The sequence below is a fragment of the Ptychodera flava genome, chromosome 18 (assembly GCF_041260155.1).
Source record: "Ptychodera flava strain L36383 chromosome 18, AS_Pfla_20210202, whole genome shotgun sequence".
NCBI lineage: Eukaryota > Metazoa > Hemichordata > Enteropneusta > Ptychoderidae > Ptychodera > Ptychodera flava.
Window position 1 is genome coordinate 29,694,463 of NC_091945.1, and position 576,716 is coordinate 30,271,178.

General features: G+C 37.2%; 8 protein-coding genes and 7 long non-coding RNA genes across 21 annotated transcripts in view; 4 read left to right on the forward strand and 11 right to left on the reverse strand.

The window, feature by feature from the left end:
- Nucleotides 1-1,056: 1,056 nt before the first annotated feature.
- On the reverse strand, nucleotides 1,057-13,472 carry LOC139117705 (uncharacterized). The gene is made up of 5 exons (XM_070680948.1): nucleotides 12,982-13,472; nucleotides 6,580-7,185; nucleotides 5,955-6,065; nucleotides 2,264-2,489; nucleotides 1,057-1,885 (listed from the first exon to the last, which is right to left on the reverse strand). The coding sequence occupies exons 1-5, from the start codon at nucleotides 13,352-13,354 to the stop codon at nucleotides 1,057-1,059; spliced, it is 2,145 nt and encodes a 714-aa protein (XP_070537049.1). The 5' UTR covers nucleotides 13,355-13,472.
- Nucleotides 13,473-13,539: 67 nt separating this feature from the next.
- Nucleotides 13,540-26,638, reverse strand: LOC139117350 (uncharacterized). Its single transcript, XR_011548509.1, has 3 exons — nucleotides 26,517-26,638; nucleotides 20,099-20,229; nucleotides 13,540-13,782 (listed from the first exon to the last, which is right to left on the reverse strand). It is a non-coding gene; the product is annotated as an uncharacterized lncRNA (long non-coding RNA).
- Nucleotides 26,639-60,173: 33,535 nt separating this feature from the next.
- Nucleotides 60,174-72,596, reverse strand: LOC139117345 (uncharacterized). The gene is made up of 4 exons (XM_070680367.1): nucleotides 71,991-72,596; nucleotides 70,983-71,093; nucleotides 64,026-64,250; nucleotides 60,174-63,668 (listed from the first exon to the last, which is right to left on the reverse strand). Exons 1-4 carry the CDS (start codon nucleotides 72,439-72,441, stop codon nucleotides 63,328-63,330), a joined length of 1,128 nt encoding a protein of 375 aa, XP_070536468.1. The 5' UTR covers nucleotides 72,442-72,596; the 3' UTR covers nucleotides 60,174-63,327.
- A 53,433-nt stretch (nucleotides 72,597-126,029) lies between these two features.
- Nucleotides 126,030-433,568, forward strand: LOC139117343 (alkylglycerol monooxygenase-like). Of its 2 annotated transcripts, none has more exons than XM_070680364.1 (10): nucleotides 126,030-126,194; nucleotides 127,229-127,332; nucleotides 128,502-128,597; nucleotides 129,104-129,170; nucleotides 427,268-427,333; nucleotides 428,519-428,598; nucleotides 429,022-429,156; nucleotides 429,641-429,757; nucleotides 432,726-432,808; nucleotides 433,129-433,568. In XM_070680364.1, exons 1-10 carry the CDS (start codon nucleotides 126,044-126,046, stop codon nucleotides 433,334-433,336), a joined length of 1,107 nt encoding a protein of 368 aa, XP_070536465.1. In that variant the 5' UTR covers nucleotides 126,030-126,043; the 3' UTR covers nucleotides 433,337-433,568. The 2 variants fall into 2 exon arrangements, with proteins under 2 accessions (XP_070536465.1, XP_070536466.1); XM_070680365.1 differs by lacking the exons at nucleotides 128,502-128,597; nucleotides 129,104-129,170 and adding exons at nucleotides 423,937-424,032; nucleotides 424,554-424,620.
- LOC139117342 (uncharacterized) lies at nucleotides 152,543-289,201 on the reverse strand. 6 transcript variants are annotated; one of them, XM_070680362.1, is made up of 11 exons: nucleotides 289,089-289,201; nucleotides 263,537-263,761; nucleotides 220,359-220,675; nucleotides 206,588-206,634; nucleotides 178,432-178,716; nucleotides 175,186-175,374; nucleotides 171,290-171,582; nucleotides 159,608-160,061; nucleotides 158,929-158,959; nucleotides 157,910-157,933; nucleotides 152,543-153,621 (listed from the first exon to the last, which is right to left on the reverse strand). In XM_070680362.1, exons 5-11 carry the CDS (start codon nucleotides 178,576-178,578, stop codon nucleotides 153,341-153,343), a joined length of 1,419 nt encoding a protein of 472 aa, XP_070536463.1. In that variant the 5' UTR covers nucleotides 178,579-178,716; nucleotides 206,588-206,634; nucleotides 220,359-220,675; nucleotides 263,537-263,761; nucleotides 289,089-289,201; the 3' UTR covers nucleotides 152,543-153,340. The 6 variants fall into 6 exon arrangements, 1 of the variants encoding a protein (XP_070536463.1); XR_011548502.1 differs by lacking the exons at nucleotides 152,543-153,621; nucleotides 157,910-157,933; nucleotides 158,929-158,959; ... (4 more) ...; nucleotides 263,537-263,761; nucleotides 289,089-289,201 and adding exons at nucleotides 192,317-198,209; nucleotides 198,777-198,921; nucleotides 201,807-202,046; nucleotides 203,049-203,165 and having other exon boundaries at nucleotides 205,606-206,634; nucleotides 220,359-220,373; XR_011548506.1 differs by lacking the exons at nucleotides 152,543-153,621; nucleotides 157,910-157,933; nucleotides 158,929-158,959; ... (6 more) ...; nucleotides 263,537-263,761; nucleotides 289,089-289,201 and adding exons at nucleotides 192,317-198,209; nucleotides 198,777-198,921; nucleotides 201,807-202,046; ... (1 more) ...; nucleotides 204,396-204,495; nucleotides 205,304-205,425.
- Nucleotides 278,127-287,604, reverse strand: LOC139117859 (uncharacterized). The gene is made up of 3 exons (XM_070681093.1): nucleotides 287,556-287,604; nucleotides 280,052-280,110; nucleotides 278,127-279,077 (listed from the first exon to the last, which is right to left on the reverse strand). Exons 2-3 carry the CDS (start codon nucleotides 280,094-280,096, stop codon nucleotides 278,127-278,129), a joined length of 996 nt encoding a protein of 331 aa, XP_070537194.1. The 5' UTR covers nucleotides 280,097-280,110; nucleotides 287,556-287,604.
- Nucleotides 291,234-364,286, reverse strand: LOC139117349 (uncharacterized). Its single transcript, XR_011548508.1, has 3 exons — nucleotides 364,115-364,286; nucleotides 295,896-296,024; nucleotides 291,234-291,448 (listed from the first exon to the last, which is right to left on the reverse strand). It is a non-coding gene; the product is annotated as an uncharacterized lncRNA (long non-coding RNA).
- LOC139117351 (uncharacterized) lies at nucleotides 330,330-333,450 on the reverse strand. Its single transcript, XR_011548510.1, has 2 exons — nucleotides 333,402-333,450; nucleotides 330,330-330,555 (listed from the first exon to the last, which is right to left on the reverse strand). It is a non-coding gene; the product is annotated as an uncharacterized lncRNA (long non-coding RNA).
- LOC139117860 (OTU domain-containing protein 1-like) lies at nucleotides 333,437-339,667 on the reverse strand. Its single transcript, XM_070681094.1, has 4 exons — nucleotides 339,646-339,667; nucleotides 337,436-337,540; nucleotides 336,423-337,064; nucleotides 333,437-333,510 (listed from the first exon to the last, which is right to left on the reverse strand). The coding sequence occupies exons 1-4, from the start codon at nucleotides 339,665-339,667 to the stop codon at nucleotides 333,437-333,439; spliced, it is 843 nt and encodes a 280-aa protein (XP_070537195.1).
- On the forward strand, nucleotides 396,272-409,694 carry LOC139117849 (uncharacterized). Its single transcript, XR_011548602.1, has 3 exons — nucleotides 396,272-397,057; nucleotides 401,253-401,323; nucleotides 409,625-409,694. It is a non-coding gene; the product is annotated as an uncharacterized lncRNA (long non-coding RNA).
- On the forward strand, nucleotides 415,992-423,382 carry LOC139117348 (uncharacterized). The gene is made up of 4 exons (XR_011548507.1): nucleotides 415,992-416,124; nucleotides 420,901-421,041; nucleotides 422,140-422,251; nucleotides 423,329-423,382. It is a non-coding gene; the product is annotated as an uncharacterized lncRNA (long non-coding RNA).
- Nucleotides 433,569-436,929: 3,361 nt separating the features above from the next.
- LOC139117338 (uncharacterized) lies at nucleotides 436,930-453,298 on the reverse strand. Its single transcript, XM_070680355.1, has 5 exons — nucleotides 452,864-453,298; nucleotides 452,063-452,665; nucleotides 451,422-451,538; nucleotides 442,203-442,427; nucleotides 436,930-441,844 (listed from the first exon to the last, which is right to left on the reverse strand). The coding sequence occupies exons 1-5, from the start codon at nucleotides 452,946-452,948 to the stop codon at nucleotides 439,368-439,370; spliced, it is 3,507 nt and encodes a 1,168-aa protein (XP_070536456.1). The 5' UTR covers nucleotides 452,949-453,298; the 3' UTR covers nucleotides 436,930-439,367.
- A 108-nt stretch (nucleotides 453,299-453,406) lies between these two features.
- On the reverse strand, nucleotides 453,407-473,568 carry LOC139117339 (uncharacterized). The gene is made up of 3 exons (XR_011548501.1): nucleotides 473,477-473,568; nucleotides 470,683-470,822; nucleotides 453,407-453,898 (listed from the first exon to the last, which is right to left on the reverse strand). It is a non-coding gene; the product is annotated as an uncharacterized lncRNA (long non-coding RNA).
- A 59,847-nt stretch (nucleotides 473,569-533,415) lies between these two features.
- Nucleotides 533,416-538,045, reverse strand: LOC139117850 (uncharacterized). Its single transcript, XR_011548603.1, has 3 exons — nucleotides 537,931-538,045; nucleotides 534,184-534,584; nucleotides 533,416-533,525 (listed from the first exon to the last, which is right to left on the reverse strand). It is a non-coding gene; the product is annotated as an uncharacterized lncRNA (long non-coding RNA).
- Nucleotides 538,046-571,430: 33,385 nt separating this feature from the next.
- Nucleotides 571,431-576,716, forward strand: part of LOC139117344 (alkylglycerol monooxygenase-like) — an 8,582-nt gene continuing 3,296 nt past the window's right edge. The window contains exons 1-7 of the mRNA XM_070680366.1: nucleotides 571,431-571,545; nucleotides 572,618-572,721; nucleotides 573,260-573,355; nucleotides 573,874-573,940; nucleotides 575,257-575,322; nucleotides 576,167-576,246; nucleotides 576,666-576,716. The exon at nucleotides 576,666-576,716 is cut by the window's right edge and continues 84 nt beyond it. Of these exons, the coding sequence (XP_070536467.1) occupies nucleotides 571,434-571,545; nucleotides 572,618-572,721; nucleotides 573,260-573,355; nucleotides 573,874-573,940; nucleotides 575,257-575,322; nucleotides 576,167-576,246; nucleotides 576,666-576,716 (576 nt within the window). The 5' untranslated portion in view covers nucleotides 571,431-571,433. The remainder of the gene's footprint in view (nucleotides 571,546-572,617; nucleotides 572,722-573,259; nucleotides 573,356-573,873; nucleotides 573,941-575,256; nucleotides 575,323-576,166; nucleotides 576,247-576,665) is intronic.

Here is a 576,716-nt window from a genome sequence, read left to right on the forward strand (position 1 = left end):
AGTTACAATTTCAGCTAAAAATAACATCAAAGTATTCAATTGCCATTTATTCCTCAATGCCCGTGCTAAAACTTGCATACACTCAATGCTGGCATTTTTAATTTCAAGTGTTGTTAAACTGAGACAGACTATGGTTATCCAGGAAATTAACTGTAACATTCTATCATCTGATCCATGTATGATATGTAGATGTTTGATATTAGTCACTGAACCCTTAGTTTGGCATAACATAATACCCAGCTGCTTCAAAATAAAATCTGTATCACAATTCAGTAAGCCAACGGTAATATTTTTATCATTATGTCGTAAAATGGAAGATATGTAGTGTTCATTATCATGTTCTCCCAGAATCAATTGATCAGGCATCTCTGGTGCTAAGTAGTCAATATCAATACTGGCTTCATTTAAACAATTACAAATGAATCTAAATTCTGCAGTAATGTCACAGTCCAATGTATTGTATTTGCACTGCATCTTTTTGACCAGTTGTTTAAGGAAGGGGTCCGCTTTCTCTTTAAGTATACCAGCTGCAAAAAGACAAACCTGTTTCTGATTCAAAACTTCTCCCTCAATTGAATGGACAAAATCATGAGCATTATTACAGATATGTAAAGCAGTGAAATATTCCAGCCATGTTTTGTGGTAGAAAAAGCAATGGCGCTGCACTTTAACTCTGGAAATTCCAGAATCTTTCACCAGCAAACCTAGATTTAGCATTGTTTCACTCAAATCATCTTCATCAACCATCATATTACCTTTTAAACAAACATCATATGCACAATGAGCCAACCTATTCACTTCATCAATTACATCCTGGGGTAGTTTCCAATTAACAAGTGTCTTGTCATTCTTACAGCAATATCTCTTCAACACACAATCCAAAATATCTGTATAGATGTCTGTCATATTGCTTGTGGGAATAATTTTTCTTCTTCCCGAAGCAAACAGACAAATGTTAAATGTAATGGATTACAGAGCAAATCATATCTGATGTGGCTACCTGTTGTATCATCATCACACCGTAAGGACTTATCATAATCATCACCTGGATGACCCTCATGCTTGTAAGGACTTAGTAAAGTCATAATCATCATGGTTAAAGTAATAATAATCATCATTTACCTTATACGGATAAGGAGGTGGTGGTTTTACATTCTCTAACTTTAACTCTGAGATAAGTTTCTCAGCTTCTTGTTGATTTCCCACAAGAGCAAAATACTTATCTATAAAGTTAATCGCATCTTCTGTTGTAAAACCTTCAATTCTGAAGTGTGCATGACATTTTGTGAGAGACTTATGCAACCTATAAGGCCGAGTTGTTGTGACAACTGTACACCAGGTCAGGAGTTTCTCTGAAATAATAGCTGGAATATCTGACTTTTCTATGGAAATAGATGTCATTTCATCTAATCCATCAAACAAACACAACACTGAACTTTGGTTTTGTTCAATATAATTGTAGAGTACTTCTTTGGCTATTTTTGAATCCTCAGGAAGTAACTGGTGGAAAATAATATCAGATAATTTCTTGTTATCAGAAACATGTCTCATTTCCAAGAAAAATAAAAGTTCAAATTGTGGTAACTTTCCACATGCCCACTCATAAGCTAACTTCCTACAGAATGTTGATTTACCCATAGCTGGAGCTCCTTCAATTGCTATTCGTCTGCAAGGTAATTCTGCATCTGTGTTCTGGAAAATTTCAAGCTCATTTTCAATGGTGTCTCCTTGTTTGAACCTCCACCCTCTGTTGATCTCTATAACTTTCAATCGTGTGTAGATTTCTGTGAGACTCAGGGACACATCTATATTCCACGGAATGGGTTTGAAATCTTTGTAATGTCTCTGATATTTTTCTTGAAGGTATTTCTGCAACCATTTGATACTTTCTGGGAATGAAAAAGATTATTGTGTTGATTAAGTTGCTGGAACCAGTCAAGACATTTCATATAATAATCTCAAGTGATATTACCAGAGGAAAGACACTGGTTTAGTGATTTTAATTCATGAAATGTACCGTAAGGTAGACGCAGATATTTCTGCTCAAATATTCTGAAAAGAAAATATTGTTTTCAGTTGCAAAGACTTTAAACATCTAACCTCAGACACCTGCTGGAAAAGGTTAAACTTTAGGTATTAATACGCCGGTATTTACACAACAAAGAATAGGCCAATACTCTACAGCTAGGTAGATGGATGTAAAAAAATAGAGGCTTCTATTTTTTTACATCCATTGTTTACATCAATGCTTAAAAGAGAGTACCTGTTTACGTTGTGTGGCTCAACTGGACTGATATTTTGTGCAAGATCCACTCTGTTTATTTGTCGCAATAAGTCTGCAAGTAGTCTACAGTCATCTGCACTTATAAGTTTTCTGTCAAGTAATTTCTGAAATAAGTCCCAGGCATGATGTATATATCCAATTTCTCCCTTCAGGATTTCCATTGACTTTAAATTCCTGCACAGGAATTTCAGTAAGTCAAGTTCATCTGCAAAATAACACAATTAGAAAAGTGCATGGAAATGATCATTCTCATGGTTTCTAGCAAAATAAAGCAAGAGGTTTTCAAATTTGTCTAACTGTAAGATTATTTCTAATTTCATATCAGCCTTGGCTATTTCATCTAAACACAGTGATTTACAAAATCTGAAACTTACATGTACATTATTACTTTCAGTTAATCTGACTAAATTTCATTGCCCAGGATATTATTTTCTTTCAATTTCTGCAAAACAAATTTCAATGTCATAGGACTTTCAAAGCCTTCACATGAGGAAATAAATGAATCACGCCTAAGTTCTTGCATTGTGAAAGTTATAAATAACTACAAGAATTTTTGCTCCAATTTGGAACGTAATATTTCCAGACGCTGTCTTGACTATTTTGTTAACACTATGAAGATTTTCAAATAAAGGTCGTTCTGTAAGCCAGCTATAAATTTTTCTTTTGCACATTTGAAGGTTGCCCACTAGTAAACTATTGAGTTTTTTATTGTCGGCAAAATATTTTTCCAAAATCTGTCAGTCAAGAACAAGTTAAATCAAAGTAAGACTTCAGTGGACACCATGTGCAAAGAGGAATGCATCAGAAACATGGTGTGTGTTGAATTAAAACATCATCAAAATACAGTTGCTTTACACAAGCTTGATGCTTCTTACAGCGCTATAAATATGCAGAATGCAATGCCTATCAGACGTACATCATAGGTACACCTACACAATAGGTATGGTCAATGAATGCCAGGCGTTTGGTCAAATTCAATGACTTCAGTATTGATATATGGTCTAATTACAGAAATTCATTTAATATGCAAATGAGCTTTTAATCAGATTGTTGCGTGCATCAAAATTACAGTATAGGAACCTAAATATTATCAAAAAATAGCAGAGGTTTGGTCAAAATCAATGTCTCTGGCCTAATTACAGAAAGTCATTAAATATGAAAATAAGCTTATAATGTGTAAGCCAAGCTTAACATAATTTTAGCAGAGTTAAGACAGTAGAACAGTATAAGTGCCTGGAGAGTTATACATCAAATTTGGTTTGGTAATTCTTGAAATACAGCCCATTGCGCGCACATTCACTTATTTAGCAATAAGGGTTAATTATGGAGATGAAACCCACCCAAATCTAATCAAACCTAGATCTTCCCATGACTATGCTGTACCACAATTCATGACATTCTGACCAATGGTTTTCAAGTTACGATTGGAACAAAATCCGTCTACAGACGGACAGATGGACATACACACACAAATAAAACATAGGGCTAATGTCCCTGAAGCTACTGTAGACGTGGATAGAGGATGTACACACCATAATACCAGATATACTGAGTGCAGAGGTCCTTTGGCAATATTCTTATGGCAGAGGAATTGTTTCAGTATGGCTCATACTTACAAACCCCTTATATGCATATCAGAACTGGCAAAACTTGCCCCAAAAATACAAAATTAAGTATTTCCTAAGTATATGAAATTATCTCACTAAGGTCAACCTTCGGGACCTGTATACGGTTGTACACCAAATATCAAAGCTGTCTGACCAGCGGTTTTGAAGAAACAAGCAACCTAACAGCCAATAGAGTGCCACTGCGCTATGCAGAAAAAATCCATTTGTGATGAAGAAGGTGGCTATCTTTCCTAATTAAATAATCCATGATGGCCTGACCAAAATGGCAAAAAAAGCTGGAAAAAATACATAATTGAAGATTCTATCCATCATTATTTCATTATATATTGCATTAAGATAGACTCTACAAACTTGCATACCAAATAGCAATCAGACAAATAGTTTTTGAGAAACACATTGCGAAACTTTCTCCAAAAATACAAAATTGCAGATTCAATCATATACTCGATATATCATATTTGGTTCATCTGTAGAAACCTGTATACCAAATATCAAAGCTGTCGGACGAGCGGTTTTGATGAAATAAAGTTTTGACCAAAAATGATAAAAAAATTCCTTAAAAATACAGATTTGCATATTTCATCACAATTTGAACAAATCTAAGTTGGGTTATCACTAGGGACCTGTATACCAAATAACAAAGCTGTCTGACCAGCGGTTATGAAGAAGAAGATTTTTTACAAAAACGCATTTTTTAGTTGCTAATTTGCATATTTTCAAAATATCAAAAAATTAAAAGAAGTAATTTCTCATAATCATATTTTTCATCTACACAACAAATATCAAATCAGTAAGTACTGCAGTTCTCAAGATATTTGAGTGGACGGACGCCTCACAAATGGACATACATACATACCGGTACATACATACATACAGACTGACGACGGACGCTCGGACGGATACCCATCCCAATAGCCTCATAAACTATAGTCTATAGTAGCTAAAAATCATAGATCTGTTGTTGTGGAAAAGACGATGTTAAAGTGATTCAGTTGCGTAATTTTGATGACGTCTCACCTCCAAATATGATATGCTATTAAAGCAATATAATAGAGGTACAGTGTATGCTACATACCATATGCACAAGCAAAGCAATTAACACAAATTTTCGGATGCCTAATGACATACTGCACTTTGTATTGCAGCATCTCATTACAACATTTTGCAAAGCCCTTAGTGACCTTTAACCTATTCTCATGTATCTGAAGTATACATGAGAAAGACCTGGTAGATTTTGTCCTTTTTGGAGATGTAAAGAAAGCAACATTAACATAACATAAAAATGTGTACTTGTTGTATAGTAGAGATATTCTCAGGGGCAAGACAGCTGGTTGGAGAAAGCCCTAATCAAGTTGTTGTGGGAGTGAAGTATTTGTATAATGGATACTAATTTATTATACTGGATTTTGCATATCAAGCCAGACAAAGTATTCTATCCCCTCTTGCCATAAAGAGGTATAGCTCTGGCCTGTTATAATTGTATAGAAAGACACAGTGGCTTCTCTTTCAGTCTTTGGAAGCCTTCTCTTCAACAATAAATTCACTTCATCAATCTAATTGTAGTCTAATCAATAGGACGAGCTTTGATTTTTGTTAGATATGAAGCATTATAGGACCAATTTGACCTAAAATATTAGGATGATAAGTCTTAACGTAATTTGCATATCTAAACAAGCACCTATCCTACATGTATATATGTCAGAGATATGGCCTGCAGTGCATGTCCCCCTTGACTAACAAAGCTGACTTCATAAAAATTTAAACCAGTCTTTGTACCACTAATCTATGCTAGTGTATTGCTTGTAAAAACTAAAAACTACAAATTATCAACATGTTTCTAAAGTATTTTGCAAAGTTTGAAGTCTTCATTTGAATGAAATGTTTATATTTCTTGTTGTTACTTTACCAGTGTAATGTAGTTTTCGAAGCCAAAAAGTAGGTTTAACTACTGAACTTTCACTGCCAAGAAACTGATCCAGTTTCCCTACCTTTTCCCAAGTCTTGTGCTGTCCTGAAAAAACTGATCCATCTAACTTCCCTACCTTTTCCTAAGTCTTGTGCTGTCCTGAAAAGCAACTTGATAAATTCATCATGCCTTTGTTGTTTGCTTCGGTCTTCCCATGTATCTTTGATATCAGATGTAGATTGTTCACCTGAGGAGTGAAATTTTCCAGATTATTTATAACCATGTATGGTCCAGGATCAAATTGCCCTGAAAAATTCTATATTCGAAATTAGGTGTACCAGGAACACCCTAACGTGCCAAATTACACCATAGAAAGCTCCACCCCTACTGTCTATAACTGCGTCTCTATTCATCTGTTGTCGGTGAATTTATAAGACAAAACAGTCACAATATTTTGTAAGTAGCAATGTTCATCAATCGAAAATACCATGAAATGGGTATCATTGCATTGAGTTGAAGGTTTGACATATAAGCACACTATACTACATCATTAAACTTTAAAAATAAATCATCAATTGTGACAGAGTCTGTTAATTAATACAATTGACAAACCATTGACATTTACATTTGGTCAGTACTTTGGACACCTTATTGACCATCTTTTAAACCAATGTCCACACCATATCAACTGGAGATGTTTTGGCATTGAATGTTCACCTTAATTCTACCATTTATCAAAGATGTGAATGTATTTTACTCACTTTTTAAAGACATATGATATGACTGGACATGAGTACTTGCTTCTTTGACTTCTCCAAGCTGTAACAAGATAGAGATTTGCTGTTCCAACCATTTTATGTATACCTCATTAGGATTTGCGTTTGACACCACTGCATCATAATGTCCATTGCTTAGCCAGCTTATATAGATGGGTCTCCCAGTGTCTGTATTTCCTGGACTATGTGTGTGGAATTCTGTCATACTGTCCCATCCTCCCATCAGTACATGTATAGGAGCACCAAGTAAGTGGCTTAAAATGTTTTCTTTAGTAGACCTATCCAAGGCAGCATAAAGTTCTGGATCTCCTTCACTTGCATGCTGGGACTGAAATAAGTTATCTCTCGCGTACTTGACTGCTCTTTGTCTGAGATCATTATGTCTAGACTGATCACCATAAATGGATTCTGCAATGGCTCTATAGAGAGAGTTTTCATCAGGAATTATATGATGTCTGTAAAGACCTTGACTTTTTAGGAATTTATCCTGAGCCTCCTGTTCTATCACAGTCTGGTTATTTGATAGTTTCTGATATAGAGGACTCATGGACACACCATGTCTTGTGACATCTATCCTAGAAACTTCAGAACCTGTAAAGTAGACAAAGTGGAGATTGATACATGCAACTTCATCACAGTACCAGGTACAAAGAAATAAGAACATGAACCCTCTACAAGTAATTTGGTAACTGAGAACTGAAATAATCTTCTATCCTGTACCAGCAAAATAAAAATAGTGTCAATGACACTTTGCTCACATTTGCTTACATTTGGCAAGCTAGAGTAAGTGTGCAGGACCTGCACTTGAGGATGCAACTCCTTCATGATGAGATGAATGTTCAGATTGGAGCATTCTACTAAATGTCTCTCTGAAATTCCTGGTGGATGTCTGGCCACTTTCAGATACCGTATTCCTCCGATTCTAAAACCCTTTTCAGAACCAAAGGTGACGGAAAAGATGTGGGGGTCGTATAAACGGATGTCACCGCGAAATCGAACGTCGTAGTTAATTTATGCTAATTAATGCAATGTTATGCAAATTTTATGCCAATGTTTTTTGATTCACGCGAGCGCTGCAGACAACTCATACTTTGTGATAGCTGCAATAATTGTAGCCCTTGGTTGGTTCGGCTTGGGCTTCTGTTGTGCGGCTCGCGCCTTGCCCCCGGTTGCAGCTAACTTTGTGATATCCAATCATGGCCATACCGCGTCGATGTTGATACTGGCAGTCGAATCTGTACAGTATAAATTAATGGAGATCGACAAGTTTTGAAATTTAGCGTATTTGCCATACTTTCTTTTGCTAAACAATACAATAGCAATAAATCTTCGTATTTCGTGTATAGATAATCACCACGATACTTCGTTGCAACAAGTACGCTCCCCAGCAGCAGCTAGCTCCCCATAGCATGGCCGCAAAGGTCAGACAATGAGTAAAGGGAAAGTCCCTAAAGTTCCGCTGGCTGTGATTGGTCAATTCACGCAATAGGTCAAAGGTGTCATCATTTTGCTACCATCAAAATAAGCTGATTTTTGAACATCTTGATCAAGTACGATCGAATATTTCGATGTAATTTGGCTACCATAACATGAACATTACGATAGTCGAGTTTTTGAACGTGTCGATCAAGTACGATTTGCTCATTTCACGTGGTGAAAAAATCGTTCCTTTCCACGGGTATCGCGAATGCGCTCGACGGAACTGAAGACATCATGATTTCCGAGGAGATTCCGGTACTCGATGACAACTTATCAAATGAAGCCATAGGACTCGTGTTTGATGACAAGGGGGAAGATGACGATATAGACTTTGACGGGTTTGACTTCGATGAAGAGGGCAATTGTATCGACAAATGCGGTGGGTATTTTTCCCTCGCAAGACTTTGAAAGCATGCATAATCTTGAAAATCTGTTACACTATCGCCTACTCATTGCCGGGACTAGTTCAGGAAACGGACACACACAAGCAAGAAATGCCGTTCAAACAATAAATACCTTATTACATGAGAAAAACTATGTACAAAATTGATAAAACATTAATGAAAGAAATTCTTATTTTGATGGTAGCAAAATGATAGTGACGAAAAGACGACATTGTACTAGATCGAGACGCCAAAAAATCCGACTCTTTTAATGTTCATTTAGGTAGAGAAATCCAAGTGGAATTTTATCACCAGGAATGATAGAACCGTTCCCTACTGACACCTTCCAAATGCCAACAATAGTGTGCTTGTTTTGAGGTTTGATACTTCACTTTGGCATATATATGACAAGGATATCCTTGTCTCATTACATGACAATTGCTATATTGTTCCAGTCAGAATTTGGGTGTACCCCCCTGGGGGTGTTATAAACGAACTAATGGCCAATTACGAATCGATAAAATAATCCTGGGGGTGTTATAAACGGGCGGGGTTTTAGAATCAGAGGAATACAGTAGACCAGGTTGAGAGACAATCTTCTCATGGCTATGTTGGTTTTCCCTTTTTTTGTTCCTCTTTGAAGAGGAGACAGTAATTGAGGCTAGTTGTTGAATATACTGGGAATGGAATCTGTTATTTCTGATGTTGTTCAGGTTGCTGTTCAGGAGATTTAAATGTCTTTCTCTGTTTCACTGAACCTGTTACCTTGTGAGCTATTGACTGGCGCAGTATCTGCTGCTGAGATTGTTGAATGTTCTGTGCCATCACACCTGCAGTGTTTCATCCAGGTAGTGGTCAGGAAGGGGGATTTTCCCCCCTTGCCACAATATATGGGGGGGGGGGTTTCAGTCTGACAAGGGGGACAGCAACAAACTTTTTTTACTGAAATTTACTTTTCTCTAGTTATTCTCACGCACATTTTTGAACAACATTTTACTTGTGTAACAGTGTTGCAAATGCAACTAAATTTTAATGATACAAAGAGCATAAGTCTGCTTGCCCAAAACAGATAAATCTATCTAACCAAGTTTTCAATTTCTATGAATGTTTTACTTTGAACTTTAAAGACAAGAAAAATGACAACTGGATTATCGTTCAGTGTTCTTAGCTTTTGTAGCATTATTTTGTTAGTTATCTGTGAGTATTATAACCAAATGGATCTAAAATGATTTTCATGCTATTCAACAGTAAATAAATTTCAAACATTCAAGAATATCTTTTCTGTTTCATTTCATTCTTTTACAGTTTGAATATTAAAGACTGGGAAGATTACTGTATTGTCACTTTGTGTTCTTTGTTAAAATGGACATGCATTTTCATTTATTTGTCAATTATGATAAATTGGATATGTTCTAAAATCCAATGCACAATATGAATGTTTACATATCAAAAGTCAAAACAGTTTTATTTGCTGATGTACTTGCATGACAGAAAAGTCAAATGTAACATCAGTGAGATTTGTGTTTGAACACTTGAAAATTAAATTTAGGTATAACCGTATCGCATTGCAAATGATGATTTTAATTAAACTACCAGTTCTACAGATGCACGCAATGATTGACAGCTTAATAAAAACAAAACCGCTAGCAAAAATTTGTCACATGTTGATGATGTTCAGGGGAAAATGCGTCCTCTGAGTGCATCACGATACATCTTCACAGGTCAACAAAAACAAAACCGCATGACAGATTTGTCACATGTTCAGGTTATACGCGTAGTTTGAGATGGAGTATAACCGTAACCCGATACGAGTTCAAGGCCCTGGAACTGTCATTCTTGCAAGAAAATCCAGCGAGAAAGTGATTGATTTCCCTGAGTTTTGCACTGACACCATTGCTTCTGCAAACCATCACAGACGCCCCTTCACTTCCCAGACCCATCATTTTATTTTTGTCGAGTTGATTAAGTTGGACTGCCTCCAGTAATTTCGAGGTAGTTGTGGCCGCATCTTTTTCATTTCAACGATGTGAAAGTTGCCAAGAAAGTGAGACTGCACGTCAAAGGTACTTGTTACTATCCTGATGTGCACAACAAGTCGCCCAGTCACAGAAATAGCTGTACTTTTGTCAGTTAGGATGCTATTCATATCAGCATTCTGAATTTGTTTCGATAGCTTTTTTATGATGACATCGCAAACTGTATTCTGTAAATCTTCGGCTGTTGCCGACGACTGTTACAGTTGCATTGGCACCAACCCGGAGGTGGCCGATGTGTTCGCAACCGGAGACTTCAAGCAACTTCAACAAAGATGCATATTTATCAGTAGCAATAGTTTCTTTAGCCAACCAATACACGGCTTTCATGGCCGTTACTATGGCATCTTGCTTTTGTGTGAGAACGGTTGAGACGGCTTTTTGCATATCCACATGCATAAACGTGTCTAGGACGGCCTCCAAATGAGTTTGCATGCCGTGCCAAGGCCGATGTTCGATAATTACAACATCCATCCGGGCTTGTGAATGGGTTGGTCTTACCGGTTTCCCTGCATATTTTGCACTTCATTCCAGCACCATCACTGGGTGCTTCAAGCCAATTTTTCCATTCAGGTCGACAAGTTGTCAAGATCAGTGATGATGTCTGATTTGTCTCCCACGGGATCTACTCCTTCACCAGAGAGATCAGAAGTTGCCGTTATAACAGATTCCGCGTTGACATTATCGCCAGTATTGGCACTGGACTTGAAAAAAATGTGTTATGAGTCTCCCTTTCATATCGGTATGATGTTCATACAACAAATGTTTATGTCGAAATGAGAAAAATTTTAATTTGCTGAATGAAGATGATCTTTAATGATTTGTTCCCCCCTCCAAAATATTATCAAACAAATACTGAAAACAACATTTTATCACAACGCGATAACAGGGAACGCCCAATTCTTGGAAGAGCTTTTTGTATAATCAAAGTGAGACTTGAGTGGACACCGTGGGTCATCAGTATGTATTAGGGAGATGTGTAGATATTTCATGGATAGTGTTTGATAGATATACGCATAATTCATGAGGTACAGTATGAAGCATCATAAGGTCTCCCATCATACCATATATGAAGGGTGTAGCACTTGTGGTTACTGAGTTATGGACAAATATGTATATTTGAGGTCAAAGGTCACCGAGGTCACGTGACATTTTGAAAAAAAAATAGTATTGCTAAGTTATCCCTATATACCAAAAATCAGACCTCTAGCTCTATTGGCTTGCTCAAAATTAGATATGCACATAATTAATGAGGTACAATATGTGGCGTCATAAGCTGTCCCATCATACCATATGTGAAGGGTGTAGCACTTGTGGTTACTGAGTTATGGACAAATATATATATTTGAGGTCAAAGGTCACCAAGGTCACGTGACATTTTGTCAAACTATCTGAGATATCTGCGTGAACGGATGGACTCACGGACGGACATGACCCAATGTATAAGCCCCCTGGACTTCATCCGTGGGGACTAACAACTGTGTCACTGCATCCTTTTTGCGATATGAATACGATGAGAAACTAAATTTTTATTTTTCTTGGCCTTATACATGGGAGTCTATGGACTGCCTTATACATGGGAGTCTATGGACTGCCTTATACATGGGAGTCTATGGAGACTGCCTTATACATGGGAGTCTATGGAGGTGAAAACTAAAAAGTCCTCTAACACGGCCAAATTTGATCGCATTGGAAAACAAATCGACGTGCATCTGTATGGGGTAGGGTACTATACTTATGCAAAGTTTGAAAGAAATTGACCTGGGCATGTCTGAGATATCTGCGTGAACGGACGGACGCACGCACGGACAGACGGACGCACGCACGGACGCACGCACGGACATGACCAAACCTATAAGTCCCCCTGGACGGTGTCCATGGGGACTAATTAAGTATGTGTACAGTCACATCAAATTTGGTTCAATATTTCTTGAGATATAGCCCTATGGCAAAAAAGTCATAAAATATGCAAATGAGCAATTAATTAATAAGCCACACCCACCAAAATCTAATCAGATCTAAGTCTCATCATGATAATACCAAATACCAAATTGCATGACATTGGACCTAAGGGTTCTTAAGTTATGAGTGGAACAAAATCTGTCTACGGACGGACAGACGGACACACACACAGACATTGTGGCGACAAAGGACACCTTTGGTGCTTCGCACCACGGTGTCCAATAAAATGTAGCAAAAAATAGTCATGTTGACTCCCCTAGGCCTGCAGTTTTATCGCAGGTGTATCGTACATTGTGGCACTATTTTTTTACCAAACACATTGTCGCAATATTTTTACAAAACAAAGACAGAGGCCGCATGTGGCACTCAGTTTGAGTATTCTGGACGTACTGACATCATTTCAGGTGGCGCCGGTCGAACTTTGACCAATTGCTAGGGGATGCCACAATGTCAACAGAGGGTTAATCGCCCCGTTGCCCCCTCTATTGCACCTGATCCTTGATGTAGAAATTGATATGATGTACCGGTACCTTTATTTCCATAATGTAGTCTTCCTGTTTCTTGTTGAGCTAATGGCTGACCTTGCTGTAGCTGATGTTGTGATGGTAAATACGATTGTTGAATGCTCTGTCCAGCAATCATGTAAGATCCTCCTTGAGAGAATGGTTGGGTTGATTGATCCTGTGCATGGCTTGTCATGTCCACTCCCTGTAGAAGTGATGGCTGGACCTCTGGTGTTGGCATTTGTGGTGGATGATATTGGTGTGGTTCAGTCCTAAATCTATCCCGAGCCAATGCCCTGAATTGCTGAGATGGATAAGTCAGTTGAATATTCTGGGATGGAATTTCAGAAACTGGTCTTGCCCTTGTGCTGGCATGTATGTATTGTTCATGCTGAAACATGGGTGCAGGATCATGGCCTGCTGGAGATCTGGATTGGACTTGATGTGTCTGAGGTTGTGACTGATGTAATGTTTCATAATTTGGTGTTCGCAATTCAGCTGATGAATGGTACTGCTGTACAGATGCAGATGGATGTATCCCAGGATTCACTGCCTGTACTGATGAAGGCTGGACCTGAAGTTGGTGATGTGGAGACGGGTTAAAGTTTGGATATTTTGTGAAGAAAAGACTGGTGTTGTCTGCTGTGGCAGCTGTTGTGCACGTGGTATCCCAGGATTCACTGCCTGCTCTGATGTGGGATGGCCCTGATATAGGTGATGTGGAGATGGGTTTAATGTTTGGATATTTTGTGTAGAATAGGTTGGTATGAACTCCTGAGGCAGCTGTTCACTGTCTTCTCTTTGAGGAATTCCATCACTTCTACGTCTCTGAAAAATAATAAAATATTGTGAGCTGGACATTACGACAACTACAGATCTAGCTAAGTCAATGCTGAATTTGGATCATCAATAGATTAGGATCAAAGCACAATTTATTTGTATCTTCCAACACTTAGGATAGTAATTCACAGTGTATTAAAGTCATCATGGAGCATGAAAACTCATGCTTGATTTTCTTCATTTGTAATGATTTTGGTAAATAATAATTGTGTAGTGATGCAAGTCATTGCAAATTGAGAAATGCCATGCAGGGAGGGTGCACACACAAACATTATGAATTGAATTTCATGATTGAGAAAATGCACATTATTCATTCACCAATTTGTAAATTGCTGAATGTGTTTCAATCATAGGAATGATGAAAGTACATGGGCTTTGCAAGGGGCTGAGTGTTTCAGGGCCAAGATACAAAAATAAAATGTGTCATTGAAAACATGTTCTCTAATGCATTTGAAGCATATGCTTTTCAGTTAAATTTGTGAGACTGTATTACAAAATACATGATCTGATAAGTGTAAAAGGACCACAAGACAAAATAAAATATGCCATTGAAAATACAAAATGTTTTCATGCTCTTTGAAAAGAATTTGCATATGCTGCTGATAATGAAAGTTACACAGCTGAGTTTTCATTGCAAATTTCCACGGAACCAAGATACAAGTAAAGTACATTGGTGTTCTCACACGCACTTTGAAGAAAATTTCCGTCCTATGCTGTTCATAATTTTAAGTTAAATATTTGAGATTTATTATGAAATTCCACATGATATACCAATATCGAAAAATACAAGTCATCGTTGATGACACAGTCCCCGCTTGTCCATTTTGTTATAATCTTTGGTGTCTAGGTAGCTGTGGTCTACGTATCTGTGGAATGATATTGATGCGGGATGCATCAGGCCTCTGACTTGCATAATAAAGTAATCTGAGGAGCGTTCAATAAATGACTCATCTGTGCCGGTAATGACCATTGAAGGAACTTTTGATTACATCACACATAACGATGCCCTTACTGCCTCCAATGTCATGATGGCACATACTATACACATGGTTTGGTGGAATTTTCGAAATGGTATGGGATCGGGTATGTTGTTGTAATCAGCCATTTCGGATCATATAATGAAACAAATTAATGTGCACAAGAATGCAGCCATAGTATTTTATCTTCGTATCACGTTTGAACAAAATCAGTCCATCGAGGGACAGTGACCTATGTTTATGTTTCAAAGACATAAAAAAATCACACCGAAATTTAAATCAAATGGCTGTCTATTGAACATATGGATCACAGCACAAAATTAGCAGACATGCATATGTATGCCATAGTACTTTATCTTTGTACCAAGTCTCAACAACATTGGTTAAAGAATATTTGCATATGATTAAGCCTCAAAGACATGAAAAAATCCAAAAATGACCATCTGACAGCGATACTGGAAAAAAATGACAATCTGGCAGCCATATTGGAACATATCACGAAGTAAATTGACATGTATATGTATGCCATAGTGCTTGATCTTTGTGCCAAGTTTGGACAAAATGGGTGTAATGACCTTTGAATTACGATTCAAAGACATGCAAAATTCCAACAAAATGGCAGTTCTGCAGCCATATTGGATCCTATCGCAAGCTTAATTGATACATGCATATGTATGCCATAGTGCTTTGCCTTTGTGCCAAGTTTGAACCAAATCGGTTCAAGGATGTTTGAGTATGGTTCAATATATTTGTTTTTTTTCGGTATGAACATGAAAAAATCGCAAAAAAAAAATGGCCGCCTGTCAGCCATATTGGATCATATCACAAAATAAATTGGTGTTCATATGAAGGGCATAATGTTTTGCTTTTGTGCCAAATTTGAACAGAATCGGTTCAAGGATGTCTGAGTTATGGTTCAAAGACATGAAAAATCGCAACAAAATGGCCGCCTCACGCCCATATTGGATCGTATCGCAATATAATTCGACATTCATATGTAGGACATAGTGTTATGCCTTTGTGTCAAGTTTGAACAGAATCGGTTCAAGGATCTTTGAGTTATGGTTCAAAGACACGAAAAATCGCAAACAAAATGGCCACCTCGTGGCCATATTGGATTGCATCACAAAATAATTTGACATGCATATGTAGGCCATAGTGTTATACCTTTGTGGCAAGTTTGAACAGAATCTGTTCAAGGATGTCTGAGTTATTGTCCAAAGACATGAAAAATCGCAACAAAATGGCCGCCACGCGCCCATATTGAAACATATCGCGAAATAATCTGACATGGATATGAAAGCCATAGTGTTATGCCTTTGTGCCAAGTTTGAGCAGAATATGCTCAAGGATGTCTGAGTTATGATCCAAAGACATGAAAAATCGCAACAAAATGGCCGCCACGCGCCCATATTGAAACATATTGCAAAATAATTTGACATGGATATGAAAGCCATAATGTTATGCCTTTGTGCCAAGTTTGAGCAGAATGTGCTCAAGGATGTCTGAGCTATGGTCCAAAGACATGAAAAATCGCAATAAAACGGCCGCCTCGCGCCCATATTGGATCGTATCACAAAATAAATCGACGTGCATCTGTAGGTCATAGTGCTATGCCTTTGTGCCAAGTTTGAACAAAATCAGTTTAGCAGTGTTGAGAAACTGTTGATGACGGAGACGGACGGACGGACGGACGGACGGACGGACGGACGGACGCACAGACGGGACCCAATCTATAAGTCCCCGCCGGACTTCGTCCGCGGGACTAAAAATGTACTGCTGAAAACTCTGTTCTCTCGGGCATTTTGGAATACAATTGCAACATATGCTGCCACTGATTTTATTACATATTTGAGCAAAAATACTCAAACCCACACAGAACACTGTCTTGCTCTTCAAAACACTAACAACGAGAATACAAGTAGATGAGTAACTTTGTTCTTCATCTAATTCATTTTTGCATCATTCTCACCATGAAGTATCTACCTCTCATGACATATCTAGTTTTTCCAAATCTCATTAAGTCACAAACTCTAGTTTGCATCATTCAGTTTGTTTAATGGGCCAGTAATACTAACTTTTGATAAGTTTTTCACCACTTTTGTTTTGAACATGAACCATAATTCCTTGTTCTACTCCCCAAAGCATGTTTGTTGATAAACACATTGTTCAGCTTGTCAACTCAGCTCATGTGTGTGAAAATTGCATTGTTATTGTTGAAAAGTGATTTCTGTTTGAGACTAGAATTCAAATGTAAACAATTACAATGCATTTTACACATAGATGATAAGTTGACAAGCTAAATAGTGGGTGTTTCAACATTCTTTGGGGAGTAGAATAAGAAGGTGCAATTGATATACAACAATAAAAATGATGAAAAAATCACCAATAGTTAACATTTAAAAACACTCTTTCAGTTGTTGACTGCACTTTTGGCAACAGGAACATACCTTACCGAAAATCATAGATAACAAAAATAAAAGTCAACGAAACCATGAATACAGAACATTTGGATGCTGCCATTTAATTTCAAATGCGCATCAAAATATACCCACTTTAAAGAGTGCCATACGTTCAGAGAAAGATAGGCACAATACGTTTTCTGCAACAGTGCCAAGAAAACAAGTTGCTGAGTCACAGTGGATTTATCACAGTTACACAGTTATTAGTGTGTTCAGTCATGTGACAAATGTGTTTGGAACACACTGGATGATCAAATCAAATAATAAAGAAATAAATAGCCCATGGCTTTCTATAGTAAATATACAATAACCTGTGAAAAGTTTAGTCCAATACATCTAGCCAAGATTGAGTAAGGCCGCGTTCAAAAAAAATGGTGAGGGGGGCTGGAGGAATTCAGGGGGGAATTCGAAAATTTTTTGCGCAGTCAAGGGGGGGGGGGAATTGAACGTTTTGCTCTGCCTATAGGAGGGACCTGAAAATATTGTGACTCCCAACATTTTGATGTCGTCCAATGGTTCTAATGTTAGTAATAATTCAACAAAATTTAGAACCGTTTTGTCGCATTTTATGTCTTTAATCTCGAAAAAATCTAAAAATGTATGAATGCCATTAAATTTTCTTAGAACAACAAGTTGGCCTTGTAATGGGGCAGGAGCTGCAACTGTTGATAATTTGTTCAATGTTTCTATGCAATGTATCAAACACAGTTTCTTGGTGTCTCTCTACAGCGTGCTGAAAAACAAAATATTCAGTTTGTCAACAAAGCCCATTTGTCTAAATATTGGTGATAATTGAATGATACAAATGCACGGTACACGTAGGCTGTGTTGGCAAGCTGAATACTGGACAGCTCAACATGCTATAGGGAGTAGAACAAGAATGCAGTTGTATAAACTGAACAAAAATATTAATAAAAAGTTAATACAACTACTGCCCTGCTACTACATACTGGCAGTGACAGTGATACATGTAGCTCTGACTCTGATGTAGTTTAAGAAGAGTTTCAGTCATAGGACACTCAATTGACAGTGAAACATACATCTATAGCACTTGTACACAAGATCCAGCCAGAGAGCAACACATAGAAGACTAGGGGACTAACAGTTACCATGGATTTGTGAATTCTGGCATATGAGAACAATCAAATATTAGAGGAAAAAGATGGGGTCACCATACTTGATCTTATACAAATGTACCATGAAAAGTCAGGTTTTCTAAAATCAATTAGAATCAGTATATAAAACCATTCATTTCAAGTTCATGCAGTGAATGAAATTTTCACATCTCATCGTACAATAACACAAAAGTAAAACTTTTAACAGTAAAGACTATAATTTAAATGGAAAAATGTGTGACTAAATGGAATCATTTATTTTTTATCAAATTTGCCATTATTACACCCAAAATTTCTGAGATTAAAACATTAATTTCATGGAATATTTTAACCTTCCAGTATTGTCAATTTTGTAAAACATTTATAAGTGGCATCTAAGTTGTATATGTCTTATCCTTTTGAAAAACAATTTCTTGTAGGTCACTGCTCATTTTTTCACAATTTGGATAAACGTAGCTAGGAATACACAATTTTCATACTCTCTCATGATTGTCATTTTGTGTGCTTTTCAGCTGGTGCCATTGACCTGGCCAGAGTTGGTTAAACTCAAGTCGGCTTAGACTGAGAAATCCAAAAAGTTCACTGATGCACGGGCATTTACAAATGAATCAATTTAAGAACTTGCCCTAGGTATATGGCTCTACAACCTGCTGATAAGAGGTAGTGTTGAACATCTGCATGCAGAACGACACATTACATGTTTATTTTTACTCTGAATGCATTCCTAATAAATATGCAGCTATATGGTAATTTGAAAGGAGGGACTTGAAAATTTTTGAGGGTGTTGAGGGGAGGGGGGATCTGAGAAAAAATAAGATTTCAATCGCGATTCCTCCAGGCCCCCCCCCCCTCACCATTTATGAACGCAGCCTAATGACTTCACAAAGTTTGAAAACAGGCCTAAAATCCACACACTTTCCCACTGATGAGCATGGCCGCCATTTTGTTAATTAGCCGGGCCAAACATGAAGCTGCCAGCGTGTCTCCTGAGGCTGGTGTGGAATGTTAAATAATGAAAATCACACAGTTAGAGGGGACAGTATCTAAGCTTTAAAATGAGGGGTCACAATTGACACTGTGCCAAAAATTGTGGAAACGGCATCAAAAATAAGACTTTCAACACAAAATTTTACCCAAATTAACCTTTTGATCCAGTATAGTGGCCTGTAAATATAATGACCAACTGTCATTTGTTCATTTAAATCTAATTTTTTGATGTTTGGAGTAAATGCAAAAATTTGGAGCCGCCCTGTTTTAAAATAATTTTTAATAAAATATCATGGTTCCATGGTAACGTGTTGGCAGATGCAAAAATTTTACATAACTTTGTACAATTGGTCTCACTTAGTACTACATTTGCTGAAGGTTTGTTGCAAATTGATCATAAAATGGCAAAGTTACAAGCATTTAACCAATTTTCTTTGTCTGAATCGGTGCTATTGTCTTTCCTATGACAAAGATCCTTCCAAATTAATGCTGAAAATTTCATTCTTCAAATAAACAGATCTTCAAAATGGATAATTCGATTTTCATCAAATAAAGTGCATTCTTCTTCTTTTTAAGAGTTCTATCCTGATACAACATTTCTGATGCTGTAAAAAACATGGTTAATTTTCACTTGAATTGTTGTTTATGCTAAAAAATACCAATCTTAAAATCCATCATACTACCAGTAAAATGTTTAACTTTAGTGGTCCTTTTCTGAATGTACTACAATCAGGTTAGTGAGCCAGCTGTTGTGTCAATTTACCTGGAAGTTGTGGTGCTCCATTTTACTTATCTTCCAATTGTTTTTCTCTTTTTTTCTTCTTTCTTATTGTCTCATTTGTCTGTCTCTTCTAAAAATCTGTCTGTTTGTTGTTGAATACCCCTTAAATAGAGCTGTAAATAAAAATCATGTATAGTCAGTATGAATCCTAAATGATACCAGTTGATAGAAGATTATTTGTTCAATGGCAATGTTAGAATGAGATTTGTAGAAATATAATGTCTTGTATCTAAAAATCGTACCAATGTCATAGACTAAGTTGCATGGAGGACATAGCTGATGAAGTGTTTTAGTATTATACTCATTCTTGCAAACCCCACCACCCAATACAAAGATATGCACCCAGATAAGACATGCTTATCTATGCCTATCCATACACACAGATAAGCATGTCTTATCTGTGGACATGGATATGCATATAGGTTGATAACTACAAGTGCCTGTCATTTATTCAAAATAGATGAATTTGCATAATTTAAGGATCAGTAAACATCCATCCAGAGTTATTTCAAGGAAACAACTAGTGTCTATATTGACAAAAAATTGTTTTGACTAACACATAGTGATCTGGGATGTGTGATTATAACCATTGTTTGATCAGTGGTTATGAAGAAGATTTTTGACCTAATATTGGATTTTCAGCTAATTTGCATATTTTTGATAATATCATTAAAACAATAAAACTTCTTGTTGTATACCCATTGTAAAATACTTGTGTTTTAGATATTTGAGTGGCTCAACATCTTAACACACACACACGCACACACACACCACACACACACACACACACACAAACACTCTCTCTCTCTCTCTCTCTCTCTCTCTCTCTTCTCTCTCTCTCTCTCTCTCTCTATATTATATATATCTATATATATATATATATATATATATATATATATATATCAGGGCTCGAAATTAGCGGTAGTCCCTCGTCCACAGACTACCAACTTTTCCCTGGGGCTACCAAAACGAACGAAATGGTAGCCCACACGGACTACCAAAGCCTGGGGCATGAAATTACTTAGTGGGCGACATGATGTTGATCACTGTGAGATGACCAACGCTCATACAGTTAACCCAGAGGACACAGAAAGGACATGTCGACTTTGTTGCGACAAACTTTCAATAAAATATCATTATCTGGCCAATGAAAATTCATTTTCGTAGTTATTTAATCACAATTTATCAATCGCAATTAAACTGAACAAAATTATTCAAACTGCAAAGAAAAAGCATTCTCGCGAGCCAGAGCAATAATTTCCGCTCCGCTGACCTATGCAAAAATCAAAAATCTCTAAACGGGTAGCGCTGAGCTGTTGCCGTAAAGAGGCGCGTGGTTTACGACGATGAGAAAAAGCTGTCAGGCCATCAACAGATTTCACTTTCCAAAGTGTACGAGATCATCCCATGATATGGTTTGGAAACATAGTCAAAATTGCCACGAAAGTATTTGGAACATGACTGTACCAGGTTGTCATCCTGAAATTCATAGCCAATCTATTTTTTGCCATGTTATGTTTATACATGCTGAGTGAAAAGTCGTTGTCATCGCGAACATCAAAATTTGCGTATAAGCTCTGCGTATGTGTGAATAGGTCGTCAAACTTTGAGGCGTCACCATTGCCCGCTGCACATGCTATACCATTCTCCTAGGGCTATAATCTGCAGGTATTGATGTCAAATGAGTAGAAAATTCACTTATTGGATAGAATCATGCAAAATAAACTGTTCATTGTCTAGATATAAATAAAAATATCCTTTACAAAAAACCCTCATTCATGCATGGGCTATCAGACCTTGTCGCTGGGCTACCAACTTCAGAAAATGGTAGCCAAATCGGACTACCAGGGAAAAAAGTTAATTTCGAGCCTGTATATATTATATAGATATATATAGGTATATATAGATATATAAAAATTTTATCCCGGATATCAGTCCTGGGTTTCAATCAGAGATGTTTACTACTACCGGTATGTAATGGTGAACATGTCTCACTCATTTATATAGCATAGGCTAAGTCAGTTGAGAATAGCAGACGCTCCTACAAACCCAAAGGAAAAGATTCACGGTTATGTTCCCTTCATTTTCATTGTCATTGACCCTGATGAATGTATGTTACAATAGCCACATGTCTTGAAGGAAACTGTTGAAGGAAACTGATTTAATGAAGTGACAAAAGATTACTGTTGTCCAATAATTTGACGACACGAGCTTTGATCAAAATGTGTACATGACACCTGTACGGTTGGTCATTCAAATCAGCATTGAGCCTTTACTTGGTATTTGGATAAGGTAAAGCCTGATTGTGTTTGAACTCTAATCATTCAAGCAATGTGAATTTTTTAAAATAAACAAAATAAATGCAGTGTTTTTGAGGTGTGATACATGTGCTTCCTTTCACAATGAAAGCAACACCAGATGAAAATCTTTCAGATTTACAATCGAATGAAGATGACAATTAATAATGGTATAAATGCTTTAAACTGTAAACAAAATAGAAGGGGTTAATTGTCTTCAAATTCCTGTGGAAGCATGGAACTGTCCCTTCCTACCTCCAATTGTCAACGGTCTGGTGTACACCACTGATACAACAACATCTGGTACAAACACAGGCCTGATGTGCACTGGGTAGTTTTAGTGTAGAGTTAGGCTAGGTTTCGACTTTGATGAGAACGTTGGAATGTAGCATAAGCCATAAACTCAACACTATTAAAACTACCCAGTTCACATCATGCCTGTGTGTGTACTCCCCTGAAATGATCACAAGAATAGGACTACCTGACCATGAGCGTGTAGGTGAGCAAGCAATCAGGTGCAGTTGAATATGCGCTATCACCACAAACTGATGATGTCATACATGCCATACACAAAGCACGGTTGTCCATTATGCTGTCACTAGAAACAGGTGCTGCTAACTAAGGCGTTCATGCAAAAGGTGTTTCGTGTGCATTTTTTCAGCGAGGCGGGCAATTTCAAAAATAATCAGTGGGAGAGGAGAGAAAAAATCAATATTTACTGTGAGCAGGGAAGAAATTTCATTATTTTCAGTGGGCGGAGAGAAAACTGATAGTGGGTACCTGAAGGGAGGGAGGGGAAAGCCGTGGTTGATGATAGAACTTGAGGCGAACAACTTAGAGGGGAGCAATAGATGTTCCAATAGATGTTCCAAAGTATACTGCTAGCTGCTCACACGGTTTTGTGTTGATCTTGGTTGCCTAGTGGGCATCCAGGAATTTCAGTATAAAGTGGGAGAGGGCAGTTGGGAGCTGAAATTGTTGTTGGGAGTAGGGAGCAGGCAGACCATAGATACTGTAGGGCAGTGGGCATCAAAATTCAGTGGGAGGGCATATTTCGCGTGTATGCCAGTGGGATGGCAGTTACGAACAGCTCTGCTTTCCCTTCCAATGATTGAGAAGGACTAATGTGCTTTGACCCTACGTCGAATTTTACCACTTTGATGCTTGCTAGGTGCATTTTTGGCGATGGTAAAAAAGTGTGTGGCAATGAAGTGACATCCCTTGGGTAAATTTAGGCTGTATTGAATTTTGCAGCGTATACTTTGTTATTTTCTGCAAATACTATCACCAACAACAACAATAATAACAACAACAACAAAAAATTTGCAGTCCAAATATATTTTTATTTTTCTCCATTTTTAAATATTTAATTCATCATCATCATGCATCATCAATATCATCGGAGACTGAGGACCCTATTAGTCTGGTTCCCTGCCCCCTTTGTACGAAAAGGGTCAGGTATGCGCCATTCTATTCACGGCACTGATTGGACGACACTATGGAACATGTTGATTTGCTAAGGGGAGCACCTGCGTCCGCTGCAGTTATATGTTATTTCAAATTTCAAAAACAAACAAAAAAATAATTCGATTCTGTCATTCGGATAACGTACATGTACGCTCTTTCACAAATATATCACCTTGTACAACGTTTTGCATAATGAAACAGATTGATTTTTGAAGACTTGTGAAATGTTCATGTAACTGCCCCTCCTACTTTGTTGCTGAGTTACTGTCAAGGGTGCAGTCATTTCGAACATTCCAGCCTGACATCACGCGCCACGCGCATCCGCCATTTTGCCCAAAATCTGGGCAAAATGGCTGCCGCATACCTGACCCTTTTCATGAGTGTAGCGCAGCCAGCGGTAGAAAGGGGGCAGGGAACCAGACTAAGGACCCTATTAGTGTTGTAATCACTCAACAAAGATTGTGAAATCAAACAGGAAATGAGAGAGTTCACAGGTTTCACCTTTTTGAAGGTGACATTTTGATTTAGCACATTTATTAACGAAAAATGCCTCATTCCATTTTCAAAATTACGGATTACATTACAAGTTTATCCAAGGCTAGCTGCAATAATTGTAGCCCTTGGTTGGTGGGGATTGGGCTTCTGTCGTGCGGCTCGCGCCTTGCCCCAACCAGGGCTACAATTTCTCCCAATACCTGCTCGTGTAAAAGCTGCAGTGCGGGTCTACACTGCATGGTCAAGGCACACACGGGGCCGCATTATCAGAGAATCTCGCCTTACCGTGTGCAAATTTCACCATAATCCTGCTCCCGGATAATGTTAGAATCCTTGTAGGGCCTAACTCCTATCGATGGTCAACTGTACTCCTTGCAGCTGAAAAATGACAGTTTAATGACTTGGGCGCGAAGTCAATTCGATCCATGATTTGAGCTGGACCACCGTTGTTGAACTCTGTACCAAGCCGACTATACCATTACATTTTAGGGGTGGCTGACAGGTGTGAGGGACTAATGAAAACGGTGGCACTAGCAGTAGCGCGCTAGTGGCAGTAGTTGTTGTTATTTTAACGTTATCTTTTCGGAGGATTGAAAAAAGGTCATAGGACCGTTTGCTCCTTTTCAATTACTGCAAGAATACCACAATCGCTGAAAGCAAAGAGAGACCAGTGACCATTGAAGAACTTGCCATCTTTATTTCTGAAGAAGTGAAAGAGATATTCACGCCATGCAAAGTCTGTCGTCTCGTCTTTGCCATTTATACAGATGCTCTGACAACAAGAGGACACCGCAATATAATTATAAGATATCCAATCGATATTTACGGCTACTATACTATACGATATAGATCTCTAAGGCTATAAAATCTTCGATATATATCGGATATTTACCCGCCTAATTAACAAACTCTAGTATCATCTAGTAGCGAAGTTAGAGCCAGACTAGCGCTTGGCCAGAGCTGTAAAAGTGGTGAAATATCTGACATATATTCGCGACTCTTTTTAATCTTGAAACTTATAGTGGTACATTCTCCGACTGTTTCAAATGTGCTGAAATAGTTCCGATCATAAGGGAGGCTCTAAGAGTGATGTCAACAACTATAGGCCTATCTCCCTTCTACCAGTTCTATCTAAAATACTAGATTTATTGAACTAATTAAAATGCGTAGTTGAACTTCGGTAAAAGTATCTCTCTTTATTCACCAAGAGTTATATATTGTCGTGAAAATTACCCACCCCTTTCAATCCCACAAGCTAGTCCTACGAGTATGGCAAGAGTGTCCGGCTTGGCTCCGGAGGCAGTGTAGGGCTCGTAGGGCTACCCGTAAGCATGCTCATTCAGCTCCCTCACACCTGTCGGCCACCCCTAAAATGTAATGGTACAAGTCGGCTGGGTACAGAGTTCAACGACGGCGGTCAGGTTCGAATTGACTTCGCGCCTGAGTCATTAAACTGTCATTTTTCAGCTGCAAGGAGTAAAGTTGACCATCGATAGGACTTACAAGGGCTCTAACATTATCCGGAGCAGGATTATGGTGAAATTTGCACACGGTAAGGCGAGATTCTCTGATAATGCGGCCCCGTGTGTGCCTTGACCATGCAGTGTAGACCCGCACTGCAGCTTTTACACGAGCAGGTATTGGGAGAAATTGTAGCCCTGGTTGGGGCAAGGCGCGAGCCGCACGACAGAAGCCCAATCCCCACCAACCAAGGGCTACAATTATTGCAGCTAAGCCAAGGCATGCAAGTTGTTCACCTCTCAATTCCGAGACCTACCCACATCATGCATCGCCGTGCAATGTTAATGGCTGCTGATAGATGTCTATCAGCAGTGTACAACTCCATTGGACGATGCCCAGCCTATGAGTGAGACGTGTTCACCATTATATAGTGGTAACCATCTCTGATTGAAACCTAGGACTGATATCTACGATAAGTTTTACAAGTTTACGTATTCCCAAACCATATCATAGATAAGACCACAGGCCCGGCTCCTGACTCAACGTAGGCGAACCGCCAAAACCGCCAAACAGTCAATGATTGCATCAGTGACGGTTTGGCGGTTTCGCCTGCATTGTGTCAAGAGCCAGTGGATAAGACCATCTGTTAAGGAGATAAATGACGATAACATTTTAATTACCTGTGTGCCAGAATGCTTACGAATATGATGTATTGCTCAAGTGTTCGGTACCAGCTTCCGCTTCGTTCATTGTCCTTCTTCTTGATGTCCTAAGGGGTCACATAAGGTCACAGTTCTGGAGTTCATCGCCCATGCGCTCAAGAAAATGCCCGAGCTGCCGGGCGTGGCGCTGTGGCCTCCGCAGCTAAAGGGCAGAAATGCCCCGAAATCTCAAATCTCGTCAATTCATAGAACTCAGTTATACGTCTCACTTTGATTAGTCTTTGCTATTACTTTTATGTCTTTATGTTTCAGAGTGCGTTTTTCTTGTTTTTTTTTCTGTATAACTTTTGCAAATGATTTGCCATTTAAAATGTGTACCTGTTTTAAAGTTTTATTTTTATTTTTGGCACTTTTAATGTACTCTCTCATCTCCAAGGGGTCGTAGAAGTAATAAAGTTGTCGTCGTTGTTTTTGTTTTTCTTGTTGTTGTTGTTGTTGTTAAACGTTGTTATTGTTGTTGTTGTTGCTGTTGTTGTTGTTGTTGCTGCTGCTGCTGCTGTTACTACTATGTCAGTATTGTATTGTTTATAGGGGGTCTCTGCCGAAAACCCTTGACCTTGACAAGTGAAGATGAAAAAGTAGGATTAACTGTACACCAGGTTCTTGAGGGTCCGTGATTTAACGTATTACTTTAAGGTAGAATTTGGCTCTGGGATAGATACTCGGACTCTGAAATTTTAAATAATTTCTGTTATCCACAACTTGTGTTGGCTTATTTATGAGCTCTAGGACTATGTAAACTTTTCGCCGTCTATTTTTGTGGAAACTAGAAAATTGTCTTGTCTGGATGGTTTATTTAAGAGAGTGATGGCAGCAGTTTGAATTTGAATTATCGATGAATGTTAAGTAATTTGTTTTTCTTGTTCATAAGCCGTGTCTGTCAAATTTAAATCTCAAAGGACTCGGAATGGTGGTGGACTATGTCGGGGGCATATTTTGCTGCAGATCCGTAGCGCTGCCACTCCCTGACTTTGTATTGGGGAGTGGTCAGGGAGTCGCAGGGCTACGGATCCGCAGCAAGGGCATATTATGTCGTGATTTATTCGCCTTGTTGACGAAAATATTTTGCCACCGTGATGCCGATATATGTAGACATGAAATAAAGATGTACCACAGAGCTTACTGTTGTCTTCTTTGTTGACATTCTGATATTGTTATCGATATACTATGTTGACGTCAGGATCCGTAAAGTTATATCAGAGCATAGAATGAAAGTTTGTCATTATGTTGTCTGTTCTTCACCGGCAATACTGACCAATTGTAATGTCAAATTGTTGTGAAGGTCTGTATATGTCAGAAACGCGGAAATATGTTTTTCGAGTTTTAGCGTATCTCTATTCTACCTATGACGTACATTACACGTGGATCCCATGACGTTTGAGCTGCATTAGCTGTAATTTTGATGCATTTTGCATTGTTTCTGCTCTGTTCGTGAAATACAGATTCTTGCTCTACTCCCCAAACCATCCTGTTGATATGCTCACTTTTCGAATGGACGATATATTTAGTTCGGACAAGGATTATGTTTTCAACAATAACATCGCATAATTCATACAATTAATTCATCGTCTTCGGAAGTCAAATACTTGAAATTTCATCATATACTTGAACCTTGAGAGAAAGAACAAGTACGTGTTTATGAGAATTTGAAATATATAAAAACAGACAAATTAAAAAGTATTTAAAAAATATGCCGCGAATTCAAATTTACTTTTGTTTGTTAATTTGGCTTTGTTTCGATACCGAACCCGAGAGTTTGCATGAACACATTATCGTAAGTCACATAATATTTGAGGACTTTCAGATATTTTAATCCGGGGGAGGGTCATGACGTTTTTTGTCATTGATCGCCATGCACATCAAATTAAAGAAGTAATCTCTCTACTAAATTTAAGCACTATCTTTGAATTATTTGATCACCCCTCGAAATATTCGGACATTAAGGCCAAGAATAAAATATATGTTTCTGGTCTTTCGCATTTTACAAAAGTGATGCCGTGATGTGATGCCCATCCAGGTTGATGTATTCGATGATCTGTTTCTTTTCTTCCATTTTGTTCTTCACTTTAGATACTGCATCTTGATCTTCAAATACAGTCACGTACATTCAATGTCGACGTCCTCACTTTTCGTTGTTTGGTCAGATAAGAGCCGACGTGTCGTTTTAAATAGGTCAGGTGATTGTAAGAGATCTCCGAAGTTTTAAGTTTATTACTGGAAATCTAGAAATTATATTTTGTATATCCACATTATTTAGAATTTGTATAAGTAAAATAGTATTTTCTTGACATTGGATTCACTAAACGGTTTTCGAAAATGTAAATGATGTAATCTTTCGATACTATTTTAGGTTATGTCTGATGCAAAGTGATCAAGTTTTCAGCACCATATCTGTCGTTCCCTTAAAAGGTATTAGGTTATGTGTATCTGTATGTTACCCCTAAAACCTATCTGCTAATGCTGAACATCTGATAAATATCATAACCAGATCACCTATAAATCGCCACCAAAGGAACTAATTAAGTTGACATTAGAAAACAGAAGTTGTATTAATTGCAGACCAAACAAGAGCAGCAGCTATAATCATATTTGTTTGCTACACTCCCAGCTCTTTTATGTCCTTCAAATCATGACGTAGTAGTGAAAGGCACTTCTCGACTCTTTGTAAAATATTACATTTAGGGCATTCAAGGTGCTCCATTGAATCTTTCATTCGGTAAGGGTCCTTTTTCAGATTAAAATAACGTTTCACGGAGAAAAAACGATACATCTGTACATACACACAGAAAGCCAGAACTGGTGCGTTGATCTCTTTTCATCAGAAGTATACTTGGATGGCTAATCGACTGTCTCTGGTGTCATTTCCGGTGTGTCCATGGCGTTTAATGGTTTCCTGTCGCATTGTTAACTTGTAGAATCTGCTATTTTTTCAACGTCTACAGACACTTCTCAGACAAACCTGAATATATTTCATTTAAATTTAGTACAAGGACAGTGTATTGCAAGGCGCACATGTACATCAATTTATTTTGTGGTATCTAATAAGACCGCATGACGGTAATTTCGTTTTGATTTTCAAGACCAGATCCATGCAGACATGCTTGATACGATTTCAATGAAATTTGGATATAAAAAGGACCATGTATATGAAATACGTATGCATATTATTCTTGTGATGCAATACTTTACAAAGTAAACAGGCCCTGGCCCACTTCAATGTTGCTTGGCTTTCTGTAGGCATGCGCTGAATGTGTTCACCTTATGATATACGACAGTCTGCCAAATTATATTGCTCAAATATCGCGATTTTTTTTACCATTTACGCGACAGTCTGCTAAACATTATTCCTTCAGTTTACTGTTTTTATTTTCTAAAGGATCAAACACTTTGGGCAAGTCTAGTTACCAAAAAAGGCAACAGGAACATTCCAATATGTTAAGAAACTTTGCCGCCAAAGAAGCCCGTTTATAGTCTCCAGTAACCCAGTAAGGGTGAATAGTTAAGACATATACACGCACGTAAAACAACAGTCAAGATTTCACAACTAAAGTACACATGGTTTGTGCAAAGGCTATAAGAACGTAAACATTAAACAAGCCCCAAAAAACTAAAAACCAGAAGAAATACAAATTGTCAGAGGTGTAGACATATAAGGCAAGAAACGTAACTAGAAACAATAACAGTAACAAAAACGAAAATGGATCATTTGAATGCTTCAGGTACAGTCATTACATCAAAATAAGCGACATCGAAAAGCTCTGATATTAAACGTGGCTCTTCTATTTTGCCGGTGGTGGGTTTAAGCATCACATCTCAGAGATAACCAATCTGTTTAAAATCAGATGTAGAGCACAGCGACGTCCATACTTACGCGGCATTCTCGCCGAGAATGAATGCCGCGTAAGTATAGACGTCGCCGTACAACATCTGATTTTAATCAGATTGAGAGATAACATAACTCACTTGATAGAGAGCTGAGATGACCCTGAAGTGTTCTGTACAATATCACAGCGGAGTCGATATTTAACAGTTTTGCTCACTCCTATAGTTCTCACAAACGCGAACAAAAGTTGCCAGGTGGTGCCAGTCTTCCGTAGGGACAATCGGTGCAAAATGACGATGGTGAAAAATGGGAATAACCTGCACAAATATCGCTTAACTTTTTATGAAGCCTCTTTTTCTCTCAATTTTGTTGACATAATTTACCAGAGCATATGCATATGCAAAAAATCAGAAACATGACAATATTCCGTGACAGGTATTGAGCCAGATCTTTACTGAAACCTTCAAAATATGTGAAAAGAAGGCTCATTTGTTGTTGAAAAATACATGGGACAGGGGTACTTTAGGACCCTCTAACTCAAAAAATAAGCAGGAGTCCCCCTTTTTTCTGTTGATATTTGTTTGCACAACTGATCAGGAAAAAGTATGCAAAAATCAGAAAAATGACAATATTCCCTGACATGTTTTGAGCATGTCCTTTGCTGAAATTATCAAAATGAGAAAAAATTCCCATTTTGCAGTTGAAAAACATGGGGTAGGGGTAATTTAAGATCCTCTAACTCAAAAAGTAGCACCGGACCCCGTTTTTTTTTCGGAATATTTTTGATATCATTGATCAGAGCACAACATTATTGCTCAATTTAAAAAAATGAAAATACTTGGCGCTAAAAGTATACCTCGAGAGTATGGACGGAGTGTGGACGAAGGCCAGAAGCAGAGAATGGGATCTTGGCTGCGCAACTCTCGTTAAATTGTTAAATGCATTTGCTTTGAGCTGCGCTCAAAGGACGTAGTATGGGGGCCCGTTCTGGTCAAAATTATGTTTTATTAATTTTAGTATGTTAGAATTAATTTTATGTAGACTGGAATTAATGTACTAGCACCCTGAATTAATTGTATGTTTCTTTTAATTAATTTTTATATGCTTTAATTAATTTTGTGTAGTCATGCCGAATTAATTTTATGTGTTCCAATTAATTATTTCTGCTTATCTTTGCTGTAATTAATTTTATGTAGTCTAGAATTAATTTTGCTAACATTTCAAATTATTTATATGTTTTTTATGTGCCGGAATTAATTTTATGTAGTCTAGATTTAATATATTAATTCCTTCAATTGATTTTGGGTTCAAAATGTTTTCACGTGCTGCAATTAATTTAATGTGTGCTAGAATTAATTTCTACTAGTGTCTTGAATTAATTTTGTGTTCGGTCGAAGTAATTATGTGTGTTCGCTCGAATTAATTATGTGTTTGAGCGAATTAATTATATGTGTTCGCTCGAATTAATTATATGTGTTTGCTCGAATTAATTATATGTGTTTGCTCGAATTATTTTCGGCCGATCCCACAGTCCTTTGCGCACGCTTTCTTAAATCAATATGGCGACTCCCGACCGGAGTGGTATAGTTATTCAGGCGCTCGAACCGTGATCTGTGAAAATGGAAATCAATAAACTGATCACAAAACTTTTGTAGTGTCCGAGGGATCGTGTATGTGATCGCCCATACAGCGAAGACCGACCAATTTTGTGTTTACGTCAGACGCGAACGTTCACCCTTTCTATATAGGGCTTGCCAATCATCGTGTAGGCCTACTGTAGTGTAGTGCAGTGTACCGTAAGCGTACGCAGCATTCGAAAAGAAATCTGCCGAACAGATATCTACGAATATGAAAACCAACAATGACCACCAGGAAATGTCTCCATGCTTGATTACTGTCAAATGTCCCTAATTACAAATATAGCATTCGGCAGTTTCACCTCTATCTGTATATACATACAGATAGGCAGTAACACAGGCGTTTAAACTGTCGCGACGCGAAGCTGGCCTGTTTTCTCCTCCGGTAAGCTTACACAGGCCAGCTTCGCGTAGCGACAGTTTCAGCGCCTGTGTCTATCTGTAAAAATATACAGATAGAGGTGAAACTGCCGAATGCTATATTTGTAATTAGGGACATTTGACAGTAATCAAGCTTGGAGACATTTCCTGGTGGTCATTGTTAAGTTCTTTATTGGTTTTCATATTCGTAGATATCTGTTCGGTAGATTTCATTTTGAATGTTGCGTACGCCTTAGGGGTGGACCATTTGATATCCTGGGGGGGGGGCTTGGAAGATTTGGGGGGGAAAAAAGATGCCAGGTGGAGTTGCTCGAAAAAAAAATCTGGCTTTAAGTTGCTGATGGAAAAACAATTATGGACCATTGCGACTCGGAAAAAAAAATCTTGGCAATTTTTCGATGCACACTGCAGCATCAATAAAAATCAAGCAGTAGCTCTGGAGTTTTATAAAGCATAAACCATTTCAAGCTTGAGGAACAACGAGGAACTGAACTAAATACACAAACAAAAACACTGAAAAATTGTCAAAAGTTACAGCTACTATCACTGTAGCTTTCAGCAACTGAAAACAAGAACTGAAATTGCTCACCAGTGTTTTCCAGAAATGTGGAAATCTGAATGTATGGATTTTGTCAAAATACCACAAGAAGAGAGACAGCCTACCATGAACTGTGTCAAGTGGATTCAGTCAGTCAAGTGGACTGTTCAACTTGCTAATATCACTCAAACCAGGACACTTGTCAGACAATGACATATTTTTTTCAAGCACAAGTAAACGCCATAAATGTACATGATTTTACAAATATATGTAGGATACCATCATCTCTTCTGATGACACCAGTGATGTTCTCAGAAAAGTTTTCACTGTAAGTTTGTTAATGCTTATGGAGCCGTCATTATTTATGGCCTGGGGGGGTCACTCAAAAAATTGAAAGCTACAAGGGGGGTTGCTCAAAAAGTAGAGAGCAAGAAGGGGGGGGCTACTCAATTTTGTTGATATGAACTGAAGCATTTAGTGAAGTTATGAATTAATAGAACAATAATAGTAAAGAACAGCAATATATGTGCTTAAAATATGTATGTTCATACCCGGTATTGTACACACACACAAACACAATATATATATATATATATATATATATATATATATATATATATATATATATATATATATATATATATATGTGTGTGTGTGTGTGTGTGTGTGTGTGTGTGTGTGTGTGTGTGTGTGTGTGTATCATAATACATGTGGTTTCAAGTAGAAACTAAAATCTCATTACACTATGTGTTTCACCTTATTGTGATCTTTAGACGAGAATGATCAGCTAATATATTCGAAGTGGCAAGCCTTATGTTAGAGGCTAGTACTGAGCACATTTTTCAGTATTTCCTGATTATTGATATACTTGCCTGATCATTCATGAGAAACGTCTGCTTTCTATATTCTACATTGTATAGGTTACCGATAGGGGAAAATGTGTAAAGCAAGCTAATTCTGATTCTATAAAGTTTAAAACCAGTGGAATGCCTTGATAACAAACCCATCTTTTATTGCAGGAAAATAATATGAATAATAAATGTGAATAAATGTATGTCTGTTGCAATTTTTTGATTTTCAAAAAATGTAATCTTCATTGAAATCAGTGAACTGGAATATAAGTTATGGAATACTGTCTCAAATTTCTGTTCCTTTGAGTTTTTTATACAAAAAAAAATCTGAAAAAAATACTCCCCAAGTGCCACCAAATAACACCATTTTAATCTCAATTTTTCAAAAGCTCCAACAGCAGGAGGGGGGACACCCCCCCCTCCTGACCTCCCCCCTTGCGCAGTCCCTTGCTTTTGCACCACATTTTCCCCCCTCTTGTAAGAAATCCTACAGAAAACACTGCATGTCACCAGAACACTGGATACAGACCTATACATCAGCCCCTGTCACGGCAATGGAACCTCTTCCGACACTGCAGACCTGTACCACAGGGTTTAATCAAGGTCTGTAAGGGTCTATCACAGCAGCAATCCATTTTACTGTATTTATATTTAACTTTCCCAATTTTTTGGGGGGGTCCCTCAAAATTTCTGTAGCAGAGAGGGGGGTTACTCAAACGCGTCATGGTTGGCAGAGGGGGGGGGGTTACTCGAAATTTTGGAGTTTCTAAAGCAATTCCTCCGACCCCCCCTAGGCCGTAAATAATGACGGCTCCCTTAATGTAGAACTCAGTAATCAGGTTGTTTGATTTGTATTTTCAGTGTGTTACCCATGGTATAAATAAGATCTATAAACTGATATTTTTGTAAAGTGAATCAAAAATGTACATGTATTTACATATCTTTATTTAGTTTCTTGAATATAGTCTGTGTGCGATAGAACAGCATCTTGTTACTGGGTGTGAAAAACCAAGCAAACAAACATTGCACCGAAATTTGGTAAAAAAAAAATATATCTCGAAGAAGGAAAGTGAAAAAAAAAGTTGCCAGCATATGCCCTGTAGAAAAAAAATAATTCATGGTGAAGCAGGTGGGAAAAAAAAATAATGGCTCTCCACCAATCTTCCAAGCCCCCCCCCCAGGATATCAAATGGTCCACCCCTTACGATACACTGCACTACACTACATGTACAGTACACCATGATTGGCAAAGCCGATAGAATTAGAAAGGGTGAACGTTCGCGTCTGACGTAAAACACAAAATTGGTCGGTCTTCGCTGTATGGGCAATCACATACACCCCTCAGACAGGAGACACTACAAAAGTTTTTGTGATCAGTTTATTGATTTCCATTTTCACAGATCACGGTTCGAGCGCCTGAATAATACCACTCCGGTCGGGAGTCGCCATATTGATTTAAGAAAGCGTGCGCAAAGGACTGTGGGATCGGCCGAAAATAATTCGAGCAAACACATATAATTAATTCGAGCAAACACATATAATTAATTCGAGCGAACACATATAATTAATTCGCTCAAACACATAATTAATTCGAGCGAACACACATAATTACTTCGACCGAACACAAAATTAATTCAAGACACTAGTAGAAATTAATTCTAGCACACATTAAATTAATTGCAGCATGTGAAAACATTTTGAACCCAAAATCAATTGAAGGAATTAATATATTAAATCTAGACTACATAAAGTTTATTCCGGCACATAAAAAACATATAAATTATTTGAAATGTTAGCAAAATTAATTCTAGACTACATAAAATTAATTACAGCAAAGATAAGCAGAAATAATTAATTGGAAACACATAAAATTAATTCGGCATGACTACACAAAATTAATTAAAGCATATAAAAATTAATTAAAAGAAACATACAATTAATTCGAGGTGCTAGTAAATTAATTCCAGTCTACATAAAAATTAATTCTAACATACTAAAATTAATAAAACATAATTTTGACCAGAACGGGCCCCCATAGACGTAGCAACGAGTACGATTCAAAGCCAATGCCTTTCACTCCGAACAGTGCTAGGTGCTAATTTTGGTCCTGATTATGTGCCATAAACGACGACAAACAATTTTTTCGGTGAAGATAGACACATGTACACTACCTTTGTTGCAGACTCCCTAGCCGTGTTTTTAAGCACTGCTTATCTCTCTACGGGACGTGGGAGATATTGCGACACAAAGAGTTTACGTCTAATGATATTCGTTACACGAAGCTCCATATCCATGCAGAAGTTATTTGGTTTTGGATACATATGGCCAAAAATTGCCAAAGTAACTATTTAGAGAGTCTCTGAACATGTCATTGGGTCGTGGAATATGAAGTCACAAAGTTTGACGCCAAATCCTACAACATGTATACGTATTGAAACAGATATAAGTGTGACATACTGTCAGTTGCATTCTTTAATTATTATTTTTATCACGTTTAGTGACACTTTGTTTCGACGAATATAAGCGTCCGTCTCAACCTGGGACTAATAAACTAGCCCCAGTCTCAACAATTTTGCTAAAAGGCTGGGTTAAAAATCGTAAAAGTCAAAACCAGCCCGTAAAAGGCAAGAATCGCGTCTGAAAACACCACAGCTATGGACCCACAGCTAGTGCTCTCATATCTTAAAGGGGTCGTAGAGCTGATAAAAATGTTGTTGTTGTTGTTGTTGTTGTTGTTGTTGTTGTTGTTGTGACGTGAGAATATCGTCCGGTCGGTACGGCATGGTTAGGTCCGTGTCGGCGTAGCACTGTTTCTAGGCCGAGGGAGGGTCTCTGTTCGAGGAAAAACTGTTCGAGGAAAAACCCTTGGCTATGTTGGTAACTATGTTGGTAAAATAGGATTGACTGTGGACCAGAGTTCTCGAGGGTCTGTGATTTAACGTGTTAGAGTGGGTCTCTGGGACAGATACTGGGACTCTCCTAATTTTAAATTACTTCTGTAATCCACAACATATGAGGGTTTATTTATGAGCTCTAGGAGTATGTAAACTTTTCGCTCTCTTATTTTTGTTGAAATCGATGATTTAGTTGATACAAATGTTAGTTATTGGTGAATGTTAAGCAATTGATTTCTCTTGTTCAAAACCCGTGTGTCTGTCAAATTTAAATCTCAAAGAAATGGTGGTAAGCTTATGTGTCAGGGGCATTGTGTTGTGATTTATTTGCCTCGTTCACTAAAATATTTTGCCAAGCTGAAAAATGTAGACATGAAATTAGGAATATGTACCACTACTGTTGTCTTCTTAGTTGAAATTTTGATATTGTTAACGATATATGATGTTGACGCTACATTCCGGAAAGCCTTATCAGAACATAGAATGAATGTATGCTGTTATTGTCTTTTCTTTACCGTCAATACTAAACAAAGTTGTAATGTTGAATTGTTGGGAAATACTGTATCACGACAGAATATGCTTGTCGACAATCATCAGAAACGTGGGAATATTTTCGAGCTTTAGCGTATCTTTGTTCTACGTATGACCTATATTGTACTTTCGCTCTCATATGCACGTCTGCATTAGCTGAAATTCGATATATTTTGCATTGTTTCTACTCTGTTCGTAAAATACAGATTTTCGCTCTACTCCCTACACCATCATGTTCAAATGCCAACTGTTTGACAAGACGACAACCATAAATGAGTTCGATATCCACGAATTTTAGATTGGACAAAAATTATGTTTTCATCTAGACTCCGCATTATATAATTCATTGTGTTTAGATGTCTAATACTTGAACTTTCAACAATCTTATAACAAAAGAAAATAAACGTGTTTACGATAAAGCTTGAAATATATAAAAATAGAACAATTCAACGAAAAGTGTATAAATAAAAATATCTCGCGAATATAAATTCCCTCGAGTCTTTTGTTGTTAGGGCTTTACCAAACCTGAGAGTTTGCAACTATGCATGAACACATTGTAAGTCACACTTTTTAGGGCTTTCAGATATTTTGGTCCGGGAAAGGACCAAGACGATGTTGTCATTGATTGATCAAATTAAAGAAGTCACCTCTCTATCAAAAGAAGTTTAGTACTCACTTTTAGTCTTTGATCACTCCTCGTGATATTCGGACATTAAAGCCAAGAATAAAATATTTACTTCTGGTCCTCATTTTGCAAAAGTGATGCAGTAGCGAGATCAGTGTGCGAAATTAACGTCGGTCCGACGGTCCGAGACCGACAGATTTGTCGTCGAGCGAAAGTTTTTAACAACATGTCGGTCCTTATGACCGACTGAAATTTGGAATAAATGATGAAAATTTCTCCGTCAAGACCTGTAACAGATGCAGATGATGACTGACTCTGAACCATGTGATTCAGACTTGAATGTCATGCACCTATCAATGTTTTCCACCGTGGGAGTGCGGGGCAACAGGGGATATTGATCGCACTTCGAGTCCAGGTAGTGGGGAATTTGATCCCTATGGTACAACAGACGGGGGGGGGGGGTTGACAATGTCGCAACATAGTAATTTTTTGTCTTTACGAAGAGTCTAATCCCTCCGATCGACGCGCATAGCACGGTGCAGCTGATTACATTCAGATCAGTATGAATTAGGTCCGTGCATGCAGATTCTAGCAATGGAATGGATTGATTTTGGTGCAACAATGCGATACAATATTATAATAATACTCGTCTAGTGAGTGTAACCCTGGTAACGTTAGCATATCTGTGTCATATGACAACAACACCCAGTATCACTTCACTAGTTCCATACTTTAAGTGTTCGGAATTTACATGTACACAAATGTACATAATACAGCCCTTCATTTTATCAAACTGACTCCGTTTTCTTTGCTTTGATTTTCCATTGAAGCGTTCAAAACATAAACGGTTCATAAGACAAAAACCTAATACGAGAACAGTGCTGTTGACTAATCATATTTGGTTTTGAACATGGAGGTATTTTTTTACCTCTATGGTTTTGAACTACGCCCGATACAAGGACTAGATGTTACACGACAGCCCAATTGTGCTACCTGCAGTCAACAGTCAAGTTCACGTTTCGCTGCGTTTGTTTGTGGACCGCTAGAACATCTTGCTTGCTCGTTGGTCTTTAACCAAAGTTCACAAGGCCGACTGTTACCACGATATATCGACGTGATAATAAGTGTACATTTTATAAAACAGAGCGGCCTTATCATAACAGTTTTGTCGAGTTGCACAATCCGTCGTGTATACTCTCTGAGGCTGAGAGTAGGGCTTCATTTGTTTCGATGTATACCGTTTTACGACAGGCATGCAAAACTCACCGTCATCCTGGGCTGTAGGCCTAAATGTCGCAAAAATACGTCTTTTAAGATTTTACGGTATCATTAACTGATCGTGTCGATGGTTTTCAGCAGTATCGAGTGTCTGTCAAACTTTTCAGAGTCATTTTAATAACTTTAAGCTTTCAAAGGGCGATGAGACCCAGCAATCGCTCAGGCAAAACTTTTCGATCAGAAAATATGCATTCATTTCCGCGAGTGGCGACGTTTGCCATTCATGTTGTCTGCAATTTCTATAATCGAGAAAAAGTTACGATACTTGTCCTTTTTAATTAAAAGTATAACTTCATCTGTTTCTTCATGATTGCAACAGAGGCCACATTAAGCATATTTATTTTTTGAAAAAAATTGAAAGTAATCCATACGTCATATCAAAATACATACAGGTATTTCTCCCTTCTGTTTTACATTACAATAAAAAAGACATAGTGATCAATGTTTGCATAAAAAAAGTATTCATACTTTTATGACTGTTTTCAAGTACCAAGTTATTCACTCACTCTTCCACCACTCGCGTTGGCTAATTTCAGAAGTGATATTCAGCTCGCCAACCATTTTCAAATCACAATATCACATGCCCTGGTGTAGTGTACAGTAAACGTTGTACACAGCAATGTAGAGAACACCATTCCCCACAGAATTCATGAGAGACAAATTTCTCGCTTTCATCAGCCACATGTAGCCAGTGCATGAGCCTGTATTCCCCGGCCCTGGATGTTTGACATCATTTTATAGTCCGAGAGAGGGATTTGACATGGCTTGAAAAACATGTCAAATTCTCCTGCTAGTCCCATAGTTCCCCCCTCCCCCGTGGTGGAAAACATTGATAAATGTGTGCGCATGACAATGAGGAAGATGAGGGCTGTGATCTTTTCAGATTCCAGATCATGTAGATGAATGATTCATGATCATTTACTTACACTATTCTGCAATCTATGTGAACAATAGTCCCTTTTGAGTGAATACTTACTGACTCTATTGATAAAAGGACATGAAAATTAAATTTTACAACATTCAAAAGCATAGTATTGGTGGAGAAGTTAACTTTAATGGTCGTTAACAACTGCATTTATTGAAGACCGGCAGTTTTCTGTAAGGACCTGAAACTTTGGTTTGGTGCAGGCCCTTATGACCTGAAGCTATTTTTCTTAATTTCGCACACTGAGCGAGATTCTCTAGTATTTGCTTGCGGACGACTGACTGACTGCATAAAGGGGCAACAGACCCACACATACATGTTTTTCTGTGTAGTCTATCAGTGAATTTTACCGAAACAATGTTACATTGTTACGAACCACATAGTTATTATGCGTAGGTCATGAAACAAATCTATCTCTTTTCTCTCTTTTTGTTCTCCACTTTATATAATCTATCTTCATATAGTCACGTAAATTCAATGTCCTCACTTTTCGTTGTTTGGTCAGATAAGAGCCAATGTGTCGTCTTCACATAGGCCCAGTGATTGTAAGAGACCTTAGATGTTCCTAAATTTATGACTGGAAATCTGGAAAATTTATGTATATGCATATTAATTGAAATGCGTACAAGTAAAATAGTATTTTCTTGACACTGCTATCACTAAATGGTTTCTGACAAATCTAAACAAGAGCAGTAACTGTTATTATATTTGATTTGCCATTCCCAGCTCTTTTACTCAAAGTGTACTCGCTTCAAATCATGACGAAATAGAGAAATCATTTCGGTAAGGATCTTAATGCAGATTTAAATATTGTTTCACGGAAAAAATACGATAAATCTGTACACACTGCACACAAAAGCCATAAATGGTGTGTTGATCTCCTTCAGAACAACATTAGGTTGGCTGTCGACTGTATCTGGTGTCGACATCTCCTTTTTTTCGATGTGTTCATGCATTGAATGGTATTCCGTCACACTGTCACGTGAACTTGTTCAATCTGCCATAGTTATTTCGAAGATCTTCACGGACACGTCTGGGTGGATTTTACTTAAATTTGGTATAGGACAGGGGTGCATTGTAAGGCGCATATGTACATAAATTTATTTTGAGGCAAGATCTAATATGACCCCATGACGGTCATTTTGTTCTGATTTTCACATTCAGATCTATAGCACAGACATGCTAAAACCGATCTTAGTGAAATTTGATACAAATAGGACTATGTATATGAAATACATATGCATGTTAATCGTGTTTTGCAATATGTTACAACATAGACTTGCACTCTGGCCCACTTGTTGCTGTGATTTTTTTCTTAGCATGCGCTGCAGGTACTGGCTGTGTTTTTTGAAGCTTCAACTTCGCCATTCCCCCACCATTGTACAATCTCCCGAACTTTATTCCTTCAGTTTACTGTTTTGATTTTTATATACCCATAAACTTTGGGCAAGTGTTAGATAAACTTGCATCTTCTATTTTGCCGGCGATGGATTTATCTATCTTAAGTTGGTGTCTCTCTCCATAATAAGCATAACATCACAGAGATAACAATGACTCACTTGATAGCTGATACAGAGCTTACGTGTTCTGCAAGGAAGATAAAATTCAATATTGTTTATATCCCAACGGAGTCTATAACTCTCTCTCTCTCTCTCTCTCTCTCTCTCTCTCTCTCTCTCTCTCTCACACACACACACACACACACACACACACACAAGCCAACAAAAGTTGTCAGGTGGTGACCGGTCTTCCCTGGGGACTAATATAAAACAATACCGTTTCAGCCAAAAAATGACGATGGTCAAAAATGGGGAAACCTGCACAAATATTGCTGTGCTAATTTTAAATAAAACAAGTGAAGGTTGGCCGATACAAAGTGTGTATATTTAGATTGAACCATCCCAATACTCCGAAAGAAAGTGTCAGCTGGCCGATACAAAGTGTGTATATTTAGATTGAACCATCCCAATACATAACGTTGAACTCCGAAAGAAAGTGTCAGCATTCTGACAACTCTTCCAAAGAACTTAGGGACGGACCATTAGATACTGGGAGGTAGGGGTGGTAACAATCAGATTGTGAATATATTGTTTGCACGATTGTAAATTGTTGAAATCTCTTTTTCAAAGTGAGTCATGATGTGCTAATGTTTTTCTAAGTAAACTGTCAGATATACAATTTTGTTGAGTTCTGATTTTATGTTTTCTATTTTGCAAATTAGTCTGAAGATTTTTTCCAAACATTTTGCCTGGAATTTTTTTTCTGTTTTGACCACCCCCTCCTAAGATCTAATTAGAGCCTCCGTTAACGCAAAGTCCTGCGTATTACACGCATAATTACCCTGAAGTACGTAAAGTAAAGCGTGATCCAATACGCATTAAAAAAGCAAGTCTCCGTGACATGAGCACACGTGGTTTTCCTCCAGTGCGTAGTTTATCCAGGACTAAAATAAAATGTTTTCTGAGAAAAATTATGTTCATGATTTTGCAACATTTTGTTCTGCATCCTATCAATCACGTCAAGTCAATTGTTTCCTTCAAGGCTGCCGGCTGTACCAATAAAATGTAATATGTTCGTAGGTGACGCAGACTAGCACTAGGTGAGCATAGACATTAGTAGAAGGGTCTCTTCTGTATATGGCGTGAGTAGTAAAAATGAACTTTGAATTTAGGTATTCCTATTCTCCATATCAAATCATCGATATGACAATCTACCTGCTGACGGGATAAATGATGATAAACATATTTACCTGTTTAGGATGCTTACGAATATGCTGCATTTCTTCTTTGGCCGGAAAAGAAGCCCACAGCAAGCTAGCTTCAGGCAGCGTATCACACTTTTAAGTGTCTGCGAAGAGGTCACAGTTCAGTGTTGCTTACACAGTCGGTATGAGGCCGAAGGCCGAACCTCAGTAGTAGCTAAAAGCATGGCTATTATTTTTGCTATTATCGTTCTAAACTTAATAAATTAGCAGCTATTCAGATCGGAATGTCTGGTAGGCCAGCAAAAAGTGTTTGGACGATATATTGGATATTTAGCCGATCTATTTATCATGCAGAAACTTTATAAATTAGCTGCGGCTATGTACACCGGGCTGTTCGGCCGACCCACCAAAAAGTTTTGGGACGATCGATATATCCGATATTTAGCCGATCTAATTATCGCTCAAGCTTTGTAAATTAGCCGCTATTTAGATCGGGCTGTCTGGTAGGCCATAAAAAGACGATGTGTCCGATATTAAACCCATCTTATTATCGTTCTAAACGGTAAAAATGGCCGCTATATAGAGATGGGGATGTCCGTCGTGAAATTGTTGCCAATGGTTAATCAGAAATATGGAGTAATTTAAATTCACCAGGGAGAGAATTTTGTGGAACCAACAATGAAATATAGTATCCTTGAAATGCGATACGATGTTCTGTGATGCCATATGGATGTTTCGTAGAACTACAAGTACGAATGTTCAATAGATATGTTGTGGAACCAAGAAAATTACATCAAATAAGGAAGGCAGTCAAGCCGTGGTTGTCTTTTATGATACAGAAGCTAAATGATCTGCACCATTCCAGAATTCCCTTTTTTATAAAAGCACCATTCCAGAATTCCCTTTTTCATAAACTACAAATGTCAATAATAACTAGTTAGATACAACGAGACAATTGTTTAAACTACTTCAGACGAATAAAAGTGTCTATAAACAAGCAATCTATTCGATGTTCAGCAACAAGAACAAACAAGGAAAAAATAAAGTATGAAAGGTCAAATTAGTACCGATATAGTATGAAGAGCAAGACTAGCCTGAACTAAATATCATCATTCATCGTTAAAATGACGCAGATGCTATGTTTGCTTGTAAACTAACGCGACGATATCTTGAGGACAATTGATGGTTTTTTTTTTCTTTTCTTCTTTCGCCGCTCGGCACACTCCTTCGCCTTTGCCAGGCGCTGAAGCGGTACCACACCCCTGAATGAAGTTGAACATTTTTAAGTATAAAACAATATTAAGATCAGCAAAATATCTGTTAAATCCCCTGACATTGTTTGGCTGTGAAGGTCCGATCTCAACTCCAGCTAAATGTTGGCTAATTTAGTAAGTTAAGAACGATATAAAGTTCGCCAAAATATATCGTATATATTTCGTAATCTCAAAACGTTTGTTTGGGAAGATCCGATGTAATTTAGAAAAAATAAAAAACGATATTTAGAACTCCAAAGTATCGCATATATTTCCTGTCAAATAAATGTTTGTTTTGGAAGAGATGATAATCCCCAACTACATCTGAGCTAATTTAGAAAGTTTAGAACAATATTTCAGACCGGCTAAATATCGGACATGTCCCCTGAAAATATTTGGCTTGGAAGGTCCCATGTAAACTCCAGCAACAGGTGGGCACATTCAGAAAGTTTAGAACGAGATCAGCTAAATATTTGATATATATTCCCTGGAAATGTTTGGTCGGAAAGTTCTGATATAAACACCAGCTACATATCGGCTTCAAAGTTTAGAACGATATTTAAATTGGCTTTATTAGCTTTTTAAACCTTCGGCTAAATTTGCTACACTTAAACTTAGACAAATCTAACTTAGCTTTCTAACTTCAAGCTAAACTTTCTGCACTTGATAAAACACAATTCTGCACAACTCCTTAATGGCGTAGAGCACCTGTGCACATCCATGGGCGCTTGGAAGTTCTTTCACCTTACTGTACACTGAATAAAACAATATTCTAGCCTGCACCCGCACTCACGGGACCACATTGCACTGAGACTGCCTGCCACAGTTTTGCTCTGTCAGGCATGGCGCTCTGTGATTATACAGGTAGAATGCGCTTCGGGAACGCCATTCGGACTCTCACAGTTAAACATTACTTCTGTAATCCATCACATGTGTCGGCTTATCTTTAAATCTCAGATAAAGTAAATTTTCGACGTCGTAATTTTGTGAAAATTTAAAATCTAATATTCATTTTTGATAATTTATCCATAGATGATGCTGAAGTAATTATTAGAAACATAAAATAATGCATGTCGTTGTGTGTCACTACCGAACTATTGATTTTCTAACTTGTTATGGAGTTACGGCAATTTGTTATATCGACAATGATAAGGATGTTTTCCGCTTTTTAGTAAATCTGTCGTATGCGCAACTTACATCATACGAACCCACCGACCCCCGGCAAAAAAGGAAAGCATCACGTGGCCTTAAACCTGCATTAGCTGTGATTTTGATACGTTTTACATTATTTCTATTCAGTTTGTCATGAATACAGATTCTTGCTGTATTTCCCAAATCATGTCGAAATGCCAACTGTTCGACTGGCCAGCAATGCCAATGTTACTCTTGACAGCCGACATTTAGTTTTGACTGCGATTCATTTGTCTAAAATAATCATGCATATTGTACGTAATTCATTGTGTTTAAACAACAGAAACTTGAGCCTGGAGAAAAAATGGACTTGTTCCCATTAACAATATAATACATATATTAGCAAAAGATGGAACTTCTGTAAAACGAGAACATCAATTCATTCGAGTGTTTTGTTTGTTGCGGCATAGACCCTCCTCGAAGGTCTATGATTGCAGCTTTGTTTTGAAACAAAATCATGTTTGCATGTGCACCCTGTACGTCACAATATTGTTTTAGGCTTTAGGATATTTTAGTCTTGGGGCGGCCGACGAATTTCCGTTTTTGATTGCCACATCAAGGAAATCACCTCTCTTTCGAAGGACTGACTGCTCACTTTATAGTCGTGATTACCCCTCATTATAATTGGACATTGAAGCAAAGAAAAAAGTTGTATTTCTGGCCCTTCATATTACACAAAAATGAAGCAGTATGCAATAAGAATTTCTTTATTTTCCCTTTTGCCCCTTGGAAATTATTTTTCTATGACTGACTGAATGACTGAATGACTGCATGAAAGGACGGCAGATCGTCGCATACAGTTTACAAGCTGACAGTCTATTAATGAATTCTTAAACAATATTACGAACCATTTAGCTTGTAATAAGCAGCCGGTTTGTAAAATGCTGTATTCGATGATCTGTTTCTTTTCTCCCGTTTTTTTATTCTTCCCTCTAGATTGTGTATCTTCATATACAGCCACATTCAACATCTGCCCTTTTCATTGTTTGGTCAGAGCCAACGTATGGTGTTAATAGGACCAGTGGTTGTAACTGATATTAGAAGTTTGTAGTAAATTTACATAATGAATGGGAATCTAGCAATTCACACCATATTAATTGCATTGTGTATAATTAAAGTAGTATTTTATATTAATTGATTTTTCGAAAAATCAAAAAACTAAATGATATAATCTTTTGACACTATTTTCGATTGTGTTTGTTTCAAGCGACCATGTTTTCACAATACCATATCTGCTGTTCACTAACAAGAGGTTGGGAAACATTACTTGTACCTGTGTGGATATGTTACACTTAAAACTGATCTGCTGATGCTGAACATCTAAACTTTTAATAATTACCCAAGTAATTTTAATAGACACTAGAGAAGAGAAAGTTACTGTATTACAGTGAGAGTATCAGCTGTGATCATGTTTGTTTGTTTCCTAAATTCCCAGCTCTTTTACTTACTTCAAATCATGGCGTAGCGAAATGCATTTCTACTCTTTGACCTGCATGTTAAATTCAAGATGTTCTTGTAAATCTTTGCATTGGTAAGGGTCCTTATGCAGATCTAAATGTCGTTTTACTGGTAGAAAAAAATGAGACATCTGTACACATACAAAAAAGTGAGAACTGACGCGTTGATCTCCTTTAGAACTATATTAGGCTGTCCACAGTCCCTCATGTCCTTTCTGGTGTGTTCATGCCGTTGAATGGTCTCCCCATCACACTGCAAACTTGTGCACTCGGCTACTGCTACGTCTATAGACATTTCTGAGACATATCTGGCTAATGTTAATCGGGAAAATGGCGAAAGGGTGAAATGATGAAATAGTGAAATGAAGAATTAATGATAGAAAGAAACTGAAAAGAGAGAGAAATAAATCTGACAAACAGGAAATTGTATTGCCACTGTTAACAGACGGTCGATTTGATGTAAATTACTCACGCCACTCGCTCTCCCCATTCAAGCATATTTTAAGTGGCAATTAATTTCTCCATTTCTCATTTTCTATATTTCTTCTATTCGCTAGTATTTTGTCATTTCGGTATTTGTCGATTTTGCCATTGTTTTTACAGGGGAAGCGAAACGATGTCGACGTCCGGGTTCCCTAAACCGTTTCAACGGAGCGAGTCCATTAAACTTCACCAAATTGCTGAAATTGAAAATACAGCCAGGGTTAGTATTATTTGAATGTAGCTTTTATTCTCTCATATTTTAGTTAATCATTAACATGTTACAAGTATCATGTATCGTAATGTACTCCCGCCAGCCTAAATATTGCGAGAAAGACGAGTTGGTCATATGAACGTCAGAGCAATTTTGCAGGTACGAGTATTCAAATGGTGTCTGTCACTCCGGGCTGCACAGGGGGACAAGGCGTTATTAGTCATCATCATAACAAGAGTGTAAGTGAATTAATAAATTTAAGATTATGAATACTTGGTAGACACTAGAGAATACTAAACAGTAAATAATAGAAGGGACCGAGGCAGTACTGTGACCGCGCATGAAGTGATCGTGCAATCCTACAGCTGTAACTATACTGACCATATTTATGAGGGTCCGACGCTACAACTGTGTGAATTTGGCATAAATACTGATCATCATTCAGGATTCTAGTGCAGTTGGGTACTTTTGCAATTATACAATAATGGCAGAAATAATGATTTTTATCAAGAATATTCGTAATCATGAATTCATTAATAACAGTCTCTACTACTGCGTGAATTTTGCATAAATACTAATCATCATTCAGGATTGGAGTGCAGTAGGGTTCTTTTAAATTTTTAAGTGTAAAAATAATGATAGAAATATTAAATTTTTATCAACGGTATTCTAATGATAATTTAGCAAATGTTTACATATTTGCCATGACTAATACAGCCTTGTCCTCCTGTTGGCTGTGGTTCAAATACAAATTACTGAACAGGATTTTTCTGCCAGTGATATATAATACATAGTACTGACAAAGGCGCAAAATTATTCGATATGCTGTGAGATCACAGTGGCTTGTGGTTGGATACAAGGTGAAGTTCGCTTTCTAATGCATACAGCGGCCTCTGCCGTGTATCGAACCCACAAGCCACTGTGGATGAGATAGACTGGACAGGCCCAAGTCACTTGCCTTTTCTCGGGCGTACGCAGCATTTAGTGGCGAGCCAGTGTGAGCCACCGCTTTAATCCCTCAATTTACGCGACAATCTGCCAGTCATTTGCTTCGATTTACTGTTTTGTTATTTATATGCACACAGACTTTGGGCAACTTCTAATGGTGAGAGTATCGAAACCCAAGTAACGTTTACAATATCCCTATCCGGACTAGAGAATTGATATTGTTGTTTTTTTCCTTCTACATTGAGCAGATTTTCTTTGGCATATCTTTCATTCTCTCTTTACAATCTACAGAAACAGTATTCAAATGCCTGTGTCTAACATCATCAATTTCAATGTTTTTTGTTGACAATATGTTCATGAGTTTTATCATTTTATCTTTCAATGCAAAAGTAGCCTTGTCTCCGAGATGATCATATATATTTTGAACTCTCTTGTTCGATGTTGTACCTCTCTTGTCGATTGCTTTGGGTACTTTTGAGAATTTAAAGATAAATTCCTGCGAAGTAGTCGTCACTCTTTCCATGTTTGCCACAAATCGGCCAGCTCAACTGTTCTGAAATATGAGGGTCTTGTTGTCAGTTGTTTGATTTTTATTTATAATACCTTCTTGTGGTTCATCAAATGCCTGGTTTTCAAATGGTCTTCCCTTCACACTGACAGGTCCCTGTAATTGTACTTGAAGCCAGACAAGTCTGTGACCCTTGCACTTTTTTCGACAAATAATCGACAATGCAAGCCTATAATAAGAATTCGTTTTCGATGCAACACGATAAGTATGGCGCGTAATATCAAAGCTAAAATTCGAACTTCCATTTTGGAGTCGTAGCTGATGCTGTCTAAACTGGTGAATTTATTGCACATTATAAAAAATGTCTGATTTTTTTTAACAATGGTACATTAGATTTTGCATCACCCAGAAGGTTTATTGTTATAAAATAAGTCATCACTGTTGTTTGCTTATTTAATGTACTCTGACACTACATTCGTGATAAAGTGTTAAAATACAACAAATTTTCGATCGGGTTTGAATTCACAACATACAGCACCAAGTCACCTAGCAAAGACGGCATTGTCAAAACAGCTCGGCCAAATCTCCACCCTTAAAAAGAGTGGTTAAAAGTGTCGGCGTTTCTTTATTTATTAGAAATTTCAATACTTTTCCTAATAAGAAACGTAAAATTCTGTGATTCTGACCTTGGAACCACATTTGAAGAATTTCAAAAAATCGTTTGAGCAATTGTTCAAGTAGAGTAACCTTGGTTCGATACACCTTTGTAAAAATCACGTTCAGCTGTGTTGATTAAGTCAGTGACTTTATTTCTCCATTACTTGTATTATGCAAAATTTTGTCTGTACTTATCCCTAATCTTGATCGATGGGTCAATATCCTCATTCCACCATTCTGGAATTGTTGAATATTTTACACGCTATCGGCCAATGTTTATTCCCAACACCGAGAAATAACCTATTCCCTGTGTCAAACATATCAATGATATTATCTGAACTGTTGACAATTGACCATGGAACTTCTGCAAGATCTCTACAAACTGTTTCGGAGTCAAATGTCTTTGTACATCTGTATTTAACTGTTTGTTTGTCATAACCGATGATTTTGCTTTAAGTTTACCTAATAATAAATGCAGGGTAGTGATCACTGAGGTCAATGCACGATACCCCATTATGAATTATCTTCTCGGGCTCTATTGTCCAAATGTGATCAATACAAGTACTTGTATTACACGTCACACTGGTGAGTGAGTTTATCATTACCCGCTAAAATGAACTACAAATCGATGCCATTCTCTAGGAAATATTGTTTTTACTCCATGGCTTCTACAGATGATAATTTTGAGGTTTCTGCCAATGATAGTAAAATTCTCCTGAACAAATTTGACATGCAAGGCACTGTATTCCATTCTCATACGAAAGCGTACAGAACCCCCTATGTACCAGCTTTTGAAATGGTTTCACAATTTAAATGCAATTCCTAGAGAATCAGAAATCAACCTTATTTGGAAAAATGTGTATGATATCAAAAATGAACTTAAACTAAGAGAGTTCCAATGGAAGCTTTTGCCCTGTCTACTTCCACGTAACAAATACTTGTACTTTTAGAAGATAAAAGATACAATGCTGTGTTCAGTTTGCCAAGAAATAGTTCCTTGGAACAGAGATTTTAAATTGTTCAATTGCTGTAAGATGTTGGAATAAAGCAAAAAATGTTATTAAAAGATTTGTAGGGAAAGAAATTGAAATATCACCATCAAATATTATTTTCACAAGTGTAATGTAAGTACCATTACTGACACACATAGAAAATCTGTACAATTTTAAATTTTAGTTGGAAAATGATATATCCATAAATTTTGAAGAGCAAATGTAAATGTACATAACGAGACGGGTTTCAAAAACGAATTAAATGTAAGATACAAATTAAATAGTAAGAATTAAATAGTAAGATACAACCCTCTCAAAGAGATGCACTTAAAATTGACATACTGCATGCTTTTGAGAGAATTAATAAATTAATGTAAAGAGCAGATTTGTTGTACATAGGGTTTTCCCCGTCAGTCGTGATGATATTTTGAATAAAAGATTTAAAAAATTGATGCCATTCTCAACAGTTTATACTTTCAGTTAAAACGTTTTCGTTAAAGTAACCCCTGATTATTATTTGAAAGTTTTTGCTGATCACTCAGTCTAGCGTAGGTTCAAAAGTAGTATTAAAAGCTGTGAGGCACGGTGGAGGCCGTTATATACACAGGACCAAGCAGGATTTTTTTTAGTTGAGTCTGTAGATCTTAGATGTCACTGGTTTGAAGGTCAGGCTTCTCTATATATTTCAGAGTGGAAGATCCCAACACGACCACCTGATCTAGAGTGCCGATCTTTTCTGATAAGAGTATGAATATCACAGGTTACTATTATTGTGGCTATATCATTAAGCCAAGTTTCGGCGATGCCACATACTTGTAAAATCGATTCAGTTAGTATGCATTTGAGTTCATCGAAATGTTTGTAAATACCCCTAATATTCCATATGCATACCTGTAAGCCTTTCGGAGAGTTATGAGGAATAATTTTAGGACAAGTCGAGATGTTTGAACCATACACAGATGGTTCGATGTGTGTCGACAAGGCATGCATCACAATGCCATTTTCAACATTATCGCCGAGCAAAGTGGGTGACTGTGCACAACTTTCAACGGGGAACAAAGGACTAAAATCGTATAAACAGTCCACGTCAAAAACCACTGATGTGAGAGCCAGAGATTAAAAACGGCCTCGTAAAGTTAGTCATACTGTCTGCACAGGTTGTGTATCAGTCTTATTCAAAACAGACTTGTTAGCTTGATGAAACTTTCATTTGAAAACAAAGAACTACCACCATATAAAGTAGTTAATGTCAATAATGATAGATGAAAGAACCAAAATTTAGAAATAGATTTATTTATATATAAGAATCTACATATTATTTGATATTTTTATGGAAAAAAATTCTGTGAACGCCGTAAGTTGAAAATGCTAAGTAGAAAGGACTTATTTCCTTTATTTTAAATACTTTGCAGTGACAAAGATTTGTTAATTCTGGTAGGTTTACTCTGGTAGGTTTTCAGTTAAAGTGTTGAACATCAATTGAAGCTAGACAAAAATGTTAGTAATATACTACAAATTTTACCGAGAAATTACAAGGAGTACAAAGATTATTGATCATACAGGTCGCAACCCTTACAGCAGTGACAATAATTACGCAGGAACTCTGATTGTCTAGATTGTCTTATTTCAAGTAATAGAATGTTTGATGTCTGTGCCTTCCTATCTTATGAACAATTGTTTACTTTGGAACGTTCTAAATGCCAAACTTTGTTGTGTCTCAGAAAAAAGAGGTTACTGGTCACTCATGAAGATAAAAGTATGTGTTTCTATTTTCATGAGGGTTGAGAAATCCACGAGTAGGGGTGAGAAATCCACGAGTCCAATAAGCTTAGTCTCGAACATTTTAATTTTTGTTTTGGAAAACATCTGTGTAATGAACGAAATTGTACTAGATTTTAGCAGGAGTCCCTTCACCATTAGGGACCGTTCAGTTTTTACGGCCGGGGGGGAGGGCGGCAAAATCCAGGGGGGGGGTCATCATAATTTTGGAATCCGCGAAGGGGGGGTCATCGCTTTTTCACTGGTAGGAAAGGGGGGTCACCACATTTTCAAAAACATAATACCTCCAATAAAGTTCACTTTATGCCATGGCCATGATCGACCCTCTTTACCGGCGGGCCGCCTTCGGCAGCCCACTACAATAAATATACTTTATGTATTACCCATGACCCTCTTAACGGGCAGACGCCTTTGATGGCCCACTCCAATTAGGTTTACTTCATGCAATGGCCATGATCGACCCTCTTTACCTTTGGCGGCCCACTACAATAAATTGACTTTATTGTAATACCCCATGACCATCTTAACGGCCGGACGCCTTCAGCGGCCCTGTCAGTAAAGTTTACTTTGTGCAATGGCCATGATCGACCCTCTTTACCAGCGGGCCACCTTTGGTGGCCCACTAGAATAAAGTTGACTTTACCCTATATGGCCCATGACCCTCTTAACCGGAGGGCGGCCTTTGGCGAACCACTCCAATAAAGTTTACTTTATACAATGTCCATGGACATAAGTTGTCTATGGAAATGAAGTTAAAAATTGCCTTACAGTCGTCCTAATTAACAGACGTTTGCATGGATGTGGCTGAGAAGTTTGTGCACTGGCATCTCTGCTACACGAATAAAGTGCACCGCGTACCGGAGTTGAAATCCAAACCATGCGGGTAAATTTGACATATTGGTTTTGGTTATTTTCAGGGGGGGGGGGGTCAGCAATTTTTTCGCCTGACAAAGGGGGGTCATCTTTTTTTCACGAAAAATGCAGGGGGGTCTATATTTTTTTTAACACCGGCGACAAGATTTTGCCCCCCCCCCCCCAGGCCGTAAAAACTGAACGGTCCCTATAGCTTAAAAGAATTTTGTTCATCCTATATCTTTTACAGTAGTAAGAATACACTTAATTTGAGAATGATCACGATCACAAACAAGAAACCATGACTGTTTTTCACATTGTCAGCATTTATGAATGATCCTGTAAAGAATAGCTTCTGTTATTGTGTGCCTGAGTTAGAATTTTGATATGAACTTCTCAGGGAAAGATCATATTATACCAAAACTTCATTCAAAGGCATCGTGGGGCAGTATCAACAGTTCGGGTACCAGACTCACTACCGAAGGATGGTGAGTTTGAGATCCAGGAAGTCAAGTGTAAAGGACTCACTGTCGGAGGATTGTGAATTTGAGACTGCAGCAAGATGTTGTGCCCTTGAACAAGTTACTTTTACTCATAACTGCTTCATTGGATTGTGGGTTACAGGTACCTCATGCTTTGAATGGGCATCACCTGTTGGATGATGGACTGAATAAAACTTCTTTAAAATTTGATGCAAGTTTGCAGACCATACATTGGCAGAACACTACAAATGCCAGAAACATGGTGATATCTGCAGCTGTATTGCACAGATCATCTGCAAAGTTTGTGTATTTATCATTGTGATTTTAAATAACTTTTCACAGTCGTACACTGATGTTTAATTTCAGGTACTTTCGCCCCTGAAGATGAACGCATTGTGTATGGTGTGGCACCTCCCCCCAATTCATGGAATCCAGGTGAAAGATTTTAGTACTCATAGATACATGTATTCCATTCTAAACACCGTTTTATTGTCACAATTCTAATTATTTTTGGGTCTCCATAAATATCTACTCCCAATTGTTTCTGCTAACTTGAACTAACAAAAAATACCAGGGATTTTCGATTCTCATATTTCAAAACGAAATTGAGTCTTTTGTTAATCTCATAAAAAGTAGACTTACAATTTCTAACATGTAATGATTGAAATTTATATCAAACAACGCAATTTCTATTTGAGATGACAATTCCAATTTCAAAGATAAAGACCGGGAGGGTACAGGATATTTTTAAATACAAGCACTGCTCTGATTGTGTTTCTCTGATTTATGTTCTGTTTCTTTGAGTTTAGTTCTGTCATATTATACACATATGAAACACATTTTGAAGTATGTCAGGGATTGGACATAAATTATCTGTCACATTCAAAGGCCCAGGATGGGAACCTGGCAAATCTAGACTTGGATGTATTGAAGATATTCCCAGGGTATGGTAGATGTGTTTGCAAATCTCCTGCCAGCTAGGATTAAGCCATCCAACTGGATGCGAAAAGTATATGAACCAAACTATGTTGATGAGGAAGCTATGGTCGTCAAAATGTGAATCTGAAAAGTCAGTGACTGCTTGATCGGATTATTGATGTGACGTTTTCTGACAAAGATCATGACAATCCATATCTGAGAGGCATTAGTGTACTAATGTTCAATTGACAGTGTTTTGAATACTCAAATGTTTGCAATACTTGTCTGGTCTGCTGGCTGTGTGGATTCATTTTAAAGCTGGTTGATCAAATGGAATTTAACTGTCTTGTTTTTGTATAAGTTAATTTTCCTCCATAGAATTAACAGTAGATGTACAGGACATTTTAAACTCAAAATATTTGGAAAAAATTAGGTCCTAATCCAACAAATTTGCACATTAATCTCTGATTGTGATTTTTCATTGTGACAATGAATGATTTCAAGTTGTGTTCAGGAACATTTAGGCATAGGTATTAAAACTTTCTGTTTTGAGGCATATATTACTTACACTGATTAAATCATACTTTGTGTCCAAACATTGTCAGTGAAATACAGCTGTACATTTATAGCACTGATTGTGCTTTATTTCAGGTGAAGTATCTCTGTCCTAAATACAACAGTAGGTATGGTGTATTTGGTGATGTGTATATTCTGATACATTTTCTCACAATCTACCTGGCATTTGAAGACATTGCAAGACAAGTCAGTGTAAGTGATTACTCTGTGTTACAAAGATTGATGGAATAGTCATAGACACGACTTTGAGAACATTATAAAACTGATGAATGTTTCTGATTCCAGCCAGTTTTGTTGTCCCAGCTTTTCTATTTGGAGTGCACATCTATGTATATCGCATTAATTTCTATTCACTTCATATTTCATCAGAGAGAGAATCGGAAATAACTTCTCATACAATGTAGAAAATTAATGAAAATTGACCTGTATGGTGAATGACGGTGAAGTTTGTGATATTAGCATCCCCATAATTTCAATTTGACCAGCTTTTTGATCACTATGATATCAACTGCATCTTCTTTTCAACCCCATTAAGTGATGGATTTTTAAATCTCAGTAGGGTGGTCAAGACGCTGACTTATAAACTTTCTTATGTTTCAAAAATTTGCAAAGTTTTTAATCTACGTGCAGCATCCTTACTATTTTTATCAAAATATACAAACAATTCTATCAGCCAACCTTCATGTTATTCAATGTATTCTTCTTTTTCAAAAATGACCTGGCTGTAAAAATTTTCTTTTTGATGATTTTTGCTTAGCAGGTTATTTTTCCATTTTAACTAGCCCCTCCTAAGATTTAATGATCCATCCCTTAAGGATGTTGAAGTACCCAATATTCAGCTTGCAAACACAGACTCTGTATCTTTAATTTACAATTGTATTGTCAACAGAGAACTCTATATCCAAACAGAGCGTCATCTCCAAAACTCCTAAATTTACGATTACCATTTCTTCTATGTCTTAGTGAAATAATGCACGATACTTCCAAGAGCAGTCAACACCTTTGAGTGACTGGTAAACTTCAAGATATGTTAAACTCCCTCATTTTTTCATACCAAGTTTAAGCATTGATATAAGTTTGTGAATTCACTGTTTTCTACACTTCAAAGTTAAGATTTTTATCAAAAGATTTATCATATTTTTGAATTATTACATTAGTAATGAATTCATTTAGAGAGTTCAGAATTATGTTTTTGCTGGCTGCAGTGGAAATTTACAAAATAACACAGTTGATAATTATTATTTCCATTTACAATTTCAGGGGACTGTCTCAGATAGTTGTCTTACCTCTGACTGGTGACAGAAAGTAAGTAATTAAGATTAACTCTTCCAATTTCTTTCCCAAAAACATTAAGTTACCATTTATCAGCTTATATTTTTAAAGGGCAGTTCACATTTCTTGTAAACACAGCTAAAACATCAGGAATGTAGAAAATTAAAGAATTGCTTACGTACCTTTCCTTCATTATTTAATTTTCTCATGACAAAATATGTTCTCATATTTAGTTGACATTTTCTCTGAACTTCTTTGACTATGTTTTAGGAACTAATCACAAAGCTTGGTGCATGTGAAAGAATATCTTCATGAATCAACTCCACTAAATTATTCGTCATTTCCTTAACAGATCATATGCACCCTTGCTGGAATTTGTACGTTGTGCCCTGTACCTGATACTTAATGCAACATGGACCAATACGTGTGCACCAATCCTAGGAATTTTTCAGGTCTCCATCAAGGCAAAAGTAGTCAGGGGTTATTCACCCTTTCAGCTACCATCTGGCTTGTGAATGGAATCAGAAATGTTAATGGAAAGAAAACAAAAAGTGCCTAAAAGTAGGACTCTAAAACACTACAATTTGGAAAGTTATGGACTCATCAACAGTGGTTTAATATTTCATTTTTCCTTCAAATTTGCCTTCATAACTACCCAACTTCTCTCCTAGTTCTCTGTGAACTTAAGTAACCCTTTTCCTGCCAGACAGTATCACTTCCCCATCAGCCAATCAGTAAAAAGCAGTAGTGAGCCAAAACATGATGTATTTTCCCCGACTTGGCTTGGTCTGTTATAGCATCTTTAGTCCAAAAAAATCAAGTTTACAGTATTTATGTTTTCAACAGCTTTCAAATGTACAAAATTATGTTAAAATACATCATATGGAATATGTTGTGTTTCATTAAATTTAACCATCTTGACCTGGTGGTGAAATATGGACTTGGCAGGAAAAGGGTTAACCTACCAATTTTGGGTGCACTTGACCCACATTGTATGATGAATTTTGATGATTTTTCTTGAAGTGAACTTCCAAAAGAAGAAATTGTCTTTTATCATTGCCAAAAGAAGTGTGTAGTTCCAGGGGGGATATACCATGCACCATGTGTAAAAATTAAACTTTCTACCTATGCCACATTATAAACTAGCCTTCATGGTTCTCTATGGTTTGTTCACATTGTGAGAGCGCCCTCTACGGTCAGTTTACAGTTTCATGTAAAGCCCTACGTAGACTGTGTTTTTGGAGGATTGCACAACCATATCATCAGTTCAGTTTTTCACATTTTCCCCAGAGTGCAACCTGCATTGCATGCTCTGCTTTTCATTATCAATGGTTATAATCTCAGGCAGTCTAAATGACAATGTCTGGGAAGAGTGTTCCCTGTACTCAGTTTCTGTACATTTTATGTCAACAATTTCAAGGTGCAGTCACCCACAAATGGCACTTTGATATCGTTGATTTATTAAATCCAACAAACTATGATTTACTACGGTAGATGGGAAAATAAATAAACTTTAATAAATCTGTATTAGCCAGAAGATTTAGATCGTAAAACTCACATGACAGTCATTTTATTTGAACTTTTTCATACATCTTTCAAATTTACAAACACTGATGTGATGTGTTAATATAGATATATGTGTATATTACATGGAATGACAAATATTTACACTTTTGCAATAAAGAGTGCTTATACATACAAAGTTTTAGTACTTGTACTTATATTTGACAATATGACCAACTTTGCCTGCATCATTTGCTTTCAATCATGATTCGACATCCTAAGTTTACATGAAGTGATGTCTTTGTGCCTGCAGGTGCTAGATGACCCAATCATTTTTAGGAGTTGACCAATGGTTTTAGGAAAAAGGAAAAGTTGCTAAAAACAGACTTTTGACACCATACGACTTTTAATATAAAGAAATGTTCACATGCAATCATTTAGGTAGGCTGTAAAATGAAAGCCTAAAAACCCAACTTTGGAACAAGAAAAAAATATGTATCTTTCCTGAGATCTAATGGTCCGTCCTTTCAGTGTAATCTTTGACTATTATGCATTTGATCTTGGCTTTGGTTAGAACAAATACGTGATTTTCCTTTAGAATTTGCAAGTCGGTTGAGCTCCCTGTAGCTATAGAAAGACATTCTATGAAAGCCTATCAGCTAATTTTCATGTCTTCCAAACCCAACCGATACCACAAAATATGTTCAACATGGTCATGCTCTGACACTGCCCTCTCAGCAACCATGCCACAGAATACATTCAATACAGTTTGCCATCTCAGATCAGATCAATTTGCAGGCAGGGTGGATGTGCCAAACAAATGGCTTGATTGGCAAAAATACTGTGACAGTGGTTTCATCCTCCCATAAATTGAAACATAATCAATAGGGATTGATAAAATGACTACCATACTGTCGTTCATGTAAAAAATGAATTTTTTCCAAATTTTGACTGTCAACGGATCAAAGAAGAATGGAGAAAGGTTAAACATTCAAACCCAGGAAAAGAATACAGTTTTTACTAAGCCATTACAGTTCAGCCTCTTTGGTTTGCAGAGTTGATAACTGAGGTGTCTGCAGATTGGATCTCAGTGCAAGAAATTGGAAAGTACGACCATTATTCATACATATGGAAAATGTGAGCATAGCTGATAAATATGTCCCACTTTTAAGGTAGAATGCACCTCGAAAGTTAAAGCCTTAAACTTTTGCTCTAACTTTCCTCAAGGAATCTTTCAATCATTCTCTTTCAAAATCAAGAATAGAAATAGGGGGTCACCGTGCAAATTTTAGTACTAGAGAAACAAATTACCCAAGATTTACCGATATGAAATTCAAAATGGCCACCATCCCTGTGTTAATTCTACGGAGAAAAAAAAAATTGAATTTTGAAAAACTAAGCCGGTGGAAAGTTTTCTTTCACCAAGAGCTTTAAAATGAATCCCCATGTTCGAAGAGCATTGTAAAAGTTTGAGAGTCTGTCTGTCCCCGAGGTGCGTTCTACCTTAATTGAATGAGAATTATATGTTCAAATGACAGCAATCAATCACTACTCTTACAGCCAAAATTTCAAGTTAAGCACACAGTTTGTATGCTATTTATTACACTGTCTGTCAATATCTATCAAACGTATACACAACATGTTATAACCATTTGGGAATTTTTTACTTTAAAACAGAATGCTTATACTAAAATTTTCATTTAAAGACACTTGTCCCAGTTTGTCTTGTAAGTGAAAAATATGATGAGTGCAAGATGTGAATCTTAGAAAGCATAAACTCCTTTATAAGCTCAAGTATAGATACTTATCTAGTTAACAGTGTCATGCTAATAATATGATAAAAAATATTTATTATTAAACTTTACAGAGATAAACTGTGGAACAAAAGCAACAGTAGGTAGCTACAGTAAATTCACTTATAGGAATATAATATCAGCAAATACTAAACAAAATTGTTCTTGCTAGAACACTTGAAAAATCTGGAAAAAATTAATCTATGGAATGTAGCAAGTTCAATCATTCGCTTTTGTAACTACATGACTCGTCGGTCAAAACCTGTTTGTTCACTGTACTTTGTAACGGTAACATGTAAGGAATGTAATAAGTGGACATTATCTTCAAAACATTACAGAGATACACAAACTGTTGAATGAAAACAATCAGATATCTGGTATAAATTGGTTTCTCAGAACACAAATACAATGTCAGAAAATAGCAAAGGAAGTTCTTGCATTAATGACATCACAGAGAAAACTCTTGGAAAATTGAGAAAAAAGTAAACTATGGAATAAGGCAAATTTAAATATATCTTTTTCACTTTGTATTTGCCTAAAGATGTACGTATGTTCAATGGGTATTTTTTGAGACTTTATAATAAATTTACTGAGAGAATGATTGAAAACTGAAGTAGACATACAGAAAGCAGCAAACCAATGCTGATGGTAGAATAAAGTAAACAATAATCAGACAATTCAGTTGATATGGAAAGGTTACATATTGCTTTTGTCTGTTGATGCAAATCAAAAGCAGCCTACATTTGGATCAGAACAACTGCTACAAGCACAAATTATCTCTTCATGACCTAAAGATGATTATCAATAGATGTCAAAATACATATACATGCCAGCCATGTACCGCCAACTGATGGTACATACATGTATCCTTCAGAAATAATCTTGAAGTATGAGAACAGCGCCAGAGAATGTGCCTTCAAATGAACTGAAATTACTGAAGCAGACTGTATTTGAAGAGATATTGCAATAGCTGGTGTACATCACAAGATTTGGCATTTGTTGAAGATTCATTTTTTCCCAGTTTGTGGTGCAAAAGAAAATTGCATGATGGGACATGTCACAGGAGTACTGGTATTATATTACTAAGGTAAGTATATCAATATTTACCTGAAACACATGGCGTATTTTGAGAACATATCAGATATGACCCATTAATAATGATTCCTTTGAAATTTCAACAAACTGTGAATTTTATTTGTCATTTGAACTCAAAAAGTCAATGGTAATGGTCACGCCATGGACTATGGCTTTCAATATACAATCAGAAACATAGTGCATTGTTTGCGTTGTTGGAGTAACAAACTGTTCCATGACTATGCTCTTTGATTCAACATGAGATGATATCATAGACATAACTTTGTCAACAATTTCCTTTTCCTCTGCAAGAATGGTTACAGTCAGTGAATGCAGACTGGTACTCTTACCCTTGCTGAGAAGATCACTGAGAGGTGATATCACGTCATCAAAGATTATGTTATAATTGTCATAGCAGTCTTCATACATTTTGTACTCAAAGTAATTATCAGTGAACAAAACTGTCAGTGTCAAATGTTTCAACACTCCTTTCAATTCAATGTTTGTGATCAAGCTCTTAAAGTCATCAGGGTAATAGATGTGTAATGTTAAGGACTTGACATGCTTGACTTCTCTTATGAAGTGAACAGCATTTGACACTGATGAATTATCATCAGTAACTATGGCTTCAAAGTCACTAATGTTGCCATTTGTATTCAAAGCCTCTACAAGATTGTGAGTTGTATCAGGTGTTGTGAAGAGTTCCCGCCATAAAATGCCACATGATGCTAAAACTGAGCTTGCTGATTTTAAAGTTTGTTGAAACTTTGTGAATATTTTGTCATGGATGTCAAATGCATCGTGGTAAAAATTGACTGTTAACTTCTTAGTTTTCTTGCATTTTTTAGTAAACTCACATAGTGAATCACTAAATGACTGAATTTCAACAGCATTAATTGTATTCTGTGAATTTTTAAATACCAAATTGACATAGTTTGGACCATCTTCTACAAGCTCATTGAGTGGACAGATCATCACACTCTGTATATTCCCTTCACCAAAAACTTCTATTTGAGATGGATCCCATGAAAAAGTTTCTAAATACTTGTTACAATTGACACTTTTGAATAAATCATTGACAGCCTGGTTGGCCTTTTCCTTCACCTTAGTGTCAACAGCTGGTGATAATGTCAAAGTATTCAACTGCCATCCTTTCCTCAATGCCTCTGCTAACAACTGCAAACACTCAATACTGACCTGTTGAATTCCAAGTGTTGTTAAACTGAGACTGATGGTAGTTAAACACCTAATTAACTGTAACATTCTATCAGCTGATCCATTTCTGATGTATAGATGTTTGATATTTGTTGCTGAACCCTTAGTTTTGCATAACATATTACTCAGCTGCTCAAAAACAAACACTGTATCACAATTCAGAAGGCCAAAGGTAATGTTTTTATAATTAATTTGTAAAGTGGAATACATGTACCGTTCATCATCATGTTTTCCCAGAATCAAATGATTAGGCATCTCTGGTGCTAAGTAGTCAATATCAATACCGGCTTCATTTAAACAATTACAAATGAATCTAAATTCTGCTGTAATGTCATGTTTCAATGTATTGTATTTGCGCTGCATCTTTTTTACCAGTTGCTTAAGGAAAGGGTCAGCTTTCTCTTTAAGTATACCAGCTGTAAAAAGACAAACCTGTTTCTGATTCAAAACTTCTGCCTCACTTGAATGGACAAAATCATGAGCAATATTACAGATATGTAAAGCAGTGAAATATTCCAGCCATGTTTTGTGGTAGAAAAAGCAATGGCGCTGCACTTTAACTCTGGAAATTCCAGAATCTTTCACAAGCAAACCTAGATTTAGCACTGTTTCACTCAAATCATCTTCATCAACCATCATATTACCTTTTAAACAAACATCATATGCATAATGGGCCAACCTATTCACTTCATCAATTACATCCTGGGGTACTTTCCCATTAACAAGTGTCTTGTCATTCTTACAGCAATATCTCTTCAACACACAATCCAAAATATCAGTATAGATGTCTGTCATGTTGCTTGTAGGAATAATTTTCCTCTCTTCCCAAAGCAAACAGACAAATGTTAGATGTAATGGATTACACAGCAAATCATATCTGATGTGGCTATTTGTTGTATCATTAACACTCTGTAAGGACTTATAATTATCATCACCCCTATGACTCCTATTGAAGTAATTAGCAAGCCTGCTTAAGTGATCATTTACCTTATATGGATAAGATGGTAGTGGTGGTGGTTTTACATTCTCTAAGTTTAACTCTGAGATAAGTTTTTCAGCTTCTTGTTGATTTCCCATGAGAGCAAAATACTTATCTATAAAGTTTATCGCATCTTCTGTTGTAAAACCTTCAATTCTGAAGTGTGGATGACAGTTTGTAAGAGAATAATGCAACTCATACGGCCGAGTTGTTGTGACAACTGTACACCAGGTCAGGAGTTTCTCTGAAACAATAGCGGGAATATCTGACTTTTCTATGGAAATAGATGTCATTTCATCTAATCCATCAAACAAACACAACACAGAATTTTGGTTTTGTTCAATATAATTGTAGAGTACTTCTTTTGTTATTTTTGAATCCTCAGGAAGTAACTGGTGGAAAATAATATCAGATAATTTCTTGTTATCAGAAACATGTCTCATTTCCAAAAAAATAAAAGTTGAAATTGTGGTAACTTTCCACATGCCCAGTCATAAGCTAGCTTCCTACAGAATGTTGATTTACCCATAGCTGGAGCTCCCTCAATTGCTATTCGTCTGCAAGGCAATTCTGCATCTTTGTTCTGGAAAATTTCAAGCTCATTTTCAATGGTGTCTCCTTGTTTGAACCTCCATCCTTTGTTGATCTTTATAACTTTCAATCGTGTGTAGATTTCTGTCAGACTCAGGGACACATCTGTATTCCACGGAATGGGTTTGAAATCTTTGTAATGTCTCTTATATTTTTCTTGCAGGTATTTCTGCAACCATTTGATACTTTCTGGGAATGAAAAAGATTATTGTGTTGATTAAGTTGCTGGGACCACACAGCACTGCATCCAAAACATTTCATATAATGATCTCAAGTGATATTACCAGAGAAAAGACACTGATTTAGTGACTTTATTCATGAAATGTAACATAAGGTAGATGCAGATATTTCTGCTCAAATATTCTGAAAACAAAATATTGTTTTCAGTTGCAAAGACTTTAAACATCTAACCTCAGACACCTGCTGGAAAAGGTTACACAACAAAGAATAGGCCAATACTGTACAGCTAGATAGATTGATTTCACAAAAATGACGCTTCTATTTTTTTACATTTATTTTTTACAACAATTCTTAAAGGAAGAGTACCTGTGACATTGTATGGCTTAACTGGACTGATATTTTCTGCAAGATCCACTCTGTTTATTTGTCGCAATAAGTCTGCTAGTAGTCTACAGTCATCTGCACTTATAAGTTTTCTGTCAAGTAATTTCTGAAATAAGTCCCTGGCATGATGTACATCTTCAATTTCTCCCTTCAGGATTTCCATTGACTTTAAATTCCTGCACAGGAATTTCAGTAAGTCAAGCTCATCTGCAAAACATACAATGATAGAAAAGTGCATGGAAATGATCATTCTTATGGTTTCTAGCAAAATACAGCAAGAGTGTTTTCAAATTTGTCTAACAGTAAGATTATTTCTAATTTCATATTAGCCTTGGCTATTTCATCTGAACAGTGATTTACAAAATCTGAAACTTACAATATTACTTTCAGTTAATATGACTAAATTTCATAGCCCAGGATATTATTTTCTTTAAATTTCTGCACATATATTTCATTGTTAAAGGACTTTAAAAGCCTTCACATGAGGAAATAAATGAATCATACCTGAGTTCTTGCATTGTGAAAGTTACTCTTAGATGGCTACAAATAACTGTGAGAATTTTTGCTCCAATTTTGAATGTAATATTTGCAGACACTGTCCTTGACTATTTTGTTAACACTATGAAGATTTCAAATAAAGGTTGTTCTGTAAGCCAGCTACAATTTTTTCTTTTGCTTATTTGAATGTTACCCACTAGTAAACTATTGACTTCTTTATTGCTGGCAAAATATTTTTCCAAAATCTGTCAGTCAAGAACAAGTTAAATCAAAGTAAGACTTCAATGGACACCATGTGCAAAGAGGAACGAATCAGAAACATGGTGTGCGTTGAATTAAAAAATAATCAAAATACAGTTGCTTTACACAAGCTTGATGCTTCTTAGAGCGCTATAAATATGCAGAATGCAATGCCTATCAGACGTACATCATAGGTACACCCACACAATAGGTATGGTCAATGAATGCCAGGCGTTTGGTCAAATTCAATGACTTCAGTACTGATATATGGTCTAATTACAGCAATGCATTAAATATAGAAATAAGCTTTTAATCAGACTGTTGTGTGCATCAAAATTACCGTAAAGGAACCTAAGTATTATCAACAAGTCATTGACAATGACATAGTCCCCACTTGAAATAGGGGAGTATTAGTCTTGATGGGGCAGGTAAATGTGGTCTTTAAGAAGTATCACTGGAGTGTATATGTTAAGATCTATGGGCACATAGGTCTATGTTGTTTTTCCCAATTTGAAACACATGAGGCATGTCTAAGTTATGGTTCTAAATCGGGAAAAAAGATCAGACCTCTAGCTGTATTGGCCAGCCAAGAAATACATATGTGGATAATAAATGATGTTCAAGATGTGACATCTTAAGGTCTAATATCCTATCAAAATTGGAGGGTATAGAACTTGTGGTTACTGAGTTATGCATATATATGTATAATCAAGGTAAAAAGTCATCGAGGTCACGTGACATTTTGAAAAAAAAAATATATTGCTAATTAATCCCTATATGCCAAAAATCAGACATCTAGCTCGATTCGCTTGCCCAGAATTAGATATGTGCATAATCAATGAGGTAAAGCGTGTGTTGTCATAAGGTCGCCCATCCTACTAAATATAAAGGACATAGCACTTGTGGTTACTTATTTATTGACAAAAACGTATATTTTAGGTAAAAGGTCATAGAGGTCACATGACATTTGATCAAAAAATTTCTATCCTATAGTTATCCCTATATACCAAAAATCAGACATCCAGCTCTATTGGCTTGCTCAAATTAGATATGTGCATAATTAATGAGGTACAGTATGTGGCATCATAAGGTCTTCCATCATACCAAATATGAAGGGTGTACCACTTGTGGTTACTGAGTTATGGACTAATATGTATATTTCAGGTCAAAGGTCATTGAGGTCACGTGACATCTTGTCAAAAATTGTATTGCTAAGTTATCCCTATATACCAAAAATCAGACCTCTAGCTCTATTGGCTTGCTCAAAATTAGATATGCATATAATTAATGAGGTACAATATGTAGCGTCATAAGGTGTCCCATCATACCATACATGAAAGGTGTAGCACTTGTGGTTACTGAGTTATGGACAAATATGTATATTTGAGGTCAAAGGTCACTGAGGTCACATGACAATTTGTCAAAAAAAATTGTATTGCTAAGTTATCCCTATATACCAAAAATCAGACCTCTAGCTCTATTGGCTTGCTCAAAATTAGATATGCACATAATTAATGAGGTACAATATGTGGCGTCATAAGGTGTCCCATCATACCATATATGGAGGGTGTAGCACTTGTGGTTACTCAGTTATGGACAAATATGTATATTTGAGGTCAAAGGTCACCGAGGTCACGTGACATCTTGTCAAAATATCTGAGATATCATCGTGAATGGAGGGACATGACCCAATCTATAAGCCCCCTGGACTTCATCCGTGGGGCTAAAAACTGTGCCACCGCATCCTTTTTGCTATATGAATATGATGAGAAACTAAATTTTTATTTTACTTGGCCTTATACATGGGATTCTATGCAGAGCTGACTTATACATGGGAGTCTATGGACTGCCTTATACATGGGAGTCTATGGACTGACTTATACATTGGAGTCTATGGACTGCCTTATACATGGGAGTCTATGGACTGCCTTATACATGGGAGTCTATGGACTGCCTTATACATGGGAGTCTATGGACAGCTGCCTTATACATGAGAGTCTATGGAGGTGGAAACTAAAAAGTCCTCTAACATGGCCAAAGTTGATCACATTGTGAAACAAATCGACGTGCATCTGTATGGGGTAGGTACTATCCTTGTGCAAAGTTTGAAAGAAATTGACCAGGGCATGTCTAAGATATCTGCGTGAACGGACGGACGGACTGACTGACTGACGGACGGACGGACGGACGGACATGACCCAATCTATAAGTCCCCCCGGACTTCGTCCTTGGGGACTAATAAATAGCACAGGTTTGGTCAAAATCAATGTTTCTGGTCTAATTACAGAAAGTCAGTAAATGTGCAAATGAGATGTAAGCTATGCTCGCCAAACTTTCAGCAGTCTTAAGACAGTAGAACAGTTTAAGTACCTATACAGTTACATCAAATTTGGTTTGGTTGCACAAACATTCACTAATTCTGCAAATAAGGGTTAATTATGGAGATGAACCCCACCCAAATCTAATCAGACCTAGATCTTCCCATGACTATGCTGTACCACATTGCATGACATTCTGACCAATGGTTTTCATGTTATGATCGGAACAAAATCTGTCTACAGACGGACAGATGGACATACACACACATACACACACACACACACACACACAGGCAAACATAGATGGACAAATAAAACATAAGGGCCAATGTTCCTGAAGCTACTGTAGACGTGGATGGTATAGAGGATGTACATACCATAATACCAGATATACTGAGTGCTGAGGTCCCTTGGCAATATTCTTATGGCAGAAGAATTGTTTCAGTATGGCTCATACTTACAGACCCTTTTTTGCTCACATGTTCACACACGTGAGCATATGTCGCAGCGATGTCTGTCTGTCTGTGTGTCTGTCTGTCTGTCTGTCTGTGTCTGTGTGTCTGTCCATCTGTCTGTCTGTCTGTGTGCTCGATATCTCAAAAACGGCTCATCAGATCAGAATCAAATCTGGTACATAGATTCAGTTTGCAAATGGCAAGAACTGATTAGTTTTTGGGGGGTGTGGCTTGCTTACTTTTTGCTCATTTGCATAATTAATGATTTTAGAAAAAAACATATATATATTGACAACGACTGCACACAATTTGATGAGATTTGCTACAAATGTTGATCACATCAAGATATATCAGCTGTGAAAGATATTAAGGGATGACATAAAAGATAATAGATAATTTGCATATTTAATGAACTTTCCTAATTAGGGATATATATCTGATTTGACTTGATCAAAATTGACAAGACTTGGTATGTATATTGAAGATACTATGATTTAACATTATTGAAAGTCATTAAGCATTTTTACTTCATCAAACTCTTAATTTGCATATTTAATGAACTTTTGAAATTAGGGATATTTATTTGAATTGACTAGACCAAAATTGATGAAACTTGCTATGTACATTAAAGATACTATGATATAACATTGTTGAAAGTCATTAAACAGCTTTACTTCAGCCAAATACTTATTTGCATATTTAATAAACATTCTTAATTAGATACATAAATCTGAATGGACTTTACCAAAGATGATGAAACTTGCTATGTACATTGAAGATACTATGATATAACATTATTGAAAATCATTAAGCAATTTCACTTCAGCCAATACCTTATTTACATATTTAATGAAATTCACTAATTAGGGATATATATCTGAATTGACTCGACTGAAGTTGATGAATCTTGCAACATATATTGAAGATACTATAAAACAACATTATTGAAAGTCATTAAACTTTTTTACTTCAGCCAATTCCTAATTTGCATATTTAATGAACTTTCCTAATTAGGGATATTTATCTGTATTGACTAGACCAAATTTGACGAAATGTGCTATGTACATTAAAGATACTATGATAGAGCATTGAAAGTCATTAAGCATTTTTACTTTAGCCAATTCCGTATTTGCAAATTTATTGAATTTTCCTAATTAAGGATATTTATCTATCTTGAATAGATAAAAGTTGACGAATTGCTTTTTACATTGAAGGTACTATGATACGGCATTATTGAAAGTCATTTAACATTTTTACTTTAGCCAATTTCTAATTTGCATATTCAATGAGAACATTTCAGTCAATTCCTAATTTGCATATTTTAATGAACTTTCCTGATTGCGATATATACTTGGCTTTAGAATCAATCTGTGGTGAATATTATTCATTATGTTGATCATAACACTTTCAATGAAGTTACAAACATGTGGCAAAGGTTCAAATTTACACATAACTACAATATATAATTAAACACGTGAGCATTTCCAATTCATATCTGGTTATAAATATCAGAACTAGCAAAAGTTGCCCCCAAAACAAAAAATTAAGTATTTCCTAAGTATCTGAATCATCTCACTACGGTCAACCTAAGGGACCTGTATACCACATATCAAAGCTATCTGACCAGTGGTTTTGAAGATAACAAGTCATTGACAATGACATAGTCCCCACTTCTAATAGGAGTATTAGTCTTGATGGGGCAGGGAAATGTGGTCATTAAGAAGTATCACTGGAGTGTATATGTTCAGATCTATGGGCACATAGGTCAATATCATTGTTCCCAATTTGAAACACGGGCATGTCTAGTTATGGTTCTAAATTGGGAAAAAAGATCACACCTCTAGCTGTATTGGCCAGCCAAGAAATACATATGCGCATAATAAATGAGGTACAAGATGTGACATCTTAAGGTCTATTATCCTATCAAAATTGAAGCGTAAAGAACTTGTGGTTACTGAGTTATGCATATATAAGTATAATCAAGGTCAAAGGTCATCAAGGTCACGTGACATTTTGAAAAAAAATTGTATTGCTAATTAATCCCTATATGCCAAAATTCAGACCTCTAGCTCTATTGGCTTGCCCAGAATTATATATGTGCATAATTAATGAGGTAAAGCATGTGTTGTCATAAGGTCTCCCATCCTACTAAATATAAAGGACATAGCACTTGTGGTTACTTATTTATTGACATAAACGTGTATTTTAGGTAAAAGGTTATCGAGGTCACATGACATTTTGTCAAAAAATTTCTATCCTATAGTTATCCCTATATACCAAAAATCAGAAATCTAGCTCTATTGGCTCGCTCAAAATTAGATATGTGCATAATTAATGAGGTAAAATATGTGGCGTCATAAGCAGTGTTTGATCTAGGACTCCAAAAATAGGGGCCATTGTGGGCCCACTCCCTTGAAAAAAAGGGGCCATTGGCAAAAAAGGGGGCCATACTGGGCCCCTTGCAATTTTTAAAGAGGGCCCTTGTTGATCCCAAAGAGCGAATAAAAAGTGGTCCCCCGGAATTATTAATCAAATTAAAATTGCAATCAATTGTTTTTAAAAGGCTTATAATGGACAGATTGGGTTGCCAGGCAACATTTGCAAAGACAGATTCCACTGTGTGCTGAAGGAATTGACAAAAAGGTGCAGTAGCTGTAACTGTTGATATTTTTCTTTCTGTGTGTCATTCAACAACGGCAGTTTTCTATTGAGCTTCAAGTATAACCAATGTGAGCTAAAAATGTGTATTTGTTGTATAGGAGATATTCTCAGGGGCAAGACAGCTGGTTGGAGAAAGCCCTAATCAAGTTGTTGTGGGAGTGAAGTATTTGTATAATGGATACTAATTTATTGTTCTGGATTTTGCATATCAAGCCAGACAAAGTATTCTATCCCTCTTGCCATAAAGAGGTATAGCTCTGGCCTGTTATAATTGTATAGAAAGACACAGTGGCTTCTCTTTGGAAGCCTTCTCTTCAACAACAAATTCACTTCATCAATTGTGTGTACATCTAATTGTAGTCTAATCAATAGGGCGAGAGCTTTTATTTTGTTAGATATGGAGCATTATAGGACCATAGGACAAATTTGACCTAAAATTTTGGGATGGTAAGCCTTAACCTAATTTTGCATATCTATAAAGCACCTAATGTCATAGATATGGCTTGGGGTACATGTCCCCCTGGATAAACAAAACTGACTTCATAAAACCATTTTTTGTACAACTAATCTATGCCAGTTTATTGCTTGAAAAATTACAAATTATCAATGTTTCTATAGTATTTTGCAAATTTTGCAGTCTTCCTTTGGATTTAGTGTTTATATTTCTTGTTGTTACTATACCAGGGTAATGTAGTTTAATTGGTGGCCTACAAAGTAGGTTTATCTACTGAACTTTAACTGCCAAGAAACTGATCCAGTTTCCCTACCTTTTCCCAAGTCTTGAGCTGTCCTGAAAAGCAACTTGATAAATTCATCATGCCTTTGTTGTTTGCTTCGGTCTTCCCATGTATCTTTGATATCAGATGTACATTGTTCACCTGAGGAGTGAAATTTTCCAGATTATTATAACCATGTATGGTCCAGGATCAAACTGCCCTGAAAGTTCAAATTTACACATAACTGCAATATATAATTAAACATGTGAGCATTTCCAGTTCATATCTGGTTATAAATATCAGAACTAGCAAAAGTTGCCCCCAAAACAAAAAATTAAGTATTTCCTAAGTATCTGAAATCATCTCACTACGGTCAACCTAAGGGACCTGTATACCACATATCAAAGCTATTTGACCAGTGGTTTTGAAGAAACAAGTCATTGACAATGACATAGTCCCCACTTCTAATAGGAGTATTAGTCTTGATGGGGCAGGGAAATGTGGTCATTAAGAAGTATCACTGGAGTGTATATGTTCAGATCTATGGGCACATAGGTCAATATCATTGTTCCCAATTTGAAACACGAGGCATGTCTAAGTTATGGTTCTAAATTGGGAAAAAAGATCACCTAACACCCTAACATGCCTCAAATTACACCATAGACAGCTCCATCCTACTGTCTATAACTACGTCTCTATTCATCTGTTGTCGGTGAAATATAAGGCAAAACAGTCAAATATTTTGTAAGTAGCAATTTTAATCAATCACAAATACCATGAAATAGGTATGATTGCATTGAGATGAAGGTTTGACATATTAGCACACTATATTACATCATTAAACTTTAAAAATAAATCATCATTTGTGACGGAGTCTGTTAATTAATACAATTGAAAAATCATTGACATTTACACCTGTTCAGTACTTTGGACACCTTATTGACCAACTTTTAAAACAATTTCAACACCATATCAGCTTGAGATGTGCTCATATGTTTTGGCATTGAATGTTCACCTTAATTCAACCATTTATCAAAGATGTGAATGTATTTTACTCACCTTTTAAAGACATATGATATGACTTGACATGAGTACTTGCTTCTTTGACTTTTCCATGCTGTAACAAGATACAGATTTGCTGTTCCAGCCATTTCATGTATACTTCATTATGTTTAGTGTTTGACACTACTGCATCATAATGTCCAACGCTGAGCCAGCTTACATAGATGGGTCTCTCAATGTCTGTATTTCCTGGACTATGTGTGTGGAACTCTGTCATACTGTCCCATCCTCCAATCAGTACATGTATAGGAACACCAAGTAAGTGGCTTAAAATGTTTTCTTTAGTAGACCTATCCAAGCCAGCATAAAGTTCTGGATCTCCTCCACTTGCACACTGTGATTGAAAGTGTTTTCTCTTCATATTTGACTGCCTTTTCTCTGAGATCATTATGTCTGTACTGATCACCATAAAAGGATTCTGCAATGGCTCTATAGAGAGACTTTTCATCGGGAATTATGTGATGTCTAAAAAGACCTAGACTTTTTAGGAATTTATCCTGAGCTTCCTGTTTATCACAGTCTGGTTATTTGTTAGTTTCTGATATAGAGGACTCATGGACACACCATGTCTTGTGACATCTATCCCAGAAACTTCAGAACCTGTAAAGTAGACAAAGTAGAGGTTGATACATGCAACTTCATCGCAATACAAAGAAATGAGAACATGAACCCTCTACAAAAAATTTCGTAACTCAGAACTGAAATAATCTTCTATCCTGCACCAGCAAAATAAAAATAGTGTCAATGACACTTTACTCACATTAGGTAATGTTTGGCAAGCCAGAGTATGTGTACAGTACCTGCACTTGATGATGCAACTCCTTCATGATGTGATGAATGTTCAGATTGGGGCATTCTACTAAATGTCTCTCTGAAATTCCTGGTGGATGTCTGGCCACTTTCAGATAGATAAGGTTGAGAGACAATCTTCTCATGGCAATGTTGGTGTTTCCCTTTTTTTGTTCCTCTTTGAAGAGGAGACGGTAATTGTTGATATGAGACTGGTTGTTGAATATACTGGAATGGAATCTGTGATTTTTGATGTTGTTCAAGTTGCTGTTCAGGAGATTTAAATGTCTTTCTCTGTTTCACTGAACCTGTTGCCTGGTGAGCTATTGGCTGGCGCAGTATCTGCTGCTGAGATTGTTGAATGTTCTGTGCCATCACACCTGATCCTTGATACAGATATTGAGATGATGTACCTTTATTTCCATAATGTAGTCTTCCTGTTTCTTGTTGAGCCGATGGCTGACATGGAAGCAGCTGATGTTGTGATGGTAACTGCCATTGTTGAAACCTATGTCGAGCAATCATGTAGGATTGCTGTCCAGAGAATGGTTGGATTGATTGATCATGTCCTTGACTTGTCATGTCCATTTCCTGCTGAAGTGATTGCTGGACTTCTCGTGTTGGCATTTGTTGCGGTATATATTGATGTGACTCATTAATCAATCCCAGGGATGGATGAGATTGTTGGATATTCTGGGATGGCATTTCAGAAACTGGTCTTACCCCTGTGCTAGCAAGTAAGTGTTGTTCATGCTGAAATATGAGTCGAGGATCATGGTCTGCTTGAGATTGGACATGATGTATTTGATGTTGTGACTGATACAATATTCCATAATTTGGTGTTTGCAATGGAGCTGATGAATGGTACTGCTGTAGATCGTGTAGCTGGATGTATCCAAGGATTCACTGCCTAATCTGATGAAGGCTGGCCCTGAATTTGGTGATGTGGAGATGGGATTAATGGTTGGATATTTTGTATAGTAGAGATTGGCATGAACTGCTGTTGCTGCTGTGGTGATTCACTGTCTTCTCTCTGTCTTCTTCCATAAAGTCTCTGAAAAGTTATAAAATATTGTGAGCTGGAAATTGTGACAATAAAGATCTAGTAGATGTTGAATTTGGAAAATCAATAAGTTAGGATTGAAGTACAATTTACTTGTGTCTTTCAACACTTTAGAATGATATATTCACAGTGCGTTAACATTCACCACGGAACAAAAAAAGCAACTTGAGCCTTGTTTTCTCTAAATTATATTGGTGATAATTTTTTTGATAATGTAAGTCATCGCAAATTGACCATATGCATGAAGGATTCAAACACTGACATGATTTTGAGAAAATGCACATTAATGTTTTAAATTGGTGAGTGTGTTTCCATCATGGTGTTAATGAAAATAGGTATACCAAGACTGCTGACTGGGCTTTGTGAGGATGGGAGCAAAGTGTGTCACAGGCAAGATACAGCACAAGGTCACAATACAAATTAAAATGAATTGAACTCCCTAATGCACTTTGCAGCATAGTTTTCAGTTAAATATCTGAGATCGTATCATAAAATATATGATCTGATCACAGGGGATAAGGTGCTTTTAATCATTGCTAGAGTGTAAAATCTTCAATAAATTTATGATTATGAAACATTTGATAAAAATTTAATTTCTATTATTTATTGTTTACTTACAAAAGCACCCTCCTGCACTAAAATCCTGAATGACAATCAGTATTAATGCCAAATTCATGTAGTTGTATCACAGGCTCTGTTATTAAAAGATTATGAAGATGAGTATTGTTGATAAAAATTTAATATTTCTGTCATGGTTGAATACCTTTTAAAAGTACCTAACTGCACTGAAATCCTAAATGATGATCAGTATTGATGCCAAATTCACACCACTGTACTATATATACAGACCCTCAGAAATATGGTCAATATATAGTAAGAGCTGTAGCATTGCATAGTAACTTGATGTACAGTCATAGTAAAGCCTTGGCAGTTTCTCTGAACAGTATGTAATAGGAAGGCGCCGACTCTCTGCATCATAGCAGTGCACAGGCTTTCAAATTACACACATTTCTTCACTGCTTGCTTCTTGATTTCTAAAATTTCTATCACATTAGGGCAGGTCAATAGGTCAAGTATTGAACCTAATTTGTATTAACTAATTAACCCTTGGTCATGCAAAATGTTAAGCCTGGGCCATCAAGAAACGATGCGTGATTGAGAATTGAGGCCATTTTTGGCCTAAGCCCATTTAAACAGCAGTACATCTGATTTATTTCGGTTATGCAATTTAAAATTAGGTCATGAAACTTGCATGACATGAGGGGTTGACCGATCATTAACAGTGTTTTCCCTGCGTGCTTATTGAAAGGGGCACTTTCTGCCCCATTCATCAAAATTAGGTCGCAAATTTCACATTTTTCGGGGTAGACACTGTTGATATTGATTTGCCTTCCTAGGAAGCACTTCCCTGATATCATTACGATTGTCGCCCAGTTCAGTGGCGTCATCAATGTCGCATGCAGCACCCGTGCTAACATCGACATCATGATGTTTGTCAGTTGTAATATGCTCGGCTGCTCTCCATCTTCTGTCGATTTGTCACACACAGGTTTTCCAATTCAGACTTGACGTATTTGTTCCCTTGGAAACAATTTGGTCCTAATTTTGGGGTTAAATCCATGAAAATATTCTCCGGCCGAAGGGTCACTTTTTCACAAAAAAATTGTTAAACATAGGTCGATTTTTATCCCAAAAAACCCTAAGCATGGGTCAATAACAAAGCAAATGTCCCATGCTGCAGGAAAACTGTCACGTGCAACCGAATAAAGGTGAAATTCCCAAACTTTGTAAAGCACATCCCTGACAGTTGGCCATATTTTCAGAATATACATGGGATGAAAATATCAGTAGGCGGCCTACCCCTTCTGGGCACCAATCAAACGATTGTGTTTTATTGTGATTGAGATTGATCGCCTAAACCTAGAATTTTTCATAATATCATCATGGATGATTTATCTGATGATTGTTTTCTGCTTTCAAACTTTAAAACATGAACATCAAAATGCACTAGTATCCGTGGAGACTGAACAGCAAATACATCGTTGGCTGTTCGTTTCGATGCGCACACTCCACGTCATGACAGGCGATATTTTGTCCTTTCCAAGGGAGTATTATGCTTAGAAACAACAGCAAATTCACAGGTCGCTATACTATACGCTTGGGACACCCTCAAATATTTGGCGATCTTTGCTTACTGTGGTTTGTGCGCGATTTACGCGAAGTCACCAACTTTTTCAGGGCAGACAATGGCTCTAAATGTGCAATTTGCGCAAATGCACAGTGATGAGAAAACCCTGCATTAACATTCATTTGGTGCACATCAATGAAAGCCAATTGGCTACAAATTCAGCAAGAATTGAGTGTAGTAGGGTACTTTGGTAAGTATACAATAATGATAGAAATAGTATTAACGTTTTATCAACTGTATACTGTTTTTACATAACATAAATTTATTGATTTTTTACCCTCTTTCTATGACTATGAATAACACTGCCTTATCCCCCTTTGGATCTGGTAAGTATAAAGGACAAAATAAAAATGCCTTTAAAAATACTTTTATCTCCTGTACTTTGAAGATAATTTGCATATACTACTGATAATTTTAATTACACATCTGACTTTTTATTGTAAAATTCCACAGGAAGAAGATACAATTGAAGTATGTCCTGGACATTAAAAACAGTGTTCTCCCATGCACTTTAAAGAACATTTCAGGTTATAAGCTGTCAATAATTTTAGTATTTGAGGTTTTATTGTAAAATTCCACATGATATAACAAGATTGAAAAATAAAATCTTCTGCTGAAAACTGTGATCTCTTGGGCATTTTTGAATTGAATTGCAACATACGCTGCTGCTGATTTTATTACATATCTGAACATAAATACTCAAACCCACATAGTACACTGTATTCTTTATCTAAAGAGTAAAAATTATTTTCTTTTTGAAAAAACCTTTCACTTCATGACACTAACAACAAGAATAAAATTGGTCAAGTAACTTTGTTTGTAATATTATTCATTTTGTTTATTTTGACCATTAATTATTAGCCCTTGTGAAATATGTAGTTTCTAATCTTGGAAAGTCACAACTCTAAAGTTACCATCAGTTAATGTGTTTTAAGACTCACTTCTTCAGTTGTAGATAGCACTTCTTGGCAAGAAGAACACTGCTGACTAAAAATTATGGCTAAAAAACAGAATCGTAAAAGTACATGACATTTGGATGCTCCCATTTTAGCTCAATGGACATCAAATACAGTGGTTTCAATCGGGTTCAAACTCACAATGTAAGGTACCCAGTCACCTAGCGGAGAAGCCACAGACAAAACCGCTCAGCCAAATCCCCAATCTGCCCACCAAAAAGAGTGCTTAGTAATACCCTCAGAAAGACAGGCACATTTTGGATTTCAACAACAGTGCTCAAAAACACAATTTCTCAGTCACAGTCAATAGTTCTTTTACTGGTTCCATGATGCAGTGCACGCCAGGGTATATAAAGCTTACATTACGCATAGAAATTTTAGCTGTAGGGTACACGCAGGGTATGTTACTCACAGAACTCTATGGCAGATTACACCCTGACCTATATTTCATCGCTGGTGGTTAGAACATACACAGAGCATTATTGGGCATTGCAAATTTGTGTCATTCTTCTATAGTAATCCGTTGTACAACATAAATTAGTATGTTTTTGTAGTTTTGAGTGTATATACAGTTTTTGATATAGCCAATGCAATGCATGGCATTGTGGGATAACTGGGAAAAGGTTGATTAATCACATCTATGAATTTTTCTTGGTCAAAAATTACCCTTCTTAAAATTACAAACCTTCTTCGAACTTACTAAACCTGGTATAGTGAGCCAGTTGTTATATCAAACACTGTACTTACCTGAAAGTTTTGTTGCTCCATTTCAGTTGTCGGCAATTTTTTAAATGGATATTTTTCTTTTTCTTCTTTCCTGTTTTCTCATCTGTCTTCCACTTCTAAAAATCTGTCATAGATTGTCGTTTAATTCTACCAAAAAACAGCAGTGAATGAAATGTATAGTGTAAGCCAATATAAAGAGTTTGGAAAACCATAGAAAATGAGAAAAACAGAAAACTGATAGTGATATCACAGGGTACCCAGACATCTGGTTGTTGTTGTTGTTTGTATTGTTGTTTATGCTTATTAGTCATGTCTCTGTTGACCAATAAAATTCAACGAACATAACTGTTGTGTTGTTATTGGTTCAACGTAATGTGGATGTCATAAGGAACGCTACAAAGACACTTATTTGAACCAGTGCAACTCTCTGCCAACGTTGTTGTTGTTTGTATTGTTGTTTATGTTTATTAGTCGTGTTGTTTTTGTTTTTGACTAATAAAATTCAACGAACATAACTATTGTGTTGCTATTGGTGCAAACGTAATGTGGATAGCATAAGAAACGCTACGAGCACACTACTAGTATCATTATTTGACCTCCTGCCAACGTACACTCTCTTCATATGAAGAGAGTTTATGTTGTCAGGGAGAAAAATTGATTGCAGGATCAATCCATATCATGCATTGCCATGATGCAGTTGGGCACGATCTCTCTCACAATGGTTGGGGAATGTGGCTGCAGTTTTAAGTTTACGATATAGAAAGATTACATCAACGATAAGACCACCTATTACTGTAAGTCTATAAATGACGATAGCATTTTACTTACCTGTGTGCTCTAATGCCGCTGTTCTCTGGTGTTCCGCAACAGTCGAGCAGTTTCCGCCTTCCTCTTGGACACTACCGATACCGCCGAAGGGCCCACATAAGGTCACAGTTCGAGATTGCTCTGCGCATGCGTTCTCGGTAATGTAATGTCGACAGCCCAAGCTGCCGAGGGTGGCGCTCTCTCTGGCCACTGCAGGAATCTCCCCAGAAATCTCAAATCTCGCCAAATTCTTCCCACTTTGATTCGTATTTACTATGTTTTTTAGGTCTTTATGTTTCTGAGTGCGATTATTTACATTTTCTGTCTTTTTTTTCGCAATAACTTGGCAAATGTTTAAATGTTTAAAAATGTTCTGAGTTCTTATAACCCTTTTCATCTCTACCATGGAATGATGTGTGTTAATAAAGTATGATCTGAACAAAATAAACGCTGTCACTGTCGTTTTTTTCAGACACAACACCCAAACTAAATGTCATCAAAGGCAAACAGCCAATTCAATCAATCCCACAAATCAAACAAAAGATTCAATTTGTATTCTTATTGCAACAAAAAGTTCCAAATGATGAGTTGAGGACCAAGACATTTTGGTCATTGATTGCCACATCAAATTTAAGAAGTCACCTCACTATCGAAATAATTTGTGTGTCCACTTTGAATCTCTTGATCACCCCGGTAATTAAGGCCAAGAATAAAATATTTATTTCTGGTCCTTCACATTTTGCAAAAGTGATGCTGTGATGAGATTTTCTTGCTCCTGACCGAAAAAATGCGAACCATTCAGGTTGATGTATTTGATGATCACAAACAAATCTATTTCTTTTCTTCCGTTTTGTTTTTCACTTTAGCTAGTGTATCTTCATATACAGTCACGTACATTCAATGTCGACGTCCTCACAAGTTCATTGTTTGGTCAGAGAAGAGCCAACTTGTCGTCTTGATAGGCCCAGTGATTGTAAGAGATCTTCGAGTTTTTAAGTTCATTGCTGGAAATCTAGTAATTTTTTCTACATCTACATTATTTGAAATGTGTATAAATAAAATAGTATTTTCTTGACATTGCAATCACTAAATGATATTCGGAAATTTAAACATAAATGATGATGTAATCTTTCTATACTATTTTAGGTTATGTTTGATGCAAAGTGATCAAGTTTTCACAGCACGATATCTGTCGTTCCCTTACAAGATATTGGGTCATGTGTATCTGTGTAGATATGTTACCCCTAAAACCGATCTGTTAATGCTACCATATCACCTATAAATTACCACCAAAGCTAGATTAAGTTGACACTAGAAAACAGAAAGTTGTATTAATTGCAGACCAAACAAGAGCAGCAGCTATAATCATATATGTTTTCTACAATCCCAGCTCTTTTACGTCCTTCAAATGATGACGTAGTAACGAAAGGCACTTCTACTCCTTGCAAAATATTACATTCACATTAAAGGTGCTCTATTGAAGCTTTTTATCTGTAAGGGTCCTTTGCAGATTAAAATGCCGTTTTACGGAGAAAAAAATACGATACATCTGTACATATATACAAAAAAGCTAGAACTGATGGGTTGATCTCTTTCAGAAATATAGACTAGTCGACTGTCTCTGGTGTCCTTTCTGATGTGTTCATGCCGTTGAATGGTTTCCCGTCGCATTGTAAACTTGTTCAATCTGCTATTGTTACGTCTACAGGCATTTCTCAAACACACCTGGACAGATTTCGTTTAAATTTGGTACAGGGACAATGTATTGTAAGGCGCACATTTCCATCGATTTATTTTGTGGTACGATCTAATATGACCACATGATTGTCATTTTGTTATGATTTTCATGCTTGAACCGATTTCAATTGAATTTGATATAAAGAGGACTATGTATATGAAATACATATGTATGTTATTCTTGTGTTGAATACTTTACAAAGTAAACAGGCCCTGGCCCACTTCAATTTTGCTTTGCTTTCCTCAGGCATGCGCTGAATGTGTTCACCTTATAATATACGACGGTCTGCCAATTATATTGTTTCAAATGCGCGATATTTTTAAATTTACCATTGACGGGACAGTCTGCTGAATATTATTCCTTCAATTTACTCTATTTTCATTTATATGACCACAAACTTTGGGCAAGTCTAGTTGCCAAAAAAGGCAACAGGAACATTCAATATGTTAAGAAACTTTGCCACAAAAGAAGCACGTTTATAGTCTCCAGTAACCCAGTAAGGGTGAATAGTTAAGACATATACACGCACGTAAAACAACAGTCAAGATTTCACAACTAAAGTACACATGGTTTGAGCAAAGGCTATAAGAACGTACACATCAGAAGAAATTTCAGTTGTCAGAGGTGTAGACATATAAAGCAAGAAACTTAAGTAGAAACAATAACAGCAACAAAAACGAAAACAGATCATTTGAATGCTCCATGTACAGTCATTACATCAAAATAAGCGACATCGAACGCAAAGCTCTGATATTAAACGTGGATCTTCTATTTGCCGGTTGTGGGTTTAAGGGCTTATCTATCTGGCGTCTTACCTCCTTTAATTTTAAGCATCACATAACTGTACCAAAGAAAATCGGCCGATTTAAGGTAGTTCGAGGGTACAAAGCGCCTCTATAAGAGTGGTCCTCACGTATCGAAATTCATGTTTCTTAAAAATTATACGAATTTCGCATGATTCTGAGAAAAATATGCAGCAAAATAATCGGGAACGCACAGCTAAACCTCTCTATTCAGACGTGAGCACGGATACGCGTACGTCATTGCGCGCCGCCAGACGTACACGTAATTACGTGTAACTAAACCTCTCTTAAATTTTCTCTCCGAGAATGCCGTGTAAGTATAGACGTCGCCGTACAACATCTGATTTTAATCAGATTGAGAGATAACATAACTCACTTGATAGAGAGCTGAGATGACCCTGAAGTATTCTGTACAATATCACAGCGGAGACGATATATAACACTGATAACAGTTTTGCTCGCTCCTAGTTCTCACAAACGCGAACAAAAGTTGCCCGGTGGTACCGGTCTTCCGTAGGGACCAATCACGAAAATAGCTTTTTCGGTGCAAAATGACGATGGTCAAAAATGGGGAAAACCTGCACAATATATCACATAACTTTTTATGAAGCCCCTTTTTCTCCCAATTTTGTTGACATAATTGATCAGAGCTGAACACATGCAAAAAATCAGAAACATGACAATATTACGTGACAGGTATTGAGCCAAATCTTTACTGAAACCTTCAAAATATGTGAAAAGAAGGCCCATTTGTTGTTGAAAAATACATTGGTCAGGGGTACTTTAGGACCCTCATACTCAAAAAGTAGCAGGGAGTCCCTTTTTTCTGTTGATATTTGTTTGCACAACTGATCAGAAAAAGTATGCAAAAATCAGAAAAATGACAATATTCCCTGACATGCTTTGAGCATGTCCTTTGCTGAAATTATCAAAATGAGAAAAAAGTCCCATTTTGCAGTTGAAAAACATAGGGTAGGGGTACTTTAGGATCCTAACTAAAAAAAGTAGCACCGGAACCCCCCTTTTCTGATTATTCTTGATATCGTTGATCAGAGCACAACATATGCAAAATTTAAAAATGAAAATACTTGGCGCTAAAAGTATACCTCAAGGCTAGACGGAGTGCGGACGAACAATTTTGTTCGGTTAAGATCGACACATGCACATTGCCTTTGTTGCAGACTCCCTAGCCGTGTTTTTAAGCACTGCTCATCTCTTCATGGTATGTGTGAAGAGATATTGCGACAAAGAGTTTACATCTAATGATATTTGTTACACGAAGTTCCATATCCGTTGGTTTGGATACATATGGCCAAAAATTGTTAAAGTAACTATTTAGAGAGTCTCTAAAGATGTCATTAGGTCATGGAATAGGAAGTCACGAAGTTCGACGCCAAATCCTACAACATGTATGCGTATTGAAACAGATAAGTGTGATATACTGTCAGTTGCATTCTTTAATTATTATTTTTATCGCGTTTAGTGACACCGTGTTTCGAAGAATATAAGCGTCCATCTCAACCTAGCCAGGGACTAATAAACTAGCCCCAGTCCAGCCCAGTCTCAACGTAGTTTATAGTTGGGCTTCCGATCACGTTTTATGGCGCATGCGCCTGATCAAATTAGGTTAATTTGGCCGTGAGGGAAGACCAACTTGCGTCTATTTGCTGAAAGTTTGATTTCCCACGATGCCATTCGGGCTTTTACCAGAGCGAGGATGCGATGCACAAGGACCTCGACGTCCGTCCCAAACTGTTCCAACCGACATAACCGAGTAGAGCGAATCCGTAATTGCTGAAATTGTGAGTACAGATAGCTTGTTATGCATTTATGTAGCGTCTATGCAGCTATCATGTTGTAGTTGATGATTAACACGTAACGAACACAATGTACTCCGACCTGTCGAAATGTTGTTGGAAAGAATAGTTTACAATCATGAGCGTGACGTCACTCGTCAGAGCATGCATTCTCGGAGATGCATTCTCGTAGGTTGCTGCGAAAACGAGCCCTGCCACTCCTTGACATGTTCTTTTGGGAGTGGGGCCACTCCAATGACCAAGCTACCCGAGTGGCAAAGGCTACGGATTCGCAGCAATCTCGTAGGTACACAAGCCTTCAACAAGCGGTTTCTATCAATCCGTGCTGTGGCTCAAATTATAAGCGGGATTTTTCTGTCATGTTTACTGAGTACTTTATGCAGATGCTTTCGACTCAATGCAGGTAAACCGCCAAACCACTATTGCATCAATGACGGTTTGCCTGCATTGAGTAAATCGAACGGCCCAAGTCGAAAGCCTGTGACTTTATATGCACTATTATGGTGAGAGTTAGTGTGAACTCACTTAATGTTTATATACTCTGATTTAATCCTATTCCGACTGGAAAATTCTTATCTTAAAGTACAATGCCATCTTGTCCGTGAAGCATGCAATATGGGCCTCCACAGCTGTGGCACACGTATGGGTTAAGTGGACTTACAGGTTGGCATTTGTGCTGACTTCAAGTTCAAGACAAAAGCTCAGCTGTCATGAGAGTTTACTCTAGACTTTCATGTTAAATATACCTCGTTGTGCTTAAAACCCCAAACACCCAAATATACTTTAGTTCGTTGAGACTGCAGCATATGTCGTCCCTCCTCGTGATGGGTGAATTTCTGTTATCCATAATAATTTTGGGGTCAAGATGAAAGATCAGGGGACATGGAAAGTGTGTCACATTAATCATAAGTAACCTAGGGGGTCATTAGGGTTAGAGATGAGTAAAGAAAACAACTTACAAGCTGAAGGCTGCCAACTCTGTTAGAAACATATAATCATGTACAAATGCTTGTGTCCAGCCGACTCATTTTAAAGGCTTGTTTTGGAGAGGTGTATGAAAAGTGACATTTTAATGCCAAACGACACTCAACCTACTCTTTTTGAGTTTATGTACCGGTAAGTGTTAGTAAGGATGTGACAGGAGGAAGGATCAGACCTGTTGAAGTTTATCGTTTCAGCTGTGCCATTCAGCTCTATCGTTTTCCACTTCTCCAAAAGTGTGTTGTGAGTCTAAAATAGGATCGTAAATTAGCTCTGACTCAGCAGATGTAGACTTAGCCATCAGGTCTATGGAGACAATGTGCCGGGAGTGTTAAGTAAGGCATATTTGTAGGGAACAAGGTTCTGCCAGTACTGGTGTGAAAATGGCCTGACTAGAGTTCAACTCAAACTTTATGATTTTAAAAAATATTTATTTCAACTTGAAATGATTATGTATTGGATGCACAAAGTAATTTGACAAGACTTAGATGCAGACACCTTGGTTGAAAGTTTATTGTTTACAACTTTGACTTACAGTTGGAATCAACCAAGGAAACTTTCAAAACAAATTGTAATCAACAATGCTCATACTTGGTTTCCATTGCATAAATGTTGACTATGGTCACTGCATATTTGAGTATGAAAGTAGCTGACATAGAGCTTAGCCTTTACCCCTGAAGACACTTACTTTCAATTGTCACCGTCACGCTCAAGTTTGTTTGTCCTGGCCAGATAAGGATGAAACCAGAAATTTCACTAGGACGCCCTCTATAGGTCGGTACTGAAGTTAAACTTTGTACTGGTCCTTGGACATTTTATATAGCATTATGAAAATGCACGTTAGAAGTTAAAACCTCTTCTCATTTTGTATATTCTTTGGTCCTTTTTTTCTGAAGTGACATATGGTCAATGATATTTTAGGTACCAAAGTACGTTCAGTATTAGTGATGGTTTATCAAACAGACACTACCCCAAGCATGTTTAACATGACAGTGTACAAAATGTGACATACCTAATCTCTGGATATTTTATAATTTATAAAAGTTTTGTAGAAAGCTACTGTGACCCTAAGGAAACTGCACCAGAAATCTGTCACTGCATGGTCACATTACAACCTGTGTGCAAAGTCTTTGTCTACGGTATACCGGTATTACAAAGCTATGATTATGTCTAAAATTGTGGAACTAGAAGTGGATTGATACATTCTAACTCAATATTTAAGTTCAGAACTCATTCCATCATATATAGCACACGTGATCACTTACGAAAACTTATTGTTGGACCCCCTCTGAGATCTACTTCCCGTAGAGTCAGATACAGATACTATATGGGTATACATCACAATGGACCAGCAACACTGCTGTATAAGATCAGTCTTTATATCCAGTATTTTAAACTTTACTTGTAAAACAGAGGATAGTTCAGACTACATCCCGATCAACATCAGGCTTTGGAACAATTCTGATCTTTTGTATGTAGATGATGGATCAATTTAAGTCAACCCTGAGTTTGCCTTCTTTATCATAAAAGAAAATGAGCTAATGCCGTATATTTTAAAACTAAGTTGAAATCTTTTGATACATAGAGATGCACTCTACATCAAATAGTTGCCTGTGCAACTTCATCTACTGTATGTGCTTTAAGGATGCTAAAGATCTGCATTATCATTGTCTGAATCGGGAAAATTTGGTGTACTTTGAAAAGACTTATCCAGTGTGTATACCATAAAGTCAGTGAGTATAAACCAATAATTTTACAACCACTTTTATGACAACAGTCAAAAAAGTTTGAGAGCATTATCATTGTGGTTTCAGACAGATGGGGCATCAGATAACGTGTACCGGTACCTATCAGATTGAAACAACTGAACACAACTTGAAACTTTTGAACCTCTGCTTATTCTGATCATTGGTATCAATTATCCTGAAATGACAAGATAGATTAACAGATAAAATATCTAATACTGCTTTAGTTTTGTGCTTGGGTTTTCATCCACCCAGATCAGACTGTTGTCAGCATGTGCCTTTACATTTATAAATAACGTTTCAAAGACTTATATACTACCAAAGCTAAAAATATTATTCTCAGACTAAATTTAGTGCCAAATTTTATCCAGTATCTTCAACAAGGTCAAAGTTCAGATGTGTTAGGTACCATAGAGGTGAAATTTAGGCCCATTTTGTAATTGGAATCAGGCCTCCAGCCAATCATGAATGTTTTAGGTTTCCAATTTGTTGTTAATTGCATTTCCTTTAACTTAGGATATTCTGTAATTGCCCAGTATCAAATTCAGTGTTTGGTCAAAGGAAGGATCGTGCACTGTTTGATCTCAGTGGGCTGCTAGACTTACATAAAAAAAAGATAAAGATGGATGAAAATTATCATGAGAGCCACATGGAAGGGCAGTACATTTGTATGTATCATGGGACAAGTTTATAAGTGTGTGGAACATCTCAGTACAGGCATGTTGAGTGTTACATCTTATATAGCACTTTCATTCAATCAAAATGTGTGATGATAGGTATTATTTGAGACTATATATGAAGTTGCCGTGGGAACAGATTTTTGAACTCTCGAACTTTTACAAGTCGGTTTTGATCTACCATATGTGGGACTGATTTTTGTGAAATTTCAAAATATATTTCTCTCCCCATAAGATTGACACAGGGATGGTACAATGGCCATTTGAATATCAAGAGTCAGTAAATATTGTGTTGTTTGAAATTGTTTCTCTAATTACCAAATTTTGCATCATGATCCCAAATTTTTATTCTTGATTTCCAAAGGGACTGGTTCAATTATTTCTGTATGGAAAGTTTGAGCAAAAGTTTCAGACTAAAGCTTTTAATCATTTCACCAACATGATTTGAACCAATCCCTGTTGTTTTCTATGATAAAGTTGGACCTGTAGAGAGTGAAATGGGGGTGAAAGGGTTAGGGCCATAAACAAAGAAACTTTCAACATGGTTAGAGTAGAACAACAAACTGTATTATACAAAAGAAACAAAAGCACAACCACAAAGTACTGCAGCTTTATACAAAGTGATATCAGCATAATAAAATTAATAGAAACTCTATAATAGCCAGTCGTCATTACTGCTCATTTAACAACTGATTTAAATATGGCGGCTAGTAACAGTATGTATTGCTAAAAATGAACAACTTTGTCATTCGTTATAATTCAGCTGTTACCCAATGTCAGGTATACGTTCAACTCTGCCCAGCTTTATGATGTCAGTATGTCAGTATTTTCTGTTTATAGAGATGACTATGTACCACACACACTGCAATTGCTCACCAGGTGATACCCTACCAGGTTATACATACATTACAATAGCACCATTCAAATAACCAGAAAATGAAAACAAATTTACCGGTATTTGATTGATGGATTTTCATTCCAGCTCTGTCATACTTTTCTATACCTGCAAATTTAATGCCCTTTCTACAAATGTTGTATCATGGTTGTAATAACTTTCTTGCTGTACAAAAGGCTAAATATATCTGGCTAGTTTTTCTGTCAATCCAGGTAGGAACCAATATGAAATGAGGCATTACAAATTATTTTAAAACTGTATGTCATTCCGTGGCTTATGTTTGTTTTTAACTGTTGTGTGGATTTAGATTTGTTTTAACAAATTCTAAAATGAAATGTAGCAATATTATTTAGAAAGTTAGCCCAAATAGAGGCCAGAGTTGATCTGGTTAAGAAATAGATCTGGCTTGTAAATTATTTTGGGTTCTGAATACCACCTGTTGAGGGCTATTGGGTGAGTTCACTGAACTTCTATCATTTATCACTTCATTTACTGCCATTGTTGGTTGTGATTTGAATTCTCATCATCATTGCCAATGGTGAAGCAAGTCCAAGTTCAGTGAACAGGTATTGCAGAGGTAAATTGCAATTTTGGTGACGTTTACACAACCAAGAAATATGTACCGGTAAGTGGGTTTTGATTTTCAGAGGACTGTGAACTTAAAAGATTGAAACTCATGGAAAAAAATAAAAATAATACTGAAGGTTTGATTCAACAACAAATCCTGATATTATCGTTAACCCTTTTCCTGCCAAGTCGGTGAAAATCCACTTGAAATTCGGTGTAGCCAGAATCTAAGCACTGGTGACCGTTATTCTACCAACTCGGTGGAAATCGGGCCCTTTTTGGGTACCCCCTTTCCTGCCAAGTCGACGGCACTACGTTTTGCTATCCCCTGTGCGTTTAGGGGTCATCCAAGGACAGGTTTTCTGACAAGGAACGCCTTTTCCCCTCGAAATGGGTTCGCAGGGAGTCGATAGACAGGGAAAGGTGCAGAAACCTGTCCGCAAGTCCCCCACATCCGAGGGGGCTGGTTTTTTTTTACCGCTTTTTAGCGGACTTGGCAGGATAGCATGGTGACGTTTTCTGGCGGAGTTGGACGTACTTGGCTGCCTGGCACTATAGAGAATGCTGCCGAACTTGACCAACTCGGCAATGCTAATCTAGAAGGCTACCTCTTGCAAACGACTTGGCAGATGGTGCCGATGGTGCGAGACGAAAGTCACTTATTCAGTTGTGCATACTGAAAATGAGAACGTATTTTTGACGGGACAGCTTGACTTGTTCCTCCGATGGAACGGATATGAACGACTCGGAAATACCATTACATGACGTACTAAGCTGGCTTCAGCTCTGCAAGTTCAAGCCAGGCAACGTCCTTCACCGCCTTGGCCGTGCCATTCAATGGACGTAGCTTTGGATTTTTTATTTATTCCATCGTCCTAAGTATTGGCTCTGGTTTGCAGGCAAACGTATCCTCTTGCCGACGCATTGGTAACTACGTACGCTGTTTGCGTACAGAGAATTCAAAAGGGGACATGAGGTCAATGCTACGGGGATACCGCCTGCACTTAGCAGGGACTGCTTTTGTTATGCAAACCAGCTAGCAGTACAATATGGCCGCCAGGCATGTGGACACGTCGATGGCTAGAACAATGGAAGCATATTGCGTTGTACCCGTGCATCGCAAAAGTGAACTGAAGACTTGGGTGTAGTGACTGGTTATCACTGGTTAGCTGCAGCCCAAGCCATGTCGGTACAAACCCGTACCTGACTGAGGACCACTCGATTAAGTCAGTAATGAACGGTAACACTCGTAAGCCAACTCCCAAATGAGCTTGGCTAAACTACGTGGAGCTGTGCTTCAATGGCTCAGCCATGTCGTTAATACAACGGCAAAAACGTAGTTTTTGTGCTACACTGCCAAGTCGTTGAAGGTACGTATTCAATTGACCCTACCCTGGGGAAACAGGACAGGTTTGCCGGTGCTGCTGCACCCCTAGCACGACCCCCAGGGTCTCTGACTAACAGACGAGTGAGGTGATGTTTGTGCCGAGCGGACGTGCGTAATACTGCAAGGAGTTTATTTCCGAAAAAATAAACATGAAACGGCAATAAAACGACGCACTCCCAGGGGCAAACAAAGCCGGTGACCTCAAATTTTTTCTGCAGTAACCCTTGAGCTCCTTCCCCTGTCTACGGGCATGTAGAAATTATCGAAGTCTAACACGTATAAGTATGGCTAAAACTACCCTGAAAATGGGCGATTTCTGCCAAAATGCCTGCGTGCAGGAGAGCCAATCTTTTGCAGGCACATATTATGAGGCCGTTTTCTACTGACTCGCAGGATAACGGACAAGGACGCTCGCAGGAAAAGGGTTTAAAGTTGTTATGTTCCTATATTGATGTACCATTGTAACGCAATTAGAGAAAGCGCCCTCACAGCTGTATAATATTTTTTCCATATCAAATGCAGCACATTGTACCCATATTTTGATAAATGAGTCCAATCCTACATCTGCTTTTGTTTTTCCCCCACAATGTTTATCCACAAACTGTTGGCATCATTGAAAGCTGTCTATACTGAAAATTATTTGAAAATTCTTTCTTTAGGCACCTTTGATAAAATTCTTTGTTTGTGGTCCATGGGTAGGTAGGTTTTTTATGCAAAACAATGATTAGTATTAAAACTGAACACTGTGTTTAAAGTATAACAAATCAAAAATAGCTATTTTTACACCCTATCCAAGAAGTATATTGGAAATTTAGTGTATGCATTTACAGCGTTTTAATTCTATTTGTTTTTTACACCAAGCAGGAGGGTAGGTTTGAGGGAAATTCATGGTGAGGACAGCAAAAGAGAATCTATTAGAGCGTTCAATATAGAAAGCATGTGCAATTGTAGCTGCAGTACAGTAGATCGAGGTTTTGCCTGAGTATTTGGGTTGGACGGCAAAACCAGTTTTGCCGTCCGACCCAAATACCTAGGCAAAACCTTGAGCTACTGTACTGCAGCTAGTGCGATTGGTTGTTTCTCAACTTTCCCTGCACTGAGTGTCATTCTGATGGAACATAAATTTGAACAGATGATTACATTTTGAAAAGGAAGACATATCCAATGAAAGCTTGTATGGAAAGATTTGTCTCTCCGGCATACTGGTTACCCTCATGTGACCTTTATCAAGGGTCAGTGCTCATTGGTCAGTGTGGTCACATGATCACTGGTAACAGAGATTTGCTTGTTTATCTAACAAGCTAATATTTTAATGGGAAATCCCCTTCCATCCTAGTCTTTGAAGCTTTACTAAGGGGTGGACCATTTGATATCCTAGGGGGGTGTTCAGGAAGATTTTCAAAAAAATTCCCAACAAATGTCAATGATAAAAAAAATCAGCCAGAGAAGGCTTGACAAAAAATGTGGGAGAGTGGAAAAAAAATTTACAATGTATCAGGTAAAAAAAGCTACCTCATCAATCTTCCAGACACCCCTGGATATCAAATTGTCCACCCCAATTTCATTCAGTTTCAATAAGATTATCAATGCCTATCATTGTGTCACTGCTGCCAGTGTACAGAAAAGCTGCTGTTTTTGTCTTTTTGTGAAATTTCAGAAGCAAAGAGATGAATGTCTACCGATATAAAGTGTAAGACTTAAGCCTAAAGCAAGTAACTTTTATTGCAGTTCAATTGCTGTATTTTGATATGTGTATGTTTGTTGCAGAGAAAGCTGACGGATTAGAAAAAGTCATTTTCATCAATACACTCTCCACGAGTAATTTTTCTCCATACTAAGATTACAGTGAGGAGTTGCAGGCTACATTTGTTTATAATTTGATAATCACCATATAAATTCCTGCAATGCTCTGTTGTGTGGAGAGTCATTGATAATCAATGAATCTAATTCAATTACGTTTCAATCGGGTTGCTAAAATTGAAACGTTTTCCACACGCAATGTAATATTTTTATATACCTGAACAAAATAGGGAGTTTGGTTTAACTTATTGAACTTGAGTTCACTTTGTCCCACATAGTGTTGAATTTGTAAAGTGCAATGTACTGATGAAGTGCAGGAGTACTGAAGTGGTCATCAAGTGTTTCAAATCAAAGTCTTTCATTTGTGTCTTACAAATAGCAGAAGTATTTTCAAGTTTATGCAATGTGAAAACAGATTATAATCAACACAGTGTTAGTAATTCCAAGTGTGTGCACTCGTCTTTAATAGTCACCATTAAATAAAAGTTGTCAAGTTTTTACAATAGTTTTATTCAAATCATTAATAATTGAACATGAAATGTGAGTCTTGAAAAAGTGCACTTCACCTGCCTCTAACTTCTTTCAAGGTCATCAACCTATTCTTTATTCCGATGAATTTAAATGGTTATAACTAAGTTAAAAGTGCAGTGACACTTGTGCTTCTGAAAAGTATTCAATTCCATCCAGAGCCTGAATTACCAGATTCTGAACCATTCTATTATCTGGCTGAATGTCAATGTTTTATTTAAAGCAATCTGTGATTGTTTCGTTCCACTCCTGCATTGAAGAAAACCTAGGTATACAAAATGTGGAGTGAAGGCAATGCTACAAGGATACCTATACTGTAACACTGCCCTGAAAATGATCACTTAGTGAATGCACACTCTGTTAACAGCCTTCTCATGCTTAATTGGATTTAATTTTTTTATACCAGGCTTTGAAAATTGATTGATTGATTAATTGATTGATTGATTGATTGATTGGGAATTTTAAGCCTACGGGATCCAGTCCCATCTACAGGCTTTGAAACTTCCCAGCAAGTAACCTGCAATAGAGCACTGGCTGATAATGGGCAAATGTGTGATGTACTAAGCCAATGATACAAATGACTTCATGAGTACAGTCAATGCAACTAGCAATATATGTAACAAAAGTCATGAGAGAGTGTTGATGTTTACAGTGAAATAACTTTTTCCTTTTATTGTGATATGCAACAAAATTTCCATTCTAAACAGTTAAGACCGTTACCAATCACTGATATCCAAAAGCATTAGGAATGAGATAAACAGCTCCTTTCAAATGAAAGAAAACTGTGAAAAATTTTCATGCTGAGATCTGGGCTAGGTTGTCCTGATGTGCTAGGAATTCTGGGTAATAGCCAGGCTGCTATTGTAACTTGCATTGTCACTGTCAATATAACTATATGTTGTTGTGCCATTCTGAATTTCTATCACTTGGTTGTCAGGCTAAATTTTACGGTTGATGATACAGTTGACTATAGATACATCAGCTTGTCATAGGAATGTGAAATAATTGGTCTTTACAACATAATCAAGTGAACAATGTGTGAATGCAGTAATTTGTAAGTGTTCTGCCTGTACTTATCCTTGAAAACCAAGATTCCTTGATCACACTAATGAGTTTTATCCACCTTTCAGCCATCATTAAATTTGCTTTTCTCGGATATATTTCTGATCAAAATATATCTTTTATCTCCTAAATTAGACATACCACATGAATCAAATGTATATGTGTATTATGTAGATAGCTTATTGTGTAGATGCAATTATTTACAGTTTTTTAAATTGAGTTTGTACAAATATTGGAAAAATGTACCTTTAAAGTGTACTTTTTTGATTGACAAGGTCATCAATTGATGAGTTGCTCATCAGTGAACGTCACATTTGATGAATTTGTCAGTAATTGTTCAGTCTCTTCATTTCTAGGTGGAAAAAATCCAATTTACTCCATGGCATTCTAATTTACTGCTGTTCTTATTACTTTGTGAATCATTGCTTTGCTACTTGAGATTGTCAATCAATAATTCTCTTGTTCCCTGGAGCCAATTTGTTCTCAGAAGAGTAGGGTTCACTGTGTTTGCCTTTCGTGATGTTGTACTTTTTTGGGGGAAATGACTGAAAAAAAAGTTTGTTATAATCTGTTCTGTAATAGAGCAAATTATAGATTACTGACAAATGACTGAGCTCAAAGTTCATTTGATGTGTTTATTAGCGACGAAGTTACGTAACTGAGGAAGCTTATAGAGTTGGGAGAGGCAAAATTGACGTCATTTCCGTCAACAACTTCCGTAAAACTTTTTTGTCACACCACGTGATCAATGTTATCTCATGACCATAGCATACCATTCACGCTGCACACTCACTATCAGCGAAAATAGTATCGTGTTGAATTAACATTATAATTGAACTTAGAGCGTACGTGTGAGTGTATTGGCTTACATAAAAATACCATAGACAATGATGCATGTACGTTAGAACGTCCATGCTCGATCAGGTTGTTTTTGTTCTGTCAGTGTAAATTACGAGATTGATGGATGTGGATGGACATCTTGCGTGCGTCTGGTCTTTTTCTGACATGAATGTCGTTTCGATCTCCTTTTTACTGTGCAGGGGAGAATAAATTACGTTCCTCATGGGTTTCAAATATGTAAAAATAACACGAAGTTTTGAGTGGATTTACGATTTCGTTTGCAAAATTACGAGCGAAAATTTCAGCTTCCCGTTTCATTGGCGCGACCGTGCAAGAAACCTCAGTCTCCTACTACCTCCATGATCACATGTTGTAACACACGAACATGAAAGGCCTCTGAAACACTCTGTGTGTAAGCGTGTGGAAATTTTCGTAGTGTTTTTTCTCATTTAATTTGGCAAATTATCAGCAAAAACCGCAATAATTCAAGGTAACCCTTTCTTCACCATCGCTTCCTGGAGTTTCAAAGTCATACCAACGAAAATGAGTGAAAAATTTCGGTGCAAAAATCGTGCATCGGCGAGAGTATAGACTGAGAGTATTCAATAGAAAATAGCCCATGATTCGAGCTTGGTTTTCGTGTTTTTCGTTCAAATCCTGAGTACGCCGGGAGGCGGAGCTAGGCATAAGTAAACTGAGGAGGATCACCAAATGAAGAACACACACTGGCGCACAAGTATCTTGGATCAGTAGGGGTAGTTTAATTCATCTACTCATAAAACTAATACAAAACTAAGGTTACACGTTTTGCCAATATATGTAAATGCAAATACAACAAGACGGAATTTCATGTAAGTACATAAGCTGCTGGCACTGGCTAAAACAATGTAACGTAAACTACAACTACTAAACTACATGACTAAAGTCCCCTACAAAGGTAAAATGAACAGCAAATTTAAGGCAAATAACAAGCAAACTAAATTAGAAAGTCACACATCTCAAATTCACGACTGGCATACAAAGAAAAGGGTGGGTGGGCGGGAAAACGCTTGGCCAATGTAAAGAGCTGCTATGGCGGTAGTTGCTGCTGCTGCTTGCTCTGCCGGCTGCTGATTGTAGTTTGAATTGCCCGCTTAAATACACTGGAAACATTATTTTAGGGAAATGTGCCCTTTATGCCTAAGAAATGATTGGCTGCTTTGCTTGATGCAAAGTTGACCTTTAAAAATAGTAAACATGATTGGTTGCTGGAAAAGGTGCTAAACTGTTCTTTAAGATGCTAATGTGACCTTCTCCACTTGGTGATCCTAATAAGCATAAGAAGCTTCCCCAGAATTTGAAACAAGTTAAACATTAACTAAGCCTCAAATCCTGAGTACGCCGGGAGGCGGAGCTAGGCATAAGTAAACTGAGGAGGATCACCAAATGAAGAACACACACTGGCGCACAAGTATCTTGGATCAGTAGGGGTAGTTTAATTCATCTACTCATAAAACTAATACAAAACTAAGGTTACACGTTTTGCCAATATATGTAAATGCAAATACAACAAGACAGAATTTCATGTAAGTACATAAGCTGCTGGCACTGGCTAAAACAATGTAACGTATAAACTACAACTACTAAACTACATGACTAAAGTCCCCAATTTCGAAGATACTTGTGTATGTGTAGTGGGATAGTAGGAGATAGGCAACTTTGATGCTAACAAACTGATGGTTTGGAGACGAAGGGGAAGGGATGGGTGAAGGTACTTTCGGAAGGTGTCACTTTTCCAATCCCCTAGCAATTTGATGAGTTCTGAAGGGACTCCACACTGCAAGGCCCATGATGCCCCCCCTTGCCGAAAGCTATGTGACGAATATTGGCGAACATCTCTAACAAGGGGTGCCAACAAGGAAACTAGGCGCTTGGAAAACATGGAAGGCAGAACGGGGCGGGAAGGGGGGAGGACAAAGGCTGGACCATTCTGTGAAGAGGGGGTGTGCAGGAAGGCTGCAAAGACCGCTGAAACTGGACACAATGGGTGTCCAGGGAGGACAGGCAGAGGCATGATAAGCTCTCGATCTCGAGATTGGATAGTTTTCGACCATCTGACAACAAAGCCAAGACCCCAAGAAAAAACCAAGAAGTCACCTCGGGTAAGGTGTTTGGAAGGATCAAACTGCGCAAGAGAGGGGGGAGAGCATTAGATTTCCTTAGCAAACCAAAAAACAAAACAAGACAGATAGCCCAAAAAACCACATCATTAGTGTCAGACAAATTGAGCTGAGCTCGAATGCCAAGGAGCAAGTCAGGTGTGACAGGTAGCTTACGGTCAACTGAAGAGCCTTTAACTTTCTCTATCCCTTTTAACAGCATTGAGAGTGCAAAATTTTTATCTAGGGGATTAGGGAGCCCCCTTCCACATGGAGCAAACGCACAATATTTAAATACTGACGAATTGAAGAAAACTTCAAGCGTTTAGCCAAGTGAGCAACATACCTACACAGGACATTAGGATCAACAGGGACAGGGCTGTAGCCAAAAGTAAGGCAAAACTCTAGGTATGCCCGGCGATGTGTAGCATATGCGGCTTTAGTGGAGGAAGCGAAGGCATTTCCCTTGAAAAAGGCAACGTCATTGTCCAGTTCTCGTTCAAGCTCCTGGAGTTGGCAATCTGAGGGAGGAGAATTGATGCTGCCGTAAGAGACATGTGGTTTGGGAAAGAGGAAATGAAAGTAGGAAAGTCGTCGGAGCAGTAGCGGTAATTGGACAGAAGAGTATACAGACGTAGAGTTTGACCTGGTTGATGTAACTGTGAGATAGCACTAGGGATGTTGTTGTCCTTACCTGGGACATGAAAGGCTTTGACATGAAAGTTGTATCGCACTGAAAGCCAGAACGATTCCCTTAATGCGGACATAACAATAGGGTTGTGAGAAGTCCCCTTATTTATATTTGCCATAGCAACTGTACTGTCAGTGAGAAAATGTATTGTACAATTCGTCCAACAATGCGCCCAACGTTTGGCTGCTAAAATAATGGAAAGAAGTTCCCTATGATTGATATGAAGATGAGCAACAGCTGGCCAATCACAGGACCACCTAGTATACTGCCAGTCACCTCGATGGAAAATACCCGAGGCCAAATTGGAGGAATCAATGTGAACATCTGTGATTGGACGGGGATCAATGAACTTAGTAGCATCATTGAAGAGAAGGAGACAGCGTATCCACCACTGTATATCCATAGCAAAGTTGCGCGATAAGAGAAGTTTATGAGAAGGGCGGCGTAATTTATTTACAAAATGTAGCTGGTCGAGTATGCGACAGAGGAAAGGTCCTACCTCCCTTGATCAATCGGCAAGCCCAGGCAAGTTTCCTTGCTAGAGTTTCCAGCTGGCGGCGGCTAGCCCGCTTCTTAGCGGCGAAAGTATGCAATAAAGCTTGTAGTTCATTGAGCTTCTGCTGCGGCAATTTCAAAGAAAGATTGACTGTATTAATCTCAATACCCAGAAAGATTAGACATTGGGAGGGACCTTCAACTTTTTCCCAAGCAATCCTGAAGCCCAGGTGTATGAGCAGCTTGATGAGAGTGTTGAGAGCTTCAAGACAAGAACGATAGTCAGGGCAATGATAAGGAAGTCATCTATAAAAATAAACAACCATAGCATGATAACCCCTGCGAGCCATCATACGTTGAACACTTTGTGTAAGCCGATGAAAATACTGGGGGATAATTTAGCTCCGAAGGGCAGACGAGTATCGTACAGGTAAATGGGATGAGTATCGCCTTGAAATTGCCACTCAAGACCAGTGCCTTGGTAATCAGAAGGATGGATTTTTACAGACCTGTAAGCTGACTTCAGGTCAACCTTAGCAATATAACTATCCAGAGATATCAATTTATAAGGGCATCATCGAGAGTTTGATACTGAACATGGGAGTCTGAGGCATAATCATCGAGGGCTTTCCCTGGGGGCTGACTGCAATCATGAATAAGCCTTATGTCTGGAGAATTTGGTTTGGGGATGGCGCCAAGGGCACTTACGATGGTAGGTTTTTTGTCTGACTTGATGTAATGGCCTTCAGCCATTTCAGCCAGCAGCTGATCTTCAACTTGTTACCGGGCAGTACCAGTGGCAGAAGGATAATTTTGTCTGTGGGCTGGTTGGAATTGTGCACCTTCGTCAGTAATGTGAAAACCATGTTTTATGCCGTCAAGGAGGAAGGGGCATCTGGGTCATTTTTGAGCTTGTGTTGCCAAACAGAATAATTCAGAGCAAAGTCATGTTTAGGAGGACTGGGTATTGAGAAGTGCGACTTGCTTAATCGGTTTTTGAGTTTGTAGCATCATGGTTGATTTTGGGATGGGGTTTCCGACATGAAGCTTCTAAACAAACATGTGCATAGTTACACGCTGTGCCAAATTTACAATTACCCTTATTGAAGCCAATACAGATTGGACGACCTGATTGAGTATCGATAGGGACCTCTGGACGGTACCCGGTTTTGTTTTCTGAATTGATGGATTTAGTGTAAGGCTGGGAGGACTTATTAGTATTACTTGTAGAAAATGGAATTTTCTTTTCTAAAGAGACTGTCATCAGATGGGAATATCGCTACCCCATTGGAATTTGTATTGGGCTTGAAATTGCCGGTACTGACGATTGTATAATAAGCATAATGACCAAGAGTATTTATTGGCCAACTGAGAGATTTTTCTTGTATATGCCAGATAATTGAGGATCCCGACCCGTTGTAAGACCCCTGTGTCAATTAATTCATACATTATTCCATCATTTGCTCCTATCCAATTACTCATTGTGACTGACTCTAGGCGAGGTTTTCTAATTTCTGTCTCTAAAACAAGACGCGTACCATGTTATCCCGTACTGAGCAAATGGGAATCTGTCATAGTATCGGGGCAGTGTTGACAAAAAATCAACAATATCGAGGTATTTCTCACCTTTGTTACGGGTTTTTATGTGCACCCAAGGTTCTAAATCTGCTCTTAAATTGTTCGGAGTGCTCTGGTTGTTCTGAGTGTTCGAGTTCATCAAGTTTAAAAGTGCTTGGAGTGGTGTTGTGGCTGTTGTCTGGGCTTTCTGTTTGTTGATAGCTGCTGCTAACAGTTGTTGCAGGTAATCGCCTGTAACTGGGGTGTTCTTGGCGTTGCCGATGTCACCGATTGGGGCGCTTGTTGGTATAGCTTGGCTTGAAGTCGCTGGCCCGGTTGCCTGCCCCGTTGTCGTTTTCGTGTCGACTCCTGTCTTGTCCGGCGCTGTCGTACGATCGGCTCGTTGTTCTCCCGCTGAAGGTTGACCATGGTCTGTCGACTGCAGGTTGAGATCACGAATTGCTCGTAGCAGTATTCGGCGTTGGGACACTGGTTCAATGCCCATTGCGTCGACGTCTTCTTTTTCGATCAGTTGAATATCGGCATTGTGTCGAAGCCGGCAGATGCTAACTTTGCAAGTGTAAATGAGTTGATTTTCTTGTCTGATGCCCACTGTTGAACTTCGGTGGGAATATCAGGACTGAGTTCTGCAAGCAGATTTCCTCTGGTGGATGAGGCGAAGCCTGAAAACATGTCAGGGAACGTACCTGGAGCTGGGCTCACTGCCATTGTCAATTGCTTGGTGGGTAGGCCCTGTGAATCGGTTTGATGACTTCTTCAGTTGCTGATCGTAGTCGTGTCGTCTTGGACTGGCTTGGCTGTACAGAGAACGGGTGATGACCGTTTCTTGGCGCCGTTGTTGATGAAGGCTGGTCAGCGGTGAAGAAGTCTTGATGGTTGTACAAACTGGCATAGACTAGCTGTAGAAAACGCTTGGCCAATGTAGAGCTGCTATGGCGGTAGTTGCTGCTGCTGCTTGCTCTGCCGGCTGCTGATTGTAGTTTGAATTGCCCGCTTTAATAGACTGGAAACATTATTTTAGGGAAATGTGCCTTTATGCCTAAGAAATGATTGACTGCTTAGCTTGATGCAAAGTTAACCTTTAAAAATAGTAAACATGATTGGTTGCTGGAAAAGGTGCTAAACTGTTCTTTAAGATGCTAATATGACCTTCTCCACTTGGTGATCCTAATAAGCATAAGAAGCTTCCCCAGAATTTGAAACAAGTTAAACATTAACTAAGCCTTGAATTTTTTGGCCAAATAGTCGCTTTTAGCGGGTTTGAAATTTTAAAAGCATCTAAAAACATTAAAATGACTTTTTATTAACAACGAAATAAAAAAATAGAAATTCAATTATTTTCTTCTCATGAAATCATGTCACGATGCCTCAACAGAAAACTACAGCTTACAATAAAATGTTGTAAGGTGTTGAAACAATTTACCCTCCTTCCTACAAAGTTACAATGTATTGAAACACTTTACTCTCCTTTCTACAAAGTTACAAATTCCCTGGTACGTGAAGCAAACATTGTTGCTGTTCGATACGCAGCAATCACGGTCCCTCATGGACGGACCGTGCTACAATGCATCATGGACGACCATGAATAGACTGAGGCCTGGCTTAAATTTGCCTCTGTGAGTCCCGCGTACCGGTCGTCCTTCTATAGTCCAAGTTTCACCTACTTTGCTTGAATCAAAATTTGGCCTGCAATTACTCAGTTTGATAGTAAAAACCAGTATATCAAAGGAAACTTTCACAAACAGAGTTAGAATACAAGGGAAAAGGAGAAAATCTTGAGGTTTTTCTGAAAGGTCAAATCTGGGTCATCTTATGTGATGTCATAAATGAAGACCTTTAAGTACACAATTATGGTTCAAAAGAAACCACCTAGGGAGGTCTAATAGGTACAATCTTATGATACAAGGTAATTTCTTGGTGCTTTCCAATTTAATGGCATTAAGCTTGACTGTCAGTTTTAAATTAAATTTTATTACCAGTTATGGCAAAGGGAAATTGTCAACAGTAGTTGCTGTAAGCATATCCATTTCAAATCATCACATTAATATTTCTGCGGATTCCTCCAGTTTAATGATGTAATAGTGAACATCACCAGACATTTCTTGATGATATCAAAATATCAAATGAAAATGTTCCTGGGCTACAATGTTATCATTATCATTAAAACTATTAATACTCTTTAAAACATTGGGAAATGAATTGAACAATATAATTGTGTTTTGTTTCAAAGAATTTTGACCTGACCCTTTTTGTCTCAAAAAAAATACTTATGCTGAAGATGCTATTGAGCCTGCTTGATCAAAACTATGACAAAACACCACAATACTTGTATCTACACTGTCACCATGCTACCAAATGCTTTCTTCTGCATGGAAAATTTGTATTTGTGTGGCTAACAAAACCACTTAAGGAGCTTGTAGTGTAAGTTGTCATACTGTGAACACTGACTCAATGCTGCAGAAGTATTCTGTATCTGTGGTAATATACACTTCACATTGCTACCTGATTTTTAGAATTGCCACCTAATTATTTCTTGTGGCAAAAGTTTACCACTAGAAATGAAGAAGTACGTATTTCAATCCCTTCAATGTCATCAAAACACAGATAATTAATGTCATAAAAACTAAACAAATATTTCTTTAATGTTTAAACTATCATGAACAACATACAAAACATCTTGATTTGTAAAATTAGGAACTCCTGAATGCCAAGAAAGCTGTTGCTACACTTGAGATCATAAACTGTTTAAAAGTTGCTCAAAGTGGCTACAAGATTTTTGATTTGGCTAATGAGTTGGCTAATCATTTTGGTGATTTTAATGGGGAACCCTGCAGTTTATGCACATCATCCATGTGGTAGCAGTAAACTAAATGATACTGAAAGTTTCACATGGGCACAATTTGACACAACACTGGTGGCCTATTATATACTTACCCTTAGTGCACCTACCTGACTTGCCTATTTAACACAAGGTACCAGGTCATGATGACACACAATGACAATGTACCGGTGTTGTTTTATTGAAATACACTACATGTCCCCCCAAAATTTAATTTGTCCCCATTAAGACCTACTATGGGTCACTGTGTCCCCATGCTAGCGAAAGCTGGCTGAAACACTGTGCCTGTATACATTACGTAAGATACTATTTTTGATACACAGAATAAGGACACAAATTTATCAGTAAGTTACAGCTACATTTTCTTTACAATGACATGAATAAAACCATACGCATTTACTCCTTAAATCATCTGAAATTCAGGGCAAGTGAATTTTTCTTCCGGACAAGTGAAATTGAAAATTCACTTGCGCTATGGCAAGTGAATTTTTTAAAAAATTTTCGAGCCCTGTTATATAAGTATGTCCGGTTCTGAGATGAGCTGTATTGGCATCGAAAGGAATTTGTTAATAACTGACAATTTAATTAATACAATCAATTTTGAAATTTACTCAAAAGTTTTGAGACTGAATTTGTAAATTTACTAAGAATTTTCGGAAGCTAGAGGGGAAACAGACATAACAGTGTGATGGGCGGACCAGAAAGTCCATGGAAATCAAGCAGGTTGTTCTTACATGAACATTGCTGTTTGGTGTGTTGATTTGTAACACGTACACTATGCTCATGTTTCAACACCCAAGGAAACATTTGCAACTTTATAGTCAATGCGACATATTAATAAAATTATTTTAATTTTGTATCGGAATATCACAAAACAATGTTGTCATCATCGCAGTCCAGCTGTTATGAGTAAGCATGTGTACTTGGCTGGACCGATCAAGTTTCTGCAAAAAATCATTTCACTGTCAATGACAAGCTAAAGTGACGTCTTTAATAAATGTGTCCATTCAATATCCAAAGAAAATCAAGGCTATCAATGACACGAAGAAAGTTTGTCAGTCCCAACGGACGAAGTCTGGGGGGACTTATAGATTGGGTCATGTCTGTCTGTCCGTGCGTGAATGCGTAGTTCTCCATAGACTCCCATGTATAAGGCAGTCCTCCATAGACTCCCATGTAAAGGCAGTTCTCCATAGACTCCCATGTATAAGTCAGTGCTCCATAGACGCCCGTGTATAAGGCCAAAAAAATAAAAATTTAGTTTCTCATCGTATTCTAGTGCAAAAAGGATGCAGTGACACAGTTTTTAGTCCCCACGGATGAAGTCCAGGGGGCTTATAGATTGGGTCATGGTGTCCGGGTCATTGTGTCCGTTCGTCCATCCGTTCGTCCATCCTTTCACACAGATATCTCAGACATTTTGACAAAATGTCACGTGACCTTGGTGACCGTTGACCTCAAATATACGTATTTGTCCATAACTCAGTAACCACAAGTGCTACACCCTTCATATATGGTATGATGGGATGACGCCACATATTCTACCTCATTAATTATGCACATATCTAATTTTGAGCGAGCCAATAGAGCTAGAGGTCTGATTTTGGTATATAGGGATAACTTTGCAATACAATTTTTTTATACAAAATGTCACGTGACCTCAATGACCTTTGACCTCAAATATACATATTTGTCCATAACTCAGTAACCACAAGTGCCACACCCTTCATATCTGGTATGATTGGAGACCTTATGACGCCACATACTGTACCTCATTAATTATGTGCATATCTTATTCTGAGCAAGCCAATACAGCTGGATGTCTGATTTTTCGTATATAGGGATAACTATAGGATAGCAATTTTTTGACAAAATGCCATGTAAACTTGATTTTTTACCTAAAATATACGTTTATGTCAATAAATAAGTACCACAAGTGCTATGTCCTTTATATTTAGTAGGATGGGAGACCTTATGACAACACACACTTTACCTCATTTATTATGCACATATCTAATTCTGGGCAAGCGAATAGAGGTAGAGGTCTGATTTTTGGCATATAGGGATTTATTAGCAATACATTTTTTTTTTCAAAATGTCACGTGACCTCAATGACCTTTGACCTTGATTATACATATATATGCATATCTCAGTAACCACAAGTTCTATACCCTTCAATTTTGATAGGATATTAGACCTTAAGATGTCACATCATGCACCTCATTTATTATGCGCATATGTATTTCTTGGCTGGCCAATACAGCTACAGGTCTGATCTTTTTCCCAATTTAGAACCATAACTTAGACATGCCTCATGTGTTTCAAATTGGAAACAACGACATAGACCTATGTGCCCATAGATCTCAACATATCAATCCAGTGATACTTCTTAATGACCACATTTCCCTGCCCCATCAAGACTAATACTCCTATTACTATGTCATTGTCAATGACTTGTTTAGAATTATATTTTTGTTTTAAACTACAGTTCTTTGATGCAGTGTGGTCGTTTGGCAATCCATCATCACGGCAGATGTAGTGCATGCAATACACAGTCCACACCGTCCAATCATGCGTGCATGTTTTCCTGTTATAATTCAATTTGGGTCAGAATTTTGTAGCAAGGAACATACAAAATCTTGCAGATAAATCAATTTGGATGATCTATGTACATCTATGCAAATTCCAAGTTTGGTGGACATGTGAAAATTATGTTTTTTTGCCTTCATGTACAAGATGGCATGTTTACCAAGCTGGACGCTCACTGCTAAAAAAACAATAGGTTTTATTACAGTTTCACATTTCAACCCTTTCTTTGCATCTTTCTCAGCAACATTCCCCAAACCTCTCTCCTTGCATCCCTACCACTAAATGCACTGAGGAGCACAGTGTCATCATTGACGCTATTTTTCCAAATAAACACTGGTTCTGCAACATTACTGAACTTATATAATAGGTCTCTGACTAGCCATAAGTAGCCAATCGGCTTTATTTCCTCTAAATGAATGGATTATACCGGTATCAATAGGTTAAGTCAAATTGTTTATGTATAATTAAAGTGGCCAATTACATATTAGGTCCTCCACTCTGTTAAATTTCAAATAGCAATTCCTGTTCCTAGAAAGGAGTTGTCTGACAAGTATTTTTATGCATATTTCTGGAAAATGACCATCATATATCATCAAATCTGACATGATGATTTCAAGTGGCCAATCATGTTCCAGCAACATGACCAAATGATACTCTGACATGGGGATCACGCATAGTGAATCGTAATCTTGCTGTTGACCAATTATATATCATTAAATCCAGTGTTTCCCCTGGGTTTCAAAATCATGGAGCAAATTTGGCTAGAATTTTTAGCCCTAAAAAATTATTTGCCATGCTTTTGACCAATCACATATCATTAAATCTGACATGATTATTTCAAGTAGCCAATCATGTTCCAGCAACATGACCAATTACCATATGTAGATTAATCTGTGACTTGAGGACCACACATATTGAATCATATGGAGAAGGGAGGTTTTTAGTGATGTGTGACACATTGCTTAGTTTGTTAATGAAGCAAAACTTTAGTTCAACCACTATAAATGACAATAGAGGTACAAATTCTCAATTTAGTCAATAATATAGATTTTCAATTTATTTGAATTTACTGATGAGGTTTGATATCTACCCTCCCCAGAGATCTCTTTGAATGTGATTTGACACACTTAAATCTGTACACCTTTTTTGTGGTGGTCCATCTGGCTGCTGCTGTATCACCTCAATATCAATGCATCCATATTTGTTCCATCATAAAACTTCATCATATCACCAAATTGTAAAATATGGAGTGTAATCTTGCAAACCACACAACTTTAATTCCATATTTAACATGTTACTTAAACAAAAGAATTAATATCATGTGGTTGCAGTGGAAGCAAAGCCTTCGTTCATTTTTAAGAAAGCAAACTCTGGTTCTAAATGCTGCTGAAGTTTGGCTGACTGACACACCCCCTTTTACCATATATGGATATATGTAAATTTGCAGTGACCCAGTGATTTTGATGTCTATATGTGACAGAAGGATGAGATAATTTAAGTAAGGTAAATGCACTTCCAAAAAAAATCAGGGATAAATACCCTTGGGTAAATATTACCCCTGCTTCATTTACCAAAGCTTGTCTGTGACACAAACTGAGTTACAATATTCCTTCCCAAAACCAGTTATCTTCCAGTCCATTTTCCTGGCTACTAATCTCAAATTTGCTGTTGTAGGTGTGTTTATTCCTGTTGATGAGTAGAGCAGATGACATAAACAATATACCGGTACTTCACAACTCACACACACACACATGACACCCACCCTATTTTGTACAAACCTTTGTATGGCTTCGTCTGAACTTCCAGTTTGTTTTTTACCAAACCCAGGCTGATGGAAATTGTAATTCTGGCATTTAATATGTGAATCTGCAGATGACCTCAATTTGGTGTAACCCCCATTGTATGGTTATATGGTTTGTTTGGTTGGACTGGCTCACTTGGAAATAGGGATGAGAGGCTAGAGTATCAGTAAAGTAAGTATATTATATACTGAAAAATTTTCTGTCTGGTTTAAATTGTAAATAATTATAACACAGTGTTTATATGCTTTAAATGTTTTGTATATTTACTACCTGACCATATTATAATAACATAAAGTTTTGAATTCTTTATTAATGTTTCACTTGAGTAGGAACTTCTCATGGAGTTTTTATACCTTTTCATAAGTCACTGAAAATTAGGGAGGTCCTGAAGGGTAACAGGGGCTTATACTCTGTTAAATATGGTGATGGAGTTCAAGTTGTATTGCTACCGTTTCATATTTTGTAAGGATCGAAATATCAGCCCATATCAGGCTAAATAATTTGTAAGAAAACCAACTTATAAACATTTAGTAGTAAAATCATGTTTCCATATCAGGTTGGTTTTCCTTTCCTTATGAGAATCAGCCAAGGAGGTGAAAAGATATGTGAAACTTTTTCCTAGTTTTCTACGGCCGATAGCATTGTACTACTATTTTCTAGCTGATCCTTGTACCTCCACTTTTACAATAGATGTGATGTGGATGCAGTACTATACTGCCTCAATTAGCTTGCTACAGTGAAAAATTTTGGCAGTCCCAAGTAATTTATTTTATAAATACATAAGTAGAGATCCCAGTATAATGTTTATAATTTATTATAATTATTAATAAGTGTACCTTATAATTTATGTATGTGCAATTTTCCTATGTTATCGTACTTAAAATTGAGCAATAAAAATTGATGTATGAGATACTTAGTAAAACTAATAGAACAAAGGTTAATGAGCTCACTCCTTCCGTTAGCATCATGAATTTCAAGATTTCAAATTGTCTTTTACATGCATTATGAAGGAAAGTTAAAGATGTTTGATTACTCCTATCCAAATATTTTGATTATCCCTATCAAAATATTTCACAATATATAATTGTGTAACATTGCTTTTTTTTAACATAAATTTTATGATGCTTCCAAAATTAACATGAAAATGTAACATTTTATTAGTTCCAGAGACAGATCTGGAACTGTTAGTATTTGCTCACTTTCCTTCTTTCTTTCTTTCTTTCTTCTTCTTTCTTTCTTTCTTTCTTTCTTTCTTTCTCTATTTCCGGTTTTACTACCATAGAACCTGCTATACACAAATTTTACCTTAATTACCCAGAATGCATTGCGACACGCTTATGACGTCATCGCTCAGCTCGGACGGGTTTTACGGGCATTTCTTGTTTGTTTATTTATTTATTTTTTATTTGGCATTGCTCAACTATCATATTGCGTTCAGTTATTAATAATTCTAGCTTTATTTCGCTTTGTTTTTTGTTGCTTTTTGATTTTATTTTTCTCTAAATACTCGCCGTACGTGGCGCTAGACTGTTTCGCCCGAATGCTCATGAGACAACATGGCGACGTATCGATCGCCTCGCTCGCACAGAGAGAGAAAAGTAGCCTTTCCCTAAGTTTACAAGCGCGGCTGGGCACATCGTGTACCTAGGCGAGGTGGGTGTGCTCGAAAACGATGATCAATGCAAAATTTGGACTCAAAATCGGCTGTTTTGGCGGAGAAACTGCCCGCCGTATTTCCAGCGGTTTTTCCTATATCAGTCTGCGGGGCTGTGGTGGGAGGCCGTTTAACGCCGGTAACACACAGCCCTGCCATGCAGAGCTAGGCATTCATAGTGAACGTACTGTCTGTCATACACCGGCATGCGTTGGCTGCACGTAAAAGCAACTCAACTTTCCAAGATCAAATGGTCAGTATCTTGTGAAAACAGCGACATAGCAATGAAAATTGTTTTAGTCTGTGCTTTTAATCAAATGAAAATGCATGTGGCTCAATTTCAACGGCCTAGGTCCGATGTTTCCTCTCGTCTGATCATCGTCGTAAATGACACGCCTCTCTAAGGCAACAACTCAGCGCTACCCGTCAAGCGATTGATTTTTGCGTAGGTCAGCGGAGCGAAAATTATTGCTCTGGCTCGCGACAATGTCGTCTGATAAACATTTCCGTGCGTTGTCGTCCCCGTATGTATCTGTTGCGTTTTTACCGCACATGTAAGCATTTGTAATCTGTGTACTGTAATTCCCCGGACTGCCTTGCTTTTAGTTGTATTACTGCTATCAGCCCTGAATATTAAAATCCCGCAAAGCACTCTTTCATTCTGCACCTATCTTTGTCACACATTCTCTTGTTTCTTCCGCTGCTCTGGTCTCTGGAACTTCGCTTTTGCTTGCAAATGCTTTCTAGTTAATGATGAAACTGCTCAGGCATATAATTGTTACATTCGTAATATGTTTCTTTTGAATTGCTTCAAGTTTCTTTTGAATATGTTCTATTTTACTCTGAGAGAAGTTTTGCTATTGTGTTCAATCTAAGAATAATTAAAACAAAATTTCAATGAAATGAGATTATTTTCTGAATAGGTGATAGTTCATGTGGATTGTATTCATAGGATAAATCTGCTTAATTTTATTAAGTTAATCTAGACCTTTCTGATTCAATGTTTGGGTACATGGCTGCATGACAGGTCTTCTTGTCATCATTATGGTCAAATTCCAAGTTTGAAGGGAATGACTGGAGTTTGACTCTCCTTATGTAATAGCAAAAACCACAAAGATTGGGCTGTGTCAATTTTTGATCGTATTCAAGATAATCAGGCAGCATTCATGTAAATTGTATAAGTTATAAATAAAAATGTTAATCCTGTGAACATGACAAATGTCTTGCAATTACTGAAAACTTGATTTCATTGGTTTGCTAGTTCCATTCAAATTCTTCACCACAAATTTTTAGAAAACTGCATTTAGTAAATCACTCCCACAGAGCAATCAATGCTATGATTTTCTGTGTCACTGACTGAATTTTCAAAGCAAATTGACTACAAGTGTACCATAGTTTGTTACATGTATTCTATAGAATGTAAATAGTAGAGTTCCGTGCATCTTTTGCCCTTGTACATCAAAGTTTGACAAACCATGTACAATCATGTCAGTGTGATTTTATTGAGTTAATTTTTACTAAGAATCTGTCCTCTTGTTTGGAACAGTTCACTGGCCAGTCAAGTCACAATTCACTCACTATGAGTGGTAATGTTCTTATTCATCATAAAATCAGCCGTGATAACTCCATCAATCTGTGTGACTTTTTGTAGAGGTATCTGAGGTAATGTGGACCCCATGATGTCTTCATGAATGGGAGTCATATTTTCATTCTCTAATGAGGATTGACCCCCATATAGCGTTGCGTGTGAATACTGACATATAATTTTAATTCTGTGATGGCAGCCATACTACCTGTGTGGTTTTCATGTTTGGTAATACTTCCATTTTTACTTTCTTCAGCCCTTTGGTAGACCAAAAAGAGACTAATGTAGGCATAACAAGAAAATTCTGGATCAACCCATGAAGGACAGACAATGATTGTAATGAAGAAAATGGTTTCCACTGGCAGTCCCTCAAATTCCACCGTTTTGAATGATTCTTTGAAGTTTGTACACAAAAGTCGATGAACATTTTTCTCGCTGTGCTATCAATATAAGAGTGAATTTTTATGGATGTTATATGGAAGGAAAAAAATTGTAGATATTTTCATTGGTCAAATTTGAAATGAGAAGTGTTAAAAGCAAAATCAACATTTTCTATTCAAATTTTGCAAAAAATAAAAACAAAATTTACAAGGAAATAATTGAGTCACTGGTAAATATAAACTATATGGTGATTGATAGTTTTCATAAAACATCTGCCATGGAGCAAGAACTTGAAAATGTTTGAAATACAAACCAAAAAATTCAAAAGAAACTTGACAAATCAACAGTGTACTGACAAATAAGTATTTTGATCCAAAGTAGATGCTTTCAGAAGATGCTGTAAAAAAATTATGAGAAAGAGAAAAACAAGAAAGATCATAGACATATGATTAACAGTTGAATATAAAAATCTCCCATCTATTTATTATTGATGAGTCGAATATTTCTTGTGCAACACATTCAGCTTGTGCCTTAACCCTTTGAGCGCTGTAATTTTTCCCACCAAAATCATAGTGTGCAACATTTTACCAATTTTGTGAATTTTTCTGTAATTTTTATGACAATTTTGGACCAAATGAACATCACATTTTATTGTCTTCAGATTTTTATCAAAATTTTATCAAAATTTAGAAAAAATTGACTAGTATATATTTTGATAAAGGTGACGAAAACTGACTTTGGCGCTCAAAGGGTTAAAGTAACTTAGTCTTGGATGAGTAATAAAACAGAATAGGAAATAATATCAAAGGAAGAAACAAATACAAACGCCTATGAGAGGATAGGACATTTAAACTGTAATTTGTTTGTACTGGGGCATTACATATAGACAGAAACTAGCAATGCATGCCCTCAGTGGCTGACTTTGAATAAAGGTAAAGCATAGTGATGTTTCATACTGCAAGATAATTTCACTTATACAGGGTTAGATTTACTTCTCAGTGGTTCATTCTCAAAAATTCAATCCTGAATGTATGTATTGTACATGCATATATATCTCAGACATGCACATATACTTTATTTGATGTCAAGTTTAGCAAAATTATTTCTTTGTCTAAAATTGTCATTGGAACTTTTTAAATTTTAGAACAGAGCTGCTTGCAGTTGTAGATTTGATTAAAGGAATATGTATACTGTCACCTGTTCCAACTTTGCAACAGTTACCATGGAAAGAGAAAATCTAAACATATTTTAAGCGGGTTGCTGTTTTTAAAAAAAGCGCCCTCACATGGGCATTTGAATACCAGAAATGCCCCTTTGACCATATATGGCATATTTAGATTACGGGTGACTGTATACCTCTAATATAGCTGCACGCTCATGGTAGTTTTGTTACAAATTCTGCCCTATCGAAAACAGTATGGGTCAAAGCACTTCATAAAACCAAGGAGTACCACAATGTGTTATCTTGCCCTTAGTATTTATACAATTGTAGCAAAGGAATTTTGACATCGGAAAGTACAGTAAAATCAAAACAGCAGATTAAAATTGATCTGAAATACCAGCTGTCCATCAGTAATTGATAAAATATTGTATGTCACTGCAAAACTTCTAAAATCTCACACTGAAAGAGTTGATCAACAGGGAACATCACCTACCTGGCCAGCTGTTTCATTGAAAGATTGTACTTTCGTCATAATATTGTAAATTTGTTGTTGTTTATTCTGACTGTAAAGGAAGATATATGCTAACATAATGCTGAAGTTTTATAAGAACCACAGCTTGTCATCAGTTGTGATTGACAGCTCAAAAAGAAAATACTTTGGATGAATGTTTATATTCTAAAAATCTCTGATGTTTTTTTGTAAGTTGCCCGTTTTGTCAGTGTGCCTTTGATGTCCATTTTCCATAGCAACCATTCATTACTTTTTTTCTCATGAAAAGTACATATACCTTTTTTGATTTGAAGATTATCATAGATAGATGAATAGATGAATGTTTTGTGGGAATACTAGTCAGTGTTCAAATGATAGCATGTTGTCTATGAACATTTCAAGGAATCAGCTGTCTGTTCAGGGATTACTGGCAGTTGCAGGTCAAGATGTTTGATTTTTGTAAACTCACTGGTTTTTATTGGTGACTTACGGTATGTGACTATACCCATGAGTGGTGCAATATCAGTCAATAATGTAGATTTCTTGCTGAAATGCAAGAAAAAATTGTAACATTGTAATTTTCTTGAATTTTTTTCAACAGGGTCTGAATGAGAAGATATGAAAAATATATTCAAACAGTGATACCACCATGCAAGATTTCCAGATAAAATGGTAAGATTATTCTTTATTGACAGAAGAATCTCTGAAAAGTGCTGACTCAGCTGTTTTTCTTATGGTGTTGATAAATATATAACACACTTTTCCTTCATATAATTAAAAAGTAATTTGTAAGGAAATGTTTTAAAACTCTACCCAAGAGAAAAATAGCAGTTCAGTCTTAATCAGCTCCCTACATGTTTGAGAGCTGTAGTTTACTATCAAGCAATTGTAGTAAAGGTGGCAAATTGAGCAAGAATAGTGACTTAGCATTTTTTCACCAATGACTCAATAAAGTGTCTGTCACTGAAAATTGAGCACAGCAATGATAATGTCTAATGAAACTGTTGAATCGTATTTCTTTTAACGCAGTTTTTGCAAAATTTAAATAAAAATGGAAAAAGTTGGAGAAGCAGCTTTTCATCAATTCTCTCCGTATTCTAATGGGAAGAATAGAACTCTCTAGAACTTAGAGCAAAGTTAATTTTGAGATGGAGTAGACGGAGTCAAATTGGATAATAATGATGAATACCAGGAACATTGTGTAGCTGGGTCCATTTCTCTGCATGGTTTGTAATCTAATGATCTTTAATAGGGTAGCTTTTATTATGCTGAAATAGCGACACCCTTTAGGATAATGTTGGGTAAAACAGAGTGTAGCATGAGTGTAGCATTTTCAATGGACACCAATATACCAGCATCTTGAATGGTCAAGCTCTGAAATAGCCATCACTGACTGTTCACTGCTATTCGCCTGCCATGCCAGAACCACTTCAGGTTGGGGCAATTAAATATCACAAAAACCATGTGGTTTGGATTGCAACAGTGTTGGGACTTAAGATGGAAGAGGAAATGAACACAGACAAAAGTGTGACCGGATTAGATGTAATTGAAATGTGATGTAACGTTGCTCAACAGTTTTAACCGGACGTGCCTCGGAATCTAATATCAGGCTCAGTGGATTCAAGCAATATGTACATTTGAATACAGAACATGTTTATTTCACAGATGTTGGATCCTGAAAACTACAGATCTAGATTTTCTAGTCTCAAAGCATTTATTCTATTGTTGCATATATTGTACCTATAACTATTATATGCACCCTTCACAGTGCACCACAGATGTTTCTATTAAACATGCAGTGGAGATTGACTGTCTGAGAAAACTTCCTATCCAGATTACATTCCTTGGACAATCCATATGCTAACATTTTTTAAATTCAGTGTACATGTATATACAACACGTGAACTGAAACATCCACACATTTTGGGGTGATTAATTTGCCTAAGTTTCAGCTCATCATGGGACCTGTACAGAAATTGAAACAGAAGCTTGCTCTTGAAGATTCAGTTTCACACTATTTATGGTTCATCAAAAAATGTCAGTGCAATTTTTAGTCTACAGTCTGGATGGTTTTATTTTTGTTTGTGTTGAGTTTGAAATGCTATGTATAGAGTTGCTGGTATGATTTCATGGTCACTGTGGTAATTCAGTTCAGTTCCAGGGTTTGCAGTTGAATGAGTAAAATAAAAGTATTTAACCAATAACCCCCGCCGCAGAAGGGTATACACGAGATTTTGGTACAATTCGCGACATATAGCACGAGCCGATAGGCGAGTGCTATATGGAGCGAATTGTACCAAAATCGAGTGTATACCCGACTGCGAAGGGGGTTATTGCTATTATATTATATCAACTTGCGTGTATTTGTAGTCTTACTTGGGTATTTTCATCACTCTAAGCGCCAAATGCAGAGAACGGACATCTGAGAGATCGAACGTCGGAAATTGTGCGCCCGAGACCGAGCATTTTTATAAGATGCGATTCCGTACAGGCACACAGTATCGTACGAGTTTGAACGATAAATACGCATTACGTCCATATCGACATTGCATTTTATTCGCATGCAACACGAACGATACTTGTCAAAAATACCTGCTGCACTCACACAGAAAATGGGTCAAGAGTTCAAATCAAAAGAAAAAAGTAACAATTTTGTTCGTAAATTTACATAAGAACAATAGTCCTGGCTTTTTTGGCATACTAAAAATAGATTTGTCTCATTCTGTACCGCATACCGTCGTGACATTCAGTGGTGGCACAGTGAAGTTACAGGATCTATTTTTGATGGATAATTTGGACGTTAATTGTAACAGAAAACAAGCAGTTTTAAAATAATCCAGACTTGCGGTGACTGCAAATGTGATGAACAGTTGTGCAGATTCTGAGTGTGTTGCCCGATGCAGGGAGAGCTGGACGCTGACACTGCCGTTGCATTTGATGTCAAATATCGTCGCAGTCGCCAGGAGTCATCCCATTGTTATTTTGAACTTCTTGGTCTACATCGTTAGGACATCCCGATCTGTATAGCCCAAACTTTGGTAAATAATATCTGACATACCGTTACTGTGAGGAAGTGTCAATGTATTTGTGTTTGAACGAATACTATCTTCATTTTAAAGAGCGGTACTCTGATATAATAATCGCGTCTCGATTCCCATATTTGTGTGCATCACACCCCAAACGTGCTGCTTCAGAGATGTCTTTCATCATCGATGCCAAATTATTTACACCAAGAGGTGAGTTACAGACCCACACTTTATCTTTGTATCAAAATTCGGTCTTCGGTCTTTGAAACAAAGTGGACTGTTTCGGTCTTTCTTGAGGGTCTATGGTTTAGATGGGTACGTTCAAATGCACCGACCGGGCAATTTTCGAAAATGCTGGTTTAGGGGCCCGTTTTAGCACTGCTAACAGTGCTAAAACAGTATTTTAGCATCGGTGGAATGAGCTCTCGTCCAATCAGAATGGCGCATGGTAGCATGATATAATATAATATGCAGTTTGGTGGTGATCAATGCACACAAAAATATACTTGGGTCATTTGTTATCATGAATGAAGCGTTCAGTCCTCAGGTGATATTTTGTCTATTGTGTAATCTTATTAAGATCAACTCAAATAATGTATGTCAATCATTTACAGTATGATTGTCAAAATAAGACCTTGGTACCCATCATGAAATTGATGATTTGTTGAAGCAGCCGTCAGGTAATCTTGAAGAAAGCACAAATTATTATCATCATTGCTTATCTGATCTGCTGTATGCAGTACACAGACAGGTGTGTGTTGTTGACCTGCCTTTCAACATTTTCAGTGGTGTGAAATATGTTACAGTTCTGACCAATATAATACCAGATATTCTTAACAATGTTTAAACAACATTCCATTTGATTCTATGTGCAAAAAATATTTTTGGAACAATTTAACTAGACTTTTTGATAATGAATGCAGGAAATATTAATTTAGTTCTTTTTGACCACTTATTGAAACTGTAAAAATAAATTGTCAAAAATCTAACCATTATCTGGATGGTGCATCAGAAAAAAACCTGCCCAAATATGAAAAAAAGGCTGAATCTTTGTCAGCAGTACAAAATGTGTTAGGTGTATTTGTAAACAAACCTACATGTACAACTATGACCATTGCCATTTTCTTATCAAGGAATATAAAAGTGACAGAAGTTAAAACATTGACTTTGTCAGTTTCATCAAGAACACACCAAAGCAATTTATGTGTCACAGGGTTGAAAAGTCACAGTATTTCCTATTAAAGTTACATAATGATTTGAATACGATCCTACCTTGTAAGAAAATCTATCATTTACAAAGTATCTGTATCAGACTACACTTTCGGGCCCTCATCTTTCTTCAGTGTCAATAAACTTCACATTTTAGCAAGATGAACCCCACAAAAATGTTAAAAAGACCTTGCAATGGTCTGTGTTGAAATTCCTAAATTTCAGTTGTCCGTACCACTTCACAAAATAATATTTTTTTTATGCATAACTTTCTAAAAACCAGACTTCCAATGTAAAACATGTAATTTGAACACTTTTAATCCAAACTTTAACAGTCCAGTTGAAATAGTTCCGGTTCACTTTCAGTCATAACTGACTATGCAGGAACAAGTTACCATTGAATCCAGTGGAGTGCATGACATTCAATATAGTAACATGTATTAATAATTATCAGGCTTTCTGTAGTGTAGGTTATCATTGTTGTTCCTAATGTTCAGAACATGCATTGTACTCGTCACATTGTCATCCCTAATTTTTACATGTAGATCAATTAAGGGAAGTCACACCGTTGAGAACAGCAGGGCTGAACTAATGCGTAATTGTTATAGGTAAGGATGGAGAGGGTTTTCTGCATTTACTTTTGTTAAAAAAGGGACGGACCATATGAGGGAAATAAAAAGTGCAAAGCAAAATTTACCAGGGAATTTTTTACACGTTGCTAATTTGCAAAATAGTTTTCACGTAACTGTGTTTCAAGAAAATGTGGAATTCTGGGAAAAAGGTGCATGCCATGCAGCAAAAACCCCAAATCTTGCATTCTGAACACTCACCCCCCTCAAGACATAATTGGCAAATCCCCAATTATTTGAATGTAATACTTAACCTGTGTTATATTCCATTGATTTACAGCATGGTTTTGCCACTTGTCAAGAAATCTAACTGTTGATGCAATATGAATTGAACATTTGTAAATGTTTCATTTTTAATCAGTATTTGTATTACTTTATTTCTAGCTATCTTACTGTATCAATATTGAAATTGTGTCTCAGCTTTGCATGTATTTTAATCATAACCAGAGATATATATTAAAACAATAAAGTGTCAATGAAAAACAAATTGTCATCTTTATAGCCACCTGTGTATAGGCTTCACTGCTTCAATGCAAATTTAAAAATAACATTATTGTCCAGGTAACCATATGTTTTTGTTTCTTATTGTGAAGCCATGAAAACACAGATGGTGTTTGTCTGCCAGTTTGTAAATACTGAAATAACAATAGCTGGCTTCGTTTTTGAAATGTGTGAAATCATGTATTTATATCATATTGATTTGATCTTGGTTGAAAATGGCAAAAATATTGCAGAAGTAAAATAATGCCAAACAAATATTTGAAGGCATGCTGCTATTAGAAAAATAAAATATTCACCTGACGATGGTTTGAAAATAGAGTATGTATTCCATGATAAAATTGACAAAAATTGTGAATGTGAATAAAATTGACAACCTTGCCCCCTCCCTTCCTAAGATCCAATGGTCCATCCCTTAAACAACTTGTGTGCTCTTGTAAGGAATATTCTCATTCTAGGTTAGTTAATGATGATACATTGGTTACTTCAATTTGATTATACAGAATAATAATTTATTTTGATAAATTTATATTGATAAATTTATAATAATAAAACTCAAATGGTAGAATTTAACAGTGTGAGTGAATTATCTGCTGTCATGATATGGCATATCTATACTATATTGGCATCTGTCATGATAAAATTGGGCTATCAAATTAAAATAAATGACAATGGCAGGTCTGTTTGCACGGAGGAAATTAACATCCAATTTGAGTTGACAGGTAATGAGAATAACACTTTGTTCTCGCTGTTTGCAAATGCAGCATGCTAATTGTGTGTCTGATAATTACCAGAGGCAAATATGTCCAAGCCTGCGCTGCTTAATTTACTTGCTTTGTGTCAACATGCTAATGTGGAATGACTTGATAGCCATGGGTTTTTCTCTTTTGGAAAAATTCAATTTATTCCTCCTGGAATTTTCTCAACTAAAATTCTTGTCACGTGTTGCTAGTGATACAAACCCAAATACAAATATGGTATTACATAATTGCATCCTTTCATAGGTAACATGCTGATAGTAAAATTCCATGCTGAATACACAATCTCATTGCTATCTTTAACATATTTTTTGTGACATCCACTTGAGTGGTATTTTAGAAAAATTTGACTGTACTGATGTAAGACAATTCAAAATAACAAAATCAAACATTTACGGAACTATTATTTTAGTCGATAACAAAACCGTAGTACCCCTAATAATGTTCACCTTGAAAAAGTGACCATTTTAATTTTGTGTCAGTGCAGTCGAATGTAAATCTTGTTTCCCAGATGATAATTAAGGACATTTAATGAAGTCTGTAATTATTATCTTGTGTGATGACAAAGATTGTATGATTCAGATGAATTAAAAGTTAATTAATGGACTTGCTTTTACAGAAACCTTTTATTCATACCTACATAATTATCACTCAGTGAAATTATATATCAAGAAAAAAATTTAAAAAAAAATTGACGTAAATTTTCGTTTAGTATGTTGAAAATTTTAAAATGTTTGCCGAGACAAAAATGCGAGAAGCAGGAAGTCAGGGTAGAAAGAATATCTGGTCAGAGGTTGTGATGTGATGCAGATGCAGAGTACCTGATGGCTTGCAGAAAAGACGAACCATGTCTGTAGTTACTGTGGCGATAAATAAGAATTTCAACGGGCGACCTTATTGATCACGGTGTAGCTTTGTAGTTCTGAGTTGAACACTCACCGGGTACTTAAGGATGGGACACGTGTTTGAACCGGGGCATTTTGCTGTTTGATGTTCCATTCCAAGAGGAAGAAAAGCTACAGCCCTGTTAAAAATCTGAGACACGTTTCTGCATGCCGTGTGTGCTTGAGCAACTCTGCTCGAATGTCAATTAGTCTGTGAAGTGTGCCACAGCATCTTGTTCTTTTTTGTCCACTTTTAGTTTTGAACTGACATCTCTTTTGACTAGACTGAGAAGTTTCCTTCTTTTCAAACTTCGAACAGCTAATCGATGTGTAAAGGTGCTGGAGTAGACAGACTGTTACATGTATTATCTGAATGTTGCTGTATTGGTTCTGAACAGCTTTTGTAGTCAATTAGCATATCTTTGAACAAAGTTTGCAGTGTTGGTATCTCTACAGAGTTAAGGCGCTGCCTCGGGGACAGACACTCCTACTCAAAACTTTTGCAATACTTTTTAGTCTGCCACTTATTTGGGGCTCATTTTGAAGCTCAGTGAGTAAATAAAATTTTCACTGGCATGTTTTTGTGAAAATTAAAAAGTTTAGTTTCTCCATAGAGATAAGACAGAGGATGCCAGCCATTTTCAATTTTAAACATCGGTAAATATTTAGTAATACCAAAATTTGCAAAGTGACCCCAGATTTTATTCTGGATTAAGTAAGGGTGTGGTTTTAAGTTTACAGAATGTCTGAACAAAAGTTTAAGCCTTTCAAATTCAAGGAGAGTACCACTGTACTGTAATAATGATAGTTTTTCATAATTTTATATTTTTCACTTTTAATTTGAACAATGAGGCTTAGATTAACCCTTTAAGTGCTGCAATTTTCCAACCAAAATTTTACTGCCTCATTTTACCAATTTTTATGAATTTTTCTGAAATTTTTTCATAATTTTGGACCTTATGGACATCGTATTTCATTGGCTACAGTTTTTTGTCAAAATTTTGGCAGAACCCGAGAAAAATTGACTAGAGTATATTTTATAAAGGCAACAAAAATTGACGTTGGCGCTCAAAGGGTTTATGAAAGTTTGCAGGCCATATGCATTCATGTTGAACCTGGACAGTGCTGTTTATTGTTTTGTGAATAGCAGAATTTCACTTAACCATGCTGTACAAGAATTTGGCATAAGCCACTTCCCTATTATATTGTAGCCAATCTGTATTTATAATGGACCATCTCTAAGGTCTGAATATCCTCTGCTGATAATTACTCATTGTTGATATGAATTCTCAAACAATGCTTCTTAATAAATACACTTTGCATAAATTAATATCTTTATTCAGGATCAAGCATAACATGAAACTGTATGTACTTTATGTGAAGAAATAAAGCTTGGCAATTGGCCAATATTTTACGATATAATCGTTTTTTAAAATTGATTATAGCAAATTTTCATGATTTAATTCCATTGTTAAATGCCAAATAGGACTATGTATGTGCAAGACACAGTAGTTTTAGGAGTGATAGTAACCCCGAATGTAAAATTGTGATGTAAACATGAAAATTGAAAAAGAAAAAAAAAATGAAGAATAGGTTTAGGTCATTTGTAGTATTTGGAATGGCTGTTATCACTAAATTTTCATGATTTTTTATGATGGATACAACATATGTATAAAATAGGTCAATATGTATTTTGCAGTGCTTGTGACCTGAAATGACCTTGGAAGTTGTCAGCATTTGTAAATTCAAGTAAACAAATTCCAGTGTATGCTGTAAGGTTGCATAACAATTTGCCTTTTTCTAATCTGTCTATTGTCTCCATCCGGAAAAAGTAGAGATTTGTGCATTTTGACTTGTGGCACAAACATTACAGAATACAGCCAATTTACTCCTACACTGCATTGTTTTATATATGTCCATAGTGTATAGCTGTAAATGATCTATTGGGAGATAAATTATGACTTAGGCAATTTGTGCCCAGCTGCATTCATCAGACTGTTAGCTCATTAAATACTCTTTGCAGATAACTGTCGGCCATGTATGTGCCTGAATGGTTTTGGTGTCCTCATTTTATTTACAAAATAATTTTTAAAATGTTTTCTTCAATATAAGATTGGATAAGCTGTAAAAAAATTCTGTACTGAGTCGAGCTATTAGTACTTTGACAAGCATGGATTATGTGTGTCTTCAAAGGTAGAGATGGTGTTTTAACAAGATCTGACCATTGACAACGTCAGACAGGTGTTATGGTCATTCATCACAGCATACTGTGACATGGTTTAATCATATTGTATGACACTCCTTATATACATCAACTAAATTGATTACCATGGATGTCTTTGAAAAGCCCCGGTTATTAACGTAATTTTACAATATGTACATGTCCACCGCTCCCTTAAAAACAAAGTGAAATGTGAGAATAGAAGCGCCAATTTAAGGAAACTTGACCCCTAAAAATTCTTCTAGGCCAATACTTGAGCCACAATAAAGTTTTGTATGGTAGTTTATACTGTCATGGAAAGTCTCCCCTGCTGGAGTTATTGCAAAGACCAGGACAGACAAGACAATTGCCTATCACACCATGCTAGCTTGATATTTTTTATTTGTAAGGTCTAATTATTTCCCTTGTCATTTTATTGAATGCTACACTCTTTTAAACATAGAAGCACTAAAAATAGACTACATATCAAAATGCTGGAGACAGAGAGAGAGAGAGAGAGAGAGAGAGAGAGAGAGAGATGACAGGGAAAACTGATGTGTACATTGAAGATGTATGGCAGTTCAATACAGCTTGTGTTGAGAACGTTTTAAGTTTTCTGCAGAGATGCATAAACTTTGACATTTTAAGTGAACTTTGACATAATTGTGTCCCCTTATAGCTTAAATTGAGATGTACTCAATTTACAGATAAAATAGATTATGAATGTAATCAGAAATAGTCATTGTTTACATTATATGGATGTGAATTTATTGATATATGTATGAGTAAATACCCATGCATTATATATCAATGCAGTTGAAATATTTAAATCGTAAATTTCAACTAAGGTGTTATATTTACTGTCAAACAACTACAGTGGTGTTGATAGTCATGTCAATATTGATTTTAAATCCACTTCATTGGTTCAGAATTAGCAGTCAAATTTAATGAGTTCTTGATGTTTGTTGAAGGTTACTGAAGTGCCAGAAGAGAGCTCTGTGCCGCAATGGATAGTTGCCGCAAGTGTAACTCATTTTAATTTAGCTCAAGTGAGTTCCCGTGGCTACCACCCGTGAACATTCTGCCAAACACCAATTGGGTGAGTACACTAACAGTAACAGCCTGGAACTTGGGCTTTTCTTTCTATATGTCATTTACCCCCTGTTGCATTATATTAGCATCCACTTTAGCCCGACTTAAAAGCTTCCATTCTTTGACGTATTAATTACACTTACAATTAAATTCTTGAAATTTTGCTGTGAAACAGTTAAGTACAGCAATGGAGGGCAGTGATTGAATTGGCATGTCTTTCATCAGCAGATCACTAGACTTTCCTTATTCACCACGCTCAGCACTGTTCCTATTTATATACCATTGAATATTTATACAGTGGTGGCATTCAAACCCAGCATTGAACCATTCAGTGCAACGTCTGTATCTCTAGTTCCGGATACGCTGTGTAGTGAGGACTTGGCCCCTGTGCCTGGCGGTGTTCCCTCACAGTAAAATAAGCCGTAATTCTCATGTCATCATCCTGGGGTTTCAGCCGGTGAACCAAGGCCTTGTTTTGATGCCAGTGTGAATTTTTTTTATTTTACTGCAGTCAAAGGCATTCCCGTGTTGGCCGTCAGTGCAGTTACATGTGCATGCATGGTATATCAACGTCTACACTGTACTGATTCTGAGCTGTCAGATTTTTTTACGGGTACAGTAGAGTGTTGAGCCAACGGGCTGACGCTGTAAGGAAGAGGCCGTGAGTGACAACATAGCGTACAGTCCACAGACACCAAACAGCTTTCTGTGTAAATTTACAATAGGAGACAAGCAGCGATGGCAAGCCACCACGTCTGGGACAAATTCAGCCCATCTGAGTTCCAACAACTACAGGACTATGCCTCATGTAAGTCACAAATATCTTTTTAAATGTTTTGTTTTTGTTTTTTAGCCCTGCCAACATATAAACTAACACTCATACACATCTACATACTACAATTACGATATGAGAGTGAAAGGATCAAACTGCTGTGTTATATCAATGCAGCCAAACATTGTTGAGGATTGGCACTCGATACCTTCATACTCAGCCACTGTCAAGTTTCTCTGTCAATCTGCAGAGTGCAGTGCAATTTCACTGAAGTGTGTCTCGCACAGAACAAGTTGTATTTGCTCCTGTTATGTTTTATCCCCGCTTGTTGTGTGCACACACAAATGTATACTCAACACATAGGCAGTTCAAGTGGGTCATCCCAGGCTATTGTCCCACTTCACAATTCTATTGTCCTTGAACATTGTTGACAAATACATAATATGCAAATCAAGCAACCAGACTGTGGTCCAGCTCAAACCCTACTTACCTTGGGAAGGTTAACTTGACCTTTGTTAGCTTTGGAGGGAGGTGGCGGCAAATGTGAAATTTTTCCCCTTGTAGCACAACTCTCTGCAAGTACTATGTATAGTCCATACTGTCCACTCATTTGCGGTGTTTTTCTCACGAGGGCTTTAATAGGTATTTGGTGATAGGTGTTATTTTAAGCCAAGATGGCTGTGTGTATGGGAAAAGAAATTTATAAAATATAGAAAAATAGTCAGTTTCATGTAAAGTTTTGGTTTATCACATGACAAAAAAAAACCATATAGGTTGCAAGGAGGTCCCTAGTTTCAAATTAAAACTGTTGATGTAGTTATCTCTATGGTCATTCGAAATGAGCTTTCACAGATTTATTTAGAGGAGATAATATGGATAATTTTAAGTGGAGAAACTTTGTGTGGTGTCTCAAAAATTGGATTTAATATCTCTTTTCCACACAGGTCTATTCAAATGACATGTCTGCCAAAGCAAACGTGACATTTAAAATGTACTATGTGTTGAATTATCACGTATTGTATTTTCAAAATTTAGCTGTTAAAAATTGATCATGTACAGTGTGTATTCAAAAGATATCTTTTGTTCAAATCAGGTTGATATTTAAAATAGGCCGTGGTTTTAATTTCCAACTCTTTTTCTTTGTTGTAACTTGTGAAATTTGCATCTCGAAATTTGTCACTTGTCTGTCACTAAGTCTGTCGGATGATGACGCGATGAGTTCCTGAAAAATTAAGAATTAGTTATTTATATGCTAAAATAATCCAGCATTGTTGAAACAAATGTGACAAAATGTCAAGGGATAACTAAAGTATTTATGAGGCCGTGTAGTCGGTGAAACTTAACAGTGCAGTTAGTCATTGAATCATAATGATTTTTTTGAGTTGTAAAGTACCCTTATGTGACAGTCCGACAGACATATCACTTGTGATTGTACTGGGACATATCAGCACAACCTTTTGTCACTCAAACTGTCACTGTGTGTATGTGGGTGTGTGCCAGTCATCTACATCACTTGTGATTGTACTGGGACATATCAGCGCAACCTTTTATTCACACTGTCAGGCTGTGTGTATGTGGGCGTGTGCCAGCCATCTGTGTGAGAGACTGGTTATGTTTTTGTGACTTGTTTCTATGTATGAATTTTTGCTGTGTTCTTAGGGATAAATTTAGAATCATGAAAAAAAAAGTAAAAGTTCAAAGAATAAAGGAAAAGTTATCTAATTCCAGTCTAGACCTGCAGTATAACAGAGAACACTTCAATTTTAAGCAATCTCTGACTTATGCAGAATGGATGTATGGGATATAACCAGTCAGGAATATCAAATACGTTACGGTTACTCTGTGCATAACCTGGTTCATATAGGGTAGTAGAAACAGCATGGAGGGTGGGCACTCTCTTCACCGTCAAGTGTTATTGTAGTGTTTCTCAAACACTTGTTTGTTCAAACGTATGATTTATGATAATTCCTTATTATGGTTCCCAGCTTACAGCTAGGAAAAAAATTTACTGAGACTTGCTATTGCAGTTCAAAAACTAAAGAATTGAGGATTAATTCAATCAACAGGAATGTGTGATAATTAATTACATTATTGCTTAACGAGGGTGATTGTCAGCGAAGGTTATTGCCCGAGGTTTAGAGCACTGTGTCACTGTGGGGTCATTGTCAGGTCGTGCCTTTATGAGTTAAGCTTGAACCAGCTGTGTGTAATGCCAACTTGCAACATGACGGACGCTTTCAGAGCTTGGGTATGGGAAATTGAGTTATACATTTCACAAGGTCCTAGCCCTTTTTCTGAAAAGATGATAAAAAGATGATATCCATGAAATGAACAGGGGGTGTACTGTAAACTTTTTTGGTGAAAAAACCTGTGACCTTTATTTGCAGATATGAATCATCTGCAGTATTTAGTTTCCATTGCTGTAAAAACAAAAAAAAGGTTATTATAAATTTTAATTTTTTTATGTCATATTAAATTTTACTGAAAACTCGTACAGATTGATCTAGGGACAAATTAATCTAATCATTCTAAAGTAAACATAAAATCAAATTTTGACATTTACAAAAGGGAGTAATTTTTGACATGGTTTTTTTTTTGTGAATTGATGCAGTGAAAATTTATTTGAAACCACTACGATTGTCAGAATATTTTAGGCTGTTTTTACATGATCGTTATTTAAGGCATATCAAAAAATACATTTTGAAGGTTTAATGAACATCATCACAAAAATGAAATGTTTTGTAAACGTTTCCAAATTGATCCCAGTCAGCTCAAGACTTGAGAAGAATTGTAAATAGTTTTAGATTTTAAAAACTTAGCTCAGAGTTATTTGCATTCTACTTGAGACACAAAGGATTAGGGTTAAGATTTGGCTTAGACTCGCTGGGAATTCAAGAATCTCTTATCATAATTTTCCAAGTTTTTATAGTTTACAATGTATAATATGTATCAAATTCATTCCTTCTTTCAGTCGGCACCATTCTTCTTGGTGGCAATTGTTATTGAGATGATGATCGGCCATTTGCAAGAAAACCACAAAATGTACAGAATGAATGACAGTCTGAGTTCCATCGGAGCTGGTTTGTTCATGATAATATCAGCAGGCAATCAAGGTAAGGATGATAAGAACCATAACTGATTCCATGTACAAACAATGAAAAAACAAACAGTCAGGGTTCTCCACAATGGGGATTTTGAGAGGTGGGCCACCTCACTGGTTTTCAAGCAATATAATAATTATTCAATATAATATATTTTCACAGCAAAAGGATATGCAAATTATGCATTGTTATGTAAATTGGTCATTCCTCTGATTTTCAAAGCAGTGGAGAGCATGAACAGTGTGTTCCTAATTGTAAGTTTTGACCACCATCAGGGAATATGGAGCAGGTACAGCCAATGGCTTGAATTGGACCTGCATATCGGGTACATTCATGATTTTGCCCTAACCCATAGTTATCAATGGTGAGTTTGGGCCACTTTATCAAGAAATGTATAGGTTAACCCAATTTGCACCCTGACCCCCTGGTACTCTATGACATCATCGGAAATTTATGTCCGAGCCGGTTTCAAAGGGTTAAAGAGTTCAAAATAGTTCAGTACAAATTGCCACAATTTAGATCTAGAGGTACAAAGAGCAAAGGAAATGTCACGTTATCTTGTTGTTTCTGAACTGTGTCTCATATAATTTTTTTCTCGTTATCTAGTTTTTGATCTGAACTTGATTTGAAATATAGTTTGCAATTATTGCTACAGCTTTCTTCTGTCCATAACCACAGATGTACACATTTTATGATCTATCCAGTCTAAATATTAGGGGCCACAACTCGACTAGTTCAGAAGAACTACCGGTATATTGTGGTCCCTGCTAGGAATAATTTATACAACATCATAATTTCACAATCGTACTGATCTCTTCTATTTTCATTTTTCTGTGTGTTTTTTGGGGTGTAACTTTATATTTATAGCGAAATTAACTGCTGATGATGATGCGTGCAATATCTAGTCCCAAACTGACATCAATCCTGCTTCATAGTCAAACTTTATATATGATCCTCCACAGGATTAATGAATTTGAATTTGCATTAACATACATGTGCTGCACTAGAAAAATATTATCTTTTAATTATTTCATAGAAAATCTGCGAATTGTAACAAGCATAACTTCTGTTTTAAAATCAGAACACTGGTATTAAATTCCATTTCAGGATGCGTATCCACTCAGCAGAGTTCAGTGCATACATATGGGTCTGTGAAAATCTCCGCCTCCTTGACTTAGCATGGAATTCGCCATGGACTTGGATTTTCTGTTTCCTTGCTGTTGATGTTGGTTACTACTGGTTTCACAGATTTGCCCATGGTGAGTTTAATTTTACATTTTTACCATGAAGAATGTGTATGTGCTGTTTGTTTTCTCTGAATAGTCAGTATAGCCATCCCTCTTGACTTCCCCTATGAAGTTAACCAAACAGGAGCCTACATTCAAGAGGCTTTTTCTTGTAGGACTGTCTTATTGATTCTCCAGGACTAGAGGATGCCAGTAGGGCAATACTGAAAGGTTAATTCTAGGCATGCATTTTTGTAGGACTGAATTTGGAAGATTGTAGGCTTTTTTTAGCAGTAAATATCATCTTTGAAAAAGGACCAAAGATCAAAAAAAATAAAATCGAAGCTAAATTATATTAAATTACTGAGTAGTAAACTCAAAACATTGTCCGTGATTGTTCAACTCACGAAACAAACACAAGGGAGATATGAGCCATATACATTGAAGTCAGCGGTGTACAGTGTACACATGAAAATATCAAACAAAGATACAGGAAAATCTACCAGTGTACGCGTATAAACTTACACTTATCACATTAGCTGGCCCAGACAGCCCCCTGCATAACATTGAACAGCTTGAATAAAAATTCCATGTTACCTCCATTCTGCAAGCAACCATAACTTTTACTCTAGTCTGAAATGGGCACTCTGTCACAATCTCTATTATCAAATTATACAATCTTATGTTCTTGCAGTAGTGGTGCATCTCTGCTGCTGATAATTACAAGAAGACATGAAATAATAAATTTACAATGCCTCAAAATTAAAATTACCAATTTTTCACTTGCGCCATTTAATTACCATTTCTACCAGTCCAACTGACCAGTGAATACTGTAACACTCTATCATGATTCGTTAATTAGGTGATGTACATGGTAAACATAATTTTGGCACTGATACATGCTAATTAATGGTTTCAAACACTTTGAAACAACAACTGGTGAATGGGGGGTGTTTAAAAGCACCAACTATGCAAGTGCACACTATAGTAAGGCACAGAATGATACCAGTGATAAAAGAGAAACTGAATTATTTTGTAACATTTCTATGATTATGTTATTTCTACAGAAGTGAATTTCATGTGGGCGTTTCATCAGGTACATCACAGCTCAGAAGAATACAACCTAAGCACAGCTTTGAGACAGTCAATTTTTCAGAGATATACATCTTGGGTGAGTATGCTGCATTATGCAAACATGAGCTTTATAATATGGCCGTGACGGAACTATGAGACAGTATACACATATTGACTGGCCATGAGGGCAACAGCATACGTCTGTACCCCAAGGGACTGTGAGTCACTCCCAAAAACGGACTGTTTCTCAAGGCTGAAGGCCAAGGGAAACAGTCTGTTTTGGGGGTGACTCACAGGCCTAAGGGGTTAAAGACGTATGCTGTTGCCCTCATGGCCATTCAATATGTGTTTTGTAACACACCTCATCTGCAGTCATGCATAAGAAGGTACCATACACAAAACTTGTCGCATATACTTATATGTTGGAGTGGTTCGGCAAGAAAAAGTTTCTCAGACGGGATCGCAATATTTCTGCATAACGTTCAATATACCTTTGATTATCGTTTTCATCCATTTCAAGTCCTTGTTGGAAATCAGAGCATTCAGTTCTTCTTCAGAAAGTATGATAAACCTAGAAATTTCTCGACTATCGTTTTGATCGACCGCAGACGACATCTTTGGTTCACACATGCACCAATGTCGTTTTTGATGTCAGCGGCCATCATTTTTCAAAACTGATGCCTGGCAGGTGACAGTTCCAACAACTGATGCCTGATGACGTTGTTTACGTGGATCAGCACAAAAACAACGCATCCCATGTGACCGTCGATTGGCGAATTAGAACACAGACTGCAGATGAGGTGTGTTATAATGAGAAATGTAGCATGTAGATGTATGGTATTAAAAGTCAAAATAACCAAACTGCATCTTCGTAAATCATGGGACAGCTAGGCCATTTGAACTTTTGATGACTTTGGTCCAAAAATATTGCAGAAAAATTGACAACTTTTTCTAAAATCGTTACACATGAACAAATCTTTACCATTGCAAGTTTGAGCTGTAAGTATTGAACATAATATATATAACAGGGAAGACTTAGCACATTTGGTTTACTCATTTTCTTGTTACTAGAGTAAAGGAAAATATAAATCTCACTCAAAAAAGCAAATTACTGATTGGAAAGCGTGTTAAAGGATAGCTGTCAAATATTCAACTACTAAATAAACAGTCATCCAAGATAACAAAATAAAATAATTATAATACCGATTGCTGTTTGTATATTGTTGTCACCACTAACTCAACATTTACTTCTTTTTTCACCCCAAGGCGTTTTATGTACCTATAGCATTCTTTGTACCACCTTCAATAGCACTGGTACACATACAGTTCAATACACTTTATCAGTTCTGGATTCACACAGAGGTAGGTACCAGGGATAACACTGAGATAAGCTACTACCCCGGTATGGCTGTTGATCAAGGTGGGGATTTAGCTGGGCAACTGTGACTGATGTCTGCACTAGGTGACTTGGTGCCATATTTCATGATTTCTAATCCCATTGAGAATTTATGAATTTAGTGGGCTGAAAATGTAAAGTATGTTCATGAGCACGTTGACTGCTGTTTTGAATAGTGATGGGACTAATATGTTTTAATGATTTTTGTATCATTCCAGTGTATATTACATTCAATTTGATCTTCATGCACAGTTGCTATTATCTGATTTTCTCAACCAATGTCTGATTATGTCAGGAATCATCGTACCATGCATACTATAGTAATGTTTTTACATCACATGCAGGAAAATTGTAGCCTTTGAATGATGTTAGTATGGTTTTGTTATCATTGAAATATATTGAAATTTAATTTGAAATAATCATCACTGTTATTCTCATGCTGCAAATCTAATAATTCTATGCATATTTTCAGTTGATAAAGACTCTAGGACCATTAGAGAACATATTGAATACACCAAGCCATCACAGAGTTCACCATGGTAAGTCTGTGTTCAGTTGCTACATGTATTCAATACTTCCACTATCGGTGCTGTTGTCTTCTGGTTCTTTGCCTTGTTTTGTCGGATCATGTGTTTGTTTTTGTGATGGATTGCATCTTGTGACTTTCAAAGGCATGTTTTTCAATCTGAGGGATCATGTTTATCTGTAGCTGTTCCTGCAGTCTTCATTTTCAATTAAAATGGAAGTTTGATGTGGAACTTTGCTGACAAGATCATGCCTGTTGGCCATCCTTATAGGGGCAGGCTTTTTATCAGCGTTGTCTCTGAGCAATTCACTAACTGAGCACAACTTTCAAAGAGAACAAAGGACTACAATCACATAAACAGTCAATGTCAACAACCACTTATTTGAAACCAGGGATTGAAAACTGAAAGGCACAGGTTCTGTATCAGTCTATCTCAAAACTGATTGATTAGCTTGACGAAACTATCCTTGCAAAACATAAGGACTAGCACCATACGTACAGTACTGAAGTTAATGTCAATAACAATAGCTGAGAGAACCAAAGATTTTGAACTGGGGTTTTTCATATATAAGAATCTACATATTCATATTTCTGAAAAAAATTATGTGAACACTATGAGTTTAAAAATAGTAAGAAGAAGAGCTTTTTTCCTTCATTTTATCAGTGACACAGATTTGTGAATGCTGGTTGGTTTTAGTAAGTTTTCAATTAAACAGTTTAACATCAATTAAAGCTCAACAAAATTGTTAGTTATAAATAATACAAAATTTACTAGCCAATTAAAGGGATGACAAAAGTTATTTGTTACATGCAGGTCGCAACTTACTGCATTGACAAGAATTACGCAGGAACTCTGATTGCCTGGGATAGAATGTTTGGTAAGTTATTTCAAGTAATAGAATATTTGACTTCTATACTGTTCTCTCTTATGGACATCCTTTTACACTTGGACACTTTGAATGTCAAAGTTTATTCTGTCCTACAAAAAGATGCTATCTGGTCACCCATGAAGATAAAAGTATGTGTTTGTAGTTTCATATTGGACAGTTGATTGAATAAGTTAACATAAGATAGATTACATGTAGCAGCACAAGAGAAATGCCTGACGCCTTGTGGAATCTGCAGTTGTACAGTATTGCTTGGCTCATCTACAAAGTCCATCATTGTGATTCCAAAATAACTTCTCATAGGTGCATGCCAGGGCTCGAAATTAGCGGTAGTCTGGCGGCAATTGACTACCAACTTTTCCGTTCTGACTACCAATTTGAAAAGTGGTAGTCAGGTTGACTACCAGTGAAAATTCGGGCAGATTACACGCGATACATAAGCCACCCAGTTCATTGACCAAAGCTAAATAGACGTGTAGACATGCTAAACTTTACCAAAATGTCTCATTTTTTCTTTTGTCAGTGTTATAAAAATTTCGTTAGCTTGGCTGTTTTTTGCGACATTTATGCAAAACAAGTTACGTTTTCACAAGGCATGAGCATCACAAGTCACATGCAGTCTCGTCAAATAACATTACTTTTAGAGGCTGTAAAATGAGCATTTTAAACCATTTCCGTAGAATTCCAAAGTCCGTTCTTCACAAATCTGAAGAGAGTGGCGCAGTCAGTGGTGAAAATGCCGCTGGAATAGCTACGTCACGGTCACTAGAAAAGACTGAAGACGCAGCTGAAAAAATGCTGAAAATATCAACGATGATATTGATAATGACCACAATGATGTTGACGGAGCAATTGGAAACACTCCGAAAAAGCCCAAGGTGACACGAAAATTTCAGAGGTCATGACTGCTGGGCAGAGAGTAGTGGTTGAAATATGATGATTGGAAACACTCGATGTTTTGCAAAATCTGTCCACAAAATCACTTTTCAAAAGCGCAAGGTCATACGCTTATCTCGAATGTCGCGATCGTTTGACGTTAATATCAGTACGAACGAGTATTGTTTCACGATGACGTTTACACCTTCATGCGATTGATAGATGATATTTCACCATGTGTTCTAAAACTTACACTTTTAACTTTTTAAACTTTTAATCACACATTTGTTTTATTGAACATAACATATAGAGTTTCAAGTTAACAAACATATTAATACCGATAACATGCATGTATTTGTATGTACCTCACTATGTATGTACGGAACAAGTTACAGTCAGTCAGTCAATTTTTAAAGATATACTCACCTGTTGAAAATAAAATATGTTGAACAGACAATTTCATTAGGGCTAAATTACAAGGTTTTTCAACTTTTTTTCTGCGTAAAATATTCTGACTACCAAGACTCTTCTGTTGACTACCAACTTTTGAAAATGGTAGTCAGCCTGACTACCATCACTAAAAGTTAATTTCGGGCCCTGTATGTCTGATGTTTAATTTCAGGTACTTTTTCACCAGAAGATGAACGCATTGTGTATGGTGTGACACATCCATTGAATTCATGGAATCCTATTTACATCCAGGTGAAAGATTTTAGTACTCATAGGTACATGTATTCCATTCTAAACACCATTTCACTGTCACAAACTCTAATTATTTTTGGGGGTCTCCATAAATCTCTACTCCCAATTGTTTCCGCTAACTTAAATTGGCAAAATATGCTAGGGATTTTTGATTTCATATTTCAAAACGAAATTGAGTCTTTGGATTATCCTCATAAAAAGTGGGCTTACAATTTACAATGTGTAATGAATAAAACAACAAACAAAGCAATTTCTATTTGAGATGAAAATTTCAATTTCAAAGATAAAGACTGGGAGAGTACAGGATATTTTATGGGGAAACACAAGCAATGCTCTGATTGTGAATAGTTCAATTATTTGTCAAACTTGAATCTCTTAGGTTCTCTGATTCATGTTCTGTTTCTTTGATTTTAGTTCTGTCATATTATACACATGTGGAACACATTCTGGAGTATGTCAGGGATTGGACACAAATTGTCGGTCATATTCAAAGGTCCAGGATGGGAACCTGGCAAACCCAGGCTTGGATGTATTGAAGATATTCCCAAGGTATGGTAGATGTGCTTGTGAAACTCCTGCCATCTTTGTTACTATGATTTAAATCATAGTAAACAATCAAATGGATGCACAAAAGGATATAAACCAAATCTGTAGATAAAGCAGCTATAGTTGTCAAAATATGACTTTGAAAAGTCAAAATCTACTTTAACCCTTTCACCACCATGGTTTGACCCAAATCCATGGTTATCAATGGTGAGTGTGGACCTGTTTACAGGGAATTTGGGTGAACAGGTTACGGTCATTGATGTAAAAGGGATGGTTGTTTTGAACACTCAGAATTTTACAATACAATTCTGGTCTGTTGCATGTGTGGACTTATTTTGAGGCCTGCAGATAAAATATTTCACCATCTTGTTTTTGTGAATCTTGAAAATTAAATTTTTCCCATACAGATAACATGGGCTGAAATTCTCAACATTGGGAAATTTTACGTTATTTGATTTTCTATACCAAAAATTTGCACATTGATCCCTCCTCTTTATTTTTTATGATGAAAATGGTTTCAAATATCCTTGAGCAGAGTTTGGGCAAAAGTTTGAACTTTTCTTTTTTCAGGTCAAGTATCCCTGTCCTAAATACAACAGTAGGTATGGTGTATTTGGTGATGTGTATATTCTGATACATTTTCTCACAATCTACCTGGCATTTGAAGACATTGCAAGACAAGTCAGTGTAAGTGATTACTCAGTTGTACAATGATTGTTGATGATTGTCATAGACATGACTTTGAGAATATTGTAAAACTGATGAATGTTTTTATTTCATCCAGTTTTGTTGTCCCAGTCTCTATTTGGACCACACATCTGTATTGGTATATCTAATTGCTACTCGCCCCATATTTCATTGAACAGATAATCAGAAATAACTTCTCATACAATGTAGAAATGAAACTTGACCTGTATGGTTAATGATGGTGAAGTTTATTACATTAAAGTGGCACTCCCACTCAGTAACATTTTTAAAGCACATTTTTTTAATGCCAACAGTCGATATTTGACGTGGCGACTGCGCGCGGATCATGAGATATCGATAAAAACATGTCCTCAAAAAAGAAAAAGTTTGAATTCCATTGGCCCACTAAGCTATGGAGTACGAGTCTACGCTAACGCTGCTGTAGGCCACAGTACCATTCGCGTCGTTGATCGGTCATGCTCCCCGGGGGAAAGCTGAGTCTTACTGACTTTGAGAAAAAACGGAAAACAAAGTTTGATTCCACCAGAATTCGCATAGGTGACTAGCAGTTACATGCGGTTGATACATAGCGGCCGCCGCGTGGTATGCATAGACACATACCACGTGCGTGGCGTACTGTGTGGCAGACGACAAAATGTAGTCATCAGAGGCGGCTAATATTTGACACGTAAAAACTGATATTTATGTGGTATTGGTTAAAAATATAGTACAACTGATTTAGAACGATGAAAACGACAAAAACTAAGGAGAAGTTTTACAAAACTTACCTGAGGTAATGGCATAATGCTGTATATAAAGTCTTTGCAGTGGGAAGTAAATTAATTGCGTCGTTCGAACTTGTTGTAGACTCCCTAGAATATCGTCAATCAGCACAACAACAAACCTTCGGGGGATTTCGGGTCAAAATCAGAAACGATCGTAAAATTTCGGGATGTGAAAAATACGCTCGGGAAATGACATGTTTTTATTGATATCTCGCGATCCACGCGCAGTCGCCAAGTAAAATATCGACCGTTGGCATTAAAAAAATGTGTTTTAAAAATGTTACCAAGTGGGAGTGCCTCTTTAACATCCCCATAATTGTAAATTTGACAAGCTTTTTGATCACTTTGATATCAGCTAAATCTTTTCTTCTACTCCATCAAGAGATGGATTTTTAAAGCTTTGTAGGGATGGTCAAGGCGCTGATTTGTAAACTTTCTTATGTTTCAAAAATTTGCAAAGTTTTGAGTTTGTGCAGCATCCTTACTGTTTTTGTCAAAATATACAAACTATTGTATAAGCCAACCTTCATGTTAGTACAATGTGTTCTTTTCAAAAAAAGACTGGGAAGTAAAAAATTTGTTTTGACTATTTTTGCTCAGCAGGTTATTTTGCCATTTTGACTAGCCCCTCCTAAGATTTAATGATCCATCCCTGAGGATGTTGAAGTACCCAGTATTCAGCTAGCAAATACGGACTGCGTATCTTTGAATTACAATTGTATTATTGATAGAGGACGCTATGTCCAAACGCAGAGTCATCTCCAAAAATCCTAAATTTACAAATACCATTTGTTCTATGTTTTGGTGAAATAATGCACGATACTTTGAGTGACTTGTAAACTTCAAAATATTGATAAACTCCCTCATTTTTTAATACCAAGTTTAAGCGTTGATATAATGTTTGTGAATTCTACACTTCTAAGTTTAGATTTTTATCAAAATGTTTATCATATTTTTTGTATTATTACATTAGTAATGAATTCATTTTAATAGAGAGTTCAGAATTATGTTATTGCTGGCTGCAGTGGAAATTTACAAAATAACACAGTTAATAACAATTATTTCCATTGACAATTTCAGGGACTGTCTCAGATAGTTGTATTGTGTGGTATGGGATATATTGTCTTAACTCTCACTAGTATTGGAGCCATTTGTGACAGAAAGTAAGTAATTAAGATTAACTCTTCCAATTTCTTTCCCAAAAACATTAAGTTACCATTTATCAGCTTATATTTTTAAAGGATAGTTCACATTTCTTGTAAACACAGCTAAAACATCTTCAGGAGTGTAGAAAATTAAAAAAAATTGCTTACTTACCTTTCCTTTCATTATTTATTTTCTCATGACAAAATCTGTTCTCATATTTATTTGACGTTTTCTCTAAACTTCTTGACAATGTTTTAGGAACTAATCACAAAGCTTGGTACATATGTAAGAATATCTTTATGAATCAACTGTACTAAACTGTCCATCATTTCCTTTGCAGATCATATGCACCCTTGCTGGAGTTTGTACGTTGTGCCCTGTACCTGATACTTGATGCAACATGGACCAATACATGTGCACCAATCCTAGGAATTTGTCAGGTCTCCACCAAGGCAAAAATTGTCAGGGGGTTATTCACACTCTCAGCTACCATCTGGCTTGTGAATGGAATCAGAAATGTTAATGGAAAGAAAACAAAAAGTGCTTAAATAGGAACTCTAAAACACTACAATGTGGAAAGTTAATCAGCAGTGGTTTAATATTTCATTTTTCCATAAAATTTGCCTTTATAACTGTCCAAGTTCTGTCCTAGTTCTCTGTGAACTTAATTGACCTACTCATTTTGGGTGAACTTTACCCATATTGTATGATGATTTTTTTAAGTGAACTTCCTAATGAAGAAATTGTCTTTTATTATTGCCAAAAGAAGTGCCTAGTTCCAAGGGGAATATACAATCCACCATGTGTAAAAATTACACTTTCTTCCTATGCCACATTATAAACTAGCCTTCATGGTTCTTTATGGTTTGTTCACATTGTAATAATTAATATAAGTATTATATAGAAATAATAACGTGAATAATAATAGGTTCAATTTCCGTGAAAATTTCACAAGTAGGGTATTTTGGGTCGAAAAGACCGAATATGATATCGATTTCACTGCCCCATGTTTCCATGGTAACCATTTTAGGGGTTGAAAATATCATTTTTTCTAATATCCCATGAAAAGTTACTTTGATTGATATAGAAATTATCTAGTGGGGGAATTCGGGTCAGAGAACACAAAAACCAGACTTATTTTAATGTTTCAAGTTGCCATGGTAACTATTTTGGCATTGAAAATGTTCCTTTTTCCCGTATTTCTATCAAAAATGTACTCGGACATAAATCCCGGTATTTTGGGAATGACCTCATAATTATACACCTTTTTTAATCCAATTTTACCTCGAAGAATCAAAATTTAAGCTTATTGGGGGATGACCGTCCTGCACTGCACTGAGCGATCGCGTCTGGACTCTGCGTCCTCTGATACCGAAATTTACTGTGCGAAGAAAACTCCAAAGATTGCAGACGCAGGTGTATAATAATAAAGATAATGTATATTGGGGCCATTCTGGTCAAAATTATGTTTTCCGTTAATTTTAGTGTGTTAGAATTAATTTTATATAGACCAGAAATAATTTTTCAAGCATTTTTAATTTTGTTTCATGCAGTCATCTCAAATAAGTGTTATGTAGTATATTACTAACTTCGCATTCATCGAATTAAGTTTATGCCTTCAAATTAATTTTATGTGATAAAATTAATTCTACTAGCATCTCAAATTAATTTTGTGAACCCAATTCCCCTTAGCACCCAAGATTCACTGGTACTTATTTATTTTATGGATTGACAATTAATGATTTCTTTGTCTCATTCCAGGAAGAATAATGAAGACAAATTATTTCTGATTGTTTAACTATAGTAAAATTATGACCATGTAGTGGTGCATTATTTTAGTGTGACCTGGCGTGACCCCATAAACTCTGGTATCATGGTAGCAACGGCTTAATTTGAACATGGTGCCTGTATACCTTTAAACACTTTTTAAACACTTTTTAAAACCCAGCAGGCCAAGACAAGGGGGAAATATTACAAGATATCACGTTTAATACTGCCCTACTTGACATAGTATAGGGCTCTCACTTGCAACAATTTACCCTAAATATAAAGAATCGACTGTCAATTAAACTGCGGTTGCTAACCAACCGGAGGTAAACAGTGAGACTAAACGTGCCCAGAAATACGAGCGCAATAGACTAATCGTTTTGGCGCGTGCCAACTCAAAATTATAGAAAACCGCAAAGACTAGTCGTTTTGGCGTGTGCCGGCTAATCGGCTAACAAAAAATAGGAAACCGCAAAACCGCAAAAAGTGATAAAGAAATGTAAATAGCTATGGAATACTTTCTATAAAAATCTCTACATATGTATATCAACCTGAGGAATACGATTTTGACCTGTAGTAGCACGATGCTCAATGGAATAGCCATTATTATTGTGAAAGGCGTTAGTCATATCAAACTACTGACGTGCTACAAAATAATTAATCTTTTCACCTTTCAGCTTGGTGAAAAACGCATTTATTGATTCGCCAAAGGCCTGTGGATTCGCTTAATATTTTTGCACAAGTTCTACATGAACATAGGAAAAGGTTCGACTCACCCTCTGGATTGTTGAGCATACAACTGACTGTTTCAGTGAATCCGACATGATGAGAATTCTCGAATCAAAAACTGTACTGTAGCCGTGCTCGAATACAAATGTCTTCCCATTAAATTACGTCATTGTTATACAAGAGTTAGCATTTCAAAGTCTGCCACCCTGTTTATTTCAAAGTTTGGAGTAGAGGGCGGCATTTCCATCTTAATAATTGCACGACGTGAAACGCAAATATTTCCATCGCATATGTTCCGGCAATATGTACAGTACTGTCACTGTCAGTAGAAATACTGTTTACGCTGCAGTTACGTAAGCTTATAAGCTTATACTCCACAAAATGGCCACAGGCGGCGTGAAGTTTCTGAAAGGATTTCCCAAACGTCCTACTTGGTACCTTAGACACTCACATGTGATATCCTGAAAAATATTCTCTGCAGTAATTCCAGTTTCTGTTGACATTCCATCATTTTTAAAGCTAACGACACGATAGCACGAGATAGAGACGTTCTACTGTCACGCGCACGCACTCTCAATTGCGCATGCTCTGGGAATCGCGTCGCGCCTCTGAAGGGCGCGCGCGTGTTCCAATGCAGAGAAGAACGCGAATCGCAGGGTCTCTGCCAGACTACACTGGTTAGATTTATATAATGAACTTTTAATGTTACTCCTAATGTATGGAAAATATTCGTTCGGTGGTCGCAGCATAGCAATTTCACTGCGAGAGAGAGAGAGAGAGAGACAGAGACAGAGACAGAGACAGACAGACTGACAGACAGACAGTTATTTATATTGGAAATCTTTTTCATAGGAGAGAGAGAGAGAGAGAGAGAGTTAATTTATATTGGAAATCTTTTTCATAGTCGTGACTTTGATGGAAGAAAACTGCGCTGCACGTACATCAATGAGAAGTCACCCCTGTTGACAAAATTAAAATATACAACACCTCTTTATCAGAATTCCCACACAGCCTCAATGAACTATTATTAGATTTCTATATAATACTTATAGCCCCTAAACTTGTAATAATAATAATAATAATAATAATAATAATAATAATGGGTTCTTATATAGCGCATGTATCCACAGTACTCAAGGCGCTTTACAATTATTATTACCCCTGGTCACTGGACCTAATATGATACCACTCAACTCCCTGGGGAGCAAACAACAGCTCACATGTGCAGCCAATAAGCGCAGCAGAGCTAAACACACACATTACAACCACTGTCCTACCAGGTACCCATCACTCCTGGGTGAGGAGAAGCAATGAGGAATAAAGTGCCTTGCTCAAGGACACAACACCATGGCCATGCCGGGGCTCGAACTCACCATCCTGTGATCGTGCGTCCACTGCTCTAGCCACTGGCCCATGATGCCTCCGTAGGTTTACAGTTTTGTGTAAAGCCACCCTATGTAGACTTGTGTTTTTGGAGGATTGCACAACCATATCATCAGTTCAGTTTTTCACATTTTCCCCAGAGTGCAACCTGCATTGCATGCTCTGCTTTTCATTATCAATGGTTATAATCTCAGGCAGTCTAAATGACAATGTCTAGGAAGAGTGTTCCCTGTACTCAGTTTCTGTACATTTTATGTCAACAATTTCAAGGTGCAGCCACCCACAAATGGCACTTTGATATTTTTAATTTATCAAATCCAACAAACTATGATTCACCATGGCAGATGGGAAAATAAATAAACTTAAATCAATCTGTACCAGCCACAAGATATAGATTTAAAACTGACATGACAAGTTTTATTTGAACTTTTTCAAACATCTTTCAAATTTACAAACACTGTTGTAATGTGTTGATATAGATATGTGTGTACATTACATGGAATGACATATATTTACACTTTTGCAATAAAGAATGCTTATACATACAAAGTGTTATGCTCTTGCATTTATTTGTCATTTTCCATAGTGGGTCCAATATGGCTTACTTTACCTGCATCATGATTCGACATCCTAAGTTTACATGAAGTGATGTCCTTGTGCCTGCAGGTGACTCAGATAATTTTTAGGAGTTGACCATTGGTTTTAGGGTGAAATTGTAACAAATGGATGAAATTGAAAAGGAAAAGTTGCCCAAACAGACTTTTGACACCATACGTCTTTTAATATAAAGAAATGTTCACGTGCAATCATTTAGGTTGGCTGTAAAAAGTAAGTCTAAAAAACCCAACTTTCGAAAGAGAAAATTTTTTATAAATATCAAACCTTTCCAGTGTAATCTTTGACTGTTATGCATTTGATCTTGGCGTGCAGTTACAACAAATATGTGATTTCCTATAGAATTTGCAAGTGGGTTGAGCTCCGTGTAGCTATAGAAAGACATTCTAAAAAAGCCTATCAGCTAATTTTTATGTCTTCCAAACCCAACCGATGCCACAAAATATGTTCAATATGGTCATGCTCTTACACTGCCCTCTCAGCACAAATGCCACAGAATACATTCAATACGGTTTGCCATCTCATATCAGATGAATTGTTAGCCTTCTGCTGGCAAGGTGGATGTGCTTAACACATTGCTTGAAAACCCCTGTGGTTTCATCCTCCCATAAATTGAAATATATTAATAAGGATTGATAAAATTACCGTACCATTCTGATGTTCATCTCAAAAATGCATTTTTTTCAAAATTTTGACTGTCAACGGATCAAAGAAGAATGGAGAAAGGTTAAAGGCGGAGCCTCCCTTTAAAAGGGCGCCAACCTATGGCGGCGTTTATTGTGTAGGTGGACACCAAACAGGTAACATGAGGCACACGCTCCAGAAAATACCACTTTTAGTTTTTTTCCGACCGCAAAAACGTTGACAGACTGCCAAGCGGTTAGCACAAAGCTGCTGCCGATCATACCCTGTGGTTATATTCAAATTGTAACTTGACTGGACGACGTTTTTTAAGGAAATTCGAGTGTTGTGCTGAGGAATAAATGACCGTTGACAATTTGAACCGACCGTCAATCAAATGGTTATATAAGCTCTGTTTGCAGGATTAGCAAAAGGTGACAAAAGATTGAAACAGTTTGTGTAATTAATGTTATAGAAATCAAACATCGTACTGGCCAAGTGTTTTACTGGGAGGAGAACTCCACTAATGCGAGAACCTGGGATTGAAAAGTGCGGCTTTAAACATATTCAAACCCAGGAAAACTATAAACATTTCTTTTTGTTTTTCTAAGCTATTACAATTCAGCCTCTATGGTTTGCAGAGTTGATAACTGAGGTGTCCACAGGTTGGATCTAGCTTCTATTATGAGTTGAAAACTATGACAAGTATTCATACATACGGAAAATGTGAGCATAGCTGATAAATATATGTCTCACATTTAATTGAATGAGAATAATGTTCAAATGACAGCAATCAATCATTACTCTAACAGCCAAAATGTCAAGTTCATCACACAGTCTGTATGCTATTTATTACACTGTCTGCTCAATATCTATCAAACCTATACACAACATGTTATATAACCGTTGGGATTTTTTTCTTTAAAACAGAATGCTTATACTACAACTTTTATTCGAAAACAAAGGTACAATTGCTTGTGCCAGTTTGTCTTGAAAGTGAAAAATATTATATATGCAAGATGTGAAATCTTATAAAGCACAAACTCCTTTCTAAACTCAAGTACAGATATTAAACTATTTAATGGTGGCATGCTAGTAATATGATACAAAATATTTAATATTAAACTTTGCGAAAATAAACTGTGGAACAAAAGCAACAGTAGGTAGCTACAGTAAATTCACTCACAGGAATATAATATCATCAAATACTAAACAAAATTGTTCTTCCTTGAACACTTGAAAAATCTGGAAAAATTAATCTATAGAAAGTAGCAAGTTCCATCATTGGTTTTGGCCACTATATGTCGGTCAAAACCTTTTTCTTCACTGTACTTTGTGACGGTAAAATGTAAGGAATATAAAAAATTTATCTTCAAAGCATTACAGAGAAACAAAAACTATTGAATACAAACAATCAGACATCTGGTATAAGTTGGTTTCTCAGAATACCAATACAATGTCAGAAAATAGCAAAAGAAGCTCTTGCATAAATGACATCACAAAACTGTATACATCAATGCTATGAGTTGAAAATATGACAGGTATTCATACATTTGGAAAATGTGAGCATAGCTAACAAATATGTCTCTCTTTTAATTGAATGAGAATAATGTTCAAATGACAGTGATCAATCATTACTCTAACAGCCAAAATGTCAAGTTAAGCACACAGTCTGTATGCTATTTATTACACTGTCTGTCAATATCTATCAAACGTATACACAACATGTCATATAACCATTTGGGATTTTTTACTTTAAAACAGAATGCTTATACTAAAACTTTTCATTTAAAGACACTTGTCCCAGTTTGTCTTGTAAGTGAAAAATATGACGTGTGCAAGATGTGAATCTTAGAAAGCATAAACTCCTTTATAAGCTCAAGTATAGATACTTATCTAGTTAACAGTGTCATGCTAGTAATATGATACAAAATATTTATTATTAAACTTTACAGAGATAAACTGTGGAACAAAAGCAACAGTAGGTAGCTACAGTAAATTCACTCATAGGAATATAATATCAGCAAATACTAAACAAAATTGTTCTTGCTAGAACACTTGAAAAATCTGGAAAAATTAATCTATGGAACAGAACGAACGAATTGAATATAGAAGTATCGAGCATCGATATCTTGTATGGCTTCTGCAAGTTCCGCGATGACAAACAGGAATATTGACCCCCACAGTGACCTGACTATACCATTATTCAATAGGCGGGGCCGTATTCTCAACAATACACACCAATAATAGTGTGGTTCCGATAATGTGCTTTTTCAAAACTTGAAGTTGAATGCGAGGTCAGAAAAATGTTAGTCTTTAAATAATTATTGTTGAGTAGAGGTCATTTTCAAATAGACTGTACAACATGAGGTACACACGGGGTGCCACAAAAAACACCCGCCAACTCATAAAATCCTTCATATTATTCATTGTACACTGTGATTAACATAATGTGGTGATCAGATTATTGCGAGGTCATAAGCTGACTCGCAAGCACGCAGGTTTTATGTCTGTGAAATCATTGCACTTTCGAATTCGAGAAAGTAAAAAGATTTACAACGGCGGTAGGTTCAAGTGAATTACAACCAATCGAGGTCTCTTCCTTGATGTTCGGACATTGCAACCTCTTCTTTGGTTCTTCTTTAACAGCTTAATGTTACAATCGACGTCTGCAAAAAAGTCTACCATCGTGGCGTATAATAAGTCAGAGAGTGTCGCGTCGTCTCCAGTCTTGACCCGTACGTACAGACTCGTCCGAAAGTCAAAGCCTAAAAGTATTCCTCCGCACTGCACTGAACCCGCTCTCACGACCAAAAAAATAATCATACGAAGTTCACACCCGCTCCTACTTCCGAGTTTCGAATATACACAGAAAATGTGTCTAAGCGTTCGTTTGTCGTAAAATCCTTTCACATAAACAAAAATCTTTCATCCATGGAATACAACATAGTCCTAGGCGTATTCAAAAAAAATTAGGTCAAAAGGCATACGTCACTCGTAATATGAAAGTACGAGCCAGTACTTCTGCTCGTACAATGTCAGTTTCGAGACAATTACATACCTCTAGGAAAGTATTATGTGAAAAAAATATTTCATTAAGATGCATATTTCATTAATATGCAATCAACACTGACAATAATCTAATCAGTTTTCGCCATCAACTATGGTACCTGTGTACCAAATTTGAATCCTTTCCAGCATTTCTGAGATGATATGTTAACAGATAGACACTAACACACACACACACACACACACACACACACACGACACATATACATAAATGCTACGACATTAGCTCGTGTGTGAACACGTGACAGTGAGCTAATAAAAATGCACCGCAATTTTCTTGCAACAAAAAAAAGATTGACCTTAAAATATGCATATCAAGTTTAAAAGCAATCAGGGAAGTGTTTCAGAGAAGATGACGTTTTGACTAAAATTGGAATGCCCCCAAAATGCAAATATCAAAATATAACTTCATCACAATTTAAATAAATTAACAGAGGTTGACTCTAGCGCTGTGTATAGCAGGTTTTAGAAACGATTGGACAAAATATTTCAGAAAAGTATTTTTAACCACAAATGGGAAAAAATTTTGCCCACAATAGAAATATGAAAATTTACTACAATTTAAACAAATCTAGAATAATTGAATTAAAGTTATCTTAAGAATACTGCATACCAAGTTTCAACAAGTCATTGTTAATGACATAGTCCCCGCTCGCATTTCATGTTGTATGCAATGGGAGAGTTTATGATGGATTGGTGGCATGGTGGTGGGGTTGTTGGATGTGGGTTATATGATTTTTTGGGGAGCTTGTTTGAGCTTGGACATTTGTTTCACATTTGTTTGTAATGAATTGAAAATCAGATTCTCTATTGATGTCAGCATGTATAAATGATGTGGAAGTTTTGAATTCTCTACACAAATTATGATAGTCAGGCTATGAAGAGAAACAGATGTAATTTCGAAAGGTACAGTTTCAAGTGGTTCGTCTGTTATTGTGCAAACCAAATGTTGTAAATGATTACCAAGCCCAGTCAAAGAGTCAACAATAACTAGCATCACATGTCCATTGTAGTGTAGATTAGCCTTCATCATTTCTGCTATGAGAATAAATACATAGAAAAAAACATCCTGCTTAGATAATGACATGCCATATTCTTTGATGATAAGGATTGCCTGTGTGGGTGTCTGAAAAGCAGTGGGAGAGCAGAGTACAATGTATAAATGATATTATCGATTGTACAGAAGTTATCCCCAAAATAACCCAACATGGATGAGGTTGGATCACAAGCAAAATACCACTGTCCAAATGAAAAGCTTGTTTTCAAATCTGTTGCCTGTAAATATGCACATGAATCTCTACAATGCCTGTGTGGATACAATTGTCATACAATGACTTTCCTACATAAAGAATTGAATCAATACCTGAGTTCTGTTCCAAAAACACGTCAAATTTTTTAAATATGCTAAGGCTATTAGGCTATTTGGCATGCATGTGCTGGTATCAGCAGCACAGAGTGGAAATGTAGGTGACTCCGATGCAAGTTGCCTTAAGTTTAATAACCTTTATCATCACTGCCTTAGTACATACTGGTGCAGTGTCAGGGCTTGGATTTGTTTCAATATCACCTCCCAAAACAAGTAGTGCTTTCATATATTGATTACACAAAAAAATTTGGATGATCTATGTTATAGAAAAATACTGTTGTTGTGCCATTTTTAAGATAACTTTACAGTGAACACAATGAAAACAGCCAATTGATATTCTGTACTGCTGCAACAAGAGACTTACGATTGTGATATGTTTAAATCGTATTAAAGATATTGTGAAGGAAAATATCAGATTCTTTCTTTTCATAGCTCACACTGTTGTATATTTTACTTTTGAAGAGTTTTTATACATGATTTATTATATGTCTTTGTTTCTATGACTTTGTTGGTGTCATCAGTCAGTAATTTGTGTTTGGCAAGGGACAAGTTATATCAGTGACATGTGTTTCGCAACTCCTTGTTTCAACTCCCTATATACCTAGCTATTGACTCCACCTCATATGCCTTAGTTTTTATCTCCTGTTATGCCTTGTTTTTGACTTCTTGTTTTTGGCCTTATCTGGCAAAACTCAGCAACGATTTCCAAGCTTAATTGACACAGTATTTTATATTGCTGTTTCAAATCAAACTGATGAAACAATTCCCTTCATACAGAAGTGACATTTTGGTATTTGACGCAAAATTATTCTAAAATATGCATTCCTGAGGTCCCACTGGATTTTGACCGCAGTCTGCTTATTTGTCTAGCCTTGGAATACACTTAGTCTGTAGTAAAAGAGTTTTTTCTGTGAACATGAAGTCTTTATACTGCTAAGGAACGTACATCACGGCATGGAACCTGCACATGGCCGCTACATTGTACGCTACAGCAGATCAACGTCTGAGAGACGTTGATGCTGAAGACCCCCAGCTTATTGTTTTTAGGTAACAAAGCATGCACATCTAAGGAAAATTGAACCCTGAATTCTATGGAAAAAACTATCAGCAAGTTCAACTCACGTCATTTGTACGGACTCCGCGGTAACTTTATGCAAACGTACGCATTTTTGACACATTTTACTCAAATAAAAACCCACTTGAGTACAAAGTTTATGGCAAAAGACTCCCAAAGAAGTTTTAAAATTTACCGCAATGCAACAGAACATCAGGGGACCATGGTCATAAAACATAGAAGCGAGACTGTCTATGGTAGAACATAGTGAACCAACGTTACAAATTTCGAGTCGCCAGTCTGGCGAATGCTTTGACAGTCTGAGTCGCCAATGAGTCATTTGCCGTCTGGAAAGCGGTAGCGCGAACACTGCAATTATTATATATGCATTATAATCGCTTTAGAAATGAGATGAGAAATGGCTGGTACAGATGACGGATGGACATAACTTCAGATTCAGATTCAGAAAATACAAGCCTGAATACCAGATGTCAAGGGTAATTTTGGATTCAGATTCAAAGGATGTAGCTCTGAATAGCCAAATAAAGTGAATATTTGATGGTCAAATTTCATTTTTTTGTGAAAAAAGTAGCGTGCATTGAGTGGTCATAGGGTACTACCGGTATACTAAGGCCAAGTTCTAAAATCGCTTTAAAAATGACCGAGATATCATTGGAGACGGATGCACGGACGGACAGGACCTAATCTACTAGTCCCCTGCGCTGTGTGCACGGGGACTAACAAATGCTGGCTTATGGTTACAGAACTTTCGGGTCAGTCACAATCAGGGTGCTCTAGACAGATTTCGACATGTTACGCTCTAATATAAAAAATGTTGAGCAAAATTTAATGAAACATTGTTCTTAATATGAAACAACCAGTAGAACCAAACAGGCCCCATCGAAAAAATGGAGTTTTTGTGATGATTTTGAGCTGAGTAGTGAAAAAAGTACCCTAAAAATGGGTCAAAATGGGCGTTACGCTGTTTCATCTGAAAAAGCACATTTTTTAACTCACGTTTTGAAACTGTTAGATTAATTTTTTCGATTATTCAGAATATTTAAAGTATCACATAGCGTTTCTTCTTTCTTTTGCAAGTTATTTCATCTTAATACATGGATTTGAATGGAAATGGCGTGATAACGAGTGAAATTGGTGTGTCGTTACGCTTTTTATATTTTGACAACAGCATTGATTTATCTCTCTATTATCACTTGGAAAACATTACCCTAGAATGTTTCCTAAAACATTTATTTGATTGGAAGACCAACTGTGATTAGTTGGTACTAAATGTTTATAGGGTCAACGTATTGATTGTGAATGACAAATCACGAAAATTGCCCACATTTTTTGTCCCCGTGACACCTTATAACTTTCAGCCATATTCAGATAGTAGAGATCTGATGTCATTAGCCAAAGTGGCCCTGTTTGCCTTCCTTATGTGTTATAAAAATATAATCCATTTACCACTTGTATTGTTTCAGTATATCAAAAAGGGGCCAAATGTAGTGTCCGTGACAGCCGTAGTGTCCGTGACACAAAATCCATACATTACTTGTTACAGTGATTTAAGCTGGTAATTCTATTGTTTACCAGCTGAAGTTACATTTTTATATGATAGTAACTTAGTTTTTGAGTAAGACATCAAATGAAATATATTAAACCAGTGAAAGATGTCTTAAAAACAAAAGAAAATGTGTTTTTGAATTTTATAAGGGGGGAAAGTGGTTGCAAATCTGACTATTTATGATGATGCTGCAGTAGTGTTAGCCCCAGTACAGATCTCTGTAAATAGTGATGCATATAAGGGGAGGGTTTATGTCTCTTAGAATTATTTTTCTGTTTTAAGCCTTTGTTTGCATTATAAGGCTGTATTATAAGTGTCTGATGACATTTCAATGTGTGTTGGTTGTTAAGGGAAAGCTATGGTGAGATATAGTCAGATCTATCATGTGGTGTCTATTGAATGCTGTGATCCTGAAATCTGTTTGGAAACCCAAGTGTGTGGTTTCTCCTCAGTAACAAAGTTTTGTCTTTCCTAAGTTGTTGTGTCAGATATTTTGTTGTTTTTGTTATACTTGTTGATGTTAATGTTTTCACATGTTATTGGCTTCAAATAACATCAATATTTCTATATTTTTATCTTGTGTTGAGATTATTGTTAACGTTTTGTCCCTTTTTGTGAACTTTGTTTTGACAAGTGTGTCTTTTATGTTCTTGTTTCTTTTTGTGGGTTATTATTGGGTGGTTTGGGAAAAGGATTTTTAATGTTTCGTCCTTTTCAAGTTCCTGCCAGTATTTTGCAAGACTTTCTTTCAAGTCTTTGGGCTATTCAACAATGAATTCTACCGCCAAATATGTGGCTGTTTAATGGGCTGAAATGCATTGCTGGAGATTGCCATGATAGCATTTCATAAACTGGAAATGGAAATCATCTCTTAATACCAGAATGTGATTCACTTTTGGAAAAGATTCAGAAATGACATTTTCATAATTTTTACTGGAATACAAAACCAACTGGCAGAGTTCAGCCATAGAATAAACAAAACGCACCCAACATTTAAATTTACAGTTAAGAAATCACTAGAAAAAAAAAACATTTCTCGACGTAGGGCCCAAGGCACAACCAAAAAAAATATTTGGATATTAAAACCCACACAAAACTAATTGGAACATTCCAATACCTGCACAGAGAATCATGTTACCCAAATCAAATGTTAAAGGTCTAGTTGAAGGTGGAATTCTCAGATACTTCTGTACATCCAATGACCCAAACGATTTCAAGGAGATAGTTGATTTCTTTACAAGCAAATTAATTTACAGAGAATATACGGAAAAAGAAATAACTAGAATTACAACAGAAATCAAACACAGGAATTGAACTCCACAAAAAGTACAAGAAAAATAAAGAAGGAAACAACAAATAATGTAACCTTCACAACAACATATAGGCCATACATTAAAACAAAAGACTTGAAAGAAAGTCTTGCAAAATATTGGGAGGAACTTGAAAAGGACGAAACATTAAAAGCCCTTTTCCCTGAACTCCCAATAACAGCCTACAAAAGAAACAAAAACATAAAAGACACACTTGTCAAAAACAAAATTCACAAAAAATCTCAACACAAGATAAAAATAGGGAAATATTGGCTTTATTTTTTAAAGCCAATAACACATGAAAACGACTACAAGAACAAGCACATAAAATCAAAATATCTGACACAACAACTTAGGAAAGACACGGGTCAGTCACAATCAGGGTGCGCTAGAGTGTGTCACTTAGGTCAAAATTTCAAGTTCATGATAACTGTCCAGTTAAATAATATGTTGAAAGGTTATGGTATGGGGCATATCTTCCTAAAATTTGGTGAAGCAAACGTCATTAGTATTACCACAGTGCACATTGTTTTACATGGTCGACGCAGTGTCACGGACGCTACAGAAATGTTGTACATGAAACACAAATGTCATAATAAAATTTTAAACAATGATTTGTTAATGCTTTCTTATGTTATTACAATATAAAAGATGCATATTGGCATTAAAATAAGCTATACTTGGTATGATTTACTTAATTTTTCCATGAATAAACACAACCTCAAGTTTAGTGAGAAATACAACAATATTGATCATATTTTTAATAGGACTTTCAACTTCTCTATGTCCTTCCGCTGGTATGCTGTACTTAAAAGTTTTATTGTCATGAATTAACCATGCTATAGCAACAATATTAATACCATTCAGTGTAATCAAAATGAACTTCTTTCTAAAATATTTCTGTGTAGTATGACATGTCATTTTGTCACGGACACTACCAAAATCAAACTTGAAAGTTAGGTCAATTTGAATTATAAAAAGCAATTAACAATCTGGTTTTTTCTTTCTCTTTTCTCCAAAACCTTTCTGTATCAAACATTTAAATTGTGAAAATTGTGTCAAAACAGTGACAATTTCTTTATTAATTGAACAAGAAAGCTATAGCAACTACTGCAAAAATCAGTTGGAGTAAAAAATCACTGCAGCTGAACTTACTTCTGAGATCAACCCTCGAGTCGTTTGCTGACGACACTCCTCATGGTCTATAAAACAAGCATCTAAAACAAATCCTTCTTACAAAATCATAGCTCGTTATGTACCGGTAACTTTGACCAAGATGTGAAGGAGTAGGCAGTCCGTCAATATCCGGCACGACAACCGAAAAGTCCGGTGAGTTAATTCAAACACACTTTGCCCATATCGCTCAAACAGTTAAAAGGTTTCACGATAGCGGTTTTAACAACGGGGAAACTGAATTTTTTTTGAATTTGTCTCCATTTTATGCCACAACTTATCGTATAAAACCAAGATGCAATCTGTCATCGAATTGGTACTACAATCAACCAAACTGAAAAAATTGCTGAGCAGTACAGAAAACATCATCTGGCAAAGAAAATCAAAAACTGAGAGAGCTTCCATATAAGTAATCAAAGTTGGAGGCATGAATTAAATAAACCAATACTCTCCTCAGACCAAACCGATTTCAAAGGCCATTTACAGCAAATATTGTTACGAAACCATGAAACCTGGGAATGGCTAAACACAGAGAAATAAGATTTATTTCTCGAAACAGCCTTTCACAACATGCTTTTCAAACACCGGAAAGCAGGCACCAATATCGACCCGAAATCTATTACAAAGTCCATGAAAAATTGACACAAAACCAAAAGTTCGGTTAATCGATTTAAATGCCTAAAACAAGTAATCGTTGTCAGATTAGTACAACATTTACTGTTAACATAACGAGCACTAGCAACGCTCAAAATATGCCCTAAAACAAAAATCCTTATAAGCGTCCAGAAACTCCGGTCGATGCTGGGTCGTGTTATTTATAATATGACACCACACACCGGATCGCTCACTATAGAGTCAGTCAATAGTGGCTAACTCTCTCAATAATGAATCTGGCTTCTCCTCTTCGAGGACGAAGATGACTTCATCACACAACCAAGCGGAGGGGATACAAAACAAGAGAGCGACTGATGAAGGAACCCCATTTTTGGTTCCGAAACGCCGTTAAGACAAATCACTCAATCAACAAACCGGTTTACCGGGGACCCAGATCACATGACTAGGGTCAAAGCACTATCGATTCACCGGTGTCTCGCAATGTATTCCACACAAAATAAAAGCAATGATCCTTTTATTCACCATAGCGTAATACTAAACAATCTTGGTAGAGCCGATGTGTGGAGTTGCCCTCATTTTCCTTTATATAAAATGTGGTGGTTATTTCACATTTAGATTGGCTTATTATCTGAAAAACAATGTTTGCATTTTATTGTAGCATCCGTGACATAATGAATTGAAATGGAATACACAATAATAAATGCATATACAGCACAGAATTCATTGTTCTTTTCACTAGAATTCTAATAACATATTCAATACAATTACTGCATTCTTAAAAAAACACCAATCTAAGTGTTACAGTTGAGGCTGAACATAACTTTTTGAGTGTTTTATTACTTTTTAAAAAATCAATTTTGTGCAAATTTACAATTTTATGCCTTGAAGACATTTTGTAACCCAACTCCATGTATGTACACACAAAACACACTAGTATTTATGTTTCAGTGGATTAACTGCTTTAAAATGTTTTAAATAGTTATTAATTATGATTATGTAGTAAACACCGTCACGGACGCTACACCGTCACGGATGCTACATTTCCATATTTTAGGTATATTAATAGTGAACGCAAGGGACAGTAATTATATAATTTGTTTATTTAAGGTAGGCACCTATTGACACTTAGGCCTGTGACATCAGATCTTTTATAACTCCTGTTGTCCTTAAGATATGAGTGTGTCACGGATGCTACAAGAAATTCTGACCACAACGATCTCCATTTTCATTTATTCACAAAACAATACAATATGCAATTTTATTTAAATTTTGGTGTATAAAATGCTTGCCATGGATGTGAGGTTGGAATTAAATTCAATATTACAATATTTTATCCATTTTTCTACATATAAACTAACGGTAGATGTACTTATGGTCATAAAACACAAAAAACATAACGATGTTACAGTTTGGTAAAAATACCACAGTTTCTGTTCCGATGCACATAGTCACACGAAATAACTTGTGAAAGAAAGGTTAGGTATTCTGCAATAACATATGTAAGCTAAAAATTCCACAATTTTAACACTGTGTTCCAAAAAACATTTTGAAATTAAGTACATTTTGAAGTGAAACAGTATAACGCTACTTTTTACAGTTTTTCAAGGCATTTTTGTGGATGTACAACCAAACCTGCACAATATATGCAATATTTCTTTATGTGACCAAGTTAGTTACAACTATTAGTATTTATTAGAACACAAATAAGCAATATAATATCAGTCTGAATAGCAGATATATGTCCATAACAAATGAAAATCATCTAGCGCACCCTGATTGTGACTGACCCGACAGGACTTTGCGACTGAGGAGAAACCACACACTTGGGTTTTAAAACATTGATTTCAGGATCACAGCGTTCAAAAGACACCACATGACAGATCCGACTATGTCACGCCATAGCTTTCCCTAAACAAACAACACACGACTGAAATTTTATCAAACACAAATAATACAACCTTATAATGCAAACAAGGGGATAAAACAGAAAAATAACATCACGGGACATAAATCGTCCCCTTATATACATCACTATTGACAAAGATCCATAATGGAGCCCACACTACTGCAGTACCACCGTAAATAGTCAGATTTGCAACCTCTTCCCCCTTACACACAATAGATGCTGACGAAATACTTGAATACTCCAGTCACCTACAAATATCACTATGAGTGGCAAGAGAGTATTATATTATACTCTTCATGACTTTAATTAGCTTTTGATATAGAGACTTTGTGTTTAATATTGTCTGTTAAAACTGATAAAGAAGTTGTCCTTTAAGTATTCAAATGTGTAGCGTCCGTGACGCTACTGAAATCACAATAATATGTTGGAAATCAAATATTCAGTAAATCATTTATTGTTCACTTTATAGTGTTACTAGGACAGTTTTGCATTGCATAGCATTTTCTACATACCAGTTATCTCAAGAATTTTCGCATTCAGTGTTGTATTTCTGATAAAATTTCTGGTTATTGAAAAAACAGCACTACAAATATTCTTTATGTCAAACTTCCTTAATAATATGTTTTTGATTTGTTTGTAATCAATTCTTGTCATAATTTTAATGTTTTTACAGGTTTACTGGTTATAATAAAACATAGTTTGTTTCACACACATATTCCTGAATGTGTAGTGTCCGTGACGCTTTTACCATACTACGAAAATGACTAGAAAACTAACAAAAAATGAGCAAAATTTTGCTGCAAATACTATTAATATTTTCTAAAGACTTCAACAATTGCAGTAAAAAATAATTTAAATGTACTAGAGGGCAAATCTGTAAACTAGAGGAATCATAAGCTCACGGAGAGAAAAAAATGAAAAATTCTTTTTTTTTCGTAACAAATCATTTGGCAGGAAATCATGCAAAGCTGGGTAAAATCCTGATACATTCGGCTTATTTTCTGCAACAGATGTATATATTTTCTGGTTAAACTTTTAAAAAGAATATTTATACAAATGTTGTGTAGTCTACTATGTTATTTCTCCATCAACTCATAATATTTTGTAGTGTCCGTGACGGTGTGTCAACACAATAAAGAACTGGTTGCCATGGAAATACTGAGAAAGTTTGGTTCACAACTTTTCAAGCAAATATGTACCAAACCTTAAGCTTTGTGAATTTAGTAAATTTAGATATGTGTCTACAAGATGAAATTTTGACAAAAGTGAAACACTCTAGAGCACCCTGATTGTGACTGAGCCGTTTGGCAATTTGCAGGATTTCTAATTCTATACGATATTTTGCTCGCTTGTCAGCACCTCAATTTTTGTATCTTTAATTACACGCACTGTGTTTGTTGTTGATAATCTTCAACCATTGTGACTAGTGTGTTGTTTTTAAGTTCAGTGAATACTTCTTTCAGAAGTTTTAAAGTATCTTCAGTGCCTTTTTTCTCCTTTAAATTCTCAAATATTTCTGCTGCATTTTCGAGGTTTTGCAATTCACCCCTAGGTATCTCTTCGTCTCTGAGCAGGAATCTCAAGTCACGCTCTTGATTTCTGTCCAGCTTCTTCCCCATGTCGAGAAATAGACATCTCAAATTTGAAATGCTTGAGTAATCTATTAAACGAACAAGAAGAAAAGTTTCAAGAGCATAACATGAATGATCAGTTTGAAATATTACCATATTCTTTTCGAACAATAAAAACATGTTACTAAAAAAACAATACTATGGGTTATAACAAAGATTCAGAGTCTATAAACCCTAATAACTGAGACGGATATATATGTTTAGATATATACAGATTTCAACAAGACTGCGATATGTTTTAACTAAATTTTGCTCACTTGTTACTTTAACAAAAAAACAAGGCTAGGTAGGTCAAAACAACTTTGCGTGATATCTCTAGATGTTTGCCTCAACCAAATGTTCTGTAAATATACGAAAGAAATTTAATTTGAACTCTATAATACATAAATGGTTTCTTGATCAGCATTTTCAAGCATGTAAAGACAATGAACATATTTTCCTGTCCATAGGGTCTGGACACTGTTTATTTTCACACAATCCTTTAAAAACATACATATGGACAACAGTGTCTAAACATACAACAAGTCATCGTTGATGACACAGTCCCCGCTTGTCCATTTTGTTATAATCTTTGTTGTCTAGGTAGCTGTGGTCTAGGTAGCTGTGGAATGACATTGATGCAACGGGTGCATCTGACCTGTGACTTGCATAATAAAGTAATCTAAGGAACGTTCAATAAATGACTCATCTCTGCCGGTAATGACCACTCAAGGAACTTTTGATTACATCACACATAACGATGCCCTTACTGCCTCCAGTGTCATGATGGCACATACTATACACATGGTTTGGTGGAATTTTCGAAATGGTATGGGATCGGGTATGTTGTTGTAATCAGCCATTTCGGATCATATAATGAAACAAATTAATGTGCACAAGAATGCAGCCATAGTATTTTATCTTCGTATCACGTTTGAACAAAATCAGTCCATCGAGGAACAGTGACCTATGTTTATATTTCAAAGACATAAAAAAGCCACACCAAAATTTAAATCAAATGGCAGTCTATTGACCATATGGATCATAGCACAAAATTAGTAGACATTCATATCTATGCCATAGTACTTTATCTTTGTACCAAGTCTCAACAACATTGGTTAAAAGAATATTTGCATATGATTAAGCCTCAAAGACATGAAAAAATCCAAAAATGACCATCTGACAGCGATATTGGAAAAAAATGACAATCTGGCAGCCATATTGGAACATGTCACAAAGTAAATTGACATGTATATGTATGCCATAGTGCTTGATCTTTGTGCCAAGTTTGGACAAAATGGGTGTAATGACCTTTGAATTACGATTCAAAGTCATGCAAAATTCCAACAAAATGGCAGTTCTGCAGCCATATTGGATCCTATCGCAAGCTTAATTGATACATGCATATGTATGCCATAGTGCTTTGCCTTTGTGCCAAGTTTGAACCAAATCGGTTCAAGGATGTTTGAGTTATGGTTCGAAGACATGAAAAAATCGCAAAAAAAATGGCCGCCTGTCAGACATATTGGATCATATCACGAAATAAATTGGTGTTCATATGAAGGGCATAATGTTTTGCTTTTGTGCCAAATTTGAACAGAATCGGTTCAAGGACCTTTGAGTTATGGTTCAAAGACACGAAAAATCGCAAACAAAATGGCCGCCTCGTGGTCATATTGGATTGTATCACAAAATAATTTGACATGCATATGTATGCCATAGTGTTATACCTTTGTGGCAAATTTGAACAGAATTTGTTCAAGGATGTCTGAGTTATGGTCCAAAGACATGAAAAATCGCAACAAAATGGCCGCCACGCGCCCATATTAAAACACATCGCGAAATAATTTGACATGGATATGTAAGCCATAGTGTTATGCCTTTGTGCTAAGTTTGAGCAGAATGTGCTCAAGGATGTCTGAGTTATGGTCCAAAGACATGAAAAATCGCAACAAAATGGCCGCCACGCGCCCATATTGAAACATATCGCGAAATAATTTGACATGGATATGTAAGCCATAGTGTTATGCCTTTGTGCCAAGTTTGAGCAGAATGTGCTCAAGGATGTCTGAGTTATGGTCCAAAGACATGAAAAATCGCAACAAAATGGCCGCCACGCGCCCATATTGAAACATATCGCGAAATAATTTGACATGGATATGTAAGCCATAGTGTTATGCCTTTGTGCCAAGTTTGAGCAGAATGTGCTCAAGGATGTCTGAGTTATGGTCCAAAGACATGAAAAATCGCAATAAAATGGCCGCCTCGCGCCCATATTGGATCGTATCACAAAATAAATCGATGTGCATCTGTAGGTCATAGTCCTATGCCTTTGTGCCAAGTTTGAACAAAATCAGTTTAGCAGTGTCTGAGAAACTGTTGATGACGGACGGACGGACGGACGGACACACGGACGGGACCCAATCTATAAGTCCCCGCCGGACTTCGTCCGCGGGGACTAAAAACTTGATATCAGTCCCATCCCCAGATGAGCCATGAAAGGACAAGAAGAATATTTTCCGTCATGATGCCTTATAACTTTGCAGGATTTGTCACATTAAATATCATCTGGAATAATAGTAGGTCAGTATGTCATGTTACTTGAACTTTAACCTTACACAATCACTTGCCAAAAAATTGCAACACCGGGTAAAATGGAATAAAAATAATTTCAACTTCAATGCCCAAATATCAAGGAGATGGAACATATAATTATATCGTATGGTTAATAATGTCAAGAATAGTAGAATATTGAAATGAGCCCTGTAAAAAAATAAAAAAAAGCGTTTATGTGTCATAAGCACGTTGGATATCTTAAACATATTGTCTTTCAGCAATGTATTCATAAAACGGGCATTCCTTTGAAATATGATTAAATATGATGGAAATTTAGAGGTCAAATAACAATGATTTTCTGAACTCTGCTATACAAAATCATATATCTTTTTCAATTTAAGTAAGTGAAAGAGAGATATGGCACAGAATGACATATGATGAAGAAATGACATAGACTGAATTTGAAATTAATTCGAACATTAATTTTGTCATTTATTAAATACAAAACAGGTTTGTCACAATGTTATGCATGTTGAAACCTTTTATTAGTTCCAGAGACCAGCTCTGGAACTGTTAGTTTTTGCTCACTTTCCTTTTCTTTCTTTCTTTCTCTATTTCCGTATTACTATCATAGAACATGCTATACACAAATTTTACCTTAATTACCCAGAATGCATTGCGACACGCTTATGACGTCATCGCTCAGCTCGGACGGGTTTTACGGGCATTTCTTGTGTGTTTATTTATTTATTTTTTATTCTGCATTGCTCGACTATCATATTGCGTTCAGCTATTAATAATTCTAGCTTTCTTTCGCTTTGTTTTTTGTTGCTTTTTGATTTTATTTTTCTCTAAATACTCGCCGTACGTGGCTATACTGTTTCGCCCGAATGCTCATGAGACAACAATGGCGGCGGATCGATCGCTTCGCTCGCATAGAGACAGAAAAGGAGGCTTTCCGTAAGTTTACAAGCGCGGCTGGGCACATCGTGTACCTAGGCGAGGTGGGTGTGCTCGAAAACGAAGATCAATGCAAAATTTGGATTCAAAATCGGCTGTTTTGGCGGAGAAACTGCCCGCCGTATTTCTGAGGAGCCACCAGCGGTTTTTCCTATATCAGTCTGCGAGGCCGTTTAACGCCGGTAACACACAGCCCTGCCATGCAGAGCTGGGCAGCATACTTGAACAGATCCGGTCAGCGGAGCAAAAATTATTGCTCTGGCTCGCGAGAATGTCGTCTGATATACATTTCCGTGCGTTGTCGCCCCCGTATGTATCTGTTGCGTTTTTACCGTACATGTAGGCATTTGTAATCTGTGGACTGCCTTGCTGCGGATCCGTAGCCCTACCACTCCCTTTGCTGGTTGTGTTCCCCAACACAACCAGCAAAGGGAGTGGCAGGGCTACGGATCCGCAGCAATGGAAGTGCCTTGCTTTTAGTTGTATTATGGTGTTTACTGCTAGCAGCTCTAACTATAGGTACGTGCTTGAATATTAAAATCCAAAGCACTCTTTCATTCTGCACCTATCTTTGTCACACATTCTCTTGTTTCTTCCTCTGCTCTGGTCTCTGGAACTTTACTTTTGCTTGCAAATGCTTTCTCGTTACATCTGAATTAGTCTTTATACATTGCTAGTGAGATATTGTAGAAATTTTCTACGTCAGCTGAATTGTTGAGTGTAATTCAAACACTGTATTCACAGCAGAATGGCACTTAAAAGTCTCAATGGTAATTGGGACAATAATGCCACTACAATGCCAAAGATGAAAGTTTTACTTACCATATCTCACTCTGTTTTGTGTAGCTGTAGATAAAGAATAATAAGGTTGAGAACTGGTTCGGGAACATTACATTTTAGAAATATTTCGCAGAAAGGCTGTAGTTTCTGCTGTTTTTACGAGTATGTTGAAAAGGAGAAACACTTCGAAATATAAACCTGCTTTTCATCAGAAAATTTCATTTCAAAATCAGGGCACTAATGCCAATATAAACTAGCATAGAGGGAAGCAGATTACAGTCTGACTGCGAAGAGCGTGTGAGCTTACTAGCAAAGCTTTTCACAGCTTGTTTTGGTTCTAAAGGACAGCATTAAAGAAAGACAGAACCCGAAGATCGTGCAAGGAATAAATAATTTACGTCCAATTTGCACCTGTATGGGTACCTCTTCTTGCATTATAATTATGTTATAATAATAATAATATTTTTATTGCTTGCTTGTAAATATAGGATTTACATCACATTTGTGGCAATAAAAGTGTGATACAAAAATAAGTTCAAATTTTCTTCAATAAAGATAAAGTATTACAGTATAATAATAGAAGCTAATAATAAATATAACTAGGTATTTCTTTGTTTATATAAAGTAAAAATATAATCTGCAAGTTGTTCATTAAAAGATAACTCTTGTTTTGTTAGTAGAGAAATAAGCTGATTTTCAGTATTGTCGTTTGGGAAATTGATTTTGCTGAAAAAGTTCTTTCTTTGGACTTTGTATTTCTGACAGACTAATAAAAAGTGTGTTTCATCTTCAATACTGTTGGTGTTACACTGATTGCAGTATCTTTCAGTAATTGGGTTTTTGGAACAGTGTGTCTCCCTTCTTGAATTGCTAGATCATGATTGCTAATGCGAAGTTTGGTGAGTAATTTTCTTTTCTCACCTTGTAACTGTGTTAAGTAGTGTAACTGTGTTATATGAAAATTGTAGCAATGGGTGCTTTGTTTAAACTTTACATATGTGTAGTTTTACACTATACTGATAATTACATGAAACAATGAATTGTACTTTTTTATAACTTACTAGATGCAATATCCTCTGGTGTTTTTCTCTCCTTATAAGGAAAACAGAAAGAGTGTTATTATGTTGTGTCCTTGTTGTGGTATTGACATTTTGAAAGAATAAAGTGAGTTTGGCATGAAGAAGACAGTAGGACTCGCATACTGATACAACATTGATCATGTTGATTGCCGATCAATTCATTTATAACATGATAGTCCATCTCCATGATAGTAAAATGCAAACAAAATGATGCAGACTAATTACAATATTTTCCTGCCAAAAGTAGCCAGTGTACATTTTATATTAGCTGAACAAATACCAGTAGTTGAACCGGTATATTTATCACATGGTCAAGTAAATATCAAGTCATGAAACTCTTTTACTGTCAACATACTTTAAAAAGACACTATAAAAAACTGGAAAGAATTAGAACAGTTAAGTTCAAGAAAACGCCAAATGCTAATAATGGGTACATTTACTGAAACAGAGATAGCATGCACCTAACATGACGACTCAAAAATCTTCAGATGGTCAGTTATGTTATCCAGAGACAATATATGCTTGAATCAAAGGCAAATTCCAAACATTACAAAGTTTTAACAATTGAGATTGGCCCTTATTGGGTAGTTGCCTGGATGGGCAGCATTAAGGTTGTTTGAGTACCTCATAAAAAGTTGATAGATTTAACCTTAATACTTACAGATTGTGTACTGAATATAAACTCAGCAAGGTCCTTGTTATCCTTATGAAATGTCATCAGCCCCTTCATCGTAGTATGCTGACACCCATCCTTTGGCTCAACAAGAGCTTCCCAATGATTTTCACAGTATGGGTAGTATACACACTCATTGATATTAGTGACTAGATTAAAGTCACCAGTTACATAATTTCTTATGACATCAGCAGAAGCCAGTAGAATATTTGACTTGTATCTATGATTTTTGAACGCTGCAAATCTGGCAGATTTTACGAGGTCTTCGATTGAACGTCCTATATCTTCTATCACATGACACTCCATACGTGTATTTAAGTTTTTGTCTTGCAAGAGCAGTATCTGCACCCTTTGCAGCTGAGATTTCTTGAATTTTGTGATTTTGGTGAGCATGTTGTGCATGCTAGGCATAATGCCTTTAATGTATCTTCCAACAGCATATCTGCAAACAAATAGACACCACAATTTTCAAAAATTGTAGACAAGTATGTTAATGATTTTTACAACATGTGCAAGGATGAGTTTTAAAAATTTAAAATCTATAAAATCTATAAAACGCAACAATATCAACATCATAACATTAACAAAATGCGGTAATACTGGCATTATAACAGTCACAATGGGGGGATGGTCAATGGGGGAGGGTTAGGTTCTTTGTGCAACTGTTTATTTTGTTTTATTAAAATTTGTTATTCTTGACTGTGCTACTTCAAGTAAATATTTCAACTTCAACTTTCTTAATAACCTGCAATTCCTTATAACTATATTTCAAGTAAAAATTTCGATTCCATACAATCTACCTTATTTCTATAGTGAACAATAATATTTGTTTTATTGTAGTTTAAATGGACCGGGTTCGAGGCTGTGAGTGGGATGGTCCCGGGACGAGGCCACCAAATAGTTAATCATAATTGGCTTTGACCTTAGAGCACTCACACATGGATAGCCTTCATCCGCAAAGCTATTGTTCCTACCAACGAATAGCAACAATGGCAGTTAAAGCACAAAGTTTCCGCGAATGGTGCGAGACTGCAGGCCTAACGGAGGATAACCACAACATGCTAACTACACCAGGCATCCCATCAATCAATGTCCTGAAGTATCTCAATAATCAAGACATCATCGGACTTAACCTGCCTATCAGCCAATGCGGACTGCTCCCCTGGGCAGGAACAACTAAGACACAAAACCGGCAAAACAACAGGCACCTCAAGACCAACCTGCACACGGGATAGAAACATCAGGGGTGACTACAAAGTCCCTTGCCAAAGATTAAGAGCTGACTCCTCGAAGCATTTAGCGACGATACGCTAAAAGACATTGTATCAGACCAGCGCACCACGTCCCAAAATCCAGCGAAGGATGAGCGTAAACCATTACTGATTCTGGACTATATAACAACAAAGACTGCGTCGCTGGACTCTACCGACGAGACAGAGCTAGTAGCTCAGCCAGAAGGGGACATGAAGCCAATAACGCGGACCAACAAGCGTCGACCGAAACTTGACCAAGTTTCCCTTCCTAAGTGGATATTAGCAAACACCCGAATCTTAAAAACACTGATTAGCCGTGGCCTGTCCAGAAAGGGCACATTACTGTAGGGTAAGCCTAATTCACATGCCGCGTGCCACGCGCCGCTTGCCGTGAGCCAGAATTCGAAGTAGGTGCATTTTCACTCCAATTTAATTCATTGATTCATTTTCATGAATAAATCAACATTCGGGCTCCAACGCCGCCTTCTAAATGCATGAACTGGGACCAGCGAATGACCAGCGAATTCTGTGAGTATGCAGAAAGGGACTCGAGAGAAATTTATAGGGAGGAGGGCCAGTATTTTTCAAAATCACACTGCACGTAAATTTGTAACATTAAACATAGGGCCAAAGTCCCTGAAGCTACTATAGACATGGATACAAAATTAAGTATTTCCTGTCTGTATGAAATTATCTCACTAAGGTCATCCTAGGGACATGTAAACCAATATTAAGCTGCCTGACCAGCGGTTTTGAAAAAAAAACAAGCGACTCAACAGTTGACAGAGCTCTGCTGTGTTATGTAGAGAATAACCTTTGTGACACATGTATTGATGAAGAAGGTGGATATCTTTGATTGCTCATTTCAGGATGGCCTGACCAAAAATGGAAAAAATTCTGTAAAAATACAGATTTGCTAATTTCATCAGACTATATTAGTCAATAATAGCAAATAAACGAGAGTTAATTACATTCTAATTAAAGTAAACAAGACTTGCTTAAATCAAGATTTACGTCATAAAAAAGCAGCACATCTGTCAGGTTATAAAGAATCTTGAGCGGTTATCTTTTAATATCAGTATTTTTATCCTATTAACCAAGCACATTTTAACTTTCAAATTAACATTGTAAGTAAGTTCTGTTGAATAAGTTGAGACTGTGCGTACTCAGAGAAAGCACACTGAAGAGACAAATGTTTGAAACTTAAGAAGTACAAGGTCATCAAAAGCATTATAAGGAATCATGTTACACTTTCATTGCACTGTTTACACAGATTGCATAATTGCTATAAATAGCACATGAGGAATCTTACGGCCCAGCTTTACCATAAAAACCCTATCACTTTGACCACTCTTTTAATTGACCACTCTATTTTTTTCCTCAAAAAGTAATCTTATTTTATCCTTACCAAGTCAACCATAAATGGAAATTAGAACTTTCTCTATCTCTATTTATTTGACCACCCTATCATGACAAACTATAATGAGCAATTTCTTTTAGATAACATAAATGGTGGTTCAGAATATATCAAAGTTGGGATTCAGGAAAGTTGCCTTTACATGTTTTAATCCTCCAAGATGGTAAGCATTTCACTATGAACTGTCAAAAAAAGTTGAACTTTCTGATAATTCCATACTAAAATTATTTTGGCTTTGATGATTTCCTAATTAATTCAATTATTTAAAATCATATTAATTATTTTTTTCTTGGTGAATTGATAGGGTTTATACAGTACAACAATTACATACAATGTAAGTCAAATTTTGACCAAAAATGACAAAAAAATTCCTTAAAAATACACATTTGCATATTTCATCACAGTTTGAACAAATCTAAGTTGGGTTATCCCTAGGGACCTGTATACCAAATAACAAAGCTGTCTGACCAGCGGTTATGAAGAAGAGATTTTTTACCAAAAACACCTTTTTTGGCATTAATTTGCCTATTTTCAACAATATCAAAAAATTAAAAAAAATAGTTTCTCAAAATCATATTTTTCATCTACACAACAAATATCAAATCAGTAAGTACTGCGGTTCTCAAGATATTTGAGTGGACGGACGCCTCACAAACGGACATACATACATACATACATACATACATACATACATACATACATACATACATACATACATACAGACTGACGACGGACGCCGGACGGATACCCATCCCAATAGCTTCTATAGACTATAGTCTATAGTAGCTAAAAATTGATCAATAAAAAATCTGTACATTGATTTTGTAGACCATATGTTAAGGTTGCTATATTGCAAATATCTAGGTCCTATGGTGTCTATCGAACTGTGACTGGTATGGGCGTAAGCCTATTGACAGGTATCAATCAAAACGTTGCAAACAGGTTTATTTTGTGGGCAAGTCCACCATCCTGCCAACTTGTCAATCAAAATGTTAACAAAACGCTGTATTTCGCATACTCGTGTCAGGCCAGGTCAACATTGATTTTCGAAACACGATACAGTCTTGGCCAGTCTTGGTGTCCTAATCATGGCAAAAGACGACTCTCTTTATACCTCCATGCGTAAACAAATGCATTTCTAGTTAGCCACTGTGACGCTAACCAGAGATTTCCTTTCTTGTTCAACGAATTTCAGGCTGGAACAACGGTCCCTCCACAAACGTACATGTGACTGAAGGGCCCACCATCGCATAACGGTGATAAAAGCCTGTCGATTCGATGCATTGTGCAGGATCAGGACTCTGCCTCAGCCGATTTTCAGTGCAGTGGCGTTCCAACGCATAGGGCGAAATCAGCACGTGTTGCAATAATAAGCCACTAAAATTAGAAATGTCATATGGACATTCCCATAGAAGAAAGTGAATTTTCCCCCACTCCAGTCATGCCGCATATCAGATCTCGGGAAATACTGTTGTTGCAATTCAAACTGGATTAAGTTAACAAAGATAAAGTGCGTATCGTTGACGTCAGTTATCACGGTAATTACAGGGGAATGTTGATAACAACCCCAAGCGGTCTTCTTTATTATTTTTTTTATTTTATTTTATTAATAATGACTTCCAAAGCCGAGGCCATTTATGGAAGACTGTTAGTAAAAATACAGATACAGAGTTAAAGCATGAAGACAAGACGAACAAACTTTAACAAATACTGAGAAAACAATGTTTTAAAACATTTTTAAACCATTTAAATTTACAGAAAAAGGATCAATGTCATTGTATTCGTTTAAAAGCAAATTAAATTGTCTCGGAATTCTACTAAAAAGAGAGTCACGAACACAATTAACTCTACCAAATGGCACATGAAACAAAGTAGTACGCCGAGTTGAAAACCTTGGTACATGAAGACTAAAAAATGAAGCTAAAGCATTAACATTAAACTTTGCATTTATGCATTTGTATAAAAATATATAATCAAAAATAGTCCTCCTTGATTTTAATGACTGTAAATTGTAAATATTGCACAACGAATCAATGTCATCACTGTAAAAACAGTAATTCTTTTATGAAGAAATGTTAAAAATTTATGCTGTACTCTTTCAATTCTATCAGACTGGTGTTTACTAATACTGTTCCAAATAACAGAAGCATATTCAAGCTTAGACCTTACCAAGGTAAGTACAATAATTTTAATGAATGCTGCTCTCTTCCCTTTCAGTCCATTGCACGCTATGAAATATGGCACGTTATGGAATACGATTTTCAGTATCTCTGGTTTGTGAGGCCGGAAATATTTCTACTCTATTTTTGTCTCGAGTAGACTATTTTGTGTTCTAAATTTTAGCATGGCTGGTAAGATTAGTGCTTGTGACAGAAAATCCATGGCTTTAAAACATATTACGATGCATGAAGATTAAATAAATGTAGGAAAAGTGGGTGCATATCTGATGTTCCTCATGACGCCGCATAGGCTGTGCTTGCGGCTTTTATTTCTCCATTCCAAAACAATTTTTTTGAGGGAGAGGCAACTCATATTTACAAAATTAAATTTTTCTTATTTTAGCACATGATATTGTACTGGAATTTCAAATTTTAAGTGAAACTTTAAACATCAAATTTTGTTAAGGATAAAATGGCGAGATCCTTGACTTTTAGCAACAACCGTAATCCGAGACCTTCAAACTCTAGGGTCTATGATCCAAGGCACCAAATATTGCATGTGATTGAGAAGAAACCAGCATGCAGTCCGGTTACATTCAGTCTCTAAAGACTTTATTCCATCTAATTAATTTCAATCCCCGACTTTTGTAAGTTTGGCGTAACAAAGGTAGTGTTGAGATGGGTATTGTGGTGTTGCCTGAATATACTCTGGGCATGTATAAACTAACGCAATTCCTAGATTCCGTATACTCTTTTTAATTAGGCCCTCCCTCCCTCCCTCCCTATAATTTCTCACGAGTCCCTGGCACGCGGTGCGTGGCACGCGGCACGTGGCACGTGAATTAGGCTTACCCGTTACTGTACCTCGATCACACAATTAATATAGTGTTCTCTCTTAATTTAGAGATGTCTTTTGGAGCACTGCGCATGCGCAGATTCACATTTGCATAAGCGACCCGTTCAACACGAAAATGGATTTTTCTCAGGGTGTGTAAAGGCGATGGAGAGACATATTCGGGTCAAGCTTGAAAGCAGAAATAGTTGGACTTTCAGTTAAGGGACTGGTCAGTTCTTTGGCCCGGGGGGGGGGGGGGGGGGGGGCTGGTGGATTATTTTTGCCGACGCAAAAAGTGGCTGACCCCCCATTCCAATTTTCAAAAACAGGCTGACCCCCGCTATTCCAGCTTTCGAAACAGGATGACCCCCCCCTGCACGCGACAATGGTAAAAACAAAAGGTGGATAATTCAGTGTATGTGTATATATATATATATATATATATATATATATATATATATATATTATATATATATAATATATATATATATATATATATATATATATATAATTATATTTAAATATATTTTCTGTAATGTACAGACCACTGAGACAAGGTGTGTAGTGGTCTTTAAACAATAAATTATTATTATTAAACATTCAGTCATTCTGTGTTTTAATGAAATTGTTGTCATGTCAGTTGTACAATAGGAACTTAAAAGTGTCAATTCTAAAGTTTGAATACAGTATTTTGAATGAGCTGTGAATGTACTGCACTCTTTTTATACTAAAGCAGATGTCCAGAACTGTTATAAGAAAATTGTGATTGTGAAATAAGTGCATGTTGCTTGCTAATACTGAATTCTTATAGAGGAAACGAAAAATATCAGGAACTTGTCATGCTTTTCATATAAACTGCAGATTTCATAACGATCAGTACACTTTGCAAAACAGACTTTCAATTTACAGACATCAAGATATATCTGACATAATATATCTGATATATTAATTTACTGCGCCCGAAGGGCGCGCCGAAAAATATTAAACATCAAGATATCTCTAATATATATACATATCTGATATATGAAAGGCTGAAGGGCATGCTGAAAAATATTGTTTGATATTTTAAAGAAATGCGCCCAGAGGGCGTGCAGAAAAATTTTAAACATACAAGTATGTCAGATATATATTTAAAAACTACCTACTGTTGATTGACCAATCAGAGTGCTCAATTCAGGGTGTTTTATTTACTCATAAAGCCTTGGTCACCAAATTCCAGAAACGAATGACAGCGCCGTAGTAAAGTACTGTCCAATCAAAAGTGAACATGTCATATTCTGTAGACATCTGGTACATTTTAATATTCAAATTTGGTAACACAGCGGAAACCAGCTGCATCACAAAATCTGCTGTGCCCTAGGGCATTTATATAATATGCCCTAGGGCATTTATAGGATGTTCCATTACATTGGAAGGCTATTTCACAAATAAAAGTTTTAATTCATATCCAAAACATGTTACATTGACAAAGGGGACGGTTGACGTAAACACATTGAAAACGAAAATATATCAGTTAGGGGCGATAGTTTTTAAGTCGGATAAAACCCTCGTACTCGGGCTCTTCTGGTATATAAAGTCCAACCCTACGATAAAATGTCTCGGCCTGCGGCCTCGACATTTTATCGTTGGGTTGGACTTATATACCAGAAGAGCCCTCGTACTCGGGCTTTATCCTATACATATGTCTGATATATTAAAGTTTTGCACTAGGGCGGGGCTCCGAAAAATGTCTTATTATTGTTAAAGTTATGCGCCCGAAGGGCACGCCGAAAAAAGCAACTGAATGATGAAATTTGTGGCTGGCACAATGCATTTTTCGCAAGTATGAGCCATGTCGAAATTAAAAAAAACACTGATCCCCCCTATTGGGCATTTCAAAAACATGGTGAACCCCTACCACCAAAGTCCAAAAAACAGGGTGACACCCCCCCATGAATCCACCCCCCCCGCCAAAGAAACTGACCAGTCCCTAACGTCATGGCTACCAGCGAGGGTGGAAAGTTCGGATTTCCGGTAGATTTTATGCAATACTTTCAGTGGTCCTCTCAGGGTTCCGCCATGTTCACTGTCAGAATATCCATGATTTCATTCAGCTATATTCAAATCCATCGTACAGTGGCGAAGTCTAAGTCTGGGCAGCGGGCTCTGCATCGCAGGGTACTGGCGTTATGTGGCCTCAACGCCGGTAACACACACAGCCCTGCCACGCAGGCTTTGCATCGTGCTCCCAGGAAAGTTAAAAATGAAGCGCTGGTCCACAAATTTATCATGGGATCACTGTAAAGAGTTATATTTACCGTTGATTGCTGATCTATTGTAACTGTGGACCTGATTCGGCAAGTTTACCGTATACAGCAGAAGCTTATCCGAAGGAGTTAACACACGGTGTAGACAGTCAGGCAGAAAACTTAGCGCCATCCGCGTGATCGGAGCTAGCTCTGACCTCTGACATTTAGGTATGATCAACTTCCTGCTCTACGCACGAGCAACAAGTCATTGACAATGACATAGTCCCCACTTGTAATAGGAGTATTAGTCTTGATGGGGCAGGGAAATGTGGTCATTAAAAAGTATCACTGGAGTGTATATGTTGAGATCTATGGGCACATAGATCTATGTCGTTGTTCCCAATTTTAAACACATGAGGCATGTCTAAGTTATGGTTCTCAATCAGGAAAAAAAATTAGACCTCTAGCTGTATTCCCCAGCCATGAGAGACATATGCGCATGATAAATGAGGTACAAGATGTGACATCTTAAGGCCTAATATCCTATCAAAATTGGAGGGTATAGAACTTGTGGTTACTGAGTTATGCATATATATGTATAATCAAGGTCAAAGGTCATCGAGGTCACGTGACATTTTGAAAAAAAAATTGTATTGCTAATTAATCCCTATATGCCAAAAATCAGACCTCTAGCTCTATTCGCTTGCCCAGAATTAGATATGTGCATAATTAATGAGGTAAAGCGTGTGTTGTCATAAGGTCTCCCATCCTACTAAATATAAAGGACATAGCACTTGTGGTTACTTATTTATTGACATAAACGTATATTTTAGGTAAAAGGTCATCGAGGTCACATGACATTTTGTCAAAAAATTTCTATCCTATAGTTATCCCTATATACCAAAAATCAGACATCCAGCTCTATTGGCTCGCTCAAAATTAGATATGTGCATAATTAATGAGGTACAATATGTGGCGTCATAAGGTGTCCCATCATACCATACATGAAGGGTGTAGCAATTGTGGTTACTGAGTTATGGACAAATATGTATATTTGAGGTCAAAGGTCACCAAGGTAACGTGACATTTTGTCAAAAAAATTGTATTGCTAAGTTATCCCTATATACCAAAAATCAGACCTCTAGCTCTATTGGCTCGCTCAAAATTAGATATGCGCATAATTAATGAGGTACAATATGTGGCGTCATAAGGTGTCCCATCATACCAAATATGAAGGGTGTACCACTTGTGGTTACTGAGTAATGGCCAAATATGTATATTTCAGGTCAAAGGTCACCAAGGTCACGTGACATTTTGTCAAAAAAATTGTATTGCTAAGTTATCCCTATATACCAAAAATCAGTCCTCTAGCTCTATTGGCTCGCTCAAAATCAGATATGTGCATAATTAATGAGGTACAATATGTGGCTTTATAAGGTGCCCATCATACCATACATGAAGGGTGTAGCACTTGTGGTTACCGAGTTATGGACAAATATGTATATGAGGTCAAAGGTCATCAAGGTCACGTGACATGTCAAAATATCTGAGATATCTGCGTGAACTGATGGACGAACGGATGGACAGAAGGACGGACATGACCCAATCAACCCCTGGACTTCACCCCTTGGGACTAAAAACTGTGTCACTGCATCCTTTTTGCAATAAGAATACGATGAGAAACTAAATTTTTATTTTTCTTGGCCTTATACATGGGAGTCTATGGAGGTGTAAACTAAAAGGTCCTCTAACACGGCCAATTTGATCGCATTGTGAAACAAATAGACGTGCATCTGTATGGGGTAGGGTACTATCCTTGTGCAAAGTTTGAAAGAAATTGACCAGGGCGTGTCTGAGATATCTGGGTGAACAGACGGACGCAAGCACGCACAGACGCACGGACGGACGCACGGAGGCACTCACGGACATGACCAAACCTATAAGTCCCCCCGGCAGTGTCCGTGGGGACTAACAAAGGGTCAACGGGTCAAAACATTAGTGCGAGTGCGCATAATATATCTCTAAATTAAGAGAGAACGCAAACTGCTAATGATAACAACACGGACTCCTTATCGCGCCTGCACGAAATTAAACACTACTTCAGAGCTTTAGACACCCTGCAAACTCGCAAGACACACCCCTTACAGGAATGGCAATACCATATTCTGTTTCCAAGCACTCCTTTAATTGCTCCAGGACGTTTGCAGTAAGACCTTAACAAACCAATTAACAAGCATGGACTCACTTAGCGACAATGATGCTACTTCTAGGGCGCCGGAGGGCTAGCGTCTACCACTAGTGTTGGGGGCTTTTGGCGGAAATCGGCTCATTGCCATCATTGGAATAAAGTTGTTGACCTTGACCCCTAACACTTTTGTCTGTCTGACATGTTGTCAGTATAGCATAATTTAATTACCTACAAGTCCTATATTTTACTCTCCAATCTGTGTACAGACTTTCCAACTTGCTAATCTGCAGATTAATTTATTAAGTCAACACCACAGCTGTCCCACACGAAGTTAAATAAGACAAGGCGTGAAGATCACAGACATAGTGTTACAAAAAAACGCAAATCTAAACAGATATAGAACTCAATCGAAATTTAACGACTACCAAAGCATTAATACACTGATGAACTACTATTGCACAAAGAAGCAAACGCTCCCTCACCCAAACGACTGATATTTTCCCCTGTTAAGATAAAAGGGAAAAACACTTGTCTACTTAATATTTCCTATCAAAGTGACAACTTCAACAGTATTCAATAATGGAATGACAGTCACCCTTCCATTTTTATTAAATGCCAAATGATATTAGTTGGACAATTTTTAAAGTAAAAGTCATAGCAAAAGTCTTCATCATGCATGACATATTGCCTTATGGATGTGTTTGAGAGCTGTTGAGCCCTTTTATTTCATAATTTAGGCATATATTATCAATTGCAGTTGCCCTTTTGCAGTAATTTACGCACGACTGGTTATAATTATAGACTGACAGTTGTAAGCAGTAATGTTTAGGTTAGTTTGTTGATATTGAGATTATTAACATTGATTTTGGGATTGGGAAGCGGATATTTGACCGTTCAATGGAAAATTACATATATATTACCTATTTACAGAAAACGTGCATATTTAGCAGTAATAATTAATTAGCATTTCAAAAAAATATTACGCTAAATATGCTAATTATCCCCAGAGAGTTCTCATATTCATTGTAAAATGCCTAAGTGCACCTTTTGTAACATCATTATAACAAACACCTTGCTTCAAGTGAATAATACATCTCTCCTTCAAAATATCAGGGGTAAGGATGTTATGTCATGCAAGTTTCGTGATCTCATCAATGATTTGTATCTTGTAATCATTCATTGCTTATGCATGGATCACATGGGGACTGTAAATTTGCAAAATCTCATGACAACAGGCTAATGCTGGACTGCCCAATGTACAAAAGGCTGGAGTTTCAATTTGAAATTGGGAAGGAAAATTTACAAAAAAAAGAACTTGAAAATTTTCACTCGGATTATTTAACTTTCGTAGTTTCTAATTGCAGACTGTTTTATACTAGAGATTAATCACCAATCTCAACTTTTTATCCTTAACATACCCACTATGAAGTATATTTCCTGTTCTAGGGGGCCAAATATGACACAATATAAAGATATTAATTATCTTGTGTTCATTAAAATACTAAAGGAAGCAACAATAGGAAAATACCATTGCATTTTCTGCACATAATAAATATTTCATATTGCAGAACACAAAACATATACACTTACCCACTCACAGAGAGTATTTCGAGTTTCAGGACGTCATCTTTGATATCATACGAACCAGGATTGGTTATATTCTGCCATTCATCATTGTCAGCTTCATCTTTAAGTATGCACACTGCAGTATCGGCGTTAGGAATATTTTGTGGTAGTGGGATAGTTAGCACTACTTTTTTCTTGAACTTCAGGTTTCCTGGCTTCTCTCTATTCAAATAAACGACGTATCTGAAAGATACATCAAAGACTTCTCCACCAGTTGGGATGGCAGTATAGACTGTGTTGTAACTGCATTCATGAACCTAAAACGCATTGATAGAATTATGTTTGAATGATTATTATTGTAATCATCAACCGTAATTAATAAGACATAAAACATGAAAACACGTCTAGTAATCAAATAAAGTCCATGCAAAACGTCACAATTCTGTTAGATTTCTTTTAAAATTTCAATACCTCGTCAGATATAAAGATATTTCTTCAACATATTTTTGTAAGCGATATCACTAGAGATGGGGCACCCTGATTTCCGACTTTAGCGATATTGACTTAAACTTGCAGAATAACGTCTTTGTAGGGAATTCCAACAAAATTAATTCAAATTACAATAAAATTAAAAATACCGTCAATGACGCTGTACCTTCTCTAATGTGTGGCCAGGTCAGGTAATTGGTTGTTGGAATGGAGTTGTTGGCAAATGGTTGATGATGTAGGGGCATGAGGTGGGATATGGACCCAAAGAACCCAAAAGATGATTAAATACATCAATCAAAAAAAATTCAAAGCTACAGTATAAACTGCCTAAAGATAGTTCAATGTGGAAAAAGTTAAATAATTCAGAAATAAGAATTAAGGCCAAAACAAAATTGATTTGTTTCTGGTCAGCGCGCGCATCACTTCAAAGTGTGCGCGTCAACTCTTTTTTTCCCTGTTTTTCATTTGCCCCTATGGGAAAAATGTATCAAATTCGACCAAAATATAAAAAAACATTGAAAAAAATTCGCGTCGCCGCATCATTTTTGCCACATGTCAATGACCAGAAACAAACCTATTATTTTTTTTGGCCAACAGTCCAAAATAGTAATGATGCACTTCCCTGCTGACCTGAGTGCATGTGAAATACACAACCTGGCATCTGTAAATAAAATGTATACCTCGCAAGTGAACATTTTAAGTAACTTTTAACTGTTTTTAATGGAATTTCCAAAGAGTCCTATGGAAATGATGAAAAACGCTTATCTGGTCTTGTGTTTGTAAAACCTCATGGCTGATAATTGTCATACTATTGAATTAGAATTAAAAGTGAAGAAATTACTGTTTTAATAGGCATATTTTCCTTGAAATACATGACCCTGTAAAGAATATATGCTAAAAGTGTTTAAAAGTAAATTTCTTTTTTAAAAAATAATTCAATATGTGACCAAAGGATTTTTATTCTTTGAGTTTACAAATTCAAACATTGCAATTTGTTCAATCATCTTGTGCAATGCAAAATTTATAAAATGACTGAAAAATAATAAAAAATTGGCAGAATTACAGTCTTTGTGAAGTAAAATTATGGGTTGACATCACGATAACTGTTAATCTGTTTGAAGTACTAATATACTATAATTTGAAAAAGAAAAGTTCATGCAGAAACGGTAACATATATTGTCAGCAATGTAGTGTTAATTTTGCATTAACATCAAAATATGCCTTTCCAGATACCAAATATATAGGGCGAAATATTAAAATCCGCCATGTTCAGCAAAATCCACACAACAGCATTGATCCTTTTCTAATTTGATTTGATTTGATTTGCTTATGTTATCCTTGTATGACAGTCAGTACAATATGGAACTTGAACACGACACAGTGAATAAGTATGCTGTCAATGGAATGGTGTGGCTGCATCCACATGCAGCAATAGGAGTGCCTTTGTCTCTCACCCCTCATTTCCAACCTGTCCCATCCCTGAAAAAATAGTTTGGTCTTATATTTATAATGTTAATAATTTCTGTATTGTTAAATGTGCACATCTCAAAAACTTTTGGTCATAAACATTTTCATTGTTTTTTATGGCTGACCAGTCAGTTAACCTGTTTATTTTGAATATTTGCGCATTTTTCCTCAGTATTTGACATTTTCAGAATACCTTCTTATTCAATTTGTCATTTTGTAAAAGTTAAAATGCTCCTCTGTGTGGTCAAGCTTTCCACATACAAGCATCAAATGTGGTACTTCACGTAGGAAGGTCTGCCTCTAGAGGGCGGGCATCATGAATGGTGTTTGTTAGTTGTTTCCTCCACATATTAAAACTTCTGATTGTACTGTAAACATTGAACATGTTGGACGTCTGATTTTCCTGTCTAAAACTTTCACTCATTTTCGTTCATATGACTCTGAAACTCCAAACGATCGGGAAGAAAGAGTTATCTTGAAATATTGAGGTACTCACCGATATTTTGCAAAATTAAATGAGAAAAAATGCTACGAAAATGCCGACAGGCTTACACAATGACCGTTTTCAGACTCAGAGGCATGCATATCATAAATCTGCAGGTTATGCAACAGGCCCAGATCACGTGAGGCCATGAGGGGATATCCACGCAACTCAGTACCAAACACTAGCGCACATAGAGTGAGCAAACACAAAGTGAGTACCCCTAACGTCAGCTCAGTAGTCTGTAATAGATTGTAGTCAACTAAGATACCTTGGAGAAAGGCTTAACACTGTGGCTATGCCGCTAAGTCCCTTGATTTTTGTCACAGCTCAAAATCGTTTTCCTACATCTCAACCTGAACCCCCGGGCCTGAACCATGAACACCCCCACCAGTTTATGATATGACCCATCACAATGACCTGACATCAACGGATCTTGACAGACGGAAGTAGAAGTTGACAACAGCATACTGGTTTTCAAATACCTTCTCCGTCTATAAATAGACAAGAGAAGGTATAGCACACAGAGTGAGCAAACATAAAGTGAGTACCCTTAGCTAACATCAGCTCAGTAGTCTGTAATAGATCGTAGTCAACTAAGAAACCTTGGAGAAAGGCTTAACACTGTGGCTATGATGCTAAAAGTCGATCCCTTGATTTTTGTCACAGCTCAAAATCGTTCTCCTACACCTCAACCTGAACCATGAACACCCCCACCAGTTTATGATATGACCCATCACAATGGCATGACGTCAACGGATCTTGACAGACGTAAGTAGAAGTTGACAGACGGAAGTAGAAGTTGACACCAGCATACTGGTTTTCAAATCTAATACCTTCTCTGTCTTTAAATAGACACGAGAAGGTAATAAAAACAAAATGTGGATGTACATTTTACACAGCCTATATTACAATGAACAAGTTACAAAGCTAAACTGACTAGCACAACTAATACTATATTCACCTTGCATTGCTTTCGTAGAGCTAGAGATGCCGTATACAAACTGTGCACGCGCTAATAAGCGAGGTTGATTTTGACCCAATAATCTGTTGGGCCTCGTAAATTACGTGAAGGGCCGAGTTTATTTTGCACAAGAAAAATTATTCACATTACCTTAGTAATTTAGCTGATATTTACATATAACGTTGTATTTATAAAACATCCTTCAAATTGTAAAAATAGGCTATTGACTGCGTTAAGGCATAAGAGAATGTACACAAAGCAACGGCATGAATATTGACAGTGATCAACGTTCTCCAACCGACGTCATGCTAAAGATTTGTATCTTTGTTGCCAAGGGCGTTGCTAGGATCTTCATCAGAACTAGGGGTGTATTTTTGAAAACTTTCAATATAATTTTTTTTGACTATTTTATTTGTCAAATCAAACAAGCGAAAAGAATTTCAGTCTCACTCTTAACAAGACCTTAAACTACATGACCCGTGACTTCGCACACAGAACAATTACTGTCCTTCTACATACCTCTAATGTAACTTTCTGCTGACAATGCACTGCATCTTCAGGGACTTCAAGTGTAACTCGTTCATCTTTTGTAGATTTAAGTTTTGCGCCCTTCGTGCCAACGACAAATGTATCCTTATAAGGCTCAGAAATTGTTGTGACCCAGCAAAAGTGCGATACTTCCACTCTAATGTTCTTTGCATCCTGATTCTGAAATACAGAGGAATGTTAACTTGACCACAATAAACTTGAGACACGCAAATATACACACACCTATGACTATTTATTGGATGGCTGAACACGTCATTATACTTCATATAACTTAAAATGCAGACATTTTTTCCTATTCAAGTGGACAATTGAAAAAGACAATGCTACTTCTTTTCACATATAAATGCTTATAAATTTTTCAACAAGCATATATAATATTCCTTTGCTAAATTTAAATAAAACATTTAGATATTATTCCCTAATATTTTTCTTCGTTCAGTGAAGGAAAATACGAGTGACGTAATGACCGTGTCACCACGAGTCGAAGACGAGTGGTGACACGGTCATTTACGTCACGAGTATTTTCCGAGCTGACCGAAGAAAAATATTAGGGAATAATATACTTATCACATGCACAAGCCAAGAATTTGTTATTTTTTGCAAAATAAAATAAGTTTTCCATGACGATTCCGCGTTTAAACTTTTGAACTACTTTAGAATAATATCAGTACGCCGTGCAGAAGTTGTCAATCATTTCCAGTCGTCCGTGACGTGCGTCCGCGTTCACGTTCGTTCGTGAATCACAGCAGTTCTATATGGGAAGTTAGGTCTGAGGAAAGAATTAACAAACATACATAATACGACAGCGCCCTCTTGCGGTAGAAGTAAGAAGCAGCCCAGCTCAATGCACTGTCCTATGTGTTTGATTTCACTGATTATTTCCTTTGAAACAAATTTTTTGGTTTTCAAAAGCACTTAGTTACAATTCTGTTTCTATTGAATAAAATAAAGGAAGGGTTTGAAATATTACCAACTGTGCAACAGATGACATTCACATCACACCATAGGGGCCCTCAAGCTCAAATGATAATGATGATGGTGATGATGATTATGATTAAATATTTAAAAAATAGGGATTAAAAATATATTTAGACTCAGTAAATTTGTCATTGTTTTTATAATTATTATTATTATTATTGTTGTTGATATTATTTGCAGAAAAGAATAAAGTGTTCCCTGGAAAATTCAATACAGCCTAACTATACACTGCGCTGTAAAATTCAATACAGATAGGCTGTATTTAATTTTACAACGCATACCGGTACTTTGTTCTTTTCTGCAAATACTATCAACAACAACAACAACAACAACAACAATAACAATAACAGCGACAAATTTACTGAGTCCAAATATATTTTGAATTTTCTTTCTTTTTTCAATATTTAATCATCATCATCATCATCACTTCATCATCATCACCGTCATCATCATCATCATCGGAGCCTTAGGCCCCTTTGATCATACATGCTTTTATATAACACCATTGCAGGATTTACTCTTTTACATAATATTTTTTATTGCTATACATTATATTTACACAATCTTACATGTACAGATGTAGCTTTCTCTTTTTAAATCCGCCTTTGTTTTTTATTTACACCAATTCTAGTAAGATGGGTGTTTATATGGTTGTCATTCATCACACACTGATACAGTCTCACTTCATCTGGAATTGAACAATAATTTGTATATGCGATGTTGATTTTATGGTGAATGGCTTCCAAACCACTTTCGCCCAAAACACCCAAACCCACTTTTGTTGACTTAATTTGATCAAGTGCATGACACTCAAAATGTCTCTTCCACTCAATGTTCGCTCTCCACATTTTACATGTCCATTTGCCCGCAACTGTAGGTGTCTGTTCAGTGTCCGTTTACAGTTTTCACACAATTTCACTGGGTGAACAGTGTTCTCATCGGCAGAAATATCGATACTAGAAACATCGTTTGATATCATTTGGAAATAACTTACAGTTGTATGACGTACCAAGCAGTTTTGCAGCACATACTCGACAATGTTTCCCAACAACAGCGATATGGTAGCTCAAGCTACTCGCCATGATTTACCGGCGAACATTCAATTTTGGCGCCACTACTGTAGACAAACCTTGCAAACATAGCAGTTGTAATGGCATGGAAGGTTAAAGTTCGAACACTTGCGACACAAATCTACAGGGTGCGACGGCAAATGAGCATCAAATCCCAGAACACAAGACATTAATGTACCCTCGGAATTATTTTCACAACAATTTAATTTGCCTTTCCTCAAAAAAATACAACATTCAAAACAGTAAATACGCTAAATAAACTTACAAATCATGTCGACATGTTGTGTAACACGCTCCGGTACGCTTCGACATCGAGATCGCCACTCGTGCGTAGACGCCACTGCATGTACCCCGCCATGACTTTACAGCCTCTTCCGAAGATTTACGAAGCTTTCCGATTGAAACTAAATTAATTCCGGTGCCTTATATGGTATTTTCCGTCAGAAAAAGAGTCGATGATGTCATTCTACAATAACGACGTGTCTGGCATGTTCGTTATTTATTTACTCGTAAAGCGCCCTCAATGACCAGAAAACAGTCGTGTGTACGCTATTTATTTACTCAGACCAAACTTCCCATATACGCTGATATGAACAACTGTGGCCCCTCATAGACATGTGGAGCAAATGACAGCTCTCGGTCTACACGTACGGTAGGCTACCTTCCGCAAAGTTTACTCTATTTCAAAGATAGCATAGTCCTAGAAATTTTATCACAGAAGAAGATACGCTATTTTTCGGGAACAAATATCGACTGAATCTCGACGGCGTGAACACTGTAAACATCGCGCCTGACCCTGTTTGCAATGCATACGGAACCAAAGGAATACGCGACCAGCTTCGAGTTCGTTGTTTCCACAAATTATTCACGTAATTCTTTCGGAATATACAGGCGGTACACTCTTGTGTTTACATTGTTCGAATTAGTATTGCCGTAGTCTGTGAAAATATCGATTTCATTACATGACTTTTGATCGTGGGAGAAACATCGGCCGCCATGTTGTTTGTTTACATATTTACAAGCACACCGAAGATCGACAAAAAAAGGTCCAACCCACATAAAATTGATGACATAGACGCGGGTTGTCATGACGTAGAACGACCAGAGAATAAATCCCGTATTTTGGGAGACGACAAATTTGGCTTGTGCATATGATAAATAGACTTACCTCGACTTTCTTAAACTCTTCCCAATCCGTACCATTTTTGCTCATGAGAATAACTTGTACCCTTGTTAGTGAATCGATGTTGAGATGCTTCCTCAAGAGATATACAGGTGGTTTTAAATGTGGCATTTGTCTTGACGTAAAGTACATCTGACTGATAACATTGATAATCCTGAAGTTGAGGCCTATTTCTATTGTCACATCTCACAACCAGTTCAGAGTCTTCTTGTACAGCATAGGGCGGTACCTCCAGCGTAAATCAGAGGCCAATTGGTAAGAACGTGTTTCCTTCAGACGAAAATAAGTACACCATATATTGTACTAGACCATTGGTTGTCCATTAACAGTCTCGAGGACAAGGATTATATTAAGACAAGTTTACTTTTCAGTTGTTTAATCAGATGGTCCAGTTTCATTTTCAGTGTCAAGTTTGCACATAACATACCCCGTTTATAGTTTACCTTGAAAAAACTTACACGACAGAGTTGAAAATACCATTTGAGATATTGCAGCATTGTTTCTCATATTTTTATCAAAGTTTGACAGAATAAAAGGAGAAATTAAAGACTAAATTCAGAAAATTCTCTATGATATTTGAGCTCACAATGTAGGGCACTAAGTGACCAAGAGAAGACATGCACAGTCAACAACTCTCATAGCAGTCTCACTCTTTTGTCTGCTCCTTAAAGCGGCACTTTTCAATCCCAGGTTCTCACATTAGTGAAGTTCTCCTCCCAATCAAACACTTGGCCAGTGCGATGTTTGACTTCTATAACATTAATTACACAAACTGATCTCAACCTTTTGTGACCTTTTGCTAATCCTGCAAACAGAGTTTATACAAGCATTTAATTGACGGTCGGTTCATATCGCAAACGATCATTGTTCCCCACCACCAACACTTGAATTTCCTAAAAAAATCGTCTTCCAGTTGTGTTAGGATTTGAATATAACCACAGAGTTCGATCAGCAGCAGTTTGCGCTGATCGCTTGGCAGTCTGTCTGCGTTTTTGCGGCCGGGAAAAAACTAAAAAGTGGCATTTTCTGGAGCGATGTGCCCACGTGTTGCCTGTTTGGTGTCCACTTTCACAATGAACACGGCCATATATACACTGCAAGATCGAGGTGCAAACTTTTTATAGACTACCCCTTCGCTACGTATTTAGGTGTTGCGAGTGTAGCGAAGGCTAGGAAAAGAAGTCTAATTACAGTGAAATATATCAATGCGCAGCCTTTTTTAGATGGGACTATTTTCACATAGAGAGTCTGGTATGGAACAGCTCGGTCTTGCCATCGATTTACATATCGTGAATAATTATGCCTTTAAGAAGAGAAAGAAAGTTGAGAGTAGTAAAAGAGAGAGGGTCATCGGAACTTCGTTTAAGGGACCTGGGACCCCTACAAATAATATAAAAACTATACTAGGGTACGTTGGTGATTGATGAAAGCTAAAACATGATAATTTTCAAGATATGTTGACGTGATGCATGTAGATATTAAGTATGGAATAGAACAGTAAAGTTGTAAAAGAGCAGTCGCGTCGTTTACTCGCCAGAGAGACACCGATCTTGTAGCGTAGTTAAGAACGTGTAGCGAGGTGTAACCAAGTCTAGGAGTAAAATTTTTATGAAAATTGGAGAAGGGGGGTGTAGCGAACGTAACGAAGTGTAGCGAGGTGTTAGGGGCTGTAAGATGGTCACTTTTACTCGCCAGAGAGACACCCATCTTGTAGCGTAGTTAAGAACGTGTAGCGAGGTGTAACCAAGTGTAGGAGTAAAATTTTGTGAAAATTGGAGAAGGGGGTGTAGCGGACGTAACGAAGTGTAGCGAGGTGTAATAGGCTGTAAGATGGTCACTTTTTACTCGCCAGAGAGACACCCATCTTGTAGCGTAGTTAAGAACGTGTAGCGAGGTGTAACCAAGTGTAGGAGTAAAATTTTGTGAAAATTGGAGAAGGGGGTGTAGCGGACGTAACGAAGTGTAGCGAGGTGTAATAGGCTGTAAGATGGTCACTTTTTACTCGCCAGAGAGACACCCATCTTGTAGCGTAGTTAAGAACGTGTAGCGAGGTGTAACCAAGTGTAGGAGTAAAATTTTGTGAAAATTGGAGAAGGGGGTGTAGCGGACGTAACGAAGTGTAGCGAGGTGTAATAGGCTGTAAGATGGTCACTTTTTACTCGCCAGAGAGACACCCATCTTGTAGCGTAGTTAAGAACGTGTAGCGAGGTGTAACCAAGTGTAGGAGTAAAATTTTGTGAAAATTGGAGAAGGGGGTGTAGCGGACGTAACGAAGTGTAGGAGGTGTAATAGGCTGTAAGATGGTCACTTTTTACTCGCCAGAGAGACACCCATCTTGTAGCGTAGTAGAACAGTGTAGCGAGGTGTAACCAAGTGTAGGAGTAAAATTTTGTGAAAATTGGAGAAGGGGGTGTGAGCGGACGTAACGAAGTGTAGCGAGGTGTAATAGGCTGTAAGATGGTCACTTTTTACTCGCCAGAGAGACACCCATCTTGTAGCGTAGTTAAGAACGTGTAGCGAGGTGTAACCAAGTGTAGGAGTAAAATTTTGTGAAAATTGGAGAAGGGGGTGTAGCGGACGTAACGAAGTGTAGCGAGGTGTAATAGCTGTAAGATGGTCACTTTTTACTCGCCAGAGAGACACCCATCTTGTAGCGTAGTTAAGAACGTGTAGCGAGGTGTAACCAAGTGTAGGAGTAAAATTTTGTGAAATTGGAGAAGGGGGTGTAGCGGACGTAACGAAGTGTAGCGAGGTGTAATAGGCTGTAAGATGGTCACTTTTTACTCGCCAGAGAGACAGCTAGAGTGTAGCGTGTTACGACGTGTAACCGAGACTAGAAGTGTTTTTCTTTTTGAAAATTGGAGAAGGGTTAAGTGTTTTGTAACCTATTCTAGAGATTTATTTTTCCGAAAATTGGAGAAGGGGTGAGCGTGTGTGGATGTTTTCTTCATGATAATTCAAGTAACCAAACAAAAGGTTGCAGAGTGTTTTCAAAAATTCTTAAGAAATTACTCGAGCATTTTCCGCCTGAAATTGTCATAGTCTTTCCAAATTGGCGCAAAGGAATTAATTATTTACCCTCGCGATACGTTATCGTTTTTCGACACGATAAAACCTGCGCAATTCTTCTCGAATTGGAACTTATAATACTGGCGTCACTAAATACCAGCAGTGTTTCGACAACATTGTCTTACTGGTTTACACATTTACAAATTCAGCCGGTAACCTATCTCTCTCGTGTAAGTATTCTGCGTAATATTTTCCGTTGTATTTCAACCACTTCTATGTAATATTCAGCTGTTATTAACATTGTATTGTTATATCAACTTATCGTTATGGTGTTTGTTACCGACATGCCCAAGATACTGTCTAAATGGACATACACACACTATAACCAGGACTAACTCAGGCAAGGGAGACAGGACTCAATCACGCAGCTAGACACTCACAGGCAGACTCATTGACTGGTGTATCAGTAGCTGGGCCGTGAGGCCTAGGAATGGTTCCGTATTCAATAACAAGATCATGGACGTACTACAGACTAAGATCAATAAAAAGTTTCACATACTATTTTCTCATGTTTCTAGTAACGAGATCGACAGTGGCAGGATCTTTCTTTGTCATGACAACATCCGAAAACAAGTAAGTCTTTTGACCGCAAATGAAAAATGTTGTGACTGATTCTGAGGCAGTTCACTGCTAGATTTCAAAACGAACAAATACGTGTTGGAAAACACTCGAAGCTCCGTGTACACACAATAGATAATTCTTGCATAGTAAAAATACGTCAGTTTCGAATTCATTCATATTCTTCAACAAAAACAATCTTCGTCAAAGTAGGTTGTCAGTTATAAAATTCCCGCACAAACGTGTCAGGGGTTGCTGGGCAAGCCTGAATGTCACGAATTTGAAGAAATTTTCGTATTATGTTGGGCCGGGCTAATTCATGTTTTAGTGTACGTAACCTCGATTTGTACACTTGACTTTCCACCTCGATGATACATGTATCGCGTATTTTCTGCAAGGAAGTTGAATATGTGACAGTTTGCAACTGACAAAATGCCACATTGAATAGACAAGTACACTAAAACCTAATGGATCATCTGATACGTCTAAACGTCAAACGGTGCAGTACGGCACCTGTGAGATCGTGTTTAAAATTTGCAACATTAGGGGCGACGTCAAAAGTTCAATGAAGGATAAAAAACTTAATTCTTTTAGTTTGGGGTGGGGGGGGGGGTTTGACCTAAAAAAGTTTCTATCCTACAAATCGATTTAAGGTAAAAATTGCCAGGGGAATGAATATTTTGAAAAAAATAGAGCAGAAATGCACACTGTTCGTGTTGAAGCCAGCGGAGGGAGTCGTTTTAACACGGTGCAGAGCTGCACCTGGCCTAGTTAGTGTAAACAATGCAGGCTGTTGGCCTCTGTTGCACCATAGACGGTAGTTTCTCTACTGTCTATATGGTTGCACTCGGAATTTATAATTGTATTGTGCTACATTTCTGGTGCACGTGTAGTCCGCCTGAATGGAGTAGTGTGAACTGAGTTGTTACAACCACCAGGACAGTTGAGATAGTTTTTATACCTCTGGAAGGAGAAACCTGGACTTTATTGTTGTTGTTCTTGTTCATTCATTGATAAACTTCAAGTTTGTTGTTAGTATGTTGTATTTACATTTGATGAAACACAAAGTGTGTTCCCAATCTTAAGCCCCACTAGCTTTATCTTTTAGCATTATTTTTATGATTTTACTTTCAAACTAAAATAAGTTGGTGACAATGTAGTCATTTAGGTCTGTGTACACACTTATAACTACCTGCCGGGGCTATATATGCAATTTTGAACAAGATAAAGATTACACTGCGATTAAATGTTCGCCCAAACATTAAATCACAGCCCCATGCAGAAAAGCTAAAATCCTTGATACTATGCATATCTGCACTGAAATCTTCATATAAACTGCACATAGTCTAAACTGTAATGCACAAGGGTGAATGTTTTCAACTATGACATTGTATGTTCTGATTCCTTTTTAATATTACCAATTTTTGAAAATGCCAGGAAATCAAAATGACCGTTAAAATTTTAATTTACATGTGAAATGTTTCTGAAAGGAATGGTTTCCTAATGCAGTAAAAGTTACATGTAATATCTCTTCAGAGTGTAGATTTCAGAAAGGAGAGAATAGGTAGATAATTTGAGGTCAACAAATTTCAAGAGTTACAGCTAGTGGGGCTTTAACGATGCATTACTTTATTTCACCCCTAAATTGACTGATCCTTAGCTTTGCTTTACATAGAAAGAGCCTGGCAACAGGTTCAATATAAGTCAATTAAGTTTCTAGGGGAGGGGGTTTGGGGAGAAACTAAGGGAATTAAGTTTTTTATCCTACATTGAACTTTTGACGTCGCCCCCTTATAATGTTGCACATCGGCGCCGTCGTGTTTCAAATAATGAGATGACGTAATTCTTTGCTTCAGACTCGATCACAATGGTGCACGAAAACAACTTTTTCAACGACGGCATTTCGGCATTCCTATCAACAGTCGAGATCGATAAAGCAGCCATACTCAAAATACAACTCTGTTGATCTGGCATTATTCGGCAATGGTCGGTTACCATAGGCCAGGGGTTTCATCAAGAGCCGGCAGCCGGCGAAATTGACCGGTTACTCTTACGATTTCGCCGGCTACCTTTTTGGAAATTTGAACTCTTTCATTATAGCTAAAATATGTTTTACCTTCTGAAATGATACGGACAAGTTTCATAAGATGTGTAATCAAACTTTTCAACGGCTTTTATGTGAAACAAAATTTAGAAGACGAGCGACTACTACGATCGCTTTGTACTACGATGCAGCACGGTCTTGCGTATACTGCCTCAATAAAAATCGGAATTGCAATTGACGATTCTATTGGCTACCTGAATTGCTGATTCCTATTTGGTGACCTTTATATACGCTAATGAAAACGTGCATACTACACCTGTCGGCCGTCGTTAGCTCAACTCAAAATGGTCGATGAACAAATGAAAACAGAAGCGATCGCAAGGTCAAGCTTCGCTGTACGATCCTCGATTTTGAAGTGGACCAAGAAAAGAAGAGAAGGATAATTACGTGGATTTAAACTGTTTTCGTAGGCAATGACCTGATTTTTTTTCACGAAAATCTTTTTAGTAAGCCGATGTGCGTTGCACTGCGGTTGGCGTAATTGTGAAGGAGTATAGCCAGCAGGACGTATGATATGTACTGACTGCTCTTCGGTCTATCGACGCCAATAAGAACGTCGCGCAGAGTGGTTACAATGCGATCAGACCTCTAAATTCACTTCAAAAGATTTCGTCAAGTTCAATCCAAATGTGCGCTTCTGCATGAACGTACAAATTTTCATATCCTATATTAAGGTTCTTACTTTGCATACCCATATAGTCAAATAACCTGAGGATCTTGGATTCTATTTGCGAAATATGGTAATGATTGTCATTTTTTTATCATTATTCGTTATATAAATTATCCTTTTTACCTCCACTTTTTCATCTACAGATTTCCATACCAAACATCAGGGTTCTTAATTTTAAGCATAACATTATGCATTAATAAGTTTCTAATTTACTGTGCTTAAAATATGAGTTTTTCATCCAGGATGGCATCAACAAGGGGAATGTTTCCCCTTTACCAGAAAATTTCGGGGGCATTTCACCAGTTCATGTGTTCTACTTGTACCTCTAAGGTGTGACTGACACCATTTCATGGCAAGAGGGGGGGAGTGGTCCCCTTGTCAAATTAATTGGGGGGTGCCAACATTTCAACAGAGGGGGAATTCCCTATCCCCTATCTAGATGTAACACTGTATAATATCATCTACATATCAAATTTATATCATTAATAATGGTGAATTATTATAGTTTACCTCCTAAAAGCATAGAGGCTCTAAAGACTTCAGTTTTCTTTGTTCAAATTATCGTCAACATTACCACATTTTATCATTTTTAATTATGAATTATCATATTTAGGCCTAATCTCCCAGGAAAATGGCTTTTATGATATGAACACAAATTGCCCTGGAGCACTGCTGACAATTCCCCCGAAAATACTATATAGAAATTCAAGTGACTGTAAGCTGTAAAAAGTAAATTTTAGCTCATATTTCAGGGTTTCCAGCCTTCGGCCGGGAGGGGGAACACCCCCTCCCGGACCCTCCCCCGATGACGACTGCTTTGTGGTCATGGCAGCTGCAAGCCGCCTACTTTTCCATTCTAGCCCCCAACTTCAAAACTTCATGAAACCCCTGAGGTAGGCTGTAGGTATTATTCATGCTCGGAAAAGCACGTTTCATACATCGGGTAAATATCGGACATGATGTCGCTTGAAGGATGTGTGGTTTCCATGGCCATGCTTGTTAATCATATGTCTGTTAATGCTAGCAATGTTCACCAAAGGTGAAATAGTCTGTAAAACCTACGACCAAATCTGATAAGTAGAAGTGCGGTCAATTTTAATTATACTGGCCGTCAGCGACAAATAAGGGACAGAAACTACGGGGCGTGGATGTGGGCCGGTGTTTTTCGAAACACCGCTACATCAAAAATAGTGGCCCTTCAAAATTTCTTGCACACAAAATTAGTGAACATCCCCTTATCCGTGCATGAAAATCAGTGACCCTCCCCTGTTACTCGAAGCATTAGGGGTGGACCATTTGTTATCCTTGGGGGTCTGAAAGATTGGGGACATTATTGTTTTTTTTCTACATGTTCCACTGGATTTTTTTCCTTGTGAATTCTGGCATTTTTTTTTTTTTGGGGGGGGGGGCATTCTTCCTTCACAGAAATGTTGTAATGCAGCGATGTTGCAAAATCAATCTGTTTGTCTTACATCAACGGACTTGTACAGAAAAAGGGACCGGTCCCCCTATTCCAACTTTCGAAAACAGGATGACCCCCATTCAAACTTTCGAAAACAGGGTGACCCCCCTGCGCGCGACAAAGGTAAAACAAAAATTGGAATTAAATTGAATAATCCAGTGTATGTATATATATATATATATATATATATATATATATATATATATATATATATATATATATATATATATATATATATATATATATATATATATATATATATATATATATATATATATACAAAATGTATACAATGTGCCCTCCCGGTTATCACCATAATGGCTTTATATCTATATATATATATATATATATATATATATATATATATATATATATATATATATATATATATATATATATATATATATATATATTATATATATATATATATATATATATATATATATATATATATATATATATATATATATATATATATATATATATACTTCTTTAGTTCAAGATCAGCTGGAGTGCTCAATACTAGAGTAGAGCTAAATACATAACTCAGTTGATCAGGGTAATCTAAAAAATTACATTTCCACTACAAATTTGTTTCGTATAGGCTTCAGAGCTGCCTACACTCATCGGGTGGTTGTGATCGACTTAAACGTTTGGGCTGCTGATTGCATATGTTGTTAGGCGACAAAAAATGCAATCTGTGCCTCCACGAGAAATTCATACTCCTCAGATATCCAAAAATGTGCTCCCTCAACAATAGAAACGAATTAGTATCGACCTGCAGACACAGGAGAAAATTTCTCCTGTGCAGTCACTAATTATGCACCCTTTTGCAACAAACAGTGCCAACAAAAACAAAAGATATTGTTCCCCACCTAACAACATATGCAATCAGCAGCCCAAACGTTTCAGTCGATCACAACCACCCGATGAGTGTAGGCGGCTCTGAAACCTATACGAAACAAATTGTAGTGCCTGTAATTTTTTAGATTATCCTGATCAACTCAGTTGTGTATATATATATATATTATATATATATATATATATATATATATATATATATATATATATATATATATATATATATATATATTATGAATGTTTAAAATATACCAAAAAAATATATATATATATATATATATATATTATATATATATATATATATATATATATATATTAATATTTTTGGTATATTTTAAACACTCAGTCATACTGTATTTTAATGGAATTGTAGTCATGTCAGTTGTAAGATACGAACTTAAAAGTGTCCATTCTAAAGTTTGAATACAGTATATTGAATGAGCTGTGAATGTACTCCACTCTTTTTATGCATAACCAGATGTCCAGAACTGTTGTAAGAAAAATGTGATTGTGAAATATTAGTGCATGTTGCCTTCTAATACTGAATTCTCACAGAGAACAGAAAAGTATCAGGAACTTGTCATGCTTTCATATGACCAGCAGATTTCATAATGATCAGTACACTGCGCAAAACAGACTTTCACTTTACAGACATCAAGATATTTCTGACATATATCTCTGATATGTTAATTTACTGCGACCGAAAGGGGCGCCGAAAAATATTAAACATCCAGATATCTCTGATATACATAATATCTGATATATGAAAGTCACGCAGCTGAAGGGGATGCTGAAAAGTATTATTTTATATTTAAAGAAATGCGCCCGAAGGGCGCGCCGAAAAATTTTAAACATACAGATATCTCAGATGTATGTATGTCTGATATATTACGTTTTGCACTAGGACGGGGATCTGAAAAATATGTCTTATTATCATTAAAGTTACGCGACCGAAGGGCGCGCCGAACGATGCAACTGAATAATGAAATTTGTGGCTGACACAATGCATTTTATGTAATTATGAGCCTTGTCGAAATTAAAAACACACTGACACCCTACCCCCCCCCCCATTGGGCATTTCAAAACATGGTGACCCCCTATCACCAAAGTCAAAAACAGGGTATGAAATTGAATGATGAAATTCATGGCTAGCACGATGCATTTGATGCATTTTAGGCAAGTATGAGCCCGCGTCATATTTAAAAAACACTGACCCCCAATAATATTGGGCATTTTAAAATACATGTAGGTGACCCCTTCACCAAAGTAAAAAAACAGGGAGACCCCATGAATCCACCGGTCACCTAGGCCAAAGAAACTGACCAGTCCCTCATTCCCGCTAATTTTAAAAGTATCCCCGAAAGTATCTTGTGCGAATTATCATATCCAAGCCCTCCCCCAGTATATTTGGTCACAGTGCAAATTCGAAAGAGTTATTTCTGCCATAGTAATGAAAAGATACTGGGCCACGCCCCAAATGAAATGGGAAAATTGGACATTTGGTATATTGGAAATTGAAAAAACGGAAATGTGCATTGTGGGAAATTGAGTTTGTCAGAGAGAATTTGAATGGGCGCAAAGTTCCATCCTCTGTATACACACCCACGGCTCGAAATAAACGTTTTCGCCTGGTAGTCCACCATGGGCTACCATTTCAGGGCTCGAAATTAGCGGTAGTCCCGCGTCCACAGACTACCAACTTTTCCCTGGGGCTACCAAAATCCATGAAATGGTAGCCCACACGGACTACCAAAGACCGGGACATAAAATTCAGTCAGTACTTGGCGTACAATGTCCAATATCTGAACTGACGTACTTGAGTGACAGGCACCGGAAGTGACATGGTCAATGAAAACGCATTTCATTGCATTTTGATCCTAATGTGTCAATCACGGGCAATATGCCTCCTCCCTACAAAAAGCCCATGGTCTATTTTAGCACTGCTACAGTATATCTAGTCTCGACGTGCTGAGAAAGTCGTGGTCGTTGTCATGATGACTATCAAAATTTTCATACAACTCTGAGAATGAAACAAGTTGTCAATAGATTACCAAGCTTTGAGTATCACTGTTGTCCATTAGGCCAAAATAATAAAGATCGTTTCTGTCAGCTGGTCACCGCGTGCGTCATTTCAGAACCTGCGCGTCATGGCTTTTTGTTGGGGGGGGGGGGGGTTGTTACATAGTGATCAGTACAGCTATCCTTGATATCCCTGTTTGCATGTCCAAAAATGCTAAACAGAAAACGGAAGTATTATGCAGCCAATGATAAATTACTAGAAATTCACTTCATGGGCAGAATCTTGCAAAATCGCTTTTTCTTGTCTGGTTAGTGAAAAACAATATCCCTGAACTAAAATATGCATGGGCTACCAGCCATTGTCACTTGGTTACCAACTTCAGAAAATGGTAACCCAAGTGGAATACCAGGGGAAAACGTTTAATTTTGAGCCGTGCATTTCATGGATTTTGGTAGCCCCAGGGAAAAGTTGGTAGTCTGTGGACGCGAAACTGCCGCTAATTTCGAGCCCTGACACCTATACATATGTAGTATACATACCGTTTCCTATATTCAATCTCAGCCCAAAGATTTTAAATTTAGAAATAGGCCTAAGAGTTTATAATCAAGATGATAAAACCATTAGAAAATTGAAAATATAGTTACATTTGATTTTCTTTTTGAACATGCAAATTGGTTTATTGGTTGGAGGAAACGTGCCATGGATTATAATACTTGACGATGACAGTTTTGTTTTAACATCTTCTGAAATTCTGTCATTTGTCTTGTCAGTGTGATCTGTCCATGTCGCATGCAATCATACCAGCGTATTATTTATTGGTCAACATACAAGAGATGATATGCATGTATCGACAGAGTGTCTTCACTTATCTAAAATCAGTGAACAATTCAAAAAGCAAAATGTAACTGAAAATTAATTTTAAGAGGCTTTTGGAAAGACAAGAAGGGTGCATGGAAATGAAAAAGTTACATCCCAAAAGGTTCTTGCTGATACTGATAGATTTTTTTTCTTCCACATTAGCTTGCCAGTTTTTTTTTTACAGAACTCATCTAAGGCAGAATTTTTTTCCCCTTGTATCTGCTGGGATTTTTTTTCTCGAAAATCTTCCAGACCCCCAGGATATCAAATGGTCAACCCCTTAGTAAAAATGTCGGGCCGACAGACACATCTCTGCGACATTAGCCCACAGGTGTGAACATGTTAGCTGAAATTGTTAAAAACTATCAAAGGTGCCAAGTCATGCTCTGCACAGTTCGAGCAAGATTGTTTTTAAGGTGTTTCGGACACTAGTAACGATACACGACGACACTGCACAATGTGGATCATATATAGACACGCTCATGAGTAAGGCTAAAATAGCCGGTATCAACAAGCTAAATGTTAGTGATTTCGGGACTCTAATATCGATAAGACAGTACTACACTCTTAAAATATCTCGACAGCCCGGGTCTGCGAAATCCGCGATGTTTACTCGATAAATTTCGGCAATTGCGGGATTCTAATATCGATACCGGACGGTACTAGATTAATTTGCATTCAATTTATGTCTCCTCACGCCGGGTCTGCGACTATTTTGATTCTAGGCCTATATGCCTTTATTGTGTATCTCGTTTACTCGCCTTGACATGCTGAGAAGTACTGGGAATCTTCAAAGTAATGACTACACGAGACGTTCAGAGTTCGCTGGTACTATAGACTTTATTTTTCGGTAGATAAGCTTGGCAGTTGCAATCGCCCAAGATGCGCTTCTGCCATAATCAAAATGTCTTGGGTCCGCTGTGTTCCTCTTTCCAATGTTCGTTGAATTGTCTTATAATATGCCTTTAAACATTTTTAAGGCGTGGCTTTGACCTTATAGGTATGAATTATGGATAAAATGGTACATCCAATCATGAATACAAATCTAACAGTTAATGTTCAAACGTCACTTTTACATGTTGCAAAACCCATCATGTGAAATTCCCGTGTTCCTATTTTCATCACTAAACATATAACACGATTGGAACTAATTTAGGATAATTGGATGGTGAAGTAAGGTCGTTTTAACCTGAAATGTAAGCTCAATTGTTTTTCTTTTTACGTTACACACTTGTTTATGAGTAATTACAACATTCAGCTATATGGCATCTAATACTTTTGAGAAATTTGAAAAATAAGTTAAACAAATTATCCCAAATTAGTTCCAATCGTTTACAAAGGTGACAATTGCAATGTCATTTGAACTACTGGAGGAATCAATTACATCTTACATCTGTAAGGAAGCTTCAAGTATACATCAGTGTACAGCTGATACAATGTCAATACTACCAACTGGGGATGAGATCTGATTATGATCCCATGAAGCTTCAAGTATACACATAGATGTATACTTACAATTTTCTTGAAAAAAAAATGCTTTCTATGATAATATATGAATAATATCTCTGACACATTGAAATTGGTGGATTCAAGTTGATGACCTTGCCATTTGGCACGGAGTATTAATGTGATATTCACGATGGCTTACATCTATTTGAATATATTCCAATACATTGTACAAAACACAAGAGACACACACAGATCATCCCACAATATGACAGAGACAGAAATACATGTAATGTTGTATAAAAGCATGTTAGGAACTTTTATTTACCATTAAAATATCTATTACATTGTAAAAGAGTGATACACAATCAACCAAGTGTTCTTACATATGCAGGCCTTGGAAAACAATAACATATATTTTACTTAATTACAAAGGTGACAATTGCAATGTCATTTGAACTACTGGAGGAATCAATTACATCTTACATCTGTAAGGAAGCTTCAAGTATACATCAGTGTACAGCTGATACAATGTCAATACTACCAACTGGGGATGAGATCTGATTATGATCCCATGTAAATCAGCATGCAGTATTGTGATAAAAGTCTTTACTGTGTAACAAGAGAATTTCACAATACACAGCTTTAATACTTGGCTGCATATTTTTACAGGCATACCAATGAGCACATAAAGCCTAAGACTGATCATTGTACATAATCTGAAATATTCTGAGGAAAATGATGCATCATACCTATAGCTGCATAAAACAGGTTCACAAAGTTTTCAACACTCAAACATGTTGTTTTTAACCAACTGTACTGGGGTCCACTTGACCTATTCAAAGTATAGGTTGAAATGTTTAGGGGAAGAAGAGTTATGCCAAAAAGTGACCTAGCGGCTGACAGAGTCCTGCTGTGGTGTGCAGAGAATAACTATGTGTGAGACAAATGTGTTGATGAATAATGTACTTGTCGGTTTCAGTGAGTGTTTTTCCAAGAATTTTGGAAAGGTGGGACACCCTAATCCATGATGGTTAAATAGGGGGTCACCGAGTGAGTGAAGCAAAGCAAAGTCACTGAAGGGAAAAGTACTAGGGGGCGTTTTCCAATTGATAATCAATGTCATGAATACATTCATTTCAAAACAACATGGAAACTATCTTTTAATGGTTTGTGACATATTGGTATCATTAAAAGTTTTTATTTGTAAGCAAGCGTAATGGCAGCTGATAAAGCTCAGCTGTGTTATGTAGAGACTACCTATTTCTGACACTTATGATGAAGAGGGTGGAAATCTTTGATAGCTCATTTAAGGACAGCTGTAAAAATACACAATGTCACAATAAGATCATCCGTAAGAACATGTCTGCCAAATATTAAAGCTATCAGATGAGCAGTTTTTGAGAAACAAAGTTTTTCACAAAAAATGGCAAAAACGGCCCCAAATAATACATGTTTGAGTCATGGCTAAGGACATGAAAAAATTGTAACAAAATGGTCGCCATGCGGCAATATTGGATCATATTGTAACACAAATTGATGTGCATATGTGTGATATAGGTCAATGTCCTTGTACAACTTTGAATAAAATTGATGTTGAAAGTGCCCGATTTTGGCTCCGTACATGAAATAATTATAATCAAAGTGAGACTTGAGTGGACACCGTGGGTCATCAGTATGTATTAGGGAGATGGTGCAGTGGCAAAGAATGTGAAATTTTCAGAAGAGTTACTTTCAGAATGTGCTTAGGAATACAATTCAGAATAACATTCAGACACTCACTATGTGAGATAATATTCTGTATATTCCAGAAGAGTCCTTTCAGAATGTGCTTTAGAATACAATTCAGAATAATATTCAGACACTCACTATGTGAGATAATATTCTGTATATTCTAGAAGTAACAAGTCATTGACAATGACATAGTCCCCACTTGTAATAGGAGTATTAGTCTTGATGGGCAGGGAAATGAGGTCATTAAGAAGTATCACTGGAGTGTATATGTTCAGATCTATGGACACATAGGTCTATGTCATTGTTCCCATTTTGAAACAAGAGGCATGTCTAAGTTATGGTTCTAAATCGGGAAAAAAGATCAGACCTCCAGCTGTATTGGCCTGCCAAGAAATACATATGTGCATAATAAATGAGGTACAAGATGTGACATCTTAAGGTCTACTATCCTATCAAAATTGAAGCGTAAAGAACTTGTGGTTACTGAGTTATGCATATATATGCATATTCAAGGTCAAAGGTCATCAAGGTCACGTGACATTTTGCGAAAAAAACCATTGTATTGCTAATTAATCCATATATGCCAAAATTCAGACCTCTAGCTCTATTGGCTTGCCCACAATTATATATGGGCATAATTAATGAGGTAAAGCATGTGTTGTCATAAGGTCTCCCATCCTACTAAATATAAAGGACATAGCACTTGTGGTTACTTATTTATTGACATAATCGTGTATTTTAGGTAAAAGGTTATCGAGGACACATGACATTTTGTCAAAAAATTTCTATCCTATAGTCTGTCCCTATATACTAAAAATCATACATTTACCTCTATTGGCTTGCTCAAAATTAGATATGCACATAATTAATGAGGTACAATATGTGGCGTCATAAGGTGTCCCATCATACCAAATATGAAGGGTGTAGCACTTGTGGTTCCTGAGTTATGGACAAATATGTATATTTGAGGTCAAAGGTCATTGAGGTCACGTGACATTTTTTCAAAAAAATTGTATTGCTAAGTTATCCCTACATACCAAAAATCAGACCTCTAGCTCTATTGGCTCGCTCAAAATTAGATATGTGCATAATTAATGAGGAACAATATGTGGCGTCATAAGGTGTCCCATCATACCATATATGAAAGGTTTAGCACTTGTGGTTACCGAGTTATGGACAAATATGTATATTTGAGGTCAAAGGTCACGTGACATTTTGTCAAAGCGTATGAGATATCTGCATGAACGGATGGACTCACATGGATGGACTAACGGACTGACATGACCCAATCTATGAGCCCCTGGACTTTATCTGTGGGGACTAAAAACTGTGTCACTGCATCCTTTTTGCAATATGAATACGATGAGAAACTAAATTTTTATTTTTCTTGGCCTTATACATGGGAGTCTATGGACTGCCTTATACATGGGAGTCTATGGACTGCCTTATACATGGGAGTCTATGGACTGCCTTATACATGGGAGTCTATGGACTTCCTTATACATGGGAGTCTATGGACTGCCTTATACATGGGAGTCTATGGACTGCCTTAAACATGGGAGTCTATGGACTGCCTTATACATGGGAGTCTATGGAGGTGAAAACTAAAAGTCCTCTAACACGGCCAAATTTGATCGCATTGTGAAACAAATCAACGTGCATCTGTATGAGGTAGAGTACTATCCTTTTACCAAGTTTGAACGAAATCGCTCCAGGCGTCTCTGAGATATCTGCGTGAACGAAAAAAGTCATAAAATATGCAAATGAGCAATTAATTAATAAGCCACACCCACCAAAATCTAATCAGATCTAAGTCTCATCATGATAATACCAAATACCAAATTGCATGACATTGGACCTAAGGGTTCTTAAGTTATGAGTGGAACAAAATCTGTCTACGGACGGACGGACGGACGGACGGACAGACGGACGGACAGACGGACACACACACAGACATTGTGGCGACATAGGACACCTTTGGTGCTTCGCACCACGGTGTCCAATAACAAAATGGCTGTCATGCCGGCATATTGGATCATTTCGTGAAACAAATTGACGTGCATATGTATGATATAGGTCAATGTCCTTGTACCAACTTTGAATAAAACGGTTGAGATGTGCCTGAGTTATGGCTCTGCACATAAAAAAATCGTAACAAAATGGCCGCATGGCAGCCATATTGGATCATATCACAAAACAAATCAATTTGCATATGTATGATTTATGAAGTAATCCTTGTACCAAGTGTGAGTGAAATCGCTCCAGGCATCTCTGAGATATCTGCGTGAATGGACGCACGCATGCATGGACGGACGGATGCACGGACATGGCCAAACCTATAAGTCCCCCAGACGGTGTCCATGGGGACTAAAAAAATGACAAGAATTGCCTCAAAATACAAATTTGCATATTTCACTAAAATTTGAACAATTAACCTAACTGAGGTCACCCAAAGTGAAATGCATATAAAATTCAAAGCAATCAGATAAGCAACTTCAGAGAAATAGATTTTGTGACCAAAAACAGCAAAAAAATACCTAAAATATAGAAATATGCAAATTCTGCACGAGTATCAAATTTCAAAGCAACCAGACAATTTATGTGATTCAGAGAAGAGCGCAATTGTGATGGATGACGGACGGACGGATGATGGACGGAGGGAGAGATGGGCAATGACGTAAAATCAGCCCATTTGATAAGCTCCGCATTGCTGACAGCAGAGCTAAAAGGCTGACAAACAACAATACATATCCACTCATTAGATTAGCTCTGCTTTGCTGATAGTGAAGCTTAAAAGCAAATTCACCCCCAAAATGCTAAAAGTTGACGGATGACCAACAACAACACACACCTACCAGGGTACACAAGATAGGCTCATTCACACTAACTGCAGAGCTAAAATAGAAAACAGTTTGATTCCCTGTCTGTTCTTTTAAAGTTATATCCATTAGAATACAAATAAACAAGTGATGATTACATATATAAATCTCTATTTTTCATAAGCTTGTCTGACTGCTAAAGGTGAATTTTGTTGAAATATTTTCACTTATTGCAACATACACCTTCGAGAAAATGGGACAGGCAACTGCTGTGGTTTCTTTGTGTAATCTTAGTAATATTGAAATATATTAAGTTTATTTGCCAAGCGGTCCCCAACAACAATACTTGGTACTTAACATTGAATCTCATGAACGATCAAACTGATGTTCTGAATATGTACACTTTGCTCTGGCATAGCGCGTTGCGAGTAATGAGGGTCGATGATTGCAAGCAATAGTTTTATCTCCAAAGCCAACTTCAGATGTAGTTTTGAGCTTTTTTTCTTGATAATGGAATGTGACTTGGTGTGCTGTATTCATAAGTTAGTCCCATTTGCAATAATCTGCAACATTCTCTGTATCCTTTTGTCCACAAGTTGACATTGCCTGAAATCCATATCGCACAAGCTTGAAGATATATCTCCTAGGGAGCCATCATTAGTTACAGCCTGGGGGTCAGATGAATGTGAAGGGGTCACCCAAAATATTGAAAGCTATAAGGGGGGTTATTCAAAATGTTGAGAGAAAGAAGGGGGGGTTATTCAATTTTTGGTGCAAATGTATTGAAACACCTCTCAGATTGCCTACTTCACACATCAATTTCTACAAATTTTTACTCAGTAAAATTACACATTGAAAATACCTCTTAGATTACACCAAACTGCACCAATGCACACTACAATTTCTCAAACTTTTCCATGCAAGGGAGGGGAGCAAGCCAAGCGGACACTTTCCCCATCAGCCCTGCATGTTCTTCAATCTGTACTTTCAAAGTCTACCCTGTCGGATATCCTAGTGAGGACCCTGTTATGATACCCATACATACAACAAAACTGTATGTGGTTGTATACTGGTTATAGTGTAACCTTTGACATCTATGTTTTGTTGTGACTTTGAATTTCATTTTGTTGGTTTCACCTTGTTCAACCGTCATGAGATAACCAATGATTATCTCGCAGGGTACACAAGGATTTGAATGGTCTTTCCTCTTGCTGTATTTATGTAAATTGTAGAAATACATGTATTGAAATTTAACTTTTCAAAATTGAGTGTGGGGGTCAGTCAAAATTTCCATGTAAGGGAGGGGGGTTACTCAAATTCATCATGGTTTGGGGGGTACTCAAAATTTAGAGTTTCCGACGAAATTCCTCCAACATCTCCTCTCCGACCTGTACTCCGTAAATAATGACAGCTCCCCATGAAATTTGGGCTCCAGTTGCTGTAATTTTTTGATGAATTTTTCACAATTTCTTTTGATATCAACTCCAGTTTTTTGTTCTTCTTCTGGAAGCTCATTGGGAAACAAAGTGTATCATACATGTGCACATTGCAATGTTATTGACAAGTATATGTAAATCTGGGTCCTGATTGACATGTACACCCTCTGGAGCAGAAAAAGAAGTTATAATGGAATGTTTATAAACAATCATCACAAGTGACAACTAGCTACAGGTCCGTTACTATACTACAGAGATCACCATGATACTGAGGGGAGGCATGAAATAATAATTGTCTTTTCTCAGTGCTCTGAAAGTTTTAATTTTCCTCTCTATGAGCTGGATATATAATTATATAATTATATATCCAGGTATATAATTATATACCTTCAACAGTTCTGTACTAGCTGTATCTGATGATGCTTAGTATTGAGGGTTTTGTCTGTTAAGTTGGCCACTCTTTATCTGTGGTAGGTGCTATGGTTTAGGAGCCTCTGATCCTAACATACACAAATCTGTGTGCTGAGCAGTGTAAGGGTGCACGTCTCTCCACCATACTGACTAATAGGAAATCCTCTACCAAATGGAGGTGCAATCCCACTGTCTTCATCTTGAGACAACTGTCCCTGGTGGTTGGTTCCTTTCTTTGAATGGTAAAATGCTGCCTTATAGTCGGTTTTGGATTTATCCTGCTTCCTCTTCTGCATGGATATACACACCTGTTCCCTAACATAGTAATAATAATAAACTCATGGAAGATAATCATGGACAAATCATGGAAGATAATAATTTCTCTTCACAAAAAGTTAGTTTATTTGTGTGTCACATATCCAAGAATTCTTGTGTAAAGGACCAATAAATTTATTTTTCTCTCCGCTATATGCATGTTTCTCTAACCTAGACATCTAAACCATACTTTTTCCTTCTTGCTCATGTCATATGTAATACAATGTAGATTGGCAACAACCAATGTCCTGCACCAGTTTAAGAATGAGGATGCTGTCACATGCATGTTGTGTATAATTCAGGATGAATTAGTGTAAAACTGATGTACCTACATAGTTGCAGCTGGCAATGTCAATTAAAATACAGAAATGTATCACTAATATTTTTGTGAACCTGTGATTCTAAATAGTATTCTTGTAATTGTAAACATGCTAGACATGTGTATAGCTATAAAGACAACTAACATAAAACACTTTGTGCAAGTTACAAGATACCAGTTCCAGCACATCTTTGCAACAGCCACTTGTGTATATATACTGTGGTGCAAGGACTAAAATGGAAATTTACCTGTTTTTTGATCATTTCCATTCATCTTTCGTAATAATGTCATGATCCAAGTCCAATCCCAAGCCCTCCACTTTGTCTTTAATGCTCTTTGTCAAGGTCAATGGTATTTCTCATCCTTGATATTGCGCAGCATGCACTGCTGATCCTGAATTGTAAACACATAGACTCGTGATTACTTATAACTCTTTAAATAACAATGATAACCGGAATGATTAAAATACATTTGGTGATGGGATGTACTACAATGAATTGCAAACACTCTGTATGTCCTTAACCCTAATGATGATAAGCATTAGACACATGTAAACATTCTAAATCACGTGTGCATACCAGATGTATTCTCTCATTGGAATATACTTCATCATAACAGTTTTATGGATCCTACGAATGAAGCTACATGTATTGAATGTCTAGTCATGTGCATTTATCATATCATCTGCATTTCACTAGGCAATTCATAGAGTGCCAAGTGGCAAGAAAATTTTTTAGCAAATTCAGCTAAATAAGAGAAAATAACTTTACCAAAAATGTGTAAGCAATGATTATCACAACAAAGTTACTGATTAAATAGTATGGTAGAGGTGTAATACATTTGATCTACTCAAGAGGGTATTTTAAAAAAAGGACTACAAATGTGTATGACAACAGCAGTGTTTCCGCTGCCATTCGCAAGAGCGTGAAATGGCAAATGAAATGTCTGCAGATTGGGAAATATTTTTCAACTATCCTTCGCCAAACTGGTCTGTGCTATTTTTCAGGGGGCTGATCGAGAGTGCAGTTAAAGCCGCACTTTTCAATCCCAGGTTCTCGCATTAGTGGAGTTCTTCTCCCAGTCAAACACTTGGCCAGTACGATGTTTGATTTCTATAACATTAATTACACAAACTGATCTCAACCTTTTATCACCTTTTGCAAACAGAGTTTATACAAGCGTTTGATTGACGGTCAGTTTAAATCGCCAACAGTCACAACAAACACTCGAATTTCCTAAAAAATTGTCTTCTAGTCGCGTTAGACTTTTAATATAACCACAGAGTCCGATCGGCAGCAACTTCACGCTGACCGCTTGGCAGTCTGTCTGCCTTCTTGTGGCCGGGGAAAAACTAAAAAGTGGCATTTTCTGGAGCGTGTAACCTTGTGTTGCCTGTTTGGTGTCCACTAACACAATGAACGCTGCTATAGCTTTGCGTCCTTTTAAAGGGAGGCTCCACCTTTAAAAGGCAGAGAGATTTTTCAACATCCCTGGCTGGTCATTCTTTCCTTGCTTTAGTGTGCAGTCTCAGAAAACTATTATAATCAGTAACTTATGAAGTTATATGCCATGCTTTCAGATGGCTGCATGCAATGACCTTGTTATTTTATGACAAGTGCTTTGTAAACAATGCTTTAACATAGTCAGGAAATACTGATTGCAGTATATTTTCAAAAACTAAGCAGACAACAGCAGCCAATGACAGCAAGGGTGGTGAATAAAATGAAACCAGTGTTTCAAAAACGTCACCGTAGGACACTACTGCAGCAAACTCAGAGGCAGCTATTAATGAGCACAGTGTGGTAAACTGTCAATTGGATGACGTCCTGAGCCAAACTTCATGCAAATGTTATAACCTATGCAAATACAATGACCAGGCCTATCCACAAAACAATTACTCAGCATCGCAGGTGACTCTGGACTATCCAGAATACACATACAGGTACCTGCTATGGAAGATGACCCAGGCCTATCCTGAATACAATACAGGTACACATTTTTGAAAATGACCTGGGCCTATCCTGAATACGATACAGGTACAGACTGTTTGTATTAATGATAGGCCTTAGTCATCTCCCATTTTGTATTCTATATAGGCCAGCTGATTCATCATACATGTACATACTGTGTGCATGTATGTGTATTGGCTTAGGCCATCCTCCATTGCATATATTATGTGTATTGTGGATATATGTCTGTGCCATCTTCCATACCATGTGAATGCATTTGGATTGAGGATAGGCCCGGGTTATCTTCATACTGTGTACATGTATTTGTGGATATAGGCTGGGGTCACCTCCTGCCATGATGTGTACACGTACTGAGTAACACTGTATTGTGGATAGGCATTGGTCATAATATTTGCATGAAGATATGCCCAGGATGTTGTCCTGTTGAATGTTTACTACGCTGAACAACAAGCAGCACACTGCGACATGCTAAGTCGTGTTCGAGTACAATTAAGCAAAAAAGATAATTGCACAGGTTGTCCGCAGAGTTGCAGGGTAGTAGTAGTTACAAAAAAGAAAGTGTACCAGGAATAGTTTGTTGAATTTCCATGACTAGTGTTTTAATAAGAGAAGAGTCAGCTTTTTTTTTCTGTAAGACATATAAAGTGGCCAGACAGGATATTTTAAAATACATGTATACACCCAGTTTGATTTTGAAACTATTAAGCATTTACTGCTTGGAGTACACCTTCTTTAAGTGAACAGTTGGTTTAATAATCAGACTCTGTGATTGGAGAACTGAAAGCACTTGATGATTGAGGCAGAAGCTATGGATCTTTCAAAGGAAACATCTTGAAGTTACCCTGTCAATGATGCAATACTTGTAATACATCTTGATACATTTACAAAAGTGCAAAATTAAGTCACATAAGTGTGTGGCACACAGGAAATAAAATTTGTTGTGAATGTTATTAAGAAAGCAGTTTGTTCCATAAAAAATAGTTGTTTATTTTCATTGCCACTAATTATCAGTCGGTCAGGATGAGTCCTACTTAAATTTTTAAATCACAAATGTCCAATGGACCTGGTAATGTATTACCTTGAATAGAAATGATTATTGGACCAGTTTAATGTCATCTTGCCACTGTAGCAACTGATAGGACCCACCTGAGTATATATATACAACTGTCAGTTGGATAAAAATCATAAATGCAATTACATGTAATTTTGATGGCTATAGTTCTGGCTAATCAATTTTGGTCTCAATTAGCCAGAATGGTTTAAGGGAAAATTTACCCAGTGGAAACACTGAACAGTGTAAGTACAAACCTGTGCCACAGCAAGGACCCATTGTCTTAGGAAAATAAATATATTGATGAAAGATTCCCTCAATTCCACAGGTTTTTGCTCTGCATTGATGACAACACCATCATCTCTGTTCAGTGTTGGCTCTCTGCATAGCCACACACTGTGTATATGCTTTGCAATGGAGGATGGTATTGTCACTATGTTGCTTTTCACCTGGTTGTCATTGCCCAGTATGCACTGCCTCAGCAAGGGATCTTGAATCTGATTGGGTGAAAAGAAACATTAACTTGAATCATGCAATGTAAATATTATCTCCTGCAAATTGCTGACATTAGTTTACATCAGTTCATTCTAAAACATGGCTTTTTATATGCAAGATAAGACAACTTGATTGTTTATGACTTCTGTAATTTTAATTAAACCTTCCATCACTGGTATAACTTTGCCCTAAACCCATTGTAATCACTGGTGATTGTGGACCTTTTTAAGGAAACAGGTACATAATGTAGGTCAAGACGTGTATTCAAGCAAGTAGCAATATCTTTATATATTTATTTCAAAGAAAGACCAACAGGAACAAGTCACATTAACAGGCTCCATAAAATAAACATAATAATATGAATGCATGAAGTACAATAAACAATAACAACAAACAACAAACTATATGAAACCATTAAAAATGTACAAATTTAAGCATGGCATTCTGACCAAGCATCTGAAACTTTGACAAGATAAAGTGTTGTCAATGGCAGGGTTGGAAATGCACGATTCATTTAAAGTAGCCATACATCTTTGAAGAGCCAAGTACCTAAAAACATCGAGTTTTATACTGCGAGTTCTTGTACATGTAGTTTACTGAGAAACATCAAAATTAATATGAAACATGATTGGGACAATCATACATATTATTCACATATTTGTATAAAAATATAAATAATCTCCAATGATAAAGAGGCTAAAGGTTAAAACGCTTGCAGAATTATCCATTATTATTTCAGCTGTAAGGATGCTATGTTTGAAACAGAAGAACTTCATGAATTTCATTTGCACTTGCTCTATTTTGTCCTGTTGAATTTTTTGCCAAGGAGATCACACTACAGACGCATATTCTGAAATACTTACATGTATTAAAGTTACGTAGAGAGCATTGAGGGAGTTGATGTTGAAGAAAGTATTACAATTCCGCCAAATAAAACCGAGCATGTGAAAAGCTTAACTGATAACGAACGAGACATGTGCAGGAAATTGAAAATCAAATCTTACCTGATGAAGGATTTTGTCAAAGAGCAGTTATCAATCTTTTGATTCTTGTTCCTTCTAAGTTTCACATACATGTACCTCTGAGGCTTTACGACCAGGTTACGCGAGGTATACTAACAGCTGTAGGCAAATGTCAACGAATACAATGAATTAGAATCTTGCAGATAGTCCTATTTCTCACCGTCTGTACAATGGATACTCAACTTTCTAATCATAGAAGCTATGATATATGGGTCAAAAGATCAGTAAAATCATACACTCATTCATTATGTATTACCATGCTATAGACATCTCATTTAATTGGTGGAGCAGAACCATGTGACTGACCACAAATACACAGTATGTAATGGTTTGTTTTGATGTCCATGAATATAAATAATGCTGCTAACATTGTGACTTTTCATCAAAAATGTAAATTGTCAATTGTACAAAGATCATAATCAATCACAAAAACAAAATGAAGCACTTGTGGCCCAAGTTATACATTTTTTTAAAAATCTCCAGATTTGACAAATTTTTAGGGTGGCCATGACTGTGCATTGCTTATTACATGCCTTGATGTGAGTGCAAATCAATGAATTGATTTGAAAAGGAACATCCGGGGAGTTAGGGGGTCGGTGAACGATGTACTGACTGGTTTCCATGGTTACCAAGGCCAGTGAAGCCCTACAATGTTTTCGACATCTAAGTAGACCCTGAATGATAGATGTAAAATATACATGTGCACACTTCTATTTTGACCTTCGTTAAAATCCGTTTGATGCTGGTCAATAATGGTAAAACTGTTTGAAAATGTCCAGCATATAACTAAATGTCATACAGCATTTATAACCAGAGGCATGTAATAAAAATATTGTTGCCTGAATACATGGGTTTATGTGCCCTCGCAGCAGGAAACGATTTGCCATCCTGGTGTCTGGCAAATTGTCACCTGTTCTCTGGCACATAAACCCATGTATTCAGGCAATATTGCACAAGTTCTGGGGCTCCGTTGTCTTTCACATGGGAAATTTTTGTAAATCTTATGATTTTCTAGGGTTTGTTGGTAATATCATGGAAATAACAGGCTCTGCCCCGACCATTAACGTTTATCTATAGGCTTTGGCAAGACTGAAAGCCAAAATAAGCTTGCTCGCTAAGCCTTGTAAATTCTTGACTTTCCTCTCGCCCTTGGCCATAAATGAATAATAATGGTCAGAGCATCACCCATTATTTCTATAACATTAATTACATTAATCATTAATTAATATTGTTAAAATATCTGTGATAAGGGCATTATGTACAAGAAATTAAATTTTGGAATTTCACCAAATGCACTACATGGATTATATGTGGCCTCTGTTCATTTACCTGCCAGCCTTTCCCCTGAACCGGAAGTTTACAAGGTCCCGTTCGATTGATTTCCCTGAACGCTACATGTAAACAATAATTGTAGAGCGGACTTTCAGACCTTCAGAATGAAAATGATTATCAAATCTGTGACTCCATGAAAGTTAAATATGCAATAATTTGCAAAGTTAAATATTAACTATGCACACACCGGAGTTTTTATACACCAGTTTAGCATGGAGCCAGAAATGGTATTTGTTCCTAGCTCCATGAGTGTAGGTAAGGAAACTGTGAACACACACTCATGCTTACGATCCATGATACTGTACAGCATGTAAACCATTTTACTTGACAAAAATTTCGTCAGTGCATGCACTGTCCGAACATAAAGCATACGGGCTCGGCACAGCTGCTTCCGATCCCGTGAGAACAAGCTTGATCTCACCATGGAGGTAATCTCTCCTTCTACCTCCATGATCTCACAGTGTGACCTCTATCCGTATGATACCTCCTGGCCGCTGATGCCATATCGTTTTAATCAAACATCTCTGTACAGTACACTGAATCGCCAGCGTATGTAATGCAATTCAGCTCCCGTACGTATGTACGTGTACGTGTTCCACATATGAAAAAAATCTAAGACACGAACACGAAAAAAGAACGTGTGTGACTAAGCAAGTACACTACGTAGCCCTGCGTACAGGTCTGTATTCCCGGCGTTACGGCCTCCGCCACGCCTGAGACCTGTACGCACGGCGATACTTATACAGTGAATCATCAGGTTACCTCAGCTGACGAAAGGGGTAAAACCCCCAGCTCTGCGTGGCAGCAGGGCAATGTTTTACCGGCGTTATAAGGCGGGAGGCCGTATAACCCCGGTAAAACACAGTCCTGCCACGCACAGCTAATATACCCATGCCGTGAATAACCTGCGGTTTCGTGCAACGTTCACTCTTTCGATCCTCGGCGGTTCTAGCGTATGACCATATGTTGACACAACTGTCACACCACATATGATCGACTATACACCGAAATCAGTGCAATGAATATATCAAATTCAGTCAATTCGAGTATAATATGATCGAGCGTACCTCTGCGTGGCAGGGCTGTGAGTCAGTGTGTTCACCGTCCCTCCACCACGAGGGACGGTGGTGTTTTGAACACACAGTCGACTCGTGGCACGCACGCACAGCTACTAACATATTTTAATTGGCAGTACAGAAGTACTTACGTGGGAGGATGGACTTCACAACTCGAGCAAATAAGTTATCATCAGAGCTGTTACCCTACAACGGTGAGACTTGGCTTGAGTACGATGTAGCCTATACGGCGCCGCGTTGAGTTAACTTTCGCCGAGGCCAAGGGTTTCATTCTGCATCCACAGTACCGGTCACCGCGCCGACCGTGTGCGGTCAGTGAAACATAGGTCCGCTTTACACATGTATATCCTTCCATGACAAGCAATCAAGTACGCCATTCTCAGCTTTATTTCGACAATACGTCAACGAAACTGAATGTTCAAATTTTACAGAATGCTTTATACAATACAAACCAACACTTCTAACACATTAAGCTTTCAATTGTAGTGTTAATTTAGCTTCGCTACACTTCGCGACACTTGTTCTCATTTGCATACAACTTTGTATATCGTTTCTTGCACTAGATGCGGCCATAGCTTCGCGCCTTTTTAAAGGGAGGCTCCATCTAGAAGTAGTTCAATAACCAAACTACAATTGTTACAATCATTTTTGTGCAACCCCTCCACAAAATGTACAGTTCACATATGCTTGAGAACGAGACCTGTTAAATTTTAAAGAAAATAGTTTTAATTGAGTCAGATAGCCAAACGATTTAAACGATCAATATTCCAAAAATCAATGTTTCATTATTTTTCAAGTTACAAACCAGACACATTACAAATGTGACACACGGTAGCATTTGTATTCAGAACATGGACTAGGTGGAAGATGAGAGTAATCTTTTCTCCCAACAAACAGTTTATTTGGCAAGGATTACCAAAATGATACATGTGTTTTCAATCGGGTTCGAACTTACAAAGTCACCCAGTCACCAAGTGGAAAAGTCACAGAAAAAACTGCTTGGCCAAATTCTACATGACGAATTACTTTTACATCTGGATAACGTAATTTCAATACCGGTAGTCTGTGATATCTCTTTGAATTAGAATTAGCAAGGATATTTTATAAACTTACCTCATCGGCAGCAAAAAGCATTAGATTTCTTTTATCTTTGATATTATCTGATAAACAAAATTAGGAAACAAAATAGATTTGTGACATTAATGACAATTACAGCAAACAGCTATTGCTTTGCCTTTACAATGCATAACATCTGGTGAATCCCTGGCTTCAAACAAAAACATGGTTCAACACTGATGATTATTTATTACCATCTTATATTACAATAAACAAAGTCTAGTTTGTGAACACACCACCGCTAAGTTGAGGAAAGACAGAAGGGTTTATTGCAAAAAGGAAAACGTAAATGCCAACAAAGTATAGAATAAAGCACCAAATGAAACGGCAAATATAAAGCAGTAAAGCCTAAAGGGCATAGAACTAGTGCCCTCGCAGATCTCAAACTAAGTACTATCAAAACTTACAATACAAAACAGTCAAAATAGAAGTAGCAAACTAACCTACAATAAAATATGAGCAAAATATATGGGAGAGGGCCCCTTCAGTCAAGCAACCGAGCAACGGTCATTGGTGACCTTGGGGTCAAGGTCTGAATGACCTTGATGATGAATCCATCCTGAGAGGCCGCAATGTGGGAAAGGAGTGGAATTCCCGACAAATGGGGGTCAGGATGGAATCCAAAGCCCAAACGAAGGAAGTATGACTGAAGTGACCCCCAAAAGGAGGGAAGAAATTGAGAATGATGTTAGTAAAGGGGTTCTCGCACCCAGGGGAACACCGCGGTGGTGATACGGCCTGGGGGGGAGGGGGTCCTGGGGGACAGGTAAACTGTACGAGCCCAGGTGGAAACATGATGAAACGGAGACGAGGTTCTCGCACCCAAGGGATCACCGTGGTGATGATACGGCTTGGGGGGAGGGGGTCCTGGGGGACAGGGTAGACTGTACGAGCCCAGGTGGAAACGTGGATGGAACAAGACAAGGTTCTCGCACCCAAGGGATCACCGTGGTGGTGATACGGCTTGGGGGGAGGGGGTCCTGGGGACAGGTAAACTGTGCGAGCCCAGGTGGAAACAACGTACATGTAGGAACGTTAGGTGACAGAACACAGACGTGAAACACGACGAGACATGTAACGTGTGAGTCATAATGCAATGGAATGAGGCTGACTTGCAATGACGAATAGGCAGCCGTTAAAAAGTGTTTGAGTGTGCACCCAGTGAGTCCAGAATTAAACAGGGTGGCGCCATGAGAATTAGGAGGCTAGCCGTTGAAAAGCATGACGCAAGGAAGTTTCTGATGTTCTTATGTAAAGTCGATAGCAGTTGCTGGACCATCTGCCCAATGTCTGGATCAGGTGGTCTGGAATTTGTGATGCTGCGGCTGAAGTGGCTGCTCCAATGTGGAAGGAAAAGTCCTATTGGACTCCAATAGGAATCAGTCTGATAGGATTGTCCAATAGTATTTTGAGACAATATCCTATTAGACAGTCCCATAGTAGTCCAATAGGAATGCGACACCTGTCCTATCAGACAGTCCCATAGTAGTCCAATGGAATGCAACACCTGTCCTATGAGACAGTCCCATAGTAGTCCAATAGGAATGTGACACCTGTCCAACAAGACTGTCCCATAGTAGTCCAATAGGAACATTAGACATGTCCTATTAGACAGTCCTATGGTAGTCTAATAATAATATGTCCTATTAGACAGTCCTATGGTAATCCAATTGGAACATTAGAACGTTCCATTGAACTCAGCCTGTACATGTGTAGACATTGTTATTGTTGAGGAATGAATTCTGGTCTGGACTAGAATTAAAATGTAAACAATAACATTTGCATTTAACACATACAGACGCTAAGAAGACAAGCTATATAGTGGGTGTTTCAATGTTCATTAGGGAGCAAAGAAGAACTTGCAATGGATATACTTTTGAACAAAGAAACTTTATTTCTATAATCAGAAAATATTATACAAAGCTGTGTGTAACAATTATCTAATTAAACTATTATGGCTGAGACTACAGAAGCATATTCACATAGAAATTAAGGTCTGCCTTCATGAAATTTTTGAGTTGCAGCTTTATATGGCTGGCTCTTGTTCTAGGTGATAAGTTAATTTGATGCTGCTACGTAATGTATCCAAAAGTTACACAAAACATTTAATTTTCAGTATCATAATTTTAATAATTCAAAAGCCTAATGAGCTCTATCAGCATAGAAAGAATTCAGGTTCATGATGGCAATACATGAGTAGAAATCATTGAGATATCAACTTCCTGTTTGTTATGTAACAGGGGGTCCAACCCCATTGTTCCATTGCTCCTTTGTCTCACATAAATATCAATGCATTTTGGACCATATGTATCCAATCACTAACTACATTACTACCTTGGCTTTAAACTTCACTCCTGTTTATATTCTTTGTGTGGACTGAAATGCCTAGTCAACAAGCTAGAAATCACACAATGGGTATACACTGATTATGAGCAGGCAAGTAGACAAAGGATTATTGTAAACCTGGCTATTTCTGTAACTATTCAGTCTTCAAAAGGAAAACACTGACATATAATAATCTGTCCTACCTAACTTTGCTGTACTACAGTGATATAAAAGCTGTAAAACACCCGGTTATGCTGCCACACAGTCATTTTTCAGAGCTACAACTGCCTTTTGTCTGTTCTGTAGCGGCCATCTTGTTTTGATGATGCTAGCCCATAATGCACTGCAGCCGCCCAAATGCATTCTGGGCTTAGGTTTTCCAATAGGACAGTCTAATAGGACTTTAAAAAGGTGTACAAAATATGTGTTGATCAGACATAGCTAAGATAATGAGGTGATATTGATTCTCATTTATGAATTTGAAGTGCTGGTAGTTGTAATAGTCTTCAGTCTGTTGAAACTCAGTGATATTGTACCTGTGCGTTACTTATATGTATGCATGAGCCAGCATGTAAACTTGATTGCTGGGCCTATTTATTGATTTATTTTATTGATTTAAGTGTTTGTTTATTTATTTATGTATTTTGCTTGCTTGTATATTTTTTTTCATTTAATTCTAGAAATAGCAAAATGCAATATTTTTACAAACCATGTTTCCTTCAGTACCAGTCCAAAGATTAATTGCAAATTAATTTGCAAAATATTTTGCTCTCTGAGAATGGTAAGAATAATTTTGTCAGAGCAACAGCAAAAGCTAATGATTCTGACAGAATTGAATAAATCCTATTTGAATGTCATTTACAAAAGGATTGTCCTGTAGGACGTTCAGGGACTGTTCCCATAGGACAAGAATGGTCCCACATAGTTCCTATTGGAATTTCATTTACAATGGGATTGTCCAATAGGACTTAAAATCATCATTCCTATAGGACCAGCCTGGTCCTACACCGTTCCTGTGGTACTCCTATTGGACCACGGTCAATCCCACTTGGGTCCTATAGGACTTTTTCGTAAGGGATGGCCGGCGAAGAACTCCGGTCGAAGACCGATACGTGATAAAACAGTCCGCAGAAATGTTGTGAATGTGTTGCGGTCTAAAGGTGTTCTTTCTGGCAGGAGGAAAAAGGGTTCGGATGCACTTGGACACATAGCTTGACGGACAGACATGAAACGGAGTAGTGCGGAAACAGGACAGATCGCGGTACCCGTGGGGAAGAGGCGCAGGTTGAAGCCGCGGCGAAATTGGTCAGTTTTTGATGACTTCAGTCGTACTGACAGACAGGAGACTCGTCCGTTGGATGCAGTGGTGGTAACGTCCCCGAAGCAGAGGTTACGCTGAGGGTCAAACTTATGGGTGGTGGATGTGAACTCGCTACAGCGTAGAAACCCGAAGAAGGCAAGGAGGAATGCCGATTGCAACAGAAGGTCTACGTATGGGCCGAATACTCCTTCGTTGAGGACGTTGCACATGCGCCGGAGAATGTCCGCTGTAATAGGGAGGCGTGGTCTTGTGCTTGAGCCTTGTATGCGATGGATCCCCTTGAGAACATTCTTGAGGCGTGGGTAAGGATGGCCGTATTCTGACACAAGGGGATTGCGATGGCCATTCATAATGTAATAGGAGCGTATTCCCGCTAGATACAGTTTGATAGTGGACAATTTCAGGTGAAGGAAGGTGGCACAGTGGGAAACAAAATAGACTAAAAGCTCTTCAGACACATCAGGCAGAGACGTTGAACTCACTGGAACGTCTGACAACGAGCAGAAAGTTTTCCATGCGCGAACCCCGACGAATAGGAACCAATTGTCCTCTTGCTTAGTGATGCTTGTTGAAGATTGCCACAGCTTCGTTCAGTGGAACATTACTTCTGAGGGCACTTGGCAGGGGGCTGGATCCGCGTGTGGTGCCTCGTCCCGAAAGCGCTGCATCTGAAAACGAGACAGAGAGTCAGCAATAGTGTTCAACTTCCCAGGGATGTGTTCGGCATGAAACATGAAGTGATGTGTGGCTGCCAGAAGAACGAGGCGCCTCATTAATTTCATGATGATGGGAGACTTGGAGCGTCCTTTGTTGATGATGTGGACGGTACCTGAACAGTGGAACAGTATGCGTTTGCGCGCCCAGAGATGGCCCCAGAGGAGAGCGGCAATGACAATAGGATACAGTTCTTGGAAAGCTGTAGAAAGTGCAGGGTCGGAGTCTAAGCGCAAGTTGCTGTCCCAGCGTTCTTGGAACCAGTGGCCGATGAAGTAGCCGCCGTGGCCAATGCCGCTGGCATCTGTATAAAGCTCCATGTCTGATGTTGCTGTTGTACTTGTGTCAAGGAACATATAAATGCCGTTCCAGCTCACGAGAAAATGGTGCCACATTGCGAGATCGAGCCTGCTTTCTGATGAAATGGTGATGTGATGGTCAAGTTTTTGTGTGGCCTTAGACAATTCAATGAGTCTAGAAATGAAAGTTCTTCCTGGAACCACGACGCGACACGCAAACGTGAGGTGACCGAGTAGACTGAGTAGTTGCCTTTTCGTGCAGGATTTGTAATTTAGAGAAAGAAGCGACGAGACTGAGTATTCTGTCGAGTTCTCTTGTGGCAGGCGGGCTTGCATCTTTATGGTGTCTAATTCAATGCCGAGGTATTCAAGGCAGTTGGTGGGCCCGACGGTTTTGTGCGGTGCAATCGGGATAGCGAGACGACGGAATATCAAGGTCAGGAGGGCCATTGTTCGGTTGGCATCAAAGGATGGAGGGTCGACGGTGAGGAAATCGTCAAGGAGGTGGAAAATGGTGTCAATATCGTATACCTTCTCTGCTATCCAAGAAATGGCGGTTGAAAGTTGGTCAAAAATCTTTGGGCTAGAATGAGAGCCGAAGGGGAGACGTACGAAGAAGTAAAAACGGCCTTGCCACTGGATACCGTATAGATGCCATAGCGATGGATGGATAGGGATCAACTTGAAGGCATCAACAATGTCCGTTTTGCAGAGCCAAGAACCCTTTCCAAGTCTGAGAATAGAGGCAATGGCGTCATCGAGTTTTACGTAAGATAGACTGAATTCTTCCTTGTCAATGAGTTCGTTTATGCTTGAAGTGACTGGGTCGTTACGCGGCGAGGATAGATCAACGATGAGACGTTTTTTCGCAGAATACTTCTTTTCGGCGAGACCGATAGGACTACAGCGGAAGTTAGCAAAGGGTGGCTGCTCGAACGGGCCGAGTAAATACCCTTTGCTTACTTCAGAATCTATTAGTTCTGAGACAGTTTGTGGCTGAGAGCGGGCTGAAAGTAAGTTACGGCCGATGTAAGTTGACGAGGGTGCATTGCGGACACCTGTGTGGAAGCCATCTTGCAAGCCTGAAATTAGAGCGTTGACAAAGTTCCGATCCGGATGAGGGGCTAAATGTTCAATCAGACTTGCGATATTAATTGGAGTAGAGGCCTTCGATGGTAGTCAGTTCGCTGTGGGGTTTTTGCTAGGGCATTTTCCTTGGGCTTTACTGTGTTTATCTGAGAAACATTGAGAGCAGTAGTGCGCATATGTACAGTTCGCCTTGGTGCAGCCGCTGGACGCATTGAAATTATTGCACAGTTCTCTACCTTGGTGGAATACACAAAGTCGTCCTTTTCTGTCTCGTGACGATGATCGAGTGGTCGCTGCTGAAGAAACCGGTTTCTTACTGCCTGGGGCCAGTTGAGGGCAGATTTCTGTAGCATGGGAAACGCTGCCACAGAGATTACACAATACCGACCGTAGACCAGAAAAAATAGAGCAGAAGAGGTTGTTATCACGATGGGCCCAATCGACTTTGATATTGTGATTGAGAAGTAAAGCTGCCGCCCTTGCTGAAAAACGCCGGTGGTACTCGTAAAATGCTAGGCCACTGAAACGGCTGGACATGCCCACGATTTCACGTTGATACGCATCTAACTCTCCGCGTCGGTTCGGGAAAGCCTCGCACATAACGTTTTTATAGATGGAGAAGGCTAGGATGAATTCCTGGATAGTAAGCGAGCGGGCTACTCGCGAATCGTATAGCGGTTTCAGTGATAGGGCTTTGTCGCCGATGACGATGTGACGTTGACCGTCGCTTGAACCATAGCCGGGGATGAGTAAGCAGGCAAGATTAACATCCTTACCTGCCAGGATATCGCGGCGGATCGCTGGAGACACCACTTCGATATGTGGTAGGCTTTCTGAAGGCGTTCCGCGGGTCCGTAGCAGGTTGTTGGACGACGATGTGGAGGGGATGTCATTGGAGCTATGTAAGCGGTCTGAAATCACCAAAGTGTGCCTGCAAACTGCGCCGGCGCATTTCAAACTGCGCCCCCATTTTGCGCCGGTATATTGCGCCGCCCAAACTGCGCCTTACTCTGCGCCATTGCGAAGTTTCAACTGTCCAGCACGGTATTAATAGTCTATTTTGGTTTAGTCAGGCGATTTCAAAGAAATATTCAAGTTTTTCGTGGGGAATATGGTGAAATGGTCACTAAAATGCAGAGGATGGAAGTAATTTTTTCCGACACATATGTGAAGTATGTAGGCCTAATAGCATCACCCAAGAGGGAAGGTAACTCCGAGCCAGTCGAGTGTCATTGGCATCGTAAATCGACCTTTGAATCTGTTTGTAGTTTCTACCCGAGCCTTGTCGGTAAATACTTTCAAAGTTAAAAAAGACGCTAAATTTTACTCTCAAACTATTTCGATGGCCAAATATCTCTGCCATTATAAGTTTCGTGGGGTAACTCTATACTCAGTATATGGCGAGAGTGTCCTAGCTGTCTCAGTGTCTGAATAGGCAGTGCAGCCGTAAACCGGACACTCCATACTCATTCCCTTGTTTGATCGAAACCTCGTGGACCGTAATTCTTGCTCTAATTCTGCGACCTTTGAATCGTCCATAATTGCTACATCCAATTCATGATGACCCCAAATGATAAGGAATGCGACTGATTCTGAGACTCTCAGTTCATAGAAGAGTCAAAGTGCGATCACGTTTGCGACTGAACTTGAGACTCCCATTTCGCTCTGTGATGTACATTTGCGAGTGAATTTGAGACCGGGTCTGAGACTCTCATTTAACGTGCAAACAGCAAATGCGACCGTCCTTACGACTGACTTCCTGACGTAAGGTATGTAAGGGTACCGGAAATCGACAAGTGCGAGGCTAAAGTTAGGAGAGCGAATGTGAGGGCTTGAAGTGTACGTGCTCACTTTGAAAGTGCGAGCGATAGTGAGAATGTGAAGTGAACTCGGACTGTACATAGTTAGTGCTTGTCAGCATTTATTTCATCACTTTGGTCGAATGAAAACTTACGATCAAAGTCATTGCTAAAACAGCGATACGATCTCCATGGAAGTACAGTGCTGTGTATCATGAGGGAACCGCTGAGTGAATTCAGTTCATCATTGAAGTCCCCGATGGAAATTATTGCAACACTCTTATTTCAAAACACCAAGAAGTGATATATTCGTCTAAATAAAAATATGAATGAGACATTCATCTTTACATAATGGAAATAGAATATTATATCTGACTACGAAGAACTTTATTTACCAGGTTTTAAAAATCAGCAAGAGACTGATCGGGCTGGGACGTACGATTCACAGACTGATTCAAAGTGCTGGTCAAAGTGAAAGGAGACGCCATGAACACTCAGTCCCGATGGGTATTTATATAGTTATGTCAAAAACGGGAGTCACGACCATGATTAGGTTATTCAGAGTCAATTAACCTTGAAACTGACCAAACGATAGCACACAATTACATACAATCTAGGTCTAGCGTCCTGTGACACTATGGCGGGTTTCGAGTCCCTGTCGCGGTTTGGAAAACGACCTGCTGACAGCTGATGACAAAACGCGTTCATACTTTTGATCATAGACCCCGGAGCGATGTTTTGATGGATTTCTAGCTTCCTTACCCTATCAAAAAACTTGAAACTAAAATGAAAGACGAAAAAAAGAATCCGTGAACGGACGAGAGGTTTCCTGTAGAAACTTCAGATACTTACTGAGGCGGATCATCTATTTTTTACATCCATGGGCGGATCATGACAGTGAAATTTACCTCAATGGATGGATCAGTCGGAGCACCGAGAATATGGCATTTCCCGTTTGATTTCCAAAACATCATCGTGGAGTTTCTAACAGAAAGGAAACATAGGGCCAAAGTCCCTGAAGCTACTATAGACATGGATACAAAATTAAGTATTTCCTGACTGTATGAAATTATCTCACTAAGGTCATCCTAGGGACCTGTAAACCAAATATTAAAGCTGTCTGACTAGCGGTTTTGAAAAACAAGCGACCCAACAGTTGACAGAGCTCTGCTGTGTTATGTAGAGAATAACCTTTTGTGACACATGTATTGATGAAGAAGGTGGATATTTGAGCTGGTTATCTTTTAATATCAGTATTTCATCCTATTAACCAAGCGCATTTTAACTTTCAAATTAACATTGTAAGTAAGTTCTGTACGTAGTCAGAGAAAGCACACTGAAGAGACAAATGTTTGAAACTTAAGAAGTTCAAGGTCATCAAAAGCATTATAAGGAATCATGTAACACTTTCATTGCACTGTTTACACAGATTGCATAATTGCTATAAATAGCACATGAGGAATCTCACAGCCCAGCTTTACCATAAAAACCCTATCACTTTGACCACTCTTTTAATTGACCACTCTATTTTTTTCCTCAAAAGTAATTTTATTTTATCCTTACCCAGTCAACCATAAATGGAAATTAGAACTTTCTCTATCTCTATTTATTTGACCACCCTATCATGACAAACTATTAAGAGCAATTTCTTTTAGATAACATACAGGGCACAATAAATGACGGTTCAGAATATATTAAAGTTGGGATTCAGGAAAGTTGCCTTTACATGTTTTAATCCTCCAAGATGGTAAGCATTTCACTATGAACTGTCAAAAAAAGTTGACCTTTCTGATAATTCCACACTAAAATTATTTTGGCTTTGATGATTTCCTAATTAATTCAATTATTTAAAATCATATTAATTATTTTAATCATATTAATTATTTTTTTCTGGGTGAATTGATAGGGTTTATACAGTACAAGAATTACTTACAATGTAAGTCAAATTTGACCAAAAAATGACAAAAAAATTCCTTAAAAATACAGATTTGCATATTTCATCACAATTTGAACAAATCTAAGTTGGGTTATCCCTAGGGACCTGTATACCAAATAATAAAGCTGTCTGACCAGCGGTTATGAAGAAGAAGATTTTTACCAAAAACACCTTTTTGGCATTAATTTGCCTATTTTCAACAATATCAAAAAATTAAAAAAACAGTTTCTAAAAATCATATTTTTCATCAACACAACAAATATCAAATCAGTAAGTACTGCGGTTCTCAAGATATTTGAGTGGACGGACGCCTCACAAACGGACATACATACATACATACATACATACATACATACATACATACATACATACATACATACATACAGACTGACGACGGACGCCGGACGGATACCCATCCCAATAGCTTCTATAGACCATAGTCTATAGTAGCTAAAAAAATTGAAACGACAACTGATATCGTGTCATTTAAATACGGGCTTTTAATTGTTCATTCATTTTAGTTACTGTCGTCGTGCCGTTTTTGAAGATTTTTGAGGACCTAAACGACATCATGTGTTGGTCCATTGCCATGGAATCCTATGTCAACGAAAGGTGTGACTTTTTTTAAAGTTGAATAAAATTTCCTTTTTGGTTGTGTTAGTCAATTAATCGAAATATTTTTGTTCCCAATTGATCATAAACCCTCGATTCTCCCGTCTATGATTCGATATTCACTGACTCATTCTTTCTCTTCTTTGTCGATCGATGAAAGTAATTTAATCTTCAATACTCTGTCCTAATTTGACAGATGTAACATCTTCACCTATATTGTCATTAGTTTCTAACCAACGTACAAAAACTTGGCCCGTTCGCCAAAGCACATGGGTCTATGATTGCATGAACGGCCGTACTCTGTGCATTGGGAAGATATTCATGTTGCAGTCTGCCCGAAAACAAAACAAAACCCGAGGATGTTTAGGCGATAACAAAGGCGATGACTCAGTTGAATAAAACAAAACTAAACTTTTCGGACATCATATTTTTATCTTGGCGTCGGTTCGATGTGCGACCATAGGCTGATCGCCCATATTCTCCATAACAGATAAAGCTAGTCATAACAATTCTGCGACAAATCCGTGGTGTTTCTCCCCGTGAACGTCCTTGAACCCGTAGCCGCGATCATTGTTTTTTGATGTGTTCCGTGCTTGATGATTGGTAGAATTAATGTATCAAAATTTGAAGACACATGTGACTGAATCCTGTGATTGTTAGACAATTGACGGTGTGTAGGGGCGAGACGGAAGGCAACAATCCAAGGACCAAGCTAGGGAGCATCATGCATTGCATGCTTTCTAACAATGAGCCGCGTGTTTCCATATCTATATACGAAATCCGGCTTTGACCGATGTTCCTGTCCTGTTTCGGAGGATAACTTTCGAGCTGCGTAACCGATGTTGAGGTTCAGATATACGAATATCTTTCGTGTTCGAAAGGCTTATTGATTTACAGTGAATACAACTTTTGTATAATTAGTTTACGTGTACATAACCCAGCACACGGGGCAAAGCCAAATACTTAGGTTGGAAAATTTCAGCGAGTCGCTCTCATCAGAGGTCGAGGAAAAAAAATATGTCGGTATCGTTGCTCCGCCATGTTTATTGTTGTTTGTGCGACTAGTTTGAAAGTCATAGACTTTCTTAACGGTGAAATTCATATTGCCATTCAATATTTTACACACGAAGTCACCTGTCACCTCCATTCGGAAGCAAAAACGTTATAGACTGTTTTTATAGTGAAAACTAGCTCCAGGCCGTGACATGTCTCTAGTTACGAAGAAACTTCGTAAATCAAAATCGACATCAACATTGAGCTATGATCGTGAACCGTTAAATAAATGTCGGCAAAATAAAACATCGAATGGCTAAACTTTTGGGGAGAGAGAGAGAGAGAGAGAGAGAGAGAGAGGGAGTTTATGCAGTCGCGAACTGGTCATGGTCTTTAGGATGGATAAATGCAGGGTCGGTTTACACATTTGCGCTGCACAGATATCGAAATGTACAGATACTTTCCCGAAATTGACTTATTTTATAACATGAGTAGAACAAAACCAAAAATATTGACGTTACTCTTCGGATGTTTGACTCGAGAAAATGGACGCCGTAGTCTTCTGTTCAAAAAATTATGTTCTTCAACACCACGTTTCTTATGATCGGTGATGTCACATTTTATTATTTTTATAAATATAAATGAATGCACCGATTTCAAACCGTAATTATTTTTTCTTGTCGAATTGAGAGAGTTTTTAGTAGTTCTGTAGACAAAACGATCGGAAACAGCAGAGTATCTTGGCAATGGCACGACATCTACGCTATCGTTTAGCTGCAATAATTGTACAGTTGCAGCCAGAGCCCCGGGTAACCGAATTCGGAACGTAATAACGCCAGTTGCAGCGGCGTCGTGGATTGACTGTACCTTGTCATTTCTGTTGAAGTACACCTTTTATTGCTACAAGCATTGTGGGCTTCATGAAACCACAGTCCCTCGTGGATAGAGGGACTGTGATGAAATGTTTGTTTCTTTGTACATGTATACTGGTCTTGCCGTCATATTCAGTGTCGTATAATCTGTTGTTTGCATGTCAACACATTGGCCTGTGTACAACCTCCCGTGCACACTAATCACGATATCTACCGCCAAGTGAGTGTAATCCGTCCCATACAAACATAACATGGTCTCGTACCTCCGAGACTCCGTGAAAACATGTCATATCATTTTTCGAGCTGCATTTTTTAGGGCACGGATATTAATATCTACAGTCTACACTGCTAAAGCGTCCTGCTACGCAAGTGCGACTACTCGATGTTGTAACACTCGGAAGTGTTTTGCCGCAGAGTAAGGGCGCAGTTTGGGCGGCGCAATATACCGGCGCAAAATGGGGGCGCAGTTTGAAATGCGCCGGCGCAGATTGCCGCACTTTGGTGATTTCAGACCGCTTACATACCTGGTCATTGACGTTGTTAGAACGTTGGGCGCCGCCATCTTGATTGTGTTGTTTACGTTCTGGAGTGGAACTTCGGGAAGTGACGTCAGAGGGTTCATAGGTGACTCAGTGGCCGCTGGTCGAAGTTGCTGTTGCAGGATATTGGATATCGCGTTGACCGAGTCTTGCAGCTGCATAAACATGGCAGTTGTGACATAACAATCTTCTTGGTGGTACTGTTGGCTTGGGACGCTGCCCGCCGAAATGCTGGCCGAAGGAACCATTGCAGACAAAGGAACTCTTGAAGGAGACCTGGGTCCGAACTCGGCTTGAATGCCAGGACCGTCATTTGCCTGAGGCCGATTAGAAGGATTGTGAGTAATACGTGTAGTACCACGGACGTGTTTCCGTATTCGCAGTTATAGTATCCAACGTAGCACTTGCAGTGGAACGAGACAGGGAGCGAGTGGCCGGCCTTGTGTAAGGCTGCGCGCGGGGTCTTGAAGCTGGTTGAGCATTCGGACGCTGAGATTTTTTGGCTGTCTTCGGACATCCTTTGGCTGGCATAGTTGTTCGACGGAAGGGATCGTAAGCGTATCCGGACGTAGAGTAATAGGCTGAGCTGGTATAGCATGAACCCAGCGGCTGAATGAATGAATGAATGAATGAATGGGAGCGATGAGACAAAGGCTTGATGATGTAGTGTCGTGTGCAAACGTGGCTGATTGGCTAGGAAGGAGGATTGATGACAGTCATGGTAGAAGAGCCGATTGGCTAAGGGGACGACAGTGAAGATGTAAGGAATGCAGATAGCTAGGTGTAATCACAAAACACATCCGTGATAAAACACAGATTCCACTTTGACATAGCATTATTTCTGTTTGGGTATTTCAAAATGCTGATTCATATATCAGTAAATTTAGAAACATATTTACATAGAAAACTTGATTCCCCATCTGTCAATATAACTTAGTAAATTTTTAAAGTACAATTAAACATACTTTTGACATAAATTTACATGTGGATATGTGTAGCTAAATGTAGAGAACCGGGATGCATAGTGTATTGATTCATTGAACAATATGACATATGAGACAATCTTTCTTTGGTTTACTCCCTTTTCTTGATATATTCTGTAGAAATGCAAATGCTATTCTTAAATTTGGGCAGTTAGTAATTTCCTCTTTTACATTACAGCAGCCATATTTTGTATATGACCATATTGGGTACTGGCAGGAAGTTCAATCTAATAATTGGCAAACCCTAATATCCCAGCTAATAAAATTGGAGTATTTCTATTTTTACCTTTTCCATACGGTGTTGTTGCTATATAATTTGTTTCCATTGCCTCAAGAAGCTTGCTGATCATTACTTTCGTTTCTGGTGCACACTCGTATCTTCTACATTTTTGTGTTTACTCAATGTGCTTTCTGTGTCCTGTTTATGTTTAAGTTGAATTTTAGCTTGGATCCATTGACAGCAAGTTTTCTCAAGTTGCTCAAGTTGCTCTATAAGTTCCTTACACCGCTCTTCCAAAATGGCTTTCTCCTTCTTCTCCTCCCTCAGTTGAGATTCAAGAATCAACATGTCTGCTTTAAGTATGAGAAATTGCTCTTTCAGGTCTAAAGGAAAGAGAAATAGATTTTTATATTTATATGAAGGCAGCCTAGGCCTAATGCGCTCCTATTCGCTTCATTTAAATTCTGCTTCATCATGATCATGATGATGATCATCATGATCATTTTCTTTAATAGTTTTCTGCTCTGAATCTCTGAAACTAACATTTCAAAACTTTACACCTTATGTAAATGCTTGAGACAAAAGTTTTTGAGGCATAAGAAGTATATCGGTCAAGGCAAGAGTCATTTTTAATGAAGTTTTGATGAGAATACCACGCGGATTATGAATTATTTGCATATTGTGTGAGGCGCTATAGCTGCAGTGGTTGTGTATCAAGTGTGCTGAATTCTACTTTATAGGTAGATTTAGCACGTACATTTTTTACAGTGAGGTTAATTTATTAAACAATGTATAATCTCTTTATACAAGTTCTTGCCGAGCAAGGTTATTAACTGAATTTAAATTACTGTAATGTGCTTCAATGTAAAGGGAATAACCTTCTGCTATCTTGGAAATAGAATTTGAGACATAGTCTAAGATATACCATAGTTGCTGTTCATAAACACAGTGTGCAGGAACTAATAAATGAATACTCAAAGAAACAAGTCATCGTTGATGACACAGTCCCCACTTGTCCATTTGTTATAATCTTTGGTGTCTAGGTAGCTGTGGTCTAGGTAGCTGTGGAATGACATGATGCAACGGGTGCATCAGGCCTATGACTTGCATAATAAAGTAATCTGAGGAACGTTCAATAAAATTGACCCATCTCTGCCGGTAATGACCATTGAAGGAACTTTTCATTACATCACACATAACGATGCCCTCACTGCCTCTAGTGTCATGATGGCACATACTATACACATGGTTTGGTGGAATTTTAGAAATGGTATGGGATCGGGTATGTTGTTGTAATCAGCCATTTCGGATCATATAATGAAACAAATTAATGTGCACAAGAATGCAGCCATATCACGTTTAAACAAAATCAGTCCATGAAGGACAGTGACCTATGCTTATGTTTCAAAGACATAAAAAAACCACACAAAATTGAAATAAAATGGCTGTCTATTGACCATATGGATGATAGCACAAAATTAGTAGACATGCATATGTATGCCATATTACTTTATCTTTGTACCAAGTCTCAACAACATTGGATAAGCAATATTTGCATATAATTAAGCCTCAAAGACATGAAGAAATCCAAAAATGACATCTGGCAGCGATATTGGGGAAAAATTGACAATCTGGCAACCATACTGGAACATGTCACGAAGTACATTGACATGTATAATGTATGCCATAGTGCATGATCTTTGTGCCAAGTTTGGACAAAATCGGTGTAATAACCTTTGAATTAAGCTTCAAAGACATGCAAAATTCCAACAAAATGGCAGTTCTGCAGCCATATTGGCTCCTATTGCAAGGTTAGGGACTGGTCAGTTTCTTCGGCCTGGGGGGGGGGGCAGTGGATTATTTTTTGCCGACGTCAAAAAGTGGCTGACCCCCCCTATTCCAAATTTTGAAAACAGGTGAAACCCCCCCCCCCCCCCGGGGCGCGACATAGGTAAAACAAAAGGTGGACATAAATTATATTATATTTTACATATATTTATATTTTAAATAGTCATTCTATATTTTAATGAAATTGTTGACATGTCAGTTGTAAGATAGGAATTTCAAAGTGTCAATGTTAAAGTTTGAATACAGTACATTTTGAATGAGCTGTATTTTATTTTAAATGAGCTGTGAATGTATTTCACACTCTCTATGCTTAACCAGATGTCCTGAACTGTTGTACAGAAATGGATGTCAATCATTAATATCAAAGAGGAAAAAGCAGTAAATCAAAAACTTTGATGGGTGTTAAGACTTGCCAACCATCAAATTAAATCTCCTGAGGAGCCATAGAGAGCTTTTTAGCCAAATCTGATGTGTACAGTGTCTGAGAGGACCTTTTCTTGTAACATTGAAACCATAAAAGCACAGCTAATAATGACAAAAACTGCCTTTTTAACTGTTATTTTGTTCATAAAAAGCATCTTTCTACAGAAAACCTGTGAAACAAAGGAAAATAATTGCATCAATGAGAAGGAAAGATATCTTGTCATTTTTCTATCTCTAAAATAAGTCACTGTATCAAATATATATTGTGAAATATTTGTGCATGTTGCTTTCTCATACTGAAATCTCATAGAGAGAACAGAAAAGTATCAGGAATTTGTCATCCTTTTCATATGAAATGCAGATTTCAAATGGTATACTTTCACTTAGCAAACATCAAGATATCTCTGATTTATTAAAGTATGGTGCCCGAAGGGCGCCGCTGAAAAATATGAAACATCCTGATATCTCTGATATATATGCCTTGTATATTAAAGTCATGCACCTGAAGGGCATGCTGAAAAATGTCTGATATATTAAAGTAATGAGCTTGAAGAGCACGCGGAAAAATATTGAACATACATCTATCTCTGATGTATGTATGTTTGATTTGTTAAAGTTAGGCGTGCTGAAAAATATACCTGATTATTAAAGTTATGCGCCCGAAGGGCGCACCGAAAAATACAACTGAATGATGAAATTTGTGGCTGACACTAGCATTTTAGGCAATAATGAGCCTGTGTCAAAATTCAAAAACACACTGACCTCCCCTATTGGGCATTTCAAAAACATGGTGACCCCCCCTATCACCAAAGTCAAAAACAGGGTGACCCCCCCCCATGCTGAAGAAACTGACCAGTCCCTTAATTAATACGCCATAGTGCTCTGCCTTTGTGCCATGTTTGAACAAAATCGGTTCAAGGATGTTTGAGTCATGGTTCAAAGACATGAAAAATTGCAACAAAATGACCACCTCACGCCCATCATATTGGATCGTATCGCAATATAATGCGACATGCATATGTAGGCCATAGTGTTATGCCTTTGTGCCAAGTTTGAACAGAATCGGTTCAAGGATGTTTGAGTTAATGGTTCAAAGACACAAAAAATCACAAACAAAATGGCCGTCTCACGCCCATTTTGGATTGTATCGCAAAATAATTTGACGTGCATACCGGTATGTAGGCCATAGGGGTGTTATGCCTTTGTGCCAAGTTTGAACAGAATCGGTTCAAGGATGTTTGAGTTAATGGTTCAAAGACACAAAAAATTGCAAACAAAATGGCCGTCTCACGCCCATTTTGGATCGTATCGCAATATAATTCAACATGCATATGTAGGCCATAGTGTTATGCCTTTGTGCCAAGTTTGAACAGAATCGGTTCAAGGATGTTTGAGTTATGGTTCAAAGACATGAAAAATCGCAAAAATATGGCCACCTTGCGGCCATATTGAATCGTATCGCAAAATAAATCGATGTGCATCTGTAGGTCATAGTGCTATGCCTTTGTGCCAAGTTTGAAAAAAATTGGTTCAGCAGTGTCTGAGAAACGGCTCCGCACGGATGGATTGCATAGGATTGCCTCTGCACTATTACTTCTGCATGCTGGAAGCGACCCGAATACTCCGTTCACCAGAATAGGAATGTATATATTTTAAGGGGTGAGCAAATTCACTACCCCGAACTCACGGGCTAGCAGTTTTTACCGCAGGGCAAGTAATTTTACCTTCTCGTGTCTATTTGTAGACAGAGAAGGTATTAGAGTTGAAAACCAATATGCTGCTGTCAAGAACTTCCGTCTGTCAAGACTTCCGTCTGTCAAGATCCGTGGACGTCATGCCATTGTGATGGGTCATATCATAAACTGGTGGGGGTGTTCATGGCTCAGGTTGAGGTGTGGGGAGAACGGTTTTAGAGCTATGACAAAAATCAAAAGGGACTTAGCGGCATAGCCACAGTGTTAAGCCTTTCTCCAAGGTTTCTTAGTTGACTACAATCTACTGTATTACAGACTACTGAGCTGACGTTAGGGGTACTCACTTTGTGTTTGCTCACTCTGTGAGCGCTAGTGTTTGGTACTGAGTTGCGTGGATATCCCCTCCTGGCCTCACGTGATCTGGGCCTGTTGCATAATCTGCAGAGATGATCATATGCCTCCGAGTCTGAAAATGTATTGTGTAAGCTGTCGGCATTTTCCTTGCATTTTTTCTCATTTAATTTTGCAAAATATCGGCGTACCTCAATATTTCAAGATAACCCTTTCTTCCCAATCGTTTCCTGGAGTTTCAGAGTCATATGAACGAAAATGAGTGAAAGTTTTAGACAGGAAAATCGGACGTCGGCCATGTTCAATGTTTACAGTACAATCAGAAGTTTAGTGGAGGAATTAAGGTGGTTGGAAAGGTTATTTTTGCCACCAATTCTTTTCTCAGAGTTAATGTCAAGTTTCAAGTGTTAGAATCAAGATATTTAGTTCAAATTTTCAGGATAACTCCCTTAGTTAATATTTTCTCCAAAGAATAAAAAAATTGTATATTTGCAGCCATGATTTTGAAATATGACACCAGTAAATATTAAAATTTAATTTTTCATATTTTTTTTACATATTTGAATTTCATAATAATTGGATAGTATTAATATTACCAAATTAGTTATAAATATGTTGACACTATTTATTGTAAGATTTGTACGGCAGGATTTGTAAATAAAATTTGTTTTTACGATTTTACATGGGTTTATATATCAAAAAATTATTAAAAATTCTTTCAAATTTCAAAATTTTATTTTTCAAAAAGTACTTCAAATACAGGAAAATTGTGCCGTACAAATCTTATCTGTAACCTTGTTAATAGGCTGTAAAAATTCCATGTCAATATCTCATTTCAAAGTTGGATTAAATTGGTATACAATTATGTAGGAAAACTGTTATTCTGTCAAAAATGTTGAAAACAAGCCATATTTGCACCCCTCTTTTGAAGTCATAGAGCAGTTTTTTTTGGTTAATCTCACTTTTGACACCTCTTTGACACTCAAAGAATCTAAAAATGCATTTACAATAGCAGTCACTCACTCTGAATGCCAGCACCACCTTGTCAAATTTTTGTGAAAAACACGCAAATAATGACTTTCCCTTTTCAAACATTTTATTAAAAGCTAGGGGACCTCTACCATAGTTAATACACTAAGGACTCCCCAACTTCTTCTTATTTGGTCAGTTTTTCAGAAGTTTTAACAAGCTATAACTCTGCAATGCCTTTGTGCCCAAATGTCTAGTTTTTTTTATTCCACAGAGAATGTTGACTACTTTTATATTTTAATAGTTTTGTTGAAATTTATAACTGACGCTCTAGCCTTTCCAACCACCTTAACCAACAAACACAGGAGTGTTCATGATGCCGCCCTCTAGAGGCAGACCCTCCTATATGAAGATACCACATTTGATGCTTGTGGAAAGCTTGACCACACAATGGAGCATTTAAACTTTTAGAAAATGACAAACTGAATAAGAAGGTATTCAGAAAATGTCAAATACTGAGGAAAAATGCGCAAATATTCAAAATAAACAGGTTAACTGATTGGTCAGCTATAAAAAACAATGAAAATGTTTATGATCAAAAGTTTTTGAGATGCGCACATTTTAACAAATACAGAAATTATTAACATTATAAATATAAGACCAAACTATTTTTTCAGGGATGGGACAGGTTGGAAATGAGGGGTGAGAGACAAAGGCACTCCTATTGCTGCATGTGGATGCAGCCACACCATTTCATTTACAGCATACTTATTCACTGTGTTGTGTTCAAGTTGCATATTGTACTGACTGTCATACAAGGATAACATAAGCAAATCAAATCAAATTAGAAAAGGATCAGTGCTGTTGTGTGGATTTTGCTGAACATGGCTGATATTTTGCCCTATATATTTGGTATCCAGCAAAGGCATATTTTGATGTAAAGTCAAAATTAACACTACATTGCTGACAATATATTTTACCGTTTCTGCATGAATTTTTCTTTTTTAAATTATAGTATATTAGTACTTCAAACAGATTAAAAGTTATCGTGATGTCAACCCATAATTTTACATCACAAAATTCTGCCAATTTTTTTTGTTTTTCAGTCATTTTATAAATTTTGCACTGCACAAGATGATTGAACAAATTGCAATGTTTGAATTTGTAAACTCAAAGAATAAAAATCCTTTGGTCACAAATTAAATTATTTTTTGAAAAGAAATTTACTCTTAAACACTTTTAGCATATATTCTTTACACGGTCATGTATTTCAAGGAAAATATGCCATTAAAAACAGTAATTTCTTCACTTTCAATTTTTTTCAATACTATGACAATTATCAGCCATGAGGTTATACAAACACAAGACCATGATAAGCGTTTTTCATAATTTCCACAGGACTCTTTGGAAAATCCATTAAAAACAGTTAAAAGTGACTGGAAATGATCACTTGGTATACATTTAATTTACAGATGCCAGGTTGTGTATTTCAAATGCACTCAGGTCAGTAGGGAAGTGCGTCATTACTATTTTGGACTGTTAATTCTTATTTCTGAATTGTTTAACTTTTTTCCACATTGAACTATCTTTAGGCAGTTTATACTGTAGCTTAGAATTTTTTTGATTGATGTATTTAATCATCTTTTGGGTTCTTTGGGTCCATATCCCACCTCATGCCCCTACATCATCAACTATTTACCAACAACTCCATGCCAACAACCAATTACCTGACCTGGCCACACATTAGAGAAGGTACAGCGTCATTGACGGTATTTTTGGTACCTCTACTAGCCCGATGGGCTAGCGTATGAAGTGTAGGAGACAGCTGAGGAGAGTAGCAAAGTCAATCAGGAGCAAACGACACGTAGAAACGCATTGCCTGCGCAGCAAAATGAACACAGAGACGGACGTTTCCGAGCCTATGTAACTGACATGAAATTCCTCATCCAAGTTCGATTTTAAAGAACGTATGCAATTCTGGGATGAAGAAGACAAATTTCTAGGAAATTGCAGCTTGAATTTAATCTCGGAAATAAGACAAACAAACCATCAAGCTCCGTAAAAATTCAACTGAGGTGGGTCTACAGTACATCATGCACTGTGATTAGGCCGTAGCAGCACGCAAAAACACAGACCTTTCAAAGATAAACATAGCAAGTTTCATCAATTTGATCAAGTCAATTCAGATAAATATCCCTAATTATGAAAATTCATTTAATATGCAAATTAGGAATTGGCTGAAGTAAAAATGTTTTTTGATTTTCAATAATATTATATCACAGTATCTTTGATGTATACAGCAAGTTTCAACAACTACAATCAAGTTAATTCAGATATATATCCCTAATTTGGAAAGTTTATTAAATATGCAAATTGGGAATTGGCTGAAGTAAAAATGTTTAATGACTTTCAAAAATGTTGTATCATAGTAGCTTCAATACATGTAGCAAGTTTCATCAACTTTGGTCCAGTCAATTTAAATATATATCTCTAATTAGCAAAGTTCATTAAATATGTAAATTAGGAATTAGCTGCAGTTAAAACGCTTAATGACGTTCAATAATGTTAAATCATAGTATCTTTAATATACATACCAAGTTTGGTCGATTTTGATCGAGTCAAATCAGACATATATCCCTAATTAGGAAAGTTCATTAAATATGCAAATTAGCAACTCTCTTTCATGTCACCCCTTAATGGTTCCCACTACTGATATATCTTGGTGTGATCAACATTTGTAGCAAATCTCATCATATTGTGTGTAGTCGTTTTTAATGAATATCCGTTTTTTCTAAAATCATTAATTATGCAAATGAGCAAAAAGTATGCAAGCCAGACCCACCAAAACTACTCAGTTCTTGCCATTTGCTAACTGAATTTATAACACACCACATGCTCATTCCATGTCGTTATTCGCCAGAATACGTCACGTGACGAGAAAAATATATAGGCTAGTCCCCATCGGATCGACAAAAGTGACGTCAGAGGGTATTTTTTGAAAAGCTATTTCCCTAGGGAAATAGTTCTGACCAAATTTGGAAAAGTGCCCGGTCACGTGACCGTAGTGTCGTCTGCAGCTTTGCAACAATGGCGGGTGACTAGAACGTGATGTGCGTCCGGGATAGGTGACGACACATTCTCTGAAACAGATTTTCCAACATTTTCCAACATTCCAACAGCGTAGGAACTTGAACAGCTCATCGACGGAAAATATTAAAGTGCAACTAAGGATGTCGCTAGGTATGCTTAGAATATTTTTTGAAAGATAGTGGTACCACGTACGTACAACTGAAACCGCTGTGGAAACATTGCCCGGTAAACTTGTCACAATGGATTGTTGCGGTGCAAAATATCAAAACACATTAAAAACTATATAACAATACAACATGAGCATGTGGTGTGTTATAAAACACCTATAGCCTGGTCTTTATTCGGGCTATAGCGCTCGTCTATTACCCCTCGTGGCCGTGTGTTACCAGAAACACATCGCTATACCCCTCGGCCTACGGCCTCGGGGAATAGCGATGTGTTTCTGGTAACGCACGGCCCCTCGGGGTAATAGACGGGCGCTATAGCCCTCATGACCAGGCAATAGGTGTTTACTATGTACCAGATTTGATTCTGATCTGATCAGCCGTTTTTGAGATATCGGACCAACAGACAGACAGACAGACAGACAGACAGACAGAGAAGACAGACAGACATCGCTACGAACATATGCTCACGTGTGTAAACACGTGAGAGAAAAAATAAACAATATAGCAATGAAATTTGTTGTAGTCATGAGTGAAATGCCTCAAATAAAAGGGTCATTCATTTTGATCGTGCTGTGACACATGAAATCTCTCTTACTTGTCAAGAAAGAAAATAATCGTCCATCGCATCGCGATGTTGAGACAACCGGACTGGCATACAGCTATGGCGGATATGATATCAAAATAGGACTCTTCTATTAGGGAAGAGGGACGAGGGAATTAAAAATACCACAAATAAGTTTGGTTTTACTTGCAGTTCCGTCACTTGAACTTCCATTCTCCTTTGCTTTGTTATCCTCTATTGCTTTCTTTTATCAGTAAGGTAATCTTATCAAGCGTAATGGGTTTGTAAACGTTCGTGATATTTGCTAACCCTTTCAACAAATACCGCCCTCATCATGACCGTCCATGCTTTGTAAACACAACACATGCATGTGGGAGTCAACCACCATCGTCGCGCATTGGACACTTCGATCGCATGACATGCATGCTACTTTGTGTGTGCTTTGTTGTTGTTGCTGTTGTTGTAATTTCATTTATTTCCGCAATTATTACATGGGTATCAAGGAGCAGAATGCTTCTAATGCATAGGGTTATTGTATTCACAGAGAAATTCACATGGAGCTCCCGTGGTTGTAGGAAAGCACAAAAGCATAGTATTGTTATCAGATCAGGTATTGCTATGTTATATCATGTGTAAACGGTCATGCTCTACCGGTACGCTGAAAAGAATGACTGATTCGTATCTTCAAAGACAAGGAGTAAAAAGTCTGTGGTATTTTGCTATAGGTTTGGTACACAAGTTTCGTAAATTTAGGTAAAAAATCTTCATGTCAGACGCAATTTTTCCCTCACATTTTGCAGCTGGAGAGCAGGCAGTGAAACCACAAGTCACAGGCAGGCAAGTTGAAACTGGCAGGGCTAGCAATTTTTATGTCTTCTTGCCCGGGGACAAGTGAGTTTATGACTAAAAAATGATTTGCTCATGAAGTGTGTTTAGAAATGTTCCAGTGACGTCCAACATTGTTTACTTTGAATAACAGAGTCACATCAGTTGCACATCTTTGTTTTTTAGTAAAATATTTGCGTGACTAATCAATTTCTGCTGTGGCTAATGTTTTTTTGCATGAATTAGCCACGCCAGCAGACCGTGGCTAATTTGAAAAAAATCCTACTGTGGACTGATCGGTTTCCATGGTTACCCGGGCTAGTGAAGCCTTTTGATGTTTTCAACGTCAAAGTAGACGCTTAACGCTACATGTAAAATATCCATGCACGCACTGCTATTTGGACTTTCGTTAAAATCTGTTTGATGCTGGTCGATAATGGTAAAATTGTTTGAAAATGCCCTGCTTGTAACTAAATGTCATATAGCATTAACTTTGAAGAGGCATGTAATAAAAATATTATTGCCTGAATACATGGGTTTATGTGCCCTCACAGCAGGAGACAATTTGCCCTCCTGGCGTCGGGCAAATTGTCACCTGCTCTCGGGCACCTAAACCCATGTATTCAGGCAATAATATATAATACATGATATTGCAAGAACGAAAAAGTACATTTGTCATGATAAAAGTACGTTATCATTGACTTATTAATTGTATATTGAGATACTGTCTTGAGGAATTGTCACCTATGGTGTTGAAGCGTCATAGAATTCATAAAATAATGTTTCTTTAGATAAATATTCCTATAATAACCCATGGAAGGATACAAGTAGAACTTCTAAATTGATGTTGATTGTAAATTGTGAACACAGTTATATGAAGAATGGATAATAAAGTAATAAACCAGGGGTTTCACTAAGTTTTGAAGTAGGGGGCCAAAATATAACAAGTGACCTAGCGGCCGATATACCGGTAGCTCCGCTGTGTTTATGTAGAGAATAACTATTTTTGACACATGTTGACGAAGCAAGTGGAAATCTTTGATAGCTCATTTCAGTGGCCAGAAAAAGTGCTAAAATAGCTGCAGAAACAAACAATTGAATATTTCATCATAATTAGAATATATCACATCAGATCATCCCTAAAAACATGTCAACCAAAGCTATCTTAAGAGTAGTTTTTTGAGAATAAAATTTTCTGACCAAAAAATGGCAAAAATTGAATCAAAATAAAAATTGCAGATTTCACTAATTTTAATATATCATATATTACAATAATCTCTTGAAAACTGTATACCAAATATCAAGGCTATCGACTTGCAGTTTTGAGAAACAAAGTTTTTGACCAAAAATGGCAAAACATTCCCCAAAAATACAAAATTGCAGATTTCATCATAATTTACAAATATCGCATTACGTTCATCTGTAGGAACCTGCATATCGAATTTCAAAGCTATCAGACCAGTACTCTTGAGAAACACATTTTTTGACCAAAAATTGGAAAAAATGCCAGAAAAATACAAAATTACAGATTTCATCAGAAATCAATATATATTACTTAGTTTATCTGTAGAAACCTGTATACCAAATTTCAAAGCTATCAGACCAGTACTTTTTGAGAAACACATTTTTTGACCGAAAATGGAAAAAATAGTGACAATAATCACTGTTCGCTCCCATATAGTTATCAAAACAAACCAACAATTGTATGAAACATGGACATACACATACAGACAGACTGACATTCACAGACTGGCACAGAGTGATGACATTGACCCCAAATGTGCCTTGGCCCATGGAGAGTGATAAAGATATAACAAAAAGCTGAATGTAATGATAAAATAGCTAAGTATAGGCCTACAGACACTGAGGGTAAATATGTTACAGCAATTTGATTAGTTTCTTTTCATTTTCTACTTCTGTGATAATTTTCAAGACAATCAAACTGCAAGGCAGTTTTAATATGTATTGACAAACATGTTATCTTTTACAAGCACACAGCAAACGTTCATGATTTTCATTTACAATATTTGACATAGACTGAAATACATAACATGCAACCGATATTTACATTTTGCCCATGCACCAGATACATGGAGAGATTTCAACATATAATCATCAACTCAGAAACCCTACAGGGAAAAGTAAACATTGTTTTCTTCCAGAACAGCTGGTACATCCACATCTGGAGCAACTTACAAACTTAACCAATTACACAAGGATGATGACACAAGAGATAAAGTTAAGAAATTTAACTGTGGTGAACTTGACTATTCCTTTCAAATCCTTACCTAACTTGATTGACATCTTAAACTAAAATACACTGCATGGTTAATTGCACACAAAAATACATCAGGGGTTGTACCATTTGATAAAAGGGGTTGTCTGGAAGATTGATGAGGAACATTATCTTTTTTATCCGATACATTGTACATTCTTTTTTCCCACTATCCCACCTTTTCTTTTTGACAAACCTTCTGTGGCTGATTTTTTTATTGACATTTGTTTGGATTTTTTCAAAATCTGCCAGGACTCCCCCCTCCTCCATCACTCTTTAACATTGAAAAAAACTTTGAATATATTTGTTGGAAACCAAACCTGCTGAAATCACCTCAGCTATGTTTTCTCATTATTTTTTACCGCATTTCAACACCAAATACAGTTTACCATTTCAAATGCTTACTGAATCACCGCATTATCTTAAACATAGGGCCAATGTCCCTGAAGCTACTATAGACATGGATACAAAATTAAGTATTTCCTGACTGTATGAAATTAGCTGCAAAAATACAAAATTGATGATTTCATCATAATTATGTATAAAAATGTATACCAAATATCAAAGCTATCACATGACTAACTTTTGAGAAACAAATATTTTGACCAAAAACGGCAAAAATTGACCCAAAAATACAAAAATTGAAGATTTCATCAAATTTCACTATATCACACTAAGAGAACCCCTAGGAACCTGTATACCAAATATCAAAGGCATCAGACAAGTAGTTTTGAGAAACACATTTTTTGACCAAAAATGGCAAAAATTGCACCAAAAATACAAAATTGCAGATTTCATCATATATTCTATATATCATATTTAGTTTATCTGTAGGAACCTGTATACCAAATATCAAAGCTGTCAGACGAGCGGTTTTGATGAAATAAAGTTTTGACCAAAAATGACAAAAAAATTCCTTAAAAATACAGATTTGCATATTTCATCACAATTTGAACAAATCCAAGTTGGGTTATCCCTAGGGATCTGTATACCAAATATCAAAGCTGTCTGACCAGCGGTTATGAAGAAGAAGATTTTTTACCAAAACGCCTTTTTTGGCACTAATTTGCATATTTTCAACAATATCAAAAAATCAAAAAAAAGCACAATCATTTCAGGTCAGCCCAAAGTACTTACATGCAAATTTTTCATGTAATCTGCTCAGTGGTTATTGAGATTTTCAATTTTGACTGTTTTTACATTTTTTCACTTAATTTGCATATTTTTGGCAATGACAACTTCATTTGAACAAAATCTCATCTACAGCCCATCATCCATGTACACACCAAATATCAAGATGAAATGTGCAGCGGTTTTGGAGTTTTTGATGTTGACGGACAGACATACAGACATACATACATACAGACAGTTCCCTAGCCTATAAGAATAGCTTCCATTGCCATATATACATATGGCTATGGGAGCTAAAAATCAATACCCTTTCTTTTGCCAACACAGATGCAACTTATTCCCTTAGTTTCCTTGAAAATATTGTGTATGGCTGTCAAAAATCTATGTCAACAAAATTACAAACTTGCTTTCTCCTTCGCGGAAAAGGGGTCGGTCTTCCAATTATTCACTGTGAGAAATCAGAAAATTATGATTATCAGATCTATGTTTCCAGAATTTTGAAATATGGACTGAGTTGTTCTGTGTACTGAAGAAATTTCCTTCAGTTCAGGGAGTGATCTCCGTGTGTACAGATCATGGAGATTGTGGGTAGCCTCACTTAATGTGAGGGGGTTTCCCCCTCCCGGCCATAGGCTGGAAGCCATGGAAAATCACCCTTACCGAAAATTATTTCTACTGCAAATTTGCCGTAAGTTTGCTACAAATATGCAGCAAGCATATAGCTTGCAGCAAGGAGTTGCAGAAGTTTGCAGCTAGCTGTGACCCTCCTGCAAACCCTTAAATCAGTTTGCAGCAAATTTGCGGTAAACGACTAAGTTGCTGCAAATTTGCGGCAAACCAGGTTATTGCTGCAAATATGCAGCAACACATGATTGACATATTGGCCACTACTTCATTACCAGGGAGTGTCACTATGTACCATTGCACTTCATGACCATTCATATGTAAGCAACACAAAATTGATCTTCCATTTATATTTTATATTCATTTATTTTCATAACAGACAATCCACTTTTTAAATTATAATAACCGGTAATGGTAGATAATGGACAGCTTCAGTTAAAGAGGCACTCCCATTTTGTAACATTTTTAAAACACATTTCTTTAACCCTTTGCACCCTGACCCCCTGGTACTCTATGACGTCATCGGACATTTCTGTCCGAGCCGGGTTCAAAGGGTTAATGCCAACGGTCGATATTTGACGTGGCGACTGCACGCGGATCGCGAGATATCGATAAAAACATGTCATTTCCGAGCGTATTTTTCACATCCCGAAGTTTTACGATCGTATTATGACGCGAAATCCCCCGAAGGTTTGTTGTTGTGCTGATTGACGACATTCTAGGGAGTCCATAATAAGTTCGAACGACGCAATTTTACCTCCCACTGCGAAGACTTTGTATACAGCATTATGCCTTTACCACAGGTCAGTTTTTGAAAACTTCTTCTTAGCTTTGTCGTTGTCATTATTCTAAATCAGTTGTATTATATCTTTAACCAATACCACATAAACATAAGTTTTATTAGCCGCTCCGATGACTACATTTTGTCGTCTGCCACACAGTACGTGTGGTTTGCCGCGCGCGTGGTATGCGTCTATGCATACCACGCGGTGGCCGCTATGTATCAACCGCACGTAACTGGGCTAGTCACCTATGCGAATTCTGATGGAATCAGCAAAATTTTTTTTTCGTTTTATCACCAAGTCAGTAAGACTCAGCTTTCTCCCACGGGGCATGACCGATCACCGAGGCAAGTGGTACTGTGGCGTACAGCAGTGTCAGTGTAGACTCGTACTCCATAGCTTAGTTGACAATGGCCCCAGTGCCGAACGTTCGATGTTCGGAAGCTGAATTTAGGTGGGCCACCAGAATTCAAACTTTTACTTTTTTGAAGACATGTTTTTATCGATATCTCGCGATCCGCGCGCAGTCGCCACGTCAAATATCGACCGTTGGCACTAAAAAAATGTGTTTTAAAAATGTTACCAAATGGGAGTGCCACTTTAAGCTGGTGAAAACATTTCATGGATATAAGAGTGCATCTATAGTATACCGTAGTGACATAATGTAATAGGAGTACCCTTTGACAATCCGGTTGACTAAATCATAGTTGGATCGAAAACTGAATTTTTAGGAAAACAAATTTTTAAAACAGGGACTTGTCTCTCTTGCAAGTTAAACCCAGCATTTTCTGCGAATGATACCAAAATGCAAGCAGTTTCGAACGAAATGTACGTCTGATGGTCTGTAAGGACACGTCGTAGATTTTTGTTACTGCAAATCTGTACCTTATGTTTTGTATAAGCAAGGACCCGCTACTACTCCAAACAGAGTAGTGGCTATGCTCCAAGCCATCAAGGTATACGGTACGTACAATGCAATGCAGCTTAGTTACAGTCTGTGTCCCATCGATGCCGCTAACAAAATCTCGCCTTCTGATAACATGGGTCGAGGTAAAAGGCTTTTGTCCATGTTTTCAGCGTTAGAGTTATATTGCCGAGCACAAATTTTAGGTTTAGGATTACACTCCATCCCGAGTCACTGTACGAAAATCCAATGCGCTACTTCACTAACGTCCAACACGTCCTGTGTATCGGCGAGCAGCCGACATGTTTTACACTCTCCGGTCACGGTTCATCAAGGTCAGTTCGCGCATTGATATTGATTCTTCGTGCTGAAAGAATTTTTACCCTCATTTTAGTCTTTCTATGATAAAAATAACCATTTCATTAATTAATAAATTAAATGCTATATTAAGTATGAAATATAATGGATTGGTGCAGATGTAGAGTCAATTCCAGCGTTTAAAAACGGGACTACATTATCAATCGCGTAATGATTTATAGATCGCACTTCCGTTATCGTCATGAGGCTTGATCGGCGCTAAGTTAGATTTTTAGTACCATCGGCCAGTGTCAGCTGCATACTTGTGATCAGGGAGTTATCTAGTGGACAATTTCGTGATTTTTCTATGGAATCGCCAGCCAAATGATATCACAGTGTTGCAAAAACGTGTATACCGTACCAGGGACAGGTGGAGTTCTAAATTTGTGAATGCGAGCAGCAGTAAAGATGCCAACTATATCTTTCAAGTAAGGTATTTACACACAGCACGGAGAGACCTGCAACCAGGAATCGTCCAGCGTCTGCGAGCTGTTCACAAATGTAAGTCAATGTACCGTTCGTCTGTACATCGATCACTATTATGTTCTGTAATCGTTGTATTGCAATGTTTACCTTAAGATGAATTCATTGAGTATTGATTCATACTGAATTCACTTTCGTTTCAAAACAGTTACTTACAGTAACTAAGTGCTGAGATTTTTGCAGATTATCGCCGTCGTGTATTTAAACAACATACGGCGAGTTGTCTGCTGTCGGACATTTTAATCATTATTAATTTAATTTCGATCATGAATACTTATGCATTTTCTGCTTCAATTTTTCAACTTGATTTTGTCTCATTTTCAAGTAATCGATTTCTTTCATGAAATTTACAATGTTTGGTCAAACGGTAAAGACTTACACTCTTCCCTGAACGATTTATATTTTCAGAATCCATTGCTGGTACACTAAAGGGGACAAGAAATTCAGAGAACAGAATTAGCCAAATCGCAGCCTTTGACAGTGATGTAATGTTACATGAAACTTCTCATGTCAAAAGAAAATCTTGACATGATTATGACACATGAAATTGGCATATAAAATAAATTGTACCACAATTGAATTTAACCTTTTTTCTCTGTCGTCTTTTTATTAATAATAACTTTATCTGCGCTGACCATTGTTTCTAGTGTAACTGGTATTTCAGAGCTTACCGGTAGTTGGATAAAACACATCTTGTGCTGTCCACAGATTTTCATTCTCAACCATGTCACTGACATTGGCCATGTCTACACAAGTGATTCTATAACTTCTGTGTACATATCTGAACTGAACATATTTTGGAGAAGATAAAAATTTTGAAACTTGTGCTACAATACAAGAAATTTGCTGTCACTTAATTGTGTTACTTCTTTGGTTTTCAGTATCTCTTGTCTATTATAATGTATTTAGTTTTCTTACTATAACTGAAATTGGTAAAAGTTTATTCCAGAGCTGACTGTTGTGGAATTATACCAACTTTTGATGGACATTTTGCATGTGTAATTTGCAGCAAATGTGCAGTAACATGCAAAATGATTTGCTGTATGGAGTTCGCGGCAAATTTTCAGTAACATTCTAATTAATTTGCCGCAAGTTTGGGTAGATAGTCCATGTAGCCGACACGAATATAGGGGTACACGAAAATTATGCTAATGAGTTAAGGCCAAATATGGTAATGGGGGGAGGGGGTTGCTGTAGTTAGGGTGGGAACTACGCAGGGGCCTGTATCAAGTTGCGTACTTACTTAGTACAGAGTTAGGTTGGGCAACTACGCGGGGGCTTGTATCAAGTTGCGTACTTACTTAGTTACAGAGTTAGGCTTGGGGAACTACGCGGGGGCCTGTATCAAGTTGCGTACTTACTTAGTTACAGAGTTAGGCTGGTGGAACTATGCGGGGGCTTGTATCAAGTTGCGTACTTACTTAGTTACAGAGTTAAGCTTGGGGAACTATGCAGGGGCCTGTATCAAGTTGCGTACTTACTTAGTTACAGAGTTAGGCTGGGGGAACTACGCGGGGGCCTGTATCAAGTTGCGTACTTACTTAGTTACAGAGTTAGGCTGTGGAACTACGCGGGGGCCTGTATCAAGTTGCGTACTTACAGTGTACTTAGTAACAGAGTTAGGCTTGGGGAACTACGTGGGGGCTTGTATCAAGTTGCGTACTTCTTAGTTACAGAGTTAGGCTTGGGGAACTACGCGGGGACCTGTGTCAAGTTGCGTACTTACTTAGTTACAGAGTTAGGCTGGGGGAACTACGTGGGGGCTTGTATCCAAGTTGCGTACTTACTTAGTTACAGAGTTAGGCTTGGGGAACTACGCGGGGGCCTGTGTCAAGTTGCGTACTTACTTAGTTACAGAGTTAGGCTTGTGGAACTACGCGGGGGCCTGTATCAAGTTGCGTACTTACTTAGTTACAGAGTTAGGCTTGGGGAACTACGCGGGGACTTGTATCAAGTTGCGTACTTACTTAGTTACAGAGTTAGGCTTGTGGAACTACATGGGGACCTGTATCAAGTTGCGTACTTACTTAGTTACAGAGTTAGACTTGTGGAACTACGCAGGGGCCTGTATCAAGTTGCGTACTTACTTAGTTACAGAGTTAGGCTGGGGGACTACGCGGGGGCTTGTATGAAGTTGCGTACTTACTTAGTTACAGAGTTAGGCTTGTGGAACTATGCAGGGGCCTGTGTCAAGTTGCGTACATACTTAGTTACACAGTTAGGCTTGTGGAACTACGCGGGGGCTGTATCAAGTTGCGTACTTACTTAGTTACAGAGTTAGGCTTGGGGAACTACGCGGGGACTTGTATCAAGTTGCGTACTTACTTAGTTACTCAGTTAGGCTTGTGGAACTACATGGGGACCTGTATCAAGTTGCGTACTTACTTAGTTACAGAGTTAGGCTTGTGGAACTACGTGGGGGCTTGTATCAAGTTGCGTACTTACTTAGTTACAGAGTTAGGCTTGTGGAACTACGCGGGAGCTTTATCAAGTTGCGTACTTACTTAGTTACAGAGTTAGGCTGGTGGAACTACGCGGGAGCTTGTATCAAGTTGCGTACTTACTTAGTTACAGAGTTAGGCTTGTGGAACTACGCAGGGGCCTGTTTCAAGTTGCGTACTTACTTAGTTACAGAGTTAGGCTGGGGAACTACGCGGGGGCTTGTATGAAGTTGCGTACTTACTTAGTTACAGAGTTAGGCTTGTGGAACTATGCAGGGGCCTTTGTCAAGTTGCGTACATACTTAGTTACACAGTTAGGCTTGTGGAACTACGCGGGGGCTTGTATCAAGTTGCGTACTTACTTAGTTACAGAGTTAGGCTTTGGGAACTACGCGGGGGCTTGTATCAAGTTGCGTACTTACTTAGTTACAGAGTTAGGCTTGTGGAACTACGCGGGGGCCTGTATCAAGTTGCGTACTTACTTAGTTACAGAGTTAGGCTTTGGGAACTATGCGGGGGCCTGTATCAAGTTGCGTACTTACTTAGTTACAGAGTTAGGCTTGTGGAACTAAGCGGGGGCCTGTATCAAGTTGCGTACTTACTTAGTTACAGAGTTAGGCTTGGGGAACTATGCGGGGGCCTGTATCAAGTTGCGTACTTACTTAGTTACAGAGTTAGGCTTGGGGAACTACGCGGGGCTTTATCAAGTTGCGTACTTACTTAGTTACAGAGTTAGGCTTGTGGAACTACGCAGGGGCCTGTATCAAGTTGCGTACTTACTTAGTTACAGAGTTAGGCTTGTGGAACTACGCAGGGGCCTGTATCAAGTTGCGTACTTACTTAGTTACAGAGTTAGGCTGGGGGAACTACGCGGGGGCTTGTATCAAGTTGCGTACTTACTTAGTTACAGAGTTAGGCTTGTGGAACTACGCGGGGGCCTGTATCAAGTTGCGTACTTACTTAGTTACAGAGTTAGGCTTGGGGAACTACGCGGGGACTTGTATCAAGTTGCGTACTTACTTAGTTACAGAGTTAGGCTTGTGGAACTACATGGGGACCTGTATCAAGTTGCGTACTTACTTAGTTACAGAGTTAGACTTGTGGAACTACGCGGGGGCCTGTATCAAGTTGCGTACTTACTTAGTTACAGAGTTAGGCTGGGGGAACTACGCGGGGGCTTGTATGAAGTTGCGTACTTACTTAGTTACAGAGTTAGGCTTGTGGAACTATGCAGGGGCCTGTGTCAAGTTGCGTACATACTTAGTTACACAGTTAGGCTTGTGGAACTACGCGGGGGCCTGTATCAAGTTGCGTACTTACTTAGTTACAGAGTTAGGCTTGGGGAACTACGCGGGGACTTGTATCAAGTTGCGTACTTACTTAGTTACTCAGTTAGGCTTGTGGAACTACATGGGGACCTGTATCAAGTTGCGTACTTACTTAGTTACAGAGTTAGGCTTGTGGAACTACGCGGGGGCTTGTATCAAGTTGCGTACTTACTTAGTTACAGAGTTAGGCTTGTGGAACTACGCGGGGGCCTGTATCAAGTTGCGTACTTACTTAGTTACAGAGTTAGGCTGGTGGAACTACGCGGGGGCTTGTACCAAGTTGCATACTTACTTAGTTACAGAGTTAGGCTTGTGGAACTACGCAGGGGCCTGTTTCAAGTTGCGTACTTACTTAGTTACAGAGTTAGGCTGGGGAACTACGCGGGGGCTTGTATGAAGTTGCGTACTTACTTAGTTACAGAGTTAGGCTTGTGGAACTATGCAGGGGCCTTTGCAAGTTGCGTACTACTTAGTTACACAGTTAGGCTTGTGGAACTACGCGGGGGCCTGTATCAAGTTGCGTACTTACTTAGTTACAGAGTTAGGCTTGTGGAACTACGCGGGGGCCTGTATCAAGTTGCGTACTTACTTAGTTACAGAGTTAGGCTTGGGGAACTACGCGGGGACTTGTATCAAGTTGCGTACTTACTTAGTTACTCAGTTAGGCTTGTGGAACTACATGGGGACCTGTATCAAGTTGCGTACTTACTTAGTTACAGAGTTAGGCTTGGGGAACTACGTGGGGGCTTGTATCAAGTTGCGTACTTACTTAGTTACAGAGTTAGGCTTGTGGAACTACGCGGGGGCCTGTATCAAGTTGCGTACTTACTTAGTTACAGAGTTAGGCTGGTGGAACTACGCGGGGGCTTGTATCAAGTTGCGTACTTACTTAGTTACAGAGTTAGGCTTGTGGAACTACGCAGGGGCCTGTTTCAAGTTGCGTACTTACTTAGTTACAGAGTTAGGCTGGGGGAACTACGCGGGGGCTGTATGAAGTTGCGTACTTACTTAGTTACAGAGTTAGGCTTGTGGAACTATGCAGGGGCCTTTGTCAAGTTGCGTACATACTTAGTTACACAGTTAGGCTTGTGGAACTACGCGGGGCCTGTATCAAGTTGCGTACTTACTTAGTTACAGAGTTAGGCTATGGGAACTACGCGGGGGCTTGTATCAAGTTGCGTACTTACTTAGTTACAGAGTTAGGCTTGTGGAACTACGCGGGGGCCTGCATAAAGTTGCGTACTTACTTAGTTACAGAGTTAGGCTTTGGGAACTAAGCGGGGGCTTGTATCAAGTTGCGTACTTACTTAGTTACAGAGTTAGGCTTGTGGAACTACGCGGGGGCCTGTATCAAGTTGCGTACTTACTTAGTTACAGAGTTAGGCTTGTGGAACTATGCGGGGGCTTGTATCAAGTTGCGTACTTACTTAGTTACAGAGTTAGGCTTGGGGAACTACGCCGGGGCTTCTATCAAGTTGCGTACTTACTTAGTTACAGAGTTAGGCTTGTGGAACTACGCAGGGGCCTGTATCAAGTTGCGTACTTACTTAGTTACAGAGTTAAGCTGGGGGAACTACGCAGGGGCCTGTATCAAGTTGCGTACTTACTTAGTTACAGAGTTAGGCTGGGGGAACTACGCGGGGGCTTGTATCAAGTTGTGTACTTACTTAGTTACAGAGTTAGGCTTGTGGAACTACGCGGGGGCCTGTATCAAGTTGCGTACTTACTTAGTTACAGAGTTAGGCTTGGGGAACTACGCGGGGACTTGTATCAAGTTGCGTACTTACTTAGTTACAGAGTTAGGCTTGTGGAACTACATGGGGACTGTATCAAGTTGCGTACTTACTTAGTTACAGAGTTAGACTTGTGGAACTACGCAGGGGCCTGTATCAAGTTGCGTACTTACTTAGTTACAGAGTTAGGCTGGGGGAACTACGCGGGGGCTTGTATGAAGTTGCGTACTTACTTAGTTACAGAGTTAGGCTTGTGGAACTATGCAGGGGCCTGTGTCAAGTTGCGTACATACTTAGTTACACAGTTAGGCTTGTGGAACTACGCGGGGGCCTGTATCAAGTTGCGTACTTACTTAGTTACAGAGTTAGGCTTGGGGAACTACGCGGGGACTTGTATCAAGTTGCGTACTTACTTAGTTACTCAGTTAGGCTTGTGGAACTACATGGGGACCTGTATCAAGTTGCGTACTTACTTAGTTACAGAGTTAGGCTTGTGGAACTACGTGGGGGCTTGTATCAAGTTGCGTACTTACTTAGTTACAGAGTTAGGCTTGTGGAACTACGCGGGGGCCTGTATCAAGTTGCGTACTACTTAGTTACAGAGTTAGGCTGGTGGAACTACGCGGGAGCTTGTATCAAGTTGCGTACTTACTTAGTTACAGAGTTAGGCTTGTGGAACTACGCAGGGGCCTGTATCAAGTTGCGTACTTACTTAGTTACAGAGTTAGGCTGGGGGAACTACGCGGGGGCTTGTATGAAGTTGCGTACTTACTTAGTTACAGAGTTAGGCTTGTGGAACTATGCAGGGGCCTTTGTCAAGTTGCGTACATACTTAGTTACACAGTTAGGCTTGTGGAACTACGCGGGGGCCTGTATCAAGTTGCGTACTTACTTATTACAGAGTTAGGCTATGGGAACTACGCGGGGGCTTGTATCAAGTTGCGTACTTACTTAGTTACAGAGTTAGGCTTGTGGAACTACGCGGGGGCCTGTATCAAGTTGCGTACTTACTTAGTTACAGAGTTAGGCTTTGGGAACTATGCGGGGGCTTGTATCAAGTTGCGTACTTACTTAGTTACAGAGTTAGGCTTGTGGAACTACGCGGGGGCCTGTATCAAGTTGCGTACTTACTTAGTTACAGAGTTAGGCTTGTGAAACTATGCGGGGGCCTGTATCAAGTTGCGTACTTACTTAGTTACAGAGTTAGGCTTGGGGAACTACGCCGGGGCTTCTATCAAGTTGCGTACTTACTTAGTTACAGAGTTAGGCTTGGAACTACGCAGGGGCCTGTATCAAGTTGCGTACTTACTTAGTTACAGAGTTAAGCTTGTGGAACTACGCAGGGGCCTGTATCAAGTTGCGTACTTACTTAGTTACAGAGTTAGGCTTGGGGAACTACGCGGGGGCTTGTATGAAGTTGCGTACTTACTTAGTTACAGAGTTAGGCTTGTGGAACTACGCAGGGGCCTGTATCAAGTTGCGTACTTACTTAGTTACAGAGTTAGGCTTGGGGAACTACGCGGGGGCTTGTATCAAGTTGCGTACTTACTTAGTTACAGAGTTAGGCTTGGGGAACTACGCGGGGGCCTGTGTCAAGTTGCGTACTTACTTAGTTACAGAGTTAGGCTTGTGGAACTACGCGGGGGCCTGTATCAAGTTGCGTACTTACTTAGTTACAGAGTTAGGCTTGGGGAACTACGCGGGGGCTTGTATCAAGTTGCGTACTTACTTAGTTACAGAGTTAGGCTGGGTTAACTACGCGGGGCTTGTATCAAGTTGCGTACTTACTTGTTACAGAGTTAGGCTTGTGGAACTACGCGGGGGCCTGTATCAAGTTGCGTACTTACTTAGTTACAGAGTTAGGCTTGTGGAACTACGCAGGGGCTTGTATCAAGTTGCGTACTTACTTAGTTACAGAGTTAGGCTTGTGGAACTACGCGGGGGCCTGTATCAAGTTGCGTACTTACTTAGTTACAGAGTTAGGCTGGTGGAACTACGCGGGGGCTTGTATCAAGTTGCGTACTTACTTAGTTACAGAGTTAGGCTGGTGGAACTACGCGGGGGCTTGTATCAAGTTGCGTACTTACTTAGTTACAGAGTTAGGCTTGTGGAACTACGCGGGGGCCTGTATCAAGTTGCGTACTTACTTAGTTACAGAGTTAGGCTGGGGGAACTACGCGGGGGCTTGTATGAAGTTGCGTACTTACTTAGTTACAGAGTTAGGCTTGTGGAACTATGCAGGGGCCTGTGTCAAGTTGCGTACATACTTAGTTACACAGTTACGCTTGTGGAACTACGCGGGGGCCTGTATCAAATTGCGTACTTACTTTGTTACAGAGTTAGGCTTGGGGAACTACGCGGGGGCTTGTATCAAGTTGCGTACTTACTTAGTTACAGAGTTAGGCTTGGGGAACTACGCGGGGGCTTGTATCAAGTTGCGTACTTACTTAGTTACAGAGTTAGGCTTGTGGAACTACGCAGGGGCTTGTATCAAGTTGCGTACTTACTTAGTTACAGAGTTAGGCTTGTGGAACTACGCGGGGGCCTGTATCAAGTTGCGTACTTACTTAGTTACAGAGTTAGGCTTGTGGAACTATGCGGGGGCCTGTATCAAGTTGCGTACTTACTTAGTTACAGAGTTAGGCTTGGGGAACTACGCGGGGGCTTCTATCAAGTTGCGTACTTACTTAGTTACAGAGTTAGGCTTGTGGAACTACGCAGGGGCCTGTATCAAGTTGCGTACTTACTTAGTTACAGAGTTAGGCTGGGGGAACTACGCGGGGCCTGTATGAAGTTGCGTACTTACTTAGTTACAGAGTTAGGCTTGTGGAACTACGCAGGGGCGTGTGTCAAGTTGCGTACTTACTTAGTTACAGAGTCAGGCTTGTGGAACTACGCAGGGGCCTGTATCAAGTTGCATACTTACTTAGTTACAGAGTTAGGTTGGGGAACTTCGCGGGGACCTGTATCAAGTTGCGTACTTACTTAGTTACAGAGTTAGGCTGGGGAACTACGCGGGGGCTTGTATCAAGTTGCGTACTTACTTAGTTACAGAGTTAGGCTTGGGGAACTACGCAGGGGCCTGTATCAAGTTGAGTACTTACTTAGTTACAGAGTTAGGCTTTGGGAACTACGCGGGGGCATGTATCAAGTTGCGTACTTACTTAGTTACAGAGTTAGGCTGGGGGAACTACGCAGGGGCCTGTATCAAGTTGCGTACTTACTTAGTTACAGAGTTAGGCTTGAGGAACTACACGGGGGCCTGTATCAAGTTGCGTACTTACTTAGTTACAGAGTTAGGCTACGGGAACTACGCGGGGGCATGTATCAAGTTGCTACTTACTTAGTTACAGAGTTAGGCTGGGGATCTACGCAGGGGCCTGTATCAAGTTGCGTACTTACTTAGTTACAGAGTTAGGCTTGTGGAACTACACGGGGACCTGTATCAAGTTGCGTACTTACTTAGTTACAGAGTTAGGGCTACGGGAACTTCACGGGGACCTGTATCAAGTTGCGTACTTACTTAGTTACAGAGTTAGGCTATGGGAACTACGCGGGGGCATGTATCAAGTTGCGTACTTACTTAGTTACAGAGTTAGGCTATGGGAACTACGCGGGGGCCTGTATCAAGTTGCGTACTTACTTAGTTACAGAGTTAGGCTATGGGAACTACGCGGGGGCATGTATCAAGTTGCGTACTTACTTAGTTACAGAGTTAGGCTGGGGGAACTACACGGGGGCCTGTATCAAGTTGCGTACTTACTTAGTTACAGAGTTAGGCTGGGGGAACTACGCGGGGGCTTGTATCAAGTTGCGTACTTACTTAGTTACAGAGTTAGGCTGTGTTAACTACGCAGGGGCTTGTATCAAGTTGCGTACTTACTTAGTTACAGAGTTAGGCTGGGGGAACTACGCGGGGGCTTGTATCAAGTTGCGTACTTACTTAGTTACAGAGTTAGGCTTGTGGAACTACGCGGGGGCCTGTATCAAGTTGCGTACTTACTTAGTTACAGAGTTAGGCTGGGGGAACTACGCGGGGGCTTGTATCAAGTTGCGTACTTACTTAGTTACAGAGTTAGGCTTGTGGAACTACGCAGGGGCCTGTGTCAAGTTGCGTACTTACTTAGTTACAGAGTTAGGCTTGGGGAACTACGCAGGGGCCTGTATCAAGTTGCGTACTTACTTAGTTACAGAGATAGGCTTGGGGAACTACGCGGGGGCCTGTATCAAGTTGCGTACTTACTTAGTTACAGAGTTAGGCTGGGGGAACTACGCGGGGGCTTGTATCAAGTTGCGTACTTACTTAGTTACAGAGTTAGGCTTGTGGAACTACGCAGGGGCCTGTATCAAGTTGCGTACTTACTTAGTTACAGAGTTAGGCTGGGGGAACTACGCGGGGGCCTGTATCAAGTTGTGTACTTACTTAGTTACAGAGTTAGGCTGGGGGAACTACGCAGGGGCATGTATCAAGTTGCGTACTTACTTAGTTACAGAGTTAGGCTATGGGAACTACGCGGGGGCATGTATCAAGTTGCGTACTTACTTAGTTACAGAGTTAGGCTTGGGGAACTACGCGGGGACTTGTATCAAGTTGCGTACTTACTTAGTTACAGAGTTAGGCTGGGGGAACTACGCGGGGGCTTGTATCAAGTTGCGTACTTACTTAGTTACAGAGTTAGGCTTGTGGAACTACGCAGGGGCCTGTATCAAGTTGCGTACTTACTTAGTTACAGAGTTAGGCTTGGGGAACTACGCGGGGACTTGTATCAAGTTGCGTACTTACTTAGTTACAGAGTTAGGCTGGGGGAACTACGCGGGGGCTTGTATCAAGTTGCGTACTTACTTAGTTACAGAGTTAGGCTGGTAGAACTACGCAGGGGCCTGTATCAAGTTGCGTACTTACTTAGTTACAGAGTTAGGCTTTGGGAACTATGCGGGGGCTTGTATCAAGTTGCGTACTTACTAAGTTACAGAGTTAGGCTGGGGGAACTACGCAGGGGCCTGTATCAAGTTGCGTACTTACTTAGTTACAGAGTTAGGCTGGGGGAACTACGCGGGGGCCTGTATCAAGTTGCGTACTTACTTAGTTACAGAGTTAGGCTATGGGAACTACGCGGGGGCATGTATCAAGTTGCATACTTACTTAGTTACAGAGTTAGGCTATGGGAACTACGCGGGGGCATGTATCAAGTTGCGTACTTACTTAGTTACAGAGTTAGGCTATGGAACTACGCGGGGGCATGTATCAAGTTGCGTACTTACTTAGTTACAGAGTTAGGCTTGGGGAACTACGCGGGGACTTGTATCAAGTTGCGTACTTACTTAGTTACAGAGTTAGGCTTGGGGAACTACGCGGGGGCTTGTATCAAGTTGCGTACTTACTTAGTTACAGAGTTAGGCTGGGGGAACTACGCGGGGGCCTGTATCAAGTTGCATACTTACTTAGTTACAGAGTTAGGCTGGGTAACTACGCGGGGCTTGTATCAAGTTGCGTACTTACTTAGTTACAGAGTTAGGCTGGGTGAACTACGCAGGGGCCTGTATCAAGTTGCGTATTTACTTAGTTATGTAGTTACTGAGTTGGCGGAGTACGCGAGAGCTTCTATGGTGACCGTATCATCGACCATATACAACCCTGGCAAAGGCAGTGCATAGATAACTGATTGTAATACAAACAGAAACTACAATAGCAACAAGTACTTGAAAACCTTAAAGTATAGAAGCGGCACCTTTATTTTACTGATAAAGAGCTAATAAACCACGGGGTGCTTGGTTTAGATATGAGAAGTCTCCTTGCCAACATAAATATAAGAAATCAACTTTGCATGGACTTCCTGAAGACAGTACCATTTAACGCCACCCTGCTGAGATTTCTTACTGACAGCGACAAAGTATAAATAAACAAGGCGCAGTTAGACTACATAATTAATTACTATTATTTTGTTTGTATTACAATCAGTTACCTATGCACTGGCTTTGCCGCGGTCGTAACCGTTCGACAAGGTTTGGGGCAAAGTCATTGTGAACACAAAAGATTACGAACACGAATGGGAAAGGCAATTACGCAACACTCAGTATCATTCACAACTAGACGGTGACGACACAGAACAAACAGTTAACAAAAGTAAACAAACTATTGAACTAAATGTACGAGAACAAACATCGACCACGATATTTATAAGTATCTTGATACAAAGACATAAATGTCCGTACTCCGCAGTGGTACTCATTGCCTGCAATTCACAAACCGCCGCCTGAAAACTCAAAATTTGCAGGCAGACCAATAATCAGTGGCTGCTCCACTGAGTCCCACTTACAGAATTACAGAATTCCTGGATTACTTCATAAAACCACAAGTTCAGCAACAACCAACATATATAAAAGATACAACAAATTTCATACAAGAAATAGAAAAGACAAATGTCCCTCAACAGGCATTTCTCTTAACACTCGACGTGGTGTCAATGTACACAAAGACAATTCACAACGAAGCAATTCGGCTAGTAAGTGAAACACTAAACTCACAAACCTCGCATCAAACAAAATACAGCATCAAAAAACGATGCACGGAAGAATTAATAGAAATGCTATCAGTAATTCGTAAACACAACAGTTTTGAATTTAACAAGCAATATTTCTGCCAAACCCGAGACTGTAGCATGGGATCAAACGCCTCACCGGAAATAGCCAACATTACTTTTCATAATCGTAAATAACCACAACAACATTAATTTCTGGAAAAGATTCAGAGATGATATTTTGCAATCTTTCTCGGAACAAAAACCGAACTCACAAACTTCATCCAGAAAATCAACACAATGCACCCAACATTTAAGTTTGCATTCGAAAGGTCAACACAAGAAATTACATTTCTTGATGTAGTTGTTTTCAAAGGTGCAAGATTCTACAAAGAAAATATGCTCGACATCAAAACACATACTAAACCAACAGACACATTCCAATTTCTACATAGAGAATCGTGTCACCCGACAGCAACTTTTAATGGCTTTATCAAAGGCGAAATCCTTAGATACGCTCGCACTTGTAACAACAATTACGACTTTACTAGAAAAGTCGCTTTCTTTACAAACAAACTACTCGACAGAGAATAAAAAAACAACAAAATCACGAAATTAACAGCAAAAATAGACCATATTATCTGAAATACACTAACAAACCGCACAGGTACACATAAAGAAACAACAAACAAACTCATCTTCAGCACAACATACAGCCCACACATCAAAACAAAAGATCTTAGGGGAAGTCATTTGAAATATTGGGCTGAACTGGAGAAGGATTCAACACTAAGGAATGTATTCCCAGAATCACGTGCACCAATCATTGCTTACAAGATAAACAAAAATCGAAAAGACTAGTCAGAACAAAATTTACAGAAGTAAAAAAACATAGAACAAACAAACTGGAACACCAAACGGACTCACAACAAGACCCAACCATTGATATACTTGCCTTGCTACTCGAAGAGCAAGAACACTAAAATGCATTAAAATAAATTTTAACAAACACAAACTGAGGAAAGAATGTACACTGCGACTAGACCACACTCGGGTTTGAAAACGCAAGCGTCAATTAGGGCCACTCTATCAAATAAGCTTTCCCCACACAAACAAAACATTACCGTACACACTAATGCAAACTTCCCTACATATATCCGAAGCGAAACAAACATTATATTAACACAAACAATCGGATAAGAATGTAGGAACACATATCGAAAACGAATCAAACACAAACTCGACACAAAAACATTTTGGATAGTAAGGGGGGAGCCTCTTTCACATTTTTTTTACATTAAGATCGGAAGGGGCTGTTCCGAGAGTAGCCCTGCGTACAGGTCTGTGTGTTCCCGGCGTGATACGGCCTCCACCACATGTGGAGGCCGTATCACGCCGGGAACACACAGACCTGTACGCAGGGCTATTCCGAGAGATGTAAATGTGTAAACTGTGAAAACAATGTCGGGCAAAGGCTAGTTTTAATGGCGACAGAAAGTGAACCGAAAGAACGTAGAAAACGCGAAAGAATGTGGTCTTGAGTATATGTGCGATTCCAATGAAATAGTGAACACCGGAAAATGGAAAATCGAAGAAACGCTGGTAATGGAGTGCATTCACAGGAGAGTTAGCGCCAAATCGGAAATGAATGAAGAGGAAGTTGTAACACTTTATAACGCAGTAGCTGAAAGTGACATTGCACGTAACGAGGGTGTAATAATATCGCAGAAATCCAAACCTTCTGTTATGGGTAAATGAAGAGAAGTTAGTAATAGAGCACGAATTATGTTTGCTCTGCATATTCGCCCGCCAATTATAAGTATCCATCGATGGTCAAAGGAAGGACACCTGATAAAAATGAGCCGGCATATTGCTAACACGAACACACACACATTGCTAAAACGAACACACACACACACACACACACACACACACACACCCCCACACACAAACAAACATAATACATAACAACACTTACAAACCCTACCTATGGTATGTACCTTGACGTGCAGGGTGGTAGGGAAACTGGTTCATAGACAACAAGAAACACTTAGAAATGCGTAAACAGAAAACTAGACTATAAATCAGACCAAACCATGCCAATGAAAAGAAGATGAAATTTATGAAAAAATGAATGAAGTGAGTGTGGTTCGTGGACGCAGATTTTAGATGAAAAAAATTAACATAAAATCGGGGTTTCACATCTAGCATATATTTGAAGAAATGCGATTTGTTATGACATTGTAACATTATACCTTCGTATGTGTTTTTAAGTCAAGAAATTTGTGATTTTAAGGTTTTCCAATGAGAAAAGTGGCCACATTGTTCCCCTAGCCTAACTCTCTAACCATGTAAGTACCCAACTTGGTACAGGCCCCTGCATACTTCTCTCAGCCTAACTCTGTAACTAAGTAAGTACGCAACTTGATACAGGCCCCTGCGTAGTTCACCCAACCTAACTCTGTAACTAAGTAAGTACGCAACTTGATACAGGCCCCCGCGTAGTTCACCCAACCTAACTCTGTAACTAAGTAAGTACGCAACTTGATACAGGCCCCCGCGTAGTTCCCCCAGGCTAAGTCTGTAACTAAGTAAGTACGCAACTTGAAACAGGCCACAGGCCCCGCGTTGTTCACCCAGCCTAACTCTGTAACTAAGAAAGTACGCAACTTGATACAGGGCCCCGCGTAGTTCACCCAACCTAACTCTGTAACTAAGTAAGTACGCAACTTGATACAGGCCCCCGCGTAGTTCCCCCAGCCTAACTCTGTAACTAAGTAAGTACGCAACTTGATACAGGCCCCCGCGTAGTTCACCCAACCTAACTCTGTAACTAAGTAAGTACGCAACTTGATACAGGCCCCCGCGTAGTTCCCCCCCCCCCAGCCTAACTCTGTAACTAAGTAAGTACGCAACTTGATACAGGCCCCCGCGTAGTTCCCCCAGCCTAACTCTGTAACTAAGTAAGTACGCAACTTGGTACAGGCCCCCGCATACTTCCCCAGCCTAACTCTGTAACTAAGTAAGTACGCAACTTGGTAGATGCCCTCAACCAGTCCCATCTAACTTCATAACTTAGTGCGCAACTTCGTACAGAGTCCGGGTTAATCAGACGTAGGTAAAGTAGTAATATAGGTGTAACAACAATCTCGCTTCTACTGTGTAATGGTGTAACTTTAGTTGATACTTGACACAGATATACTGGAACTCCGGCAAGGCCAACTTGTAACTCCGTACACATGCATCTAATTAGCATGTCATTATCGGCTACATGGACTGTCTGCCCAAGTTTGCTGCAAGGATTGTGCCGCAAATTTGCTGCAAAGAGTTTGCAGCAACATTGTGGCAGGGAGTTTGCTGCATATTTGCAGCAAGTTCACAAGAAACCTAATTTGCATCTGAAAAATGAACCATCCGCATATTTGCGGCAAATAGTTTGCAGCAAATTTACTGCAAAGCTTGCGGCAAATTTGCAGTAACAGTTTGCAGGAGACCTAAATTTCGGTAAGAGCAGCTAAAAAGTTCACTTACAGCTCACATCCCAGTCATTGAAATTCTAGTATATTCAGAAAGTATTATCATCAGTCTTCCAGGTGTTTCCCTCTCTCGGCCGGGCGCCAGAAGCCTCAGGAAATCAGCTAAAAGTTCACTTTTTACAAGTCACAGTCACTTGCAATTCTAGTATATTCAGAAAATATTGTCAGCAGTCTTCTATAAGGTGTTCCCCGCCCTGCCAAAGGCCGGAAGCCCTGGAAAATCAGCTACAAAATTCACTTTTCACAGCTCTCAGTCACTTGAAATTCTAGTATGACAGCAAGTCATCGTTGATGACACAGTCCCCACTTGTTAATGGGTACTTTGATTACAAGTCCTCAGAGAGGATAGATTCCTCTTCATTAATTAGGTCTGTGATAAAATACATTGATACAGATGGCGCTCACACTAAATGGCCAAGAATAAGATCCATGGTGATGAAAACATAAAACCAATGTCGGCCACCATCCGAAAGGTCATTAAATGAGTCAACTAGGAATTAATCAACAGGATGTTGCAAAACATTTTTGCATCTATCCTAACACTAACAGGTTATCAACTGTACCATATTTCATGAAGTTTGATGCAGTATTTACAACACTATTAGATCAACATCTGTATCAAGCTTCATCAAATTTGACGTTGTATTTGTGGATATATCACTCTAATTAGGAAAGTTCATTACATATGCAATTACAAATTAATTAAAATGACACTGATAAATGTCTTTTTCACTGTTAAAGCAATGTGAGCTTAACATCTGTACAAAGTTTCATGAAATTTGATGCAGTATTTCTTGACATATCAGCCTAATTATGAAACTTCAATAATTGACATGATACTGCTACATGACGTGAAACAAATTGACGAGCATATGTATGAAATAGGTCAATGTCCTTGTACTAACTTTAAATGATAATGGTGGAAATATGTCTGAGTTATGGCTCTGTACATGAGAAAATCGTAACATTTAATTTGCCGCAACACAGCGATATTTGATCTTACTGTTTAAAAAATCAACATGTACATGTATATGTATGACATAAGTCAATGTCTATTAACCAATTTTAATAAAATCAGTTGAGTCTTGCCAGAGTTATGGCTCTCGACATGAAAAATAGTGACAACATCACTGTTCGCTCCCATATAGTTATCAGAACAAGTCAACAATTGTATGAAACATAGTCCATACATACAGACAGACTGACATACACAGACTGGAGTATGTAATTGTCTCGAAACTGACATTGTACGAGCAGAAGTACGGCCTCGTACTTTCATATTACGAGTGACGTAATGCGCCAGTACTTTCAAAGTACGAGTGACGTATGCAAGCTATAACTCACACATGCCTTTTGACCTAATTTTTTATGAATACGCCTAGGACTATGTTGTATTCCATGGATGAAAGATTTTTGTTTATGTGAAAGGATTTTACGACAAACGAACGCTTAGACACATTTTCTGTGTATATTCGAAACTCGGAAGTAGGAGCGGGTGTGAACTTCGTATGATTATTTTTTTGGTCGTGAGAGCGGGTTCAGTGCAGTGCGGAGGAATACTTTTAGGCTTTGACTTTCGGACGAGTCTGTACGTACGGGTCAAGACTGGAGACGACGCGACACTCTCTGACTTATTATACGCCACGATGGTAGACTTTTTTGCAGACGTCGATTGTAACATTAAGCTGTAAGCTGGGAGCCTCTTTCACATTTTTTACACTCATGTTGTACAGTCTATTTGAAAATGACCTCTACTCAACAATGATTTTAAAGACTAACATTTTTCTGACCTCGCATTCAACTTCAAGTTTTGAAAAAGCACATTATCGGAACCACACTATTATTGGTGTATTGTTGAGAATACGGCCCCGCCTATTGAATAATGGTATAGTCAGGTCACTGTGGGGTCAATATTCCTGTTTGTCATCGCGGAACTTGCAGAAGCCATACAAGATATCGATGCTCGATACTTCTATATTCAATTCGTTCGTTCGCGCTCCTGAACAACAAAAAAAAACATCACTCAAAACCAACTCATCACATTCCAAACTTACCTAGCTACACTCAGTTCGGTAGATAAGTTCCAGGCATCAGTCGTAGTATAAATGTTGACGTCGATTTGTCGACGTCAATGAAGTCGGCGTCGACGTAATAATGTATTTTTACAAATATATTTATTTATTATTTGGCGTTAATTAGAGGAAAATCACATCAGAGGGTGGATGACGTATGTATTACAATATCGTGGGTAGGCTAAACTGGCCGTTTTGTTTATCGCTATTATTGCCTACTCCCACCGTACCGCCCATCGTCTGTAACTTGCACGCGATGTTTGCACACGAACGAACGCCCAATGCCAGTCACTCAGAGTCGTCGGTTTTCTTGCTACCCAAGTTGAAATATATGCAATTATGAATGTCATTTTTGAAAATTCACTAATGCATGCAATACCAATTACGATGAACCCACAATTTATTGTTGTTGAGATTTTGTCAACAGTGATATAGTGCTGCAAAGTCAGTAGTAGGGCCTACCCACGTGAAAGACGTTTTGAACTCGTTCCCGTACTTGCTATATTCAAGCTGAAATCAGTCAAGTCATTACGTGTTTATTTCGCATATTTGCTATATTTTAGCACCCGTACTCAGAACCCCACTTTGACATTCTGTTTGGCATGTTTCTACGTTCATTTCGAATCCTATTTTGTCTTTTTTTTTCAACGCTCAGTTCGACGCTGTTTTTGTTTTTCCACGCTCAGCTTGACGCTCACTTTGTCGATTTTGGGACCTGCATTACGTCACTCATACTTTGAAAGTACGGCACATTACGTCACTCGTACTTCGCTCGTACGAGCTCGTAGGTCTGCTCGTAGTTCGTCCGTTTTGAGACGATTAGATAAATGCAGACTGGCACAGAGTGATGACATTGGTGTCACGTGTGCCTCGGCCCATGGAGAGTGATAAAGATATAACAAACAGCTGAATGTAATGATAAAATAGTTTTAACAAGTATAGGCCTACAGGCACTGAGAGTGAATATGTTACAGCAATTTGATTAGTTTCTTTTCCTTTTCTACATCTGTGATAATTTTTAAGACAATCAATCTGCAAGGCAGCTTATGTATTGACAAATATGTTATCTCTTACAAGCACACAGCAAACTGTTCTTGATTTTTCATTTACAATATTTGACATAGACTGAAATACATAACATGCAACCAATGTTTACACTTTGCCCATACACCAGATACATGGAGAAATTTCAACATACAATCATCAACTCAGAAACCCTACAGGGAAAAGTAAACATTGTTTTCTTCCAGAACAGCTGGTGCATCCACATCTGGAACAACTTACAAACTTAACCAATTACACAAGAATGATGACACAAGAGATAAAGTTAAACTGTGGTGAACTTGACTATTCCTTTCAAATCCTTACCGAACTTGACATCTTAAACTAAAATACACTTCCTGGTTAATTGCATGCAAAAATACATCGGGGTGGACCATTTGATAAGGGATGGTGTCTGGAAGATCGATTAGGTACATTATCTTTTTTATTCAATCCATTGTACATTCTTTTTTTCCCCACTTTCCACCTTTTCTTTTTGTCAAACCTTCTCTGGCTGAATTTTTTATTGGCATTTGTTTGGAATTTTTTCAAATCTGCCAGGATTTTTTTTACTGCATTTCAACACCAAATACAGTTTAACATATCAAATGCTTACTAAATCACCACATAAGTTCCAGTAGGTATAAATTACCAAAAAAAATCTTTAAAATACAAAATGAAAGATATCCCAGTAAAACTGAGAGTTTCACAAAGTTGCCCTCAAAATTCAAAATTCCGGATTTCAACTTAATTTCAATATATCTTATTAACAAAAGCCTAAGAACCAGTTTACTAAATATCAAAGCAATCAGACTGGTAAATTTTGAGAAACAAATTTTTTGATCACAAATGAGAAAAATTGCCCCCAAATTACAAAATTGCAGATTTCATCCTAATTTTAAATATATCTAATTAACATAAACCCTAGGAACCTGTACACTAGATATCAAAGCTACCAGATCAGAAGTTTTAGGAGAAAAAAATTTTGACCAAAAAGGTGAAAATTGCCCCCAAAATAAAAAAATTGCCAGTTTCAACATACCTTCAATACATTATATTGAGATTAATCTTAGATACCTGTATGCCAAATATCAAAGCTATCAAATCAGTAGTTTTGGATAAAAAAATTTTTATTAAAAAATGGGAAAATTGCCCCAAAATTACAAATATGACAACATCAATACAATTTGTACAAGCATGACTGAGTTCATCCTGAGGAACATGAATATCAAGTTTCATAGCAATCAGACGAGTGATTTCAGAGAACAGGAGTTTTTGAATAAAAACGGAAAAAATACCCTAAAAATACAAACATGCAAATTTCATCCCAATTTTTGCACACATAATTTAGAATACCTAAAGAAATCTGCATACCAAATTTCAACCAAATCTGACCAATGCTTACTGAGTTTTAGCCATTTGCAGGATTTTTCCTTTTTTCCCCTTATTTGCATATTTTTGGCACTGACATGTTCATTTGAACAAATTCACATCTCCATCCCTAGTTGCACCTGTACACCAAATACTAAGACAGCAGGTGCTACAGTTTAGGAGTTTTTGACGTGGACGGACAGGCATTCATACGTACATACATACATACATACATACAGACGACATTTTTCCACCTTATAAGAATACCTCCCATTTGCATATATACATATGCATATATGGGAGCTAAAAAAACCATTATAACAAATTGCCACCATGTGGCCATATTGGACCATATCGTGAAACAAATCGACGTACATATGTATAACATAAGTCAATGTCCTTGTACCAACTTTGAATAAATTTGCTTGATACATGTCTGAGTTATAGTTCTAGACGTGAAAAAATCGTAAAAAAATGGCCACACGGCGGCCATATTGGATCGTATCACAAAACAAATCAGTGTGCATATGTATGACATAGGTCAATGTCCTTGTACTAAGTTTGAATAAAATCGGCGAATAAAATCGGTTGAGACGTGCCCGAGTTTTGACTAAGGAAATAAAAAAAAATTGTAACAAATAAGCTGCCATGCAGCAATATTGGATCATATCATGAAAAAATTGATGTACATATGTGTGACATAGGTTAATGTCCTTGTACCAACTTTGAATAAAATCAGTTGAGATATGCCTGAGTTATGGCTTTGTACATGAAAAAATCATAAAAAATGGTCGCATGGCAGCCATATTGGATCGTATCACAAAACAAATTTACGTGCCTATATATGATATAGTCAATCTCCTTGTACCAACTTTCAATAAATTCGCTTGAAAAATGTCCGAGTTATGGCTCTGTACATAAGAGATAATAACAAAATGGCTGCACGGCAGCCATATTGGATTGTATCACAAAACAAATCAGTGTGCATATGTATGACATAGGTCAATGTCCTTGTACTAAGTTTGAATAAAATCGGTGAATAAAATCGGTTGAGACGTGCCTGAGTTTTGACTAAGGAAATGAAAAAATTGTAACAAATAAGCTGCCATGCAGCAATATTGGATCATATCATGAAAAAATTGATGTACATATGTGTGACATAGGTTAATGTCCTTGTACCAACTTTGAATAAAATCAGTTGAGATATGCCTGAGTTATGGCTTTGTACATGAAAAAATCATAAAAAATGGTCGCATGGCAGCCATATGGATCGTATCACAAAACAAATTTACGTGCCTATATATGATATAGTCAATCTCCTTGTACCAACTTTCAATAAATTCGCTTGAAAAATGTCCGAGTTATGGCTCTGTACATGAAGAGATAAAAACAAAATGGCTGCACGGCAGCCATATTGGATTGTATCACAAAACAAATTCACGTGCATATCTATGACATTGGTCAATGTCCTTTTACTGACTTTGAATTAAATCGGTTAAAACATGTCTGAGTTATAGCTCTGTACATGAAAAAATTGTAATAAAATTGCTGCATGGCAGCCATATTGGATCGTATCACGAAACAAATTTACGTGCCTATATATGATATAGTCAATCTCCTTGTACCAACTTTCAATAAATTCGCTTGAAAAATGTCCGAGTTATGGCTCTGTACATGAAGAGATCGTAACAAATGGCCGCACGGCAGCCATATTGGATTGTATCACAAAACAAATTGACGTGCACATCTATGACATGGTCAATGTCCTTGTACCGACTTTGAATTAAATCGGTTAAAACATGTCTGAGTTATAGCTCTGTACATGAAAAAATTGTAATAAAATGGCTGCCTGGCAGCCATATTGGATTGTATCACAAAACAAATCGACGTGCATATATATTACATAGCTCAATGTCCTTGTACCAATTAACTTTGAATAAAATCGGTTGAGATATGCCCGAGTTATGGCTTTGTACATGAAAAATCTTAACAAACAGCTGCACAGCAGCCATATTGGATTGTATCACAAAACAAATCAACGTGCATATCTATGACATTGGTCAATGTCCTTGTACCAACTTTGAATAAAATCGGTTGAAACATGTCTTATGGCTCTGTACATTGAAAAAATTGTAATAAAATGCCGCCTGATGGCCATATTGGATTGTATCACAAAACAAATTGACATGCATATGTATGACATATGAAGTATTCCCAAGTTTGAATGAATCGCTCCAAGCATCTCTGAGATATCTGCGAGAAAGGACGCATGGACGCATGCACTGACGCACAGACGCCAAGCACGGACATGACCAACCTATAAGTCCGCCAGGACGGTGTCCGTAGGGACTAAAAAGTATTGTCATCAGTGTTAAAGGACAATTCGTGTTCATATCATAAAAACCATTTTCCTCGGAGATTAAATATGATAATTTGTTATTTTAAATGATAGAATGTGGCAATGTTGACTATATTTGAAGAAACAAAACTAAAGTCCAGAAATAATTTAACAATATTGCTCAGTAAAGTAAGAACTTTGATGTACAGTATGAAAATCAGTATGCTTTCTGAGATAATTAATAATCACTATTATTAATGATATAAATTTGATATTGTAGACAATATGATAGTGTAACAGTGTTTCATCTGGACAAGGGGATGGGGGACAGTGTGCGAAATTAAGAGAAAATAGCTTCAGGTCTTAAGGGCCTGCACCAAGCCAAAGCTTTAGGTCCTTACAGAAAACTGCCGGTCCTCAATAAATGCAGTTGTTAACGACCATTAAAGTCAACTTCTCCACCAATACTATGCTTTTGAATGTTGTAATATTTAATTTTTCATGTCCTTTTATCAATAGAGTCAGTAAGTATTCACTCAAAAGGACTATTGTTCACATAGATTGCAGAATAGTGTAGGTGAATGATCATGAATCATTCATCTACATGATCTGGAATCTGAAAAAGATCACAGCCCTCATCTTCCTCATTGTCATGCGCACACATTTATCAATGTTTTCCACCACGGGGGAGGGGGAACTATGGGACTAACAGGAGAATTTGACATTTTTTCTAGCCATGTCAAATCCCCACACTCTCGGACTATAAAATGATGTCAAACACCAAGGGGCCGGGGAATACAGGCTCATGCACTGGCTACATGTGGCTGATGAAAGCGAGAAAATTTGTCTCTCATGACTTCCTATGGGGAATGGTGTTCTCTACATTGCTGTGTACTAATGTACACTACACCAGGGCATGTGATATTGTGATTTGAAAATGGTTGGCGAGCTGAAAATCACTGAAATTAGCCAACGCGAGTGGTAGAATAGTGAGTGAATAACTTAGTACCTTGAAAACAGTCATAAGTGTATGAATAATTTTTTATGCAACCATTGATTACTACGTCTTTTTTAAACAGAAGGGAGAAAATACTTGGTATGGATTACTTTCAACATTTTTCAAAAAATAAATATGCTTAAATGTGGCCTCTGTTGCATTCATGAAGAAACAGATGAAGTGATACTTTTAATTAAAAGGAAAAGTATCGTAACTTTTTCTCGATTATAGAAATTGCAGACAACATGAATGGTAAACGCCACTCGCGGAAATGAATGCATATTTTCTGATCGAAAAGTTTTGCCTGAACGATTGCTGGGTCTCATCGCCCTTTGAAAGCTTAAAGTTATTAAAATGACTCTGAAAAGTTTGACGGACACTCGATACTGCTGAAAACCATCGACACGATCAGATAATGATACCGTAAAATCTTAAAAGACGTATTTTTGCGACATTTAGGCCTACAGCCCAGGATGACGGAGAGTTTTGCATGCCTGTCGTAAAACGGTACCGATATACATCGAAACAATTTGAAGCCCTACTCTCGGCCTCAGAGAGTATACATGACGGATCGTGCAACTCGACAAAACTGTTATGATAAGGCCGCTCTGTTTTATAAAATGCACACTTATTATCACGTCGATATATCGTGGTAACAGTCGGCCTTGTGAACTTTGGTTAAAGACCAACGAGCAAGCAAGATGTTCTAGCGGTCCACAAACAAACGCAGCGAAACGTGAACTTGATTGTCGACTGCAAGTAGCACAATTGGGCTGTCGTGTAACATCTAGTCCTTGTATTGGGCGTAGTTCAAAACCATAGAGGTAAAAAAATACCTCCATGTTCAAAACCAAATATGATTAGTCAACAGCACTGTTCTCTAAGTAGGTCTATGAACCGTTTATGTTTTGAACGCTTCAATGTCAAAGCAAAGAAAACGGAGTCAGTTTGATAAAATGAAGGGCTGTATTATGTACATTTGTGTACATGTAAATTCCGAACACTTAAAGTGTGGAACTAGTGAAGTGATACTGGGTGTTGTTGTCATATGACACAGATATGCTATCATTACCAGGGTTACACTTACTAGACGAGTATTATTATAATATTGTATTATTATAATATTGCATTATTGCACCAAAATCAATTCATTCCATTGCTAGAATCTGCATGCACGGACGTAATTCATAATGATCTGAATGTAATCAGCTGCACCATGCTATGCGCGTCGATCGGAGGGATTAGACTCTTCGTAAATCAATCAATCTTTTATTACTCAACACACACTGACAGAGAGTGTGGTATGGTTCATTTCAGATGAAAGAACAACATGTCCAAAACTGAACACCATCAAATGGATATTAAAATCCAAGTAAATTGAATTGAAGTACACATATAACTCTGACTGTAACCAGCTAACTGTAGGTAGCTACTGGAGGGGTCAGCAAACACCAGAATTCCTTATAAATATAGCAAGGTTCAGAAAATTCTGTTCCATAATCTTTTTCATGTTTTCTACTTTTTCTTCAACACTCATAGTGATAGAAAAATCTCTTCCGCTTTTCTGGCACAAAATTAATCTCTCAGAAATATGACACTTGCATGTGAATAAAAAGTGAAACTCATCATCTATAACATTACTATCACATCTCAAGCAAATTCTTTCATTTAAAGGTAAATGAGGTTTACATTTCCTACCGATGTCAACACGCAAATTATGATCACTCAGTCAAAGTTTGGTAAACTTCTACGTAACCCGAAATCTGAAATATCTCTTAAATATTTTTCAAAACCAAACTTGGTCTTGAAGATTCTATAAGTGCGCAATTTGTTACCACTTCCATTCTTCCTTGAATCATTGAAAAGGGTTCTCTTCCAAGTTTCTAAGTATTGATTTTCATACTCATGTTTTAACTTCTTACATAACTGAGAATAAGAATTTACTCTAGATGCACTGAAAACACGACTGTGATTGTAACTTTCCAAAACATGATGAACAAATTTTGCCCATGGAGAATTGATTTGTATATTTTCTCTAAGTGCATTTTTCAAAATATGGTCTCCTGGTAAATTATTTAATCTACTCCAATATCTTAATTTTACAAGGGAATCTACCTAGCTCAGATCTAATACCCTCAAAAGGGATGCGTTTACTTACTCCTAAAATAAACCTGAGATATGATATACAAAGACTTTCAAGGCAGTTATCAACACTTGTAAATGCAAAAAATCGCCAGACAAAAATTACTATGTTGCGACATTGTCAACCCCCACCCCGCTCCCCGTCTATAGAGATCGAATTCCCCACTACCAGGACACGAAGTGCGATCAATATCCCCTGTTGCCCCGCACTCCCACGGTGGAAAACATTGATAGGTGCATGACATTCAAGTCTGAATCACATGATTCAGAGTCAGTCATCATCTGCATCTGTTACAGGTCTTGACGGAGAAATTTTCATCATTTATTCCAAATTTCAGTCGGTCATCAGGACCGACATATTGCTAAAAACTTTCGGCCCGACGAGAAATCTGTCGGTCTCGGACCGTCGGACCGACGTTAATTTCGCACACTGATGGGGGATTCCTCCTCTGTTGACATGGTGACAACCCAATTAATTTGTAAAGAGCCCAGGGGACAAGCCCCCAATGAAATGGTGCTAGTCACACCTTATACAAGTAGAACACATAAACTGGTGAAATCACCCCTAAATCTTTGGTGAAGGGGAAAATTCCCCTGTTGATGCCAATCTGTATGAAACAATGTGATATTTTAAACATGGAAAACAAGAATCTTTTCATTATTGTAGGCCTACTATATTATGCTTAAAATTAAGAACTTTTATACCACTTGGGAGGTGAAAATTATAATTTATTTATCAATAATGATTAAAATGACAATGATGACCATATTTCGCAAATAGAAACCAAGACTTAGGCCTATATGGGTATGCAAAGTAAGAACATTTGTACGTTCAGAAGCTCACATATGGATTTAACCTGACGATCGCTTTTGAAGTGACTTCAGAGGTCTGCTGGTATTTTAAACCATTTTTAGGCGACATTCTTATGTTGCGTAGATAGACCGAAAAGCAGTACATATCATACCTGCTGGTTATATACGTTCACATTGACGGATACCTGGGTAGATGTAGATATTTCTGCTCAATATTCTGAAAAAAAATATTGTTTTTCAGTTGCAAAGACTTTAAACATCTGACCTCAGACACCCGCTGGAAAAGGTTAAACTTTAGGTATTAATATGCCAGGATTAACACAACAAAGAATAGGCCAATACTCTACAGCTAGATAGATGGATGTAAAAAAATAGAGGCTTCTATTTTTTTAAATCTATTGTTTACATCAATGCTTAAAGAAAGAGTACCTGTTACGTTGTCTGGCTCAACTGGACTGATATTTTCTGCAAGATCCACTCTGCTTATTTGTCGCAGTAAATCTGCAAGTAGTCTACTGTCATCTGCACTTATAAGTTTTCTGTCAAGTAATTTCTGAAATAAGTCCCTGGCATGATGTATATCTTCAATTTCTCCCTTCAGGATTTCCATTGACTTTAAATTCCTGCACAGGAATTTCAGTAAGTCAAGCTCATCTGCAAAACATACAATGATAGAAAAGTGCATGGAAATGATCATTCTTATGGTTTCTAGCAAAATACAGCAAGAGTGTTTTCAAATTTGTCTAACAGTAAGATTATTTCTAATTTCATATTAGCCTTTGCTATTTCATCTGAACACAGTGATTTACAAAATCTGAAACTTGCAATATATCTTTCAGTTCATATGACTAAATTTCATTGCCCAGGATATTATTTTCTTTCAATTTCTGCACAAAAAATTTCAATGTCATAGGACTTTAAAAGCATTCACATTAGGAAATAAATGAATCATGCGTAAGTTCTTGTCTTGTGAAAGCTACAAATAACTGCAAGAATTTTTGCTCCAATTTGGAACATAATATTTCCAGATGCTGTCTTTGACTATTTTGTTAACACTATGAAGATTTTCAAATAAAGGTCGTTCTGTAAGCCAGCTATAAATTTTTCTTTTGCACATTTGAAGGTTGCCCACTAGTAAACTATTGAGTTTTTTATTGTCGGCAAAATATTTTTCCAAAATCTGTCAGTCAAGAACAATTAAATCAAAGTAAGACTTCAGTGGACACCATGTGCAAAGAGGAATGCATCAAAAGCATGGTGTGTGTTGAATTAAAACAACATCAAAATACAGTTGCTTTACACAAGATTGATGCTTCCTACATTTATAAATATGCAGAATGCAATGCCTATCAGACCTACATCATGGGTACACCTCACAATAGGTATGGTCAATGAATACCAGGCGTTTGGTCAAATTCAAAGACTTCAGTATTGATGTATGGTCTAATTACAGAAATTCATTTAATATGCAAATGAGGTTTTAATCAGATTGTTGCGTGCATCAAAATTACAGTATAGGAACCTAAATATTATCAAAAAATAGCAGAGGTTTGGTCAAAATCAATGTCTCTGGCCTAATTACAGAAAGTCATTAAATATGCAAATGAGCGCATAATATGTAAGCCACGCTCACCAATCTTTTAGCAGAGTTAAGACCATAGAACAATTTGAGTGCCTGTACAGTTACATCAAATTTGATTTGGTAATTCTTGTAATATAGTCCATTGCGCGCACATTCACTTATTCAGCAAATAAGGTTTAATTATGAAGATGAACGCACCCAAATCTAATCAAACCTAGATCTTCCCATGACTATGCTGTACCACAATTCATGACATTCTGACCAATGGTTTTCAAGTTACGATTGGAACAAAATCCGTCTACAGACGGACAGATGGACATACACACACAAATAAAACATAGGGCTAATGTCCCTGAAGCTACTGTAGACGTGGATAGAGGATGTACACACCATAATACCAGATATACTGAGTGCAGAGGTCCTTTGGCAATATTCTTATGGCAGAGGAATTGTTTCAGTATGGCTCATACTTACAAACCCCTTATATGCATATCAGAACTGGCAAAACTTGCCCCAAAAACACAAAATTAAGTATTTCCTAAGTATATGAAATTATCTCACTAAGGACAAACCTTAGGGACCTGTATACCAAATATCAAAGCTGTCTGACAAGCGGTTTGAAGAATCAAGCAACCTAACAGCCAATAGAGTGCCACTGCGCTATGCAGAAAAAATCCATTTGTGATGAAGAAGGTGGCTATCTTTCCTAATTGAATCCATGATGGCCTGACCAAAAATGGCAAAAATAGCTGGAAAATACATAATTGAAGATTCCATCCATCATTATTTCATTATATATTGCATTAAGATAGACTCTACGAACTTGCATACCAAATATCTTAGCAATCAGACAAATAGTTTTTGAGAAACACATTGCGAAACTTTCTCAAAAAATACAAAATTGTAGATTTCATCATATACTCAATATATCATATTTAGTTCATCTGTAGAAACCTGTATACCAAATATCAAAGCTGTCAGACGAGCGGTTTTGATGAAATAAAGTTTTGACCAAAAATGACAAAAAAATTCCTTAAAAATACAGATTTGCATATTTCATCACAATTTGAACAAATCTAAGTTGGGTTATCCCTAGGGACCTGTATACCAAATAACAAAGCTGTCTGACCAGCGGTTATGAAGAAGAAGATTTTTTACCAAAACGCCTTTTTTGGTGCTAATTTGCATATTTTCAACAATATCAAAAAATTAAAAAATAGATTTCTCATAATCATATTTTTCATCTACACAACAAATATCAAATCAGTAAGTACTGCAGTTCTCAAGATATTTGAGTGCACGGACGCCTCACAAATGGACATACATACATACATACATACATACAGACTGACGCCGGACGGATACCCATCCCAATAGTCTCATAGACTATAGTCTATAGTAGCTAAAAATCATAGATCTGTTGTTGTGGAAAAGACGATGTTAAAGTGATTCAGTTGCGTAATTTTGATGACGTCTCACCTCCAAATATGATATGCTATTAAAGCAATATAATAGAGGTACAGTGTATGCTACATACCATATGCACAAGCAAAGCAATTAACACAAATTTTCGGATGCCTACTCAGTAATGACATACTGCACTTTGTATTGCAGCATCTCATTACAACATTTTGCAAAGCCCTTAGTGACCTTTAACCTATTCTCATGTATCTGAAGTATACATGAGAAAGACCTAGTAGATTTGTCCTTTTTGGAGATGTAAAGAAAGCAACATTAACATAACATAAAAATGTGTACTTGTTGTATAGAGATATTCTCAGGGGCAAGACAGTTGGTTGGAGAAGACCCTAATCAAGGTGTTGTGGGAGTGAAGTATTTGTATAAGGGGTGGACCATTTGATATCCTGGGGGGGGGGCTTGGAAGATTTGGGGAAAAAAAAAGATGCCAGGTGGAGTTGCTCGAAAAAAAAAATCTGGCTTTAAGTGGCTGATGGAAAAACAATTATGGACCATTGCGACTCGGAAAAAAAAAATCTTGGCAATTGTTCGATGCACACTGCAGCATCAATAAAAATCAAGCAGTAGCTCTGGAGTTTTATAAAGCATAAACCATTTCAAGCTTGAGGAACAATAACTGAATATGAACAATTGTACAGTATACATGACCTTCTGATTAGAGGAAGTATGCTGAAATTGAAATTGCTCACCAGTGTTTTCCAGAAATGTGTAAATCTGAATGTATGGATTTTGTCAAAATACCACAAGAAGAGAGACAGCCTGCCATGAACTGGGTCAAGTGGACTCAGTCAGTCAAGTGGACTGTTCAACTTGCTAATATCACTCAAACCAGGACACTTGTCAGACAATGACTTTTTTTTTCCAAGCACAAGTACAGTGTTCTCCCTGAATAAGGTAACAGGGGCGTGGCGCCCTCTTGTAAATTCCGAGCGCCCCCTTGCCAGAAATGAAAAAGATTTATTTTTTTGAAAAATAAAACAATAAAATGTACGGGGGAAAAAAGTTGACAGTGATTTACAAGCAAAATGCAAGCTTGAGCGTCGATCCTGCAGGCTGCAAACGTAATTCTCATCGATCTTGCAAATCTCGCAAGTTTGTGATGTCATCCGAGATCATAAGCCCATGTGCAACTCATTCATTGATGGCAGCCATATTTGCATGGCACAGGCCGTAACGTTAGCCACAGTCAGTCCCTCCATAGGGGCCGTGCATTAGGTAACCGACTTAGCTGTATAAACATGCCTAGGAACTTGAGGGTAACCAAGGACAGCAGAGTACTCTGAAGTTTTTATAGGAGGTTAGAATTTCGCTTGTGTATTCCTTCCCAAAGCAAAACGACCTATTGTTAGACTCGGTCGGACGTGTACGTGTATCAGGCTGAGAACACATAAGCGTAAGTGTTATGGTGATAATTTTGACATCGATGAATAAATGTATGTCTGTCGCTATGTTTTCGTTTTCAAAAAATATAATCTTCATTGAAATCAGTGAACTGGAATAAAAGTTATGGAACACTGTCCCTTTGAGCTTTTTTATATGAAAAAATCTGAAAAAATACTCCCCAAGTGCCACCAAATAACACTATTTTAATCTCTGTTTTTCAAAAGCTCCAATGGCAGGAGGGGGGACACTTACGCAGTCGCTTATGGTGCTTCGCACCACATCTTCGCCCTCTTTTAACTAAATCCTGGGGAGAACAATGTGCCATAAATGTACATGATTTTACAAATATATGTAGGATACCATCATCTCTTCTGATGACACCAGTGATGTTCTCAGAAAAGTTTCCACTGTAAGTTTGTTAATGCTTAATGTAGAACTCAGTAATCAGGTTGTTTGATTTGTATTTTCAGTGTGTTACCCATGGTATAAATAAGATCTATAAACTGATATTTTTGTAAAGTGAATCAAAAATGTACAGTATTTACATATCTTTATTTAGTCTCTTGAATATAGTCTGTGTGCGATAGAACAGCATCTTGTTACTGGGTGTGAAAAACCAAGCAAACAAACATTGCACCGAAATTTGGTAAAAAAAAAATATATCTCGAAGAAGGAAAGTGAAAAAAAAAGTTGCCAGCATATGCCCTGTAGAAAAAAAATAATTCATGGTGAAGCAGGTGGGAAAAAAAATAATGGCTCTCCACCAATCTTCCAAGCCCCCCCCCCCCCCCAGGATATCAAATGGTCCACCCCTGATGGATACTAATTTATTGTTCTGGATTTTGCATAGCTAGCCAGACAAAGTATTCTATCCCCTCTTGCCATAAAGAGGTATGCAGATAAAGTATGGCATAAACCTTCGCCTCAGATCGCCTCCGCATCGCCGCTAGATCGACTCCGTATCGTTTCCGACATCGCTGTCGCCTCAGATTGTTTATCGTTTCATTACCGCCTCCGTATCAGCCTTGCATCGCTTCCGCATCGTATCAGCCTAAACATCGCCGCTGCATCGTATCAAGTCAATTTCATGGTCCCAATTGGCCACGGTATATTCACTCAAAAATGCAACAGCAAAGTTGCCGTCTTCGGAAATTTCGCCGCCTGGCATTGCCGATGTTTTTGAGAGTAAAGGTATACAAAATGAAAGATCAAATACATGTGTCCGACATTATCCATTCATGAAATGTTGCTTCAACACACAAAAATGGGAACAAAGTTGAAACATATTGTGATTATAATTCGCTACTTTTGCAAATTGCTTTTATTTGATATGAAGTTTGTATACAGTTTTATTTGCGAACATTTTTGTAACAAGATAGCACTCTGCCAGGGACAGACATTAACGGTTGCAAGTGAAAGTCGCGTTCGGGCAACTGCAACTGAAACACCAGTACCGGTTGCCCGATGAGACAAGTGTCAAAAAATGACGTGGGACAACTTTTCCGCTGACTAGAAACCCAAAAATGTGCGGTACTGTATGCGGATGACCATTTTATATGACTGAAATTAGTATTTTTACGCGTAAATACATGTACATGTACGTCCGTGAAAGCGCACAAGAAAAACCTGGCCGTACAAAGTAAGGAGAATTGCTAAAATAATAACTGCAGTGTATCATATACTAGGTTAACACATACAGTGATGCCGCCATGAATTCTCCTAACACTTTACACAGTGACCTTTAAACTCGATTGACGTGAATAAATTATGACGTAGAAGGAAGTCCGTGACCTTTAGTCACAACACATTGATAACAGTCTGATAGCGGGAACTTCCAAGTGTTTCAATAATTGCTACGCAATTCATACTATAGAGTTACACTCAGCAACCAATTATCCATCAAAAATAAAATTAATTTTAGGCAAACTATCGCACCGTGTGAATACGGTATAAATCTGAGTAGGACCCACATCATCCGATCATTTACCTTCAACTAGATGAAATCTTGTCTATATTCTCAATTTTCGCTGACGTTTGACGAAATGACATCGATTTTTCATGCTCATATCCGATGTCTTTGAGTTCCGTGCAGCCAAGCAGAAATTGAGTCGGTCGACATGGCCGCGACCTCGTGTCGACCCTTGTGCTCTGATTTTTTTTTCAGAACTTTCAACAAAATCATTGCATTTATTACATCTTACAAAAATGCGCTGTGCCATGTCTCCGCATTTCTAAATACCGTTGATGAGATAAGTACATGACACAGCAGCAGTGTTGGCGCTAGGATTTTTTTCAAATTAGCCATGGTCTGCTAGCGTGGCTAATTCATGCAAAAAAACATTAGCCACAGCAAAAATTGATTAGTCACGCTAATATTTTACTACAAACATAAAGATGTGCAACTGATGTGACTCTGTTATTCAAAGTGAACAATGTTGGACGTCATGGAACATTTCTAAACACACTTCATGAGCAAATCATTTTTTAGTCATAAACTCACTTGTCCCCGGGCAAGAAGACAAAAAAATTGCTAGCCCCGCCAGTTTCCACTGGCCTGCCTGTGACTTGTGGTTACACTGCCTGCTCTCCAGCTGCAAAATGTGAGGGAAAAATTTCGTCTGACATAAGGATTTTTTACTTAAATTTACGAAAATTGTGTACCAAAAACTATAGCAAAATACCACACACTTTTTTCTTCCTGTCTTTGAAGATACGAATCAGTCATTTTTTTAGTGTAGAGCATGACCGTTTACACATGATATCAGTACCTGATCTGATAGCACCTTTTGTGCTTTCCTACAACCACGGGAGCTCCATGTGAATTTCTCTGTGAATACAATAACCCTATGCATTGGAAGCATTCTGCTCCTTGATACCCATGTAATAATTGTGGAAATAATGAAATTACATCAACAGCAACAACAACAAAGCACACACAAAGTAGCATGTCATGCGATCGAAGTGTCCGATGCGACGATGGTGGTTGACTCCCACATGCATGTGTTGTATTCAAAAGCATGGACTGTCATGATGAGCGCACTATTTGTTGAAAGAGGTTAGGAAATATCATGAACATTTACAAACCCATTACGTTTGATAAGATTACCTTACTGATGAAAGAAAGCAATAAAGGATAACCAAGTAAAAGAGAATGGAAGTTCAAGTGACGGAACTGCAAGTAAAACCAAACTTATTTGTGGTATTTTTAATCCTCGGTCCCTCTTCCCTAATAGAAGAGTCCTTTGATGTCACATCCGCCATAGCTGTATGCCAGTCTGGTTGTGTCAACGTCGCGATGCGATGGACGATTATTTTCTTTCTTGACAAGAGAGATTTCATGTGTCACAACACGATCCAAATGAATGAGCCTTTTATTTGAGGCATTTCACTTATGACTACAACAAATTTCATTGATATATTAGTACTTTGTGCCCTGTGGGCACAAGGTACTAATGTGATGGCGCGGCCCAATATGGCCAACATAGTGGGCCGTAAGCTGTGGACGCAGGTATCTCAGAAACGCTTCTGTAACTTTTTCTGAAATTTGGTCTGGTGATCACTTGGGCATGTATCTCAAACGGTTTTTTTTCTTTTTTTGATTGAATCATTTTAAAGTCACTTTTTTAGCTTTTTCCTGAAAACCACTATTTTCAATTTTTCCTCAAAACCACTGATTTGATTATTGTGATGTTTGGCATGGGTGTTCGTATAGTTGAAATACCGTCAGAAATGTTCAAAATTTGGTGATATATGCATTACATTATTTTTAAACAATATTTTTATACATTTTTATTTTATATTTACTTGATTTTGCCTCACTTTCGCTAAAGCTACCGTCTGCGCATGCGCACAACTGTAGGACAAAATCTGAGTTGAAGAATCGAAATGGACGCCATCTTGTTTCTCGGTATGGGCACATTTTTTACGTTTTTGAACGTTTCACTGTGTATTTCAATGTGTTCTAAAGTTATGAAGTTGACAGTGATGCACTTTTGCAGCTGTCGTGTATTTTTTGGTACGAAAGGCGCCTTTTATCGACTGAAGAATGATGGCCTCCGTAGGCGATAAACACGGTATACCGGCAGGCATATCAGTTCTACTGAGGAAGTAATCCACTGGCCCGTACAGGTCAGGGACTCACTTAGGGGAGAACCACTTGATTTCTGGGGGGAGGTATGGAGGATTTTGAGAAAAAAATGTCACCAGGTGAAATAAAAGAAAAAATTAAGCCTGTAATGGCTTGAAAAAAAAATACTCATAACAGACAGAAATAAAAAAGGAACTGTCACAATGCAGTTGAAAAGAACAAAATTTTGGAAACTTCATTCTCATGTATTGTTTGCTAGCATGCTGCCACAGGCAGCGCAAATGTTTTTACCACAAGCATAGACCCTCCGTTTTTAGGGTCTATGCCACAAGCAATTCTCATGTGTTTTTTTGTTCCAGCACTTATGATATAAGCATTCACTACTTTACACCTCAGTGCACTATATGTTTTCCTTCCCTTTTCTGACCCAAGAAATCATATTTCAGGATTTCTCTTGCAATATCTCTATGGTACAGGCAATATCTATATGGGACTATTTGACTTCTGTAAATTGTGAAAATTTAAAACACAAGACAGGAGTCAATAAACTAGTGTTAAAACCAATACATTATTCTCTCAATATGAATATGTTAGAAAGATTACAAGTTGACAATGAAAAATTGAGGAACAACAAATATAATGAAATACAATGTGTGAGCCTTGTTTCTCTGACCACAAAAGATAACATATCCCCTGAGAACTTAAAAGGAATTGACTGTTTTAAAGAAAAGCAGGTATAGTACTGATCATTGTTGATTTGCCAAAAATGTGTTCTATAATTTAAAGTTGTATATATACTAGACTTTCCATTTTGTTTTCATTTGTTGGAATGTAAAATGAATATATGAAACCATCCTGTGATATGTGAAACACTGGCTTAAATTTGAAAAATTGCACTGCTACTCCATTTGATAAAAAAAATTGATGCAGGTCTGACAGTTGAAATAAAAAAATGCTGTCTCTCTGACCAAAAAAAAGTTCCCATACGCACTTCCTGCATACCCCCCCCCCCCGAAATCAAATGGGTCTCCCCTTAATATGCGCATGCGCATATAGCAAGTTAGCGTTGTTTTGCAAAGACTGAAAAATCAAACCGACGCGATCTTGTTCCTCGGTCTTGTGCGAATTTTGACGTTCTAAAGTTTTTAGAGTTTATTTATATTATTACTCTCTCGCTAGCCCTGCGTACGATGCTGTGCGTTGGCAGCCAACACACAGCATCGTACGCAGGGCTAGCGAGAGAGTTGCCGAGATCGACGGTTATTTACGAGAAGTGAATAAAAGACTGGCATTTTTGGAAGCGATCGAGTAGCTGAGGTAGGCAGGGGTACGACCTGGGCCCAAGAACGCTGAATTTCGGCAGTAATTTAGCTTTTACGTCAAGTCCCAAAATGGATTTGAAGTCACCGACCGACCGCGACCCTACGTACGGGTCTTTGCAGGGCTGTGGTGAGCGGGGCGATTAGCTGTAGCGGAACACACAGCGTCGTACGCAGGGCTAGGTGAGAGCGAGGGAATGCTCTATCCTTCTACCTCCATGTCATAACAAACTAGCGTCGTTTTATGTTGATGTACTGTCCTTTCAACACAGCGATAACTTTTAGTTTTCTGTTGCCTATTTTGGGTAATTTCGACAGTTGTGCATTGATTTTGACATCATTCGATCGCTAAAGACAGTGTGTGCTTATGTTGACGATTTACGCGCACTTCAGAATCACGGCATAATCCGACACGGTTATTTGGCATGATCATCAGATCATACATGATCCGAGATCAAGTTAACGATAACTAATGTTGTTTGTTTCACTGTCGTTTAATACCTATATTTCCACTAAAAGACCATTAGAATTTCCTCCTGGCTACTTTGAAATCGTGCATTGGCATGCATGTAGTTGTCAACATCACTATGCTTGAATGTAGTAGACTCTCACTATGAATATATCGACTGTCACTGCATATTGCATATGTGTGCAAGTCACTCCATATCATATCAAAAAATGTAGTATTGCGACGTTTGAGCTGCCAGAAGCCAGAATTTACAGTTTATGAGAAAGTTATCTTACATGTAAAACTCAGTTCTAATGAACAAAATGCAAGCCATGTTGTATACACACTATCGTGAATAACATAATATTTTGTACCTATCACCGTGTCAGAAAATCAGAGGAAACATTCAGTCAGACAAACTGTGGTCAGGATGATACTGTCCTATTTTAATATTTGTCTCTCGGCACACACCAGATACTCATGACTGTGGAACAACATTTCCATATAATTGTATATTCAGTTTTTATATTTAGTTTGCTTTTACCATATTGTATGTCCTTCCTGCACCACATAATTCAAAATTAAATATTGTTTTTGGCCTATACATACTTGAGGGGTAAGCTTATTTAGTCTCATACATTAAAGATGCACTGTTGACCTACAGAGTCCAAACTTTTTATCATTGTATTGTTGATAGGTGTACACTCCAAATACTAAGTACAAGTGTGGTGAGTGTAACAAGCAAATGCTTTTTAGTCAATGGCCCAAATTTATTTCCTATTTGATGGACAATAAATACATGTGTAATCAATGCCAACAATCCAGTTTAAGTAATTTGGTTTAGATTAGCCATTGTCCATTATATTACAATAGTTTGTGGCTAAATTTTCTCCCCTTCTGTATCATATAAGTTCACCTTTCCTGTTTTAGAGATTGTTGATCCTATGAAGTCCCATCTCTTATTCTTAATTCACTTTCACACATATCAAGGTTGTTGATACTTAGAATCCACACTTGAACTTATGCTGGAGCAGTAACCAACCAGTTCAAATAACTTTCATTTATGTCCAAACAATTTGACTTTTTGCCAAATTTCACATTTATGGCAAATAATAAACAGTAAGGAGGTACAAAGGACGTCGGTGCCCCCGGGCCCCATGTTGTTTATTTTTATCTTTGAAAGGTCTGTGTTTTTGCGTGCTGCTAGGCCTATTCACAGTGCATGCGCTAGCATGATGTACTGTAGACCCAACTAGTACCTCAGTTGAATTTGTACGGAGCTTGACGTCAAATCGTATGTTTTGTTTGTCTTTTTTCCGAGATTAAATTCAAGCTGCAATTTCCTAGAAATTCGTCTTCTTCATCCCAGAATTGCATACGTTCTTTAAAATCGAACTTGGATGAGGAATTTCATGTCAGTTACATAGGCTCGGAAACGTCCGTCTCTGTGTTCATTTTGCTGCACAGGCAATGCCTTTCTACATGTATATGTCGTTTGCCCCCGATCGACTTTGCTACTCTCCTCAGCTGTCTCCTACACTTCATACGCTAGCCCATCGGGCTAGTAGAGGTACCAAAAATTACTAGCCCTTGAGTTCGGGGTAGTTAATTTGCTCACCCCTTTAAAATATATACATTCCTATACTGGTGAACGGAGTATTCGGGTCGCTTCCAGCACCCGGAAGTAATAGTGCAGAGGCGATCGTAGTTGAGTGATTGGATCGACGATGTGTCCAAACAATTTGGGGCGAAAAATTCAATTCGCAAGCGTGGCTAATGACTTTCAAAAATTTTTCGCAAAATGAGAAATTTATTCGCATTTTGCGAGTGTGGCGAGCACCAGCGCGAACACTGCAGCAGGCCTGCTCAGCTGTTGATAGAGGTCATGGCAAAAGGTCGTTTAAATTAGCAGTGAGCATGGTGAGCGATTATGCATGGTTGCAACGTCAAAAGATCGCGATTTTTGCAATCGCGAATATTGCAAAAATAAATCGTTCGCGTATCGTTCTTTTTATTGTTCGACGCGATGCAAGTTTAAAATGAAAGGACACACCTTTTATGGGCGGGAATGAGGCGATGCGCTAGTGAAACGATACGAAAACAATACGGAAACGATGTGGAAACGATACGAAACAACCGAGTGAGCGATGTTGGATTGGGGGTTGGGCGATGCGGAAACGATACGGAAACGATACGGAAACGATAATGAGGCTAAAAAAGCGAAGCTTTGAGGGGTCCTACTAATTACTGCCCGTGACTGCCCGTAGCTGCCCGAGGACTGCCCGAGGAGCAAGTATGCCAAATTTCGCTAATTTTAACACTAAGCCAATAGCTTGAACTTATAATATGCCCGGCTAACCAAAAATATCATTGATTTAGGGTTTTCTTTAGCAGCTTTAGAACCCGAAAGACGCCGGGCTTTCGACGAGAAAGACGTCCCCATCTTGATTGTAAGATCATACCATTCAGTGCAAGGGGTGGTAGGCTATCAATCTGTACGCACTCGGCGAGGTTATTGTACCACCTCTCGGACTAAATGGTATGATCTCACTACCAAGCTGGCGGATGTCCTTCGGCCGGGCGCCGTCTTCAGAGTTTCAAAACCGCCGGAGAAACATCAGGTTAACGCCAAATCAATGATATTTTTGGTTGGCTGGGCATGATATAAACTGAACCTATTGGCCTAGTGTTAAAATTGGCGAAATTTGGCCCACTTTTTCCTCGGGCAGTGCTCGGGCAGTCCTCAGGCAGCTACGGGCAGTCACGGGCAGTAATTAGTAGACCGGCTTTTGAGCGATACTTTATCTGGCTCGTCATAATTGTATAGAAAGACACAGTGGTCTCTCTTGGGAAGCTTTCTCTTGAACAACAAATTCGAATCAATGTGTGTACATCTAATTGAAGGTTATAACCAGTACGCACAGAGCTTTGATTTTTGTTAGATATGGAGCATTATAGTACAAAAATTTGTCCTAAAATTTTGGGATGGTAAGCCTTAACCTAATTTTGCATATCTATAAAGCACCTAATGTCATAGATATGGCTTGGGGTACATGTCCCCCTGGATAAACAAAACTGACTTCATAAAAATTTAAAAAACCAGTCTTTGTACCACTTATCTATGCCAGTGTATTGCTTGCAAAAACTAAAAATAGCGTCAATGACACTGTCGCTCCCATATGGATGGTAACAAGAGTGTTGAGGGAGTGAGAAATTTGTGAGCAATGCTTGGTTTGTGTGCGGGTGCCTCATGTGTACAAATGCATAAAAGGAATTCTCAAAGCTATTAAGCGTTCCTCTAATTGGTGTAAATATAATTCTGATGGTATATTGGAAAATTCATTCTATTGGCTATAGACAGTTTTGGGACTTTGCCTGCAGATATAGATCTATAGCATGTAGTACAAACCCATTCTGTATTGTTGACAGAGATATAGCCAGTCAGGTATTGAGATGCATTGGCAGAATGTGTGGCTAATTTGGCAGCTTGAATTACAGACTTTCTGAACCATGTTTGATGACATGATGAACAGACATAAATGGGTCCTTGAGATGTATGTTTCTGGAAATATCAATGCAGTCTTGCAATAATTCACCATGACGGTTGTCTGGCAAGCTTGTATTCAGTTCAGTAATTTCTGAACAGTCCATTGCTTCACTACTGCTTTCAATTACATATCTTTCTTTGTTTCTTAAGCGCTTTATGTCTTGTGCTTTTCGTTTCAAATGTTTCTCTTTCTGTTGGAAAACAACACTACTGTATGCCTTTGGAGCTTTTATAACTTTGTTGCTGCTGTCTCTCAGTGTTTTTATATTCAGTACATTTGCGAAGAGATCTCATGGAGATTTTGGTCTTTAATTTCTCTTTTAGTCTAAATGTGGGATTCTTTCGCAAATTTTGAATGTATATTTTATGCCTCTCCTTTTCTGGCTGTCTGAAGTTAGGATTTTGACGCAAGTATTTCATCTGTGAGCGCAATTTCAGTTTCTCTTTCTCTTTGAACACTGGATTTTATTGAAGTTCATTTATGTATGACTGTAATTTTTGTTTTTCATTCTCTTTGAACACTGGATTTTGTCTGAGTTCAGTTATATGTGACCGCAGTTTCAGTCTCTCTCTCTCTTTGAATTCTGGATTTTGTCGGAGTTTTGTTATATGTGACCGTAGTTTCAGTTTCTCGATCTCTCTCTTTGAATTCTGGATTTTGTGGAAGTTCAGTTATGTGTGACCGTAATTTTTTTTCTTTCTTTCTCCTTTGAACACTTGATTTTGTCGCAGCGCTTTCTTTTGTACTTGTTGTTGACAATGTTCTTTGTGTTTGAATTGAGGATTTAGTCTCTGTTGTTGCATATGCAATTTCAACTGAACTTTTTCAGTCTTTCTAAAATCTTGGTTTTGCCTCTTCAGAGCTTTCCTTAATTTATCTTTTTCACGTTCACCAGCCAAAAATGAGTGGTTTTGTCTTCTTTTCTGTTTATATCTCTTTCATACTGTTTACTTGAAACCATTTTAGGTACAGATGACACAGTACTGTTCACATTACCTTCATAGCTGTCTAACCTCTGAGCATTCTTTTTAGAAGATAGTTGTTGTGTCTGGAAATTAAAATAATTAACCATAAGTTCCTCATGTCTGTCATGTTGCTGTCGAGCCTGATGTGCTGAATTATTAGCATGAATGATCACTTCTTGAAGCTCATACGCTGTCATTTTATTCAAATTCAAGTTATCAAACAAAGAATACAAAAATTAATTAGAGCATATTGTGTGTCAAAGAATATTACAATACTTGAGCCATCAATGTGTTGCAAGCCATGTGAGTTACGGCTATGTGAATCAAATATACAATATTTACCACTGTGGTGTTTGGAAAGAGCCATACAATAGCCACCTGTCATCAACAACAAAGTGTTACTAGAATTGAAAGCTTTGGTAATGGCGTCCTTGAAATGTAAACAGTCTGGTACATCTATATCTGTGAAATGATCTAACAACCCAAAATACTGCTTGCGTTTCTCTATATTGTACTGCAAAGACTTCATGTGTACAATATTTGGTAATTCATTAAACATTAAAATATCTGAATGAAATTCATTGCTGGCCTGCAGGTAACTGACTGTTTCTCTGTATAAACTGTCACCATTATGTAAAATGCAATTCAAGTCCTCAGATGTTAATGAATGCTTGTCTTGAGATACACATAAGTATACAAGGGCATTACAAGTGCATTGTTTACCTCTTGAAGATTCATGAAAAACAGGATTTCCTTGATGAATACTAGCTTGGATAACATGGCCTATAGTGTAACTTTCCCATTCAAGCTTCTGACAGTTGCTTTTCTGAGTCTGAATAGTTTTACTTTGCAGTAAAAAAGGATCTGTAGGCAGTATACTACTGTTGGACTGTATTTGTGCACTGTTTTGTGGTACATGACATTTTTTGCTGTAAAGGTTGCTTATGGATGGTTCACTTATGAATAGGTTGCTTGAGTGTAAGTTGCTTAAGGTACTTTCATATAGAATACTATCGTATGGTAGCAAACTCTTATTGTATCGATCACTGTCGACAGATATATCACATGGTAATGGGTGTTTTGCCTCACTGGAACCACCCAAACCAGAATTGTCAGCTGACGTATGCCGATTATCAGCATGGCTCCTGCCAGCACCAGGCTGTAAAAGAAACAAAAAATGCATTTAGTTTAACAAGCATATCATTCAAGTGTCATATTCATGCTATTTTCATATCACCTTGATATACTTAATTTTCATGTGATTTATAAAGAGTACATTTGTATCAATAAAATGTATGTACATTAGTAGCACGATAAAAAACTTCAAAAAACAAGTATTTGAAACATTTGTATGTGTAAGGGGGGCAGCTTACCAATGTTTTTTAATAATAATTGAAATGTTACCTAGTTACTGGATAATGTAACTCATCTTCAAGTAACATTCATTGGCAGAAATTTGATTTTTGCTAATTTCACATTTCACATTATTTTTGATATCTGATCACCTGGCCAAGAATTCAGAGAACAGCCATGCTTCACATCAATATTTGTACTTACTAAAAGTATACACCCTGACTTATCAGTTTCATAAAATTTGATGAAACTTAATTTCAACTAATATTTATCTAATTGAATTTTTAGTTGTCTGATCAAGTGAACACTTGATCACCTGTGGCTGAGTTATTCCTCAGTGACCATGTTTACATTCAAGCAATGTGGTGTTGAAAACAAAAATATAGGCAACAAAGTACCACACATAGGAGCTTTTACTTTCCAAAGCATCCACAAGCCCACATATAATTATCGCAACATATCAATAACCACTGCATGGCCTTGCATTCTGGTAATTTTCCATGGTCTTTGGTAAATAAATATTAACCATGCATCCTTTTGTGCTAATATTGCCGATAACTCTGCTGAAATTGTTTACTTAATGCATAAGGTGTCTACTGAGGCTGAACAATCATATAATTGAATTATGGTTGTAAGCTTACACAAACATACCAGGATGTTGAGACACACAGACTAATTAAATGTAAAAGCACTAACACCAGACTAGACTTACAACCGATGATCTAGCCCTTTAAGCCTACTTGATTGCTCACCCGTGAGCAGAATTTTGTACACACTTACTTGTTGTTTCACAACTGATTTTCGCCAATATTTCTTCTTTGGCATGCTGTATTTTCAACCTATGTATTAAAAACAAAATATAATTTTCAAAACTATTTACAGACTGGTAGAGATAAAGTATATTTTTTTTTAAAACTCATAAATTAGTTATGCTAACTCCACGTCAATAGGGAATATTTTTAATTGATACCCAAGCATCCTAACAATTCAATGTTTTTTTGAATAAAAGAGGTGTACATAAATAATATTTTATAGCGGTTCAAAGCGTTAAAATTTTGTTTTGTCGGCACAGAGATATGTAGCTATATGTAGGCTGGGGTGGATCTCAGCTGATAGATACAAAGTATGTAAACTGTAGCAAAGGAAATGACACCAGCTGCAATGCTGTTGTAATCTTGGCGGGATTGCCTTGATCGGTGATTGGTGGGAAGTTTCGAAGGAAACATTTAGAGGCCGTTGATTGGCTGTGACTGTGGATGAAGTGAGGGTGCCACACGAGGTAGCACCAGTCCAGACTCACGCTTCAACGGGCCGGGCACTGTGAGACACCGAGTCCGCCGTATCTACCGAAACAAACGAATTATCCCAGTAATATGTCTATGAATCAGGACGGACCTCAGCAATCTGCTTCACAAGGTGGGCTGCCAGATCACTTAGATCGTATTACCGCCGAAGTGGGCGCACGGATGGCAGGCAGAGACGAGAAACTGTTACACAACATAGGTAAACTGATGGATTCGAAGCTGCACGACTTTCGTAAAGAAGTCAACGAGCGGGCGGATGAGAGTCTAAACGAAATCCGAAGCCACCTGAAGTACAGAGAGCCCAGAACATTTAAGAAGAAAGGTTGCGAGAAGCAATTCAAACCCAAGACCAAGTGCTGGACTGTATTGAAAAAGCGACAAGGAGATTGACGCCAGGAAACTGGAGAAGGCCAAAGAGACACTCGAAGCAGGTACGAAACTTATCCACGATAGACAGAAGTTAGTGCTCATTGCCGATTCTGAAAAACTAGGATGGAAGACGGCAGAGGAATTTGAAACCACAAGCTCGCTAGCGATGAAGAGGATGAGAAGAGACTCTGGAAAGCGGCTCATAGGGCTGAGAAACGAGCAAAAGAAGAGCAGAAAGAAAAGAGTAACAAACGCAAGAGGTTTTCAGCAGTAATCCTGTTGGCGCCCATTTTCCCTGCAGCACAGGGTCAGGGGCAGGGCCAGTGGCAGACTGGAGGAAGACGTAATCAACGTGATAAATCACGCGATGTCTGTCACATGTGCGGAAAATCCGGCCATTGGCGATCCGACTGCCCAATCTTACAGCAGATGGCAACTGGTGTGGGTGTACCGATATCCTCAAATAGGACACAGATAAGTATTTCTTTTTGATATGGAATACGAAACTGTTGTTGGTAATAGTTTGCCTAAAAATTCACAAGAAGTGTGCGATAGGTCAAATCTGAACACACATTTGAGAGAGGGTGTAAGTCATTCAACATTTTCGAATACAAGGGATGCATTTCACGTTTTGTCTAATGATTTTTCACCAAAAGGCCGCCTTGCATCTTCATAGGATTTTTGGAAGAAGCGTACGTCGTCGTCATTTATTTTAGGGGTGGTGAAGGAAGGCTACAGACTGCCGCTTGCCTTTCACCCGACGCCTAAAGTGATGTGTAATAACAGGTCCGCCCTTAGAGAGAGGATTTTCGTTGAAAAAGAAATCATTGCTCTACTGAATAAACATTGCATTTCGGAATATAGTTCAAAACCCAAGGTTGTTAACCCGCTGATAGTTAATATCAGCTCGGGAAAGCGTAGATTAATTCTGGATCTTAGATACGTCACTGTTAATAGTTTTATTTACAGGCATCCCTTCAAAATTGAAGATATTGCAGTAGCTAGGGAGCTTTTGGGCGAAGCACGATTTCTGTACAAATTTGACATCAAATCTGCATATCACCACGTGGAAATTGTTCCCGTTCATAGAACATTTTTAGGCTTTGCATGGAAGTTTTCAGACAGCGATGTAACATCGTACTTTGTGTTTAACGTATTACCTTTTGGCCTTTCTTCTGCGCCGTACTTGTTTAGAAAATTACTGAAACCCGTCGTATACGGGGTTGGCGTAAAGGTGTTCGAGCCTTGATTTACATTGATGATGGTTTAGGAGGGGCGTCCTCGTGGGAAGTTGCCAGCCGTGATGCAAAACACGTTCACCAAACGATGGTAGACGCTGGATTCCTTATGAGTAAGGAAAAATGTATTTGGATTCCAGTGCCTACTATTTTGTGGATAGGTTACGATATTTATCTCGGAGAAAACAAATTCGCAGTAACGGGACGTAGGGTTACCAAACTCATAGATACTATCGCATGTATTATGCAGATGAGGACAAATGCAGTCAGAGTACCCATTCTTCTACTAGCAAAAGTAGCGGGACTGATAGTGTCGATGTATGTGGTGGTTGGTTCAGAGTGTAAGCTTCGCACGAGGTATCTATATTACATGATAGAAACAAGGAAGTCATGGAATGATTGTATGATCATACCGTCTGAGGTAGTCTCAGAATTAGAGTTTTGGTCAAGTAATATAGTGTCACTTAATTCAGCTCAATGGCTTGAACAGAGTAGAGAGATTATGAATGCAGACATTCTAATTTACTCGGATGCCTCAGAACAGGCATACGGAGGTATAGCCTCAGTGAAAGGCAGGCTTATGATTGCACAGGAAAATTGGTCCCAAAGTGAGAAATCGATGAGTTCGACATGGAGAGAAACAAAAGCAGTAGAAAATATGCTCGGAAGCTATGGAAATAGGCTAGAGCATATAGGCTAGAGCATAAGACGGTCACTTGGTTTACAGATAATATGAACTTACCCAGGGTAATTGAGAATGGCAGTACCAAACCTGATCTACATAGTATATCTTTGAGTATTAATAACTGTATAGTACAGAAGGATCTAACCTTAAACGTAGTCTGGATCCCCAGGCGTCATAATGATTTGGCAGACTACATCAGCAAAATTGTGGATTGCGATGATTGGGGAATCAGTCCTCTAATATTCAGTATGTTAAGCACCTTATGGGGACCATTCACAGTGGACAGATTTGCCACATATTATAATGCTAAATGTTCACGGTTTAACTAGAAATTTTGGAACCCTTGGACAGAGACGGTTGACGCATTTTCTGTTCATTGGGGAGGTGAGAACAATTGGGTTGTACCTCCACCCTACCTGATTCCTCGTGTGTTGAGACACATGCAAGCATGTAAGGCACAGGGCGTGCTGGTTATCCCAGCGTGGGAAGGGGCCACGTACTGGCCACTGCTCTGCCACGATGGCAAAAATTTTGAATGTTTTGTAACAGAAATAAAATGGCTGCCACAGGAAAAAGGCAAAGTGTTGCCTCGCAAATACAGAAATACGGTGTTCTGACAAACCGTACTCCCCTTCAGAATGCTGGCTCTGAAGTTGGAATTTTAATTTGATTTTTTACAGAATTCCACCATTCATTTTATAACTAATATATTCTTTTCTCTCCAACAGAACTGATTCTGTGGTCACATCTTTTTGACAGAGAAGCTACTCAAGTCATTTACCCAGATTTAAAGAAATACACAGATGTCCTACCAGATGTCATTCTACGTTCAATTAGGCACCCGGGACAATTTTGAATTATGTGTCTTATTTAAAGCATTGGATAAAGTTCGCTAATGCATACAAAATGAAAGTGTTCCCAGCGAGTCCATTAGATTTGACTCTTTTCTTTATGAATTTGATGGATTCCAACAAATCGTCTGTTGTTATTCTGAACGTGTTTTATGCACTCTAGTGGCTGCATAGTTTCACCGCTTTCTGTCTAATTAATCCCACTGATAATCCAGTTGTTGTAGCTGTGATAGAGTCAGCAAAGAGAGTGTTAGCCAAGCCAACAGTTCATAGGGAGGTAGTCCGTGTTGAAGTTTTACTGCAACTGTGTTTGAAATATTCTTCATCAACAGATTTAATGACAAGACGAGATATTGCTATGTGTTTTTTTGATGTTTTCAGGTTTTCTGAGATTTAATGAGTTGTCGAATCTGAAATGTTCCCAGGTTTTTGTATCAGATTCCCATCTAGAACTCATGATTGCAGCAAGCAAAACTGATCAGTACAGACAAGGAGATAAAGTCGCCATTGCTCGTACAGGCACTGTCTCTTGCCCAGTTGTAAATCTAGAAAAAATGTTTCATTGGCAGGCATCGATTTACATTCTCAAGATTTCCTTTTTAAACCCTTAACTAGATCGGGAGGCATTGTAAAATTAGTAAAGGCGATTAAGCCATTGAGCTATACCAGAGCTAATGAGATTGTGAGGGCAAGATTAGGAGAATTTGCCCAAAACCCGTCCAGATTCACTGTTCATTCATTCAGGGCAGGGGGAGCCACGATGGCAGCTGCCTCAGGGGTGAACAACCGTTGTCTTAAAAGACATGGCAGATGGCGATCAGAAAGTTGTAAGGACTGTTACGTGGACGACAAGCTAGATGATAGACTAGCAGTAACTCAAAAAATTAGGTCTGTAACCGTTCACAACAAGATCTATACTTTGGGGGGTCCAGAATAAAGCACGTGAGCCACACTCCTCATGAACAAAGTGATTAGTATTGTGTTTTCTGTTGGAAGATAGATTGAATGGGAATGTAGACAAAACTAATATTTTATAGCGGTTCGAAGTAAAGCGTTAAAATTTTGTTTTGTCGGCACAGAGATATGTAGCTATGTAGGCTGGGGTGGATCTCAGCTGATAGATACAAAGTATGTAAACTGTAGCAAAGGAAATGACACCAGCTGCAATGCTGTTGTAATCTTGGCGGGATTGCCTTGATCGGTGATTGGTGGGAAGTTTCGAAGGAAACATTTAGAGGCCGTTGATTGGCTGTGACTGTGGATGAAGTGAGGGTGCCACACGAGGTAGCACCAGTCCAGACTCACGCTTCAACGGGCCGGGGCACTGTGAGACACCGAGTCCGCCCCCCCCCCACCCACCCTTTTATGAATCCTCTTTTCAATTTTCGTACTTAATTTGTAAATCACTTGCGCTTTTCCAGACAACTTGTTTTCAATTGTAAATTACCTACGCTTTTCCAGAGAACTTTTTTCCCTTTGAAAACATTTTAGAACAAAGGGTTTTTAACTCTGGTTTTTAGCGCGGGGTAATTTTTCTGTGCAGATTGCCGTAAGTCTTTTAACGGTACACTTCGCTGGTAATCTTTTTCAAGTGCCCTAGTCCAGAATAAAGCACGTGAGCCACACTCCTCATGAACAAAGTGATTAGCATTGTGTTTTCTGTTGGAAGATAGATTGAATGGGAATGTAGACAAAACTAACAATTCAAAACACCCGAAAGAAAATATTGTGCGACACATTGCATCATAATTGTTGTTGTGTAGTCAACCAGAAGTCCTCACAAACATGATACAATAAAACAGCAAGAGGAGAAACATAAATCAAATCTTTTTGTTTGTAGATACCCTTTTAATTCAAATCATCTCCCCCAAGAGGATAAGATTTAAATAAAGAGTCACATTAAATAAATTAAAAGGGTTCGAAATTCCCCGGTATCTCTGTGCTAACAGATTGGTATACCAGGGTTGGTCCTTGTGCAACTATATACATCTTGTACTACTTGAAGTCGTAGCCCACATGGGAAACTGGTTTTTTTAGACAATGAAACGTCAAATTTGATATATTTTTTTTTCATTGCTACCTACTACACACTAAGGGAAAAATACTGTCTTTGTTAAAACAAGAACTTATCACAAATATGATAATGAAATTAAGCAAGCAAACTTATTTACAACCAATGAACCATGAGCCAACTTGAACTTGAAGTTGAGTTGAAAACGAAACAGGTCACATGTACCATGCATGTACCTACTACTACAACTGCCACGCAACTAACGCTGTACTCTCCGACATTAACTGATATAACCCACTCACACACCTACAAATTATGAACCTTTAATTGTATGAACTGATGCCACAGACTAATGTCACAGTACACCTACGTTCGAATTAACTGATACCCGATCGACTTCACACGACCGACACGAGTCGATATTAAACGAAAACGCATTTACCGTTTTAGGTTCGTCCTTTTGAAATGCACTGTATACAAAAGCGCATCCTACAGCGCGGCCCATTCAGATATATTCACGGGGATCGCCACGTGCGGCGATGACACTTGAAACCGAAGTGACAAGGAAAATCGTCCCAAGGCAAAGTTGATTTTTATCTCGACGAAGTGGAAACAAGATTAGAATACTGTCTGTTTTAGTCGTTGTCGACTTTCGTTTCTCTCTCAATGACCCGCTCAAACTACATTTACATCCGCATTCATTGCAGCTGGTGCATGCTTTCTCAAACACCCTAGTCTCGCGAGAGTTATGATGTCATGTGTATACTAGTACAGTATGCTCAAGGCAGTCTCGTGTGAAAATGACGATTGACTGTAACGTCGCCTACCTATACAAACGCGATGCATGCACATTGCGGCCGTGGCCCACGCAGCGGCGAAATCGAATCGTCATGCACGACAGTTGTTGCTGGTCTCGATCAATTTCTTCCTATTTCGGCGGAAATTGCTCAGTTGAGGAAGGGTTCAAACTGCGTAACGTTGAACGTCAAGTGAAAAAGCCTCACTTGAACAGCACGCAAACACGCAAGCTCATTTAGAAACGGCTTTTCTGTCTTTCGTATACGGTATAGCTCTGCATGGCAGGGCTGTGTGTTACCGGCGTTATACGGCCTCCCACCACAGCCCTGCAGACTGATATAGAAAAAACCGCTGGTCCTCCTGCAGAAAATACGGCGGGCAGTTTCTCCGCCGAAAACAGCCGATTTTGAATCCAAAACTTGCATCGATCTTCGTTTTCTAGCACACCCCCCCCCGCCAAAGTACATGATGTGTCCAGCGTATTATTAAATACAGAACACGTCTTTCAAAGTCCACACAGTTTGACGTATATAGTACCGCGGAATATCTCTGAACAGACTGTTTGAAACCTCTACTTTAAACAATACACGTGTATGTGTTCAACTGAGTTGTTTTTTTTAAGAAAGGTTTTGCTGTTGTTTCAGCGGTTCGAACAGACATCAACGCTAGGCATGGGCTGAACCGCCGTATAATATCGATGAACCACACAGTCCGTAAACTCAGCTCCGTGCACTGTAGCTGAACGGATGAAAATCGACAACTGACCATGCAGTTTCAAATTCATATCAAATGCATGCTACGCAACACTCTATATCTCAAAGTAACCTCACAACATGTAATCCCCATTGTCACTTCAGAATATTTTGACTCGGCAATGCCATTCTCAACAATTTCACAAGCGCTAAAGTTCAAGTACCCGTTCACACACTACAATCCACTATACACAACTTCTCCATGTAAAAATATGCATAAATATAATAGACCATACATTTTAAAACAGGTATTGATAGACATAGAGAATAGCTTACCTTCTGACTCGTGAAGTGCACCCAAAATCTTGCAAAACGCAGGAAATATCCCGAAGTCCAGAGTAGTAGCGAGTTCAAGCTTCAACTTTTCTTTACGCACAATGGCATGTATTGCGTCACAATTTGGCTATTACATCAATTGTTACTATTCCCTAATTACATGTCTTTCTTCAGCATGCAACAACAGGGTGCTACACTATAACCGTAACAGCAATGATGCGTTGAAATAGGTGGAGCTGGCTCTGCAGCAGTGACGCAGTTGAAAATAAATTGACCTTGAACATTGACTTTCAATGCGTGTTAAAAAAAAAAGTCTACAATAAAACAACCAAAACATCACCATTCAAATACATACAAATGCATGGATAATCCATAGTAATGTGGACACCAAGTTTTAAGATTCTCAAACAATATTTTTGAAGAACAAAGATATTCCTTGTGCTCTTTTCAAGTGAAATGTAGAATTTTTAAAGTGTATTGCTCTCAATTGTACGGTGGCCACCTCTGGTTCAAATATTCTGCTGATGCCATGAGAAAACTGAAAGTTGCCTACAACAATGCCGCCTGGATTTTTTTGGTTATGAGAGACGAAGTAGTGCCAGCTCCATGTTTGTCACAAATGGGCTATGCAACTTTGATGCTCTTCTTAGAAAACAAATGTATGGTTTTATAGTACGTTTATCACGCAATGGAAATACGAGTGTACGTCAAGTTTATGATAGCATGTATTTTATTTCTGATCTACGCAAAATGTGGATAAAATCACTTTTCCATTGAGCGGTTGTGGTGTTTTGGTTTTTTTTTTTGCATGATAATGCACCACTAAAATCACTTCTTCAGTTTGTATTATGATATTTATTTACCTGTACCTTAATTCATTATTGTACTGAGATTTCTATGGACATATTTAGTCCGAAATAAAGTGAAATAATAAATAATAATAATAATATTCAACCTAAAAAAGAAAAAAAAATTCTTAAAAATATAAAATTAATAATATCCCTCTAAAATTAACAGTTTTTTAAAGGATTGACGCTACCTACCTACACACAAAATATCGACACATTCTGCCCGGTGGTTACCGAGTTGCAGCATCTTCACCAATTTTCACTTTTTTGTACCTAATTTGAATATTTTTGACACATACATCTTCATTTGAACAAATTCACATCTCCAACCTAGGATGCCTCTAATTACCAAATATGAAGACATATCGTCTTGTAGTTTTTGTGTTTTTGATCCGGACGGACTAACAGACATACATACATACTTACATACATACACACAGACGCCATTTTGCCACCTTATACGAATACCTCCCATTTGCATATATACATATGCATATATGGGAGCGTAAAACTACAAATTATCAATGTTTCTATAGTATTTTGCAAAGTTTGCAGTCTTCCTTTGGATTAAATGTTTATATTTCTTGTTGTTACTATACCAGGGTAATGTAGTTTAATTGGTGGCCTACAAAGTAGGTTTATCTACTGAACTTTTACTGCCAAGAAACTGATCCAGTTTCCCTACCTTTTCCCAAGTCTTGAGCTGTCCTGAGAAGCAACTTGATAAATTCATCATGCCTTTGTTGTTTGCTTCGGTCTTCCCATGTATCTTTGATATCAGATGTAGATTGTTCACCTGAGGAGTGAAATTTTCCTGATTATTTATAACCATGTATGGTCCAGGATCAAATTGCCCTGAAAAATTCTATATTCGAAATTAGGTGTACCAGGAACACCCTAACGTGCCAAATTACACCATAGAAAGCTCCACCCCTACTGTCTATAACTGCGTCTCTATTCATCTGTTGTCGGTGAATTTATAAGACAAAACAGTCACAATATTTTGTAAGTAGCAATGTTCATCATCGAAAAGACCATAAATTGGTATTATTGCACTGAGATGAAGGTTTGACATATGTAGCATACTATATTACATCTGATTCATTAAACTTCAAAAATAAATCATTTATGACGCAGTTATTAATTAATACAACTGACAAACCATTGACATTTACACCTGTCCAGTACTTTGGACACCTTATTGACCATCTTTTAAACCAATGTCCACACCATATCAACTGGAGATTTTCTCATATGTTTTGACATTGAATGTTCACCTTAATTCAACCATTTATCAAAGATGTGAATGTATTTTACTCACCTTTTAAAGAAATATGATATGACTGGACATGAGTATTTGCTTCTTTGACTTTTCCATGCTGTAAAAAGATAGAGATTTGCTGTTCCAACCATTTTATGTATACCTCATTAGGATTTGCGTTTGACACCACTGCATCATAATGTCCAATGCTGAGCCAGCTTATATAGATGGGTCTCTCAGTGTCTGTATTTCCTGGACTGTGTGTGTGGAATTTTGGTGCTGTCCTACTGTCCCCTCCTCCAATCAATACATGTATGGGAACACCAAGTAAGTGGCTTAAAATGTTTTCTTTAGTAGACCTATCCAAGGCAGCATAAAGTTCTGCATCTCCTTCACTTGCATGCTGGGACTGAAATAAGTTATCTCTCGCGTACTTGACTGCTCTTTGTCTGAGATCATTATGTCTAGACTGATCACCATAAATGGATTCTGCAATGGCTCTATAGAGAGAGTTTTCATCAGGAATTATATGATGTCTGTAAAGACCTTGACTTTTTAGGAATTTATCCTGAGCCTCCTGTTCTATCACAGTCTGGTTATTTGATAGTTTCTGATATAGAGGACTCATGGACACACCATGTCTTGTGACATCTATCCAGAAACTTCAGAACCTGTATTAAAAGTAGACAAAGTAGAGGTTGATACAGGCAACTTCATCGCAATACCAGTACAAAGAATTGAGAACATGAACCCTCTACAAGTAATTTGGTAGCTGAGAACTGAAATAATCTTCTATCCTGTACCAGCAAAATAAAAATAGTGTCAATGACACTTTGCTCACATTTGCTTACACATCTGATCACACCTGATCCTTGATGTAGATATTGAGATGATGTACCTTTATTTCCATAATGTAGTCTTCCTGTTTCTTTTTGAGCCGATGGCTGACCCTGCTGTAGCTGATGTGATGATGGTAAATACGATTGTTGAACACTCTGTCCAGCAATCATGTAAGATCCTCCTTGAGAGAATGGTTGGGTTGATTGATCCTGTGCATGGCTTGTCATGTCCATTCCCTGTAGAAGTGATGGCTGGACCTCTGGTGTTGGCATTTGTGGTGGATGATATTGGTGTGGTTCAGTCCTAAATCTATCCTGAGGTTGTGACTGATGTAATGTTTCATAATTTGGTGTTGGTAATTCAGCTGATGAATGGTACTGCCATAGAGATATAGCTGGATGTACACTAGCATTCACTGCCTGCTCTGATGAAGGCTGGCCCTGAAGTTGGTGATGTGGAGACAGGTTTAATGGTTGGATGTTTTCTAAAGGAAAGGCTGGTGTTGTCTGCTGTGGCAGCTGTGATGGTATCCCAGGATTCTCTGCCTGCTCTGATGAAGGCTGGCCCTGAAGTTGGTGATGTGGAGATGGGTTTAATGGTTGGATATTTTGTGATGAAGAGACTGGTGTTGACTGCTGTGGTAGCTGTGATGGTATCCCAGGATTCACTGCCTGCTCTGTTGCAGGCTGGCCCTGAAGTTGGTGATGTGTAGATAGGTCTAATGGTTGGATATTTTGTGAAGAAAAGACTGGTGTTGACTGCTGTGGCAGCTGTTGTGCACGTATCCCAGGATTCACTGCCTGCTCTGATGTGGAATGGCCCTGATATAGGTGATGTGGAGATGGGTTTAATGTTTGCATATTTTGTGTAGAATAGGTTGGTATGAACTCCTGAGGCAGCTGTTCACAGTCTTCTCTTTGAGGAATTCCATCACTTCTACGTCTCTGAAAAATAATAAAATATTGTGAGCTGGACATTACGACAACTACAGATCTAGCTAAGTCAATGCTGAATTTGGATCATCTAGATTAGGATCAAAGTACAATTTATTTGTATCTTCCAACACTCAGGATAGTATATTCAAAGTGTATTCAAGTCGATCACAGAACATAAAAACTTGTGCTTGTTTTTCTTCATTTGCAATGATTTCGATAAATAATATTGGTAATAATTGTGTAGTGATGCAAGTCATTGCAAATTGAGAAATGCCATGCAGGGAGGGTGCACACACAAACATTATGAATTGAATTTCATGATTGAGAAAATGCACATTATTCATTCACCAAATTTGTAAATTGGTGAATGTGTTTCAATCATGGGAATGATGAAAGTACATGGGCTTTGCAAGGGGCTGAGTGTTTCAGGGCCAAGATACAAAAATAAAATGTGTCATTGAAAACATGTTCTCTAATGCATTTGAAGCATATGCTTTTCAGTTAAATTTGGGAGAGTGACTGTATTACAAAATACATGATCTGATAAGTGTAAAAGGACCACAAGACAAAATAAAATATGCCATTGAAAATACAAAATGTTTTCATGCTCTTTGAAAAGAATTTGCATATGCTGCTGATAATGAAAGTTTCACAGCTGAGATTTTATTGCAAATTTCCACAGAACCAATGTACAAGTAAAGTGCATTGGTGTTCTCACACGCACTTTGAAGAAAATTTCTGTGTATGCTGTTCGTAATTTTAAGTTAAATATTTGAGGTTTTATTGTAAAATTCCACATGATATAATAATATCGAAAAATAAAATGTACTGCTGAAAACTCTGATCTCTCGGGCATTTACAATTGCAACATATGCTGCCACTGATTTTATTACATATTTGAGCAAAAATACTCAAACCCACACAGAACACTGTCTTGCTCTTCAAAACACTAACAACGTGAATACAAGTAGATGAGTAACTTTGTTCTTCATCTAATTCATTTTTGCATCATTCTCACCATTAAGTATCTACCTCTCATGACATATCTAGTTTTTCCAAATCTCATTAAGTCACAAACTCTAGTTTGCATCATTCAGTTTGTTTAATGGGCCAGTAATGCTAACTTTTGATAAGTTTTTTACCACTTTTGTTTTGAACATGAACCATAATTCCTTGTTCTACTCCCCAAAGCATGTTGATAAACACATTGTTCAGCTTGTCAACTCAGCTCATGTGTGTAAAACTGCATTGTTATTGTTGAAAAGTGATTTCTGTTTGAGACTAGAATTCAAATGTAAACAATTACAATGCATTTTAAACACCTAGATGCTAAGTTTACAAGCTAAATAATGGGTGTTTCAACATTCTTTGGGGAGTAGAATAAGAAGGTGTAATTGATATATATATATATAATAAAAAAAGAAAAAAATCACCAACAGTTAACATTTAAAAACACTCTTTCAGTTGTTAACTGCACTTTTTGGCAACAGGAACATACAGTAGCTTACCGAAAATCATAGATAACAAAAATAAAAATCAACGAAACCATGAATACAGAACATTTCATGTCAAATGCGCATCAAAATATACCCACTTTAAAGAGTGCCATACGCTCAGAAAGATAGGCACAATTGTTTATCTGCAACAGTGCCAAGAAAACAAGTTGCTGAGTCTCAGCTGATTGATCACAGTGAGTTCAGTCACGTGACAAATGTGTTTGGAACACACTGGATTACAGTTATATCATTTTTATTTTTCTGTATTTCAAGTATGATCAAATCAAATAATAAAGACATAAATAGCCCATGGCTTTCTATAGTAAACAAGTCATTGACAATGACATAGTCCCCACTTGTAAAAGGAGTATTAGTCTTGATGGGGCAGGGAAATGTGGTCATTAAGAAGTATCACTGGAGTGTATAAGTTCACATCTATGGGCACATAGGTTTATGTCATTTTTCCCAATTTATAACAAGAGGCATGTCTAAGTTATGGTTCTAAATCAGGAAAAAAGATCAGACCTCTAGCTGTGTTGGCCAGCCAAGAAATACATATGTGCATAATAAATGAGGTACGAGATGTGAAATCTTAAGGTCTAATATCCTATCAAAATTGAAGCGTATAGAACTTGTGGTTACTGAGTTATGCATATATATGTATAATCAAGGTCTAAGGTCATCAAGGTCACGTGACATTTTGAAAAAAAATTGTATTGCTAAGTTATCCCTATATACCAAAAATCAGACCTCTAGCTCTATTGGCTCGCTCAAAATTAGATATGTGCATAATTGATGAGGTACAGTATGTGGCGTCATAAGGTGTCCAATCATACCATATATGAAAGGTGTAGCACTTGTGGTTACTGAGTTATGGACAAATATGTATATTTGAGGTCAAAGGTCATTGAGGTCATGTGACATTTTATCAAAAAAGTGTATTGCTAAGTTATCCCTATATACCAAAAATCAGACCTCTAGCTCTATTGGCTCGCTAAAAATTAGATATGTGCATAATTAATGAGGTACAATATGTGGCGTCATAAGGTGTCCCATCATACCATATATGAAAGGTTTGGCACTTGTGGTTACTGAGTTGTGGACAAATATGTATATTTGAGGTCAAAGGTCACCGAGGTCACATGACATTTTGTCAAAAAAATTGTATTGCTAAGTTATCCCTATATACCAAAAATCAGACCTCTAGCTCTATTGGTTCGCTCAAAATTAGATATGCACATAATTAATGAGGTACAATATGTGGTGTCATAAAGTGTCCCATCATACCATACATGAAGGGTGTAGCACTTGTGGTTACTGAGTTATGGACAAATATGTATATTTGAGGTCAAAGGTCACCGAGGTCACGTGACATTTTGTCAAAAAAATTGTATTGCTAAGTTATCCCTATATACCAAAAATCAGACCTCTAGCTCGATTGGCTTGCTCAAAATTAGATATGCACATAATTAATGAGGTACAATATGTCATAAGCTGTCCCATCATACCATACATGAAGGGTGTAGCACTTGTGGTTACTGAGTTATGGACAAATATATATATATGAGGTCAAAGGTCACCAAGGTCACGTGACATTTTGTCAAAATATCTGAGATATCTGCGTGAACGGATGGACTCACGGATGGACTCACGGACGGACATGACCCAATCTATAAGCCCCCTGGACTTCATCCATGGGGACTAAAAACTGTGTCACTGCATCCTTTTTGCAATATGAATACGATGAGAAACTAAATTTTTATTTTTCTTGGCCTTATACATGGGAGTCTATGGACTGCCTTATACATGGGAGTCTATGGACTGCCTTATACATGGGAGTCTATGGAGGTGAAAACTAAAAAGTCCTCTAACACGGCCAAATTTGATCGCATTCTGAAACAAATCGACGTGCATCTGTATGGGGTAGGGTACTATCCTTGTGCAAAGTTTGAAAGAAATTGACCTGGGCATGTCTGAGATATCTGCGTGAACGGACGGACGCACGCACGCACGCACGCACACACGGACGGACATGACCAAACCTATATGTCCCCCCGGACGGTGTCCGTGGGGACTAATAATTACTACCTGTGAAAAATTTAGTCCAATACATTTAGCCAAGATTGAGAAATGACTTCACAAAGTTTGAAAACAGGCCTAAATCTACACAGTTTCCCACTCATGAACATGGCTGCCAATTTGTTAATTAGCCAGCCAAACATAAAGTTGCCAGCGTGTCTCCTGAGGCTGGTGTGGAATGTTCCATTATGAAAACCACACAGTTAGAGGGGACAGTATCTAAGCTTTAAAATGAGGGGTCACAATTGACAATGGGCCAAAAATTGTGGAAACGGCATCAAAAATAAGACTTTCGACACAAAATTTTACCAAAATTAACCTTTTGATCCAGTATCGTGGCCTGTAAATATAATGACCAACTATCATTTGTTCATTTAAAACTAATTTTTTGATGTTTGGAGTAAATGCAAAAATTTGGAGCCGCCCTGTTTTGAAATAAGTTTTAATAAAATATCATGGTTCCATGGCAACGTGTTTGCAGATATGCAAAAGTATATATAACTTTGTACAATTGGTCTCACTTAGTACTACATTTGCTGAAGATTTGTTGCAAATTGATCATAAAATGGCAAAGTTACAAGCATTTAACCAATTTTCTTTGTCTGAATCGGTGCCATTGTCTTTCCTATACAACAGTGGTTAACAATGACAAAGACCCTTCCAATTTATATAAAGGGCATTCTTCTTCTTTTTATGAGTTCTGTCCAGATACAACATTTCTGATGCTGTAAAAAACATGGTTTATGTATTGTTGTTTATGCTAAAAAATACCAATCTGAAAATTATTAACCATCATACTACCAGTAAAACGTTTAACTTTAGTGGTCCTTCTCTGAATGTACTAGAATCAGGTTAGTGAGCCAGTTGTTGTGTCTATTTACCTGGAAGTTGTGGTGCTCCATTTTACTTATCTTCCAATTGTTTTTCTCTTTTTCTTCTTTCTCATTGTCTCATTTGTCTGTCTCTTCTAAAAATCTGTCTGTTTGTTGTTGAATACCCCTTAAATAGAGCTGTAAATAAAATCATGTATAGTGTAAGCCAATATAAGTATAAATCCTGAATGATACTAGTTGATAGAAGATTATTTGTTCTAATGCCAATGTTAGAATGAGATTTGCAGAAATATGTCTTGTATCTAAAAATCGTACCAATGTCATAGACTTAAGTGGCATGGAGGACGTGTATGGCGCGTAATCAAGGCCAATATTCTAACTCCTAATTTTCAACTATACAACTCGACATTCAACATTTGTATAGTTGAAAATGGGGAGTTTGAATGTTGAATGTCGCTTTGTATAGTTGAAAATGGGAGTTTGAATGTTGAATGTCGCTTTGTATAGTTAAAGAGGAGTTTGAATGTTGAATGTCGCTTTGTATAGTTGAAAATGGGGAGTTTGAATGTTGAATGTCGCTTTGTATAGTTGAAAATGGGGAGTTTGAATGTTGAATGTCGCTTTGTATAGTTGAATGTTGAATGTCGCTTTGTATAGTTGAAAATGGGGAGTTTGAATGTTGAATGTCGCTTTGTATAGTTGAAAATGGGGAGTTTGAATGTTGAATTTCGCTTTGTATAGTTAAAGAGGAGTTTTGAATGTTGAATGTCGCTTTGTATAGTTGAAAATGGGGTTTGAATGTTGAATGTCGCTTTGTATAGTTGAAAATGGGGAGTTTGAATGTTGAATGTCGAGTTGTATAGTTGAAAATTGGGAGTTAGAATATTGGCCTTGATTACGCGCCATATACGTGGCTAATGAAGTGTTTTTCTATTATACTCATTCTTGCAAACCCCACCACCCTGCATATATACACAGATATGCAACCAGATAAGACATGCTTATCTATGCCTAGCCATGTCCACATTTAAGCATGTCTTATCTGTGGACATTGATATTCAAAATAGATGAATTTGCATAATTTAAGGATCAGTAAACATCCAAACAACTAGTGTCTATATTGACAAAAAATTGTTTTAACTAACACATGGTGATCTAGGATGTGTGATTAAACCATTTTCTGATCAGTGGTTATAAAGAAGATTTTTGACCTAATATGGGATTTCCAGCTAATTTGCATAATTTGATACTATCATTAAAACAAATAGTGACAATATCACTGTTCGCTCCCATATAGTTATCAAAACAAACCAACAATTGTATGAAACATGGACCTAAATACAGACAGACTGACATTCACAGACTGGCACAGAGTGATGACATTGACCCAAAGTGTGCCTTGGCCCATGGAGAGTGATAAAGATATAACAAAAAGCTGAATGTAATGATAAAATAGTTAAGTATAGGCCTACAGACACTGAGGGTGAATATGTTACAGCAATTTGATTAGTTTCTTTTTGTTTTCTACTTCTGTGATAATTTTTAAGACAATCAAACTGCAAGGCAGTTTTAATATGTATTGACAAACATGTTATCTTTTACAAGCACACAGCAAACTTTTCTTGATTTTTCATTTACAATATTTGACATAGACTGAAATACATAACATGCAACCAATATTTACATTTTGCCCATGCACCAGATACATGGAGAGATTTCAACATACAATGATTACTGGTAACTCAGAAACCCTATACCAGTCCGGGAAAAGTAAACATTGTTTTCTTCCAGAACAGCTGGTACATCCACATCTGGAGCAACTTACAAACTTAACCAATTACACAAGGATGATGACACAAGAGATAAAGTTAAGAAATTTAACTGTGGTGAACTTGACTATTCCTTTCAAATCCTTACCTAACTTGATTGACATCTTAAACTAAAATACACTGCATGGTTAATTGCACACAAAAATACATCAGGGGTGTACCATTTGATAAAAGGGGGTTGTCTGGAAGATTGATGAGGAACATCTTTTTTATCCGATACATTGTACATTCTTTTTTTCCCACTATCCCACCTTTTCTTTTTGACAAACCTTCTGTGGCTGATTTTTTTATTGACATTTGTTGGATTTTTTTCAAAATCTGCCAGGACCTCCCCCCCCCCCCCCCACCCCTCCATCACTCTTTAACATTGAAAAAAACTTTGAATATATTTGTTGGAAACCAAACCTGCTGAAATCACCTCAGCTATGTTTTCTCATTATTTTTTACCACATTTCAACACCAAATACAGTTTACCATTTCAAATGCTTACTGAATCACAACATTATCTTAAACATAGGGCCAATGTCCCTGAAGCTACTATAGACATGGATACAAAATTAAGTATTTCCTGACTGTATGAAATCATCTCACTAAGGTCATCCTAGGGACCTGTTAACCAAATATTAAAGCTGTCTGACCAGCGGTTTTGAAAAAACAAGCGACCCAATAGTCGACAGAGCTCTGCTGTGTTATGTACAGAGCAACTTTTAGTGACATATGTATTGATGAAGAAGGTTGAGATCTTTGATAGCTCATTTCAGGATGGCCTGACCTAAAAATGGCAAAATTAGCTGCAAAAATACAAAATTGATGATTTCATCATAATTATGTATAAAAATGTATACCAAATATCAAAGCTATCACATGAGTAACTTTTGAGAACCAATATTTTGACCAAAAAATGCAAAAATTGACCAAAAATACAAAAATTGAAGATTTCATCAAATTTCACTATATCACACTAGGAGAACCCCCCAGGAACCTGTATACCAAATATCAAAGGCATCAGACAAGTAGTTTTTGAGAAACACATTTTTTGACCAAAAATGGCAAAAATTGCACCAAAAATACAAAATTGCAGATTTCATCATATATTCTATATATCATATTTAGTTTATCTGTAGGAACCTGTATACCAAATATCAAAGCTGTCAGACAAGCGGTTTTGATGAAATAAATTTTTGACCAAAAATGACAAAAAAATTCCTTAAAAATACAGATTTGCATATTTCATCACAATTTGAACAAATCCAAGTTGGGTATCCCTAGGGACCGTAACCAAATATCAAAGCTGTCTGACCAGCGGTTATGAAGAAGAAGATTTTTTACCAAAAACGCTTTTTTGGCACTAATTTGCATATTTTCAACAATATCAAAAATCAAAAAAAGCACAATTATTTCAGGTCAGCCCAAAGTACTTACATGCTAATTTTTCATGTAATCTGCTCAGGTGTTATTGAGATTTTCAATTTTGACTGTTTTTACATTTTTTCATTAATTTGCATATTTTTGGCAATGACAACTTCATTTGAACAAAATCTCATCTACAGCCCATCATCCATGTACACACCAAATATCAAGATGAAATGTGCAGCGGTTTTGGAGTTTTTGATGTTGACGGACAGACATACAGACATACAGACATACATACATACAGACATTTCCCTAGCCTATAAGAATAGCTTCCATTGCCATATATACATATGGCTATGGGAGCTAATAAAACTTCTTGTTGTATACCCATTGTAAAATTCTTGTTTAAGATATTTGAGTGGCTCAACATCTTAACACACACACAACCATACACACACACACACATACATATATATAATATATATATTATATATATATATATATATATATATATATATATATATATATATATATATATATATATATATATACAAACATATTCGATGTGTTCTCATATTTATTGTGTATATATATATATATATATATATATATATATATATATATATATATATATATATATATATATATATATATATATATATATATATATATATATATATATATATATATATATATATATATATATATATATATATATATATATATATATATATATAGACATATAAAAATCTTATCCCAGATATCAGTCCTGGGTTTCAATCAGAGATGTTTACTACTACCGGTATGTAATGGTGAACATGTCTCACTCATTTATATAGCATAGGCAAAGTCAGTTGAGAATAGCAGACACTCCTACAAACCGAAAGGAAAAGATTCACGGATATCATGTTCCCTTCATTTTCATTGTCATTAACCCTGATGAATGTATGTTACAATAGCCACATATCTTGAAGGAAACTGTTGAAGGAAACTGATTTAATAAAGTGACAAAAGATTACTGTTGTCCAATAATTTGATGACACGAGCTTTGATCAAAATGTGTACATGACACCTGTATGTTTGGTCATTCAAATCAGCATTGGGCCTTTACTTGGTATTTGGATAAGGTAAAGCCTGATGGTCTTTGAACTCTAATCATTCAAGCAATGTGAATTTTTTATCTTCCTTTAATGTCAGAACATTAAAATGAACAAAATAAATGCAGTGTTTTTAAGGTGTGATAATTCCTTTCATGATTCCTTTCAACACCAGATGAAAATCTTTCAGATTTAAAATTGAATGAGGATGACAATGTCAATGGTATAAATGCTTTAAACTTTAAACAAAATAGAACCGGTTGTCTTCAAATTCCTGTGGAATGCATGGAACCGTCCCTTCCTACCTCCATTGGTCAACGGTCTGGTGTACACCACTGATACAACAACATCTGGTACAAACACAGGCCTGATGTGGACTGAGTAGTTTTAGTGTAGAGTGAGGCTAGGTTTCGACTTTGATGAGAACGTTGGAATGTAGCATAAGCATAAAATCAACACTATTAAAACTACCCAGTTCACATCATGCCTGTGTGTGTACTCCCCTGAAATGATCACAAGAATAGGAGACAGATTAATACTGACTACCTGACCATGAGCGTGTAGGTGAGCAAGCAATCAGGTGCAGTTGAATATGCACTATCACAACAAACTGATGATGTCATACGTGCCATAAACAAAGCACAGTTGTCCATTGTTGCTGTCACTACAAACAGGTGCTGCTAACTAAGGCTGTTCATGCAAAAGGTGTTTCGTGTGCATTTTTTCAGCGGGCGGGCAAATTTCAAAAATAATCAGTGGGCGAGGAGAGAAAAATCGATATTTACTGTGAGCGGGGAAGAAATTTCATTATTTTCAGTGGGCGGAGAGAAAACTGATAGTGGGTACCTGAAGGCAGGGAGGGGAAAGCCGTGGTTGATGACAGAACTTGAGGCAACAACTTAGAGGGGAGCAATAGATGTTCCAATAGATGTTCCATAGTATACTGCTAGCTGCTCACACTGTTTTGTGTTGATCTTGGTTGCCTAGTGGCATCTACGAATTTCAGTATGAAGTGGGAGAGGGCAGTGGGGAGCTGAAATTGTTGTTGGGAGTAGGGAGCAGGCAGACCATAGATACTGTAGGGCAGTGGGCATCAAAATTCAGTGGGAGGGCATATTTCGCGTGTATGCCAGTGGGATGGCAGTTACGAACAGCTCTACTTTCCCTTCCAATGATTGAGAAGGACTAATGTGCTTTGACCCTATGTCGAATTTTTACCACTTTCGATGCTTGCTAGGTGCATTTTTGGCGATGGTAAACAAAGTGTGTGGCAATGAAGTGACATCCCTTGGGTAAAGTTAGGCTGTATTGAATTTTTCAGCGCATATGTATAGTTAGGTTGAATTGTATTGAATTTTGCAGCGTATACTTTGTTATTTTCTGCAAATATTATCACCAACAACAACAATAATAACAACAACAACAAATTTACAGAGTCCAAATATATTTTTCTCCATTTTTTAGTATTTAATTCATCATCATCATGCATCATCAATATCATCGGAGACTGAGGGCCCTATTAGTGTTGTAATCACTCAACAAAGATTGTGAAATCAAACAGGAAATGAGAGAGTTCACAGGTTTCACCTTTTTGAAGGTGACATTTTTGATTTAGCACATTTATTAACGAAAAATGCCTCATTCCATTTTCAAAATTACGGATTGCATTACAAGTTTATCCAAGGTATGCAAGTTGTTCACCTCTCAAGACGAGAAAAACGGATGACAATTCCGAGACCTACCCACATCATGCATCGCCGTGCAATGGCTGCTGATAGATGTCTATGACTATAGTATCAGCAGTGTACAACTCCATTGGACGATGCCCAGCCTATGAGTGAGACGTGTTCACCATTATATAGTGGTAACCATCTCTGATTAAAACCCAGGACTGATATCTACGATAAGTTTTACAAGTTTACGTATTCCCAAACCAATAGATAAGACCACAGGTAGGGTGACCGGACGAGAGGCCCTCCTATTCCCTACAATGGGGCTGACACAAGTTTTCTGAGAGTGAATGCTCGAAATCGAAGGCATAAAGGGGGACCCAGGTAGTGATAAATTGTACAAATTCACCTTAAGTATGCAACAGTTGTGCACATTTATGTCTATGAACAAGGTAATGACGTGAAAATCTTGAAGTTTATGAACACATTTTGTCAACAAACGTCAGACGGGACGCCATCTTGGAAGTCGTCTACTCGCACGCGAATGGTCACTATGAGAGATCGCGTGAACGGAAACACTTGCATTTCACAGTGAATGTTGTGAAGACTAGGAAGTCAAGATGAGTGCAAAAATTTTCTAAAAAGTCTTTTTTCTTCCGAGAAACTGCTGACGAAATTTTTACTTTGAAACGGCTATGACTTTTGGCATCATTTTCCAGGAGGGAAGGAATGGCCATGCGGGCAAATTGTACCTTAGATATTTTTCTACTTGTTTTGTGCCCTAAAATAGCTCAGCTATGCAGCGCAAATTAGCGCCCACGGTTTTACCAAAGCAGGAAGTAAAGTTCGCAATAGTGCCGTACTTGAACAACGTGCTTTTTCACCGTGCGCACCTGTCTCTGACCAGAAACAATGGCTTGTATCCATGATACTGTAAACACAAAGGTCAGCGTGAGGACAATCTTCCATTTTCTTTCACTGGACTTATCTACCTATACAATATTCTCACAGAAATAATTTGGAAACTATCAATGCACCTTTCACCAGACTCATTATTGTACAGTTAGTCATCTTTGAGCCATTTTAACAATATTTGATCCGATTTTTGGTCATATTGTCTCATTATTCCTCATTACAATATTCTCAGGGAAAGAATTTGGAAACTTTGATTTTCAAGAGGCTGCCAAATTGTGATCATGCTAATTAGCCAAATTATTTTTTCAGATTTGGACTTTGTACCAACACTTTCAACAGGTGCCATCAAGATTTTGGCAAAAAAATTCAGTTTTAAAAATCGTCCGGTCACCCTACCACAGGCCCGGCTCCTGACTCAACCACGGTCCTGACTCAACGTAGGCGAACCGCCAAAACCGCCAAACAGTCAATGATTGCATCAGTGACGGTTTGGCGGTTTGCCAGCATTGTGTCGAGCCAGTGGATAAGACCATCTGTTAAGGAGATAAATGACGATAACATTTTAATTACCTGTGTACCAGAATGCTTACGATATGATGTATTGCTCAAGCGTTCGGTACCAGCTTTCCGCTTCGTTAATTGTCCTTCTTCTTGATGTCCTAAGGGGTCACATAAGGTCACAGTTCTGGAGTTCATCGCCCATGCTCTCAAGAAAATGCCCGAGCTGCCGGGCGTGGCGCTGTGGCCTCCGCGGCTAAAGGGCAGAAATGCCCCGAAATCTCAAATCTCGTCAATTCATAGAACTCGGTTATACGTCTCACTTTGATTAGTCTTTGCTATTACTTTTATGTCTTTATGTTTCAGAGTGCGTTTTTACTTGTTCTTTTCTGTATAACTTATGCAAATGATTTGCCATTTAAAATGTGTACCTTTTTTAAAGTTTTATTTTTATTTTTGGCACTTTTAATGTACTCTCTCATCTCCAAGGGGTCGTAGAAGTAATAAAGTTGTCGTCGTTGTTTTTGCTTTTCTTGTTGTTGTTGTTGTTGTTGTTATTGTTGTTGTTGTTGTTGTTGTTGTTGTTGTTGCTGCTGCTGCTGCTGTTACTACTATGTCAGTATTGTATTGTTTATAGGGGGTCTCTGCCGAAAACCCTTGACCTTGACAAGTGAAGATGAAAAAGTAGGATTAACTGTACACCAGGTTCTTGAGGGTCCGTGATTTAACGTATTACTTTAAGGTAGAATTTGGCTCTGGGATAGATACTCGGACTCTGAAATTTTAAATAATTTCTGTTATCCACAACTTGTGTTGGCTTATTTATGAGCTCTAGGACTATGTAAACTTTTCGCCGTCTATTTTTGTGGAAACTAGAAAATTGTCTTGTCTGGATGGTTTATTTAAGAGAGTGATGGCAGCAGTTTGAATTTGAATTATCGATGAATGTTAAGTAATTTGTTTTTCTTGTTCATAAGCCGTGTCTGTCAAATTTAAATCTCAAAGGACTCGGAATGGTGGTGGACTATGTCGGGGGAATATTTTGCTGCAGATCCGTAGCGCTGCCACTCCCTGACTTTGTATTGGGGAGTGGTCAGGGAGTCGCAGGGCTACGGATCCGCAGCAAGGGCATATTATCTCGTGATTTATTCGCCTTGTTGACGAAAAATATTTGCCACCGTGATGCCGATATATGTAGACATGAAATAAAGATGTACCACAGAGCTTACTGTTGTCTTCTTTGTTGTTATTCTGATATTGTTATCGATATACAATGTTGACGTCAGGATCCGTAAAGATATATCAGAGCATAGAATGAAAGTTTGTCATTATGTTGTCTGTTCTTCACCGTCAATACTGACCAATTGTCAAATTGTTGTGAAGGTCTGTATATGTCAGAAACGCGGAAATATGTTTTTCGAGTTTTAGCGTATCTCTATTCTACGTATGACGTGCATTACACGTGGATCCCATGACGTTTGAGCTGGATTAGCTGTAATTTTGATGCATTTTGCATTGTTTCTGCTCTGTTCGTGAAATACAGATTCTTGCTCTACTCCCCAAACCATCCTGTTGATATGCTCACTTTTCGAATGGACGATATATTTTAGTTCGGACAAGGATTTTGTTTTCAACAATAACATCGCATAATTCATACAATTCATCGTCTTCGGAAGTCAAATACTTGAAATTTCAACATATACTTGAACTTTAAGAGAAAGAACAAGTACGTGTTTATGAGAATTTGAAATTAAAAACAGACAAATTAAAAAGTATTTAAAAAATATGCCGCGAATTCAAATTTACTTTTGTTTGTTAATTTGGCTTTGTTTCGATACCGAACCCGAGAGTTTGCATGAACACATATCGTAAGTCACATAATATTTGAGGACTTTCAGATATTTTAATCCGGGGAGGGTCAAGACGTTAATTGATCGCCATGCACATCAAATTAAAGAAGTAATCTCTCTACTAAATTTAAGCACTCTCTTTGAATTTATTGATCACCCCCTCGAAATATTCGGACATTAACGCCAAGAATAAAATATATATTTCTGGTCTTTCGCATTTTACAAAAGTGATTCCGTGATGTGATGCCCATCCAGGTTGATGTATTCGATGATCTGTTTCTTTTCTTCCATTTTGTTCTTCACTTTAGATACTGCATCTTGATCTTCAAATACAGTCACGTACATTCAGTGTCGACGTCCTCACTTTTCGTTGTTTGGTCAGATAAGAGCCGACGTGTCGTTTTAATAGGTCAAGTTTTTAAGTTTATTACTGGAAACCTAGAAATTATATTTTGTATATCCACATTATTTAGAATTTGTATAAGTAAAATAGTATTTTCTTGACATTGGATTCACTAAACGTTTTTCGAAAATTTAAATGATGTAATCTTTCGATACTATTTTAGGTTATGTCTGATGCAAAGTGATCAAGTTTTCAGCACTATATCTGTCGTTCCCTTAAAAGGTATTAGGTTATGTGTAGCTGTATGTTACCCCTAAAACCGATCTGTTAATGCTGAACATCTGATAAATACCATAACCAGATCACCTATAAATTATCACCAAAGGAACTAGTTAAGTTGACACTAGAAAACAGAAAGTTGTATTAATTGCAGACCAAACAAGAGCAGCAGCTATGATTATATTTGTTTCGCTACACTCCAAGCTCTTTAACGTCCTTCAAATCATGACGTAGTAGCGAAAGGCACTTCTCTACTCTTTGCAAAATATTACATTTACATTCAAGGTGCTCTATTGAAGCTTTCTATCGGTAAGGGTCCTTCTGCAGATTAAAAGGTCGTTTCAAGGAGCAAAAAACATGATACATCTGTACATACACACAGAAAGCCAGAACTGATGCGTTGATCACTTTCACAGATATGCTGAGTTGGCTAATCGACTGTCTCTGGTGTCATTTCCGGTGTGTTCATGGCGTTTAATGGTTTCCTGTCGCATTGTTAACTTGTACAATCTGCTATTTTTCAACGTCTACAGACACGTCTCAGGCAAACCTGAATATATTTCATTTTAATTTAGTACAAGGACAGTGTATTGCAAGGCGCACATGTACATCAATTTATTTTGTGGTACTATATCTAATAAGACCGCATGACGGTAATTTCGTTTTGATTTTCAAGACCAGATCCATGCAGACATGCTTGAACCGATTTCAATGAAATTGGATATAAAAAGGACCATGCATATGAAATACATATGCATATTATTCTTGTGTTGCAATATTTTACAAAGTAGAAAGGCCCTGGCCCACTTCAATGTTGCTTGGCTTTCTTTAGGCATGCGCTGAATGTGTTCACCTTATGATTAACGACACTCTGCCAAATTATATTGCTCAAATATCGCGATTTTTTTACCATTTACGCGACAGTCTGCTAAACATTATTCCTTCAGTTTACTGTTTTTATTTTCTAAAGGATCAAACACTTTTGGCAAGTCTCATTATAGCAAAGGCAACAGGAACATTCCAATATGTTAAGAAACTTTGCCGCCAAAGAAGCACGTTTATCGTCCCCAGTAACACAGTAAGGGTGAATAGTTAAGACATATACACGCACGTGAAACAACAGTCAAGATTTCACAACTAAAGTACACATGGTTTGTGCAAAGGCTTTAAGAACGTACACATTAAACACGCCATTAAACTAAAAACCAGAAGAAATACAAATTGTCATATATAGCAAGAAACGTAACTAGAAACAATAACAGTAACAAAAACGAAAATGGATCATTTGAATGCTTCAGGTACAGTCATTACATCAAAATAAGCGACATCGAAAAGCTCTGATATTAAACGTGGCTCTTCTATTTTGCCGGTGGTGGGTTTAAGCATCACATCTCAGAGATAACCAATCTGATTAAAATCAGATGTAGAGCACAGCGACGTCTATACTTACGCGGTATTCTTGCCGAGAATGAATGCCGCATAAGTATAGACGTCGCTGTACAACATCTGATTTTAATCAGATTGAGAGAAAACATAACTCGCTTCATAGAGAGCTGAGATGACCCTGAAGTGTTCTGTACAATATCACAGCGGACTTGATATATAACAGTTTTGCTCGCTCCTAGTTCTCACAAACGCGAACAAAAGTTGCAGGTGGTGCCAGTCTTCCGTAAGGACAAATCACGAAAATAGCTTTTTCGGTGCAAAATGACGATGGTGAAAAATGGGAATAACCTGCACAAATATCGCTTAACTTTTTATGAAGCCTCTTTTTTCTCTCAATTTTGTTGACATAATTGATCAGAGCATATGCATATGCAAAAAATCAGAAACATGACAATATTCCGTGACAGGCATTGAGCCAGATCTTTACTGAAACCTTCAAAATATGTGAAAAGAAGGCTCATTTGTTGTTGAAAAATACATGGGACAGGGGTACTTTAGGACCCTCTAACTCAAAAAATAAGCAGGGAGTCCCCCTTTTTTCTGTTGATATTTGTTTGCACAACTGATCAGGAAAAAGTATGCAAAAATCAGAAAAATGACAATATTCCCTGACATGTTTTGAGCATGTCCTTTGCTGAAATTATCAAAATGAGAAAAAATTCCCATTTTGCAGTTGAAAAACATTGGGATCCTCTAACTCAAAAAGTAGCATCGGACCCCGGGTTTTTTTTTTTTCGGAATATTTTTGATATCATTGATCAGAGCACAACATTATGCAAAATTAAAATAAGTGAAAATACTTGGCGCTAAAAGTATGCCTCAAGGCTAGGCGGACTGTGGACGAAGGCCAGAAGCAGAGAATGGGGTCTTGGCTACGCAACTCTGGTGAAATGTATTTGCTTTGAGCCGCGCTCAATGCAACTCTCGTACACAGGTCCAGTAGGCATAATTTGCGATGATTTTTTCCTATAATTATCATAACAAATAATTATGAATATTAATAAATTATCAATATGAATGTTACAGAATATTAAAACTTTTTTTACACACAATGTCGTCTACTTTGTGTAAATGCTGTCTGGACACTCCATTATTTTGATAATTATGATTATGAATAAATTATGATTATGATTAATAAAGTCATATTTACACATTGTAATGTGCTTGTGTGAACAACCCTCTGGAAACCCTCATACAGTTTCACAATCTATGCCAAAATATACAAGTGACACCATTGCCCAGGTTCAGTCTACGGCGAGAGTTACCATTGCCCAGGTTCAGTCTACGGCGAGAGTTACTACACAGTGTATATAATAACACTGTGCAGTTCCTTATTCAGATCGGGTCGAATAAGGAACTAGGAACTAGGAACTAGGAACCAACTTCACACACCTGTAGACCAGAGTTTTCGAGGATCTGTGATTTAACGTGTTAAAGTGGGTCTCTGGGACAGATACTGGGACTCTCCTAATTTTAAATTACTTCTGTAATCCACAACATATGAGGGTTTATTTATGAGCTCTAGGAGTATGTAAACTTTTCGCTCTCTTATTTTTGTTGAAATCGATGATTTAGTTGATACAAATGTTAGTTATTGGTGAATGTTAAGCAATTGGTTTCTCTTGTTCAAAACCCGTGTGTCTGTCAAATTTAAATCCCAAAGAAATGGTGGTAAGCTTATGTGTCAGGGGCATTGTGTTGTGATTTATTTGCCTCGTTCACTAAAATATTTTGCCAAGCTGAAAAATGTACACATGAAATTAGGAATATGTACCACTACTGTTGTCTTCTTGGTTGAAATTTTCATATTGTTAACGATATATGATGTTGACGCTACATTCCGGAAAGCCTTATCAGAACATAGAATGAATGTATGCTGTTATTGTCTTTTCTTTACCGTCAATACTAAACAAAGTTGTAATGTTGAATTGTTGGGAAATACTGTATCACGACAGAATATGCTTGTCGACAATGATCAGAAACGTGGGAATATTTTTCGAGCTTTAGCGTATCTCTGTTCTACGTATGACCTATATTGTACTTTCGCTCTCATATGCACGTCTGCATTAGCTGAAATTCGATACATTTTGCATTGTTTCTACTCTGTTCGTAAAATACAGATTTTCGCTCTACTCCTTACATCATCATCTTGAAATGCCCACTGTTCGACTAGACGACAACCGTAAATGAGTTCGATATCCATGAATTTTAGATTGGACAAGAATTATGTTTTCATCTATGACTCCGCATTATATGATTCATTGTGTTTAGATGTCTAATACTTGAACTTTCAACAGTCATATAAGAAAAAGAAAATAAACGTGTTTACGATAAAGCTTGAAATATATAAAAATAGAACAATTCAACGAAAAGTGTATAAATAAAAATATCTCGCGAATATAAATTCCCTCGAGTCTTTTGTTTGTTAGGGCTTTACCAAACCTGAGAGTTTGCAACTTTGCATGAACACATTGTAAGTCACATGTTTGAGGGCTTTCAGATATTTTGGTCCGGGGAAGGACCAAGACGATGTTGTCATTGATTGATCAAATTAAAGAAGTCACCTCTCTATCGAAAGAAGTTTAGTACTCACTTTGAGTCTCTTGATCACTCCTCGTGATATTCGGACATTAAAGCCAAGAATAAAATATTTATTTCTGGTCCTCATTTTGCAAAAGTGATGCAGTAGCGAGATTTTCTGTATTTTCTCCAGTATCTGTCGACTGTATCTGGTGTCGACATCTCCTTTTTTCGCAGTGTGTTCATGCATTGAATGGTATTCCGTCACACTGTCACGTGAACTTGTTCAATCTGCCATAGTTATTTCGAAGATCTTCACGGACACGTCTGGGTGGATTTTACTTAAATTTGGTATAGGACAGGGGTGCATTGTAAGGCGCATATGTACATAAATTTATTTTGAGGCAAGATCTAATATGACCCCATGACGGTCATTTTGTTCTGATTTTCACATTCAGATCTATAGCACAGACATGCTAAAACCGATCTTAGTGAAACTTGATACAAATAGGACTATGTATATGAAATACATATGCATGTTATTCGTGTTTTGCAATATGTTACAACATAGATTTGCACTCTGGCCCACTTGTTGCTGTGATTTTTTTCTTAGCATGCGCTGCAGTTACTGGCTGTGTTCTTTGAAGCTTCAACTTCGCCATTCCCTCACCATTGTACAATCTCCCGAACTTTATTCCTTCAGTTTACTGTTTTGATTTTTATATACCCATAAACTTTGGGCAAGTGTTAGATAAACTTGCATCTTCTATTTTGCCGGCGATGGATTTATCTATCTTAAGTTGGTGTCTCTCTCCATAATAAGCATAACATCACAGAGATAACAATGACTCACTTGATAGCTGATACAGAGCTTACGTGTTCTGCAAGGAAGATAAAATTCAATATTGTTTATATCCCAACGGAGTCTATAACTCTCTCTCTCTCTCTCTCTCTCTCTCTCTCTCTCTCTCTCTCTCTCTCTCTCTCTCTCTCTCTCTCTCACACACACACACACACACACACACACACACACACACACACACACACACAAAAGCCAACAAAAGTTGTCAGGTGGTGACCGGTCTTCCCTGGGGACTAATATAAAACAATACCGTTTCAGCCAAAAAATGACGATGGTCAAAAATGGGGAAACCTGCACAAATATTGCTGTGCTAATTTTAAATAAAACAAGTGAAGGTTGGCCGATACAAAGTGTGTATATTTAGATTGAACCATCCCAATACATAACGTTGAACTCCGAAAGAAAGTGTCAGCATTCTGACAACTCTTCCAAAGAACTTAGGGACGGACCATTAGATACTGGGAGGTAGGGGTGGTAACAATCAGATTGTGAATATATTGTTTGCACGATTGTAAATTGTTGAAATCTCTTTTTCAAAGTGAGTCATGATGTGCTAATGTTTTTCTAAGTAAACTGTCAGATATACAATTTTGTTGAGTTCTGATTTTATGTTTTCTATTTTGCAAATTAGTCTGAAGATTTTTTCCAAACATTTTGCCTGGAATTTTTTTTTTCTGTTTTGACCACCCCCTCCCCAGATCTAATTACAGTCTCCAAAGTCCTGCGTATTACACGCATAATTACCCTGAAGTACGTAAAGTAAAGCGTGATCCAATACGCATTAAAAAAGCAAGTCTCCGTGACATGAGCACACGTGGTTTTCCTCCAGTGCGTAGTTATCCAGGACTAAAATAAAATGTTTTCTGAGAAAAATTATGTTCATGATTTTGCAACATTTGTTCTGCATCCTATCAATCACGTCAAGTCAATTGTTTCCTTCAAGGCTGCCGGCTGTACTAATAAAAAATGTAATATGTTCGTAGGTGACGCAGACTAGCACTAGGTGAGCATAGACATGGTCTCTTCTGTATATGGCGTGAGTAGTAAAAATGAACTTTGAATTTAAGTATTCCTATTCTCCATATCAAATCATCGATATGACAATCTACTTGCTGACGGGATAAATGATGATAAACATATTTACCTGTTTAGGGTGTTACAAATATGCAGCATTTCTTCTTTGACCAGAAAAGAAGCCAACAGCTAGCTAGATTCAGGCAGCGTATCACACTGTCTGCAAAGAGGTCACACAGTTCAGTGTTCCTTACACAGTCGGTATGAGGCCGAAGGCCGATGCTCGGTAGTAGCTAAACGTATGGCTATTATTTTTGTTAATATCGTTCTAAACTTGATAAATTAGCAGCTATTTAGATCGGAATGTCTAGTAGGCCAGCAAAAAGTGTTTGGACGATATATTGGATATTTAGCCGATCTATTTATCATCCAGAGATTTTATAAATTAGCTGTGGCTATGTACACCGGGCTGTTCGGCTGACCCACTAAAAAGTTTTGGGACGATCGATATATCCGATATTTAGCCGATCTAATTATCGCTCAAGCTTTGTAAATTAGCCGCTATTTAGATCGGGCTGTCTGGTAGGCCATTAAAAGACGATGTGTCCGATATTAAACCCATCTTATTATCGTTCTAAACGGTAAAAATGGCCGCTATATAGAGATGGGGATGCCGTCGTGAAATTGTTGCCAATGGTTAATCAGAAATATATGGAGTAATTCAAATTCACCAGGGAGAGAATTTTGTGGAACCAACAATGAAATATAGTATCCTTGAAATGCGATACGATGTTCTGTGATGCCATATGGATGTTTCGTAGAACGACAAGTACGAATGTTCAATAGATATGTTGTGGAACCAAGAAAATTACATCAAATACAAGGAAGGCAGTCAAGCCGTGGTTGTCTTTATGATACAGAAGCTAAATGATCTGCACCATTCCAGAATTCCCTTTTTCATAAACTACAAATGTCAATAATAACTAGTTAGATACAACGAGACAATTGTTTAAACTACTTCAGACGAATAAAAGTGTCTATAAACAAGCAATCTATTCGATGTTCAGCAACAAGAACAAACGAGGAAAAAATAAAGTATGAAAGGTCAAATTAGTACCGATATAGTATCAAGAGCAAGACTAGCCTGAACTGAATATCACCATTGATCGTTAAAATGACGCAGACGCTATGTTTGCTTGTAAACTAACGCGGCGATAGCTTGAGGACAATAGATGGATTCTTTTTTCTTTTCTTCTTTCGCCGCTTCACACACTCCTTTGCCAGGCGCTGAAGCGGTACACCCCTGAATGAAGTTGAACAATTTTTAAGTATAAAACATTATTAAGATCGGCAAAATATCTGTTAAATCCCCTGAAATTGTTTGGCTGTGAAGGTCCGATCTCAACTCCAGCTAAATGTTGGCTAATTTAGTAAGTTAAGAACGATATAAAGTTCGCCAAAATATATCGCATATATTTCGTATCTCAAAACTTTTGTTTGACAATATCCGATGAAATTCAGAAAGATTAAAACGATATTTAGAACGCCAAAGTATCGCATATATTTCCTGCCTGAGAAATGTTTGTTTTGGAAGAGATGATATAAACCCCAGCTACATCTGGGCTAATTTAGAAAGTTTAGAACAATATTTCAGACCGGCTAAATATCGGATATATCCCCTGAAAATATTAATTGGCTTGGAAGGTCCCATGTAAACTCCAGCTACATGTGGGCACATTCAGAAAGTTTAGAACGAGATCAGCTAAATATTGGATATATATTCCCTGGAAATGTTTGGTCGGAAAGTTCTGATATAAAGACCAGCTACATATCGGCTTCAAAGTTTAGAACGATATTTAGATTGGCTTTATTAGCTTTCTAAACCTTAGGCTAAATTTGCTACACTTAAACTTAGACAAATCTAACTTAGCTTTCTAACTTCAAGCTAAACTTTCTGCACTTGATAAAACACAATTCTGCACAACTCCTTAATGGCGTAGAGCACCTGTGCACATCCATGGGCGCTTGGAAGTTCTTTCACCTTACTGTACACTGAATAAAACAATATTCTAGCCTGCACCCGCACTCACGGGACCACATTGCACTGCCACTGTTTTGCTCTGTCAGGCATGGCGCTCTGTGATTATACAGGTAGAATGCGCTTCCTGAACGCCATTCGGACTCTCACAGTTAAACATTACTTCTGTATGGCTTATCTCTCAGATAAAGTAAATTTTCGACGTCGTAATTTTGTGAAAATTTAAAATCTAATATTCATTTTTGATAATTTATCCATAGATGATGCTGAAGTAATTATCAGAAACATAAAATAATGCATGTCGTTGTGTGTCACTACCGAACTATTTATTTTCTAACTTGTATGGAGTTACGGCAATTTGTTATATCGACAATGTTAAGGATGTTTTCCGCTTTAATGGAGCGAGTCCATTAAACTTCACCAAATTGCAGAAATTGAAAATACAGCCAGGGTTAGTGTTATTTGAATGTAACTTCTATTCTCTCATATTTTAGTTAATCATTAACATGTTACAAGTATCGTGTATCGTAATGTACTCCCGCCAGCCTAAATATTGCGAGAAAGACGAGTTGGTCACATGAACGTCAGAGCAATTTTGCAGGTACGAGTATTCAAATGGTGTCTGTCACTCCGGGCTGCACAGGGGGACAAGGCGTTATTAGTCATCATCATAACAAGAGTGTAAGTGAATTAATAAATTTAAGATTATGAATACTTGGTAGACACTAGAGAATACTAAACAGTAAATAATAGAAGAATCCGACGCAGTACTGTTATCGCGCATAAAGTGATCGTGCAATCCTATAGCTGTAACTATACTGACCATATTTCTGAGGGTCTCTGCTGCAACTGTGTGAATTTGGCATAAATACTGATCATCATTCAGGATTCTAGTGCAGTTGGGTACTTTTGCAATTATACAATAATGGCAGAAATAATGATTTTTATCAAGAATATTCGTAATCATGAATTCATTAATAACAGTCTCTACTACAACTGCGTGAATTTTGCATAAATACTAATCATCATTCAGGATTGGAGTGCAGTAGGGTTCTTTTAAATTTTTAAGTGTAAAAATAATGATAGAAATATTAAATTTTTATCAACGGTATTCTAATCATAATTTAGCAAATGTTTACATATTTGCCATGACTAATACAGCCTTGTCCTCCTGTTGGCTGTGGTTCAAATACAAATTACTGAACAGGATTTTTCTGCCAGTGATATATAATACATAGTACTGACAAAGGCGCAAAATTATTCGATATGCTGTGAGATCACAGTGGCTTGTGGTTAGATACACGGTGAAGGTCGCTTTCTAATGCATACAGCGGCCTCTGCCGTGTATCGAACCCACAAGCCACTGTGGATGAGATATAGACTGGACAGGCCCAAGTCACTTGCCTTTTCTCGGGCGTACGCAGCATTTAGTGGCGAGCCAGTGTGAGCCATCGCTTTAATCCCTCAATAGGCCAAACCCGGAATTCGAATCGACCACGGTACAAACAAAGCCATGTGATCAAACGCGCATAGACGTACGTGTATTTCCATACGCGCTAGTACACATGTGGGTTTGTTTGTACCGGCATCACGTGATTATTTGGGCGTACTGAGTCTGTTGAACGCATCGCATCTTTTTATTCCGGAGTAGAACCATTTACGCGACAATCTGCCAGTCATTTGCTACGATTTACTGTTTTGCTATTTATGTGCCGATAGACTTTGGGCAACTTCTAATGGTGAGAGAATCGAAACCCATGACCCGTCACGTTTACATTATCCCTATCCGAACTGGAGAATTATATATTGTTGTTTTTTTGTTTTGTACTTTTCCTTCTACACTGAGCAGGTTTTCTTTGGCATATCTTTCATTCTCTCTTTACCATCTACAGAAACAATATTCAAATGCCTTTGTCGCACATCATCAATTTCCATGTTTTTTTGTTGACAATATGTTCATGAGTTTTATCATTTTATCTTTCAATGCAAAAGTAGCCTTGTCTCCGAGATGATCATATATATTTTAAACTCTCTTGATCGATGTTTTACCTCTCTTGTCGATTGCTTTGGGTACTTTTGAGAATTTAAAGACAAATTCCTGCGAAGTAGTCGTCACTCTTTCCATGTTTGCAAGAAATCGGCCAGCTCAACTGTTCTGAAATATGAGGGTCTTGTTGTTAGTTGTTTGATTTTTTATTTCTTCTTGTGGTTCATCTAATGCCTGGTTTTCAAATGGTCTTCGCTTCACACTGACAGGTCCCTGTAACTGTACTTGAAGCCAGACAAGTCTGTGACCCTTGCATTTTTTCGACAAATAATCGACAATGCAAGCCTATAATAAGAATTCGTTTTCGATGCAACACGATAAGTATGGCGCGTAATATCAAAGCCAAAATTCGAACTTCCATTTTGGACTCGTAGCTGATGCCGTCTAAACTGGTGGATTTAATAAAAAATGTCTGATTTTTTCAACAATGGTACATTGTATTTTGCATCATCCGGAAGGTTTTTTGTTATAAAATTTGTCAATTTGTTTGTAAAGTCATCACTGTTGTTTGTTATTCAATGTACTCTGACACTACATTCGTGATAAAGTGTTAAATACAACAAATTTTCGATCGGGTTTGAACTCACTACGTACAGCACCAAGTCACCTAGCAAAGACGGCACTGTCAAAAGAGCTCGGCAAAATCTCCACCCTTTAAAAAGAGTGGTTAAAAGTGTCGGCGTTTCTTTATTATCAGAAATTTCAGTACTTTTCCTGATCAGAAACGTAAAATTCTGTGATTCTGACCTTGGAACCACATTTGAAGAATTTCAAAAAATCGTTTGAGCAATTGTTCAAGTAGAGTAACCTTGGTTCAATATACCTTTGTAAAAATCACGTTAAATTGTGTTGATTAAGTCTGTGACTTTATTTCTCCATTTCTTGTATAATTCAAAATTTTGTCTGTACTTATGGATATTCTTGATCGATGGGTCAATATCCTCATTCCACCATTCTGAAATTGTTGAATATTTTACACGCTATCGGCCAATGTTTATTCACAACAACGAGAAATCACCTATTCCCTGTGTCAAACATATCAATGATATTATCTGAACTGTTGATAATTGACCATGGAACTTCTGCAAGATCTCTACAAAATGTTTCGGAGTCAAATGTCTTTGTACATCTGTATTTAACTGTTTGTTTGTCATAACCGATGATTTTGCTTTAAGTTTACCTAATAATAAATGCAGGGTAGTGATCACTGAGGCCAATACACGATACCCCATTATGAATTATCTTCTCGGGCTCTATTGTCCAAATGTGATCAATACAAGTACTTGTATTACACGTCACACTGGTGAGTGAGTTTATCATTACCCGCTAAAATGAACTACAAATCGATGCCATTCTCTAGGAAATATTGTTTTTACTCCATGGCTTCTACAGACGATAATTTTGAGGTTTCTGCCAATGATAGTAAAATTCTCCTTAACAAATTGACATGTAAGACACTGTATTCCATTCTCATATGAAAGCGTACAGAACCCCCTATGTACCAGCTTTTGAAATGGTTTCACATTTTAAATGTAAATCCTAGAGAATCAGAAATCAACCTTATTTGGAAAAATGTGTATGATATCACAAATGAACTTAAACTAAGAGAGTTCCAATGCAAGCTTTTGCCCTGTCTACTTCCACGTAACAAATACTTGTACTTTTTGAAGATAAAAGATACAATGCTGTGTTCAGTTTGCCAAGAAATAGTTCCTTGGAACAGAGATTTTGAAATTGTTCAATTGCTGTAAGATGTTGGAATAAAGCAAAAAATGTTATTAAAAGATTTGTAGGGAAAGAAATTGAAATATCACCATCAAATATTATTTTTACAGAGTGCAATGTAAGTACCATTACTGACACACATAGAAAATCTGTACAATTTTAAATTTTAGTTGGAAAATGATGTATCCATAAAGTTTGAAGAGCAAATGTAAATGTACATATCGAGACGGGTTTCAAAAACGAATTCAATGTAAGATACAACCCTTTCAAAGAGATGCACTTAAAGTTGACATACTGCATGCTTTTGAGATATTTAATAAATTAATGTAAAGGGCAGATTTGTTGTACATAGGGTTTTTCCCCCGTCAGTCGTGATGATATTTTAAATAAAAGTTGAACAGTTTACTTTCAGTTAAAACGTTTTCGTTAAAGTAACCCCTGATTATTATTTGAAAGTTTTTGCTGATCACTCAGTCTAGCGTAGGTTCAAAAGTAGTATTAAAAGCTATGAGGCACGGTGGAGGCCGTTATATACACAGGACCAAGCAGGATTTTTTTTTAGTTGAGTCTGTAGATCTTAGATGTCACTGGTTTGAAGGTCAGGCTTCTCTATATATTTCAGAGTGGAAGATCCCAACACGACCACCTGATCTAGAGTGCCGATCTTTTCTGATAAGAGTATGAATATCACAGGTTACTATTATTGTGGCTATATCATTAAGCCAAGTTTCGGCGATGCCACATACTTGTAAAATCGATTCGGTTAGTATGCATTTGAGTTCATCGAAATGTTTGTAAATACCCCTAATATTCCATATGCATACCTGTAAGCCTTTCGGAGAGTTATGAGGAATAATTTTAGGACAAGTCGAGATGTTTGAACCATACACAGATGGTTCGATGTGTGTCGACAAGGCATGCATCACAATGCCATTTTCAACATTATCGCCGAGCAAAGTGGGTGACTGTGCACAACTTTCAATGGGGAACAAAGGACTAAAATCGTATAACCAGTCCACGTCAAAAACCACTGATGTGAGAGTCTCGTAAAGTTAGTCTTACTGTCTGCACAGGTTGTGTATCAGTCTTATTCAAAACAGACTTGTTAGCTTGATGGCTTGATGAAACTTTCATTTGAAAACAAAGAACTACCACCATATAAAGTAGTTAATGTCAATAATGATAGATGAAAGAACCAAAATTTAGAAATGGATTTATTTATATATAAGAATCTACATATTATTTGATATTTCTGAAAAAAATTCTGTGAACGCCGTAAGTTGAAAATGCTAAGTAGAAAGGACTTATTTCCTTTATTTTAAATACTTTGCAGTGACAAAGATTTGTTAATTCTGGTAGGTTTACTCTGGTAGGTTTTCAGTTAAAGTGTTGAACATCAATTGAAGCTAGACAAAAATGTTAGTAATATATACTACAAATTTTGCCGAGAAATTACAAGGAGTACAAAGATTATTGATCATACAGGTCGCAACCCTTACAGCAGTGACAATAATTACGCAGGAACTCTGATTGTCTAGATTGTCTTATTTCAAGTAATAGAATGTTTGATGTCTGTGCCTTCCTATCTTATGAACAATTGTTTACTTTGGAACGTTCTAAATGCCAAACTTTGTTGTGTCTCAGAAAAAAGAGGTTACTTAGTCACTCATGAAGATAAAAGTATGTGTTTCTATTTTCATGAGGGTTGAGAAATCCACGAGTAGGGGTGAGAAATCCACGAGTCCAATAAGCTTAGTCTCGAACATTTTAATTTTGTTTTTGGAAAACATCTGTGTAATGAACGAAATTGTACTAGATTTTAGCAGGAGTCCCTTCACCATTAGCTTGAAAGAATTTTGTTCATCCTATATCTTTTACAGTAGTAAGAATACAGTTAATTTGAGAATGATCACGATCACAAACAAGAAACCATGACTGTTTTTCACATTGTCAGCATTTATGAATGATCCTGTAAAGAATAGCTTCTGTTATTGTGTGCCTGAGTTAGAATTTTGATATGAACTTCTCAGGGAAAGATCATATTATACCAAAACTTCATTCAGAGGCATCGTGGGGCAGTATCAATAGTTTGGGTACCAGACTCACTACCGAAGGATGGTGAGTTTGAGATCCAGGAAGTCAAGTGTAAAGGACTCACTGTCGGAGGATTGTGAATTTGAGACTGCAGCAAGATGTTGTGCCCTTGAACAAGTTACTTTTACTCATAACTGCTTCATTGGATTGTGGGTTATAGGTACCTCATGCTTTGAATGGGCATCACCTGTTGGATGATGGACTGAATAAAACTTTTGTAAAATTTTAATGCAAGTTTGCATGCCATACATTAGCAGAAGAAGAGAAATTCCAGACACATGGTGATAGCTGCAGCTGTATTGCACAGATCATCTGCAAAGTTTGTGTATTTATCATTGTGATTTTAAATAACTTTTCACAGTCGTACACTGATGTTTAATTTCAGGTACTTTCGCCCCTGAAGATGAACGCATTGTGTATGGTGTGGCACCTCCACTCAATTCATGGAATCCTATTTACATCCAGGTGAAAGATTTTAGTACTCATAGATACATGTATTCCATTCTAAACACCGTTTTATTGTCACAATTCTAACTATTTTTGGGGTCTCCATAAATATCTACTCCCAATTGTTTCTGCTAACTTGACCTAACAAAAAATACCAGGGATTTTCGATTCTCATATTTCAAAACGAAATTGAGTCTTTTGTTAATCTCATAAAAAGTGGACTTACAATTTCTAACATGTAATGATTGAAATTTATATCAAACAACGCAATTTCTATTTGAGATGACAATTCCAATTTCAAAGATAAAGACTCTATGATTTATGTTCTGTTTCTTTGAGTTTAGTTCTGTCATATTATACACATATGAAACACATTTTGAAGTATGTCAGGGATTGGACATAAATTATCTGTCACATTCAAAGGCCCAGGATGGGAACCTGGCAAATCTAGACTTGGATGTATTGAAGATATTCCCAGGGTATGGTAGATGTGTTTGCAAATCTCCTGCCAGCTAGGATTAAGCCATCCAACTGGATGCGAAAAGTATATGAACCAAACTATGTTGATGAGGAAGCTATGGTCGTCAAAATGTGAATCTGAAAAGTCAGTGACTGCTTGATCGGATTGTTGATGTGACGTTTTCTGACAAAGATCATGACAATCCATATCTGAGAGGCATACTGTTTTTAGTTCACTAATGTTCAATTGACAGTGTTTTGAATACTCAAATGTTTGCAATACTTGTCTGGTCTGCTGGCTGTGTGGATTCATTTTAAAGCTGGTTGATCAAATGGAATTTAACTGTCTTGTTTTTGTATAAGTTAATTTTCCTCCATAGAATTAACAGTAGATGTACAGGACATTTTAAACTCAAAATATTTGGAAAAAATTAGGTCCTAATCCAACAAATTTGCACATTAATCTCTGATTGTGATTTTTCATTGTGACAACGAATGATTTCAAGTTGTGTTCAGGAACATTTAGGCATAGGTATTAAAACTTTCTGTTTTGAGGCATATATTACTTACACTGATTAGATCATAATTTGTGTCCAAACATTGTCAGTGAAATACAGCTGTACATTTATAGCACTGATTGTGCTTTATTTCAGGTGAAGTATCCCTGTCCTAAATACAACAGTAGGTATGGTGTATTTGGTGATGTGTATATTCTGATACATTTCCTAACAATCTACCTGGCATTTGAAGACATTGCAAGACAAGTCAGTGTAAGTGATTACTCTGTGTTACAAAGATTGTTGATGGAATAGTCATAGACACGACTTTGAGAACATTATAAAACTGATGAATGTTTCTGATTCCAGCCAGTTTTGTTGTCCCAGCTTCTCTATTTGGAGTGCACATCTATGTATATCGCATTAATTTCTATTCACTTCATATTTCATCAGAGAGAGAATCGGAAATAACTTCTCATACAATGTAGAAAATTAATGAAAATTGACCTGTATGGTGAATGACGGTGAAGTTTGTGATATTAGCATCCCCATAATTGTCAATTTGACAAGCCTTTTGATCACTATGATATCAACTGCATCTTCTTTTCAACCCCTTTAAAGGCGCCGAGGTGGATTTTTAAATCTCAGTAGGGTGGTCAAGACGCTGACTTATAAACTTTCTTATGTTTCAAAAATTTGCAAAGTTTTTAATCTACGTGCAGCATCCTTACTATTTTTATCAAAATATACAAACAATTCTATCAGCCAACCTTCATGTTATTCAATGTATTCTTCTTTTTCAAAAATGACCTGGCTGTAAAAATTTTCTTTTTGATGATTTTTGCTTAGCAGGTTATTTTTCCATTTTAACTAGCCCCTCCTAAGATTTAATGATCCATCCCTTAAGGATGTTGAAGTACCCAATATTCAGCTTGCGAACACAGACTCTGTATCTTTAATTTACAATTGTATTGTCAACAGAGAACTCTATATCCAAACAGAGCGTCATCTCCAAAACTCCTAAATTTACGATTACCATTTCTTCTATGTCTTAGTGAAATAATGCACGATACTTCCAAGAGCAGTCAACACCTTTGAGTGACTGGTAAACTTCAAGATATGTTAAACTCCCTCATTTTTTCATACCAAGTTTAAGCATTGATATAAGTTTGTGAATTCACTGTTTTCTACACTTCAAAGTTAAGATTTTTATCAAAATTTATCATATTTTTGAATTATTACATTAGTAATGAATTAATTTAGAGAGTTCAGAATTATGTTTTTGCTGGCTGCAGTGGAAATTTACAAAATAACACAGTTGATAATTATTATTTCAATTTACAATTTCAGGGACTTTCTCAGATAGTTGTCTTACCTCTGACTGGTGACAGAAAGTAAGTAATTAAGATTAACTCTTCCAATTTCTTTCCCAAAAACATTAAGTTACCATTTATCAGCTTATATTTTTAAAGGGCAGTTCACATTTCTTGTAAACACAGCTAAAACATCAGGAATGTAGAAAATTAAAGAATTGCTTACTTACCTTTCCTTTCATTATTTAATTATTTTCTCATGACAAAATCTGTTCTCATATTTAATTGACATTTTCTCTGAACTTCTTTGACTATGTTTTAGGAACTAATCACAAAGCTTGGTGCATGTGAAAGAATATCTTCATGAATCAACTCCACTAAATTATTCGTCATTTCCTTAACAGATCATATGCACCCTTGCTGGAGTTTGTACGTTGTGCCCTGTACCTGATACTTGATGCAACATGGACCAATACGTGTGCACCAATCCAAGGAATTTTTCAGATCTCCATCAAGGCAAAAGTAGTCAGGGGTTATTCACCCTTTCAGCTACCATCTGGCTTGTGAAAGGAATCAGAAATGTTAATGGAAAGAAATCAAAAGTGCCTAAAAGTATGACTCTAAAACACTACACTTTGGAAAGTTATGGACTCATCAACAGTGGTTTAATATTTCATTTTTCCTTCAAATTTGCCTTCATAACTACCCAACTTCTCTCCTAGTTCTCTGTGAACTTAAGTAACCCTTTTCCTGCCAGACGTACAGTATCACTTCCCCATCAGCCAAGTCAGTAAAAAGCAGTATTGAGCCAAAACATGACGTATTTTCACCGACTTGGCTTGGTCTGTTATAGCATCTTTAGTCCAAAAAAATCAAGTTTACAGTATTTATGTTTTCAACAGCTTTCAAATGTACAGAATTATGTTAAAATACATCATATGGAATATGTTCTGTTTCATTAATTTTAACCATCTTGACGTGGTGATGAAATATGGACTTGGCAGGAAAAGGGTTAACCTACCAATTTTGGGTAAATTTGAATCAATATTGTATGATGAATTTTGATGATTTTTCTTGAAGTGAACTTCCTAAAGAAGAAATTGTCTTTTATTATTGCCAAAAGAAGTGCCTAGTTCCAAGGGGAATATACCATGCACCATGTGTAAAAATTACACTTTCTACCTATGCCACATTATAAACTAGCCTTCATGGTTCTCTATGGTTTGTTCACATTGTGAGAGCGCCCTCTACGGTCAGTTTACAGTTTCATGTAAAGCCCTACGTAGACTGTGTTTTTGGAGGATTGCACAACCATATCATCAGTTCAGTTTTTCACATTTTCCCCAGAGTGCAACCTGCATTGCATGCTCTGCTTTTCATTATCAATGGTTATAATCTCAGGCAGTCTAAATGACAATGTCTAGGAAGAGTGTTCCCTGTACTCAGTTTCTGTACATTTTATGTCAACAATTTCAAGGTACAGCCACCCACAAATGGCACTTTGATATCTTTAATTTATCAAATCCAACAAACCATGATTTACTACGGCAGATGGGAAAATAAAGAAACTTAAATAAATCTGTATCAGCCACAAGATATAGATCTTAAAACTCACATGACAGACATTTTATTTGAACTTTTTCATACATCTTTCAAATTTACAAACACTGATGTGATGTGTTAATATAGATATATGTGTATATTACATGGAATGACAAATATTTACACTTTTGCAATAAAGAGTGCTTATACATACAAAGTTTTAGTACTTGTACTATGACCAACTTTGCCTGCATCATTTGCTTTCAATCATGATTCGACATCCTAAGTTTACATGAAGTGATGTCTTTGTGCCTGCAGGTACTAGATGACCCAGATAATTTTTAGGAATTGACCAATGGTTTTATTGAAAAGGAAAAGTTGCCCAAACAGACTTTTGACACCATACGTCTTTTAATATAAAGAAATGTTCACATGCAATCATTTAGGTTGGCTGTAAAATGAAAGCCTAAAAAACCCAACTTTGGAACAAGAAAAAATTATATATCTTTCCTGAGATCTAATGGTCTGTCCTTTCAGTGTAATCTTTGACTATTATGCATTTGATCTTGGCTTTGGTTAGAACAAATACGTGATTTTCCTTTAGAATTTGCAAGTCGGTTGAGCTCCCTGTAGCTATAGAAAGACATTCTATGAAAGCCTATCAGCTAATTTTCATGTCTTCCAAACCCAACCGATACCACAAAATATGTTCAACATGGTCATGTTCTGACACTGCCCTCTCAGCAACCATGCCACAGAATACATTCAATACAGTTTGCCATCTCATATCAGATCAATTTGCAGGCAGGGTGGATGTGCCAAACAAATGGCTTGATTGGCAAAAATACTGTGACAGTGGTTTCATCCTCCCATAAATTGAAACATAATCAATAGGGATTGATAAAATGACTACCATACTGTCGTTCATGTAAAAAATGAATTTTTTCCAAATTTTGACTGTCAACGGATCAAAGAAGAATGGAGAAAGGGAAAAAATTCAAATCCAGGAAAAGAATACAGTTTTTTCTAAGCTATTACAGTTCAGCCTCTATGGTTGCAGAGTTGGTAACTCAGGTGTCTGCAGATTGGATCTCAATGAAATAAATTTGAAAAAACGACCATTCTTTATACATATGGAAAATGTGAGCATAGCTGATAAATATGTCCCACTTTTAAGGTAGAATGCACCTCGAAAGTTAAAGACTTAAACTTTTGCCCTAACTTTCCTCAAGGAATCTTTCAATCATTCTCTTTCAAAATCAAGGATAAAAATAGGTGGTCACTGTGCAAATTTAGTACTAGACAAACAAATTACCCAAGATTTACTGATATGAAATTCAAAATGGCCACCATCCCTGTGTTAATTCTATGGACAAAAAAATTGAATTTTGAAAAACTAAGCGGGTGGAAAGTTTTCTTTCACCAAGAGCTTTAAAATGAATCCCCACATGTGGTATATCAGAAGAGAATTGTAAAAGTTTGAGAGTCCGAATGTCTGTCCCCGAGGTGCGTTCTACCTTAATTGAATGAGAATTAATGTTCAAATGACAGCAATCAATCACTACTCAAGCAGCCAAAATGTCAAGTTCAGCACACAGTTTGTATGGTATTTATTACACTGTCTGTCAATATCTATCAAACGTATACACAACATGTTATAACCATTTGGGAAATTTTTACTGTAAAACAGAATGCTTATACTAAAATTTTCATTTAAAGACACTTGTCCCAGTTTGTCTTGTAAGTGAAAAATATGATGAATGCAAGATGTGAATCTTAGAAAGCATAAACTCCTTTATAAGCTCAAGTATCTATCTTATCTAGTTAACAGTGTCATGCTAATAATATGATAAAAATATTTATTATTTAACTTTACAGAGATAAACTGTGGAACAAAGCAACAGTAGGTAGCTACAGTAAATTCACTTATAGGAATATGATATCAGCAAATACTAAACAAAACTGTTCTTGGTAGAACTCTTGAAAAAACTGGAAAAAATTAATCTATGGAATGTAGCAAGTCAATCATTTGCTTTTGTAACTACATGACTCGTCGGTCAAAACCTGTTTGTTCACTGTACTTTGTAACGGTAACATGTAAGGAATGTAATAAGTGGACATTATCTTCAAAACATTACAGATATACACAAACTGTTGAATGAAAACAATCAGATATCTGGTATAAATTGGTTTCTCAGAACACAAATACAATGTCAGAAAATAGCAAAGGAAGTTCTTGCATTAATGACATCACAGAGAAAACTCTTGGAAAATTGAGAAAAAAGTAAACTATGGAATGAGGCAAATTTAACCATCACATTTTTTTTGCTGTGTATTTGCCTGAAGCTGTTTGTTCAATGGGTATTTCTTGAGACTTGATATTAAATTTACTGACAGAATGATTGAAAACTGAAGTACACATACAGAAAGCAGCAAGCCAATACTGATGGTGGAATAAAGGAAACATAATAATCAGACAATTCAGTTAATATGAAAGGTTACATGTTGTTTTTTTGTCCATTGATGCAAATCAAAAGCAGCCTACATTTGGATCAGAACAACTGCTACAAGCACAAATTATCTCTTCATGACTTAAAGATGATTATCAATAGATGTCAAAATACATATACATGCCAGCCATGTACCGCCAACTGATGGTACATACATGTATCCTTCAGAAATAATCTCGAAGTATGCGAACAGTGCCAGGGAGAATGTGCCTTCAAATGAACTGAAATTACAGATGACTGAAGCAGACTGTATTTGAAGAGATATTGCAATAGCTGGTGTACATCACAAGATTTGGTATTTGTTGAAGATTCATTTTTCCCAGTTTATGGTGCAATAGAAAATTGCATGATGGGATATGTCACAGGAGTACTGGTATTATATTACTAAGGTAAGTATTACCTGAAACACATGGCGTATTTAGAGAACATATCAGATATGACCCATTAATAATGATTCCTTTGAAATTTCAACAAACTGTGAATTTTATTTGTCATTTGAACTAAAAAAGTCAATGGTAATGGTCATGCCATGGACTATGAAAGGCAATTCAAAACCGGAAACATAGTGCATTGTTTGCGTTGTTGGAGTAACAAACTGATCCATGACTATGCTCTTTGATTCAACATGAGATGATACCTTAGACATAACTTTGTCAACAATTTCCTTTCTGTCTGAAAAAATGGTTACAGTCAATGAATGCAGACTGGTACCCTTGCTGAGAAGATCACTGAGAGGTGATACCAGGTCATTAAAGATTATGTTAATTATCATTGTCATGGCTAGACTTTCCGTAGTAGTCGTCATGCATTTTGTACTTGAAGTAATCATCAGTGAAAAAACCTATCAGTGTCAAATGTTTCAACACTCCTTTCAATTCAATGTTTGTGATCAAGATCTTAAAGACATAAGGATTATAGATGTGTAATGTTAAGGACTTGATATGCTTGACTTCTCTTATGAAGTGAACAGCGTTTGACTCTGAATCTTCAACAACAATGGCTTCAAAGTCACTAATGTTGCTATTTGTATTCAAAGTCTCTACAAGATTGTGAGTTCTATCAGGTGATGTTAAGAGTCCCCCCCATAAAATGCCAAATGATACTAAAACTGAGCTAGCTGATTTTAAAGCTTGTAGTAACTTATTGAATATTCTGTAAAAGACGTTAGATAAATAGTAAAACATGACAGTCAACTTCTTAGTGTTCTTGCATTTTGTGGTAAAGTTACAGAGTGAGTTTCTGAATGACTCAATTTCAACAGCATTGGTAATCTTATTCCTTAGATCGCTTGTAAATAGTTTGGTCCATCTTCTACCAGCTCATTGAGTGGGCAGAGAATCACACTCTGTGTATTCCCTTCATCAATTTCTAAGTACTTGTTACAATTGACACTTTTGAATAAATCATTGACAACCTGGTTGGCCTTTTCCTTCACCTCAGTGTCAACAGCTGGTGATAATGTCAAAGTATTCAACTGCCATCCTTTCCTCAATGCCTCTGCTAAGAATTGCATACACTCAATACTGACCTGTTGAATGTCAAAAGTTGTTAAACTGAGACAGACTGTAGCTATCTGCCTAATTAACTGTAACATTCTATCATCTGATCCATAAATGATGCATAGATGTTTGATATTTGTCACTGAACCCTTAGTTTTGCATAACATATTACTCAGCTGCTCAAAAACAAACTCTGTATCACAATTCAGTGAGCCAAAGGTAATGTTTTTATCATTAGGTTGTAAAATGGAAGGTATGAACTCTCCAGCTCCATATTCTCCTAGAATCAAATAATTAGGCATCTCTGGTGCTAAGTAGTCAATATCAATACTGACTTCATGTAAACATTCACAGATCAACCTAAATTCTGCAGTAATGTCATAGTCTGATGTATTGTATTTGCACTGCATCTTTTTGACCAGTTGTTTAAGGAAGGGGTCTGCTTTCTTTTTAAGTATACCAGCTGCAAAAGACAAACTTGTTTCTGATTCAAAACTTCTCCCTCAATTGAATGGACAAAATCATGAGCATTATTACAGATATGTAAAGCAGTGAAATATTCCAGCCATGTTTTGTGGTAGAAAAAGCAATGGCGCTGCACTTTAACTCTGGAAATTCCAGAATCTTTCACTAGCAAACCTAGATTTAGCACTGTTTCACTCAAACCATCTTCATCAACCATCATATTATCCTTTAAATAAACATCATATGCATAATGGGCCAACCTATTCACTTCATCACTTACATCCTGGGGTAGTTTCCCATTAACAAGTGTCTTGTCATTCTTACAGCAATATCTCTTCAACACACAATCCAAAATCTCTGTATAAATATCTGTCATGTTGCTTGTAGGAATAAGTTTCCTCTCTTCCCAAAGCAAACAGACAAATGTTAGATGTAATGGATTACACAGCAAATCATATCTGATGTGGCTATTTGTTGTATCATCAACACTCTGACAGGACTTGTCATCATAATCATCACCCCAATGACTCTGACTCTGTAATAGTTTCTCATAATAATCACCTAAATCACTCTCATGCCCCTCATATGCATAAGATGGTGGTGGTGGTGGTTTCACATTCTCTAACTTTAACTCTGAGATAAGTTTCTCAGCTTCTCGTTGATTTCCCACAAGAGCAAAATACTTATTTATAAAGTTAATGGCATCTTCTGTTGTAAAACCTTCAATTCTGAAGTGTACATGACAGTTTCCAAGAGAGCTATGCAACATGAGAGGCCGAGTTGTTGTGACAACTGTACACCAGGTCAAGAGTTTCTCTGAAATAATAGCTGGAATATCTGACTTTTCTCTGGAAATGGATGTCATTTCATCTAACCCATCAAACAAACACAACACTAAATTCTGGTTTTGTTGAATATAATTATAAAGTACTTCTTTTGTTATTTCTGAATCCTCAGGAAGTAACTGGTGGAAAATTATTTCATCTAATCTCTTTTTATCAGAAACATGTCTCATTTCCAAGAAAAATAAAAGTTGAAATTGTGGTAACTTTCCACATGCCCAGTCATAAGCTAACTTCCTACAGAATGTTGATTTACCCATAGCTGGAGCTCCTTCAATTGCTATTCGTCTGCAAGGTGATTTTTTATCTGTGTTCTGGAAAATTTCAAGCTCATTTTCAATGATAAGTCCTTGTTTGAACCACCACCCTCTGTTGGTCTTTATAACTTTCAATCGTGTGTAGATTTCTGTGAGATTCAGAGACACATCTGTATTCCAAGGAATGGGTTTGAAGTCCTCATAATGTCTCTCATATTTTTCTTGTAGGTATTTCTGCAACCATTTTATATTTTCTGGAAATGGAAAAAGAATATTGTGTATTTGTATATTTGTATATCTGTCAATTTCTATGCACACAAAAATTTGATCTAGCATAGGATTATTAAAGCAGTCACATGGGGAAACAAATCTATCAGTTCTTGCACTGTGAGTATTACTATTGGATCATTTACAAATCATTGGGGGAAATTTTGCTCAAATTTGAGAGGTAATGGCCAAGTGTAAGAGCAACGTAACTCATGTTTTGGTCAAAATTGAATTTTGATATATTTTTGTTGGGAATGTGAAATGCATCTTTTTGAGTAAAATGTCAATATAACTGATATTTCAATAGGACATAACTTGAGTTACAACCCTTTCGCACTTGAGATTAACTCTTAGGACTAACTCAAAAGTTACGTTGTCTTACATGGGCAAATATAATAACATCAAAATGTAAAAACATCTTATAATGACGATGGCAGGAATATTTCACCAAAAACAGAAAATCGACCTGTACATAAGGGACAAAACTCATTATGAATTTGGTCCTTTTTGCTCAAAATGCTAGTGCAAGATGGACGTAACTCCACATTTTTTCAATTTACATAAAAATGATTACATAGTTATAACATTCATTTATGACAATTTTTATATCTATGACATTACCCTTTACCCATTCAACCATTAACTACAAATTGAATTTCACTTTAGAATTAGAGGCTTTTAAAACCTTTATTCCCTTCTAACTCTGTTTGTTGAAAAACTGAGTAAGATCCCTCTTGCAATGAGGCATCAAACTGAGGAGGAATGGCCAATGTTCTAATACTAGATAGTTACAGTACAAGCATACCTGTGATATCACATGGCTGAGTAGGCATGACCAGTTCCACAAGATCCTGTCTTTTAGCTTGCCTCAGTAACTTAACAAGGAGTGTGCTGTCATCTGCTTTTATCAGCTTCCTGTCAAGCAATTTTTGAAATAGATCTGTTGCTTTATTTATGTTTTCAACTTCTCTCTTCTGTATTCCCATTGACTTGGTATTTCTGCATAGGAATTTCATTGATTCAAGTTCATCTGGAAAACATATAGTAATAGGAAAATGCATGGAAACAATCGTTCCTATGGTTCCTAGCAGAAGAATGCTAGGGCATGTTTAAATTAGTCTAACAATGATATCATCTGTAAATTTCATACTAGCCTTAGCTAGGTTCTATTTGTTTGAACACATTAATAATGAACAAATCTTAAGCTATCATAACAAGAGATCATATCATTTAGTTTATAATTGGTTGAAGGGAAGAAGGTAGTGTTTCACAAGACCCCACTTCATCAGAAGTCACCTAATGATCACAAACAGACTTAGCATACCAAACTTGAGTTAAAAATTTAACTGCAGTGTATTAAATACACAAAGTAGCATTAATTGACATTGAATTGCAAGAATTCTGTCCCTACAAGTACATCTCTGTATCACCAATAAGCACATAGCATATTTCATTGTCTTAACAGTCAAGTCTTCCCTGATATATCCCCTTTTGTAAAACTTTGTTAAATAGACAAATGAGCAACATCATTGACAATAAATTGCTATAAAATGATGTGGGCCCTTATCGGCACCAAGATTCTTCAGATTTGATGCTGTCATTCTAAGAACATATGACTATATATAGCAACATCAATTATGCCAGCCAAACCAACAAAAAAACACTAGTTTTGTCTATGCTATTACCTACCAGAATCTATGTGCCAGATTTCATTAGATCTATTCAGACATTCTTGATTTAAACACTTAATTGGAAAAGTTCATCAGATATGAACGTTTGCGATTAACTTTTTTGTCACGTTCCTCCTAATATCTTTCAGTGCTGTTACCGTATATCTTTGTGTGATCAACATTTGTAGAATGTTTTCATGATATTCCATGCTTATGTACCCTCTTGATTTATATCCTTTTTCTACAATTATTTTTATGCCAATTAGCAAAAACTATGCAACTACAGCCAGCAAAGCCATATCAGATCTTGCAATAACAAAACATTGTACAAAATTTGATTCCAATCTGCTGAGCTGTTCATGAACTATCTCCTCCACAGACAACAACGCAGTGTCAGACAGATAGACATTGGTAAGACCATGGGGGATGTACATAGACAATGGTTCTACGTCAGAATAAACAAGTCATTGTTGATGACACAGTCGCCACTTGTTAAATGGTACGTTGATTACAAGTCCTTGGAGAGCATAGAGTCCTGTTCAGTATATTGGGTCTGTAATTAAAAATGAGTTCCATCCTGATGAAAACATAAAACCACTGTGGGCTGCCACCCTAATTACAAAAGATCATTAGATAAGTCAATGCTAATTAATCAACAGGATATTGCCAAACATTTTTCCCTGCTATTATAACAGTTACTGATTATCACGTGCACCACATTTCATAAACCATACTGCCAAGTGTCAAAGAATTGTATTACAACACTGTGAGATCAACATCTATCAAATGTTTCATCAAATTGGATAAAGTGTTTTCTGGACATACCATTCTTCATTAGGAAAGTTCATTACGTATGTAAATTAAATATTAATTGACATGACACTGCATAGTGTCTTTAATCAATGTTAAAGCAATGTGAGCTAAACATCTGCACCAAGTTTCATCAAATTCGACGCAGTATTTCCAGACCTAGCCCACTAATTAGGAAGCCCACTAATTAGGAAAGTCATTAAATATGCAAATTAGAAATATTTGAATGACACTGATAAATGTCTTTATTCAAACGTTTAAAAGCAATGTGAGTTACATGAAATTTGATGTACAATTCTTGATATATAAGCCTAGTTACAAAATTCATTTAATATGCAAGTCAGCAGTTAATTGACATGATACTGCTACACATCAATGCACACACCAAAAACCATCAAAAAATCAACATGTGTGACATGTTTCATCAATTTGATGTAAGATTTCTAGACATATCACACTAATTACAATATTCATAAATTACGCAAATAAGCAATAAATTGACATGATATTGCTTAATGTCTTCACACAGTATTAAAGTACTGAGAGATCAACATCTGTACAATGTTTCATCAAATTTGATGCAGTGGTTCTGGAGATAGCCAACTAATTAGGAAAGTTCATTAAATATAACAAATTAGCAGTTATAAGGATGACACTGCAAAGTGACTTATGTGGCAGTATGGTTTACTGGGCAGTATGGTTTATGAAATGTGGTGCACGTGATAATCAGTAACTGTTATAATAGAAGGAAAAAATGTTTGGCAGTGACTTGTAAACTTATATGAGACCATGTGCTAAAGATCTGTACCAAGTTTCATCAGATTTGCTGGAGTATTTCTCGACATATCACCCTAATTACAAAATTAATCAAATACGCAAATTACTGGATTACTGAGCTCTGTGTGGCGAACATCTGTACAAAGTTTCATCAAATTCATTGCAGTCACTCTAGAAAAACAGGCCAGCTCTTTTTCATAGTCATTGTCAATGACATAGTCCCCACCTTATCAATAAAAATGGCTGTCACATGGCCATACCCGGTATTTGATCTAATCACAAAATTAAATTGACGTGCATATGTATGAGATAAGGAGTAATCCCTGTACCAAGTTTGAATAAAGTTTTTACAGCCATGTCAGAGAAATATTGGCTCAGGGTGCATGTCCCAGTGGATAAATATTTAGCTGGCTCTATAAAAGCAGGTTTTGTACCACTTATCTGTGCCTGGGTGTATTGATCTCAAAAACTACAAATTATCAATACATTTCTGTTGTATGGTGTAACATTTGTAGTCTTCATTTTGAGAAATGTTGACATTTCTTGTTGTTACAATAATAATGAAGTTTAATTGGCATCTTATAAAGTATCTTTATATCCACTGATCCAGTTTTCATACCTTTTCCCAAGTCTCCAGCAATCCTGTGAAGCAACTCATAAATTCATCAGCGTCTGTTGTTTGCTTTGTTCTTCCCAGGTATCTTTGATACCAGATGTATCTTGTTCACCTGTGGAGTGAAATTTACAAATTGTTATAATCAAAAAAGCACCACATAAAACTTCACTCTTTCTTCACCTCCACCTTGACTAACTGTGCTGCACATTCGTTCTGGGAAGATCGTCTCAATTAATTTGGATTGGTGAAGCGTTTGGGACATTCAAAGTCATCACTTCTGTTTTCCTTTGGTTGATCTTTATAAGCTAATCTTCTGGTCATTCTCTTTAAGGTGAGATGTTTTCTCCTGCATATGCCGATGAATATGTGTAAGAAAGCAGGATCGTCAGCATAATCATAAAGAGTCGTCTCGGCAAAGCAAGAAATGCCTTTTAGTCATTGAATAATATATGGAAGTCACGACTGTATTCTACTAAACTCAATCTGTACCAAAGCTGTGTTCTTTCCACCCTGTTATATATGGTTCTGAATGTTGGAGAATGACCAAGGGAGATGTTAGTAAAATGTCAACCTTCCATACCAAGAGTCTCAGGCACATAGTATGCATCTTCTGGCCAAATATCATTTCAAATGTGGAACTCTTTGATAAATGCCAGTCAGTATGCAAGGAAACATCCTCATGAGATGGAGATGGACATGGATAGGACATCTGCTCAGAAAGATACTACTGATATTACAAGAGTAGCTCTACATCGACCCCTGAGGGAAAACGAAGAGGAGGAAGACTGAAGAATACATGGAGGAGAACTGTAGAGAAAGAACTAAAGATGCTAGGCCACACTTGGGGGACAGTCAAATACCTTGCCCAAAACTGATAGGACTGGAGAACTTTTGTTGCTGCCTTCATGCCGTGAGGCATTATGGGCAGTAACTAACTAATATTATAACTAAAACTTCACTGTAAAATTCCCTATTTGAAATAACGTACACCATGCAGTTACTATCCAACGTGCTTGAAAGTATGCATCCATTCATCTGTTGTCAGTGAATGTTATACAAGACACAACAGTTGAAATCTTTGCAATTAATAATGTTGATAAATTGAAAAATGGAATGGATACGATTGAATTGAGACCATAGTTTCACTTTCAAAGCATGCACATAAGCTTTAAAATAACAGTTTATCATTGATGACACAGCCTTACTCAATAAAAATTGTTGAGACTGAAATTATTTATATTTATACCAGTATACTACTGCAACATAGTTTAAAGGTATAGGAATCGATCCATGGGATTGACTTTGTTCTAGTCTGTAAGAGGATTATGAAGGTGTCATAGCCTTTTGTTTTCCATTGAAATTGTAATCGAGTAAGTAAATTTCCTGGCAAGACAATCTGACACCAACACAGGCCTTTAATGAAATCAATTCAGACACATATGTCAATGGCTTCAACATTAAGAAATGTCTGTTTAAGAAGCCTTATGCCACATTTAATAGACTGATTTAAGGCACTGTATAGTGGACTCACCTGGAGTTTATCTGGTGGAATACATGTTTGTGTACCAGTAAGTGCCAGTTGCTTAAACAAAGGTCTACCCAAGACTACCTGTCTGCCTCCATATTTTATTTCTCCGGGAACAGCAGACATTATAGCATTATATGTTTCTGTATATAGCCCTGGCACCATTCCCATAGTCAGTCTTCCAAATCAGAATAAATTCATCCACGGCAGTGTCTAAACTGTTCTGGACATAAATTAGTTCATAAAAATTGATACCTTCTTGTCATCTTGGACAGTACTACACATTGAATGGACAGCAAGCATGCTGCACATAATATTTCATAGAATTTGATGTCTTCTAGCCATCTTGCACAGTATAATTACAAAATGAATGGTTGGCAAGCATGTGTGTTTCATCAAGCATTGTATAGAGCAAAGTTACCCTTTTTCGTACAGCTATACTTCGGAGTATACAACTCCATCAAAATGGCCTTCAGGCACGCAGTCATTGATCATTTTAATGCAAACCTTGTTGACATATATTTGTATGTATTTTGTTATACATTGCACTGTGCCTAGTTTTAAGTAAAGCAGATGACAAACTTTGGCTTTAGACATAAACATTTTTGTAACAAAATGGCCATATGCATCAGGTGGATAAGTTGAATCATATATCTCTAAAAGCAAATCGTTTGCAGATTTGTGTTATTGTGTGTTGTACTTCTGTCATGTTTGAATGTCGTTAGATGAAGCATGTCTGTGCAATGATTTTGAGCATAAAATTGTAACAAATGGCTGCCAGGTAATCATATTAAAACAAATCATTACACACCTATAGTTTATAGTGTCTGTGATATGGAGCTTTCACATTCTTGTTTGGAAAGCAACATCATACCAAGGTTTGTGCATTTGTAAACTTAAGTCTTACTTTGTCTATTTTAATTGTCATTGTAGCAGTGGCTATATACAAACTTAAGTATGGATATTGTATTAGTGTTGACAGTGAATCAGCCATCAATCTATTTGGGTAAAGATACTTAGACAGCTTATCGATTCTTTCAATGTGGATGTACAGTCTACCTTCAAGTTGATAAACAGCACGTAGAAGGCTGACCATACAACCAAACATTCATACAGAGTGAATGACAAACCCTTGTGATAAAAAGTTGAAAACTGCAATTGTGTGAGATGAAAAATTGAGGTCAAAGCCAGCAGTTAATGAAAAAACTTCTAAGGAGAGGAATGTAAAACAATTAAGTCATGTTTCAGGTACACACCTTAATCAGCAACTGAGATTAGGTGTCCCTGTAAATTCTAGAGCAACTATTGGTGTCGACTGTTGATGGTATGTTTGAACAATCTCGTAAGTTATGCAGTTTCATCATTAACTGTTACTTACATACTCCATCTGAAAAGCAACAAAGTATGCTATAGCACTAAATATTTTTACATTAATTCAACCATGGATTCATGGTAGGTTTTATCAGACATCCTTAGAATCTTGTTGATGTAATTCTTACCTTGTGTACTGGTAGGGAGATGACCTGATGGGACTTGACTACTTGCGTCTTTGACTTTTTGTTGCTGTAATTCAGTTGACCAGCAGCAGGAGAGTTGCTGTTCCAACCATTCCATGTATACTTTATTGTAATTCATGTGTGATACCACTGCATCATAATGTCCAGTGCTGAGCCAGCTTATGTAGATGTTTCTGTCGGTGTCTGCATTTTCTGGACTATGTATGTGGAATTTTGGCTCTTTCTGACTGTCCTCTCCTCCAATCAGTACATGTATATGAACACTAAGTAAGTGGCTTACAGCATTTACTTCAGAAGACTTTCCCAAGGGTTCTTGGGAAAGTTCTAGATCTCCTTCACTTGCATGCTGTGATTGAAGTAAGTTTTTTCTTGCATACTTGACTGCTCTTTGTTTGAGATCATCATGTCTGGACTGATCACCATAAAAAGATTCTGCAATGGCTCTATAGAGAGAGTTCCCATCAGGAATTATGTCATATCTGAAAAGACCTCGACTTTCTAAGAATTCATCCTGAGCTTCCTGTTGTATCACAGTTTGGTTTCCCTTAAGTCTCTGACAAAGAGTCTTCATGAATACACCATGTCTTGTGACATCTGTCCTAGGAACATTGATTACTTCAGAATCTGTAAAAGTAGACAACACAGAGGTTGATAAATGTTAGTTGAATTCATCTCAATAGAAGGAAATGAGTACATGTATGTGAAACCTACTCAAGAACTTTGGTGACCGTATGAGCTGAACTACTCTTCCCTCCTGTGCCAGCAAAAGTAAATTGTAAACTCTACACAACATTCATAAATAGAGGTAAATATTAGATATAGCCCTTTTGGGCACAAAGGTACTGTATTAGGCACTCTACGTTTTTAAATGTGTGTGGGTCTGTGTATCTGTCCATTTGTTTGATCATCATGTCTGGACTGATCACCATAAAAGGATTCTGCAATGGCTCTATAGAGAGAGTTCCCATCAGGAATTATGTGATATCTGTACAGACCTTGACTTTTTAGGAATTCATCCTGTGCTTCCTGTTCTATCACAGTCTGGGTACTCTTTAGTTTCTGATATTGAGTCTTCATGGACTGTCTTGAGACATCTATCCCTAGAACATCCAAGTTTGTAAATACAACTTAAATTAAGTTCATCTCAATAGAAATCAAAGTGAGACTTGAGTGGACACCATACATGTAGCTACTTTGTGGCGAAAAAAAGTGAAATCCAACCAAACACTCAACGTTGCTATTATAGGGAGATCAAAGTGTGTGCATAGGATCATCATGTTGGCTTGAGTAAATATGAGAAATGGTCTTACTATGAAATTAGCAAATGTAGCTAAACCAGGTTCATGAATGCTCATAGTGTATATCTTCTTTTATTTGGATATAACACCAGGGGTTTCACTAAGTCTTGAAACAGGGGGCCAAATGAAAATTACAGGCGGCCAAGCCGTACCAACGTCCAAGCATGAGGATGTTTGGATATGGCAGCCCCCCCCCCCCCCCCCCCCACCGACATGGTTCCAAATTAGCTATAGTAACTGGACAAAACGGTACATCAATCACACATGATAACTTTATTAAGAAAAAGTATTTGCATTTTTCAAACGATCAGAGACAACAGTATAGATAGCCTGAATCAAGGTGCCGCTACTTCAAATCATGAATGACTATTGTAAAAAAGTGAGAGTTTTAAGTTGACAGCATGGGTCCCTTCGGAAACCACACTCAAAAATGCATGGGAGATCATCTTTGACGCAAAGAGCATAGAAAATATGAATTCAGAGATGTATTTGGAGCCATCGATGTTGGTTTTTTGAAAGAATTATTGTGGCTTTTGGTGCGCGAAATCCGTCTCGAACTTGGCGATACATGTGTACAGTGGCTGGTAATTCAATTTCCCTACTTCCTGCATTGCCGTGTACGGTGTATGAAACCACAAACAACGGTCTCTCCGGACCATGGCTACAGCCTACCACTCAACGTCACAGTCTGCTAAAGTTTACACCTTCAATTTATTTTTTTTTGATATTTATATACCCACAGAGTTGAAGCAAGTCAAACGTTTGGCTCTCAGTCATTAAAATCCAAGAACGAACACGAAGGTTGACTACATTGACAATAGCAAGCCGTTGTTTAACACAATCCGCCACCACGGATAGCTGTGGGCGATTGCTGATGCATTCAGAAGAAACCTTCCCTGAGAGATATTCATAAAACGCCGAATAAGTATCAAAATGATCTGAGAAATTGCCATCGACTGTACCCTTCTTAATCAACCAACCCCTCTAACTGTTTCCATTTCGCCGAACTGAGTAACTTCACCTACGTAAAGTAAAGTAAGCCTTTATTGAAATCGTATCCCAGTTGGGATCTTGATCATAAAGTACAATAAAGGTTTTGCAAAAACAACAATGAAAGAGTATATATAGTATATATATAAATATAAATATCTATACATGAGGTCAACATATTAAAGGTTCATAAATAGTTTACTTTGTCTTTTTCATTTTGTCTTGTCTGAGTTTAAAACATGTATGTATGTATTTTCCCAATTCACATAGTGATGCTTTATCTGTCCTTGAAAAGATGCTTACAAGGTCTTGTGTGCCTCTGAATGCGTTTTTACAAATGTTTAGTTTACTGAAAAAATCATGTCTAATGTCTGTGTATCCTTTGCAATGAAAAAGAAAATGTATCTCATCTTCTACTTGTTTGTTTTGGCAAATTGGGCATGCTCTGTCTATGACATCAAGGTTTCTATATCTACCTGTTTCTGTGTGTAGTATGTGTGCACTAATGCGTAACTTGCACAGGGCTGATCTGTGATCTGGGTTTTTTATAACATGAAGGTAGCTTTCGAGAGAGAATCTTTTTCAACTCTCTGTATGTGCGAAGTTTATTTTTATGGTGCCCTTGTCTAGTATCATCATGAATCAATTCAAATGCACATTTTTCAAATAGCTATTTAACTTTTACATTGAAATTAGTTTTAAACTGTTTGTCATTTTCTATCTTTACATTCATTGCATCTCCAATATTTACGAGCAGCAACGATTGTTTAATTCCTGACACCCAATTATCTGTGCATTGTCCAGTTGACAACCCAGATCATAAGCCTCACGAGTCAGTGTTGTATCTGCTTTCTTACTTATTTTTAACCAATATTTGACCATTTGTGTTATGCTTGAAACAATTAGAGGATATCTACCCAGTTCCATTAAACATGCCATGTTGGATGCTTTGTTATTCACTTTAAGTATGTGCTTGCAAAATTTAATGTGCAACTTTTCAATTGTGTTTGTTAAGTTTGTGAGTATGAATTTTGCATTTGTGTATATGTCCGCAGTCCATACTTCTGTACAGTATAGCAGAATAGGTTTTATCATGGCATCAAACATTTGTAAATGGACCTTAATTGGAATATTTGACTCTGCAAAGAGTAACTGTCTCAATTTAAAACATGCCTTCATAGCTCTGTTTTTCAAATCAATTTGTGCTCTGTTTAGTTTTCCTGTAATATTTAACTTTATGCCAAGGTAAGTATATGTTGACACATTTTCCAACTCATTACCATGTATAGTAAATTTAAATTTGTTGAAAATTTTCCCCGATTTGTTGAAAACCATGATTTTTGATTTGAGAATGTTTATGCCTAAATGCCATTTTTCACAATAATGCCCTATTGAATTTATAGCATTCTGTAGCCCGTAGGTGTCTCAGATAGTAGAAGTAAGTCATCGGCATAAAGTAGACATGATAAAGTACTCCGTAATAAAGTTGGTGGGTCATAGGTGACACAATTAAGCGAATCTTTTATGTCATTAATGTATAGGTTAAAAAGCAGTGGGCTTAAGCCGTCACCTTGCCTTATTCCTCTCTCCATGGGAAACTGTTCAGTGAGTCCCTCTTTCACCCTAATGCAACCCTTCGAATTTAAATAAATTGACTTAATGATGTTATAAAATTTCCCTGTGATACCATACTTTATTAGTTTGTGTAGAAGCCCCACATGCCAAATTGAATCAAAGGCTGACCGACATTATGTTGCATTACTGCACAGGCTCAATGACCCCTAACCTCCAACCACCCTGTGTACGTTGTACAGATGGGTTCCGTGCTGTATAGCTGTGCCACTACCAGTATCGCAAGATACACGAATGCGAACCAACGACCACAAAATTTTCACTGAAAACCCCGCAAAAGTGTTGAAAACAAGTAATTCAGCATGAAGGATACACATCATTGTAAACTTTTGCCGATATGCTGTATTTGTTACCAGCTATTCATTCCTGTAAGCGGCACAACAATTTACATGATTTTCAGGTAATAACAGGCGGCCGTAATCGCCTTACAGCCGGCCATATGGCCGGTGGCCGGCTTTTAACGAAACCCCTGTAACACCTTGCATATTCATCTACAATGGCATCTTTATAGTCATCCCTGGATGTGTAGAATAGCACTTTAAGTCTGGTTTGTACAATATAGTACTCTTCAGTAATATAGATCCCATAACTTATAGGACAATTTAGACAGTTGCCATCACGGTATCTGCTAAAGTGCGGGCTGCGGGTTGCGGGTTGCGGGCTGCGGGTTTTTAGAATTATGGCTAGATTTCTAATATATGTAATATGGCATTTAGTATATAAGAAATAAAACCTTTAGAAGGTGTCTATTATCAATAATCATGACCAGGTCTATCGTACAGTATCCCTTTTCCTGCCAAGTCCATATTTCAACATCAGGTCAAGATGGTTAAAATTAATGAAACACAACATATTCCATATTGTGTTTTTATTTAACATAATACTGTACATTTGAAGGCTGTTGAAAACATATATGCTGTAAATTGATTTTTTGGACTAAAGATGCTATAACAGACCATACCAGTGGGTGAAAATACGTCATGTTTCTGAAAAAAAATCAAAATCTGCTAAACTAAAAGCGGCGATTCCGAGGACCAATTTATTTGTTCCGAGCTGCCTGGCCATCACAAATAATTTGGGATCTGAAATCACTTTTCTTTCTTGCCATGGATGTGAGTGAGAAATAATACCAGACTGACAAAAAAAATTCGCACCTCGGAAATGTCGCCACTTATCGCGGAATGAAAATTGTTACATTTCTAGTATCAGGCCATAGGAAGTAAATTCTTTGTAATGCATCTATTCACAATTCGGTTCTAGGGCAACACATATAGAAAATTAAACAATGCCTACTTAAATGCAATGTGTTAAGGAAAGATTTGACTTCAAAAAGCGTAGAAGTGATGTGTATTTAAATGCCGTGTATTTTTCATGAAATCTTTAAAAAGAAAAGACGTACGACAATGGACTTAGCTTACTTTGCCGTTTCGGTTCAACCGAGGTCACGACCACAGAGAACGACATTCCGCTAACATTTTACGCGAGAATTTCAGCGGGAAAAACACGTGGTGCGTTGACTTATTTTCAGGAATCGATCTAATAGGAATATTTTTGGATGAGTTTGTGTTCTGCAGCTCTCAATAATTGTGTATCTCCTAATATCATGAACATATTCTATGACTTGCACCTGCAGCATGATAGTCGCTCCATATGCATTTGATTCAGCGTGACTATGAAAAGTTTCCTAGGACTATTATCGTGTTCACCACAAAAAATAATTTTAAACGGCATTGAAAACGATTCTGAAAATTGTGCTTTTATCGGCGGTTGAACTAATCTGAAGTGTGAGAAGGGCATGGCATTCTATGAAAAAGTAACAAATTATTAGGCGTGTCGAGTTTCAACGAACCGAAGTTCATCTCCCAGTTCATCTGTGCTGTCAACGATCCGAAACTTACTTTTAAACTATCCGTCCTAATCATTACATAAAAAGTTAATATAGCGAGTTGTTGTGAAATCTGTCTTGTGTTCATATTATTACTCATCCGTGTTCAGTCATATCATTTCGAAAGCTTCGATCGGCAGTGCGCTGTGCAACGGCGAATGTTGGATGGGAAATGGACTATTCTGACGTTGGTGGTGCTTTACCAGATGTAAGCTAAAATAACGGCATTATTCAAGAAGTTCACGGCTTTTATTCCATAAACAAATACATCTAGATACTATTTTAGCATTTATTCTATCTACTAGCGAAAATGATACCAAAAATCACACATTTTTTCATGCCCGCAACCCGCAGCCCGCAGCCCGCAGCCCGCAACCCGCAGCCCGCAACCCGCAATATAGCGCATCCGTGCCATCACCTATGATTGAGACTACAGTATCTCTGGCTATTTTGGGCAGACCTTTGGCTCTGCATGTATAATTTATTGCAAGGTTTTATGCTTTTTTATTACTTTTCTTTTTGGTTTTCATATTTGTGGCAACGTATCTGCTACAATTGATATTGAACATATAATTCAACTAAATACTGAAATGTTTCTCATCAATTTCTTCGCAGTAAATGATATAAATCAATGGTTAAGTCAGTTTCCTGTTTCATATATCATAGAGAAAGAACGCTGAAAGTGAGCATGAGCTTGATATATACCTGCAATATCTCTTCCATGATCCGATGACTCTTCAGATTGAGATTTTCCACGAGATGTGTTACAAATATTACCCATTCTACCATCAAGAAGCAGTCACAAAACTGTTATGAAATAATAAACAGGTCACAAAGATTGTTAAGACAATAAACTCAAAGTTTTGCTGCTCATTCTGTAGGGTTTTAATTATTGTGTCACAGTTGTGATTTTATGGTTGGATGATATGTGCGCAGCACTCATACCTTTTGTCACATTACTACCAGAGTTTTCTGATAATGTGCCCAGGGCGTTTATTCAAAATTGGGCAAATTGTAAGGGCCACACCTGGAGCTTAATAAACACCCAGAGCGTTAATTTGGTAGAGTAGCCAACAACCAACAAGAGCGTATGTTTGAGTTGAAGCTCATACAGTAACAAATATGGTGTAAAATGTTGTTTAAAGTTCTTTTCTCTTTTGATCTTTTCCTCAGCAAATTCTGATAAATCCACCTGTGTCTCAGAAGGAAACAATGTTACACTTTCTCTTATCTGTGTACATGATACAATACAAAAAGATGTCTGGACATAAACTGCAACAATATATCAATGTCTATCTCAGGATCATTCCATTTGCAGTTATTTTCAATACAGTAGTGGTGTCTGATGTTGATAGCTGCAGTCAGGAAGCCAGAAACCTCAATATTTTTATTTTGTTTGCCACACTACAGTCATTTTATGACAGCTCAGTGGTAATTTTTAGTGTAAGCAGAAGGCAAATTGTGATGTCACCTGTAAAAATCAAGGAAAACAAAAATTCAAAATAAGCGCCCACCCCTAAATAATCACCCATGGGTCTATATGTGGATGGGACTGTTATCAGAAAACTCCGGTATCACTTAAAAGCAAAAGTGCCAGGAAGCATGCCTCAGTTCAAGCCTGTAGCCAGAATGGCAACATGTATCTGTACAGATCAGGTTAGTAACCGTTACCTGTGATATTTTCCACAATTTCAATGTACACATGCACTTTACCTTTTTCGCAAAAATAATAGTTCACAATTGGTTTAATGTTTGATGTGAAGTTTGCAAAAAGTATTTTCTCAAATTACTTTGAAATTCATTCTTGTCAGAAAAGTCAATGTGTGTGCATATACGTTATTCTACAGTCTATATCTTTAGTGTGTTTTATGTTTGTAATTTGCTCAGTTCAAGCCTGTAGACTGAACAGCAATATGTAAAACTGTTTCTGTATATTTCAGTTCAGCATCATAATAAAAGTTTAACCATTTCTTAAAAACTATCTACTGTTGATTGACCTGTCAGAGTGCTCAATTCAGGGTGTTTTATCTACTCATAAAGCCTTGGTCACCAAATTCCAGAAACGAATGACAGTGCCGTAGTAAAGTAACTGTCCAATCAAAAGTGAACATGTCATATTCTGTAGACATCTGGTACGTTTTTTCCCTAATATTCAAATTTGGTAACACAGCGGAAACCAGCTGCAACACAAAATCTGCTGTGGTACAAACATAAACTAAAGGCCGAGTTACACGAGGCAACTCGCCGAGCAACACGACGAGCAACGCGGTAGGCAACGCATCAAGCGACGCGACTGGAACAGTTACACGAGGCAACTCGTTAGGCAACTTGTCGCTAGTTTCCTTACAAAAGATTACGGTGCGCATGCTTGAAGAGCGGACTGAGTTTCGTAGCGGCTCATTATCAAAACGGTTCTCTCTAGATCGTGGCAAACCGCAATATGACTCGACCACAGAAATAGTAATATTTCAAATCGTCGTATTAAAGGAAACTCCTACTAAATAATCTACAGATCGGATTAATGAAGGATATTTTCGAAAAATCTTACTAGATGTGTCGTGATAATCAACATATAAAAACTCCAACTAAATAATTGTACAGCTAGAATTATTTCGAATATTCTTATAGAGACATGTTTGTCATGTCGAGATGGCTTCACGGGTATGCTTGATTGGTAACATAGGGTAAGGACAGAATTAACAGAAGCAGGGTGGTGCGATTGAAATATTAACTGGTTGCCTTGAAAATGGTGACTCTCCTCCGAACTTGCATACGAAATTGTGGCCCTCCTCTAAATTCATGAACCTCCCGTCTTGAATTTAATGCCAGAACATATATAAAAGTGATAATTATTATTTTCTAAGAATTATTAATAATTCAATATTAACGGGAAAATGGACCATAATGGACAAAAGAAAACTTTTTACAAAATAATGTACGATACAAAGCCGAGTACACTATGGAGTAAAAAGTTTACTTGAGTCGATGATGGTCCTGGAGGGGGTACACTATTTTTGGTTAATAGTTTTGGCATTACCAGGGAATTTATAAAATATCTGAGGCCACTACAATACGAGACATTTGGATATTTTATCAGTAATTATCTGGGGAATAACGTCTCAAATTCTCTGTATTGACAATGATGTGATTTAATTTTATCTAAAGATTATAATTTTACGGCACAGTGAAACACCGATAAGCTCAAATCAGAATGAGAAATTTCAAAATAAACTTTTCCGCGACACTGTAAAAAGGCTACCTTGTGGTCATGAGGAGGGTGGTCACGCCGGCCGCGACCTTCCATTGTAGAAACTTGAAAATTTGCCTATTGAAATGGTGTCATTTTGTGGCATTTTCGGTGCATTTCAGACATGTAAAAGCCATGAGTATTAGCTGTTCTGCAACACAAAAATGATGAATACTTTGTGACAGATCATGTTGCGATGCAACGGTGTAGTGTTTAGGGACGGTGTCGTCAAATGCGTTCAATGATCGACAGAAATATCGGTCACGTATCGATTAAAGCCTGTCCTGGATTATGCGTATCAGTCATCATTATAGCACCAAATAAGGACATAGTTTTTAAATAAATAAAAAAATAACTTAGATAATTTGGGTTAGCCAAAAGTTCTTATAACACGTAACCCGAAGTGACAATCTTGTGAATGATGGCATATTTTATTCTCGGCCGGAACTCTGAAATACGCTCCGAATAAAATTTGAATTAATAAAAATATATTAAGTTATTAAAATGCAAATTATCAGCTCATGGTTAAGATTAACGGGTACAAAATATTGTCGTACGGTCATATGTTCATTATTCTAGCAATTTCTGCTTACCAGCGAGCGATCGTTGAATCGCATAGTCTACTACTAGTACGAATCCATGAAGCGTAGAATGCATCATGGAGGGCAAAGATGTCGGGCATCTTGAGCCTTCCACGTTCGTAAGTTCCAAGCAATGTGAGTCTTTTTATTCTGTCAGGCCCATTATTCCATAAAAAACTTGAAAATTGCTTGATTGATCGGCTTCAAAAGTTCATCAAAAGCACCAAGAATTAACAATACGTAAAACAGTTTTAGAAGAGCTACTAATTGGATGATAGTGATTTTACCATACAGACTTAGCTTAGGCTTTGACCAAAGTTTCAAAACGGTCTAAAGCCTTTCGATTTTTTTCCGAGTTAAGTAGAAGTCTTAAACGGTCGTAACCAAAGTAAATCCCTAATAATGTTTTTGATGAAGATTCCAATTTCAAACCAGCCGAGGTGTTGCGTCTATTTTTCCATAAACCGAGCCATAGTGCTTCGGAGTTACTAACATTCAGTTGAAGGACAGACACTTTTCCAAAAACCTGAACCGTGTGAAATTCTGTGAAATTGGGAAAACGTTTACCGCCATTGCTATCGCCCCCACTTATATCCCTTGAAAAAGGCAATTTTTGTTCTCTTTAGTAGTTGAGTCAGAATTTGCTAAACAGTGCCAAAAGTGGGACATGGACATTAAAAATTAATCTGATGACATGAAATAAATGAGTCACATATGTAAACTACTCATGGTATGACCTAACATTTTCAATATGTGACAAGATAACTCTCCCCCAATATTCACCTTTAAACTTACTGGATTATTTGGTTGTCACGGACGTTATATTGACAGAATTTTTACCTAATACTGCTTATTAAAAAAACTAAAACCAGCAGCCACATGTCTTATTCCTTGATAAACATTTAGTATTGGAGGCTTCAATGCCAAAACAATATGACTTTCACTGATTTTAACATTAAAATAAATGTAGTAGCCTTATTTGTAATGGTGCAATAGAATAACTTTTGAAAACTTTGTCATCCTTTTCTAAAAATCCTACTAGGAATGAGTGAAGTATTTCACAGGCTTTGTTATTTATTTAATACCTGTTTATGAACTGTAAATATTGAATGTAGTTTACCAGTTGGTATAAAGTCTGACCAAAGGATTCCTTCAATGTATGTAACGGACGTTAGATTGACAGAAAATTTAAACATCAACGTTATTCATTGTCATTTACACATAGAATTTTATCTATAAATGAGGAAACACTTGCAATGCAGAAAACAAATGCAATGCCTTTATTATTATTCCTAACCTTGGTTTTTACAAAACTTCAGTTCAAACAAGGTAATTGTACTTTGTTGTACAACATCAGCAGAATTTGCCGAAACTCAATATACTACTGTAAACACACATGCTGAGATACAAAGGGAACTGGTCAGTAATTGTCCTTGCTTAACACCGACAAAACTTCAAAAGATGTCTCAAACACAATCCTTATCTTATGTATTCCGTATGAACATTGAGATAAATGTGGATTGTATCCAGTAATACACGGTACATATTTATCTGTTGTGAACTGATATTTTCTGAATTAGATCAAATATGTCCCAAAAGGTGTCATCATACAAAACACTTCCAACATGCAAAATGTTTCTAAATTTTCCTTCATTGAACCAAACCTATTTCAAGAAAATAGGTAGGTTTAATCATTATCAGTATTTGATTTCATAAGCAAGTGATGAACATTAAAACTTTAAAAAGTCCAATGTCAATAAAAGGTAAGTCGATTTAACATGAGCAATTCTCAAATTTTACAAGACATTAAGGTACTTGTAAGCTCATTACAGTCAGTTGCAATTTTTTCCATACATGAATTTCACTTTAACAAAAGCATACTGCCCTGAGCATGACAATATTAAACCCATTAATTTACGAACAAGATGTCTTAATTCCACTTTTTTGTCTTCAAGTAAGGTAAGTTCATTTAACATTAACAATTTTCTAGTTTCAAATCTTATAGGGAAAATAAGGTAAGTTCATAACAGTCTGGTGCAATTTTATAATATTTCACCTCAATAATACATAACTGGACGGAACATGTCAAAAATGCATTAATTTTATTTGTTCATATAATACTAGAATATTTTTATATTTCACAAACAACAACTTTTGTTACATTTTGCAACTATTCTAGTTTCATATAAAGCTTGACATGATAACCTGGTCAGCAAACTGCTGCTATGGCTATCCACCAAGTCTCGCGAGATCCTGTACGTGACGCAACATCACCTACTAACATAATTTATTGTTTTGTTTTTTAGCAATGTCTGACAATGCTGTAAAAGCTTCATCACAAAGAGAAAACTGCAGCAATCTTCCAGGTCGAAGGTTCAAAGTAACAGCACGTATGACAGCTTGCATAGGCTCCCACGACAGATCATCTTTGTCTGGCCAAGCATAAACATTTGTGTGGACCTTCCTCAAATACTTCAGCTGGAGGTCGCAACCACTCACAGCTGTTACCTAGTAAAACAATAATAAAAATAATAAATAAAATGTCTATTGTTTGTGGCTGTTTACCAGTATTGATTTCACTTGCTCATGTCTTCACTCAATGTTGCCATGATATCACAGTGATGGTATATTAAAGATGTCACTACAAAAAGTCACTTGCCCAACCCAATAGCGATCCTATGCATACAGCCTTAATTTCTGCCATTTCTAATTAGGAAATCAGATACCTCATACCTGTGCTATAAAAATGTTGTGACTCCTGTACAATGTCTTCAACTTGATGGCCAAAAAGACACCAGGTTTGATACCACTAGGGAGTAAAATAGTGGATGTGAAAGTCTTACAATATTGTTCAAAATAATCAAAGGACAAAATTGCTTTTGTTAAGAACTTTGCAATATGTACTATTAGTTTAACCCAAAATTTCTTATTGATGAAATTCTGTTCTGTTGTTTACAGTAAACATCAAAATTAAAACAAACAACTCCCGTATATAAGATAATATATAAATAGATATAACATGCATCTTCCATCTGGGAAATGTCACCTGTGATCAATCTATAATATTTAAAGTAAGGTATTTCCAAATACTCACCAATCATACACTGGGGACTTCTGTCCAGTATGGGCAGCAGTGTTGCCATCACAACAACCTTGCACATTACTAACACCAGCTTTACTGCCACGGTCACCACCTTCAGCCATGTCACCAACATCGTCATTATCCATCAGCTCATTACCATGGACCATACCACTTGCACTCAAGCCTGCAGTCACATCACCATCACCACTGCCATCTTCACCACAATCAGCCATGTCACCGACATTGTCATTATCCATCAGCTCATTACCATGGACCATATCACCATCACCACTGCCATCTTCACCACAATCAGCCATGTCACCGACATTGTCATTATCCATCAGCTCATTACCATGGACCATACCACTTTCACTCACGCCTGCAGTCACATCACCATCACCACTGCCATCTTCACCACCATCAGCCATGTCACCGACATCATCATTATCCATCAGCTCATTACCATGGACCATACCACTTGCACTCACGCCTGCAGTCACATCACCATCACCACTGCCATCTCCACCACCATCAGCCATGTCACCGACATCGTCATTATCCATCAGCTCATTACCATGGACCATACCACTTGCACTCACACCAGGAGTCATATCACCATCACTTATACTGCCGCCTCCATTAGGAATGTCACTGACACAATGCCCTCTAGCTTCAAAACTGCTGTGGCTGCTTATATTAGGTATTTTAAGTTGCACTTCTTTCCAACCACCAACATAGGACACATCAGTGCACTCTTTGTTCTTGTCTCCTGTCATACACTTTTCACAGAAGCAACTCAGATGTTGGACTTCAATAACACCTGATTGTACACACCGCACCGCATGCAATTGTTGAGTACCTGGAACTGACTTAGTCACTACTCTGTTTGGTCGACTTCTGTTGATTGTACCCTTTGGTACAAAGAAGAACGAGCGTTTACTGGAGCACATTCCATCTTTAGTAAGATGCTCACTGCAGTATTTAAACATGTCACTAGCATCTCCAACAATGACCTGACGAGCAATGACTGCCTGCCGGACAGCGGTTTTAACAGCACCTGCTACACCATCGCATGGGCCTTTACCATGTTGTGAGCCGAAGAAATGGCGTTCAATTCTGAACCCAAAGTCACTCTCACTGAAGGAAATGTCACTGAAGGGACCCTTGGATTTATACTGGGCTGCACATCCGTCGCTGAACTGGATCTCTTTGTCGATTGTTACTTTTCTGCAATCTGATAAGTGCATATTTGCCATATGTACAAAGTGATGAACAGCATGGCTGTCATGTGTTAGGTCTTCACTAACAAAGACCATGGATTCCTGGATGGTATGTTTAGTATCACAATTTCGGCAGTTATAGAATGCCACTATGGGATGTAAGGTTACCTGTGTGTATGCCCAATGTGCAGATTGTATCTCATCCTGATTTATACATGTGTAATTCTGCGCAAAATCGAGAACCATGACCACAGTATTTTCAGGAAGTGGGGCCTTTGTGAGCTCAGAAAATTTCCTTTGTTGCCACGTAGCGATAAACAAGTGTTTGGCCAGCACACTTGCTTCTTCAACAAGCTCATCAATCAAGTCTGCAAGTGTTCCATCTTTCACTATCATAACCTTTCTGGTTTGTTGTTTTACTGCACCACTGGATGTGATTGACGTTTTTTTGGTCTCCCACTTCAACCAAGAAGTTTGTATCAAGCTGTCCTCCGTTGAAATTCTTTCCAATCTCTCCCTCAACTTTCTGACACCACATTTTTCACATTGCCTGCTTACACATTTGTAGGAGTGAAGTCCATTTTGTTTTTCGCACAAACTAATGTTTAGCAGATCATACTTGTCTTTAATCTTCAAATTTCCATATTGATGCCGTCCAAGTGTTGCATTCAGGGTTCGCAGTTTTAGCATTATGTTGGTGCATTTTTCACACAAACACTGGTTGAGTTGATTTTTTCGTATTGGTTTTACATTAATCGGTTTCAATTTCCTGAATGTCGTCAAACTTACTTCATTATCAGGATTGTCTTTCACCCATTTCTTATGTGCTCTTTCAGTTGTCATTTCCATTACTCTTGTAGGTTGTTTTTCCACCACTCTTGTAGGTTGTTTTTCTGCTTTCTTTTTAGATGTTCTTTGCATCATGGGAAGTTCTCGCGACACATCACTCTGCTGGTAGAAATCTTTAATTTTAGAAATGACATCAAGGGACAATCTATCTGATCTGTTCCTCCTTAGTGATTGTTTGTTGTACACATTTTCAGGATCAATGGGGGACTGCTCACATCTTCGAATGAGATCACGATGCACTCCTAACACTGATGCCTGAGTCCTCATCTTTCTGTATTTTTTCGAAATCATCACAGACTGGACTAGTAATTGTCTCAGGTGTCTGGATTTGTCAGTTCGCTTTGATTTCAATAATGCTATTGACTTTTTAAGGGCATTGAAACTGGTATGCAGAAGGTTACTATCTTTGTGAATCCCTCTTTCCTTCAGTGCTTGAACCTTCCTTGGGGACGAAGTTGTCACTAATCCCTTTACAACCTCTGCATATTTCTCTGGATTTTTCGGAAGAGATTTCCTAGCTCTGTATGTAGCTTTTCTAGCAGCTTCTTTTGTTGTGTATCCACCTGACACTCTGGTATTACTGCTGTTTTCATTTTCATTCTCAGCTGTCATCCTTTGTGTTACAATGTCACTTATTTGTACTTGTCTACTCTTCTTTTTCATCTGCTTCCGTGCTAGATCTCGTTCCCTCTCTCTTCTCTTCTTTTGCATGCTCATATTTGCACGACTTTTCCGTTTCATTTCTCTCCAATACTTCTGTAGTTGCTCCTGCTTTTGCCGAGTCATGATACACCTCTTTTTGGCTGTCCCTGAAGCATTGTCATTTTCAGCAGCTTTTGCCCTCTTTCTTTCTTGGTATCTCCTCTGCCGAATTCTTGCAGTTTCTCTGTCTCTACATATCTGTGCTTCTGTTCTCTTCTTTCTGGCATTACTCTTCCTCAAAGCTTCATATTGTTTGTGCTTCAGCCATTCTTCCTGATTTTTTTTTAAACGTTGTCGATAGGCCCTCATTCGTTGAGCTGATGATGAGCAAGGACCCTCTTGGCATTCTGGTGACTGTATTTCCTTATTCCAAGATGCACGAACAGCAGCACGCAATCGCAACTTTAACATATCGAGAATCAATGAATATGACGATACGTTTTAATAGATGATGACCATATTTTGTAGTCTTTTTCCTGATTTCTGTCACGGAAGTGGATTGATTCTGTCACATCCAGATTTTGTTTTAATCCAACAGGAAAGGATCTTTATATTTGTTTAAATTCGGATATGTGGACCAATACTGACATGGGTGTGTGTTTGTTGCCTTGATGACATATATTCCAAATGATGTGTCTGGGCGACTTGTTATAAAGTGGTGCCAGTCTGGGCCTTCTGAGTATGATGTATCTGGATGGAAGTTAATATGTTCCAGTCGTGACTCATTCAATAAAACTGCAGCAGCAACAAGCGTTACTGTTGTCGTGAAACTGGCATCAATTTGCAGCAGTTTTGGAGTGTGTTTTATGACAGTTACGATATCATCAAACTCAAACCAACATTCTGAAATATTTAAAATTTCCAAATTTTGACAACGTGTAATATATCTAACAGCATTTGGCACTTTTACATTGAGGCACTTCGAATGTCCAGTTTTTGAAGCACAGGTAAGTATTCCAAGAATGAAGGGTATTAATTGTGTAGTTCTTCTTAATGCTGAGCACCTGTAACCATCGACATTTTCCAAGGTAAGTCTCTTCTATGCTGTGTGGCAATAAGTCATTTCTTAGCAACCTGTTGTCATATCCAAAATATAATGTCTTTATTGAGTCACAGTGGGAGAAGATTTTATCACCGTAGTCTTTTGAAATTTCATGCTGGTCTAGATTGATTATCTGCCAGTTACCAATTTGAGCTACACATGTATCGAGGTACTTGCACGTGAAACTCAATGAGATGGTGTCATAAATATCCAGGTAAGATACCACCTTCTGTATGACACACGGTGGCAGTAGCTCTAACATAATTAACTGTAAAGCAAAGTAATGAAATAAAGGTTAAAGAAGTATAACATGAATCACTTTATGTCAAGAAGAAACTTGTGTATGCATGCAGACATTATGCTATGTGCACAACCACTGTACTCTATATAGCATGTTAAATTTGTGGTTGTTTATACTTCACTGAATAATACAGTCTCATAGAAGAATGGTGGAAAAATAAGATTTTTACTGGCAAAATAGCTTACAGTTCCGTATAAAACGGAAGCATATCTCTCCAAGAACAGTACTTTCCTTATAGAATACTTTCGTTTTGGAAATTGCCATTGAAAGCGCCCCCAACGATAAATGATCGAATGGGGTAATATTGCTTTGCACACAAGATGTTTCAATCGTCTGTTTTGTTTCGTCTAAAAACTTGTATTCGACAAAACAAAATTCATAACAGCCATATGAGTCATGAACGATAATCGATGGACCGTTTTTTACACACGGCTAGTCGCGTGCCATACAAAACAAATCGAAGTCAAGTGCGTCTGGTCCGATTGATTGAATCAGCGTTGACGACATCATGGTCGCGGTCAATGAAACCCCCATAAACGTGAGCGTTTTCGGATCTAAAATTCTATCGAACCCGAAACACAAACACTGTGACTTTCATATGAAAGATAATACTAAATTCTGCTGTATACCCGGCCAAACAATTACGAAAATCGAGCTTTCTTCAAGGTAAACACCTCGGCGTGAAAACAGACGCCATCTTGTGTAGTTGACGGTCTCAATCATAACGTCCGTTCACAATGATCTGTCAAGATTGCCGCCTTCAGAAATGTCACGGTCGTTTGCGAACTAAACTCCAAAGGATGTATAGCAATTGAAATAAACTGTATATAAATCTTTCAAATGGCGAACTTTCTGGTATTTGGAATGCCAACAAGACCGTTTTCTGTAAGTTAAACTGTCACGGTCGTAATACGGCACAAAATCGTCTGACGGACAGATTGCAAGCATATCGGCAATTTATTTTTTACGATATCAACGCAACAGGATATATTTTGAAAGGGAATGATGCAAAATCTCAAATCACGAATCACTAAGTTTATTTTTATTTTTCAAATACGATCAAAAACAGATATTACCGAGGCTAGTCACAATTTAAACCAGTTCAATGCACACGACTGAAACCGCGTCATGGATGTCAAATATTACGTCTGTACAAACATCATCACATTTTTCATCGACGACAATTTTTCGGACCGCCTACATGAAAACAAGGACTACAACACAGAGAACAAAGTCCTAACAGCACTTTTCCATGCTGTGCAATGAACAACGTCTTCTTATTTCGTACAAATTTAATATTGCGCAGAGTACGGTCGCCATCGTGTCCTCGGACAACATCGAGGCCTGTCAAATGTTACGTCCGTTCAAAGAGTTTCGGTCAACATCAGATCGTTTCAAAATGCACCCGCTGATTGCGTAGCTTTTTCCAATAAAAACATGACTCAAAGAATAGACTGTTCATGGATTTTCAGCACTACGAACTTTTTCACAGATAAAATTTGTTTAGTAAGATTGTCTACAAGACTAACTGACACGGACGTGAGAAAGTTACGCTCGTTACTTACCTTGACAGAAACCCCAATATCCGTTCTGCCGCCATTGCAGCTTCTCCTATCGGTCGTTGCTGTGACGCATTGTCCACGTGACTGTTTTTTGCAACTTTTTCATGCATATTTAAATTCGATTGGCCATTTATGTATCCAGCATAGGTACGTGTCACGGACGTCAGATATTGACGGAAAAACATTACACGTTTTATTACTCAACTTGATTCGAAAACAAACGCGCAGAAAGTGGTAACTTTGGTATTGTCTACAACAAAAGGACACATTACCCATATAATGCGAAAAGTTGCTAATCTCAAGTACGTTGTTAAAGAAATACAGTTTCCCAAAGTTTTCTGTTTGTATTGACAGACACAATAACGGGCGTTACACTAAAATAATAACCTCCATATGTCGCAAGGCTGATGGTTTTATGCGCTTGTCTTTTGCAAGAGAAATAAGTCATCCTTATACATTATAATAAAATACACCACACGTTTTTAAATAAATATTTTATTATTTAAACCACAATAAGAACTATACGTTTGCAATTTTGTCCCCCCAAAATGAAAAAAAATGGTATCATTATAGGAACATATCCCCCTGTAAAAAAAGAAGCAGTCAGCCGAATATAACAAAACTATCTATGTTATATCTTTACGCTATCATGGTTTGTTTTTTACAAAAGAGGACTTTTTAAAATGAAAAATGTCGGATATTTAAGACACAGTTTGTAAAGATATCCAAATGTACACCTTAGCAAATTCTGACTCAGTTATCCCTCCTCATGGTGAGAATGACCTGGTGTAGGCGCAAGCAAAATGACACTTGATACATTCGTCGTTTCGCAAAACATCTCGCAAATTGTCCGTTTTGGTGTACAGTCTATTGGAGCCTAGCATGTCTATATGTGCTCGTCGGTAAATAGGATGAAATAATTTCGATTAATTGATTAATTCTTTGGTTTAAGAAAATATATTGACATTTTTTTTATGTATAGGCTTAAGAGAAAAATACTTATATCACGGTGACGTGGCGACGCTCGAGCATATTAGTCAGAAAGTTTTACTTCCACATTGTCTTTGGTCAGGCTGATTGTATTCTCTCTGTGTCGTCCCGACCTGACCGATGCGTTCGATACGTGTAAATATCAGTCCATATATAAGGACAACGGAGAATATTGATGGCTCCTCAGGAGAAATTATCATTCAGCAGTTTATCTAATATTGAAGCGGTTATTCACCAGTTTACCGAAGATTGAAGTAGAATTGATAGAGAGGGTCGATATTTTTTTGATTTTGTCTATATATTTATTGACATATTGATTGGTTGATTTTTTTTACAGTTTATAGTATATTTCCTGTTCCAGGTTTGTATATTTACAAGTTACAATCGATGAGCGCAAACAGGATCACTGTTCTGCGCATGAGTAGAGGTCAAAGGTTTCTTCAGGCGACGCGACGCAGTGTGTACACAGGGCAACTCGTCCAAGCGACGGGCGACGCGTCGCCTGAAAAACCGACATGTCGGTTTTCCGACGTCGCCTGACCACCTCGGGCGACGCGACGATATCATACAAACGAAGCAACACACAGGCAACGCGAGTTGCTCGTCCGCGTTGCCAACGAGTTTTGCCTCGTGTAACTCGGCCTTATGTGCCCTAGGGCATTTATAGGATGTTCCATTACATTGGAAGGCTATTTCACAAATGAAAGTTTTAATTCATATCCTAAACATGTTACATTGACAAAGGGGACAGTTGACATAAACACATTGAAAATGAAAATATATCAGTTAGGGGCGATAGTTTTTAAGTCGGATAAAACCCTCGTACTTGGGCTCTTCTGGTATATAAAGTCCAACCCTACGATAAAATGCCTGACATTTTATAGTTGGGTTGGACTTTATATACCAGAAGAGCCCTCGTACTCGGGCTTTATCCTATACATCTGCAACTCACAGTAAGTGAGGCTACCCACAATTCCCCTTGATTTGTTCACTCAGACATTTTTTGCTAAAGGCTTTTTCAATTTTATCAGTTTCTTAACAATTTTTAACTTACAATTTAAGTTCAGGATTATTTGTTAAGACTATGTTCCAAAATTATTGATTATGTTTAAAATTCAAAAGTAAATTGAATGAGAAGTCGATGTTTGGCGGTGCTAAAAATTGCACACTTGTCAAGATAAAGTTATCAGTAACTAAGATGGTCTCATCATACCACCTGTCAGACATGCAAATTTCCTTTGTTACGAACATTAAAAAAAATCAATACCCTTTCTTTTGCCAACACAGATGCAACTTATTCCCTTAGTTTCCTTGAAAATATGTGTATGGCTGTCAAAAATCTATGTCGACAAAATTGCTATCTCCTCCGTGGAAAAGGGGTTGATCTTCTCATTATTCACAGTGAGAAATCAGAAAATTATGATGATCAGAACTATGTTGCCAGAATTTTGAAATATGGACCGAGTTGTTCTGTGTACAGAAGAATTTTGCTTCAGTTCAGTGAGTGATCTCCGTGTGTACAGATCATGGAGAATTGTTGGTAGCCTCACTTACTGTGCAACTGCTATGAAGAGCATTTATGTAAAGAGTGGGACTGTTACATAAGTAAGACTTTTATGGCCCGTGTTGTATAGCTGTGATGATGGAAAATGAATATGATATAATCAGAAAAGATGTTTTCTTGAACTTAACATGTCCATGGCATCTCAAAATCAAATGTTGGAATAAATGAAGTAGGAATGTCTCGTCTTTGTGGCACAAATATAAGACAGTATTTTGCAGATTTCATCATTATTTGAATATAACATAAGGCCAACATGCCCCGAAAGCTAAACTACCGGTACATTTGAAAGGTGTTAGACTGGTAGGTGTTTAGTTTGTAAAAAGAATAGCGTCAATGACACTTTCCTCACATTTGGTTACATGTGGCAAGCCAGAATGATTGTATACTGGTACACGATATTTAATATCTTCTATGTACCTTAGCTTGTGATATTCATAGTCAAGTGCATTTGATCAAATTTTGATACACCGTCCATTGAAGTATGAAATGATTGGCAGTGTTCTCCTTGAATAAGGTAACAGGGGCATGGCGCCTTCTTGTAAATCCAAAGCACCCCCTTGCAACAAATGAAAGAGATTTATTTAAATAAACCAATTACAGTGATTAACAAGTAGAACGCAAGTGGGTGAGTTGATCATGCATGCTGCAAATGTAATGCTCATTGATCTTACAAATCTTGCAAGTTTGTGATGTCATCCGAGATCATAAACCCATGTGTAACTCATCGATAGCAGCCATGTTTGCATGACACAGGCCGTAACATTAGCTAACCTACTTAGCTGAGTAAACATGCTAAACAGCGTGAGGGTAAGACAGCGGAGTATTCAGAAGTTTTTCCAGGTTAGAATTTCACTTGTATAATTCCCTAAACAACCTATTTTTAGTGCTCGGCCCAGACGTGTATCAGGCTGAGAACACATGAGCATTATCTATTTGGACATCGGTGAATGTCTGTTGCCATTTTTTCATTTTCAAAAAATGTAATCTTCATTGCAATCAATGGACTGGAATAACAGTTTTGGAATACTGTATCAGATTTCTTTTCTTTGAGTTTTTTATACAAAAAATATCTGATAAAATACTCCCCAAGTGCCACCAAATAACACGATTTTAATCTCTATTTTACAATAGCTCTGATGGCAGGAGGGGGGACATCCCTGTGTTCCCGCTGCCGCTTTGTTTTTTCCCATTTTCAAAAGAAAATCAGATGTTTACGAAAATATTCTAGTTAGTATTCATACATTTTGCAAAGATATTTGACCATTAACAACTATGAAAAAACGTTCTAAGGGAAATGTAAACATTGTTTTTACGCCAAACGTTTCATTTTGCCGAGTTGGTAACGCGAACCTGGCCCAGAAACTCCATGGTTTCACACGCAATAGAACACGACTAAGTCCCTCTACTTTAATAAAAATGACATCATCCAAAATCTTCAACCAATCAATGACTCTGTATCAACTATAGTTTAGTGTCTGCGCTCGTAATGCACAGGTTTCGTTTGGACCACTGTTGTCATGAAAGCTGTCTTTTAATTGGGCAATGCATTTGAAAGGCGGACACACAGCAGACGATGCATGGCAATCATTTAGATACGGAGCGGTCGATACTGCTAGCAATCAACGATGACTAAACTAGTAAAAGGTCCATATCTCCCAAATTTTAATAAGGCATTACCGGTGGTAAGGTTTATCAGACAAAGAAATAGATCATGTAGCTTTGGCTGCCAAGAGCCACAAACTGCGAAATTGCTGGAGACTTCGCAAAAAAGAGCACAATTACCGTTTTGAACTACATGAGCTCGGCAAGATGAAGTTGTCCCTGTGCAGCAGATTTGAACGTCACAGAGAGCTTAGACCTACGTTTGAAATCCAGGTTGGAAAATAATTTTAAAGATGGTCATACCAGTTCTGTAACTCAAATCTCATTCAGTAACATGATTCGAATATTGACGGCACGCGGTTTTAGATACACTTAGTCACAGGGTTGTGAATTTCGCCAAAAAGCCGTTTCATAAATGATGAGCAATACAAAATCTTATTCCCACACCCTTCAAAACTTTATTGTGTTTATCCTAAAACTGTTAACAGGACGAAAATGGTTAGAGAGGGGGTCAAAGTTGCCAAATTTTTGACCCAATGTTGAGTGCGTAGTCGGACTGCTATCGTAGTAATCGTATATGCAATGTCTTTGGAATGTGATTATAGGGGATTACATAAATATTGATATTTTGAAACTGCAAATCTTGCTTGTAAAATTTCATGATAAATTAGTAATATATGTTCAATCCATGGACGACACAACTATATTTTGATATTGTTTCTATATTTAGCACGTGTATGGTGCTTACATATTGGACATGGCCTCTCTCTGTGTGTTGCTTTCGACACCTTGTATTGTACAGTGTGCCCAAGTTTGTAGCGCCTGATATAGCTTCCACTGAAAAATTCCAATTTGCCTAGGGTCTTACCTGAAGTGCAAATTTACAGTCTTTGAATGGAACGTAGTGCCATTCATTCTACTTTTCCGAGCCGTATCTACATCACGTACGCTACGGAATTGGTGGTCGCCGAGATGTCGGAGAAAAGAGACAAGCGGAGCAAGAGGAGTAGTCGTCCCTCTGTAAGTGCTAACGTTGGCATGGAGGGTTCGAATGAAGTGACTGCAGGACATGAAGCCGAGAAGCAAAAAGACGCTAGTCTTGCATTGGATATCATTGATACTCCAGGGGCTAGCACATGTCCAAGTAATATGCATGATGAAATTGACGAGAGTCACTTTGAACCGTCGCAGGTCACGCCATCCCATCAAGAGCAACAGGGTCCATCGAAACAAGATGATACCGCTTCTTTAGCTTCACTACTTACCCAGCTAGTTCAGCAGAACCAACTTATGCTGCAAAGAAGTTCGCAACACCCGGAAGAGAGGAGTGGGTCGCCTCTGCAACGTAAGCGACGCTCCGAAGATGTCGGGCAAGACGAAGCAGCATACCTACCCAAAACTACGAAGAGTTCAGATTCAGCCAGTTCGTTTTTGGACTTTCCTGAGTCAGTCCGAGAACAAGCTAGCTCAAGTCAACGGGATTCAGCTATGTTAGACGTAGATTTTGATGATGTTCCTGATCTTGTCAAGGGCCCGGTCACATGGCCGGTTGCTGACAAATCAGTTGTATGGCTTGCACGACGTATTGACAAAAGTATGTCGGCCATGCAGCTGAAGGCATAAACAGAATTATCTGGTACCTGAAGAAAGTCAGAAGTCATTTCAAGTCCAGAAAGTACCTTCATCACTCAAAGCATACCTGAACTCATCTGCACCAAATCTGAGAACATACGACAAGGGGTTGTACAAGACTCATACCACATTGCACTCAGCACTCCTGCCCATTGTCAAGGCTTTGGAGTTGGTATGTAACAAAGATAACTCTGCAGATAATTTTACTACGGTTAAAACTGAATTAAAGGCAGCACTCTCAGATGCCTGTCACTTGATAGCTACTGGTAGTAATCATGGCTGAAGTCAGACAGGCAAGACTCAAGCAATTCTTCAAACCAGAAATCAGAGAAGTTTTGAATGACCGAAAGCCTACCAATGACGGCTTCTTTGGTGGAGATTTTATCAAAGCCATTACAGACTCTAAGAAGTCATTACAGACTCTGAGAAGTCGGTCAATGCAATGAAGTCTGTCTCTCAGTCCTTCAAGTCAAGGTCAGCCTACAATAAGCAAGATCGCTATAACCAATCCTTTCGGGACAAGCGAAGAAATGAGCAACAGGCTAGTTATACCTACAAAGACAAGCAATACTTCCAGAGAAATGATCAACAACAGTATCAGGCTGGTAAGAGGAAATATAAATCCAGGCCTAGTAATACTAAATAGAAGTCTCAGCAACTAGATAGATATACCATATGCAGGAAGACTACAATTTTTGTTGAAGAATGGAAGAAAATCACTTCCAATAATTTCATTTTGAAAGTTATTATTGGTTATAAACTTCAGTTGACCAGCACACCTATACAAAACATTCAACCAGCTAAAGCAGCAAAATCATCAGAAGAACAGACAGTTATTCAACAAGAAATAGACACCTTACAGAGCAAGAAAGCCATAGAAGCGGTGCCACCAGCTGATAACCAGTTCATATCTAGGATATTCACTATCCCTAAAAAGACTGGTGGCTGGAGGGTCATCATTGATTTACGAGAACTCAATAAATTCATCAAGAAAACTCATTTCCGTATGGAGGGACACTCTGACATTGAACAGTTGTTGTCTCCAGGAGACTACATGACCTCGATTGACCTCACTGATGCTTATCTAATGATTCCTATATGTCCTGATCACCGCCAGTTTACTGTGCTTTTTATTTGGCAGGGACAGCTCTACCAGTATACATGTCTACCTTTCAGACTGACATCCTCACCAAGAGTATTTACCAAGCTCTTAAGAGTGATTCTTTCACATGTAAGACAGATTGGAATAACATACAGCAGTTACCTATCAACATTTGACATAGCATAGCATCAACTCAGACCAATCACAACCTGATATGGGATGTTTTATGCAGTTTGGGCTTCATACCAAATGTAAGCAAGTCTTGCATAGTGCCATCCAGACAACTAACACATCTAGGCAAAGTTTACAACACAGTGAAGATGGCAGTCTCTCTACCGCAAAGCAAGGTAATGAAAATCCAAACAACTGCAAACAAACTGCATGCAAGAGAAACTGTAACAGTAACGAGAAGTAGCACATTTTCTGGGACTAGTAGAGGATGCAAGAGGGGCAATCATGATTGCAGCTGCCACCCATTACAGACATATTCAACGAGACCTGAGCATCTATTCGGTCAGAATTGGGAGAAGAAAATACATATGTCCAGCGAAGCAAAAGTAGAACTGCTTTTAATGCTTTAAACTTTACACAAATTAGCACAGGTTGTCTTCAAATTCCTGTGGAATGCATGGAACTGTCCCTTCCTACCTCCATTGGTCAACGGTCTGGTGTACACCACTGATACAACAACATCTGGTACAAACACAGGCCTGATGTGGACTGCGTAGTTTTAGTGTAGAGTTAGGCTAGGTTCCGACTTTGATGAGAACGTTGGAATGTAGCATAAGCATAAAATCAACACTATTAAAACTACCCAGTTCACATCATGCCTGTGTGTGTACTCCCCTGAAATGATCACAAGAATAGAAAACTGACTACCTGACCATGAGCGTGTAGGTGAGCAAGCAATCAGGTGCAGTTGAATATGCGCTATCACCACAAACTGATGATGTCATACATGCCATACACAAAGCACGGTTGTCCATTATGCTGTCACAATAAACAGGCGCCGCCAACTAAGCTGTTCATGCAAAAAGGTGTTCGTGTGCAGTTTTTCAGCGGGCGGGCAAATTTCAAAACTAATCAGCGGGCGGGGAGAGAAAAATCGATATTTACTGTGAGCGGGGAAGAAATTTCATTATTTTCAGTGGGCGGAGAGAAAACTGATAGTGGGTACCTGAAGGGAGGGAGGGGAAAGCCGTGGTTGATGATAGAACTTGAGGCGAACAACTTAGAGGGGAGCAATAGATGTTCCAATAGATGTTCCAAAGTATACTGCTAGCTGCTCACACGGTTTTGTGTTGATCTTGGTTGCCTAGTGGGCATCCAGGAATTTCAGTATAAAGTGGGAGAGGGCAGTTGGGAGCTGAAATTGTTGTTGGGAGTAGGGAGCAGGCAGACCATAGATACTGTAGGGCAGTGGGCATCAAAATTCAGTGGGAGGGCATATTTTGTGTATATGCCAGTGGGATGGCAGTTACAAACAGCTCTGCTTTCCCTTCCAATGATTGAAAAGGACTAATGTGCTTTGACCCTACGTCGAACTTTACCACTTTTGATGCTTGCTAGGTGCATTTTTGGCGATGGTAAAAAAGTGCGTGGCAATGAAGTGACATCCCTTGGGTAAATTTAGGCTGTATTGAATTTTGCAGCGTATACTTTGTTATTTTCTGCAGATACTATCACCAACAACAACAATAATAACAACAACAACAACAACAAAAAATTTGCAGTCCAAATTTATTTTTATTTTGCTCCATTTTTAAATATTTAATTCATCATCATCATGCATCATCAATATCATCGGAGACTGAGGGCCCTATTAGTGTTGTAATCACTCAACAAAGATTGTGAAATCAAACAGGAAATGAGAGAGTTCACAGGTTTCACCTTTTTGAAGGTGACATTTTTGATTTAGCACATTTATTAACGAAAAATGCCTCATTCCATTTTCAAAATTACGGATTACATTACAAGTTTATCCAAGGTATGCAAGTTGAAAAACGGATGACAATTCTGAGACCTACCCACATCATGCATCGCCGTGCAATGGCTGCTGATAGATGTCTATCAGCAGTGTACAACCCCATTGGACGATGCCCAGGCCATGAGTGAGACGTGTTCACCATTATATAGTGGTAACCATCTCTGATTGAAACCTAGGACTGATATCTACGATAAGTTTTACAAGTTTACGTCTTCCCAAACCATATCATAGATAAGACCACAGGCCCGGCTCCTGACTCGACGTAGGCGAACCGCCAAAACCGCCAAACAGTCAATGATTGCATCAGTGACGGTTTGGCGGTTTCGCCTGCATTGTGTCAAGATAGCAAGAGCCTGTGGATAAGACCATCTGTTAAGGAGATAAATGACGATAACATTTTAATTACCTGTGTGCCAGAATGCTTACGAATATGATGTATTGCTCAAGTGTTCGGTACCAGCTTCCGCTTCGTTCATTGTCCTTCTTCTTGATGTCCTAAGGGGTCACATAAGGTCACAGTTCCGGAGTTCATCGCCCATGTGCTAAAGAAAATGCCCGAGCTGCCGGGCGTGCAGTCTGAACGGAGGGTACCTAATTTGCATGCACTAATGGGAATTACCTTTGAATTCAGACAGCGCCCTCTAGTCAGAGAGTGACCGTTAGTAATTTTTCACGGAGATTTTCATCACTGAATTTTACCGTCATCGTTGGTCAATCGTATCTACTTTATGGTGATATTGAATGATACTGTTGGAAAGTATTCGCATGTAATTTTTTTAGAATTTCTATGCTGTGAAACTGTCATTTTAACGGTATGATTGGTTTTTTGGGATCGTCTGAAGGCCCAAGTTTAGCGATGCCGCAAATACATGCAATGATATTTACGCCCAAAAGAAGACCTGCAATCGAATTTTCGTGATTTTAGAAATGTTCAGACGTAATTTCAGTTTGGCTCAAGGTCTGGATACAAACTTACAGACATTTAAACTTGACCCGTGAATTGGCGTTGCCATCATGGCGGCCTTCGCTTCGGATGTACTGAATACGTGTGTGCGTGTATCATGTATGTGTTGTGCTTGTGTAAGCGTTCTAAACAAAGTGCTACACTCAGTGTGACAGTTTTCGGACAGGATGGTGAATTTCGCCCAAAGCCGTTTCATAAATGACAAGCTTAACAAAATCTTATTATCATACCTTCGAAACTTTATTGTGTTTATCCTCAAACTGTTAACACAGAGGAAGTGGTATTTAGAGGGTAAAAGTTGTCAAATTTTTGACCCGATGTTGAGTGCGTAGTAATCGGACTGCTATCGCAGTAATCGGACGTCGTATTTGGATTATTATTGTAGGGGCTAAATATTGATATTTTGAAACTTCAAACCCCAATTTTCAATTTAAGTGTGTTTAGAAAACTGTACATAAATATTTCGTGATAAATTAGTTACGTGAATCCATGGACGACGCAACTATATTTCGACGTGTATGGCGCTTACATATCGGACATGGACTGTCTCTGTGTGTTGCTTTCGACGCCTTGTATCGTACGGTGTGGCTAATTTCGCCAAGTTTGTAGCGCCCGAAATAGCTTGTACCGAAAAGAAATATCCAAAACAGGGCGGCAGCATCACCTGACTTAATATGCAGTACTATGACTTGTAAAACGCGATTAATACAGAGCGAAGTGAGTACAACGAACTGTCGATGTAGTGTAGGGCGTCTTATTTCTGTACGCGTGATGGGAAACCCGTGAACAACAGCGTAAAACAGCTATACTTGCATTGTCCCGTGTGCCGTACTCGGCAGCGTGGACGCCCGTGCCTCCCACACCGGTCTCTACACGGCGTCACTTAATCATGCCGCAAATACATGCAATATATCGTACGGCCCTGAAATTTGGACCACTTACTATCGATACTATAAGGAACATTTTCTGAAAGTTTCAGTTTGGCTCAAGCTCTACAAAACCCTTAAAAGTTAGGTTTTTTGGCAAAAGTTGGATTCCAATACGTCGTTCGATCGTCCGCCTTGGCACGGTAATTGTGCCATCGTAAAAAAAATTTGCACTCTCTGGTCAAATACTTTGAAAAATCTTAATAAATGGTTTATTGTCAATGAAAATCGGCATAGTTAAAAGAAGGATAAGTTTCTGTTTGAGTTCACGGCCTTGTTTTTGAGATCGTACGCCGGTCTCTCTCCCACCACAGGCTACCCAGACAGTATTAATAAGCATATATGAGTTTTTCTCACTGTTTTCTCTATCAGTTTCTCTCCTTTTCTTCATCACAGTCCCTCTATGGATATAGGGACTGTGTCTTCATGCTCTGACTGATCGGAGTAAATAAAATAAACGGTTATATAATCTAACCTAGCCTCTTAACCCTTTATTCATTTTACACCCATTACAAGGACGTTTATCTCTCATATACACATGTTGTAATTAATTAGTCAACACAACTAATTATGCTAATCCGTGGACTTATCAAGGGTTGGTCAACATTGCAAAGATAGAGATGTAAATGAAAAATGAGAAGGTATGAAGATCTTGGGAAACGTGTCCCGAGGACGTCCGTAAACCTAGTGGACGCTTATATATTCATGATATGCGCAAACAAACACTGCTCATTATTCAAAAATAAACGGGAAGTTGGATCGAAAGGAACGCTGAAAACGCGCATGCTTTTCGTTGCCAAGAGCCAAATTGAAACATAGCCAAGCAGACATGGCCCTGCTCCATGTAACCATGGAGGTAGTACTACCTCCATGATGTAACAAATGCCACCCAGAAAGTATCGACCGACCAAGCAGAAAAAGCTCGCCGGAGGGGCCGTTTTATGAGCTTTTCAACAAAATTATATAGATGTATGTTTCAGGTCGTCAACCTCGTTTTCTGGGAGTGTATATACCAAGTATAATTTACAAACCGCGTCGTGATTCAAGGCACAATGGTGACACATTAGCAGCAGCACGCACTGGAGAATTTTTGCCAGCACTGTGAATTTTAAACCAGTCACCGTCATTTCTCTGCACTCGCTATTAAATCCATGTCTGCCGGTAACATATCGTTATTTTCTGTCTCAAACTACGTACCAGCAACAGGCCTTTGACGTCAAAGTCGGTTGTTTTCTGATATACGGTAGCAACCAAGCTCATGACTAGAATGACTCTACGGCGTCAAAGAGTTAATCTCGCCGGTTACTTTTTTCGCCTAATAAAAGAGATTGGTCGCTACATGGAGCTAGTTTCTAGCTCCATGGTCGCTTCTAGTCTAAGGAATTCATCGATTTTCAATGGCGCCTTATGCTGTTCGTGTACATTTCCCGAAAGAAGCGGCGGACGGGCTATAAAAGTTCTTTTGTACTGTTAGGCTAGCTGTCGATTTTCGGACGGGATTTCTGCCTTTTACGGCTTGTTTTGACTTTTACGTTTTTGCACCACAGCCATGGGAACGTGCATGTTCTGCCCGACAGCACGCTTGTCGCAACTTTGTTCGTCGATATTTCGAAACGTTTCCACCCAAATTGCAATTGCCAACACTCATCAACAGCTTGGCTATCGCCGTTTTTCCAGCTTTTTTTCCGACACGACTACTTGCAGACCATTCTTTTTTCTGGCGTACAAGCGATGGGCAAGGCTCAGGGCAGCCGTCACTAAAGTCACGTCAGCGGTGACCTCGCAACTTCTGAACACAAACTGACATCACCGATGATGTTGGCCACTACGTTAAGAAGCAAGTGAGAATTTTTACCAGCACTTTGAATTTTTTAAACCAGTCACCGTCATTTCTATTCACTCGCTATTACCTCCATGTCTGCCGGTAAATATATCGTTAAAGAGAAGTTTAGTTGCACGTAATTACGTTCCGTCATCAGTACGGGAAGCGTCTTTGCCACGTGATAACCAGACTTCGTGTACGTGCAGAACAGACGTTCGTGAACGGCAAACAACACCTCTACACATACAAAATGTAGTCATAATTACGTGTAGTAGTTTTTAGATATTCTTGATGATTTTAGCGAATTTAGACAGGAAACCTAGTAAACTATCATTGCTAACACCTTTGATATCATAATATTTCGCAGAGTTTACACCAGCGCTTCCATGAACGAAATATTTTCTCATTCCACTTGTTATCTGACGCCGCCCTAAAGATTTCTCCAAACCACATAAATAACTGTCATGTATCAAAGAAAATCGGCCGATTTAATTCGAGGATACAACAAGCTAGAACATTCCTGTCATAGAGAAATTAATGTTTCTTAAAACTTAAACGAATTTCCCATGTTTCGAGAAAAAATACAGCAAAATTATCGAGAACGCACAGCTAAACTAAATGACTGACAAAACATTAGCAACACCACCGATGAGGAGAACACACCCTTAACCAATCTGCTGACCAGGAAAGTGCCCGGTATGTGGCCGGTATCTGCCCGGAAAGTGCCCGGTTTGTGCCTGGTATTATTGCCCGGTTTGCGGCCGGTTATGGCCAAAAACGGTCTAAACCGGGCGCCCGTTCAGTGCCCGTGTAAAAAAATAAAGTTTATAATGGTGGCAAAAAAAACGGTCATAAAACGGTCATCCATTTGTTTCTGTGACCAGAAAGTGCCCGGTTATGGCCAAAAACGGTCAGAAAACGGGCGCACGGCTTATGCCCGGTTTTGCGTTGGTGACCGGAAAGTGCCTGGTATTGGAAAACAAAAATGGCGGCCGTTTTATGCCCGTTTTATTTATATGACCGGAAAGTGCCCGGTTATGGCCAAAAACGGTCAGAAAACGGGCGCACGGCTTATGCCCGGTTTTGCGTTGGTGACCGGAAAGTGCCTGGTATTGAAAACAAAAATGGCGCCTGTTTTATGCCCGTTTTTATGACCGGAAAGTGCCTGGTTATGGCCAAAAACGGTCAGAAAACGGGCGCACGGCTTATGCCCGGTTTTGCGTTGGTGACCGGAAAGTGCCTGGTATTGGAAAACAAAAATGGCGCCCGTTTTATGCCCGTTTTTATGACCGGAAAGTGCCTGGTTATGGCCAAAAACGGTCATAAAACGGGCGCACGGCTTATGCCCGTTTTTTTGTTGGTGACCGGAAAGTGCCTGGTAATGGAAAAGAAAACTGGTGCCCGTTTTATGCCCGTTTTTTTCCTATGACTGGAAAGTGCCCGGCAAATTATTTTGCATGTTACTGCACCTTTGCTGAAACTACACACGCAAAATTTCCTTCATAAGATTAAGTTGGCATGATTCCACAGTAGTCAGCTCCGGAATAAACTTTTACTAATTTCAGCAACAGAAAGAAAACTAAATACATTATTAAATAGATGAGAGATACTGAAAACAAAAGAAGCAACAAAATTAAGCGACAGCAAAATTCTTGTATTGTACAAGTTTCATCATTTTTATCTTCTGCAACAATATAATAAGTTCAGATCAGTGACAGATATGTACACAGATGTTGTAAAATCACGTGTGTAGACATGGCTAATGTCAGTGACACAGTTAAGAATGAAAACCTGACAAATCTTAAGGCCGATTGTGGACAGCACAAGATGTGTTTTATCCAACTAAGCTCTGAATACCAGCTTCACAAGAAACAATGGTCAGCGCAAATAAAGTTATTGTTTCATATAAAAAAGACAACAGAGAAAAAATGTTAAATTTAAATTGTGGTATGATTTATTTTATATGCCACGTTCATTTCATGCCACATAAGTGTCTTCAAGATATTTTCTTTTGACCCAAGAAGTTTCATGTAACATTTACATTACTGTCAAAGGCTGCAATTTGGCTTTCTGTTCTCTGAATTTCTTGTCCCTTGAGAGCACCGGCAATGCATTCTGAAAAATACAAATCGTTCAGGGAAGAGTGTAAGTCTTTACCATTTGACCAAACATTGTAAACATCGCAATTCGATGAAATAAATCAATTGTTATTTGAAAATGAGACAAAAAATGTTGAAAAATTGAAGTAGAAAAATGCATAAATATTTATGATTGTTATTAAATTAATAATGATCAAATGTCCAACAGCTGACTGCTCGCGTATGTTGTTTTTTTGCATACACGATGGTGACAATCTGCAAAAATCTCAGCACTATACTGTAATAGCTGTGGAAACGAAGCTTACTGTTGGTGGGATGGGGTAGCGTGCGTCGCTATGCGGTCATCAAAGATCAAACACCCCCCGCCGGGTTGACGTTTTGATTACCCGCATAGCGACACATGCATGCTACCCACCAACAGATAGCTGCATTTCCACAGCTATCACTGTAAGTCTATCAGTTGTGAAACGAAAGTGAATTCAGCATGAATCAATACTCAACGAAAATGTATCTGTAGGTAAACATAGCAATACAAGGATAATAGCGACGTTATAGACGGACGGTACATTGACTTACATTTGTGAACGGCTCGCAGACGATTCCCGGTAATTGCAGGTCTCTCCGGGCCGTGTTTACATAGAAAATATAGTCGGCATCTTTACTGCTGTTCGCGTTCACAAATTTACAACTTTGTCTGTCCCTGGTACTGTATACACGTTTTTGCAACAATATGACATCATTTGACTGGCGATTCCATAGAAAGATCACGAAATTGTCCACTAGATAACTCCCTGATCACAAGTACACAGCCGACGGTACTAAAATCTAACTTCGCGCCGATCAAGCCTCATGACGTTCACGGAAGTGCGATCTATAAATTATTACGCGATTGATAATGTAGTCCCGTTTTGAAACGCTGGAGTTGACTCTACATCTGCACCAATCCGTTATGTTTCATACTTGATATAGAATTTAATTATAAGTTTAATGAAAATGGATACTTTACCATAGAAAGACTCAAAAGAGAGTAAAATTTCTGTCAGCACAAAGAATCAATATCAATGCGCGAACTGATCTTGATGAACCGTGACCTCCACGCCTGCGTGACCTCGTGTGTAAACATGTCGGCTAGGAGCTGCTGCACGCTCGCTGCTCATAGCTGGCTTTATAGGACGCGTTGAAAGTTAGCGAGGTAGCATATTGGATTTTCGTACAGCGGCTCGGGATGGAGTGTAATCCTAAACCTCAAATTTGTGCTCGGCAATCTAACTCTATCGCTGAAACATGGACAAAAGCCTTCACATCAATGTCATCAGAAGGCGAGATTTTGTTCACGATGACAGGACACAGACTGTACATAGGGCACTGTACGCACGTCGGGACGCACGTACCGTATTCTGCTTGAAGCACGGCCCTGCTCTGAGGTAGTAGTAGCCCTGCGTACAGGTCTGTGTGTTCCCATCCCGGCGTTACAGGCCGTGTAACGCCGGGAACACACAGACCTGTACGCAGGCTAAGGTAGTATCGGGTCCTTGCTTATACCATGGAGGTATGCTAATACCAACATTGACATTTACTTGGGCATGTTTCTACATTGAAAAGTTCTCTCTCGTTACTTTTATGGTACAGATTTGCAGTAACAAAAGTCTACGCGTCCTTACAGATCATCAGCATGATCAGATGCACATTTCGTTCGAAACTGCTTGCATTTTGGTATCATTCACAGAAAATACAGGGTTTAACTTGCAAGACAGACAAGTCCCTGATTTAAAAATTTGTTTTCCTAAAAGTTCAGTTGTCGATCCAACCATAATTTACCCGACCAGATTGTTGCTTTCACCAGCTGAACTGTGCTTTAAAAGCTGTACATTATCTACCAGTTATTATAATTTATATGTGCATTGTCTGTTATAAAAATACATAAATATAAAATATAAATGAAACGTCAGTTTTGTTTTCTTGAGTATGAACTGTCACAAACTGCAATGGTTCACTGTACTCCCTTGGAATGCAATAGTTGGCAATATGTCCAGCATGTGTTGCTGCATATTTGCAGCAATAATCTTGTTTGCAGCAAATTTGCAGCAACTTAGCCGTTTACTGCAAATTGGCTGCAAATTGATCTAAGGGTTTGCGGGAGGGTCATAGCTAGCTGTAAACTTCTGCAACTCCTTCTTGCAAGCTATGCTTGCTGCGTATTTGCTGCAAACTTGCTGTAGAAATAATCTTCAGTAAGGGAAAATATTCAAATTTTATTTTATTTGAAAACCAGGTGCAAAGCAGTCACCCATTAAAAGTCAAATTCCATTTCATTTGCACAAGCCTTCCCAGGCACTCCGAAATGATCAAATTCTATTTCATTCACAAACCAGGCACAAACTGGTCATAAAAAATACTCAAATTCTGTTTCATTTGCAATCCAGGCATAAACCGGGCATTCCCAAACGGTCAAAATCAATTTCATTCATAAACCAGGCACAAACGGGTCACTTAAAGAGTAAAATTCTGTGTCATTTGAAATCCGGGCATAAACCGGGCATTCCCAAATGGTCAAAGTCAATTTCATTCACAAACCAGGCACAAACCGGTCACTTAAAGAGTAAAATTCTGTTTCATTTGCAATCCGGGCATAAATCGGGCATTCCCAAATGGTCAAAGTCAATTTCATTCACAAACCAGGCACAAACCGGTCACTTAAAGAGTAAAATTCTGTTTCATTTGCAATCCGGGCATAAATCGGGCATTCCCAAATGGTCAAATTCAATTTCATTTACAAACCAGGCGCAAACCGGTCATAAAAAATAAAGAAATTCTATTTCATTTGCAATCCAGGCATAAACCGGGCATAAATGTTGGTTAAAAATAACTAAGTCATAATGCCGGTCGCTTTCCAGTCATAAAAGTTGGTTAAAAAAAAACTAAGTCCTAATGCCGGTCGCATTCCGGTCAAAAACGTTCAGTTTACGGTCACTTGTGTTTGCTAAAAAATCAAAGTAAACACTAAAACGGGCACTTTCCAGGCAGTGAAAAGGGGCACCAGGCACAAACCGGGCACATACCAGGCACAAACCGGGCACATACCAGGCACTTTCCGGTCAACAGATTTGGTAAGGGCACTCTTAACCACACGAACTTTGACCCCAGTCAAAATCAGACTTGTCCCTGGGAAATAGTTTACAAGTTTGCCCACTATACAAACAACGTAAAGGTCAAAGGTTTCAACTTCCGACTTCCTGCTTTACGGACGTCCTCATGCCATGAACTGCACGCAAGGCACTGGTAGGGTTTGCACTGTTCGCGACCATATACACGTTTGAAATTAGAGTAGCTGGCTCGCCTTGGCCATCGAAATACACTGGCTGCAGTAAATTTTGGATTAATGGTCATGAATGGCCGCAATTTAGTAATTTCTGAAAACATTTCAGGAGAGCTTCTTACCTTCCAATTTTAGTAACCTTTCCTATCTTTCGAGATGTTGACCAACCCGTAAAATCCCTGATAAGTCCACGGATTAGCATAATTAGTTGTGTTGACTAATTAATTACAACATGTGTATATGAGAGATAAACGTCCTGTAATGGGTGTAAAATGAATAAAGGGTTAAGAGGCTAGGTTAGATTATATAACCGTTTATTTTATTTACTCCGATCAGTCAGAGCATGAAGACACAGTCCCTATATCCATAGAGGGACTGTGATGAAGAAAAGGAGAGGAACTGATAGAGAAAACAGTGAGAAAAACTCATATATGCTTATTAATACTGTCTGGGTAGCCTGTGCTTTTATAAGGCGGAACGTACACACACTTCCGCACTCAGCGAGGTAGCGAAAACGAGGCTCTCGAACACGATAAAATATGCAAATTTGGTACCCTCCGTTCAGACTGGTGGCGCTGTGGCCTCCGCGGCTAAAGAGCAGAAATGCCCAGAAATCTCAAATCTCGTCAATTCATAGAATTCAGTTACACGTCTCACTTTGATTAGTGTTTGCTATTACTTTTATGTCTTTATATTTCAGAGTGCGTTTTTACTTGTTTTTTTCTGTATAACTTTTGCAAATGATTTGCCATTTAAAATGTGTACCTGTTTTAAAGTTTTATTTTTATTTTTGGCACTTTTAATGTACTCTCTCATCTCCAAGGGGTCGTAGAAGTAATAAAGTTGTCGTCGTTGTTTTGTTTTTCGTTGTTGTTGTTGTTGTTAAATGTTGTTATTGTTGTTGTTGTTGTTGCTGTTGTTGTTGTTGTTGTTGCTGCTGCTGCTGCTGTTACTACTATGTCAGTATTGTATTGTTTATAGGGGGTCTCTGCCGAAAACCCTTGACCTTGACAAGTGAAGATGAAAAAGTAGGATTAACTGTACACCAGGTTCTTGAGGGTCCGTGATTTAACGTATTACTTTAAGGTAGAATTTGGCTCTGGGATAGATACTCGGACTCTGAAATTTTAAATAATTTCTGTTATCCACAACTTGTGTTGGCTTATTTATGAGCTCTAGGACTATGTAAACTTTTCGCCGTCTATTTTTGTGGAAACTAGGAAATTGTCTTGTCTTGATGGTTTATTTAAGAGAGTGGTGGCAGCATTTTGAATTTGAATTATCGATGAATGTTAAGTAATTTGTTTTTCTTGTTCATAAGCCGTGTCTGTCAAATTTAAATCTCAAAGGACTCGGAATGGTGGTGGACTACGTCGGGGGCATAATTTTGCTTGGATCCGTAGCGCTGGCACTCCCTGACTTTGTATAGGGAGTGGTCAGGGAGTCGCAGGGCTACGGATCCGCAGCAAGGGCATATTATGTCGTGATTTATTCGCCTTGTTCACGAAAATATTTTGCCACCGTGATGCCGATATATGTAGACATGAAATAAAGATGTACCACAGAGCTTACTGTTGTCTTCTTTGTTGATATTCTGATTTTGTTATCAATACACGATGTTGACGAAAGGATCCGTAAAGATATATCAAAGCATAGAATTAAAGTATGTCATTATTAAGTCTGTTCTTCACCGTCAATACTGTAGACCAATTGTAATGTCAAATTGTTGTGAAGGTCTGTGTATGTCAGAAACGCGGAAATATGTTTTTCGAGTTTTAGCGTATCTCTATTCTACCTATGACGTGCATTACACGTGGATCCAATGACGTTTGAGCTGTATTTTTCATTCATTTTGCATTGTTTCTTCTCTGTTCGTGAAATACAGATTCTTGCTCTACTCCCAAAATCATCATGTTGAAATGCTCACTTTCCGACTGGACGATATATTTGGTTCGGACAAGGATTGTGTTTTCAACAATAACATCGCATAATTCATACAAATTCATCGTCTTCGGAAGTCAAATACTTGAAATTTCAACATATACTTGAACTTTAATATAGAAGAACAAGTACGTGTTTATGATACTTTGAAATATATAAAAACAGACAAATTAAAAAGTATTTAAAAATATGCCGCGAATTCAAATTTACTTGGGCCTTTTGTTTGTTTATTTGGCTTTGTTTCGATACCGAACCCGAGAGTTTGCATGAACACATATCGTAAGTCACATAATATTTGAGGATTTCAGATATTTTAATCCGGGGGAGGGTCATGACGTTTTTGTCATTGATCGCCATGCACATCAAATTAAAGAAGTAACCTCTCTACTAAATTTAAGCACTCTCTTTGAATTTATTGATCACCCCCTCGAAATATTCGGACATTAACGCCAAGAATAAAATATATATTTCTGGTCTTTCGCATTTTACAAAAGTGATTCCGTGATGTGATGGCCATTCAGGTTGATGTATTCGATGATCAGAAACAAATCTGTTTCTTTTCTTCCAGTTTGTTCTTCACTTTAGATACTGCATCTTGATCTTCAAATACAGTCACGTACATTCAATGTCGACGTCCTCACTTTTCATTGTTTGGTCAGATAAGAGCCGACGTGTCGTTTTAATAGGTCAAGTGATTGTAAGAGATCTTAGAAGTTTTTAAGTTTATTACTGGAAATCTAGAAATTATATTTTGTATATCCACATTATTTAGAATTTGTATAAGTAAAATAGTATTTTCTTGACATTGGAATCACTAAACGGTTTTCGAAAATTTAAATGATGTAATCTTTCGATACTATTTTAGGTTATGTCTGATGCAAAGTGATCAAGTTTTCAGCACTATATCTGTCGTTCCCTTAAAAGGTATTAGGTTATGTGTATCTGTATGTTACCCCTAAAACCTATCTGCTAATGCTGAACATCTGATAAATATCATAACCAGATCACCTATAAATCGCCATCAAAGGAACTAATTAAGTTGACACTAGAAAACAGAAAGTTGTATTAATTGCAGACCAAACAAGAGCAGCAGCTATAATCATATTTGTTTGCTACACTCCCAGCTCTTTTATGTCCTTCAAATCATGACGTAGTAGCGAAAGGCACTTCTCTACTCTTTGCAAAATATTACATTTACATTCAAGGTGCTCTGTTGAATCTTTCTATCGGTAAGGGTCCTTTTGCAGATTAAAATAACGTTTCACGGAGAAAAAAACGATACATCTGTACATACACACAGAAAGCCAGAACTGGCGCGTTGATCTCTTTCAGAAATACACTGGGTTGGCTAGTCGACTGTCTCTGGTGTCTTTTCCGGTGTGTTCATGGCGTTGAATGGTTTCCCGTCGCATTGCAAACTTGTACAATCTGCTATTGTTACGTCTACAGACATTTCTCAAACACACCTGGACAGATTTCATTTAAATTTGGTACAAGGACAGTGCATTGTAAGGCGCACATGTACATCAATTTATATTGCGGTACGATATCTTTGACCGTATGTTTTGTTTTGATATTCGAGTCCAGATCCATAATGCAGACATGCTTGAACCGATTTCAATTAAATTTGATATAAAAAGGATAATGTATATGAAATACATATGCATGTTATTCTTGTGTTGCAATACTTTACAAAGTAGACAGGCACTGGCCCACTTCAATGTTGCTTGGCTTTCTTTAGGCATGCGCTGAATGTGTTCACCTTATGATATACGACAGTCTGCCAAATTATATTTCTTCGATTGCGCGATATTTTTACCATTCACGCAACAGTCTGCTGACATTATTCCTTCAATTTACTGTTTTTATTTTATATGACCACAAACTTTGGGCAAGTCTAGTTACAAAAAAGGCAACGGGAACTTTTCAATATGTTAAGAAACTTTGCCACCAAAGAAGCACTAGTCTCCAGTAACCCAGTAAGGGTGAATAGTTAAGACATATACACGCAACGTACAACAACAGTCAAGATTTCACAACTAAAGTACACATGGTTTGTGCAAAGGCTATAAGAACGTAAACATTAGATAAGGTCCCCAAAAACTAAAAACCAGAATAAATTCCATTTTCAGAGGTGTAGCTTAAGTACAAACAATAACAGCAACAAAACGAAAATATATCATTTGAATGCTCCAGGTACAGACATTACATCAAATAAGCGACATCGAAAAGCTCTGATATCAAACATGGATCTTCTATATGCCGGCGGTGGGTTTATCTATCTTGGCGTCTCCCTCCTTTAATTTTAAGCATCACATCTCAGAGATAACCAATCTGGTTAAAATCAGATGTAAAGAAGGCCCATTTAATGTTGTTGAAAAATCTGTTGAAACACATGGGGAAGGGATACTTTAGGATCCCCTAACTCAAAAAGTAGCATCGGAACCCCCCCCCACCCCCCGCACCTTTTTTATGATTATTGATGATATCATTGATCAGAGCACAACATATGCAAAATTTAAAAAAAAAAATACTTGGCGCTAAAAGTATACCTCAAGGCTAGGCGGAGTGTGGACGAAGGCCAGAAGCAGAGAATGGGGTCTTTGGCTACGCAACTCTCGTGAAATGCATTTGCTTTGAGCCGCGCTCAATGCAACTCTCGTAGAGGACGTAGCATCGAGTACGATTCAAAGCCAATGCCTTTCACTCCGAATGCGAGGTGCTAATTTTGGCCCTGATTAATGGCCATAAACGACGACAAATAAATTTGTTCAGTGAAGATAGACACACACATGCCCACTGCCTTTGCTGCAGACTCCCTGGCCGTGGTTTTTTATGCACTGCTTATCTCTCCACGCTGCGCATGAAGAGATATTGCGACACAAAGAGTTTACATTAATGATATTTGTCACACGAAGTTCCATATTCGTGCAGAAGTTATTTGGTTTTGGATACATATGGCCAAAAATTATCAAAGTAACTACATATAGAGAGCGTCTAAAAAGATGTCATCAGGTCGTGGAATAGAAAGTCCAAAAAGTTCGAAGCCAAATCCTACAACATGTAGGTAAGCTTACGTATTGAAACAGATAAGTGTGATATAGGCCTACTAGCTGTCAGTTGCATTCTTTAATTATTATTTTTTATCGTGTTTGGGGACACCGTCTTTCGAAGAATATATTATAAAAAGCGTCCATCTCAACCTGGGGCTAAATACTGGCCCAGTCTCAACGTGGCGCATGCGCCTGATCAAAGTAGGTTTGACCGTGCGAAGACCACACACACGTGTTGAAGACAACACCGCTCGTGTTGTTTGCGTGCGATTATTTGCTGAAAGTTTGACTTCCCACAGTGCTATGCGGGCTTTTCCCCAGGCAGTGCAGCGAGCATGCACAACGCAACGACCGGTTTCCCCAAACTGTTCCAACCGACATGACCTAGCGAATCCGTCATCGCTGAAATTGTGAGTACAGATAGCTTGTTATGTAGCTTCTATGCCGCTATCATGTTGTAGTTGATGATTAACACGTAACAAACACAATGTACTCCGACCTGCCGAAATGTTGCGGGAAAGATTAGAATTAGTTTACAATCACGAACGTGACGTCAGAGCATTTCAAGCCTTCAAGCGGTTTATATCACTCCAAGCAGTGGCTCAAATTATAAAGTAAGCGGGATTTTTCTGCCATGTATACTGAGTACTTTATGTAGAGGCTTTCGACTCAATGCAGGCAAACCGCCAAACCAGCATGCATCGTTTGGCGGTTTGCCTGCATTCACTGCAGTCGAAAGCCTGTAAGGGACTGGTCAGTTTCTTCAGCCTGGGGGGGGCCGGTGGATTCATGGGGGGGGGGTCACCCTGTTTTTGACTTTGGTGATAGGGGGGGTCACCATGTTTTTGAAATGCCCAATAGGGGGGGTCAGTGTGTTTTTGAATTTTGACACAGGCTCATCATTGCCTAAAATGCTAGTGTCAGCCACAAATTCATCATTCAGTTGTATTTTTCGGCGCGCCCTTCGGGCGCGTAACTTTAATAATCAGTCATATTTTTCAGCACGCCCAACTTTAACATATCAAGCATACATACATCAGAGATATCTGTATGTTCAATTTTTCAGCGTGCTCTTCAAGCTCATTACTTTATATATCAGACATTTTCAGCATGCCCTTCAGGTGCATGACTTTAATATACAAGGCATATATATCGGAGATATCAGGATGTTTCATATTTTTCGGCGCGCCCTTCGGGCGCGATACTTTAATATTTGAGAGATATCTTGATGTTTGCTAAGTGAAAGTGTACCATTATGAAATCTGCATTTCATATGAAAAGGATGACAAATTCCTGATACTTTTCTGTTCTCTCTATGAGAATTCAGTATGAGAAAGCAACATGCACAAATATTTCACATATATATTTGATACAGTGACTTATTTTAGAAATAGAAAAATGACAAGATATCTTTCCTTCTCATTGATGCAATTATTTCCTTTGTGTCACTGGTTTTCTGTAGAAAGATGCTTTTTTATGAACAAAATAACAGTTAAAAAAGGCAGTTTTTGTCATTATTACCTGTGCTTTTATGGTTTCAATGTTACAAGAAAAGGTCCTCTCAGACACTGTACACATCAGATTTGGCTAAAAAAGCTCTCTATGGCTCCTCAGGAGATTTAATTGGATGGTTGGCAAGTCTTAACACCCATAAAAGTTTTTGATTCACTGCTTTTTCCTCTTTGATATTAATGATTGACATCCATTTCTGTACAACATTCAGGACATCTGGTTAAGCATAGAAAGTGTGAAATACATTCCCAGCTCATTCAAAATACAGCTCATTCAAAATGTACTGTATTCAAACTTTAAGATTTACATTTTGAAATTCCTATCTTACAACTGACATGTCAACAATTTCATTAAAACATAGAATGACTATTTAAAATACAAATATATGTAAAATGTAAAATATAATATATATATATATATATATATATATATATATATATATATATATATATATATATATATATTTATGTCCACCTTTTGTTTTACCTATGTCGTGCGCCGGGGGGGGGGGTCACCCTGTTTTCGAAATTTGGAATAGGGGGGTCACCCTGTTTTCAAATTTGGAATAGGGGGGGTCAACCAGTTTTTGACGTCGGCAAAACATAATCCACCGGCCCCCCCCAGGCTGAAGAAACTGACCAGTCCCTAACATGGTGAGAGTTAGTGTGAACCCATCTAAAGTTTTACATACTCTTGATTTATTTCCTTTCCGACTGGAAGATTCTTATCTACAAGTACACTCAGTGTGACAGTTTTCGGACGACCTCATTTTTCGGACATTTAGTGATATGCTGTTAGTTACACTCACTTCGCTCCGTATCGATAGCGTTTTACAGGTCATATGACCTCATATTACTGTTGTCCCGTTTTCAATAGTTTTTTTGGTAGAAGCTATTGAGTTCGCTACGAGCAGCGGTAACACCGCGTCAGTGATACTGTCATTATACGGCCGCCAGGTCAAAGTAACTGAAATTTTGACTAAAGTCCTGATTTAGCATTGAATTTTGAATGTGGGGGCAAATAATGATGTTGAAAATATTCTTTCAATTGTTCGCTACGATTGCATGTAGTTTTAACGAAAACTGCGCAGTTGTTTTCGAGAAAAAAAAGTACATTAAAGGATGTACGAGCGGTACGCGCGCGTTGAATTTGTCACTTCCCATAGGATAACATTGAAATTTGCTGGAAAATCAATTTCTACTATTGTCATTTTCATGAAAATTTGCACAAAGCTCAGTCTAGAGAAATAGATAATAGTGATCAAATAAAAATGATATGGTCACCGCGCTAACTTTTGAGATAAACAGCATTGAATTATTTCGTCCATAGAAAATGCATTGGTGAAAAAATGCTGACTCAGCATTTTTTCTCCTAAATGGCAAAATTCATGGTCATGTATCTCAGAAACTAGCGCGGTGACCCCTATATTTTATCACACATTTTGATAATACTTACAAAGGAGAATCCAAAAATCGACAATTTAGAGAAATGACATTACTTTTAATTTTACCGATCGTACATCCTTAATGAACGTAAGAAGTGTACAAGTTTCGGACAGAAAATATTTAGCATAATCGTGTGAACGTAGTAAGTGACTTATCGCGTAAAAACTTGACAGGTAAATAATTCCATAGAATGAAATATACTCGCTATTTTTATTAAATAATGCCTGTGCGATTCTAATACAAACAAAATATGTGATGGAAACAATTATAAGTAATACTAACTCAGGGGTGAGCAAATCCAGTGGTCCGAGGTCCGGGACCATCGATTTTTTTGCCGCGGACCATTAGTTTTTCACTTTGTCTGGTCCGACGGACCAGTAGATAATCAAAAATAACAGATACAAAAGATAGCAAAGTGCGCAATCCGATACCCGCAAGCGTGTACACAACGTTGCCAGTCCTGCACTGCCATCATTCTCGGGTCATATTTGGTATCAGGTGACTTCCACTGCCACTTACATCATCTTTCACGCAACAGGGTCAATAGGGGTACCCAGTATTGCTGAATTGACTTGTAGTTGCCGATCATGCTGTTTCTATAGACAGTACAGTAATTGAATAGAGCTCACACAGCAGTGGTCGATCGTCTGCTGCATTGAGTCAACTTTGTTCTGCATAAAGAGCAGGTTCTTTGAATGACTATAGCTAATCATTTGAGATATGATTTTGTCAGAAAACAGCTGGCAAAATAGTCCAGCGACAATCGGTCGGGAAACGCTATTGTCAAAATGTGCGAACGAGGGGATTAGCTGGTAGGATGCGCGTTGCGCTGGCGTTCGCTGTTGATGACGTCACACCAGCTGTAGCGTCCCCTCAAAGAGTGGGTACGGTGGTGTCGTCTTTGACGAAGAAACTAGCCTGAATCGGCCGTAAAGTATACAGCTACTTTGAAACGTCAGTGTATTCTCGATAAGCAATATTTCTTGATAAGGAAAGTGGGTGATCTTTTTATTCCTAATCGATTTTCAGCGCTAAATCGGCGTTTGATTACGCTATCGCGTTTAGGTCATTTTCATTGAATTGCGTCTTTCATAATGTGTCAGGGAAACATGAATTTTTGTTCGCTCTACACTGCAAAATTATGACGGTCTGTTTCATTCTGATGTCTGTTCTTGTGAGATTAAGTATACGTAAAACTAAACTGACGAACCCAGTTTTTGAATAAAGGTTTATAATGAGACGCAAACTGATAGTTTATTGTGTAATGCTTTGCTCCGCAATTTAGAAAATGGCGTCCACTGACGATCTGTATTCTCGTTGTGTGAAGAGTCGAAATATTCATGGTTTTTCGTTTTGATGACTGGTCAAATAAGTTCGATTGGGACCTATTTATCTGATTGAAAGCAATTTCAACTTATTTTAGCGATTCAATAACTGCAAATCAAAGTATAAAGGATAGAAAAGCAGATGACCCAAACTCGGCCGAAAGCCATTTTTTTTTGCGACCCTCGCAGAGTCGATGATCGATTCTTTGAAATCTTTTCTGATCGCTGTGCCTTGCGTACTACATGGTATTTAACGTAGATTTTCTTGATTCGGTACTTGTAAAACACCATTAAAAATAAACTCACGACGCAATTTTTGTGATCAAACGTATCCATTGGCGGGAATTTTACGTGAAAAATATTGTTTTGATTCAAACCCCATTGCGATTTTTCTGGCGTGTCATGAAGCCCTATCGAGCCATGTGCTTGATGTGTCACACAGATCTCCCGGTAGCTGTAAAACAATGCCGCTACGAATAGGAAAATTTACATTTAAGAAAGGTCATTTTTGTTTCGATGTCCTATGTCCTCGAAAACCGCTGGCTCCATGCACTTATGCACTCGTTTTCACGGACGGGGCATGTGAACTTCGTTTTAACTTAAAGTTATACAATCGGAACACTTTAGACCTCTTCACTCTGTTCCTCTGAAATGGTGTTGAAATCGATGTCTTGTCATCAAGAGAAATGAAATCATGGTCGTAATGATTACATTGGTGTTGACTGCAAGTGTAGTCCAGTCAAACGCAACCAGCACGTGTAAATACGAAACACAGCCTATGTACGCATGCGAATTGTCCTTTAGTTCATTGCATGTTAGGTAAAAATGGTGTCATCATTTATGCTAATGTTAGACCAAGTTGCGATAATTCAAGATAATCTCTTTACGCGAATAAACAGTGTAACGGAAGCGCAACGCGCATCAGGACAATAGAAATACATCACCCCAACATCACTACGCTTGATTTTTATTGAAATTAAAGCGAATGTTGATTATGCTCGTGATTTTATTTATTACAATTTACAAAAAAATGGGGGAAAGGAGGACCACCAGACCAAGTTGCAGGACCACTGAATTGTTTTTGCTACTGGTCCGGGGACCACTGGATTCAAAATGGATTTGCTCACCCCTGTAACTGAACACACTTAGCAAAGTTAGCCACTACATACGATACAAGGTGCCGAAAGCAACACAAACAGACAGCCCATGTGCGGTAAAGTAAGTGCCACACACGTCGAAATATGGTCGAGTCGTCCATGGATTAAACATAACTAATTATCATGAACTATTCTTATACAGCTTTCTAAATACATCGACATTAAAAATCGGTGGTTTGAAGTTTCAAATTATCAATACTTAGCTTCTAATCACATTCCAAACACGACGTCCGATTTCTGGGATTGCAGTCCGATTACTAAGCCATCGACATGGGGTCAAAACTTTGGCAACTTTGACCTCAAAATATCACTCCCGTCGTGTCAACTGAGTTTGAGGATAACCACAATAAAGTTTCGAAAGCTATGGTAATAAGATTTCGTATTGCTGGTCATTTACGAAACGACTTTGGGCGAAATTTACTACCCTGTCCGAAAACTGTCACACTGAGTGTACATTGCCATATTGTCCTTGAAGCATGCAATATTGACCTCACGGCCATTGCACACACGTATGGGTAAGTGGACTACGGATTCGCATTTGTGCTGACTTCAAGACAAAAAAGCTGTCAATGTCATGAAAGGTAGCTCTGCGTAGCAGGGCTGTGTGTTACCGGCCTCCCACCACAGCCGTATAACGCTGGTAACACACAGCCCTGCCAGGCATGCAGAGCTACATGAGAGGGTCCTCTAGACTTCCATGTTAAATATACCTCATTGTGCTTAAAACCCCAAACACCCAAATATACTACTTTGGTTCGTTGAGACTGCAGCAACTGCATATGTCGTCCCTCCTCGTGATGGGGGAATTTCTGTGGTCCACAATAACTTTGGGGCAAGACGAAAGATCAGTGGACATGGAAAGAGAGTCACATTTATCATCAGTAACCTAGGGGGTCATTAGAGTTAGAGATGAGTAAAGAAAACAACTTGGGAGCTGAAGGCTGCCATAAATGTTTGTGACCAGTACACTCATCTTAAAGGCTTGTGGAGAGGTGTATGAAAAGTGATATTTTTAAATGCTAACGTTCAGCCTACTCTTGTTGAAAGTACCCACTTCTCCAAAAGTGTGTTGTGAGTCTAGAATAGGATTGTAAATTAGCTCAGACTCTGCAGATGTAGAGACTTAGCCATCAGGTCTATTGAAACGATATGCCAGGAGTGTGAAGTAAGGCATATTTGTTGGGAACAACTTAGGTTCTGCCAGTACCAGTGTGTTAATGGTGTGGAAATAGATTAACTAGAGTTCAACTCAAACTTTGTAAGTTGAAATGAGTCAATAAAACTTATGCAGACACCGTGGTCTAAAGTTTATGCTTTACAACTTTGACTGACGGTTTGAATCAACCAAGGAAAATTTCAAATCAAATTGTAATCAACAATGCTTATACTTGGTTACCATTGCATGAATGTTGACTATGGTCACTGCAAATTTTAGTACTACAGTAGCTGAGATTGAGCCTAGCCTTTACCCTAAAGACAATTACTTCAATTGTAACGCTCAAATTTCATTTGTCTACAGCCAGATAGTGAGACGAAACCAGAAATTTCACTAGGACGCCCTCTATGGGTCGGTACTGAAGTTAAACTTCGTACCAGTCCTTGGAAATTTTATACAGCATTATGGAAATGCATGTTAGAAGTTAAAGAGTGTTCTCATTTTGTATGTTTTGGTAATTTTTTTCTGAAATGACATATGGTCAATGATATGTTAGATACCGAAATATGCTGAGTATTAGTGATGGTTTCGCAAGTGAGTTAAGGCAGGGATCCAGACCGAATTTCGAGCTGAATTTCATTTCTCAAAAACTGCTGGTCATATTTTGATGAAATTTGGTACACATACGTAGTTTTGATAGCTCTTTCAGTTTATGTCATTTAAATTTGCATAAAAGGTGTCACGTGATCTTTACCCCGACATTTACCCGCCAAAATCGACTATATTATGTATCAGCATATTTCATCTTGTAAACAACGTTTAAACTTTATTTTTTCGGCAAATGATATTAGAGTAGAGTCAAGTCAATCGACTAATATACTTTACCAAGGAAATTTCGGAGTTAATCTCCTGATATTTCTGCCAAATACGTACGATTTGTAGGAAAAAATCAATTCTTGTTTGAATTTCGGTAATTTTTTAAAGGAAACGTTACCAAATCATACATGTTAAAGGTATGGTTGTAAAGATCTTTTAAGCCTTAGTTTGAGGATAGCAAAATTTCTGAAAAATAGAGCGCTCTACAAGTTGAAATTTTCGAAAGAAATTTGGTCGCTGTGTACGCGATTGGGCCATCTCGCAAGCCATCCAAAAGGTCATGACCCCGTCGCCTACTCGCAGTATTACCGAAACGATTTGTAATTGTAGATTGGAAAGTGGCTTCACATATCATTCCGCTTGTCTTGTATGTGCTTTACTGTGTTTTGTGTCTGTGTTGGGTAAGGTTGTTAGTGTGAAAATTGAATAATGGGTTGTTAATTTTAAAATAAGCATGGCGAGACGTGGAAGTGTGTCTCAGACCACCTTGACCTTTTGACCCCACGTTTCGTAACCGGTTCGTTCCTCAGTCCCTTATAGAAACATGGAGGTACCAACTGTCTCTCCATGATATATCTCTTTCTTAATTTTATATTGTATCTATGTTGTTGATCTCTTGATCTCTAGAATACTTATGTTTGGATCGTTTTGTGTCCGACTCTGTTCGTTAACGTTTGTCGCCTTGTTTCTTATGCCGTGGACTTTGGCCTTTATCAGTGTATCGCTGATGTTAAGATTTCTTTTGTATGCGATGGTCAGTTGTTTATATGTTTCGTCCTTTTCTGTGTGTTCCAAGTTTCCACAAAGTGCTTATAGACTATATTTTGTTGTGAACACTGGTGAGTGCTTTATGAGTTTGTTTGCTCACTGGTGTTCTAGTTGCGAACTTCGTTTTTGATGTTATCTCACATATGCACAGTGTTGTTTTATAAATATTCATGAGCCCTAATGCATATTCATGATAACGTTTGACGCCCATGCCTTAACCTACTTGCGTTATCAAACAGATACTACCCCTAGCATGTTTAACATGACATTGTACAAAATGTAATGTACCTAATCTCTGGCTATATTAAAATTGTAAGTTATGCAGAATGCTACAGTAGCTTGTGTCTAAGTGCATTACTTTGACCCTTGTTGAATGCTACAAGGAAACTGCACCAGAAATCTGCTCTATCACTACCTGTGTTTATTGTCTTTGTCTAAACCCATGTTACAAAGCTATGAACTCACCTAATCTTTTGTTTTGCCCCAAAGTTGATACATTCCTACCCATTGTTTTAGTTTAGAACTCTTTCCATCATATATATGGTACACATAATCACCTATGAAAACTTATTATTGAATTCCCTTTGACATCAATTCCCCATATGGGCAGATCCAGAGACAATGGGTACACGCCACAGTGGGCCAGCAACACTGCTGTATAAGATCAGAGTCTTTATAACCCAGTATTTTAAACTTTACTTGTAAAACAGAGGATAGTTCAGACTACATCCCAATCAACATCAGGCTTTGGAACAATTCTCAGACTGCTCTTTTGTATGTAGATGATGGATCAATTGATTTGGAACCATGGAAAGTCAACTCTAAGTTTGTATTCCTTATCATAAAAGAAAATGAAGCTCTATTTTTGTATAATTCAAAACAAAATTTAAAACGTTGATACATAGAGGTGCACTCTACATTAAATATTTACCTGTGCAACTTAATCAACTGTTTGTACTATCAGGATGCTATGTACAGTATCATTGTCGGAGTCAGGAAAATTTGGTGTACTTTGAAAAGATTTATCCAGTATGTATACCATAAAGCAAGTGTGTGTATACCAATAATTTTAGAGCTACTAGCAAACTTACAACCACTTTTATGGCAAAAATCAAAAAGTTTGCTAGGAATATCATTCTGGTTTCAGACAGATGGGGCATCAGATAACATGTACCGGTACCTATCAGATTGAAACAACTGAACACAACTTGAGACTTTTGAACCTCTGCTTATTCTGATCATTGATATCAATTATCCTGAAATGACAAGATAGATTAACAGATAAAATATCTAATACATCTCAAGTTTTGTGATTGGGTTTTCATCCACCCAGATCAGACTGTTGTCAGTGTGTACCTTTACATTTATAATAACGTCTCAAAGACTTATATACTACCAAAGCTAAAAATATTATTCTCAGACTAAATTTAGTGCCAAATTTTAATCCAGTATCTTCAACAAGGTCAAAGTTCAGATGTGTTAGGTACCATAGAGGTGAAATTTAGGCACATTTTGTAATTGGAATCAGGCCTCCAGCCAATCATGAATGTTTTAGGTTTCCAATTTGTTGTATTAATTGCATTTTCTTTAGCTTGTGATATTCTGTAATTGCCCAGTATCAAATTCAGTGTTTGGTCAAAGGAAGGATCATGCACTGTTTTATCTCAGTAGGCTGCTTAGACTTTAAAAGATGGATGAAAAATATTAACATAGCCATGTGGAAGGGCAGTACATATGTATGTAGCCCTGCGTACAGGTCTGTGTGTTCCTGGTGTTGTACGGCCTCCACCACAGCCCTGCAACGGCCTATGGAGATAACTGGCAACTCTGTGGTCCGGATTCGGACCGCAACGAAAAAAACGGTCTTTTTGGACGAAATCCTGCTCTATCGGGGCAAAATCCTTTCCCTGCCTACCTTTACCTCCTAACCGACCACAGAAAGATACGATTAACTTCTCCTAACGTCCAAAACCGCTCATTTTCTGAAACATAATGTACTCGAAAAGTGTATACCCATAGAGATCGCCATTTTGAATCTTGCCAGTTACCTCTATGGACCATTGCAGGGCTGTGGTGGAGGCCGTATAACGCCGGGAACAAACAGACCTGTATGCAGGGCTAATTTGTATGTATCATGGGACAAGTTTAATGCAACATCTCAGTATGGGCATGTTGAGTGTTACGCCGTAAACTGTAACACTTTTATTCAATGAAAAAGTGCGATGATAGGTTTGTTTGATACCAGATATGAATGTGCCTTGGGAATAGATTTTTGAACTCTCAAACTTTTACAATTCTGTTTTGATCTGCCGTTTGTGGGACTGATTTTTGTGAAATTTGAAAGTATATTTTTCTCCCCATAAGGTTGACACAAGGGATGGTACATTATCCATTTTGAATATCAAGTGTCAGTAAATAGTGTGTTGTTTGAAATGTTTCGCTATTTATACCAAATTTTGCATTATGATCCCAAATTTTTATTCTTGATTTCCAAAGGGTTCATTCAATTATTTCTGTATGGTCAGTTTGAGTAAAAGTTTCAGACTAAAGCGTTTAATCATTTCACCAACATGATTTTAGCCAATCCCATTGTTTTCTATGATAAAGTTGGACCTCTAGAGAGTGAAATGGGGCGAAAGGGTTAAGGGATATAAACAAGGAAACTTTCAACATGGTTAGAGTAGAACAACAAACTGTATTGTACAAAAGAAACAAAAGCACAATCAAAGTACTGCAGCTTTATACAAAGTTCTATCAGCATAATGAAATTAATAAACTGTATAATAGCCGGTGGTCATTACTGCTCATTTAAATATGGCGGCTAGTAACAGTATGTATTGCTAAAAATGAACAACTTTGTCATTCGTTATAATTCAGCTGTTACCCTATGCCAAGTATACGTTCAACTCTTCCCAGCTTTATGATGTCAGTATTTTCTGTTTATATAGATGACTATGTGCCACACACTGCAATTGCTCCCTGGGTGATACCCTACCAGGTTATACATACAATTGACAATAGCACCATTCAAATAACCAGAAAATGAAAACAAATTTATTTGATTGATGGATTTTCATTCCAGCTCTGTCATACTTTTCTATACCTGCAAATTGAATGCCCTTTCTACAAATGTTGTATCATGGTTGTAATAACATTTCGCTGTAAAGAAGGCTAAATATATCTGGCTAATTTTTCTGTCAATTCAGGTAGGAACCAATATGAAATGAGGCATTACAAATTATTTTAAAGCTGTATATCATTTCGCGGCTTATGCTTGTTTTTAACTGTTGTGTGGATTTAGATTTGTTTTGAAAAATTCTAAAATGAAATGTAGCAACATTATATAGAAAGTTAGCCCATATTGAGGCCAGGCTTGATCTGGTTAAGAAATAGATCTGGCTTGTAAATTATTTTGGGTTCTGAATACCACCTGTTGAGGGCTATTGGGTGAGTTCACTGAACTTCTATCATTTATCACTTCATTTACTGCCATTGTTTGTTGTGATTTGAATTCTCATCATCATTGCCAATGGTGAAGCAAGTCCAAGTTCAGTGAACAGGTATGCAGAGGTAAATTGCAATTTTGGTGACGTTTACACAACCAAGAAATATGTAAGTGGGTTTTGATTTTCAGAGGACTGTGAAACTTAAAAGATTGAAACTCATGGAAAAAAATAAAAATAATACTGAAGATTTGATTCAACAACAGATCCTGATATTATCATTACAGTTGTTATGTTCCTACACCGATGTACCATTGTAACGCTATTGGAGAAAGCGCCCTCACAGCTGTGTAATATTTTTTCCATATCAAATGCAGCACATAGTACCCATATTTTGATAAATGAGTCAAATCCTACATCTGCTATTGTTTGTTTCCCCACAATGTTTATCCACAAACTGTTGGCATCATTGAAAGCTGTCTATACTGAAAATTATTTGAAAATTCTTTCTTTAGGCACCTTTGATAAAATTCTTTGTTTGTGGTCCATGGGTACATGTAGGTAGGTTTTTTATGCAAAACAATGATTAGTATTAAAACTGAACACTGTGTTTAAAGTATAACAAATCAAAAATAGCTATTTTTACACCCTATCCAAGAAGTCTATTGGAAATTTAGTGTATGCATTTACAGCGTTTTAATTCTATTTGTTTTTTACACCAAGCAGGAGGGTAGGTTTGAGGGAAATTCATGGTGAGGACAGCAAAAGAGAATCTATTACAGCGTTCAATATAGAAAGCATGTGCAATTGTAGCTGCAGTACAGTAGCTTGAGGTTTTGCCTGAGTATTTGGGTTGGAGGGCAAAACCATTTTAAATTTGCTGTACGACCCAAATACATAGGCAAAACCTTTAGCTATAAATGTACTGCAGCTAGTGCGATTGGTGGTTTCTCAACTTTCCCTGCACTGAGTGTCATTCTGATGGAACATAAATTTGAACAGATGATTACATTTTGAAAAGGAAGACATATCCAATGAAAGCTTGTATGGAAAGATTTGTCTCTCCGGCATACTGGTTACCCTCATGTGACCTTTATCAAGGGTCAGTGCTCATTGGTCAGTGTGGTCACATGATCACTGGTAACAGAGATTTGCTTGTTTATCTAACAAGCTAATATTTTAATGGAAATCCCCTTCCATCCCAGTCTTTGAAGCTTTACTAAGGGTGGACCATTTGATATCCTGGGGAGGGGGGTTTCGGGAAGATTTTCAAAACATTTCCAGCAAATATGTCAATGATAAAAAAATCAGCCAGAGAAGGCTTGACAAAAAATGTGGGAGAGTGGAAAAAAAATGTACAATGGATCAGGTAAAAAAAAGCTACCTCATCAATCTTCCAGACACCCCTGGATATCAAATTGTCCACCCCAATTTCATTCAGTTTCAATAAGATTATCAATGCCTATCATTGTGTCACTGCTGCCAGTGTACAGAAAAGCTGCTGTTTTTGTCTTTTTGTGAAATTTCAAAAGCAAAGAGATGAATGTCTAGTGATATTATAAAGTGAAAAGACTTAAGCTGAAAGCAAGTAACTTTTATTGCAGTTCAATTGCTGTATTTTGATATGTGTATGTTTGTTGCAGAGAAAGCTGACGGATTAGAAAAAGTCATTTTCATCAATACACTCTCCACGAGTAATTTTTCTCCATACTAAGATTACAGTGAGGAGTTGCAGGCTACATTTGTTTATAATTTGATAATCACCGTATAAATTCCTGCAATGCTCTGTTGTGTGGAGAGTCATTGATAATCAATGAATGTAATTCAATTACATTTCAATCCAGTTGCTAAAATTGAAACGTTTTCCACACGCAATGTAATAGTATTTATATACATGAACAAAATGGGGAGTTTGGTTTAACTTATTGAACTTGAGTTCACTTTGTCCCACATATTGTTGAATTTGTGAAGTGCAGTTTACTGATGAAGTGCAGGAGTACTGAAGTGGTCATCAAGTGTTAGTTGTAATTTAAATCAAAGTCTTGCATTTGTGTCTTACAAATAGCAGAAGTATTTTCAAGTTTATGGAATGTGAAAACTTATTATAATCAACACAGGGTTAGTAATTCCAAGTGTGTGCACTCGTCTTTAATAGTCACCATTAAATAAAAGTTGTCAAGTTTTTAAAATAGTTTTATTCAAATCATTAATAATTGAACATGAAATGTGAGTCTTGAAAAAGTGCACTTCACCTGCCTCTAACTTCTTTCAAGATCGTCAACCTATTCTTTATTCTGATGAATTTAAATGGTCTAAGTTAAAAGTGCAGTGACACTTTTGCTCCTCAAAAGTATTCAATTCCATCCAGAGCCTGAATGACCAGATTCTGAACCATTCAATTATCTGGTAATATCAATGTTTTATTTAAAGTAATCTGTGATTGTTTCATTCCACTACTGCATTGATTGGTATGAAGAAAACCGAGGTATACAAAATGTGGAGAGATGGCAATGCTACAAGGATACCTATACTGTAACACTGCCCTGAAAATGATCACTTAGTGAATGCACACTCTGTTAACAGCCTTCTTATGCTGATTTGGTCTTAATTTTTTTCACCAGGCTTTGAAAATTGATTGATTGATTGATTGATTGATTGGGAATTTTAAGCCTACGGGATCCAGTCCCATCTACAGGCTTTGAAACTTCCCAGCAAGTAACCTGCAATAGAGCACTGGCTAATAATGGGCAAATGTGTGATGTACTAAGCCAATGATACAAATGACTTCATGAGTACAGTCAATGCAACTAGCAATGTATGTAACAAAAGTCATGAGAGAGTGTTGATGTTTGCAATGAAATAACTTTTTCCTTTATTGCGATATTCAATAAAATTTCCACATTCTGAACAGTTTAGACCGTTAACAGTCCCTGGTATCCATGATCACCAGGAATGGGAGAAACGGCTCTTATTATCAAATGAATTCAAGAAAACTGTGAAAATTTTTTATACTTGGATCTGGACTAGGTTGTCCTGATGTGCTAGGAATTCTGGGTAATAGCCAGGCTGCTATTGTAACTTGCATTGTCACTGTCAATATAACTATATGTTGTTGTGCCATTCTGAATTTCTATCACTTGGTTGTCAGGCTAAATTGTACGGTTGATGATACAGTTGCCTATAGATACACCAATTTGTCATAGGAATGTGAAATAATTGGTCTTTACAACATAATCAAGTGAACAATGTGTGAATGCAGTAATTTGTAAGTGTTCTGTCTGTACTTATCCTTGAAAACCAAGATTCCTTGATCACACTAATGAGTTTTATCCACCTTTCAGTCATCATTATATTTGCTTTTCTCTGATATATTTTCATCAGAATATATCATTTATCTCCTAAATTAGACATACCACATGGATCAAATGTAGATGTGTATTATATAGATAGCTTATTGTGTAGATGCAATTATTTACAGTTTTTTAAATTGAGTTTGTACAAATATTGGAAAAATGTACCTTTAAAGTGTACTTTTTTGATTGACAAGGTCATCAATTGATGAGTTGCTCATCAGTGAACGTCACATTTGATGAATTTGTCAGTAACTGTTTAGTCTCTTCATTTCTAGGTGGGAAAAATCCAATTTTCTCCATGGCATTCTAATTTACCACTGCTCTTATTACTTTGTGAATCATTGCTTTGCTACTTGAGATTGTCAATCAATAATTCTCTTGTTCCCTGGAGCCTAAGTTGTTCTTAGAAGAGTGGGGTTCACTGTGTTTGCCTTTCAGTGATGTTGTACTTTTTGGGGGGAAATGACTGAATAAAAAGTTTATAATCTGTTCTGTAATAGAGCAAATTATAGATTACTGACAAATGACTGAGCTCAAAGTTCATTTGATGTGTTTATTCCAAATAAAACACTGGTTCGGCAACATTACTGATCATATATAATAGGTTTTCTGACTAGCCATAAGTAGCCAATCGGCTTATTTCCTCTGAATGAATTGATTATACCGCCTGTATCAAATTGGTTAAGTCAAATTGTTTACGTATAATTAAAGTGGCCAATTACATATTAGGTCCTCAACTGTGTTAAATTTCAAATAGCAATTCCTGTTCCTAGAAAGGAGTTGTCTGACAAGTATTTTTATCATATTTCTGGAAAATGACCAATCATATCTGACATGATGATTTCAAGTAGCCAATCATGTTCCAGCAACATGACCAAATGATACTCTGACATGGGGATCACGCATAGTGAATCGTAATCTTGCTGTTGACCAATTATATATCATTAAATCCAGTGTTTCCCCTGGGTTTCAAAATCATGGAGCAAATTTGGCTAGAATTTTTAGCCCTAAAAAATTATTTGCCATGCTTTTGACCAATCACATATCATTAAATCTGACATGATTATTTCAAGTAGCCAATCATGTTCCAGCAACATGACCAATTACCGTATGTAGATTAATCTGTGACTTGAGGACCACACATATTGAATCATATGGAGAAGGGAGGTTTTGGTGCTTTGTCACACATTGCTTAGTTTGTTAATGAAGCAAAACTTTAGTTCAACCACTATAAATGACAATAGAGGCACAAATTCTCAATTTAGTCAATAACATAGATAATTTATTTGAAATTACTGATGAGGTTTGATATATACCCTCCCCAGAGAGCTCGTTGAACATGATTTGACACACTTTTAGATCTGTACACCTTTTTTGTGGAGGCCCATCTGGCTGCTGGTGTATCACCTCAATATAAGTGCATATCACCATATTTGTCCCATCATAAAACTTCATCATATCACCATATTGTAAACAATGGTGTTTAGTCTTGCAAATCACACAACTTTAATTTCATATATTTAACATGATACTTAAAAGAAGCAAAGCCTTCATTCATATTTAGGTAGGCAAACTATGGTTCTAAATGCTTCTGAAGTTTCATAAGTAAACATGGCTGACACACCCATTTTACCATATATGGGTATATATGCAAATTTGCAGTGACCCAGTGATTTTGATGTCTGTATGTGACAGAAGGATGAGATAAATTTAAGTAAGGTAAATGCACTTTCAAAAAATCAGGATAAATACCCTTGGGTAAATACTACCCCTTGCTTCATTAGTCCCCACGGACACCGTCCGGGGGGACTTATAGGTTTGGTCATGTCCGTGCGTCCGTGCGTCCGTGCGTCCGTCCGTTCACGCAGATATCTCAGACATGCCCAGGTCAATTTCTTTCAAACTTTGCACAAGGATAGTACCCTGCCCCATACAGATGCACGTCGATTTGTTTCACAATGCGATCAAATTTGGCCGTGTTAGAGGACTTTTTAGTTTTCACCTCCATAGACTCCCATGTATAAGGCAGTCTCCATAGACTCCCATGTATAAGGCAGTCCATAGACTCCCATGTATAAGGCAGTCCATAGACTCCCATGTATAAGGCCAAGAAAAATAAAAATTTAGTTTCTCATCGTATTCATATCGCAAAAAGGATGCAGTGACACAGTTTTTAGTCCCCACGGATGAAGTCCAGGGGGCTCATAGATTGGGTATGTCCGTCCGTGAGTCCATCCGTGAGTCCATCCGTTCACGCAGATATCTCAGATATTTTGACAAAATGTCATGTGACCTTGGTGACCTTTGACCTCAAATATGTATATATTTGTCCATAACTCAGTAACCACAAGTGCTACACCCTTCATATATGGTATGATGGGACAGCTTATGACGCCACATATTGTACCTCATTAATTATGTGCATATCTAATTTTGAGCGAGCCAATAGAGCTAGAGGTCTGATTTTTGGTATATAGGGATAACTTAGCAATACAATTTTTTTTTCAAAATGTCACGTGACCTCGGTGACCTTTGACCTCAAATATACATATTTGTCCATAACTCGGTAACCACAAGTGCTACACCCTTCATGTATGGTATAATGGGACAGCTTATGACGCCACATATTGTACCTCATTAATTATGTGCATATCTAATTTTGAGCGAGCCAATAGAGCTAGAGGTCTGATTTTTGGTATATAGGGATAACTTAGCAATACAATTTTTTTGACAAAATGTCACGTGACCTCGGTGACCTTTGACCTCAAATATACATGTTTGTCCATAACTCAGTAACCACAAGTGCTACACCCTTCATATATGGTATGATGGGACAGCTTATGACGCCACATATTGTACCTCATATAATTATGTGCATATCTATTTTGAGCGAGTCAATAGAGCTAGAGGTCTGATTTTTTGTATATAGGGATAACTTAGCAATACAAATTTTTTGACAAAATGTCACGTGACCTCGGTGACCTTTGACCTCAAATATACATATTTGCCCATAACTCAGTAACCACAAGTGCTACACCCTTCATATATGGTATGATGGGACAGCTTATGACGTCACATATTGTACCTCATTAATTATGCGCATATCTAATTTTGAGCGAATCAATAGAGCTAGAGGTCTGATTTTTGGTATATAGGGATAACTTAGCAATACAATTTTTTTGACAAAATGTCACATGACCTCGGTGACCTTTGACCTCAAATATACATATTTGTCCATAACTCAGTAACCACAAGTGCTACACCCTTCATATATGGTATGATGGGACAGCTTATGACGCCACATATTGTACCTCATTAATTATGTACATATCTAATTTTGAGCGATTCAATAGAGCTAGAGGTCTGATTTGTTGTATATAGGGATAACTGTAGGATAGAAATTTTTGACCAAATGTCATGTGACCTCGATGACCTTTGACCTGAAATATACGTTTATGTCGATAAATACGTAACCACAAGTGCTATGTCCTTTATATCTATACCCTCCAATTCTGATAGGATATTAGACCTTAAGATGTCACATCTTGTACCTCATTATTATGCGCATATGTATTTCTTGGCTGGCCAATACAGTTAGAGGTCTGATCTTTTTTCCCGAAAAAAACCATAACTTAGACATGCAGCATGTGTTTCAAATTGGGAACAAAGACAAAGACCTATGTGCCCATAGATCTGAACATATACACTCCAGTGATACTTCTTAATGACCACATTTCCCTGCCCCATCAAGACTAATACTCCTATTACAAGTGGGGACTATGTCATTGTCAATGACTTGTTTACCAAAGCTTGTCTGTGACACAAACTGAGTTACAATATTCCTTCCCTAAACCAGTTATCTTCCAGTCCATTTTCCTGGCTACTGAGTTCTCAATTTTGCTGTTTTAGGTGTGTTTATTCCAGTTGATGAGTAGAGCAGATGACATAAACAACAACTCACACAAACACCCTATTTTGTACAAATTTAACCTTTGTATGGCTTCGTCTGAACTTTCTGGTGTTATTTTTCCAAACCCAGGCTGATGGAAATTGTAATTCTGGCAATAAATATGTTAATCCACAGATGACCTCAATTTGGTGTAACCCCAACTGTACGGTTTTTTGGTTTGTTTGGTTGGACTGGTTCATTTGGAAATAGGGATGACAGGCTAGAGCATCAGAGCATCAGTAAAGTAAGTATACAGTACATATTAAAAAATTTCTTGTTGGGTTTTAAACTGTAAATAATTATAACACAGTGTTTATATGCTTTAAATGTTTTACATATTTACTACATGACCATAATAAATAACATAAAGTTTTGAGTAGGAACTTCTCATGGAGTTTTTATACCTTTTCATAAGTCACTGGAAAGTTAGGGAGGTCCTGAAGGGTAACAGGGGCTTATACTCTGTTAAATATGGTGATGGGAGTTCAAGTTGTATTGCTACTGTTTCATATTTTGTAAGGAAATATCAGCCCATATCAGGCTAAATAATTTTGTAAGAAAACCAACTTATAAACATTATTAGTAAAATCATGTTTCCATGTCAGGTTGGTTTTCCTTTCCTTATGAGAATCAGCCAAGGAGGTGAAAAGATATGTTAAACTTTTCTTAAGTTTTCTACGGCCTATAGCATTGTACTACTATTTTCTAGCTGATCCTTGTACCTTCACTTTTACAATAGATGTGATGTGGATGCCGTACTATACTGCCTCAATCAGCTTGCTACAGTGAAAAATTTTGGCAGTCCCAAGTAATTTATTTTATAAATACATACGTAGAGATCCCAGTAGAATGTTTATAATTCATTATAATTATTAATAAGTGTACCTCATAATTTATGTATGTGCAAATTTTCCTATGTTATCGTACTTAAAATTAAGTAATAAAAATTGATGTATGAGAATCTTTAGTCAGTAAAACTAATAGAACAAAGGTTAATGAACTCACTCCTTCCGTTAGCATCATGAATTTCAAGATTTCAAATTGTCTTTTACATGCATTATGAGATGTTTGATTACTCCTATCCAAATATTTTGATTATCCCTATCAAAATATTTCACAACATATGATTGTATAACATTGCTTTTTTGTAACATAAATTTTATGATGCTTCCAAAATTAACATGAAAATGTAACATTTTATTTATGATGAAACTGCTCAGGTATATAAATTGTTACATTTGTAATATGTTTCTTTTGAATTGCTTCGAAGTTTCTTTTGAATATATGTTCTATTTTACTCTGAGAGAAGTTTTTGTGTTGTGTTCAATCTAAGAATAATTAAAACAAAATTTCAATGAAATGAGATTATTTTCTGAATAGGTGACAGTTCATGTGGATTGTATTCATAGGATGAACCTGCTTAATTTTATTCAGTCAATCTACTAGACCTAAATGTTTGGGTACATGGCTGCATGACAGGTTTCTTGTCATCATTATGGTCAAATTCCAAGTTTGAAGGGAATGACTGGAGTTTGACTCTCCTTAAGTAATAGCAAAAACCACAAAGATTTGGCTGTGTCAATTTTTGATCGTATTCAAGATAAATCAGGCAGCATTCATGTAAATTGTATAAGTTATAAATAAAAATGTTAATCCTGTGAACATGACTAATGTCTTGCAATTACTGAAAACTTGATTTCATGGTTTGCTAGTTCTTTTCAAATTCTTCACCAGAAATTTTTAAAAACTGCATTTAGTAAATCACTCCCCACAGAGCAATCAGCTATGATTTTCTGTGTCATTGACTGAATTTTCAAAGCAAATTGACTCCAAGTGTACCACAGTTTGTTACATGTGTTCTAAAGAATATAGAAGTAGATCGAGTTCCGTGCATCGTTCACTCTTGTACTTAAAGTTTGACAAACCATGTACAATCATGTCAGTGTGATTTTATTGAGTTAATTTTTACTAAGAATCTGTCCTCTTGTTCACTGGCCAATCAAGTCATAATTCTCTCACTATGAATTGTGATGTTCTTATTCATCATAAAATCAGCCGTGATACCTCCATCAATCTGTGTGACTATTTGTAGAGGTATCTCAGGTAATGTGGACCCCATGATGTCTTCATGAATGGAGTCATAATTTTCATTCTCTGATGAGGAAGGACCCCTATATAGAATTGCGTATGAATACCAACAAGTTTTTTTAATTCTATGATGGCAAGCCATACTACCTGTGTGGTTTTAATCTTTGGTAATACTTCTATTTTCACTTTCTTCAGCCCTTTGGTAGAGCAAAAAGAGACTAATGTAGGCATAGCAAGAAAATACTGGATCAACCCATGAAAGACAGACAAATGATTGTAATGAAGAAAATGGTTTGCACTGGCAATCCCTCAAATTACACCGTGTTACATGATTCTTTGAAGTTTGCACACAAAAATCGATGAACTTTTTCTCGCTGTGCTATCAATATAAGAGTGAATTTTTATGGATGTTATACAGAAGGAAAGAAAATAAAATTGTAAATATTTTCATTGGTCAAATTTGAAATGAGAAGTGTTAAAAGCAAAATCAACATTTTCTATTCAATATTTTCAAAAAGTAAAAACAAAATTTACAAGGAAATAATTGACTTACTGATAAATGTAAACTATATGCTGATTGATAGTTTTCATAAAACATCTGGAGCAAGAACTTGAAAGTGTTTGAAATACAAACCAAAAAATTCAAAAGAAACTTGACAAATCAACAGGGTACTGACAAATAAGTATTTTGATCCAAAGTAGATGCTTTTAGAAGATGCTTTAAAAAAATTATGAGAAAGAGAAAAACAAGAAAGATCATAGACATATGATTAACAGTTGAATATAAAATATCCCATCTATTAATTATTGATGATTGTAGATTTCTTGTGCAACACATTCAGCTTGTACCTTAAAGTAACTCAGTCTTGGATGAGTAATATAAAACAGAATAGGAAATAATCTAAAAAGAAATAAAAGAAACAAATACAAAAGCTTATGAGAGGAGAGGAAATTAAATTATAATTTGTTTGTATATGGCATTACATGTAGAAAGACAGAAACTGGCGATGCATGCCCTCAGTGGCTGACTTTGAATAAAGGTAAAGCATAGTGTGTTTCATACTGCAAGATAATTTCACTTATGAAGGGTTAGATTGATTCTCAGTGGTTCATTCTCAAAAATTCAATCCTGAATGTATTATACATGCATATATATCTCAGACATGCACATATACTTTATTTGATGTCAAGTTTAGCAAAATTATTTCTTTGCCTAAAATTGTCATTGAACTTTTTAAACTTTAGAATAGAGCTGCTTGCAGTTATAGATTTGATTAAAGGAACATGTATACTGTCACCTGTTCCAACTTTGCCACAGTTACCATGGAAAGAGAAAATCTAAACACAGATTTTAAGTGGGTTGCCGCTTTTTAAAAAAGCGCCCTCACATGGGCATTTTAAATACCAAGAAACACCCCTTTGACCATATATGGGCATATTTAGATTACAGGTGACTGTATACCTTTAATATAGCTGCACACTCATGGTAGTTTTGTTACAAATTCTGTCCTATCGAAAACAGTACGGGTGAAAACACTTCATAAAACCAAGGAGTACAACAATGTGTTATCTGGCCCTTGGTATTTATAGAATTGTAGCAAAGGAATTTTGACATCGGAAAGTACAGTAAAATCAAAACAGCAAATTAAAATTGATCTGAAATACCAGCTGTCCATCAGTAATTGATAAAATATTGTATGTCACTGCAAAACTTCTAAAATCTCATACTGGAAAGAGTTGATCAACAGGGAACATCACCTGACAGCTGTTTCATTGAAAGATTGTACTTTCGTCATGATATTGTAAATTTGTTGTCAGTGTTTATTCTGACTGTAAAGGAAGATGTATGCTACCATAATGCTTAAGTTTTATAAGAACCACAACTTGTCATCAGTTGTGATTGACAGCTCAAAAAGAAAATACTTTGGATGAATGTATATATTCTAAAAATCTCTGATGTTTTTTTCTTAAGTTGCCCGGTTTTGTCAGTGTGCCTTTGATGTCCATTTTCCATAGCAACCATTTATTACTTTTTTACATCAAAAGTACATGTACCTTTTTTGATTTGAAGATTATCATAGATAGATGAATGTTTTGTGGGATTACTACCCAGCGTTCAAATTATAGCATGTTTTTTATGAACATTTCAAGGAATCAGCTGTCTGTTCAGGGATTACTGGCAGTTGCAGGTCAAGATGTTTGATTTTTGTAAACTCACTGGTTTCGATTGGTGACTTACAGTAGGTGACTATACCCATGGGCGGTGCAATATCAGCCAATAATGTAGATTTCTTGCTGAAATGAAAGGAAACATTGTAATATTTTCGTTTTCTTGAATTTTTTTTCAACAGGGTCTTAATGAGAAGATATGAAAAATATATTCAAACAGTGATACCACCATGCAAGATTTCCAGATAAAATGGTAAGATTATTCTTTATTGACAGAAGAATCTCTGAAAAGTGCTGACTCAGCTGTTTTTCTTATGGTGTTGATAAATATATAACACACTTTTCCTTCATATAATTAAAAAGTAATTTGTAAGGAAATGTTTTAAAACTCTACCCAAGAGAAAAATAGCAGTTCAGTCTTAATCAGCTCCCCACATGTTTGAGAACTGTAGTTTACTATCAAGCAATGTACCGTATTAAAAGATGCAAATTCAGCAAGATGATGACTTAGCATTTTTTCACCAATGACTCAATAAAGTGTCTGTCACTGAAAATTGAGCACAGCAATGATAATGTCTAATGAAACTGTTGAATCGTATTTCTTTTAACGCAGCTATTTGCAAAATTTAAATAAAAATGAAAAAGTTGTAGAAGCAGCTTTTCATCAATTCTCTCCGTTTCTTATGGGAAGAATGGAACTCTCTAGAACTTAGAGCAAAGTTAATTTTGAGATGGAGTAGACGGAGTCAAATTGGATAATAATGATGAATACCAGGAACATTGTGTAGCTGGGTCCATTTCTCTGCATGGTTTGTAATCTAATGATCTTTAATAGGGTAGCTTTTATTATGCTGAAATAGCGACACCCTTTAGGATAATGTTGGGTAAAACAGAGTGTAGCATGTACCGTTTCTGTTGCATTTTCAATGGACACCAATAGATACCAGCATCTTGAATGGTCAAGCTCTGAAATAGCCATCACTGACTGTTCACTGTTATTCCCGCCATGCCAGAACCACTTCAGGTTGGGGCAATTAAATATCACAAAAACCATGTGGTTTGGATTGTAACAGTGTTGGGACTTAAGATGGAAGAGGAAATGAACACAGACAAAAGTGTGACCGGATTAGATGTAATTGAAATGTGATGTAACGTTGCTCAACAGTTTTAACCGGACGTGCCTCGGAATCTAATATCAGGCTCAGTGGATTCAAGCAATATGTACATTAGAATACAGAACATGTTTTTTTCACAAATGTTCAATCCTGAAACTACAGATCTAGATTTTCTAATCTCAAAGCATTTTATTCTATTGTTGCATATATTGTACCTACATGTATAACTATTATATGCGCCCTTCACAATGCACCACAGATGTTTCTATTAAACATGCAGTGGAGATTGACTCTCTGAGAAAACTTCCTTTATCCAGATTACATTCCTTGGACAATCCATGCTAACATCTTTCTGCCCTCTTGAGGGAAAATTATTTTTTAAAATTCAGTGTACATGTAAATCACACGTGAACTGAAACATCCACACATTTTGGGGTGATTAATTTGCCTAAGTTTCAGCTCATCATGGGACCTGTACAGAAATTGAAACAGAAGCTTGCTCTTGAAGATTCAGTTTCACACTATTTATGGTTCATCAAAAAATGTCAGTGCAATTTTTAGTCTACAGTCTGGATGGTTTTATTTTTGTTTGTGTTGAGTTTGAAATGCTATGTATAGAGTTGCTGGTATGATTTCATGGTCACTGTGGTAATTCAGTTCAGTTCCAGGGTTTGCAGTTGAATGAGTAAAATAAAAATATTATTCAGTTCATTGTGATCAATGCACACAAAAAATGTACTTGGGTCATTTGTTATCATGAATGAAGCGTTCCATCCCCAGGTGATATTTTGTCTATGGTGTAATCTTATCAAGATCAACTCAAATAACGTATGTCAATCATTTACAGTATGATTGTCAAAATAAGACCTTGGTGCCCATCATGAAATTGATGGTTTGTTGAAGCAGCCGTCAGGTAATCTTGAAGAAAGCACAAATTATTATCATCATTGCTTATCTGATCTGCTGTATGCATTACACAGACAGGTGTGTGTTGTTGACCTGCCTTTCAACATTTTCAGTGGTCTGAAATATCTTACAGTTCTGACTAATATAATACCAGATATTCTTAACAATGTTTAAACAACATTCGATTTGAATCTATATGCAAAAAATATTTTTTTAACAATTTTAACTAGACTTTTTGATAATGAATGCAGGAAATATTAATTAAGGTCTTTTTGACCACTTATTGAAACTGTAAAAATAAATTGTCAAAAATCCAACCATTATCTGCATGTTGCATCAGTAAAAACCTGCCCAAATATGAAAAAAAGGCTGAATCTTTGTCAGCAGTACAAAATGTGTTAGGTGTATTTGTAAACAAACCTACATGTACAACTATGACCATTGCCATTTTCTTATCAAGGAATATAAAAGTGACAGAAGTTAAAACATTGACTTTGTCAGTTTCATCAAGAACACACCAAAGCAATTTATGTGTCACAGGGTTGAAAAGTCAGAGTATTTCCTAAGTTACCTAATGATTAGAATACGATCCTTCCTTGTAAGAAAATCTATCAGTTACAAAGTATCTGTATCAGACCACATTTCCGGGACCCTCATCTTTCTTCAGTGTCAATAAACTTCACATTTTAGCAATATGACCCCCAAAAAATGTTAAAAAGACCTTGCAATGGTCTGTGTTGAAATTCCTAAATTTCAGTTGTCCGTACTACTTCACAAAATAAATATTTTTTTTATGCATAACTTTCTAAAAACCAGACTTCCAATGTAAAACATGTAATTTGAACATTTTTAATCCCAAACTTTAACAGTCCACTTGAAATAGTTCCGGTTCACTTTCAGTCATAACTGACTATGCGGGAACAAGTTACCATTGAATCCAGTGGAGTGTATGATATTCGATATAACATGTATTAGTAATTATCAAGCTTTCTGTAGTAAAAGTTATGATTGTAATTCCTAATGTTCAGAACATGCATTGTACTTGTCACATTGTCATCCCTAATTTTTACATGTAGATCGATTAGTCACACCATTGAGAACAGCAGGGCTGAACTAATGCTTAATTGTTAAAGGTAAGGATGGAGAGGGTTAATTTTCTGCATTTACTTTTGTTAAAAAAGGGACGGACCATATGAGGGAAATAAAAAGTGCAAAGCAAAATTTACCAGGGAATTTTTTACAGCGTTGCTAATTTGCAAAATAGTTTTCATGTAACTGTCTTTCAAGAAAATGTGGAATTCTGGGAAAAAGGTGGAATTCTGGGAAAAAGGTGCATGCCATGCAGCAAAAACCCCAAATCTTGCATTCTGAACACTCACCCCCCTCAAGACATAATTGGCAATCCCAAAGTATTTAAATGTAATACTTCACCTGTGTTATATTCCATTGATTTACAGCGTGGTTTTGCCACTTGTCAAGAAATCTAACTGTCAATGCAATATGAACTGAACATTTGTAAATGTTTCATTTTTAATCAATATTTGTATTACTTTATTTCTAGCTATCTTACTGTATCAATATTGAAATTGTGTCTCAGCTTTGCGTGTATTTTTATAATAACCAGAGATAATTAAAACAATAAAGTGTCAATGAAAACAAATTGTCATCTTTATAGCCACCTGTGTATAGGCTTTACTGCTTCAATGCAAATTTAAAAATAACATTATTGTCCAGGTAACCATATGTTTTTGTTTCTTATTGTGAAGCCATTGAAAACACAGATGGTGTTTGTCTGCCAGTTTGTAAATACTGAAATAACAATAGCTGGCTTCTCTTTTGAAATGTGTGAAATCATGTATTTATATCCTATTTATTTGATCTTGGTTGAAAATGGCAAAAATATTGCAGAAGAAAAAAAATGCCAAACAAATGTTTTAAGGCATGCTGCTATTAGAAAAATAAAATATTCACCTGACGATGGTTTGAATATAGAGTATGTATTCCATGATAAAATTGACAAAAATTGTGAATGTGATTAAAATTGACAACCTTGCCCCCTCCCTTCCTAAAATCCAATGGTCCATCCCTTAAACAACTTGTGTGCTCTTGTAAGGAATATTCTCATTCTAGGTTAGTTAATGATGATACATTAGTTACTTCAATTTGATTTTACAGTACAATTTATATTGATAAATTTATATTGATAAATTTATGATAAATAAAACTCAAATGGTAGAATTTAACAGTGTGAGTTAATTATCTGCTGTCATGATATGGCATATCTATACTATATTGGCATCTGTCATGATAAAATTGGGCTATCAAATTAAAATAAATGATAATGGTGGGTCTGTTTGCACGGAGGAAATTAACATCCAATTTGAGTTGACAGGTAATGAGAATAACACTTTGTTCTCGCTGTTTGCAAATGCAGCATGCTAATTGTGTGTCTGATAATTACCAGAGGCAAATATGTCCAAGCCTGCGCTGCTTAATTTATTTGCTTTGTGTCAACATGCTAATGTGGAATGACTTGATAGCCATGGGTTTTTCTCTTTTGGAAAAATTCAATTTATTCCTCCTGGAGTTTTCTAAACTAAAATTCTTGTCATGTGTTGCTATTGATACAAACCCAAATACAAATATGGTATTACATAATTGCATCCTTTCATAGATAGCATGCTGATAGTAAAATTCCATGCTGAATACACAATCTCATTGCTATCTTTTAAATGTTTTTTGTGACATTCACTTCAGTGGTGTTTTAGAAAAAAATTGACTGTACTGATGTAAGACAATTCAAAATAACAAAATCAAACATTTATGGAACTATTATTTTAGTCGATAACAAAACCGTAGTACCCTTAATAATGTTCACCTTGAAAAAATTAAACATTTTAATTTTGTGTCAGTGCAGTCGAATGTAAATCTTGTTTCCCAGAAGATAATTAAGGACATTTAATGAAGTCTGTAATTATTGTCTTGTGTGATCATAAAGATTGTATGATTCAGATGAATTAAAAGTTAATTAATGACTTGCTTTTACAGTAACCTTTTATTCATACCTACATAATTATCACTCAATGAAATTATATATCAAGAAAAAAATATTTAAAAAAAAAATTGACTTAAATTTTAATTTAGTATGTTGAAAATTTCAAAATATTTGCTGAGACAAATACGCGAGAAGCAGGAAGTTGGGGTAGAAAGAATATCTGGTCAGAGGTTGTGATATGATGCAGATGCAGAGTACCTGATGGCTTGCAGAAAAGACGAACCGTGTCTGTAGTTACTGTGGCGATAAATTAGAATTTCATCCGGCGACCTTATTGATCACGGTGTAGCTTAATTTGTAGTTCTGAGTTGAACACTCACCGGGTACTTAAGGATGGGACACGTGTTTGAACCGGGGCATTTTGCTGTTTGATGTTTCGCTGTTTGATGTTCCATTCCAAGAGGAAGAAAAGCTACAGCCCTGTTAAAAATCTGAGACACGTTTCTGCATGCCGTGTGTGCTTGAGCAACTCTGCTCGAATGTCAATTAGTCTGTGAAGTGTGCCACAGCATCTTGTTCTTTTTTGTCCACTTTTAGTTTTGAACTGAAATCTCTTTTGACTAGACTGAGAAGTTTCCTTCTTTTCAAACTTCGAACGGCTAATCGATGTGCAACGGTGCTGAAGTAGAAGACAGACTGTTACATGTATTATCTGAATGTTACTGTATTAGTTCTGAACAGCTTTTGTAGGTAATTAGCATATCTTTGAATGAAGTTTGCAGTTTTAGCATCTCCACAGAGTTAAGGTACTGCCTCGGGGACAGACATTCTGACTCAAAAACTTTTGCAATACTTGTTGGTCTTCCGCTTATTTGGGCTCATTTTGAAGCTCAGAGAGTAAATAAAATTTTCACTGGCATGTTTTTGCAAAAATCCAAAATTTTAGTTCCGCCGTAGAGATAACACAGGGATGCCAGCCATTTTGAATTTCATATGTTGGTAAATATTGAGTAATTTAATTCTCTTGTACCAAAATATGCACAGTGACCCCAGATTTTATTCTTGATTATTAAAGTAAGGTGTGGTTTTTAAGTTTATGGAATGTCTTTGCAAAACTTTAAGCCTTTCAATTTCAAGGCACTTACTGAAGTACTATGATTCCGCTAGTTTTTCATAATTGTATATATTTTACATGTAATTTGAACAATGAGGCTTAGAATTAACCCTTTGCGTGCTGTAATTTTTCCAACCAAAATTTACTGCCTCATTTTACCAATTTTTATGAATTTTTTTGAATTTTTTAAATAAATTTGGACCCAATGGACATCATATTTCATTGGCTAAAAGTTTTTTATCAAAATTTTGGCAGAAATCTGAGGAAAATCGACTAGAGTATATATTATAAAGGCAACAAAAATTGACGTTGGCGCTCAAAGGGTTTATGGAAGTTTGCAGGCCATGTGCATTCATGTTGAACAAGGACAGTGTTGTTTATTGTTTTGTGAATGGCAGAATTTCACTTAACCATGCTGTACGAGAATTTGGCATAAGTCACTTCCTTATTACATTGTAGCCAATCTGTATTTATAATGGACCATCTTAAGTCTGAATATCCTCTGCTGATAATTACTCATTGTTGATATGAATACTCAAACAATGCTTATTAATAAATACACTTTGCATAAATTAATGCCTTCATTCAGGATCAAGCATTACATGAAACTGTATGTACTTCATCTGACGAAATAAAGCTTGGCAATTGGCCAATATTTTACAATATAATTTTTTTTAAATTGATTATAGCGAATTTTCATGATTTAATTCCAATTTTAAATGCCAAATAGGACTACACGAGTGCAAGACACAGTAGTTTTAAGAGTGATAGTAATCCTGAATTTAAAAACATGATGTAAATATATGAAAATTGAAAAAGAAAAAAAGAAAATGAGGAATAGGTTTAGAGGGTGTGTGGTATGTCATTTGTAGTATTGGAATGGCTGTTATCACTAGATTTTCATACACTTTTTATGATGAATACAACATCTGTATAAATTGGGTCAATATGTATTTTACAGTGCTTGTGACCTGAAATGACCTTGGAAGTTGTCAGCATTTGTAAATTCAAGTAAACAAATTCCAGTGTATGCTGTAAGATTGCATAACAATTTTGCCTTTTTCTAATCCGTCTATTGTCTCCATCCAGAAAAAGTAGAGGATTTGTGCATTTTGACTTGTGGCACAAACATTACAGAATACAGCCAATTTACTACTACACTGCATTGTTTTATTACGTCCATAGTGTATAGCTGTAAATGAGCTATTGGGAGATAAATTATGACTTAGGCAGTTTGTGCCCAGCTGCATTCATCAGATTGTTAGCTCATTAAATACTCTTTGCAGATAGCTGTATCGGCCATGTATGTGCCTAATGGTTTTTTGTGTCCTCATTTTATTTACAAAATAATTTTTAAAATGTTGTTCTTCAATATAAGATTGAATAAGCTGTACAAAAAATTCTGTACTGAGTCGAGCTATAAGTACTTTGACAAGCATGGATTATGTGTGTCTCCAAAGTGTAGAGATGGTGTTTTAACAAGATCTGACCATTGACAACGTCAGACAGGTGTTATGGTCATTCACAGCATACTGTGACATGGTTTAATCATATTGTATGACACTCCTTATATACATCAACTAAATTGATTACCTTGGATGTCTTTGGTAAAGCCCCGGTTATTAACGTAATTTTACAATATGTACAGGTCCACCATTTCCTTAAAAACAAAGTGAAATTTGAGAATGGAGGGCCAATTTAAGGAAACTTGACCCCTAAAAATTCTTCTAGGCCAATACTTGAGCCACAATAAAGTTTTGATGGTTGTTCGTATCTGTCATAGAAAGTTTCCCCTGCTGGAGTTATTGCAAAGACCAGGGCAGACATGACAATTGCCTATCACACCATGCTAGCTTGATATTTTTTATTTGTAAGGTCTGATCATTTCCCTTGTCATTGTATTGAATGCTACACACTTTTAAACATAGAAGCACTAAAAAACCCACAAATCAAAATGCTAGGGGGAGAGAGAGAGAGAGAGAGAGAGAGAGACAGACAGTGAAAGCTGATGTGTACATTGAAGATGTATGGCAGTTCAATACAGCTTGTGTTGAGGATTTTTAAGTTTTCTGCAGAGATGCATAAACTTTGACATTTTAACTGAACTTTGACATAATTGTGTCCCCTTTATAGCTTAAATTGAGATGCTCTCAATTTACAGATAAAATAGATTATGAATGTAATCAGAAATAGTCATTGTTTACATTATATGGATGTGAATTTATTGATATATGTATGAGTAAATACCATGCATTATATATCAATGCAGTTGAAATATTTAAATCGTAAATTTCAACTAAGGTGTTATATTTACTGTCAAACAACTACAGTGGTGTTGATGGTCATGTCAATATTGATCTTTAAATCCACTTCATTGGTTCAGAATTAGCAGTCAAATTTAATGAGTTCTTGATGTTGTTGAAGGTTACTGAAGTGCCAGAAGAGAGCTCTGTGCTGCAATGGATAGTTGCCGCAAGTGTAACTCATTTAATTTAGCTCAAGTGAGTTCCCGTGGCTACCACCCGTGAACATTCTGCCAACACCAATTGGGTGAGTACACTAACAGTAACAGCCTGGAACTTGGGCTTTTCTTTCTATATGTCATTTACCCCCTGTTGCATTATATTAGCATCCACTTAGCCCGACTTAAAAAGCTTCCATTCTTTGGCGTATTAATTACACTTACAATTAAATTCTTGAAATTTTGCTGTGAAACAGTTAAGTACAGCAATGGAGGGCAGTGATTGAATTGGCATGTCTTTCATCAGCAGATCACTAGACTTTCCTTATTCACCACGCTCAGCACTGTTCCTATTTATATACCATTGATATATTTTATACAGTGGTGGCATTCAAACCCAGCATTGAACCATTCAGTGCAACGTCTGTATTAGCTCTGCATGGCAGGGCTGTGTCCCTTATGAAATTTTAGCCTTCCGACAAGATTTTCGGGAGCTCTCCAGAAAAGGTCCCGCAGTGGTCCAGGAGCTCTCCAGGACCATCTTTCCGGGAGAGCGTGGCATTGCTATTCAAATTAGGTTTGCTGGATCCCTCCTGGAAAGATTAATGTCTCTCTGCAGGACAGGTTAGCTGTCGCTCTGCTGGACAGTTATAGCTGCCGCTCTGCCGGGCTGGTTAGGTGTCGCTCTGCCGGGCGGGTTAGCTGTCGCTCTACCGGGCAGGTTAGCTGCCGCTCTGCTGGGCAGATTAGCTGCTGCTCTGCCGGGCAGGCTAGCTACTGCTCGCCAGGCAGGCTAGCTGCTGCTCTGCCATACAAAAATCAACCTACCTTCTGCAATCTGACTAACATTTACTCCAACAACCTGAAACTTATCACTGCTGCTGAAAATCAGCCATTACCAAGCCATCATCTCAGAACCTACACCACTCTGCTGCCCCCCCCCCCAAAGAATGCAAGGGCTAAAAATTTGGTAGGAATAAAATTTAATCCACCATATTTTTAAAGCCAATCAACATGACCGATATAAATACTTAATGTTCAAAAAATGTTCAAGTGTCCATAAAGTCCTTAACTTCATATTGTCACAACGACGGATTATTCTGAAAGACTTGTACTTGTCTGTTACAGCTTTGGTTATTGCTTGACTTGTCATCTTGAAGTTGTCCTATGTGTAAGCTGGAAAAAATATAAAAAAGTTCAAGTCAGATATAAAGTTTATCAAACTTATGACAAAATTATGTATGCAAGTTAGAATCCTCGTTGGGGTTGAAAATTTTGACTCGTTCAACAGCCATCAAACATTGAAGACTGTGAAATTTGCATGTATTCATAAAACAAAGAAAATGTTCCCTCAACTTGTGAATGACAAAATGTGATTTATAGCAGTAGTCTAGTATCAATCTGTTCAACTTGCAATTTGCTTCAAACTAGGAAAGTAGTAGAATCATTGGCATAAAACAAAATTTAATTTGCAGATGATTTATCCCCTGCAGTTATTCCGTTAAGATTGTAGACTTCACCATGTAAAACTCGCTTGGTTTGAGTACACTTCATTGCATACCTACATGAACTTTCTAAAGCCAAATTGAAACATAGTTAGAAAAAAGGTAGGTCTTTGTACTGAGCTTATATCTAAGTTGCTTATCAAAAGGTTGCAGCATTAAATGCAATAGAATATTGTATGCATATTTTGTGATGTAAGAGTTCATGTAGAACTTCAATGAAATATTGTAATGAAATATTGTAAATTAATTACTGATTCCCCTTACAATATGCCAGCAAATATCTACAGGTTCGATATAAACAAATGTCAAAATACGTTAATAAAAATTTTAAAATAAGTTTCAATTTTAAGGACACACGTTCAGAATGATCTTATAAGCAGACAGATGTATATTGATGTCATAGAGAAGTACGTTTTGGAATACATGTAGCAGGTACCAGACTCGGTCAAGAGTTTGAGAACTTAATTCGTATCCAACAATTCCTACATGTATTGTTCTTTCTTTGTTTTATATCTGTCCTTTTATATCGTACATTGAGGGAAATTTGTATACATGAGCAAAAGTTTTACCTTTGCCAATGCAAGAGAGAAGTATATTATTGTAGATAACAGTATCGGCATGTACTCCATTTTTGTGTACACTGTACCACGGTCCCTCTATCGTTGTACACTCTACGTTCAACCTCACGAGTTATACCAATTTATTAGAATTCATACAATTGAACAGTATTACTCGAGAATTGCGCCGAACAAAAACAGTAAAAACTACGTCTTCACGTCGCAGAGAAGGCAAATCGAAAATGTACTTACCGAAGTTTAAACGATCGCCTAGATCCAAGGGGATGTTATGGTGATCATTGTTCAAATCGACGAGCCGATCGATCTCCACAAGCTGATCATGACGACGATGACTTTTTTACGCGTCGTAAACATTGCCTATAGGTTTTACATACATAGTTAGCGTGTATGAAGTCGTCACGACGATGTCAAACAGCAAATTTACGCGAAATTTTGTCAAACTTATAGGGAAAAATCAGCGACAATTTACTCAGTAATTCAAAGGTCGTAACTGTCCAAAAATTGCCGCTGAGATTTGACCTTTGATTGTTTTACCAATCTGACCAATCATAACGAAGTCTTCACATGATCTATGATGTCATCATGCGTGATACTATTACTTCCGGTACAAAGTCCTTGCGATCGCTGCAGTGTAACTAGCATGAAGTACAGCGGACTTCAAAAGCGTTTTAAGTACACTGAGGGAAAGTCCATTGAAAAACCTAGAGCGTTCGATCGACTTTCCAAGCAACAGTACATTGAGAGCTCCTGTGGCCATGACTAAGGCGCGACACGATGTCAGAATATAGTAGGAATATAGTGGCGAAACCCTACGTATAGCATTCCCATATGCCGCGCGCCGTGCTACAAGTTACAACTGTGTATCGTACAAAGGTACTACTACCGTAAATCTGTAGTGTGCCTTTTCGGTTTTACGAGACCCAAGTTTCAATGAAAATTGTATTCTTTGCGACAGAGTGAGATACGAACACCAACGCATCAGTTCAACTGTGTAAACTTGTGTTCGCGTGTGTTTCTCTGGAGAGTTGAGGTTACACGTATTACGTGCACGGACACGCATCCATGGGTTGAGAACACAATAACAATAATGAAAATGGATTTACAAGATTTATTCCGTGAATGTCTTAACAACTTCAAAGTCGGCGATTTAGTAACTGCACTGATCAAAGTAAAATGTTTTTGGAAATAATTGTCGATGAGATAATTTGTAAGGTCAAATATTGTCACAGACGTGATGTAAATCCTATATTCAAAAGCAAGCAATGAAATGTTATTGTTATCAATTATTATTTCCTTCGTGGGCTACGGCCGATTTTCTAGAGATTTTCGTTGCTTCCATGAATTTAATTTTGAATTTTCTTGTAAACGGATTAATTTATCATTGGCTCAAAAAGTAACCTGATGGGCAAAGAAAACATTTTCATAGGAATCTTTTGTGGCTGCCCATAGTGTACTCATGAAACGGCATTGTTAATCATCAGAATACCCTTTTTAGCAGTTTGTAGCTCAATCGCCTCAATCACATCATATAGCAGCTTTTACTGTCTATTAATTATCACACTGTGAATGAACTATTAGCACTGCAAACCCACGCTCACGTTCATACATCGCTTGGGCTTATGTATACTATCTGCAAACTTCATTTATTTTTATTTTATTTTTTTTATATTTGTGATAGACAATACCGCAGCAAATATTAAGCTTACTGATCGCCTCTGTGCAACTATGAACACATGTAAGTCAATCTGTCCTCTTCTACCTCCATGGTCTGATAGTCAAAATACATGAAGTGCAGAGATGCTGCTCCACTCCTATCATTTTCTGTCGCTCTATGGGACAGATTTGTTGTTAGATATATCTGATCAGCCACAATTATTAGGCCACTAATGTTCCTGCAGAGATGCTGCACCATTCAAGTAATTTGCTGCCGCTCTGCCGGACAGATTTGTAACAAAGTGATCTGCCCAGCTAGCGGGGCAGATTCTGCGGGCCAGAAATCTGCCCTGGAACTCTGCAGCTTTAGTCCCAGAACAGTCCTGTCGCTCTCCCGCAGCTTTCCTGTCGCTCTCCTGCCAGGACCTCATTTTTGTAAGGGTGTACCGGCGTTATACGGGAGGCCGTATAACGCCGGTAACACACAGCCCTGCCATGCAGAGCTACGTCTGTATCTCTAGTTCCGGATACGCTGTGTAGTGAGGACTTGGCCCCTGTGCCTGGCGGTGTTCCCTCACAGTAAAATAAGCCGTAATTCTCATGTCATCATCCTGGGGTTTCAGCCGGTGAACCAAGGCCTTGTTTGATGCCAGTGTGATTTTTTTTTATTTCACTGCAGTCAAAGGCATTCCCGTGTTGGCCGTCAGTGCAGTTACATGTGCATGCATGGTATATCATTGCTGCGAATCCGTAGCCTCTGCCACTCGGTAGCTTGCATGGTCATTGGAGTAGCCCCACTCCCAGCAGAACACGTCAAGGAGTGGCAGGGCTCGTTTTCGGCAGCAAGGTATATCAACGTCTACACTGTACTGATTCTGAGCTGTCAGATTTTTACGGGTACAGTACAGTGTTGAGCCGACGGCGCTGACGCTGTAAGAAGAGGCCGTGACCCTATGAAAATTTTCTGTAGAAATTCTATTGAAATTGATGACAAAATTCAATTAAAGTGATACAGAATTTCTACAGAAATTCTACTGAACCTTTATGGAAATTAACGGAGTTTAATGGAGTTTTGGCCCCCTTTTTCTGTAGAAATTCAACAGAATTTCTGTATCATTTCTGTAGAATTTACAGAATTTCTATGTAAATTCGATACACGTTCTACAGAATATCTGTAGCACTATATTGAATTTATACCACATTCTACAGAATTTTTATGTAGAATTTCTGTAGAACTGTATTAATTTCTGCACTCTTTTACAGAAGTTTGTTTGTCTTATACGAGTTCAATCTCTTAGAAAGTGATGACAACAATATGTGTTAAACTTTTATTAAGTAAGGAGTACCACCTTATGATATTGCCATAGATACCAATGCAATGAATTACTGCAAAACTCACAAAAAATCAGGCAGCAAGTAAATTATAAACATGTAGTTTATTTCTAAAAGAATTATGATTAACAATCGTTCGAAACTTGATGAAACATACAGGGACTACAAAATATAAAGCAACCTACACATATGAATGCAAGGCCTACCTCTCCAGTCTAGCAGTTTTGAGTTGTCAACTCAGCCAAGTGCATAATTAAAGTGTTGTGTATCTTAACTCACGTAATTTTCAGTTGATGCTGCAATGTGGATCCTTACAGTTGTGACATATTAGTGAGCTCCCTTCTCCATAACACTGTTAGAATCTTGCTAATGGACCTTGGATCCTAATTTTCCATGGAATTTGGAGTTGAACTTTAGTACTTTTCATAAGAGCCATGTGCACTGTGGACTGCCTCAAGTTCAAATGAATAATGCGTGGCTACACTATTATGTAATCAGCCCATTGTAAAGGCAGGAAACTATTTGCATAACAAAGCAAAGGCACAGGTCAGCTCACTTGACCTAGGATCTAACAAAGAGAGTCAGGTTGGTCTGTGTACAGTCATGAAATGTACAAAAGCAATGGCAAAAGGGAATGGTACAATTGAAACTGTATACATTTTCCTGGCACGTGTGTGTAAATGAAAATAACTTTTCAGAATTAAAGGGTACACGAGAATGTGCTTAGAACTCTCCATAGGTATATGTCACTACCTTTTCCATATTGAAACCAGCTATATATATGTCACTGAGTTCTTATCAAAGCTCATGCCAACATGCAAAAACATGAACTTAAGTCTGAAACAGTGTAAACTGTGGGGAAAAAAAACAGAAAAAAAATTTCCACAAAAGCTATGGAACTGAAAAATTCCATAAAAAATATGTTTAATTTCTGCAGATTTTCTACAGAAAATTATCAGCAAACTTCAATAGAATTTAAAGTTTCTATACACATTAAAATTCTATAAAATTTAAATTTTTCTACAGAATTGTATTGAAAATTTTCAATTGAATTTCAATGGAAGCATATTTCCATCAGATTTCCATAAAATATACAGAATTTCTATAGAATATCAGAGTTCAATAGAATATCTACAGACTATTTTCGTAAGGGGAGTGACACATAGCGTACAGTCACAGTTGCGAGTGGAGTGATACGTACCGGCCGCTGCGTACTATGCATAGTACGCGGCGGCCGGTACGTATCACTCCACTCGCAACTGTGCGTACAGTGCACAGACACCAAACAGCTTTCTGTGTAAATTTCCAATAGGAGACAAGCAGCGATGGCAAGCCACCACGTCTGGGACAAATTCAGCCCATCTGAGTTCCAACAACTACAGGACTATGCCTCATGTAAGTCACAAATATCTTTGTATATGTTTTGTTTTTGTTTTTAGCCCAGGCCAACATATAAACTAACACTCACACACATCTACATACTACATACTGCAGCTATATGAGCGTGACAAGATCAAACTGCTGTGTTATATCAATGCAGCCAAACATTGTTGAGGATTGGCACTCGATACATTCATACTCAGCCACTGTCAAGTTTATCTGTCAATCTGCAGAGTGCGGTGTACTTTCACTGAAGTGTGTCTCACACAGAACAAGTTGTATTTGCTCCTGTTATGTTTTATCCCCGCTTGTTGTGTGCACACACAAATGTACTCAACACATAGGCAGTTCAAGTGGGTCACCCCAGGCTATTGTCCCACTTCACAAATCTATTGTCCTTGAACATTGTTGACAAATACATAATATGCAAATCAAGCAACCAGACTGTGGTCTGAGCTCCTTCAGTTGTGTAAACCCTAATTACCTTGGAAGGTTAACTTGACCTTTGTTAGCTTTGGAGGGAGGTGGCGGCAAATGTGAAATTTTTCCCCTTGTAGCACAGCTCTCTGCAAGTACTGACTATGTATATAGTCCATACTGTTCACTCATTTATTGTGTTTTCTCACAAGGGCTTTAAATAGGTATTTGGTGATACATGTAGGTGTTATTTTAAGCCAAGATGGCTGTGTGTATTGGAAAAGAAATTTATAAAATATAGAAAAATCGTCAGTTTCATGTAAAGTTTTGGTTTATCACATGACAAAAACAAAACCACATAGGTTGCAAGGAGGTCCCTAGTTTCAAATTAAAACTGTTGATGTAGTAATCTCTATGGTCATTCGAAATGAGCTTTCACAGATTGATTTAGAGGAGATAATATGGATAATTTTCAGTGAAGAAGCTTTGTGTGGTGTCTCAAAAATTGGATTTAATTTCTTTTTCCACACAGGTCTATTCAAATAACATGTCTGCCAAAGCAAACGTGACATTTAAAATGTACTATTGTGTTGATTATCACATATTGTTTTTCCAAATTACTTCTAAAAATTGATCATGTCAGCGTGTTCATTTTAAGCCGGATCCGGCCAAATTGACCAGCTACTTTTGTATTTTGGCCGCTACTTTACAGCACTGTTTCGCTCTCTGGCCCGGAAATTCTGGTTTTGATAACAATAATTAGATTTTTTTGGTGGTCTTGCAAGCCGCAGATAATATTTCAGAAGTGCCGATGTGGCTATATGTAGTCTAGCAATTTACGCGGTGAACTTGTTGCTATCACTGTAGTACCGCGATCAGCGAACGTGTTGTACTATACACTGGGCATCGCTCTCGAGGTCAACCTCGCTCGCCCGATCACAGCCCGAATTATTCCGACGTTCACATCGGGTATAGCCGAAATTGGACTAACATACAATTACGTTATGCCCGCGAATAGCCGACCATTTCCGAATGAAGCCGACTTTTGTTTCGCTCAAACGCGGAAGAGAAAGTCGACGCTTGAGAGCTTTGGTTTTCTGCGTAAGGGTAGGGCCTAGTCTGATGGGTTTGGTAGGTTTTTGATCAAATCTAAAGCGACCACAAGTTACTGAGTCTCACTGTTCATACTTTCGAAACGCCAACGCCACGTCAATCTATCCATGGTCGATCACGATGTCAATTTCAACTCAAGTCGATCGACATCGCGTTTTGTGGAGGGGCCTGTGGTTGTGTGCATCGCGGAAGAGAAAGTCGACGCTTGAAAACTTTGATTTTGTGACTTTGTCTGTTGGTTATGGGAGGTTTAGGTCAAATCTAAATAAACAAAAAATTACTTGGTCTCACTTTTCGTACTTTGAAACGCTACGTCGATCACAGTGTCAAATTTCAGGTCGACCGATATTCGCGTTGTGTGTACTGTGTTACAATTGACTACCAGTGTAGTACAGGCTGGCGTTCAGTGTCGTTTATAGTTTGAGGTTTTATCAAACATGAACACTGAAATTTAGCTCTCTTTTTCAATTATATTCAACATCAGCAAAAATCATCAATATCATTTCGCAGATTCGTTTTATTGTGAAATTAGTACAGTGAATTAAAATCACTGAAAATTGTGTTCCTACAAATCATTGAATTGAATAAACTCTTTGATTTTACTGTATCTTCAATCAAGTTTATTTAAATCAGTAAAACACTTTGTACAGCCAGGCTGGTCAGGATTCTAGCGGATCGTTACCTGGGTGTGAAAACCCTAGGCCCCATTCTACGATGTATTTCAAAATGTTTGTTCAAGTCATGAGCTAAACATAATTCTACACAACAGTCTGGTGAGATTTTGCTATTATCCTTGTCAACTGAATGTAGTTGACAGGCCCAAGTGATATCAATTAATTTTTCTGACTTTTTTAAAACTTATCCCTTGAAAACATGTTGTAATTGGCAATGATAATGATTATTCTGTATGCTGAAACGGTCTTTAATACTGTACAAGAATGCATAAAATTACTCCAAAATGTCTTCAAAATTTAAAAATTTCTTGCCCACCCCCGTCCCTGAAACCCTCCCCCTTTGTGTATGTTGAAATAGCCTTTTATACACTGTATAAGAATGCATGAAATTGCTCAGAAATGTCTTCAAATTTAAAAATAATCCTTAACACTCTCATGCTGAAATGGTTTTTCATACAGTACAATAATGCATGAAATTACTCAAAAATGTCTTCAAATTTTAAAAATTTCTGAACCCTGAAACCCCTCCCTCCTGTGTGTATGTTGGAATAGCCTTTTATACACTGTATAAGAATGCTTGAAATTGCGTAGAACTATCTCTCCCCCCCCCCCCCCCCCCCCCCCCCCCCCCCCCGCCCGCCCAGGGAACCTGGTTGCACACATTAGCTAACCGCCTACTTTTCTGAATTTCCGCCTACTTCAAAAATTTTTGAGAACCCTGTCATGTACACTGTGTATCCAAATGATATCTTTTGTCCAAACCAGGTTGATATTTGAAATGGGCCATGGTTTTAATTTCCAACTCTTTTTCTTTGTTGTAACTTGTGAAATTTGTCACTTGTCTGTCACTTCTGTCAGATGATGACGCCATGAGTTGCTGAAAAATTAAGAGTTAGTTATTTATATGCTAAAATAATCCAGCATTGTTGAAGCAAATGTGACAAAATGTCAGGGGATAACTAAAGTATTTATGAGGCCGTGTAGTCGGTGAAACTTAAAGGTGCAGTTTAGTCATTGAATCATAATGATTTTTTGTGAGTTGTAAAGTACCCTTACTTGACAGTCCGACATACACATCACATGTGATTGTACTGGGACATATCAGCGTAACCTTTTATTCACACACACTGTAACTGTGTGTATGTGGGTGTGTGCCAGCCATCTGTGTTTGAGACTGGTTAATGTTTTTGAGATTTGTATATATGAATTATTGCTGTGCTCGTAAGAATAAATTTTGAATCATGAAAAAAAAGGAAAAGTTTAAAGAATTGAGGAAAAGTTATCAATTTCTAATCTAGACCAGTGTACATGTAACATAGAATACTCCAATTTTAAACAATCTCTGACTAATGCAGAATTTTTATTCAAGAAAAGTGAATTATGGATGTATGGGATATAACCAGTCAGGAATATCAAATACGTTACGGTTGCTCCATGCATAACCTGGTTCATATAGTAGAAACAGCATGAAGGGTGGGCACTCTCTTCACTGTCAAGTGTTGTTGTAGTGTTTCTCAAACACTTGTTTGTTCAAACGTATGATTTATGATAATTCCTTATTATGGTCCCCGGCTAACAGTTAGGAAAAGATATTTCGTGTTAACATCTTTAGCTGAGACTTCTTATTGCAGTTAAAAAACTAAAGAATTGAGGATTAATTCAAACAACAGGAATGTGTGATAATGAATTAAGTTATTGCTTAACGAGGGTGATTGTCAGCGAAGGTTATTGCCCGAGGTTTAAAGCACTGTTGTCACTTTGGGGTCATTGTCAGGTCATATATGCCTTTATGAGTTAAGCTTGAACCAGCTGTGTGTAATGCCAACTTGCAACATGACGGATGCTTTGAGAGCTTTAAAAAAAGTAGGGAAATTGGGGCATACATTTCACAAGGTCCTAGCCTTTTTTCTGAAAAAATGATAAAAAGATGATATCCATGAAATGAACAGGAGGTGTACTGTAAAACTTTTTGGTGTAAAAACCCATGACCTTTATTTTCAGATATGAATCATCTGCAGTATTTAGTTTCCATTGCTGTAAAAACAAAAAAAAGGTTATTATAAATTTTAATTTTTTTATGTCATATTAAATTTTACTGAAAAGTCGTACAGATTGATCTAGGGACAAATTAATCTAATCATTCTAAAGTAAACATGAAATCAAATTTTGACATTTACAAAAGGAAGTAATTTTTGACATGTTTTTTTTTGTGAATTGATGCAGTGAAAATTTATTTGAAACCTGGTAACTACGATTGTCAGAATATTTTAGGCTGTTTTTACATGATCGTTATTTTAGGCATATCAAAAAATACATTTTAAAGGTTTAATGAGCATCATCACAAAAATGAAATGTTCTGTAAACGTTTCCAAATTGATCCCAGTCAGCTCAAGACTTGAGAAGAATTGTAATATTTTTAGATTTTAAAAACTTAACTCAGAGTAATTCGCATTCTACTTTAGACACAAAGGATTAGGGTTAAGATTTGGCTTAGACTCGCTGGGAATTCAAGAATCTCTTATCATAATTTTCCAAGTTTTTATAGTTTACAATGTATAATATGTATCAAATTCATTCCTTCTTTCAGTCGGCACCATTCTTCTTGGTGGCAATTGTTATTGAGATGATGATTGGCCATTTGCAAGGAAACCACAAAATGTACAGAATGAATGACAGTCTGAGTTCCATCGGAGCCGGTTTGTTCATGACAATATCAGCAGGCATCAAGGTAAGGATGATAAGAACCATAACTGATTCCATGTACAAACAATGAAAAAACAAACAGTCAGGGTTCTCCACAATGGGGATTTAGAGAGGTGGGCCACCTCACTGGTTTTCAAGCAATATAATAATTATTCAATATAATATATTTTCACAGCAAAAGGATATGCAAATTATGCATTGTTATGTAAATTGGTCATTCCTCTGATTTTCAAAGCGTCAGCATGAACAGTGTGTTCCTACATGTAATTGTAAGTTTTGACCACCATCAGGGAATATGGAGCAGGTATATCCAGTGACTTGAATTGGACAGGTCTGCACATCGGGTACATTCATGATTTTGCCCTAACCCATAGTTATCAACGGTGAGTTTGGACCTGTTTATCAAGAAATGTATAGGTTAACCCTTTGCACCCTGACCCCCTGGTACTCTATGATGTCATCAGACATTTATGTCCGAGCCGGTTTCAAAGGGTTAAAGAGTTCAAAATAGTTCAGTACAAATTGCCACAATTTAGATCTAGAGGTACAAAGAGCAAAGGAAATGTCACGTTATCTTGTTGTTTCTGAACTGTGTCTCATATCATGTTTTTCTTGTTATCTAGTTTTTGATCTGTACTTGATTTGAAATATAGTTTGCAATTATTGCTACAGCTTTCTTCTGTCCATAACCACAGATGTACACCTTTTATAATCTATCCAGTCTAAATATTAGGGGCCACAACTCGACTAGTTCAGAAGAACTACCGGTATATTGTGGTCCCTGCTAGGAATAATTTATACAACATCATAATTTCACAATCGTACTGATCTCTTCTATTTTCATTTTTCTGTGTGTTTTTTGGGGTGTAACTTTATATTTATAGCGAAATTAACTGCTGATGATGATGCGTGCAATATCTAGTCCCAAACTGACATCAATCCTGCTTCATAGTCAAACTTTATATATGATCCTCCACAGGATTAATGAATTTGAATTTGCATTAAGGTACATGTGCTGCTCTAGAAAATATTATCTTTTAATTATTTCATAGAAAATCTGCGAATTGTAACAAGTATAACTTCTGTTTTAAAATCAGAACACTGGTATTAAATTCCATTTCAGGATGCTTATCCACTCAGCAGAGTTCAGTGCATACATATGGGTCCGTGAAAATCTCCGCCTCCAATGACTTGCTGTGATGTTGGTTACTACTGGTTTCACAGATTTGCCCGTGGTGAGTTTAATTTTACATTTTTACCATGAAGAATGTGTATGTGCTGTTTGTTTTCTCTGAATAGTCAGTATAGCCATCCCTCTTGACTTCCCCTATGAAGTTAACCAAACAGGAGCCTACATTCAAGAGGCTTTTTCTTGTAGGACTGTCTTATTGATTCTCCAGGACTAGAGGATGCCAGTAGGGCAATACTGAAAGGTTAATTCTAGGCATGCATTTTTGTAGGACTGAATTTGGAAGATTGTAGGCTTTTTTTAGCAGTAAATATCATCTTTGAAAAAGGACCAAAGATCAAAAAAAATAAAATCGAAGCTAAATTATATTAAATTACTGAGTAGTAAACTCAAAACATTGTCCGTGATTGTTCAACTCACGAAACAAACACAAGGGAGATATGTGCCATATTCATTGAAGTCAGCGGTGTACAGTGTATACACATGAAAATATCAAACAAAGATACAGGAAAATCTACCAGTGTACCGGTACATGTATACACTTACACTTATCACATTAGCTGGCCCAGACAGCCCCCTGCATAACATTGGACAGCTTGGATAAAAATTCCACGTTACCTCCATTCTGCAAGCAACCATAACTTTTACTCTAGTCTGAAATGGGCACTCTGTCACAATCTCTATTATCAAATTATACAATCTTATGTTCTTGCAGTAGTGGTGCATCTCTGCTGCTGATAATTACAAGAAGACATGAAACAATAAATTTACAATGCCTCAAAATTAAAATTACCAATTTTTCACTTGCGCCATTTAATTACCATTTCTACCAGTCCAACTGACCAGTGAATGCTGTAACACTCTATCATGATTCGTTAATTTAGGTGATGTACATGGTAAACATAATTTTGGCACTGATACATGCTAAAAGCCAGTTGATAATTAATGGTTTCAAACACTTTGAAACAACTGGTGCATGGTTTAAAAGCACTAACTATGCAGGTGCACACTATAGAAAGGCACAGAATGATACAAGTGATAAAAGAGAAACTGAATTATTTCGTAACATTTCTATGATTATGTAATTGCTACAGAAGTTAATTTCATGTGGGCGTTTCATCAGGTACATCACAGCTCAGAAGAATACAACCTAAGCACAGCTTTGAGACAGTCAATTTTTCAGAGATAGGGTACACATCTTGGGTGAGTATGCTTTATTGTGCAAATGTGAGCTTTATACTTTGGCCGTGATGGAACTATGAGACAGTATGAAATGTAGCATGTAGATGTAGTGGTATGGTGAAAGTAGTCAAAATAACCAGCACTGCATCTTTGTAAATCATGAGACAGCCAGGCTATTTGAACTTTTGATGATTTTAGTCCAAAAATATTGCAAAAAAATTGCAAACTTTCTCTAAAATCGTTACACATGAACAAATCTTTACCATTGAAAGTTTGAGCTGTAAGTATTGAACATAATATATATAACAGGGAAGACTTAGCACATTTGGTATACTCATTTTCTTGTAACTTAGAGTAAAGGAATATATAAATCTCACTCAAAAAAGGAAATTACTGATAAGAAAAACGAGTTAAAGGATAGCTGTCAAATATTCAACTACTAAATAAACAGTCATCCAAGATAACAAAATAAAATAATTATAATACCGATTGCAGTTTGTATATTGTTGTTACCACTAACTCAACCTTTAATTCTTTTTTCACCCCAAGGTGTTTTATGTACCGATAGCATTCTTTGTACCACCTTCAATAGCATTGGTACACATACAGTTCAATACACTTTATCAGTTCTGGATTCACACAGAGGTAGGTACCATGGATTAAACATTGAGATAAGCTACTATGTCTGAAAGTACATTTTTTGTATAACACAGGTGTTGATCAAGGGTAGGGATTTAGCTAGGTGGTTGTGACTGTGATGTCTGCGCTATGTGATTTGGTGCCATACTTCATGATTTCTAATTCCATCGAGAGTTTACTGAATTCAGTAGGCTGAAAATGTAAAGTATGTTTCATAAGCACATTGACTGCTGTTTTGAATCGTGATGGGAATTACGTTTTAATTATTTTTGTATCATTCCAGTGCATATTACATTCAATTTGATCTTCACAGTTGCTATTATCTGATTTTCTCAACCAATGTCAGGAATCATCATTCCATGCATACCATAGTAATGTTTTTACATCACATGCAGGAAAATTTGTAGCCTTTGAATGATATTAGTATAATAGTTTTGTTATCATAAAAATATATTGAAATTTAGTCTGAAATCATCACCTCTGTAATTGTCATTCTGCAAATCTAATAATTCTATGCATGTTTTCAGTTGATAAAGACTCTAGGACCATTAGAATACATATTGAATACTCCAAGCCATCACAGAGTACACCATGGTAAGTCTGTGTTCAGTTGCTATTCAATACTTCCACTATCGGTGCTGTGTTGTCTTCTGGTTCTGTGCCTTGTTTTGTTGGATCATGTGTTTGTTTTTGTGATGGATTGCATCTTCTGACTTTCAAAGGCATGTTTTTCAATCTGAGGGATCATGTTTATCTGTAGCTGTTCCTGCAGTCTTCATTTTCAATTAATGTGGAAGTTTTATGTGGAACTTTGCTGACAAGATCATGCTGTAGGGAGGTATGTAAGAGTGCCTTCAACAGCATACTCCGAGTTCCAAAACCGAGTCGGACTTACAAGTCCGAGTACTCGGACTTGTATACTCCGAGTAAAACTGCTTACTCGGACTTGCATACTCCGAGTACACGGCCTACTCGGACTTGTATACTCCGAGTACATGACCTACTCGGAGTTGAATACGCCGAGTTACACTTGCTTATAGAAAAACAATGCTGGAAAAACACAGGAAATATTCGATCTTGTGATAAAAATTTGCAAACAGCGTATACAGTACATAAACTTCGAGTCGCTCAGAGAAAAGAGTTGTTACAATGTTATTATTAACGCGATCTGTCTGATCTCTGTATCTTGTACAACACGCTCAAGTCATTGTCGTTGTCAAGTGTAGCTACCGTCACGCAAATTATGGGTTTGTCTTATCTTTTCGTTTCATTACCGAATCAGATCTTGACTTGAATGACATGACTTGAATTGGGCACAACAAGTGAACAACGTTTCATGATCACCTCGAGGTATTACAGTGAGTTTATGAACACGGACGCCATTATCGAATAACCTGTCGACCTGTGACGTCATGGCCTTGGGTTGCTAGCGTGGCGAGGCCATGATAGACTTGCCCAAGCATTTTAGGCATATTTATGTCTTGCTAAAACAATTAAACTAATAATTTTTCAAAATAAAATGAGCACAGTGCGCTCGTATATAGTATGAACCCAGTGCGAGTGACCACTTGGTCGTAAATAATGACCTGACTTGACCTGTGATGTCATGCATTGATTTCGCTAATTGAACTGTGCGATATTAAACTGAGTAACTGGCTGGACTTGCCTGAAGTTTATTGGTTTTACTGTAAATGTTACGTCTAAGTCATCTTTCAAAAAACTACGCTGCCGGCCGCGACAGCAGCTTTCTTCTGAGGGTAAAATCACAGTCCCTCTTTGTGGAGGGACTTTGGTCCCGACCATGGTTTGCGCAAAAGATTACAAGACATCGTGAAAATGAAATTCTTTTTTCAAAAGAGCAGATTTTTGACATATCGATCCGCGCTAGACGTAAACTCTGTGAGTAATAAAATACCGTTTTTCGACAGATCGTTTCTTGTCCGGCATGGCAAAATATGCATTTATAGGAACACGTATTACTCGGCATATTCAACTCAGAGTAGGCCATATGCATGTACTCGGAGTACAAAGTCCGAGTAAGCAGTTTTACTCGGAGAATGCAAGTCCGAGTACTCAGACTTGCACGTCCGACTCAGTTTTGGAACTCGGAGTGTATGGTTTGAGATACTCCTACATACCTGCTGTTGGCCATCCTTATAGGGCCAGGTTTTTTATCAGCATTGTCTCTGAGCAATTCACTAACTGAGCACAACTTTCAAAGGAGAACAAAGGACTAAAATCACATAAACAGTCAATGTCAACAATCACTTATTTGAGAACCAGGGATTGAAAACTGAAAGGCACAGGTTCTGTATCAGTCTATCTCAAAACTGATTGATTAGCTTGACGAAACTATCCTTGCAAAACATAAGGACTAGCACCATACGTACAGTACTGAAGTTAATGTCAATAACATTAGAGAGGTTTGGCTACCCGTTTTATGTGAACGTGAACGCGTAGAATCCACGTTGGCGTTGGCGTTGGCGTACACGTTCACGTGCAAAAATCCGTTCGGCTACGTGTTACGCGACGCGTTCATGTGGCACGTGCAAGAAATGATTCTGCTCTGCTCGAGTTCCCGTAGTCTGTTTGCGCATCACAGAAACATCTCAATGGTTACCCGGTATGCCGCGAATCGACGGAGAAATTTCGCATAAAAATAACGAAAATTCATAAATATCTTTGAGGATGTCACTATCATATATCCAACTAACAACGTGCATGAATGATTCACAGTTTATATCATGTTTTGATACCTAAAGATGAGAATAAATTTACACAGTTTACAAATTACGTGAAAACGGCTGTCTCCACATAAATACGCGACGCCGGTACCGTGTACGTGGAGAACGTACGCACAAGTCAATGACATCATTGCAGAAATTTGTAACGTTACGCATTCATGTTCACGTAAAACGTGTAGCCAAACCTCTCTAATAGCTGAGAGAACCAAAGATTTTGAACTGGGGTTTTTCATATATAAGAATCTATTTCATATTTCAGAAAAAAATTCTGTGAGCACCATAAATTGAAAGTGTTAGAAGAAATGAATTTTTTCATTCATTTTATGGACTTTTGTAGCAACATAGATGTGCGAATGCTGGTAGGTTAACTCAGTAAGTTTTCAATTGAACAGTTGAACATCAATTGAAACTAGACAAAATTGTTAGTTATAAATAATAAAAACTTTACTAGGAAATTAAAGGGAGTACAAAGTTATCTGTTATTATTAATCATGCAGGTCGCAACCCTTACTGCATTGACAAGAATTACGCAGGAACTCTGATCATCTGGGATAGAATGTTTGGTAAGTTATTTCAAGTGATAGAATGTTTGGTAAGTTATTTCAAGTAATGAAATGTTTGGTAAGTTATTTCAAGTAATAGAATGTTTGGTAAGTTATTTCAAGTAATAGAATGTTTGGTAAGTTATTTCAAGTAATGAAATGTTTGGTAAGTTATTTCAAGTAATGGAATGTTTGGTAAGTTATTTCAAGTAATGAAATGTTTGGTAAGTTATTTCAAGTAATGGAATGTTTGGTAAGTTATTTCAAGTAATAGAATGTTTGGTAAGTTATTTGAAGTGATAGAATATTTGGTAAGTTATTTCAAGTAATGAAATGTTTGGTAAGTTATTTCAAGTAATGAAATGTTTGGTAAGTTATTTCAAGTAATGAAATGTTTGGTAAGTTATTTCAAGTAATGAAATGTTTGGTAAGTTATTTCAAGTAATAGAATGTTTGGTAAGTTATTTCAAGTGATAGAATGTTTGGTAAGTTATTTCAAGTAATAGAATGTTTGGTAAGTTATTTCAAGTAATGAAATGTTTGGTAAGTTATTTCAAGTAATAGAATGTTTGGTAAGTTATTTCAAGTAATGGAATGTTTGGTAAGTTATTTCAAGTAATGAAATGTTTGGTAAGTTATTTCAAATAATGAAATGTTTGGTAAGTTATTTCAAGTAATGAAATGTTTGGTAAGTTATTTGAAGTGATAGAATATTTGGTAAGTTATTTCAAGTAATGAAATGTTTGGTACATGTAAGTTATTTCAAGTAATGAAATGTTTGGTAAGTTATTTCAAGTAATGAAATGTTTGGTAAGTTATTTCAAGTAATGAAATGTTTGGTAAGTTATTTCAAGTAATGAAATGTTTAGTAAGTTATTTCAAGTAAAAGAATATTTGGCTTCTATACTGTCTCATCTTATGGACATCCTTTTACACTTGGACACATGCACTTGGAAAGTCATAGTTTATTATGTCCCAGAAAAAGATGCTATCTGGTCACTCATGCAGATAAAAGTATGTTTGTAGTTTCATATTGGATAGTTGATTGAATGAGTTTGCATACAATACATTAGCAGCACAAGAGAAATGCCTGACACCTGGTGTAATCTGCAGTTGTATTGCATTGATCGTCTACAAAGTTTTAATATGCCATCATTGTGATTCCAAAATAACTTCTCACAGAAATACACTGATGTTTGATTTCAGGTACTTTTACCCCAGAAGATGAACGCATTGTGTATGGTGTGACACATCCATTGAATTCATGGAATCCTATTTACATCCAGGTGAAAGATTTTCAGTACTCATAGATACATGTATTCCATTCAAAACACCATTTCACTGTCACAATTCTAATTATATTTTTGGGCCTATTAATCTCTACTCCCAATATTGTTTCTGCAAACAACCCTCAAAATTTGCAAAAAATGCCAGGGATTTTTGATCATAATTTCAAAGTGAAATTCAATCTTTGATTTATCCTCATAAAAGCAGAGATACAATTTATAGTGTGTTTCACACAAAACATCAAACAATGCAATTTCTATAAGCCATGAAAATGTCAATTTCAAAGATACAGACCTGGAGAGTACAGGGTATTTTATGTACGTGGGAAACACAAGCAATGCCCTGATTGTGGAAAGTTGAATTATTTGTCAAACTTGAATCTGTTAGTTTCTCTGATTTATGTTCTGTTTCTTTGATTTTAGTTTTGTCATATTATACACATGTGGAACACATTCTGGAGTATGTCAGGGATTGGACACAAATTGTCGGTCATATTCAAAGGCCCAGGATGGGAACCTGGCAAACCCAGGCTTGGATGTATTGAAGATATTCCCAAGGTATAGTAGATGTGTTTGTGAACCTCCTGCCATCATTGTTTACTATGATTTATCCATCCAATTGGATGCACAAAAGGATATGAACCAAATCTGTTGATAAAGCAGCTACAGTTGTCAAAATATGACTCTGAAAAGTCGGAATCTACTTTAAGGTTATTGATGTAAAAGGGATGGTTTTTTGAATACTCAGGTTCTTACAATACAATTCTGGTCTGTTGCATTTGTGGACTTATTTTGAGGCCTGTAGATAAAATATTTCACCATCTTGTTTTTGTAAATATTGAAAATTAAATTTTTCCCATACAGATAACATGGGCTGAAATTCTCAACATTGGGAAATTTTAGGTTATTTGATTTTCTAGACCAAAAATTTGCACATTGATCCCTCCTCTTTATTTTTGATGACAGAAAATGGTTTCAAATATCCTTGGGGAAAGTTAAGGCAAAAGTTTGAACTTTTCTGTATTCTGTTTTCTGTTTTCAGGTCAAGTATCCCTGTCCTAAATACAACAGTAGGTATGGTGTATTTGGTGATGTGTATATTCTGATACATTTTCTCACAATCTACCTGGCATTTGAAGACATTGCAAGACAAGTCAGTGTAAGTGATTACTCTGTGTTACAAAGATTGTTGATGTAATAGTCATAGACACGACTTTGAGAACATTGTAAAACTGATGAATGTTTCTGATTCCAGCCAGTTTTGTTGTCCCAGCCTCTATTTGGACCACACATCTGTATTGGTATATCTAAGTAATTGCTACTCACCCCATATTTCATTGAACAGATAATCAGAAATAACTTCTCATACGATGTAGAAATGAAACTTGACCTGTATGGTTAATGATGGTGAAGTTTATTACATTAACATCCCCATAATTGTAAATTTGACAAGTTTTTTGATCACTATGATATCAACTACCGGTACATCTTTTCTACTCTATCAAGAGATGGATTTTAAAATCTTTAATAGCAGGGTGGTCAAGATGCTGACTTGTTAACTTTCTTGTTTCAAAAATTTGCAAAGTTTTTAATCTCTGCAGCATCCATACTATTCTTATCAAAACACACAAATAATTCTACCAGTCAACCTTCATGTTATTCAATGTATTCTTCTTTTTCCAAAAGACCTGGCTGTAAAATTTTTGTTTTGACGATTTTTGCTCATCAGCTTATTTTTCCATTTTGACTAGTTCCTCCTAAGATTTAATGATCCATCCCTGAGGATGCTTGATAGACTTGGTTCAAGTCGGTGAATTTTAAAAAATAAAATCATTTATAATAGTTTCTCTTGTGTCTCTCCTATTTCGTACAAACCTATTCGGAATTTGGTAGCGCAGGCCAGGTTTTCACAGCGATTGAATGCATTACCTTTGAGTCTGCGCAGTAGAGTGAGTTAGTTTCTGCCGGATTCACCGACTTGGACTTCTTGCAAAGTACCGGCGGCCAGACGGACTGTGTACACAGTGACGTCAAGCAAATACAAAATGATTTCGCACGGAACAAGCCGTTTGACGACAACTTCTTTGGTCCCGATGGTTGATCATGTAGATCACTGTAGTCGGAACTGCTGGAGGCTTTTCAGCAGAGTCGATGCCGAATGCTGCATGATCTGCAACTCACATGAGTGTACAGAAAGGGGTCAAGACTTGTACCGACAGCAAACTCTATTTCTTCACAGGACAGTGTCTTTTTTCCATCCTTGAATAACCGGCGACGATTATCGCATTTTGCAACATGGGCCCCACAAACAACATAGATATTTCCACGCGTTTTCGGTGACACAACAGAGGTCGTGCTGACTTTTCTGGGAGTGATCGCACTCGACATCTTATGAATAATATATAAGTAAATAAAAACGTCATCTCATGAATAATTTATAGCAACGCAAACCCTGCAGGAAAGCCAAGTCTGTGATTCCGGGTGAAACTCCCCTGTATAGCGTTCACCTCACTCATCGCGTCCACGCCACTCACGCGCGCGTTTCCCATGAAAGCAAAATACAAACCATTGCGTTCACTCCACTCAAACATTCACAAATCACAGACTTGAACCAAGTCTAGATGCTTGAGCACCCAGTACTCAACTTGCAAACACAGACTGTGTTTCTTTAATGTACCACTGGAGTGACCATGAATGTACAATTGTATTGTTGATGTCCAAATGCAGAGTCATCTCGAAAACTTGTAAAGTTACTCTTACCAGGTCCTTGATGTCTTAGTGAAATAAAAAACAATACTTCCAAGAGCAGTCAACACTTTGAGTGACTGATAAACTCCCTCTTTTTTTAGGAACTGGACAGTTTCTTCAGCCAAGGGGGGGGGATTATTTTTTGCCGACGTCAAAAAGTGGCTGACCCCTATCCAACTTTTGACAACAGGGTAGACCCCCATTCAAACTTTCAAAAACAAGATGATCCCTCCTGCGTGAGACAAAGTAAACCAAAAGATGGAATATAAATTCAATAATTCAGTATATATATATATATATATATATATATATATATATATATATATATATATATATATATAATATATATATATATATATATATCTATATCTTTTGGGTATATTTTGAATAGTCATGTGTTTTAATGAAATTGTTGTCATATCAGTTGTAAGATAGGAACTAAAAAAGTGTCAATTTTAAAGTTTCAATACAGTATTTTGAATGGGCTGTGAATGTATTCCACTCTTTTTATGCATAACCAGATGTCCAGATCTGTTGTGAGAAAAATGTGATTGTGAAATATTAGTGCATGTTACTTTCTAATACTGAATTCTCATAGAGGAAACAGAAAAGTATCAGGAACTTGTCATGCTTTTCATATGAACTGCAGATTTCATAATGATTAGTACACTTTTCAATTTCCATACATCAAGATATATCTGATATACAGGTATATCTCAGATATATTAAAGTACTGCGCCCAAAGAGTGCGCTGAAAATGTTAAACATCCAGATATCTCAGATATATATGTCATGCGGCTGAAGAGCATGCTGAAAAATATGTTTTATATTTTAAAGTAACATGCCCAAAGGGCATGCCGAAAAATTTTAATAGATATCTCTGATATATATACAGTATGTCTGATATATTAAAGTTTCATGCATGAAAGGAGCTCTGAAAAATATGTCTCATTATTATCAAAGTTACGTGCCTTAAAGGTCGCGCCGAAAAATGCGACTGATTAATGAAATTTGTGGCTGGTATAATGCATTTTAGGCAAGTATAAGCCCGTGTAAAAATTCAAAAACACACTGTCTCCCCCCCCCCTTGGTGACCCCCACTATCACCAAAGTAAAAAAACAGGGTGACACACCCCCTCCCCCGACCGAAGACACTGACCAGTCCCTTAATACCAAGTTTAAGCATTGATATAAGTTTGTGAATTCACTGTTTTCTACACTTCAAAGTTAAGATTTTTATCAAAAGATTTATCATATTTTTGAATTATTACATTAGTAATGAATTCATTTAGAGAGTTCAGAATTATGTTTTTGCTGGCTGCAATGAAAATTTACAAAATAGCACAGTTGATAATGATTATTTCCATTGACAATTTCAGGGACTGTCTCAGATAGTTGTCTTGTGTGGTATGGGATATATTGTTTTAACTCTCACTAGTATTGGAGCCATTTGTGACAGAAAGTAAGTAATTAAGATTAAACTCTTCCAATTTCTTTCCCAAAAACATTAAGGTACCATTTATCAGCTTATATTTTTAAAGGATAGTTCACATTGCTTGTAAACACAGCTAAAATATCTTCAGGAATGTAGAAAATTAAAGAATTGCTCACTTACCTTCCTTCAATTATTAAATTATTTTCTCATGACAAAATATGTTCTCATATTTAATTTACGTTTTCTTAACTTCCTTGACTATGTTTTAGGAACTAATCATAAGACGTGGTGCATGTGAAAGAATATCTGTATGAATCAACTGAAACTGTCCATTATTTCCTTAACAGATCATATGCACCCTTGCTGGAGTTTGTACGTTGTGCCCTGTACTTGATACTTGATGCAACATGGACCAATACGTGTGCACCAATCCTTAGAATTTGTCAGGTCATCAACAAGGCAAAAGTAGTCAGGGGGTTATTCACCCTCTCAGCTACCATCTGGCTTGTGAATGGAATCAGAAATGTTAATGGAAAGAAAACAAAAAGTGCCTAAATAGAAATCTAAACAACAATTTGGAAAGTTATGGAATCATCAACAGTGGTTTTATATTTTATTTTCCTTCAAATTTGCCTTTATAACTGCCCAACTTCTCTCCTAGTTCTCTGTGAACTTAATTGACCTACCCATTTTTGGTGAAGTTAATTAACCCACATTGTATGATGAATTTTTGATGATTTTTCTTAAAGTGAACTTCCTAAAGAAGAAATTGTCTTTTATTATTGCCCCATGTGTAAAAATACACTTTCTACTTATACCACATTATGAACTAGCCTTCATGGTTCTTTTTTTTTTTTTTTTTTTTTTTTTTTTGAAAAAGATAAATTTATTTCAACATAGTCACAAATAAAACAAATCTACATAACTGTGAATGCGTTAAAATTACAATGCGTGTTGTGTGAAAAAACAAATAATTAGCTGTTTGATTACAAAGATCATCATATGAATGCATTCAGGATGCATTCTTCTCCTTCAAGTCTTACAAGGCGTGAAAACTTTGCGATAAAATCCTCAGCTTTGTTCATCATCTTATAAGTAAAATATAATGTATTCATCCATGAGGAGAGATAACATTTTAATTGAATACATAGGATTGAAGGGAAACTTTAATCCCATCAAGAGTAACCAAATTTCGAATATTCCGTATATTTTACAAAGGAAGTAATACAGTAAATAATGTCAGATGTTGTATTATTATCATTTTGAATTCCTACAATTGCTAATCTTTTGATATTGATATCATTATCAAAGTTGTGTTTTCTGTTCTGACAAAAAAAGAAATACATTTCTGCCAGAATTCATGGTTCTTATGGTTTGTTCACATAGTGAGAGCGCCCTCTGCAGTCGTTTACAGTTTCATGTAAAGCCACCCTACGGTAAGTGGACTCTGCTTTTGGAGGATTGCACAACCATATCATCAGTTCAGTTTTTCACATTTTTCCAATAGTGCAACCTGCATTGCATGCTCTACTTTTCATTATCAATGGTTATAATCTCAGGCAGTCTAAAGGACAATGTCTAGGAAGAGTGTTCCTTGTACTCAGTTTCTGTACATTTATGTCAACAACTTCAAGGTACAGCCTCCCACAAACGGCACTTTAATATTTCTAATTTATCAAATCCAACAGCTATGATTCACCATGGCAGATGGGAAAATAAATAAACTTAAAGGGATATAGTCGTCGGAACTGCGCCTGTGCGAGTTTCTATTTACAAACAATGTATTTCGTGCATGATATCAAGGTGCACCTCATCATCATAGCTGCAACATTTAAATTATACGATGATAGATTATGACAGACTGTCATCAATCACCATTGTGCCTTGGATACATTGTTGCCATGGGTGGTATGAGTCCCATACAACCTTTGAGTGCAGTTCCGACAACTAGATCCCCTTAAATAAATCTGTACCAGCCACAAGATATCGATTTTAAAACTGACATGACAGAAGTTTTATTTGAACTTTCTCACACATCTTTCAAATTTACAAACACTGATGTAATGTGTTGATATAGATATATGTGTACATTACATTGAATGACATATATTTACACTTTTGCAATAAAGAATGCTTATACATACAAAGTGTTATGCTCTTGCATTTATTTGTCATTTTGCATAGTTGGTCCAATATGGCTGCATCATTTGCTTTCAATCATGATTCGACATCCTAAGTTTACATGAAGTGATGTCCTTGTGCCTGCAGGTAACTCAGATAATTTTTAGGAGTTGACCATAGGTTTAAGGAAAAGTTGCCCAAATATTCTTTTGACACCATATTCTTTAAATATAAAGAAATGTTCACTTGCAATCATTTAGGCTGGCTGTAAAAAGTAAGTCTAAAAACCCAACTTTGGAAAGAGAAAAAATTATACATCTTTCCTGAGATCCAAGGTCCGTCCTTTCAGTGTAATCTTTGACTAATATGCATTTGATCTTGGGTTGGGATTAGAACATAAACGTGATTTTCCTATAGAATTTGCAAGTTGGTTGAGTTCCCTGTAGCTATAGGAAGACATTGTATGAAAGCCTGCTAGCTAATTTTTATGTCTTTTAAACCCTACCAATGCCACAAAATACATTCAATGTAGTTCATGCTCTTACACTGCCATCTCAGCACGAGCATGCCGGGGAACACATTCAATATAGCTCCTGCTCTTACTGTTTGCTATCTCAGATCAGATGAATGGTTAGCTTTCTGCTGGCAAGGTGGATATGCTTAACACATTGCTTGATTGAAATAAGATTTTTGTAAAGGATTGGTGCTACCTACCAATGCACAAAATATATGAGTTGCAGCAGCTCAACAGTTTGTACCGCATTTGTATATTTTTGATCCAAACATTTTGATTTGAACAAATTCACATCTCCAACCTAGGATGCCCTTTGTACCAAATATGAAGATGGTAGATGTTGCCGTTTTCATGTTTTTTATAAGGACGGACATACATACATATGTACACAAAGACAACCATTTTCCCACCTTATACGAATACCTCCCTTTTGCATATATACATATGCTAATATGGGAGCTAAAAATTGAAATAATTGAAATATATTCAATAAGGATTGATAGAATTACCATACCATTCTGATCTTCATCTCAAAAATGAATTTTTTCCAAAATTTTGACTGTTGACGGATAAAAGAAGTATGGAGAAAGGTTAAACTTATTCAAACCCAGGAAAATTATAAACATTTCTTTTCTCTTTTTCTAAGCTATTACAGTTCAGCCTCTATGGTTTGCAGAGTTGATAACTGAGGTGTCCACAGGTTGGATCTAGCTTCTATTTTGAGTTGAAAACTATGACAAGTATTCATACATACGGAAAATGTGAGCATAGCTGATATAAGTGAATGAGAAAAATATTCAAATGACAGCAATCAATCATTACTCTAACAGCCAGAATATCGAGTTCAGCACACAGTCTGTGTGCTATTTATTACACTGTCTGCCCAATATCTATCAAACCTATACACAACATGTTATATAACCGTTGGGATTTTTTTCTTTAAAACAGAATGCTTATACTACAACTTTTATTCGAAAACAAAGGTACAATTGCTTGTGCCAGTTTGTCTTGAAAGTGAAAAATATTATATATGCAAGATGTGAAAATTATGATATACCCCCGTATGCAAGATGTGAAATCTTATAAAGCACAAACTCCTTTCTAAACTCAAGTACAGATATTAAACTATTTAATGGTGGCATGCTAGTAATATGATACAAAATATTTAATATTAAACTTTGCGAAAATAAACTGTGGAACAAAAGCAACAGTAGGTAGCTACAGTAAATTCACTCACAGGAATATAATATCATCAAATACTAAACAAAATTGTTCTTCCTTGAACACTTGAAAAATCTGGAAAAACATTAATCTATAGAAAGTAGCAAGTTCCATCATTGGTTTTGGCCACTATATGTCGGTCAAAACCTGTTTCTTCACTGTACTTTGTGACGGTAAAATGTAAGGAATATAAAAAATGGATATTATCTTCAAAGCATTACAGCAAACTATCGAATACAAGCAATCAGATATATGCTATAAATTGGCTTCTCAGAATACCAAATTGAATACAATGTTAGAAAATTGCAAAGGAAGCTCTTGCATAAATGACATCACAAAACTGTACATCAATGCAATGAGTTGAAAATATGAAAGTATTCATACATTTGGAAAATGTGAGCATACAATGTAGCTAACAAAATGTCTCTCTTTTAATTGAATGTGAATAATATTCAAATGACAGCAATCAATCATTACTCGAACAGCCAAAATGTCAAGTTAAAGGCGGAGCCTCCCTTTAAAAGGGCGCCAACCTATGGCGGCGTTCACTGTGTAAGTGGACACCAAACAGGCAACATGAGGGCACACGCTCCAGAAAATGCCACTTTTTAGTTTTTTCGGACCGCAAAAACGCTGACAGACTGCCAAGCGGTCAGCACGAAGCTGCTGCCGATCGAACCCTGTGGTTATATTCAAATTCTAACGTGACTGGAAGACGTTTTTTAAGGAAATTCGAGTGTGGTGCTGGGGAATAAATGACCGTTGGCAATTTGAACCGACCGTCAATCAAACGGTATATATGCTCTATTTGCAGGATTAGCAAAAGGTGACAAAAGATTGAAATCAGTTTGTGTAATAAATGTAATAGAAATCAAACATCGTACTGGCCATGTGTTTGACTGGGAGGAGAACTCCACTAATGCGAGAACCTGGGATTGAAAAGTGCGGCTTTAAAGGCACACAGTCTGTATGCTATTTATTACACTGTCTGCCAATATCTATCAAACGTATACACAACATTATGTTATATTAACATTTGGAATTTTTAAATTTAAAGCAGAAGGCTTATACTACAACTTTTCATTTAAAGACACTTGTCCCAGTTTGTCTTGTAAGTGAAAAATATGACGTGTGCAAGATGTGAATCTTAGAAAGCATAAACTCCTTTATAAGCTCAAGCATAGATACTTATCTAGTTAACAATGTCATGCTAGTAATATGATACAAAATATTTATTATTAGTTTACAGAGATAAACTGTGGAACAAAAGTAACAGTAGGTACAGTTAATTCTCTCATAGGAATATAATATCAGCAAATACTAAACAAATTGTACTTGCTAGAACACTTGAAAAATCTGGAAAAAATTAATCTATGGAATGCAGCAAGTCCAATCATTCGCTTTTCATAACTACATGACTTGTTGGTCAAACCTGTTTGATAACTTTACTTTGTAACAGTGACATGTAAGAAATGTAATGAGTGGATATTATCTTCAAAACATTAATGAGATAAACAAACTGTGGAATGAAAACAATCAGATATCTGGTATAAATTGGTTCCTCAGAACACAAATACAATGTCAGAAATAGCAAAGGAAGTTCTTGCATTAATGACATCACACAGAAAACTCTTGGAAAATTGAGGAAAAAGTAAATTATGGAATGAGGCAAATTTAACCATCACATCTTTTTATGCTGTGTATTTGCCTGAAGTTGTTTGTTCAATGGGTATTTCTTGAGACTTGACATTAAATTTCCTGCCAGAATAATTGAAAACTGAAGTACACATACAGAAAGCAGCAAGCCAATACTGATGGTAGAATAAAGTAAACATAATAATCAGACAATTCAGTTGATATGCAAAGGTTACATGTTGTTTTTCTTGTCCGTTGATGCAAATCAAAAGCAGCCTACATTTGGATCAGAACAACTGCTACAAGCACAAATTATCTCTTCATGACTTAAAGATGATTATCAATAGATGTCAAAATACATATACATGCCAGCCATGTACCGCCAACTGATGGTACATACATGTATCCTTCAGAAATAATCTCGGAGTATGCAAACAGTGCCAGGGAAAATGTGCCTTTAAAATGAACTGAAATTACAGATGACTGAAGCAGACTGTATTTGAAGAGATATTGCAATAGCTGGTGTACATCACAAGATTTGGCATTTGTTGAAGATTCATTTTTTCCCAGTTTGTGGTGCAAAAGAAAATTGCATGATGGGACATGTCACAGGAGTACTGGTATTATATTACTAAGGTAAGTATTACCTGAAACACATGGCGTATTTTGAGAACATATCAGATATGACCCATTAATAATGATTCCTTTGAAATTTCAACAAACTGTGAATTTTATTTGTCATTTGAACTAAAAAAGTCAATGGTAATGGTCACGCCATGGACTATGGCTGGCAATTGAAAATCGGAAAGATAGTGCATTGTTTGCGTTGTTGGAGTAACAAACTGATCCATGACTATGCTCTTTGATTCAACCTGAGATGATATCATAGACATAACTTTGTCAACAATTTTCTTTCCCTCTGAAAGAATGGTTACAGTCAATGAATGCAGACTGGTACTCTTACCCTTGCTGAGAAGATCACTGAGAGGTGATATCACGTCATCAAAGATTACGTTATCATTGTCATGGCTAGACTTTTATCGTAGTCTCCACAATTGAAAAAAACTATCAGTGTCAAATGTTTCAACACTCCTTTCAATTTAATTTTGTGATCAAGCTCTTAAAGTCATAAGGGTGTTGGATGTGTAATGTTAAGGACTTGATATGCTTGAGTTCTCTTATGAAGTGAACAACATTTGACTCTGAGTTTTCAACAAAACAGGCTTCGAAGTCACTAATGTTGCTATTTGTATTCAAAGCCTCTACAAGATTGTGAGTTGTATCAGGTGTTGTGAAGAGTTTCCACCATAAAATGCCACATGATGCTAAAACTGAGCTTGCTGATTTTAAAGCTTGTAGTAACTTATTGAATATTGTGTAAAAGATGTCAGATGAACAGTTGTAAAACATGACAGTTAACTTCTTAGTGTTCTTGCATTTTGTGGTAAACTTACTGAGTGAGTCACTGAATGATTCAATTTCAACAGCATTAATGTTATAACTTAGATCATCAATAGATACTACATTGACACAGTTTGGTCCATCTTCTACAAGCTCATGTAGTGGGCAGAGAATCACTCTCTGTGTATTCCCTTTATCAATGTTCATTATTGGAAATGCATCCCATGAAAAATTTTCTAAGTACTTGTTACAACTGACACTTTTGAATAAATCTATGACAGCCTGGTTGGCCTTTTCCTTCACCTTAGTGTCAATTTCAGCTGGTGATAATGTCAAAGTATTCAATTGCCATCCTTTCCTCAATGCCTCTGCTAACAATTGCATACACTCAATACTGACCTGTTGAATTCCAAGTGTTGTTAAACTGAGACAGACTGTAGCTATCTGCCTAATTAACTGTAACATTCTATCATCTGATCCATAAATGATGTATAGATGTTTGATATTTGTTGCTGAACCCTTACTTTTGCATAACATATTACTCAGCTGCTCAAAAACAAACACTGTATCACAATTCAGTAAGCCAAAGGTAATGTTTTTATAATTAAGTTGTAAAGTGGAATACATGAACTGTTCATCAACACATTTTCCCAGAATCAAATGATTAGGCATCTCTGGTGCTAAGTAGTCAATATCAATACTGGCTTCATGTAAACATTCACAGATCAACCTAAATTCTGCAGTAATGTCATAGTCCAATGTATTGTATTTGCACTGCATCTTTTTGACCAGTTGTTTAAGGAAGGGGTCAGCTTTCTTTTTAAGTATACCAGCTACAAAAAGACAAACCTGTTTCTGATTCAAAACTTCTGCCTCAATTGAATTGACAAAATCATGAGCATTATTACAGATATGTAAAGCAGCGAAATATTCCAGCCATGTTTTGTGGTAGAAAAAGCAATGACGCTGCACTTTAACTCTGGAAATTCCAGAATCTTTCACAAGCAAACCTAGATTTAGCACTGTTTCACTCAAATCATCTTCATCAACCATCATATTATCTTTTAAACAAACATCATATGCATAATGGGCCAACCTATTTACTTCATCATGTACATCCTGGGGTACTTTCCCATTAGCAAGTGTCTTGTCATTCTTACAGCAATATCTCTTCAACACACAATCCAAAATATCAGTATAGATGTCTGTCATGTTGCTTGTAGGAATAATTTTCCTCTCTTCCCAAAGCAAACAGACAAATGTTAGATGTAATGGATTACACAGCAAATCATATCTGATGTGGCTACCTGTTGTATCATCAACACTCTGTAAGGACTTAACATTATCATCACCCCTATGACTCCTAGTGAAGTAATTAGCAAGCCTGCCATCATTTACCTTATATGGATAAAATGGTAGTGGTGGTGGTTTTACATTCTCTAAGTTTAACTCTGAGATAAGTTTCTCAGCTTCTTGTTGATTTCCCATGAGAGCAAAATACTTATTTATAAAGTTTATCGCATCTTCTGTTGTAAAACCTTCAATTCTGAAGTGTGCATGACAGTTTGTAAGAGAATAACGCAACTCATACGGCCGAGTTGTTGTGACAACTGTACACCAGGTCAGGAGTTTCTCTGAAATAATAGCGGGAATATCTGACTTTTCTATGGAAATAGATGTCATTTCATCTAATCCATCAAACAAACACAACACTAAATTTTGGTTTTGTTCAATATAATTGTCGAGCACTTTTTTTGTTATTTTTGAATCCTCAGGAAGTAGTTGGTTAAAAATAATATCAGATAATTTCTTGTTATCAGAAATATGTCTCATTTCCAAAAAAAATAAAAGTTGAAATTGTGGTAACTTGCCACATGCCCAGTCATAACCTAACTTCCTACAGAATGTTGATTTACCCATAGCTGGAGCTCCTTCAATTGCTATTCGTCTGCAAGGCAATTCTGCATCTTTGTTCTGGAAAATTTCAAGCTCATTTTCAATGGTGTCTCCTTGTTTGAACCTCCATCCTTTGTTGATCTTTATAACTTTCAATCGTGTATAGATTTCTGTCAGACTCAGGGACACATCTGTATTCCAAGCAATGGGTTTGAAATCTTTGTAATGTCTCTTATATTTTTCTTGCAGGTATTTCTGCAACCATTTGATACTTTCTGGGAATGAAAACGATTATTGTGTTGATGTAAGTTGCTGGGACCTCACAGCACTGCATCCAAAACATTTCACATGATGATCTCAATTAATATTACCAGAGAAAAGACACTGATTTAGTGACTTTATTCGTGTAACATAAGGTAGATGCAGATATTTCTACTCAAATATTCTGAAAACAAAATATTGTTTTCAGGTGCAAAGACTTTAAACATCTGACCTCAGACATCCGCTGGAAAAGGTTAAACTTTAGGAACAAAGAATAGGCCACTACTGTACAGCTAGATAGATTGATTTCACAAAAATGACGCTTCTATTTTTTCACATTATTTTTTACACACAATTCTAAAGGAAGAGTACCTGTGACATTGTATGGCTTAACTGGACTGATATTTTCTGCAAGATCCACTCTGCTTATTTGTTGCAGTAAATTGACAAGTAATGTTCTGTCATCTGCACTCATAAGTTTCCTGTCAAGTAATTTCTGAAATAAGTCCCGGGCATGATGTATATCTTTGATTTCTCCCTTCAGGATTTCCATTGACCTTGAATTTCTGCACAGGAATTTGAGTGATTCAAGTTCATCTGCAAAATAAACAATGATAGAAAAGTGCATGGAAAGGATTATTCTTCTAGTTTTTGCGCGCAAAATACAACTACCGGTAGTCTAAGAGTGTCTCCAACTTAGTCTAACAGTAAGATTATTTCTAATTTCATATTAGCCTTGGCTATTTCATCTGAACACAGTGATTTACAAAATCTGAAACTTACAATATTACTTTCAGTTAATATGACTAAATTTCATAGCCCAGGATATTATTTTCTTTAAATTTCTGCACCAAAAATTTCAATGTCATAGGACTTTAAAAGCCTTCACATGAGGAAATAAATGAATCATACCTGAGTTCTTGCATTGTGAAAGTTACTCTTAGATGGCTACAAATAACTGTGAGAATTTTTGCTCCAATTTTGAATGTAATATTTGCAGACACTGTCCTTGACTATTTTGTTAACACTATGAAGATTTCAAATAAAGGTTGTTCTGTAAGCCAGCTACAATTTTTTCTTTTGCTTATTTGAATGTTACCCACTAGTAAACTATTGACTTCTTTATTGCTGGCAAAATATTTTTCCACAATCTGTCAGTCAAAAACAAGTTCAATCAAAGTAAGACTCCAGTGGACACCATGTGCAAAGAGGAATGCATCAGAAACATGGTGTGTATTGAATTAAAACATCATCAAAATACAGTTGCTGTACACAAGCTTGATACTTCCTACAGCGCTATAAATATGCAGAATGCAATGCCTATTAGACCTACATCATAGGTACACCTACACAATTATGGTCAATGAATGCCAGGCGTTCAGTCAAATTCAATGACTTCAGTATTTATATATGGTCTAATTCGAGAAATTCATTTAATATGCAAATGAGCTTTTGATCTGATTGTTGTGTGCATCAAAATTACCGTCAATTAACCTAATTAGTATTATCAATAAATAGCAGAGGTTTGGTCAAAATCAATGTTTCTGGTCTAATTACAGAAAATCATTAAGGATGATAAATACCAAATCGTTCATTTTTCTGTCAAATTTTCAAAATTCTCTGAGAATACGCCTTGAAGTAAGACCCAGAATTGAGATGTGTCGCCAGTTCAAGATAAGGAATGGTTTCCGTGTAATTCACGATTTTTAAAAATCAAAACAAATGCACGTGGCTATCCCGGTTAAATCGGGGAGCTTTTGTAAACATTGTGGACACATTTGCATCGCTATTTGCATAATCCCCCTTGAGTGACACAGCGTTGCGTTGCACTAGCTAATTTACATAATGACGTGCTGTGACTTCTCCAAACACCAGGATTACTTCCGTCTGTAAACAATAAACCGTAATTAAATGTTTGTCGAAGCCTAGTCCAATAAACAAGTATTCGTAACAGTTCCAGACATAGTCTACACCAGAGAGCAAGTCATTTTTCTTAGTGTGGTCAAGACATCGTGTCAACGACGATTTCTCAGCAGTGCGACGTTTTATCACTCTTTGCTTAGGGTTGGTCGGAGCCTGCACACGCCGCTTTACGGTGGTTGACGTCTTTTTCGCAATGTTAGATAAACAATTACAGTGTTCATTCTAGGATTTAAAACAACGGGCCACTGTGGGCCCCCAACTCCTGTCCCAAGAAGGCCATTTTAGAAAATCGGGGGCCATCATCATCACACATGTAAAAACCTTGAATTTCCTGCAGAAAATACTATAGTCTATCAAGTCAAGAAAAGGAGAATACTGGAGATCGGCCCCCCCGTAACCAACCAAGCCTACTGCAAAGTTGTCCCTTGTACGTACGCAACAGGCCAAATAATGGCAACAGCAAACCGTTTGGTTTGATTCAATTGTTTACGTAACTTATGTGATGAATTATTGATATTTCGGACTTGAACAACTGTACAAATTGCTAAGGACTGTGATTTTGACTGTGGAAACGATCATGATCAAAGCTTAGCGCACCGGTAGGATTTCTCCGAGAGTGGCCCTCGATTTGCACGCATCGACAATTAGGCTACTCATACACTGATATAGCACGAGACTGTAGCCCCTACGACCTAAATAAAGTGATCGATACATCAACTTTTAAACATAACTCGTATGTATTAGCAAATTTACGATCATTGGTTCTGGCCAAAGGGTTTTACACAGCGGTGTTGTTCTATGCAAAGACCTGGCTACTCTGGAAAACGAGATGTGTCCGACCTAAAATGTGTTGCTCTTCAAAACGATCATGGATGTTTTCCTTGCAGTGTTCAACGTTTCGTTTGTATGGACGGTAGACGTTGCAAACGCTTCAATTTAAGGGACTGCCCGATCATCCTGGGTTCATCAACTATACCGGCGTTAAAAATCCGAGTGTCGACTAGCTTTCCACCTTTACGCAGCGGCCAGTGCCGTTGTTTTATATTCATCGGCCATGCCACATGCGTACGGCTCCAAAACACCATTGCCCCTACATCAGTCCTTTCTACCCAGCTTCCTATGTACCACCATATATGCTGTAGTGGGTATTTAATTGCAAAGGTTGATAGGTAACTGAATCGTTTTACATGTCACACTATGACTGAGGTAATGACCTTCGGGGAGCTACGCGAATGTATGAACTACGTGAACTCTGCGTGATCGACCCATTCATATAATGTTGCGCCCTTAGTGGCTCGTCAAACGTAGAAATGAGGGCCATTTGAGATTTTATTGCACAATGGCGCGTCCTAGAATTAACTTTGCAATTAGTGCGATAGTACGCTATCAAGTCTACGGTTCTGCAATGTCTATATAGCGTGTGAGGGGAGTGTGATCTGGGGAACGCAAACAAGCTTATCTGCATATGAATTTGGGACATGCCCGCTATCAGTAATGACTGCTAGCGTCATTGTTTGCTCACGTGTTGACACACGTGGGCATATGTCGCAGCGATGTCTGTCTGTCTGTGTGTCTGTCTGTCTGTCTGTCTGTCTGTCTGTCTGTCCGTCTGTCTGTCTGTGTACTCAATATCTCAAAAACGGCTCATCAGATCAGAATCAAATCTGGTACATAGATTCAGTTTGCAAATGGCAAGAACTGATTAGTTTTTGGTGGGTGTGGTTTGCTTACTTTTTGCTCATTTGCATAATTAATGATTTTAGAAAAACTGATATACCGTATATTGACAACGACTGCACACAATTTGATGAGATTCGCTACAAATGTTGATCACTCCAAGATGTATCAGATTTGGAAGATATTAAGGGGTGACATGAAAGATAATTACTAATGTGCATGTTTAATGAAATTTCCTAATTAGGAGTATATATTTGGATTTACTTGATTAAAATTGACGAAACTTGGTATGCATATTGAAGATACTATGATTTAACGTTATTGAAAGTCATTAAGCATTTTACTTCATCCAAATCCTAATTTGCATATTTAATGACCTTTTGAAATTAAGGCTATATATTTGAAGTTACATGACCAAAATTGATGAAACTTGCTTTGTACATTAAAGATACTATGATAGAATATTATTAAATGTCAATTTAATAATATCAGTCAATTCCTAATTTGCATATTTTATGAACTTTCCTAATTAGGGGTATTTATCTGAATTGACGAGACCAAAGTTGATGAAACTGGCTATGTACATTAAAGATACTATGATAGAACATTATTGAAAGTCATTAAGCATTTGAAGTTTAGCCAATTCCGTATTTGCATATTTAATGAACTTTCATAATCAGGGATATTTATCTGTATTGACGAGACCAAAGTTGACGAAACTTGCTATGTACATTAAAGATACTATGATACGACATTATTGAAAGTCATTAAGCATTTTTACTTCATCCAGCTCCTAATTTGCATATTTAATGAATTTTTGAAATTAGGGGTATATATTTGAATTTACATGACCAAAATTGATGAAACTTGCTATGTACATTAAAGATACTATTATGTAGGCTAACTTTGTTGAAAGGCATTAAGCATTTTTGCTTCAGCCAATTCCTAATTTGTGTATTTAATGAACTTTCCTAATTAGGGATATATACTTGGATTTATTTGATCAAAATTGGCATAACATGCGATGATTATACCAGGTTATATCAATATTGGAAGTCATTTCGCATTTAAGTTTTCATGTCAGCTACTTTATAGTTTGCATATCTAATGAGCTTTCAAAGTTTGGAATATATAGTTTGGAGGACTTGACCAAAGGCAATTACACTTGCTATATAAAGTGGTGATACAATGACAGCAGTCAAAGAAATTAATATTTTTTTCAGCTAATTACATATTTGAATACTTAATGACCTATAGAGTTAATCTGTGGTGAATTATGTTCATTATGTTGATCATAATACTTTCAATGAAGTTGCAAACATGTAGCAAAGGTTCAAATTTACACATAACTGCAATATATAATGAACACGTGAGCATTTACAGTTCATATCTGGTTTTTCCCACTGAAGCCATTCGCTGTGGCGATGTGTCGACACACAAGGCTCCAAAATTGGTAGTTTTCCGCGATTTATTTATTTTCCCGGGACTTTTTCTCTGAACAACTGTCATTCCCGGCCGACATCATCACTAGGTAACAAAGTATGCCCGTGTTGAGGCTCGTGCACGTCTAATTATCAAATGCCGTAGCGTAGAAGTATCAAACATGTTTTTGCGTTTTTCTCGAATTCAATGTGTGAATGAAGTACCCTTCTTTGGCACCTCGTCAATTCGCGCTCACAAACATTAGCTGCTTGAAATTCACACGGTCTATTGGAAACATAATGAACTCAAAATCCGTGTCTGGGATTTCCTTTATATGCCTTTGTTATGTTTTAATGCGCTCTTAAAGGTGTTGGACGAAGGTGCTTTTCAAGGAATTTTAATTATCACGCCATATAATTTGAATGGAGCCTCCGAGAAAAAATCGCAGACACGGTTTTGAAGGATATTGTTAAGGCTTGTCAATGAAGAAATTCCAACCGGAAATCTTGCAGTGTGTTCGCATAAGGACGGGAAAACCGGTTTTTGAAGGTTCAGCAAAACGCTTGTCACGTGACTCTTATGCAAATAATGACCGTGCACTGTGCTTGGTCGGATAGCTCTATATCAGGGCTTTCAGAAAATGTATACTTTGGGGTTTGGAACATGTTCAATTGAGAAAAAAATAAAAATCTGAAAGTGTCTAAAAGGTATTTATCATCCTTAAATGTGCAAATGAGATGTAAGCTACGCTCACCAAACTTTCAGCAGAGTTAAGACAGTAGAACAGTTTAAGTATCTATACAGTTACATCAAATTTGGTTTGGTTGCACAAACATTCACTAATTCTGCAAATAGGGGTTAATCATGCATGGAGATGAACCCCACCCAAATCTAATCCGACCTAGATCTTCCATGACTATGCTGTACCACATTGCATGACATTCTGACCAATGGTTTTCAAGTTATGATCGGAACAAAATCTGTCTACAGACGGACAGATGGACATATACACACATACACACACACACACACACACACGCAAACTAGATGGACAAATAAAACATAGGGCCAATGTCCCTGAACTACTGTAGATGTGGATGGTATAGAGGATGTACATACCATAATACCAGATATACTGAGTGCTGAGGTCCCTTGGCAATATTCTTATGGCAGAAGAATTGTTTCAGTATGGCTCATGATCATACTTACAGACCCTTTTTTGCTCACGTGTTGACACACGTGAGCATATGTCGCAGCGATGTCTGTCTGTCTGTCTGTCTGTCTGTCTGTCTGTGTGCTCGATATCTCAAAAAATCTGAGACAGATTCAGTTTGCAAATAGGAAGAACTGATGTTTTTGGGCTTTGTGGCTTGCTTACTTTTTGCTCATTTGCATAATTAATGATTTTAGAAAAACATATATATGTTGACAACGACTGCACACAGTTTGATTAGATTTGCTAAAACTGTTAGTCACACCAAGCTATATCAGCTGTGAAAGATATTAAGGGGTGACAGAAATGATAATAGATAATTTGCATATTTAATGAACTTTCCTAATTAGGGATATATATCTGATTTGACTTGATCAAATTGACAAGACTTGGTATGTATATTGAAGATACTATGATTTAACATTATTGAAAGTCATTAAGCATTTTTACTTCATCAAACTCTTAATTTGCATATTTAATGAACTTTTGAAATTAGGGATATTTATTTGAATTGACTGGACCAAAATTGATGAAACTTGCTATGTACATTAAAGAAACTATGATATAACATTGTTGAAAGTCATTAAACAGCTTTACTTCAGCCAAAAACTTATTTTCATATTTAATAAACATTCTTAATTACATACATAAATCTGAATGGACTTTACCAAAGATGATGAAACTTGCTATGCACATTGAAGATACTATGATATAACATTATTGAAAATCATTAAGCAGTTTTACTTCGGCCAATTCCTTATTTTCATATTTAATGAAATTCACTAATTAGGGATATTTATCTCAATTGACTCGACCGAAGTTGATGAATCTTGCTACATATATTGAAGATACTATAAAACAACGCTATTGAAAGTCATAAAACTTTTTTACTTCAGCCAATTCCTAATTGGCATATATAATGAACTTCCTAATTAGGGATATTTATCTGTATTGACTAGACCAAATTTGACAAAATGTGCTATGTACATTAAAGATACTATGATACAGCATTGAAAGTCATTAAGCATTTTTACTTTAGCCAATTCCGTATTTGCAAATTTAATGACTTTTCTTAATTAAGGATATTTATCTGTCTTGAATAGATAAAAGTTGACGAATTGCTTTTTACATTGAAGAGTACTATGATACGGCATTATTGAAAGTCATTTAACATTTTTACTTCAGCCAATTTCTAATTTGCATATTCAATGAGAACATTTCAGTCAATTCCTAATTTGCATATTTTAATGAACTTTCCTGATTGGGGATATATACTTGGCTTTAGAATCAATCTGTGGTGAATATTATTCATTATGTTGATCATAACACTTTCAATGAAGTTGCAAACATGTGGCAAAGGTTCAAATTTACACATAACTGCAATATATAATTAAACACGTGAGCATTTACAGTTCATATCTGGTTATAAATATCAGAACTGGCAAAAGTTGCCCCCAAAACAAAAAATTAAGTATTTCCTAAGTATCTGAATCATCTCACTACGGTCAACCTAAGGGACCTGTATACCACATATCAAAGCTATCTGACCAGTGGTTTTGAAGAAACAAGTCATTGACAATGACATAGTCCCCACTTGTAATAGGAGTATTAGTCTTGATGGGGCAGGGAAATGTGGTCATTAAGAAGTATCACTGGAGTGTATATGTTCAGATCTATGGGCACATAGGTCTATATCATTGTTCCAAATTTGAAACAAGAGGCATGTCTAAGTTATGGTTCTAAATCGGGAAAAAAGATCAGACCTCTAGCTGTATTGGCCAGCCAAGAAATACATATGCGCATAATAAATGAGGTACAAGATGTGACATCTTAAGGTCTATTATCCTATCAAAATTGAAGCGTAAAGAACTTGTGGTTACTGAGTTATGCATATATAAGTATAATCAAGGTCAAAGGTCATCAAGGTCACGTGACATTTTGAAAAAAATTGTATTGCTAATTAATCCCTATATGCCAAAATTCAGACCTCTAGCTCTATTGGCTTGCCCAGAATTATATATCTGCATAATTAATAGGGGTAAAGCATGTGTTGTCATAAGGTCTCCCATCCTACTAAATATAAAGGACATAGCACTTGTGGTTACTTATTTATTGACATAAACGTGTATTTTAGGTAAAAGGTTATCGAGGTCACATGACATTTTGTCAAAAAATTTCTATCCTATAGTTATCCCTATATACCAAAAATCAGAAATCTAGCTCTATTGGCTCGCTCAAAATTAGATATGAACATAATTAATGAGGTACAATATGTGGCGTCATAAGCAGTGTTTGATCTACGACTCCAAAAATAGGGGCCATTGTGGGCCCACTCCCTTGAAAAAAAAGGGGCCATTGGCAAAAAAGAGGGCCATACTGGGCCCCTTGCAATTTTTAAAGAGGACCCTTGTTGATCCCAGAGAGCGAATAAAAGTAGTCCCCCGGAATTATTAATCAAATTAAAATTGCAATCAATTGTTTTTAAAAGTCTTATAATGGACAGATTGGGTTGCCAGGCAACATTTGCAAAGACAGATTCCACTGTGTGCTGAAGGAATTGACAAAAAGATGCAGTAGCTGTAACTGTTGATATTTTTCTTTCTGTGTGTCATTCAACAACGGCAGTTTTCTATTGAGCTTCAAGTATAACCAAATGTGAGCTAAAAATGTGTATTTGTTGTATAGAATATTCTTAGGGGCAAGAAAGCTGGTTGGAGAAAGCCCAAATCAAGGTGTTGTGGGAGTGAAGTATTTGTATAATGGATACTAATTTATTGTTCTGGATTTTGCATATCAAGCCAGACAAAGTATTCTATCCCCTCTTGCCATAAAGAGGTATAGCTCTAGCTGGCCTGTTATAATTGTATAGAAAGACACAGTGGCTTCTCTTTGGAAGCCTTCTCTTCAACAACAAATTCGAATCAATGTGTGTACATCTAATTGAAGGTTATAACCAGTACACACAGAGCTTTGATTTTTGTTAGATATGGAGCATTATAGTACACAAATTTGTCCTAAAATTTTGGGATGGTAAGCCTTAACCTAATTTTGCATATGTAACCAAGCACCTATCCTGTATATGTCAGAGATATAGCCTGAGGTGCATCTTCTGGACTATTACAAAGCTATTAAACTTCATAAAACCAGTCTTTGTACTACTAATCTATGCCAGTGTAATTGTAAACTACAAATTATCAACATGTTTCTAAAGTATTTTGCAAAGTCTGCAGTCTTCATTTGAATGAAATTTTTATATTTCTTGTTGTTACTTTACCGATGTAATGTAGTTTTTGTAGCCAAAAAGTAGGTTTAACAACTGAACTTTCACTGCCAAGAAACTGATCCAGTTTCCCTACCTTTTCCCAAGTCTTGAGCTGTCCTGAAAAGCAACTTGATAAATTCATCATGCCTTTGTTCTTTGCTTCTGTCTTCCCATGTACCAGTATCTTTGATATCAGATGTACACTGTTCACCTGAGGAAAGAAATTTTCCTGATTATTTATAACCATGTAAGGTCCAGGATTAAAGTGCCCCGAAAAATTTACATTCACAAATTAAGTGTATCAGTAACACCCTAATGTGCCTTAAATTACACCATGAACAGCTCCCCCCTACTGTCTATAACTACGTCTCTATTCATCTGTTGTCGGTGAAATATAAGACAAAACAGTCACAATATTTTGTAAGTAGCAATGTTCATCAATCGAAAATACCATGAAATGGGTATCATTGCATTGAGTTGAAGGTTTGACATATATGCACACTATACTACATCATTAAACTTTAAAAATAAATCATCAATTGTGACAGAGTCTGTTAATTAATACAATTGACAAACCATTGACATTTACATTTGGTCAGTACTTTGGACACCTTATTGACCATCTTTTAAACCAATGTCCACACCATATCAACTGGAGATTTTCTCATATGTTTTGACATTGAATGTTCACCTTAATTCAACCATTTATCAAAGATGTGAATGTATTTTACTCACCTTTTAAAGAAATATGATATGACTGGACATGAGTATTTGCTTCTTTGACTTTTCCATGCTGTAAAAAGATAGAGATTTGCTGTTCCAACCATTTTATGTATACTTCATTATGATTTGTGTTTGACACCACTGCATCATAATGTCCAATGCTGAGCCAGCTTATGTAGATGGGTCTCTCAGTGTCTCTATTTCCTGGACTAAGTGTGTGAAATTCTATCCTACTGTCCCCTCCTCCAACTAATACATGTATTGAAACACCAAGTAAGTGGCTTAAAATGTTTTCTTCAGTAGACCTATCCAAGGCAGCATAAAGTTCTGCATCTTCTTCACTTGCATGCTGGGACTGAAATAAGTTTTCTCTCGCGAACTTGACTGCCTTTTCTCTGAGATCATTATGTCTGGACTGCACACCATAAAAGGATTCTGCAATGGCTCTATAGAGAGAGTTTTCATCAGGAATTATGTGATGTCTGTAAAGACATTGACGTTTTAGGAATTTATCCTGTGCTTCCTGTTCTATCACAGTCTGGTTATTTAGTTTCTGATATAGAGGACTCATGGACACACCATGTCTTGTGACATCTATCCTAGAAACTTCAGAACCTGGAAAGTAGACAAAGAGAGTTGATACATGCAACTTCATCACAATACAAAGAATGAGAACACAAACCTTCTACAAGAAATTTGGTAACTGAGAACTGAAATGTTAAGTCTATCCTGTACCAGCAAATAAAAATAGTGTTAATGACACTTTGCTCACATTTGGTTACATTGGCAAGCCAGAGTAAGTATATACAGTACCTGCACTTGATGACGCAACTCCTTCATGATGTGATGAATGTTCAGATTGGGGCACTCTACTAAATGTCTCGCTGAAATTCCTCATGGATGTCTGGCCACTTTCAGATAGATTAGGTTGAGAGACATTTCTCTCATGGCTATGTTGGTGGTTCCCTTTTTTGTTCCTCTTTGAAGAGGAGACTCTGATTGTTTATATGAGACGGGTTGTCGAATATGCTTGAATGGAATCTGTGATTTTTGATGTTGTGCAAGTTGCTGTTCCCGAGAATAAAATGTCTGTCTCCATTGCATTGTATCTGTTGCCTGGTTAGCTGATGGATGGCGCAATATCTGCTGCCGAGGTTGATGAATGTTCTGTGCCATCACACCTGATCCTTGATGTAGATATTTAGATGATGTACCTATATTTTCATGATGTAGTCTTCCTGTTTCTTGCTGAGCCGATGGCTGACCTGGAAGCAGCTGATGTTGTGATGGTAAGTATGATTGTTGAATGCTCTGTCGAGCAATCATGTAGGATTGCTGTCCAGAGAATGGTTGGTTGATTGATCATGTCCTTGACTTGTCATGTCCATTCCCTGCAGTGATTGCTGGACTTCTGGTGATGGCATTTGTTGATGTGACTCATTAATGAATCTATTCTGAGCCAATGTATGTGCCCCAAATCCCAGAGATGGATGAGGTTGTTGGATATTCTGGGATGGCATTTCAGAAACTGGTCTTGCCCTAGTGCTAGCAGGTAAGTGTTGTTCATGCTGAAATATGAGTCGAGGATCATGGTCTGCAGGAGATTGGACTTGATGTATCTGAGGTTGTGATTGATTCAATGTTACATCATTTGATGTTTGCAATTCAGCTGATAAATGGTACTGTTGTGATGCAGATGGATGTATCCCAGGATTCACTGCGTGCTCTGTTGCAGGCTGGCCCTGGAGTGGGTGATGTGAAGCTGGGTATTTTGTGTAGGAGAGACTTGCATGAACTGCTGTGGCAGCTGGGCGATTCAATGTATTCTCTTTGTCTTCTTCCATGTCTCTGAAAAGTTGTTAAATATTGTGGGATTGAAATTTTGACAACTAAAGATCTAGTAGATGTTGACTATGAAAAATCAATAAGTTAGGATTGAAGTACAATTTATTAGTGTCTTTCAACACTTCCATTTATCTCATCGTCTCAAAACGGACGAACTACGAGCAGACCTACAAGCTCGTACGAGCGAAGTACGAGTGACGTAATGTGCCGTACTTTCAAAGTACGAGTGATGTAATGCAGGTCCCAAAATCGACAAAGTGAGCGTCAAGCTGAGCGTGGAAAAACAAAAACAGCGTCGAACTGAGCGTTGAAAAAAAAAGACAAAATAGGATTCGAAATGAACGTAGAAACATGCCAAACAGAATGTCAAAGAGGGGTTCTGAGTACGGGTGCTAAAATATAGCAAATATGCGAAATAAACACGTAATGACTTGACTGATTTCAGCTTGAATATAGCAAGTACGGGAACGAGTTCAAAACGTCTTTCACGTGGGTAGGCCCTAGTAGCACTATATTTATAACACTGTTGACAAAATCTCAACAACAATAAATTGTGGGTTCATCGTAATTGGTATTGCATGCATTAGTGAATTTTCAAAAATGACATTCATAATTGCATATATTTCAACTTGGGTAGCAAGAAAACCGACCACTCTGAGTGACTGGCATTGGGCGTTCGTTCGTGTGCAAACATCGCGTGCAAGTTACAGACGATGGGCGGTACGGTGGGAGTAGGCAATAATAGCGATAAACAAAACGGCCAGTTTAGCCTACCCGGGATATTGTAATACATACGTCATCCACCCTCTGATGTGATTTTCCTCTAATTAACGCCAAATAAATAAATATATTTGTAAAAATACATTATTACGTCGACGCCGACTTCATTGACGTCGACAAATCGACGTCAGCATTTATACTACGACTGATGCCTGGAACTTATCTACCGAACTGAGTGTAGCTAGGTAAGTTTGGAATGTGATGAGTTGGTTTTGAGTGATGTTTTTTGTTGTTCAGGAGCGCGAACGAACGAATTGAATATAGAAGTATCGAGCATCGATATCTTGTATGGCTTCTGCAAGTTCCGCGATGACAAACAGGAATATTGACCCCACAGTGACTTGACTATACCATTATTCAATAGGCGGGGCCGTATTCTCAACAATACACACCAATAACAGTGTGGTTCCGATAATGTGCTTTTTCAAAACTTGAAGTTGAATGCGAGGTCAGAAAAATGTTAATCTTTAAAATCATTGTGAGTAGAGGTCATTTTCAAATAGACTGTACAACATGAGGTACACACGGGTGCCACAAAAACACCCGCCAACTCATAAAATCCTTCATATTATTCATTGTACACTGTGATTAACATAATGTGATGATCAGATTATTTCGAGGTCATAAGCTGACTCGCGAGCTGGGCTCGCCAGGGGCGTAGGAAGCACTTCACGGTTGGGGGGGCAAAGGTAACCTATATTCTGGTGATGAATGAATTACGATCTAAAATTTGCATATATGAATAAATTAAAATATTAAATCATACACGAATAAATTGAAATAATTAAAACAGGCCAAAATCAATCTAAATAGTAAAAAATGTAATGAAAGCACCACTACTTTCAGATACGGCAATGTCTCAATATTTGTGTTTTTATGTATTAGGCCGTGTAAAGAAAATTCTTTGTTTGCTGTCCTTGGATTTTTGAAAAACCTACAAGCCAGCCAGCAAAAAAAACCAAACACACAACATAGATCAATCGCATAAACTTTAACTTTCCCATCGGTTTATGGGTCACAAGTATGAAAAATCATCTGTTACATTTACAATGCAGTGTTTCTTATACTCTTCATTAAGCACGTTGAAAGCAATGCTTGGAAACAAAGGTTATATTTGTATATAAGTACAACAAGCATACTCAGAGTTAGATGACTGTGAGCCTGAACAAAAATTCCATGATAAACAATGGCAATAAACACTATACCAGTACATAGGCCCTAATGTACCACATGTACAGTGTGATAGTAATCAAGTGGTTGTGTTACGCAGATCTATAGTTTGTCTATAGGTTTATGCACTAGGTAGTCATAGGCAAGAGTAAAACTATTAAAATAACAAGATCTCAATTATGAATAAAAAGCATGTTTGCAACAAATGTTAAAGATGCAAATTACGTATTACGACGATTTTACCAAGTTTTGAAGAAAACAAAATATATTTGAATCAACACCTAATGAAGGAACATAAGAACTTCACCGTTTACGCAATGGCTTCAATTTTGCAACGTGTCTAAGTGACATTTGTATATTAATTATGACATGTACATTAAAATCGAGATCTGTATTGATGTTTACGATTGGACGTATATTTCCATCTTTAATTCATATCTATATCATATGATCCAAACCAAGCCTTAAACATAACGTTTAAATCCCGTTCTAAAATAATACGGAAAGGGAATACAAAGGACAAGAGAAAAATACAACAGACAGGGCAGGAGGACAGACAATTGGAGAAGCGTGTCTTGGGCGATGGCAGCTGTCAAGCTTGTCTACCGAGAAATAAAGTCTATGTAGTACCAACGAACTCTGAACATCTCGTGTAGTCAATCGAAGATTACCAGCACCTCTCAGCAAGCTAAGACGAGTCCATGAGTAAAAGCAGGCCAAGATGAGGTAATGAGATAATAGGAGAAAAACGAGTAGTAACAAACAGTTGTTTTGACAACTGTACACTATGTATTTCAACATGTTGGGGTAAGCTTAGAACAAAAAGGTGTTCTTGCAAAACCTGAAAATTCCAAATATAAAACTGCAAAAGTTACTGAGTATAACAAAGTATGTAGTTGTCACTCAGAAAACAAATGCTAAACATCTTGGTAAAAGGTGAAACTACTATCCCTTCCATAAAATTACAATTTTTACAGTAAGAAGAGTGGGTAGCTGAACAAATCATAACAGCCTCGAGTACAAATCCTCCTTTTAAGTGTCAAATAAATACTAGTCCTGATCACTGTTTCTGTTGAGTTAAATGCTCCATTAGCTGTAACTTTAAAGGCTATTTATTCTGAATTTTGTGTATTATCTATTTTTTAGCCGAATTCCAATAGCGCTGATCGCGATGTCAGGTTTGTTACTAAATATAGCTGCACGCGCGACTTCAGACACCGCTGCCTGAAATTCTTACAATTTTTTTCATGCGCGGTCGTTGTTGCAGCTCAGTTGTAGTCTGAGCCATAAATTCATAGGAATTAGTGTGAGTTTTTGTATTCATTATAACACTAGCAGGTTTTGATATCATCGTTCTTGCCGAAATGCGGACTAATAGTTATTTTTGAAGATTTTACGCACTTCCGCCGATTTGAAAACTTTGAGGGAGAATTAACTTGTGAAACGGTCGATTGATCTTCACTTACGGTACACTGCAGTCCGCTACAACAGGAGGTGCACATGTACACTTTACGTACAGCGGTTGATATACCCCTTTAAGATAGGTAATCTGATTTGTATGGAAACGATCGTACGACATTTGCGTTTTTTACGACATAAAGTAAATTACTCATGATTACTGCGACATCGCAAACAAAGGAAGGGCACATCCCGCCGTATTTTCGATCATACGATCTGTTTGTTTTCAGATTTCGTCCAAAAACCTACCCGCACGGGGACGGCAAACAAAAAATTTATTTTACGGCACCTTAACTCCAGTTGTTTGTTTAACTCCCTACATAGCTCTCCAATAGGTGGGACAGCTAGCCGTAGTCAATGTGTATTTGTAAAAGTTGGGGGGCAAAAGTATACCTTTGCCCCCCAACTTCAGCATTGGGGGGCGGCCGCCCCCCCTGCCCCCCCGGTTCCTACGCCTATGCTCGCGAGCCACGCAGGTTTTATGTCTGTGAAATCATTGCACTTTCGAATTCGAAGAAAGTAAAAAGATTTACAACGGCGGTAGGTTCAAGTGCATTACAACCAATCGACGTCTCTTCCTTGATGTTCGGACATTGCAACCTCTTCTTTGGTTCTTCTTTAACAGCTTAATGTTACAATCGACGTCTGCAAAAAAGTCTACCATCGTGGCGTATAATAAGTCAGAGAGTGTCGCGTCGTCTCCAGTCTTGACCCGTACGTACAGACTCGTCCGAAAGTCAAAGCCTAAAAGTATTCCTCCGCACTGCACTGAACCCGCTCTCACGACCAAAAAAATAATCATACGAAGTTCACACCCGCTCCTACTTCCGAGTTTCGAATATACACAGAAAATGTGTCTAAGCGTTCGTTTGTCGTAAAATCCTTTCACATAAACAAAAATCTTTCATCCATGGAATACAACATAGTCCTAGGCGTATTCATAAAAAAATTAGGTCAAAAGGCATGTGTGACTTATAGCTTGCATACGTCACTCGTAATATGAAAGTACGAGCCAGTACTTCTGCTTGTACAATGTCAGTTTCGAGACAATTACATACCTCACACTTCAGAATAATATACTCACATTCACCTCAGAACCAAAATAAAACTTGTGCCTTGCTTTCTCTAAATTACCACATAATGGTGATAATTTTTTAGCGACGAATACGTAACTGAGGAAGCTTATAGAGTTGGGAGAAGCAAAGTTGACGTCACTTCCATCAACAACTTCCGTAAAACTATTTTGTCACACCACGTGATCAGTGTTATCTAACGACTACAGCATACCAGCGCTGCACACTCACTATCAGCGAAAATAGTATCGTGTTGGATTGACATTATAATTGAACTTAGAGCGTACGTGTGAGTGTATTGGCTTACATGAAAATGCGATAGAACTTCTATGCTCGATCAAATTGTTTTTGCTCTGTCGGTGTAAATTACGAGATTGGTGGATGTGGATGGACATCTTGCGTTTGGTCTTTGTCTGACATGCATGTCGTTTCGATCTCCTTTTTACTGTGCAGGGGAGAATGAATTACGTTCCTCATGGGTTTCAAATATGTAAAAAAAAAAATACGAAGTTTTGAGTGATTTACGATTTCATTTGCAAAATTACGAGCGAAAATTTCAGCTTCCCATTTCATCGGCGCGACCGTGCAAGAAACCTCAGTCTCCTACTACCTCCATGATCACATGTTTTTGTAGCCCTGCGTACGATGCTGTGTGTTCCGCTACAGCTAATCGCCCCGCTCACCACAGTCCTGCAAAGACCCGTACGTAGGGTCGGTGACTTCAAATCCATTTTGGGACTTGACGTAAAAAGCCAAATTACTGCCGAAATTCAGCATTCTTGGGCTCAAGTCGTATCCCAGCCTACCTCAGCTACTCGATTCGCTTCCAAAAATGCCAGTCTTCTATTCACTTCTCGTAAATCTCCGTTGATGTCGGCAACTCTCTCGCTAGCCCTGCGTACGATGCTGTGTCTAGACTGGCATTTTTGGAAGCGATCGAGTAGCTGAGGTAGGCTGGGATACGACTTGGGCCCAAGAACGCTGAATTTCGGCAGTAATTTGGCTTTTTACGTCAAGTCCCAAAATGGATTTGAAGTCACCGACCCTACGTACGGGTCTTTGCAGGACTGTGGTGAGCGGGGCGATTAGCTGTAGCGGAACACACAGCATCGTACGCAGGGCTAATGTTGTACCACACGAACATGAAAGGCCTCTGAAACACTCAGTGTGTAAGCGTGTGGAAATTTTCGTAGTGTTTTTTCTCATTTAATTTGGCAAATTATCAGCAAAAACTCAATAATTCAAGGTAACCCTTTCTTCTCAATCGCTTCCTGGAGTTTCAAAGTCATACCAACGAAAATGAGTGAAAAATTTCGGTGCAAAAATCGTGCATCGGCAAGAGTAGAGACTGAGAGTATCCATACAGAAATAGCCCATGATTCGAGCTTGGTTTTCGTGTTTTTCGTTTGAATTTTGGCCAAATAGTCGCTTTTTAGCGGGTTTTGAAATTTTTAAAGCATATAAAAACATTAAAATGACTTTTCATTAACAAACGAAATAAAAAAATTAGAAATTCAATTATTTATCTACAAAATAAAAATATTTTTGGCAAGTGAATCATGCAGCTAAAAAGTGATCAATCAATGTTTTGGACGAGTACGTAGTGTGAGCAATTTTCGTGGGGATTCCTCGACCGTTGGTTCATTGCTGTGGCGCTCGAATACGCACTACGCAGTCAGTTTCTGTGAAACGGGATGAAATTTTCTTTCAGGCGAGGCGTTTCAAGTTACTCTTGAGAAAAGTTACATATTTATTAGTTGTTGTTTTACTGTTTCATGACACATGTTTTTGATTCAATCACTTGTTGACCTGAAAAACAACGATATTTAGTACTCTTTTTCAACAGACTTTTTATAGTAAGTAGCCGCGGTAACAGCTGTCAAAATACTATCGTTTTCAAAGTACATTTTGAGTGAACTTTGTCGATAAACATTCTGGACCATCGTGTAATGCTATGCTTGTCATAATATCTGCAATTGGAGAATTACTTCACATACAATAATTTGTAAATGTAAATCAGTGCTGTTGAAGATTATTTAATTGTCAGGGTGTTGCCAAATCTTGTGTGTATATAAGTATGTCCGGTTCTGAGATGAGCTGTATTGGCATCCAGGGCTCCCGCTACCTATTCGCCAAATGCAAAAGAAAGTTAAAAATGGCTACAAAAATTCCTGTTTGGCTAATGTAGTGGCTATTGAATTCTTACACCTCCTCAACAGAAAACTACACCTAACAATAAAATGTTGTGAGATGTTGAAACAGTTTACCCTCCTTCCTACAAAGTTGCAATGTATTGAAACACTTTACTCTCCTTTCTACAAAGTTACAAATTTCCTGGTACGTAAAACAAACACTGTTGCTGTTCGATACTACAATACATCATGAACGTAACGTCCATGATACATTGAAGCCTGCTTTGCCTCTGTGAGTCCTGGGTCGTCCTTGAGTCTATCGAAAGTTTTACTACCGTACTTTGCTGTATCAAAATTTGGCCTGCAACTACTCAGTTTGATAGTAAAAACCATTACTTCAAAGGAAACTTTCACAAATGGAGTCATAATACAAAGGAAAAGGAGAAAAACTGAGGTTATCTGAAAGGTCAAGTCTAGGTCATCTCATCATGTGATGTCATGCATGAAGACCCCCTAATTACGCAATCATGGTTCACAAGAAACTACCTAGGGTGGTCCAATAGGTGAAAGGTAATTTTGCTGCCTTCCAATTTAAATGGCATTTTGCTGCCTTCCAATTTAAATGGTATTCAGCTTGATTGACTTCCATTCGGCCTACTTTCAAACTGCTATAACTTATACAAGAAATTATGTGATTCTGAATGATTTTAATGTTTTTGTAGATTCCACCAGTTTAATGACCTAGAAGTGAACATCACCAGACATTTCTTGATGATATCAAAATATCAAATGAAAATATATCTGGGCTAAAACTTTTGAGACTGAATTTGTAAATTTACCAAGAATTTTCGGAAGCTAGAGGGGAAACAGACATAACAGTGTGATGGGCGGACCAGAAAGTCCATGGAAATCAAGCAGGTTGTTCTTACATGAACATTGCTGTTTGGTGTGTTGATTTGTAACATCATGTTTCAACACCCAAGGAAACATTTGCAACTTTATAGTCAATGCGACATATTAATAAAATTATTTTAATTTTGTATCGGAATATCACAAAACAATGTTGTGATCATCGCAGTCCAGCTGTTATGAGTAAGCATGTGTACTTGGCTGGACCGATCAAGTTTCTGCAAAAAATCATTTCACTGTCATTGACAAGCTAAAGTGACGTCTTTAATAAATGTGTCCAGTCAATATCCAAAGAAAATCAAGGCCATCAATGACATGAAGAAAGATTGTCAGTCCCCACGAAGTCTGGGGGACTTATAGATATGGTCATGTTCGTCTGTCCGTGCGTGCGTGCGTACGTCCGTCCGTCCGTTCACGCAGACATCAGACTGAGACATGCCCTGGTCAATTTCTTTCAAACTTTGCACAAGGATAGTACCCTACCCCATACAGATGCACGTCGATTTGTTTCACAATGCGATCAAATTTGGCCGTGTTAGACTTGGAGGACTTTTTAGTTTACACCTCCATAGACTCCCATGTATAAGGCAGTTCTCCATAGACTCCCAGGTATAAGGCAGTCCTCCATAGACTCCCATGTAAAGGCAGTTCTCCATAGACTCCTATGTATAAGTCAGTTCTCCGTAGACGCCCATGTATAAGGCCAAGAAAAATAAAAATTTAGTTTCTCATCGTATTCTAGGGCAAAAAGGATGCAGTGACACAGTTTTTAGTCCCCACGGATGAAGTCCAGGGGCTTATAGATAGGGTCATGGTGTCCGGGTCATTGTGTCCGTTCGTCCATCCGTTCGTCCATCCTTTCACACAGATATCTCAGACATTTTGACAAAATGTCACGTGACATTGGTGACCTTTGACCTCAAATATACGTATTTGTCCATAACTCAGTAACCACAAGTGCTACACCCTTCATATATGGTATGATGGGATGACGCCACATACGGTATTATACCTTATTAAATGCACATATCTAATTTTGAGCGAGCCAATGAAGCTAGAGGTCTGATTTTTGGTATATAGGGATAACTTAGCAATACAATTTTTTTTTTGACATGTCACGTGACCTCAATGACCTTTGACCTCAAATATACATATTTGTCCATAACTCAGTAACCACAAGTGCCACACCCTTCATATCTGGTATGATGGGAGACCTCATGACGCCACATACTGTACCTCATTAATTATGTGCATATCTAATTCTGAGCAAGCCAATAGAGCTGGATGTCTGATTTTTCGTATATAGGGATAACTATAGGATAGAAATTTTTTGACAAAATGTCATGTGAACTTGATTTTTTACCTAAAATATACGTTTATGTCAATAAATAAGTCCCACAAGTGCTATGTCCTTTATATTTAGTAGGATGGGAGACCTTATGACAAACACGCTGTACCTCATTTATTATGCACATATCTAATTCTGGGCAAGCGAATAGAGGTAGAGGTCTGATTTTTGGCATATAGGGATTTATTAGCAATACATTTTTTTTTCAAAATGTCACGTGACCTCAATGACCTTTGACCTTGATTATACATATATATATGCATATCTCAGTAACCACAAGTTCTATACCCTTCAATTTTGATAGGATATTAGACCTTAAGATGTCATATCTTGTACCTCATTTATTATGCGCATATGTATTTCTTGGCTAGCCAATACAGCTACAGGTCTGATCTTTTTTCCCAATTTAGAACAATAACTTAGACATGCCTCATGTGTTTCAAATTGGGAACAACGACATAGACCTATGTGCCCATAGATCTCAACATATCAATCCAGTGATACTTCTTAATGACCACATTTCCCTGCCCCATCAAGACTAATACTCCTATTACTATGTCATTGTCAATGACTTGTTTAGAATTATATTTTCGTTTTAAACTACAGTTCTTTGATGCAGTGTGGTCGTCTGGCAATCCATCATCACGGCAGATGTAGTGCATCCAATACACAGTCCACACTGTCCAATCATGCGTGCATGTTTTCCTGTTATAATTCAATAGGGTCAGAATTTTGTAGCAAGGAACATACAAAATCTTGCAGATAAATCAATTTGGATGATCTATGTACATCTATGCAAATTCCAAGTTTGGTGGACATGTGAAAATTATGTTTTTTGCCTTCATTTACAAGATGGCATGTTTACCAAGCTGGACGCTCACTGCTAAAAAATCAATAGGTTTTATTACAGTTTCACATTTCAACCCTTTCTTCGCATCTTTCTCAGCAACATTCCCCAAACCTCTCTCCTTGCATCCTCAGTGTTTTGCCCAGGAATTGTAAAGGTGGGACACAGTGTCCCATGATTGTTAAAATAGGGGGACACTAAGTTACAATGGGGGTCAATGTGTGAGCGAAGAACGCAAAGCAAAGTCAAGTCACCAAGGCAGAAAGGTATTGTAAACATGTAGGGCTGTTGTTTTCCATCAAAAAATTGATATCATGAATACATACATTCATTGTAAAATTAAGATTGCTGGACGTCTCCTATAATGGTTTGTGACAAAGTCATTTTAACTGGTTATATTTACAGTTTTGAATTGTAAAAAAGACATCATCATGATAAAATCAATTTCATGCGCATTTTTCTTTTACGGGAATCCTGCATTACATGTGTTTAACAGAAATAAAGAAGAATGTTTCATTACACTTATGACTCCAGAACTAGAAGTAGTTGAAGACAATAGTTTGATGCACATTGTAACCTGTTTTTTTATTACTGCTATAAAGTTCTCTTCTTTTTATAATTGCTCCAATGACTGACATTTTTCCCTGAAAATTGCAAAAATATAGTTTGAAAACAAATATGTGGGAAAACTCCTTGATCATTATGATAGCAATAGCACATAGCCATAACGCTGTTTTGACAAGCTAGGTGGTTCTTGTTAAGATCAGCTACAATCGAGCTAGGGGGTCTTGACTATATAACGAATTCAGCGTGACCTCGATCTCTAGGTGGGCTGGCTTGCAGACGATCGGAGAGTTTTATGAGACTCCTTCTGGGGAAATTTAAGGCAAATTACTACTTTGAAAGTCAGGGATATAGTGTTTCAACAAAAAATGGGGGGTTGATGATATTTTTAGATGAAGTCATGAGCTTCCAGTACACCAAATACACGTGCAGTCAATTCCGTGTGATGCCATGTGCCCGGGCTAGTATAGTGACTGAAAATTTGATTCTCCGTACTTCACTGTACTAGCATATATTTACATGTAAACGTTTCATTTCAAGTTGTTGGTCAATAAAATTTGCTTTGTGAAAAGTTAGTTGTTCTTTTTACAAGCCTTCCGCTTCCGAAATCATTGTGGTTATTGGGATCGTACGTGGCCCGGCATTTGATTTTTGTCCCCAAGGCTGCAGGGCCGAGTGGACGCACATCGCCTTGCTCATACCATGAATCGTAGACTGTAACAGACTAACTGATTTTTCAAAAGTGTTTACATTGTGACGAAAAAAATAGACTAAATTTTAAATGTTTCATTTTCTCAATAGAGAAGCAATAACTGTACGGGCTATCAAGTGTGTAATTTAATAGCTAAAAATGTAGTCTGTCTGTGGACGCTGGACTTACAATTCTAGCCCTGATTTTAGTGCGTCCCTGTGACCCATGTCCGGTATTTTTGCGGGACATTGTTGCTAATTTTGCGTCAAAAGACGCAAGAACGCACTCTGGGCAAAACACTGCATCCCTACCGCTAAATGCACTGAGGAGCACAGTGTCATCATTGACGCTATTTTTGATAATGAAAGTCATCACAAATTGACCCAATGCATGAAGAGTGTACACACTAACATTATGAATACCATGATTGAGAAAATGCACATTAATGTTGTGAATTGGTGACTGTGTTTCTATCGTGGCGTTGATGAAAAAAGGTATACCAAGTTAAGATTGCTGACTTGGCTTTGTGCGGGAGGGAGCAAAGTGTGTCAGGCCCAGATACAGAACATTGTCAGGGTACAAAATAAAATGCATTTTTGAAAATGTGCCCCTTATGTACTATGAAGCATATAGTTTTCAGTTACATATCTGAGATTGAATCATAAAATACATGAATTGATCACGGGATAAGGCCCTTTTAATCATTGCTAGAGTTTAAAAACTTCAATGAATATATGATCATGAATACAGTTGATAAAAATTTTATTTCTATTATTTGTTTCCTTACAAAAGAACCCTCCTGCACTAAAATCCTGAATGACAATCAGTATTAATGCCAAATTCATGTAGTTGTATTACAGGCCCTCTTATTAAAATGAAGATGAGTATTGTTGATAAAAATTTAATATTTCTGTCATGGTTTTATACCTTTTAAAAGTACACATACTGCACTGAAATCCTGAATGATCATCAATATCTATGCCAAATTCACGTTTTCGCAGTAAATATCCTCAAAATATTGTCAATACAGTAACAGCTGTAGCATTACACAGTAACTTGATGAGCGGTCACAGTACTGCCTCCACAGTTTCTCTGAATAGAAAGTAATTGGAAGGGGACAGACTATAATCATCAAAGCAGTGCACAGGTCTTTGAATGGCTCACGTTTCCTTCACTGCTGCTTCTTGATTTCCAAAATTTCTATCAAATTAGGGCTGGTCAATTGGTCAAGTATCAAACCTAACTTGTTTTATAACCCTAAGCTATGCAAAATATAAAGCCTGGGCCGTCAAGAAACAATGCCGGATTGAGCATTGAGGCCATTTTTGACCTAAGCCCATTTAAAAGGCAGTATATCTGATTTATTTGGGTTATGCAATTCAAAATTAGCTCATGAAACTTGCAACAGGGGTTGTCCGTCGTCATTAACATTCATTGGGTGCGGCCACAAGAGCCAATAGGCCAAACAACCCACGGGTGTAAATGCGCATAGATGAATGTGTATTTCCATACGCGTTTGTGAGTTGGTTTGTACCGCAATCACGTGATCTCTTGGGCGTACTTAGTCTGTAGAACGCATCCTTTTATTCTGTAGCAGAACCATTGCCTACACAATTCAGCAAGAATAGAGTGCAGTTGGATACTTTAAAGTATACAATATGATAGAAATATTAAAATGTTTTATCACTGTACACTAATTTTACATAATCATGAATTTATTGATATTTTTGCACTCTTTTATGACTAACAGCACCCTATCCCCTTTGGCTCCGATAAGTATAAAAGGGCCAAGATACAAAATAAAAGATGCATTGAAAACACTATTTCCTCCTGCAGTTTGTAGAGATTTGCATAGGCAAATTTTAGTTACATATCTGAATTTTTAAGATATCAGTAACGTTGTCCATGAAATTAGAAACAGTGTTCTCCCATGCACTTTGAAGAAATTTCAACAGGGGCATAGGAAGCACTTCACGGTTGGGGGGCAAAGGTAACCTAAATTCTGGTGATGAATGAATTACGATCTAAAATTTGCATATATGAATAAATTAAAATATTAAATCATACACGAATAAATTTAAATAATTAAAACAGGCCAAAATCAATCTAAATAGTAAAAAATGTAATGAAAGCACCACTACTTTCACATACGGCAATGTCTCAATATTTGTGTTTTAATGTTAGGCCGTGTAAAGAAAATTCTTTGTTTGCCGTCCTTGGATTTTTGAAAAACCTACCAGCCAGCCAGCAAAAAAAACAAAACAAACACACAACATAGATCAATCGCATAAACTTTAACTTTCCCATCGGTTTATGGGTCACAAGTATGAAAAATCATCTGTTACATTTACAATGCAGTGTTTTTTATGCTCTTCATTAAGCACGTTGAAAGCAATGCTTGGAAACACAGGTTATATTTGTATAAGTACAACAAGCATACTTAGAGTTAGGTGACTGTGAGTCTGAACAAAAATTCCATAATAAACAATGGCAATAAACACTATACCAGTACATAGGCCCTAGTGTACCACATGTACAGTGTGATAGTAATCAACTGGTTGTGTTACGCAGATCTATAGTTTGTCTCTGACGGAGGTTTATGCACTAGGTAGTCATAGGCAAGAGTAAAACTATTAAAATAACAAGATCTCAATTATGAATAAAAAGCATATTTGCGACAAATGTAAAAGATGCAAATTACGTATTACGACGATGTTTACGAAGTTTTGAAGAAAACAAAATATATTTGAATCAACACCTAATGAAGGAACATAAGAACTTCACCGTTTACGCAATGGCTTCAATTTTGCAACGTGTCTAAGTGACATTTGTATATTAATTATGACATGTACATTTAAGATCGAGATCTGTATTGATGTTTACGATTGGACGTATATTTCCATCTTTAATTCATATCTATCATATGATCCACACCAAGCCTTAAACATAACATTTAAATCCCATTCTAAATAATACGGGAAAGGGAATACAAAGGACAAGAGAGAAAAATACAACAGACAGGGCAGGAGGACAGACAATTGGAGAAGCGTATCTTGTGCGATGGCAGCTGTCAAGCTTGTCTACCGAGAAATAAAGTTTATGTAGTACCAACGAACTCTGAACATCTCGTGTAGTCAATCGAAGATTACCAGCACCTCTCAGCAAGCTAAGACGAGTCCATGAGTAAAAGCAGGCCAAGATGAGGTAATGAGATAATAGGAGAAAAACGAGTAGTAACAGTTGTTTTGACAACTGTACACTATGTATTTCAACATGTTGGGGTAAGCTTAGAACAAAAAGGTGTTCTTGCAAAACCTGAAAATTCCAAATATAAAACTGCAAAAGTTACTGAGTATAACAAAGTATGTAGTTGTCACTCAGAAAACAAATGCTAAACATCTTGGTAAAAGGTGAAACTACTATCTCTTCCATAAAATTACAATTTTTACAGTAAGAAGAGTGGGTAGCTGAACAAATCATAACAGCCTCGAGTACAAATCCTCCTTTTAAGTGTCAAATAAATACTAGTCCTGAGCACTGTTTCTGTTGAGTTAAATGCTCCATTAGCTGTAACTTTAAAGGCTATTTATTCTGAATTTTGTGTATCAACTATTTTTTTAGCCGAATTCCAATAGCGCTGATCGCGATGTCAGGTTTGTTACTAAATATAGCTGCACGCGCGACTTCAGACACCGCTGCCTGAAATTCGGACAAATCTTTTCATGCGCGGTCGTTGTTGCAGCTCAGTTGTAGTCTGAGCCATAAATTCATAGGAATTAGTGTGAGTTTTTGTATTCATTATAACACTAGCAGGTTTTGATATCATCGTTCTTGCCGAAAATGCGGACTAATAGGTATTTTTGCATATTAATGACACAAAACTGACGCTATTGCATACTAAAATGCTAAATATTCTGCTTGTCAAGACAGCAATGCCGAATGGCCATTGCTATTTTGAAAACTGAATTCTAATCCGGACTTATAAAATTCCAAATCGTTTTTTAGCAGAAAAAAATGTTCAAAGTAAGGGCAACTTCCACCACGTACGAACTATTTGGAGCATTCAACAACGACACAGAACATTTTCACCGGCGGTACCTGCTTGCCACGGTGCAGATCCAACATCGTGATCAATCGCGGATCGTGGAAAAGCTGATGGAAATTCAGTTCCGTTCCTTATTCGAAGCTAAACCAGTCAAGAATTGTTTTTGATCCGTCTTGTATGGAGACCAAAAAGATTTTACGCACTTCCACCGATTTGAAAACTTTGAGGGAGAAATCAACTTGTGAAACGGTCGATTGATCTTCACTTACGGTACACTGCAGTCCGCTACAACAGGAGGTGCACATGTACACTTTACATACAGCGGTTGATGTACCCCTTTAAGATAGGTAATCTGATTTGTATGGAAACCATACGACATTTGCGTTTTTGCGACATTAAAGTAAATTACTGCGACATCGCGAACAAGGAAGGGCACATCCCACCGTATTTTCTATCATACGATCTGTGTTTGTTTTTCAGATTTCGTCCAAAACAACCTACCCGCACGCGGACGGCAATCAAAGAATTTATTTTACGGCGCCTTAACTCCAGTTGTTTGTTTAACTCCCTACATAACACTCAGCAATAGTTGGGAAAGCTAGCCGTAGTCAATGTGTATTTGTAAAAGTTTGGGGGGGGGCAAAAGTATATCTTTGCCAACCCCCCCAACCCCCCAACCCCCCCCGTTCCTATGCCTATGTTCAAGGTATGCCATTGATAATTTTAGTATTTTAGTATTATCAAATTCGACATGATATAACAAGATTGAAAAATAAAATGTACTGCTGAAAACTGATCTCTTGGGCATATTTGAATAGAATTGTAACATTGTTGTATATCTGAACGTAAATACTCAAATTCATACAGTACACTGTATTCTTTATTAAAAAAGTAAAAATATTTTATTTTTGGAAAAGTCTTTCACTTAAAGACACTAACAACTAGAATATAATTGGTCAAGTGACTTTGTTCATCAAATTATTCATTTTTGTTTTATTTTGACCATTAAATTATTAGCCCTTGTGAAATATCTAGTTTCTAATCTTGGAAAGTCACAACTCTAACTCTAAAGTTACCATCAGTTAAAGTGTTTTAAGACTCACTTCTTCAGTTGTAGATAGCACTTTTTGGCAAGATGACCATTGCTGACTAAAAATCATAGCTAAAAATCAGAATCGTAAAAGTACAAGACATTCAATGGTTCAAATGGACATCAAAATATGCTCACCAAAAAGAGTGCTAATACCCTCAGAAATACACAGTAACAGGCACAATTGGATTTCAAAAACAGTGCTCAGAAAACAACATTCTGAGTCAATCAATGGTTCTTTTACCGGATCCATGATGCAGTGCGAGCTAGGGTATACAAAGTGTATGTTACTCATACAACTTTTAAGCCGTAGGGTACACGCAGGGTACGTTACTCATAGAACTCTATGGCAGGTTACACTCTGACCTATATTTTCGTTGCTGATGGTTAGATTGTATACGGGGCATTATTTGGTATTGCAAATTTGTGTCATCTTCTGTGGTAATCCGTTGTACAACATAAATTAGTATGTTTTCGTAGTTTTGAGTGTGTATAATATACGGTGTTTGATATAGCCATTGCAATGCATTATGGGATTACTGGGAAATGGTTGATTGATCACATTTATGAATTTGGCTCAGCCAAAAATTACCCTTCTTAAAATTACAAACCATCGTACTCCCAGTAAAATAATTTAACTGGTATAGTGAACTAGTTGTTATATCAAACCCAGTACTTACCTTGAAGTTGTGCTGCTCCATTTTAGTTGTCTGCAGTTTTCTTAGTAGGGTTTTTCTTTTTATTCTTTCTCATTTTTTCATCTGTCTGCCTCTTCTTAATATCTGTCATGCATGGTCGTTGAATTCTACCTCAAAAACAGCTGTGAATGAAATGTGTAGTGTAAGCCAATATAAAGATAGTTTCGAAAACCATAGACAATGAGAAAAAACAGAAAACTGATACCACAGGGTACCCAGACATCTGGTTGTTGTTGTTTGTATTGTTGTTTACGCTTATTAGTCATGTTTTTGTTGACCAATGAAATTCAACGAACATAACTATTGTGTTGTTGTTGTTGGTTCAAACGTAATGTGGATGTCATAAGAAACACTACAACGAGGACACTATCATTATTGACCTCCCTGCCAACGTACCAGTACACTCTCTTCATATGAAGAGAGTGTACGCCCAGCGCCCCTGAAATGGTGCCAGTCACACCTTAGAGATACAAGTAGAATACATGAACTGTGAAACCCCCTAAATTTTTGGTAAGGGGATAATCTCCTTGTTGATGCTATCCTGGATGAAATGACAAACAATGGTAACCTGGGAAGTGAGACATTACCAGTGTCTGATCAGTGGTTATAAAGAAGATTCTTGACCAAATATGGGATTTTTTAGCTCATTTGCATACTTTTGACAATATTAGGGCAAAAAATAGCTAGCAGGGGGGATTGTGTGTATTCATGCAGCTTGACCTCACTAGATATTCTGTAGACTTGCCAATCTTCACCAAATCACGGTAATTATGAACACCTTGAAAATGTCTGACGTTTGACCACATTGACCACATTCACTATATGATAAGAATGACTGGTAAGAACAATTGATAAGAAGTTAGTTGGCAGCATATCATCGCTGTTTAGCACAGCTTCATTTTCCAAACAAAGCTCACCATCAGAACTTTCAGACTCAAGCTGTCGGTCACGATCACTGTCAGTTGAATCAGAATTGATTCAAACTCAGGCTCAACCATACAATGTACAGCCAATGATACATTCATTGTTTGAAGAATTCTCCATGTTACAAGAAGGGAAGAAACATATTCAGGGTTCAAGTACTGTCCCAAACGCAAAGCAAGCTTTTCATGAACTTTGACCAAGTTGCAGAAAGCCAAAGGCGCTAGGCTTGTATGACACTTCCATCTATCAGTCTCCCTCAACGACAGCCTAATGCCACACAAACTAGAGAATGCAGGTAAATCCACATAATGGATTTTGCATCAATTTTTATGCAGATTCTATTGTTCTAAGATATTTTTTCTAACGTCCTCCTTTGAGCAAATTAAGCAAAACTTAGGCGAGACTGAAAGATCCCTCGGATCGCTCAGCCCTTTCAGACACAAGCTGACCTGAGCTGTTCTGAGCTGATGGATCTTTCAGTCTAACCTTTGGCATGTTGGGAAATAGACACCTTAACATTATTGAAAAAATTCAAATTTAAATATATGTTCAGTTTATTGCGGCTAAAGTAGGTTTGAGGATGATAATGGTACCACCTGAAATTTTATAAAAAATAGAACAGGTTGTATTCAAATTCCAGTGGAATGCATGGAACAGTCCCTTCAAACTACCGGTACCTCCATGGCTCTGGTGTACACCTCTGATATACCATGATAATAAGAACAACATCTAGTACAAAGTCAAAGTCAAATTTCCCCTTAGTACCATGGCTGTAAATTGAGATTATTAGACCTGGACAGACTCACCTCAAGTATTTGTCTTCAATAAACAAAACAGACATCTGTTCACCATTCTGAGGTGTTCATTGATTCACTGACAAGTACAATATAGTGTACTCCATGGAAATGATCACAGGTATAGGAGAACAGAACTGAACATGAGTGTGTATGTGAGCAGGCTATCAGGTGCAATTGAGGGCGCTATTACATACGTGCACAGGCAAGGAATCTCCTGGTCTCTGATAAGTGGTATCATGCCAAACTGATGATGTCATACCTGCCATAGACAAGGCACAGTAGTTTATAATTGCGGCAGTAACTCCAATGTATTATGATTACCACTTCTATAATAGTGCCCATAGATTTGTTACCTCCATACACATTCAGGGCACTTAGTCCCTCCATCAGTACACCGTGCTTTCAGTTTTGTTCGCTGCAGCATAGTCCCTCAATCACTAGTCAGGAAACACCAGTAGTTTCTTGTGCAACTTTTTATTTACAATGTAATTTTTGCTGGGCAAAGTACATTTTCACAATTTTCATATTGTTGGTCTATAATATTAAAGGTCATCGAGACTGTTTACCTTCAACAGAGGTTAAACTTTAATTTTTTTCAAGTTTTGTGCACACTGCAATTAAATGTAACAAGTGTAAGAGTTACAGAATTGCTGCCGTGCATTGTAATCACTCAACAAAGGTTGTGAAATCAAACAGTAAATGAGAGAGTTCAAAGTCCATTTTGAAGTTGGCATTTTTTATTTAACACAATAATTAAAGAATAATACCTCATTCCATTTTCAAAACAATGAATCACCAATTCATCCAAGTTGTTCACCTCTCGTTGACGAGAAAAACGGATGATAAATTGCGAGACCAATCCATATCATGCATTGCCATGCACGATCCTCTTGCCAGTCCAGTGGTAAATTCACAATATGGATGCACGACTGGTGCAGTGCACAGTGGCCTGAGTGGGGGACTGTACACTGGCTGCAGTTTTGTTCCCCAAACAAAAACAACGATAAGACCACCTATTACTGTAACTCTATAAATGACGATAGCATTTTACTTACCTGTGTGCTCTAATGCTAACAAATATACCGCTGTTCTCTGGCGTTCGGCAACAGTTGAGCAGTTTTCGCCTTCCTTCCAGTTCCGTCGAAGGGCGCAGGAGGTCACATAAGGTCACAGTCCGAGATTGCTCTGCGCATGCGTTCTCAATAATGTACCGATATCGACAGCCCAAGCTGCCGCTGCCGAGGGTGGCGATCGCTCTGGCCTTGGCCACTGCAGGAATCTCCCCGGAAATCTCAAATCTCGCCAAATTCACCCCACTTTGATTAGTATTTACTGTATCTTTTAGGTCCATATGTTTCTGAGTGCTATTTTTTTACATTTTCTGTCTTTATTCCGCAATAACTTGGCAAATGTTTTGCTTTCAAAATATGTATCTGTTTTCAAAGTTTAGTGCCTTTTTATTTCAGTGGCAATTTTAATGTGCTCTCTCACCTCCACTGGGTCGTAGAGCTAATAAAGTTGTTGTTGTTGTTGTTGTTGTTGTTGTTGTTGTTGTTGTTGTTGTTGTTGTTAGACGATTACATCGTCCGGTCCGCACGGCTTGGTCCTAGTAGGTCGTCATAGTATTGTTTCAATGGAGGGTCTCTGCCTGGGGAAAATCCTTGGCTATTGCGAAGTTGGTAAAATAGAGGAATGACTGTAGACCAAGATTTCTCGAGGCCTATGGTCTGTGACTTAACGTTATACCTTCAAGATAGAATGGGCCTCTGGGACAGATACTCGGACACTCAAACTTTTACAGCGAAAACGGAGTCAGCGAGGACTCTCTGTTGTGCCGCGCAACAAAATAAACGCAGCCGGCCACTGTCACGATCGTTTTTTCAGACAGAACACCCAAAGTAAATGTCATCAAAGGCAAACAGCCAATTCAATCAATCCCACAAATCAAACAAAAGATTCAATTTGTATTCTTATTGCAACAAAAAGTTCCTCATGATGAGTTGAGGACCAAGACATTTTGGTCATTGATTGCCACATCAAATTTAAGAAGTCACCTCACTATCGAAATAATTTGTGTGTCCACTTTGAATCTCTTGATCACCCCGGTAATTAAGGCCAAGAATAAAATATTTATTTCTGGTCCTTAACGTTTTGCAAAAGTGATGCTGTGATGAGATTTTCTTTCCCCTGGCCGAAAAAAATTTACGAACCATTCCGGTTGATTTATTTGATGATCAGAAACAAATCCATTTCTTTTCTTCCGTTTTGTTCTTCACTTTAGATAGTGTATCTTCATATACAGTCACGTACATTCAATGTCGACGTCCTCACAAGTTCATTGTTTGGTCAGATAAGAGCCAACGTGTCGTCTTAATAGGCCCAGTGATTGTAAGAGATCTTCGAAGTTTTTAAGTCTATTACTGGAAATCTAGTAACTTTTTCTATATCTACATTATTTGAAATGTGTATAAGTAAAATAGTATTTTCTTGACATTGCAATCACTAAATGGTTTTCGAAAATTTAAACATAAATGATGTAATCTTTCGATACTATTTTAGGTTATGTTTGATGCAAAGTGATCAAGTTTTCACAACAACATATCTGTCGTTCCCTTACAAGGTATTGGATTATGTGTAGCTGTATGTTACCCCTAAAACCGATCTGCTAATGCTGAACATCTGATAAATATCATAACCAGATCACCTATAAATCGCCATCAAAGGAACTAATCAAGTTGATGACACTAGAAAACAGGAAGTTGTATTAATTGCAGACCAAACAAGAGGAGCAGCTATAATCAAATTTGTTGGCTACACTCCAAGCTCTTTTACGTCCTTAAAATGATGACGTAGTAGCGAAAGGCACTTCTCTACTCTCTGCAAAATATTACATTTACATTCAAGGTGCTCTGTGGAATCTTTCTATCGGTAAGGGTCCTTTTGCAGATTAAAATAACGTTTCACGGAGAAAAAAAACGATACATCTGTACATACACACAAAAAGCCAGAACTGGCGCGTTGATCTTTTTCAGAAATACACTGGGTTGGCTAGTCGACTGTCTCTGGTGTCTTTTCCGATGTGTTCATGGCGTTGAATGGTTTCCCGTCGCATTGCAAACTTGTACAATCTGCTATTGTTACGTCTACAGACATTTCTCAAACACACCTGGACAGATTTCATTTAAATTTGGTACAAAGACAGTGCATTGTAAGGCGCACATGTACATCAATTTATTTTGCGGTACGATATCTTTGACCGCATGTTTTGTTTTGATATTCAAGTCCAGATCCATAATGCAGACATGCTTGAACCGATTTCAATTAAATTTGATATAAAAAGGATAATGTATATGAAATACATATGCATGTTATTCTTGTGTTGCAATACTTTACAAAGTAGACAGGCCCTGGCCCACTTCAATGTTGCTTGGCTTTCTTTAGGCATGCATGCGCTGAATGTGTTCACCTTATGATATACGACAGTCTGCCAAATTATATTTCTTCGATTGCGCGATATTTTTACCATTCACGCAACAGTCTGCTGACATTATTCCTTCAATTTACTGTTTTTATTTTATATGACCACAAAGTTTGGGCAAGTCTAGTTACAAAAAAGGCAACGGGAACTTTTCAATATGTTAAGAAACTTTGCCACCAAAGAAGCACGTTATAGTCTCCAGTAACCCAGTAAGAATAGTTAAGACATTTTCACGCACGTAAAACAACAGTCAAGATTTCACAACTAAAGTACACATGGTTTGTGCAAAGGCTATAAGACCGTAAACATTAAATAAAGTCCCAAAAAACTAAAAACCAGAAGAAATTCCAATTTTCAGAGGTGTAGCTTAAGTACAAACAATAACAGCAACAAAAACGAAAATATATCATTTGAATGCTCCAGGTACAGACATTACATCAAAATAAGCGACATCGAAAAGCTCTGATATCAAACGTGGATCTTCTATATGCCGGCGGTGGGTTTATCTATCTTGGCGTCTCCCTCCTTTAATTTTAAGCATCACATCTCAGAGATAAGCAATCTGATTAAAATCAGATGTAGAGTACGGCGACATCTATTTTTACGCGGTATTCTTGCCGAGATTGAATGCCGCGTAAGTATAGACGTCGCCGTACTACATCTGATTTTAATCAGATTGAGAGATAACATAACTTACTTGATAGAATAGAGAGCTGAGATGACCCAAGTTAAATGATTGTCAATAATATCATATCATAGTATCTTTAATGTACATAGCAAGTTCGTCAACTTTGGTCTAGTCAATACAGATAAATATCTCTGATTATAGGAAAGTTCATTAAATGTACAATATCACAACGGAGTCGATATACAACAGTGTTTCTCGCCCCTACTTCTCACAAACGCGAACAAAAGTTGCCAGGTGGTACCGGTCTTTTGTGTAGTGACCAATCACAAAAATAGCTTTTTCGGTGCAAAATGACGATGGTCAAAAATGGGGAAAACCTGCACAATCGCTTAACTTTTTATAATGTTCCCTTTTCTCTCAATAGTTGTTGACATAATTGATCAGAGCTCAACATATGCAAAAATCAGAAAAAATGACAATATTCCTTAATTGACAGGTATTGAGCCAGATCTTTACTGAAACCTTCAAAATATGTGAAAAGACGGCCCATTTGTTGTTGAGAAATATGGCAGGGATACTTTAGGACCCCTCTAACTCAAAAAGTAGCAGGGGAGTCTCCCCCCTCAGTTGATATTTGTTTGCACAACTGATCAGAAAGAAGTATGCAAAAATCAGAAAAATGACAATATTCCCTGACAGGTTTTGGGCGTGTCCTTTGCTGAAATTATCAAATTGCATAAGAAAAAAGTCCCATTTTGCAGTTGAAACACATGGGGAAGGGATACTTTAGGATCCTCTAACTCAAAAAGTAGCACCGGACCCCGTTTTTTTTTCGGAATATTTTTGATATCATTGATCAGAGCACAACATTATGCAAAATTTAAAAAAAATACTTGGCGCTAAAAGTATACCTCAAGGCTAGGCGGAGTGTGGACGAAGGCCAGAAGCAGAGAATGGGGTCTTGGCTACACAACTCTCGTGAAATGCATTCGCTTTGCCACGCTCAATGCAACAACTCTCGTAGAGGACGTAGCATCGAGTACGATTCAAAGCCAATGCCTTTCACTCCGAATGCGAGGTGCTAATTTTGGCCCTGATTATGTGCCACAAACGACGACAAACAAATTTGTTCAGTGAAGATAGACACATGCCCACTGCCTTTGTTGCAGACTCCCTGGCCGTGTTTTTTATGCACTGCTTATCTCTCCACGGTGCGCATGAAGAGATATTGCGACACAAAGAGTTTACATCTAATGATATTTGTCACACGAAGTTCCATATCTGTGCAGAAGTTATTTGGTTTTGAATACATATGGCCAAAAATTATCAAAGTAAACTATATATAGGCCCCTATAGAGCGTCTAAAGGATGTCATCAGGTCGTGGAATAGGATGTCACTAAGTTCGACGCCAAAGCCTACAACATGTATACGTATTGAAACAGATAAGTGTGATATACTAGCTGTCAGTTGCATTCTTTAATTATTTTTTATCGCGTTTGGGGACACCGTGTTTCGAAGAATATAGGCCTAAGCGTCCATCTCAACCTGGGACCATCATCATCCGATTCAGTCGGATGATTTGTAGAGCAATCACCGATTGACAGTCAGTTCACACCTCAATGAAGGTATCTTTCATATGGAAATGATTTCGAACCTACAGCGTTTGTGCCGGGGAATTTTGGCAAAATACTGGTCCCAGTCTCAACGTGGCGCATGCGCCTGATCAAAGTAGGTTTGACCGTGCGAAGACAACACCGCTCGTGTTTGCGTGCGATTATTTGCTGAAAGTTTGACTTCCCACAGTGCTATGCGGGCTTTTCCCCAGGCAGTGCAGCGAGCATGCACAACGCAACGACCGGTTTCCCCAAACTGTTCCAACCGACATGACCTAGCGAATCCGTCATCGCTGAAATTGTGAGTACAGATAGCTTGTTATGTAGCTTCTATGCCGCTATCATGTTGTAGTTGATGATTAACACGTAACAAACACAATGTACTCCGACCTGCCGAAATGTTGCGGGAAAGATTAGAATCACGAACGTGACGTCAGAGCATTTCAAGCCTTCAAGCGGTTTATATCACTCCAAGCAGTGGCTCAAATTATAAAGTAAGCGGGATTTTTCTGCCATGTATACTGAGTACTTTATGTAGAGGCTTTCGACTCAATGCAGGCAAACCGCCCAGACTGTAAAGCCCAGTCGTGTGCGGGCGCTCCGTACGGAGCGCCCGCACACGACTGGGCTTTACAGTCTAGCAAACCGCCAAACCAGCATGCATCGTGTGGCGGTTTGCCTGCATTCACTGCAGTCGAAAGCCTGTAACTCTGATGGTGAGAGTTAGTGTGAACCCATCTAACGTTTACATACTCTGATTTATTCATATTCCGACTGGAAGATTCTTATCTACAAGTACATTGCCATATTGTCCATGAAGCATGCAATATTGACCTCCACGGCCGTGGCACACACGTATGGGTTAAGTGGACTTACAGATTCGCATTTGTGCTGACTTCAAGACAAAAAGCTGTCAATCAATGTCATGAGAGGTAGCTCTGCATAGCAGGGCTGTGTGTTCCGGCCTCCTAGCACAGCCGTATAACGCCGGTAATTAACACACAACCTGCCATGCAGAGCTACATGAGAGGGTGCTCTAGACTTCATGTTATTGTTTAATTATATTACCATGCGCTGCTCGTCGCATTTTGGTTGGTCGAACTGAACCACGTGACTGACCACAAATACACAGTAATGGTTTGTTTACGTGCCCGGAATATGAATAATAAGATTAACAACTCAAAGTATCTTAACTTTAACATCTCAAACGTAAATCAGAATCAATCACAATAAAATTGAGCACTTGTAGGTCAGTTGGGATCCTTTTTTCTGAAAACATCTCCAGATTTGCCAATTTGTACAGCGCGTGTGACAGTGCGTCACGTAATGCTCAGTTTCTGGGGCCAAGTTGTCGTTCGCTTCTAAAATTTTCGGAAATTTTGATGGTTTTCTTGGGTTTGCTGATAATATAATGGAAATAACAGACTACGCTCTGACCATTAATGTTTATTTGTGGGTGTGGGCTCGAGGAAAGCCAGATTAACGGGCTCGGCTATATTTTTGGCTTTCCTCTTGCCCTTGCCCACCAATAAACGTTAATGGTCAGCGCGTCACCTGTTATTTCTATAATATACCTCGTTGAGCTTAATACCCTAAACACCCAAATATACTACTTTAGTTCGTTGAGACTGCAGCATATGTCGTCCCTCCTCGTGATGGGGGAATTTCTGTGGTCCACAATAACTTTGGGGCAAGACGAAAGATCAGTGGACATGGAAAGAGAGTCACATTTATCATCAGTAACCTAGGGGGTCATTAGAGTTAGAGATGAGAAAGAAAACAACTTGGAAGCTGAAGGCTGCCATAAATGTTTGTGACCAGTACACTCATCTTAAAGGCTTGTGGAGAGGTGTATGAAAAGTGATATTTTTAAATGCTAACGTTCAGCCTACTCTTGTTGAAAGTACCCACTTCTCCAAAAGTGTGTTGTGAGTCTAGAATAGGATTGTAAATTAGCTCAGACTCTGCAGATGTAGAGACTTAGCCATCAGGTCTATTGAAACGATATGCCAGGAGTGTTAAGTAAGGCATATTTGTTGGGAACAACTTAGGTTCTGCCAGTACCAGTGTGTTAATGGTGTGGAAATAGATTAACTAGAGTTCAACTCAAACTTAAAAACAAATTTATTTTAAGTTCAAAAGAGTAAGCATCGGATTCAGAAATTAATTTGACAAGACTAATGCAGACACCTTGGTCTAAAGTTTATTGTTTACAACTTTGACTGACGGTTTGAATCAACCAAGGAAAATTTCAAAACAAATTGTAATCAACAATGCTTATACTTTGTTTCCATTGCATAAATGTTGACTATGGTCACTGCAAATTTGAGTAAGACAGTAGCTGACATAGAGCTTAGCCTTTGCCCCTAAAGACAATTACTTTAAATTGTCATTGTCATGCTCAAGTTTTGTTTGTCTTTTGCCAGATAGGGATGAAACCAGAAATTTTACTAGGACGCCCTCTATTGGTCGGTACTGAAGTTAAACTTCATGCTGGTCCTTGGACATTTTATACAGCATTATGGAAATGCATGTTAGAAGTTAAAAAGTCTTTTCATTCTGTATATTTTTGGTAATTTTTTCTGAAGTGAAAAATGGTCAATGATATTTTAGTTACCGAAATATGCTGAGTATAAGTGATGGTTTATCAAACAGATAATACTCCGAGCATGTTTAACATGACATACAACATACAAAATGTAATGTACCCAATCTCTGGATATATTAAAATTCAAAGTTATGCAGAATGCTACAGTAGCTTTTGTCTAAGTGCATTACTTTGACCCTTGTTGAATATAATAAGGAAACTTTACCAGAAAGGTGCTGCCACTGCATGGTCACATTACAACCTGTGTGCAAAGTCTTTGTCTACGGTATACGGTATTACAAAGCTATGATTATGTCTAAAATTGTGGAACTAGAAGTGGATTGATACATTCCTACCCATTGTTTTCAGTTTAGAAAACTTTCCATCATATATATGGCACACTTATGAAAACTTTTTATTGAATTCCCTTTGGCATCAATTCCCGATAGATGCAGATCCTGGAAGACAATGGGTACATACCACAATGGGCCAGCATTGGCAGCAACACTGCTGTATAAGATCAGAGACTGAGTCTTTATACCCAGTATTTTAAACTTTACGTGTAAAACACAGGAAAGTTCAGACTACATCCAAATCAACATCAGGCTTGGAACAATTCTGCTCTTTTGTATATAGGTAATGAATCAATTGATTTGGAACCATGTATTTCTGATACATTTTCTCACAATCTACCTGGCATTTGAAGACATTGCAAGACAAGTCAGTGTAAGTGATTACTCTGTTATACAATGATTGTTGATGTGATGGTCAAAGACATGACTTTGAGAATATTGTAAAACTGATGGATATTTCTGATTCCAGCCAGTTTCGTTGTCCCAGCCTCTATTTGGAATGCACATCTATATTTGTATATCTAAGTAATTGCTACTCACCCCATATTTCATTGGACAGATAATAAGAATAACTTGTCATACAGTGTAGAAATGAAATTTATCTGTATGGTTAAGTGAAGTTTATTGCATTAGCATCCCCATTATAGTAGATGTGACAAGCTTCTTCTTTTCTACTCCATCCAGAGATGGATTTTTAAATCTTTGTAATGATGGTCAATATGCTGAGTTGTAAACTTTCTTATGTTTCAAAAATTTGTAAAGTTTTGAGTTTGTGCAGCATCCATACTATTTTTATCAAAATATACAAACAATTCTATCAGCCAACCTTCGTATTATTCAATGTATTCTTCTTTTTCAAAAAGACCTGGCTGTAAAAATTTTGTTCTGACGATTTTTGCTCAGCAGTTTTTTTTTCCATTTTGACTACCCCCTCCTAAGATTTAATATCCATCCCGAGTATGTTGAAGTACCCAGTATTCGGCTTGCAAATACAGACTCTGTATCCTTAATGTACAATTGTATTGTCAACAGAGGAATCTACATCCAAAAAGGACTCATCTCCAAAACTCCTAAATTACGATTACCATTTCTTCTATGTCTTAGTGAAATAATGTGCGACACTTCCAAGAGCAGTCAAAACCTTTGAGTGACTGGTAAACTTCAAAATATTGATAAAGCTTCCTCATTTTTAATACCAAGTTTAATGACATAAGTTTGTGAATTTACTCATCTTTCTACACTTCAAATTTAGATTTTTATCAAAAGGTTTATCATATTTTTGTATTATTACATTAGTAATGAATTCATTTAGAGAGTTCAGAATCATGTTTTTCTGGCTTACAGTGAAAATTTACAAAATAACACAGTTGATAATTATTATTTCCATTTACAATTTCAGGGGACTGTCTTAGATAGTTGTCTTGTGTGGTATGGGATATATTGTCTTAACTCTCACTATTATTGCAGCTATTTGTGAAAGAAAGTAAGCGATGAAGATTAACTCTTCCAGTTTCTTTCCCAAAAACATTAAGTTACCATTTATCAGCTTATATTTTTAAAGGGTAGTACACATTTCTTGTAAACACAGCTAAAACATCAGGAATGTAGAAAATTAAAGAATTGCTTACTTACCTTTCCTTTCATTATTTAATTATTTTCTCATGACAAAATCTGTTCTCATTTGACGTTTTCTCTAAACTTCTTGACTATGTTTTAGGAACTAATCACAAAGCTTGGTGCATGTGAAAGAATATCTTTATGAATCAACTGTACTAAAGTGTCCATCATTTCCTTAACAGATCATATGCACCCATGCTAGAGTTTGTACGTTGTGCCCTGTACCTGATACTTGATGCAACATGGATCAATACGTGTGCATCAATCCTAGGAATTTGTCAGGTCTCCACAAGGCAATTCGCAAAAATTGTCAGGGGGTATTTACCCTCTCAGCTACCATCTGGCTTGTGAATGGAATCAGAAATGTTAACGGAAAGAAAACAAAAAGTGCCTAAATAGGACTCTAAAACACAACAATTTGGAAAGTTATGGAATCATCAACAGTGGTTTAATATTTCATTTTTCCTCAAATTTGCCTTTATAACTGCCCAACTTCTCTCCTAGTTCTCTGTGAACTTAATTGACCTAGCCATTTACAGTGAACTTCCTAAAGACGAAAATGTCTTTAATTATTGCGAAAGAATGCCTAGTTCGAAGGGAAATATACAATCATCATTGTGTAAAATTACCTTCTACTATGCCACATTATAAACTACCTTCATGGTTCTTTATGGTTTGTTCACATTGTGAGAGCGTCCCCAACAGTTGGTTTACAGTTTTATGTATAGCCACCCTACATAGACTTGTTTATGGAGGATTGCACAACATAGCATCAGTTCAGTTTTTCACGTTTTTCCCGAGTGCAACCTGCTTTCATGCTCTGCTTTCATTATAAATGGTTATAATCTCAGGCAGTCTAAATGATAATGTCTAGGAAGAGTGTTCCCTGTACTCAGTTTCTGTACATTTATGTCAACAATTTCAAGGTGCAGCCACCCACAAATGGCACTTTGATATTTTTAATTTATCAAATCCAACAAACTATAATTCACAATGGTAGTTAAGAAAATAAATAAATAAATCTGAACTAGCCACAAGATTTAAATTGTAAAACTTACATGACAGAAGTTTTATTTGAACTTTTTCCTACATCTTTCAAATTTACAAATTTAACCATGATCACCGATCAATGGTATTTGATGGTTTTTGAATCAAAACCTTGGGTTGAAAATTGTCAGAACGGAAAAAATCTTGGTATAAACCTCACCAAAACTCTGCAAAACACCAGTGATCCCTGACTGGTGTCATTATAACTTGACAGACTCACTTAAGGATCAGCAAACTTAGCCTCCATTATAGTGTCCACTGCAATAACAGCCAAGCCCTTCAGATTCTATCAAAGATCATCCTCCAACATCTTCTGAGTGTTTCCCTGAATGTTCAATGAGCAAAAAAATCCAAAATTTCTCCCAAAATCGATGTTAAAAAACAGCTACTTTTCCAGTTGTTCACTGAACAGACAATCCGTTTGAAGTGAATTTTGAAGATGGCTGCTTCAAAAGAGCCATCAAATGCATAGCTTTATGACATGTGACATCATGTAAAGGGTCAAAGGTCCAATGACAATGGACCTATGACCTTGCCTATTTTGATATCATGTTTCGAGGCAAACTTTGAGTGAGACTGAGATAGCCTTAACTTCCTGCCATTGCAGCAGTGCTTTCATGCCCTCCATGTCAATAATTTCAAGAAATTCAGCTCGATATTTGTCTACAGTCTTCTGACATGAACAAGAATACAGCAAATGGTCTAAGCTTGGGCAACGACATTAATTCTCTCTAACAACTGTGAATGATGTTAAGAGACTCAACTATGTAAATATAGGAGTGTATATACATACAGCCTATTATCAATATGATCATCAAGAAAATTGGGCATCAAAATTAAACTACCATGAGTCATCAAATATCATGTCAACCATAGTTGACCATCCGTAACCATGGTCATAAATACAATCAGTCATCAAATACCATGGTCAACCATGGTAGCTGATAATATAATAATAATAATAATATTGGGTTCTTATATAGCCACATATCCACAAGTAATGTAAAATGAGTCAACTAGGAATTAATCAAGAGGATGTTGCAAAACATTTTTGCATACAATCCTAATACTTAACAGATTATCACTGGTAGTATATTTCATAAAGTTTGATGCAGTATTTACAACACTATGAGATCAACATCTGTAACAAGTTTCATCAAATTTGACGTTGTATTAATTTGTGGCTATATCACTCTACTTAGGAAGTTCATTACTTATGCAATTACAATTAATTAAAATGACAATGATAAATGTCTTTTTTCAATGTTAAAGCAATGTGAGCTTAACATCTGTACAAGTTTCATAAAATTTGATGCAGTATTTCTTGACATATCAGCCTACTTACGAAACTTCAATAATTGACATGTTACTGCTACATGAAGTGAAACAAATTGATGTGCATATGTATGAAATAGGTCAATGTCCTTGTACCAACTTTGAATGATACTGGTGGAAATATGTCTGAGTTATGGCTCTGTACATTAGAAAATCGTAACAAAATCACCGCCATGCAGCAATATTTGATCTTACTGTTTAAAAATCAACATGTATATGTATGACATTAGTCAATATTGGATCGTATCATAAAACAATTGAAGTGCATCTGTATGACATATGAAGTAATCCTTGTACCAAATTTGAATGAAATCGCTCCCTGCATCTCTGAGATATCTGCGTGAACGGACAGACGGACGGACGCACGCATGCACGGACACACGCACGGACATGACCAAACCTATAAGTCCCCCAGACGGTGTCTGTGGGGACTAACAACCTCGGTCCTACCAGGTACCCATCACTCCTGGAAAGGGAGAAACAATGAGGAATAAAGTGCCTTGCTCAAGGACACAACACCACAGCCATGCCGGGGCTCGAACTCTCCATCCTTTGATCGTGAGTCCACTGCTCTAGCCACTGGCCCATGATGCCTCCTCGTTATATGGCGCAAATATCCACAAGGTCCATGTGATTATGATATCCATAAACAGGTCAGCCATGATAGACTGTGGTTAACTGTGGTAGACCATAGTCTTGGAATGCCTACTGTGGTCTCATATCATGGCCAACCATGGTAGTTCATGGTCAAACATCAACAACCATCAAATACCTTGTTGACCATGGTACAATACAGTTGACATTTCGCCGGGGACTGATGTAATGTGTTGATATAGATATATGTGTACATTACACGGAATGACATATATTTACACTTTTGCAATAAAGAATGCTTATACATACAAAGTTTTATGCTTTTTGCATTTATTTGTCATTTTGTTAAGTGGGTCCAATAAGGTTCACTTTGGCCTGCATCATTTGCTTTCAATTATGATTCAACATCCTAAGTTTACATGAAGTGATGTCCTTGTGCCTGCAGGTGACTCAGATAATTTAGGAGTTGACCATAAGTTTTAGGGTGGCACTGTAACAAATGGATGAAACTGAAAAGTGTCCAAACAGACTTTTGACACCATACGCCTTTAATGTTCATGTGCAATCATTTAGGTTGGATGTAAAAAGCAAGCCTAAAAAATCCAACTTGGAATGAAATAAATTTTTATATATCAACATTCTGACAAGCCTGTCCTGAGATCTAATGGTCCAGTGTAATCTTCGACTAATATGCATTTGATCTTGGCCTGTGGTTAGAACAAATACGTGATTTTCCTGTAGAATTTGCAAGTCGGTTGAGCGCCCTGTAGCTAAAGAAAAACATTCTATGAAAGCCTATCACTTATTTTCATGTCTCCAAACCTAACTGATGGCACAAAATATGTTCAATATGGTAATGCTAAGACAGTGCCCTCTCAGCACCCATATGTTACAAAATACATTCAATACGGTTTGCCATCTCAGATCAGATGAATTATTAGCTTTCTGCTGGCAAGGTGGATGAGCCAAACACATTGCTTGATTGAAAAAAATACTAACACAATTGGAATTATTTTGTGATTATAAGATGAACAGTAAAAGTCACAGAATATGCTCTCTAAGAGAGGGTTTACTCAAAGCATTTAGTAATTATCAATTTTTCTAGTGAAAATATCAAAACTGCAATTATCGTTAACGTAGTATAAAAAAACTTGTACTTAAAGCCATCTGCTTTTCAAAAATTGTAAATTTATCCTTTTGACAATTTTTAAGGATATTTCATCTCATTGATACACATTCTTGTAAATGTCAGGATTAAAGGTCAAAACTTGATGATTGCTATATTGTTTAGAGGACCTCAATGCATTTGAAGTTTCGGGATCATATCTGATTGGTTCTTTACTATTTCAAAGTGCCTCTCTAGGCCAGTCCTTAAAACAATGTTTAGGGGTCATATCTAAGTGGTCCCTTAAAAAGATTAAGGGACACATCAGGGTGGTCCCCGAAAATTTCAAGGACTCATGTGGGTGGTCCCTGAAAGTTTCAAGGTCACATTAGGATAGTCCTTGAAAGATTCAGGGACACCTCAGGTTGGTCCCTGAAAGTTTCAAGGACTCATCCGGGTGGTCCCTGAAAGTTTCAAGGACTCATCCGGGTGGTCCCTGAAAGTTTCAAGGTCACATCAGAGTGGTCTCTAAAAGATCCAGGGACATATCAGGGTGGTCCCTGAATGTTTCAAGGACTCGTCTTGGCGATCTTTGAAAGTTTCACAGTCACATTAGGATAGTCCTCGAAAGATTCAGGGACACCTCAATTGGTCCCTGAAAGATTCAAGGACTCATAGACTTAGTCATGTTCACGCTACGATCACAGTTGCTGACATCATTGTCGAGATCGGGAACAGCACTGTCACTCCACAAAGGACCTTGGTAACAGACATCAAATTCATCGGCGATATCCAGTATTCCGTTGCTTTCCATGTAGTCCTGTCATTAAATAATTGCGCAATGGACGTCCTTTCAGAATCGGTAACCTTTCCTGACGAAGGAATTAGTGCAGTGGACAAAATTCGAATGTCGCTTCGTTTACACACTCAACTTGAAACAATGTGACCACAGTGTGACCTTTATTATGTTAATTAGCAAGGACCACATTATTTGGTGTACGATTTGGTGTCTCACTTAACGAGAAAAGCATCATTGACTACCGTACATCTCCAAATTTAATCATGAAGACTGTAACTTACAACCACAGTATTTTAAACGGTGGGAAAACTTTACAGCATAAAAGAGCAACATGTACCTTACGGGACCTTACACAATCGCGTGATGCGCCCTAGGCGTCCCTGTAGGTTAAATGGAATATGCCATCATGAAATGATTGTTTGCAAATTGTTTACTGTTAAGACAGTGTGACGTCGGCTAGCGACAGCATACTTCAACAAGCGAGTACAATACCATTAATCGTCAAGTCTGCTCGTCTAAATCGACTGAAGGTTCAGCCACTGCCCATGCCAGGAGGACATGCCTTGTAGATCTTGTCGCGTGATAAATACGCAAAGACGTGTTTCGGCGCCGAGCCGACCAGTCACACATCGGAGCCACGAGGACGCCGGGTTAAGCCATTACATAATCTTCAATTTTGAGGTGCTGAATATTGACGCTTATGTGCAGGAAGTTGGACCGAATCTTTCCAGCGATTCCTCTGCTGTCAGCTTTACCAAGTAATGCTTGTGAATGCACAAGCTGATGAGCGAAGGTCACATCAGGATAGTCCTTGAAAGATTCAGGGTCTCATCTGGGTGGTCCCTGAAAGTTTCAAGGACTCATCTGGGTGGTCCCTGAAAGTTTCAAGGTCACACCAGGATAGTCCTTGAAAGATTCAGGGTCACATCTGGGTGGTCCCTAAAAGTTTCAAGGACTCATCTGGGTGGTCCCTGAAAGTTTCAAGGTCAAGTCAGTGTGGTCTCTAAAAGATTTAGGGTCTCCTCGGAGTGGTCCCTGAAAGCTGCAAAGACATCTCTGCACAGTCCCTAAAAATTCCAGACAAAAACTGTTGGTTTGTGCTGTTAATATTTTAGGTTTCAACAGACAGATGATATTGATTACATTTTTTTGCATCTACCAAAAATAGTTCATTTTTAATAGAAGGGCTGAAATAGTTCAGTGATTTTGTAAAATTTTCCAGCATTGATTAGCACACTCACACGAGAGGGTAGTTAATCAAATTTACCAGGTCTCATTTCCTTGTATATGAAATAAATATATACAAGACATATTTTTAACATCTACCAAATCATTTGAAAGAGAGATCACCAAAAAACATACACTACAGCAGAACTGATTTGGGTAGAGGTAGAAGGCCATTTTCCCATCGAAAATTTAAAATTTTATCATGCATCGTTTGGTGAGAATAGTAAATGCCTACAAATCAACCTTGGAAAGGGAATTTGTATTTTGACTTAAACTAAACAAAATTGACAAATCAGTTACATTTCATGGGTTCTTGTTTCCTGAGCGTGCGAAAAGCTAGACAAAAATGTAAAATTTGTTCGAGATGTATTTCATGATTGTGCAATTATCAATAATTTATGAAATTTGCCCCCCCCCCCGCCTTCACACAAAAACACTGTTAGATTGATGATTTTTAAATAGATTATAACAAAATACTCAAAATCTATTAATCACAAAATAGTTTCCAATTGTGTTCAGTGTGGTTTCATCGTCCCCATAAATTGAAATATTTCAATAGGATTGATAAAATGACAGTACCATTCTTGTGTTTATGTCAAAAATGATTTTTTCCAAAATTCTGTCTGTTGATGGATCAAAGAAGAATGGAGAAAGGTTAAACATTCAAATCAGGGAAAAGAATACAGTTTTTACTAAGCTATTACAGTTCAGCCACTATGGTTTGCAGAGTTGATAACTGAGGTGTCTGCAGATTGGATCTCAGTGCAATAAATTTGAAAGTACGACCATTATTCATACATATGGAAAATGTGAGCATAGCTGATAAATATGTCTCTCTTTTAATTGAATGAGAATAATGTTCAAATGACAGCAATCAATCATTACTCTAACAGACAAAATGTCAAGTTCAGCACACAGTCTGTATGCTATTTATTACAATGTCTGTCAATATCTATCAAACGTTATTACACAACATGTTATATAACCATTTGGGATTTTTATGCTTATACTACACCTTTTCATTTGAATACACATGTAAAATTGCTTTTCTTGTCCAAGTTTCTCTTGTAAGTGTAAAATATGACAAGAGGAAGATATGAATCTTAGAAAGCATAAACTCCTTTTGTAACCTCAAGTACAGATACTAAACAGTGTCATGTTAGTTATATGATACAAAATATTTATGATTAAACTTTACAGAGATAAGCTGTGGAACAAAAGCGACAGTGGGTAGCCACAGTAAATTCACTTATAGGAATATAATATCAGCAAATACTAAAGAAAAATGTTCTTCCTTGAACACTTGAAAAATCTGGACAAAATTATGGAATGTAGCAAGTTCAATCATTCACTTTTTGTAACTACATGACTTGTCGATCAAAACCTGTTTGTTCACTGTACTTTGTAACGGTAACATGTAAGGAATGTAATAAGTGGATTATATTTCAAAACATTAGAGAGATAACACAAACTGCTGAATGAAACAATCAGATACCTGTATAAATTGGTTTCTCAGAAACACAATACAATGTCGAAAATATAGCAAAGGAAGTTCTTACATGATAACATATCACAGAGAAACACTTGAAAATTGAGAAAAAAAGTAATTTATGGAATGAGGCAAATTTAACCATCACATCTTTTTTGCTATGCATTTATGTTTATATATATGTGTTTGTGGTCAAAAAGAAAATTGCATCTGGGGACATGTCACAGGCGTATCAGGCGTAAGCGTAACAACTTAGCCGGCTATTGAACCACTCTTTTTTGGGAGAGAGATTAAGCCGAGTGGTTCTCTCTGTTGCCTCTCCGCTAGGCGACTGATGCCGTAAGTTGTGGGTTCAAACCCGATTGAAAACTAGCCATATTTTCTATTCTGGGTTGATAGCTCTGCTGGTGGACAGAATTGTCCCCAAGGCTATAGTTCGCCCCAGTTAAAGCGATGTATTCGTTGCTTTGCTTAGATAAAGTTTGTATGTGTGATGGGTGATAGTGAGCGTGCGTGCGTGAGTGCTTCACGAACTCTACAACATGTGGAGCGTTCTCAGTCAGAAAAATGTAACACTTAGCCGGCTATTGAACCACTCTTTTTGGGAGTGGAGATTTAGCCGAGCGGTTCTCTCTGTTGCCTCTCCGCTAGGTGACTGATGCCGTACATGTATGTTGTGGGTTCGAACCAGATTGAAAACTAGCCGTATTGGTATTATATTACTTAAGGTAAGTATTACCAGAAACACATGGGGTATTTGAAGAACATATCAGATATGACCCATTAATAATAATTCCTTGAAATTTCAACAAATTGCAAATTTTATTTGTCATTTGAACTCCTAAAGTTGATGGTAATGGTCAAGCCATGGAGTATGGCAGGCAATTTAATATGCATAAGATACTGCATTGTTTGCGTTGTTGGAGTAACAAACTGATTACTATGCTCTTTGATTCAACCTGAGATGATATCATAGACATAACCTTGTCAATAATTTGCTTTTCTCTGTAAAAAATGGTTACAGTCAATGAATGCAGACTGCTGGTCTTAGCCTTGATTGAGAAGATTACTGAAAGTTGATATCAGGTCATCAGAGATTACTTTATCATTGTCATGGCTAGACTTTCCATAGTCGTCGTCATCCATTTTGTACTTTATGAACAAAACTGTCAGTGTCAAATGTTTCAACACTCCTTTCAATTCAATGTTTGTGATCAAGCTCTAAAGACATTAGGGCATAGATGTGTAATGTTAAGGACTTGATGTGCTTGCCTTCTCTTATGAAGTGAACAGCGTTTGACACTAATTATCATCAATAACCATAGCCTCAAAGTCACTAATTTTGTCATTTGTATTCAAAGCCTCTACAAGATTGTGAGTTCTATCAAGTGTTGTAAAGGGTTTCCTCAATAAAATACCACATGATTCTAAAACTGGGCTTGCTGCTTTTAAAGCTTGTAGTAACTTTGTCAATATTGTGTCACAGATGTCAAATGCATTGGGGTAAAAACTGACTCTTAACTTCTTAGTTTTCTTGCATTTTGTGATAAACTCATATAGTGAATCACTAAGTGAATGCATTTCAACATCATCAATTGTATAATGTGAATGTTTACATATACATTTACATAGTTTGGTCCATCTTCTACAAGCTCATTTAGTGGGCAGAGAATCACATTGTGTACATTCAATCTTCCTTATCAACGTTTACTATGTAAGATGCATCCCATGTAAAATTTTCTAAGTACTTGTTACAATTGACACTTTTGAATAAATCAATGACAGGCTGCTTGGCCTTTTCTCTCACCATAGTGTCAACTGCAGCTGGTAATAATGTCAAAGTATTCAATTCCCATCCTTTCATCAACGCCTTTGTTAAAAATTGCATACACTCAATACTGGCCTGTTGAATTTCAAGGGTTGTTAAACTGAGACAGACTGAGTTATCTGTGTAGTTACTGGAGCATTCTACCATCTGATGCATTTCTAATGTATAGATGTTTGATATTTGTTGCTAACCCTTAGTTTGGCATAACATTTTACTCAGCTGCTCTAAAACAAACTCTGTATCACAATTAGTAAGCCAAAGGTTAATGTTTTTATCATTAGTTGTAAAATGTAAAATATGAACTCTTCATCGTCAAATTCTCCCAGAATCAATAGATTAGGCATCTCTGGTGCTAAGTCAATATCAATACTGGCTTCATGTAAACAATTACAAATCAATCTAAATTCTGCAGTAATGTCATACTTCAATGTATTGTATTTGCACTGCATCCTTTTGACTAGTTGTTTAAGTAAGGGGTCAGCTTTCTCTTAAGTATACCAGCTGCAAAAGAGACAAAGTTGTTTCTGATTCAAAACTTCTTTCTCAATTGAATAGACAAAATCATGAGCATTATTACAGATATGTAAAGCAGTGAAATATTCCAGCCATGTTTTGTGGTAGAAAAAGCAATGGCGCTGCACTTTAACTCTGGAAATTCCAGAATCTTTCACTAGCAAACCTAGATTTAGCACTGTTTCACTCAAATCATCTTCATCAATCATCATATCATCTTTTAAATAAACATCATAAGCATAATGGGCCAACATATTCACTTCATCATTAACATCCAGGGGTACTTTCCAATTAACAAGTGTCTTGTCATTCTTGCAGCAATATCTCTTCAACACACAATCCAAAATATCTGTATAGATGTCTGTCATATTGCTTGTAAGAATGATTTTCCTCTCTTCCCAAAGCAAACAGACAAATGTTAGGTGTAATGGATTACAGAGCAAATCATATCTGATGTGGGTATATGTTGTATCATCAACACTCTGTATGGGCTCATCATAATCATCACCCTATGACTCCTAGTGAAGTTATATCAAGCCTGCTTAAGTCATCATTTACCTTATACGGGTAAGTTGGTAGCAGTGGTTTTACATTCTCTAAGTTTAACTCTGAGATAAGTTTCTCAGCATCTTGTTGATTTCCCACAAGAGCAAAATACTTATTTATAAAGTTTATGGCTTCTGTTGTAAAACCTTCAATTCTGAAGTGTACATGACAGTTTCCAAGAGACTATGCGACATGAGAGGCCGAGTTGTTGTGACAACTGTACACCAGGTCAGGAGTTTCTCTGAAATAATAGCTGGAATATCTGACTTTTCTATGGAAATAGATGTCATTTCATCTAATCCATCAAACAAACACAACACTAAATTCTGGTTTGTTGAATATAATTATAAAGTGCTTCTTTTGTTTTTTCATCGTATCCTCAGGAAGTAACTGGTGGAAATTATTTCATCTAATCTCTTTTTATCTGAAACATGTCTCATTTCCAAGGAAAATAAAAGTTGAAACTGTGGTAACTTTCCACATGCCCAATCATAAGCTAACTTCCGACAGAATGTTGATTTACCCATTGCAGGAGCCCCTTCAATAGCTATTCGTCTACAAGGTAATCCTGTACTTGTCTTCTGGAAATTTCAACCTCATTTTCAATGAGAGTCCTTCTTTGAACCGGCATGCTTTGTTAGTCTTTATAACTTTAAGTCGTGTGTAGATTTCAGTGAGACTATGAGACACATCTGGATTCCAAGGAATGGGTTTGAAGTCTTCATAATATCTCCTATATTTTTCTTGTAGGTATTTCTGCAACCATGTATATTTCTGGAAATGAAAAAGGAATATTGTATCACTGCTGCACTATTACAAAACATTTCATGAGGTGATCTCACCATAAATAACCAGGGCAAAGACTGGATTTTTGGCTTCTTGATACATGTTTTCTGTAGATGCAAATGTTCCAAAGTATAATATTGTTTTCAGCTACAAACACCAGATTACTTTCTGTCAATTTGAACAAATTTGACAGCCCCTATCTGTCAATTTCTATGCACACAAAAACTTGATGTAGCATAGGATTAAAAGCCGTCACATGGGGAAATAAATCTATCAGTTCTTGCACTGTGAGTATTACTATCAGATCACTTACAAATCATTGGGAGATATTTTGCTCAAATTGGAGAGGTAATGGCCAAGTGCAAGAGCAACGTAACTCATGTTTTGGTCAAAATTGAGTTTTTGATATATTTTTGTTTGGGAATGTGAAATGCATCTTTTAAGAAATTTTTGAGTAAAAATGTCAATATAACTGATATTGCAATAGGGATGTCACTTGAGTTACAACCCTTTCACACTTGAGATTAACTAAAGGACTAACTCAATAGTTACGTTGTCTTGCGTTGGCACAATAGAAAAACATGAAAACGTAAAAACATCTCATAATGATGATGGCAGGAATACTTCACCAAAAATAGAAAATCGACCTGTACATAGGACAAAACTCATGATGAGTTTGGTCCCTTTTGCTCAAAATGCTAGTGCAAGATGGACATAACCCCACAATTTTTTTCAATTTACATCAAAAGCATTACATATTGTAACATTAATGTACGACATTTTATATATCTATGACATTACCCTTTACCCATAAAACAAAATTTCAGAGTTAGAGGCTTTTAAAACCTATATTCCCTTCTAACTCTGTTTGTTGAAAAATAGCGTCAAGGACACTGAAGCTCCTCAAGTGTGAGGCCAGTTGAAGTAGTTGGTTGTTGGTAAGCAGTAATTGACTTGGAGGCATGGGGTTGGGATACGGGATACACAAGATTTGTGTTAGATACATTTAATTGTATATACGGCATGATTTGGCGCATTAATATAAAAATAAGTTGCATACATTAACACCAATCTATCCTGATGGAGTATGTGGCGGTTTATTATTAGGCGACTAGTAAAGTGAGTAAGTGCCATTTACTGCATTGGAATGCAGGAGAGCCACCGTAATTTCTCTGTCAGCACTCTAGTGAAAATTGCTTCATTGTGTTTTTCAACATTTAAATTTGTAGTATACAAGTGAATTGCATTTTCACATTGATCTGCTTGACCAAAAAATTCATCAGCCTTTTGCTGAAGTAGGTTTATATCTTATCTTTTGTATATTGGCCAACTCTGAGATGATTAAGTAATTCTGCAAAATGTTTACCATCTTTCTGTCTGCACAGGCGCAATAGAGAAATAAATATGCAAAAAAGATGAAAGGCTACAGTAGTATTTGTGAAATCGAGCTCAAAGGTCATCGAAGTCATGTGACATTTTGTCCAAAAAAATTGTATCCCATAGTTATCCCTATATACCAAAAATCAGACCTCTAGCTCTATTGGCTTGCCCAGAATTAGATATGTGCATAATTAATAAGGTACAGGATATGGCACCATACAGTCTCCCATCATACCAAATGTGAAGGGTGTAGCACTTGTGGTTATTGAGTTATGGCCATATATGTATATTTGGGTTCAAAGGTCAGCCAGGTCACATAATATTTTGTCAAAAAAATTGTATCTCATAGTTATCCCTATATACCGAAAATCAGACTTCAAGCTCTATTGACTGGCCCAAAATTAGATACATGCATAATTAATGAGGTACAGGATGCGTCATCATTAGGTGTCCCATCATACCAAATATGAAGAGTGTAGCCCTTGTGATTACTGAGTTATGAAGAAATATCTATATTTGATTTCAAAGGTAATTGAGGTCACGTGACATTTTGTCAAAAAAATTGTATCCCATAGTTATCCCTATATACCAAAAATCAGACCTCCAGCTCTATTGGCTGGCCCAAAATTAGTTAATTAATGAGGTACAGGTTGTGGCGTCATAAGGTGTTACTGAGTTATGGACATATATGTATATTTGGGGTCAAAGGTCATCAAGGTCACGTGATATTTTGTCAAAAAAATTGTATCCCATAGTTATCCCTACATACCAAAAATCAGAACTATAGCTCTATTATTAAGCCCAGAATTAGGTATATGCATAATTAACACAGGACATTTTGTCGAAAAACTTTGCTCCCATAGTTTTCTCTATGTACCATAAACACATTGAAGTTGATAGCCAGTTAGAGTGAAATCCGATCAAGCTGCAAAACTTAATTAGCCAAGGTATTGTGTATCAGCGATTTTTACGACATTAACAGCTGGGCTTGATGTGGTCTTGTTTGTATCTTTTATCAGCTACACCTCTCAGTTACACATCACACCAGGGCCACTCCACTGTACCCAGACAGAGAAACGTAAACAAATCACTACACTTTGCAATGTCATGTACCTTTCTTTTTATTCGTGATGAACAAATGAGCTTGAAAGTTCAGGAAGGTTTTGAAATTTTCGCTTGTCCAATCTCAGTGAATCTACATATTAAACAATTTTGGGAATTCCTGACAATTGGACACAATGATAAGTTATCTGTTGCTTACAACGGTCTAATCATTGCAATCCTAGTTCTTACAGATGAATCGAATCATGAAATACTGTGAGGGAACATTCTCATCACAGTATACCTCAAAAACAGAACGAAAGAGAAAGTACTAGAGCTGTTACAACTTTAAAAATACCTTAAAGCTAAAAATAGAAATAATAGTGAAAAATTTGTCTAAATGGTATAAATGAAATGAGCTACAAGTAATAGAACACATCATAATCATGTTTGCAAGTGTTTCAGTGAAAAGGATGCCTTGTAACAAACTGTCTTTTTTACGTTTTATTAGAATCGTTATGTTGAAAAGGTTCTTGCAGTGCACCATTGAGTCCAATCAGGAACTCCACGAATTATACATTTACAAATGTATTTTGAACATGTAAGTTTATATGATGCTGGTCTAGCCGGTCAATTCCCAAGCTACCTGAACTTTCACGCTCACTTGTTCATCACAAATAAAAATGAAAGATACATGACATTGCAAAGTGTGGTGATTTGTTTATGTTTCTCTGTCTGACATTCATGGAGTGGCCCTGGTGTGATGTGTAACTGAGAGCATGTAGCTGATTAAAGATGTAAACAAGACCACATCAAGCCCTGCTGTGTTAATGTTGTAAAAATCGCAGATACACATCTACGGAAGCTAGTTGGTCAAATCTTGACAGAAGGAAGTCTTGAGAGAAGGAAGTAAAAGTTGACGCCGCAGTTTATCACATGACACATGGACACACAGACGGAAGTTAGTTGGCCAAATCTTGACAGAAGGAAGTCTTGACAGAAGGAAGTAAAAGTTGATGCCGCCATTTCTAGTTTTCAATTCTAATAGCTCCTCAGTATATAAAACTGAGGAGCTAAAAACTGAGTAACGTCCCTCTTGCACTGAGGCATCAAACTGAGGAGAAATGGCCAATATTCTAATACTAGATAGTTACAGTACAAGAATACCTGTGATGTCATCTGGCTGAGTAGGAATGACCAGTTCCACAAGATCCTGTCTTTTAGCATGACTCAGTAACTTAACAAGGAGTGTGCTGTCATCTGCTCTTATCAGCTTCCTATAAGTCAAGTAATTTTTGAAATATCCCTTGCGTCGCATATGTTTTCAACTTCTCCCTTCTGTATTGCCATTGACTTGGTATTTCTGCATAGGAATTTCATTGATTCAAGTTCATCTGGAAAACATATAGTAATAGGAAAATGCATGGAAACAATCGTTCCTATGGTTCCTAGCAGAAGAATGCTAGGGCATGTTTAAATTAGTCTAACCATTGCAATGAGATCATTTGTAAATTTCATACTAACCTAGGCTCTATTTGTCTGAACACATTAATAATGAACAAATCTTAAGCTATCATAGCAAAAGTTATACCACTCTCTGCCTCGTGCCCATTGTTCTAACCATGCTCTCTAATTTCCATAACCGAATATTTTATTATATACCACCTGGCTTTCTTTTGTTTAAAAAGTATCCGATTTATAAGTTCTTTTGATTAAAACTGTCCGATTTACTAGTAAATCGGACAGTTCTTTTGTTAAAGACTGTCCGGTTTACTAGTAAATCGGACACTTTTAAACAAAAGAACTTGTAATATGGACACTTTTTAAACAAAAGAAAGTCACGTGGCGACGAGTAAAAAAAACAAATGCGAGACATTATACCAGAAGAAATTTATTTCACCATCAAGTACAGAGTAAAGACACTTTAAAAGAATCACCACACTGAATTAATTTTGCACGACTGTACATCTCAAAATCAATTACAGGTCACCCGTGAAATAATGGTATTGATTGCAACTATCACTTTGTGTTAAGGTTATTGTTATCACGATCATTCGAAGCTGAAATTTAAGATTTCAAAGTCAGTTATCAACAATGAATGTAGAGGTTTCAGGCGCCTTTGGTATAGTTAAATCTAGCGACAGGCAAACACACACGCAGTACCAGCAGTCATTGTGGATCTACACGTTTTTTTTTGTACTTGCAGTTTCTGTTGCACCTTTCTCTGACGTGGCTGTACCGTATAGCTTGGTCTTCCGATTGTGGCTGTTAGCACTGGCGTGACAGGGGGACTTTTCTTTCCATCTTTGGCTTTGGTAGTTGAAATGCACCAGATACAGCTTTCATTTGTACTTCATCCGCCATATCGATATACGTAGAGCGACTCGGCAATTGCGTGTATATGCTGCTCAAAGTTTTCGACCCAAATGAGCAAAGCGTGACTCTAACGTTGATCTGCAAACACCTTTTCACTTCATTCAACCAACCAATCAATCAAACATAATTCATACAATTCAAATCAAACCAGGTGCTCAACCACGTCATCGCACTACAATAGCAACACATGTCAACTTGTTTTATCCAATCATGGGTTATTTTTTATACTTTCATTCAACAAGGTGTCAAAACACGTCAATGTTTTCCTGCCAAAGTTTCAACTTGCACTGCACTAAAATTACAAACAAAAACTTTCGGTGTGCAAACAAGGCTCTAACACTCAGCAAATTTGTGGTATAACACAGTCAGCGAACTCGTAGTCGGTGGTTAACGGAATTTACGGTACAGTTTGCCATAAAACTCCTCGGCCCTGCGGGCCTCGGAGTTTTACTAAACCGCTACCGCCTCACTCGTCCGATTACTGTAGATATATCATTTTGTTTATAATTAATTGAAGGGAAGAAAGGTAGTGCTTTACAAGACACAACTTCATTAGAAGTGACCTTATGATCACAAACAGACTTAGTATACAAATATATACCAACATGGGCTAAAAATAAATTATTAAATACAGTAGCATTAATCGGGAAGTTACAAGACCGCGGGTGCACAATAGGGGATTACTGATGACACGGCCATTTGCATGTACTGGGCGGGAGTTCTGAATTTTTATAGCATTGCTTTGACTGTATGATAAATTTGAATAATCATGATGGGCACTTTTGAGACATATCAAAGAGGGGTCAAATGGTCGTACATGGAACATGGTTTGAAACATACGCATTCTCTGACAAGAAAGGAAAATTTTACAGTTTATTTGTGACTCAAGTTTAGTTGTTGTATATTCACAGACATCATATGCAAGATTCAATGACAATGAATGCCTGAAATATGGCAAAATTATTGGAATCTGGGACCTAACAATATGGCATGTCCGATCAGTAGCATGGCTTTTTTAATATTTGCATAGATTTACGATTATCTTGGTTTTTTAGGGGAAGTTCCTGTTTAAGATACACTGAATTGCAAAAGTTCTGCCCCTACAATAACATATCTGTATCATCAATTAACACATGTTAAGTTTCATTGACTTCGCAGTCAAGTCCTTCGTGATATATCCCCTTTTGTAAAACTTTGTTAAATAGACAAATGAGCAACATCATTGACAATAAATTGCTATAAAATGATGTGGGCCCTTATCGGCACCAAGATTCTTCAGATTTGACACTGTCATTCTAAGAATACTCCCGGAGTATGACTTCAGGACAATCCATTATACCAAGCAGCATCAGTTATGCCAGCCAAACCAACAAAAATACTTGCTTTGCCTGTGCTATTACCAACCAGAATCTATGTGCCAGATTTTATTTAGATTACTGTGGCCATTTTGATTTAAACCCTTAAGTTCATCAAATATGAACATTTGCAATTGACTTTCATGTCACCTCTTAATCCTTCTACTGCTGATCCATAAGTATTACAGGCATTGGGGTGCTGTTATATCTTTGTGTAATCAACATTTGCAGAATGTCTCAACATATGCCATGCCTACATTCTTGATTTATATCCTTTTTCTATGCCAATTAGCAAAAGCTACACAATTACCGGTACACTAACCAAAGCCCTATCAGATCTTGCAATAACAAAACAGAATATCGTACAAAATTTGACTCCAATCTGTGAAAGTGTTCGTGAGAAATCTCCACAGACAGCAACGTAGTTTCAGATAGATAGGTAAGACCATAGTCTATAGGGGATGTACATAAATAATGGTTCTACTCCAGAATAAACCAGATATGAACTGAAAATGCTCACGTGTTTCATTATATATTGCAGTTGTGTGTAAATTTAAACCTTTGCCAAATGTTTGCAACTTCATTGAAAGTGTTATGATCAACATAATGAACAATATTCACTAAAGATTAATTCTAAAGGTCATTAAGTATTCAAATATGTAATTAGCTGAAATAAAAACAATTAATTTCTTTGACTGCTGTCATTGTATCACCACTTTATATAGCAAGTGTAATTCCCTTTGGTCAAGTCCTTCAAGCTATATATGCCAAACTGTGAAAGCTCATTAGATATGCAAATTATAAATAAGCTTACATGAAAATGCGAAATGACTTTCAATATTGTTATAACCTGGTATAATCATCAATGTACATAGCATGTTTTGCCAACTTTGATCAAGTAAATCTAAGTATATATCCCTAATTAGGAAAGTTCATTAAATATGCTAATTAAGAATCAACTGAAATGTTCTCATAAAATATGTAAATTAGGACTTTGCTGAAGTAAAAATGTTATAAATGACTTTACTAATGTTGAATCACAGTATCTTTAATGCACATAGCAAGTTTCATCACTTTTGGTCTAGTCAATACAGATAAATGACCTTAATTAGGAAAGTTCATTAAATATGCAAATAAGGAATTGGCTAAAGTAAAATGCTTAATTATTTTCAATAATGTTGTATCATAGTATCTTAATGTATGTACATAGAACGTTTTGTCGATTTGGTGAAGTCAATTCAGATATATATCTGTAATTACGAAAGTTCATTAAATATGCAAATATGGAATTGGCTGAAGTAAAACTCTTTAATGACTTTCAATAATGTTAGTATTATATTATCTTCAATATGTGTAGCAAGATTAATCAAATTTGGTCAGGTCCATTCAGCTATATATCCCCAATTAGGAAAGTTCATTAAATATGTAAATAAGGAATTCAAATCACAGTATCTTTAATGCATATGGCAAGCTTTATCAACTTTGGTCTAGTAAATACAGATATATATCACTAATTAGGAAAGTTCATTAAATATGCAAGTTAGGAATTGGCTGAAGTAAAAACAGTTAATGACTTTCAATAATGTTATATCATTGTATCTTGAATGTACATAGCAAGTTTCATCAATTTTTAATCGTGTCAACTCAGATACATGTATGTATATATATCCCTAGTTAGGAAAGTTTATTAAATATACAAATTAGAAATTGGCTGATGTAAAAATGCTTACCGACTTTCACTAATGTTAAATCATAGTATCTTCAATATGCATACCAACTTTTATCAATTTTGATCAAGTCAATTCAGATATATATATATCCCTAATTAGAAAAATTCATAAAACGTGTAAATTATCTTTTATATCACCCCTTAATGTCTTTCACGGCTGTATCTTGATGTGATCAATATTTGTTGCAAATCTCATTAAATTGTGTGCAGTCGTTCTCAATGTATATCCATTTCTCTAAAATCATTAATTATACAAATGAGCAAAAAGTATGCAAGCCACACCCACAAAAAACTAATCATAATCAATTCTTGCCATTTGCAAAACTCAATCTATGTACCAGTTTTGATTCTGATCTTACGAGCCATTTTTGAGATATCGAGCACACAGACAGACAAACATCGCTGCGACATTAGCTCACGTGTGAACACATGAGCTAAAAAGACGCACAATATTCTGCTGACTCAAGTATGCCCAAAGATCACAAGATGCCAGTACAAACATACCCACATGTAAACACACATACAGAAATATGCATATATCTGTGTGCCAGTCACGCACATGGTTTTGTTTGTACCATCGATTTCCAGGTTTACCTATTGAGCTAAAGGTGGCTATCAGGCAGCAATATTTATTCATTTCATATGACACAATTAACATGTATACATGTACCGGTACGACTATGTCATTGTACAACGTCTTGTTTCCTTTAAGGTAGAACGCACCTCGGGGACAGAAATTCGGGCCTTCAAATTTTATCAATTTTCTTCTGACCTACCACTTGTGGGGGCTCATTTTGAAGCTCTTGGTGAAAGAAAAGTTTTCACCGTCTAAGTTTTTTGAAAATCGAAAATTTATTTTTTCCCATAGAGTTAACACAGGGATGGCGGCCATTTTGAATTTCAAATATCGAGAAATCGCAAGTTATTTGTCTCTCTAGTACCAAAGTTTGCACGGTGACCCCTGATTTTTATTCTTGCTTTGGTAAGAGAATGGTTCAAAGTTTCACTGAGGAAAATATGAGCAAAAGTTTAAGTCTTTCACTTTCGAGGTGCATATTACCTTAAATGAGATCTGTTCTGCCATGTCAGCATGGAAGTTCTGGTACAAAGAAAATGGCAACAAAGTGATTGTCCAATGAGTTGCCAAATTGAATTGTATCATGGCAGAAGTTTATGTGCTTGTAAGTCTGAAATGTTCTTGTACCGAGTTTGAATGAAATCAGTTCTGACACAGCAAAGGCTCTGCAGTTAAAGTATGCCAACAAAATGCTGCTTGTCACCTATATCAGATTAAAGTGTAATATTCTTGTGCTCAGCTGAAAAATAGGCTAGGCCAAAAAAAATAACTGTGCTGTTCGGATAACATGGTTTTCAAAAATAGGGTAGGTTAAGTTAGGCAAAAAGATTTTTTTTTCCAAATAATTTTAATTTTAAGGTATGCATTTTTCAGGGGTTCAGGGCGATCAAACACTGGCCAAATTTGTTCAGCAACACGTATCATAGCATAGTATATAAAAGAATGAAAAATAACAGACATTCTTGTTCAAGCAAAAATCAAATGCGAAGATGAGGGCATGATTTTATGGTGATTTTTCTTTTTTTTTCCACTTCCACATTTAGGTAGCTCTAAAAAGTCTAGGATTGGCAGGTAAACAATCGGGTAAAGGTCAGGTTATTGGAACAGCTCAATATTTTTTTCTTGGCCTTATAAAGACATGTCAGAGAACTATTGGCTCACGCTGCATTTCCCCCTAAATTTAGCTGGTTTCATAAAAGCAGGTTTTGCACTACTTATCTGTGCAAGTGTGTTGGTCACAAAAACTACAAATTATTGATCCATTTCTATTGCGCGGTGTTAAATTTGTAGTCTTCATTTTGATATATGTTGACATTTCTTATTGTTACTATAGTAATGAAGTTTAATTTATATCTTATAAAGTATGTTTATCTCCACTGATCCACTTTTCATACCTTTTCCCAAGTCTCCAGCAATCCTGTGAAGCAACTCGATAAATTCATCATGCCTCTGTTGTTTCCTGTGTTCTTCAAAGGTACCTTGTTCACCTGTTGAGTGAAATTTCAAAATTCTTATAATCACAAAAAGCACCATGTAAAACCTTGCTGTAAAATTCCCTAATTAGAAATGAGGCATACCAGTAACCCTCCAACATGCTTGAAATTATGCATCATCTTTTGTCAGTGAATGTTATACTACATAAAACAGTCGCCGTCTTTGGCAATTAATAATATTAATAAAATTTAAAATACCATGAAATAGATAAGACTGAATTGAGACCATGGTTTCACTCTTAGCATGCACATAAGCTTTAAATAATACATTATCATAACCAGGGCTCGAAATTAGCGGTGGTCTTGCGTCAAATGACCACCATTTTTCCACGCTTGACCTCCAAATTCTGTAACTGGTGGTCATTTTGACCACCATGAAAAGAATGTAGTATTTCAGCGGTTGCCGGTTTGTCTGATGGCTCGCCTACCACTCGCGCAAATCAAATTCCGCGAGAGCGATTAGCCGCTCACGCCACGGCTGGGACCCAAGTTTTTGAGACCAAAGGCACACGTCACGTTGTATCCAAAATGTAACATACTCTAATCTCCTCCGATCGACGCCCGAGGCACAGTGTAGCGAATAAAATTATGCTTTCAATATTCAGTTCATTTAACATGAATTACGTTCTCGGCAAGCAATGGAATGGATTTGTTTAGGTGCAACAATGTGATACAGTATTACAATTATAGCACTGGTACTTGTCTAGCGATAGTGCGGCATCGGGCCTGTACACTTCAATAGCACCACTACGGTTCGGAATTTACACGTATACAAACAAATGTACAAAGTACAGCCCTCCATTCTTACAAATTCAAACCAACTCCCTTTTCTTGGCGCGCTATATTCTGTCTTAGTGTTCAAAACATAAACGGTTATCCTGCCGCAGCAAGATTTCATAGGAAAAATATTACGAGATCGAACGTGGAGAAAATGTCTATGACATGATGAATGGCATTATACACGTCGCAACTCGCGGAAACAAACGCGTAATCTGTGATTAAACAGTTTAGCCTGAGCGACTGCTAGGTCTCTTGGTCCTTTGAAAGCTTGAAATAATTAAAGTGATTCTGAAAAGTTGGAGAGATACCCAATAATTCTGAAAAAAGATCGCGAAACGATCATGAGTTCATTCTACCGTAAAACTTTGAAAGACGTAAATTTTTGCGACATTTTGGCGCACAGCGCATAGTTCTGTGTGACTGTCGTAAAATGGTACCTATTGAAACCCTCGGCCCTCTTAGCTTTGAGTGTACACACCGCGGATCGTGTACCTCGACGTGCCTATTATGATAAATTCGTCTTGTTTTGTGGAATGTAAACTTGTGATCACTTCGATATTAACTTTGGTTGAAGACCAACGAGCATGCAGGATGTTTCAGCAGGCCGCAAACGTAAACAAATGAAATATAACTTGACTGTGGACTGCTGGTAGCACGATTCAGTGTAAAATCTAGTTCTGTACGCGTACTCGGCGTAGTTCAAACTATGGAGGTAAAAAAATACCTCAATATTCACAACCAAACATGTTTAATGACAGCATGCTGTTGTCTTGGTACCTTTTTGTCATTATGCCAATATATCTAATGTGCATACCATAAGTCTTATAGTAGTTTTTAAAAGGCTTGTAAGCTTATGAAAAAAAATCATGAAAAAGTTACATGTCCTTTTAAAAAGTAGAACTTCATGTATTTTGTCCGTGAATGCAACAGAGGCCACATTTCTGCATATTTATTGTTCGAAAAATGATCAAAGTTAGCCAATATGCTATGAACATTTGGGTGGAGAACACTGCTTATCCTGTTTAATAGGTATTTTTTTATCCACTGTACAGACATGTACATTTTGCGTACAGCTATGTTCAAAGACTCCCACCATAACATTGACCTCTCTTTTCATGAATACAAAATGCCTGATAATATGATTCAGTTAAAAAAAATATTGACTACCAGTTTCCTTAAAATGACCACCAAATTTAAAATGTGGTGGTCAAAATGACCACCAGGATAAAATGTTAATTTCGAGCCCTGCTAATGACAAAGTCATGCTCAACAAAAAATGCTGTGACTGAAATTATTGATGTTTACACCTGTATACTCCTGCCATTAGTTTTAATGGTAGGGGACTTGATCCCGGGGTCATATTTGCTCTAGTCTGTAAGAGGATTATGGAGGTTTCATAGCCTTTTGTTTTCCATTGAAATTGTAATCTAGTAAGTAAATTTCCTGGCAAGACACTGACATCTGACACAGGCCTTTAATGAAATCAATTCGGACATGTCTGTCAGTGGCTTCAACATTAAGGCACATGAGCTGCAACTTGAGATATTATTTTCATGTTTTATATTTAGATTAAAATTAGTTTAATAGAAAAGTTCTTATTCAAAGAAGTTTACTCAATAATTTTATACTTATCCACTGAGTGGGACTGCTAGAGTAGGTTTCAGTAAGACAAATAATGAATGGGTGCCGCACCCAAACATGGCCACCTCCATAAAACCAAATGATAAACAGCATAAATGGTGCATGTACACATTTGAATCTACAAATATATAATGGTGCAACCCACTGAAAGGACGGGAAAGGGATTCACTCCCATTTGACACCAAAGTCTCCGTTTTTCACACAAATATGGTAAGATTTGAAAACGGCGAGAAATTTAAAATGAACAAAAATCTGTTCAATTTCTTGCCTATTCTGCCACAAGCAAATGTTGTTGAAGCACAGGTAATGATTATATTGTTCATTTTGCAGATTGCAATGAATATCCGAGGAAATTTGAGATACCTTGAGGTTGGACAAATTTTGCAGAGTTGCAGTTCATGGGCCTTTAAGAAATGTCTGTTTCAGAAGCCTTATATCACATTTAACAAGTCATCGTTGATGACCAGTCCCCACTTGTCCATTTTGTTATAATCTTTGGTGTCTAGGTAGCTGTGGTCTAGGTAGCTGTGGAATGACATTGATGCAACGGGTGCATCAGGCCTGTGACTTGCATAATAAAGTAATCTGAGGAATGTTCAATAAATGACTCAACATCTCTGCCGGTAATGACCACTGAAGGAACTTTTGATTACATCACACATAATGATGCCCTCACTGCCTCTAGTGTCATGACGGCACATACTATACACATGGTTTGGTGGAATTTTCGAAATGGTATGGGATCGGGTATGTTGTTGTAATCAGCCATTTCGGATCATATAATGAAACAAATTAATGTGCACAAGAATGCAGCCATAGTATTTTATCTTCGTATCATGTTTGAACAAAATCAGTCCATCGAGGGACAGTGACCTATGTTTATGTTTCAAAGACATAAAAAAATCACACCAAAATTGAAATCAAATGGCTGTCTATTGACCATATGGATCATAGCACATAATTAGTAGACATGCATATGTATGCCATAGTACTTTATCTTTGTACCAAGTTTCAACAACATTGGATAAGGAATATTTGCATATGATTAAGCCTCAAAGACATGAAGAAATCCAAAAATGACAATCTGGCAGCAATATTAGGAAAAATGACAATCTGGCAACCATATTGGAACATGTCATGAAGTACATTGACAAGTATATGTATGCCATTGTACATGATCTTTGTGCCAAGTTTGGACAAAATCGGTGTAATGACCTTTGAATTAAGCTTCAAAGACATGCAAACTTCCAACAAAATGGCAGTTCTGCAGCCATATTGGCTCCTATCGCAAGGTTAATTGATACATGCATATGTATGCCATAGTGCTTTGCCTTTGTGCCATGTTTGAACAACATCGGTTCAAGGATGTTTGAGTTATGGTTCAAGACATGAAAAAATCGCAACAAAATGGCTGCCATGGGCCCATATTGGATCGTATCGCAATATAATTCGACATGCATAAGAGGCCATAGTGTTATGCCTTTGTGCCAAGTTTGAACAGAATCAGATCAAGGATGTTTGAGTTAATGGTTCAAAGACATGAAAAATCGCAAACAAATGGCCGCCTCAAGCCCATATTGGATCGTATCGCAATATAATTCTACATGCATATGTAGGCCATAGTGTTATGCCTTTGTGCCAAGTTTGAACAGAATCGGTTCAGGATGTTTGAGTTCTGGTTCAAGACACGAAAAATCGCAAACAAATGGCCCCCTCACGCCCATATTGAGGTATGTAAGGCACCCTTACATACCTGCCATATTGGATTGTATCGCAATATAATTCAAGATGCATATGTAGGCCATAGTGTTGTGCCTTTGTGCCAAGTTTGAACAGGATCAGTTCAAGGATGTTTGAGTTATGGTTCAAAGACATGAAAAATTGCAAAAATATATGGCCACAAGGTGCTATATTGGATCGTATCGCACAATAAATCGATGTGCATCTGGAGGTCGTAGTGCTATGCCTTTGTGCCAAGTTTGAACAGAATCTGTTCAAGGATGTCTGAGTTATGGTTCAAAGACATGAAATATCACAAACAAAATGGCCGCCTCAAGCCCATATTGGATCGTATCGCAATATGCATATGTAGGTCATAGTGCTATGCCTTTGTGCTAAGTTTGAACAAAATTGGTTCAGCAGTGTCTGAGAAACGGCTCCAGCCGGACGGACGCACAGACAGACGCACGGATGGACGGGACCCAATCTTTAAGTCCCCGCCGGACTTCGTCCGCGGGGACTAATAAGACTGATGTGTACTTTTAAGTTCTATAGAGTGGACCCAACCTGGAGTTGATCTGGTGGAATACATGTTTGTGTACCGGTAACTGCCAGTTGCTTGAATTGAGGTCTACCCTAGACTACATGTCTGTCTCCACATTTAATTTCTCTAGGATGTGATCAGCAGATAGCCCATAATGTTTCTGTATAGACCTGGCACCATTCCTATAGTCAGTTTTCAAATCAGAATGAAATTCATCCACAGTAGTGTCTAAACTGTTCTGGACATAAATTAATTCATAAAAATTGACACCTTCTTGTCATCTTGGACATTACTACAAAATGAATGGACACCAAGTATGTGTGTTTCATCAAGCATTGTATACTAGCGCAAAGTTGGAACAGCATTGGTTGACTTTCTTCATACAGCTATTCCGGTACTTTGGAGTATACAACTCCATCAAATTGGCCTTCAGGCAGGCAGTCATTGATCATTTTAATGCAAACCTTATTGATATGTGTATGTATTTTTTATGCATTGCACTGTGCCCAGTTTAAACTTTGGCTTTGGAATGAAAATTTTCATTACAAAATGGCCATCTGGTGGACAAGTTGAATCACATATCTCTCAAAGCAATTGTTTGCAGATTTGTGTTATAGTGCATTGTACTATTCTGTCATGTTTGCATGCCATTAGATGAAGCGTGCTTGTGCAATGGTTGTGAACATAAAATAGTGACATCATGAAAAAATGGCTGCCAGGTAATCATATTAAAACAAATCATTACACGCTAACAGTTTATAGTGTCTGTGATACGGAGCTTTTACATTCTTGTTTGAAAAGCAACATCATACTAGGTTTGTACATTTGTAAAATTAAAACTTACTTTGTCTATTTTCATTGTCATTGCAGCCGCAGTGACTATATACTGATACAAACTTAAGTATGGATATTGTATTTAGTGTTGACAGTGAATCCGGCATCAATCAATTTGGGTAAAGATACTTAGACAGCTAGCTTATCGATTCCTTCTATGTGGATGTATAGTCTACCTTGATAAAAAGCACGTAGAAGGCTGACCATAAAACCAAACACTCATTCAGAGTAAATATGATAAATACTTGTGAGAAAAAGTTGAAAATTGCACATGTGAGGTGAAAAATTGAGATCAAAGCCAGAAGTTAATGAAAAAAACTAAGGAGAGGGATGTAAAACAATTCAGGTACACATGCACCATCAGCAATTAAGATTTGGTGTTATCCCTGCTCAATGCTAGGGCAGCCATTCATGTCTTCTGTTGATGGTAGATTTGAAGAATCTCATAAGCTATATTAGTTTCATCTTAACTGTTACTTACATAGTTTATCTGAAGAGTAACAGACTATGCTCTAGCACTAAATATTTTCAAACTAATTCAGCCATGGATTTATGGTAGGTTTTATCAGACATTCCTAGAATCTTGTGAATGTAATACCTTGTGTAGGGAGATGACGTGATTGGACATGAGTGCTTGCTTCTTTGAATTTTTGTTGCTGTAATGCGTGTGTCCAGCAAAAGAGTTGCTGTTCCAACCATTTCATGTATACTTCATTGTAATTCCTGTGTGAAACCACTGCATCATAATGTCCGGTGCTGAGCCAGCCTATGTAGATGTTTCTGTTGGTGTCTGCATTTTCTGGACTATGTAAGAGGAATTTTGGTTCTGTCTGACTGTCCCCTCCTCCAATCAGTATATGTATATGAACACTAAGTAAGTGGCTTAAAACATTTACTTCAGTAGACTTTCCAAAGGATCCTTGAGATAGTTCTGGCTCTCCTTCACTTGCACACTGTGATTGAAATAAGTTTGCTCTTTGTCTGAGTTCATTATGTCTGGACTGATCACCATAAAAGGACTCTGAAATGGCTCTATAGAGAGAGTTCCCATCAGGAATTATGTCATATCTGAAAAGACCTTGACTTTCTAAGAATTCATCCTGAGCTTCCTGTTGTATCACAGTTTGGTTTCCCTTTAGTCTCTGACAAAGAGTCTTCATGGATACACCATGTCTTGTGACATCTGTCCTAGGAACATTGATTACTTCAGGATCTGTAAAAGTAGACAACACAGAGGTTGATAAATGTAAGTTGAATTCATCTCAATAGAAGGAAATGAGTAAGTGTAACCTAATCAAGAACTTTGGTGACCGTATGAGCTGAACTACTCTTCCCTCCTGTGCCAGCAAAAGTAAATTGTAAACTCTACACAACATTCATAAATAAGAGGTAAATATTAGGTCTAGCCATTTTGGGCACAAAGGTACTGTATTAAGGACTCTATGTTTTTAAATGTGTGTGGGTCTGTGTATCTGTCAATTCGTTTGTCTGTCTATCTGTCAGTGAGGAGTATTTGTACATGCAAAAAATGTTTTGTGTTTAAAGGAATGGTCCACCCAAAATATAATCAGCCTTATACAGGTTTATATTTATGTTATAAAAGTATTTATCATTACTTTTTGCTCAGAAACAGTGATTTGTTAAAGTTATCTATGAAAATAAATATCAAAATCAGGCAATATGGAGACCTTTTTAGCCGACTGTGCGCGGCCATATTGTCTACTTCATCGCAAAGCATGCCGGAAAAAAGGCCCGGATGACGACGTAAAGTTTTCGTGTTTTGTGCATTGGCTAGGGGGTCTGATCTAGGGAGTCTCATTAACAGCTTATGCCTGCCCGTAAGTGTTACGGATGCACCAATGATCGTGCGCGAGATTTCGAGAAGGCATTCTGCATGATTCGAAACCCGAGGTGAAAACGCCGCCTGTAGAAATTGTTGCTGGTGAAGATTGGCACTGACATAAATTTTCAAAATTATAAGCACAGTGCATGTTTTTACGTATGCGAATGCCGTTTCCAAGAGGATTTCGTCGGCAGTCTGACGATCCCTAATCAAATTGGGATTAGGAAAAGACTTCAAGATGATGCTGTACCACAAAATTACACTGGAAAGCAAATGCATTCGTGAAAAGGAAGGCATCAAGGGCGATTGTGGGAGAGACTTTCCATAAAAGAAAGAGGTTAATGGTTTAAATATTTATGATTTTTCTGAACCGCCGGAGAGTTTTTTGGGATCATCTTTCCTACAAATAGTTTACTAGTCTTATTATTCTTGTTATTTTGATGTCATCGCATTGATATTTAAAACATAATAAAGTCTGCGATCAGTTGAAAGCGGAAAGTTTTATTTTTGCTCGGGAATGTTTAACCGCATCAACGCAACTAGCACCCACGCGTCACGTCACCGGAAACGATCCGTATGTTGAACGTTATCTGGAACCAAGAATTGGTTCAAAAGAGTTCGAGAAGAAGATACGTTGATGACAACTTTCATTGATGTCGGAAAATTTCAGACATAAATCGTTTCTTCTTTTAGAAAAAATAGGCACGTCAAAGTAAACTTTATTATCGGACATCTGTGCTGTGAGTTGAATTTGTCTTAGCTGTGGGTCCATATAGCTGTGGTGTTTTCAGACGGGATTCCTGCCTTTTACGGGTTGGAGGGGTTAAAATCATAAAATTCAAAACCAGCCCATAAAACGCAGGAATCCAGTCTGAAAACACCACAGCTATGGACCCACAGCTAAATTTGTCTACGATACCACTGCAGCAAGCCATATTTTGTGGCGTCGAAAAAATAATGAGCAATTTGCACTAAATTATAAATAAAAACAAGAAGTAGTAACTGAAGTTCGTTACTTCGTTGCTAGTGCGGAATTACAAGGGATTTTCCCGAAATAACTAATCACATGGATTTCATAAAATGGTCCAAATGAACCAACGTTTTATATAAGCACGCTACAAGACCGTTCGTACGACCATGTTGGATTGTAGTGAAAACAAGGCTCTCTGTTGTAAGGTTTCTAGAAATTTCCACGTAATTATGCCGCGCCAAAGATCAGAGTGCATCGTATCGTAATTCAAACACGCCACTCAACCTCAGCAGCACTTATAATAACATCATTTAGCTAAAGCCTGAAAACTTTAAGTTCCACAGTGAAAAAACGGAATATGTGATCGAAAATATTTAACGTTTCTCAGTCAGGCTATTCAGACACCGTTACTCTTGTAGCGTACAGTAACCGTGATTCAGATTTATTTTTCTCACAGCTACTTTCTTTCCATACTGCTATATAATAGTATAAGACTTTTAATTTTGCAATCTTCCCACTCCCGATCTGTCGAAGGTCGTGTAGTTTAATGGCTAATGATAATGATAATGACTTTATTTCACCAGTAAAAAAAATGTGTCAACATTACTGGTGGGGACCAGGGAAGTAGTTCTAGTGGAACTAATCAAGTCCCTGGCCCAGAATTCATACAAATTATGATATCAAAGTAATATAGTTTGCCATCCTTTTCAAGAAGTACATATTACATTTCAACAGCGAGGTGAAAACACATAAAAAACCAAAAATACAGAGATTCACTGTTCTGAGTTCAAAAGAAAATTTTTAAGTGAGGTTTTAAATAAATTTCTTGATTGTACAGATTTTATCGTCATTGGAATTTCGTTCCAATGCTTAGCAATAGAATAATATATATTATTTTGAGTTAATTTTAAATTTACCTTTGAATAACAAAATTGTCGCCAGTAGCTAAACGTGTTTCATATGTATGTGAAATTGATGAAGCATAACGATCTACTGAATGCCCATAATGAACAGTTTTTAAGTCGAAAGCAAATACACAGGTCTGAAACTTACAAAGTTTATAAACATTGAGAATTCCAAGTTGCTGAAACAATGGAGCACTGTGTGTAATTTACTAGAAAAAGTTATCAGTCTGACCACTCTCTTTTGTAATCTAAAAATACTGTTTAAATAGGTTTGATACGTATTTCCCCATATTTCAATACAATACATTATATGAGGAGAATAAACAATTGTACAATAACAATAAATTGATTTTGGAAGATTATGACGTAAATATGATATAAGACCTACTTTTTGACTAACCTTCTTGATAATTGTTTCAATGTGATATTTCCATGTTAAAGAAGAATCCAGAGTAACCCCAAGATAGATAGCAGAAAAAACATTTTGAATTGCCAAATCACCAACAAATAAAGCACCCTGAGAGTCAAAATTTCTGCGAGCAGTTTTAAAGATAATGTAGATTGTTTTGTCAACATTAACAGTGAGCTTGTTGGACTTGCACCAGGTATGTACTTTTGTTAGCTCTGTATTTAAAATATCCAGATCAATTCTATGTATGTTATCTGAATAAAATAAATTGGTGTCATCAGCAAATAACCTGAACTGAAATATTTCAGATGATTTGATAATATCGTTTATATATATACATATATATATATTAAAAGAGAAGAGTGCCGAGAATAGATCCCTGTGGAAACCAGCAAAGGATTACTTGAGCTTTTGAAGTATAGTTGTTTACATTAACATACTGTTGTTGGCCTTTAATGTAAGCCTTAAACCAGTTCAGAGTCGACCCTCTAATCCCATAATGACTTAGCTTTGATAATAAAATTGTGTGATTTATCGTGTCAAAAGCCTTTTTAAAATCAATAAAAATACCAAAAGTAACATAACCATCGTCAATTTGCTTAGATATTTCAGCTATAAGGTCTGCTAATGCTAATTTTGTGCTATGCTTCTTGCGAAAGCCGTACTGATTGTCGATTAGAACGTCAAACTTTTCCAAAAATACACTGAGTTGTGTATTTACAACAGATTCTATGATTTTACTAAAAACTGGCAATACAGAAATAGGCCTATAATTGCCAATTTCATATGCACAGCCCTTTTTAAAAATAGGGGTTACTCTTGCCATTTTAACTTTTCCGGGAATATACCCTGGGATAATGACGTATTAATAATATGAGCAAGTGGTTCTACTATATAATCAGCTGCTTCTTTTACAAGCTTGGGGTGTATTTCGTCAAAACCTATAGCTTTACAAGGATCTAGTGAATTAATTTCTTTGAGTATATCATATGGCAGAACAGGATGAAAGAAAAATGACTGGGGTTGTCGATCATGAAGATACTCACTAAAATTGGTAGTACAGGTTATTTGTGATTCCAATGTTTGCCCAATTTTAACAAAAAAGAATTAAAAGCTTCTGCAATATCTTTACCTTTGGTAACAAATTTACCAGGATTACCATCATCTTTTAATTTTTGTGGAGCTGTATTTTTAGAATTCTTGTTCAGTATTTCATTGATAGTCCTCCACGTGTTGTGATCATTTCTAACAGACATAAAAAGTCTGTCACAAAAGTACTTCTTCTTGGCCTTCCTCAGTAATTTAGTCAACAGATTGCGATATAATTTGTACTGTTGATGGATTGGCGAGTTTTTACAGTGTCGTTTTGTTTTAGAAAACATCCTTTGTTTGTTTTTAATTGAAACCAGGAGACCTTTTGTTAACCAGGGTTTCCGTACACGCTTACGTGGCATTGTTATGCATTTAACTGGTACATGTTTAATCGCCATATCATGAAACAACTTGTAAAAATTATCGTAAGCAGCATTAGCATCATTTGCATTATAAACATCATACCAAGAAATATTAGCAAAGTCAGCTTTAAAAGAGACTGGATCAAAAGAGGAAAAGTCATGCTTGTAATCAGATGTTTTGACATTGAAATTTGAATACATGTCGTAGCTCTTTAAAAATTGCGAAAATAGGATAATGGTCACTTATATCAATTTCGATAGTACCCGCTTCAATGAAATAATCACGGAAATTTACGTGACAATGATCTATTGATGTGGAGCTATGACCAGTTACTCTAGTCGGTATATCCACAACTTGATAAAAGTTATTTCCATTAAGAGTAGCGATATAATCATTGAACACATTACTGTTCCCAGCTGCATCAATGTTGAAGTCACCTAACAAGACACATTTCTTATTACTCAAACTTAGTTTATCAAGGCAGTCTGTGAGACTGATCAGGAATTCCTCAGTAGATGTATTTGGTTTTCGGTATATAACGCCTATTATGACCTTAGTATTATCAAGTACCGTTTCAACAAAAATGCATTCGCAATGACTTAGTACAACAGAGTCAATTACAGAATATGACAGTGATTCGTGTAGGTAAAGACCAACACCTCCACCTTTAGAACCGATTCTACATTTATGGATGAAATTATAAGAAGGGAGGTTACATAATGATGTATCAACACCTTGCTCCAACCATGTTTCACTAAGGGCAATGACAGAAAATTTGCATTTCAAAAGTGAAAGAATAGTAGACAGGTCATCAATGTGACTTCTGATCGATCTGATATTCAAATGAAGAGCTGAAAAAGTTTTCAAGGTCAAAAGAGAGTCACTGTCATTGAATTCATCCAGAGTATATGGTTTGCAATTGTAGTTACCTGACAAGGAATAGTCTGTTGACTCGCCGATGTTGAGTGAAACTACACGTTACGCTGTGGAGAAGTTCAAACAATTTTAGTAAGGCTCTCTTCATTTGGAATGTATAGAGTGGGCGACTGGTCATCTTTCTTTGTGAGGATTTTACCATATTGCGTCCACATGTATCTCCAACCGCATTCCTTCCGTCTTGTATTTACTTTGGTGAATAAAGATCTTCTTCTGGGTGTCAAGTTGTCGTTGACGAATATGTCGTTTTCCACTTCATAACCAAGATTGGATGTTTTAAACCGTGATAAGTTTTTACGTTGCTTATAGACTGAGTCGCGGACTTTTCTGCTGGTGAAGCGTACTATGATTGGGGGTGGGAAACGCGTGTTGGTACGTTCATTACCAGGTGGTTGACGTTTCTTGATACGATGTGACACGTCAATGTCCGCTCCAGTTACGTCCTTTGCAATGAGTTGAACGACTTTCAGAGAGATTGAATCGGTATTTTCATTTGGTAGCTCTGGTATGCCTCTTATTTCGATATTTTCACGTCTTATGTATTGATCCAAGTCGTCGTAGCTACTTTCTAAGTTGGAAATGCTTGTTTTGAGTTTTTCGTTGTCCTCTATGAGAGCACGATTTACGGCTTTGATTTCTTCCATATCTTTCTTATTTTCTTCGTACATGGCATTGATAAAACTCATTGACTTATCTACCTGTTGCAGATGAGCTTCCAAAATGTCTATTTTCTTCAGCTTTTCGTTGATGCTGCGTATTTCTTTCAGGATGGTCAGAATATTATCCTCGTCATGGCCAGCATGACCAGGGTCCACCGCTGACGCCGTTTCACTTGGAAAACGTTTTATCTTGCATCTGTTACAGAGTTGTAAGTCTCCTTGACACAACTGTACACCCCTTGTTGCTTTGCAGTCGTTGCACTTCATTGTGTTAGTCTGTTGAGCTATCGGGCTTGAATTGTAAGAAAAGACCAGAAGGAAGACACGAATCAACTCTAAAGATTTTAGAAGCTCAAAGAAAGGTCAAATACGCAGAAATGGAGGTTGAACTATTTGAAGAGGGAAATTGGTCCGCCGATGGTTCTGGTATTGTGAGTGGTGGTATACAAATAGCCAGTCAGAGTGAAAAGATTGAAAGGTATTTCCAATCTTGTCAGGATTTAAACCCTCCAGTGACGTCTGTCGATGGACCAATATCTGCCCCTAGAGTGAACACGCAGGCTACTGTATCTGAGGGGAGATTTGAACCAGAAAACCAGAGTCGAGCAGAGCAAGAAATTGAAGACTCTGTTCCAGTATTAAACCCACATGCACCAGAATGGCGACCATTAGACCATAACACAGATCACCCAGCCCATAGATCTGAGCCAAATAAGGTACCACAACAATATCAGCCCTATGATGACAAAGATAATGTCTTGTTGAACATTGTCAGACAACAGAACCAAACCACCCAGGCACTTATAGCCAATTTGAATATGCCTAAGAGGGAATTATTGTTATTTGATGGTAATCCAGTCTCGTATCCAGTGTTCATCCAGAACTTTGAGGTAAATATAGAACAAATGGTCTCCGACAATAATGCCAGACTGGCTTACCTTATTCAACACTGTACCGTCCAGCAGTTTGAATAATGATCAAGTATATATTAGTTTTGCCAGCGTGTTCAAAGTCATTCATTTTCTTGGGCTAGCAGCGGCTGTCTCTCTCGTGCACTCTCCCTGCACTTGCATTTACTGCCCCTGAAGACGTCACCATCTCAGGTGAGAATTACCTGTGTTATTCAAATGGATAGTCAACTGAATACCAAACTTGTACTGTTTCTTCAAGTTTAGTGGAAATTGTTTTCGACGCAGATATATATTGTATGAGGCGAGGCTTGGATGTTTGTTGGACTACAGCTACGCGCCATGAAGTAGTTTGAAATTTCAAAGTTACTTACCTGTGTATTTCTGACACCACTTCATATGTATGTCGAGTTTTCATTTGTGAATTTTTTACTGTATTTGCTTTACTCCGAGACTTACCTTCAATTTTTGTATATTTGCTATTCAGAACCGTATGTGCGTGCGTTAAGTGCATACAGAAGTGAAGTGGACTATATGCATTTTGTAATTACTAAGCAATGGTGTTGTGACTAGATAGAGTTATTAAAGCACCATTTAAACTGCACACGAGTCTCCAGAGAGTGTAAATCAGGGGCCCAAGCTACGTAGGGGTTGTGGATCCTACACAGGTAGTAACATGAACTTGATGGAACATTTGTTTGATATCTGCTACCAATGCAATTGGATATTGACGAAATCGTAGCAAGACTCCAACTAAGGAATTTGTTAAGTCCGGACCTTGTAAGAGCTGATCGTTCAATGAAGTACCACCACACTTAGCAGCACAGTCAAAGACTACCCTCACCTTATCTGGTTTATTCGGATGGACCACTGGATGATGGGGTAAGTACCATGACAATGTGTAATTCTTCTTATGGGTTTCATCAGACGCTTGTCGTGATGACCTTGTTTTATGTAATCGTCTATAGTTGCGCTGTACTTTTCATGGAGAGCAGGATCTTTAAGAAGACGTCTTTTAAGCACATTAAGTCGCTTCTCCGCTATGTGTTTATTACATGGTAAGCTAGGCGTGTCATATCTCCAGGGTAGATTCAACTGATAATGGCCATTCTGTAAACAAACTGATCGGTCCATAATTGCCTTTGCCCTTCGATCTTCCAATGACATACAGTATTTAGTCTCCACCAGAGATTCTGTAAAGTCGGCATTATACATCCGATGTAACTGTGAGGAAATAGGCTCTAGACACTTGATTGGAGATTCACAATTGCTCACCTGGTCCATGTTGATAAAGTTGATGGTGGCATCACTGTCTTTCTTTCCTTTCATCGGCCCAATCACAGTCCAGCCAAGAAGTGTACGGATTGCGTATGGTTGCTTTCTTCCACCACGCTTTTCCTCTAGTGCCCAATGTGCTTCCGGTACATCGTTGCCAATTAGGATAGTTACCTCCTTTTCGTCCAATTCTGGCAATTCAATACCATTAAGATGGCGCCACCCTTTTATATCTTTCACTGTAGGAATGCTGCTGGCGCTGATCGGAAGCATGTCTGTAGTCCACACCCTGTTGAGATGTACACATTCAACGCCATTCAAAGCTCTCAAATCCAGTTGAACTTCTCGACCATGTTTTGTGCTTTCCGCATCAAGGGTGGATAGGGTATAGTTGATGGGTTTTCCTCTTAAACCAAGTTTTTCTGCCAAAGATTCAAGGCAAATTGTGGTATCTGAACCACTGTCCAGGAAGGCATAGGTTTGAATTGCTGGTCCACCATCTGATCCACTCACCTTAACTGGCACAACTTGTAGACTGATGCGAGGTTGGTTCGTCTTGATGGCTTTACAATTAGCGGTTACACTAGCACCATTGGTGGTTGAAGCTGTTGTGGTTGATGTACTGCTGCTGCCAGAACTTGCTTGATTCGTTTGGCGAGATGGTGATGACACTGGATGCAATAATGGGTTATGTGGTTTTCCACAGCCGGTTACTGGACAAAAGAATCCACTCTTACAGTTTCTTGCAAAATGTGGAGGACTTGCTTCTAAGCAGAGATCGCACAACCTCTGTTTTCGTACAAAGTCTCTTTTCTCGTCATAAGACTTTCCGGCGAATTTCCGGCATCTGTGAAGTTTGTGTTGACCCTGACAAAAATGGCATTTAGCATCCTTGTTAGATCGGTACTTGGCTCTTTCATTTGGCTCACCACTGACTTCCTGGTTACCAACTTGTGTTGTCATGGTAGTAGCCTTTGTAGACTGGTTCGGTACCTTGACTCTTGATTTTGTGTCTTTGTCCACATCAGGTTTGGAACCTACCAACTTCCCACATCTTGTATTTGCTATGGCGGCTCGTGTCTCCAAAAACTCTGTCAAATGAAGAAATTCGGGTTCAACACCACGATATATTAGCTTACCATCTTCTTTAGCCCATTCTGCTTGCAGAAAAGTCGGAAAGCGTCTAACTATCTTCTCTAGTGTATCCATTGAGTTGATGTCAGCCGTATATTTCATTTGACGTGAACATAAATGACAGTTCTCATGTTACGAGCAAGCTGTAGCAACTTACCCGTTTCTGAAGCTTTGATCTGTGGTCCTTTTACAATCGTTGTCTATTGCTGCAGAACGATGATGTGCTTCTGACCGAAGTTATGATGCAAGATACTTCTGGCCTCCGCGTAACCTTCTTCAGGTGGCAGGATAACACAGTTCTTAATTGCATCCTTATTTCATTCCTTTTATCTGTAATTTTTCTCTACGACCGGTCGTGAGGTCACATTCGAGGCTGTAATTTTTAGTGTTTAATTTTTGCCAACATTTTCTCCCACATCGGCCGCGAGGTCGTGGCTTTCAGGTTTCAGACTTTTTTCAGTAATTTTTCTCCTCGACCTGGCTTTCAAGTTAATGACTGTTTTTTTTTTATTTTCTCTCCACGATCTGTCGCCAGGTTGTGGCATTAAAGTGCCATTGATTTTTTTTAACAATTTTCTCCACAAGACTGGTTGTGAGGTCGTGATTTTCAGATTTAGACGTTTGTCAGTAATTTTTCTCCACGACGGGTCGCCAGGTCAAGGCTTTCAGTTGTTGTTTTTTGTTCGTTTTGTTTTTTCATGACCGGTCGCCAGTTCATGAATGTAAAGTGTTGAATTTTTTCTGACTTTTTTGTCCACGACCGGTGGTGAAGTCGGGGTCAACTTTCACGCTTGTGATTTTTTCGGTTACTCTTCAAAACCTGTTGCCCGGACGTTGCTGTAAAGTGTTGAATTTTTCCCAAAAGTTTTCCTAATAACTGGTCGTGGCTTTCAGATTTTGACAATTCTCAATTATTTTTTCCAATACTGCACCAAGTTGACAGCAGAAAATGGCTAGTCGGATTCGCGATCTCTTCCTACCTCCATGGCGGTTTCTAATTACCGGTAATTTACGTTTAAAGTAACCAGACTGTTCAATGTGAGTTGTGAGAACGGGAAAATTTGAGTGTGTTTTATGACTGTACTTTGAAAGAATAAATTGAAATTTCATTTAGTGCCCCCTTGAACATGAAAGTGTGTTTGAAGTTTAATTTAGTGCCCCAGAGAACATGAAAGTGTAATATGTATAACTATTGTTTGTTAGATGAGGGACACTCCATTTAGAGTCGGACAGATGAGTCGTTTCTTGTCGACCGCTTTGTGTCTCCTCCCTCTCTAATGGGGAACGGTGCTTTGAATTATCTCGTCATTCGTTCATTCTTTTCTATATGTAACTGAAAAACTAATACTTTGAATTTGCAATTTCGTAACCATTCTTTGTCATAAAAAGAGTTAACCGTATTTTAAAACCAGCGTTGTAATGGCTAAATAGGCGGAGCAATGTCGTCATACAGTTTTCTTCGGGCGTTTGAAATCCAACATTGTTTTTTTCAAGTGATAGCAGCTAGCTTGCAATGCTGATCAAAATGTTTTGCCCAAATATCATTTCGGCAAGTTGAGTTCGTTTTGGTCACCAGGCGATATTGAAGATGTGTTCAACCACGGTGGGGAACCGTGGTTCAGCTCCAAACATGGCCTCCCGTAACGTTGTTACTTATAATGGAGCTACCAAAGAGCCATGCTTGTACAGCTTCCTTCGGTTACTGGTGGAGCCACGTGCCCTTCTTTAACTTCTGAATTTATCGATGTGTCCGTGTATTGGTCGGAAACACCAAGTACGAAATCCTATCTAGAGTTCGGTAACGCTGATTCTGGTTCAAAGTTATAAGGTTGGAGGCAAAGTGTACCGGTATCCATGGGGCAGCAGCTCAATACAAACGTACGTAGATCAGACCCCCTAGCAATACCCCCTAACTTCCTCAACCAAACACGAAAACTTTACGTCATCAAATGTCAAGCCTCTCTGAGGAATTCCGATAGGTGGCGTTTCCATATCGCTAAAATGGCGTCATACACATCAGTTAATAAAACATCAATTCTAGGAGAATGAACAGCACATTTTTCATCTTTTCATCATAAATGCTACAAAAATAATCCTCTTGAACTGTTAAGGGCAGGTTGATATTTGGGTGGACTATCCCTTTAATAAGGGAAGTACAAGATGATGGATTTATTACGAAATGTATCTCATTCTGTGAAAAGTATTTGTACATGTAATAATTTTTTGTGTTAAAAAGAGAATTACAAGCTGATTTATTACAAAATAGCATGTACATGCTGGTTTGGGTTTTCTATTAGATGCTACAATATTATGTGATAATTTATCAGAATAATTATGATTTTTTGATAATTTTAGCTGATCATGGTGGATCTGGAGCATTAAGCATGAATCTTTTGTTGATCCATGACTATAATATTCACCTCTCTATGTTCATTAAGTGAATGACTGCAGAAAGGAATACTGTGAGTATAGAGGAAATGGCACATGTCAGTATACAGTTATGTAGTATACTAGTACCAGTCAACAATTGGAAGTTGTACATTTCTTAAGATGTGACACTTATTACTTGAGTTGGCTGAACTTGAACACCAAGAAATTTTTACTTTTTCAGTTTCAAGGTATGAGTATTTATGTGAAAGTAGCTAGATCTGTCAGCCAATTCATTGGTAGATGGGTGAGGTCGCACTCACGTAAAAAATGGCTTGTATTTTTTACACAAAAAGTTTTTGTTTGATGTGTACAATTAAAATCGCGAATCAAGTTGAAGTATTAATCATGGTGACTTTGGAGTGAATTGAATAAGTGTGCGATTACACATTATGTATTTTAGTAGATTTCTGATTAAGTTCAATCCTAAAATAGAATGTTACATTGATGAACATGTAGGAGGGTAAACGATCACCATTAACCCTTTTATCTGCCGATCGGTGTTCACACCTTCCTGCAAAGTCATTAGAAAATGGCCCTGTAATAAGTGCCTGCAAATATCTGCATCAGATACACGGTGTTCTGCCAGCACATTTTCTGGGTACACTTAGCCATCTTTACACGTGTTAGCCTTCAAAAATTTGTACATGCCAGTATACAGATGGAGTGATTGTCTGGCATTTGTCCTGTATATCAATGTGAGTGCTGTACAGATGCAGGTATGTAGGAGTATCTCAAACTATACACTTTGAGTTCCAAACCCGAGTCGGACTTGCAAGTCCGAGAACTAGGACTTGCATACACCGAGTAAAACTGCTTACTCAGACATGTATAGTCCATGTATGGTATTCTCGGACTTGAATACACCGAGTAATACGTGTTCCTATGAAATGCATATTTTGCCATCCCGGACAAGAAACGATCTGTCGAAAAAAGTATTTTATTACTCACAGAGTTTACGGCTAGCGCGGATCGATATGTCAAAAATCTGCTCTTTTGAAAAAACAAATCATTTTCACGATGTCTTTTAATCTGTTGCACAATGTATATTTAACCACGGTCCCTCCACACAGAGGGACCGGGACCATGATTTTACCCTCAGAAGAAAGCTGCTGCCACGGCCAGCAGCAAAGTTTTTGAAAGATTACTTAGACGTAACATTTGCAGTAAAAACCAATAAATTTCAGGCAACTCCAGTCAGTTACTCAGTTTCATATCGCACAATCGGTCCAGCGAAATCACTGATGACATCACAGGTCAAGTCACATCATTATTTACGACCAAGTGGTTACTCGCACTCGGTTCATACCATACACGAGCGCACTGTGCTCATTTTATTAGCTCCTCAGTTTTATATACTGAGGAGCTATTAGAATGAAAACTAGAAATGGCGGCGTCAACTTTTACCTTCTTCTGTCAAGACTTCCTTCTGTCAAGATTTGGCCAACTAGCTTCCGTAGATGTGTATCTGCGATTTTACAACATTAAACAGCAGGGCTTGATGTGGTCTTGTTTACATCTTTAATCAGCTACATGCTCTCAGTTACACAACACACCAGGGCCACTGCATGAATGTCAGACAGAGAAACATAAACAAATCACCACACTTTGCAATGTCATGTATCTTTCATTTTTATTTGTGATGAACAAGAGAGCGTGAAAGTTCAGGTAGCTTTGGGAATTGGCCGGCTAGACCAGCATCATATAAACTTACATGTTCAAAATACATTTGTAAATGTATTCGTGGAGTTCCTGATTGGACTCAATGGTGCACTGCAAGAACCTTTTCAACATACGATTCTAAAAAAACGTAAAAAAAGACAGTTTGTTACAAGGCATTTTTTTCACTGAAACACTTGCAAACATGATTATGATGTGTTCTATTACTTGTAGCTCATTTCATTTATACCATTTAGACAAATTTTTCACTATTATTTCTATTTTTAGCTTTAAGGTATTTTTAAAGTTGTAACAGCTCTAGTACTTCTCTTTCTCTTTCGTTCTGTTTTTGGGGTATACTGTGATGAGAATGTTCCCTCACAGTATTTCATGATTCGATTCATCTGTAAGAACTAGGATTGCAATGATAGACCGTTGTAAGCAACAGATAACTTATCATTGTGTCCAATTGTCAGGAATTCCCAAAATTGTCTAATATGTAGATTCACTGAGACTGGACCAGCGAAAATTTCAAAACCTTCGTGAACTTTCGAGCTCATTTGTTCATCACGAATAAAAAAGAAAGATACATGAGATTGCAAAGTGTAGTGATTTGTTTATGTTTCTCTGTCTGGGTACAGTGGAGTGGCCCTGGTGTGATGTGTAACTGAGAGGTGTAGCTGATTAAAGATATAAACAAGACCACAACAAGCCCAGCTGTTGATGTCCTAAAAATCGCTGATACACAATACCTTGACTAATTAAGTTTTGCAGCTTGATCGGATTTCACTCTAACTGGCTATCAACTTCAATGTGTTTATGGTACATAGAGAAAACTATGGGAGCAAAGTTTTTCGACAAAATGTCACATGACCAGCCACTTCCTGTGTTAATTATGCACATACCTAATTCTGGGCTTTATAATAATAGAGCTGTAGTTCTGATTTTTGATATGTAGGGATAACCATGGGATACAATTTTTTTGACAAAATATCACGTGACCTTGATGACCTTTGACCCCAAATATACATATATGTCCATAACTCAGTAACCACAAGGGCTACACCCTTCATATTTTGTATGATGGGAAACTTTATGACGCCACAACCTGTACCTCATTAATTATTTTACATATCTAATTTTGGGCAAGCCAATAGAGCTGGAGGTCTGATTTTTGGTATATAGGGATAACTATGGGATACAATTTTTTTGACAAAATGTCACGTGACCTCAATTACCTTTGAAATCAAATATAGATATTTCTTCATAACTCAGTAATCACAAGGGCTACACTCTTCATATTTGGTATGATGGGACACCTAATGATGACGTTCCTGTACCTCATTAATTATGCATGTATCTAATTTTGGGCCAGTCAATAGAGCTGGAAGTCTGATTTTCGGTATATAGGGATAACTATGAGATACAATTTTTTTTGACAAAATATTATGTGACCTGGCTGACCTTTGAACCCAAATATACATATATGGCCATAACTCAATAACCACAAGTGCTACACCCTTCACATTTGGTATGATGGGAGACCGTATGGTGCCATATCCTGTACCTTATTAATTATGCACATAACTTATTCTGAGCAAGCCAATAGAGCTAGAGGTCTGATTTTTGGTATATAGGGATAACTATGGGATACAATTTTTTTTGACAAAATGTCACATGACTTCGATGACCTTTGAGCTCGATTTCACAAACACTACTGTAGCCTTTCATCTTTTTTTGCATATTTATTTCTCTATTGCGTCTGTGCAGACAGAAAGATGGTAAACATTTTGCAGAATTACTTAATCGTCTCAGAGTTGGCCAATATACACAAGAAGATATAAACCTACTTCAGTAAAAGGCCGATGAATTTTTGGTCAAGCAGATCAATGTGAAAATGCAATTCACTGTATACTACAAATTTAAATGTTGAAAAACACAATGAAGTAATTTTCACTAGAGTGCTGACAGAGAAATTACAGTGGCTCTCCTGCATTCCAATGCAGTAAATGGCGCTTACTCACTTTACTAGTGGCCTAATAATAAACCCCACATACTCCATCAGGATAGATTGGTGTTAATGTATGCAACTTATTTTTATATTAATGCGCCAAATCATGCCGTATATACAAATAAATGTATCTAACACAAATCTTGTGTATCCGTATCCCAACCCCATGCCTCCAAGTCAATTACTGCTTACCAACAACCAACTACTTCAACTGGCCTCACACTTGAGGAGCTTCAGTGTCTTGACACTATTTTTTTGGAAAATTATTAGTTTAATTATTCCATCAAGACATAAATATGCCTAAGTGCTCATTTTATTTTGAAAAATTATTAGTTAAATTATTCTATCAAGACATAAATATGCCTAAAATACTTGGGCAAGTCTATCATGGCCTCGCCACGCTAGCAAACCACGGCCATGATGTCACAGGTCGACAGGTCATTCAATTAGCGTCCGTGTTCTAATAACTTTCCGCGCTGCCTGTGTTAGCGCTGGGTTTGGAAAGCTGTTAGCCACTGTGGCGAATAGTTTCAAATTTTATTAGCCACAGACAAATTTTATTAGCCACACATTTTTACGAAAACAAAGCTTTCTATAATGCTATTATCTCCAGTGTCGGTTGCATGCACAAGAATAAACTATCAACACATCAACCTTGTATCCAATTGCCTTCATTGTAACACTGCGAATTGCATGATTCTGGACCGCGATGCAAATCGACAGCAACGCGAACGTTGAGACCACGATTAAAATGACTGCAACACGCAAGATTGAGTTCGCGATGCATATTAACAGCATGACAGCAACACTGAATGTTCGGACTGCGATTAAAATAGAATTTTGGTTACACGTAATTACGTTCAATCAGTACACGTAGCGTCTTTGTCACGTTATACAAGACGTCGCGTACATGTGGCACTGACGTTCGGAACGTCATCAAACGACACTTCTACGTGTAGTCATAATTACGTGAAGTAATTCTTAGATTTTCTTGATGATTTCCGGGAATTTTGACAGGAAATCTCGTTAAGTATGAGTATCATTGTAAATAGCAAGCATCTTTGATATCAGAAAATTCTGTAGAGTTCACCGGTACAAGACGTACGTGCTATGATTTCCTGACATAAATGAAATGTTGTCGTCTAATTCAATTTTTTATCTGAAGCTGTCACAAAGATTTCCGTAAACCACATAAATAACTGTATTACAGAAAATCGGTAAATTTAATGCGAGGATACAATAGGCTTGAATAGTCCTCACGTAGAGAAATTAATTGTTTCTTAAAACTTAAACAAATTTCGTATGTTTCTGAAAAAAACAATACTGCAAAATCAACCAAAAAATCACAACTGAGCACGGATACGCGTACGCTACTGTGTGCCTTCAGACGTACACGTAATTAGGTTTAACTAAACCTCTAAGGGATGGACCATTAGATTTTGGGAGGGGGGGGTGGTCACAATGAATTGTGAAAATTTTTTTTTTACTATTGTAAATTTCTGAAATTTTTTTTTCCAATTGAGATTAGCTGTGCAAATTTTTTTAAAGAGTAAATTTTCAGATTTATAATTTTTTTTTTTTCGTTCGTCGCTGTCTGAAGATAAAGAGGGCAAACATGTGGTGCCAAGCACCACAAGCGGCCACGCAAGCGGTCACTGGGAAGAGGTCAGGAGAGGGGTGTCCCCCTGCTGCTGTTGGAGCTTTTGAAAAATAGAGATTAAAATGGTGTTATTTGGTGGCACTTGGGGAGTATTCTTGCCGGGGGAGGTCAGGAGGGGGGTGTCCCCCTCCTGCTGTTGGAGCTTTTGAAAAATAGAGATTAAAATGGTGTTATTTGGTGGCACTTGGGGAGTATTTTGCGGGGGGGGGGGGGGGGGTGGTCAGGGGGGGGTGCCCCCCTCCTGCCGTTGGAGCTTTTGAAAAAAAGAGATTAAAATGGTGTTATTTGGTGGCACTTGGGGAGTATTTTTGCGGGGGGTGGTCAGGAGGGGGTGTCCCCCTCCTGCCGTTGGAGCTTTTGAAAAATAGAGATTAAAATGGTGTTATTTGGTGGCACTTGGGGAGTATTTTTGCGGAGGAGTCAGGAGGGGGGTGTCCCCCCTCCTGCTGTTGGAGCTTTTGAAAAATAGAGATTAAAATGGTGTTATTTGGTGGCACTTGGGGAGTATTTTTGCGGGGGAGGTCAGGAGGGGGGTGTCCCCCCTCCTGCTGTTGGAGCTTTTGAAAAATAGAGATAAAAATGGTGTTATTTGGTGGCACTTTGGGAGCATTTTTTTCGGATTACACATCTCCTCTGAAACATGGTCTTCTTGCTTCTCAGTAGCTTCGTATAGTTTTGAAAATTGACTATTTTGGTTTCCTGGCTTCCCTTTCTTCTGCGTGGTGAAATGCCTACATTCACCCCACCAAACATCATGCATATCTCATGATTTACAATTGATTTTGACAAGCTGAGAAGCTAAAATAAGCTAAATAATATAGTGAAATTTGCATATTTGTGTTTTTAGAGCAATTGTTGCCCTTTTTTGATCAAAACATCTATTTCTCTGTAGCAGCATGTCCAAATTGATTGGATGTGTATAGATGTGGTGAAATTTCAATATTTGTCTTCTTAGGGTAATTTATGCCATTCATGGTCAAAAAATCTGTATTCTCTGAAAGGGCTTGCTACACAAAAACGATTAACCATGCAGATTTATTCAGTATTTGCTATCGAGAAACTTTCAAAGTTCAACCCTTTTATGTGTTTTTGTGTTGGGATTTGTTGGATAGATGGCATTCTACGTAGTGTATTGTTGAATGTTAAAACATGTGTTGCTGTTGTTATTTGAGGCTGTTTTTTGAGAAAAAAGAATTGAAAATGCTTTTTAAAAGCAAAATAATACATAATGACTTGATATGTTGTTTTATCATTATTGACGTGTTTCTACTTGTTCACACCCATTCTTGCATTCATCATTGTAATAAAATGCTGTGGAAAAAATGAAACTGATGTGGCCTGCATCTGTTTATCTTGAATTTAAAAGGCAAATACAACTTTCTGTCTTGACAACCATACCATAGTTTCAATGTTTTACCTAGTGTACCTGCTTGGTTTGTACGCAGGAAACAAGTAGAAAACAGGCTCTATAATTTCATAATTTTCAAGTGATCAGAATACAAAAGTCCTGAAAAGATAAGATAATCACAACTTCCAGTATAAGGGATACAGTCACTCTAAATGTATAAATTAAAATTAAAAATGTGCCGGGAGGATGTAAAAAAATACAGAAAGTTGCTTACTGTCGGTAAAATCTAAAAAAAATTCAAAATTTTAAAGACTTTTGCAGATTTTTTTTTACGCCTTTGTCTTCTTATTTATTTTTTTTTTATTTTGCAAACTAGTTTGAAGATTTTTTTTTTCCTAACTTTCTGCTCTGAAAATTTTTTTTTTCTGTTTTTGACCACCCCCCCTCCCAAGATCTAATGGTCCGTCCCTAATGAACAACAACACGGAACTTCGAGACCAGCGATGATGCAAATCGACAGCAACACGGAATGCGTCGTTGGGATGGCAACTTACATGTAAATGACATCAATACGGAACCATGAGGACCGCGATGCAAATCGACCGCCACTAAAATAAGACTGCGATTAAAATGCGCAAAACGGAAGTCTAGACCGCGATGCAAATAAATTTCAACACCGAAAGTTGTGACCGCGATTTAAATGCGTATGTCTGCTGTAGCAAAAGTTTCAATTCTCACGAGTGTTCACTTTGCGTACCGTACACTAGACAAAATGACGTCAAATTTATCGCGAGACTAGGGCTCAATTGCGTCTGCCTATATTTTCAATTCTCGCGATAGTCATTTATGTGCATGCTGTACACTAGATACATATTAACGTCAAATCTCTCGCGAGACTTGGCTCGATTGCAATTGCGTACGCCGGAGAGAACAATACGGAAGTGGATATGGTTTTTTCGCGAATCGCCGAAAGAGAAGCGCAGATCAACAAAAGATTGCCAAAAACCCACGATTTTGCTTTTTTGTGGAATTTTTTCAACAAAAATCACTTTTGCCACTGTGGCGAATTAGGATCGATTTTTGTTCGCCACTGCTGATTTTAATTCGCATTTGCGAACGTGGCGAATGGGCAGCGCGAAACAGGCTGCATCGCGGTGATCTTGAAACGTTTTTGTGCCCAATTCAAGTCATGTAGCAAATCAGGATCTGATCCGGTAATGAAACGAAAAGACAAGACAAACTCATAATTTTCGTGACGGTAGCTACACTCGACGATGACTTGAGCGTGTTGTACAAGATACACAGATCGGATCAAAGATTAGACAGATCGCGTTTAACGCGAATAACAACTCTTTCCTCTGAGCGACTGGAAATGCACTGCAGTGTATACGCTGTTTGCAAATTTTTATCACAAGATCGAATATTTCCTGTGTTTTTTCCAGCATTGATTTTTCTATAAGCAAGTGTAACTCGGCGTATTCAAGTCCGAGTAGGCCATGTACTCCGAGTATACAAGTCCGAGTAAGCAGTTTTACTCGGAGTATGCAAGTCCGAGTACTCGGACTTGTAAGTCCGACTCGGTTTTGGAACTCGGAGTATGCTGTTGAAGGCACTCTTACATACCTCACAGATGACAAGAAATGATTGTCAACTTGCCCGAGGCGTATTTTTCAAAAATACCGTCAAGGACACTATGTGCTCTCATTCGGTTTGAATTGGTCCATTCGAGAAATATTTAAACCAGGAAAATCAAGAATGACAAAAGCAAATAAGGTCTCCAACTTAGGTACTGGAGGTCATCTTTAGGAACATGCATATCAACTTCTATAGCAATGGGAGAAGCAGATCCTAAATACATAAGCAAATGTCAACAAACAAAAAACAGAGAAGGCTTGATAAAAAGAAAAGGTGGGAGTGGGCAAAAAATGCACAAGGGATCTGGTAAAAAAGTAATGCTAAATCATCAATCTCTAGACCCTACACCCTCCTGAATATCAAAGTTCCACCCCTATTGGTATTACATAAGACCAAATGACAGGAAGTATATTTACAACCTTGGAGATTTTTAGCTCACATTTGGTTTACCAATGTGAGGTTATGAGCTGAATCAGTTCATTTGCATCTGATTTGCATGTCTGTACATGTATATTTGTGGGTATGTGCGGATGTATGTCTGTCACACACAAAGGCTCCCATACCGTCAAAGCTACCATCTCAGTACTTGGTGTACAGGTAGATGCAGGGGTTGAGATGTGAATTTGTTCAAATGAAAACATCAGTGTCAAAAATGTGCAAATGAGGTAAGAAAATGTGAAATCCTGCAAATGTACAGGAGGCATGCCATTGAGAAACAGGCAAACTCCACTGATCTTGACTCATTTCCTGTCATTGTTTATGAACTGTTACATATTAACTGATCATCAGCTGCAACCATAGACAGTAGATGGGGGAAGACCGTTTATACTAAACTAAGAGGGGCTTGTTTCTGATATGCATGTTGCTAAAGTTGACCTCCAGTACCTAAAGTTAGACCTTAATTACTTTTGTCATTCTTGTTTTTCTGGTTTAAATATTTCTTGTCGTTTTTCTGGTTGTACTGTGCAGAAATCATTGTCATAACATCAACGTAGAATTTTCCTCCACTGAACAGATAGAAACAACATTTATTGTTGATCATTGGTAACCCATACTTGTATATACCAATTCTGATCAAATTTGAGCGACACCGTATAATTGCGGTATTTTTTAATTAATGCCATGAGTGTTATCATTCTAATGTAAACAGCACTGAAGTTAGTTACAGATAGTGAAATGCCTTCCACTGTGGTTGGTGATTACAACATCTTGAATTATCCTGGATCCAAATTTCTCATCAGTTCTTGTATGTCTTACATAGAAAAGTTGCAAAAATTGGTCCAAAATGAAAAAAATCACCTCAGCTTTGTTTTCTGGATCAAATTTTTCTACAAATTGATACCAAATATGACAAAATTATGTTCACAGCCTTCAAAATTGTTTCACAACATATCTTGGGTTGGTGTAGGTCATTTAAGGTCACAAACTAAGAAAATTACCTAAAATATACAAATTTTGGGGTTTCCCAACACTTTGAGCAGAATATTTATCTAATAACATCTTTCGGGACTTTATACCAAATTACAAAGTTATCAAACAAGGGACTTTATACCAAATTACAAAGCTATCAAACAAGTAATGTTGAGATAAAGTTTTCTTGACCAAAAATGACAATATTGTCTTAAAAATACAAATTTTTATACTTCAGGACAATTTCCACATATCTAACTATTGTCATCTCTGTACGTCTGTGTACCAAATATGAAAGCTGTCTGTCCAGGGGTTTTAAAAAGAAATACTGTTTAAGATTTTTTGACCAAAAATGACAAATTGCTCAAAAATAGTAATTTTCCCAATTTTGTCATAATTTCAACAAATTAGAAGAGTAACACCCTTGCAAAGAGACAACGAAAATTTGAGAGTGATTGGGCTGGCGGTTTCAGAGAAAAGAATTTTTACTGAAAATAGAAAAAATAACAAAAAAATTCAGCAAAATACAAAATGAAGGATATCATCACAATATTCATAAAACTGTATAAGGTTCACCTAAGGTACTTGCGCACAAATTTTCAAAGCAATCAAAAAAGCAGTTCTTGAGTTATTAATTCTTAACCATTTTCACAATTTGTAAGCTCATTTGCATAATTTTGGCAATGCTGACTTCATTTGAACAAAATCCCATCTATAGCCCAGGATGCATCCACACACCAAATACCAAGCTGAAATGTGCAGCGGTTTGCGTGTTTTTGATGTTGACGGACATACTGTACGTACATACATACATACATACATACACACAGACATACAGACGCCATCGACTTCAGCCTATACGATAAACTCACATTGGTATAACCAAATGTGAGCTAAAAAGTAGTTCAAGAGTTTAAACATGGAATCATGAAGGAAAACTTATTTTGCGAAAAATAAATTCTTTGCTTGTGCAAGTGATAAGTATGTTATTCTAAATTGTTTTTATTTGTTCAGCTTGGAAAATAAGCATGATTTAAACTTTTCATCCCCAATTCCCTGTAAACAGGTCCACGATCACCATTGACAACAATGGGTTTGGGCCAAACCATGGTGGTGAAAGGGGTAAAGACGATGTCACCACTCGTCTTAGATTCATGGCGACACGGTCATTACATCATTGGTATTTTCCTTCTCTGAACAAAGAAAAACATAAGGGGATAATATCTAATTAATCTCTGACATATATCATGCTATATAAACATTGAAATGTGAGCTACTTGATGATAGTGTACCTGCACTTGATGAGGCAACTCCTTCATGAGCCGATGGGGGAATGCTTCCAGATGTTTCTTTCACATTCCTCTTGGATGTCTGGCCACTTTCAGATAGATTAGGTTGAGAGACATTCCTTTCATGTCTATGTCGGCGTTTCCTTTTTTTTCCCCCTGTTTCGAGAGGAGACTGTAATTAATCAATAAGGCACACCCAGCGATGGTATACCATAAGATTTTCACCAGTTTATGACATATATGCATATAAAAGTGATAGCTAGTTCATACAGCATATGAAGTGAATAACTGGTCAAAATCAAGAGGTATACAGTCAAAGGGTGTGATTTATTGCTATTATATCATAACATTATATTGTGATTATATTGTGATTTTTGTGATTCAAAAAAAGGATTTTTACTCTAGCCGATAGCTGGCGTGTGTACCAGCCATGGTATATCGCGAATAAACCACAACTCTTTTCACGTCTCGACCAATCAGATTGCTGTATTTGCGTCATTAATATACTGGTATGATATAATTGTTGATATACGTGGGATTGTTGAATATAATGGAATTACATTTCTGGTTTTTGATGTTCAAGTTGCTGTTCAGGAGATTTAAATATTTGTCTGTAGCTCTGTTGCACTGAATCTGTTGCCTGGTGAGCTAGTGGCTGGATCAATATCTGCGGATGGAATGTTACATGAGCCTCAGGTGCAGGGTTATAATTGCCTGATGAAGATTGTACTTGATGTATCTGAGGTTTAGACTGGTGCTATGTTTGCAATTGAGCTGATAAATGGTACTGGTGTACAGATGTAGATGAATATACCAGGATTCACTGCCTGCTCTGTTGAAGGCTGGCCCTGAAGTTGGTGATGTGTAGATAGGTAAAATGGTTGGATACTTTGTGCAGGAAAGACTGGCATGAACTGCTGTTGTAGCTGTAATGGTATCCCAGGATTCACTGCCTGTGTTGAAGGCTGGCCCTGAAGTTGGTGATATATAGGTGGGTATAATGGTTGGATATTTTGTGCAAGAAAAGACTGGCAAGAACTGCTGTTGTAGCTGTGGTATTCCAGGATTCACTGCCTGTGTTGAAGTCTGACCCAGACGTTGCTGATGTGGAGGCAGGTTAAATGGTTGGATATTTTGTGTAGAAGAGACTGGCATGAACTGCTGTGGTGGCTCTGGTGATTCACTCTCTTCTCTCTGAGGAATTCTATAGCCACTCTGAAAAATTATGAATTACATGTAATGTGAGCTGGAAATTGTGAGAGGCTAGTTGATGCTGAATTTGGAAAATCAATAACTTGGGATTTAAATACAATTCACTTGTGTCTTCCAACACTGTTGAATGATATATTCACAGAGCATTAAATTCACCAAAAGGAACATTTACTTAATATGCTTGTTTTTTCTCTACTTCTAATGATTTAAAAAAATATATTAAAAATTTGTAGTGATAAAACTCATTGCAAATTGAACCTTTGCATGAATAGTGCTCACACTAATGTTATGAAATGAATTTCATGATTGAGAAAATGCACATTAATTTTGTAAATTGGGATTGTTTCTATTATGGCGTTGATGAAAATAGGTATACCAAGACTGCAGACTGGGCTTTGTGGGGGAGGAGGCTGAGTGTGTCAGGCCCTAGATATACAATGATACAAGTCATTAAAACTGTGCTCTCTAATGAACTTGAAGCATATGCTTTTCAGTTGAATTTCTGAGATTGTATCATAAAATTACATATCAGTTAAGAGTGAAAGGACCAAGATAATGAACACAAAAGTGCCATCAAAAACACTACTGCGGCTTGTGTGAGACAAAATATCCCCAACTCGTGTGAGAAATCTGATCCCAGGTCCTTGGGGTGTGAGATTCTATTATTCTCATGCACTTTGAAGAGAATTTGCACCTGCTGCTGATGATTTTAGTTACACATCTGAGTTTTCATTGTCAAATTCTTAAGACAAGGTACAAGTAAAGTTTGTTGTGAAAACCAGTGTTTTCCAAAGCAATTCGAAGAAAATGTCAATGTGTGAGGTTGATAATTTTCAGTCACATATTTTAGGTTGTAAAGTAAAATTCTGTATGATTAAACAAGATCAAAAAATAAAATGTACTGCTTAAAACTGTGTTCTCCTGGACATTTATACCAGAATTGCAACATATGCTGCTAATGATTTTATTACAGTTCTAAGAATAAATACTCAAACTCACACAGGACACTGTACTCTGTTTTTCAGAAAAGTAAAAGAAATGCTATTTTCTATTTTGGAAAAGACTTTCACTTCAAAACACAAAAACAAGAAGACAATTGGTCAGGTAACTTTTGTTTTCATATTATTTATTTTCATTGATTTTGACCAATACATGTAAGTTACTTGCCCTTGTGACATATCTTGTTTTCCAATCTTGGAAAGTCACAAACTCTAAAGTTTGAATCAGTTGATTTGTTTTAAGACTCACTGCTCCATGGCCAGTTGTAGACAAGCACTTTTTGGCAAGATGAACATTGCTGACCAACAATCATAGCCAACAAGCAGAAAAATCAATGAAATCATGAATTTCAAAGTAATAAACATTTGGATGCTGCCATTTTAGCCTAAATGTGCATCAACATATACCCACCAAAAGAGTGCTAATATGCCAGAAATACAGGCTATTGGATTTTAACAACAGTGCTCAGAAAACAAAGTTTCTGGGTCACACTCGATTGCTCACATTTATAAATTTATCTTGGCCAAAAATCACCCTTCTTAAAATTACAACCATCATACTCCAGTAAAATTATTTACCTGGTCCTTCTCTGAATTTACAAGACCCAGGATAGTGAGCCAGTTACTAAATAAAACCCTGTATTTACCTGGAAGTGGGGTGCTCCATTTCAGTTGTCTGCTTTTTTGATGGATTTTTTCATAATCTTCCCTTACCGAAATTTTAGGCCTCCCGCAAACTGTTACTGCAAATTTGCCGCAAGCTTTGCAGTAAATTTGCAGCAAACTATTTGCTGCAAATATGCGGGTGGTTCATTTTTCAGATGCAAATTAGGTTTCTTGTGAACTTGCTGCAAATATGCAGCAAACTCCCTGCCGCAACGTTGCTGCAAACTTTTTGCAGCAAATTTGCGGCACAATCCTTGCAGCAAACTTGCGGCAAATTAATTTGAATGTTACTGAAAATTTGCCGCAAACTCCATACAGCAAATTATTTTGCATGTTACTGCACATTTGCTGCAAATTACACATACAGAATTTCCTTCAAAAGTTGGTATAATTCTACACAGTCAGCTCTGGAATAAACTTTCGTGCAAACCCCCTTTCCATACATGTAGACATGCAACCATGCATGCATACCAGATAAGACATGTTTATCTGTGAACAGAGGAATACGGTAGATAAGCACAAGTGCTACATCATATTTTAAAAATACATGTGAATTTGCATACATGTAAACATCAAGATGAAGTCATTTCAAGGAAACAAATCTGTGTGTATCATTGCAAGAAATTGTTATGATTAACACATGGCGATCGGGGATGTGAGAATATTACTGCAGTCCAATCAGTGATTATGAAGAAGACTTTTGACCAAGTATGGGATTTTTGACCTAATTTGCATATTTGACAATATCAATAAGACATATAAAAATCTCTGACTGTATGACACATCAACACACAAACTATCATGTTTGTGAATACTTTGGTTCTCAAGATATTTTGGTGGATCGGCATACATACATACATACATAAATACATACATACATACACACAAACATACACACACACACTGACAACGGAATGTGCATTATTCGTACTAATAGCTTCTATAGTCTATAGCAGACCCTAAACACCCAAAGGAGATGGCTCACTGTCATGTTCCCTTCAATTACAAATTGTACTTTGATAAAAATGCATTACAATATCTACATGTCTTACAGGAAACTGGATTAATAAGTGAAAAAGATTGTTGTCCTCCAGAACTTTGACAGCATGAATTTTGATATTGATGATGATCGTTCAGATCAAGGTGTTGCCATTTTAACCTTCGATGTTCAGATAAGGCCAAGCCGCAGTCCTGAACTCTAATAAAGCAGTGTGAATTTTATCTCTCTTTGTATGTTGCATCATTAAAATGAATAAAATGAATACAGCGTTTGCAGTATATGCAAATTCCTTTCATAATGGAAGCAACATCAGATGAAAATTTACAAGTTTTGAAATTAAACAACCACCACTTCATACTTGTAACCATAAAACCACTGTGTCTATAGCCAGCAGGGTGCATTTTGTGTATTCAGCTTGACCTCACTATTCTGTAGACTTGACAATCTTACCCCATCGTGGTAATTAAGAACACCTTGAAAATGTCTGACATTTGACCACATGGACAGTCTGAGTCTGGCGATATCAGATAACGATGACTGGTAATCAGTTGAACATGGTTAAAATTCACAATGGATCACTGGGGGACTGTGGCTGCAGTTTTAAGTTCACGTGTTCCCCAAACCCAATCAACGATAAGACCACCTATAACTGTAAGTCTATAAATGACGATAGAATTTTACTTACATGTGTGCTCTAATGCTTACAAATATGCCGCTGTTCTCTGGCGTTCAGCAACAGTTGAGAGCAGTTAAAACTATAGTTTCCGCGTTCCTCCATGTACCGCCGCGCCGAAGGGCCGTGGGGGGGTCACATAAGGTCACAGTTCGAGATTGCTCTGCGCATGCGTTCACGATAAATTACCGACAAGCTGCCGAGAGTGGCGCTCGCTCTGGTCTTGGCCACTGCAGGAATCTCTCCACAAATCTCAAATTTCGCCAAATTCATCCCACTTTGATTGGTATTGACTATGTCTTTTTGGTCCTTGTATTTCTGAGCGCGATTTTTTACATTCTCTGTCTTTTTTCCGCAATAACTTGGCAAATGTTTTGCTTTCAAAATATGTATCCGTTTTCAAAGTTTATAAGCTAATTTATGCCTTTTTATTTCAGTGGCTCTTTCATCTCCACGTGCTCTTTCATCTCCACGGGGTCGTAAGCTAATAAAGTTGTTGTAATTGTTGTTGTTGTTGTTGTTACACGATTACATCGTCCGGTCCGCACGGCTTGGTTAGGCAAGAAAAATAAAATGTTTGTTTCTCAGCCTGTATAGGATCCTACATATTGCAAGAGTGAGCGTTGACGCGGTTTTTTTTCGTTCCTTCTCATTTTTTTTCATTTTCAACCAACAAGAATGCGCGCAAAAAACACAAAACAAAAAAAAACATAAAAACAACATAGGAATGCACGCAGAGATAAATGCCCAGCGGTGTTGCTTAAGTATTTTTGTATACAACAGTTCTGTGGTTTGACTTTTGGTGCAGCAATGCAGAGTTTTGACAGCTTAATATAACAGTGACATATGTGCACAGTTCTGAATGGAATGTTAGGGTCAGTTATTTTGTTTACAGTTCTGTTTTATACAGCACTGTGTTATGTACTATCCACGTGTATTTTTGCGTTTTTGTTTTTGTTTGTTTTGTTTTTGTTTTTTGTTTTTTTGTTTTATTTCCTCATGAGCAGAAAAAAACAAGGTTGACGCGACGGGTTTGAATTGACGCGCACGAGGATGAGAAACAAACTTTTTATTTTTCTTGGCCTTAGGTCGTCATAGTATTGTTTCAAGGGAGGGTCTCTGCCCAAGGAAAAAGTCTTGGCTATTGCGAAGTTGGTAAAAAAAGGAATGACTGTAGGCCAATATTCTCGAGGCCTATGGTCTGTGACTTAACGTTATACCTTCAAGATAGAATACACAGAAACAAAAACTTTTACAGCAAAAACGGAGTAAGCGAGGACTCTCTGTTGTGCCGCGCAACAAAATAAACGCAGCCACTGTCTTTTCAGACAGAACACCCACACTAAATGTCATCAAAGGCACACCACCAATTCAATTCCACAAATCAAACAAAAGATTCAATTTGTATTCTTATTGTAACAAAAGTTCCTCATGATGAGTTGAGGACCATGACTTTTTGGTCGATTGCCACATCAAATTTAAGAATTCACCTCACTATCGAAATGATTTGTGTGCCACTTTGAATCTCTTATTACCCCCGGTAATTAAGACCAAGAATAAATATTTATTTCTGGCCGTTCACATTTTGCAAAATGATGCTGTGATGAGATTTTCTTTCTCCTATCCAAAATAAATTTACGAACCATTAAGGTTGATGTATTCGATGATCAGAAACAAATCTATTTCTTTTCTACCTTTTTCTTCTTCACTTTAGATACTGCATCTTCATATACAGTCACTTACATTAAATTTTCTCACTTTTCATTGTTTGGTCAGATAAGAGCCAACGCGTCGTCTTAATAGGTCTGATGATTGTAAGAGATCTTCGAGTTTTTAAGTTCATTACTGGAAATCTAGTAATTTTGTCTACATCTACATTATTTGAAATGTGTATAAGTAAAATAGTATTTTCTTGACATTGCAATCACTAAATGGTTTTCGAAAATTTAAACATAAATGATGTAAAATCTTTCGATACTAAGCTTATTTTAGGTTATGTTTGATGCAAAGTGATCAAGTTTCGACAGCACGATATCTGTCGTTCCCTTACAAGGTATTGGGTTATGTGTATCTGTGTAGATATGTTACCCCTAAAACCGATCTGTTAATGCTGATCATCTGATAAATATCATAACCAGATCACCTATAAATTATCACCGAAGGAAATAATTAAGTTGACACTAGAAAACAGAAAGTTGTATTAATTGCAGACCAAACAAGAGGAGCAGCTATGATTATATTTGTTTGCTACACTCCCAGCTCTTTTACGTCCTTCAAATCATGACGTAGTAGCGAAAGACACTTCTACTCTTTGCAAAATATTACATTTACATTAAAGATGCTCTATTGAATCTTTCTATCGGTAAGGGTCCTATTGCAGATTAAAATGTCGTTTTAAGGAGAAAAAAACACTATACATCTGTACATACACACAAAAAAGCTAGAACTGATGGGTTGATCTCTTTCAGAAATATATATTGAGAGGGCTAATCGACTGTCTCTGGTGTCCTTTCCGATGTGTTCATGCCGTTGAATGGTTTCCCGTCGCACAGTACTAGAGATTTCCCATAATACATCATGATTTGTACCAACGTAGATTCCCCTGTGAAGTCTACCATGTCTCCCATGTGTAGACAAATTCCTGGACTAGTTGTAAAAATTCTGACAACGTACTTTTAAAAACACCTTTCTTCTCAGTTCCCATTTTAAAGGATTAAAAATATTGTGCTTGATTGAGAGAAGAGAAAGGATTTTTGTAAATTTTCCACTGATTGTGTCCTCAGCCATACAGAATAAAGTGATGGAAAGTAGGGAGACTAGTTGCACCTGTTTTATGAAACAAAAGGATATTGATTTTTTTCCAAATAGAAAAGACAAAAGAAATTTACATGCTAACTTTTTTCAGAGAATGACCCCTTCAGTTGGTCATAACTTGCTCCCCAAAACTGTGACATTTGTAGTACCTGCAGAATGTGGCTTTTATGGTTATTTAATGGTTTCTTTGAAATTTATACTACAATATTTCAACGTACTTTTAATAAATATAATTAATCAATTATCGTGAGACTTCACATTATTGGTTTTATACAGAACTGAAAAAGTTATAAGAAAACTAACGTCGTTGGTACAAATCGAACAGCATTGTGGGTAATTTATTGTACTGTGCGTCGCATTTTAAACTTATTCAATCGGCTATTGTTACGTCTACAGGCATTTCTCAAACACACCTGGACACATTTCATTTAAATTTGGTACAAGGACAATGTATTGTAAGGCGCACATCTACATCGATTTATTGTGTGGTACGATCTAATATGACCACATGACTGTCATTTTGTTATGATTTTCATGCTTGAACCGATTTCAATGAAATTTGACATAAAAAGGACCATGTATATGAAATACATATGCATGTTATTCTTGTGTTGCAATACTTCAATGTTGCTCGGCTTTCTTTAGGCATGCGCTGAATGTGTTCACCTTATGATATGCGACAGTCTGCCAAACTATTTTGTACCACTGACGCGACAGTCTGCTGAATACTTCAATTTACTCTATTTTTACTTTATGTGACCACAAACTTTGGGCAAGTCTAGTTGCCAAAAAAGGCAACAGGAACATTCAATATGTTAAGAAACTTTGCCACCAAAGAAGCACGTTTATAGTCTCCAGTAACCCAGTAAGGGTGAATAGTTAAGACATATACACGCACGTACAACAACAGTCAAGATTTCACAACTAAAGTACACATGGTTTGAGCAAAGGCTATAAGAACATTAAACATTAAACAAGCCAAAAATAACTAAAAACCAGAAGAAATTTCAGTTGTCAGAGGTGTAGACATATAAAGCAAGAAACTTAAGTAGAAACAATAACAGCAACAAAAACGAAAATAGATCATTTGAATGCTCCAGGTACAGTCATTACATCAAAATAAGCGACATCGAAAAGCTCTGATATTAAACGTAGATCTTCTCTTTGCCGGTGATGGGTTTATCTATCGAGGGGTCTACCTCCTTTAATTTTAAGCATCACATCTCAGAGATAAGCAATCTGATTAAAATCAGATGTAGAGTACGGCGACGTCTATACTTACGCGGTATTCTTGCCGAGAATGAATGCCGCGTAAGTATAGACGTCGCCGTACTCTACATCTGATTTTAATCAGATTGAGAGATAACATAACTCACTTGATAGAGAGCTGAGATGACCCTGACGTATTCTGTACAATATCACAGCGGAGACGATATATAACACTGATAACAGTTTTGCTCGCTCCTAGTTCTCTCAAACGCGAACAAAAGTTGCCCGGTTGTACCGGTCTTCCGTAGGGACAAATCACGAAAAAAGTCCCATTTTGCAGTTGAAAAACATAGGGTAGGGGATCCTAACTAAAAAGTAGCACCGGAACCCCCCCCCCCTTTTCTGATTATTCTTGATATCGTTGATCAGAGCACAACATATGCAAAATTTAAAAATGAAAATACTTGGCGCTAAAAGTATACCTCAAGGCTAGACGGAGTGTGGACGGACAATTTTGTTCGGTTAAGATCGACACATGCACACTGCCTTTGTTGCAGACTCCCTAGCCCTGTTTTTAAGCACTGCTCATCTCTTCATGGTATGTGTGAAGAGATATTGCGACACAAAGAGTTTACAGCTAATGATATTTGTTACACGAAGTTCCATATCCGTTGGTTTGGATACATATGGCCAAAAATTGTTAAAGTAACTATTTAGAGAGTCTCTAAAGATGTCATTAGGTCATGGAATAGGAAGTCACGAAGTTCGACGCCAAATCCTACAACATGTAGGCCTATACGTATTGAAACAGATAAGTGTGATATAGGCCTACTGTCAGTTGCATTTTTAATTATTATTTTTATCGCGTTTAGTGACACCGTGTTTCGAAGAATAGGCCTATAAGCGTCCATCTCAACCTAGCCTGGGACTAATAAACTAGCCCCAGTCCAGCCCAGTCCAGCCAGTCTCAACGTTGTTTATAGTTGGGCTTCCGATCACGTTTTATGGCGCATGCGCCTGATCAAATTAGGTTAATTTGGCCGTGAGGGAAGACCAACTTGCGTCTATTTGCTGAAAGTTTGATTTCCCACGATGCCATTCGGGCTTTTCCCAGAGCGAGGATGCGATGCACAAGGACCTCGACGTCCGTCCCAAACTGTTCCAACCGACATGACCGAGCGAATCCGTAATTGCTGAAATTGTGAGTACAGATAGCTTGTTATGTAGCTTCTATGCAGCTATCATGTTGTAGTTGATGATTAACACGTAACGAACACAATGTACTCCGACCTGTCGAAATGTTGTTGGAAAGAATAAATTACAATCATGAGCGTGACGTCACTCGTCAGAGCATGCATTCTCGGAGATGCATTCTCGTAGGTTGCTGCGAAAACGAGCCCTGCCACTCCTTGACATGTCAGCTACCCGAGTGGCAAAGGCTACGTACGGATTCACAGCAATCTCGTAGGTACACAGCCTTCAAGCGGTTTCTATCAATTCGTACTGTGGCTCAAATTAGAGGATACCGCGACATTGGCACTATAGGCATTATCGGATAATATTATCTAAGTTATCTAAGTTAGAGTCTAATATTAAACGAAGGGGGAAGAGGCAGATGCCCGACATGCTGTTTTATCGGATAATATCCGATAAAATCGATAATATCGTCTAAAATCTAAGTTAGAGTCTAATATTAGACGAGTGGGGAAGAGGCAGATGCCCGACATGCTGTTTTATCGGATAATATCCGATAAAATCGATAATATCGTCTAAAATCTAAGTTAGAGTCTAATATTAGACGAGTGGGGAAGAGGCAGATGCCCGACATGCTGTTTTATCGGATAATATCCGATAAAATCGATAATATCGTCTAAAATCTAAGTTAGAGTCTAATATTAAACGAAGGGGGAAGAGGCAGATGCCTGACATGCTGTTTTATCGGATAATATCCGATAAAATCGATAATATCGTCTAAAATCTAAGTTAGAGTCTAATATTAGACGAGTGGGGAAGAGGCAGATGCCCGACATGCTGTTTTATCGGATAATATCCGATAAAATCGATAATATCGTCTAAAATCTAAGTTAGAGTCTAATATTAGACTTGTGGGGAAGGGGCAGATGCCCGACATGCTGTTTTATTGGATAATATATTGGCAACTTCACTACCTGTCTAATATTAGACTCTAACTTAAATTTTAGACGATATTATCGATTTTATCCGATAATATCCGATAAAACAGCATGTCGGGCATCAGCCATACCTCACTCGTCTAATATTAGACACTAACATCTAAGTTAGAGTCTAATATTAGACGAGTGGGGAAGAGGCAGATGCCCGACATGCTGTTTTATCGGATAATATCCGATAAAATCGATAATATCGTCTAAAATCTAAGTTAGAGTCTAATATTAGACGAGTTGGGAAGAGGCAGATGCCCGACATGCTGTTTTATCGGATAATATCCGATAAAATCGATAATATCGTCTAAAATCTAAGTTAGAGTCTTATATTAGAAGCAGATGGGTTGAAAATTCTAAAAACGCTGTTTTATCGGATAAAATCGATAATATTATCCCTATTAGATCACTTTGGTCTCATGTTCCTGGAACTCTCTAACTTAGAAATTTTAGACGATATTATCCGATAATAAAGAAAAAGCCTATGTCGCGCCTTCATGTCAAATTATAAGCGGGATTTTTCTGTCATGTTTACTGAGTACTTTATGCAGATGCTTTCGACTCAATGCAGGTAAACCGCCAAACCACTATTGCATCAATGACGGTTTGGCGGTTTGCCTGCATTGAGTAAGTCGAACGGCCCAAGTCGAAAGCCTGTGACTTTATATGCACAATTATGGTGAGAGTTAGTGTGAACTCACTTAATGTTTATATACTCTGATTTAATCCTATTCCGACTGGAAAATTCTTATCTTAAAGTACAATGCCATATTGTCCGTGAAGCATGCAATATGGACCTCCACAGCTGTGGCACACGTATGGGTTAAGTGGACTTACAGGTTGGCATTTGTGCTGACTTCAAGTTCAAGACAAAAGCTCAGCTGTCATGAGAGTTTCCTCTAGACTTTCATGTTAAATATACCTCGTTGTGCTTAAAACCCCAAACACCCAAATATACTTTAGTTCGTTGAGACTGCAGCATATGTCGTCCCTCCTCGTGATGGGTGAATTTCTGTGATCCATAATAATTTTGGGGTCAAGATAAAAATCAGGGGACATGGAAAGTGTGTCACATTAATCATAAGTAACCTAGGGGGTCATTAGGGTTAGAGATGAGTAAAGAAACCAACTTACAAGCTGAAGGCTGCCAAATCTATTAGAAACATATAATCATGTACAAACGTTTGTGTCCAGCCGACTCATTTTAAAGGCTTGTTTTGGGAGGTGTATGAAAAGTGACATTTTAATGCCAAACGACACTCAACCTACTCTTTTTGAGTTTATGTACCGGTAAGTGTTAGTAAGGATGTGACAGGAGGAAGGATCAGACCTGTTGTCAGTTGAAGTTTATTGTTTCAGCTGTGCCATTCAGCTCTGTAGTTTCCCACTTCTCCAAAAGTGCGTTGTGAGTCTAGAATAGGACTGTAAATTAGCTCTGACTCCGCAGATGTAGACTTAGCCATCAGGTCTATGGAGACAATGTGCCGGGAGTGTTAAGTAAGGCATATTTGTAGGGAACAAGGTTCTGCCAGTACTGGTGTGAAAATGGCCTGACTAGAGTTCAACTCAAACTTTATGATTTTAAAAAATATTTATTTCAACTTGAAATGAATATGTATTGGATGCACAAAGTAATTTGACAAGACTTAGATGCAGACACCTTGGTTGAAAGTTTGTTGTTTACAACTTTGACTTACAGTTTGAATCAACCAAGGAAACTTTCAAAACAAATTGTAATCAACAATGCTCATACTTGGTTTCCATTGCATAAATGTTGACTATGGTCACTGCATATTTGAGTATGAAAGTAGCTGACATAGAGCTTAGCCTTTACCCCTGAAGACAATTAAATTGTCACCGTCACGCTCAAGTTTGTTTGTCCTTGGCCAGATAAGGATGAAACCAGAAATTTCACTAGGACGCCCTCTATAGGTCGGTACTGAAGTTAAACTTTGTACTGGTCCTTGGACATTTTATATAGCATTATGAAAATGCACGTTAGAAGTTAAAACCTCTTCTCATTTTGTATATTCTTTGGTCCTTTTTTTCTGAAGTGACATATGGTCAATGATATTTTAGGTACCAAAGTACGTTCAGTATTAGTGATGGTGTATCAAACAGACACTACCCCAAGCATGTTTAACATGACAGTGTACAAAATGTGACATACCTAATCTCTGGATATTTTATAATTTATAAAAGTTTTGCAGAAAGCTACAGTAACTTGTGTCGAAGGGCATCACTGTGACCCTAAGGAAACTGCACCAGAAATCTGTCACTGCATGGTCACATTACAACCTGTGTGCAAAGTCTTTGTCTACGGTATACCGGTATTACAAAGCTATGATTATGTCTAAAATTGTGGAACTAGAAGTGGATTGATACATTCTAACTCAATATTTAAGTTCAGAACTCATTCCATCATATATAGCACACGTGATCACTTACGAAAACTTATTGTTGGACCCCCTCTGAGATCTACTTCCCGTAGAGTCAGATTCAGAGACTATATGGGTATACATCACAATGGACCAGCAACACTGCTGTATAAGATCAGTCTTATATCCAGTATTTTAAACTTTACTTGTAAAACAGAGGATAGTTCAGACTACATCCCGATCAACATCAGGCTTTGGAACAATTCTGATCTTTTGTATGTAGATGATGGATCAATTTAAGTCAACCCTGAGTTTGCCTTCTTTATCATAAAAGAAAATGAGCTAATGCCGTATATTTTAAAACTAAGTTGAAATCTTTTGATACATAGAGATGCACTCTACATCAAATAGTTGCCTGTGCACATTCATCTACTGTATGTGCTTTAAGGATGCTAAAGATCTGCATTATCATTGTCTGAATCGGGAAAATTTGGTGTACTTTGAAAAGACTTATCACCAGTGTGTATACCATAAAGTCAGTGAGTATAAACCAATAATTTTACAACCACTTTTATGACAACAGTCAAAAAAAGTTTGAGAGCATTATCATTCTGGTTTCAGACAGATGGGGCATCAGATAACATGTACCGGTACATACAGTATCAGATTGAAACAACTGAACACAACTTGAGACTTTTGAACCTCTGCTTATTCTGATCATTGGTATCAATTATCCTGAAATGAAAAGATAGATTAACAGATAAAATATGTAATACTGCTTAAGTTCTGTGATTTGGTTTTCGACCACCCAGATCAGACTGTTGTCAGTGTGTACCTTTACATTTAAAAATAACGTCTCAAAGACGTATATACTACCAAAGCTAAAAATATTATTCTCAGACTAAATTTAGTGCCAAATTTTAATCCAGTATCTTCAACAAGGTCAAAGTTCAGATGTGTTAGGTACCATAGAGGTGAAATTTAGGCACATTTTGTAATTGGAATCAGGCCTCCAGCCAATCATGAATGTTTTAGGTTTCCAATTTGTTGTATTAATTGCATTTGCTTTAACTTTAACTTGTGATATTCTGTAATTGCCCAGTATCAAATTCAGTGTTTGGTCAAAGGAAGGATCGTGCACTGTTTGATCTCAGTGGGCTGCTAGACTTACATAAAAAAAAGATAAAGATGGATGAAAATTATTATGAGAGCCACATGGAAGGGCAGTACATTTGTATGTATCATGAGACAAGTTTATATAATTACCGGTAGTGTGTGGAACATCTCAGTACAGGCATGTTGAGTGTTACATCTTAAACTATAGCACTTTCATTGCAACAAAAAGTGTGATGATAGGTTTTGTTTGAGACGTATGAAGTTGCCTTTGGAACAGATTTTTGAACTCTCGAACTTTTACAAAAAAAAAAGCTACCTCATCAATCTTCCAGACCTCCAGGATATGAAATGGTCATCCATAATTTCATTCAGTTTCAATAAGATTATCAATGCCTATCATAGTGTCACTGCTGCCAGTGTACAGAAAAGCTGGTGTTTTGTCTTTTTTGTGAAATTTCAGAAGTATAGAGATGAATGTCTAGCGATATAAAGTGTAAAACTAAGCTTAAAGCAAGTAACTTTTATTGCAGTTTAATTGCTGTATTTTGATATGTACATGTTCGTTGCAGAGAAAGCTGACAGATTAGAGAAAGTCATTTTCATCAATACACTCTCCAAGAGTAATTTTTCTCCATACTAAGATTACAGTAAGGAGTTGCAGGCTACATTTGTTTATAATTTGATAATCACCGTATAAATTCTGCAATGCTCTGTTGTGTGGAGAGTCATGATAATCAATGAATCTAATTCAATTAGGTTTCAATCGGGTTGCTAAAATTGAAACGTTTTCCACACGCAATGTAATAATTTTTACATACCTGAACAAAATAGGGAGTTTGGTTTAACTTATTGAACTTGAGTTCACTTTGTCCCACATATTGTTGAATTTGTGAAGTGCAGTTTACTGATGAAGTGCAGGAGTACTGAAGTGGTCATCAAGTGTTAGTTGTAATTTAAATCAAAGTCTTGCATTTGTGTCTTACAAATAGCAGAAGTATTTTCAAATTTATGCAATGTGAAAACGTATTATAATCAACACAGTGTTAGTAATTCCAAGTGTGTGCACTCCACTTTAACAGTCACCATTAAATAAAAGTTGTCAAGTTTTTAAAATAGTTTTATTCAAATCATTAATAATTAATTGAACATGAAATGAGAGTCTTGAAAAAGTGCACTTCACCTGCCTCTAATTTCTCTCAAGATTGTCAACCTATTCTTTATTCAGATGAATTTAAAAGGTCATAACTAAGTTAAAAGTGCAGTGACACTTTTGCTCCTCAAAAGTATTCAATTCCATCCAGAGCCTGAATGACATAGATTCTGAACCATTCTATTATCTGGGTGAATGTGAATGTTTTATTTAAAGCAATCTGTGATTGTTTCGTTCCACTTCTGCATTGAAGAAAACCTAGGTATGCAAAATGTGGAGTGAAGGCAATGCTACAAGGATACCTATACTGTAACACTGCCCTGAAAATGATCACTTAGTGAATGCACACTCTGTTAAAATCCTCCTCATGCTGATTTGGTCTTAATTTTTTCACCAGGCTTTGAAAATTGATTGATTGATTGATTGGGAAAGCCTACGGGATCCAGTCCCATCTACAGGCTTTGAAAATTCCCAGCAAGTAACCTGCAATAGAGCACTGGCTAATAATGGGCAAATGTGTGATGTACTAAACCAATGAAACAAATGACTTCATGAGTACAGTCAATGCAACTAGCAATGAGCTTATGTAACTCAAGTCATGAAAGAGTGTTGATGTTTACAGTGAAATAACTTTTTCCTTTTATTGTGATATGCAATAAAATTTTCACATTCCGAACAGTTTAGACTGTTAACAATCGCTGATATCCATAAGCAGAAACAGCTCCTTTCAAATGAAAAAAATTGTGAAAAATTTTCATGCTTGGATCTGGGCAAGGTTTTCCTAATGTGCTAGGAATTCTGGGTAATAGCCAGGCTGCTATTGTAACTTGCATTGTCACTGTCAATATTACTATATGTTGTTGTGGCATTCTGAATTTCTATCACTTGGTTGTCAGGCTAAATTGTACGGTTGATGATACAGTTGCCTATAGATACACCAATTTGTCATAGGAATGTGAAATAATTGGTCTTTACAACATAATCAAGTGAACAATGTGTGAATGCAGTAATTTGTAAGTGTTCTGTCTGCATTTATCCTTGAAAAACCAAGATTCCTTGATCACACTAATGAGTTTTATCCACCTTTCAGCCATCATTAAATTTCGCGGCTTTTCTTGGATATATTTCTGATCAGAATATATCTTTTATCTCCTAAATTAGATATACCACATGAATCAAATTTATATGTGTATCATATAGATAGTTTATTGTGTAGATGCAGTTATTTACAGTTTTTTAAATTGAGTTTGTACAAACATTGGAAAAATGTACCTTTAAAGTGTACTTTTTTGATTGACAAGGTCATCAATTGATGAGTTGCTCATCAGTGAACGTCACATTTGATGAATTTGTCAGTAACTGTTTAGTCTCTTCATTTCTAGGTGGGAAAAATCCAATTTTCTCCTTGGCATTCTAATTTACTGCTGTTCTTATTACTTTGTGAATCATTGCTTTGCTACTTGAGATTGTCAATCAATAATTCTCTTGTTCCCTGGAGCCTAAGTTGTTCTTAGAAGAGTGGGGTTCACTGTATTTGCCTTTCAGTGATGTTGTACTTTTTGGGGGGAAATGACTGAATAAAAAGTTTGTTATAATCTGTTCTGTAATAGAGCAAATTATAGATTACTGACAAATGACTGAGCTCAAAGTTCATTTGATGTGTTTATTCCAAATAAAACACTGGTTTTGCAACATTTCTGATCACACGTATTAGGTTCTTTGACTTGCCAATAAGTAGCCAATCGAATTATTTCCTCTAAATGGAATGATTATACCGGTATCAAATTGGTTAAGTCAAATTGTTTTGTATAATTAAAGTGGCCAATTACAAATTAGGTCCTCAACTCTGTTAAATTTCAAATAGCAATTCCTGTTCCTAGAAAGGAGTTGTCTGACAAGTATTTTTATCATATTTCTGGAAAATGACCAATCATATCTGACATGATGATTTCAAGTAGCCAATCATGTTCCAGCAACATGACCAAATGATACTCTGACATGGGGATCTTGCATAGTGAATCGTTATCTTGCTGTTGACCAATCACACATCATTAAATCCAGCGTTTCCCCCGGGTTCCAAAATCTTGGAGCAAATTTGGCTAGAATTTGAGCCCTAAAAAATTATTCGCCATGCTTTTGACCAATCAGACATCATTAAATCTGACATGAGTATTTCAAGTAGCCAATCATGTTCCGGCAACATGACCAATTACCGTACATGTATGTAGATTAATCTGTGACTTGAGGACCACACATATTGAATCATATGAAGAAGGGAGGTTTTGGTGATGTGTGACACATTGCTTAGTTTGTTAATGAAGCAAAACTTTAGTTCAACCACTATAAATGACAATAGAGGTACAAATTCTCAATTTAGTCAATAATATAGATTTTCAATTTATTTGAATTTACTGATGAGGTTTGATATCTACCCTCCCCAGAGATCTCTTTGAATGTGATTTGACACACTTAAATCTGTACACCTTTTTTGTGGTGGTCCATCTGGCTGCTGCTGTATCACCTCAATATCAATTCATCCATAATTGTTATATCATAAAACTTCATCATATCACCATATTGTAAAATATGGAGTGTAATCTTGCAAATCATACAACTTTAATTCCATATTTAACATGTTACTTAAAAGAATTAATACCATGTGGTTGCAATGGAAGCAAAGCCTTCGTTCATTTTTAGGGAAGCAAAGTCTGGTTCTAAATGCTGCTGAAGTTTCATAAATAAACATGATTGACACACCCCCTTTTACCATATATGGATATATGTAAATTTGCAGTGACCCAGTGATTTTGATGTCTGTATGTGACAGAAGGATGAGATAAATTTAAGGTAAATGCACTTCCAAAAAAAATCGGGGATAAATACCCTTAGGTAAATACTACCCCCTGCTTCATTTACCAAAGCTTGTCTGTGACACAAACTGAGTTACAATATTCCTTCCCTAAACCAGTTATCTTCCAGTCCATTTTCCTGGCTATTCTCAAATTTGCTGTTTTAGGTGTGTTTATTCCTGATGACGAGTAGAGCAGATGATATAAACAATATACTTCACAACTCACACAAACACCCTATTTTGTACAAACCTTTGTCTGGCTTCGTCTGAACTTTCTGGTGTTATTTTTCCAAACCCAGGCTGATGGAAATTGTAATTCTGGCAATAAATATGTTAATCCACAGATGACCCCAATTGGGTGTAACCCCAACTTAACACTTATTTGGTTTGTTTGGTTGGACTGGTTCATTTGGAAATAGGGATGACAGGCTAGAGCATCAGTAAAGTAAGTATACATTACATATTAAAAATTTCTTGTCGGGTTTTAAACCGTAAATAATTATAACACAGTGTTTATATGCTTTAAATGTTTTGTATATTTACTACCTGATCATATTATAATAACATAAAGTTTTGAATTCTTTATTAATGTTTCACTTGAGTAGGAACTTCTCATGGAGTTTTTATACCTTTTCAAAAGTCACTGGAAAATTAGGGAGGTCCTGAAGGGTAACAGGGGCTTATACTCTGTTAAATATGGTGATGGGAGTTTGTACTGCTACCGTTTCATATTTTGTAAGGAAATATCAGCCCACATCAGGCTAAATAATTTTGTAAGAAAACCAACTTATAAACATTATTAGTAAAATCATGTTTCCATATCAGGTTGGTTTTCCTTTCCTTATGAGAATCAGCCAAGGAGGTGAAAAGATATGTGAAACTTTTTCCAAGTTTTCTACGGCCGATAGCATTGTACTACTCATTTTCTAGCTGATCCTTGTACCTCCACTTTTACAGTGATGTGGATGCCGTACTATACTGCCTCGATTAGCTCGCTACAGTGAAAAATTTTGGCAGTCCCAAGTAATTTATTTTATAAATACATAAGTAGAGATCCCAGTAGAATGTTTATAATTTATTATAATTATTTATAAGTGTACCTTATAATTTATGTATGTGCAGATTTTCCTATGTTATCGTACTTAAAATTGAGTAATAACAATTGATGTATGAGATACTTAGTAAAACTAATAGAACAAAGGTTAATGAGCTCACTCCTTCCGTTAGCATCATGAATTTCAAGATTTCAAATTGTCTTTTACATGCATTATGAAGGAAAGTTAAAGATGTTTGATTACTCCTATCCAAATATTTTGATTATCCCTATCAAAATATTTCACAACATATAATTGTATAACATTGCTTTTTTGTAACATAAATTTTATGATAATTCCAAAATTAACATGAAAATGTAACATTTTATGAAACTGCTCAGGCATATAAATTGTTACATTCGTAATATGTTTCTTTTTAATTGCTTTGAAGTTTCTTTTGAATATGTTCTATTTTACTCTGAGAGAAGTTTTGGTGTTGTATTCAATGTAAGAATAATTAATTAAATTTTAATGAAATGAGATTGTTTTCTGCATAGGTGACAGTTCATGTGGATTGTATTCATAGGATAAATCTGCTTAATTTTATTAAGTTAATCTAGACCTTTCTGATTCAAATGTTTGGGTACATGGCTTCATGACAGGTTTCTTGTCATCATTATGGTCAAATTCCAAGTTTGAAGGGAATGACTGGAGTGTGACTCTCCTTAAGTAATAGCAAAAACCACAAAGATTTGGCTGTGTCAATTTTTGATCGTATTCAAGATAAATCAGGCAGCATTCATGTAAATTGTATAAGTTATAAATAAAAATGTTAATCCTGTGAACATGACTAATGTCTTGCAATTACTGAAAACTTGATTTCATGGTTTGCTAGTTCTTTTCAAATTCTTCACCAGAAATTTTTAAAAACTGCATTTAGTAAATCACTCCCCACAGAGCAATCAGCTATGATTTTCTGTGTCATTGACTGAATTTTCAAAGCAAATTGACTCCAAGTGTACCACAGTTTGTTACATGTGTTCTAAAGAATATAGAAGTAGATCGAGTTCCGTGCATCGTTCACTCTTGTACTTAAAGTTTGACAAACCATGTACAATCATGTCAGTGTGATTTTATTGAGTTAATTTTTACTAAGAATCTGTCCTCTTGTTTGGCACAGTTCACTGGCCAGTCATGTCACAATTCGCTCACTATGAATTGTGATGTTCTTATTCATCATAAAATCAGCCGTGATACCTCCATCAATCTGTGTGACTATTTGTAGAGGTATCTCAGGTAATGTGGACCCCATGATGTCTTCATGAATGGGAGTCATATTTTCGTTCTCTGATGAAGAAGGACCTCCATATAGCATTGCATGTTAATACGAACAAGTATATGGCAAGCCATACTACCTGTGTGGTTTTCATCTTTGGTAATACTTCTATTTTCACTTTCTTCAGCCCTTTGGTAGAGCAAAATGAGACTAATGTAGGCATTATAACAAGAAAATTCTGGATCAACCCATGAAGGACAGACAATGATTGTAATGAAGAAAATGGTTTTCACTGGCAATCCCTCAAATACCACCGTTTTGAATGATTCTTTGAAGTTTGCACACAAAAGTCCATGAACTTTATTCTCGCTGTGTTATCAATATTAGAGTGAATTTTTATGGATGTTATAGAAGGAAAAAAAATAAAATTGTAAATATTTTCATTGGTCAAATTTGAAATGAGAAGGGTTAAAGGCAAAATCAGCATTTTCTATTCAATATTTTCAAAAAGTAAAAACAAAATTTACAAGGAAATAATTGACTTACTGATAAATGTAAACTATATGCTGATTGATAGTTTTCATAAAACATCTGCCATGGAGCAAGAACTTGAAAATGTTTGAAATACAAACTAAAAAAAATCAAAAGAAACTTGACAAATCAACAGTTTACTGAAAAACAAGTATTTTGATCCAAAGTAGATGCTTTCAGAAGATGCTGTAAAAAAATTATGAGAAAGAGAAAAACAAGAAAGATCATAGACATATGATTAACAGTTGAATATAAAAATCTCCCATCTATTAATTATTGATGAGTCAAATATTTCTTGTGCACACGTTCAGCTTGTACCTTAACCCTTTGAGCGCTGTAATTTTTCCCACCAAAATCATAGTGTGCAACATTTTACCAATTTTGTGAATTTTTCTCTAATTTTTATGACAATTTTGGACCAAATGAACATCACATTATATTGTCTTCAGATTTTTATCAAAATTTTATCAAAATTTAGAAAAAATTGACCAGTATATATTTTGATAAAGGTGACGAAAACTGACTTTGGCGCTCAAAGGGTTAAAGTAACTTAGTCTTGGATGAGTAATAAAACAGAATAGGAAATAATATCAAAGGAAGAAACAAATACAAACGCCTATGAGAGGATAGGACATTTAAACTGTAATTTGTTTGTACTGGGGCATTACATATAGACAGAAACTAGCAATGCATGCCCTCAGTGGCTGACTTTGAATAAAAGTAAAGCATATAGTGATGTTTCATACTACAAGATAATTTCACTTATAAAGGGTTAGATTTACTTCTCAGTGGTCCATTCTCAGAAAATTCAATCCTGAATGTATGTATTGTACATGCATATATATCTCAGACATGCACATATACTTTATTTGATGTCAAGTTTAGCAAAATTATTTCTTTGCCTAAAATTGTCATTGAACTTTTTAAACTTTAGAATAGAGCTGCTTGCAGTTATAGATTTGATTAAAGGAACATGTATACTGTCACCTGTTCCAACTTTGCCACAGTTACCATGGAAAGAGAAAATCTAAACATATTTTAAGCGGGTTGCTGTTTTAAAAAAAAGCGCCCTCACATGGGCATTTGAATACCAAGAATGCCCCTTTGACCATATATGGCATATTTAGATTACTGGTGACTGTATACCTTTAATATAGCTGCACACTCATGGTAGTTTTGTTACAAATTCTGCCCTATCGAAAACAGTATGGGTCAAAACACTTCATAAAACCAAGGAGTACAACAATGTGTTATCTGGCCCTTGGTATTTATAGAATTGTAGCAAAGGAATTTTGACATCGGAAAGTACAGTAAAATCAAAACAGCAAATTAAAATTGATCTGAAATACCAGCTGTCCATCAGTAATTGATAAAATATTGTATGTCACTGCAAAACTTCTAAAATCTCATACTGGAAAGAGTTGATCAACAGGGAACATCACCTGACAGCTGTTTCATTGAAAGATTGTACTTTCGTCATAATATTGTAAATTTGTTGTCAGTGTTTATTCTGACTGTAAAGGAAGATATATGCTAACATAATGCTGAAGTTTTATAAGAACCACAGCTTGTCATCAGTTGTGATTGACAGCTCAAAAAGAAAATACTTTGGATGAATGTTTATATTCTAAAAATCTCTGATGTTTTTTGTAAGTTGCCCGGTTTTGTCAGTGTGCCTTTGATGTCCATTTTCCATAGCAACCATTCATTACTTTTTTTCTCATGAAAAGTACATATACCTTTTTTGATTTGAAGATTATCATAGATAGATGAATAGATGAATGTTTTGTGGGAATACTAGTCAGTGTTCAAATGATAGCATGTTGTCTATGAACATTTCAAGGAATCAGCTGTCTGTTCAGGGATTACTGGCAGTTGCAGGTCAAGATGTTTGATTTTTGTAAACTCACTGGTTTTTATTGGTGACTTACGGTATGTGACTATACCCATGAGTGGTGCAATATCAGTCAATAATGTAGATTTCTTGCTGAAATGCAAGAAAAAATTGTAACATTGTAATTTTCTTGAATTTTTTTCAACAGGGTCTGAATGAGAAGATATGAAAAATATATTCAAACAGTGATACCACCATGCAAGATTTCCAGATAAAATGGTAAGATTATTCTTTATTGACAGAAGAATCTCTGAAAAGTGCTGACTCAGCTGTTTTTCTTATGGTGTTGATAAATATATAACACACTTTTCCTTCATATAATTAAAAAGTAATTTGTAAGGAAATGTTTTAAAACTCTACCAAAGAGGGAAATAGCAGTTCAGTCTTAATCAGCTCCTTACATGTTTGAGAACTGTAGTTTACTATCAAGCAATTGTATTAAAGGTTGCAAATTGAGCAAGAATGGTGACTTAACTTTTTCCACCAATGACTCAATAAAGTGTCTGTCACTGAAAATTGAGCACAGCAATAATAATGTCTAATGAAACTGTTGAATCGTATTTCTTTTAACGCAGCTATTTGCAAAATTTAAATAAAAATGAAAAAGTTGTAGAAGAGGCTTTTCATCAATTCTCTCCGTTGTTCTTATGGGAAGAATAGAATCATCTAGAACTTAGAGCAAAGTTAATTTTGAGATGGAGTAGACAGAGTCAATTGGATAATAATGATGAATACCAGGAACAATATGTACTGTAGCTGGGTCCATTTCTCTGCATGGTTTGTAATCTAATGGTCTTTAATAGGGTAGCTTTTATTATGCTGAAATAGCAACACCCTTTAGGATAATGTTGGGTAAAACAGAGTGTAGCATGAGTGTAGCATTTTCAATGGACACCAATATACCAGCATCTTGAATGGTCAAGCTCTGAAATAGCCATCACCGACTGTTCACTGTTATTCCCGCCATGCCAGAACCACTTCAGGTTGGGGCAATTAAATATCACAAAAACCATGTGGTTTGGATTGTAACAGTGTTGGGACTTAAGATGGAAGAGGAAATGAACACAGACAAAAGTGTGACCGGATTAGATGTAATTGAAATGTGATGTAACGTTGCTCAACAGTTTTAACCGGACGTGCCTCGGAATATAATATCAGGCTCAGTGGATTCAAGCAATATGTACATTTGAATACAGAACATGTTTATTTCACAGATGTTTAATCCTGAAAACTACCAATCTAGATTTTCTAGTCTCCAAGCATCTTTTTCTATTGTTGCATAAATTGCATCTATAACTATTATATGCTCCATTCACAGTGCACCACAGATGATGATGATGCAGTGGAGATTGACTCTCTGAGGAAAACTTCCTATCCAGATTACATTCGTAAGGACAATCCATGCTAACATTTTTTAAATTCAGTGTACATGTATATAAATCACACGTGAACTGAAACATCCACACACTTTGGGGTGATTTGCCTAAGTTTCAGCTCATCATGGGACCTATACAGAAATGAAACAGAAGTTTGCTCTGAAGATTCAGTTTCACACTATTTTTTATAATGGTTCATCAAAAAATGTCATTCCAATTTTAGTCTACAGTCTGGATGGTTTTATTTTGTTTGTGTTGAGTTTGAAATGCTATGTATAGGGTTGCTGGTATGATTTCATGGTCACTGTGGTAATTCAGCTCAGTTCCAGGGTTTGCAGTTGAATGAGTAAAATAAAAATATTATTCAGTTTGGTGGTGATCAATGCATACAAAAAATATACTTGGGTCATTTGTTATCATGAATGAAGCGTTCAGTCCCCAGGTGATATTTTGTCTATTGTGTAATTTATCAAGATCAACTCAAATAATTTATGTCAATCATTTACAGTATGATTGTCAAAATAAGACCTTGGTGCCCATCATGAAATTGATGGTTTGTTGAACCACCCGTCAGGTAATCTTCTAGAAAGCACAAATTATTATCATCATTGCTTATCTGATCTGCTGTATGCAGTACACAGACAGGTGTGTGTTGTTGACCTGTCTTTTAACATTTTCAGTGGTCTGAAATATCTTACAGTTCTGACTGATATAATACCAGATATTCTTAACAATGTTTAAACAACATTCGATTGAATCTATATGCAAAAATATTTTTTGAACAATTTTAACTAGACTTTTTGATAACGAAATGCAGGAAATATTAATTTAGGTCTTTTTGACCACTTATTGAAACTGTAAAAATAAATTGTCAAAAAATCCACCATTATCTGCATGTTGCATCAGTAAAAACTGCCCAAATATGAAAAAAGTGAATCTTGTCAGCAGTACAAAATGTGTTAGGTGTATTTGTAAACAAACCTACATGTACAACTATGTTCATTGCAATTTTCTTATCAAGGAATATAAAAGTGACAGAAGTTAAAACATTGACTTTGTCAGTTTCATCAAGAACACACCAAAGCAATTTATGTGTCACAGGGTTGAAAAGTCACAGTATTTCCTATTAAAGTTACATAATGATTTGAATACGATCCTACCTTGTTAGAAAATCTATCAGTTACAAAGTATCTGTATCAGACCACATTTCCAGGACCCTCATCTTTCTTCAGTGTCAATAAACTTCACATTTTAGCAAGATCAATCCCACAAAAATGTTAAAAAGACCTTGCAATGGTCTGTGTTGAAATTCCTAAATTTCCATCAATTCCTCAGTTCAGTTGTCCATACCTAACTTCACAAAATAAATATTTTTTTATGCATAACTTTCTAAAAACCAGACTTCCAATGTAAAACATGTAATTTGAACATTTTTAATCCCAAACTACTTCCACTTGAAATAGTTCCAGTTCACTTTCAGTCATAATTGACTATGTGGGAACAAGTAACCATTGAATCCAATGGAGCACAATGACATTCAATATGTAACATGTATAAATAATTATCAGGCTTACTGTAGTGTAAGCTATCATTGTAATTCCTAATGTTCAGAACATGCATTGTACTTGTCACATTGTCATCCCTAATTTTTACATTTAGATCGATTAGTCACACCATTTAGAACAGCAGGGCTGAACTAATGCTTTATTGTTAAAGATAAGGATGGAGAGGGTTTCTGCATTTACTTTTGTTAAAAAAGGGATGGACCATATGAGGGAAATAAAAAGTGCAAAGCAAAATTTACCAGGGAATTTTTTACAGCATTGCTAAATTGCAAAATAACGTAACTGTCTTTCAAGAAAATGTGGAATTCTGGGAAAAGGTGCATGCCATGCAGCAAAAACCCCAAATCTTGCATTCTTAACACTCACACCCCTCAAGACATAATTGGCAAATCCCCAATTATTTAAATGTAATATTTAAGCTGTGTTATATTCCATTGATTTACAGCATGGTTTTGCCACTTGTCAAGAAATCTAACTGTCAATGCGATATGAACTGAACATTTGTAAATGTTTCATTTTTAATCAGTATTTGTATTACTTTATTTCTAGCTATCTTACTGTATCAATATTGAAATTGTGTCTCAGCTTTGCATGTATTTTAATCATAACCAGAGATAATTAAAAAAATAAAGTGTCAATGAAAAACAAATTGTCATCTTTATAGCCACCTGTGTATAGGCTTCACTGCTTCAATGCAAATTTAAAAATAACATTATTGTCCAGGTAACCATATGTTTTTGTTTCTTATTGTGAAGCCATGAAAACACAGATGGTGTTTGTCTGCCAGTTTGTAAATACTGAAACAACAATAGCTGGCTTCGTTTTTGAAATGTGTGAAATCATGTATTTATATCATATTGATTTGATCTTGGTTGAAAATGGCAAAAATATTGCAGAAGAAAAAAATTGCCAAACAAATATTTGAAGGCATGCTGCTATTAGAAAAATAAAATATTCACCTGACGATGGTTTGAAAATAGAGTATGTATTCCATGATAAAATTGACAAAAATTGTGAATGTGAATAAAATTGACAACCTTGCCCCCTCCCTTCCTAAGATCCAATGGTCCATCCCTTAAACAACTTGTGTGCTCTTGTAAGGAATATTCTCATTCTAGGTTAGTTAATGATGATACATTGGTTACTTCAATTTGATTATACAGAATAATAATTTATTTTGATAAATTTATATTGATAAATTTATAATAATAAAACTCAAATGGTAGAATTTAACAGTTTGAGTTAATTATCTGCTGTCATGATATGGCATATCTGTACTATATTGGCATCTGTCATGATAAAATTGGGCTATCAAATTAAAATAAATGACAATGGCAGGTCTGTTTGCACGGAGGAAATTAACATCCAATTTGAGTTGACAGGTAATGAGAATAACACTTTGTTATTTTCGCTGTTTGCAAATGCAGCATGCTAATTGTGTGTCTGATAATTACCAGAGGCAAATATGTCCAAGCCTGCGCCGCTTAATTTACTTGCTTTGTGTCAACATGCTAATGTGGAATGACTTGATAGCCATGGGTTTTTCTCTTTTGGAAAAATTCAATTTATTCCTCCTGGAATTTTCTCAACTAAAATTCTTGTCACGTGTTGCTAGTGATACAAACCCAAATACAAATATGGTATTACATAATTGCATCCTTTCATAGATAACATGCTGATAGTAAAATTCCATGCTGAATACACAATCTCATTGCTATCTTTAACATACTTTTTTGTGACATCCACTTGTGTCCTGTTTTAGAAAAATTTGACTGTACTAGACTTTTGTTTTGAGATGTACTGACGTAAGACAAGTTGAAATCACAAACTCAAACATTTATGGAACTATTATTTTACTCGATAACAAACTGTAGTACACTTAATAATGTTCACCTTGAAAAAAGTAACCATTTTAATTTTGTGTCAGTGCAGTCGAATGCAAATCTTGTTTCCCAGATGATAATTAAGGACATTTAATGAAGTCTGTAATTATTATCTTGTGTGATGACAAAGATTGTATAATTCAGATGAATTAAAAGTTAATTAATGACTTGCTTTTACAGTAACCTTTTATTCATACCTACATAATTATCAACCAGTGAAATTATATATCAAAAAAAATTTTTTAAAATTGACTTAAATTTTCGTTTAGTATGTTGAAAATTTAAAAATATTGCTGAGACAAAAACGTGAGATGCGGGAAGTCGGGGTAGAAAGAATATCTGGTCAGAGGTTGTGATGTGATGCAGATGCAGAGTACCTGATGGCTTGCAGAAAAGACGAACCATGTCTGTAGTTACTGTGGCGATAAATAAGAATTTCAACGGGCGACCTTATTGATCACGGTGTAGCTTTGTAGTTCTAAGTTGAACACTCACCGGGTACTTAAGGATGGGACACGTGTTTGAACCGGGGCATTTTGCTGTTTGATGTTCCATTCGAAGAGGAAGAAAAGCTACAGCCCTGTTAAAAATCTGAGACACGTTTCTGCATGCCGTGTGTGCTTGAGCAACTCTGCTCGAATGTCAATTAGTTTGTGAAGTGTGCCACAGCATCTTGTTCTTTTTTGTCCACTTTTAGTTTTGAACTGACATCTCTTTTGACTAGACTGAGAAGTTTCCTTCTTTTCAAACTTCGAACAGCTAATCGATGTGTAAAGGTGCTGGAGTAGACAGACTGTTACATGTATTATCTGAATGTTGCTGTATTGGTTCTGAACAGCTTTTGTAGGCAATTAGCATATCTTTGAATGAAGTTTGCAGTTTTAGCATCTCCACAGAGTTAAGGTACTGCCTCGGGGACAGACATTCTGACTCAAAAACTTTTGCAATACTTGTTGGTCTTCCGCTTATTTGGGGCTCATTTTGAAGCTCAGTGAGTAAATAAAATTTTCACTGGCACGTTTTTGTGAAAATCAAAAGTTTAGTTTTTCCATAAAGATGAGACAGGGATGCCAGCCATTTTGAATTTTAAAATATCGGTAAATATTGAGTAATTTATTTCTTTCGTACCAAAATTTGCGAAGTGACCCCAGATTTTATTCTGGATTAACTAAGAGTGTGGTTTTAAGTTTACAGAATGTCTGAGCAAAGTTTAAGCTTTTCAATTTCAAGGCAAGTACTACTGTACCGTGATAATGATAGTTTTTCATAATTTTATATTTTTCACATAATTTGAACAATGAGGTTAGATTAACCCTTTAAGTGCTGTAATTTTTCCAACCAAAATTTTACTGCCTCATTTTAACAATTTTTATGAATTTTTTTGAACTTTTTTGATAATTTTGGACCAAATGGACGTCATATTTCATTGGCTATAGTTTTTTATCAAAATTTTGGCAGAAATCTGAGAAAATTGACTAGAGTATATTTTATAAAGGCAACAAAAATTGACGTTGGCGCTCAAAGGGTTTATGAAAGTTTGCAGGCCATATGCATTCATGTTGAACCTGGACAGTGCTGTTTATTGTTTTGTGAATAGCAGAATTTCACTTAACCATGCTGTACAAGAATTTGGCATAAGCCACTTCCCTATTATATTGTAGCCAATCTGTATTTATAATGGACCATCTCTAAGGTCTGAATATCCTCTGCTGATAATTACTCATTGTTGATATGAATACTCAAACAATGCTTATTAATAAATACACTTTGCATAAATTAATGCCTTCATTCAGGATCAAGCATTACATGAAACTGTATGTACTTCATCTGACGAAATAAAGCTTGGCAATTGGCCAATATTTTACAATATAATTTTTTTAAAAAATTGATTGTAGCAAATTTTCCTGATTTAATTCCATTGCTAAATGCCAAATGGGACTACATATGTGCAAGACACAGTAGTTTTAGGAGTTATAGTAACCCCGAATGTAAAATTGTGATGTAAACATGAAAATTGAAAAAGAAAAAAAAATGAAGAATAGGTTTAGGTCATTTGTAGTATTTGGAATGGCTGTTATCACTAGATTTTCATGATTTTTTATGATGGATACAACATCTGTATAAAATAGGTCAATATGTATTTTGCAGTGCTTGTGACCTGAAATGACCTTGGAAGTTGTCAGCATTTGTAAATTAAAGTAAACAAATTCCAGTGTATGCTGTAAGATTGCATAACAATTTGCCTTTTTTTAATCCGTCTATTGTCTCCATCCAGAAACAGTAATGGATTTGTGCATTTTGACTTGTGGCACAAAAATTACAGAATACAGCCAATTTACTAGTACACTGTATTGTTTTATATTCGTCCATAGTGTATAGCTGTAAATGAGCTATTGGGAAATAAATTATGACTTAGGCAATTTGTGCCCAGCTGCATTCATCAGATTGTTAGCTCATTAAATACTCTTTGCAGATAACTGTGTCGGCCATGTATGTGCCTGAATGGTTTTTGGTGTCCTCATTTTATTTACAAAATAATTTTTAAAAATGTTTTCTTCAATATAAGATTGAATAAGCTGTAAAAAAAAATTCTGCACTGAGTCGAGCTATAAGTACTTTGACAAGCATGGATTATGTGTGTCTCCAAAGTGTAGAGATGGTGTTTTAACAAGATCTGACCATTGACAACGTCAGACAGGTGTTATGGTCATTCATCACAGCATACTGTGACATGGTTTAATCATATTGCATGACACTCCTTATATACATCAACTAAATTGATTACCTTGGATGTCTTTGGTAAAGCCCTGGTTATTAACGTAATTTTACAATACGTACAGGTCCACTGCTCCCTTAAAAACAAAGTGAAATGTGAGAATGGAAGGCGCCAATTTAAGGAAACTTGACCCCTAAAAATTCTTCTAGGCCAATACTTGAGCCACAATAAAGTTTTGTATGGTAGTTTATACTGTCATGGAAAGTCTCCCCTGCTGGAGTTATTGCAAAGACCAGGACAGACAAGACAATTGCCTATCACACCATGCTAGCTTGATATTTTTTATTTGTAAGGTCTGATCATTTCCCTTGTCATTTTATTGAATGCTACACACTTTAAACATAGAAGCACTAAAAAACCCACAAATCAAAATGCTAGGGGGAGAGAGAAAGAGAGAGAGAGAGAGAGAGAGAGAGAGAGAGAGAGAGAGAGAGGTAAAACTGATGTGTACATGAAGATGTATGGCAGTTCAATACAGCTTGTGTTGAGGATGTTTAAGTTTTCTGCAGAGATGCATAAACTTTGACATTTTAAGTGAACTTTGACATAATTGTGTCCCCTTATAGCTTAAATTGAGATGTACTCAATTTACAGATAAAATAGATTATGAATGTAATCAGAAATAGTCATTGTTTACATTATATGGATGTGAATTTATTGATATATGTATGAGTAAATACCCATGCATTATATATCAATGCAGTTGAAATATTTAAATCGTAAATTTCAACTAAGGTGTTATATTTACTGTCAAACAACTAGGTGGTGTCGATGGTCATGTCAATATTGATCTTAAATCCACTTCATTGGTTCAGAATTAGCAGTCAAATTTAATGAGTTCTTGATGTTTGTTGAAGGTTACTGAAGTGCCAGAAGAGAGCTCTGTGCCGCAATGGATAGTTGCCGCAAGTGTAACTCATTTTAATTTAGCTCGAGTGAGTTCCCGTGGCTACCACCCGTGAACATTCTGCCAAACACCAATTGGGTGAGTACACTAACAGTAACAGCCTGGAACTTGGGCTTTTCTTTCTACATGTCATTTACCCCCTGTTGCATTATATTAGCATCCACTTAGCCCGACTTAAAAAGCTTCCATTCTTTGGCGTATTAATTACACTTACAATTAAATTCTTGAAATTTTGCTGTGAAACAGTTAAGTACAGCAATGAAGGGCAGTGATTGAATTGGCATGTCTTTCATCAGCAGATCACTAGACTTTCCTTATTCACCACGCTCAGCACTGTTCCTATTTATATACCATTGAATATTTATACAGTGGTGGCATTCAAACCCAGCATTGAACCATTCAGTGCAACGTCTGTATCTCTAGTTCCGGATACGCTGTGTAGTGAGGACTTGGCCCCTGTGCCTGGCGGTGTTCCCTCACAGTAAAATAAGCCGTAATTCTCATGTCATCATCCTGGGGTTTCAGCCGGTGAACCAAGGCCTTGTTTTGATGCCAGTGTGAATTTTTTTTATTTTACTGCAGTCAAAGGCATTCCCGTGTTGGCCGTCAGTGCAGTTACATGTGCATGCATGGTATATCAACGTCTACACTGTACTGATTCTGAGCTGTCAGATTTTTTTACGGGTACAGTAGAGTGTTGAGCCGACGGGCTGACGCTGTAAGGAAGAGGCCGTGAGTGACAACATAGCGTACAGTGCACAGACACCAAACAGCTTTCTGTGTAAATTTCCAATAGGAGACAAGCAGCGATGGCAAGCCACCACGTCTGGGACAAATTCAGCCCATCTGAGTTCCAACAACTACAGGACTATGCCTCATGTAAGTCACAAATATCTTTTTAAATGTTTTGTTTTTGTTTTTTAGCCCTGCCAACATATAAACTAACACTCATACACATCTACATACTACAATTACGATATGAGAGTGAAAGGATCAAACTGCTGTGTTATATCAATGCAGCCAAACATTGTTGAGGATTGGCACTCGATACCTTCATACTCAGCCACTGTCAAGTTTCTCTGTCAATCTGCAGAGTGCGGTGCACTTTCACTGAAGTGTGTCTCGCACAGAACAAGTTGTATTTGCTCCTGTTATGTTTTATCCCCGCTTGTTGTGTGCACACACAAATGTATACTCAACACATAGGCAGTTCAAGTGGGTCATCCCAGGCTATTGTCCCACTTCACAATTCTATTGTCCTTGAACATTGTTGACAAATACATAATATGCAAATCAAGCAACCAGACTGTGGTCCAGCTCCTTCAGTTTTGTTAAACCCTAATTACCTTGAGAAGGTTAACTTGACCTTTGTTAGCTTTGGAGGGAGGTGGCGGCAAATGTGAAATTTTTCCCCTTGTAGCACAACTCTCTGCAAGTACTGACTATAATGTATAGTCCATACTGTTCACTCATTTATGGTGTTATCTCTCACTAGGGCTTTAAATGGTATTGTGTGCGATAGGTGTTATTTTGAGCCAAGATGGCTGTGTGTATGGGAAAAGAAATTTATAAAATAAAGGAAGATAATCGGTTTCATGTAAAGTTTTGGTTTATGTAATACATGACAAAAAAAAACATTTATAGGTTGCAAGGAGGTCCTAGTTTCAAATTAAAACTGTTGATGTAGTTATCTCTATATGGTCATTCAAAATTAGCTTTCACAGATTGATTTAGAGGAGATAATATAGATAATTTTCTTTTAATTTCTCTTTTCTGCACAGGTCTATTCAAATGACATGGCTGCCAAAGCAAACGTGACATTTAAAATGTACTATGTGTTGAATTATCATGTATTGTATTTCCCAAATTTAGCTGTTAAAAATTGATCATGTACACTGTGTATTCAAAAGATATCTTTTGTTCAAATCAGGTTGATATTTAAAATAGGCCGTGGTTTTAATTTCCAACTCTTTTTCTTTGTTGTAACTTGTGAAATTTGTCACTTGTCTGACACTTCTGCCGGATGATGAAGCGATGAGTTCCTGAAAAATTAAGAATTAGTTATTTATATGCTAAAATAATCCAGCATTGTTGAAACAAATGTGACAAAATGTCAAGGGATAACTAAAGTATTTATGAGGCCGTGTAGTCGGTGAAACTTAACAGTGCAGTTAGTCATTGAATCATAATGATTTTTTGTGAGTTGTAAAGTACCCTTACTTGACAGTGATTGTTCTGGGACATATCAGCGCAACCTTTCATTACTTCAACTGTCACTGTGTGTATGTGGGTGTGTGCCAGTCATCTACATCACATGTGATTGTACTGGGACATATCAGCGCAACCTTTCATTACTTTAACTGTCACTGTGTGTATGTGGGTGTGTGCCAGTCATCTACATCACATGTGATTGTACTGGGACATATCAGCGCAACCTTTTATTCACACTGTCACTGTAACTGTGTGTATGTGGGCGTGTGCCAGCCGTCTGTGTTTGAGACTGTTTTTTTGTGATCTGTATGTATGATTTTTGCTATGTTCGTGAGGATAAATTTTGAATCATGAAGAATTAAGGAAAAGTTATCAAATTCCAATCTAGACCAGTGTAACATAGAACACTTCGATTTTAAACAATCTCTGACTAATGCAGAATTTTTATTCAAGAAAAGTGAATTATGGATGTATGGGATATAACCAGTCAGGAATATTAAATACGTTACGGTTGCTCCTCGCACAACCTGGTTCATATAGTAGAAACAGCATGAAGGGTGGGCACTCTCTCCACTGTCAAGTGTTGTTGTAGTGTTTCTCAAACACTTGTTGTTCAAACGTATGATTTATGATAATTCCTTATTATGGTCCCCGGCTAACAGTTAGGAAAAAACATTTACTGAGACTTCTTATTGCAGTTAAAAAACTGAAGAATTGAGGATTAATTCAATCAACAGGAATTATTGCTTAACGAGGGTGATTGTCAGCGAAGGTTATTGCCCCAGGTTTAAAGCACTGTCATTGCCTGCACTGTCGTCACTGTGGGGTCATTGTCAGGTCATGCCTTTATGAGTTAAGCTTGAACCAGCTGTGTGCAATGCCAACTTGCAACATGATGGATGCTTTCAGAGCTTGGGTAGGGAAATTGAGTTATACATTTCACAAGGTCCTAGCCTTTTTCTGAAAAGACGATAAAAAGATGATATCCATGAAAAGAACAGGAAGTGTACTGTAAACTTTTTTGGTGTAAAAACCCATGACCTTTATTTGCAGATATGAATCATCTGCAGTATTTAGTCTCCATTGCTGTAAAAACAAAAAAAGATTATTATAAATTTTAATTTTTTATGTCATTTTAAATTTTACTGAAAACTCGTACAGAATGATCTAGGGACAAATTAATCTAATCATTCTAAAGTAAACATGAAAGCAAATTTTGACATTTACAAAAGGGAGTAATTTTTGACATGATTTTTTGTGCGAATTGATGCAGTGAAAATTCATTTGAAGCCACTACGATTGTCAGAATATTTTAGGCTGTTTTTACATGATCGTTATTTAGGCATATCAAAAAATACATTTGAAGGTTTAATGAACATCATCACAAAAATGAAATGTTCTGTAAACGTTTCCAAATTGATCCCAGTCAGCTCAAGACTTGAGAAGAATTGTAATATTTTTAGATTTTAAAAACTTAACTCAGAGTAATTCGCATTCTACTTTAGACACAAAGGATTAGGGTTAAGATTTGGCTTAGACTCGCTGGGAATTCAAGAATCTCTTATCATAATTTTCCAAGTTTTATAGTTTACATTGTATAATATGTATCAAATTCATTCCTTCTTTCAGTCGGCACCATTCCTCTTGGTAGCAATTGTTATTGAGATGATGATTGGCCATTTGCAAGGAAACCACAAAATGTACAGAATGAATGACAGTCTGTGTTCCATTGGAGCTGGTTTGTTAGTCCCCACGGACGAAGTCCGGGGGGACTTATAGATTGGGTCATGTCCGTCCGTCCGTCCGTTCACGCAGATATCTCAGACATGCCCTGGTCAATTTCTTTCAAACTTTGCACAAGGATAGTACCCTACCCCATACAGATGCACGTCGATTTGTTTCACAATGCGATCAAATTTGGCCGTGTTAGAGGACTTTTTAGTTTCCACCTCCATAGATTCTCATGTATAAGGCAGCTGTCCATAGACTCCCATGTATAAGGCAGTCCATAGACTCCCATGTATAAGGCAGTCCATAGACTCCCATGTATAAGGCAGTCCATAGACTCCAATGTATAAGGCAGTCCATAGACTCCCATGTATAAGTCAGCTCTGCATAGAATCCCATGTATAAGGCCAAGTAAAATAAAAATTTAGTTTCTCATCGTATTCATATAGCAAAAAGGATGCGGTGACACAGTTTTTAGCCCCACGGATGAAGTCCAGGGGGCTTATAGATTGGGTCATGTCCCTCCATTCACGATGATATCTCAGATATTTTGACAAAATGTCACGTGACCTCGGTGACCTTTGACCTCAAATATACATATTTGTCCATAACTCAGTAACCACAAGTGCTACACCCTTCATATATGGTATGATGGGACACCTTATGACGCCACATATTGTACCTCATTAATTATGTGCATATCTAATTTTGAGCAAGCCAATAGAGCTAGAGGTCTGATTTTTGGTATATAGGGATAACTTAGCAATACAATTTTTTTTTGACAAATTGTCATGTGACCTCAGTGACCTTTGACCTCAAATATACATATTTGTCCATAACTCAGTAACCACAAGTGCTACACCCTTCATGTATGGTATGATGGGACACCTTATGACGCCACATATTGTACCTCATTAATTATACGCATATCTAATTTTGAGCAAGCCAATAGAGCTGGATGTCTGATTTTTCGTATATAGGGATAACTATAGAATAGAAATTTTTTTATCAAATGTCATGTGACCTCTATGACCTTTACCTAAAATATACGTTTTTGTCAATAAATAAGTAACCACAAGTGCTATGTCCTTTATATTTAGTAGGATGGGCGACCTTATGACAACACACACTTTACCTCATTGATTATGCACATATCTAATTCTGGTGCAGCAAGCGAATCGAGCTAGATGTGCATAACTCAGTAACCACAAGTTCTATACCCTCCAATTTTGATAGGATATTAGACCTTAAGATGTCACATCTTGGACATCATTTATTGTCCACATATGTATTTCTTGGCTGGCCAATACAGCTAGAGGTCTGATCTATTTTCCCGATTTAGAACCATAACTTAGACATGCCTCATGTGTTTCAAATTGGGTAAAACAACATACATGTAGACCTTTGTGCCCATAGATCTTAAAATATACACTCCAGTGATACTTCTTAAAGACCACATTTACCTGCCCCATCAAGACTAATACTCCCCTATTTCAAGTGGGGACTATGTCATTGTCAATGACTTGTTCATGACAATATCAGCAGGCATATCAAGGTAAGGATGATGAGAACCATAACACATTCCATGTACAAACAATAAATAAACAACAGTCTGAGTCAGGGTTCTCCACAAGGGGATTTTGAGAGGTGGGCCACCTCACTGGTTTTCAAGCAATCTATTTGTATAATAATAATTATTCAATATAATATATTTTCACAGCAAAAGGATATTCAAATTATGCATTGTTATGTAAATTGGCCAGTCACCTGATTTTCCTAGCAGTGGAGAACACTGAGCAGTGTGTTCCTTTGCAAGTTTTGACCACCATCAGGGAATATGGAGCAGGTACAGCCATGGCTTGAATTGGACCTGCGTACCGGGTACATTCATGATTTTGTCCTAACATATAGTTATGGTGAGTTTGGGCCTGTTTGCCAAGAAATGTATAGGTTCAAGTCAGTTCAAAATAGTTCAGTACAAATTGCCACAATTTAGATCTAGAGGTACAAAGAGCAAAGGAAATGTCACGTTATCTTGTTGTTTCTGAACTGTGTCTCATATCATGTTTTTCTTGTTATCTAGTTTTTGATCTGTACTTGATTTGAAATATAGTTTGCAATTATTGCTACAGCTTTCTTCTGTCCATAACCACAGATGTACACCTTTTATAATCCATCCAGTATAAATATTAGGGGCCAAAACTTGACTAGTTCAGAAGAACTATATTAAGGTCCCCGCTAGGAATACTTGATAAATTATACAACATTAATTTTGCAATTGTACTGTCTTTTCTACTTTCATTTTTCCATGAGTTTTTTGAGTGAGTGTAACTTTATATTTATCGCAAAATTAACTGCTGATGATGATGCATGCAATATCTAGTCCCAAACTGACATCAATCCTGCTTCATAGTCATAGTTTATATGTAAATCCTCAAAAGGATTAATGAATTTGAATTTGCATTAACACACATGTGCTGCACTAGAAAGAAATTATCTTTCAATTATTTCATAGAAAATCTGCCAATTGTAACAAATACAACTTCTCTTTTCAAATCAGAACACTACTATTTAATTCCATTTCAGGATGCTTATCCACTTTGCAGAGTTCAACGCATACATACATGTATGGGTCCATGAAAATCTTGGGCCGCCTACTTGACTTAGCATGGAATTCTCTGTGGACTTGGATTTTTTGTTTCCTTGCTGTTGATGTTGGTTACTACTGGTTTCACAGATTTGCCCATGGTGAGTTTAATTTTACATTTTTACAGTGAAGAATGTGTATGTGCTGTTTATTGCTATGAATAGTCAGTATAGCCACCCTCTTGACTTCCTCTACGAAGTTAACCAAACAGGAGCCTACATTCAAGAGGCTTTTTCTTGCGGACTGTCTTATTGATTCCACATGACTAGAGGATGCCTGTAAGGCAATACTGCTAAAAAGCCTACAAATCTTCAACTTCAGCCCTACAAAAATGTATGCCTGAACTAACCGTGAACTATTAATATCATCTTAGAAAAAGGACCAAAGATCAAAAATGTCAAAGCTAAATTATTAAATTAACTGAGTAATAAATTCAAAACATTGTCCGTGATTGCTCAACTTACAACACAATACCGTACAAGGGAGATATGAGCCATATATGTTAAAGTCGAAGCTATACAGCATACACATCAAAATATCAAACAGAGATACAGGAAACATCTACCAACATTAGCTGCCCAGACAACCCCCTGCGTGACATTGGGCAACTCGGATAAAAATTCCAAGTTACTTCCATTCTGCAAACAACCATAGCTTTTACCTAATGCTGAACAGGGCACTCTGTCGTGATAACTGTTAATATTCTGCAGTCTCATGTTCTTGCAGTAGTCGTGCATCTCTGGTCCAGATAATAAAAAATATGAAACAAAATCTTGATGCCTCAAAAACAAAATGATCAATTATTCACAGGCGCCATTGAATTGCCATTCTACCAGTTCAGTGAATATTGTAACACACTTCATTCAAACACTCTTTCATTGTTTGTCAATTTAGGTGATGTGGTACATGTATGCATAATTTTGGCACTGATACATACAAAAAGGCAGTTATTTGATTAAAAGTTTCAAATGGTTTGCAACAACTGCATTATAAGTCGCTGTCCTGTGTGAGGTCTGTATGGTATAGGGAGTACTGGGAATGTAAACATCGTTATAGTTGGAACAAGGTAAAGAAACAACTCTAATCTAAACAATAGAAGGCATAAAATGATACCAGTGATAAAAAGAGGAACTCAATTCTTTTTAACGTTTCTATAATTCTGTTATTCCACAGAAGTGAATTTCATGTGGGCATTTCATCAGGTACATCACAGCTCAGAAGAATACAACCTGAGCACAGCTTTGAGACAGTCAATTTTTCAGAGATATACATCTTGGGTGAGTATGCTGCATTGTGAAAACATGAGCTTTATACAATGTACTTTGTCTGTGATGGAACCAAGATACAGCGAGAAATGTAGCATGTAGATGTATGGTAACAATAGTCAAAATAACCAACACTGCATCTTTGTAAGTCATGGGAGTCCAGCCAGGCTATTTGAACTTTTGATGACTGAAGTCCAAAATATTCCAGAAAAATTGCAAACTTTTTCTAAAATCGTTACACATGAACAAATCTTTACCATTGCAAGTTTGAGCTGTAAGTATTGAACATAATATATATAACAGGGAAGACTTAGCACATTTGGTTTACTCATTTTCTTGTTACTAGAGTAAAGGAAAATGTAAATCTAAAATCTCACTCAAAAAAGAAAATTACTGATAAGAAAACATGTTCAAGGATAGCTGTCAAATATTCAACCACTAAATAAACAGGGTCATCCAAGATAACAAAATAAAATAATCATAATGCAAATTGCTGTTTGTATATTGTTGTTACCACTAACTCAACATTTTCTTCTCTTTTCAACCCAAGGCGTTTTATGTACCTATAGCATTCTTTGTACCACCTTCAATGGCACTGGTACACATACAGTTCAATACACTTTATCAGTTCTGGATTCACACAGAGGTAGGTACTACTGATAACATTGAGATAAGCTACTATGGCTGAAAGTACATTTTTTGTATAACACAGTTGTTGATTAAGGGTAGGGATTTAGCTGGGTGGTTGTGACTGTTATGTCTGCGCTAGGTGACTTGGTGCCATACTTCATGATTTCTAATTCCATCGAGAGTTTACTGAATTCAGTAGGCTGAAAATGTAAAGTATGTTTCATAAGCACGTTGACTGCTGTTTTGAATAGTGATGGGACTTACATTTTAATGATTTTTGTATCATTCCAGTGCATATTACATTCAATTTGATCTTCACAGTTGCTATCATCTGATTTTCTCAACCAATGTCAGGAATCATCATTCCATGCATACCATAGTAATGTTTTTGCATCACATGCAGGAAAATCTGTATAGCCTTTGAATGATATTGGTATAGTTTTGTTATCATAAAAATATATTGAAATTAAACTTGAAATAATCATCTCTGTAATTCTCATGCTGCAAATCTCATAATTCTATGCTTGTTTTCAGTTGATAAAGACTCTAGGACCATTAGAGTACATATTGAATACACCAAGCCATCACAGAGTTCACCATGGTAAGTCTGTGTCCAGTTGCTATTCAATACTTCCACTATCGGTGCTGTTGTCTTCTGGTTCTTTACCTTGTTTTGTCGGATCATGTGTTTGTTTTTGTGATGGATTGCATCTTGTGACTTTCAAAGGCATGTTTTTCAATCTGAGGGATCATGTTTATCTGTAGCTGTTCCTGCAGTCTTCATTTTCAATTAAAATGGAAGTTTGATGTGGAACTTTGCTGACAAGATCATGCCTGTTGGCCATCCTTATAGGGGCAGGCTTTTTATCAGCATTGTCTCTGAGCAATTCACTAACTGAGCACAACTTTCAAAGGAGAACAAAGGACTACAATCACATAAACAGTCAATGTCAACAATCACTTATTTGAGAACTAGGGATTGAAAGCTGCCCCTTTAAGTTACTGTCTGTCTTTCTGTTTAAAGGAACAGGTTGTGTATCAGTCTCATCTCAAAACAGATTGATTAGCTTGACGAAACTATCCTTGCAAAACATAAGGACTAGCACCATACGTACAGTACTGAAGTTAATGTCAATAACATTAGAGAGGTTTGGCTACCCGTTTTATGTGAACGTGAACGCGTAGAATCCACGTTGGCGTTGGCGTACACGTTCACGTGCAAAAATCCGTTCGGCTACGTGTTACGCGACGCGTTCATGTGGCACGTGCAAGAAATGATTCTGCTCTGTTCGAGTTCCCGTAGTCTGTTTGCGCATCACAGAAACATCTCAATGGTTACCCGGTATGCCGCGAATCGACGGAGAAATTTCGCATAAAAATAACGAAAATTCATAAATATCTTTGAGGATGTCACTATATACCATATATCCAACTAACAACGTGCATGAATGATTCACAGTTTATATCATGTTTTGATACCTAAAGATGAGAATAAATTTACACGTTTACAAATTACGTGAAAACGGCTGTCTCCACATAAATACGCGACGCCGGTTACCGTGTACGTGGAGACGTTACGCGTTCACGTTCACGTAAAACGTGTAGCCAAACCTCTCTAATAGCTGAGAGAACCAAAGATTTTGAACTGGGGTTTTTCATATATAAGAATCTATTTCATATTTCAGAAAAAAATTCTGCGAGCACCATATAAAATTGAAAGTGTTGGAAGAAATGAATTTTTTCATTCATTTTGTATACTTTGCAGCAATACAGATTTGTAAATGCTGGTAGGTTTACCTGGCAAGTTTTCAGTTGAACATCAATTGAAAGTAGACAAAATTGTTAGTTATAAATAACACAAACTTTACTAGGAAATTAAAGGGAGTACAAAGTTATCTGTTATTATTAATCATGCAGGTCGCAACCCTTACTGCATTGACAAGAATTACGCAGGAACTCTGATTATCTGGGATAGAATGTTTGGTAAGTTATTTCAAGTAATGAAATGTTTGGTAAGTTATTTCAAGTAATAGAACGTTTGGTAAGTTATTTGAAGTGATAGAATATTTGGTAAGTTATTTCAAGTAATGAAATGTTTGGTAAGTTATTTCAAGTAATGAAATGTTTGGTAAGTTATTTGAAGTGATAGAATATTTGGTAAGTTATTTCAAATAATGAAATGTTTGGTAAGTTATTTCAAGTAATGAAATGTTTGGTAAGTTATTTGAAGTGATAGAATATTTGGTAAGTTATTTCAAGTAATGAAATGTTTGGTACATGTAAGTTATTTCAAGTAATGAAATGTTTGGTAAGTTATTTGAAGTGATAGAATATTTGGTAAGTTATTTCAAGTAATGAAATGTTTGGTAAGTTATTTTAAGTGATAGAATATTTGGAAGTTATTTCAAGTAATGAAATGTTTGGTACATGTAAGTTATTTCAAGTAATGAAATGTTTGGTAAGTTATTTCAAGTAATGAAATGTTTAGTAAGTTATTTCAAGTAAAAGAATATTTGGCTTCTATACTGTCTCATCTTATGGACATCCTTTTACACTTGGACACATGCACTTGGAAAGTCATAGTTTATTATGTCCCAGAAAAAGATGCTATCTGGTCACTCATGCAGATAAAAGTATGTGTTTGTAGTTTCATATTGGATAGTTGATTGAATGAGTTTGCATACAATACATTAGCAGCACAAGAGAAATGCCTGACAGCTGGTGTAATCTGCAGTTATATTGCATTGATCGTCTACAAAGTGTTAAAATGCCATCATTATGATTCCAAAATAACTTCTCACAGACATACACTGATGTTTGATTTCAGGTACTTTTACCCCAGAAGATGAACGCATTGTGTATGGTGTGACACATCCATTGAATTCATGGAATCCTATTTACATTCAGGTGAAAGATTTCAGTACTCATAGATACATGTATTCCATTCTAAACACCATTTCACTGTCACAATTCTAATTATATTTTCGGGTCCATAAATCTCTACTCCCAATTGTTTCTGCAAAAAACCCTCAAATTTGCAAAAAATGCCAGGGATTTTTGATCATAATTTCAAAATGAAATTCAATCTTTGATTTATCCTCATAAAAGCAGAGATACAATTTATAGTGTGTTTCACACAAAACATCAAACAATGCAATTTCTATAAGCCATGAAAATGTCAATTTCAAAGATACAGACCTGGAGAGTACAGGGTATTTTATGTACGTGGGAAACACAAGCAATGCCCTGATTGTGGAAAGTTGAATTATTTGTCAAACTTGAATCTCTTAGTTTCTCTGATTTATGTTCTGTTTCTTTGATTTTAGTTCTGTCATATTATACACATGTGGAACACATTCTGGAGTATGTCAGGGATT

What these genes read in the sequence shown, in the direction of transcription:
- LOC139117705 (XM_070680948.1), bottom strand. Translation starts at nt 13,354, where the DNA reads ATGTTTCAGCATGAACAATACATACATGCCAGCACAAGGGCAAGACCA. An exon ending in ACTACATTATGGAAATAAAG is followed by an intron (nt 7,186 to 12,981) that starts GTACCGGTACAT and finishes TCTACTTTACAG; the next exon opens with GTTCTGAAGTTTCTAGGATA. An exon ending in ATATCATATGTCTTTAAAAA is followed by an intron (nt 6,066 to 6,579) that starts GTGAGTAAAATA and finishes TTCACTCCTCAG; the next exon opens with GTGAACAATCTACATCTGAT.
- LOC139117345 (XM_070680367.1), bottom strand. Translation starts at nt 72,441, where the DNA reads ATGAAAAGTCTCTCTATAGAGCCATTGCAGAATCCTTTTATGGTGATC. An exon ending in ATATCATATGTCTTTAAAAG is followed by an intron (nt 71,094 to 71,990) that starts GTGAGTAAAATA and finishes TTCACTCCTCAG; the next exon opens with GTGAACAATGTACATCTGAT. An exon ending in AGCTCAAGACTTGGGAAAAG is followed by an intron (nt 64,251 to 70,982) that starts GTAGGGAAACTG and finishes TATGTTTTGCAG; the next exon opens with ATGAGCTTGACTTACTGAAA.
- LOC139117343 (XM_070680364.1), top strand. Translation starts at nt 126,044, where the DNA reads ATGCGTATCCACTCAGCAGAGTTCAGTGCATACATATGGGTCTGTGAA. An exon ending in CCATCACAGAGTTCACCATG is followed by an intron (nt 129,171 to 427,267) that starts GTAAGTCTGTGT and finishes TTAATCATGCAG; the next exon opens with GTCGCAACCCTTACTGCATT. An exon ending in GGAGCCATTTGTGACAGAAA is followed by an intron (nt 432,809 to 433,128) that starts GTAAGTAATTAA and finishes TTTCCTTAACAG; the next exon opens with ATCATATGCACCCTTGCTGG.
- LOC139117342 (XM_070680362.1), bottom strand. Translation starts at nt 178,578, where the DNA reads ATGTACTTTACGTCAAGACAAATGCCACATTTAAAACCACCTGTATAT. An exon ending in AAGAGTTTAAGAAAGTCGAG is followed by an intron (nt 175,375 to 178,431) that starts GTAAGTCTATTT and finishes TCTGTATTTCAG; the next exon opens with AATCAGGATGCAAAGAACAT. An exon ending in TTATATTCAGTACACAATCT is followed by an intron (nt 158,960 to 159,607) that starts GTAAGTATTAAG and finishes TTTCCTTATAAG; the next exon opens with GAGAGAAAAACACCAGAGGA.
- LOC139117859 (XM_070681093.1), bottom strand. Translation starts at nt 280,096, where the DNA reads ATGCCAAAGAAGAAATATTGGCGAAAATCAGTTGTGAAACAACAA. An exon ending in AATCAGTTGTGAAACAACAA is followed by an intron (nt 279,078 to 280,051) that starts GTAAGTGTGTAC and finishes TTTCTTTTACAG; the next exon opens with CCTGGTGCTGGCAGGAGCCA.
- LOC139117860 (XM_070681094.1), bottom strand. Translation starts at nt 339,667, where the DNA reads ATGGCATGTTTAATGGAACTGG. An exon ending in GGCATGTTTAATGGAACTGG is followed by an intron (nt 337,541 to 339,645) that starts GTAGATATCCTC and finishes TGGATGTTCTAG; the next exon opens with GGATAGATGTCTCAAGACAG. An exon ending in TCTCCCTACCAGTACACAAG is followed by an intron (nt 333,511 to 336,422) that starts GTAAGAATTACA and finishes TTCACTCCACAG; the next exon opens with GTGAACAAGATACATCTGGT.
- LOC139117338 (XM_070680355.1), bottom strand. Translation starts at nt 452,948, where the DNA reads ATGAGGAATTTCAGCGAGACATTTAGTAGAGTGCCCCAATCTGAACAT. An exon ending in ATATCATATTTCTTTAAAAG is followed by an intron (nt 451,539 to 452,062) that starts GTGAGTAAAATA and finishes TTCTTTCCTCAG; the next exon opens with GTGAACAGTGTACATCTGAT. An exon ending in AGCTCAAGACTTGGGAAAAG is followed by an intron (nt 442,428 to 451,421) that starts GTAGGGAAACTG and finishes TTTATTTTGCAG; the next exon opens with ATGAACTTGAATCACTCAAA.